This window comes from Tenrec ecaudatus, chromosome 1 (genome assembly GCF_050624435.1).
Source record: "Tenrec ecaudatus isolate mTenEca1 chromosome 1, mTenEca1.hap1, whole genome shotgun sequence".
Lineage (NCBI taxonomy): Eukaryota > Metazoa > Chordata > Mammalia > Afrosoricida > Tenrecidae > Tenrec > Tenrec ecaudatus.
The window spans coordinates 41,311,330-41,885,418 of record NC_134530.1 but is presented as its reverse complement, the minus strand read 5'-3'; the positions used below and the strand labels follow the sequence as shown (position 1 = coordinate 41,885,418).

The following is a 574,089-nucleotide window of genomic DNA, read 5'->3' as shown; positions in this document are numbered from 1 at the left end:
TTCATTGGAATGCTTTACTTTGTCTTCTGGAGCTGCCGCTGGAAGTTGCCTGTTCTGTCTTTCACACCATCATTTCTTCCATTTGCTTCAGTAACTCTACACTCAAGGGCAAGTTTTAGAGTCTCTTCTACCATACACTTTGATCCTACCTGTCTTTGCTGTCTTTCAAATGACCTGTGCTCGCTTTATATGAGATGTGCTTGATGCCATCCTTCGCTACGTCAGGTCTTCTGTCATTAGTGTTCAATGCATCCCATTTGTTCTTGATATACAGGTGAGACATAGTCAAGGTTTCAGTTTGACTCTCATGGACTTGTTTTAATTTTCTTCAACTTGAATTTGAATTTACAAATGAGCACTTGATGATCTATTCCACAGACAATCCTGGGGCTCATTTTGGTTGCTGATATTGTTTCAGCTTCCCTATCATCTCTCCCCACAGATATAGCCAATGTGATTCTTGTGCATTTCATCATTTATGTTGCTGGAAAAAAAGGTATTTGCAAGGAAGAAGCCCTTGGCCTGACAAAATTCCATCGTGTGATCTCCAGCTTCATATCTATCACCAAATCCACACTTTCCAACTCCCGTTCCTTCCTCTTTGTTTCCAGCTTGTGCAGTCTCATCACCAGTAATTATCACTCTATCTTGGTTGCATGTTTGATCAATTTCCAACGGAAGAAGTTGGTAGAATTCTTCTTCATCTGTAGCTTTAGCGGTTATGCATCACTGTTTTTCCTGGACTTTCTTGTAGGTGTACAGACAATATTCTATCACTGCATTGTACGCACTTCAACAGATAGATTTCGAAATGTTCCTTTGACAATGAAGGTGATACCGTTCCTCTTTACTCTGCCATTTCAGCTGTGACGGTTAGAGGTGATGCCACTAGGCACTCCTGGGTCAGGGTCGGGTGGTGTTCAACCTATCAATTGTGTCGCAGCCTGATGCCATCTCCTCGTTGTCATAAGCGTTTCTGAATAACGCAGAGAGAGACCAAGCAGAGTCGCGTTCTCCTTGGCCCTTTGTCTTCTGCCCGAGCTGGATCTCATCTCTGCTTCCTTAATCTCCCGTTGCGTCATCTGCAGATACCAGGAGCCATCAGTGGACTCCCAAGCGTGGATTCATCCAGCTGACTTCGCACCTCTGCTTCCACCAGCCGGTGTCCTCCGCTGTCTCAGCTTCATCCTCTTGCTTCCTGTCATCAGCATCAATGAGTCAGGAGAAGCCTGGCCTAAGTCAGACTGGATGTACCTATTTCTACAACTGCGTGAGCCGTTTCTTGAGCCACACGTCGTTCTATCTACACACACACACACACACATACACACACACACACACACACACACACACACACCAGTGGTTGAGCGTCTCCAGAGAGTCCGACCTAACACACCACCACAGTAGACCGTGTGGCTGCTTGGTTCAAAATAGCCAGCACACGTCCATTTCAGCTCGCCAGTGCCTTGGATACTGATATTTATATGTCGTACTTCATTTTTACATGACTTCTAATTTTCCTAGATTTGTACTCCATGCATTCTACATTCTGATTGTTAATGGATGTTCGCAGCAGTTTCTTCTGGTTTCGAGCCATGTCCCATTATCTATAACAGCTGGAAGTCAAAGAATATCACCGGAAGTTGACAGAATGAAAGAAAACTAGTGTACAAACTTGAATTAGAACACAGAAAATCCCCGAGGAAGAAAATGCTCCTGTAAGGGGAAGGGGCGGCAGACGTAAGCATGGGGGGTCACAATCAGAAGAAACATCTCACACTTCCCATTTCCCCGAGAAATAGTGAACTGAAGACAGAACCCATCTTGTCTGTCTGTCGTCCTGTGGTGGCTTACACGATGCAGTGATGCCTGAGGCCTGCCCATCACCCATGGCAGATTGTTTTCAGCAGAGCTTCTAGATTAAGCTAGACCAGAAGGAAAGGTCTGGCAATCTGGAAATTAGCCATTGAACAAAGTGCTGGGCCAGTAGAGAATATGGCCTGACATATTACAGGAAGCTGAGCCCCTTGGGTTAGAAAACCATCACCACACCCACAGCGGCCCCACAAAGGCCACGGGCACAGGATCACTCAGGGTGGTACTGTGTTCTGCTGTGTGGCACACAGGGTTCCCACAAGGTGCGGCCACATGACAGCTGCTAACAACCACCAGCAGGGTGTTGCGTAAAGTTGGTGCTAATCAGCAGAAGTGCGAAACCCTTGTCGATCAGAAGAGCCACGCAGGGGAAACAGAGAGAACAAACCGCACAGTCAAGGCCAAACTCACCCAAGCAGGCAGCATGGCATACCACAGTACGGCGGAAGAAAGGTGTTAGAAAGGCTAGCGTCTGCACGGACTTGATTTGCCTAGTGAAATTTTAAAAGTTAGGTCAGGTTTCACTACAGCATCCAACTCTACACTCTCAGGAAGAGGAACCCCCCAGTCTGTGCAATTCAGGGCGGCCGAAAGGCCATGCGGGGACAGGCGGACAGAAACGACAAGCAAGCAAGGATCTTGACCTTTATATTGAGCAATGTGGAGTGCAGAGTGCCCCGGGAGCCGGAGACCTTTGAGAAGATACAAGTGTGAAATCCATCACGAAGAGGATAATAGTGATGGATATCAGTTTCTGTAACACCTACAGGCACGAGAGCCCCGTGGGGCTGTCCCACCCTGTCTTATAGGGTGGCCATGAGACCACATCAATTGCACCTAACAACGCTGCTGCTCTACATGGCAGAATAGACATATTTATAAAAGAGAAATGCCCCTACGAGGGAGGACACACTGCAGTTCACTCACCTCGTTTTAGGACAGATCAGGACTATAGATTTCATGGCACGGTCAGTAGCTCTCATCCCCTGTCTGAGCATGAACGCGATGTCACCTATTGGCACCCCGCTTCTGGTACAGACTCTTGTATTATTGGAGATAATCCAGTACCTCCATGTAACAAAAAGACCACACAGTGCTCTAACTTAAAGAACAAAGAAGCCTAATTCCCCGGCCGGCACTTTGAGGTGAGCGGCTCTGCTCCAGAGGTCTTCAGGAAGCCAGATGCCTTTTCAAAGATTATCCACTTCACCACCAGGACGACTACAAAACTACAGAAAGTTTCATGAAACGAAAATACGGAGACTGTGAAGTTTTCGTTTCCCGTCATATCCTCCGCCTCAGTCGATACATTTTTGAAAGCCGAGTTTCCATCTCTTTAACCCTTCCCCGGGAGTCCTTGTGGCATAGTGGTTACAGGTTGGGCTGCTAACTGCAAGGTTGGCAGTTCAAAACCACCAACCGCTCCTTGGGAGAAAGATGAGGTGTGTGCTACTCCCATAAAGAGCTGTAGTCTGGGAAACCCACAAGGGCAGTCCTACGCTGTCCTTTAGGGTCTCTCTGTGTGTCAGAACTGGCTCATGGCAGTGAGCTGAGTTTGGTTGAATCCTTCCTGTAGAATCAGGAGCCTTTACACTGTGTCAGATTTAGACTGTGTCATAGAAGCAGTTTTCTTTTAGGGCTTACACTAACTCCTAGCTCTGATCAAAGACCAATGAGTTCTCACATCACGGCTCTCTGTGATGCTCGCTCTCAGGAAGACTATATGGGTGCTGTAGCAAAGGGTGGTGCTGGAGAAATTAGATGGTGCCCGGCTAGCTGATAAAATAGCGCCTGGCGCCTTAAAGTCTTTGTCGCCAAACAAGCAGCCATCTAAGTGAGATGCCAACTAAGTCCACACGGAAGAAGCACACCAGCATCAGTGACCGAAAGTTTGTACGTCGTGTGATCCGAAGTAGAAGAAGGGAATAGTGTTTGAGCATAACCCGGGAAGTTCTGGTTTGCAGAAGGCTATGGGTAACAGTGGGAGCTTGATACATTGGTGAGATCTACTCAGGAAATAAGCCTCCTGTGATTTCCCTCTAGCTATAACAGAGGGGTGGGAGGAAAGGGGTTCCCGAACAGAGCACATTGGAGAGATGACTATAGAAGATCAAACGGATAATACTGACTTGAACGGTTAAAACCTTGTCAGCTGACTCCCCCTCTGAGGCATGTTAGGCCTGATCTGGTTTTCAACGTTTTCTGTATTTTTGCTTGTTCGCATTGGAGTTTATCTCAGATGTATTTCCTCACTGGGGATGGCCTTCTTGAATTTTTGTCATATGTTTTCCTGTTTTTCAGTATATGAAACCCAGTATTAATGAACCCACAGAGTCAGCAAGCAGAGTGAAGGTTTCTGGTGGGTGTCGTCGTGGGGGAGGAGAGGTATGAAAGAGCGGATGTCAAGGAGTTCAAGAAGAAAGAGTATGCTTTGGAACGGATTGTGGGAGCAATTGTCCAATGCTGCTCGATGTGATCGAATGATGGAACAATATGAAATCTGTGTTGGCTCTCAATAAAATAGGTGTTTTTTGGGGGAAACAGTTTGGGCATCCTGAGGGACTCAAATTGTATTCCTTTTCAATGTTCTTTGAGTTTGGGTACAAAAAAAGTCTCATGGGTAAGGCCAGGTGAGTAGGGGAAAGTTTCCCCATAAAATTTTCGAAGGACAGTCCTTGCTTCCATCAAAGAATGAGCAAGTACATTGTCACGACGGGAAAAATTGGCACAACTTCCTTGCCTTTTCCTTTTAAATGGAATTTTCAATTTTCTTAAGTCTCAGTGGTGCCTTGCTTGTTATAAGTTGGACTGGTAACACGAGTTTGGCAGTTCAAACCCATAAGCTGCTTCTTTGGAGAAAGGCAAGGCTTCCTGCTCCTGTAGAGATGTGCAGACTCAGATATCAACTAGGGCCATCTACTTTGTCCTTTGGGGTCGCTATGAGCCAGAATAGACTTTAAGGGAGTAAGGTTTTGGTTTGGTTTTGAGTAATAAGTTGCTGTAATTGTCCTGTGTCCTTCAAGACAATCTGTCCTAAAGGCCAACAAACTGTCCTTGAACTAACCACAAGCTTTTCTTTTTTGTTGTTGTTGTGATATGTTTGTTTTGGTTTTGTTTTGTTTGTCGTTGGCTTTTTGTTTTTGTTGTTTTTTATTTTGTTGCTTGGTTTTGCTCTGTCTTGTTTTTGTGCACATTATTATCTCCGCAGGTCTGTCTAAATAAGATAGGCTGGATGAACAATTTGGAGAAGAAAACACCAGGACCGACAGTTCCCGGGGGGACATGGGAGAGGGGGAGGTGGGGGGAAAGGAAGTCGTGTTAACAAATCCAGGAACAAGGGAACAACAAGTGATCCAAATTGGTGGTGAGGAGGGTGTAGGAGGCCTGATAGGGCATGATCAAGGGTAATGTAGCTGAGAGGAATTACTGAAACCCAAATGAAGGCTGAGCATGATAGTGAGACAAGCGGAAAGTCAAAGGAAATAGAGGAAAGAGATAGGAGGTAAAGGGCATTTATAGAGGTCTAAATAAAGGCATGTACATATGTAAATATATTTGTATATGAGGATGGGGAAATAGATCTATGTGCATATATTTATAGGTTTAAAATTAAGGTAGCAGATGGACATTGGTCCTACACTCAAGTATTCCCTCAATTCAAGAATACTTTGTCCTATTAAACTGGAATTCCCTGATACTCACCTTCCTGACACAATCACTGAAGACAAAGTGGGTGCATAAGCAAATGTGGTGAAGAAAGTTGATGGAGCCCAGTTATCAATAGTTACAGCCTCTAATCTATGATCTTAAAGATTTGAAGGTAAACAAGCAGCCATCTAGCTCAGAAGCAGCAAAGACCACATGGAAGAAGCACACCAGCCTGTGTGATCATGAGGTGTCAAAAGGATCAGTTATCAGGCATCAAAGAACAAAAAATTATATCATTGTGAATGAGGGGTAGTACGGAGTGGGGACCCAAAGCCCATCTGTAGGCAACTGGTCATCTCTTTATGGAAGGGTCTTGGAGAGGAGACGAGCCAGTCATGGTGCAGTGTAGCAACGATGAAACATACAATTTCCTTCTAGTTCCTAAATGCTTCCCCCCTTCCCCCGACTATCATGATCACAATTCTACCTTACAAATTCGACTGGGCTGGAGGATGTCACTGGTACAGATAGGAGCTGGAAACACAGGGAATCCAGGAGGGATGATCCCCTCAGGACCAATTGTGAGAGTGGTGATAATGGGAGGGTCAAGGGAGGGTGGGGTGGAAAGGGGGAACTGATTATAGGGATCTACATATAACCTCCTCCCTGGGGGACAGACAATAGAAAAGTGGGTGAAGGGAGACGCCGGACAGTGTAAGATATGACAAAATTATAAATTATCAAGGGTTCATGAGGGAGGGGGCAGTGGGGAGGGAGGGGAAAAATGAGGAGCTGATGCCAGGGGCTTAAGTAGAGAGCAAATGTTTTGAGAATGATGAGGGCAACGAATGTACAAATGTGCTTGACACAATGGATGTATGTATGGATTGTGATAAGAGTTGTATGAGCCCCTGTGGGAAACAGAAAGATTTCTCCCAAGTTGTCTCCCCCAAATATATGTTAGACTTAGGACACTGCTTGCAGCTAATGGTAAATGATTGTCAAGTTACCTCCCTGAAGACAGTCAGCTTTCAGACTACTGTCTGGTCCCACCACAAGTAGGGCCCCCTCCCTGCTGTTAAGGACAATGGGCTACTTGTCCCTAAAGACTTGCAGCCATCAGTTTGGTCCCTGCAGGGTGGGTTTACACCCTACTGATAATGGTTTCCATGGTGAGCCAGAGAACAGGTCAAACCGGCTCAGTGACATCCAAAGTTAGGCTGCCTCCCTGAATCTAGGATTCACCCTTCTTGTCACATGTGTGTCCCCATTACCTCCACTTCCTATTACGTGGATACCCCTAGATCACCCCCTCCCATTACTGTGTTACCTATAGCACAACCCTTTCCTGTGACATGTCTTCACCTATAATTAGGGGTCTTGTGGTCCCCATAGAATATAAAAGCCTTGGTTAGCAATAAATCTCTCTCTCTCTCTCTCTCTCTCTCTCTCTCTCTCTCTCTCTCTCTCTCTCTTTCCCCACGTGGACCACCAAGTGAGGCTGAGGTGAGCATGCTACAGTGAAATGTGTCTGACTCCAGTATTTCAATCTCTCTTCTATCTCTCATGCTCCCAATGACTTTATTATAATTTATATATATTAACCATACAATTGAGCCTATCAAACCTGTAATTAGTTGTGGGGGGCAGGCCTTTCTCCCCCACAAGCCCTCAATAAAATGATTAAAAAAAAGAATCTGTCAATAATACCCTTTTGCTATTGCAGGGGTTGTTCAATTGACTCGCTTCTAGTTGCTGAAGTTATGTGATAGTATATCAGTCATAAGTCTCTTCATTTTTCATATATGCATCTATTGCTTTCAAGCTACCTCTGATAACTGTTTTAGCTGCATCCCATAAGTTTTGATGCATTGTATTCTCATTCTCATTAGTTTCTAGAAACTTCCTAAACTCCTCTCTACTCTGGGCTAGTACCCATTCATGTCGCATAAAATCATTATTCATGCCCAATAATTTGCCCTTGTTTTTCTGGTCATTCTTTTATTAATCTCCAGCTTTATGGCATGGTGACCTGAGAAAGATGTCTGAGTAATTTCTATGTATTTGAAGAATTTACTCAGGCTCAACTTGAGTCTCAGCATGTGGTCTATTTATGAAAATTAGCCGTGAGTTCTTGAAAAGAATGTGCATTTTTTTTTGCTTTTGGATGAAAAGTTTTATATATGTCTGTCTGGTCCAGTTGTCTAATTGTAGTGTTTAGCTATGTAGCCTCCTTGCTGAGCTTCTTTATCAGTGATCGATCTTTCACTGATAATGATATATTAAAGTCACCTATTATGATTGTTGAATCTGTGATTTATTTTTTCATCTTTTGAATAGCATGTTTGATGAATTTTGCGGGTCTCTCGTTAGGTGCCTATATATGTATTATGCTGACTGATCCCTGGTTTACTGATCCTTTGAGCATTATATAGTGCCCCTTGTCTCTTTTTTTATAAAACATTTTATTAGGGACTCATACAATTCTTATCACAATCCATACATGCATCAATTGTATAAAGCACATCTGTACATTCTTTGCCCTCATCATTTTCAAAGCATTAGCGCTCCACCCTCGTCTCTTTTTATGGCTTGAAACTTAAGGTCAATTTTGTTGGAGATTAGGATTGCAACCCTGCTTTTTTTTTAAGTTTCTTTTGCCTGGTATATTTTCCGCCAGCCTTTTATTCTTAGTCTGTTTTTGTCTGAGAGCTTAAGATGTATCTCTTTCAGGCAACAGATTGTAGGGTTATGTTTTCTGAGCCAGTCTTCTAACCTTTTGCTTTTAATGTATGAATTAAGGTCATTGGCATTCAGAGTTTTATCATGATCTGTGGATTCATTGCTGTCATCTCATGCCTTTTGTGTTGGGTGTTTTCCTATCACCCTTCATGTAAGTATGCTGTGCTTGTGTGTGGAGCTTCATTCTTACCTTCTTTTCCCTTTCTGTCCATGTTATCTGGTAATTGCTTTGGCATGTTGGCTTCTAGATAGAGCTTGGCTGGATGGTGGTCTCCTTCTTGTGCTTGGTGGATGTTGATCTTCTGACCATAGTGATTTGGCAAGGATCTTCTGCAGGGTTGGGTGTCTTATGGAGTATTCTATGAGTTTTACCTTGTCCTGGAAGACCCTTATCTCTCCTTCTATATTAATAGATATTTTGGCAGTGTAGAGGATTCTTGGGCAGGTTTTTTTCTTTTCAGCTTTTGGAAGGTGCTACTCTACTCCCTCCTCCTCTTCATGGTTTCTGCTGATAGGTCTGGACATATTCTTACCTGAGCACCCTTGTATGTGGCCATCTTCCTTTCACTTGCTGCTCTTAAAATTTTCTCTTTTTCCTCAAAGTTGGATAATTTAACTATTATATGCTTTGGTGAGTTCTTCCTGGGGTTAGTCTAATTACTGTCCTCTCTGCTTCCTGTATGAGTGTTTGATTTTCATTCATTAAGGTGGGAAACTTTGCTTCCAGAAATTCCCTCGCTAATTGAGCTGTTGACTTCTTTGTTGCGTCTTGTTCAGGTAGACCAATTATTTGAATATTGTGCCTCTTCATACTATCTGTCATTGATCTCAGGTTTTCTTCTGCCTCTTTTATTATCTTGTTTGATTGCTTTTCTCGTTTGCTGAAGTCTGCTCAATTCTCTTCAAGATCACTGGTACGGTTCTCTGCCTCCTCTAGTCTGTTTTTGAGATCTTTGATCTTGTGTGTAGCTTCTGTTACCTCATCTGTTAGCTTCTGTATTTCTCTTTGGTGCATGGACTTCATCCCCTCTATAGTGGACTTCTTCCCTTCTACTGTCATTCCACTACTGTCATTCCCTTCTACTTATCATTCCACCTTATTCTGCGTTGCTTCCCTCAACTCCTGTATGACTCCAAGCAGCCTTCTGAAAATTTCTTTCTGTGGCAGATCCACATCTGATTCTTCTGAGTGTCATTAGCTCTGCTGTTGTGTTTTGCCTTTCTTCTTGTGTGTTTTTTTTTTTTGGTAGAGTGTTGTGGTATGCTGCTGTTGACAATTTCATAGAGGTGGGTGCCATGTTTCTGGGAGACCAATGGGCCCTGGGCTCTTTCTCTGTGTGGCTGGTAAGGGTATTTTCAAGGGCTGACTGTGGCTTCCTCTGGTGGGTCAAACTGCTGGATAGGCAGTGTTGCTCAGAGACTCAGTGGCAAAAAAAAGTGAGGAGCCTCAGAGACTGGACTGAGGCTGGTGACTTTATTTATGCCCCTGGGATGTGTTGGTCGGGGCTGTCAGGCCACGATTTGCAGTGCCCCCACCCCCTTTATTTAAAAAAATCATTTTATTGGGGGGGGTTGTACAACTGTTATCATAATCCATCCATCCATTGTGTGTCAAGCACATCTGTACATTTGTTGCCCTCAGCAGTCTCCAAACATTTTCTTTCTACTTGAGCCCTTGGTATCAGCTCCTCATTTTTTTTCCCTCCACGCTCTCCCCTCCCCCATGAACCCTTGATAATTTATAAATTATTATTATTTTGTCATATCTTATAGAGTCCAACATCTCCCTCCACTCACTTTTCTGTTGTCCATCCCCCAGGGAGGAGTTTATATGTAGATACTTGTAATCGGTTCCCCCTTTTGATCCCACCTTCCCTCCACCCTCCCGTTATCGCCACTCACACCACTGGTCCTGAAGGGATCATCTGTCCTGGATTCCCTGTGTTTCCAGTTCTTATCTTTACCAGTGTACCTCCTCTGGTCTAGACAGATGTGTAGAGTAGAATGGGGATCATGATAGTAGAGGTAGGGGGCGGGGAGGAAGCATTTAGGAACTAGAGGAAAGTGTATGTTTCATCGTTGCTACACTGCACCCTGACTGGCTTGTCTCCTTCCTGTGACCCTTCTGTAAGGGGGTGTCCAGTTGCCTGCAGATGGCTTTGCGTCTCCACCCCATACTCCCCCTCATTCACAATGATTTGATTTTTTTTTCTTTGATGCCTGATAACTGATCCCTTTGACACCTCATGATCACACAGGCTGGTGTGCTCCTTCCACATGGGCTTTGTTGTTTCTGAGCTAGATGGCCGTTTGTTTACCTTCAAGCCTTTAAGACCCCAGATGCTATATCTTTTGATATCCAGGCACCATCAGCTTTCTTCACCACATTGCTTATGTACCCATTTGTCTTTAGCTATCTTATCAGGAAGGTGAGCACACAATGATATGATTTTTTGTTCTTTGATGTCTGATACCTGATCCCTTCAACACCTTGTGATCACACAGGCTGGTGTGTTTCTTCCATGTGGGCTTTGTTCCCCTCCCCCCCAGCTTTTTTAGAAAGACACCTAATATAAGATAATGGCAGGGGAGGCCTCACTGCCACAGGAAGACTGCTGAGTGAAGGCGGGAACAACTGCACTGCTGCTTATGCAGGTGCTGGGGGAAAGCCTCCACATGGTGGAGGTGCTGGGCACTTGGGTGAGACTGGCCGCTGCTGTTGTGGATGGCAGGAAGGGAGGAGCTCCCAGTGCAGTGATAAGGCTGAGGGAGGCCAATTGGTGGGTGGTGGCTACATTGGGGTCTGAGGTAATGTGGCAGGCGTGGTTGGAGAGGCCCAGGGCCCAGGTCGCTGATCTCCTGGGTTTCCACACTAGGCTAGAATCGAGGGGAGGGATGCCTTCGAGACCAAGTATGTACTCTCCGCTGCTCCTCGCGGGGCTGGGAGGGACTGAGGAAGTGCCGAGGCATGCTGCCAAGCCGCCCTTCAGGGGAAGTGGCAGGCTCTGTGCCCATAGGCACTGTAGATGTGGTTGCCACATGGGTGGAGGGGCCTCAGGCCATGGTGCGGCGGGGAGGTGGGGAACGGCAGCTACAGCTGACCCAACTTACTGCAAGTGGACTGAGGTTGGCCCCTGGGGCCCTGGAAGGATGATGGGAGGGACCAGAACTTGGCCGAGGGATGCCGCCACATGGAGAGAGGGGAACTGTGGGAGAAGGGAGCTAGTTGCTGTGCAGGGGCCCAGCCATGGCGGTGGGGGTCTTGGCTGGACAGACTTCCAGCTCCTGGTGTGGTGACCAGGCTGGGGGGTGGGAGGACAATTGGTGTGTGGTGGCTCAGAGGTGAGCAGAAGCAGCGCTGGCAGAGGGGTTAGGACATCCCAGGGATCAAGTTGAAGTTCTCTGGGGCTTTGGATGAAGGCAGATTTTGGGGGAGAGTCACCTCCTGGACAGAGGAAGCACTCCAGGTTGTTGTGGGGGTCTTTTCACTTACCAGAATCTTCCCTCTCATTTTTCTGGACACTGGGCTCACTGTTCTCCACGGAGCTCCCTGGGCGCCATCTTGTCTTTCCTTCTTAAAATATATTTTGTATGGAATAAAATCATGCACATATGAACTGCAACTTAGTAGCAACACTTTTTAAATTTTATATATGAGTAATTTTCCAAATGTTTATGGGAGATGTGTGCTATTAAAAAAAGACTGCTTTTTCTTTTTTTTTTGGCTTCAAAACAAACTTATATTAACTTGTTATAATATATCTGAATAAGATCTAGTTTGAGGTACTGAGAAGGCTAAACCATTACTTTGAAAAGAGCCCCTGTCGGACAAACAATTAACTGTAACTGTAGAAACAATAGCCAACCTTATAGACATCTCACATGGTTCAGGTTACAGAATTATGACTGAAAAAGTTGGGTGAATTAAAGTTGGGTGAATTTTCCACTTGATGTATGTAGACAAGAAAAGGACTTTCAATGATTTTTAAACAAACGGGATCAAGATCCGGAAGCATTTCTTAAAAGAATTTTAATAGGAGATGAACCATGGCTTTACTAGTATGATCTTGAAGATAAAGCACAATCAATCAAGGCAATGGCTACCCAGTCAAAGTGGACCAGTCCTAGTGACAATTTATTTGGATGCTCGAAGCATTTCGCTTGTTGACTTTCTGGGAGCCCAAAGAATGATAACATGGACTCATTGTGAAAGTGCTTTCAGCACATTAGCAGAAACACACCAAGGAAGGTTTTACCAGAAAGTTCTTTACCAAGACAATGCTCCTGCTCATTCCTCTCATCCAACAAGGCCATGTTGAAAGAGTTTTGATGGGACGTCAACAGCCAGCTACCATACAGTCCTGATTTGCATTGAGTTTGTCCACCAGCTGTAACAGGATGTAAGCTGTTAATGGAGGAATTGAGTGCAGGGGAGGAAAGGCGTATTCGGGAGCTCTGTGAACTTTTTGCACAACTTGGTGGTTTCTTTGTGTTTCCTAATCTTAAAAAGACTACATTGACCTAGTTAAATTTCCAGGACCCCCAGTTCTTTAGGGATGAACTAAATGGTTGGGATGATCACTTCTTACAAAAGTGTCTTGACCTTGATGGGGCAAGTTTACATGACTGGACCAATCATGCTCCTCCTCCTAGGTGGACCCATCACAGAGGGGTACATGTTTGTACCAAAGCCATGGATTAGAATGAGCACAGTAAAACGATTCTTTATACCATCAAGCCCATGTGCTCCCGAGTATTTACCTAATTGAATCAAAAGCACCTGCCCTCATGAAAACCAACACACACACGTTTATAGCAGCCTTATTAAAAATTGCCCCGGATTGGAAGCTACCCAAATCCCACTGCTTTCCTATCAATTCTGACTCATGGTGGCCCAATCTAGGGCTCCTGAGGCTGTACATCTTTACAGGAGCAGATAGTGCACCTTCTTCTGCCTGCTGAACAGAGCCACCAGGATGAACAAGCTGGTATATTCATACAAAAGACTGCTATGCAGCAATAAAAAGAAACGAACTATCAAGTTTTGATAAGATGCAGAGGAAACGAATGCCAGTAAGTGAAGTTAATCGTCTGGTAAAGTGGGATAATAGGTGATTCGAAGTAGAGGACAGGCTTGTTGTTGTGGGGTGCCATGGAGTCGGTTCCAGCTCATAGCATCCTGGTGTACCATGCACAACAGGACACAGCACCACCCGGTCCTGTGCCACCCGCACAATTGTGCTTATGTTTGAGTCCATTGTTGCAGCTGCCATGTCAATCCATCTTGCCCAGGACCTTCATCTTTCTCACCATGTCCCCGACTTTACCAAGCATGATGCCCTTCTCCAGAGACTCGCCTCTCCTGACAGCAGGTCCAAAGCACATCAGAGGAAGCCCCTCCATCCTTGTTTGTAAGGCGCATTCTGGCTGTGCTTCTTCCAAGACAGATTTGTTGGTTCTCTTGGCAGTCCATGGTACTTTGAACATCTTTCTCCAGCACCATAATTCAACTGTATCGAATCTTCTTTGGTCTTCCTTCTTCAATATCTCACTTTCACATGTGTATGCGGCAGTGGGAAATGCCACGGTGTGGCTCAGTCACATGTTAGTGCTCAAATAACATCCTTGCTTTTCAACCCCTTCGAAGGGGTCTTGTGCAGCAGGTTTTCCCAAGGCCATGCGTCATTTGACCTCTTGATTGCTGCTTCCAGGAGCACTGATTGTGGATCCAAGAAAGACAAAGTCCTTGACAACGTCCATCTTTTCTCCTTTATCATGATGTTGCCTCTTGGTCCAGTTGTGAGTGTTTTGATCTTGTTTGCATTGAGTTGTAATCCACTGTGAAGGGTACAATCCTTGATCTACAAGTCCTCGCTTTCAGCCAGCAAGGCTGTGTCATCTGCATATCGCAGGTTGGTAATAAGCCTTCCTCCATTCCTGATGCTGAATTCTTCTTCCTAAAATCCAGCTTCTCTGAGGATTTGCTCAGAGACTGAGCATCCAGATGGAACAAGTCTGGTGAGACAACACATGCCTGACACACTGTACAGATAATGAAGAAGTACTGGAGCTGAGGGGTAGGGTGTGAGGGAAGATGATGATGTAGACAAAGGTTTTTTTTTTAGGGACTTGGAACTCTTCAGTGTGATATTATAATGGTAGACAGGTGACATTATATGTTGTTGCTGTGAGTTTCCATTGAGTCGGCTCCAATGCACGGTGACCTCGGTGTCACGGGACAGAACGTTGCCTGGTCTTGCACCATCTTCAGGCCCATTGGTCTGTTTGAGTCCATCGCTGCCGCTATGGTGTCAGTCCCTCTAACTGAGGGGTTCTCATTTTTTTGCCTATGAACCTCCGTCAGTAATGAAGCACCCATCTTGTCCATCAGTTGTAACAGGATGCAAACTGGCAGCAGGAGAAACCATGTGCAGGGGAGGAAGGGAGTTCGGGGAGCGTGTCAAACTCTCCGTCAGCCTCAAACTGCGCTGACAAATAATGCCTCCTGCAATTTAAAAAAGCAAAGCAAAAACTCAACAAGAACATGAGTTGAAGATGAGAGGGGTGGAGGTAGTGGTTCCTTTAGGAGAGGGGCCTGGCGACGAGGACAGGGCATGGCTCCTTTTTCCACTCTGTGAGGAGCCCTGGTGGGGCAGGGGTGAAATACCCAGCCGCTCCCAGGGAGAAAGATGCTTCTGGAAGGTTTACAGTCATGGAAATTGCATGAGCCAGTTCTACTCTGTCCCAGAGGGGTCGCTATAAGTCAGCACTGACCCAAGAGCGATCATTTTTTTGTGTTTGGTTCACTTTGTGAAAACTCCTTGTGCTGCACCTTAAGAATGTGTGACTTTTCTATGTGCATGCTCTATTTAAATAAACGTTTAACCAATAAAGCTAGTATGTACAAAAGGATGTGAACAAGTGGAAGAATATATCCTATTTTGGGAAAGAGATCGAACACCATGACATTTTTAATTCTCTCTAATTCCACTGAGAAACTTACTGTGACTTTGGCTTTTTAAAAGTTAACCATTTTTGTTGAACTCAAGATGTTTCTCCTAAAGTTTATATGAAAACATAACCAGCAAGGCCATATTTTCATATGTACAGCAAATTTGGAAAAAGCAATTATCGATGGGAAAAACTAGTGTGATCAATTACCCAATCATATTATGAAGCTCCAATGATTAAAACAGTGCGGTTTTGGTCTGTGAATTTTTAAATGGGATAGTGAGAGAGTGTAGAAAGCCCAGAAATAGGCCTACATTGGTGCTGGACTAACTGAGGGAGAAATCTGTACTCATACATTATACCTAAAATAAACCAAAGGAATCAAAGATCTGAATGTGAAAATAAAACTATCAACATTTAAGAAGAGATAATTCATTCATGATTTTAAAGTCATGGAATTGTAAAATTATGACTCAAAATCTACAATTAATTAAAAGGGGGTAAGTTTCCTTATTTAAGAAATATTCCACTTGGCAAAAAAACCCACCAAAAACATTATGAACGAAGACAAAAGACAAATGATACACTGGAGATAACATTTGCCACTCAGAGATAAAGGATTAGTATCTCTCGTGGAGAACCTATGGGAATTGATACGAGAAAGTCAACACATCACAATGAGCAGACGCTATGAATAGGTCTTTATTGAAAAGGAATGTTCTTATGTTCTTCTAAACTTCTGAATGGAAGGAAGTTCACTCACTCTTAGTGAGATCAGTGCTCATTAAAATACGTTCACAGCAGACTGGTAAACTCTGAAGGCAAGATGACCCCTCCCATGGTGACTGGGACGATGCCCGGGTCTTGGGCAGCACAATGGACGGCTGCCGCACCCATGGCAATAAAGTCAACCCTGACTCACAGTGACCCTCTAGGATAGAGTGGAACGCCTCACAGAGTTTCCCCAACTGTGACTCGTCACCGGAGCACACTTCTTCTTTCTCCTGCAAGCTGCTGGGCTGCACCACCAGCCTGAGGGTTAGCACACACCAGCCTGAGGGTTAGCACACACCAGCCTGAGGGTTAGCACACACCAGCCTGAGGGTTAGCACACACCAGCCTGAGGGTTAGCACACACCAGCCTGAGGGTTAGCACACACCAGCCTGAGGGTTAGCACACACCAGCCTGAGGGTTAGCACACACCAGCCTGAGGGTTAGTACACACCAGCCTGAGGGTTAGCACACACCAGCCTGAGGGTTAGCACACACCAGCCTGAGGGTTAGCAGCCCGGCACTTAACCCACTGCCCCACCGACACTCCTTATATGCGCCGGGATTTCAAGTGCATGGTCTTTCTGACTTAGTTCTCTCATGTTGAGAATTTACCTCTCAGGAATATTTGCATACACATGAAAGGCCTCGCACAAAGCTATTCATCACCACATTGCTTACAATAGTAAAGGGTTGGAGACCATCCATGCCCACAAAATAGGAACTGGTTGATTAATTGATGGCAATTCATAGAATGGGTCACCATGGCTAATGGGGAAAAATTGTGCAAAGGACAGGATAACCCTTTACAAACAAACAAACAAACACACTCACTTTTATGGAATTGATGCTGACTCATTGCAACCTGATAGGATAAGTTAGAACCTCCCCCGGGTGTTTCTGAGTTTGTAACTTTTTACAGGAGTAGAAAGTCTTGTTCTTGATTCTTTATCTGCGAATAAGCACAGGCGCACCTCCTTCGAATTCATTTTGTGTTATTGTTTACAAGTTCCTTCTAATTTTCCCAGATGGAAGCGTTGTGGCAACCCTTCTCCGAGAAAGCCCATTGGCACCGTTTCTGCCAACAGACTGTGCTCACTTCATGTGTCTGTGTCACATTTTGGCAATCCTCACAATACTTGCGACTTTTTCAGAACCTTGTTCTACATTGAATAGACTACAGTATCAGCGAGTGAGACGAACCGCTACCACTCTCGGGGAACACCAAGGTCAATGGGCATAACCTAGTTCACACAGTCAAGAGATCAAATACGTATTATTTGGTAAATCTGCTGCACAAGACTTCTTTAAAGTGCTGAAAAAGCAATGATGTTACTTTGAGGACTAACTAAGGTTTACGTGACCCAACCAGCCACGGTATTTTCAGTTCGTCATATGCCTGTGAAAGGTGGACATTGATTAAGGAAGACTGAAGAAGAATCAGTGCATTTGAGTTCGGGTGCTGGTGAGGAATACTGAAAGGATGTGGACTGCCGGAAGAACAAATAAGTCTCTCTTGGAAGAAGTACAGCCAGAATGCTCCTTAGCAGCAAGGCTGGCAGGCCTTTGTCTCATGTATTTGAGACAGGTTGTCAGGAGAGACCAGTCCCTGGAGAAGGCCATCATGCTTGGTAAACGAGAGGGGCAGTGAGAAAGATGAAGGCAGCCCTGGTTAAGATGGATTGACACAGTGGCTGCAACCATGGGCTTCAACATAAGAACAATTGTGAGGATGGCGAAGGACTGGGAGATGTTCGTTCATTGGGTTGTTATGGGTTGGGAGCCAACCTGACTGCACCTAGCAACAGCAAGAGTTCACAAAGATGGAAATTGTCAGTCATTTCACTGTACTTGGATTAAACCAGCAGTTCAGGAGTGAAAGGATATGTTGCATTGGGCAAATCTGGGCCCCAAGACCTCTTTACAGTACTAATGAGCAAAGACGTCAGTTTCAGAACTCAGGCGTACCTGGTCCAAGGCATGGCATTTTCAGTCACCTTATATACCTTTGAAACGTGGACAATGAGGAAGGACGATGCACAGAAGAAATGGTGAGTTTGAACTGTGGTTTAGCTAAGAATATTGACAGGACCACGGACTGCCAGATGAACAAACAACCCTGACTCGGAGGCTCCGCCTTCACAGTGGTTCCTATGCGTGAGTCCATTGCTGCAGCCACTGTATCCGTTCAGCTTGTTCCTCTCTTTCGCTGCCCCTCTTCTTTACCAAGCTCCACGATCTTCTCCAGGAACTGGTCTCTCCCAACAGCATGTCCGAATTATGAAGGACAAAGTCTCCTCATCCTTGCCTCTAAGGAGCACTCGGATGTATTTCTTCCAAGTAAGAGTGTGTGTCCTGTTGGCAGTCCACAGCACGTTCAACTAGTCTTCGCCAGGCGCACGATGCAAACACATCATTTCTTCTTCAGGATTCAATGTCCAGCTTTCACATGGACCAGCCCATGGGAAATACCATGACTTGGGTCAAGCGTACCTCAGTCCTCAACATAACATCCATGTGCTTCAACACTCGAAAGAGGTGGATGCAGTAGATATTCCCAATGTAATGCATCTTCTGATCTTTTGACTGCTCGTCCATGAGCACTGATTTTGGAGCCAAGCTAGACAAAATACTCGACAGCTTCAGCTTTCCCCCCTCCCCATTGATCATGATGTTGCCTATTGGTCTGGTTGTGAGGATTTTGGTCTTCTTTACATTGAGTGTGATCCCTGAAGTGTAATTATGAAGGCTGTATTCCTTGATCTTTGTGAGTGTTTCAACCCCTCCTCACTTTCAGCAAACAAGATTGTGTCATTGCATATTATGGGTTGTTAATAAACCTCCCTCCAATCCTGATACCTTTTTCTTCTTCATATTCATCTTCTCTGATTATTTGCTCAGTGTACAGATCGAATATGTATAGTGAGAAGCTATGACCCTGAGACACACATTTCCTGATTTGAAGCCACATAGTATTCCCTCGTTCTGTCCACACAGCTACCCCTGGATACCTCTGTAAGACCTGCACGAGCACTATCAAGTGTCCTGGAGTCAAATGCCTCGGCATAGCCAATAGAATGCACGTAAACATCTTTATGGCATTTTTTGCTTTCAGCCAAGATTCATCTGACAACAGCAACGGTATCCCTCTTCTGGATCATGCCTGGACCTCTGGCAACTCCCTGTCAATGTACTATCGCAACCATTTGGGATGATCTTCAGCAACACTTTACTTGCATGTGATCTCGCTGATACTGTTCTATCATTTGTGCATTCTCTTGGATCATCTTTCTTTGGATTGGGTACAAATATGGGTCTTTTTAGTCAGTTGGTCAAGGAGCTGGCTTCCAAATTTCCAGCCCCAGACAAGTAAGTCCTTCGAGTGCTTCACTAGCTTGTTGAAATATTTCATTGAATGTTCCATCAATTCATGGAACCTTGTTTGGGGCTAATGTTTTCAGTGCAGCTTGGACTTTCGGGACCATTGGTGCTTGCTCATAGGCTCCCTCTTGAAGTGGTGGGATGTTGACTAGCTCCTTTTTGGTACAGCGTCTCTGTGTACTCTTCCATCTTCTTTTGCTGCTTCCTGCATCATTCCATCTTTTGCCCACAGACTCTTTCCGTATTGAAACTCGAGGTTGGGATTTTTCTTGAGTTCTTTCTGTTTCAGATCTGCTGAGCAGGCTCGTCCCTTTTGGTTTTCTAACTCTAGGTCTTTGCACATTTAAAAGTAATCTTTTACTTTGCCTTTTGAAATTTTGCAGTTCAGTTCTTGGACTTCATCATGCGTTCCATTTGCTTTAGCACTGGACGATTAAGAGCCAGTTTCCAAGCCTCTTCTGACATCCACTTTGATCTTTCTACAGGAGAGGGTCCGTCAGAAGGAGACCCTCAATGAGATGGATTGACCTTGAAGTCACAACCATGGGCCCAAACGTAACGATTGTGAGGAAGGCTCAGTATGTTGTTCTATTGTATATACGGTCACTATGAATCAAAATTGACCTGACGGCACCTAATAATAATAACCACATGCTTTTTTCTTACATATTTAGAACACATTGTCAGGAGAGACCAGATCTTGGAGAAGGACATTGTGCTTGGTAAAGTTGAGGGCCAGTAGAAAAGAGGAGGTGGATGGACTCAGTGGCTGCATTAATGGGCTCAGGCACAGGAACAATTTCGAGGATGGCGCAGGATCATGCAGTGTTTCAATCTGTTGTGCACAGGGCTGCTATGGGTTGGGGCAGGCCAATGGCACCTGACAACAACAAAAATAGTTCACAAAGACAATGTTCTATATCCTACTTTGATGAGTAACAACTCCGGTCTTATTAGGAGCTTTTAGTGTCCACTTAGGGTGCAATGATCAGTGCCCCCTTGTCAGGAGGAAAGAAGAGCAAAGTACACACACCTTAGAAGAATCAACTCATGAAATCCAAAGGGCAGCATTTACCTCATGACAAAGTTCAGAGGTTAGGCAGGAAGGTGGAATGGAGACAGCAAACACAGAGGGAAAGTGAGATCATGGATGGTACCCCGAAGGGACCGCAACGAATGAGATGAAACCCAATGTGTGTGGATTGTTGTGCTTAAAACTGATGATCTACCCTATAGCCCTTTACCTAACTCACAATAATAAAAAAGTATTGCTACTAAGCTTCCACTTTATACATGCACAGGTTTATTCCAAATGAACCATGTTTAAATATGTCTCTGGAATCATTCGGTTAATAATGCACTTGTCTTTGTCTTAAACAAAAAAAGGTCCAATCACAAGGGTGACTTCCAAGGGGTCCTGCTGGGCCAGTCAAGTTCAAGGCGAGAGGTCTGTTCAGGAGATTATGGTGACTGTTTTATAGATTCCAAAGAGATAATTAAAAAAACTTTTAATCATGAATTAGGTAAAGGCTTCTGGAACAGAGCATCAGTCTTAGATTCACAATTCATTCACAGTTTGTTCCCACTCAGTCATTCCCATGCCGTCAATGTATCAGCATGCGTTCCACACACCCCCTTTTTGCCTAGCCTGCTCAGCTTTTTGCTGGATAAATGCTGCTCTTTGGGGCTTAGTGGTTGACTATTCTACCTGGGGTGAATTCCGTTCTCCACTTAAAGAGCGAGTAAGGGTCATCGTCACCTGTATCTCTATCTAACTAGCAAGCGTAGTCTTTTTCTTTTTATGACTTTAAAGTTTGTTCTATATTTCCCCTCATTTTATCCAAGACCTGCTAAGTGATCCTTTTTGGAGAAATTGATCGTGGTGGCCAGGCACCCCCTACTTCTTCCAGTCTCAGGACTGTGGAGATTGATGTCGGAGTGGTCCATTAGCGCACTGGGCTGTTTCCAAATAGCTTTCAATTTCCATCACTCTCCTTTCCCACGAGCTAGGAGAGTACAATGGTTGCCTGAGCTGTGAAGCCCACAGTTGCTCCTCACTCGAGGAAGATGGAGAGCATTGTCTGTGTGAGCTATGCTATTCAAACAGACCTTGCTGACCCCAGGCCAAGGGACTCGTTCCCTCTAGGAGCTCCGATCTAAGAAATAGTCATAACTTTTCCTCCTGCATATGCCACCACATTCATGAACACATGTACCGCAGAGCGAAATATCCATATATAAATATCCTCTGCCAATTCTATCTAGTTTCATGAGGAAGCTACCATTCCTCTTTCGACACTTGTTCAGTCTGAATGTCTAGCTCAACATTTCCTTGTACAGAACTACAATTGCAGGAGTTTTTAGTGAACAGTTTTTGCCCCTGTTGCCTTTAACTCTTAACAAACCACGCAATGTCTTGCCCTCTCGCCATCTTTTTAAAAAAACGTGAACAGTTTTGTCGACACATAATTCACACATCATACGGTTCAATAATTTGAACATATTCAAAAATTGTGCAGTCATAACTATAATCAGCTTGAGGACATTGTTTCCTTTCTTGTATTCATAATTAGCTTCTGCCTTCCCCACAACCTCCCCTGCCAGACTCCCAAGGGCCTATTAATCCAGCTACCGTCTCTAAAAAGTTACCTCTCTTAGATTTCCTATAAAGAACAAAACAAAACAAAATGAGAAAAAATACCCAACAACAATAATGAAGTGACTGACTTACAAACGTTAATAGATGGGGGATATATTCAAAGGATTAGGGTGTAGGTGTTCATTTAACTAAAATTGTCAGGCACAGGATATTGTTGTGCTACTTACTTATAGAATTTTATGTTCAAATGAGACTTTGGCACATATTGAGTTGCATGTATTTTAGTTTTATCCTGATAGGATATGATTTTATGATTGTTTTGTTAAAAGGTATGTATGTCTAAAGAGTTGTCTAAAAGTGTCGAGTTGACAAGGGGTGGTCTGTGGCAGTTACATCAGCTCCTGTCAACTTGCAAAGGGGTGGAGTCTAGCCTGTCAATCAGGTCACAGCCAATGAGGCCTCTGTGTGGGCATGACTTCCTGAGGATTCTGGAAACTCCGGTCTTTCTCCCTGGAGGTGGGGTACACACTCTGCTTGGTCTTCCTTTTGAAAAGACACATGGAGCTATTCTGATGGAACCAGAGCCCTAGAGCTGGAGGAACCACGTGGAGACCCCTGCCAGCACTGAGATGCTTCCACTGCCACTGGATCTCCAAGACTTTCCATCCACTGACCTGTGTTCTTCCTGCATTCGGTGTCATTGTATGTGTTGCATGAGTCTGAAGAGGACTTTATAGATTGGTATCGGATATATGGGCTAATATCAGACTTATGGACTAGATCTGGACTGGGATGTTTTCTTAATGTGCAATTACTCTTTGATATAAAGTTCTCTATTACACCTATATGACTATCTCTGGATTTGTTTCTCTAGTCTACCCAGACTAACACAAATAATGAAATAAAATATAGAAAAGATAACAGAAAATAATAAAAACTAGAGCAAATTTAAAATGAGCTAAAAGGGAGAAAAAATGATAAGGTGTTAACTTTTAACCTGACTACATCTGAATCAGTTTGCTTTCCGATGCACTCTGTCTGATCCCAAGGCCATTTACATCCCTGGCCAAGGACCAGAGGGAATTCACTGGAGGCTTAATTCAAGGGGAGACGCTGTAAATGGATTTGGGGCTCGCACTGTCACCCACAGCCCTCCGAAAGCTGTGGGCTCAGAATTTAAGTTGTACTACCATTCCATCCTCTTGTCTGGAGCTTATTATTTATAATTTTTGGATCATCGCAAGGCCGGTGTGCTTCTTTTGTGTGAACTTAGCTGTCACCTCACATAGATGGCTGCTTGTTTTAAGACAAGCCTTTAAGACCCGAGATACCATTCTTTCTGACAGCTGGGCACCATCTGGTTTCTTCACCCCACTTTTCTCTAACAGTCATATCTTCATGAGAGCAAGTCTCGATAGGGCCACGCCATAAGAATGAATTGTTTTTAGATTAGGGCTTATGATTACATGAGAGCTTAAAATACATTCACAAATCTTATGATTTATATATGTCTCTGGTCTACTTTACAGATATCATTATTCTTTTATTAGGGAATTGTGTTAGTCCAGGTAGACTAGAGGAACAAATTCATGGACACTCATATGTATATAAGAAAGATTATATATAAGAGCTATTGAATATTGAGAAAACATTCCAGCCCAATTCAGATCAAGTCCATAAGTCTGGTATTAGCCCATATGTCCAATACTAATCTATAAATTCTTCTTCAGACTCATGAAACACATGCAATGATGCTGAATGCAGGATGATCATAGGCCAGAGGGTGGAAAGTCTTGTGGATCCAGTGGCAGGCAGTAGAGACATCTCAGCACTGGCAGGGGTCTCCACGTGGCTCCTCCAGCTACAGGACTCTAGCATCATTCCATGTGCCTTGTCAGCTGCATGTCTCCCAGTGAGTGAGGCTGCATTCTTCCTCCATCTAGCTATTTATCTCCTTAGTGCCTCCAAATGAAGTCACCAAACTATGACCTGATTTACAGGCTAAACTCCACACCCTCACTCATAAGTCTCAAATTGACAACAGATTATGCAACTACCTCAGCAATGTTATATATCAATTCCATGGGGCATATGACAATTCTATTGATAGTATCATTAATTTAGCCAATGTCATATAATTTCAAATACTGCTTAGAAAAGGAAAGTATACATTTATAGGACAGTGTTTTAGACCGAAATACTTCATTGTTAACCTGAACAGATGCAGAAATGAAATTACTAACAAACCCAGGGACAAGGGAACAACAAGTGATCCAAATTGGTGGTGAGGAGGGTATAGGAGGCCTGTTAGGGTGTGATCATGGGTAATGTAACCAAGAAGAATTACTGAAACCCAAATGAAGGCTGAGCATGATAGTGGGACAAGAGGAAAGTCAAAGGAAATAGAGGAAAGAACTGGGAGGCAAAGGGAATTTATAGAGGTCTAAATGCAGGCATGTACATATGTAAATATTTATATATGAGGATGTGGAAATAAATCTATGTGCGTATATTTATAGGTTTAGTATTAAGGTAGCAGATGGATATTAGGCCTCCACTCAAGTACTCCCTCAATGCAAGAATACTTTGTTCTGTTAAACTGGCATTCCATGATGCTCACCTTCCTGACACAATCACTGAAGACAAAGTGGGTGCATAAACAAATGTGGTGAAGAAAGCTGATGGTGCCTGGATATCAAAAGATATAGCGTCTGGGGTCTTAAAGGCTTGAAGGTAAACAAGCGGCCATCTAGCTCAGAAGCAACAAAGCCCACATGGGAGAAGCACACCACCCTGTACGATCACAAGGTGTCAAAGGGGTCAGGTATCAGGCATCATCAGAACAAAAAAAATCATATAATTATGAATGGGGGGGGGTGCGGAGTGGAGACCCAAAGCCCATTTGTAGACCACTGGACATCCCCTTACAGAAGGGTCTTGGGAAAGAGTTGAGCCAGTAAGGGTGTGATGTAGCAATGATAAAGCATATAACTTTCTTCTAGTTCTTAAATGCTTCCTCCACACCACTATCATGATCCCAATTCTACCTTACAAGTCTGGCTAGACCAGAGGATGTACACTGGTACAGATAGGAACTGGAAACACAGAGAATCCAGGACGGATGATCCCTTCAGGACCAGTGGTGAGAGTGGCGATACTGGGAGGGTGGAGGAAGGGTGGGTTGGAAAGGGGGAACCAATTACAGGGATCTACATATAACCTCCTCCTTGGGGGACAGACAACAGAAAAGTGGGTGAAGGGAGCCATCTGACAGTGCAAGATATGACAAAATAATCATTTATAAGTTATAATTTGTAAATTATCAAGGGTTCATCAAGGGGGAGCGGGGAGGGAGGGGCAAAATGAGAAGCTGATGCCAGGGGCTTAGGTGGAGAGCAAATGTTTTGGGAATGATGAGGACAATGAATGTACAAATGTGATCCACACAACTGATGTATGTATGGATTGTGATAAGAGTTGTACTAGCCCCTAATCAAATGATTTTTTTTAAAAAAGGAAAGAAACCACGAGACAGAATAAAATAAATGTAGTCATTTAAAAAATGAAATTACTGAACGCGATGTAAACCATAAGGGCTGGCGATAGGGCAAAGCTTTCAATAATGCCCATTCATCAAGGCAGAAGCACGCCTGCTGGACTAAGACATGAAAAAGTAACAAGTGCATGAAAACAGCAACCACCAAGCCAAAGGCAGGCGTTGTGCTCCGTCATTGGGAAGCCCCTTAATATCACTTATGGAGATTTCCAAGGGGAGACTATGCCGGGCATTCTTTTCCTAACTGGGCTCTTTGGACATAGCTTCTAGCCAGCCCTCAGTGATCCAGGCTATAGACAACCAGGACTTTGGACGCTGTCCTTTGGAGGTGCCCAACATCCCTCATAGGCCACATCAGAAGCTTTGATCTGGATATCCATTAAGTGACCCGGACTGTTTCTTAACGCAGCTGCAGCAGATTTGAGGACTGAAAATACTCCCTTGGACTTGTGGCTGAAACACCCCCGCGTGAGAAGAAGCAGGTGAGTGCTACCCCCAGGTTCTGCATTTGGGGATGGTGGACTTCGGTTTGGCGCTCTTGCTTTGAGGGTGAGCTTGAGGCTAGCGTATATTTGCTGTTTCCATCTTTTAAAACTCAACCTTCCTCTTTTTATTTATTGTCTTCCCTCAAGTTAACACCTGTGGCTTCCCCTCCCTGGTAACCAACAAAGTGTGTTTTGCTTAGTGGGAAAACCTTTCCTTGGTGTTTTATGCAGTTTGATGATTTGTCTTTTCCTTGTTGAGGCGTTGAAGTTTTCTATCGATTTTTGAAATCAGTCCCTTGTCTTGTATGGCATTGCCAAACTTATTTTTTCCAAAGAGGTCACCCTGATAGATTTTCTTGAAGAACACAGGACGGTCACAGGGGCTTATTTGGAAGAGTTTTCAGAAAATTGAAAACTGTACGGATGTGAAAAAGAGCAGGGAAACTGTGCTAAGGGATTTCTTTCTATCGTGACAATGTATCTGCTCACTCCTTGTGGGCAATGTGGGGTGTTCTAGGAGAATTTTGTTGGGAAACGTTATCCCCAATCTCCTGTAACCCTCATCGGGCCCCTTGGGACTTCTTTCTACTCTCTAAACTCAAAGACATGGAAAAGCAACACAATTCGAGGCCCCCAAGGATACCAAAGCCACGGTCTGACTTGTAAAGAGCTCAGAATCTGTCAGGGAAGGGGTAGGGAGATGGCACTCCACTTTCAGAAGTGTACGCACCTATACGGAGGAGGTGCGAGAAAGAAGAGCTTCACATTTTGATATTTTTTGCTCAATACACATTTCTATGATTTTGTAGCATCCCTTTTGGACTTACCTTCATAGTATAAACATAACTTTTCTTGGCACTGGACAACCAAAAAATCCCCGAAAAAGAAGAAAACTACACACACACACACACACACACACACACACACACACACACACACACAAGCTGAAGGGAGCCCAAGAATCATATTGGACATTCCTGAAAGGAACAACTTATATTTGATAAACACTTCAGAACAAAAAGGAGAAAAATAACCACAGAGAAAATTGTCCAAGAGACATTAGAGGGGAATGTCCTTGAGGTTATGACAGAACAGAGACCAGCCCTTCAAGATGCTCAGAGAGTCCCACACAGAACTGACCCCTAAAGAAAACAAAACACCGTGACACATCCCAGTCAAATGTTCCCACATCAGAGAACGTGAATCAAGAGAGCAATTGGGTAAAAAAGAATGACCACCCGTAAAGGTGAATCGATAGTAATAAGTTTCGAGAACACCTGGTTTGCAGAAGGCCATCGATGACAGTGGGAACCCCAATCCACTTGCAAGTTCCACACACGCACTAAGACGCCAGCAACTTCTCGTTGATCACAGTCGAGGGACGCGGACAGCTTTGGTACCCCACAGGGAGCATAGTAAAGTGGCCTGTGGCAGATGCAATTAGGTCAAAATGTAATATTTTATCAATTGCCCCCTTTCTTGATCCAATTTAAAGTTGTTTCAGTTAAAAAAATAAAGAAACAAACAAACACCACGAAGGAGAAATACACAGGAGTGAAGCCTGCAGTGAGTTGTGCCTGCCCACAGGGACGTGAACCGCCCGACAACTACGCAGAGCGCATCAGAAGGCGGCTTATAGCAGCTGCAGTTAGGTTAAAATTTAACTGGACCCCTTAAAATATTTTTTTTGGTTTATTCTAAAGGGAAGCTTTTCTATGCTTTCCTTTATTATTAATTTTCTCCTTCTTCCTCTTCTTATTTTGCATATTTTTCTGCATATGATATCCAGGTTCGGTAACTCTATAGAGAGAGTAACCAGTTTAATGATTTCTTGGGGGTATGACAGTGGAGGTTGGGAGAAAAATAGGAACAATAGAAGAGAAATAGAAGGAGAGTTCCTCAACATAATGAGGGCTATGCCCACAAACTATGTACAGTTTCTCGATGGAGGGAACCTGACAGCTTCCCTTTCTGCATGGGAGTCAGTCAGAGTTTCTTTTCCCCACCGCTCTTGTTTAATGTGGCCCTGATGCTTCAGCCAGAGCCATCGGACATCAAAAAGAAACCAAAGGCTGCCAAACTGGCAAAGAAGCAGCAAAACTCTCTCTACTTACGGACTGTAGCGGAAACCTCCAAGACTCGATTAAAAAATTACTGGAACTAACTGAAAAAAATTGGTACTTAGGCTATAAGATCAATATCAATAGAATTCTTGTGTATTACAAAAGAGAACTCTTAACAAGAAATTAAAAAAAATACTATTACAACAATCACCCCAAAGATAAAATTCTCAGGAATAAACCTAACTAGAGAAACAAAAGGCTTCTACAAAGAAAATCGTAAGACACTACTGTAAGAGAAAAACAAAAGAGACTTCCGCAAGTAGGAAAAATGCCCCATGTTCATGGATAGGAAGACAACAGAATGACAATGTCAATATCATCTAAAGCGCTCTATAAATTCAATGCATTTCTGATCCACATCCAAGCACAGTTCTTCAAAGAAAGGGGAAAAGTGGTCGTTGACTTGATATGAAAAGAAATCCAGGATAAACAAAACACTACAGAAACTAAGTCGGAGCCCTCTCACCCCTTAATTTCAGAGCATCTTTCACAACAATGATAATCACAACAGCCTGACATTGCTACAACGACACACCTACAACAACAGGTACTCTGGAAAACAGTAGGGGCACTCGTACTGTACTAGGCTAGCACTGGGCTGCAGTTCTAAACCGGCGCTGAGAGAGAAAGAGGAGGCTTTCTACTCCCATCTTGTTGTTGTTGTTGTTAGGTGCCATTGAGTTGCTTCGGAACCACAGTGCCCTGATGAACGCAGATCGAAACACTGACCAGTCCTGCTCCATCCTCACAATGGTTCCTGTGCTGAGCTCACTGCTGCAGCCACCGTGTCCATCCATCTCCTTAGGGGCCTTCCTCTTTGTCACTGCCCCTCCACTTCATCAAGCATGAGGGCCTTCTCCAGGGACCAGTCTCTCCCGACAATATGTCCAAAGTATGTGAGACACAGTGTCGCCAACCTTGCCTCTAAGGGGCACTCTGGCCGCACTGCTTCCAAAACAGACCGATTAATGCGTTTAAAAGCGGTCTGTGGTGCTGTCAACCTTCTTCCCTCGCACTGCAATTCAAATGCCTCCATTCTGTTGCCTTCCTTATTCAATGTCCAGCTTCCACCTGCACTGGAAAGTGGACATGCATAGGAAGCCGTGGAACACATCACGGCTTGAGTCAGGCACGCCTCAGTCCTCACGGTCAGCTTTGCGTTCCATTACTCTCGTCTTGTACAGCAGATTTATCTCATGCAGCACAGCTTTTGGTCTCATGACTGCTGCTTCCACGAGCATGGATTGAGGGACAAAATCTAGCATGACAAAATCCTTGAAACCGGCAACCTTGCCCCCCATTGACCATGGTGTTACCTGTTGGTTCAGGTGTGAGGATCTGGGTCTTGTTTCCATTGAGTCGTCATCCACACTGAAGGCTGTGATCCTTGATCTTCATCAGCACGTGCTTCAAGTCCTCCTCACCTTCAGCGAGCAAGACTGTGTCATCTGCGTATTGCCAGTTGTTAATAAGCCTTCCTCCAGTCCTGATGCCGCCTTCTTCTTCACGGAATCCATCTTCTTCGATGATTTGCTCAGCACTCAGACTGAATAGGCACGGTGAGAGGATACAACCCCGCCCCACACCTTTCTTGATTTTAAATTATGCAGCACACTGCCTCTTTATTGGTGTGCAAGTTCTGCATGATGAACACAATGAAGTGTTTTGGAATTCCCATTCTTCTCAAGACTATCTATCCACAGTTTGATACGATCCACACGATCAAATGCCTTGGCATCATCAATAAAGGCAAATAGCTTTCTACCATTCTCTGCCATGAGCGAAGACCTAGGTGACATCGGCAATGTCCCTGTTCCACGTCCTAGTCTGAGTTCCAGCTGAACTTCTGGAAGCTTCCCTGTCACTGCACAGCTGCAATTAGTGTTGGGTGATCTTCAGCAACATTTTACTTACACGTGCTATCAATGATATTGTTCTATAATTGGAGCATTCTTTTGCGTCACCTTCCTTTGGAGTGGGTACAAATAGGGATCTCTTCCACTCTGTTGGCCATGTAACCGTCTTCCGATTTCCTAGCAGAGATGAGTAACTGCTTTCAGTGATCCACTAGGCTGTTGAAATATTTCAGTTGATATTCCATCACTTCTTGGAACCTAGTTTGGGGCTAATGTTTTCCGTGTAGCTTGAACTTCTTCTTTCAGCACCATTGGCTCTTGCTCACATGCTGCTTATCCTGACATGGTGGCCTGTCGACCAGTTCTTTCTGGTACAGTGACTCTGTGTATTCTCTGGATGCTTCCTGCATCATTCAGTATTTTACCCACAGAATCTTTCAATATTTCAATTCAAGATTTGATGGTTTTTTTCTCTTTTAGTTCTTTTCATTTCAGTTATGTAGAATGTATTCTTCCTTTTGGGTTTTTAATTCTTGATCTTTGTTCCTTAATTATATTTTACTTTGTCTTCTCAGATTTCCCTTTGAATTTTCTATTCAGCACTTTGGTTTCACCCTATCTCTCACTAGCGTAATTAGCTACTGTACGATTAAGAGGACGGTTCAGAGCCCGTCTCTGACATCCGCGTTAATCTTTTTTTCTTTCCTGTCTTTTCCCCGATCTTTGCTCTCGTCATGAATGATGCTCTTAATGACCCCTCACAGCTCTTCCGGTCTCTGCTGTTAATGCTCTGTGCGTCAAATCTGTCCTTGAGGTATCTCAAAATCCACGTGGGCCAGTCTCAAGGTTGTATTTTGGTTCTCATGGGCTTATTTTAATTTTCTTAGACATTAACCTGAACTTACATATGAACGATTGATGGCCTGTTCTACAATCAGTCCCGGCCTAGTTTTAACTGCTGCTAGCTAGCATCATCTCCATCGTCTCTTCTTACAGATGCCGTCAGCTTGGTTTCTGTGATTCCAGCTGAGGAAGTCCATGTGTCTAGTGTCCTTTTGTATTGCTGAGAAAAAAAAAATTTCCTGTGAACATCGGGTTGGTCTTACAAAATTCCATCATGCGATCTTCAGAGACATTTCTCGCACCAAGACTGAAATATCCATCTACTGCTTCTTCCTCTTTGCTTGCAACTTTTGTATTTCTTTTGTGTGTGTGTGACTGTTTGCAGTGAACTTGTTTGTCCCAAGACTCTAAGTCCATTTCAGTTTCACTTTCCTCCTTTCTCCTTTAAGCCCCTCGGACTACGGTTTAGGTTTGAGGCCTAAGGAATCTGGAGGGACTTTTGCATTTCAATGACCAATAATTCTTAGTGCGTCTTGAGTGCACATTTCATCACGTTCTGACCAAAGACGTTGGTAGACCTCTTTGATTTCTTCCTGATCGGCTTTTGTGGTTGGTACATACGTTTGAGTAGGTGGATAGATATCATCCTATCGCAGTTTCTGGAAAGTAGCTCACCAGAGCCTTATTTCCAAGACTTAGGAACCCGCGCGGACTCCTCTGTCCATCCATGGTTTGGCCTGTGTCCGTTTTGCATTCTTTTTTTATGGAAGAAGAATTCTGCATTGTGGGAATGTACCAGTTCGTTTATTCCTTGACTGGTGATCTTGCAAACACTGTCCTCTCTCTCCTTCTTTGCTTTCTCCTGACTCTTCCCTTCCCCTCACTGCTTCTCCTCCTCTCCACTCTCTCCCTCTTCACCCCTTCCATCTTCACTTAACTCTCACTCTCTCTTCAGGGCTCAGCTCGAGCACCACACTGCCTAAACCCACTGTGGCGGGCAGTCGAGTCCAGCTCCTCTCTGTGGGCGCATCTTTTCCTTTCTCCTACCTACCTGATCGATCTAAACTCCTTGACTTCTATGCTCCATAGGGTTTTTGTTTGTTTGTTTGTTTTCCCATTTCTGAAATTTTTACAAAAACAGATCGCCAGCTTTTCTTTCATGACGCCTCCGGGGATTTGAACTAACCACCTCCATGACACATTAGTTTTACAATCTTTCACACTTGAGCCACACTTAGACGTTTAATTGTTCGATGCTCTGATAACACTCAAAAGGAGCCCGAATGCCGTCATGTGCTGTGAGGTAGGCCGCTAACTGCAAGGTGGGCAGTTGGAAACCAGCAGCTGCTCCGAGGGAGGAATAGGAGGCTTTCTGCTCCCGCGAAGATTTACAGCCTTGGACAGTTCGAATCTGTCCTATGGGAACACTATGCGTCAGAATTGACCTGATGGAGGCAAAAGAATGGTAAATTATGTCCATCTCTGTTCCTCGGCTGGAACTGTGGCTGAGCAGGACTCTGGCTGCTTCCTCTGCCATCTCGCCTTGCTCACCTATAGGAGCCCGGGGTACACAAGAGCCTTGCAGCATCTGCTGACTGACTGGGCAGCTGTGGTAGTTACATAATCTGGTGTCAACTTGAGACTATTACGAGAGAAAGGTGGAGTATATCCTGCCAATCAGCTCACAACTTCATGACCTCATTTAGAGGCGCTACAGAGAAAAGAGCTTGCTGGAGGCGGGACACACACATTCTCTGCTTCACATTCCTGCTGACAAGCCACATGGAGACACACTGATGGAGTCAGAGCCCTGGTGCTGAAGGAGCCACGTGGGGACCCACGCCAGCACTGAGATGCTTCCCCTGCCACTGGATCCACAAGACCTTCTACCCACTGGCCTGTGATCTTCCTGCATTCGGCACCATTGCATGACTGCGTGAGTCTAAAGAGGAATTTATGAACTAGTACCAAGGGCTCAAGTAGGAGGAAAATGTTTTGAAAATGATGATGGCAACAAATGTAAAGCTGTGCTTGACATAATGGATGGATGTATGGATTGTGAATAAGAGTAGTACGAGTCTCCAATAAAATGATTTATTAAAAAATAAATTTAAAATAATGTAGACTGGGTTAAAAGTGAAAAAAATATATACAATTGCACTTTGATATGAAGTTTTCTCTTAAACACATATGTGTGTCTCTGGATTTGTTTCTCTAGTCAATGGGACTAACACAGCGACCCAGACCACCTCCGGCCCCCAGGGAAGATCGGTGCTGCGTGAAGTGCCCGTTAGGAGGCGATTTTAGATGGTCTGAGAATGCAAACTTTGCAACTATGTAGTTAATGCTTCTTTTAAAGCGTATTTATAACAGCCCATGGGACCAGGCGTCTCACAGATGTTTTTGCCTAGGATGGGGCTAGGTAAGACGAAGAGTGATGTGAAGAACAAGGATAAGTCGAGTGGAAGTTTAGGTGGTTTGCGGATGCGGCAGATCCGTGGGTGCCGGGACGGGTTTGGTGATGAAGCCTGCGCGCGGAAGGCTGCAATGCCGCGGAACGACACGGGGTGGCGCACGTGCCCTGCCTGGTGCCGAGCGGGCTGCTCTTGTTTCCTGGGACTGGAATACCTGTGCGCCCAAGGTGGCTCTCCAGATGTTTTGAGGTGAGCGCCTCAGGGGTGGGCAAGCCACTGTAGTGCTTGGGTCGCCGAAATATGGAGGAAGAGGCCTTACCAGGCACGTGCGTGTGTGTGTGTGTGTGTGTGTGTGTGTGTGTGTGTGTGATCTCTTTTCCAGCTCAGGGTACACAGACTTCAGAGCAGCTAGAAACAAGTCAAGGGCAGCAATTTAGTGGCGCAGGTTGGAACAATGACTTTTAAAGCCTGGCTCTGTCGCTTACCAGTTGCGTGACTTCAGGCAAATTGCTTAATCTTCCTTGTCTCAATTTCCTTACCTGTAAACCAAGGGCCACCATAATAAAACACCCATAAAATTTCTGGGTGGCAGGCACAGAGTGGCTGAGATTGACTGTGGGTGGAGACAGACGCTGGAGGGGCACTGATGGGGCAGGAAGATCTGGATTCCTGGCACAGCTGCAGGGTGTGCATGCACCCGGTTGGGGCAGGAGGCCACAGGTGGTGGGTTGGTCCTGCCAGGTGCCCACCCATGTAACTGAGGCACCAAGCATTCAGAGCTGGGGTACAAGACGAGGGGTTCAGAGCTTAGACCTGATGATAATTACAATAATCATAACATGTTATAAGGGTGCCTGGGGAGAAGGGTGGGGGAGGGAGGGGATAAAGAGGAGCTGGTACCAAAGAGTTCAAGAAGAAAGAAACCGTTTGGAAACTGATGGTGGCAGCCATTGTGCAGTTAGGCCTGATCTAATTGAATTATGTATTGTTATAATAGCTGTAAGAGCTCCCAGTATAATGATTAGAAAAAGAAATGGGAAAGAGTTTGGCCTGGAGAGCCAGGCTGTCTTGATTCTGCTCTGACAGCCAGATGACTGTGAACATGTCCTTTGAGTGCTCGGGCACACAGGTTCCAGACTTATTTAGTTCACTGCCCCCACGCTCAGTAAACAACAACTCAACTCCCACTCCCACCCAGGCAATGAAGCCCACGAGGCAGGACCAAGTGTAGGCATCTGCTCTTGCTGCCCTCTTGGATTGGTGGTATTGCCCACTCGACACTCCTTGAGAGCCCTCGTTTGTCCATCTGTGAAAGGGAGACCGTGCTGCTGCCCACAGGAGGATGTTGTGAGAACCATAGGTCAGGCCCTTTCATCGTGCCTGGAATAGGTAGGTGCGTGTCAGGTGCAAGTCTCCTGGTGGGTTAGTGGTTCTTCACTGGGATGTTAACCATAAGGCCAGGACCTCAAAACCACCAGTCGCTCTGCAGCAGAAAGACGAGGCTTTCTACTCCTGTCAGCAGCCCCGGTTACAGCCTGGCAATCCACAGGGGCAGTCCTACCCTGCCTTGTAGGATTGCGGAGACAGGAAAGGCTGGATGGCTTGGCGGTACCCCTCACCAAAGAGCTTCCTCAGGGAGTGAGGAAGGGGACGCAGAGTCATGAAACAGGGCTGACAAGTGGGGTCCTGGACACCACTGCCCCTCAGGGCAGGGGCTAGAGGGCAGAACCAGCCATGCCCTGGTTCAGGGCAGCCCCGGTGGCCAGTGCCTCTTGGAAAGCTGATCCATGGTCAGAGGAAGGAGGCAGGGCATGAGGCCATGGGCAGGGCGTTTTAACGAGTCCCTAAGCTGCACAGGGCATGGCTGTGCTGAGCACCAGGCTGGGAATGGACCATTGATTCACACTCCAGTTGGCTTTATGGGCACTGGGCTGGCAGGTGTCACCTCCCCTAAGCCCCGGAGGCTGGGCCAGGCAGAGCCTCTCCTGGGACATTTAGCTGCCATCGCCCCGAGCCCGCTAGGGAGACAGACTGCAGTTCTTGGTTTCAGTGGAATCCACCCTCACCTCTGTGAGGGGTTGTGGAATGGGAATCCGGCAGGATCCAGTCTCTCGGGAAGTCCCGGGCAGTGCTCACTCTTCCAAACAGATCTGGGATCAGACCATTCCAACACATCCCTCTGCCACTGCCCTGGTCTGAGCCTTGCTCCTGGTGGCTGGGCAGCCTCCTCGCTGCCTCTCTGCTTTCCCCGCTGCCTAGCCACAAGCCTGTCCTCTGCCAGCAGCTGGATGGGTCTTTGAAAATGTGAGTTAGAACTTGGGGTGCCCTTGCGCCACACCCCAAAGCACAACCCAGAGCAAAACCAGAGTTCCTTTAAAAAAATCATTTTATTGGGGGCTCATACAATTCTTATCACAATCCATACATATATCCATTGTGTCAAGCACATATGTACATTTGTTGCCATCATCATTCTCAAAACATTCGCTTCTACTTGAGCCCTTAATATCTGCTGCTCATTTTCCCCCTCCCTCCCCACTCCCCCACCTCATGAACCCTTCATCATTCATATATTATTATTATTATTTTGTCATATATTACACTGTCTGACATCTCCCCCTTCCCTCTTCTCTGCTGTCCCTCCCCCAAGGAGGAGGCTATATGTAGATTCCTGTAATCAGTTCCCCCTTCCTTTCTACCCCACATTCTCTCCACCCTCCGGGCATCGCCAATCTTCACTGGTTCTGGAGGAGTCATCTGTCCTGGATTCCCTGTGTTTCCAGTTGCGATCTGTACCAATGTACATCCTCTGGTCTAGCCAGATTTGCAAGGTAGTATTGGGATCATGATAGTGAGGGGGAAGGAAGCATTTAAGAACTAGAGGAAAGTTGTATGTTTCATCGTTGCTACCCTGCACCCTGCCTGGTTCATCTCCTCCCCACAAAACCGGAGTTTGTTTTTTTTTAAACCGGAGTTCTTACAGGGGCCCCTTGTCTGCTCCTTCCTCCTGTCCCAGCCTCTCCATCCTCTTGTTGTTCCAGAACGTGGCCGCTCCTGCTGTCCTCAGGGACTCCACACAGCACTGGCCTTCAGACCATGCAGCAGCCTGGCTCCTCCCTCCCCTCTGTCAGGTCTTTGCTCAAATGCCACCTGTCAACGGGGCCCGGCCCAGTGGCTTTATGAAACTGGGTTAGAATTCTCCCACCAACATCCGGCTCAGCTCATATTCTGCTTTCCTTTCTCCATAGCACTGACTACTTACCATGTAATTTACTATTGCTATCAGCCCGCCGGTTAGTTCGCTTTTCTTTCTTCCTCTGTTTGAAAATCAACTCTACCAGACCAGGGATCTTTGACTTTTCTTTCTTTGTGATCCCTGATGCTTCCCAAGGGCTCAGAAATGCACCAGGCCCACAGTAGGTGCTCAGTAAGTTGCACATGCGGGAATGGGATGGCGGGCGGCTGGGCAGCCGGAGCAGGTGCCTTATGTTGGGAAATGACTTTGAGTGACACTATGGCGTCTGGATTCCTGAAGCAGGGTTTGTGATATTATATTTTGAACATTTTAAATGGCCATGGTTGTGCCCATCACTTAAAGGCAACAGTGACAAATGAAGGCCAGGCCATGGCAGGACCCCAGGCGGGTTCACTTCCCCTCATGGACAGCCCTTCTGTCCTCACAGTCTAGCGGCAGCTCTGAGATGGACATGGAGGGTTGAACAGAGTGCAGAGAACATTCGACATCCTTCCACGACTGAAGGCGTGCTAGACCCATACTCCAAGGCCCCCCAGGGCAGGAGACCTGGGATTATGCAGCCCTGAGTCGAACACCATCGTTCGGCCCCCGCACAGACCCAGCCTTGAGCTTCAGTTCAGCGGTGGTGGGCAGTGTTTGGAGGTCTGGGTGGAATGTGGCGGAGACGGCAAACTTGGCCATCTCTGTGCAGGGTGGGACACAGACAGCTTGAGTGACTTGTCCCCAATGACTCACCTTGGAATTGAAGGGTCCTGGCTTTGGTCTGCTCCTGTCAGAGTCCAGAGCTGCTCCTCATCTTCCCGATGTTACAGAAGCGGGGCCAGGCCCAGTCTATGATCCCAGCGAGGGCTCGGCTGAGACTGGTCCTGGGAAGGAATTGCACAGAAAACTGTGCCTTCTGCAGTGGACCGAGAACTCAGCGGTGACCACGAGGGACACAGAGCTACCTGCACTCTCTCTGTAAGCCTCTTTAGGGCTCAGGCGCCAGAGCAGTGGGTCCTAACCCAACACCAACTCACTTCTGGCTAAACTCCCCGACCATGCAGAAGACAGGATCCAGAGCTTCCTTTTCTGTGTCTGCATTCACCAGAGGCAGGGGGCCTTGAGAAGTTGCTTCACCGACCTCCCTGACATGCCCGGGCCCAAGAGGAAGCCACACGGACCAACCCACACCCCCCAAGTATTGGTTCCGTCCGTCAGCGGTCTCTTTGGAGCCTTCCGCAGGCTCATTGACTGGGCCGGTCCCTGCACCTGGACAAACAAAGGGGCTAAAAGCAGCTCTGCGCCCACGACCTGTCACATGTAGCCGTCCTCCCCGAAGATTTTCTAAGAAGCAGAGGCGAAGCTGCAGATCGCCTTAGGCTCACCCTGCAGTTACCCTGCACCACCCTCCTGTGATCTGCTGGTCAAATCCAGTTCAGGGAAAGGTCAGATTCAAAAGCAGGGGAAACAGACTCTCCGCTGTCCTACACAAGCCCCCACAACCTGGGACCCGAACCCGGCTCTGCCCGAGGCCCCAAAGAACAGTGCTCTCCTGCTAGCAGGCCTCTTCCCCCTCCCCCGGGTCACCTTGCAGGCTGGGCTATAGGAGGGAGGTGGCCGCCTCTCTTCTTTCTGTGGATGTCTCACCTCCCTTCCTCAGTCCTTACTCACTGACTCTGTCCACCCTGTGGACCAGCCAGCAGCAACCAGGGACCTGGAGATGCAGACCACAGTCAGCTGCCACCAGGGGGCAGTGGAGTAAAAGGCCTGGGCACAGCCGTGTCCCTGGAGCCTGGTCCAGGCTGGGCAAGAGGAGGCAGAGCGTGGGTGTGGGTGGTCTTTTCCAGACCCTGCTCGTTCCCAGCTATTTCACCCCCACCCAGTGTGCTGCTCTTTCTCCTGGGATGGAACCCTTCCCCCTCCCTGGCACTGGGCAGGGCAGGAGATTGGGGCTCAGTCCTGTCCCCACATGACCTTGAATGAGCCGCTCCTGCCCATGCTTCCTGGGCCTCCGTTTCCTCATTTGTGCACGGAAGCAGACACCTAGATCTGTTTGTGAGCTGTGCGCTGAAGCGTCTCTGGGGCACTGTCTGCTGCCCCCTCCAGGGAGCCCCATAATTCCCTGTTAGGGACAGGCAACGTACACAGAAAGGACCCTGCTGCTTAGGACTGAGGCACATTGGCACCTGGCTAAGCCCCGCCCCTCTCCCCCAGCCTCTACCCCAGCCCGCAGGGCCTGAGAAATCCCTTGGTCCCTGGTGGCAGAGCAGGAGGTCTTGACTTTAGGCAATGGCTTCTCCTTTCCCCCACTTCCCCACTTGGGCCACAGAGACTGGGGCCTTCGAGAGACAGGGCCAGCCAGGCTGCCTGCCTCGGTCTTCCCAGAGCTGGTGGGAGACATGGTCAGGAGGGGCCTGCCACAGCCTCAGGCCCAGCCCCCACCCAGGCTCCAGCTCTCAGATCGTCCTTGCAGGGAAGAATATTATTTTAAGAAGGAGACATGAGATTGGCATGTGTGTGTGTTTAGGGGTGGGTGGGCGTGGGCAAGAAACTGCTGCTAATGAAATGACTGGACGTTTGCGTCCACCCAGGGGCCCCGGGAGAAAGGCCTGGTCCTTGAAACCGCTGTGGGGCTCAGTTCCACCCTGACCCACATGGAGCCCCACGAGTCCGAATCTATTCAATAGGTTTGGAGACTTGTTCTGGCTACAAGGGTCCAGCTTGAGGGCTCTCCTGCCCAGCTGGCTCCGGGCACTTGTCACAAAGCATAGTGGGTCCTGGGGGCGGGGGCGGTGGGGTGGTCTCTTTGCCCCTGAGGGAGAGGGGCTGAAGGGATACAGAGGGGCAGTAGTGGCAGGTGACACAGAAGAGGTGGAATCATGTATTTACAGAAACACCTGCCCCCAGCCCCATTGGCAGACTTCAAACAAACCCCCAAGCCATTGCTGACAGGTTAATGCTAACCTGCAGCATCCCCACATGTTCAGAGCTTGCCTTGGGCAAGTTCTTGGACCTTGCTGAGCCCCCGTCTCCCCATCTGTAAAGTGAGCATGCACTTTACACACACAGTTGTGTCGGGGCTGGTGGTGGCAGGGGATACTGTTTGTAAGGCAGGGGTGAGGGACAGGGATGAGAGCCCTGCTCTTCCCATTGGACCAGGGGCCTCATTCCGACCCTGCTGAGTTGCAGTTGTCGACTGTGCATCCTGGAGCTTTCTCGGCAAAATCACGAGGGTAGGGCTGTGCGCTGGGGACAAGGGTTGCTGTCCCAAAGACATAATTGGGGGGTGGTGTGGCTGGCATTGTGTCAGGTCTGCTCCTCCCTCCTCTGGGGCAGCCCCACCCCCAGCTGCCAGTCTGGAGGGAGCAGCCTCTGACAGGCAGTTTCTGACAGCCACCTTCCAGAGAATTCTCCCAGAGGCCAGTACAGTGTGTAAGGGAGCCCGAGTGGCATTTGCATCATCATTTGCATTTCATTTGCATGAGCCAGCTTAGACTGCACCATCCCTTTGGAGGGAAGCAAAGTCCCTGAGAGGAGAGGAGAGGAGAGGAGAGGAGAGGAGAAGAGAGGAGAGGAGAGGAGAGGAGAGGAGAGGAGAGGAGAGGAGAGGAGAGGAGAGGAGAGAGGAGAGGAGAGGAGAGGAGAGGAGAGGAGAGGATTCAGCCTGGTAGAGAGGGACATGGCCCAGAGGGCACAGTCTGAAGTCCTGGACAACTGCTCCTCCCTGGAGTGTCCGCCCCTCCTCTGCGCTCGAGCCCTGTCCCTGCATCCTGTACTGAGTCAGAGTCAGGCTGGCACCTGTGCGCTGGGTTCCAGCATGGGGCAAGTACAGAGCTGGGCCCCGGACTCCCCATCGACCAGGCAGTTGCTGGGTCCTGCCCTCAGAGAGCTTGCACTGCAGGGGAGCTGGAAAGCAGTGATGCGCCGATCTCATGTGACTTGTCAAGAAGGCAGCCAGCAGGGCGCAGGGATTCACTGCAACTCTGGGTCCTGGTTCCCCAACCCTGCCAAGGGGACAGCAGGGGGTCCTGGTTCCCCAGCCCAGCCAGGGGCATAGCAGAGGTTTCCACCCACAGAGCCCCGTCCCCCAACCCACTGTGGGCCTGCCTGTGGTCCATCCCTTGCTATGGGACAATACCCTACACCTTGACCTGAGTGTTCTTCTTTATGACCCTGGGGCGAGAGCAGGGGAGACATATCTCAGCAGCAAGGTAGGACTGGGGCACCCTGGGGTGGGACCTTGAAGCGTTCAGAGGTGGGGATGGGTGGGATAGGGGTGGATGTGGCATCCCCTCTCCCCACCCCAATCCAGGCCATCTCTTCTTGCTCACCCCCACAGTCCCTGCAGGGAAGCAAGATGAGGGTCCGTGAGGGTGGAGGGGCATGCGGGCACAGCACCCAAGGGCCAGCTTCCTCATCTCCAAGGCTTGGGCCATATCTGGGTGCTGGCATGTAGAGGTTGGCGACCCTGGGCACAGGACACAGCCTCCGGGTCTGCAGGGGTTGTCGTGGGGATGGTGCCAGGCAGCTGGGCGGGGTAAGACCCCGCTGCGGCACCTCTGAGCATCAGCTTGGTGGTTTGAGTCCACCTAGAGGTGTCTCAAAAGAAAGGCCTGACAATTTGCTTCCCCAAACCAAAACCCCAAACCAAACTCACTGCCATGGTGTCGGTGCGAGCCCCCAGTGACCTGACAGCACAGGGTCGAGCTGTCTCCCTGGGTTCCTGGGACTGTCAGTCTTTGCGGGGAGAGAATGCCTCCCCTTTCTCTGATGGAGCAGCTGGTGGTTCTGAACGGGTAACCTTGTAGTTAGCAGCCCAATGTGTAGCCACTAGGCCACCAGGCTCTTCCAAAAAGCCATAGTCATTGACAAGCCTATGGAGGGCCGGGTGGACTTTCTGGCAAAGGCTAACAACAAACATGGCCATTAGCAGGGTGCCCGGCCTCCGGTGAGTGACTCTCAGATCACAGGGGCAGCTCCTTCGCTGGCCTCAGACTGCTCTTTCCTGTCAGAGGCCCAGCCCCATGCGACTCACAGGACGGGGACCAAGGAGGTGCTCGCTCCTGCCAACCCATCACTTGCAGGATGCTCCAGGTGCCTGATCCAGATACCAGTGCCCCCACCTACTGAAGGCCCACTGTGTGCTCCAAACGGGGGAAATGAGTCACATACAGCACCCTGCTCTCCCCACTGGACAGACCGGAGTGCGAGGCCAGAGATGAGAACTGGCTGCCTTATTCACACAGCTGGAGAGAGGAGGAGCTGGGCTCTCCTCTTGGCCTGGCCTCATCCTATGTTTGGCACTTACCCTTGACCCAGAGGGGCCCCTGGGGGCTCAGGAGAACACCCAGGGACACTTTGGTCTCAGGGTGTCAGATGGGACTAAACAGTATCTTGGCACCAGCTCACCTAGTCTTCCTACATCCCAGTGACAACAGAGGGGCGGGGTGACCCTGCTTATTTAACAGGAGAGGGCAGCAAGGCCCAGGGAAGGTCTGCTGTGGTCGTGCGGCCAGTCTATGACAGATGCTCCCCTTACACGTCAGGCTGGGGCTTCTGGTCCCCAGAGACCCCCCTTGTTTCCCCCTGCACCTCTGCTGGAGTTCTTCCCATGCCAAGGAGCTGGGACACAGGTGTAGCTCTTGCCTTTCAGCCCTCCCAGCTCAGGCCAGAAATGGCAGGTCTCTCTTGGCGAGTAAAGGTGACTCGTGGGAACCCTTGCCTTTCAAGGTTCAGGGAGAAATAAAAATAGATGGGGACAGGGCGGCCACCATTCCCTTCCTTTTGTCATTCTGGCTGCTGGGCTGCATTGAGCCCCTCATCTGTCATGTTGTCACCACCAGCCAGGCAATGGCCAGTGACCGGCAGGTGCAGGGCCTGTCCCTGCCCACGTGCAGGGTGTGAAAGAGATAGGAAGGGTTGGACTGCCACCTGGACCACAGTCCTACCTGTGGGGACTAGAAAATACACATATAGCACTGGCCTTTGATGTTTCCCTACATGCCCTTCACCCACAAAACTGCCCACTCCCCAACCCATCCATCTACCAACCCACCCACCCACTCACTCACTCATCCATCCATCAAAATCATCCATCCACTTATCTACCCACCCACCTACTCATTCATCCACCCACCTGTCTACGTATCCACCCACCCATCCAGCTGGATAGTCATCAACTCAACCTTCTATCCATTCACCTGCTCACCCACCCATCCACCCACCCATTCATGCACCAAACCATCCATCCACCCATCTACCCACCCACCCACTCATCCACCCATCCATCTTCCCATCCACCCATACATGTAACCATCCATCCCTTCACCTCCCTACCCATCAACGGTCTGTGCATCCACCCAACACAACTATCCATCCACCCATCCATCCACCCACCCAACACAACCATCCATCCATCCATCCATCCATCCATCCACCCACTCAACACAACCATCCATCCATCCATCCACCCACCCAACACAACCATCCATCCATCCATCCATCCACCCATCCACCCAACACAACCATCCACCAACCCAACACAACCATCCATCCATCCATTCATCCATCCATCCACCCACCCAACACAAACACCCACCCACCCAACACAACCTTCCATCCATCCACCCACCCACCCACCCAACACAACCATCCATCCACCCACCCACCCACCCAACACAACCATCCATCCACCCACCCACCCACCCACCCAACACAACCATCCATCCATCCATCCATCCATCCATCCATCCACCCATCCACCCATCCATCCACCCACTCAACACAACCATCCATCCATCCATCCATCCATCACTCCATCCATTGCAGCTCGGTTTCCTCATCTCTTCCATAGGATAACAACCACCACCCTCACAAGTCGCCTCATGGAGGCTTGGCTGCTGGAAGTTGCTGCAGTTGTTAGGCACCCTCACATCAGTTCCAACTCGCAGTGACCCAGTGTCTCTGCCACAGCCACTGCCACTGCGGTCCTGTGCCGTCCTCCTCACTGTTTGATGCAGTGACGGTGGTACACCATCTTGTGGAAGGCTTTCCTCTTTCCCACTGACTCTGATTTCCCAAACACAACATCCCACTCTAGGGGCTGGTCCCTGCTGATAACACAGCCCAAGTATGCAAACCACTCTCCCATCCTTGCCTCTAAGACGAATCTGTCTGTACTTCTTCCAACTCATATTTGTTTGTTCTTTGTTTAATATTCCTCACCAACAGCATCATTTAAAGGCATCGAGTCTTATTTGGTCTTTCTCAGTCCTTGTCTGTCTTTTGTAGGCATACGAAGCAATAGAGAATGCCATGGTTTGGGCCAGGTGCACCTGAGCCCTTGCGATGGCAGGGCTTCAATGCACCCCATCCTTTGAGTTCTTCACAGCTGCTTCCATGGGCATCGATTGGGGATCTAAGGACAAGGGCATATTTGACAACTTCAGTCTCTTTTCTTGCATCCTCCCAATGCTGCTTCTTGGTCCGGTTGTGAGGGTTCTTGTTTCCTTTGTGCTAAGCTTTAGTTGGTTCCTGCTGCAGCTGCAGCTGACTTCAAGTCTTCTCCTCCTTCAGCAAGCAAGGTTGTGTGGTTTGCATATCCCAGGGTGTTAACGAGTCCTTCTCCAGTCCTGAAACCGTTGGTGTTTCAGACTACCTGCAGAATAACCTATGGTGGGCAGCTTTCAGCAGAACTTCCAGATGAAGAGTAGAAAGAAAGATGCGGCAATCTGCTTCTGAAACTTACCAGTAAGAAGCCCCATGGAGCACAATAGACTATGGTCCTACATAGGACTGGAAGATGAGCCCCCTGGGTTGGAAAAACTCTTCTCCACCCCCCCCCCCCAAACCAAACTCACTACCATCGAATCCATGCTCACTTATAGTGATCCTATAGGTCAAGGTAGAACTGCCTCTGTGAGTTTCCAAGACTATAATTCTGTACGGGAGTAGAAATCTCTATCTTTCTCCTGAGTAGTGGCTGGTGGTTTTGAACTGCTGACCTTGCAGTTATCAGCCCAATGTATAACCTCTAAGCCCTCTAGGTTGGAAGGCACATTGGCTGCAGCACTGGACTCAGACATCCCCACACTTGAGAAGATGGCGCAGAATCAGGTAGCGTGTCGCACGCTTGTCCACGGGGTCAGCACGTGTCTGCAGAGACCACCGCCGACTCACGTCACGTGTCCGGTCTTGTCTGGCTCAGAGAGAACTTTTTGGAGGTTTTCCATCAGCGGACTCCCGTCCTTTTCAGCAGCCATTCTGACGGGCAGAAGGACAGCTTTTGTCCCAATGTGTTTTCATGAAATGTACCATTTTGAGAACCCAGATGCATAACAGGGAAGAGATAAACATGAAGAAGACTGCCCAGGAGCCAGCGTGGGCTCAGGAAACAGCGTGGCAGGCAGCCCCCAGCCCTCCCGCCCGGCGGTGCTGCAGTTTCCAGCACTGAGCTGGGATTGCGTCCCAGCTCTAGGGCTACTTCTGACCTCTGCTTCTCTGGTTCCTGGGCTTTCAAAGACCATCCTAGCTGCTGCCCGGAGAATACCAGCTCCCTCACTGCAGAGTCTGCTCAGAGCCTCGCTACTTGTCTCTTCCCACCCCTCCCTAGGTGCCTGCTTTCTGCCTGGAGGGGACCGGGCCTATCCTGACCCCGGGCCCTTTGCACTTGCTGTGCCCCTGGCTGGATCACTCTTCCCCTAACCCCAGTCTTTCCATGGCTACTCCTCAATCCACAGGTGGTCTCAGCTCAGCTTTCACTCTCAGAGAGTCTCCTCTGTCCTGTCTCCGCCTTTCCAACCCCCTCCCAGTCCCTACATTGCTCTGTCGATTTCTTCAATTCAGCCCCAAATCAAGGCCACTCCCGTTGTCATGGCGTTGACAACGTGTGTGCAGAGAAGAACTGCTCCACAGGCTTCTCTTGGTTGTCATCTTTCCCAAAGCTGATCTCCAGGCCTTGCTTCCACGGTACCACTGGCTGGGATGAGGTTGGTAGTTGTGTGCATCACCACTGTCGTTACCCAGGGGCCTCATTATTTATCGTGTGCGAACCTATTTGTTGTCTGTCTCCTTCACCTGAGCGTAAGCTTTACGAGGGCAGGGGTCTCAGTTCACCCCTTTACCTGCAGAGCCCAGGGCCCGCCCGCACAGGAAGCTGCTCAGTGAACATTTGCTGAGTGTAAGAGGGTCCGTGGCCCTGGGCCCTTACCTCGTACTCTGGCGTCTCTGCTGCTGTGAACGCATCTCCTGGCACCTTAAATGAGAACCTTGAGCCTTGAGCCCCCCGAGGCTCAACACAGCGGTGTCTGGGGCTGCTGCGGCTCCCCAGATCTGCGGCCTACCTCACAGGTGTTTTGCTAACCTTGTTCCCAACCAGACATGCCAGAGCGAAATACATTTTAAAACCACGTGCAGTTTAAAGAGAGTTTAATCTGCATGTCTGGGATTCATTAACGCACAGATCATCAAATTAGGGTTTGCTCACAGCTGCTTGACATTCGGCGGGTCTTCGGAGGATCTTTAATAAGTGCCTTTAAATATTATTTTTCCTCATAATCTCAGGGCTGGGGTTTGCACATGCTGTTCTTTGAACGGGAACGGGACCCTGGAGGCCCAACATGGCAGGGTTGCTAGCTGTGGTAGGAGGTGGCCAGGGAGCTGTCCACACTTTCACCATCACTGTGGGCTCTGGCCCCACGCTGGCCAGAGCCACGGGTTTCAATGTCACCTTGTCTCTCGGGTGGGCACCTGGCGTTTTGCTTCCCTGCCCACTCCCGCAGCAGCTGGAAGCTGTGCTTCTGAGACCCACCCCCAGTGGACTCCAGGGTAGGGGCGGGACTCAGATTGGACCAATCAAAACACGGCATTCCCTCCCCACATGCTGGGGCCTCAGGGATTGGCTCAAACTTGGGCCCATTGTCCAATTAGAGCAAATCAGATGGGAGGAGCGCTTGAGAGAGACGTGCCTTCTTTTCTGTCTGAACTTGAGCCTGGGAGCATCTAGGCCCCCAGAAAGAGGAGAGCAGAGAGGTGCGGAGGGGCTGGGCTCTGGGTCCAGATATGAGCGAGTGAATGCCCTGAGGACTCTTTGGTTATGGAAATCAACATTTCTCACTTCTTTCCCCTTTGGTCCCAGGCCTGCGGTCTCTCCGTTAGGCTAGTTTGTGTTGGGGCTTTGATGCCATACAAGTGTAAGCATGACAGGACATCTTTGAACATCGCCCTCCTTTGAGCATGTTCCCTCTTCTTAAGATTCTCCCTGGAGCACTTCAGTTATCTACGATTGGATAGCAAACCACCCCCAATGTAGGGACATCAAACTAAAGCCAGCATTGACGTTGCTCACACGATGCCTTTTGGTTGGTGGGGGGGGGGGCGTTCATCTCTGCCCAACACAGAAAGTGGGTGGTTTGGCTGAGGCTGGAGGGTCCACTCAGGACCCTCCACGTGGCTGAGGACTATGTCTGGCTGTCGGCTGGGGGCTCAGCCTGGCCATGGACACCGTTCACCAAGGCCTCTACACAGGCTGCTTGAGCTTCCTTACAGCATGGGGGTTTGGTTCAAGGGCAAGTATCCTCCGAGAGCACAGGGCAATTACACAGAATTCTTATGATGGAATCAGAAACCAAAGTGAAGGAGGGAGTCCAGGGTGGGGCCATAGACCTCAGCACTCTGTGGGAGGTGTATCCTTGTCCCGTGGTAAGAAGACCACGTCGGCTGGGAGGTGTGGTTGCAGCCATCACAGATTCCTGGGCGCAATCGTAGCCATTCACAAGTCCATTGAGAGAGTCAATGGAAGGCAAAAACGCATGGATGGTGCCGGAAGTCAGAAGAGTGTTACCTTTTTGGTAACAGTGTTACCCATGGGGGTGGGACATTGGTGGTTCAGAGGTAGAATTATCATCTTGCAGACCAGAGACCTGGGTTCAGTTCCCAGCCGATGCACCTCATGCTCAGTCACCACCTACGAATCAGCAGAGGCTTGTTTGCCGCTAGGATGCGGATCAGTGGAACTCCCAGACGAAGACAGATCTGGTGATGTTCTCTGAAAACCAGCCACTGCAACCCCCACGGACCCCAACCGTCCTCTCTGGGGATGGCGCAGGACCAGGCAGGCGCAGTTCCATTCCATGGTGCTTGGGCTCCCCAGGAGGTAATGACGCCAACAAGCATGATAAATACCCACTGGGCTCTTCACTTAAGTTCTGTGTGCTTTATGCGCTTCGTACCTCAATTAAAAAGTTTTAAATAAGATGTGACCAAACTACCCTCCCCCCAATCATTAGCATAAAGGGCAAGAGGGCTCTCCGGGCTCCCAATGGCTTACAGCATGAAGCACAAGCTCCTTGGCCCGGCCCCCTACACCACCAAGACCCAGCTTCTGCCCTCTCCTCCAGCTCTTTGCGTCTCCTGATGGAAACGTGTTCTAGGCAAAGGGACTAGCACTGCTAAGACACCGAGTGAGGAGAGAGCAGAGTCCAGGGTGAGGGTGTCAGTGAGGGTACAGGAGATAAGAGAGCCAGGACTGGGTCATGGGATGGGTCCAAGCAGGCCTGTGCCATCACCTGACTTACCTGAAAAAAAAAAAGTGATTATCTGCGAGCTGCCACTCCAGGCTGGAGGGCCTTGGGCAAGTCCCTGCTTTCTCAGCCGTGAAACACGGCATGGGAGACTTGACTCCTGTAGTGGTGCCCACATGCCCTCTGTCCCAGGCACCTGGACTACCACTGGAGCTACGTGGTGCAGCCTGCCCCCAGTCACCTTTGGGTGCTAAGTCCGGGCAGGCAAGGTCCCCTGCTCCATGTCCTCCTGCCAGTTCTCACTGAGGCCAGAGCCCCCTGCCTGGCTGGACGTCACTCCCTTCCCCATCTAGACTTCTGGAGCCTGTTGTGTGGAAGATAGATGGAGCTGCTTCCCGGGTCATCTAAAGGTTAATTCAAAGGGCAGTCACGGTACTGGAGATGGTGCCCCCACCTGGCTCCAGCTCACCGGCTGGGGCTCTCCATCCTTGTCAACTGACACACAGCCGTCCTTGGGGTGGGCTGCCTGCACAGCCCCCTTTCCTTCCTCACCCTCACCTCCTGCACCTTCAACTCCAGCCCTCCTCTGTCACCCTTGGCTCACTGTCTGCCCTCAGGCTCCCTCCTCTCCTCCCTGAGCCTCTGTTTCCCCATCTGTGTGTTGAGATGGGGGGAGCAGGTGTTGCCTGGGAGCCAGAGTGGCTGCGTGTCTCCATTCAGTTATTGGATCTCTAGGTTCTCCGTGCATGCCTCTGCGGGGCTGCACTGCTGGCCCCCCTCTGCTCCTCAGGAACTCAGGATAGCGCAGGAGAGGTCTCCTGATGCGCCTGCGCGCCTGTAGGCTGGTCCTCTGCCCTGGGCCTCACCAATAATGGATCGTCTCTCTGCAGAATTCCTCTGCACACTTTGGACCCTATAGAAATCTCTGGAATGCTTGTCTCTTTTCACCGGTCCCACCAGAACCGTGCGTGCAGGTTGGGGAGGGTGGGTTCCTGAGGACAGTGGGGTGCTCCCCCCTTGGACTGACAGTGTGCTGAGCCATCACTGAGTGGACTCCCCAGCCAGGTCCGTGGTCTCTGGAGCCCAGCGGAATCCAGCCTATGGAGCATTCTGTCTCCTCATCTTGTCCTTGTCACCCCACCCCGCCCCTCATTTCAGTTGCTGCTGAATAGTGGACCAGCAATGTCAAATCAGGATTTCACAGAGGGACCTCATTTCTCATCACCTCTTAAAAAAATAGAGCAAGACGAGATGACCGCACCAGGCTTGTACTGCTTCCAGCAGAGTTTGGTCCGAGCTAGTTGGAGCTACCCCCACGGACACCAGCTAGCTGCCTCCCAGACTCACTTGACCCCACCCACTCCGGCTACCTGTCCTTTCTGCCCTTGGAGCGAGCTGTCAGCCCAGGGGCCCGGGGAGGGCCTCCTCTGAGACAGGGGTGGGTGCACGGCGAGGGCGTCCCTCCCATTGCCGCCTTGTGAGGATCCTGATGGGCAGGAGATCCATGCTTTTAACCCCAGCCCAACCACCATTGATTCTCGCAGGCCAGATCTCAACCAAGAGCTGGTCCCTGGAAAACTCCATGCAGAGGGAGCCCAAGACCTTCGGAGGGGTCCCTGCTTGGAGGAAGTACGGCCAGACTGCTTGTTGGAAGCAAGGATGGCGAGGTTTGGTCTCCTTTACTTTTGTCAGGTGATCAGGAGGGACTGGGCTCCAGAGAAGGCCATCTTGCTTGGTGAGGTAGAGGGCTCGTGAGAAAGAGGAAGGCCACCGATGAGCTGGATGGACACCGTGGCTGCGACAATGGGCTCAGAGGTAACACTTGCGACAGAAGCCCAGGACCAGGCAGTGTTGCATTGTGTTATACTTCATACATTGAGAAGTGGCTCGCAGTCAAAGCCAATGCCATGGCCCAGAAAACAGCATCACCTGGGTGAGCTGGGAGTCCCTGGGTGGGACAAACAGCTCCTGAGCCAAAAGATGGGCGGGGCAGACCCACCCTGGGGCACCGCAGCGCACAGGCCTGGAGACCTGCTTCTGAGCGATCACAGCCTGGCAAACCCTGTGGGGCAGTTTCACTCTGCCCACTATGGCCTCTAGACAGGAGCTGACCACAGCCGGGCCCTGACCAGGCAGAGGTGGGTCAGTGGTGGATCCTCACCCTGTATGCACAAGACCCTTAGTCAGTGGAGGCTTGCGTGTGGCTCTGGTGCTGAACAGGTTTCAGCAGACTCAGGCAGACTAGGAAGAAAGGTCTGGCAATCTACTTCCCAAGGATCAGCCCATGAAAACCCTGTGGGTCACCGTGGCCTGATCTGTAACCCATCACGGGGTGGCACATGTATGGGGTCACCGTACATCAAAGACCAGCTCCGTGACAGATAACTCCACTGCTGGAGCTCCACTGCGCCTGGTCCTTTGGCCCCAGCTGTGAGTTACATCCCAGTCACTGTCCTCGCACGGCTCACAGCCATCTCAGCTCTCATTGCTCAGAGTAAGCAAACGAAGCCCAGAGAGGGCAAGCAGAGTGCCGTACATTCACACAGCAGAGGTAGAAAGAAAATCCACACTCTTTCCCAGGCCTCCCACCAGGTGTCTCCCAGCCCCCCGCCCACCCCCCCCCCAGTCACTCCAGGACCTCTGGCCTCATTTCTTTGCTCCAATTTCTCTTCATGTCGATTGTCCTTGCCTTGCTTAAAACAGATGGCCAGAAGTTGAAGCTCTTTCAGGTGGGGATGGGAGTCTGATTGGGACAGAGAACTGGTCCTTAGGTGATACTCTGGCTGCTGTGTCAATGAGGATCCCAAGAGCTGTTATAAGGCCCACCAGGCACCCCAGACTGTACCATGCCAGAGGACAGCTCACAGAAAGAGCAGCCTTTTCAGACAAAAGACTCAGAGCAGGACCCTGGGCTGCCAGTTCCCCTTCCCCTGCAGATGCTGTGGAGAGCCTTCTGGCTGCCTCTGGGTCCAAGCTAAGGAGGAATTCGACCGCAGCCTCCAAGCCTTGCTTTAGAATGGAGGGGCTTGGATTTTATCCTGCACTTGGCCACGCTGCAGAATTGCAAGTAACTGCCGGCTCTCCTGAACCCAACCTGCACTGGAGGCGAGTCCTTTGAAGAGCCAGCCTTCTGGCCTGACTTTGAGCGGCCAGCTGTTTTGCAAACATGCACCTAGCAGTGAAAGTCAAGGCAACTCTCTCAGAAGCTGTCGGGTGGCATCAGGCTCGGGGCTATGCTGAAACCAGCCAGCCAGACTTTGGCCAGCAGCAGCTGGTTTGAAGCAGGTTGACTGCAATTGGCGCCGAACGCTGGCTTGCCTAAGCATGATCATGAGTGACGACAGTTTCCACTTACTGAGCGTCTGCTCCATGCCAGGCACCTTTGCGCATGGCAATATGGCAAGGTCAGTGTGTTACCAGCCACCACACAGAGACCCAGAGAGGTCAGCTCTCAGGTCACACAGCTGGCATCTTGGCCAGTGGGGAGCTCTCGCTGATGTCAGGCCTCCTCTTTTTCCTTCCCCCACCCCTGTGAGGTCTGAGAAGTGAGTCAGAGGCCGCCAGCCCTCACTCTCTCTCTGGTGGATGCTCAGGGGCAGGCTGAGGCTGGCTGTGCACACCTGGCTTGTCTCCCTGCCTCCCTCTTTCCTCCCAGGTCTTCCCGTAACCTGACGGTTCTCAAATCCAGGGAAGGAGGCTCAGCGCTTTCAGCTCAGTTCAGCTAAGTCCAAGGACAGCAGAAAGTCCCGCTCTGATCCAGGCTTTGATGCTCCTTCCAAAGACATGAGTTGGCTCCTGACCCCTCACAGTCTAGTGCCACATGCCCCAAGGCTTAGCCCTGGAGGAAAGAACCGGTCCGGAGGGTTGGAGAGAGCCATCCCAGTGGCCCAGCCTCGGGCATGGGCAGAGCCCCCGCAGCATGCCCGTATCTTTACCCAGCTTGCTGGGTGGCAGAGTGGGTAAGCACATGGACCTGAAGTGACAGGTTTCAGATGCCATCTCTTTGAATCCTCTCAAGACTGTGTTGCTCGATGCCACAGAGTCGGTTCTGACCCATAGCGACCCTGTGCACAACAGAATGACGCACTGCCTGGTCCTGCTCCATCTTCACAATTGTTCCTGTGCTTGAGCCCAAGGGGCCTCTGTAAAGGGTGTTATGGACCTCACTTCACTGATAAAGAAACTGCAATTCAGCGAGGCCCAGTCACATGCCCGAAGTGACACATTGACTGGCCTCTGGACCTGTGTCTGTCCCTCTACCCTGGTCGACCTTGTGCGCTAAGTTCTGTGAAGCGGAGGGGCTCCATCTCCGACATCCTGGCTGGATCAAACTTTTGGGCCTGGAAAGGTTTCTTTCTCTCTCTCTCCTCCTTTCCCACCGAACTCTCAGTTGGTTCCCCATGTCCAGGCTAACGCGCCAGCCTCTGGCCATTTGTCGCGCTGTGTCATGCCCTCGGCTTGCCCACTGCTGGGATGCTGGCATTGCATGCGCCGGCAGGGCCTCCCGTGGTAGACAGGTTAAGACGAGGGAGAAAGGAAGACTGGCGACCTACTTCAGTCAAGTAGGCAGGGACAAGTCTTCAGATCCGAGCCGAACATTGTCTGGTATAGTGTGGGAAGACGAGCCCCCCCGTCCCCGCACCCCCAGGGGCGCCGCAGCAGTGACTGCTCTGACCAGGGTCTGTGAAGGTGGTGCAGGGCTGGGCCGTGGCCCATTCTGTTGTACGTGGGGTCCCATGACTCAGAAACACCTCGGTGGCCACCACCAACACTGAACCTATGGGCCAGAAGGTAGAGGCCCAGAGAGGGACTGGACCTGCCCAAGAAACCCAGCTGCTGATAGAGGACAAGCTCCTGGCAGTGCCATTTGCTGCCGGACCTTGGGCCCTTCCCCAAGAGAGGCAGCTGGGAGGAGCCGAGGCACTGGGTGAGCAGGGGATCCACTTGGTGGATGGATGGCCGAGGGGCTGGTCCCTAGCCAGACTTTGGATGGGGCCAGAGCCTGGGACATGTCACCAGGTGCCATATCTCTCACAGCCCGGAGACATAATGGTGGGGCCAGGTGGTGGTGGGATCAAGAATAGGGACACTCCCGTTACAAGAGTCTGCTTTGCAGGGAAAGTCTGCTGGGGGCTCCTTGGGGGCCCAAACGAATGCCTGGGGCTATCCTGTAGCCAGGCCCCCTGGCTCTGGGCTCCCTGTGGACTGTGACCAGCAGAGTCCAGAGGCTCAGAAAGGACAGACCATTGGCCTGGGCTCACACTGTTCAGGAAGGGGTGGCATGGTTCTTGGAGCCCCAATTTGCCTAACTAACTCTTAGTCTGAGGTGCTCTCGATTGGTAGGTGGGTCCTAGAGACACATCTGGAATTTATCTACCAGATGAAACCAGAAGACATTGGCTTTTTCTTCTGTAGATCGAAGCCTGTGGAAAAGCTGCAGTTTCATAAGCATCAACCAAATAGAAATTATGTATGTGAATCTCTATCCAGATATAATTTTATCTATTGAATAAACATAATCTATCTTGCATATATAATCTGTCCAATCCATACATATATTTATGTATAATCTATTGGAGCTGTATCATGCTCATTACATGTAATTTATAAGGGTGGGCTGGGAAAACGGTTTTCTGAAAAGAAAAGCCCTAATTTGAAGCATGCCCAGGTTTCCACGGCGTGCTTACTCCCATCAAGATCAGCTCCCAGCAGCCAATGGAGTGCCACGGAGGACAGATGCATAATTGGCGCTCTCCAACTGGGGGGAGATGGTTCCTGCCCACCACTGGGTTTATCTATTGACCCGAAATGATAATCTACGCATCAGATAAAGGAATCGATCTATGTGATGTGTACCTAGATCCATGCGATCTATAGGGGCCTGGTGGCTCAGTGGTTACGAGTTGGGCTGCTAACGGCAAGGTCAGAAGTTCAGAACCACGCACCGCTCTGTGGGTGAGAGATGGGGCTTTCTACTCCCAGACTTGGCTCCAATGCCACGTTGCAGGGAAGCCTTTTCTAAGCGAATGATTTAAAACAGCCACTGGCCCTCAATTCTGCTTGTTTCCTCCCCACCATGGCCCTTGTCTGTTTCATCTCTTGTCCATCTCCTCCACCTGGGACACTGGGTCCCTTGGAGTTCGGCCCACTTTGTTCTCTGCTGTAAACCCAGGGCCTCGATGCCAGCCTGCTGCTGAGCCAGGGACCCAATGATATTTAAGGGGTGAGTGGACAACCTGGTGGGGTGGCTACAATGCTTTCCATTTTACAGATGAAGAAGCTGGGGCTCAGGGAGACTAGTGCCCGGCGTACAATTACACACCGCTTTGCTTTGCACTTATTAGGAATTGGGCTTGTTGGACAGTTCCCTGGTAGAGTGGGGTGGGGGAGGTAGACCAGCAGATATGGATAATCCAGTGCACCCTGTGCAGGGCTGGACATGAGCAGAGTGCACTGTGGGAACAGAGCTTCCCCCACTGGGACTTCAGAGCAGACTTCCTGGAGGAGGTGACCCCTGAGCAGAATCTTAGAGTTTGAGAAGGCATTTGTCAGGTTGGGGAGATGGGGGCTGAGGAGGTAAGCAATTGGCCAAGCTACACTGTCAGAATTTCAAACACCAGCAGAGCCATCTCTGGTGAGCAGCTTTCGGCAGAACTCTCAGAGGAAGAAAGGCCTGGTGATCTTCTGAAAACTAGCCAAGGGAAACCCAATGGATCACAGACTCTCACTCTGGATGCATCCTCGGGATGGACTGACGCCGGAGAAGGACATCGTGCTGGGTAAAGAGGAGGCTGGCAAGGGGAGGGGAATCCTCCAGGAGATGGGTTGTTTCAGTGTCCGCAGCGATGGACTCACGCATGAAGATGGCGCAGAATCGGGTGCATGTCATTGTGATGTGGGGTTGCCATGGATGGGGGCCATCCTGAGAGCGACCAATGACAATCACCACCATTGGCGCCATTTGGGGAAGGATAGCTTATGTCCCAAGATTCTGGACTTATGTGAAATAGACAGGGTTTCTCGTGAGCCCCATGCATGTTACCTCTAAGTCCCAACCCCCGCCGACCAGTCCTGCTCCCTGCACATCCGCTTCCCTTATCTCAGATTATTTTTTAAGTAAATCTCAAACCTCATGCCATTTTATGCATCAATATTTCAGCACTTTATTAATAATAGACAAGGTGACTGCGTTTCAAGTAACCACTCCCTACAGGAGACACCAGGGAGAAGCTGCTTCCCCTGGCTGCTCAGCCACGGGCGTGGGTGCCTTTGATTCCAGTTAAATATAGCTTTGAGTCCTTGGGAGCTCCCAGGAACAAACTGTCTCAAGTACCCTAGGGCCAGTGTCACCATCATTCCGCCCCAGCCACCCTAGAGTGTTTCTTCAAGGTCACCTAAATCTTCAAGGACACATTTTTTTCTCCTGAGCGGCTGGTGGGTTTGAACCCTTGACTTTTGGTTGACAGTCAATCGCTTTAAGCACAGCATCACCAGGATGCCTTCCTTCTATGTAAAGAGAGGCTTATTCTTCTCAAGCTGGAAAGGGAGGAAGTGGTACGTCTCAGAGAAGTTTAATAGATTTGGTTGACAACCAAACCAGGAAGCTGCAGACAGAGCTTGTGTGTGCGTTTACCTGTTGTGGAGTCGGCGTGTTGGAGACCTTACATGTTGTAGGATCGAACAGTTCCATAGGGTTTTCTATGTCGCGCTATGGGAAGTAGCGGGTCCATGAGAAAAGGGCAGACGCTAGACTAGATGGATGGACACAGTGGCTGCAACAATGGCTTCAAACCGAACAATGGTTGTGGGCTAAGGACCGCGCAGTGTAGCATTCCGTTCTGTGGCACCATGGGCGACCCTGAGCTGGCACCGGCTCAACGACAGCCAACCACAGCCACAACTCTGGCAGCAGATTGCCAGGCCTTTCTTCTGCGGGGCTGCCGGTGGGTTTGAACCAGCCAACTAGGACCCCCTCAGGGATCTAACCCGCTGCTGTCCAGTCGAACCCAATTCACGGCAAACCCAGCTCTGGTAGAGTAGAACCACTCCCTTGGGGCCCGAGATCCATCTCACCGCAGACCCTGCTGGCTGTGCGGTCTGGAGCGATCAGTTCCCCTGACCGGGTTCAGTCTCCTCTCTGTCAGCCCCTCCGGGCTGCCATGCGCTGGCTGTGCCGGGAGTCAGTTGACATTCATAGCCAGGCTCCGGCCTGTGACTTTAGGCAGAATTGCTGACCTGGCAAATTAAGTTGTAACTGAACAGCCAAGGAAAATGTGTCTTTTGCGGCCAATTACACAATAGATGGTTTGGGACATGGTTTGCTTAATTAAATCTATAACCAATTGTGGATCTATCACCGCTTATGATGCTACTCTAATTGGGGCCGGTTATCAAAGTCAGATGATGGGAAGGAGGTCACTGAGATAGAGTCTCTGCCCCAGGCAGCTTGGCTGAGCTGGCTGGCCTGCTGGCTGGACAAGGTCTGCGTCTTGGCTTGGCATGTCCTAACGGTGTGCCCCAGGGCAAGTCAGCGCTCCTCACTAAGCCTCAGTCTCCTCACCTGTAGAATGGGGGGTAATTCCTGCCCGGTTGTGTAAACTGCCCAAGATTAACCTCGAGAGACTTCTGAGGGTTGAGCTCACTCACCTATTCACCCACCAGTGGTACCCAGCTTGGCTGTCGCCACCTGTGTACCCAGGGCACCGTGCTTTTGTGCTGGGCACCACTCTGGGGAGGAGATGAATGAAACTCTTGGCTTCGTGGAATCTTCGGTCCATTGGGGAAAGCCAACGTTCTTTGCATGAGTTCAAACGACATTAAAACAAAAATCCCAAACCAAACTCACTGCCATCGAGTGGATTCCTACACTCAGTGACCCTGTAGGGCAGAGGGTACTGCCCGTGACTCCAGCAGGAGACGGGCCAGTCCTTAGTTGGGAACAGAGATCCTCCCTTTTCTCCCAATGACAATGACAAAGCAGAGGGAGCCAGTGAAGTTGGAACTTGATGCGGAAAAGGCCCCCAGGCACAAGGAAGTCAGGGGAAGGTCAGGGGAAAGTCAGGGGACAGGACTGGGCGGAGGGGTGGCAGCCCCACCCACATCAGATGGGGTTGGGGAGCCGTGGGAGTGGGAGGGAGCATGGCTAGATTTTGTTTTCTAACACCCTCTGCCTTTCTTGGGGGATCAGTCTGGGGGAGTTGGAAGAGGGGAAACAGGGAGGGCACGGGGCGGGGGGAGGCCTTTGTGGTGTCTGAGTGAGAGAGAGATGATGGTGAGTTGGACAAGGGTGGGGGCAGCTATGATCCAGCAGATCAGTTGGAAGATGTTTCCAGAATGTGTTAGAGGGGAGAGGTGGCAGAGCGAGCCGGGGGATTGGGCAGGGCATGTGGAGGGCATGGGGGGGGGCATCAAGGGGACTCCCAGGTTTCTGGCCAGAGCAGTTGGCTGACCGAAGAAGCCTTTCTTGAAGTGGGGAACCAAAGGACAAAAAAGGGAGTTGCGGGAAGGAGGCAAGACCCAGCATTCCATCTGGGCCACACTGGTTTGAGAGGTGGGAGGTGGGGTGTTGTGAGGTTTGGCTGAAGGCCCTGAGTGCGTGCGTTCTTAAACCTCTGAAGAGAGGTCTGAGTGGAGATGTGAGTTTGGAGTCACCAGTGGGCAGATGGTACTTAGAACCACTGAAGAGGAAGCACAGAGTGAGGAGAGAAGGGGGCTCTAGGCCTGAAGGCCTCTCCTTAGAGCTGGGCAGGAGAAGGAGTCAGTGAGAGGCCAGGGAAGAAGGTCCCAGGGAGAGGCCAGCCGTGCCCCGTGGTGGGAAAGTCCAGGTGGGTGACAAGGAAGGGCACTCATTGGCTTTGGCACATGGAGGCCATGGGTAGGGGTGAGGTGGGGGGGGGCTTGCCAGACTCTGTGCTGGGGCGGTGGGGATGGAAGGCAGAAGAGCTGCCAAGAGGACGGGCAGCGAGGGAGGGTGCAGGTCAGCTGCTCTCTCTTGACGCTTGATTACAAAGAGGTGCAGAGAAGGAAGGGGGCACGGTGCTGGAAGGGATGTGGGCAGCGGGGAGGGAGATGTTTGAATCCCAGGTGGAAGCGAGTCTACCTGGGGTGATTGGCCTCCCAGGAGGTTGGGGGTGGTGTGTTTGTGTGTATAGGGCCCCCTTCTTCCTGCAGGCGAGGAGGGGCATGGGTCCAGAGGGAGATGTGGTGGTGGGAAGATGTTGCAGGGCGCCAGAGGAGAGCAAGCAGCGGGGGGTGGGGGTGTGTGTAGTTACATAGAAGATAGTGGAGGGAAAACGTGCAAGAGAAGGTCTTGGGGGGGGGAGATGAGGTAAGGAGCACTCTCCCTGGGCTGTTGGTCTCCCGAGGCTCAGCCTCCCTCATCTCTCCCAGCCCCCCTCGGTCTCTCCCTGGAGCAGGGGCTCGGTTTTCAGGGTTCCCCTTCAGCAGCAGACCACTCATTCAGAGTGGAGCCCCAACACGCAGAGCAGACAAAAGCAGAGCTGGGCCAACTGATGGAACTGGCCGGCTGGGGGTCCTCCTTTCTCACGTGCCCTTGTAGGGGTTCTCTGTGAAGCCTGGGGCTCTGTGGACCCCAGTGTGAGGCTTGGAACCTGCTTCCCTCTTTGCCAGGCACTAGGGTCAATCTTTGGGCCTCCATTGCCTTGCCTATCAAATGGGGGTGCCATTTCCAGAGTGGACACAGAAGACTGGACTGGACAAGCTCTCTCTCTCTGAACTGTGTTTTTGTGAACTTCCGTAGCTTGACTCTTTGGTCACCTGTTTGGTGGTCACTCATCAGCTATCCTAGGCTGTTATTACAGAGCCAAGATCTGACCGCAGGCCTGACTCAAAGCCCTTACCAATGTCAATGAGACCATGTATTTCACTTTTCAGCCAGGTGCAGTGACCTAGGGAGCTGGGTGCTGGAACTGTCCGAGGGGCAGAGGGTTGGGAAAGGGTGCAAAGAGTGAACTTGGGCAGGTGAGCACCAGTTCTATGTGTGTCTGGGCAACAAGATTGGGTAGACCAGTTGCTTGGCATTACCTGGGCATGGGCCTTCCTCCTTGAAGCATATGTGAGAATAAGGATATGTGAGTCCATCAGCTGGACTTTACTGTCTCCACCCAGATGTACCTGTTGGTGATGGTGTTGAGATGGACAGATGGAGCATAGACTTTGGAGCCTGGTGGGCCTTGCAGTTTTACAAGCTATGTGCTCTCCTCTGGACTTCAGTTCCTACCACCTGGAAAGGAGAGCCGGGGATAGAATGTGTCCTTTGGACCTGGGGTCCCTGTGCTGAGAAATTCCTAGACCCAGGGAAAGAGTAATGACAAGGATCTTCCCCCAGAGTCAACAGGGAGAGAGAGTTTTTCCCCAGAGCCGACTCTCTGAATTTGGGTTCTAGCCACCTATACTGCGAGAAAGCACCTTCCTGTTGGTGCAAGCCATCCGTCGGCGTGGTTTCTGTTACAGCAGCATAGGATAACTAAGCCACTCGGAGGAGTGGTGGCAGTAGGCTGCTGTTAATTCCATGGGACAAATGTGCTGAAGGCACAGCCACCTGAGGGTCACGGGCTCCATGCTAATTGCAGCTGTGTCTTTCCCGCGGAAGGCATTGCCTGGGATGCAATTAACACGGAGGGCTCCGCAGAGCTGCCACTTTTCCAGCTGGCTGGCCTCGTCCCACTCATGGAGACGGTGCGACTCTGGACTTCACACCTTTCTTTTCCAATAAAAACACCTGGAAAGCGTGTGGCACTTCTCTTCCCACCGAACACACGACTTGACAGATTTCAGGATCAAATTCACACTCACCATCGACTCCCCCTGGGAGCAGAGGAAGGAGCCGGCTGCAGACTCTGGGAAAAAGGCAGGGGCCACCCAGAGAGGGCGAGCAGCACATTCAGAGTCCGGAGGGGGAGATCCAGGCTGGGGGCAGTCCTCAAAGCCGGGCCATGGCTTCCTCCCTGGGCTGCCTAGTCTGTCTTGGTGCCCTCCGGGAGTGGAAGCCCTGGCCTCACATCCCAGCACCCTCTGTCCCTCCCCCCTTGTGTGGTCTGGGTCGAGACTCTGATCCTCTACTGAGCCGAGATGTCCTTGGTACCAGGTGGGAATAATAACTGGACAAAGCCAACAACCTTTGCTGTCAGTGGGTTCAATTACACTTATGGTGACTCGTGGTGTGATAGAGTAGAACTTCCCCATAGGGTTTTCTTAGCTGTAATTTTTATGGAAGCAGGTCACAGGCCTTCCTTCTGCAGTGGTATGTGAGTTCAAACCTCCCGCCTCTCTATTAATCATTGAGCACAAACCTTTCCTGCCACCCAGGGACATTCTAGGGGCAGTGTTGTTGATGTCAGGTGCGGTCAAGGCCATTCCTACTCAGAGAGTCCTCGTGTGACAAAGCGCAATGGCCCCAGAGGGTTTCCTGGATGGAAATCCGTGTGGGAGCAGATCCCCAGTTCTTATCTTCCTCTGAGCCACTGCGGGGTTTGAACTACTGACCTTGTCGTCAGCAGTCAGTAGTCTCGTGTCACCCAGGCTCGATGGAAACAGCAGGTGCTTTAGTCGTTGGCTGTGGTGAGGATTGAATGGATGCTGTCCAGCTCTAGGGCAGGGGTGCTGGTTTTCCCCCAGCTCTCTGGGTGCGAGCTAGGCCTGAGTTCACGCAGCTCCTAGACCCAGCCAGGCTCCTCTCCTCCTGGGCGGCGGTGGAGACCCACACATGCTGGCCCTATGGGGGTGGGTGGAACCGTTCACCGATTCCTCCTAGTCATTGAGCTGGGAGAGACACGTGTGCCAGGACTGCCCACGTGAGAGCCTTCCAAGGCTTCATTCCTCTCTGGACCGCAGTTTCCTTACCTGGAAAATGACCGGGGTGGGACACATGGTTGGCTCTCCCTGAGACTGGCTCCATTCCAAGTTCCGTTGGAGGAACAAAGAGGCTGTAGCCCACCCCCACAGGTCCCCAGCCTCCTTCCCTTTGGTGGTCCTCTAGCCAGCAGGTCCTGTTCTTTCTTTCACTGGGCAGTGCTCAGAGGGTGGGCGAGATGGGGATGGGTAGAAATCCCACTGGCATTTCAACTCTGCAGACCCAGGATAGACCTTTCCCCAGCACCCCCTTTCGCTGTCTCTAGCTCACTGGGAGCCCCAGGATCCAGCCAGTTGTCCTGGAGAACAACATGGCCGACACCAGGGCTTTTCCAAGTCCCTCACCCCAAATCCTTCTCATCCCCGCCTCTCCTCCCTCCTCCCACCCTGCTTCCTGCAACTGTCTCTTCATTACCCTCCCTGCCTGTTGTGCCAAACCCTTCCCCTCCGCCCAGTCACAGCCGGGCCACCCAGGTGGTCTTCCTAAAATGCAACCTGCTGCCATCGAGTTGGTTTTGACTCACGGTGATCTCAGGTGTCCCAGAGTAGAATTCTCTTCTCTGCTCAAAATACACCAAACGACTTGTAGTCCCCCTCCTGCCCCCACCAAACTCTGCATCAGAGTCTTTGGCATGCTAGACCATTTCTTAGAATGCCTTTTATTCCATGACTCACCCCCAAAGCCCCGTTTCTCCTTCAAATCTCAGCTCAGATACCGCCTCCTTCAGGGAGCCTTTCCTGATGTCACCAGACTTTCTAGGGGTCACATGTTTGCCTCTGTTACAACATGTAAACCAAGGGGCCCCAGTTGACCAGCTACCACTGGCCTGTGAGCTACCTGAGGACAGGGACCCCACCTTTTCTATCCTTTCCCAAATTCTTAACCCAAAGCCCAGCACGAAGTAGGTATTCAGCAAATGTCTCGCTCACCCACCCACCGGCTCACTCAGCCACACTCATCCAGGCATGGGGATTGAAGCCGCAGGATGCTTGCTTACCACTGGGAAAGGGCCAGATCCAATCATGAGCAAGTAGTGAAACCAATCACCAAGATCATTTTGCATAGAGGTGAATGCGCCAAAGGCGGCTAAACCTGGGGTGCAGGTGAGGAGGTACTCTAAACAGAGCACGAAGGGATGTCTCCTTGAAGAGGTAGCAATTGTTCTGAGACCTGACTGATGCGAAGACTCCTCCCTGCAGGCACCTGCAGGGACCAGTGTCCTCACGGTGGGAATCGCATGTGCAAAGGCCCTGGAGTGGCTTGATGAGAGGATGGATGGACAGATGGATTGAGAATGCACCCTCACTCTCTTAGCCTCTCTTGAGATCTGGTTGCTGAAATACTTAGGTGCCCAGAGTCAATGGTCCCTAATCTCTCAAGACAGCAAAAAGGTCCCCAACGCTACCATTGTGAATTGTCATCTCAAAGCAGGGCCAACACTGGCTCCACGAAGCTCCTCACAGACAGCCTAGGCGCCCCACCCCCACCCCCATAGGTGTCTCGGTCCCCTCAGCAGCCGCTCTTGGCAGGGCCTGCTTCTTCCTGAGGCCGCTGCGGGCACCTGCTTTGTCACATGCACTTCCAGGCCAAATCCCGGAGGGGAAGTGCTTGATTGGACCAGACTCGGTGATCTCCAGCCCTGTCTTTCCCCTGCCCCTTCCCCCAGCTCCAGCTTCCATTTCCCACTTGCTGGAGGAGCTGGCACCATTAATTTGCTATTTCAGCCTTCCCAGCTGATCCCCACCATGTACATACATATATGTATTTTTTCATCTCAATGAGATGGCTCTAACGAGGAAGTGCCAATTAGCGAGTCAGAGGGCAGATGCGGATCTGCAGCAATCAACCTGCAGAGAGCCGTCTGCGCCAGGGGAGGCCATGCCAGCGTGCTTGCTGGCTGAGGCTGTGCCTGGATTTCCAAACGGCAAACCCCCAGGGATTAACTTGGGACCCGTGACGTTCCCTGGGGACAGGAGAGGCACAGCTGGAGTGTGTGTAGATGAGGGGTGGGCAGGGATGGCGAGGCTGCAGGCTTGTGGCTGATGAACTTGCATGGAGTTTGAGCCAGGCCATCCAACGCTGGCATCAGAGAGCCTGGCTTCCATGCCCTGGTATGGCATGGCCTGCCTCTGTGGGATAACATCTGTTCCCTGGGGGGCACAAATGGGTTGCCCTGGACCACTTACCTGAGAGTGGGCAGGTTGAACCGCCCGATGGTTTTGCCACGAATCAGCATGGACTCCAGTAGTGGCCTTTTGGTTGGTTGGTTGGTTGGTTGGTTGGGGGAATGACAGGGCCCTGTGTGGGGCAAGCAGTTTGCACTTGACTTCTCACCTCAAGTCTGGTGGTTTGAACCCACCCAGGGTACCGTGGAAGTGACAGGCTGGTCGAGCTGCTTCCGAAAGACCACAGCCTCAAAATCCCCATGGAAAGGCTCTCCTCCCTGTGCGTGGGGGTGCCCTAAACTGGACTAGAACGGAAGGTAATGAGCTTGGGTTTTGGGGGGGGGGTGTTGCTGTTGGTGTATGCCGCTAGGTCAGTTTTGGCTCATCGAGACCCTCTGACAGACTAGAAGTCCCCCAGAGGGTGTCCTAAGCTGTAATACTTAAGCCAGCATCTTGCCAGACCTTTGTCCTATGGGGCTCCTAAGGGCATTTCAACGACCAATCTTTCAGTTAGCAGCTGGGTGCTTAACTGTTGTGCCACCTGTTTCGGTGAAGGGGGGGGGGGCTGCTGTCAGGATCAGGAAAAGATACGCAGCAGACTGGAGCTTGGGCTTCGTGGTCTCAGACAGTCTCTGCTCCCTTCTCCCAGCCCCCTCTATGGTACCAGGGCAAAAGGTAGGGATGGAGGCTGAAGGATGTGACGGGCTTAGAAGGAGGCAAGCCCTCTTGGAAACTGGGCTGCCTGCCATTGTAGACTAGGGCCCTTGTCTATGGGAACAGAACGCTGTGAGCTACTGACAGGGCAGGGGAGAGGGAGGCTGGCCCCAGAGTCCTTCCTGGTTGCGTCCTCTCTGCATGCTGGGTGGATCAGCTGTACCAGAGTCCCCTCTGCTCCTGTCACAAGACACCACAAACCTGGTGGCATAAACACCCGAAATTCATTCTCTCCCAAGTCTGGAGGCCTCCCATCTGCCACCAGTGTCTCCGTGTCAACATCAAGGTGTCTGTGGGGCTGCCATGTCTCTGCAGGGTCCAGGTTCCAGGCCAGGAACCTTGTGTAGCCCAGCCCCAGTGGCTGCCATTTACCTTGGCTTGTGGCCACATCACCCCAATCTTCAAGGCCAACCCAAACCCAAACCAGACCCACTCCCTCAAGCTGACTCCAACTCATAGCCGTACTAAATAGCATTTCTAAACCTGCAAAACCTTTCAGGAGCGACAACGTCCTCTTTCTCCCACAGAGGGGCTGGTGGGTTTGAATCACCGAACTTGCTGTTAGCACCCAAGACCTCACCCCACAGTGCCCTCTCTCCCTGCTGCATCCTCTGCGTGTGGCAACTCTCCCTTAGACTCCCTCAGAGCAGGATACACGTGGTTGCATTTCAGACCCACGAATGATCGCCACGAATGATCGCCACGAATGATCGCCACGAATGATCGCCACGCCTTACGATTTTTAACTCAATCGCACCTGCAAAGATGGCTCTGCTTTCTTCTTCCTCCTCTTCCTCCTCCTTCCTTCTCTTCCTCTTTCTCCTCCTCCTTTCCTTCATGCTGTATAGGTTAACACACACAGGCTCCAGGGTTCAGGATGTGGCTATACTCCTAATCAGGAGGGGATATAAAAATTTTTAAGTTTTATGGCTATATAATTCACATTCCATACCATCCGGTGGTTTAACCCTATGGGAAAGAGTTGTGCAGTCATCAACACAATCAATTTAAAGACATTTTTTTTCATTCTTGTACTCATTATTATTAACTCCCCATTTCGTCCCAAGCCTCCCCTGCCATAAACCCTAAGGAACTATTCATCCAATTACTGTTCCTATAGATTGATCTATCCTGGGTCTCATATAAAGGAAACCACCCCCAACAACAATGAAAAAAAAACCCAACAAAATAAAACACAGAAAAACCTCAATCCCAAACAAAGCAGAAAATAATGAAGATGAGAGCCACATTAAAAAGGGCCCGAAGAGACAACGAATGAGAAGGTGTTACATTTTAACCTAACTTTATCTGCATTCACCCACTTTTCAAGGCACTCTGTCTGATAGTAGGGCAGTTCACATCCCTGCTCAGTGGTCAGAGGGGCTTCTCCGGAGGCTTAATCGACATGAGCACTCTGATAATGGGTTTGGACTTTCATCGTTTCTGTAGCCCTCTGGAAAGCAGGTGCCCAGAATGTAAGCCCTCATGCAGCTCCTTCCTCTGGTCATGGGGTTTATTACTTACATTATTTGCATCACACCCCGGCTGATGTGTTCTTCCAAGTGAACTTAGCTGACACCTCGCTTAGATGGCTGCTTCTTTTAAGATAAATCTTTAAGATCCCAGTTACTATCATATCTGATGACAGGCACCCTCTGATTTCTTCACTACGTTCTGTTGCAGCACCCTATTCTCAGTGATCTTGTCGTGAGGGCAAGTATCAACTAGAACCATGCCATAAAATCAATTGTTTTTAGATTATGGCTTAAAATGCACTCCTATATCTATGATTTATAGATGCCCCTGGTTTACATTAGAGCTAGCCTCTAATGTTATTGTGGAATATTATAAGTCATCCCATGGGAAAGATGGTGATTAATTTATCATTAATTTAAACAATGGTGCAGAATTGCAAATGCTGCTGTGGAAAGGAAAGCATGCATGTCTAGGGTATGTAAGACGACAATACCAGGGCTGCTGGCTCACATGGATTAAACACTTCAATGCCTGGGCTCCATGCAAGCTCTGAGGGTTGAAGATAGAGCAAAGTTTTCAATACTGCTCATTCGCGAAGGTAGAACGCTGCCTGCTGGACTAAGGCATATAAGAAACAAGCAAAGAGCATATGATAATGGCAAATAGATGGGTGTCTTAAATTGCCGATTATTGGACACCTCAGAGCAGGCGAGTTGAACCAAAGTGCAATGACTGGCTAATCCATAACCTTGGAAGAGCTCTCATCTATCTCTTCTCACACTTGGGCATCTGGGCCCTACGTCCAAGGGAGTGTTTCAGTGCCTTCAATCCGCTACAGGTGCGTTTAAGGTTAAGTCTGATTCACTTAGTGGGGTTTCCAAATGGGATCCTTTTGGTGTGGCCCATGAAGGATATTGTGCACCTCAAAAAGACTGACTCTAAGGTCCTGGCTGTCTACTGCATATGGCCGGAGTCACTAAGGGCTAGATAGAAATAGTCAAAAGTGCCCTGTTAGGAACATAACACGGCGTGCATTCTCCCATTGAGAGTTTTTAGAAGTAACCCTAATTCCCCCCCGTTCTCCCAGTGGCAGTTTGCCCCTCCTGGATTACTCACCAAGAGTGCCATCACCTTCTCTCAGATAGAAATTTGCCCCGGCCCCCATCTCTGGACTCGGATTTCCATTAAGATTCCCTGAACATCCTTGTAGGAGAGTCTGTGGACGAGATGACCGCGGTACAATGCTTGATGGCCGGAACTGACGGGTCTCCTGCCCTGTCCCTTCAGCATGAGAGCCTGGCTTTAAGTCTAACACAGCAGGGTGCCAGAGTGTCCCCTTTCTAACAGAGGAGGCGACCATCCCCTGTTTATCATGCGGGAAGCCCTTCCACTGGCACTGCAAGTACCAGCAGGTCACTCATCATGGCAGGCAGGTTTCACCTGAGCTTCCCGACTAAGACGGACTAGGAGAAAGGCCTGGTGATCCAATTCCAAAATCAGCCAATGAAAACCTTGTGATCACAGACCACCACCCAATCCCTGGAGAGGGACGCTGTGCTTGGTGAAGCAGAGGGCCAGTCAGGGTGAGGAGAACCCTCCATGACGGGCAGGGGGGGGGGCTGATGGCTGCCACCATGGACTCAACCGTGCCACCGACCGTGTGGCTGGCGCAGGACCAGGCAACGTTTCATTCCGTTTATGTGGGTACCAGGTGTCACTAACACCCACAGCAGCATCCCGTAGCAAGGACGTGGCACACCCGGGAACTGAACACGTTCCTCCCATGACTCGATGCTGCTCTCCATTAGCAGGACCACCATTCTGCAGATGATTGGTTCAAGGTCATGGGCGACTGCAGGTTTTACCAGCTCCTGTCCTCTTCCAGGGAACCAAATTAGGGCCTGGCCCATTGTCAGCCCGGCCTGGGCTCTGAGCTGTCACCAGGCCTCCTCTTGCCACCAGAAAAAAAAAAAACAAACCACATCGACAGAAGGGGCGGCTGGGAACTCCCTTCTGTTTCTGCATTTACCAGCTTTTAGCTTTCAAACCGAGTCAGCCTGCAGGCTAATTTTCTGCAGCTTCCAGTTGTTCAGCTCCATTTATTGTGCCTGACACTGTGAAAGCTTTCGCTATTGATTCTGGGCTATATTAACTTTCTTTTTTTTCCCCTCTCCCCCTTCCCCCCACCAGTCCCAGCTCTCCAGCAGTTTTTGGTCCAGCAATTAGGTATTGGCGAGGACAATATGGGGTGGCTGCCACTGCCTTTCAATTACCACCACAGTAAATACAGCTTACTCTCCACCCCCGGAGTCCCCGCCGCACTCGCACGTGAAGGAGGAGAACACTGCTTAAATGACAGCTCTCTCCTGCTTGACACTCCGCCACTCGAGTTGATCAATAAGTCTATCGCCCTGCGGGGCTCCCCCGAGGCCACCCGGGCTCACTAATTGGCTCTGGGAGATGCCTGGCTGGTGGAGGGGGGGTGGTGTGTGTGTGTGTGTGTGTGTGTGTGTGAGCTCAGGTGGGTGAGGTGAAGGTGAGCAGGGTCCTTGGTTTCTCTGCCCCACTCCACTCCTGGGTTCCTAGACCTGGGGTTCTGGCTCGCTCCTTTGGCACCGGTTGGCTTGGGAGCGTCTCTGGCCTAGGAGCCTGGTGGTCCCTCCAGCTGAGCAGAGGGATCTACAGAGGTGCCTTCCTTCCATTGCTCCCATGGAGGTAACCCTCTAGGACCTGGTAGAATGGGCGCTGTGAGTTTCTGAGATTGGGACTGTCTCTGAGAGCAGAAAGCCCCATCTTTCTCCTGGGGAGCACAGCGGCTGGTGGGTTCCAGCGGCTGACCTTGTGACTCGCTGTCCCAATGCGTAACCATGACCCCACCAGGGCTCCTGGAGGGACCTTAGGGCAGTGCTTAAATGTACGGGTCATTGGACTGGTTTGGGTTCTCAGCCTGGCTCATTGGCCACTTGTCTTGGGCCTCAGTGTGCTCATCCGTAAAGTCAGGGAAGCGTCCCGCCTTAGGAGGTCCTTAGGGAGGATTTGGTGAGATGATGATGCAAAACGACCCATCAGCAGGTGGTGCGTTGACCATGATCCTTGGGAGCTGGGGTGCTGGGCTGGGCATGGCAGCTTGGATCTGGGACCTGCCACTTTAGTTGGCACATGACCTTGAACACGGCTCGCCTGGAGTCTTCTCATCTGTGAAAAGGGGAATGGTAGCTGGAAGCTTGGTGGTATACGGGCATAAGCGTTGGGCTGCTAACGGCAAGGTTGATATTTAAAACCCACCCACTGGTTCTTGGGAGAAAGACAAAGCTGTCGGCTCCCATGAAGATTTATAGCCTCATAAACCCTAAGGAGCAGTTCTACTCTGCCCCATGGGGTTGCCATGAACCTGGACCAACTCAGCAGCAATGGTTTTATGTTGGGATTGAACGGTGTCCCCTCCAGATTCATATCCACCTACATTTTCTGAATGGGACCCTATGTGGAAAGAGGGTCCATGCTGGTAGTTAAGATGGGCTTATCCTGGATTAGTAATCCGTGGCTGGCACATCGGCGCCCGGTGCGGTGCCGAGCTTGTTGGCCTGTTTGCAATACCGAGGGTTCTTAGAAGGCCATGGAGGACACAGAGCCAGGGACACACAGGGAAGAAAACTGTGTGATAGCAGGCAGGGACCGGAAGGATGCGGCCACGGGGCCAGGATTGTCAGCAGCCCCCAGCAGCTAGACAGAGTTCTTCCTAGACGCGTCACAGTGACCCTGGCCCTGTTCTCTTTGGCTTTGGATTTCAAGTCTCCAGACCCACAAGAGACTTTTCTGTAGTCTTAAAGAGCCCCCTTTGCGGTATGGCACTCTAGTACGCAGCTCTGGGCGGGACAGGAGGTGTTAGTTCTGCTCCATGAGTTGGCACAGTGCAGGCCTGGCCTCAGCAGGTCCTCACTGAATAAACAGTGATGAGCCAGTCAGCAAGTCCCAGGCAGGAGCAGGAGGCACTGGCCTGAGACGCCAGGATTGCAGCCGTGCTTCTGGTGTGAGCTGGCCGTTCGACTTTGGGTTAATTTTCTTCCCTCTCTGAACCTCACTTTTCAATCTACAAATGGGGGCTCGAGTAAGCACTCCAAAGCTCCCTCTGGCCCTGACATCTGCGACTGGAACTCTGGCCTGACTGGGTCACCAAGGGGCAGTGCCCATCCCCATGCGCTGTGTTAAGGGCAGGAAGGACCGCCATTCAGTCTCCGAGACCACAGCCTTGGGAACCCAAGGGGATCCACAGCCAGAATTGGCTCCATGGTGCGGTTTTCTTTGTCTGCATTAACATCCCTATTTTATGGCAAGGAAACTGAGGCACAGGGGGTTAATCAGCCTGCCTGAGATGACGGGGTTAGGGAAGGGGAAGAGAGGGCATGTTCTCACCCACGAGGCATGCATTTGGCATCCAATAGGCTAGTCACAGGAGGCCCCCGTGGTGCAGTGGATTGTGCTATTTTGCGGGCGGAGGTGGGTAACCTCATGGCCAGCAGTTCGAAACCCCCAGGCACTCTGTGGGAGGAAGATGAGTTTCAGTCTCAGAAACCCACAGGGCAGTTCTACCCTGTCCTGAGGGGTGGCTGCGAGCCGGGATCACCTCGGTGGTGGTGAGCTGGAGTCCTTAGAGGCTGCTTGCTGTCACCACCGTGACTGTCATCACTTCCATGGGACAGAGGAGTGGTTCTAAGGTCTGAATGTGGAATCCAGGTTGAAACCAGGTCTGAATGGCGTCTGAGCGCTACAGGGGAGGGAGAGCAGTGTTTGCCCAGGACTCGTAGGACACTCCCTGAATGCACATCTTTGCCCGTGCCTTATAGCCCCATCAGGAACAGGTGGTGTTTCAGAGGCAGATGTTTTGAGAAGCTGTGTGGCCTTGAGTGAGTCCCATTGCCTCTCTGAAGCTCACCTGTCTGTCTGTGCAGCAGGCATCTGATTGCACACATCCACAGGGTCTTGGGTGGGCCCGAGGGTAGCACCCCCAACCCATGGTAAAGAAACGTCTCGCCTGTGGCCGGTGCCCAGAAAGTGTTAGCTAGGTTGGTGGTGACGGTGGTGAATGCCAAGATGAGGATGATGGAGAAGGAGGAACGGCGCCAGGCACTCGGGGGCTCGTTGCCGCGTGTCACTGTGGCTGCCACTGCTGTTGGACAGCAGCTGGGAGACCGGGGGTCCTAGCATAGCGCCTACTGTCCAGTGCTTCCAACTCAGTGCGCCTGCATGGGGGTGTCCTTAGTGCCCACCGAGTCAGCTCAGGCCGATGGTGACCCTGAGTGCCACAGGACACACTGCCTGCTCCCGGGCTGCCTCTAGGGCTGTGGTTCTCAACCTTCCTAATGCTGCGACCCTTTCATACAGTTCCTCGTGTGGTGGGGACCCCCAACCATAAAGTTATTTTCGTTGCTACTTCATCATTGTCATTTTGCTACTGTGATGAATCACAATGTAAATATCTGATATGTAGGATGTATTTTCATTGTTCCAAATTGAACATCATTAAAGCATAGTGATTAATCACAAAAATATGTAATTCTATAGTGTGAAATAATGGTTTCTAATGACAAATAAATGAACTTTTGTCTTGAAGCATGGTGTAGCATGGGTAACAGTCTTCCACGCCGGGTACTCGTAGGTGGGCATATCTGCATGTGGGCGGACCCGCCTGGCGACGGATAGAGGAGCGGTGTCTCGGTTTCTAAGACCATCGGAAATATGTGTTTTCCGATGGTCTTAGGTGACCCCTGTGAAAGGGTCGTTCAACCCCCAAAGGGGTCATGACCCACGGGTTGAGAACAGCTACTCTAGGGTCTCTGATGTGTTTGAGCCCCGTGTTCTGGCCATTGTGTGTGTCTGTCTCACGTGTGTGTATGTGAGACTCGTATCCATAGGTCTTTTCTAGTGACTGATCTTTCCTAAAGAACTGTCCAAACTCAGAGCCCAAGTCTTGCAAGCCTCACTTCTAAGCAGCCTTCTGGCAGTGGCAGCCTATGAACTAACTGATGACTGAGTCTAGGAGCAGTGCAGGGTATTGCACCCTCTGTTTGAAGAGGGCCAAAGGGATAGGCTGGAGGGTGAGGGCACTTGACCAAGGACATGGGGCAAAGGGCCTGGCCTGCCCTTCCTATCTCTTGGCTTTGGCTCCAGTGCTCTGGCTGTAGAGTCGGTGGGGGAAGGGCGTGTGTGTGGCTGGAGGCCTGAGGAGGACCACAAGCCAGGGTGAGTGTGGGTGGAGGCAAGCCCCTCTGCACTTTGTGAAGACACAGGAGCTGCAGCTGCCCCATGGAGGGTGCCTGCCGGCTGCTTCTCAGCGGTGGGACACGAGCTTCGGAGTCCTCCTCCATCTCCCTGCACCCCTGCCCCCACCAGCATCAGCCTCCATCTGCTGGAGCGACGGAGGTGCACTGGGGACAGTGGTGCCCAAGCTTGGAGCAATGGAGCGGGGCCCAGGGGGCTGCTGAGGAAACCAGGCACGGAGCACACTAGCTTTCTGGGCATATGAGGCCCTTCTATCAAAGTGCAGCAGGGAACCGTGCTCATGTGGAGCACAGCCCTCCCAGGGAGGCAGGGCTCAGCACGGGGAGGAGAAGCTGCTGGACCAGCCTGGAGGGTGCCTGGGGCTTCTGGTCCAGAGACCTGACTGACCTTGACCCCAAATCCAGGGGGCCGGAGATAGGAGGTGCACCTACTGCCATGCACAGCTTCCTGATAGCAGCGCAGTGACAGACAGATAACTGGGGGGCTTTTTGCTGGTCTCGGTGTAGAAGGCAGAGCTCCCAGTCCTGCCCCCACTCAGAGCCCATCCTGCCTCCAGTCCCATCCCTCCCCATCCCCTCCTCTCCTCCCCTACACACCTTGAGGTGTGGGAACTCCTAGGGGGGTGACCCCCCTGTTCCCACTTGTCTGGCACTTCCCAGGGCATCATGGGAAACAGGGCCAGAGGTTTCCCCTGACTGGTAGGCATACCCCCCCTCCCACTCCATCTTGCCAGAACACACTGCCAACCTCCACGGACCCTCCCGGTACTCTGGAGTCTGATTTTGGTTCCGGTGTCTGTTTTTGTAGACCGCGGGCTCCCAGAGGGTGCTATTCATCTCACCACTTCCAGAACCCAGCGTGGGGCCTGCCACAAGGGCTTCACGGGAGGCTCGGGGAAATATTGTCTGCCTGCCAAACAGGGAGCTGGAGAATGGACGAGGCAAGGAGGGAAGAGAGGAGAGAGGAAATGAAGGAGGGGAGAAATAAGGAGGGAGAGCAAGGGGGAGGGAGGAGAGAGTGAGCAGATGAGGAAGGGGGGATGGAGGAGGGAGGGAGTGAGGGGAGGAAGGATGGGGTGGGGGGGCAGGGATGGAAACCTCCTCCATCTCGATAGTGTCTCAGCACTGGCAGTCTCTCCTGCATTGTTCATTCGTATTTCTTGTCCTTGATATGGTGGTTTCTTTCTTCAGTCCCTTGGGGTGGAGACTAGGGGGACATTTGGAGGACCAGGTGCTTTACCAGGCCAGAGTGACCCTTAGCCCACCCTGGGAAGAGCCTGGGACTGGGCCCTCAGGCAGGAGTCTCTGTCCAGCCCATTCCCAGCTTCCAGGGCCTTGGCTTTATCCTGACGGTTCCATGCAATCAGCTTAGTGCTCGCCACAGTCAGCAAGGTCCAATGTGGGAACGCCAGACTCGCCTCCCCTTATGAACCCCCCCCTTCATTACGGGGTCTGCTTGCTTCTGTGCTACACTGACATGACCTGCCACCTCTGATATTGCTCAGCAGCCTCTAGTGCCCCTGACCCATCAAGTCCTTCTCTTCCAGCAGCCCAGCAGCGTTGGCTTGTCCAAGCCACTGCCAGTCACTGCCACTACCTCAGGCCATCTGTCCATTCTCGCCTTTGATCACCACTCACTGGGCACGTACTGTGTGTGGATCCTGGACACCCAGTGATAAACTCCCTGTCTGGAGAGGAAGGTGGGTGGACAGAGCAGCAGGGTGATGGGGAGATCTGAGCAGAGGACAGAACAACTGAGAGCCAGCTGACTTGACCACACCACCCAGCCGGGGACACCTCCCTCCGTAAGGAACCGGGTCTCCTTACTGGTTCCAGGACCCTTCACACTTCACCTGGAGGGGCTACCTTGAAGGAGATAACAGTTGAGCCAGCATTTATTGAGCACCTACTGTGAGCCTGCAGTCGATGCGCTGCACTCTTTGTCTCAGTCACGCTTCCTGCTGTCTAAGACGGAGCCACTAATACCATCAGTTGACACCTGCCAGGTGGTGGAGCTGAGTATAACCCCCCGGTGTGAGGCTCCCAGTCCCACCCTGTGCTCACCCCCCCCCCCCCGCCCCAGGGTTCTGCTCTTCACCAAGGCTTCCTACCCAGAGAGCTTGCCCCTGCTCGGAGGCTGTGCTCGGGGGCTCTGTGCTGCCAGCCTGCAGGTGTTTGATTGGGGAGCATTGGGGTTCCCTCTGTCTCAGGTGTGTCTAGACACAGCACAGACAGGACACTGCCTCTGCCCCCCAGAAGGCTCGGGACCGTACTGTTCTGAGATGAACTTGAGGTTCTCTGTCATTCTTCACCCACAGGCCATTCTCAACCACGCGGGTGGATGACTTGAGTACTTGAAACTGACCACGGTGACCAACTTTGTTCATCTAGGGGCTGTGCTTGACATCAAGGAGCTCTGGTGGCCTCGCGGGTGTGTCTGCGTTGGGTTACTGACCATAAGGCCAGCCGCCGGAAGCCACCAGCCGCTTTCTGGGAGAAAGCTGAGAAGGTGTTCTGCTCCCATAAATCTTTACAGACTGTAAAGTGTAACCCACACGGGCAATTCTGCTCCATCCTGCAGGGGCAGGAAACAGTAACTCTTAAAGTGACCATCACTGTTGAGTGGACGCCAACTTTATCCTGCTGTTACTGCTGGGTGCTGTTGAGTCAGTGCTGACTCATAGCGCCCATGGACCACAGCACAAGACACCGCCCGGTCCTCTGGTTGGGATGCCGGCCCTCTACTTTACCAAGCCTGATGTCCTGGGCAAAGCAGCGGGCGACTCTGCCTTGAGGAGGCAGCTCTTCCCAGTCGTGTTTTGGTTGCTGTCCACTCTCATGGTCCCCTTGACCCCACTCTACCAGGCCCCGTTCGGCTGTTCTTAACACGCTCACCCAGGGTCAGTCCCTCAACCATGGATCACCCCGCTCTCCTTCCTAGTCCATTTTTTGTCTGGAAGCCCCCTGGACACGTGACCACCATGAGTGACCCCTCTGGTCTTGGAAATGCTCTCAGCACAGCTGCTGGTACTGCAGCAACACACGAGCCACCGTATCAAAGCAAAAGACGGGGGAGGGGGTGGGGGCGCAGCCTTTACAGTCTTCTACATACTGGGTCGTCTATTGACTTGTGGTGGCCACTGTGCTGGTCCCCCGGCACTGGGTCAAAGACCCACGAGGGCAGGGCCTAGTTTGCCTCTTGTTCACGAGTATCCTCCTTGCCTAAAACAGAGATCGGGGCGTAGGGTCATTGCTGGGGGCCCCCAAGCGGAGTCCTGCTTGCATCAGCCCCACGGGAGAGAGTGGAACTGCCCACGGCTCTGCACGGGAGCAGACAGTCTCTGGGCAGCAGGTGGGGTGCACAGCTAACCTCGTGGTTCATAGCGAGCGCTTCCCCACCGCACTACCCGGGCTCCTTAGTGTAAGGGAAGAGTTTGGAAATCGAAATCGACTGATTTGCCGCATCCGATAGGATTGCATCCAGACGCCAGAAACAGAAAGCCCAGCAAGTAGGTCTTTCTTCCCCTCACCAAATGTGGAGCCTGGAATCGGACAGCCCAGAGGCAGCTGAAGGAATCCACAAGCGCAGAGACCTCCCCTGTCTTTCTGTTCGGTCACCGGGGGGCACGCCGCCTCCGTCTTCTTGACTGTAGGTTGGCTGCCGCTCTGCCCAGCGTTGTGCCCACATCCCGGGCAGGAGGATGGGGCAGTGTCCGTCAGGAGAGGCTACGTGCTGCCCCCTCCACCTCCACGCAGAGCAGATTTCTGTTGGCATCTCCTGTTACATGTCCCCATGCGTACACCGTATCAGACCTGAGCCTCATGTTCACACACAGCCACAAACGGGACCACGCACCACCCCGAGTGACACCAGCCCTCCGACGGGAAGAGGAGGCAGAGAACGGGCCTGGGCAGGCAGGTAGCAGCCCTGCTCACGTGGGCAGCAGCACGAAAGGACGCAGCGATTCACTTAATATCTGCCACCAGACCTCCCTGAGGGGGGACCCCGATCCTTGTTTTGGAAAACATTTTGACAATCTCCTGGGGGGTGGGAGATAAGACTCAGCATGGGTGTCTGCAAATGGCAGATAGCGGGACTTCTAGCCAAAGCTACACATGGGGATTTAGAGGTGTGTGTGTGGGTGGGTGGGAGGGGGCTCTGGGTGGGGGAACAGGGACAAGGAGAGAGAGAGGGTGGCAAGGGAGGAAGGCTGTGGGTGGGGTGACCAAACAGCAGCTTACTTTTGCTTATTCTGGGCTACTAATAAAGGTCTGTGTCTTTATTGTATTTTTTACGATTGCTGGAGACATCTACAGCGAAAGGCACCGTTCAATCCTCTCTACACCTACAACAGACATTGGTGACAGTCTTCGGGCTGTGTGGCTACCAGCACCCTCTGTGTCCCTCCCATGACTAACATCAGCACACCTCCTGCTCTGCTCTCCTTTGCAGCGGACCCCATCCACACCCACTTGGATCCCCGTGGATCCAAAGGGCCCTCAGCAGACGTGCTGCGCTAATCCAGCTACACGCGCGGGTGGTCGGGAGTCAACATGACCTGGAGGGCAGTGAGTTTGGTGTTTGGTTTTATTGGGAGTCCAGCCGAATGACTCCTTGGGAGCAAGGAGCGTGTCTCATACTTCGGATGTGCCACCAGGAAGGACCAGTCCCTGGAGAAGGACATCATGCTTGATAAAGCAGAGGCTCCGCCAGGAATGAGGAAGACCCTTGGGGAGATGGGCGGACACAGTGGCTGCCACAGTGAGCCCCTCCCCCGCCTCCACTGGTGAGACTGGTGCAGGGCCAGCCAGTGCTTGCTGTTTCCCACAGGGTCTCGATGAGCTGGAACCAACGCACGGGCCCCAGACAGCAGCACCAATTGTTTGCTAAGCAAGAGCTGGGGTTTCTCGCATTCAAGTCTTGCGATCCTGTGGTGTGAACAGCTGGCACTTCTGGGCAGACTGTCAGTTGCACAGAACAGACTTGGTGTATAACAGGGTAGAGAGAGGGTTCAGGACCGAGCAGGGAGTGCAGGAGGAAGGACGAGGGTCTACGGCAGGGATTTGAAGCAGCGAGAAGTTGGATCTTAAAGTGACCAGGGATTCACAGAGGATTGTGGGGAAGACACTAGATGGCCTAGAAACATGGGCTGGGGCTGTAACAGCCATCAGTTGCTGTGTAACAAACCAGCCACGTGTCTGGATGCTGTGCACGTTTGGTGCTTTCACTGTCCCCATCCCCTCACTGCCATCCAGCCCATGCCGACTCACACAGTAACTCTTTACAGGAGGAGCAAGCCCAGTCTTTCTCCCGAGGAGCTGCTGGTGGTTTCAAACTGCCGACCATGGGGGTTGCAACCCAACGCATAACCATTACACCACCAGGGCTCCTTGCTTTCACCATGAAGGAGACATTTTCCATCTTCCCTAAGACAGAGAGACAAGCGGGGCACGGGGCTGTCTTTCTGATTTCTCTCAGGGCAGGTGTTTGCCATTCCACCCCTTACCCCCCTTTCTCTCTCTCTCTCTCTCTCATTCCTGAGGATTATGAAGTCACACTGAATTCCCTGAACATCAGACCCACCCATATCCAAACGTGAGCACACAAACATGTTCTGGAGCCAAATATAAATGCATTTTTAATTATCTGCACCGCTGCTCCCTCCCATTAGCGTGGGGAATCAAGAGTCGAGTGTACAGTATTTACAATAATAATCCCCGGCACGAAACTTTTCCTTTCAAAGCAGCTCCTCATCTATTCTCGCACACAGCAGGCACGAACTCTCTTGAAGAGGGCTTGGGCTGGCTCTGGTGACCTCTTCACGTTTGGTGTGGATATATGGACACACAGACAGGGCAGGGGACTTGGTGGCAGGAGGGGTGGGGTGGCATAAGGGGAAAGAAGTGGAGACAGGCTGAGAAAGTGGATCCCCTGGCTACGATCTCCTCTTTGTTTCTTAGGGTTGTGGCAGCAACATTGCACATGCTGGGTCAGGCACAGGACTGGGAATCTCTGGGCTCGTGGTTCTGCATTCAGGCCCTGTGCTCTCTGAGGGCTCCAAGGAAGCCCTTTCTCGTCCTTCCCCGCTGCTGGTGGACCCAGGGCTTCCTGGCTTGCAGCTAAGGCATCCTTCCTTCTAACTCTGCTTCCTTCTTCCCTCGGCCTGTCCTTCTAGGTCCTTTCTCACTAGTTACTAGGACACCGCTCAGATTGGATTGGGATCTACCTGATAACACCTCCAAAGGCCCTATTCCCAACAGGCCACATTCCCAGGTGCTTTTGCTAGGGGTCATCGAGTCGATTCCGACCCATAGCGACCCGGGGCACAACAGGGGGACTCCCTGCCCGGTCCACACATCATTCCCATGTTGGAGTCCATTGTTGCAGCCATTGTGTCCGTCTATCTCTTCGGGGGCCTTCCTCTTATTCGCTGCCCCTCGGCTTCACGGAGCAGGCTGCTCTGCCCCGGGGACTGCTCTCTCCTAACAGCATGCTCAGAGCTCGTGAGACGAGGCCTCACCTCCTTGTCTCTAAGGAGCCCTCTGGCTGTGCTTTTTCCATTCTCAGGTAGGGATTAGGATTTCCACACACCTCTTTTTTTGGGGGGGTGGGCACACACAGGTACACTATTCAATCCAGAATGTGTCCCTCTTCAGGGAAGGAGGATTTGCTCCCGGGCTAGGGCTGGGACCCATGGGCACCAGCAGAACACTAGATTGAGAGTCAGGCCCACTTGGTTGAATCCCAACTTGGCCACTTTCTAGCTAGGTAACCTTGAGCTAGGCTCTTGACTTCTCTGAGCGTCACTTTCCCCAGCAGCAAAATGAGGATGTTACCATTGTGTCTGAGGGAGGCCGTGAGGATTCTGAGTGTCGGGTGGATGGGTAGTGATGTTCAAGTGGTCCTAACACGGCGCTCCTGGTCTTTGCTTCTAGCAAAGGCAGGTGAGGTGGTACCTGTGCCATGACCCTGCTTACTCCTTCTTGACGTCCTAGCTGTGATAGTGGTGAGAGGGACAGGGTAAGGAGGCTGGGAAGGAGGTGACAAAGCTTGAGAGGGTGACAGTAGGAGCAGGCAGCTTGGTTAGGAGTGCCATGACAATGAAGCAGGCAGCTTCCAGAGCATTCCTGGTGAACCTCAGTGCCTCAAGAGGCTGGCTGCAGAGAATCAAACCCTGAGCAGGATCCACGACTAGAGTTGGGGGTGAGGGACTATGCGGGGCTCAGCTGCAGCCTCACATTGGCAGGGGAGAGGAGGGGAAAGCACTGGCTGGGTGTGGGCTGAGGGGGGAGGGTTTTCTGCAACTGCTCTGGGGCTGGGGGGCCGTCCCTCATAGCTCCTAAATGACCCTCAGCCTGCTGGGGCTTCTCATTCTGTGTATCTGGTGGGGGCGGGGTGAGCACAGACCTGCTCATTCCTGTAACTGGTCCTGTTCCGTTCAAGGGTGGCAGCTTGGGGCAGCTTGGTCAGGAAGCATCAGGTCAGACCTCTGCAGGGGTTTTGTCCAGCTGAGCTCATTGATAGGGAGATCTTACTCAGATTAGCTAGGTTGTGTTTGGGGTTTCCCTCTGCACCCCCAACATCCTTGGTCCAACATCACAACACATCCAGGGCTCAACAGCTTATGTTGGTGTTGCTCCTGCTTCTTAACTCTTCCTCCTCCTCTTCCTCGGTTTTGAGCAACCTAAATGCCAGGAGTCTGGCAAATGAGGCCCCTTAGTCCTTGCTTGGACTGCTAGGAAGCTCAGCACCCAGCACACAACACAACACGTGCTGGAGAGGCCGGGTCACTTTATATCGCAAATGGAACTCTTAGGCTTGTCATGTCTTTCCCTTGAATTGCTTTTGTTCTGATTCTCCATCTATTTTTTGTACCCGGTTGCATGTATTTTTGAAACTTGCCTCAAGCTTTTATTTTAAAAAAAAATCAGTGCAATGCTTGACGGACTGAGAAGGTATATACACACCTAGGTTGATTTGCACATATGTATAGGTACATCAATATGCAAATAAACATCAGTAGAACAAGCAGCATTTGTGAGCTGATTTAAAAATAGACTGTTTCCGTACAGGAGTGGCATTGCAAGGCTAGCCAAGGGCTTGCTATTTGGAGAGTCCTGATCCTTCTGAACTGGGGACACTTGTCCCCCTAGTGACCTGCTGGGCCAGTCTGGGATTTGCTCCAGTGCTCAGCAAGTCCACCACACATGGTGGACTGAGGAGGCTTTAAAAGCCATAAAGGACATGCCTGTGTAGTGCAACTGCATTATGGATACAAGGGCAGGCAGGGGTCACAGGGAAACCTTCCTGGTGGCTTGGATGGTCTCAGCTCTCCTAATTAGCCGAGGGAAGGATTCACAAAGGTGGGGACTGGCGTTAAGGCTGGGGTTGGTATCAGGGTCACGTCTTTGGGGATTGCGTCTGTAGGCCCATCTGTCAATCAGCAGGGTCCTGGAGATCGTTGCCCACAACCTCACGTCTGCTGCATAATTGGGTTGCTGTTACCCCACCCACAAAATGGTTTCAGTGAACAAAAGTTCATGGTGCTTACCTCTCCGGCCTCTTCTCTCCCCCGTGGGATGCAGGGGGCCCTGCCACCTCACACTGGGCCTTTGCACGAGCCGCCCGTCAGTCTGAAGCACTCTTTTCCAGGATGCACAGCATCCAGAAGCTGGATTTTGGCTGTCCAGGGTTGGATCCTGGTGTCACCATTTACTACCCCTATGATGTTGGGCACTGGCTTTAAGTGCTCCGTGTCTGTCTTAATTTCCTCTTTGTTGAGTGGGGATGACGGGGGTGTCTGTCTCACTGGATTGTGCCGAGTCCCAAGGAGTTGACCAAGGTTAAAGCACTTTGATAAAGTGTTTTGAAAAGTGCCTGCTGTAGCGAGGGTCTGCGGCTCTTATTTCCCTTCCCCAATGTCTCACCTGCCCCTGCTCATCTGCCAGCACTCAGCGTCTCCTGTAGCCCCCCGACCACTGTCCAGCTGTTGTCTGCTTCTTTGCCAGCACATGCTGTCTTCTCTGACCACCCGCTCCCCCAAGCTTGGGGAGACGCCGCCCTCTGGGCCCCTGTGCCTAGCCTTGCAAACATCTGTCTTCACTGTCGATTTCGTCATGCTTCCCTGGACCTGGGGCCTGAGCCTTCATGGCTTCAGGGGCTGAGTGTGAGTCTGGCACATCTCTGTGTGGGGCTGGCTGTGCAGGCTGCAGGAGGTGGGAATGATCGGAGGAACCCTAGTGGTGCGGTGGTTAAAGCTGGGTGACTAACCAAAATGTCACTGGTTCAAACCCATGGGCTGGGAGAGAAATATGCGGCCGCCTGCATGCTTTGGGGACTCTGTGTGGCAGTTGTACTCTGTTCCATTGTGTTGCCAGGGGATGTGGAGTGGGCATGGGCATGGGAGGAGGTTTGGTTTCTGATGTGGGGAAGCACAGAGGATCCCTCATGTGGCCCAGAGCCACCGGGCAGCTCCAAAGCACTGGAAATCCCACGTGAGATGCAGTAACACATGCCACTGAAGAAGTGACACTCCTACGAGTTGAGGGCAATGTCAGCCTCCCCAGGACCCGGGCCTTTCTGCCCAAAGCCATCAGGAGGTTGCTGTGCTAGGCTGGGGTGCTAGAGAAGCAAACCCAGGGACACTCATCTAGGGCTAAGAGAGAACTTTCTATCAAGAAGTCATCCTATATCAAGAAGGTGTCCCAGCCCAGGCCAAGTCAAGCCCGTGGGTCAGATGCTAGCTAAGGTCCTCTCTGACTCCGTCGCTGCAGGCCGATGACACAGAAAGGTGAAGCAGGGAGTGGGGAGTCCACGGGCCCATGGGTGCAGGGGCACATGGACCCAAGGTCAGGTCAGTGGATGCAGGGTCACATGGACCCAAGTTCACGGGGAGCAGGTTGATGGCCCACATGGAGGCCTGTGTCCCTGGAGGCAGACACAGAGTCTCAGCCAGGAAGAAGGCAGAGGGCCACAGAGAGAGATGCCACGGCCCTATGGAGGCATCACCAGGCTACCACCTGATTGATAAGTGGGACTCCACCCCTTCCCCTTCCCACAGGTTCAAGTTGACATACAATCTAACCCCCACAGACACTGAAGGGAAGCTCCTTTTTCCAAGGGGCCGGGCAGCCATCAGAGGGAGCAGTGTCTTGTCGACTGTCCCTCTTGGTGGAAATCTTCCAACTCTACTCGCTTGGATTGCCTTCGGGTGAGCAGATGGCATCTTCACGTGGAGTCCGCGAGCAGGGGCGACACTTGCAGCGTGTCTTACAGAGACAGACAGACAGACAGACAGACAGGACAGCGTGATGGCGGGAGTGTAAGGGTCAAGGCCAGGGGCCAGCTGCCAGCTTCTGATCTCCCTGCGCCTCAGGCCCTTCAGCTGAATCGTGGCGTTAATAACAGTACCGGCCCCTCGGGGTTTCAGTGAGCATTAAGGGTTAATGTTTGCAGCGCTCCGGCATCATGCGTGGCTCTCGTTGCTGGTCTGGTTGCTGGTCTGGCTGGGTTGGCTCTGACTCTGGCGACCTTAGGCCATCACAGAACAAAGCGCCGCCCCGCCCTGCACCATCTCCCTGGTCAGTGGTGAGTTTGAGTCCGTGGCGGAGGCTATAGTGTACGCCATCTCGTTAGCGGTTTTCTTCCTTTCGCTGAGCCTTTCATTTACCAAACATGATGTCCTTTCCCGGCCATCGATCTTTCCGGATGACACAGCTAAAGCAACCGAGTCGAAGTCGCACCCTTCCCTCTGGTGGGGAGCGCTGATTTCACTGCTCCCAAGATTGATCTGTTCACCCTTTTGGCAGCTCAGGATCCAGTCGATGTGCTGCCCTCACCCCTCCGCGCCAACGCACCTGTCCTGCTTGTGTGTTCCGTGTCCTCTCTCTGACTTTGACGGGCTTGCGAGGTGATTGACACAAGCAGGGCTTGGGTCAGATGGCTCTTGGCCATCAAGGTGACATCTTTGCTTTTTAAACACCAACGAGGTCTTTTGTTGCAGGTTTGTCAGTGCGGTATGCGGTTTGAGCTAGGCATTTACTGGATGGCAGTCATTTATGGCATGTGAAGCTTATTGAACGCAATCACAAATACTGCACGCTCGCAAAATTTGGCTGACGGTAATTCAAAAACAGCTGCGGCTGGGCATTGACAGAGAACTTCTGGAAGTTCAAGCCAGATGCAGAGGAGAGGCCAGCAGAAGGGACATCGCTGCTGACGTTTGCCTGTGTTTTACTGGCTATGCAAAGGCATTCAACTGTGTGGATCGTAACAGGTCCCATTTCAGAACCCTTCATTGCGCTCATGTGGCATTTGTACATAAATCAGGAGACAGTAGCTTGAGCAGAACAAGGGCACGTCCCGCACGATTTAAACTAGGAGAAGGTGTGCCTCAGGGCGGTAGCCTTCCACCCCACTGAAATCAATCTGTACGCTCAACAAATGATCTAAGAAGCTAGACTATAGGACAAAGGTTCTACGAAGCTAGACTATATGAAAAAGGTTGACAGCAGGATTGGAGGGAGGCTCTTGAATATCCTGTGCTAGGCCGATGATACAATTTTGCTTGTCAGACAGGAAGTTAAGGTACGCGGCTACAGCTGTCAGTAGGGATTACACCTGAGCAGGCAGAAAATGAAACTCCTCGTAGCTGGACGGGTAATATCGTGATGCTCAGCGAAGGAACTTCAATGGGCAAGGGTTGTATTCTACTTGGGCCACCGATCCTTGTCCAGTCAAGGAAGCAGCAGTCAAGCAATCAAAGGATGCATGCTGTCGGACAAATCTGCAAGAAAACATCTAATTAACATCAAAGAGAGCAAGCCATGTTACTCTGATGGCTACGGTGCACCAGGCCCACGCCTTCGATTTTATTTTTCCATCACTTAATTTGCATGCGAAAGCTGGGAACCGGAAGATCAACAAAGGAGGAACATCTCTGAGTTGTGACGTAGGCAAAGAATATTGCATGTGGATATGGATGGCCGGAAGAACGAGCAAGTCTGTCTCAGAGGAAACGCAGCCAGAACATTCCTTCCAAGCGAGCTTATTTTGGACATGTCCCAGGCGGACAGGCTGTGGAGAAGCACATCATGCTTGAGAAAGAGACTCCCAACCAGATGGATGGTCGCAAGTGGCTACAACAATAGGCTCAAACACAGCATCTGTTGTGAGGTGGGTGCTGGAATGGGCAATGTTGTCTCATGTTGGGCATAAAGTGGCTACGAGTTGGACCCATGGGTGGATGACTCAGTAAGCATGGTTTCTGTTGTTACTGGGTGCTGGCAATCCAGTTCTGACTACAGAACAAAACACCACCTGGTCCTGCTCCACCCTCACCCTTATGATTCTGTTGGAACCCATTGTTGCAGCCACGATAGAAATCCATCTCATGAAGAGGCTTCCTCCTTCATTGAGCATGATGTCCTTTTCCAGGGACTGGTCTCTCTTGATAACACGTCCAAAGTACGTGAGACCAAGCCTCGTCATCCTCGCTTCTAAGGAGCATTCTGGCTGCACTTCTTCCAAGACAGATTGCCGTGTTCTTTGGGCAATCCATGCTATTTTCAATATTCTTCTCCAGTCCCATAATTCAAATGCACTGGCTCTTCCTCGGTCTTCCTTGTTCAATGTCCAACTTTCCCATGCATGTGAGGTGACTGAAAGTACCATGGCCTAGGTCAGGTGCACCCCAGTCCTCAAAGTAACGTCCTTGCTTCTCAACACCTTTAAAGGGATCTTGTGCAGCAGATTCACTCGATGCAATGTCGTTTGATCCCTCGACGGTTGTGTCCATGGGTCTTTATTGCAGATCCATGGAAGATGAAGCCCTTGACACCTTCAATGTTTTCTCCACTTAGCATGATGTTGCCTATTGGTCCAGTTGTGAGGATTTGGTTTTCCTTATGTTGAATTGTAATCCATACTGAGTCCTTGATGCTCATCAGCAAGGGCTCCAAGCCCTCCTCACTGTCAGCAAGCAAGGTTGTGTCATCCGAGATCTCAAGTTGTTCATGAGTCTTCCTCCAATCCTGATGCCTCGTTGTTCTTCACTTACTCCGGCTTCTCTGATGATTTGCTCAACATACAGATTGAACAGTACGGTGAGAGGATACAACCCTGATGCACACCTTTCCTGATTTGAAACCACGATGTATGCCCTTGTTACATTCGCACAGCTGACTCTTGATCCATGGACACATTCTGAAATTCCCACTCTTCTTAAGGCCAACCATAGCTAGTCATGACCCACACAGCTGAAAGCCTTGGCACAGTGAATAAGACGCACGTGAACATCTTGCTGGTATTCTCTGCCTTCACCCAATACCACCTGACATATGTGGCTGCTTCTGAATCTGGTCAGAATTTCTGGCAGCTCCCTGCTAATGTACTGCTGCAGTTGTTGTTGGATGATCTGCAGTACATTTTTACTTGCATGTCATATTAAGGATCTGGTTCTGTAATCTGTGCATGGTCAGCGTGGCTTTCTTATGTTTGCTTACTCATCCATAGTGAGCAATATTTGGTGAAAGACGTGAAGCTGTTACTATAGTTTAATAAGGAAGAAGGAGTAAGCCCAGGACTACCTTGCTTACTGGGTACCCAGTTCCTGTCAGGGATTGCAAACATGAAACAAACTTTTATTCTGTAGGAAGTTGTTGTGGAGTTGGGAGAAAGACAGATGCCAACCATACCTAGAAGCAGAATCTTCGATGTGGTGAAGTTGTTCTCAACAGGTGAGCACTAGTAGGTAAGCACAAGTAGGCCCACGCTTACCTAGCTTATTGGGTATGCGTACACTGGTTGGAACCAACCTACTAACTAGAATGTGTATATTATCGAACAATAAACACTCAAGTATAATTTTGCTGAAGATAATGATGAAACCGTTGTTGCAGTACAATGCCAGGTGTTTGTTCAAGGCAGATTCAGCAGAGGGTGTGGAATCAGATGGATCGTGTCCAAAATCAGAGTGTACAACAAAGATGTGAACCTGTGTTTGATGAACTATACAAAGGCATTCCACTGTGAGGATCCTCCTGAATTACCACTAACATTGGAAAGCACGGGGATTTCAAAAGACTTAATTGTGCTCATGTGGAGCCTGTACACAGACCAAGAGGCAGTCATTCCAACAGAACAAGCATTTAAAATCAGGAAAGACGTATGCCATGGTCATATGCTTTTACCATACTTATTGGACATGTGGGCTAGGAACTGGGCTCTCAACAATGAGGCTGGTATTTCAAAACCACCAGCCTCTCCACAGGAGAAAAGACGAGGCTCTCTGCTCCCATAAGGACACCAGTCTCAGAAACCCTATCGAGGGCCGCGATGCGTCTGAATCAACTCAATGGCAGTGGGGTTTGGTTTTATTCAATATGTAAATGGAGTAAATAACCCGAGAAGCTGGACTCTATTAGAAGAATATAGCACGGGGATCGGAGGAAGACTCAGGAAGAACTCGAGATATCAGATGACTCAACCTTGCCTCCTGAGTGAGGAGGACTTGAAGCCCTTGCTGGTGAAGGTCAAGGACTGCAGCCTTCAGGATGGATGACATCCCAATGTCAAGAAAGTTCACATCCTCACAACTGGACCGATAGGAAGCATTGGGATCCATGGAGAAAAGCTTGACATTGTAAAGGATTCCATTGCTTTGATCCTCAAGCAATGGCCATGGAACAGCAGGCAAGAGAGCTAAGGCTGGATGGCATCGGGCACATCTGCACAAAGGACCTCTTTAAAGTGTGAAATGCAAAGATGCCCCTTTGAGAACCAAGTGCGACTGGCCCAAGTTACAGTATTGCCAATTGGCTAATATGTATACTCCAGCCGTGCAGTGAGTAAACAGGACCAAATGAAGAGGAATCGATGCACTTGAATTGTGGTGTTGGTGGGAAAGCCTGACAAATACGGTGGACTTGCCCAAAGAGAGGAACAAATCTATTTGGGGTAGATGCAGCTGACACGCTCCTGAGAAGCGAGAACAAGGAGAAACTGTCTCACGAGTCTTGGGCATGTTGTCAGGAGGAGCCAGTCCCCGGAGAAGGACGTCATTCTTGGTCAAGTAGACAGAGGGTCAGCCAATAGGAGAAAAGACCCTCAAAAAACCAGACTGTTACAGTGGTCGCAGCAAAGAGCTCACGCGTGTGATGGCTTGAGGACAGCCCAGGACTGGGCAGTGTTTTGTGGCGCAGAACCAAGTAGCAGGCAGCGGATGGCAATAGCCATTACCATATGGTCAATGCTATCATCATTATTCTTGTGATGTAACGAGGGCTCCTCGGTCCTCCTTTCCCATTGATGGAATCCAACATGTTTGCTGAGGGGCCAGTAATGAACACAGACGCACTCACCTCACCCTCCTGAAGGCTCCCGCGGTCCTGCCCTCAGGCCACTGTGTGCGAGTAGGTGTTTCCATGTCTGTCCTTCTCACTGGGTTGTGAGTGGCCAGTGCCATCTGCCATTCTTCTTAGATCATGATCATTTGCTCTCATCCACTAACCAACGCACTTCTCACTCGCCTCTTGGTTAGTCCTTGTCTGTTACTGCATTTAGTCGTCTGCAAGTGGCAGAAGTGAGGCTCAGAGAAGTGAAATGACTTACCACGATATTGGAAGGCCGTTTGGTCTGGGTCAAGAGCCCATGCTCTGCTCACTATGCCAAGCTGGCCAACGCCTGCTATGGTGTTGGGCTCACGGCAGGCACTTGGGAAGAATAGCCGTGTGTGGACAGAATGCCTCGGTTGTCGGAGATTCCCAGACTAGAGAAGGGAATGTGACATGGATTGATGGTCTCACAGTCCAAGAGGGTTGAATGTGCTGGCCATTCAGATGCTTCCAGAATCCCACGAGGCATTGTCGCAGTGCATCGTCTTGCTAGCCTGCCTCAAGCTCCCACTGCCTTTCTTCTTGGATGGCAGAGCTTCCCTGTCTGGGGAATTCTGGAAAATGAGATAGAAGGAGATGTAAGAGGATATCTGCTGAGAGAGGGAGCATTCTCTTGGCTAAGACATTACAAATCAGGAGGGAAAAAATCTCTGCACAACATGGTCACCGAGGGCCTCTGATGCCTGGACTGTAGCAGCCACCTTGTGATCCCGAGAAGGAGGTCAGAGAATTTCCGAGAGGGCGCCCGGGGCCTGATCATCAGTGAATCATGATATGGTCTCAGAATTTCCCGCCTCCAGACTTAATGCACGAGAAAAATAAGCCTCTTGGGGTTAGTCACTGTTAACTGGGGGTTCTGTTACTTGCAGCCAAAAACATTCCCAACAGCTAAAGAAGCTGAATGGAAGCAGGAAGCGGAGGAAGATCTGGCACCAGCCAGGTCATGTAGCTACCGCGTGCCTCAGTTTCCTGTTACGTAAAAGAGGGCTTTCTTGAGAGGCTGACGTGAGAACATGGACATGGATGTCCAGATGGGTGAGCGTTGCTGCCCGTGGGCCATTTCTAACCCGAGTGTCCTCTTGTTAGACACAGAGGGCCCGGGGTGAAGCTCCAGGGAGAAAGAACCCAGTGTGGACAGAGGGGGCTCTCCAGCTGAGGCTGGAGAGGGTTTTTACAAAGGCAAAAGGACCCCTGGATCCAGGGTGGGGTCATCTTTCTGTGGCAGTGCTGGGGCAGGAGAATCGTCAGCCTCTTCACCTGGGGGCTACAGGCAACATGGCAGCTCCGGAGCCCCGAGGAGCAGAAAACAGGGTCACATGCTAGAAGAAGACGAAGATCAGAAACGTAACAATTTGGAGGCTAGAGAGCAAGGTCAAAATCAGAACAGGATGCAACGGGAAGATGTGGTTCTCATGTGCGGTCCCAGGACCAGCACCGGCATCACCTGGGGGGACTTGGAGGAAGGCAAGTGCTCTGGACGTATCCCAGACCCGCTGAGTCTGAAGCCCCAACGATGGGGCTGGGCCCTGTGTGTCTGAACAAGTCTCCTGTGGATGATTGTGACGCACAGCCAAGCTTGAGAACAACGGGCCTGAGGAAGACACGGGCTGTGATCAATAGCCTGGTCCCAAATGCCGCCCCCTCCCACCCCTGTCCCAGAAAAGTGTTGGTCTTTCCTGGGATGGAATGGGAGGTTCAAGGGGATCTCACCAAGATGTTCCCGGCAGGTGTTACTAAATGGGTGTATAGAGCGAGGACACGGGAAACCCACCTCCCGGCGTTTTTGCTGTGGTGTGGGGAGCGGAGGCCTGGGTTTGGGGGCAGAATGCTAAGCGGGTGAATGCTGACCCAGCTCTCGGAAAGAATCTGAGAGAGGGGTGTGGGAGGGGCTGGGGTAGCTGCAGAGACCCGCTGACACCCTGCCTCAGCTTGAGGCAGCCCCTAATTGGGATCCATTTCTCTTTCTCTCCAGCTGCTGGCTCAGCTCAGTGAAGAGGCATCATGCTGACAGCAGCCGGCAGCCCAGGCCACGTCCCCCTCTGGTTGAGGCGTAAGCTTCACGCAGGCCAGCTGGGCAGCCTGCCCGCTGATGGATGAAGCTGTAAGGAACATCCTTCTCAGGGCCCGGCTCCCTGCCTCCTGGCTGGCTCTAGAGTTCCTGAATGCCTGTGTCCCCCACTCTGGCAGGGGGGTCCTCCCGGGAGCTCATTTAGCAGTGCTGTGCTTGGAACAAAGCGAGCTCCTAAATGTTAACTGTTCTGGATGCCTGGCTCCCCAAGTAGGGCTGTCCCATTGGAAGGATGAGGAAGCAGCTCCATTTAGGTTGCAAATGGCTCCAATTAGCTTCCTTCTCTCTGTCTTCGTTTATATTGCATGAAGAGCAAGAGGCACAGGCAGAGAGGAGTTGGGAAGGGAGGCAAAGCACCTTCTCTCGCTGCTGGCCCTTTGCTTCCTCCCCGACACCCCTCCGTCATTTTCCTGTTGTGATAATTGACTGTGTTCACCCCAGCCCTGGCTCCCCAGCATCTCTCTCACCTGCCCTGTGCCCGTCTCCATTGCCATGGTGATTGTCTCAGCCCCGGCCCTAGTGACTGTTGTGATGCCTCTTCTCTGGTCGACCTCTGCCTTGTCCCTCCCACTGACTTCCCCGTGAGGCACGAGAGACGCAGCACCCAGGACCCACAGTACGGCCAGGGCTGGTGAAAAGGTTTTGATTTCTTTTAAAATCTGAAGGAGTCTAGGTTGAATGAAACATTTTAATATACACCATCTACGTTCACACAATGGCAACATTAAAACTCAATGCCTTCAAGGCAATTCCAACTCACAGTAACCCTATAGTACAGAGCAGGAGCACCCCCGGGACTCCTGATACGGCAAGGTGGCTGGTGGGTTCAAACTATTAACCTAACCATTAGCAGTCTAACTCGTATCTGCGTATGTATTACCACTTGTGTGTGCGCATACATTTGTGTGTGTATGCATGTGTGTGTGTCAAGGCATGCACGCATGACTGTGCGTGTGTCTATGCATGCATGTGTGAGTGAGTGTGTTTGTGTGTGTGTGTGTGTGTGTGTGTGTGTGAGGAGGACCCGGAAAACAAAAGTGAATCGGGCTCCTGAAAGTCCTGACCTGTCTCTGCTTGGCCTCCAGCCCGTCTGCTCCTTCTCCCTCAGTTTTTCTCTCACCGGATGCTCAGTTTTATAGGTCCCTGGGTGGAACCAATGCTGAAGTCCAACGGCCAGTGCCTCAAACTCACCCAGAGGGGTCCCTGAAGGCAGGCCTGGCGGCGATCTTCCTGGGCGGTCACGCCCTTAAAAACCCTACAATGCAGCTTTTATTCTGGCACACATGTGTCAGAATCATCTCCATGACGACCACACACACATTTTAAAGGTCCACGCCTGGCCAACTTCCTTTTCTGCACATGCCACGATGACCAGAGAGCCCCACAGTGACCCTGGTGGCTGGACAATAAACCAGGTACGACTGAGCCTCCCACTTCCTGGCCACTTGTCTTCACGGATCTCACTCTTCCCAGCGGGATGGGGCACCCACACTGAGCTTCCCACGGGACTGAGGACTTTCTCTTTCTTGAGAGAGGAGCTTCGGACAACCCTTGAGCACCAAGGTCACGAGGCACCGGGCAACTGGCATTCCTGAGTCCCTTGTACAAACAGCTGGTCCCCCAAATCAGCTCCAACAAACCAAGACAAATGCACTGTCGTGGAGTCGATGCTGACTCAACGCGACCCCCCGAGGGTGTCTGAGGCTGTAACTGTTTACAGGAGTAGAAAGCCCAGTCTTTCTCCCAAGGAGTTGTTGGTGGTTGTGAATTGATGACCATGCAGTTCTTAGCCCAGTGTGTAACCACTACACCACAAATCTGGCTCCTCGGTGCCAGCTGGTCTGTATTTGGTCCCACTGGCAAGGTTGCCCTCCACCTGTACGTTAAGAAGAGTACTTAAGAAGAGGGTCTCAACACCAGAAAGACACACCTACTACCTTGCAGGTCCAACGGGGCTGGCCCTTGGTGCGCCCTTCTGTGGTGTGACCGCAGGGTGGAGTGAGGCCATGCCTTCTCACCGCTTGCGTTCCAAATAAAGCATATTTCTTAACCCATCTGCTATAGCTTATTGTGCCAGCCTGGCCGAGAACCCTGTCCAATACACCATCTAAGTGCAGGGGACTGGCTTCTAGCACTCGCCCATGCTGGGTAAAGGCCAGCAAGTCCCCACCTTGCTGGAGGCTCCTAACCCTGTGTCCTCAAGAGAATATAGTCTTGCATGGCCCATCTACTCCGCTGCGACAGGCCTGACTACTTCTCTGCTCCCACTGGCTCCTGGCCCACCATTTGACTTCTGATCCCCACAGAGGCATCCTTTGGGGTTGCTGGGCTTGTGGACACACTCTTCTCCCTCCTTGGAATGTGCTTTGGCCACTGTCCTCCGTGGTCCACAGAGGGGAACATCTGTTCTCCCATCACAGTCCTGTTAAAGTATTGGCTCTTCATCGAAGGCTTTCAGGACGCCCACCACCCTTATTCTGCGAGATCCCCCTGTCTGTGTACAGACACACAGTGTATCATCTACCGAGGAATAAAACCAGATTCATCATAGCTTTATTGGTTCAGCTCACCATCCTCTGCACGCCAGCTTGCTTGCGTCATCCGGCACAGTTCTATGTATGCTGATACTCACAGATCTAGCTCATCCATCCTAATGTGGCTGTTGTCATCAGGGGCCATCCAGTGAGCTCCGACCCACGACAACCCCATGCACAACAGAACACAACACTGCCTGCTCCTGCGCCGTCCTCACAATTGTTCCTGTGCCTGAGTTCATTGATGTACCTACTGTGTCATCTCTCCCTGAGGACCTTCCTCTTTGTTTACCTCCCCCCCTTCCCCCCAGCCCTCCACTTTACCAAACATGACATCCTTCTCCAGGGACTGGTCTCTCCTGATAACATGTCCACAGTCTGTAAGTTGAAGCGTCACCATCTCTAATGACAATCTGCATCAACCCACCTTCCAATGCAGTCTGTCTGATAGAAAGGCTATATCGCATCCCGTGTCAATAATCAGAGGGGACTCTCCGGAGGTTCAATCCACGTGGGGATGCTGCAAATGGATTTGGGGTTTTCATTGTCACCCATTGCCTTTTGTAAACTGGGTGCTCAGAATTTAAGCGCTGATACAGTGCCCTCCTCTGGTCTTGGATTTTATTATTTGCAATCCTTAGGTCACACAGACTGACTGGTGAGCTTCTTCCCTATGAACTTAGCCGATAGTTCACCGAGATGGCTGCTTGGTTGAAGACAAGCATTTAAGACCTCGGTTGCTATTCGTTCTGATATCTGGGCACCCTCGGATTTCTTCAACACTTTTTTCTATAATGCTTACTTCTTCAATGATCTCTACAATGAATTATTCTTCGATTAGGGCTATGATTAAGCACAAGCTCAATATCCATTCACAAATCTGTGGTTTACATACGTCCCCGGTCCATTTTAGGGATATCATTGTTATACAGAACTCTCGTCAAGGGTCATTGTTTCAGTCACAACCCTCAAAGCATGACTGAATTCAACTTGACGTGACTGGTGGGACACGTTTTTAGTTTTGCCCAAAATGACCTGTGTGAAATCGAATTTTTGTTGTTGTTTCAAATTTTATTTCCCAGATTAGTACAGACTCCTATCGACCAGAAGCCCCATCTTCCTGGAAGTCTTTTATTTCTCGTGGCTGCAACAATAGGCTCAGATGCAGCCGTGGTAAGGATGGCAGAGGACCGGCCAATGCTTTGTTTGTCAGGCAAAGGGACACCGAATCGGGACCACCTCACAGCACCTCACAGCAATCTACCACGTTCACCAACGTGTTGGGCTTTCTTTTCGTGTTTCTGTTGTTCAGTATTTTTTATTGCACTCGATCTTTTTGTTTTTGAACTACAGGAAGGTTGTGTATTCCAGAGGATACGCAGTGGCAACTGTTTTATCCAATCGTGTCACTTGGACTTTAAATTTGCTTCGTAATAATTTTTTTTTCATACGGAGTCGCTAACATTCATGCAGCCAAATTGAAACAAAAACAAAACCCCAAACACCTTTCTTTCTTTCCATTATAATTTACATCTTTTGCTATTGGCTTCGGGCCCCCCTCCTCCAATTTCATCTCATAAAGATATTCTACTTTATTCCTTTGAAATAGTTTTAAAGTTTTATCTCCAACCCATCTGGAATTGAGTTTTTAAAATATGTGGGACCAGAGAGGGGTCCAGTGAAATATTTCCCCATGTAGATTCAACACCATCTATTAAGTAATCGCCTTTTCCACGCAGGTGCATAACACCACCTTTGACATACACTGTGTCCGCATAAAGGAGAGGGACTGGCTCTGAGCTCACCGGTCTGTCCCGCTGATAGATTTGTCTGTCCCCGCCTGACTCTCACATTTTTTTTGGTTCCAGATAGCTTTATAGCTCATCTTTAGATCTAATTGAGAAAGTCCCTTCTCCACGTTGTTCCTTTTCAGAATTATCTTGGCTCTTCTTGGCCCTTAACCGTTTGAGATTAATGTTAGAATCAGTTTGTCAAACTCCATGGAAAGCACCATTGGGATTTGGATCGGAATTGCAATGAATTTATAGATTAATTTGGGGGAGAACTGACGTCTGTATAATACTGAGCTTTCCCATGCATGGACATGTTATATTTCTCCATTTTTTCTCACCCTCTCTTATGTCCTTCAGTAACTTTTTATCATTTTCCCCATAAAGGTCTCACACATCTTCGGGGAGATTTATTCCTGAGCACCTGAAAGTGCTTCCTCTTTTGCCCCTGGTTCTTCTCGCTTTGACGATTGGAAACTTTCTTCTGGTTCCACGTTCTAATTGATGATTGCTGGCAGACAGGAACACTATCGATTTTTGTATCCAGAAACCTTGTTGTCTTATCTTTTTAGTTCTAATTGCTTGCAGATTTGCTTGGAACTTCTATGTAATGGATCATACTGTCCACTGACAAGGATTGCTTTGTTTCTTTTTTGTTCATTCTTTTATCTGATTTTTCTGCTGTTTAATATTGCTAGCTAGGTTCTCTGGTAAAATGTCCCCTACAATAAGCAGATGTGATTTTTTTGTTGTTGCTTTAATTACATGTAACTTTCACCCATTACATGTAATGTTTACTTTTGTTAGCTATACTTTATCCAGCTAAGGACCTGTCCTTTGCTTCTGATTCTTCAATAATATCTTTACTGAAATAGAACTCACTGTGATAGTTAGGATTTATGTCAACCTGGGTAGGCCAGGATACCATCCAGTGTAGTGTGGTCTATTCCATGACGGGATCATCTTTGAAGCAGCTGAGCAGTTGTGGGGAGAAGAGACCTCTTTAATCTGGTCACCACCTTAATCCGATTGAGGGAAGTCTTATGCGGGGTGTGGCCAACTCTTAGTAAAAACGGACTGTGTGTGGAAACTAGCTGATTTGCTGGAATGCACCCAAATCTGGTACATAGACTTTCTGTTATGTGCCCAGAGCCATCCGTGGTCTGGCCGTGGCTCCATTCGGCCACTTTTGTATTCATTCAGCTCTGCATCCACCAATCAGTCTGGTCTTCCTGCTTCAGCTTTCTGCTTCCTGTTCATCAGGCCCTGCTGCTACAGGAGGCAGAAGAAGCCTCCAGCTGACCAGCTGGCCAACACCCTTGAGCCAGACTGGACATAACTTCTACAACAGTGTGAGCCACAGCTTGATATGACTCTCTTTCTCCATACATGTCTGTGCAAACATCACTGGTGTTCTCTCTTTCTTTAGCGACTCCAGCCTAACGGGCTCACATGTCATACAAGTCATCATTGTAAAGGGTCCAAGTCACACTGATTTGTGTAGCCACTACGTCACCTTTGAACATTTTCAGCTCCCCGTAAAGAAACCCTGTTAACCATCACACCACCCTCCTTTCGCCCAGCCCCCGGCAGCCATGAATGGGATGTTCCTCTGCACGGGCCCTCCCTCTAAATGAAGCCGCGCCACAGGTGCACATTCCCATGTTCTTCGGTGTTGTGGCAGATATCAGCACGTCATTCCTTTCGCGGCTGAATAACACTCCACTGCAAACCACATTGTGTTGATCCACTCATCCATTGATGGGCTTTTCACACGTGCTTTTAAACTCTCACAGACACTGCTGTGGTGAACATTCGTGTACAATTGGATCCAGGAATATACAGCTCCCACTCCCTTCAGTATGCCCATAGGAGTGGAGCTGCAGGGCAGGATGGTAAGTTCACATTGTAAGTTTTTGAGAAACTGCCAAACTATTTTCCAAAGTGGCTGAACCATTCCACATTCTGACAATGTAGGAGGCCTTGGATTTCTCCACAGCCTCACCAACACTTACTGCTCTTTGGTTTATTTTAAAATACCCATTCCAGTGGTCGTGAAGTGGTTTGGGTTCACTTTTCCCAGAAGGCTATTGATGTTGAACATCTTCTAACATGCTCATTGTCCAGCTTGCTACCTAGTTTTTTGTTGGTTTTTTTTTTTTTTTTTTTTGCCAGAAGTCAACCCAGAGATAGAAGTATCCAAAGTAAAGCAGACTTAGAAGATTGAAAGTAGGTGTGTTAGTCCGGGTAGACTAGAGCAGCAAATCCAAGGAGACTCATATTCTTTCCAGAAAACAACCCACTAAACTGCATGGCCATCTCTGGCCTCTCACTAGCCAAAAACAGGAAACTACCACGAGGATGAGGCAGAGGTTGAACAAGCCTCCACTCTCCATCTTCATGATTTGTTTCTCTAGTGCCCCACTTCTCGTACCCTAATGTGGTAGTCCGGTTGACTAGAGAAACAAATTCATAGATACTCATATGTGTGTAAGAGAGAACTTTATATCAAAGAGCAATTGAACATTCAGGAAACATCCCAGTCCAGTCCAGATGAAGTCCGTAAGTCCAATATTACCCCATGTGTCAATACTAGTCCATATATCCCTCTTTAGACTCACGCAGCCATGCTCACTGCAGGCCAGATACACACAGACTCTCTGCTTCATCTTCCTACTGACAAGCCACGTGTAGCTACACTGATGCAGCCAGAGCCCTGGAGCTGCAGGAGTCACCTGGAGACCCCTGCCAGCGCTGAGATGCTTCCGTCGCCACTGCATCCCCAAGAATTGTGATCTTTCTGCATTCAGCATCATTGGCTGGCTGTGTGAGTCTAAAGAGGAATTTATGGACTAATATTGATATATGGAGTAATATTGGACTTATGGACTTGATCTGAACTGGGCTGATATTTTTTTTCATATGCAATTTCTGTTTGATATAAAGTTCTCTCTTACACACATATGAGCATCTATGAATTTGTTCCTCTAGTCAACCCAGACTAACACAGTAGGGAACGAGAGATATCAGTTTTTAATGAAGATAATTCCAAAATAAAATGATAGAAGAGTGTTGTTACAGAACTTCAAACACAGAGAAAAATTCCATTTGATTTTGGGGTGAAAAAAGACTTGGGTGAAGGGTCGGGCAGTGCATTACGAGGAGAAGTTGGCAAAGAATGCCGGAGGCAGGAGGACACAGAGAAATCCTAGACGCAGAGGGAGCAGAGGTAACGACTGGTGTATTTGTGTATATTTCTCTATATGATCTCGCAATAAAGGCGAGCCACAAGTAGATGTACGGACAGACACCCAGCCTGAACAATTGTGGGAGGGAATGGGAGTATATCTATACACCTACAAATCTGTGTAGGTTTAAACAGGTGTATTTACATTTTCTGCAAATAGAGATCCATGAATGTGGTGAAGCACAAAGGGGACAAGCTATGAAAACCGTTTAGACGTAACCAAGCCCCTTGAGGCCATGCATCACTGGGCTTGGGGGCTCGGGATCACCGTCTCAGGGAACGTCACATCCATTGGCACAAAGTTCACAAAGACGATGTCCTACATTCAACTTTGGTGAGGAATGGCTGGGTTTTAGGAAGTTCTGGTCGGCCATCTAAGGTGCAACTCCTGGTCTTTCCCTGTCTGGAGGAAAGAACATTGATGACAGTCCAAGACCCAACGAATTCCTGGGCCACACGAACATCAGTCGCTGTGACTTCGTGACCAGAAGAACTAGATGTAGCTGGTTCCCACCACCAACAACTCCGAAAGGGATCATATTAGAAGATCCTGGATAGGGTGACAGAAATGCGAAACACACTCAAACTATGAAAACACAACTGAATGGAGAAGAAAACACACTTATTGGTCAGATTAAGACCAGTAAAACCCTTTAGAATAGGGTCCTGGGTCACTTTTCAGGTCTGGAACTGAGCTCACACCCATCGATCGATTTTTCAGTCTTTAAGAGGCACAATAACTGTAGAGAGGAACACACCCCTGAGACTAACCAGCTATTAGACATCAGCAGGGGAGCATCGGCTCCAGGTCAGGTTCACAAGGGTTAGGGAGAAAGAAGAATGGAAATAAGAAAGACGGTGGAATAAGCAAGGTTACATGGAGGGAACTGCCATCAATGAGATGAAACCAAAGGTGTGGGGATTGTTGAATTGAGATGGATGACCTGCTCCAGGAACCTTCCCCTAATTCACAATAAAAGGTAAAAAGGAAAAGAGAACCTTTTGTTTGGAATCGACCCAGTAGGAACTGGAACCTGGGTAATAATGCTGTTTGGTTTCACCTCATGTAATTGGGATACAAGTCCCTTATCAGCAACTCGATTTGCAAATGTTCTCTCCCTTTCTGAGGAGTGCTTTTACAATTCCTTGCTATCCTTTGATGCACAAAAGTTTTAAATTCGGCTGAGCTCCGATTTATCTTTTTTCTTTGGCTGCTTATGCTTATCTCATTTAAGAAACTGTTGCTTAAGTCAAAATCATGAAGGTTTACATCTCCTTTCTTCAAAAAAAAAAATCATAGTTTGCACTGAGATCCTTGATCCACTTGGATTTAATTTTCACGTATGGTGTGAGAGATAATAGCCCAACTTCATTCTTTTGCATGTGAATATCTGGTTGTTGAAAGTGCTGTTCTTCCCATTGAACCGCTTTGGCATTCTCATTGAATACCAATAGACCATAAATATATGGGTTTATTTCTGGACCGGCTCTTCTATTCTTTTGATCTGTATGTCTCTCGTGATGTGAGTACTCCAGTGTCTTGATTGCTGTAACTTCGTAGTTAAGTTTTGAAAACAGGAAGTGTATGCCCTCCAAATCTGCTCCTTATCAAGATCACTTCACTACGTAAGGTCTCTTGCATTTTTTGTATGATTATTAGGCTCAGCTTGTCAATTTCGGGGGTGAGGAGGGGAGGCAGCTGAGATGTCGACAGGAATTTTGCTGAATTTGTAGATCCATTTAGGGAGTATTACCACCTTGGCCACATTAAGTTTTTAAATCTATGAACCTGGATGCCTCTTTGTTTAGGTAAGTCTTTTTCAGTTTCTTTGAAGGACATTTTGTATTTTTCCATTCACACATCTTGAATTTCTTTTACTATTTGATACCACCACAAATGGGATTGCAAAATTAAAGCTAATGTGTGCCTGTGATACATGAACACTTGATAAGGTATTTTTAGTTGTAGTCTTCGCACGTCCTCCCAATGCACTGCAGACGGCCATGCGAACACGACGTGCTTGTGGACCTCTGGGGAATTAGATAGCTGCTAAGAGGCACGGTGCCCATATGAAAGTGTTGTGAGGTGGTGCCCTGGAGCTGGCTCTGGTCTACAGTGATCCTGTGCACAGCAGAAGGATCAGTCCTGCCGCATCCTCACAATGTTCGCTAGTGTTGAGCCTATTGTTCCCGCCGTTGCGTCAATCCATCACATTGAGGAGCCTCCTCTTCCTGCCCCTAACCCTGCCCCGACCCTCTACTTTACCAGGCACGATGTCCTTCTCCAGGGACTGGTTCCTCCTGATACCATGTCCCAAAGGATGTGAGATGAAATCTCACCAGGCTTACCTCTGAAGAGCAGTCTCCGGCTGTATTTTCTCCAAGATTGGTTTGTGGGGGCGGGGCCATGCCACCGAGGGGCGTGGCATCCTCCAGTTGGGATTGGTCAGTTTTGCCATCCTGCTAGGTTCAAGAAGAACCTTCCTTGGGGCACAATGATAGGATCGTCCCACCATCAAGAAAGAAGAGCCAGGGTTGGAGTGATGAGATCTCTCTGCTAATCTCATTGACCCAGGCGGTGAGAGATGCCAGGAAGCAGTTGCGGAGAAACGGCCATAGCAGCAACAGAATTGGGAGCTCACACCGAGCCATGGCATGCTGGCAGCCCAGAGGACGAGAAACCCAAAGGCTTACCATCGGAGTAGTGCCTCTGGGCACTTCCCAGTGGACTAGGCTCCCCAGCCCACGGAATAAGAAAGCTGAGAGGCTTCGGGCATGAGGCTTGCTGGCAGAGTGAGGTGCCTCTGAGCGCTTATTGGCAGCGCGAGAAAAACCTTTGTCACACTCTCTTCTTCAACATACCTTCTGAAACCTGGCTTCTCACTGAGCTCACTGCCCATCTCCTTTGTGGGTGGAGGTAGTGAGTGGTCACTGAGGCCCACTTGGTTCTTGGGCCCAAATCCTTGAATTAGAACCAGCTCAGGCACTGCCCTCGCTCCTCTCTGGGCTTCCTAAGATGCTCAGAAGGCCTTGTTTGTGCCTGAAGAAATACAACAGACCTGGGGGCTTAAGGCTGGTGTTCAAGACCTGGCTTCTGTGGTTTTTATTTTTCATTTGTGAGCTGACTGCCATCGTAGCGTCCGCCCAGAGCAGTGGGATGGGGAAACAAGACAGGCATGTGGAAGCACTTTGCAAACCCTGAAGCACCCTTACCAATGGCAATTACCATTATTATCGCTCAACGCGCCGGGAGGACAAGAGTGTGTGCTCATCAGCCAGCAGCCCCTGTTTTGTGTGTCGTGCGGCTGCGTGCTCCCCACTTGGGGAAGAGTGGCCCCTGAGAGGGAAATAAACAGGTATTTCTGCTATTGTCACCCTCTTCCTCATCCTCACCCTCTATATCGCTGTCATCATCCCCACTGCTGCCCTCCCCCCCATCATCATCTTGCACCCTCTCTTGAGCCTCTACCAAGCTCCGCCCCGTCACAGATCCTTACAGCCATCTTTCGGGTTATTAGGTTGATAACCCTCTTTTCCAGGCACGTCTAGTCTTTGACAGATCAAGGCCTGTCTCGGTTCATCTCCTTACTCAAGATCATACTGAAGTTAGGTTGGCTCATTTGGAAATTAAAAACCAGATAAAAGGGGCATTTGATGAAGACACAAGTTTCTGCCTTCCCCGTCAGTCTTGGAGAACTAATGGCTCTGCTTAAGTGCCTCTGGGATGTTTGGGATGTCAACAGCATGATCAGACTGTGCCCCGAATGCTAGTGACGCTAATGGCAATTTTTTGGGTTGGTGGGGGGAGAGATGGGGGGAAGGAGGGGAGGGCCAACCCTCCGGCATTAGGACAGTGGCAGTGAAGGCTGAATCAGACTCTGTCGGCATCTGGAGAGTCCACGGGCTGGAGTTAGGCGAAGCCAAGCGTCCTTGTCTATTTGCTGTGTACAGCCGTCTTTTGGAAGCTGGGCAGGCACTCACTAGACAGGCCCTCGGAAAGTTGCTATCGCTGACTGGAAGCCATCCAAATCGCTCTCTTTGTTCCAGAGGCTTTGGAAGAGGATGACCGCCCCCCTCCCCAACTCTCCTCCCACCCCATCTTCATTTGCCAAACCTCAAGGTCCACACACACAGCTCATTGTGTCAGCGGAGCTTGGCGCTGGTTTCCAGAGAGCATCTTTTGTCAGTGCTGACCTTCCGCTCGCCTGGCTGCTGGACCTATGGGGGCTGCGGGTGATGCGTTGGTTACCCAGGTGACATGGGAAAATGGTAGAGGAGGAGGCAGAAAGTGTGGGTGACATTTTTCAAGGACTCCAAACTGTGGGTCCTCTTTCCTCCCTGTTCCCTGTGCTTCCACGAGGTGGCACTAAGCCCTCTCGGGATACCAGAAGTACCACTCTCTGGGGGGCACCAGGGGGAAATCCGGTGCCAATTTGTTGGCTGTCTCAGTCTGGGGTATCTTAAAGGCACTGCTTAGTCTCCACAGGGGAGGCTCTGAGGACAGATGTTGTATTTGTTATTCCTATACATTATCCGCCAACCCCCACCCCCCAACCCCCACCCACCCCAACACACACTGCTCACCCAGCCCAGCAAAGGCTTTGGGATTGGAAGCCCTCAGGTCCCTTGGATGGAATAGAATTTGCACCATTTGGACACAAATCCGTAGGTGAATAACAGTTGACCCACTGAACTCTTTCACGAGCCAACTATTCTCTCCTTTGCATTTTTTCGTTGAAACCGTGGGCTTTCATCAACAGAAGGCATTTAGGAACCAAGGAGATATTTTTCAGAAGGTAATATGGATTTCGATGAGGTTATGTGGGACGCATATTTCCCAAGTGGACGCTGGTGGCGGGATTGGCGGGGTGCTGCTTCAGAGTCATACAGTTCTACAGGTCCCCACCAGGTGGCAGCAGGTATTACAAGTGGTACAGCAGCTTCCTAAGCACCCCGAGAGGCTGTAACTATTGTTGGGCATAACTCTAAAGGGTTATGAGAACAAATGGCTTCTAAGGTTTTTTAACTTAATGCTCAAACTGAGTTCAGAGCTCAGGAGTCATGCTCAATGGGAATTGGGTACTGTGATTAGAGGAAGGGTCTTGCTTGCTAAATTCTATGGGGGGGGCAGGATGTGGTCTTTTATGAGTTAAAAGCTATTCAAGTTATATACAGAAATGGGTGCAACATCACTGTGCAGACCACTTGAGGCAACTTCTCCTGAGCAGGTGAGTTCTTTCCCATTTGAAGGTCACCTCCATTCCTTGGGCAGAGTAAGTCCTTGGTAAGGACGGTCAGACAACTTGGACTGGTCCAAGGAGCCCTGGTGGTGTAGTGGGTGCAAGTTGCTAACCACAAGGTCGGCAGCTCAAAACCACTAGCCACCCTGTGGGAGAAAGATGAGGCTTTCTACTCCTGTGTCTGCTACAGTCCCAGAGACCCACTGGGCCAGTTCTACTCTAGCCTATAGGGTCACCAGGAGTCAGAATCGATTCGTCGGCAGTGAGTTCGGATTTTTGGTTTTGAATTGGCCCTATCACGTTATGTAATTTGGCCTTCACGTTGAAATGATTGAACCAACCCCTTCCAGCAATAGATTCTCCATCACAATTACCTTCACTTGCTGCATGTGTAACTTTTAATCACTGGGAAGGGGTTGAACCTTTTCTTGCACTGAAGTAAGGGTAAATCAGAACTGTATCCAACTACTTAGACTTATCCACAAACTCAACCCAAAACGATTCTTAGGGAGGGATCTCGTTTGTAATGAGGGCACTGCTCGTGTGAGCAATCACAGTGATCATGTGCTGGTGCGATGCCCAGTCCCAAAGTGACCAGGTGGGCACCGACCAACAAAGGGGTTGAGCTGTCTCTTATGCAAACTGGTCCCTTATTCAGCTAATAACACATGCTGGTCAATGGGAGGATAAATAATCATTACTTTTCACTCTTTTGTCTTTTAACTTAAAAAAAATTTCCCCTTATTCTTGTAGTGAGCAAAGTCATGTGGATAGACCAATTCCAAGTCTAGGGCATTTCTACCAGGAACCATGGGACCACGTGTAGCCAGCAGCACCTACCTTGTCCAGCCTCTGGTGGGAGCAGGTCACAGACCATCTTGGCCAGGTCCCATAGCATCAACCTTCATTTATGCAGAGAGTAAATGTCAAGGATGCTGAGAATGAGATTTGGAAGTATGACTTAAACTCTCCCAAAAGCGGGGTTCAAAAGCAACCCTTATAAAGTACCCAGGGCTGATGGCAAACTAGCTCCTGCAGGTAACAGGGGGACATAAAAAGAACCCCTTTTCATTCCTAGCTGAAAAACTTGACTGACATTCCAGTTGACTGAATGATACAGAAGTCAGTTCAGATAGAGATTCCAACCCACACCCATACCTGCTTCGTTGGTTGTGAGAATAACTTGCCAAAGAAAAGCCAAGTAACTGGCCAGGCACATGGGCTCTCTGTCCTTGATTCCAGTCGAGAAAGTGTCCCATGGGCAGAGTCCCTGGAGGAGCTGACTCACGTGCTGGCCACTGAGACACCTGTACTCAGCGCTCTTCTTGTATAAAGGGTGCTGAGACCGACTGGAACTAGCAGGTCCTGCTGAACTCTGGCCGGAGCATGGTCTTCTCCTGCACATCCATCCACAAGAAGGCTTCTGCGGCTTGGTGACCTGGGTGAACAGATCAGTCCTATTTCTACAACAGCCTGCTATTGACTCAGCGCTGTGGCTGCTGCAGACACTGGGCTAAATGTTCTAGGTTCACTATCTGATTCAGTCCCACGCGATGGTGAGCTGGCGAATGTCACCTCCATTTACGTCCAAGGCAAACCGCTTAGACTCCCAGAGAGAGAACTTGCGCGCAAGCCACAAAGCTGGTGAATGAGACAGCCACGTTTTTTGGTGAAGGTTAGAGCGCGGTGAACAAGAACAGCACGATAACCAAACCAAAAGCAGTCCGACAGTCTGCACCAGGGCAATCAGTGCAGTGCATCGCTTACATGCTTCCGGTTATGCGACTGTTTTCACCTTCCTTTCCAGCTCCTCATACCACTACTAATGTGACCCCAACGCCTCCTAGACACAACTCCTTCCCCTCTCCCTTTCCCCGCCAGCCCTAGTTACCACTCACCGTCTTGGGCTGCCATATCTTTGCTTGGTTCATGACGGTCGCATCCTCCAGCGTTTGTCTGTTGGGGGTGACCTGCCATCCAGGATGTCTTCAGAATGCCTCCACGTGGTGGGATCCATGAGCATGCCATTTCTTTCCATGGCTGACTCGGAGTCCTGGGTGTGGCTGGACCACATGCTTGTTTTTTAAACATTTTATTGGGGGCTCCTACAGCTCTTATCACAATCCATCCATGCATCCATTGGGTCAAGCAATTTTGTACATATGTTGCCACCCTCTTGCCTTCAGCAGACACCAAAGCTCCATGCTGGCTGCAGACGGGTGCTGAGAGAACCCAGGCATCCACGCTCAATGCCTCACCGCTCACCGCAGCCAAAGCGTGGCGCAGCGGAGTGAGTCCCACAGATGAATGGCTGAACAACACGTGGTCCTGGGGAGATATATCTGTTTAAGATCTATCAATGGATTTTGATAAGCCCTAATGTAAGAACAATGCATTCTGCTGATGCGGCCCTGCTCAGTACTTGTCCTCATGAAGTGATCGCTGAAGATATTGGTGCTGGAGCAAAAGGGTGGTGAAGAAATCAGATGGCGCTTGGCTGTCAGAAAGAATAGTGCATGGGGTCTTCAAGGTGTGTCTTAAAACAAGCAGCCATCTCAGTGAGGTGTCGGCCAAGTCCATGAGGCAGGGGCACACCAGCCCAATGTGATGCAAGCATTGTAAACAATCAACTCCCAGATCGGAGGAGGTAAATGCGTGCTAGAGCTGAAATGCTGAGCCCCCAGCCTGCAGACAGTTACGGATGACAGGGAAAGCACAAAATCCCCGTGCAGAGTCCCCCACGTGTTTTAAGCCTCCATTGAATTCCCTCAGACCAGGGATATGAATAGTCTTCCCCTCAGACAGAGCGCTTTGAAAAGTGGATTACTGCGAAGATAGTTAGATTAAATTTTAACATCTTATCATTTGCTTTCCCGTTGACCCACTTTTAGTTTGTTCTAGTTTCTATTATCTTCTGCTTTCTCTTGGATTGAGGCTTTTCTGTGGGGTATTTTTTTGGTCAATGTTTGGGTTTTTGAGTGATTTTCTTCATGAGATGCAGGATGGATAACGCTACAGAGACAGTACTAGAATAATAGCTCCTTAGGGTTCTGGCAGGGAAGTTAGGAGGCAATGGGGAGCTAATACTAATGGTCATCAGAACAATGAAACTGCTGTACAATTGATTGGGATGACGGGACATATCATTTACATACCATACAGTCCAACGACTTAAGGATATCAAGCGAGTGGTGCCCTCATCACCACACTGATCAACATATCACTCCTTCCCCCAACCCCAGGGAGACGAACAACAGAAAAGTGGGTGAAGGGAGACAGATAGCGGTGTAAGATATGAAAATAATAATAATTTATAATTTATTAAGGGTTCATGAGGGAGGGAGGGGGAAAAATAAGGAGATGATACCAAGGGCTCAAGTAGAAAGAAAATATCGTGGAAATGATGATGGCAACATTTTCTAGCCAGTCAGGAGCGCATCCGGCATTCCTCGGACTCAGAGCCTGGGCGGAGTACCTGAGGAGTCGCTGGAGTATCGAGGTCCCTTCTGATCTAATCGTGGCCGTGGCTGAGAGACAAGGGTCCAAGCAGTCTGGCCCAACTGGAGGCAGCGCAGGCAGGCAGGCAGGCCCAGCAAGGCCAGGGGAGGCCAGCGCAGATGGGAGTGGTTGGTGGAGATGCCAAGCAAGACCTCTTGTAACGGCATCTTCGTCCTCCCTCTCTCCACCACTCCTGTCTCCGTGACCAGGATGTGAAGGTTGTCGCTTTCATTTTGGGGAGCTGTGGAAAGAGGAGGGGGCTTGCTGGAAGCGGGGAAGGAGTCGTGCTTACAGCCACTGCCCACACAGGACTGGCGGCACTGGAGAGGGCATGGAGCTTTGGTGTCTGCAGAAGGCACAGGTGTGAGGTGGCAAGAGGGTGTCACCTCCAGAGGGGGCATGCGGAGATCCAAAGCAGAGCAGTGACAGGTGCCCCTGTTACCAATGACAGGATCAGAGTGGCCTGCCAGAAAGATCACTACTAAATTCTACTTCTTGCTGCTGATTAGGCAGAAGTCAGATTTCATTGTCCGTAACAGGGCAGATGGGGACATGGCTATGCCTCTGGCAGGCCCATCGTTTGTTTATTGCTCCTTTAAATGAAATGATTTCAGTATCCGCAAATGAAATGATTTCAGTATCCGCTTAACCTTTCTTTCCACGAGGAGCTGAGCTCTGGAGGTTGGAAGAGGGGGGCGAGATTTGGTGACAGAACGCAGCTTGCTTTCTGAAGAGTTGGACTGGCTTCAGATTTGCAAACTCCAACTAGCAAAGCACACCCCCCCCCCCTGCAGTTAACAAAGCCTCCCTCCCCAGAAGCCTTCTTTTAATCAGAATGCATTTCTCAGCTTCTCGTCTGACGCTTGTAGTGGTGGTGGGAAACATTTCTACATTGTGCTTCTGGCCATGAGAGATGCAGAGAACTATGTCAGTATTCCCCTTACCACCTCAAGGAACTAGAAAAATCAGAGGAAAATGTATGATAAAATTGTTTCTGGATATTAGATATCAGGGAGAACAGGACTCAGCCTCCCAGTCTCTGAAATAACATGAGTCGCATACTGGATATCATTAGAAATGGATTTGATGCCACAGAAGAGAAAAATCAGTGCATTTGAAGACATGGCAATAGAAACTATGCACACTGAAGTACAGGGAGAGAGAGAGAGAGAGAGAGAGAGAGAGAGAGAGAGAGAGAGAGAGAGAGAGAGAGAGAGAGACTAAATTAAAACAGAGCATCCACGACTATGGGAAACAGTCAAGTGATAGAACGTGTAACTGCAGACCCAGAAGGAGAAGGAGCAGACACAAGCATTCAGAGAAATCTGGGCAAGAATTCCAAATCTGATGAAAACTATAAATTCACACCTCTACAAAGCCCAGTCAACTATCTCCAAAGAATAAACCACAAAGAAACTCCACTCTAAGGCACATTGTAATAATACCACTAAAATGTCAGGCCAAAGAGAAAATCGTATTTTTTTTCTTGCTACAAATTCATAGAAACCTTTATTAAACACAAACATATAAAAATGTGAAGTTATCACTTCTCAACTTATTATCCATCTAAGCATCCACCCCCCTCCTTCTTTTAAACTTCTTTTTAAAATTGGGCAAAGGTTTACAGAGCAAGTCAGTTGTCCATTTCATAATCCAGATACCTTTTGTCTCCCGTCATAGACTGCAGTCCCCACAGAGCAATGTCGTTTATCCTACCTCCTTCCTACATCCTCTGTTTCCATTCCTACTTTCTGAATTTCGTCCGTGGGCAAATGCTGCCATTTTGGCCACTCCTGGCTGATTGCTCGGAGGAGTGTGTGATTGCTCAGCGTATAGGCCTCCCTCTTGCCTGGCTAACATTGAGCCATGACTAAATCCACACGGAAGAAGCACACAAGGCTGTTTGATCCAAGGACTGTAAATAATAAGATGTAAATCCAAAGGAGGGAAGGGTATCTGAGCTTAAATGGTGAACACCCAGTTTGCAGAAGGCTCTGGAAGACAACGGATGCCCCAATCCATTTGCAGGGTCCCCACATGGATGAAGCTCTGGGGAATCTTCTCTGGCCATGATTGAGGGATGGGAATGGCCTCGTGATCACACAGAGCCTCGTAGAGATGATTGTGGCAGATGTAGTTAGGCTAAATTTTAATACTTTGTTGTATGACCTCCCTTTCGATGCGTTCTACAGTTGTTTCAGTTTTTAATATTTTCTGCTTCCTTTTTGATGGAAACTTTCCTATGTTTTGCCTCACCAATGATGTTGGTTATTTTTTGTTTGTTTGCTTCCTGTTCGAGTTTGGTAAGATTTTCTGCAGATGAAATCCAGGAGCAGTAGCTCTACAGAGACAGTCACTGCACTGATACTTTCCCCGGGCATGGCAGAGGAGGGTGGAGGGGGAGATGAGTCAACAACCGAGAGGCGGAAGAGAACTTTCAGCATCATGTGCACCAGAACCACCGCGGTTCTTCAGGAGTATTTTCCCACTGGGTGTATGTTCCATCGTTGATTTGTCTATCCCTACACTGATGAGCACGGAGGGAGTTTTGATCGTTTTGCAATCGTGAACAGTGCGGTGATGAAAACGGGTGTGCCCAGATCTCCCCGTGTCACAAGTTCCCAAGAAAATCTTAAAAGGAGCTAGAGAAAAAGAAGAGGAAGAGGAAGAAGGCTAAGAATGAAAGCCGGCTTAGCATCAGAAACGCTGTGATCCAGCAGACAGGAAACTGACAGAACTTACGGAAAGCAGAAACAATTTCTGTCAACTAGTAATTCTGTACCAACTGAAAATATTTTTCACAGAATGGAGACAAAATAAAGGTTATTCCTCCGCCCCACCCCCACCCCCATTTTTCTCAGCTGAAGCTGAGCGCGGCACTACACGATAATTACACTTGAACTAGAAGACACGTTAAATAAAGTTCGTCAGGCAGAAGGCAAGTGATCCTGATAGAAACTTGGATCAACACAAAGGAATGAAAGTGCCACCAATGATACGCATGTGGATAATTATATAAGACACCTTTTATGATTTAAAAACCTTTAAAAGTGCCATTGACTGTTGAAAGCAAACAATAAGCATAGAAGTGGGGTTTGTAACATCTATAGAAGTAGAATGTGTGACAGCAGCAGAGAAGGCAGGGGTGGTTCTTACGTGCCTCTTACACCATGTGCAAAGAGGTAGATGGTTCTTCGATGATAGTTAGGTAAAAGTGCCTATTGAAAATGCTAGAGCAAACATTAAAAATTGAGGAAAAGACTATAGCTAATACCTAACATGGAGATAAAATGGAATAATAAAATGTGGTCTAAAAGAATGTAGGAAAAGAGGATTAATAACAGATGAGTCCCATAGGAAATAGACAGTGAGGCAACATACTCAAACCTAGTCACGTTGATCATGACACTACACATAAATAACCTAACGGTGCCAATTAAAAGCCAGGAATTATCAGGCTGGTTGAAAAAAAGCAAAGAAAGGGAGCAGCAAGACCCAAGCAAGTGCTTCCTACAAGAAGCCTAAGTTTCTGAGCATTCTCCCTTTCTCCATCGTAGTTTAAATTCTATGCCATTGGGAAGTTTAGCGACACTATTATTAGAATTACTAAAGGCCCCATGGAGGTTACATTTATTACTTCTGAAAACCTGGTAATGCTGACAATGGACCAGGATCATATATGAACTGTACATACTAATGATGGATTTAAGCTCACATTTAACCATTATCTCGAGCCTAAGAATCATCCATTCTTATGCCGTAGCACTGCTCAATATTTGCCCATAAGAAGGAGTTGCTGAAGATAGAGGGACTACAGCAAAGTCCTGGTGCAGAAATCAGATGGTTCCCAGATCCAAAAGGACTTGTGTCTGGGGCCAGAGAAGCTTGTCTTCAAATGAGCAGCCATCTTTGAAGGAGAGCCATCTATGAGGGAGAGCCATCTATGAGGGACAGCCATCTATGAGGGAGAGCCATCTATGAGGGAGAGCCATCTATGAGGGACAGCCATCTTGAGGGAGAGACATCTGTGAGGGAGAGCCATATATGAGGGACAGCCATATATGAGGGAGACCATCTATGAGGTAGAGCCATCTATGAGGGATAGCCATCTGTGAGGGAGAGCCATCTGTGAAGGAGAGACATCTATGAGGGAGAGCCATCTATGAGGGAGAGCCATCTATGAGGGTCAGCCATTTATGAGGGAGAGCCATCTATGAGGGAGAGCCATCTATGAGGGACAGCCATCTTGAGGGAGAGACATCTGTGAGGGAGAGCCATATATGAGGGACAGCCATATATGAGGGAGACCATCTATGAGGTAGAGCCATCTATGAAGGATAGCCATCTGTGAGGGAGAGCCATCTGTGAAGGAGAGACATCTATGAGGGAGAGCCATCTATGAGGGAGAGCCATCTATGAGGGACGGCCATCTATGAGGGACAGCCATCTATGAGGGTCAGCCATCTATGAGGGAGAGCCATCTATGAGGGACAGACATCTATGAGGGAGAGCCATGTATGAGGGAGAGCCATCTATGAGGGACGGCCATCTATGGGAGAGCCATCTATGAGGGAGAGCCATGTATGAGGGAGAGCCATCTATGAGGGACAGACATCTATGAGGGAGAGCCATCTATGAGGGGCAGCCATCTATGAGGGATGGCCATCTATGAGGGACAGCCATCTATGAGGGTCAGCCATCTATGAGGGAGAGCCATCTATGAGGGACAGACATCTATGAGGGAGAGCCATCTATGAGGGACGGCCATCTATGAGGGAGAGCCATCTATGAGGGAGAGCCATGTATGAGGGAGAGCCATCTATGAGGGAGGGCCATCTATGACGGACGGCCATCTATGAGGGAGAGCCATCTATGAGGGACAGCCATCTATGAGGGAGAGCCATGTATGAGGGAGAGCCATCTATGAGGGAGGGCCATCTATGAGGGAGAGCCATCTATGAGGGACAGACATCTATGAGGGAGAGCCATGTATGAAGGAGAGCCATCTATGAAGGACGGCCATCTATGAGGGACGGCCATCTATGAGGGACAGCCACATGGAAGAAACCTACAAGCCTGTGGAATGAAATCCTTGGTCCCAGGTTAAATTATGAGCCCCAGTTTGCATAAGGCTGTGGGAGACAATGAAACCCCAAGCCCATTTGCAGACTGACTGGATCTCCAGTACAGGGTCTACAGCTGAACCCAAACTAAAGTCACTGCCATCGAGTGGATGCTGACTCATAGCGACCCCCTTAGTGGGTTTTCTAGACTAACTGTTTACGGGAGTAGAAAGTCCAGCTCCTGATGAGCTGCTGGTGGTTTCGAACTGCCAACCATGTGGATCAAAGCCCACTTCATAACCACTACACCTCCAGGGCTCCTTGGTCTACGGTAGTGTTCGGTACACATGTATGGAATGAATGATTGGGCCAATAGAGTCTTTCCCAGTGATGGATTCTGTGTGTTCAGTTTTTCTTTATCTGCTGATGATTGCTGTGTTGTGTCCAGGCCCTTCAGAGAGTTCTGGGTCCCCGGCTGATCAATTTGCCCCTTAATCCAGTTTCAGGCCCTACACTGAATTAAACTTGGACTTATTGACCTTATCTTCTTTCACCTCTCGCTGCTTAATGATTCTGTTTATGCCTCGAAAGAGACTTTAGGGACTGAACAAGTTGAACTTGTTTGGGGAGGAGCCTTTGGAAATTGAGGCCCACACAGTGCCCGGGTGCCCTTGAACTCACAGTCTGGCAGGCCAGTCCATCTGCCTTTAGTTCAGTGCAGGGACTGGTTCGGTCTGGCCCTCTGCCTTCTCTTGTAAAGACAAAAGCCCCACCCACCATTTACATCTTGTCTCTGACTGCTGGGCTCCGTGCAACAAGGATGGGGGACGGGTTGTGATAGAAACTGCATGGCCCTTGGAGCCTGAAATATTCACCTTCTAACCATCGACACCAGTACGCGTCTGCTGGTTTCAGGTTCTGAACTGAAGAGAGTATAGCGCTAATGATCTCCAGGTCCCCGGTGGGTCCCAGCCACACTGAGGTGGCCTGGCTATGGGTGTGATGCTGGAAGTGACCTCACTGGTATGCAAACCGCGGCAGCCTCACGGCAGGCTTCAGCTGAGCTTTCGAACAAAGTCCAAAGAAGAAGAAGTAGGCGGCTGACGTCTGAGGAATTTGCCACGAAGTGCAGCTGCTCCTCTGGCGATGACAAGCCCGACTCCCATCATCCTCCGGACGTTTGCTGCTTGCATCAACTGCCCACCCGCGCCTCATTTTGGTTCCCCGCCACTGCTGCCCACGTGTGCACTCACCCTCCTTACCTGCCAGGACACCGTCCCCGTGCCAGGCCTCCCCACCCTGCCTCCCCCGTGCCGGGGCCCTCATTGCTCTGCTCAGGCTCCATCCGACTGCCACGCCGCAAGCCTTCGCTCCCTTCCAGCTGTCGATCTTGCCCGCCTGACGGAGTTTGCACTGTTTATTCAAGAACGAAGAGGAGGGTGCCTTCTAGAATGCTCACCCTTCAGGAATGTATGTGACTCATCCAGGAAATGCTGTCAGGGCAACCTAAGTAAAGGGCGAAAGGGCGAAAGTTAACAAGGGTGTGGTTTCATATGGAGTCTAGCTTCAGCCTGATCCCAGCACAAGGTCAGGAGCAGACCTTCTGCACCTGTCAGTCATGGGAGGGGCTAGAACCCCAGGCAGAGGGACTTTGGCCATGCACAGGGGAGTCTGCAGATCCGCCACCGCCGTCTCCTCCCTTCCCTTCCCCTCCTCGCTGTCCTGTCTTAATGGTCTCGATCTGGCGTGACAGAAACGCCACACGTGGGTCTGCAGCAGCCAACGCACTCTCTTACCGCTCAGACAGCTAAGCATCCGAGTTCAAGGCACCACATCCAGGGGAGGCTTTGGGGCCATGGCTTTGTCTCCTTCAGATTCTGCTCCAGGGCTCCTCGGTGGTCTTCATGTGGCCAGGTGTCTGCATTCCCCGTCTCTGCTTACTCTTGCATGCCACAGGACCTAGGGGGTGGACCATCCGACCATACAAGGGACACCGGGGGACTCCACCACACACCCATTTCCACTGGTTTGGAAGAAAGCAGAGTTCCACTAGTGACATTTTAACCCAGGGTTCAACTACCGTATAGACGCGAATATAAGCCCAGTTCTTCAGTACATTCTTAATGTAGTTTTTGTGGTAAAATTAGCTACCTCGTCAGACATTTGGGTAGGCTTCTACTCAAGTCTATACGGTAAATTTTTCTGCAAATGCTTGTGGGGGTTAGGTGCCATTGAGTTGGTCCTGACTCTTAGAGGCTCCGTGCCCAACAGAGCAGACCACTGCCCGGTCCTGCGCCATCCTCCCCACTGTTGCTGAGCCTGAGTCCGCTGTGGAAGGCACGGTGCCAGCCCATCTTGAGGGCCTTCCTCTTCTTCACTGGCCCTCTGCTTTACCAAGCATGGTGTCCTCCTCCAGGGTCTGGCGGTGGGCATGGTGGAGCCTGTGCACGGGGGAGGCAGTGCTGGGGAGGGAGACCTGGCACGGGGACAGTCAGTGTCCTGGCAGGGGGACAGGGGGACTGCCCACGTGGGCAGCAGTGCTGAGGGGAGCTGTGTTGCACAAAGGCCATTGATCCACCAAGCAAACATATTGAGGATAATGGGAACCAGATTGCTCACTGTGCTAAAAGGAGTTACACATATGGAAAGAGGACAACTAGAATAGACTCCGCATTGTTGGATTGGACGTAGCGTATCAATGTGAATTCATATTTTCAATCTATATAGAGAAAAAAAGAAGCATAGCAGTAAATGCATGCGGTCAAGGGACCAGAAGCACCAACACCCCAATAGCAATGAACACTTCCGGATCCCAGCTCTTGGCTTCTATCTACCATTTTCCACTCCGGGGAACCAGATCCCCTTAAAGAAGTGGCTGATTTCAGGGCCAGAAAAAGGATAGAGAATGCACAAGGTGAGCTGAGAGTTATCTTGTCCTAGAAAATGACAAACGGCTCAAACATGTCAAAAGGACATAAGCACTCGCTTGAAGGGACTCCCACCGGCCAGCTCTGGGACAGTTTGAGTGTCAGACTCAATCATGCTAACAATGAATTACAATGCCCTGTGTAAAATAGAAACCCAGGAATCTTCGCTCAAAGAAATAAGTGACCGAATGAATAACTGCAGGGAGAGAAGGCTCTGTAATAGAGAGCCAGCTAATAAGTGCAGAAGGAAGGAGAGGTTGAGAAAATCACTACTTGGCACCAATTGCAGTGATAATTAATTCTGCCAAGAAACATTAATGGATGCTAAAACTAGTGGGCGAAAGTCTGATGGAGAATAGGATATTTACAGAGTCCCCAAATACCTCGCTCACCACAAAATACTTACTAATTAGAAAGGGGAAACGAGTAGCTTTGCCTGGAGAAATCTGGCCGAGACCACCTTCATCAAGCGATTAACATCACCAGTGTCGGGACAAATCAAGATCGCGTGCCACCTGACAGGATGCAGCGCGGCAGCCTCTTTGAGATCTTCCTGCCCAGGTGGATAATCAGGAGGAGGCATCAGATGAGCCCCAACTGAGGGACAGTCTACAAAATGGCAGGCTTGAAACTGGCAAAAAGGTCAAGGTCATGAAGATCAAAGAGAGAGGCAGTATTGCAGATGGAAGGAAGGAAACGCTAGAGACCCAGCGTTGTGGCTAGAACGATGCTCCTCCCCCTCCCCCCAGGCTCACGGGCGCTTCCCAGGAAACTGACTGCGTTACCCTACAGGGCCATGGGCTGTGGAGGTTGGAGGTGGAATCAGTTGTTGATCGGCTGGTGCTGAGATAGGGAGATCATCCTGGATTACCTGGGTGGACCAATGTGACGGATGTGTTCTGTGTGTGTCTGATGGACTTGTGGTTCGGTGTTCACTGGCTGTCTCTCTTCCAAGGCATCTCTGGGTGAATCTCTTTGGGTGAGTGGCTGAGTGCTCATTGTTCCCCCCACTCAGGGGCTCCAGAATGCAAGGGTCCTTGAAAAGAGAAGAGGGGGCAGGAAGAGGAGGCTAAGCGAAGATGTGATGATGGAAGGTGTGTCAGAAAGATCAGAAAGATACCACAGTGCTGGTCTTTAAGCTGGAGGAAGAGGTACCAAGGGGTGCAGGCGCAAGGACGCAGATTCTTTCTCAGAGCCCCCAGAAGGAGGCAACCCTGCCTACACCCTGATTGTAGCTCATCCAGTAAGAGCCAGGTCAGACCCCTGAACTATAGACCAGTAAGTCAACAGATATGTGTTGCTTGAGGTCACTGAGTGTGTGAAATTTTGTGATAGCAACGACAGGAAACCAATACCGCCTGCAACCCAAAGCGGTGTGTGATCCGGATTGGATTGTTTTGCTGTAAAGGACATGGCTGAGACAACTGGGGGGTGGCGGATTGACTGGTTTCAGTGGAGCCCTGTGAATGATCTGGTCATTGTGGTCATCAAGGACAATGCCCTTCTTTGCAGGCAGAACACCCTGAAGGATGTTGGGGTTCATGAAGCAGCCGACTGTCTCTCAGAAAAAGACCCGTTCAGAATGTGGGACAAACTCCCATGGTACTATCAGTACGATGGGAACTCTTCTGTAAAATTTAAACTGCTTTTGCAGGTGGAGGTGGGGGTGGGGTGGGGTGGAGGAAATCATCGCAATGGAACGGCTCCTTCCTGGAGAAAAAGGAGTTCCACATGGGAGCATCATTAGCAGTCAAGTGGAGAAGCACTTAAGCTGGTGCCCCTCCTGTGCACTCTCTGCAGGGACATCGTCACTCCTCTGTCTGTGACCCCTCATCCTTAACCCTTCAACTCACCCGAGGCCAGCAGTGTCGGCTCCTTCCCTGCCTGGGAAGTTTGGCCAATAACGGCTGACGTTGGCAGACGGGCATTGCCTCACTGGTCAGGTGGGTGGAGTCCCCAGGGGGTGTACACAGTGAACATTCTCGGCTGCTAACTGAGAGATTGGGAGCTGTAACCCACCCAGAGACCCCTCAGAAGAAAGACCTAGAGATCTCCTTGTGAGAAACCAGCCACTGAGAACCCCAAAGAGCCCCGCTTTCCCTGGCGAGCTAGGAAGTTGCCGCGAACCGGCATTTTCAGGTGTGGCCCCGTGTGGAGGTGTTCGTTACATCAGTAGGATTGAGCCACAGTTGCCCATGGCAGCCATTTGCTGGATGGCTATTGTCCTGTGGTGGTTCTGTGCTGAGTTGAGTCTGACCAGGGTAGAGGGGAGCTACCCCGTTTTGTTTCCTGAGCGGTCGTCTCCCCGGGAGCAGGGAGCAGGCTGCTAGATCTTTGTTCTCATGAAGCCCCTAGTGGGTTTGCGCGTTTGATCCTCTGCCCTTTGGGCTAGAAGTGCTTGACCTGCTGCACCACCAGGCTCCTGATCGACCTGATTGTGCGTGCTTTGTTGGTGTCCTCCCCGTCCTTGTCTCATTTCTCCATTCCCATATGGTTCCAGGGTGTGTCCCCTTCATTAACGATTTACCCTCAAGTTCTTTTCTCAGGATCTGCATCTTGGGAACCCAAATGAAGGCCGATCTCTTGCTCGTGTCACCCGACTTGATGCATGTCTAGTGTCTCTTACCATACACAACCGTCCTCTTCAGTCGGTGATTTTTGCTTTCCGACAGGGTCTGTGTGTCAGGCGCTCGGGGACATCTGCGGGGAGAAGGGGGCAGGACAGCAGTGCTTTTCCATCCGGCTTCTGGCTTCTGTGGCTTTGAACCAAAGTCCCACTATAGGCAAAGGATCCGCTCAGGCAGGAGGAGTCCTTCAGCCCATGGAATGCCTTCAACCTGGCGCATGTCCAGGTCATACTTGCTGTGTTCTGCTCGGAAGACATGCAAGCAAAGACGTTTACTGATTTAAAAAGAAGTTTAAAACACGGTGACCATTAGTGTTGTGCGGCCACTTGGCTAGGCCGGGATTCTTAAGGGGTTGGCAGACACCAGGTAATCACCTTCTGTTCTGTGAGCTGACGGGAGTAGCCCATGTGCGGGCATTTCCTCAGCCACGGTGTGGATGGTACCCCGGATGTAAATGGATGGAGCCTTGTTATGGTCCAACCTCCGGTTCTTAAGACATGAGAAGGCTGACCGATGACCTGCCAATGTTGGCTTTGTCATCTCCCACAGTCACCTGGGTCCAGAGAAGCCTCTAGACTGCCACGTGACCCACGCCTTTGGGATTTGCTAGCTTCCACATTTGCATGAGCGATTTCCTTGAAATAAACTGGCCTCTCTATTTTTACAAAATATCTGTCTATAGATGTATAGGACAGGTGTGTGTTAGTGATGTATCCTTTCAACGTACTTATTCAATCTGATGCGCAATGATTCGAGAAACTGGACTGTTTGAACAAGGAGGCATCCAGATTAGCGGAAGGCTCACAAACAACCTGTGACACGCAGATGACACACCCTTGCTTGCTGAAAGTGAGGAGGACTTGAGCATTTACCAGTGAAAATCAAAGACTACAGCCTTCATTATAGATTATAACTTCCTGTAAAGAGGAAAAATAGATCCCCACAACTGGACCCATAGATGACATCATGATAAATTGCCCAACAATTGAAGTTGTACAGCATCTCATTCCACTTGGATCCACAGTCAGTACCCATGGAAGTAGCAGCCCAGAAAACAGAGAGAAGGGAAGGAGAAGAGAAACAGGAAAAGAAATCAGATGACGTATCAGGCAGGTCTCTTGCCAGAGATCTCTTTAAAGTATTAAAGAGCAAGCATGCCACTTTGAAGATGAAGCCATAATATTATCAATCGCCTCATATGCTTGTGGAAAACTGAACTATGAATGTGGAATAGTAGAGAAAAATTGATATGTTTGAATTATGGTGTTGATGGGAGACAATTTCTAGAAGAACAAACAAATCTGTCCTGGAAGAAGTACAGCGAGAATGCTCCTTAGAATGGTAGATTGCTAAGCAAAGTTGTGTTAACATTTAAAAAAGAAAAGAATGCATGGGGATGGAGAGCCTTCATTTCATGAGCTCTGGACGTGTCAGGAGGGGCCCGTCCCTGCAGAAGGATCTCTTGATTGGTTAAGTAGAGGGTCGCTGAAAAAGTGGAAGGCCCTCAATGAGATGATTGACACTGGCTACAGTAATGAGTTCAAATGGCACAATGTGAGGTTGGCACAGGACCTGGCAGTGCTTCATTCATTTGTACATAGAATTCCAAAGAGTCTGAATCCCCTCAGTACACCTAACAAAGACAGCTATTTATATAACTATACACACACATATATAATTGCCTTTATTAGGTGCTATTGTCTATATATATATGTTTGTATATACACACACACATGCACATACACATACATTGCATTAGTTTTGCTAAGACAATTACATAATTCATTCATCCAGTTCATTTTAGAGAAGAATTTTGAAATCCAGAAAGATTTTGTCCTAAGTTGCTTAGCCAATACTTGTTGGTTTGGGGTTGTGTGTGTGTTTTGGGGGTTTTTTTTGGGGGGGGGGTTTGGTGGTGGTACCGAGTTGACCTCTGACTCATGGGAACCCTCATGTACCCTGGAAAGAAATGCTATTCATTCCAGTTGAGACAGGACTATTGTGATCCATATGATGTTCATGGGCTGATCTTTAGAAGTCTGTCACCAAACCATCCTTCCTAGTCCATCTTAATCCAGAAGCTCTGCTGGCATCTGCCCGCCATCATGGCAATGCACATGTCTCCACTGACAGACAGGCGATGTCTGCACATTGTTGCTGGCTGTCAAGGGATCTAGGCGAGCCTGCCACTGTTTTAGTCACAGACAGAGACTAGGTTGATTTGAGAGATTCTAAGTTTTATTCCTGCAAGTGCTGACAGAAGGAAACAGTGGGGTTTCTACCTCCAAACGGTTCAAAAATCCAGTCATAATCCAGCACGTTAGATACCTTAAGCTATGCAACAAGCAATGGTTTTGCAATCATCCCAGGAGGTAATTAGCAGGTTTTTCAATGATCAGAGGACTTTTGACGTTGGATGAAAGGGCGCAAGGTGCACAGGAAGACAGTTGCCGTCTCCCAAGGGATGATCCGAAAAGCAATGGAAATCTTCATGACTCCAGGGCTGTCAGACGGGGGCCCCAGAGGGTCCAGCCTCCGTGCTTATCCAAAGGGCACCCCTTTCCTTTTACCTGCATCAGAACATCCTTGAATGATTAGTAGGTTTAAAAGGAATGTTTTACTACAGGGCATTTTTACTCTAGGGAGGGGCGGTTACATCCTGTGTCCCTTTTAACAAACTAAATCTCCACAGACCAAATCGCCCAAGCTGTTACATTTCCAGTGTTTGATTAACAGCGGGCGAACTCTGTCAGCCTCTCTAGCAACATGAAGTGCACTGACTGGGAATCAAACCTCGAACCTTGGTCTCCTGAACAGAGAGCAAGGATCCTACCACTGAACCACCACTGGCCCCACAGCCAGTTGCAGCAGAGCCCAAAGTGAAAGTCAATGTCATTCTCCTTCTGGGAATGCCCTGGCTGCTAAAGAGTCTCAGCCCCGTGACAGTCAGTCAGTCCTCCATCGGCAGCTGGGCCCGGATGTTGGACACCAGTGGGAATCTACTTCCATTTATGGACTATGGACATAAACCCGCTCATTAACTCCTCCCGACAGCCCAGTGAGATAGGCATGATCCCCATGTGATAGATGCCGAATTAAGACCTGGGGATCTGAATAGAGGGGGTTGTTTGCAGGGAATTATGACAATATTCCTTCCAAGAACATGTGGTGACACTACCCCATTGGCAAAGGGTTGCCAAGTACTGGTTCTGCTGGGCCCCTCTTACTGCAGAAATAAGGCTTATCTGCAATTAGCTCATTCATTGTGTGCAAATGGTACTAATTTCTTGAAAACAGTGTGCACTCTGAAGTAGGTTAAACATTCCCTTCTGAAATCTAGTGTATACTATGAATTTGAACAGCACACGCTTCCTTTATGGAGCGAGGAGGCGAACTCCAGCCAGGCCAGGCCAGGCAGGCAAAGGATTGCAAATCCTCACCCACTTGCGTGCGGAGATGCGCGTTGATTGACATGGGCCCGCCAGCCTCGCTAATAGAACCCAGTGACCAGAGGGCCAGCCGAATCCATCAGCCACCTGAATTATTAAACACTGGAAAGTGACGAAAATGGCTTCTTTTCCATGAGCGGAGAACCTCCAGCGTTCTGCCAACACAATCGTGCCAACTGGAGGTCCTGCTGGGCCCACGTTAATGAACGAAGACTCCATTTTCATTAGCACACTAATTGTTTCCATGCAAATGAAGGAGGAACCGAGCACTTGCAAACAGTTTATTTTCTTAAGTGGGTTACCACGGTGTCCCCCGTTGCCTGTGGATGGCGCTCCGTTGCCCAGCCACCTGTTTTGTTCGGAGAGCAGCACATATCCCGCCCAACACGTCCTTGCTGCCCCCTCCGTGCGGGTTTGGGGGATGGTGAAACAAACAAGGCCCAGCCTCTTCCTTCCCAGGTGAGTTGCTCTTGGTGTTCTGTTGGTCCTACTGGTGAGCGTTCCTGCCATGAGCAACCAGTTGGGGACAATTGAGGGATGGGAGTAGAGGCATCGGAGGGATGGGAGTAGAGGCAGCCTGGGGAGGCTTGGGCAGCAGGAATAATCTGGTGGCTGGGTTGACACTGCAAGGACCCCAGCTTGCCCCCTGTCCTTGTGTAGTTCAGGCCATCAGCTCTCCCTGTGGTGACCATCGTGCCTCTCTGGCCACTCTTCACAGAAGCCTTCTCTTCACAGAATCAGAACACAGGCAGAACTGAAATTAGATAACACGCCCTGTACATGGAAACCCAGTGCCCAGATCTCGGTCTCTCTCTATTAAATTAACCAGGGCCGTTGGAGAATCGTTGATCCTAGCATCGGCAGGAAGTCCCTGGGTGGCACAAAGGGTTAAGTGCACCACTCCTAGCTGCAAAGTTGCTGGTTTGAAGTCACTCAGAGGCATCTCAGAAGTCAGGCCTAATGACCCGCTTCCGGAGGGTCACAGTCTTGAGAGCCCCGTGCACAGGGATAGATTGCCAGCATCTCCATCCCTCCCTGCTTCCCTTTCCCGGCTTTACCTCCGAAAAACTGGGACTCACTGCCACGGAGCTGATGCCAACTCATAGCGACCCTATAGGACAGGCTACCTGTCCCGCTGAGTTTCCAAGACTGTAACTCTTTATGGGAGTAGAAAGCCTTGTCTGTCTTTCTCCCTCTGAGTGGCTCGTGTTTTTGAACTGGGTATACAATCTAATGCATAATCACTAAGTCACCAGGCTCCTTGCCCATCTCTTCATGATCAGCAAAAACAACCACAAGAATATTGGTGTCCATTGACCTGCCCTGTAGAGTGTCCAAGGCTGCAATCTTGATGGGAGCAGAGTGGCCTCAACCGCTGGCCATTCAGTTAGTAGCCAAGCACTTGAACACGATTTCTAGCGCAAGCTCCTACTCTGCCGACTCAAGGGGAGGCGTGTTGTGATGGTGAGTACCATGCACCCACTTCGCGAGGCCATGCTCCTCAGTGGTCTGGCAGACTCTGTCTCCCTCGCATTTCCTGAGCCCACGCGAGCAGCCAATCAGTTGGAAGAGGTGCTTCCTTGGGGGTGTGGCCTGCATCCCTGCTATAAAGTGATGCCTGGCGAAGCTTGTTCTTGTTTCCATCGTGTCCTCTGGTTCCTGGTGCCTGAGCAGCCCTCGGTCTGCTGGCTGACCGAGGAATTGGGGTTGATCGACCTCCTGAAACCACGCGTGAATCAGGAGAAACCTCCGGCCTGCTGCCTGACCCACAGATTTTGGACTTGTCAGGCGTCAGCCTTCACAAATGTCTCAGCTGTGTCCCTGAGATGATCTCTCTGTCGACATGAAAACAAACAGACAACAACCCCCCCCCCCACCTTATGGAGCAGGTCTCTGCCCATATGGGGTCACCATGAGTCAGGCCTAGTCGCAACAGCAGCAGGGTTGGAGCAAAACGAAGCAGAAAGCCCACAGCTGTGGAGTCCATTCGGTTCATGGTGCCCTGGCATGTGCAGTGAGTTACCCACTGGGCTGCACAGTCAGCAGTTGGGACCCACCAGCCCCTCCCTGATGAGAAGGATGAGGTTTTCTGCTCCCATCAATACTTACAGCCTCAAAACCCCAAGGGCCACTCTGCTCTGTCCTCTAGGGTCACTGTGAGGATAGCAGGGTGGGCAGGGAATATAAGAGATGATCCTGAGGAACCTTGTAGTGCTAGAGAGGAAGAAGTTACTCAACACACAGCGATGGGGGTGGTCGTGGTGCTGAAGGACCAAACACAACCCCCCCCCCCTCCAATTGCCCTGTGTGTTTACAAGATAGCAACTATTTGTGAGAGTAGAAGGCCCCGTCTTTCATTTCTGCAGTGGCTGATGGTTTCGAACTGCTGGCTTTGCCGTTAGCAACCCGATGCATAAGCCCTGTGTCAAAGGGACACAGGTGCTAATGGACAGGGCTCCCCATGGCTAAGCCGGGAATAATCTGAGTAATAAAATAAAGGCAGTGCTGAAATATAATCCAAAGTATATAAGCATAACTACATATGACTACACTGACATAAATAAAGGATGGAGTAAACAAACAGGTGAAGAATAGACACATTACCCATAGGGAAGAATGCCAAATGATTAAGGAGGGGGAGCATCACCCCCAGCCCTAAAGCCACCTCCTGCTAGTGCGTATGGTATGGGAGGGAGCGGGGAGAATAAGCGTAGCGGACGTATCTGCCAACACCACTTCAGCCCCCATGAACACGGTCAACGTAAGGGTGACAAGTCCTATTGGCGGTAGGCACCCTTGATAGGATGTGAAGGGAATGGTGGTTTATCTCTGTGGTCTTCCTCTTCCCCCACCCCCTCCCTCACTTGAACCATTAGAAAAGCGGCAGACAACCCCACACAGAAAATACCAACGGGCATGGTTATCAAAAGCAAAGGAAGTCCAAGAAACTGTTCCAGCCTCGGGAGATGTGATGACTGAACGTAATGTGAGATCCTGGATTGGACACTGGGTCAAACCTAAGGCAATCCAATAACGCCTGGCCTTTGCTGATAAAGCTTCCGCATCGGTTTATGAGTTGTGACAAATGTACCATATCAACGTGGAGAAGGGCACCGAGGAGCTCGTTGTGCCATCCTTGCAACTTGTGTGCACACCCGTGTGTTCGGCTGGGTTAGCTAGAGAAACAAGTCCAGTGACACACATCTATGGATAAGAAAGAACTCTATGTCGAGAAGCAATTATGTATCAAAGAGGCGTGTCCCAGTCCAGGCCAGCTCAAGTCCCTCAGTCTGATGCTGGTCCAAAAGGCCCTCTTCAGAAGCACGCAGCCACAAGCCAGGGGTGCAGAATGGTGAGCCGGGAAGCAGGGAGATCAGCGGTCGGTGGGCACGGGGCTGCGTGGATCCACAGTTAGTACAAACATGTCTGGGCACTGAGAGCCTCAGGTTCAGCAGCAGAGTCCCAGCACGCAGGAAGGGGACGGGACAGCAAGAGAAGCTCCCAGACTCCCTCCCTCTTATACAAAAGGCCAGACTCACAAGGAGATGCCATCGAGCTACCACTAGACTGACAGATTTGACGCCACCCTGGTTGTCATCAAATCATCTATCTATCACAATCTGAAATGAGTCTCTCTCTCTCTCTCTCTCTCTCTCTCTCTCTCTCTCTCTCTAAGCTTAATGAAAAACAAAACAAAAGCAAAAAAAACCCAAACATATGGGAAGTTTCTCATCAGATACTGGGACTGAGATCCGCTTGTCTTACCCTGATCCAGCATCCGCCCTGACCCATGATCCTTGCATGATCTGGCTCCCGTCCATGTCGCTCCCACAACCTCTCCAGTCACACTGCGTCTGCTCTTTGGGTCTTCTCTACACTGATTGGCCTTCCTGTTCTCTCTCCCACCTCTCCTTTTGTCCTGTCTCTACCGCTCTTGTTCCGCCAAGTCCTTCTCACATCGCACGTGTCGCCTCCCCCGTGGAGGCTCCAGAAGGACCACCCTAAGCATGTCCTTTCATCACCCTCCCGCATCCATTTCCTCCACTCACTTATGCCAGCTGGCCACCGTTGGATGCACGTGGTCCCCCGTTTATTTCATGCCTCCACAGTAGAACGTGTCTCCCTGTCCACAAGCCAACCCGAACACTGGGTGGGGAGTCAACACCTACTCCACAGCTGGTGAAGGAGGGCACATGGTTGCGGGGTGCAAGGGCTCACTAGCGAGGCTGCTTCTTCTCCGGGCCTGGCTGCCCCAGGATCTGGGAGCCATCGGCAGCCTTCTCGGGTGCCTCTCTTCCACAATCCTCCTTGTATAACTGTAACTTGTCAGGTGCCGGGGGGTCAATTCAGACTCGTTGGAACCCCCGTGATGGAGCAGGGCTGTCCCATAGGGCCTCGTAGGAGCCCGGGTGGTGCTATGGGGCTATGTGTTGGCCTACTAACCACAGAGTCAGAGGTTCAAACTCATGAGGCCCTCCTCGGAAAAAGTCAGATCCTCCGCTTGTCTAAAGAGTTGCAGTCTGCGAAACCTCAGAAACCATCTCTGTGAGTTGGAATAGACTCAGTGGCAGTGGTGGGTTCATCTTCCTGGGGGCATAGCACCTGGTCTTTCCCTCAGGGAGCTGCTGGGTGGGCCCGGACCACCCACCTTCTGCATAGCAGCCACTCCTTACCTGTTAATGCCACCAGGGCTCCTGGACTTCAACTTGGTGCTCCTCAAATACAGTCTCAGTCCTGGGCGTCGTGCAACGTGGCAGAGACTATTACTATGTAATTACGGTTCCTCGGCTCCACATTACTGTAAGTGCTCATAATTGCATAATTAGGACCCACAACGCTACACAATCATTAACATGTTTTATACCTCGGCCGCTTCCAAACCATATTCTTGTCAAAGCACCAAAAGTAATTAATTTAGCGTGAGCGCGGAGGAAGTACGGGAGAATGGAGAGATTGCGCCCCTCTTTGTCTTTCCCGGCGGTGATGAGGGAGCGTTCTTATCTCCGAGAAAGAAGCTCTTCATCAGATTCTCAGGAGAGAGCACCGATTCTCTTGCCCCAGAGCGTCCCACCGAGATGGGTGCTGTGTGGAACTTTCCAGAACAAATGAAAACCGGTGTGTGTTTGTGCTGCAGGCACATTTCCAATTACTTGTGTTGGTGGAGCAGAGAACTTCCGTATCCTCGTGAGGGACATTGCCAACATCAAAGGCAATGTTCCCAGAACACGTTACCCGCTTGAGCGTTACTTGAGGTTGGTGGTGCCCTCATGTCATTCTCCACCACTGCCCACCCAGATGCCGAGCCCCAGGGAGCGAGCTGGGCACTGGCAGGTGAAGTGACTGCAAGCCACCAGATATGGGCAGAAGTATTTTTCAGTTGGTGCGTGGCTCAGGTTCCTTCCACACTAGTGGACGCTGGTTGGTAGAGACAAGTAAGCCCTCAACTGCTAACACGCCCAGAGGCACCCCAGAAGCCTGGAGATTGGCTTCGGAAGGTCACAGTCCTGAAAGCCTGTAAAACCAGTTCTGCTCCGCACAGGTGGGGTGGCCAGGAGGTGGGACGGACTGCAAGGTAACTAAGAAGCACAACAGAACAGGCCAGAAGCTTTCTGTAGCAGGAACAAGTTTGCTTTTTGTTTTTTAAAGAATCTGCTCAGAGTTTAATATCATTCAAATGAGGGTCAGGTAAGAGCTGACCCTCATGTTGTGGACTAAGTAAAGATGGTGAGATGTGATTGAAGGCAAACTAAGCAAACATCTTGCGATGATAGACTTTCTCTTTTTTTAGGAACAAAAAGAGCCCTTGTCCCTTTGACCGCATTCCAGATAAGATCTCACAGGGATCTTGGTAGTGTTTTTAACCCTCCAAGTATGTTGACATTTTGGTTGTCTTATTGCTTTACTAGGCAGAGCTGCGAAAAAGTGACTTTTCTTTTGCGATAGAAAATTCTAGTACCGTCCAGGAATTAGGGGCTACTTCCTGGGCGACTAACTGTGAGGTCAGCAGTTCAAAACCACCAGCTGGTCTGCAGGAGACAATTGAGGCTTTCGACTCCTGTAAAGAGTTTTACAGTCTTGGAAACCCACCGAGGCAGATCTACCCTGCCCTATAGGGTCGCCATGAGTCAGAATCGATGTGATGGCAGTGGATTTGTTTCTGGTTTGGGTGTCAGAGAAGGCTGGTTAATTGTGTGAAATCCTAAGGCAAGCAGGAGGGATTGGGTCCTAGGGGAAAGGAGGGTCTGTCTTATCCCTGGGTTTGGGCATATAGGAGGAGCAGGTGGGAGCACCTGCAGAGAGGATTGAAGGGCCTAGTTCATGTGCTCAGCTGCAGACTGAAAGGGTGGAGGTTAAAATTCACTCAGAGGTGCCTCCGAAGAAAGGCCTGGAGAGCTACCTCCTAAAACCCAGCCATCACACCAGTGACCACTAAGGGCAACTGTAGCTCACTTCTTCCAAGAAACCTGAGAGACATGTGCAACAAGGCCTCAGTTGTTACCCAGCCCTCGGGGAGAGGGAGCCCGGGCCTGCACACCAACTGCTGTCCATCAGTGATGGGGGACTCTGTCACCTCACCCCCAGGACAACCCCATAGAGCAACCCCCATAGAGCAACCCCATAGGACAGATTAGAACGCCTTCAGAGAGCTTCTGAGGTTGTAGATCTTTATGAGAGTGTAGATGGGGCACACAGCCTCCTCTTTGCTGTGGGTTTGAACTGCCAGGAGATTCTCAATCCTCAGAAGTTCCAGCCCGGCCCTTGCATAAACAGAGACCTTCCAGCGGCCAGTGGTGTCTTCAGTCTTAGTGCAGGTACTGATAGCTGGAGGCCAGCAATTGTGCTCAGTAACATGAGAGAACCAGGGGGCTCACCCCCACCCACGGAGTGTTAGTTCCCTAAGCCTGGACAATCACCTACCACCAACTAAGCAGGAATAATAAAAAACCAAGAATTCATTCCTCACCATTCTACAGGCTGTAAGTGTGAAAGGAAGGTGTTCGCCGAGCCAGTCTTTTGGACGGTTCTAGGGGTGAAGCCTTCCTGGCCTCTTGTTGGTTCTGGCTGGGGTCGGCAGTCTCTGGCTTCCCTTGGCTTGTGGCAGCACCACTCCTATCTCTGCCTTCCTCCTGACTTTCCTTTTCTGTGCATGTTACATGACCTATCAGTCTTTACGCTGATGGCCCTTCCTTACCGAATCCCAGATGTACCTCCTCCCATCGTGCTGTGTGGCCGCTGCATTTTAAACAAGGTTTGTGGGAGTCCTGCGTTGAGCCAGTCTTTGGGCACCATTGTTCCAACAGCATGCGCTCACGTCCTGTCTCTGTGTCGCGGGTGGGTAATTTTCAGAACAGTGCACGCTTTCCCAGAAGGCTGTTGGCTGCGGCATCCCAGACGGGAGTTTAGCGTCAGCATCACTTTTAGATCCCCTGGGAAACCGGCAGTGCTCAAGGGTCTTGCTTTTTCACCAGATTCGCTTCATTACTGGGTCTGGAAGGGAACCTGCGACTTCTCAGAGGTTCGGCTGCACCTCTGCTCTGCTTCCACATAGGGCCGCGGGAATCTGGGGTGGATCCTATTTGGCTTGCGACAGAGGGTGTTTGAGGATTGGGAAGAAAGCATGAGATGGTCCTCTTGGGGTGTGGGGTGGGAGGGGCAGGCCAGCTGGGCAGTGAGGGGACCCTGGGTGGTGTTGTACACACAACTGAAATATTTTGTCCTGGCTGTTGAGTAAGTTGACTGCTAGCAACCTCGTGTGAGAGAGAAGTGCCCTTCTTGGCTGCAGTCATGGTGGAAGGGAATTGCCAGAGCAGCTGGGTGGGTTTGAACCACCAACCTTTGGGTTTACACCTGAACACCAACCTACCTGTTGGCACCACCGGGCATGGTCTTTCCATGGCAGTGCGTGAGCTTGCGTTCCCAACAAGGATATGCTCTGCTGCAGCTTCCTGGGAGCAGGGCGGTGGGCTGGGAGCCAAGCCGAGCACTGAGGAAGACCGGGCATCTCTACTCCCTGCAGGGAACCCCCTGGGACCAGAGACCTGCAGGCGGAGCCCGTGGAGCCCATGCCAGGGCCTCCTGCCAGGGCGTGTCAGAGGGAAGCTGAGCGAGGCCACTCTTTCAAAGCCTGCAGGAGGAGTATTCTCCCAGCACAGCTGCCTGACCTGGCAGGGCCTCCATAGTCTCTCTGTGAAATGTGAATTTCTAAGTGTAATCACGAAGGTGTGGCTAGCAGCCTCAGGCTTTGGTGTCTCCAGCCCTCTGCCTAGGGACCAAAGCCATCCCAGGGTGGTTTCAGGTGCTCATAAAGCCTCTGCAGGAGGGCAGGCCTCTGAAGGGTGGGTCCAAGCATCCCTGGAGCCAGCCAAGCAACTCAAGGATCAGCACTTGTCACCTTACTCTTCCTTCGTTCAGTGAAATGTCACCAAGCTCCCTGCCTTTAGCCAAGTCTGGGCCAGACACTGGAGAGACCAAGATGAACCCAGATGGACACAGGGACCACACAGACGTGATGGTTTCTGCTTGTGGGGGCTCACATTCCGCGTGGACATCGGAGGACCCTGAAGTCCCAGGGGGCGAGAGGGCAGGAAGCCAGCTGATTAGGTGACAGTACTGAGCAGCCCAGGGGCCTAATGGGTTCTTTCATTTATTGGCTATGCATTCTTGGACTAGTTACTTAAGCTCTCTGTGCTGCAGTTTCTTATGTGTGAAGCAGAATAAAGACCCTAACACACAGGATTATCTTAAGAACTAAACAAATGAATGCAAATAAAGTGCTTGTAGCCAAGTCTGGCGCTTAAGAGGTGTCAGTGATTTTCCAGACAGCTGAACTCTTGATTTTTCTGAGCTGCTCAGAATAGTCCCCTGCAGACAATGCTCCCGGATCTGGGACAGACTAGCTCTTCTGGGAATGGCAGAGGGCTGAGTCCTGAACCCACCAACCACTGCCTGGCACAGCCAGGAGCCTAGATGGGACTCCAGTGTCCTGGTTCTGGCCAGAACAGAGCCTGGAGCTGTGTGGCTGAATGATGGCACAGGTGGAACTGAGAGCCAGGCAGACCTGGGCTGTGTGTGGGGGAAACCAGTCCCTCACATTATCACTGGTCCAGTAAGCGCAATTGTAGCTATAATGTATAAAGATGATCATAAAGTCATAGAGAATAAGATAGATAGAAGAGAGAGTGGAATAAGAGTCAGACGCATTTCATTGGTAGCATGCTCACCTCAGCCCTTCTTGGTGGTCCATATGGGGAGATGGGAGGTGAAGAGGACAGGAGAGAGAGGGAGAGGGAGTGGGGCAGAAAGACCGGAGGAGAGGGGACCAGGGACCGGAGGAGAGAGAGCTTTATTTGTAACCAAAGTTTATATATACTTGGGGTGTGCACGCCCTCTCATTACAGGTAACGACATACATCACAGGAAAGGGCTGTACTGTAGGCCATACAAGCAACAGAAGGGGATGATCTAGGGGTTTATGTGCTGTAGGAAGGGGAGGGATTAGGGATACATATGTGACAAGATGGGTAGTAATCACAGTAAAGTCCCTAAGCTCACGGGTCAGGAAACCTAATACCTGCATTGGGGGAAGGCATGAAGGGGCCTGGGTGCCTCGGCGGGAAGAGTTCCACAGGGAGACAGAATCAACCAGGTGCTCACTTTAAGGCCGCATAGCTGTTAGGGGAGAATCTGCAGGGATGGCATTTATTAGTTTCCCACATTTCCCCATTTTGTTTTATGTATTAAATTCCAAGGAGCTAGAGGGGCAACGCGGTTATTTTCTATACATTGAAAGCTGTCAAGGCAAACTTAATGACAGAATTAATGTAGCCAAGCCAAAAATTCAGGCTTATGGCAAACATTGTGACGCCAGGCGCGGGGGATAAAGCCCCCTATGCTCATCTGCTATTGGGAGGAAGTATGAGAGGGGCTGGATGCCATGGCGGGGAGAGACAGAGCAAGTAGAAATGTCTGCTTCTATAGGGAGGCAGAATGAACCACGTGTTCACTTTCAGGCAGCCTCGCTGCTAGGGCAGAATCTGTGGAATGACGTCTGTCAGTTTCCCACACTGGGTAGCACCCCAACTTCCTCCCCTTGTTGCTGCGTCTTTGGAAAGTGCTCTAACTTTCTTGACCCATTTCCTCAGTAATGAAATGGTGAGAATAATATGCATCTCTCAGGATCATTGTATTGCTTATCTACTGCTAGTTACAAAGATCCCACAAGTTAGTGGCTTCAAACCCCCACCATGCATTTAGCTCGTGTGTCTGGGAGCTGGCAATCTGGGGCTGAGCTCTTCCACGAGGGTTCGTTGGGGTCCCTCAGGCATCTGCGATTGCTGGACAGTGTCCGTCCTCTCACAGGTTGGTGGCAAGGTTGCCAGAAACAATGAGAGCCGAACTCAAAGCCCAAGACTTCTCAAGCCTCTGCTTATGTCAAGCTCCCCTATGATTGAGGGACCCCAAACAAGCCTCACACGACCAGGTTGAAGGGGTGGGCAGGGGTGAGCGGGGAGTGGGGGATGCGGCGACCTTTGCTATCTCTCTCTCTGCTGTTGGGAGGATGGCATGATCTAGCGCGAGCACAGGGCCAGTTACAAGACCAGACGCATTGTGAGTGCTTCTGACATTTATTCGCCTTTCAGCCTCTCGCTTCCAGTTTTTAAATAATACGAAGACACGTGTCAGGATTAACCATGATCATTTAACAAATAAATAGTAGCCAGTCATTTGCCATCATTACAAAGGGTCTCCGTTTTCTCATCCGTGTCCTGGGGAGGGACCAGCATTTTGTCAGACAGCGTTGTCACAGGATGCACGAGGGCAGCATGGGAAAGGATGTGCCCAGAGCCTGGTTCAGGGGAACGGATTATTGCTGGCTTAAAGCCTCTGTCTCTTACACACAGAGAAGGCAACCCAGACTAAATCATTTTTTCATTTCCCTTTGAGCCCCACCCCACTTTCCAAATACCCCGAGGGCTCAGAGCCCTTCACGGAGACTCTCCTCAGGCTGCGCTTTCTTAGCCCACTCTGCAGTCTCTGATAATCTGCGCCCCCAGACGAACCTCTTCCCCGTTCAGGTCCCCTCAGCAGCCCTCCACCTGCCTGGGGGCTGCTCCCGGCTGGATCCACTGCTTCAGGGGCCTCTGAGGGGCCTCAGGGAACACAAGGCCTTCCCAGGGGAGGAATGCAAAGGCGGGAGGTGCCAGGAGTCTCTGTCTGTGACTCTGAGTGTCTGTCGTCTGAAGGACACAGCCCGATATGTTCAGAAGCCCAGGCCCTCTGAGGGGCGCTCCTTCTAACCTATAAAGGGAAGTTGCTCCTCTTTTTCTCGAAGCTTCTCACGGATGCTAGGAGACTGCACAGCTGCTGACGCTGACCCTCTGACACACTGGGGAAATGGGTACTGGTCTGAGCCCGAGGAAATGGAAAGTCGCTCAGAACGGCGTGTCAGTTCATGCCCAACTACCACCCGGCAGGGAAGAGCAGAGGCTGGTGCCAGGTACTGATGTCGCCTCTCTTGTCCTCTCTGCTCCCATCAACAGTCGGTGCTGGAAGCCCACAGGGGCAGCACTCCCCTGCCCTACAGGGTCGCTGGGAGTCGACATGGCCTCGGTGGCAGCGGGTTTGTCTTGAGCAGAATCCCCTGTCCGGCCCTTAGCTGCTGAATGAAAGACCGAGTCTAACCGGCAGCATCCCAGAAGACCTGAAGATCTGTGGCTATTTTTAACCCAGATGCAGTCAGGCAAGATGGCGCTGCCACCGCTTGGATGACAGTCCGCCTTCCTCCTCTGTGCCAGTGTTGGGCAGGCCTTGCAGAAAACAATGGTTTTCTGAGACCCTCTTTGGACCAGTCCCTGGGCCGGGGGTGTGACACGGTTCTCCTCTTCGTCCTCCTTCACAATGTCCCCACGGGCCGGTAGTGATGGGCCCATTTTCCAGATGGGGATATTGAGGGTTGGAGAGGTGAAGAACATGTGCCTGGCACAAAGTTCACGAGGGGAGCATCCCCGATCAGGTGCGGGGAGATGCCGCTAGAGGCAGCGTGGGAGAACGATGCTATCATCATTACCAGTCCCTCATCACAACCCAAACCAGGTCAAACTGGTTGCCCTCGAGTCAGTTCTGACTCACGACGGACCCCAACCAGGCTGGTGAAAGCCAAGCCACACGAACTGCTGCCAGTCGGCTCAGCAGGTCAGTTATTTCTTAGGAGGAAAGGGCAGAGGTTGGTCCTTAAGATGGATGAGACCCCATGTGAGGAGCGAGACGGGTTCCATCCATGTCTGAGACTGTATGTCTTTATGGGAGCAGGCAGCCTCCTCCTGCTCCAGGGGAGTGACTGGTGGGTTTGAACCACCACTGACCTTGCTGTTAGCAGCCCAGTACTTAGCTAAGTGGACCAGACTGGGGGAAAGGGACTGAGTTCAAGGACACTTTTGAGGAAACTGAGGTTCCTTGGACTTTGGACACACTCAACCTCAGTCTTCTTGCCTGTCAAACAAAGGTCCAGGGGTGGTTGTGAGGACCAAGGAGAGGGTCAGTCAGTTCTGTGCCTGGGGTGTGCAGGGTAAATCCCCAGAAAACCTGGCTCCCCGGCACCAGGAGTCACAGGGAGGGGGACCTGGCTGCTCTTCCCTAGCTGCTCTGCCCCCACTCTTACCCCTGCATGTCTCCAAGATTAGCCTGTGTCCTTCAGCCAGGGAGGGACCCAGCCCCCAGCCCAAAGCAAGCACCGTGGCTTCTATGGTTGTTTCCACAAGCCTGCTACTCCAGACAGGATTCCACAGAGCTTCACTTGTTAAATATTGATGGAGGCCCCAGACAGAGAGGAATGAGAAAACACAGGGCATTTTATTTGTGACAGAAAAAGAAACCAACAGGAAAGAGGGGAAAGGGAGAGACGGGGGTAAGGCGGGGGAGGAGGGGGAATCTATAGACCAACAGGAGGGGGGCATGTTTAAATAAACTATGGTACATCCACTCGCTGGAATATTGTGCTAGTGTTGAAATGATGTTTACCCAGAGTTTGTAATAACAAGGGAAAATGCTTATTCTAAAATGCTAAGTGAGAAAGGAAGCGCTGAATTGTATATTCAGCATAATCACACCTAGGCAAAAATCCTGCCAAACAAAACCTATGCCTAGAAGAAAAAGACCGGAAGGATGTGCACCGCAGCAGGGGTGGCCTTTGGGTGGCAAAATTGGGACGATTTGTTATACTTTTCTCTATTTTCCAATTCTTTTCTCTAATGGCATGGCTGGCTTAAAGCAGAAAGCAACCCAAATGATTACTGTTGTTTTCTGCTCCGGAAGAAAGCCTTCTTAGTGGGAAAACAGGGCAGAGGCTGCTGGAGGCTAAGGGCTGGAGCTCTTAGACCAGAGCAAGCAGACCCCAGACACCGACCCCATGAAGGGACCCACGCACGTGTGGCACCTGCAACTGGCCGTGGATTGGTGATCGCTTTCGCTCTCCACCCTGCAGCTCCTGTCGGAAGTGGGGCTTATCCAGGTCTAGGAGCCTCTCCTTCTCCCTAGGAGCAGCGATGTGGAGCTGCTTGGAGGCCACTCTCCCTTCCCAGGCTAGGGTGACACAGTCCTGGAGGCAGGACCAGCCTTCCTGCCCTGAGTCAACTCTGCTCTGTGCCTCTCCCAGCAATCCATGTAGGCTTCTGCTTGGATGTCACCTTCTGAGGGAGGCCTAGAGATTGCTACAGAGAGCAATCCTCCTCCTGCCTGCCCGTTCCTGTCCTACCTCCCTGCACTCATGCCACGGGCATTCCATTTACCCATGTGTGGGTGTAGTGCTTGGCCCACGGGGAGTCCTGGCAGTGGAGTGACCGTAAGCATCCTGGCCTGGGGGTGGGGTGGGGGGTAATCTTTGTAGACCCCTGAGCCACCTCTGTACTCTGATCACTGTGATCTGAAACCCAACTCAGAGTCGGCTCCGACTCATCGTGACCCTATAGGACAGAGGAGACTGGCCCCCGTAGGTTCATGGGGCTGCACATCTTCATGGGATGCAGAAAGCCTTCTCTCTCTCCCACGGAGCATGCCCTCGGGGCTCCATAAGACCAGGGTCAGAGATGAGGAACACTCTGTTAAGAACGTCTGCCTGGGGCCACCATGAGGGGCCACCAGAGACTGGTGATCCACTGGTGATGTGTGCATGGAAACACAAGGGTGTACTTCCTCTCAGAGCTCAGCTGCCCCTTTCATTAGGAAGACCACCCCCACCTGAAACTGGAGTGGAACAAACTTAGCAGGCGGCTCCCTGGAATCACCCCTGTCCCTATTCCATGGACAAAGAGGAAGGCCCTCGAGGGGGTGGGCTGACAGGTGGTTGGACAGTGGGACCAAACCTAATGCGGGGAGGATGGCACAGAGGCCTGGGCAGCGTTTCATTCTGTTGAGCTCGGGGTGCTAGGCATTGGAACCATTTCAGTGACACCTAAGGATGACATTCACCACCTCCCTCTATGGGTGCCTCTGGCTTCTGTGATCCCTGTCCCCTGGGCCTGGAGCCCACTCTTGTCCTAGGCTGACTTCTCACCACAGACCCATCTTTGGGCTGCATACCCCCTCCCCCTGTTTGCAGCTCTGTTGTCCTCTCATGTATCACAATGCCAGTGGCTGCCCAAGGCCACACCCCATCCCATGGGCTCTTTGGAGGCTGGTGCCTGAGTCTTCTCCAGCCCTCGGACCCGGTGCCCACAGCCTAGTGCTGCGTCATCTCCTCTGGAGGCCCCAGGGGATCCCGAGGCCAGGCCATCCACCTAGTGTGGACTTGCTTTCCAGCAGGGGAAGGGCTGCAGGGGGCCTTCATGTGTGCCCCCTCACCCCCATCAACATGGAGACCCACATACTTCAGGTGGCATGAGCAGGAAGAGATCTCCCATCTCTTTCTGCACAGAGATCCCTCCCTCCCCCCACCAAATTGTGTCACTGGAAGCACCTGGCCCCTGCCTGCCATTGAGCTTGAGCGTGGCCTGGGCTGGGACCAAGTGACCTACCCCTTCCAGGCTGCAGTGGAAGAGTACACTCGGCAGCCTCATCGTTCCAGGCTCTAGGCCAGAGAGGGTGGCCGTGTGTGGTCATAAAGGTCCTCACCATCGTCATACGACCCTCCCACTCATTCTTGGTTTCAATCCTGCATCTTCCAAAAAGATCCCTAGATGCAGGCCCAGGTGCTTGGCTCCTGTCAAGGCCACCCTGGGACTTGGGAAGAATGGTGCCCATAGGCTCTCTTTTGCCCGAGAGGCAGGGAAGGGCACCAGTCACTCTCCCTGTTTCCAAGATAGAGACGATGAAACCCAGTGTCCTCCCTTTGTCACTTGTCAGACCCTGCCCCGATGACTCTGTCTCCATGTCTCCACTCTATGCTCTCATGCCTTTAGAAGCCATCCCAGCTCCCCTGGCTTCCGGAGCATCCTCCGCCTTCACCTCAGAGGTGGAAGCGGGGCCATGGCAACAGGCTGGGCCAGTCCTGCTTCCTTCCTCCAGGGACAACGGCTCTTCTTGAAGCTGGAGGGTCTCCTGTGTTTCAGAATTTACCGAACCTGGTGGCAAAATGAGGCCCTGGCGTCTGGATGCTCCACTCGAATCTGCTAGCGCCTTAGCTGCATCATGGGCCAACCCCTCCCTGGTGACTGCGTGGCCAGAGAGGGACAACTATGGCACCACCTTTACACTGGCCGTAGAGGACTGATTGGGCAGCCTCCAGTGCCCAGGAGTGGGTGGCAGGGTTGAGAACCATCCGAAGGGCCAGGGCAGGGAGTACAGTGATCAGTCAGAACTTGATGCCAACAAGGAGAGTGGCCCTTGGATACAGTATTTGTCCTTCCTGTCCTGAGACCCCCATCTATCCTGAGACCCCGTGTCCCAAGACCTCATCTATGCTGAGAATCAACTGTATGCATAGTAGACCAGTATGAGATGTCCCGTTTCAAATGGTTGCTAAAAACACACATTCTCCCCGTTTCACCACTAAAGTTCCAGGACAGGAGAAAAAAAGATAGTGGGCTTGGTTACCTTTACTCTGCAGGCGAAAGTCAGAGGGGCCCATGAGCAACTCCAGCAGGAACTGCTCTGCTTCATAAACCACCCCGCTCTGGTTGCCCCCTGAGCCCCCTCGACTCCCCTGAGCTCCTGCCTGGTCCTGCCAGAAGCACTCCTCTCCCTGTGGCCCACCTGTGGCCCCCGTGCTCCTGGGAATGTGGAGGTAGGGCCCAGTGGGCAATGATTGAGAAGGGGTCCTTGTGGTTGAGAGCGAGCTGGCTCAGCATGAAGGTCACTGGGGCCTGCCATGCCTGGAAGAGCAGGCTGTGCCCATCTAGGTTGGAGAGAACATTCATGAGGGCAGAAGCCAGGCGGGGCTCGGCCTGCAGGCCTGGGGCAAGGACAGACACCAACTATCTCTTCTCTGGGGCCCCTTCCCCTGCTAAGGGGAAGACCTCAGAGCTCCCCAGGAGGTAGGTCTAGAACACGCATCTTGCTGACCCATTCCTGGGCTGATCCCACTCCCAGACATGGCCATGGAAGGATGGGCAGGATGGTACCCATGGTCTCCCAGTTTTTTTGCCAGGTGAGCAGCTCCAAGAGCCACTAGACCCTGGTCTGGGGCACTCCGGGGGTGGCCAGGGTCAGCACAGTGGGCAGGAGGGTGCCCTGCGGGGAAGGGAAACTCTGCAGCTCTTCGGGCACAAACCTGGGTGAGACGTGGTCTGCCAGGAAGCCGAGCGTGCGCCGGCGCCCCACGCAGTAGATGCGGTTGTCCACCACGGCGCACTGGAAGGCGTCCGGGTACGGCGTCCGGCGGGTGGCACACTCATACCAGAGCCGCGTGCTGGCGCTGCAGCGGTACACGCCGATGCCCAGGCTGCGGTTGAGGTCGAAGCGGTAGAGGAAGCCACTGACCGCCACCATCTCCACGGTGCGGTCCCTGCCCCCGCCCGTGGGGCCGGCCCACCAGCGCTGCTCCTGGGCGGAGAAGCGCAGCAGCAGGTAGCGCAGCGTGCCACCGGTGACGAAGATCTCCCCCGCGCAGGCCGTGGCGGTGTGCGCCAGGGCAAAGGTGTCGTTGGGGAGCGGCGGGGCAAAGTCCCAGCGGTCCAGGCGGGGGTCGTAGCGCTCCACCGTGTGCAGACACTCGCCCCCGATGGCGTACAAGTGCCCATCCAGCGCCACCAACCGACAGTGCGGCCGGGCCTGACGCAGCGGGCTGACCTCGCTCCAGATGCCCGTCAGCGGGTTGTAGCAGAAGACGCGGGTGGAGGGCTGGTGCCCGCGCCCCTGGCAGCCGGACACCACGAAGAGGTAATTGAAGAGACTGCAGATGGCACATCCCGCGGACACAGCCTCTGGGGGCAGGCCGGCCAAGGGGTGCCAGGTGTCCTGTTCGTCGTCATAGCAACAGAGGTGGCCGGACTTCTTCTGCGGGCAAACGTCTGCCACCACCAGACACTGGCGACCGCGCAGCCGCCGGCGGAGGATCAGCTCGCGCTCCGCACCGGTCAGGCGGTCGTAGATGTCGGGGCTGCGCAGGACCTGCAGGTAGTTGTCGCTCATCACCTTGTAGGCCGCCTCCTTCAGGGCCCCCAGGTGCTGTCGCTTGGCCAAGGTCAGCACCTCGTAGCAATTGCCCAGGTCCAGGTGGACATCCGGGGCGGAGTTGGGGCTGAGAGGAAGGTGGAAGAAATTGGTCCCCGCGATGAGCTGCACACGGGGTTCCCGGCCGCTGCTGTCTGAGGTGGAATCCGGGGACAGGGCGCCGGCGGGCGTGGGGGCCCCAAAGCCACAGAGCTGCAGCTGCAGCTGCGGGTTCTCCACTATCTGGACGAGGCTTGCCTTCCTGCTAAAACCATGTGTGGGTGGTGAGCCGGGGGCTGTTTCAGCTCCACTTCCTGTGGTCCCACCATGGCCCCTGGCTACCAGGCTGGTCAGCAGGGGCCCTGGCACAGCGGGTGGAGCCCCAGCCAGGACCACCGCCCCGGGCACCAGCCTGGCCTGAGAGGTAGACTCAACATAGTACTCATACACCTTGCCCCTCAGCTGGGGCCGGCTCTCGGTGACCTTCTTCGGGATGAAGTTCTCCTCCACTCGGACCTGGGCCATAGACGAGAAGCTGTAGCAGGCATCGTGGGTCCCTTCCTGCTGCTTCAGGGCTAGGCCCAGGTCTGAGGTGGCCTGGAGGACTCCTGCCTCTTCCCTGTGGACCGCTGACACGCGGGTCAAGACCCAACTCTTGCTCATGTTCCTGCCGCCTTCCCTGTGCGTCAACCAGTGTTGATGTGGGGACCCCAGCTCCCACGCTGCAGATGGCTCTGGGGGTCCGAAGTCCCTCCATGGGGTAGGTTCACTGCCTGCCAGGCTGCCGTTGGCCCCAGGGGGTTCGCTTGGGGAGATTTGGGGGTCACATCCCAAGTGGGATGCATGACAGGGGTCTGGCTTACCACCAAGAGCTTCTCCAGCTTCCTTGCAGGGAGGGGGCACCTGCACAGAGTCCAGGCCCTGCGTGGTTCCCTCCTCACTGGTGGTTCTCCTGTTGGGCTCCCCGTCTCTGGATACTGTTGACAGGGCACAGGAACCCCCTGAAGTCTCCCTGCTGGAGCCCAGAGTCCCATCAGCCCCCTTGCTGGTCCTCCGACGGCGAGGCCCCCTGTGCAGGGCCCCAGGAGAAGTTCCCTGAGCAGCAGGTGGCCAGAAACCCTCTGCTTCGTCTCTGCGGTCGGCGTTGGTGTGTCCACCCTGGGGAGGGGCCTGGGCAGGCCTGGACCTGAGCAGTCGGTAAGCAGCGGTCACCAGGAGCAGAGCGGCGGCAGACAACACCACCCGGCCTGTCAGCTGCATGTCCAAGCCCCAGTCTGGGGTCCCAGCTCCGGGGAGCATGCTTCTCAGGCCACCTGGGGCCCTGGAATGTAAAGAATCCAATTAATGATTGCCCAGTCTTGATTCTTGGTTCCTGCCCAAGTGGGCAGGGAGAGGTTTCTGGGCTGGAGCAAAGGTGACTTTGAGCTGCCAGGGGCAGCAGGGGGCCAGGGCTGGTGGCCTGCAGTGGATTGGCTTCTCCTGAATGCTTCAGTGCTTCGTCTGGGAGGCAGGGGCTTCTGCCCAAGGGTCGAGCTTGTGATCAGCCTTCAGCACTCCCTGGACACGAGCAGCTGGGACTGGGAGGAGCATCCAGTGTGCAGACGAAGAAGGAGGAAGCTCATCAGCAAACAGTCACCGGATGCCAGGGAAGGAGGGGTTGGTTTCTCTCTCTCTCTAGTTTGCAAATTCACTGGACTAGGAAGGATTGGGTGTGGCTGGCCACTGATCACGGGGTAGGTGAGGCCACAGTGGGAGTGGCTTGGGTCATCCCTGCAGGCTTCTTTCTTGCTGGGATCTATGGCCCCAGGGTGAGGTCAGTGTTTGGCTGGCCAGGCCAGGCACGCAGCAGGGGAGGCTTGAGCAGGGACTGGAGCCAAACCACCTGACTAAGTTCTTGAATGCCTCTGCCCTCCTCCCTGGTGGCCCGTTTCCTAAGAGGAACTGGACTTCCTGCGAAGGAATTTGGGAGAGCACATTGCGCCCCAGATAGGGCTTCTCCTCGCCCTCAAAATCAGACAACTTCCTGTGACAACTGTTGGGAATCCTGGAGCCAAATGACCTGGCTCTGTCACCTGCCAATCATGTGACCCCAGACAAAGGACTTCCCCTCTCGGTGCCTGGATGACACCATCTGCCCATGGGGATGAGGGCAAACCTGTCTCATGAGGTCATGGTGGGACCCGAATGGGTTCACTAAGGCACTTAGGACAGAACCTCTGGGCCATAAAAGCAGAGTAAATATTGGTGGCTCTTTCCTCCTTTCTTGTCATCAGCAGCAAGACCTTGTGAAGCACTGGCCTGGTTCTGCCTGTCTCCTGAATCAAGTCCTCTGGTGTGGGTCATTGCCATAGAGTCGACTCCAACAACGCCACCACCCTGTACCACAGAAGGCAGCATCACTGGGGTCTCTGCCAGCCTCACGATCCTTAGCAGGCTTCAGTCTACTGGTGTGGCCACTGAGTGCCTTCCCACCCAGGGGTTCCTATACCAGCACTGTACCAGACTGTGATCTGCGGTAATCCCTGGGATCTTCCTGGGATGATTTGCAGAAGCAGATTGCCAGTTGCCAGGCCTTTCTTCCTAGTCTCTCACCCAGGAGGTGCTGCTGATGCTGGTCCATCATGAGTGACTATGCTGGAGGCTCATTCCAGCCTCTTACCAACTTGAGAGTTAGCACACAGGACCAGCTGGTGAACGGTCAGTCCCGAAAGCCCTCTCTTGTTGCTGTTGTCCTTAGGTGCCATCGGGTTGGCTCTGACCCATAGCGACCTCTAAGGGTCCCCAAAGGTCAGGGCAGGTCGCTCAAATGCATACTGCTGGTCAGGCTTAGGCAGGCGGTGCTGACAAGACCTGGCCCGGCCCAGCCCATTGCTCCAGAGCAACTTAGATGCCAGGGAGTGGTGGGGTCATGCGCCCTTTCAGAAGGTTGGAGTCTAGTGGAAGCGTAAAAGGAAAAGCCACTTGGCGGGCCAAATGTAACACCTCCACAGGGAGAGAGCAGCTTGCCGAACTTGGACTCAGCGAGAGAACCGCTGCTGCTTATAGCCCCTGAAGGGTTAGACTCAATTTACCCTCCTGAACCCATCTGACTGTTGCCCATCTCACCTGTCTTGGCTGCCCTCGTCTTGCCCAGCTGGTGTCAGTGTTGGGCCCGAGGCTGTGTCTTCCAGGAAGCCTTCCCAGCGGCCCCCTCTGACCGGGAGCTATCTTTCTTGTCTGGGTCTCTGATCTATGCTCTCTGTTAGCCTCCCTCCCCTGGGCCACAGCGGGATGTCTCTTGTGTACGGTATCTCTTCTTATGGAGACTAGACCCTTGGGGGGCAGAGAGCATGTCCCTTCACTGCTGTGGACCTGCACAATTGGGACAATAACCCGGGATCCTTCCGTTGGGCCCTGGCTGCATCTCGCTGGACACCCACCCTTGTCATTGCCTTGGAGAGAGCGGTGCTGAAGTGACCTTGGCGGTCTTGTAAAGGGGGCTTCAGCCCCTGGCCTCTAGCCTCTGAAGTTGTACAAGCTTGCCTTTATCCTGTGTGGGCTACCTGTCAGGGGACCTGCACAGCCTGCCGGGGCACCCAGGTGGAAGAAGGGCTCCGCTGGTCCCCTTGCTTTCTGTCCTGCCATGAGCGATCCTCAGTCCAACAGGCACCGGAGCACTGTCCCAGGGTGCTTGCTGCTGTGCTCCAGGTCCCGCTCAGGGTGTGGTGGCTCCTGCGCTGTCCTTGCAGGAAAGGTCCCCATCCTGTGCCCCCTCACCATCACTGGCATCCTGGATCCACTGTGTCCGCCTCTGTGTACTTTGTACACTTCCCACCAGGGGGCTCATCTAGCACGGGAAGCAGGCATGCTGTGGTGATTCGTAGGGTGTTCACGGACTGATTTTCAGAATGAGATCGCCAGGCCTTTATTCCTGGTCTTTTTAGACTCTGCTGGTGTTTGAAATACCTGTGGAGTAGTGTCCAGTGCCCCCAGAGGACAAACGGACGCATGGGGGTTGCTTGTGAGGAAGGCAAATCTCTAACCCCACTCACTGATTCAGGAGACTTGAGAGCATGACAGGAAGGTGTATTGTTCGGTAACATCAGGAGACTTGAGTGCATTTAGGAGGAGCAGTAGTTCAGTGCTTGGCTGGTCACCCTGAGGTGGGGCTTTGGTCCCACCAGCCACTCTGTAGGGGAAGAGATGGGGGGTCATCTGCTCCTTCTGAGACCGACAGCCGAGGCACGCCTGAGAGACCGTTCTCTGTGCTGTAGGGTCGCCGAGAGTCGGAGCGGGTTTGAGAGTGCACAGCAGAAGTGCAGTCGAGGCTCTTCTACTTGTCTGCTGAAAGCGGCTCTTCCTCCTTGCGGGGCGGGGCGGGGGGGAGGGGTGTAGGGCGTGCTGAGCGGAGGCTCCCTCCATCATCAGAGTGAGTGGAGACTGGAGTCCAGGAACTTTGCATAAGCACAGCGTTTCTGGCTGGAGAGACGGGCGTTATCACCGCCCGCATTTTCCAGGCGAGAAGAGCACTCACCCAGTGCCATGCGCGTCGGGACCCCCTTCCCATCGGTTCTCCTCCAGGAAGGAACAGAGGTGACACTCAGGCTTTGTCCATGGGGGGAACCGAGGGTGGTCAGGGCTGATGCACCCTTCCTCCCCCGGTGAGCAGGCTTCCATTCCAGTGAGATAGACAATGTTGGCGTTCCTGTATCCTTGCAGTGATAGGGGGGTGGCCATGTGGCATGCCCTGTGACCTGACGTTGCACTCTCAGACGATGCCCCGAAAGCAGAGTCTCAGTCCCGTCTGTGTGATGCGTCATGCCCCATCCGGGCTCTAATGGGCCCAGCACACTCGCCCAGGGGCTCCTTCTGAAACTCATCAAGTACCACAACAGTCTGTCCCTTGGAAGAATTCTCTAGGGTGCTGGGCACATGGGCCCCAAGTCCAGGAGGATGGGAGAAGGGGCATACACAGTCCCAGCCTTGGGGAGCTTATGCTCCCACCGGGAAGATAGGCAGAGACCTGAGATGGAATCGAGGCAGTGTAACACAAGGGAAGCAGCAATATCAATGCCTCTGAGCCACGGTGGCCAGGGAGCCTGGGCGAGGGGCATCAGAACAGGGGTCGGGAAGGCCTTGCAGACAGAGGCGGTTCCAATTCTGTGGTGATGGCCCCGGTGGTGCAAATGACTGACGCTCTTGACTATTGACTGGAAGGTTGGCGGTTCGAGTCTAAGAGGTGCCTCAGAAGAAAGTCTTGGCAATTTCCTTTCTGAAAATTCAGCCCTGGAAAACTTGAGAGAGCAGCTTTGCTTGGATCTCTGCGTCCTGTTGACTGGCGGGTAGCTGCTTGTATTATTACTCTTATTGATAAGGAAGGAGGAGGCCATAGGGGGATGGATGGATGAATTAGTTTAGCAGAGCTTCACTGAGTGGTTTCTGAGCCCCAGGCCTTGGCTCAGGAAGTGAAGGAGATCCATGTGGCTCCCGCCTCATGGGGACTGCAGCCTAGTGAGGGGCTGAGCTGCCAGGTAGGAAGGAGAGCGAAGGGACAGCACTGGGCAAGGACCAGGGAGTGGACAGGACATTTGAGGAGCAGGCAGGCGGCGGGGGAGCAGGGAGGTGTGAGGAACAGTGTGCTGGAGACAGTGTCCATCTGTTAAAGAGCTGGACAGCCATGGAGTATTCCACACTGGCCCTGGGAGCTGGGTCCAGGCGAGTGCTGGGGGATAGAGGGCACAGATGTGAATCATGGCCAAGCACTTCCAGTGAACCCCCCTTGCTCACAGGTGTGACATGACACAGCAGATGAAATGGGCTTTCCTGCCACCCCAACAGCTCAAGGAAGGACAGAAGACAGCAGAGGCGGGGCCCTGAAGACCCTGAGGTGGTGGGAAGGCAGCTTTCAGCCCTCCCCTGTAGTCTCATTCCATCCGACAGGTGAACCCCACTCCCGCCCGCTGACTTCAAACTCCATAAATTACAGCCTTTTTTTTTCTTCCGTGGTCCCTGTTTGGAAAAAAAAGTGAGCTGAACAAATGAAGACAGGAGCGAAATTAAAAGATAATTGGAAGTCTATATTGGGCTTCCGTGGCTGTGCGCGCGAGCCGCCAATCTGGGTAAATTGAGAACTCTTCAGTTGGCTCAGGGGGGTGGATAAAGCAGTCAGAGACGAATGCGTGCCATGCAAATAAACAAGCACATCTTCCTGGGATGAGCTTTGCATTCTGTGCACCAAGACCTCGTCCAGAGTCGCTCAACCGGGCTTTCCAAGGTGGGAGCGGACTCCAGGTGGGTCAGGGCAGGTGAGGCCCTGAGCAGAGAGCCCTGGAGGAGATGGGCTTGGGCCCCTCAGGAAGAGAGGCGTGTGTTCAGAGAGGCTGCAGAGATGTTGGAGAAAGAGACAGGGGAGTGCTTGGCTTTTTAGACACCCAACCACCCGTGCACGCACACGTGCACCTAGAGGCGCACACAACACAGGTGGCTTTGAACCTGCACACACACACTCACACGGGTGTGAGCCTTTTGAATCCAGGAGGGTCAATGGCACGTGCACCCATTTTGACTGATGGGTGGATGGAGACCGATCAGGAGAGAGAGTCAAGCATGGTGGCTGGACCTGGCTCATCTAGAAGGTGCTCAGTTGGTACTGTGGGTGGTGGCAGTGGCTCTTTACACTTAGGGGGTGGGGAGGGGTCTCTTTCTCAGATGACCTCTCAGTGACACGAGCTGATTAATAGAGATAAGCACACCCAAGCTGGAGTACCCAGCAGGTGGGTACAACCACGTCCACACTGCTCACTAAAATTATGGGATGTCTCTATTCTGCTGGTGCTTAGCTGCTGTTCCAACCCCACTGCGCCTCCCCCTCCTCAGGAACTCCTCCCCATCAGTCCTTGAACTGAGGCCTGGCATCACCAAAGACTTTTAGACCTTGGGACACTCGATTGCCCCTGGCATCCACACAGGCCAATGCCCTCACCTTCCTGGGGACCACATTGATCCAGTCTCCTCCAACCCTGGACTCTACTCCATCTGCAGTGAGGCTGCTCACGGACAGCCGGCCTGAGGCTGCCTCTCACTCAAGGTCCCAGCCTACAAGGGTGTGGGCCAGCTCAGACTGTGGCGGATCCTCCACGGTGAGTGCCATCTGCTGCAGCCTCCATGCCAGCTCACCCCTTCCATACAGCTGTCCAGTCACACAGCCTCCACCCATCATTGCCGGAGTCATTATGGGCACCGGCCGGGACCAGGCGCTTCTTATCCCACCACCTGTGTGGTTGGCTGACTCACCCCATTTCAGAGATGACGATGCTGAGCCTCCCAGGAGGTGAGGTGACCTTGCCCAAGGTCAGGGCTGGAAACAGACCTTGGACCTTACACCCATCCTGAGGGTCACCTGCCCAGAAAGCCCATGGAGCCCCCTCTCTGCCCCAGCAAGGCCTGTGCTTCTGGTCCTTTTTAGCGCTGGGGTGATCAGAGGCCCCAGGGTGATGGCGGGACTTTGGAGAGAGTGTGCGGCAGCTGCCAGAAAGGGGCTCTGGTTGGGAAGGGAGTTTCAAAGAGTTGGGAATGCCAAGGGCATGAAGAAATGTCCTACTTAGAATTTCCGCCGCACAGACCATTAGGAAATGGAATAACAGCATGTGATACGTGGCTGTGAATTTGATGGGGAAATTGAATGTGAAACGATTCGTGGGTGCCGTTTGAGATGGCGGAGCGCATCCTCATTCCCGCACCCCCCTCCCCCCCCCTCCCTGGGGTGGAAGGAGTTGAAGCAAAGGAAACATCCTGAGGCTTGAGTCTGTGACAGCCGTCCCCGGCCTGGGTACAGTACCTTGGAGAATTCACAGGGGGCTCACAGCCATTAGCAATAACAATCCTCATCACAGCCAGAGCCTGCTGGATGCCCACTCCCAGCTCCGCCAAGGCGGCACATGCCACGACTCTTTTCACCCAGGGGGGGGAAACTGAGGTTCAGAGAGGTTAAGTGACTTGTCCAAGGTCAAGTCAGTTTTTCCCCAAAGTCATTGTCAAGAAACCCTGGCTGCTCAAGGATGGATCACCTAGGAGTTGGTTAACCAACAATTACTGTTGAATTGACCGACCAGGCCTCTGAGCCCCAGCTGATCACTTGAATTTCCACCCCAGATACACGGAGCCAGTACCGACATTTTAACAAGCTCCCCTGGTGATTCTTCTGTGGGTATACAATAATACACACTGCTGGTCGAAATGTAGGATTCTGATTCAGTGTGTCTAGGGCGGAGATGCAGATCCTTAGTTGAGGGGGGCGGGGTGGGTCAAGCTGGAGTGAATAAATTTCAAGCCCTGGATCTGACTCAGGTGACCCTGCATGTGTCAGAGTTGAACTGTGCCCAGCAAGGTTGGCATTGGCTAACTTCTTTCAGACATAGAGGGCCAGGCCTTTCTTCCAAGTCACCTTTGGGTGGACCTGCCCCTCCAACCTTGCCGGTGTCCCAGGAACCATTGCACCACCCAGGAGCTTGTTACAAAATGCAAAGCCAACCCACCGTTTCACCTTAACCCTGCATAGATTTCTGATACGGTCAGAGTTACGGGGGCAGAGAGCCATGTCTTTCTCCTACAGAGAGGCTGGTGGGTTTGCGTGCCCAATCCACCACCAAGGATGTACACATGCAAGATGTTGATCCCTTCTCGATCTCAAAAATTCCGAGCCTGCCAGTGAATAAGATCCCCAGGGGACCCTTGTGCATGGTAAAGTTTGGAAAGGGTTATAAATAAGTTGTCTCAACCACACCTGGATTAGTATCCCACCCGCTTGCACCCCCTGGAAGTGACCAAGGGCAAGACCTTGAACAGTATCCAGAAAACTCAACTGTCATCAAGTCGATCCTGACTCAGAGTGACACTAGAGGGCAGGGTGGAAGTGGCCCTGTGGCTAAGATCACGTGGAGGACACTTTCAAGAGCACCTGCTTTCTCCCCACCTGGGCCAGAGGAGGTTACCTTTGCTACGGATGCTGGTCAGCCGATCTCTCGCATCCACCTTAGTGGAATCAGAATCTGCACACCTTCTCATGCCTCCATTTTCCTTCTCTCTCAAAGAGCCATGATGCATCTACCTCACAGGGTAATAGTCAGAAAACAGGAGACGACGTAGGACCCGGTGCCCAGGATGCCTCCTGCCTAGGATGGTGCAGGGCTTTGCTGAATGCTCCCAGAGAGAACTGATGGATCATAATAGAGTTCACCATCCCCTTTAGCCTTCCATAGGGCTAAAGGCTCTGGATGCTTTGGCTCGTGGGGTCGTTAAGAGGAACAGACTCGGGTGCAGAAGGGTTAAGGCCAAGGCCGTCCAGCTGGAAGGTGGCAGACCTGAAATTCAAACTCCTGGTGCTTTCAAATGGAAAGGCCTTGCTCCCCACCAGGCTGTCTCCCTTGGGACCTTACTCTCTCCTACTCACACAGTGTTCTTACATGTGCCTACATGTGTGGCAGGGGGCTGGCTAACTGGACCCTGCCTGGCTCCGGGGCGTGTCCACAGTGGCCTGTCTCTCGGCTCACTTGTCTGCAAACCCTTTCCTGTCCTGCCACTCCTGTGCTCCAGGACATCAGGGGCCTCCCCATGGCCCCTCTTATCAAATATCGATGTCTTAGCCAGTTCTCCAAGGTCCCCTCAACCCCCAGCCTCATCTGTCACTGTTCCCAAACACTCGTTCTGCTCCAGCCAAGCTCATCCGTTTACTGTCCCCTTGTCCCTGCTGCCGCACGGGCCATTTCTCCCGCTCCCGACTCTCCTCCCCGCAGCTCTGCCATCCGGTTTCCTTTCGCAAAAACCTCATTTAGGGCCGTTCCTTCCTCCTCCCGATCCCTCTTGGGGTCTAGGGAAGCTAGAGACCCTTGTTAGAAAAATGCACTTGCTATTTCGCATGGAAGCCGCAGGTGCCCGCAGCCCTGGTCAAGAACCCCTAGACTTGGAGAAGGCCTGGGCTGAGCTTTGTGGAAGGAGGTGTCTGGGCTGCTTCTGTAGTAAGAAACAGGCCCCCTGAAGGTGGCGTGTTTGGAAGTGGGTGGCCCTGGGGACTCAACTTTGGATAGCTAACTCTAGAGTCAGTGGTTCAAACCCTCCAGCCGTTCCTTTGGAGACATGCTAGGCCCCCCGCATCCACAAAGAGCTATAGTCTCACAAACCCCAGAGAGGGTCCCTATGAGTCGGAATTCATGCGATGGCAGTGCTTTTGACGCATTTAATTTATTTGCTTAGGCCTTGGATTTACTCTGTGTAAAGACGTTTTGGGGCCAAGTAAGTTTAGGAAGCATTGCTTTGTGATCACTGAGACTTAGTTTCTCCATCCGAGAAATGGGACCAATGAAACCTGCTTCTCTGTAAGCTGTTGGGATGATAGAGGAGCCAAAGCGCAGCCCTTCAGGCCTCTGCATCCTGTGCTCCGTTTATGAGACCCCGAGGAAGGAGAGCTGCAGAAGAGCCCCTCCTGCCCGCCCCCACTGGTGAGGGGGAGCCCGGAGTGGTCTGGGTGCCTGGCTGGGCTTGGGGTGGCCTCGGTGCCTCCCCTGAAGGCAGCGGGGAAGGAGGGTGGGAGAGCCGGATGGTGGACCTTGGCGGATGAGGAGCAGCTGCCATAGCCCAGAGTCTGGTCCAAGGTGTCTTTTCAGAAACCAGAGGGAGGATCGTGGGCCCAGAGAGGCCGGCAGGTTTGTGTTCCACAGGTGAGCCGTGAAACAGAGCTAACTCAGTGCAGCCGGGGCCTTGCCGGCCCATTAGAGCCACTCTGGACGATGGCAAACCCATGCTCTGAAGAAAGACTGCCACCCAAGTGCAGGGTGTGGGCAGCGCCAGCCCAGCCCAGAGACTGCAGGGGGAGCTGCCAGCAGGGCCGGGGAGTTGAGGGCAGAGCAGGAGAGGTGGGAAGGGGCTGAGCTTCACCCTGGCTTCTGTCTGGGACCGGGCTAGGGGCAGCAGACGGAGAATTGGCAGTTTCCTGGGGCAGCTGAGGTCTTATGTGCCCAGCCACTGGACTCAAGACGCCACTTCTTCATCCTCGAGACCACCGTGCGGCAGACATAAGGCTATATCTGCACCAAAGCTCAGTTCTATTTCCCAGGTATCTGTGCGGCTAGGGGCGTGGCAGGCATTTGGTGGAGGCTGGCCTCAGAAGGTCACCGCAGTGGCCCCAGTGACTTCAACATTGAGGCAGGAAAGAGCACCAGTTCTGAGTTCCAATTTTCCAAGTTAAATAATTTGAAGATTATATACCCTACAAAGACCAGGCGCTTTCGGTAGTTTGGCCAAACACCAGACTAGCTGCTGTTCTATTGTAGAATCACCTCCCATAATACAATCCCAGGTGATGCCATCAATCTGTCCCTTGAAGGGGACCGGACCATGAATAGATGCTTGTTGGCAGAATTTGCTCTCGCTCTCTCCTCTGCCTTCTTCCCATTACCTGACCAGTGGATCTTGGGATACAAGACTGCAGAGTCTCCAGCCTGCCTAATGATTTATGGATTTTTGACTTGCCAGCCCCTGCAATCATGTACACCAATCCTTGAAGAAATTCTCTCTCGCTCGCTCTCTCTCTGCATATATGTTTATATAAAAAGATTCACTACCATTGAGTCAATTCCAACTCCTCATGACCCTATAAGACAGGGTAGAACAACCCCTGTGGGGTTTCGAGACTGCATCTCTTCACAGGAGTAGAGAGTCTCATCTTTCTCCAGCAGAGCAGCTGGTGGTTTTGAACTGCTGGCCTTGCAGTTAGCAGCCCAACACTAGGGCTCTCTATATGTATGTGCATACGTTTGCAGTTCACAACTACCATTTGCTCCTCGGGAAACGAGGCTATTGACTCCCTTGAACAGTTACGGTCTCAGAAACCCGCAGAGGCGGTTCTCTAGGTTGCTGTAAGTCAGCGTCGACTCGATGGCAGTAAGTGACGTGTGTGTGTGTGTGTGTGTGTGTGTGTGTGTAGGCTTCAAAATCTGTGGCAAAATCTCATTATATTTGAATCCCATTTCCCCACCAACTTTTTGAAGTTCCCCTTGTAGTTACATGCATTTCCCTTTTCTGTTAACTCTAGATAACCCTGACTTCACCCTGACACGGGGGCAGGTGTGTGCGTGCGATCGTGCGTGGCTCGTGGCTGGAACTCAGTAAACATGTGTTGAATGAGCACATGAATAAATGAGAGCCAGCATAGAGGCCCTGGAAAAATTACCATGTCAATACGAGCAAATGAACCCAGTGTGGACTGAGAGTTTAGGTCCTCACCGAGGGATGTGTGAGCAGGTGGGGTCCCAGCCAGCCCAGAAGATGCACCTGGGAGGGCTGAGCCTGGGAGGTGAGAGGGGAGGCCGCTGCTGAGTCTGGGAGGAGGGTGTGTGGCTTTGCCAGGTCATGTGAGTGGGAGCTGAGGTGTTCTCAGGAGGCCACTGCTCGGCACCCAAATTCACTGGGCCTGGACCGTGGGCCCCCAGAGGCAGAGTTAAGTCTGGTGAGAAGCGTACCAGCAGCCCCAGGGCAGCTCCTGGAACGGGTTTTTCTTGCTCTGCTCTGCGTGTCAAGCAGCCAAGTCTCCTTGCAGAGGACGTGGAAACTTCCTGCTCTTTCAGAACCTTCCAGACATACGCACTCCTGGGCCTCCTAGGCTGGGGGAGGGTAAAGGGTCACCCCCAGGCTGACCTCTGCAATCTGCTCGTGGGGCAATGTGGGGCGAGGGCAGTTGAACAAAACCCTGCGTGGGGGTCCACGGGGTGGGGCTGGTGCACTGGCTCCCAGCAACATCTGCCACATCCCTTCCCATTCTTGGCCTCTGTTTCCCCGTCCGTAACATCAGCCCCTTGGGTAGACCTGAAGCAGTTCAGACAGGCCTCTAGTCAACACCGCAGTGGCCAGGGATTAGGTGAACATCACATGACTACGTGACAGGAGGATGTGTGTGTGTGTGTGTGCACTCACACGCGCGCACACAAGGAGGGGATGTGCTGTGTTAACGCTCACACTTAGAGGGCCAGGGAAGAGCCCTGGCTGGCCTGTCAGGAGACCAAGTCCTCCTTGCCTGGCTCTGGGTTCCCGAGGCTACAGCTCACCCTCTCTGGGTGTGTGGACCCCTCTTTATAAGTTAAGAGCCCTGATGTGCCTCCTGCTCCCAGTCTGCAGTTGTCTGGATGCTGAAGGAGTGGCAGGTGGTTGGTGACATGATTGTCCTGGAGCTAGGTCGGTGGGAGCGGGGGGTTCCCATGGTGTCCCCAGGCTGGCCATCTCACTCCTCCCCAGGGCCCACTCACCCACCAGGCACCATGGGGGCACCGTGCCAAGGGTCCATGTTCCTTTTAGGGCCCCGGAAATGATGTTGTAATTGCTTTTAAAATGAAAGAATGAGTGGAAGGCAACCTGGATGGTATGCATGTTTATGCTAATACCATTATAAAAGAGGATGAAACGTCGTGGTTTTCTTCAATGCAGGATTTTTTTTTCAGAGCAGTTTTAGGTCTGTGACAGCCATGCAGGAAGCAGAGGGAATTTTTCTGCAAAGTTCTCGCTATTGAGGCTCAATCACATACCACCAAACACCCAGTGGACGGTTTCTGCGTCCTCTTGCTGGACCTTGACTTTGTTTCTTTCTTAATTGTTAAGGGGAATGTCAACATGCTTCTTTTCAGTCAGCACGATTTGCAGTTACTATTAATTACTATTAGTTTGAAAAATGGAAGGGAAGAAAGGGCCCACGGTCCCAGAAGCACCTGAGGCCCCGACAGCCCCCTGCAGCCTTTCTTCCTGGCTGCCCCTGCTGTCCGGCTCTGCCCACTCGCAGCAGCTGCATGTGTCTGAGCAGAATTGTCCTGTAGGTTTTCTAGGAGGGAATCTTTTCCGGGAGGAGCCTGGTGGCGCAGCAGTCATGTGTTCAGCTCCTAACTGAAAGGGCAGGGGCTCCAGCCCCGCCTGCCCCACGACTGCTCCGCAGAGGACAACGAGAGGCCACTGCTTCCATAAGGTGTCATACCTGGAAACCCATAGGGGAAGTTCTGCTCTGCCCACAATGATGACCGTGGCCATGGCTTACTCTTCACAGGAACTGGTTTTCAGGTCTCTGCCCTGGCAGCTGGGTGGGCTGGCATCATGTGGATTTCAGTTAGCGCCAGGACCACCCCAGGACGCCTTTCTCCCGTGCAACCCAAACAAAACTAACCCCGCTGCCATCAAGCTGATTCCGACTCACAGCGACCCTGTGAGTACAACTGCCTCTGGGGCTTTCCGAGGCTTTCTGTCTTCGCTGGAATAGAAGCCTCACCTGTCTTCTGATGCGCAGATGGTGGGTTTGAACCGCCGACTTTGGGGCTGGCAGCTCAGCGTGTAAGGAGCATGATACCCGTGACCTCCCAGGAAGAAATGAGGGGACCATGAGGGAAAGCACTTGGCACACAGGAGGCTTCAGTAAGTTGTCACTGGTTCCTGCAAAGATGCCCACTCACGAATCCCTGGAGGCTACGTTAGCTGACAAGGACTCCGGATGGGATCCGGTTGCTAACCAGCTGCCCTCTCAGTGGGGAGCGCCCCATCTGGACTCTCTGGGAGGAGCAGTTGTTGGTTGCTATGGTGTTGGCTCCGACTCCTGGAGGCCATCTGTCATAGAACGAAACACACTACCTAGCTGTGTGCCATTTCCATGATCAATGATCTGTTTGCAACCATTGTTGGGGCTGTTGGGTCAGGGCACCCCTTCAAGGTTTGGGCTGACCCTCGATTTTACCAAAGTGGTGTGATGGCTAAGTCTTGTCTACTAACCTAAAGGCCAGTTGTCTGCAGGCCCCGGTCGCTGCTCTTAGGCGAAGGATGTCACCGTCTGCTTCTGTAAGTGTCACAACTGGAGAGGGAGCTGGGCGGGTGGAGGGGGGCAGTGGGGGTGGTGGGGCGCATTCTATTCAAGCCTCGGGTTTCGACGTGCTTTGGGGTCAACTTGAAGGCACCGGGGTTTTGTGGTGGTGGCTGTGGCGGTTTGTAAACAACTTTCCCAAACAGCCTCTCCTTCTCCAGGGATAGGCCTTTCCTGATGACCAACTTCTAGAAACAGAAGGAAACATAGCCCAGGCCTACGCCATCCTCACATTGTCCCTGTGCCCGAGCCCACGGTTGCAGCCACCGTGTCCGTCCAGCTCCTGGAGGGCCTTCCTCTCCTTCCCTGCCCTCCACTTGACCAAGCCTGATGTCCTTCTCCAAGGACTGGTCTCTCCTGAGAACATGGCCAAAGTATTTCAGCTGAAGTCTCACCATCCTGGCTTCTAAGGAGCACTCTGGCTACACTCATTCCAAGCCAGGTCAGTTTGTCCCTTAGCAGTCCACGGTACATCCAGCAGCAGCCCTGGGAAATGTAGGGACAGGAGGCAGTGGAGTCTGAGACAAAGGGCTGCCATGGGAGAGAGACCCCACCAGCCATGCCTGATTCTGAAGACAGGGGAGGGGCCGCTTGGCAAGGTGTGTGGGCGGTCTCTAAAAGAAAAAGCCAAGCCCCCTGTGGTGGCACCCATGCTGCCTCTTAGTGTGCCCAGGGTAGTGTAGAGCACTCCCAAATGAAGTCTTTAGGGGATCAGACAGGCTTATCTCTCCCCTGCAGAGTGGCTGCTGGGCTTGAACCATGGACCTTGTGGTTAGCAGCCCAACAACTCACCCACAATGTCCCCAGGTCTCTAAAGCAAAACTCACAGAGATCAATCAATTCCGACTCTTAACAACCCAACTGAACAGAGAAGCAAGCCCCCCATGGGTTTGCAGCAGAATCTTTATGGGAGCAAAATGCCTCGTTGCTTTCCCATTGAGTGCCTGGGGGGTTCGAACCACTGATCTTGCAGCTGGCAGTCCAATGCTTAGCCCACATTGCCCTAGCGCCTGCCTTGTACAGAGCAGGTCCTCAGCGTGGGCTGCTGTCCTGTGGACAGACACCACCCAGTTCCACAGCATTTGGACGACCAGCTGTTGGTGCTGAACTGCTCGCTGGCTTTGCAGTCAGCAGTCCATGCTTAACTCGCCGTGCTACCAGCTCCCCGTGCGCAGCCTCGGCTGGATCAGTCGCCCAGTTGATGCAGACACCCAGTGATGTTGTACGGGGTTTCTGAGACTTTCTGACTCTTTAGGAGAGCAGGAAGCCTCATCCTTCTCCCCAGGAAAAAGATGGATTTGGTCCAAAGCTTACCGGACAACACCACCATGCTCCCACAGCTGCTGGAAAATGCACGGAAGTGGATTCTTCTCTAGACCTTCCCGGTGAAGCCCAGCTCTCCTCTGCCTCAGCGTTGGCCGCGGGAGACCCATGCTGGACGCTGGTCTCCAGCACTGTCAGCTAATAAGTATGTTTTGTCCTAAGCCGCTAAGTCTGTCGTGGTGGTTTCAAGAGCACCAGGCATCTAATACAGAGCCGTGGAGGAAAAATCATTATAGACAGACTTTGGTAAGCCCCCTCCCCATTTCCAGCCCCTGTCCCCACAAGTGACCTGACAACCTTCTGGGGAGGACCTCCCTGGACATCTTGGGAGGGGGAGGAGGCCTTGGCGAATCAGCTCGGTGTCTCTTAGCCCCCTCCCTTGCTTCCAGGATTGAGAGGCAGAAACTCAATTTGGCAATCCCAGCTCCTGAAGCCTGCTCCCCAAACCTGGGTGCACACACTGCACTTCATTCAGCTGAAGAGACAGATTACCCTGAAGCTGGTAGGATTGATTCAGAAACCCCAGTCTGCACTTCCAGCGGGCCCCACCTGGGCCCCTAAATAAAGCAAGATGGGTGTCCCCAAAGCCAGTGTCGGAATTGTGCCTCCTAGGACAGATGTGATCAGAGACAACATTTCTGCCCTCTTCAAGGGGGGTGTTGTGGCTCCCAGCACCTCCCCCGCACCCCATGCCCCAGGTCCTCCTCCTTATTTTACTGTGTTCCCATGGCTCCAGTTGCGGGCTGGGATTTGCTTATTGCTACCGCAATGAGGCTCAGGAAGTAGGCACAGCGGGGAAGCTGTGCACTGTTGGCTTGTGGGATATGGAGGTGGGAGCTGGGGGTGCTTCCTGCAGGGACCCCTGCCCTGCCGCTCTGGGATGTGCTGGATGGTGAGAGGAGGTAAACCACTAAGTAGGTGTGTGTCAGTCTGGGTACATTAAAGAAACAAATCCACAGAAACTCATATGTATAAGAGAGAGTTTTATATAAAAGTTAAGTGCACATCAGGAAAAGACCCCAACCCAGTGCTGCCCAAACCCATACGTTAACCCAACATTAACCCATACATCGACACCAATCCACAAAGTCCTCCTCCATCTCACAAAACACATGCAATGATGCCAACTGCAGGAGGAAAGCCGAGTCAGTGAATGTGTAAGCATCTCAGCACCGGCAGGGGTCTCCACAGAACTGCTCCAGCACCCAGGGCTGCATCAGGGTACGTCCATGTGGCTTCTCCTTGGGGTTGTCTTGCAGGAAGCGAGCCTTGCCAGCTGAAGCAAAGAACTGGCTAAGGCAGCTGTATTCTGGTCCAACCATCAGAAAGCAAGAGACCCAAGAACTAGAAAGGCGAGGCTCACCGAGCCATTTATCACTCCACCCTTCAATTAACCTCACATGTGTTTATCAGCCAGGTTGGCAAAAGAAACTTTAACTATATCAGTGTGTTCCAACTCTCTGCAGTCCTTATTCCAGTCAGGTAGCACACCCACACGTACCAGTGGTTCCTCAGGGTTCAAGAGTTTTTCTCCTTTTGTTTATGGGTGGGATACAAGAGCCCCTGTGCCCTGCTTCCCCTCTGTAAAACAGGACTGCTGCCTGTACCTGAGAATCTCTTGATAGGTGTCTATGGTTAGCATGCTCAGCTGCTAACTAAAAGGTTGGCAGTTCAAATCCAGCCAGAAGTAGCTCAGAAGAAAGACCCGGAAATCCTCCTGAAAAACAAATAAATCAATCCCACTGAAAGGAGTTTCACTAACACACATGGCGTCACTGTGAGCTGGGGGGACTCCATGACCAGGGGCTTGGAAAGAAGTGCTCTGAGGGGCTTGAAGACACTGTGAGGGGGGAGAAGGGAGGAGGCCGTGGCCCAATAGTTTTGGGTTCAGTCTCTGACGCAAATGGTCTGGGTTCAAATCCTGCCTCTGCCACTTGATGAATGTGTGCCATCAGACAAGGTATCACCTTCCCATTGGTCATCAGTGTCTTAGGCTGCGTTTGTCTGAGTGTGTTAGGTTCAAACCTGGTGGGTGGGGGGAGGAAGAAGGTGGGTGGAACAGAGGGAAGAGTTAAATTCTGGTGCTGGCTCTGCTGGGACCTAGGTCCATCCCACAGGGGGCTTTGGGGCTGGCATGCTGGTAGGAGCATCCAAAATGAGGCAGGGGGCTGGGCGTTTGGGCCCTACATGGATGAGGCATTGCAGAAGGGCTTCTCCAGAAGAAGGGGTGTAGTCCCGGGCAAGGGAGCCTTTCCAGGTAGACTTGGGTCCTGGGTGACACTCAGCTGTGAACTGGCAGGTGGTAACATCCCCCAAAGCCAGGGAAATGAGTGTCTCGGCACCAAAGGGGGTGACGTGGGTGCCATACCAGTGTCCCCTATACCCTACACTCAATGACAGCAGTTTATACTGTTGTGGGCTGATCATGAGCTAGGATCCTTAAAATGCTGCACTCAACACCAAGCACCCCACACCTGCTCAGTGCTTAACAAGCAGCACCCCTGTTTAGATATGGGCGGGGTGTATGTGTGTGTAGGGGGGATTCTTATTCTGGGGTTGCTGGTTCCCCCTCGCAGGCATGTGCAAAGGTCCTGAGGCAGAAGTAGAATGTGTGCAGGAAGAAGAGGCAGAGTGGCTGGGTGGGGGGAGGGGTCTAAAGACAGGGAGCATGTTGTTGGGGTCGGAGGCAAGCTGTGCTGTCTGGGTCCCGACAAGCTCGAGAGGTGCCGGCTGAGGGTGCCGGCTGATGCACCACAGGGCCAATGGCTCTCTCTGGTCTGCGGAGGAGGCGGAGGGAGTGTTGTCAGGACCCGCCTCAGAGCGCATCCATCAGTGTAATGATGGTGCCAGTGAACAGTTTGTGGATGGGCCCATTCAATGCAAGCACTAATTCTCGGAAGACTCCCTTGGGGGAGGAGCGAGTTCTTTCCATCAGCATTCTATGGAGGGAAAAGGGGAGGCTGGTGGAAACGATGCTTTTGGTCAATGGAAGAAGCCAGGATTGATTGGGTCAAGCTAGGCTTGGAGCTGGGCAGGCTGGCTCTAAAGCCCTCGGTTTTAATTACTCCAAACCAGAAGACACTACAAAACAAACAAACAAACACCAAAACCAAGACAACAAACAAACAAAAACAAACTATTGGCCATCGGGTGATCCCAGCTCCTGATGACCAGAGGCTGAGCTGTGCTCTGTGAAGAGTTTGTGGCCAGCACCTTCTGAAGTCGCTATCCAGGCCTTTCTTATGAGGTATCTTTGGGCAGGTTCGAACTCTCAACTGTTAGCACAGCGGTTCTCCATCTTCCTAAGGATGAGACCCTTTCATCCAGTTCCTCATGTGGTGGTGACCCCCCAACCATAAAATTATCTTCATCGCTACTTCATAACTGTAAGTTTGCTACTGTTGTGAATTGTAATGTAAATATCTGATCTGCAGGATGTATTAGGAGACGCCTGTGAAAGGGTTGTTCAACCCCTAAAGGGCTCGAGACCCACAGCTTGAGAACCACTGTGTTAGTACCATCCAGGGGCTTCCCGGGCAGAGGAAAGTTCATGGAAAGAGGTGCAGCCAGGGAAAGACTCACCCACCCCCAGCCCCTGTGCACCTCTCTCCCCACCCAGTTCACTGTGCATCTCCAGTGGGCAGGACACCGCCAGGCACCTGTTAGCAAGGGCTCCCGAGGGTCCCCGGGCATCCTGCTGGCTGGGAGCGTTGACGGGACCCTCAGTTGCGGGTTCAGAGACAAGCGCAAGCTGCGTCAACAATGGGACTGGATGCGCACACACTAATGGAAGAGGACCCAGGGCCTTTGAAGATGACGATGCTGCGGCTATTTTAGCCGGATGCGCCGGGGTCGTAGTGGGAGATAAAGAAAGCGGAGGAGAGAGGCTCTGGCACGTGTGTGCATAGGCCCCTGCAGAGGCCCCCAGAGACTCAACACAGAGTGGTGGTGGAATGGCTCCCAGCGGCCGTGAAGTCAGCCCCCTTGTGCACGATGGACCAGGCTGCTGCCCAGGCCTGCGCCATCTTTAGGGTCGGCTGTGAACAGGTTGCTGTCATCCGCAGGGCTTTCATGGGCTGATGATCAGAAGTAGACCACCAGTCTTTCCTTCCTAGACTGTCTGGGTCTGGAAGCTCCACAAAAGCCTGTCTAGCATCCTAGCAACAGGCCAGCCCCCACTGATGAGCCAGTGAGCGGGTGGGTGGAGCCTGCATCTCCTGAAGGGAAGGCGAGAGTTCTGTCGCTGAAGCCCCCCACCCTCGCCCCTGGCCCCGTGAGGCTGTCAGAGCAGATAGAGGACAGTGGCTCACACCACACCTGTCCGGGCTGAGTCTGGCTGAGTGAGTGACAGACTCAGAGACACTCGGAGATGGAGGGTGGGGCGAGGTCATGGGAAGACTGTCTATAAGCCAAGGGACAGAGGAATTCCCGTGGCTAGTAACAAGGGAGTAATATGGTCATGGCCCAGCTTCTAGAACAGTGGAGAAATACATGTCTGCTCTTGAAAGCCACCCTGGTAGTCTTTGTGTTACAGTAGCGCTGCCCAAGACACCCATGATTCTACTGGTCTCTCTAAATTCCACCTCCAGCCCATCTTCTGGGCTTCTGCTCCACCCACTGCCCACCTTCCACCCTCATCCAAGTTGCCAACATCTCTCACCTGAGCAGTTCTGCCAAAATGAGGTCTTGCCACTCAGGTCACACCCCCGTCCATAGCTCTCCAAAGGAAACCCTGTCACTGGCAGTAAAATCCACATTCTGTCTCATCTCCAGTGTGGCCCTTCTGACCTCCTGGCTTCTTCTACCAAATGACTCTACGTGTCTTCCTGCTCTCCCATCCACGCCTCAACCTTGCTCCTGACTTAAGAATGTTGGGACCATTCTGGCTTGTGCCAGGGGGTACTTCCCCCTCCCCAATGCCTGGCATAGATCTCCCACCCTAACCATGGATCACACCAAAGCACATCATAAGGGATCGCCATTACCTAACTGCCAGCCACTGAGAATCTTAGTCCAGCCAAGTAGAAGATGACACACCTTAGTGGTGAGGTGGGAGAGGGGACAACTCAATTAAATCACTGACACAACTCAGTTAAAAATATGCAAAATATTTGAATAGCTATACCCCCCCCCACGCTATGTGGTCATTAGAGGCTGCAAGTCGTTTCTGACTCATAGCGACCCTGTGTCCAATGGAAGGAACCCCCACCTGTCCTGCACCAGCCTCACCATTGTGCCTGAGCCTGGCCAGCAGAGGAAGGCAAAGCAAGCCACCCGGAGACACTTAGTCTCACCCACAAGGAGGGCAGGAGTGAAAAAGGCAGAAAATCCCACGTCCTGGTGAGGATGCGGGGCCACTAGACCCCTCCCATTGCTGGTGGGAATCTACAAAGGCAGCCGCTTTGGAAACCAGTCTGGCAGCTTCCTAACAAGTCAAACATAAGGTTTCCGTATGGCCCGGCAATTCCACTTTTAGAGATCTACCCATCAACTGGTGAATGGCTAAATAAATACAATGGAGTCAGCTATTAGTAGAGGAGGCCTGGTGGAATAGTGCTGATGCAGTGGCATGCCGGGTGGGTCGATGATTTTATGTCAATGCGAAGGTGGGCGAAAGGGTAGGGGTGGAATTCAACCTGTCAGTCAAGGTGCAGCCTGATGATGCCTCCTCAGGGGGTGGCCTTCTGGTGGGCAGGACAAGGAACCTTCTTCTCGCCCTCCACTTTGAGACTCTGCCACTGCCTTATTTCTACCAGCATTGCATCCATGTGATGCTGCACCTACCGGCCTGCGATCTCCTGCCTCCTGGCTCGTCACTCTGCCTCCCCAGCATGTGGCTATGTAGTCTGAAGACAGACTGAAGGACTAGCGTTGGACTCCTGGACTGGGCTGGGATGCTTTCTTGATCTATAATTACTTCTTGATCTAAAACTCTTTCTTATACACAGATGAAGGCCACTGGATTTCTTTCTCCAGTCAATGCAGGCTGCAATCCGCAAGGCCAGTGGTTCAAAATCACCAGCTGCCCCATGGGAGAAAGAGTGAGAGTCTCAGGAAATCACAGGAGCCGCTCTATGGTCATAGTGAGTCAGCATCAACTTGAAGGCAGTGAGTTTGGTTTGGAGTTTTTTATAGCTACTATTGTTCACTCGATGGCAGTGCATTTGGGTTTTATGGAGTTTATAGCTATTAAAAAACAAAACAAAACCCCAAACTACCACCATTTGCCATCAAGTCAATTCCAGCTCATGGTGACCCCATGGGTGTTGGAGTAGAATTTTGCTCCAGAATTTTTCAAGGCTGTGTTTTTCGGAAGACGATCACCTGGCCTTTCTTCTGTGGTGCCTTCACCCTTTTGGTGAACAGCCAGATGTGCTACCCTCTTGCACAGCCCAGAAAAATTACCAATCTCCTGTGGTTGTCAAGGCTATGCCAACTCAGAGCAGTGCGTTGGGTCCCAGTAGACCTGCCCCATCGGGTCTCCCAGATGGCCCCCTTTGCAGAAGCTCAGTGCCACATCTTCAGCACCAGGCTGATGGGTGGGTTCAAACTACCAACCTTGTGGTGAGCCATGGAGGCTCCAGGTGATTCCCAGAGTCTGAATCAACCCCATGGCAGCCAGAGTGCACACAGAGGAACACAGCACAGACACACGCCAGCATGTGGGACAGAGCTTCGGAAGCATGAAGGAGGTGAAAGAAGCCAGTCACAGGTGTACGTCTATGCAGAGCCTGAACCAGGGACTCCATGTGGTTGCTGGGGTGGGGGTGAGGATAGTTTGGGAGCAGCTGTGAGGGGGGCGGGGGCTCGAGCTTCTCCGCAGGGTGATGCAGAGGCTCTAAAATTAGATGGCGGTGATTGCCAAGCAGGTCTGTACATTTGCTAAAAATCATTGACTCGTGCATTTAAAATGGGAGAATTTCACAGCACGTCAATTATACTTCAATAAAGCTGTTAGAATAAATAGATAGGTTTAGTCCACGGTGTCTCTCCAAAGGGAAACGGTTCAGCAATTCCTGGGCGGCAGTGTCTGGGAGGTGTAAATGGTTGAGCCCTTAACACGTTGAAAGGTTAGTTTGAACTCACTTGAAGGCACCTTGGAAAGAAAGGTTTGGTGAGCTGCTTTCAAAGGTCACGGCCTGGAACCGCCCACTGAGCAGTCTTCTCTGCACACGGGGTGAGGGTGGGGGTGGCTGAGGACAGGGTTGATTTGATGGGGAGGAACAATAGTAGCCTCCAACCCTCTGCCCTGGTGGCGCTGTTGGCTAAACATTAGACTGCTAACCTCAATGTTGGCAGTTCAAACCAACCAGCAGCTCCGAGGGGCTCTCTTCCCCCATAAAGATTCACAGCCTGGGAAAATGGACCTGATGGTGGTGGTCACTTCTCTGACAGGAGGTGGCAGAGAAGAAGGACATAGGGCCCAGTCTTGGGGGTCATAGTCTCCCTGCCCCTAGTCACCGGCTTGGCAAGTCTTTTAAACCCTCACTAGCCTCAGTTTCAGGGGTGTTGGTGGTATAGTGGTTATGTGTTGGGCTGCTATCTGCAAGGTCCACAGTTCAAATCCACTGCAAGGGAGAAAGACAGACGTTCTACTACCGTAAAGAGTTACAGTCTCAGAAACCCACAGAGGCAGTTCTGCGCTGTCCTAGAGGGACATGCTTTGTGTTGGCATGTACTTGCTGGCAGTGCGTTTGAACTTTCAGCCTGTTTCCTCATCTGTAAAATGGGGACAAGACCACCTATTTCCAAAAGGATTCAAAGAGCAATGAAGATAAAAGGCGACTCGCAATGCCTGCAACACTACGTAGGTTTCTCAGCGCCTCCTCTAGGAACGGTGGCTCAGACCTGGCTTTCCTGGAGCTGCTATCTTGGGAGGGTGAGGTTACTCCTCAATCAGGCATCTCTGGAGTGCTGGCTGCATCCCCGACCCTGCACCCAGGCAATCCTTTCCCAGAACTGTTTCATCTCCACAAGCTCTCAACAAACATGGGATCCTCCCGAAGTCCTCAAGAATCAAGCTGTCTGCAGCGTCATGCCCCTCCTCAGGGTCCAAGGGAAGGTTCTCTCTCGCCTCTTGCTCTACCCTAGTGGTGTCTGGCAATCCTGGCTGCAGATGTGTCCATCAGTCCTGCCTCTGCCCTCATTGTCCCTCAGCTGCCTTCTCTCTGGCCCCTGCTCTTTTTACAAAGACACCAGCCATGTTGTCAGGGCCCAGTCTACTCTAATATGACCATATATAAACATAATAACATCCTCCTATGTATGTGAAATTAATAGCAGGTAGTGGTTACATGTTGGGCTGCTAACCAAAAGGTCAGCAGTTCAAAACCACCAACTGCTTCCCAGGAGAAAGAGGAGGCTATTTCTGCAAAGGGCTGTAGTCTCAGAAGCCCACAGGGGCAGTTCTGCACTGTCCTGTGGGGTCACTAGGAGTCAGAATCGAGTCGATGGCAGTGAGAGGCAGGTACAAGTGGGGCGTTGACTCGGGAAGACTGTAGAAGAATTGATGCGTTTGAATTGCGGTGCTGGTGAAGACTACTGAAAATACTGTGAACTGCCAAGAGAACAAACAGTTCTCTCTTGGAAGCCGCACAGCCGGAATACTCCCTAGAGGCCAGGATGGGGAGACTGTCTCACGTACTTTGAACATGTTGTCAGGAGAGACCAGTCCCTGGAGAAGGCCGCCAGGCTTGGCAATGTAGGCGGGCAGTGAAAAGAGGAAGGCCCTCAACAAGACGGACTGACGCAGTGGCTGCAGACGGGGACTCAACCCTAGCAACAATCGTGGGGTGCTGCAGACTGGCGATGCTGGGATCTCTCGTGCGCAGGGAGACTGAGCGCGGGAGCCAACACGGCCGATCACACTAACCAAGCAATGGCATCTTCAGACTCCGTTTGCAAACAAGGTCACACTCGCGGGGGGGCCGGGAAGGGGGCTTCAGCATTTCTCTTGGAGGATCACAGTTGAACTTGCATGGAGGGTCTGGACCGGAGCCCGAGGGCAGGGGCTGGACAATAACCTCTAGACGAGGGCCTTTCCAGTTCTGGTGGCCCCAGGCGTTCTGGGCTTGTAGCAGCAATACTCTAGTCCCTGGTGTTGTCTTCACATGGGCATCTTACCTGTGGCCTCTTCGCTCCCTATGATGACACCAGCCGTCCTACAGGAGGGCCCACCCACAGGTCTCCTCTGGGCCTGATTACACCTGCTAAGATCCTATTTCCAAATAAGGCAATAGACCCAGGTCCCGGGGGTCGGGAGGAGGGGTGTGGGCTGGTGGTGCGGACTTCAGGGTGTTCAGGTATGGCTGTTGGCTACATTTCCTCGGGGCCGTGTGCAGCCCACAGTAGTCGGGTACAGGCATGGGAAGATGAGCAGGACCCGCCTGTGTGCTCCGGATTCTCAGGGTCCCAGGTCCCCATTGCAGACCAGTCACAACACGGAAGAGGCTGTAGAATGGCGTGGGAACAGAGTCCAGGGTCGGTCTGCAATCGAGGAGGAGTGTGGCGGGGGTTAGGGTAAGGCTTCCAGAAGGGGAGGTGCATGCCCGGAGCCCTGGAGAGGCCAGGTTGCAGGGGTGGGGGTGGGGTGGGGGTTGCACAACAGCTCGCACAAAGCCCAGTCTCATCCACTTACTTCTCAGGGAATGTGATGAAAGGGCGGGAGGGGAGCTCAGACCTCAGGTGCGCAGGGGCCCTTCAAGGTCATCTCATGCCATCCCCCTGCTTAGTGGGGCCTGACTTCAAAGGAAACCAGGAGCAGCGGCTCCTAAGTCAGCATCCTTTTGAATGAGACGGCGCTGTTGGCAGCAGCACTGGGAGACGGGCACAGAGCTGCCCAAGTTGCAGGTACCCCCATCTTGGGAACACCTCCAGGATGCAGGGCTGGCCTGTGGTGGAAGTGGGTAGGGGGTGGGGACACACAGAGCTTGCATGGGCAGAGGGCAGCTCCCTCCTCCCCTCCCCCATCCCAGAAATGCCATGGGTGGGACATAGAGCACAAAGGAAGGACATCTGCCAGACCTGATTTCCAAAGGTCACAGGCAAGGGGTCCGGTTAGGAGGTCAGGACTTGTATTCCCACTGAGAGTAGGAGTGGCAGGGTGGTGCAAACAAGGACACCTCCACTACTCACGGAAGGGCCTGTGGCTCTCACCCAATCAGAGGCACGTTGGAAGCCAGGCCTGGGGACCTGCTTCTGAAGGTCGCACAGCGCCCAGTCTGCTCTGCGCACATGAGGGGGTGCCAGGAGTTAGCTGTTTGGTGGCAACTTACTTTTTTTCCACTAGGAAGGAAGGCCTAGGGAGCTACTGGAAATCAGCCAATGAAGGCCTTATGGGTCACAACACAACACTGCCCAACGCTCTAGTTTGGGCTGTCACTAGGAAGACTCAGAGGCTGGCGAAGGCCATTGTGTTTGCTATGGTAATGGGCCAGCCGGGGGGAGGGGGTCCCTTGGTGAGATGTCACTGCAACAATGGAGTTGAACCTGCTCTCTTGTGAGGATGCTGCAGGACGAGGCCACGGGGCCTTCTGTTGCACTTCAGGTTGGGATGTGTCAGATTCCACAGTAGCGAGAAGATGCAACAGTAGCGAGCTATGTCTTATGAAGCTATTCTGTGGCAGGTAGTTTGCCAAGAGGCTTAATCAGGCCCTCGGGGAGGTGGGCGTCCTCATTCCTATTGGAGCAGTGAGGACCCTGGAGCTCTGAGAATTCAGGTGGTCGCACAGCAGGGAGGAGGAAAGTAGGATTCAAACCTCCCGTCTACAGACTGAAGTGCTACTCCTGGTCTGTCCCATTCACGAGCCACGTCTGGTAGGCATATCTTTGAAACATTGTTGCAAATGGTAGCTTTAGAAAATCAATGCTGTGTGTCTGTATGGTGATCAGAGCCGCAAGAGCCCCCAATGAAATGATTTTTTTTTTAAAGAAAGAAAATCCTAGGTCACTTTTTTTTTGAAAGGGAATTGTTTTTATCTTCGAAAAGGTATGTTTTAAAACACCAACCTAAATACAGGAGAAATCTCAACTGCAACATAGAATAATCATGGAATTAAACACAGCTTTTCAGGATTCTTCAGAAGTCCCATGCTACGATTTGGTATACATCTCTCCAGACTTTGCCTGAAGCTGCCTGCCTGATGACCTTGAGTTGAAAGGTTGTAAACATTTATGAGCACACACAGTCTCGTTTTTCTCCTGTGGAGCAGTTGGTGGGATTGAGCGGCCAACCTTGCAGTTAGTAGTTCAATGTGTACCCACCAGCACCACCACCACCACCAGGGCTCCTTGTCTTAGGTCACTGAAAGCTTCTTTCTGCATCATTGATAATTTAATGGAAGCCACAGGGTGTTCTATTGTTTTTGCCCTCTCTCAAAATTGTACCGTAAACATTTTGTATGCTGCTCAGAGTACCTTGTAAACATTAGGCAGCACAACCGCTTTTTCTGTGTTTGTTTTTATTCTAATACACTTTTTTAAATATCCTTGGCCAGGGAAGGTGGTTATAGTAGCTCTCTCTGGGTTTATAATGACACACAGTCTCTGGCTAAATAGGGAAGGGATAGCAACAGCCAGGAGCATGCTGGGAGCCTGCCATGCATTCTCCAGTGGTCCTGGGAGGGAGGCACGGCACTCCACGTCTTGCTGTTCGCTGTCACTGAGCCGGCTCTGTCGCATGGGAGCTCCACACACAGTAGAATGACACCACCTGGGGCTGCTCCAGCTTCACGATCGTTGGCATGTTCCAGCCCATTGGGGGGGACACTGTGCCAGTCCATCTCATGGAGGCCCGCAGCTACTGTCACGGACCCTTGACCTTACTAGACCTAGTCTCCTCCTCCGGGAATCCATCCCTCTCAAGACGCAGACAAGGAAACCACGTCGGAATCTTGGACGCCATTCTGTGATGTGTCAACTTTTCGCTGAGTCATGCCCCGAAGGCCTTCTCCCCAAGTCACTCTTAGTTTGTGTGTCAGTCTGGGTAGACTAGAGAAACAAATTCATGGGCATATGTGTATAAGAAAGCACTTCATATATGAGAGCAATCGAGTAGTGAGAAAACATCCCAGCCCAGTCCAGATCAAGTCCACGAGACTGATATTAGCCCATATGTCTGATACCAAACTATAAAGTCCTCTTCAGACTCATGAAACACATGTAGTGATGTCAAATGCAGGATGATCACAGGCCAGTGGAGGGAGGCAAAGTGTTGTGGATTCAGTGGTGTTTTAAGCATCTCAATGCTGGCAGGGGTCTCCACGTGATTGCTCCAGCTCAGGGCACTAGCGTAATTCCATGTGTCTTCTTGACAGGGGTGTCTCACAGGAACCAAAGAGAGAGAGTCTCCCACCTCCAAGGAGGAAGACAGGAGTTCCCAGAATCCTCAGGAGAAGGCCAAGCCCACACAGAGGCCTCATTGGCTGTGAGCTGATTGATATGCTAGACTCCACCCCTTCACTCTGAATGCTCAAATTGACCACAGATTATGTAACTACCACAGTTTTGGGGCTCCACTGAAACCTAGCCACTACAGCAGGAGACACTGAGAGATGGGTGGGGGGGGAGGGGGTCTCTCCAGTTTGCAGAGGGGTAACCCAATGCTGCCGAGGTGAAGGGACTAACTCAGTCTAGTAAGCTTGGCAGAACCCGGACTCGACTAAGAGCACCTTGATGCCAGGGTCCATGCTCCTCTCTCCATTTCACGAGGCTCTTCGCCCATGAGGCCAGAGGACCACAGGACAATACAACGAGGCCCGCGCTGTTCCTCCTCCAGAGCCAGATGATGGCCCAGAGCATTGGGTAAGAATAATTCACTGGCATGCTCAGCTGCCACGAGCAGTGGTTCTCCCTCACTCCTAAGAGGAAAAAAATCCTCTCGTAGACTTTTGCTTGCTCCTATTTCATGTTGCACCCTTTGCACCCACCCAGTGCATGCTACTGTTCAAGAGCGAACCTCAGACCTCATGCTAACTCATATGCACTTAAACAAACCAAACCATTCCCAAATCCTGGTATCCTGTTGCTGCAGTGCTACCTACCTGGCCTCATGGTAACCCCCACATCATGAGGTCTGACTGCTGTCATTCCCTGGGCTTTCATTGGCTGGTGTCTTGAGGGAAGTCAATCACCAGGCCTTTCTTCTCCGTTCCTTTTGCTACAGAAGTTCTGCGACAACCTGTTCAGCAGGAGAGTAACCCGTGAGTCTCTACTGACAGACTCGTGATGGCAGCAGCCGCCCAGCGGGTGCACCAACCAGGAATGAAGCCCAGGTCTCCCTCAAGGAAGGTGACAATTTTGCCAGTGATCTGCTGTGGTTCCCGCTTGTAGCCTACCTTTTGTTAACAGCAATTATTTGCGGAGATTTCTTGGGGGGGGGGGGGGCGCGGTCAACGGCACCTAAATTGAGAACTTCTGGCTCAGAACCCAGACAAGAATCCAGGGGGAAGTTACAAAAGATTTCTGAAATGCTCAAAATAAGGCTTGAAAATCTCTACCATGAAGCAACCTTGAGTATATCCCACTTGAATTTAGAAACCATCTCAGGAATAAACTTGGTGCATTGAATACTAATAACCAGAGACCAGATGTGTTGCGGGACGACATGAAGAACATCATGCACGAAGGACCCAAAGTTCATTTAAAAGTGGAGAAAGAAAAGACCAACACGGATGTCCGGAGAGTCCATGAAACCCACCTGGGAACGTAGTGTTGCCAAGGCAAGGGGAGGAAGTGAGGATGTCAAAGAACCGAACATTCCAAAGGGCAACTCAAAAAAGACAAAGTACACATGTTAGAATGAAGTGGGCAAAGACCGAGAGTTAAAAAACGAAAAAGGAAGAACACACACACTTGGCATTTCTCAAGTCAAAAAAACTAAAGAAAAAAAAAAAAAGAAGAAACTATCAAACATTGAGTTACAACACTGGAGGATTCTGTGAGCCAAAGACAGAGACCGTGTCCTGAGCATTGGAGGAGGCTCCCGAGCAGTGTGTGATGTGCAGGTGACACACCTGGGTTTGCTGAAAGCAAAGCAGACTGCAAGCACTTACCGATGCAGATGAAAGACTGTAGCCTTCAGTGTGGATTACGTAAAGAAGACACACATCGTCACGCTGGACCTCTGCGTAGCACCCTGGCGACTGGAGAACAGACGGAGCTTGTCGAGGATTCAACACCCATGGAAGCAGCCGTAAAGAAAGCCAATGGAGCATTGCACTTGACAAACCTGCTGCAAGAGACCTTTTGACCATGTTCAAAAGCAAAAATGTCGCTTTGAGGACTAAGGTGCACCTAGCCCAAGCCAAGGCATGTAAACTTATCTTACATGCATGGGGAAGTCGGACAAGTCAGACAAGGAAGAATGAAGAATGATGGGTGACTTTGAAACATGTTGTTGATGAAGAATGTTGGGGTGGCAGTTACATCATCTCCTGTCTACTTGCGAAAGGGCGGGGTCTAAGCCCGTCAATCAGGCCATACAATGAGACCTTCGTGTGGGCATGGCTTTCTCCTGAGGATTCTGGAAACTTCGGTATTCCTCCTTGGAGGTGGGAGCCTCTCTTGCTTCATCTTCCTGCTGACAAGACACATGGAGCAGTGTGGATTACAGCCAGAGCCCTGGAGCTGGAGGAGCCATGTGGAGACCCCTGCCAGTGCTTAGATGCTTCCACTACCACTGAAGCCACAAGATTTTCCCACCCACTGGCCTGTGATCTTCCTGCATTTTGCATTATTGCATGGCTGCATGAGTCTAGAGAGAAATTCATAGATAGGCATCAGACATATGGGTTAATATTGAACTTATGGACTTGATCCAAACTGGGCTGGGATGTTTCCCAATAGACAATTACTCTTTCCTATACACATATGAGTGTCTATGAATTTGTTTCTCAAGTCCACCTGGACAACACACTTGGATAGACCACGAAATGCCAGAAGAACAGACAACTGCCCAAAGGAAGTACAACCAGACTGCTTCTCAGAAGCAAGGATGAGGAGACTTCCTCTCATGTACTCCGGGCATGTCATCAGGAGGGACCGGTCTCTGCAAAAGGACATCATTTTTGGTAAAGTCGAGGGACAGCCCCACAGAGGAAGCCTCTCCATGAGATGGCCTGACACAGTGGCTGCAGGAGTAAATTTCAGCAGCAATGAGGGTGGGGGTGGTGCGGGCCCGGGCCGGGGTCCCTTCAGTGGCTCAGGGGCCACTGTGAGTCGGGACTGACTGGCTGTACCTAGCAGCAGAATAAGCAAAGCTACTGCATTGGAACCACAGGAGAGGTTCTCGATCACCCCATTTCAGCTAAGCAAAGATGCCCTGGTGGTGTGGTGGTTATGAGTTGGGCTGTGATCTGCAGGGTCGGCAGTTTGAAACCACCAGCCGCTCCACAGAGAAAGATGGGGCTTTCTACTCCTGTAAACAGTTACAGTCTAGTGGGGGGCGGGGTGGTCACTATGAGTTGGCATCAACTCGATGGCAGTGCGTTTTGAGTGAATAAGATAAGCAAAATATCTCTTGCTGGGAAAGTGAAGTAGGATCAAACCCACTGCTGTCCAGTGAATTTGGACCCATAGCATCTCTACAGGACAGAATAAAACAGCTCCACTGGGTTTCCAAGTTGTAAATCTTTACAGAAGCAAATTGCCTCATTTCTCTTCCTTGGAGAAGACAGTAAGCTTGAACCACTGACCTTAAACAGTTAGCAGCCCAATGCTCAACCCATTGGCCTCAGGGCCCCTTGAAGTATGAAAATAGGTAATAACAATAGGTTCAAACAAACAGCAAAAAACTTGGTAATTGAATCAAGCTAAGTGGATCCAAGGCTCCTCTCCTTCCTGGGCATCAAGTGACTACGTTTCCCAGCCTCCTTGCGGGTGGGTGTGACCCGTGGCTGCCACTGCCACTGTTGTTAGGTGCCATTGAGTAGGCTCTGCCTCAGAGCAGCTGTCTGCACAACAGACCCAAACGCAGCCCCATCCCATGCCATCCTCATAATGCTCATGTTCGAGCCCCATAGTGGCAGCCACCGCGTCCGTCTGTCTCATGGAACGCCTTCCTCTCTTTTGGTGCCCCTCCACTTTACCAAGCCTGAAGCCCTTCTCCAGGGATTGGTCTTTCCTGACAACCTGTCCGAAGAACGTAAGACAATGTTTTGTCTTTCTCGCCTCTAAGGAGCACTCTGGCTCTATTTCTTCCAAGATAAATCTGCTTGTCCCCTTAGCAGTCCATGGTGCTTTTAATATTCTTCTCCAGCACCACCATTCAAATGCATCGATTCTTCCCTGGGCTTCCTTTTTCTTTAAAAAAAAATCATTTTATTGGGGGCTCATACAACTCTTATCACAATCCATACATATATCCATTGTGTCAAGCACATTTGTACATTCATTGCCCTCATCATTCTCAAAACATTTGCTCTCTCCACTTAGGCCCTTGGCATCAGCTTCTCACCCCCCACCTCCACCACTCCCCACTCCCACATGAACCCTTGATAATTTATAAATTATTATTTTGCCAAATCTTATACTGTCTGATGTCTCCCTTCACCTACTTTTCTGTTGTCTATCCCTCAGGGAAGAGGTAATATGTAGATCCTTGTAATCGGTTCCCCCTTTCCAACCCACCCTCCCTCACTCTCCCAGGATTGCCACTCTCACCACTGGTCCTGATGGGATCATCCATCTTGGATTCCCTGTGTTTTCAGTTCCTATCTGTACCAGTGTACATCATCTGGTCTAGCCATATTTGTAAGGTAGAAATGGGATCATGATAGTGGGGGGAGGGGGAGGAAGAAGCATTTAGGAACTAGAGGAAAGTTATGTTTCATCGTTGCTACACTGCACCCTGAATGGCTCATCTCTTCCCTGCGACCCTTCCATAGGGGATGTCCAATTGCCTACAGCTCAGCTTTGGGTTTCCACGCCACACTCCCCCCTTATTCACACTGATATGATTTTTGTTCTGATTATGCCTGATACCTGGTCCCTTTGAGACCTTGTGATCACACAAGCTTGTGTGCTTCTTCCATGTGGGCCTTGTTGCTTCTTAGCTAGATGGCTGCTTGTTAACCTGCAAGCCTTTAAGACCCCAGACGCTATATCTTTTGATAGCCAGGCACCATCAGCTTTCTTCACCACATTTGCTTATGCACCAGCTTTGTCTTCAGCGATTGTGTCAAAGGTGAGCATCATGAAATGCCAGTTTAATAGAACAAAGTATTCTTGCATTGAGGGACTACTTGAGTGGAAGCCCAATGTCCATCTGCTACCTTAATACTAAACCTATACATATATGCACATAGATCTATTTCCACATCCTCATATATAAATTTATTTGATAAGTACATGCCTTCACTTAGACCTCTATAAATGTCCTTTGCCTCCTAACTCTTTCCTCTATTTCCTATTTTCCTCTTGTCCCACTATCATGCTCAGCCTTCATTTGGGTTTCAGTAATTCCTCTAGGTTACATTACCCTTGGTCACACCCTACCAGGCCTCCCACACTCTCCTCACCACTGATTTGGATCACTTGTTGTTCCCTTGTCCCTGGGTTTGTTAACACCTTTACCTTTCCCCCCACCCACCCCTCTTCCATGTCCCCAAGAACTGTCAGTCCCGTTGTTTTCTCCTCCAGGTTGTTCATCCAGCCTATCTTACTTAGACAGACCTGTGGAGATAATAGCATACACAAAAACAAGACAGAGCAAAACCAAACAACAATATAAAACAAAACAATAACAAAAACAAGCCAATGACAAAAACCGAAACAAAACACAACAAGAAAGAAAAGCTTGTAGTTAGTTCAAGAACTAGTTTGTTGACCTTTAGGAGTGTTTTCTAGTCGAGTCTGATGAAGTGCCAAGCCCTGGTCCCAAAGTCTATTTTTGGTATTCCATGGGGACTTCATTACTCTATTCCCCTTGCTGTTCTGTTTCTTGCCCTTAGTGTTTTGCGTAGATGTGGTGGAATCAGAGTGGACTCAATTCCCACACTGTGTCTCCAGTCTTGTCCCCTGTAGGCCTTTGGGTCAGTGAGGGATGTCATGTCTCATAGCGGGGCCGGTCATATGGTCTTTGTGGATTGGCTGCTCTGAGCAGGAATATCATCCTCAAGGCTTGGTGGGCCAGGATGTGCTCCACTCTCTCTTCCTCCCCCTTCATTTGCTCCCATGTGCTCTCTGATCAGACATGTCCCTCTCCCTGAGCTCCAAATTCAGTGCTGTCCTCTGTAATCAATTCTTCTGGGGGGAGGGGCAGTTGTTCACCTAGTTGGGTGGTTTTCCTTTTTCAATGTTCAACTTTCACATGTATGGAGGCAAATGAAAATACTGTGGCTTGGGTCAGGCATACCTTACTCTTCAAAGTAGTGTCCTTGTTTCTCAATACTTAAAGTGGCCGTGTGCAGTGGATTTTCCTGATGCCATGCCTCATTGGATTTCTTCACTCCTGCTTCTATGAGCATCGACTGTGGAGCCAAGCAAGACTAAATCCTTGAGAACCTCGATCTTGTGTCCATTCATTGGTCCAGTTGTGAAGATTTTGGTCTTCACTGCAGTGAGCTGTAATCCACTGAAGGCTCCAAACCTTGATCTTCATCTGCAGGCGCTTCCTGTTCCTTACTTTCAGCAAGCAAGGCTGTGCCATCTGCATGTCGCAGGTTGTTACTAAGCCTTCCTCCATCCTAATGCCTCATTCTTTCTCATACAGTACAGCTTCTCGGATGATTTGCTTAGGATACCGATGGAATAAATATGGAAAGAGGCATCCTGTTCCCAATTTTCAACCATGCAGTGTTCTCTTGTTCTGTTCACACAACTGCCTCTGGATCCAGGTGCAGGTTCCGCATGAGCACCATAAAGTATTATGGAATTCCCACTCTTCTCAAGGCTGTCCACAGTCTGTTATGATCCACACGTCTTGGCATAGTCAAAAAACACACAAGGGAACATGTGACAAGTCCCAGCCAATCCGATGTGAGCAGATAAAATATGCACTACTTCCAGGCCACGGCATTTGAATGCATCTGTGAAAGGTCCCCCTCTCTCACCTGCTATGGAGCCTCAGGAGGCTGATGCTGGGATGGTCTCTCCATCCACCTGAGCCCCCGAGTGCCTCAGGAGCATCAGACAGGTACCATGACAGAGAAATGAGCAGAGTTCCTGAGATGAGATTGCAGCATCGAGGTGTTACTGCAACAGAACTTGGATGCATCCTGCCTCATGCAAGTCCCTTGCACAAGGCCTGGCCCATGGCCGAGGCTAAAGCTTTTTAAGCCACACCCAAGGTCGTGGAGAAAGATGTCACTCAGTTGGAAAAATTCCCTTTGCCCTACACGGAATCTTCTACAAATTCCCAAGGTTGTATATGACCAGGGAGCCCTGTTGGCATGGTGGTTAAGTGTGCAGAGGCTGATCAAAATGTTGGCAGTTCAAACCCACCAGCTGCTCTGTGTGAGGAAGATGTGGCTGTCTGCTTTCATAGAGATGCCAGCTTTGGAGACCCTTAGAGACAGTTGGACGTGGTCCCATTGGGGAAGCTTTGAGTCCGACGGGATTCATTAGATGACAGCAGGCTTGTTGGTTTGCTTGCTGGTTTTCAACTTGTATTATCAGGACTTAAGTGGACTCCTCTATTACTTAGCCCACGGCTAGCTAAAGGCACTCTCCCCCGAGACGACTGAAAATCGAAAGCATTGGATCCTAGCTGGTCAGTGCAGAAATTTACTCAGAAACTATTCCTCGGGATGGAAAATTGGGTTCATCTTCTCTAACCTGATAGATTAGTAGTGACTGCCTTGAAAATTGTGTTGAAGAGAATTCCGAGGCCATGTTTAAGCTCAATGAGCACGCGTCAAGTGGATGCAGTTCCGAAGCAGCAGAGCCTCCCTGTGTTATAAGTTGCCATAACCCCAACCCCAAGGACACGGCCTACTACACAGGAGATGCTCTGTGAGGATAAACACGCTTGTTGAATGAATGGGTCATCCATTAGTCATGGCTGCAGCAGGTGCATCAATGGGAGAAGCATTCCATTACTGACTCATTTCATAGATAGCAATATTGAGGCCCTCAAGAGGACCTCATTTAAGGCCCTGCAGTTAATCAGTGGGTGTCACATTCAAGTCACGAGTACACACATTCTAATTTTCTTGCCTCCAACTGCCATTAGGCTGTTTGCTGGTGGATTTGAAGAGGAACAGGAAGTCCTCAGGAGAGGAGAATCATCTTCCCAGAGAGGCTCTGATTTTTAAAAAGGATGGCTTTGACGAGAATCTACTAAGGCTCAGGCTCCTGTGGGTGCAGAAGAAGCCACGATGGGGCAGTGTGTTCAGTGCTGGGCTGGTAAGTGAAAGGACAGCAGTTTGAACCCACCAGCCACTCCAAGGGAGAAAGATGAGGCTTTCTCCTCCCACAGAGATCCACCCCCCGGAACCCGCAGAAGCAGTTGTATCCTGACCCATGGGGCCGCTATGAGTTGGAATCAACTCAAAGGCAAAAGGGTTTGGTTTTTCACGTTGGTCTAGAGGTTAAGAGCTCAGTGGCTGGCTGGAAGATCAGTGGGTGGTTGAAACCCAGCGGCCTCTCCGTGGGAGAAAGCTGTAGCAGTCTGTCCCTTGTACGTATTGCAAGCTCTGAAACCCTCCGGGGCAGTTCTACTCTGAGAGTGGGACATGCGATGACCATGGAGCTTATGGGCAAGGCTCCAGCAAAAGCAGAATTGAAACCACACAGCTGCATGCACCGAACCCTTCAAACGCCCCAGCCCCTCTGTGCTGCGCTAGATAGTTCACTCCGCTTAAGGGCCTGGAGAGCGGCTGTAAGAGGCTCCTCACTGGGTCACTGTGGGGGGGTCATAACCCCGTTACCTCTCTCACATGCCCAGCTTAGCTCAGGACTGAGAACTGGGGTTAGGGGATCCAAGAGCTGTCCTGGAAGGGCTGGTGACTTATGTGGGGGTCTGGGGGCTGCCTTGCTGGGGCAGGGGAGGTGCTTACTGGCATTGCTAATGGTAGAGACTGGCATACGCAGGGCTTCCATGGGGGATTGTTGGACGACTGAAGGAATGCGCAAAGCAGCTCGGGGGTAGCAGGGAGGTTCCCCATGCAGCCCAGGTTAGGATGGCCCCAATTTCTTGTGCTGGCGTTGGCCACTGGAACCCAGTGTTCCCCGTTCCTGGCACAGCACAGTCAGCTTGGTGCTTATCATTGTCAGAGCTGAGGGCTGGCTTCCCTCCTACCCGGTGGCTCCTTGCCTGTCTCTCTGTCCTCATGCCCCTGAGTCGCTGCAGCCTGTGGGAGTGATTGTGTCACATCAAAGAACAGGCCCTGACCGGGGATGGGGGTGCAGGGGTGAGGGGAGCTGATACACTAGAACCCGGCTGCCTAGGTCCAAATCCTCACTGGGCTTTCTGCACCCAAGGGTCTCCATCTCTCAAAGGAGGATGGGAATAGGAACGCTGGTGTGACGTTATGACGGATTCCGTGACCTCATGCGTGAAGCTCTTCAAACGGCGCCTCGTGTAGAAGGGGCTACGTGACCACTGCCCACCCTTCTCATTGATGCTAGTCGAAACTGACTCGTGGCAACCCCATGTGCAGAGTGGAGCTGCTCCGGAGGGCTTCCTTTCCGAAACACATTGCCAGGCCTGCCTCCCGCAGTATCTCAGGGAAGGTTTGAACTGCCAACCTTTGGGCTGATAGTGGAGTGCTTAACTCTGTGCACTACTAAAGACACCTTACAATGTTTCCCCTCGCTGCCTTTGTGTGCATTCTGAGTCCAGGCAGCCCCACGTGTGCGGGGCAGAACGGGGCCTATGGGGTTTTCAGGGGCAGTCTGCCTGGTCTTTCTTCCAAGGCACATTTCCACTGCCAACCTCCCCATGAGCTGTGGGGCACTGAAGCATTTGCATCACCCAGAGGCTCACAGGACAGTGGGGTTAATAGAGGGGACAGAACAGGTAACCCTATTTCTAATACTCGTGTCTGCATTTCCCAGACATCACCCACCTTTCAGAGGACACTGCGGCCCCACCAAGTTAGGTGACCTTGTCCAGGTGAGTCAGCAACCAGGGAGGACGTTTGTCTCCAATGCCCCTTGCTCCAGGTGGAAGGTACCCGTGCCAAGGAGGAGGGAGGGGGGAGGGTTGACTGGGTGAGTCCTTTTTCCTCAGGAGGACAAGGAGCTCTGCTGAGACCAGTCTGAGCAGTTCTTCCAGGGACACGGGCAGGAGTTTGACTCTGCTTCGGTGGGAAGCGTTCCTGTTTCCTCCTATTCCAGGGAAAAGTTGGTTCAGTGTGTGCGTGTTGAGTGTGCCCGTGTACACTTGCACATGTTACATGCATGTACACACATACACGTGTGTGTGTACAAGCAAGTGTGCCTGTGTGCCAGGGTGTGCGTGTGTAGTCATGTGCATATGTGCACCTGTGTATATGGATGCCTGGGCTTGGGTGTGTGCAGGCTTGTATTTGGGGCTGTGTGTGTGTTTGCTTCCCTGAAGGCAGGGCTGCTCAGCATGAGGGGCTTGGATGGTCCCCAGCAGGACAGAGGCCTCACTTACCCAGGACCTGTGTGAGCCCTTGCAGGGCCGGAAGCTGGACCAACTGACTGTCTGATGCATCCCAGCAGGTGCACAGGGCAGACTCAGCTCAACCTTTGCAGAAGTCAAAGATGGTGGGGGACACACAATCAAGTTCCCTGAGTGCATTTCACAGCCACACAACAATGACTGGGGCTCCTCGGTGGTTCGGGGTGACCTCTGCCAAGATCCCCAACTGCCTGTGCGGACAACCTGTATTGATAGGGCGGGGGGTCTACACATGCCCCCACAGGGACTTGGGTGGTGGGCAGTGAAACCCAGTGGGGAGGGGACAGCCCCGCTGTGGTAGCCAGAATGTGCCTGGCAGCTATGGGCCATGGGAGAGAAATTAGGGCCCTTTGATGATGCTCCAGGTGTGGAAGTAGAGGGGCTGATTGGGAGGGGCACTGCATCTGTTCTGAAAGGCAGGCAGGGAGATGAGAAAGCGCTAATCAGGTCATGAATGCTAAACTCAGGGCTGGTGCTCACCAGGGGATGGGGGGAGAGGATCAGGGAGGGCACGGTTCTCAGAGCAGAAGAAACTCCTGCCCCCACCATCCAAAATCTACTGGTGGCCCAGTGACCCAGAGGAGCACAGAGTTGCAATCTGTCTGGCCCCTCATCATCTTACTCCCCCACGTCTCCCCATGCAGGCAAGGTGCCGGGCACTGAGGCTACAGGATGCAATGGCCTCTGGCCTCAGGTAGAGGATGCTGGAGCCCCGGGTACCCAGGAGCGCACGGAGGAAACCAACAGTCCTCATTACCAATGATGAGTACACGGCCGACACAGAGAGTAGAGGGACACGGAGCAGGACAAATAACTGACCTGGGAGAGAGGGTCAGAGGGCTTCCTGGAGGAAGTGACGTTCACAGTCAGATAGAAAAGACGGTTGAATAGTAACAAACTTTTCATGGGATTTGTTACCTGTCATTGCCGTGATGCTCCCGATGCTTGGTGACACCAGGCACAGAGGAGAACAGCTTCCATGGGTCTTGCAGCTGGGCTCTTCACAGAAGCAGATCGCCTGGCCCTTTCTTCTGCAGTACCTACCTATGGCTGGGTTTGAATCCCCAAACTTTGGGTTAGTGAGCGCACATTTGCCGAGCAGTGTTCTAAACAGATTGTCTGCATTTTATCATGCAATTCTCACCCTTCACTAAGAGCCTGGGGGGCAGCGTGGCTATGCCTTGGGCTGCGATCTGCAAGGGCAGCAGTTTGAGACCACCAGCCGCTCTGCGGGAGAGCGACAGGGCTTCCTGTGCTCCCGTAAGGAGTGGCAGTCAGAAACCCACAGGGGCAGTTGTATCTGTCCTCTAGGGTCCCAGTTTGGTGACTCAATGTCAGTGTTTGGTTTTCTCGCTCCCTCCACATCTCAGATGGGAAAGGGAAGCAGAGGAGATAACTTGCCAGGGTTATCTACCTGAGCTCGTACTACCAGAGCGGTATGAGAGGCTAAAGATGAGGGGATCCCGGGGAGGGAGGGAGGGAGGGAGGGAGGGAGGGAGGGAGGGAGGGAGGGAGGAGAGGACAGGAGATGGTGCTTCAAGCAGAGGCAGCTGCTGGATCTGATCATGGCATTGAGATGGAGGTATTGAACTGACAGTTCAAGGAGGTGGAGGTGAGCAAGAGACCTGGCAAGTCCTGCCTAGCAGGGGTGACAGTCTAGGGATTCAGGGGCAGAAGAAGTCCCAGAGGTGAATCAGCCTGGGACTGCACAGGAGGGGCCACCCCAAGCCTGGGCTGTGATGACATCCTGGCTTCTTGGAGGAGTCTGGGGACCTAGACCTTACCTCTAGGGAGGGGGGCACTTAGCATACCTGGAAGGAGGATGGTGAGCCCTTCCCCCAAGCAAAGGGGAGACACAAGGCGGGGACTGAGCCAGGGTCCCCAGCCCTCTTGCACCTCTGGAAGGGTCCTTCCATTTCTGTGTTCTGGAATTTGGGAAGCATCCACACCCCGGTCCTGGGGCTCAAAGACTGCATGGTGCACGTGGATCAAGGGCATGACTGCCCACACATGATGGGAGGTGCCAGTCCACACAGAGGAGCTGCAGAAGAAAGGCCTGGCAGCCACTGAAACCCGAGGGAGCCCAGTTCCACTTCGAACCCTCAGAGGAGATTTTCACCACCAATCCCTGCTTTCTCGCCAGACCCTGCCCCCGCCACGTGCACTGTGGGCTGTGGCGGCCAACAAGGGTGAAGACACCGGGCAACACCGGGCAGGACTGGGAGAGGTGGCGCCTTGGTGAGTGTGTTTGGCAAGGAGGGCTGGAGCACCAGGCTGAGGAAACGACTGTACCCCCAAGAGTAAAATGTAGCTGGGCAGGAGCCCCGCTTTGAGCACGCCCAGGATCGCATGGGTGTGCCCAGGACCCCTCAGTGCCAGGCTACAAATACCACCTGTGCTTCACCCCCGTTAATGGGAGGGCAGTGGGCAGGCCTACCTGTTTCTCTGCCCTTGACCCGGAGCAAGTCCCAAACACTGGCAACTTTGGTTGTCATCTGTCAAATGGGGGGTGGTGTCCACCTCACTGGGGTTAACCGGTGTCCTGTCTCTCCTCTCCCCTCACTTCCTCTGGGCAACAATTTACAAAAGTTCAGCTTGGAATGTTTTTCCCCACTTTACAGGTGGGGAAACTGAGGCATGGGGCAGATAAGGAACTAACCCAGGGCTGTACATCTGGAGCATGGCCCAGCTGTTGTCAAAATTCTTGCTCATGAAGGCTGAGCCCAGGGGAGCTGCCCCTGAGGGTTGGGGAACCAGCCTGTGAGCTGTAGGAGGGGTCTTGGCAGGCCACAGAGGAAGGGGCTCCCAGGTATTGTAAGTACCTTCTCACTAGGCCACACCTTCCCCAAGGCAGGCGGGGCATCTCTGCATGAGAAAGTGCTGAAGGGACGGCTCTGCTCTCTGAGAACACCTGTCAAAGGGAATGCCTAGCACGTCGCCAGCGTGCTGGGAAAGAGGGGAGAATGGGGGCCGGAGTGCACCAGCACGGGAAGCCGGGGCCACCAAGGCCCAAAGAGGTTCGGGCTGGTCGTTCTGTTTGCTGGCAGCTTTGCTACCCACTCTCGGTGTGACCCTGCCTCTCAACCGTCCAGAACCCCAGACTCAGTGCCATTCAAGGTCACCATCCTGGGGCCTGGGGGCGACTTTTTAATCTCCCCATTTATTAGTTTGGTGACTGTAGGAAAATTCCGATCCCCACCCCCATGCCTCCCTTCATCACCTGTGAGAAGGGGGTTATATGATGTGACTTAGTGTTGTGGTTGCTGCTGTTGCGAGCTGCCAGGGAACCTCCCCCTTACTGTCTGCCTTCACCTTCCTGCTGGCTGACCTTGGTTGCTGGAAGCCCTGTAACCTAGCCACTGCCATGGGATCCAAACAACTCTGCCCCCACCTGTCATGACCTTCCTGCAGTCTGCATCATTGCATGTGGCCACCTGGCCACTGCCATGAGCTCCAAACAACTCTGCATCCACCTGTCAGTCATCTTCCTGCAGTCTGCATCATTGCATGTGGCCACCTGGCCACTGCCATGGGCTCCAAACAACTCTGCCCCCACCTGTCAGTCATCTTCCTGCAGTCTGCATCATTGCATGTGGCCACGTGAGTTTGAAGAGGGACTTACGGACTAGTACCAGACTTAAGGAGTAGTATTGAAATTATGGACCTGATCTGGACTGGGCTGGGATGTTTGCTTGATATAGAATTACTTCTTGATAGAAAGCTTTCTCTTACACACATGAGTGTTACACATATATGAGTGTCACTGGATTTTTTCTCTAGTCAACCCGGCCTAACACTCTCTCCACAGTATTTTATGGTCCACGCAGTAGAGCGCCTTTGCGTAGTCGATAAAAACACAAGTAAACCTCTTTCTGGTCAGCGGTGACATCACTTATTCCACATCTTCACCTGAATCCGGCCCGAATCTCTGACAGCTGCGCTCCATGCACTGCCGCGGTCATTGTTGGATGGTCTTCAGCAAAACCTAACTTGTGACATCGATGATATAGTTCTCTCATGTGTACATTCTGCGGGGCCGCCTTGCTTAGGAACAGGTATCTGTGACAGACCTCAGAGTTCGTTGTAAGGATTACATGAGCTGATAGCTAGGGGCCTTTGATGTATACAAATGCAAACTCACTGCCATTGAGTTGATTCCAACTTATTGTGACCCTGTAGGGCGGAGTATAACAGTCCCTAAGGTGTTCTGAGACTCTAGTTCTTTACAGGAGTACAGAGCCTCGTCTGTCTCCCTCTATATGGCCGATGGTTTCGAACTACTGACCTTGCAATTAACAGCCCGATGCATAATTCACTATGCCACTAGGGTTCTGACCCACTTATGTAGAGATGGTAGATAAACCCATAATGGACACACTCATAATAGACACACTGGGTTGATGGAGGCCCTTCCTGTCTGTGAAAGTGGCTCTTAGCTCCACCGACACCACCCATTTTCCTTTCTGACACAGGGAGAGCAATGCACGAGGCCTCTCCACCAGAGTGAGAGTATGATCTGGGTAGTCCCTGACTCACCACGGGGTTCCATTCCGTGACTCCGGTGTAGGTCAGCTCTGATAATACCTCATTAAAATGTTTTCATTATTATGCCCTTTATTATCAGTGTCGTTATGAAGCCGATCTTCATCTGTCTTTGGGGATTGGAACACTGCATGCAGGATGCATTGCTAATGATACCTGCCCCCACAAAGCCCCAAACAATCGACAGCGGTAAATGCAGGTGTTTCTAACCCGCACATGTCGTCCATCAGGGACTAACTGCACTGTGATACCTACACTTCAGAGCCAGATGGATCCCTGGTGGCACAGCAGTTAAGTGCTTGGCTGCTCACCAAGAGGATAGTGGCTTGAATCCACCGGCCACTCCACAAGAGAAAGCTGTGACAGTTGGCAGCTTACAGGACGCTTCTACTCTGTCCTATAGGGTCCCTCTGGATTGCAATCAACTTGATGGCAGTGTGGAGTGGATGCTTCATAGTGATTGTCACTCTAACAGTAATGACAAATGGTCCTCACCTCTCATGGTGGCTGGTGGCTGCTGCCCCTCCTCTCTATGGAGGGCACCAGGAGGAGATCATCCGATGTGGGGGAGGACACAGTGGGCTCATCCCTGGCTTTCTCCTTGCCCTATCTCCACATCCCCTCACTGTATCTACCTGGTCCCCACCACATCTCATGGTCCTCCTGCCCTTCCTACTCATGGGGCATCATTGCTCATGTCAGATGGATTTTGGATGTTTCATTGACTATGTTATGGCATTCACCTGTGTGAACCAGAGCAAACTACAGAGCGTTGTGCGAGGAATGGGACTCCCAGGACACTTCATTGTGATCATGCAGCACCTGAGCACGGATCGAGAGGCAGTTGTGCAAACAGAGCAAGGGCACACTGCATGGGTTCCAATCAGGAAAGGTGTGTCAGGGATGTGTCCTCTCCCCATACTTCTTCAACCTGCTCCCTGAACAAGTCACCTGAGAATCTGGTTTTTATGAAGAAGAATGTGGCATCAGGACTGGAGGAAGACTAATCAACAAGTTGTGGTATGCAGATGACGCAACCTTGCTTGCAGAAAGTGAGGAGGACTTGAAGCACTTGCTGATGAAGATGAAGGACTACAGCTTTGACTTACAATTCAGTGTAAAAAAGGCCCAAATCCTCACAACTGGACCAATCCTGATAAAGGGAGAAAAGATTGAAGTTGGTAAAATATTTTTGTCTTGGTTAGATCCACAATCAATGCTCATGGAAGCAGCAGTCACATTGAAAAGCAAAGATGTTACTTGAGGAGTAAGGTGTGCCGGACCCGAGCCCTGATATTTTGATCACCTCGCATGCCTGTGAAAGTTGGACAATGAATAGGAAGACTGAAGACGAATCGATGCATTTGAATGATGGCTGGTGAAGAATATTGAAAGTGCCATGGGCCGTCAAGAGAACCAACAGATCTGCCTGGAAAGTACAGTCACAATGCTCCCTAGAGACAAGGATGGCGAGACTTTGTCTCAAGTCCTTTGGACTTATTGTCAGGAGGGACCCGTCCATGGAGAAGGACATACGGCTTGGCAAAGTGGAGGGGGCAGCGAAAAAGAGGAAGGCCCTTAATGAGATGGATGGATACATTGGCTCCAACCTCAGAACAATGGCGAGGATGGAGCCGGACCGCGCGTGCATCGTTCTGTTGTATGCGAAGTCGCTAGATTGAGAACAGTGTGTTTGACCAAATGGCCAAGAGTATCCTTCTGAAAGCAGGCGCCAATGTCTGTGTCTGCCAACAGTGGAAAGCGCAGCTCCCTGCCCTGGGCCCATGCTGACGTAAGACAGTGCTCATTTCTCCCATCAGCCTGAGATGTCGGAGTGGGTAAGTGCTGGGCTGTGAACCCAAACATGGGCAGTTCAAACCCACCAGCCTCTCCACAGTAGAAAGAGGTGGCATTCTGCTTCCACGATCAGCCTGTTTTACTTAACAAGGAACCTCCTGATCCTCCCTAGTCTCCTTAGTAAGTGGGGATCGGAGTGGCGCTGCATGGGACCTTAAATGCCTTAACAGAAGTTCTCTGGAAAACTGCCGAGGCGGCTCTCCTCTGTCCTGTAGAGTCACGACGAGTTGGGGACAATTCCACAGCAGTGACTTGACCCCTGTGTCAAGCACAGTCCACATGCTTCCCACAGCATGCGGATTTGTAACTAATATCTGCCGGGGGCTGAGCACACAAGCAGCTGTCGGTTGGTTGTGTTGTGGCAGGTTACACCTTGCTGTAACGCTGGAAGCTATATTAGCAGTATTCCAAATACCAGCAGGTTTAGTAGAGCTTCCAGACTAAGATGGACTAAAAAGAGAGGCCTAGTAATCTCCTTCCAAAAATCAGCCAGTTAAAAACCCTCTGGATCCCGACAGAGCATTTTCCAATACAGAACTGCAAGAAGAGTCCCCTAAGTTGGAAGGCACTCAAAAAATTAGAGTGGCTGGAGAAACGGACCAAGCACACACCCATAACCATGGGCTGGCATGGAGCCAGGCATGCTGTGGCCTTGTTGCCCATGGGCTGCCATGAGCTGGAGCAGACTCAATGGGAAGTAACAGTTGACCAGGCAGTGGACACTAATATAGGTAGAGTAGGTGCCGTTGTTGTACCTACTTGACATGTTGTACCTACTTGACCCTTACCGTAAGGGTAAGCACATTGGCCAAGCTTACATGGATGGGAAGGGTTAGGGCATGGATTTGATCCAAAGGTTCTTTGTCTTGTCTTCAGAGTTACCGATGAAATGGTTTCATAAAGTACTTCTCCCCAGACTGCACTCACTGCAGAGGGTTTACACCATTACTTACATTGGTTAAGGAGCCCTGGGGACACAAGGTGAAGCACCTGGCAGCTGTCCAAAAGGTGGGTGGTTCAACTCGCTCCTCAGCTCTGCAGAAGGAAGATGTGGTGATCAGCTTCAGTGAAGATGACAGCCCAGGTAACCCCACGGGGCCGGTCGACTCTGTCACACGGGGCTGCCATGAGCAGGCATCAATTGGGAGGCACAGGGAATGCACATGTTGATTGGATATTTCTACTGCTTCTTTAGTCAGTAGCCTGTTCATGCTGCTTCTTTCTTATTAACATAGATCCTTCCAGCCCCCCATGCTCCCCTGAGAGGGCCATGGCAGACAAGTCAGGAGATGACGGAGAAAACACCCAGGCTGGCACTCCTCATTACGATCCTCACCAAGTGTTCTTTAGGGGGAAAGAATGGGTTAAAAAAGCTCTGGGAACAGCAGTCTGTCTGCCAGAGAAGGGGTTCTTAGTAAGCAAGTGCAGAGGAAGGACTGGACTTGGAGTCCTTCCTAGAGAGGCGTGGATGCCACCCCACCCCAGGATGTTTGGCCTCTGGGACACTGCCCAGGGAACCGGAACCAGGCTGAGCTGAGTGGGGGAGGGGTCCAGAAGCACTGGATCGGGGCCAGGCCAGTGGACGGGGTGTCAGGCTCAACAGGAACAGAGACTTCTGGCCAAGCAGCAGGGGAGGGTTGTGGGAGAGGATCCTAGCACCCAGGACCCAAGAATCAGGGAGGAATCAAGGCTGTGGTCCTTCTGTACCTCAGAATGACCCAGAGGGGTGGCTCCTCCTGGGATGAGGATCGGAACATCACTGGGACAGGGTCCCTGAACCACTGGGCATAGGAGCTGGACCAGAGTGTGGGACAGCCCCACCTCTCTCACTCACAGACTGCTTTAGGCACAAGGAAGGCAGCAGGACACAATCAGATGGGCTTCCAACCCTCAGGTTACCTGCAGAGGGCTATAGGAAGCCACTGTCAGTCTGTGGAGGGTGGAGTGGAGAGGGTACAGCCTGGAGCAGAGAGAGCAGCCAGGGATGGCAGGGCTGAGCCATGTGGGCAGTAGGGATGGAGGCAACAGGATATGAAAGGTGTTGGGTCTATGAGGGCGATGCTGGATGGTGCAAACAATTCATGCGCTCCCTTGCGAACCAGTCCTAATGCAGATCAAGGACTGCAGCCTTCAGTGTGCATCACAACTTACTGTAAGGAAGACTGAATCCTCACAACTGGACCAATAGGTAACATGAGTAATGGATAAAAAGTTTAAAGTTGTCAAAGACTTTTGTCTTGCTTGGATCGACAATCAAAACTCAGGGAAGCAGGAGTCAAGAGATCCCATGATGCACGGCATTGAGCAAATCTTCAACACAAGACCTCTTTAGAATGTTGAAAAGCAAGGATGTTACTTTGAGGACTAAAGTGGACTTGACCCAAGCCTGGGGATTTTCAATCTCCTCTTATGCATGTGAAAGTTGGACGTTGAATCAGGAAGACAGAAGAAGCGATGCATTTGAATGGTGGTGCTGGAGAAGAATGTTGAAAGTAGCAGGGACTGACAAAAGGACAAACCCATGTGTCTTGGAAGAAGTACAGCCGACTGCTCCTGAAAGACAAGGACGGCAAGACTTCATCTCACAGACTTGGGACATGTCGTCAGGAGAGACCGGTCCCTGGAGAAGGACACCATGGTTGGCAAAGTGGAGGGACAGCGAAAAAGAGGAAGGCCTTCGGCGAGATGGGTGGACACAGTGGCTGCCACAATGAACTTGGGCACAGGAACAATGGTGAGGACGGGCAGGCCCCGGCAGTGTTTCCTTCTGTTGTGTCACTGGGTTGCTACAGATTGGAACCAACTCAATGGCGCCTAACACCAGCAACAATGGCAACCGCAATGCTAAGGCAGGTGATTTAGTCAACTAGAGCTGACCTTGCCTTTGAATCACGATGTTAAAGGTACCGGGGATTGCTAAAAGAGCAAACAAATCCGTCTTGGAAGAAGAAGAATCAGAATGCTCCTTAGAGGCCAGGTGGTGAGACTTTGTGTCACAGACTCTGCACATGATCTCAGGAGAGGCCGGTCCCCGGAGGAAGACCCAATGCTTGCTGGAGAGGCAGCAAGCGAAAAAGAGGAAGGCCCACGGCGAGCTGGATTGACAGGTGGCTGCAATGTGGGCTCCAACATAACAATTGTGAGGATGGCGAAGGACCGGTGGTGTCTGGCTCTGCGATGCTTAGGGCAGCGGTGTTGGAAGCTGCCTGACAGGCCCGAACAATAGCAGAGTTGTGATGGAGATGGGGAAGGGTAGGGCTCAGGGACGGACCTGATACCAGGGACGAGGGGCAGGGATGAACGATGTGCAGATGCTTGGATGCCTGTGACAAGGACGAGAGAAGTCCTGGGACGCTGCTGCTGGCACCACTCCCCCTGGGGCCAGATGAGGAAGAGGTGGGGCAGGGGAAAGTGGGAGGGACTTCCGTCTGGAGCATTTGATTTGTGGGGACATCAGAAGGAAGATGGCAGCTCTTATAAGCCACTGTCTTCCTGGAATTTGGGGGGCTTCCACCAACTGGCTCCCATAAACGCTTGATCTGAGAGCTTCTGAAAGAGCGGACGGGCGGAGGGCTTTCCCCCGTGGAGCAGGACCCACAAGAACTCAGGCACACGGGGACCCCTACCACACTGTCTGCACCTCCCCTGCTCTGAGCAGAGAGCCCGTGCTGTCAGCGGGGCGTCCCCAGGCCCCTCTCCTAAAGGGGCAGACTTGGCTCTTGATGGGGACTGGGCGCCGAGGGCAGGATGGAGGAGGGACCTTCCAGGAGGGTGGATCTGAGGCGGAGTGTGGGCGGTGATGGAGGGAGATAGGAGAGGCTACGATGTTAATAAGGCCTAGGGACCACATTTGCAGATCACCTTGAGTATACTTGGAGAGACTTCAGTAAAGAATGCAATTACCTTTAATTATCTGTGGCTGCCAAAGTGGGCCTTTGGAGTCAACACTGACTCGGAGATGAAGCCACCACAATCATAATGATGACGATAGGGCCGCAGTCATGATAATTGCTACCGTTTATTAAGGGTTTATAAACTCATGGACTCTGGGACCAGACAGCCTGGGTTTAATTCCCCCTTTATCACTTACCTGCAGAAAGGAAGGCGACAATAATGCTGTTTTGATTATCTACTGCGGTGTGACAAGCCACCCAGAACCCCGAGTCGCTGAGCAACAGCCGTTTTATAATGCGCATGGCTTCGTTAGGTCAGACGTGGGGGGGGGGGGGGCTGGCTTGTCTCTGCCCCGTGCTCTTTGACGATCAGTGTGTGTGGGGGGGGGGGGGCTGGACTGACCCAAGCCCCTCCAAGTGGAGTGCCTCGCCGTGGCTTCTTCCTGTGTCTTGAGCTTCCACACAGCATATTAGTCTCAGCAGAGTCAGACGTCTGAGGTGGAGAGGCAGGTCTCCGGGGGATGTTTCCACCAGCAAAGCAGCAGCCCTCATCTCGGCCCATGTCACTGCAAAGTCACCTGGTCTCGTGGCTCATCTTCTTGGCTGACGCAGATCCAGACCCACGCAATGTGGAATGCACACATGGACACGAACTGTTTGTCTCTGTGGGAGCCATGTCCAGGAGCGGGCAGCCAGGTTTGGGCCACACATACTGGCCCATCCACTTGGGGGGCGGTTTCAATCCACTCAAAAGACTCACTGCCATCGAGCTGATGCCAACTCATAGTGACCCTAGAGGACAGGGTAGAACAGCCCTTGTCACTCTTTATAGGAGTAGAAAACCCCACCCTTCTTTCTCAGAAGGGCTGGTGGTTTCAGACCGCTGATCTTCTGGAGCACAGACCAACATGTCGCCACTGGGCCATGCCACCAGGATTCCTGAGGATTAAGTGAGTTAGTTAATATCGGAAGTATGTGGACAAGAGCCTGGCCCCTGACACGCGCTCAGTTGATATGAGCCTTAATTGGAACGTCAGTATTGTTGTTGTGGGGATCCGTGTTGGTTGCTGTCACTGACACTGAGTGGGCTCTGATTCACGGCAGGCCTATGAACCAACGTTGCCTGTTCAGTGACATCCGTGTGGCAGTATGTTTGAGAGCCTTGTTGCCAGCAATAAGGGTCTAGGACTGCCTGTCTCTCTTTCAACCAAGACAGACACCAAACTAGTTGGAGAAACTCTGCATTCCGCCAGTGTGAGACAGGGAGCTACAGTGGGGGTTCCTGCCTCCAAACTGCTCCCAAGTTCCAGTGAAAATCAAGCAAGAGATATGGGACAAAAAACAAACAAACAACCCAACCCCTCTGGGTCTGCTATGATCGCAGGAAACATTTACCGAAACATACATTTTTCCAGGGGTTCCATTGATGAGTTTAATATTTCCCAGACCACCACCCCCTGAAGCGCCACGCTCCACTGCTTACCTCAGCGGGGGATGCTCTTCATGCCTGCCTACCTCTCTTCAATGGCCTTGCTCACCGCACATCCCTCAGTTAAAAACCCTCCCTGTGGATGCAGCTTAAAAGGAATTTTTACTGCAAGGACGGGGCTGGTGCACCCTGCCGCTGGAAACTCCAGGTGGGATTCTAACCAACAAAATCCTAAATTATGTTATGTTTCTAGTATTTTTATTAGCAGCAGGACAACTCCTTCATCTCCCCCTTCCTGGCTTCCTGCTTTGGGGGCCGTGCATGTGCGTCGCCAGCCATGCCAATGGCCCCTTCTTGATGCTTCAGGGTCAGGGTGTGGGCGCCTCCTCTCCGCAGCTTGTCTGGCTCATCCTGGCTGCACTGACAGCGGCTCTTCCGGCAGCTCCCTAGCAGACTTTCACTGCACAGCAGACGATGGAAAACAGCGTGGCTTGGGTCAGACACATCCTGGGCACCGCAATAATACCTTCACCTCAAAAAACCTTTACAGTGCATCCAGTGCCTCCCAGAGGAAACTGGGGTTCAAAGTCAAGGGGTGAGGTGGGCACTGGGAGCAGGTGTCCCTCTGCTGTCCTGCAGCCCTTCAACCGAAGGTTAGTGCCCGATGAATGGCTTCCAGGTCTCTATCTGATACCAACCCTGGATGCCGTTCCTCCTTTGCTCTCCAGCGCCCCCCACTTCCACCCTCACCCCCCAGCCTCCTGAGAGAAAGCTGCTCAGAAGCCAGCTAATGGGCTCCATGCAGTCCTGCAACGCTGTTGCTGCTCATTTAGCATCATTAAACTCAGCCTTCATTAGCAAGTCTTCAAGCAGGAGGACGGCGCCGCTCCACTTGCGGCGAATGAACCTGCGTCATCGCAGATAGCTGATCTTGGAGGTGCCCCTCTGTCATCTCCTGGGCCTCCTTGGTCCCTGGGAGGGCAGAGCACTCTGGTTGGCTTGCTCCACCTTGTTCTGGGGTTCCTGGGGTTGGCCCCCCTCAGCCTGGGACTAGGAGCTTGAGGCTGCAGCCAGCATGAGCACTGCACACCTGTGACTCAGTGGGCCTGTGGGGATGGCTTGAACCATGGCCACTGAGTGCCAGCCCTGCAGCTCAGGAGCTGGGTGAGCCTGGGCAAGCTGCTGTCCCCTCAGCCTCTGTTACCCTGTTGTGAATGGGGAGAGAACGGTGGCTGCCTGGGGCCCTGGTTAAAAAAGGAGTCTTGGTCCCCCACGTGTAGTGCAGAATTGTGGGGTGGGCCTGGGGATGAGGTTCAGTGGGGCTTGGGGTGGGCCAATTGCTCATCTTCTGAGCCTCAGCCATCCTGTGCATGAGGGGAGGTGGAGGCAGATAGCACCTACTGGTGGGGAGGTGGGGAGAAAAGCGATTGGCCATGCACCACCCCTCGCTCCTTGATGGATGGCTGTATGTTTTTGGTTTCCACGAGGAGACATCCTGGGTGGTATGGCCCGGGGGGGGGGTTCTAGGAAAGGGGGTGTTCTGGTGGGTGGAGAGGGTGGGGGAGCAAGGGCCACAGGGATTTAGATCTAAGACATGATGAGACTGGGGTCAGGCCAGAAATCTGAGACTAGACACTCACAGGTGGAGGCATCCAAGGGACCAGATCTAGAAACCAAGCCCTGTGGCACTGGGGAACAGAAGCAAAGCTGGATCTGTGGACTACGCATGGAGAACAGGTGAGGTGTATGTCATGTGTATTCTCAACAACTCCCCGCTGCCCAGCCCATTCTGATGCATAGAGACCTTCAGGGCACAGTAGGACTGCTCCCATGGGTTTCTGAGGCAGTAACGCTTCCTAGGAGTAGAAAGCCTTGTCTTTCTCCCGAGGGGCACGCTGGTGGTTTCGAACTGCCGGCCGTGCAGTTAGCAGTCCAATGAGTGAGCCACTATGCTCTTAAGATAAAACCCCAATCAGAATACTAAGGCCCTGGTGGCCTTTCAGCAAGAGAGCCTGGGTTTGGTCAGGTATTGGTCAGTGGTCAGGGGCGGCTCCTAGGAAAAGGTGACATTTGAACGGCACACACAGTGAGGGGGCGGCGGGGGGATTTGGATGTCAGAGGTGATGGAAGGTGGGGGCTCCAGCAGTGGACCCCATCAGCCTGGGGCAATAGAGCTTTCTCACTTCTCAAGGGGTGTGACCCTGGGTAACTTGACTTGCCCCTCTGAGCCCCAGTTTGCCTCATCTGCAGGAGGGGGACAAGGCCTTGTGCAGAGAGCCCATGGAAAGTGCCTGATACGAAGAGGGTGCTTTCCGAGAGCAGGGTGAGCAGCACCAGGAAGCCCAGGTGGAAGGTCCTTCATCGGTCGGCGGACGTTCTCCGAACCTTTGCGGTGTGTCTGGCTGACATGCGCAGAGCTAATTTTCTGGTGGCCCACCATTATGCTATGCTTCCGCATGGAGGTCTGATTGTCCCAAGTCCAGGGGTGCGTGTGGAAGAAAGGGCAGCGATGTTGGGGGCCAGTTGGAGTTTGATGATGGGGGCTTTCCTAGCTTTATCAAGCAGTTTGATTTCTCTCTGCATGCTGTGAGCAAACAGTGAAGAGTGCTGGGTATTTGTCATCCTCACAAGGCAAGGTCATTCATTCATTCATTCATTCATTCATCTATTCATCCATCAAGCATACTCATGCTGTCCCAGCATGCCCAGACTGAAGCCCTGCCTTCAGGCTATTCACTGCTAATGGAGGAGGTACCCGTTAAACAAAAATTACCCTGCAGAAAGAGGTGGAATTGCAACTGTGTTTGGCTATACAAGGCGAGGCGTCTGGTGCTATATGGATTCATGAGAAACGGGCCTGATCTTATCAAGGGGGTCGGGACAAGCCTTCAGCTGAAATGGCACGTGGGCCAGAGTGGCAGGGTAGGCAGGAGCTATGGAGTCAGGAAACACAGGTTCAAGACTCCAGGAAAAGGGCCCAGTGTGGGCAAAGGTCCTGCAGCAGAAAAGGGTCCGTGGGAGGCTGAAGGAACAATGCTGGGGACTTGGGGGGCACATATGGTTGGAGGACTCAGCTGAGACCAGACAGTTCCGGCTCCTGGAGGCCACGTTCCGATTCTGTTTTTATTCTGAGGACAGGAAACTGGGCGAGAATTTCTGAAGGAGCCGCCGTGACCAGATGTGTGTTGTGAAGCTCTCTCATGCTGTGGGAGGCCAGAAGAGGGAGAGGCCAGAGTGGAAGCGGGCATCTGAGCTCCCTCTTTCTTACTTGTACTTGGGAGAACTCAAAAGCAGAGCCTGAGACAAGGACTTGGGGATAGAGGGCTGATTGAGAGGGATCGTGGGTGCAGGAGTCAAGAGCCAGAGAGAGAAAGACCAGCATGGACGAGAAACTCACATCAGGGTAGGATGTGGGGGCGCTGCTCTCAACAACAGGGGCATCTGCCTACGGAAACATTCTAGGAAGCTTCCCAGGGCCTCCCGGGGATGTCACCCCACGGTGGAAGGCTGGGGTGGGTACTGCCAGCCTGTAGAGGGAGTGCAGGATCCCAGGGCCCCCCAACAGCAGAGGATGCCTCTGTTCAGCAATGGAGCTCTATAAAGTCTGCCCTCAAGGGCAGGTCCCATCACAGTCCGGCAGAACTGCCTGTGCCAGCCGGGGAAGAGAGGGGAAGGAAGGTCGGAGGATGGCAGTTGAGACACTGGACATCCTGGGGTCCGAGGACTCAGAGAGGAGACATTCTGTGTTTCTGCGCTAAAGTGAAAGTGATGAATCCAAGGAAAATGAAGGGAGCAATTCCCAGCTGTGGGGGAGTGGAGGCCACAAAGCTCCGTCCGCCATGCCGTGGGTGGAGGACAGCGGGCTTCCTCGTGGAAGAGGGAGCTGCAGGAGGAGGAGCGGTGGGGAGGGGATGGGGAGATTGAGGAATGGTTGGACGCTCAGGGTCACACCTGTTGAGTTGGAGGTGCCTTTGAGACCTCCCTGAGAAGGTGACTGTGTGGAGGGGAAGCTTTGGGGCGAGGCTCAGGCTGGAGCCATAAATGTGTGAGTCATCGGAGGCTAGGTGGTAATTGAAGCCATAGGTGAGTATGAGATCACCTGAAGCAATCCAGGGGGAGGTGCCTGGAAGCAGAGGACCTCTCATGTACATAAGAGCCAGCGCTCCAGCCACCCCCACCCCACAGCCACCTGCAGCCCCCTCCCCAACCGCCCCTCCCCTGGGCCGCCTCGCAGGAGGGAAATGACATTTCGGCACTTGTGATTCTAATTGAATTTAATTGTCTCCTCCAACTTGGGCTAAAACCTTTTCAAAGTCCCCTGAAATTAGGGAACGCCGATAACACCACTCCTTGGGGTTTTAATCTGTGTCCTCCCGGAGACGGTGATTAATTTTTTACAAGCTAATCATATCTCTTAGGCAGGCTGTCAGCGGAGGGCCCGTCATCTCTCATCAATAATGAAGAGACCCCGCCCGGCTCCCGCTGCTCCGTACAGCCTCTTGCATAATTCACCAGGGGAGCTTCAAACAAAGGAGCAAGAGGGTCCGTCCTCTTAATCGGTGTCCTTCGCAATTATCCGCAGGGGCTGGGGGGCTGCGAGGGGCTGAGGGACTCGGCAGGACTGGGGATATAAAAAGTGATTGATGAGCCCACATCTGGCTCTCACCTGCTGTCTCCGCCCAGCCTGTCACCCTCCTCCCTTTCTTAGCTTTCCTGTTCTGCTCCCTGCCCTTCACTGTCCCCCTTTCTCTCCCTCCCTCTCTTGCTGTGACACTTCTTCCGGACAGTCCTCTACTTGTGGACAGACTGCCCTTTAAGCCAGCAGAGCCGCGTGAGGACCGCAGGCAGGCGCTGTGGCCCCGCTCTGACAGAGGATGAAACGCCAGGCGGGGCTAGACACACAGACACACAGTCTGGCATCCCTTCCCCCTAGACCTCAGGTCATGGGGGGCTAGAGGTCGCCCCCACCCCTGCCCCACATTCTGTCTACGTTTGGAGCTCTGCATTCTGGACCCCAGCACTCCCAGGGCTGGCCTTTTCCTGGGGAGGGGGTGTGGGGCTTGCTGCAGAGCTAGCTGGTCCCGACTTCTGTCACTCAGCCTTCATGGGCAAGACTCTGAGACCAAAGGCTAGAAGCAAAGGCAGTCAGAGGTGGCAGGAGCTGGGCAGGGGAGAAGAGACGGCCGAGGAGACGCAGACATTCCAGCGGCTTGTCTTTCTTCTCTGTGGCTTCCACAAAGAGGACCTTGGCTGCCCCATGCCTGCAGTCTGCACAGAAACACGAGTTCTCGCACCCAGGACTGGAATCAGAGGCGATACGGAGTGGTTCTATGGACCTTTCCCCTTCTGTAGACAGACCCAGGCTCTCCATGCCCACCCATCGGTCAGTGGAGCCTTGTGTGTTGTTATGAGGTTGTGTTTCCGGGCTGACAAGCACTAGGAAGCTAGACCTGGTGGAATACTTCCCAAACCCAGCCAGGGAAAAAGAGATGATATCCATGGGCAACAGTCCCACAGACGGCGAGAGATCAAGCAACAGTGTCTTCCACCACAGCAACAGCAGCAGTGCAGATGATGCCCTTCCATCTGTGCCCCTGTGGCCCAAGGAAGTGGGGGGGTGTCTTCTTGGGGCTCCTGCTCTCTCCATGCCCGCCACCTCTGTCGGGATGCCTCCTGTGCTTAGATGGTAGTTCCCGGGGGCTCCTCTTTTCTCTGTGAGCGATCCCCAAATCTGAGCTTGGTCAAAGCAGTCGCCGATCCCCACTCATTTTGTAAAAAACTTCAGCCCCTCACCTGCAGCGCCCCCCCCCCCATGCCCTTGTCCCATTGGCACCTTTCCAAGTCACTGCTTGGTGCCTGAGATTTTATTTGGAAACCCAGGCCCAAGGAAACCTCCAGCCCCTTTCTCCCAGGCAGTCCCCCCACCCCTGCCTCAGTGGCCTGGAGAGGAAGCAGGGTGGGCAGATGAGCACCCCCCTCCGGGTCTGCCAATGAGCCGCAGTTGACTCATCTGACACATGAGTAATCCCAATAAAAACCAAGGTGGCAGGATTGTTGAGAGGGGGTTGTGAAATGAGAGTGAAGCAGGCAGCCAGTAAGTTCTCCCTCAACAGACACTTTCAAGACAATTGTCCCTGGACCACCCTTCCCCCCACCCTCACCCCCCTTCCACACCCACCTCTTCAGCCTCTGACCAAATCCTGCCACACCCACCAGAGCTTGGCAACAGGCAGTCCTGATCCCCAGCTTGGAAGTCAAGGTCTTCGGGGCTCAGTCCCTCGGTCTTGACTGCTTTTCTGGCCCTTCTCCTGTAACTTCCACCAGCATCAGCCTCTAAGGACAACTTCCCTTTTCCCGATCAAACTGTTCAGTTCTCCCACCCTCCCCACACCCCAATAGCCCACTGCAAGTGTTGCCTCTTCCAAGAACTGCCCCTGATTCACCCCCAGGGCCATTGAGTCCCACAGTGTGTACTTGGCCCTCTCCCAGGGCACTGGGAACTGTATGCGCACAGAATAATGAATAATAATGAGAACTAACATTTGTTGAGTGCGTTCTCAGCACCAGACGCCGTTCCAAGAGCTTTCCATGTCAGAGCTGGCAGCAGAAGCCCAGCAAGGCCCTGCCATTTGCCAGGGGTAACACATGGTTAGAAGTGAAGCATCAGGCAGACACGTGTTCAAAGTTTGACTCAGGTACCTTTCCAGGGGTCCCAGGAAGTACTTCACCTCCCTGTGTCTCCGTTTCTGCGTTGACTAAATGAGCAAAGCCCACCCCACCGTGTCCTGCGGAGAGGAAAGGGTTCGATCACACCCTGGCTTACCGTGCTGGGCTAGTAGCCGTAGAGTTGACCCCACACTTCGAGCTTCGGTGTGCGCAGAGCGGAACCATGCACAGTACAACTCCAATGGCTGGGACTTCTCGGAAGCAGGTCTCCAGGTCTTGCTCAGGAGGCACCCCTAGAGAGACTCGAACCATCAACTGTTGGGCTAGTCCTGGAGCACTTAACTGTTTGTGCCAACAGTTCTTGCTGTTACTGTTACATGCTATCCAGTCAGCTGCAACGTATAGCAACCTTGTGGACAAGAGAATGCAGCACTGCCCAGTCCTGGGCTATCCTCACAAGTCGTGATATGTGGGCGCTCATTGTTGCAGCCACTGTGTCGATCCACCTCATTGAGGGTCTTCTCTCTCTCTCTCTCTCTCTCTCTCTCTCTCTCTCTCTCTCTCTCTCTCTCTCTCTCTCTCTCTCTCAATCCCCCTCGACTTTACCAAGCATGGTGTCCTTCTCCAGGGACTGGACCTTCCTGATGACATAGCCAAAGGATGGGAGAGAAGTTTAGACAGCCTTGCTTCTGAGGAACAAGCTGGCTGTACGCCATCTTCCAAGCTAGACCTGTTCGTTCTTGGGGCAGACCTTGGTGTCTTCAATGTCCTGCACCAACACCAGTTCAAAGGCATCAGTCCCTCTGTGTTCCTACTCATTGTACAACTTTGGCAGGCTCAGGAAGAGACTGAGAGTACCATGGCTTGGGTCAAGGCCAAACTCCTTAGTCTTCAAGGGGACAGCTTTGCCTCAACACATTGAAGAGATCTCTTTGCACGCATTCGTCCACTGCAAAAGTCCTTTGAGCTCCCGAGGGCTGCCTCAAAGGGCATTGACCGTGGATCCAAGTGAAATGATCAACATCCAGCTTCACAGCATCAACCTTGTCCCCCTTTATCGCGATGTTGCTCATTCGGCCGGTTGGGAGGGTCTTTGCTCTGTTTGGAGGTTTAATCCCCACCGAAGGCTGTCGCCTGTTCTTCCTCGGTAAGTGCTTCAAAACTTCTTCAGTTTTCGCAATCATGGTTGTGTCATCTGCATAGCACAGGCTGTTAAGGAGTCTTTCTCCAATCTGCATTCTTCTTCACAGTCAGCTTCTGGGAGGATTTGCTCAGCAGGTAGCTTGAATGGTATAGCGGAAGGATGCATCCCGGATGCACACGTTTCCCGGATTTAAACCACGCAGTATCTCCTTGTTCTGTCCAGTGGATGCCTCTCGGTCTATGTACAGTTTCTGCATGAGCACAGTTCTGGAATTCCCATTCTTCACAATGTTATCCTTAATTTGTTATGCTCTACCCCAGGGGTTATCAACCATCCTCATGCTGCGACCCTTTAATACAGTCCCTCGTGTTGTGGTGACCCCCCTCAACCATACAATTATTTTCATTGCTACTTCATCACTGTCATTTTGTTACTGTTATGAATCAAGCGACCCCTATGAAAGGGTCTTTCAACCCCAAAGGGGTCACAACCCACAGGTTGAGAACCGCTGCTCTACAGTCAGATGTGTTTGCATAGTCGGTTGAGGTTGAACGCAGATAAGCATCTCCCGGTATCCTCTGCTTTCATTCGCGATCCCTCCGGCATCAGCAGGGATATCTCTGTTTTTACGTCTTCTGACTCTGGCTTGCCTTCTCAGCTCTTCCTTGGTGACGTACACTACAACTGGTTTTAAATTCTCATCAGCAAAATTTTACTCGTGTGCGATAGGTACAGTTTTATAATTTCTGTGCCCTACTGGATCACCCCTCTTTGGAATGAGCACAAACACGGGTCTCTTCCTGTTGGTTTATGTGGTACAGAGAATTACTGGTGATAGCCTTTCTACCTGTAGTCTGTAACTCTCAGCAGCTCCAGGGTAGGAAGGGCTGGGCAAAAGTTAATGTGCTTGCAGGCCACCCAGGGGATTGCCGATAGTGTACATGAGGTGAATCACATAATTGTGGGGCCGTGTAAATAAGGTATCTGAAACCCTAAGAAAGGAATTCGTTCATTTCACCATCCCAGAGGTGGTAAAGGGGATCTCACTACCACTGAGAAAGCCGAGCCAGGAGTGGAGGGTACCTTTGGGACTCAAGACCCTGCATTCAACCTCCTTGATCCAGGAGACAGAGAGCTGGTTCAAGACGACAAGAAGCAGCAACAAAGAAACTGGCAGCAGAATTAGTAGAACGAAGAGACTGACGTGAGAACAAGCAGCTGGCTTCTGGTCCACAGAGCAAGAGCGCCGAGTGCCTTCAGGAGGGAGGCTTGCTGGCTGGGTGATGTGCCCCAGAGCACTTGATGGAGATAAACTTGCCAACCATGAGAGTAGAGCCGAGCGCCATCAGTCAGAGAATTACTGGTACTGTGCAGTGCCTCTGGGCACTTAACTGGCAGAGCTAAGCGAGCTTTGTCATACTTGTGTGAGCAGAGCAGAAGTGAAGCCGCAGGACTTCGATGTCAAGGGCCAGAGAGACACATCTTTGCAGGCATGGGTGAGAAGAAGCTGTCTTAAGTGAAGGACTGTCTCCTGAGTGTTCTTGAACTTGAGTTGTAACTTGTTACTTCCCTTATAAGCGCCATAATCCTAATTATTGCCTGGGAATTCTGTGTGGCCATGGTAATAAATGATCAAATCCAGAGGTGACTCAGAGTGCCATGAGAGGGATGCTCATGTGGGAATTGGTAAAGATACTGGTGGGTTTGGCATGTCTGACCTCGGCATCCTGGGAATTAACTTCGGATGGCTGATATTGAGGACCTTGATTCTTCTCTTTCCTTTTTTGTGAAGCTAGAGGTCAGATGTGGCTCCTATACCAAGTCCAGTGTGGTAGTTACATAATCTGGTGTCAATTTGAGACTATTAAGAGTGAGGGGGTGGAGGTTAGCCTGTCAATCAGGTCGCAGCTTAATGACCTCATTTGGAGATGCTATGGAGATAAATAGCTCACTAGAGGCCAGACTCACACTCTCTCTGCCAGACATTCCTGTTGACAAGCCACACGGAAGCTACACGGATGGAGCAAGAGCCCTGGAACTGGAGGAGCCACATGGAGACCCACGCCAGCACTAAGCTGCTTCCACCACCACTGGATCCACAAGACTTTCCACCCACTGGCTTGTGATCTTCCTGCATTCGGCATCATTGCACGTGTTGCATGAGTCTGAAGAGGAATTTATAGACTGGTATGGGACATATGGGATAATATCAGACTTATGGACTTGATCTGGATTGGGCTGGGATGTTTTCTTACTATACAATTGCTCTTTGCTATAAAGCTCTTTCTTATACACCCATGAGTGTCTATGAATTTGTTTCTCTAGTCAACCCAGACTAACACAGCCAGTTAATCTATCTTCCAAATGTCTTGGCATAGAGCCGTGAGTGCTACCAACACCCGGAGTGTTGGAACATCGCCACTGGGATTTCATCAGTTCCTAGAGCATTACTGTCCACCAGTGGCTTCAGTGCCGTGTCCACTTCTCTCAATGCCATCCTGGTTCTTGGCCATAGGCGACCTGCTGAAATGGTTGAACTCATTGCTTTGGTACATTAGCTCTGTATTCTTCCCATCGTCCCTCGATACTTCCTGTATCATTCAATAGCTTTCCCGGGTTGTCGTTAGATGCCATCCAGGTGGCACCAACTTACAGTGACCCTGAGCCCAATGAACAAAAACACGGCCAGGGTCCGTGCCACCCTCGCCAGCGTAGCCCTGCTTTTACCCGCTGTGGCCGCCGCTGGGCCAGTTCGTCTCATCAAAGGTCCTCCTCTCGTTTGCTGACCCTCTGCTTCCGGAGCATGAGGTCCTTCCCCAGGGACTGGTCTCTCTGGACGACATGCCCCAAATATGGGAGACCAAGTCTCTCCATGCAGGCTTCTACGGAGCACGCTGGCTGTACTGCATCCAAGGCGGATTTCCTTGTTGCCCTTGCTGTAGTATTCTTGCCCAAACCAGCACGAAAACGCATGGATTCTTCTCAAATTTCCTGTATTTAGCATTCAGCTTTCTCATGCATAGGAGTACGTCGAAAACACCTGGGCTTGGGTCAGGTGCACGTTAGTCTTCAAAACAACATCTTTGCTCTTCAACAAGATTCTCGATTGTAAAGAGGTCTTGTGCAGCAGATTTCCACATGCGATATATCATTTTATTTATTTTTTGACTGCTTCCACGATTAGGGATCCAAATAAAATGAAATCCGTGACAACTTCAGTCTTTTCTCCATTTATCGTGATGGACCAAGTTGCAAGGAGTTCTTGCATACGGACGGCTGCTGTCTTTGATCCTCGTCAGGAAGTGCTTGAAGTCCTCTTGGTTTTCAGGAAGCAAGGCTGTGTCGTTTGCATACCGCAGACCGCTAATGAACCTTCTTGCGACCTCCAGGCCGCATTCTCCTTCATGTAGCCCGGCTTCGCCGAAGATTTGCTCAGCATGCAGACTGAATAAGTGTGGTGAAAGGAGTCAACCCCGACACACATGTTCTTTCTTTAAATTATAAACCGCGCAACGTCCCCTTGTTCTGTTTGAACTACTGCTTCTTGTACTGTGTACAAGTCCCACGAGAGCACAATTAAGTGTTCTGGTCGTTGTATTCTTCACAATGTTATCCATGGTTTCCCACGATCCACACAACCATTGCACAGTTAATGAAACACAAGAAAACAGCTCTGATGTTCTCTGCTTTCAGCCAAGAACCATCTGACATCAGCAATGGTATCCTTTGTTCCTCATTCTCTTCTGAATCCAGCCTGCGTTTCTGGCAGCTCCCTGTCAATGTACGGCTGCAGCCATTTTTGAGTGATCGTCAGCAGAATCTTATTTGCATGTGATATGAAATATATATGTATATATGTGTGTGTGTCTATGTATGTATATATATATATACATATACACACATATATATACACAACACACTCACTGCCATTGAGTTTATACCCACTCATCATGAACCTATTGGACAGGTAGAACTGCAGGATTCTGAGACTGTAAATCTGTGTGGAAGTAGGAAGTCTCATCTTCCTCCTGTCCAGTGAGTGGTGTATTTGAACTGCTGACCATGCCGTCAGCAGCCTAACTCATAGCCCACGATGCCTCCAAGACACCTCGATGGTACTTACACTGTTTAAGAATTTCGGGATCTGGCTGGGTCACTTCTTTGGAATGAGCACACAGGTGGTTCTCTTCCAGCTAGCTCGTCAGGTAGCTATGTTCCAAATTGCGTGGCCTCCCAGCAACAGGAGCCCAGGTGGTGCAATGGATTACTTGTTAGACGGCTAATTGCAAATGTCTTGGCCTAAACGTTTCTAATGCTCCGTCCATTTGTTGAACTATTCCAATCGGTATTCCAACAATTCTGGGAGCCTTGTTTTTCCCTACTGTCTTCAGTGTCGCTTGGACTTTCTCCTTCAGTCCCACTGCTTCTCTTGAAGTGGGTCAGCACTGACCCATCTTTTTTGGTACAGTGACCCTCTGTATTCCTTCCGCCTTCTTTTGATGTTCCCGCATCATTCGCGCTTCTGCCTATAGAATCCTTCAATATTGAAACTTGTGCCTTGAATTCTTTCTTCATTTCTTCCAACTTGAGATATGCTGAGTTATTTTCTACCCCTGCCCTCTGTTTTCTTTTAACTCCATATCTTTGCACATTTAATTATAATGCATTGTTTTGATTTTGTCTTCTCAAGCTTCGGTTTGGAATTTTTGGATCGACTCTTTTATTTCATCATTGTTCTATTAGCCGCTGTACAATTTTAGCTGCTCTATATTTGAGAGCAAGTTCCAGAATCTCCTCACACATTCACTATGGTCTTTTCTTTCTTGCCTTTTTCTTTTAAATGACCTTTTGCTTTCTTCATGCACCCTAGTCTTGTTACCCTACAACTCAGTTCTTTGGTCATTAGTGTTCAATATGATCTGTGGGATAGTCAAGGTCATACTTAGGTTCTCATGTTTTAATTTTCTTGAGCTTCAACCTGAACTTGCCTGTAAGCCATTGCTGGTCTGCTCCATAGCTGGACACTAGTCTTCTTTGGCTGAAGGCATTGGGCTTCTCTTTCCACAGATGTTGTCAGTTTGATCTCTATGTATTCCATCTGATGAGGTCTACATGTATGCTCGCCATTTATATTGTTAAAAAGGGAATTTGTAATTGCAGAAGCCACTAGCCTTGCAAACACTCTATCATGATATCTCCAGCTTAATTTCTATCCCAAAGTCCCAGTTTTCCAAAGATTAATCCTTGCTCTTTTGTCCTGCTCTCACACGCCAGTCATGGCCCTCGTCATCAATGCATCCTTGTGTGCCTACTGGTAGAATTCTTCAATTGCTTCCACACTGGCTTTAGTAGTTGACGTGTATGCTTGAATAATTATATTAACTGATCTTCCTGGTAGTTGTATAGCTATTATCCTATCACATATAGATAGCATTGTACTTCAAGATAGATCTTGAAGTGGTCTTTTTGATGATGAATACATCATCATGCTTCTTGATTGTGTATTACTGGCATAGTCAAGCATATGATTGTCTGATTCAAAATGGCCAGGACAATCCATTTCACCACACCAATGCCTACAACATTGATATTAACGCATCCCATTTCAATTTTGTTTTACAACTTCCAGTTTTTCCTAGTTTCATTTCACGTCCTGAGTATTAATGAGTATTAAAGTCATTTCTTCTCATTTGAGTCATGTCCCATCAGCAGGCGAGGGGCTCAAACACGTTGCTCCATCTATGTCATGAAGGTAGACACCACATTGAGGAGGGGGGTCTTCTGCATCTGTATTGTGAGTACCGTCCAACCTGAGGGGCTCGTCTTCTGGTACGGTATTGGATTATATTCTGATGTTATCCATAAGGACTTCAGTGGTTAATCCCGCAGAAGTGAATTGCTCATTTCATCTTTCTGGACTGATTTTTGTCTGGAAGTTCTACTGAAACCTCTTCACCATGGGTAAGCCTGTTGGTATTTAAATACCGGTAGCATCGCACAGCAACATGCAAACCACCACAGTAGGATGCCCTGACAGATGAGCGGTGGATCTTCCATGTGGTTGTGTTGTTGTTATTAGGTGCTGTTAAATCAATGCTGACTCATGGCTGCCCGTGTGCAGAAGGAAACACTGCTCAGTCCCATGTCTTCCTCACAATTGTTCTTATGTTTCAGCCCATTGTTGCAGCCACTGTGTCAGTCCATCTGTTCCAGGGTCTTCCTCTTTCTCACCGCCCCTCTGCTTTAGCAAGTATGATGTCCTTCTCCAGGGACTGGTCTCTCCTGACATCACGGCCGAAGTACGTGAGCTGAATTCTCATCATCCTTCGCTCTCACGAGCACTCTGTCTGCATGCCCTGCCAGACAGGTCTGTTAGCTCTTTCAGCCCTGCCTGGTACTTTCGACATTCTTCTCCAGCACCACGATTCATGTGCATCCATCCTTCTTCAGTTTCCGGTCTCGCCCATAGACTCCTCAGTATTGCTGCTTGAGACGTGAGCTTTCTCTTTAGCTCTTCGAGCCTGACAGATGTCCAGTGTGCTCTTACATTTTGGTTTTCTAACTTCAGGTCTGTGCCCTGGTCATTGTAACACGTTGTCATTTCGAGCTGCCCTTTGAAGTTTCCTGTTTGATTCTTTCATTTCACTTTCAATTTGCTTTAGCTTCTTTACGGTCAAGAGCAATAATCTCAATTTTGGTCTTTTCTGGCTTTCCAGCCTTTCTAATGACCTTTCACTTGCTTTGGGTGGTGGCCCCGATGTCATCCCACAAACCATCTATTTTTTGGGTCATTAGCGTCCAATCTATTTTTCGTCTAGTCTCTTAAGTGCAGGTGAACCTGTGCTCTAGGGTGTATTTTGGCTATTGTGGGTTTGCTTTAATTTTCTTCAGCTTCATCTTGAACTTGCTTGAACACACATCTAATGGTGTGTTCCACAGTCAGCCCTGTTCTGGCTGATAATGGTGAGCTTCTCCAGTGTCTCTTTCTATAGATGTAGTCAACATGATTTTACATCTTCTATTTTGGTGAGATCCATGTTATTGAAAACAGGTATTTGCTATGAAGGAGTCATTGGTCTTAAAAAAGCCTCTTGCGTGCCTCCGGTCTTGTTTCTGTCACCAAGGCCTTATTGTGTAAGTATAAATACGTCTTCGCTTCTAACTTACACTTTCCCTTCACCAGTAATTACCAAGCCATCTTGACTACCTATTAACTTCAGACTGCTCAAATTGTATTTTAAAAAATCTTCCATTTCTTCATCTTTAGCATTAGTGGTTGGTGTTCAAGTTTGAATAATAGTCACATTGACTGGTTTCAGGAGAGACCACGCATGTTCCTTTTTTTAATGATGAATGTGATGTCAAGCCTCTTCAATTTACCATTCCAGGCATAGTAAACCCCAGCAGTGTCCAATTTAAAACGGCCGGTATAATTCATGTTAGCTCACTAATGCCTAGCATATCCATCTCAATACTTTCCATTTCATTTTTGACAACTTCCAATTTTCCTAGATTCATACTTCGTATAGGCTATGTCATGAGTATTAACGAATGTTCGCAGCGGTTTCTTCTTGTTTAAAATTGCGCCGCCTTAGCAAATGAAGATCTGCTAAACTTTACTCCATCTACGTCCCTAAGGCCTCCTCTGCTTTGAGGCGGTAGCTCTTCCCCAACGGCACTTTGAGTGCCTTCCAGTCTAAGGCATGCCTCTCTTAGCCCTCTACCAGACAGTGTTCCCCCGGTACCCAGAAGGCTTCCACTGGCTGATTTTTCAGCAGATCGCCAGATTCTTTTTCCTAGTCTGTCTTAGTCTGGAAGCTCAGCTGAAACCTGCCCATCCTGGATCACCCTGCCGATACTTACTGTACTAGAGCTATGGCTTCTAGCATCGCAGTAACACAATGCCTCCATGGTACGACGCATGGACAGATGGGTGGTGGTGGCACCGAGTACACACTCAGTAAAAAGGCTCTGCTTGTTAGTAGCTTACCATGAGCGGTGATTTCTTATTTGCTTCCCACTCAGCAAATAGCCCCGCCCCTCTGTCTGGACGTCCAGGCCATGGCACTGGAAGCAGAGCCTGGAGTAACTGAGGCTGCTGAGCCAGTGCGGCTGTGTGCTCCGGTGTTGCGATTTCCCAGTTGCGTGTGGAGCCTGTTGCCAGGAAAGACCAGTCCCTAGAAAAGGATGTCATGCTTGGTAAAGTAGAGGGGCAGCAAAAGAGAGGGAGATGGAGTGATACGGTGTCTCAACAACGGGCTCAGGCACAGCGACCATGGTGAGGGTGGCGCAGGACCGGGCAGTGTTCCCTTCTCTTGTGCACAGGGTGGCTATGGATGAGCACCTAATCATTCATATACATGTGTGACCTTAAGGGATCCTGGCAGTGCAACCGCTAAGCGCACGACTGCTAACTCGAAGGTTGGTGGAGACCTGCTCCCGTAAAGATGATGACCTGGGAAACCCCATGGGAAAATGCTGTAGGGTCGATGTGAGTTATGAGACCAGACGGCATCTAACAACAATGGGCCCTGGGGGCGTAGTGGAGACGAGGGGAGCTGCTACCCACGGCCCCCGGCCATGGCACAGGAGAGAGACTCGGGCCCTAGTCTGGTGGAGAGTCACAGTCCCGCAGACCCACAGGAGCGGGTCTCTCCTGTCCTGCAAGGCTGCCGTGGATCTGAATTGACTCCGTGACAGTGAGTTTGGAGCAACAAGCCCTTAAAGACCCTTAGGGTGGCCCCAGCCCTTCAGTGTGGACCCGCCTAGAAGTTCCTTGGAAAGAAAGCCAGTGATCACCTTCTGAGAGGGCACAGCCTTCCAAGCCCCACGGGGCAGCTCCACTCTGTCACGTGGAGGAGCTCAACCACACCAGGATGCATGACCTTCTCAAGGTTGCATTCCCATAACCAAATGTTCACATCTGGATGCCACCCGGGCAGGAGGGCCAGTGGATGGGTGCAGATGGTGGGCCTTCTTCTCACCTCCCCTCACGGCCCGCCTCTGGTTAACCTGGGGCAGTGAGGGAGAGTGATGGCAGCAGTGATGCCCTTGTGCTGTTCAGATCCCTGGTTCCGGGCGACAGAGCTGCATTTGCATTTAAATGAAGGTTTGGAAGTCTGTAAATCTCCATTTCCCAAGCTAGGAGCCCTAAAACCAAACAAAGCCAAAGCTGTTTAATGGTGTTTAGATGAGCCCCTCAGAGCACTAAGGGTTGGTGAGTCTTAAATCCCTGCGGTGGAGACAAAGAGCAAGCGGGGTGTTTGGGCAGAGGACTCTCCTGCCTGGCTGCTGGCGCAGTGCAGCCTGGGAGGCCAGTGGACAGGCGGTGCTCTCTAAGGCCCAGAGTCAGCCCCTGGCACCTCAGCCTTCTCTTCCAGGAAGGCCCCTGGGATGGCTCTGCAGTGATTGCTCCCTGATACTCCATACCCTTCCCTTAGCCCTTTCCTGAGAAGGGTGACAGTCACAGGCAGTGGCTGGGGAGTGGCTCCAGAGGGGTCTGGATTCAAATCCCGCCCTGGCCCTGATTAACTGTGGGACTTAAGACGGTCCAGCAACTTATCTGGGTGTCTTTTTCATATCTGTAGCCTGTTTTGTGATGTTTGCTGACCATTGGTGTTTGACGCACAGAGACTCCCGTGACAAAGTAGAGCTGCCCTCATCGGGTTTTGCAGGTTTTTTCCTACACGGGGCAGATCGCCTGGCCTTTCTTCCGAGGACCAGAAAGACATGTACTTGTTTTATTGACTATGCCAATGTATTTGACCGTTTGGATCACAACTAACTCTAACTAAGTGTATTTGGATCATCACTGTAACTGTTTGGATCATCACTAACAGCCTTCAGAAGCATGGGCATGCTAGAACACGTCCTGTGCTCACGTGGAGCCTGTCCATGATCGAGAGACAGTGGTGTGAACAGAAGAAGGGAAGACGCGTGGCTTAAACTCGTGAGAGGTGTGCGTCAGGGTTGTATCCACTCACCATACTTCTTCAGTCTGTACGCCGAGCAAGTCATCCGAGAAGCTGGCTTTTCTAAAGAAGAGTGCGGCATTGGGGTTGGAGGAAGGCTTATTAGCAACCTGTGATATTCAGATGACACAGCCTTGCTGGCTGGAAGTGAGGAGGACTTGAAGCACCCGTTGCTGAAGATCAAAGATTGTAGCCCGCAGTGTGGATGACGACTCAATGCAAAGAAAACCCAAATCTTCCCAACTGGACCAGGAGGTACCATCGTGGAAAATGGAGAAAAGTTGAAGGTGTCATGGATTTCATCTCTTCTCTGTCCTATGCGGTCACTATGAGTTGGAGTGGACCTGATGGTGATGAGGCGGTGGGACACACACACACACACACACACACACACACACACACACACACACACACGGCAGGCCAAGAATGGCCAGCAGACCCCTGGAGTGGAAGAGAGGCCCCACAGGAGGAATCGACCCCGTGAGCTGCTCCAGCAGAGGTAATCATGTTCCGTTCTTCTAAGCCACCTCCTGTGGCTTAGCTGCCAGGGCAGGGCAAGATATGAGACAGGACACACCTCCATCCTTCCAGTCTTCAGGAAGAAGCGGGCGTCTCCTCCCCAGTCTCTTTTACCTCTGCTGGCGCAGCCACCGGGTGCCTCAGGCAGGCCAGGGAAGGGGTCGGTCAGCCCCTGGCCAATGGTGCCCAGTTACTACCCAGCCCTGGCATTTCTGGGTTCTGTTGGCTAGGACAGGGGCAAGGTGCGTGTTCCCCCTTGCTGGGACCTAAGCTTTAGGGAGGGTCCGTGACCTTTCAGGTACCATTTCCAGCCTTCCTCGAGTCCCTGGCAGGAAGAAGCAGGTCAGCTAGGACCTAGGGAAGGAAAGTCTCCAGTCTCCCAGAGTTATTCAAATGCTGGCGAGAGCCGACTGCAAGGCCGGGGCTCTGGGGTTCTCAGTCACCCCACCACTCTGCCCTGGACCCACGCACCCAGGAAGGACTGGGGGACCTGCGGGAGTGAATTCAGATCCAGGCCATCCTCCACTCTCCCCCACTTCCAGGGAACTAGTTCATCCCTGGTTGACCCATGACCCAAGCTGCCCCTTTGCCTGGAATGCTCACAACCCCACCCCGCACCTTGAATAATATTTCCCAGCTGAAATCCATTCTCCTGGGGCTCTGCAGCCTGTGCTCTCTTTGCACCTGTGTCTGCCGAGCCTCCCTGTGACCTGGTCAGGTCTAACCAGGTGAGTGTTCCCTGGAGCCTGAGGAGAGTGTGGGATCCAGAGCTCCTGGCCCCAGTCTAGCCCCAGCACCTCTGCTTTCATCTGTCCTAAACTTCCACCTCAGCTTTTCTGTACTTCCTGGCACGCTTCCTTTCCAGCCTGGTTCCGGCACCACGGTTCCTGCAGAGAAGGTCAGTGAGCAGGAAGGAACCATGGAGTTAGCAACCAGGTCGTGAGCAGAGGGGACCCATCACCATCACAAGCGCATCCGTGGGTTGAGCTTCAGGAAGCCTGCCCCTCAGGCGCTCAAAGAGATGCAGAAGTTTGCCCTGAAGGGATGGGAACACGTGATGGATGAATCAACACCAGGCTCAACAAAACTCCCTGGAATCAGAAATGTCCCCTACGAACCCGGTTGTGCAGGAAGCATCATAAAGATGAAGGTTCCCCACATAAGTTCTGTATGTTGGTTACCTCAAGTTTAGGACAGTGCCTGCCCCCTCTTTCAAAAACCCACAGTCAATGTGGATGAGAACTAGCGGCTGGTGTTGTAAGAAAGGTTCTCTGACTGAGAGGAAAAAGAAAGCAGAGGTGGCCGTTGCTCTTAGCTGTGGCAGTCAGTTGCTGTTGAGTGACTGTGGAGGCGTGGCCCCCTGTGGTGTGCAGAGTAGCATTAACCGCTCCAGAGGGCTTTCCCTCCTGGGCCTTTCTGACAGGTCACCAGGACTTTCTTCCGAGGCACCTTGGGGTGGGTTTGAGCACCAGCCTGTCAGCTGGTGGCCTAGTGCTGAACCACCTGCACTGCCCAGGGACCTGGCAGCTTTTCTCTCCATCCAGTGTCCCAAACCCCCTCCACTCGGGCATTCTGTGACCAGAGGTGGGCCTGAGATGGGCCTGGGTGTGCGGGCGAAGACCTAGGCGGGTTTGCTAGGTTTGGTTCTTTCCGAACTGCTGCAGAGGACTTGAAGAACAGAGCCGCCACACAAAGAAACTGGCCTCTGGAGAAGTTTCTCAATAGGGAGAAACCCTCAGACCCCAGGACCTCAGAGGCGATGGTTCGAATCCTGGCTCCTCCACTCACCCGTAGAGAGATTGTAGGCAAGTGCCGGCCTCTCTGTGCCACGGGGTCCCTGTCTACACCATGGGACTAGGAAGAGAAGGAGGAGACAGCGAGGTGATCCGCATACACACTTAGCAGAGAATTTGGCTTGTGGTGGCAAGTCCTGATTTGATGAACTCATTCAGTAGTTCATGTCAACACAACGAATGCCAGGCATCATTGGGATGACACAATATAATGATAGTTATTCAATAATGGGCTCGATAATGGTCAGCTATACTGGGCTACTAACGGAAAGGTTGAGAGTTTGAATCACACAGCAGTGTCTCAGAGGAAAGGCCTGGCAATCTACTTCTGAAAAAAAAACAACAACAACACAAAAGCAGTCATGCAGCCCCCTGGGGAGCCTAGCTCTTCTCTGACCCACGTGGGGTCGCCGTGAGTTGGAGGTGGTTCCCCAGCAAAGGTTTCATATAATGACTAAGTCCATCGAGGCGGGTTTTCACGAGGGCCATTGTTGCTACGGTGATTAGTGTCACCCTCTGGTGGGGCTGGAGGGTCTCGGTCCCTCTTGCTTCACTGCTCACAGCAACGTTCCCAAATCCTGGAGGGCCCCGGCCTGATTGCTGGTCCCAGAGGGAGTCCATGGCTCCGAGGAGGCTCCCGGGGTCGGTGAGCTCGGGCCACTGGGCTCAGGGGCAAGAAGCAGTTTTCTTTACTGCACTTTGTCCGGCCTGCTGCAGGGGCTGAGTGCATGGGACTCCGTGGAAACAGCTCCGCCATCTTCCCGGGCACTAACCAGCAGAGCACACTTGGGGGAGGGCAGAGCCCAGGGACTAAGTTCAGACAGCAGCTTGGCAAGCCAGGGCTATATGGATGCCCACTTTCTCCAGGACAGTCGTCTCCTTGTGCTGAGCCACGGCACACGGCCGGCTGGTCTAGAACATGCCAGGCACTGCCTCCCTTTTCTGTCCAGGGAAAGCCTTCTCATGCCTTAAACCTCAACTTAAAACTGGCCCTCTCTGGGAAGCCTGCCTTAACCTCTGTGGGCAGAATTAGGAGCCGCCGCTGCCCCCAGGCCACTTGTCCTGTTGGAGCCCTTATCGTACCAGCTGTCTGCAACATGCCTCTCTTCCTCTCTAGACTGCTAGACAAGGTCCCTCCCTATCTGATGGGAAACTGAAGGGCAGCGAGCATCTCTCCATCCCAGCCCTGCATGTCTGCCAGAATAAATGTCCAATAAGCAGGTGCTGTTACTGGCATGTGTGCGGAAGCATCCTGGGATGTACAGCTTAGTGGTTGAGCACAGTCTTTGGTGTCAGGCGGGTCTGGGTTTGAATCCCAGCCTGGGCTCTGATGAGTCGCATCGACAGACTCGAGATGTCACTCAGTGCCTCTGAGCCTCAATCCCAACATCTCTGAAACAAGGTGAGACCCCTGCCTCCGATGCAGGACTGCTCTTCTCTGCTGCACGAGATGCAGATGACAAGGCCAAACAACACACCATGCCCCCTGCCGTCAAGTCCATGGCAACTCACAGTGACCCGGCAGGACAGGGTAGAACGGCCCGTGGGCTTCTGAGACTGTCCACGGGACTTGAAAGCCTCATCTGTTTCCTAAGGAGCTGTGGGTGGTTTCCAACCACTGACCTTGCTGTTAGCTGTCTGACGCTATGCCAGGAAAACTGCACGCAGAGCCACGGTGCCATCACCAAGGGGTGTTGAGCAGACTGACCCTTAGGCTCCAGGTAAGACACCCCAGTGGCACAGCGGTTAAAGTGCTCAGCTGAGAGCCCCATCTACCAGCCTTTCCATGGGAGAACACTGGGGCAGTGGGCTTCCTTTAAGGGTCCAGCCTGGAAAACCAAAGGAGTCACCTGCATAGCTGGGGATTAGGTTTGGGCTCCAGGTGGATGGACGAACACTCTCCCCTGGGGCTTTGGCAAAGGTAAGTCGCACTTCCTGTGTCCTCATGTGTGAAAGAGAGATCCGGAAAGCCTCCTAGATCTGGTGTGAGGGCTGGATGATTCATCCATGCAAAGCTCTCTGCCAGGTGCTCTCGGTAAATGTTAGCTGTTACGACTGCCATCCTTGCCCTCGTCCTTGTTATAGACCCAGAGCAGGAGCTGGGCATACATCTTCTCTCCTCTTCTCACTGGGCATTCGGAATGCCCCTCCCTTGGATCTTCTCCCCTCTTCCCGCTGGGCATTCGGAAAGCCCTGCCCTTGGCCCAAGTGCACAGAGAGAGGGGCGGTGCTTCCAAGTCCCAGCTCCCCCTCTCCATCACCTGCCCCTCCCCGTCTAGGTCAGACTCCACTGCTCCCAGCCAGGGGCCCCAGCAGCCAGCTCAGCTCCCTGAACAGCCGACTGGGAATTTGTTCTCTGTCTGTGCCCGCCACTCTCTCTCCCCTCTGAAAAAGCAATTAAACTTGTGTTTACCGGAGTGGGCGGTGGTAATCTGCCGTTTGCCTATCTTATCCTGTTGAGCTGCCCCACTTCCCGCCTGTTTTGCTTAGGCGTGGCCCAGGGATTTGCATAATCATTAAAAATGGACTCAGAAAAGGGGCGGGGATGTTGGTTGCAGGCCAGCAAATTGTGATTCCAGCTCTAAAGGCCTGGAATAACCGAGGAGGAGGTGTGTATGAGACGGGGGTGGGGAGGGGGGGGGTTAGTGCTCCCTGTCCCGAAGGGGCTCCTCCCTGACTCTACTGGAGCCAGCAGCTTCCCTGGGCTTGCTGGTCCTGAGACACAAGAGCTTGTTGCTGATCATGCCCTTCCTTGAACCACATCTGCCGTGGCTCTCCAGTTCCCCCCCACCCCCCCCCTTGTCCCCCCCTTCCCATCCCATCCTCTCTCCTCTGTCCACCCAAGGAGCAAAACGAAGGGCCATCTTCAAACTGGTCCTGAGATAAGCACCAGGTGCAGGCGGCTTATGTGGGGCGGGGTTGGGGCATGCGCAGTGCACAGTGAGGGTCGTAGAGTGTGTCAACACAGGGTGTGTGAAGGAGGGGGTCTGTGGCGATATGAAATCAGGCTCCACCCCTGGGGAGTGTCCTGAGATGGAGGGGTGAGTGGCGTCTTCATCCACTGGTAGATTTCTGACATGAGTCTTGCCTTTGGCTCTGGCGCACGGAGACGTGATGAATGACAGCACCGACGTTGCCTGAGTCTGACCCATGTCCACGATGGTTGGTATGTTGCTGTTCATGGTTTTACACAGGGGGCTCATCCTCCAGCACTCTACTGGGTAATAGTTCGGTTGTGATCCATCAATTAATTTCCATCAGCTAATCTGTAGCCACTGGGGCTTTCTGCCTAGTCTGTGTTAGTCTGAAAAATCTGCGGACACTTCTCTGCCATGGGTGACATGGCTGGTAGTTGAAGTACTAGTGACAGGACATCTAGCATCCTAACAACATGCAAAACAACCCAGTAAAATGATCTGAGAAATGGATGGAGGCGTTTATAGCTCTCAGTGAACCTCACTTCCTGTGTCTCTGCCCTTGTGCAGACTCTTTCCTTGACTCTGAACTGGGCCCTATGATTGGCCAATAGAACATCAGCATATGTAAGGCAAGCAGAGAGGCAGCAAGTTCGTATACATTCGCCCTCGGTGGCTGAAACCATAGAAGAATGCTGGATTGTCTCACCAAGGCCAGGCAGGAGAACTGAGGCACCGTTGCACCTGGCTGCAGGCATGAGATGAGATGTGGGCATGAAACCATGGAAGGTCATCCAGTCCCAGGGGGTTTCCAGATGATAGAAAGTGAATGGGTGGCCCCAGGCCAGACCAGCAGAAGAATCTTCTAGCTGAGCCCAGCCCAGCTGGCCACCATTGTTGGGTCAAGCCACTAAAACTTGAGGTTGCTGGGTGGCTCAGACAGCTAAGCACTTTGCTCCTCACTGAGAGGTTGATGGTACAGGCTACCACAGAGATGCGCTGGAAGAAAGCTCTTGCCTTCTACTTACCCCAAATCAGCCACTAAAAATCATACCAAGAAAAGAACAACCCAAACCTTATGGAGCACACAGATTTCTAACTCTGACACATACGGGGTTGCTGTAGCTGAAACTGATGCCATGGCTGCTGTTTGGTTTTTTTTTTAATTTTGTTTTTTGTGCAGCAACACAGAAAGCGAACAAACTCACTGCCGCTGAGTCAATGCTGACTCGTAGTGACCGTATAGGACAGAGGAGAACAGCCCCTGTGGGTTTCCCACTCTAGTAACTGGGAGCAGAAAGTCCATCTTTTTCCCTCGGAGGGAGCCAGTGGTTTCAAACTTCGGACCTGTCAATCACAGCCCGATGCCTAACCTCTACACCACTAGGGCTCCTGTATGCAGCATTGGGTAACTTCTAAAACCAGCCACCCCTGCTCCTGATGGCTGTGAGTTTCTCCTGGGAGCACTAACTCCTGACATTGCTGGCCCGCCATGCAGAGAGATATCCTATTGGAAGCAGAACATCATCTCAGTGTAGAGCAGCGGTTCCCAACCTGGGGTCGCCCCATTCGTGACAGTAGCAAAATGACAGTATGAAGTAGCAATGAAAATAATGTTCTGGTTGGGGGGTCCCCACCACACGAGGAACTGCATGAAAGGGCCACGGCACGAGGAAGGTTGAGAACCACCGCTGTAGAGAGGAACTCTCCATGGGGCAGCTGCGGGTGACACCCAGGCAGACCAGGCGAAAACGGAAGAGAACGGATAGCATCTCCTATCTGAAAATGATCAGCGAAGCTTCCCTTTAGAACGAAGCTCCGCCCTGCAGAATAGTATCTGGCACACAGTAGGTCTTCTACACACAGCTGTGTGAATGAGAATAAAGTGGCATTTAAGTTGAAGCTGAGGCATGGGTATAATAAATTCTAATATAACAATAATAGATTATACAATGGGTCTAATAAATAAGACACATAGGCGCAGGCACCTGGCTGCAGGCATGAAATGAAACGTAGGAACGAACGGACGATGCAGGCCCAGTATCCAGAGCTAGGAGAGGGGTGGCAGGCCAGACAGGGCCTTGGGGACGGCAGTGTGAAGGGGTTCCGTGGAAGGAAGGCCCCATCAAGTCTGCTCGCGGAGCACACTCTGCCTGCGTCCTGAGCAAGGCCCTGAGAAGCTGAGGCAGGAGAGGGGAGGGTTCCTCGCGTTGTCCAGATGACAGGGGGGTGCGGTGGAGCTGGACTTGGGTGGGCACGGAAATGGAGCCAAGCAGACAAGTCCAAAAGCTGCCTAGGGAGCAGAAGCAAAAGGTCTGAATGCTGGCAGTATAGGCTCTAGAAGGGCTGCCTGATGGCCTTCCCGGCTGGCCTTTGCTGTGACTTCTCTTCTGCTGGCCAAGTGCTCCCCGCTGGTCCTCCATCAAAGAGAGCCTTTCTCTCACTGGTGTCCAGGAGCACCAGCCCCACTCCCCCGTCGGGTCCTAACCCAGCTCCAGGGCGCTGCTGGGAGATAGTACACTCCTTAGTTCCTGATCCCCCTCCTTCCCCCCTTTCTGCTCCTTCAGTTCCTGAACCTGGCACCCAGGTACCAGCAGCATGAAGCCCCCCGCCTTTGCAGAGGCAGCATGGGACCAAAGAAAACAACAGTCTTTGGGGTCAGAGGGGTCTGTGTCTGAATCCAGCTCAGCCACTCACTCGCTGTGGCCTTTCAGTGCCGGCGAACCTCACTTTCCTCGCCTGTCAAACGGCAACGGTATAGCATCTTTCTGTCTTATGTGAAGACGTTTGCTAAAGTTCAAAGCCTTCCACAGAGGTAAGGCGCCAATAGAGGTGGGTCGTGGATATCCCCAGGGACTGATTTTCCTAAGGTCACAGTGCAAATTGGCGGAGGAGCCAGGAGATGATATATAGATGAGAATATATATAAGACGACATATATATGATTATACATCTATGTGTGTGTATGTGTGTGTGCGTATCCTGTGTTGTTAGTTGCCACTGAGCTGATTCCAATTCGTAGCGAGCCATTCGCATGCGATACATGCAGTCATATAATCTATTACAACAGCGATGCCATTCTGTGTCACTTTCCAAGACTGATGTGAAGTGACGGGCTGGGACACAGGTGCCACACACTGAGTCCTCCGCTGCAGAAGCCTGCCTCAGCCTGGACCCCAGTTCCTCAGCCTGGACCCCAGGTTTGATGGGGCCTGGGGGAAGGAGAATTAGTCAGTCTCTCTCTCTCTCTCTCTCTCTCTCTCTCTCTCTCTCTCTCTCTCTCTCTCTCTCTCTCTCTTCTCTTAAAGCAGTGGTGGAGTGTCTCCGTATTAACCGAGCTGCTCGTGTGATGAGGCTCTTGGCCGCCGCCTGCCCGACGTCCCACTTCCAGCTCTTTCATTTGGGCGGCCCAGTTAGAAGGAGGCAATCTTAAAAAAATAAATTGGAAAAGTTCTGTGGGAATCTTTGAACTGCTCCGAGCACCGGCGCGCTGGAATAAAAGGGAAGATGAAGGAAGCGGCTCCCGTGGCTGGGTCGCCTAGGAATTGTGTGGTCCCAAACCGTGTTTGAAATGACAACTGTCAGCTGTTGCCCAGGGAGCCTCTTTGTTGTGGAGAGGATCCTGGGGCTTGTTCTAAGGGGCTTGTCCCACAGACTCCTCTCTGGAGAGCCCATCCAATAGGCTCAGCGCATTTTACAGCCATGAGTTTCCCTTGTCAAATCAGGGGGGTCATAAAACCGAGTCTTGGATGCTTCACAGAGAACGCGATGGGAGAACGTTTTGATAAAGTTAAAAGTCTTCCACGGATGTAAGGCATAATTCAAGACAGCTATGGACACCCCCAGAGAGGGAAGGTCATTTTCCCAAGGTCACGGAGCAGGTTGGTGGAGGAGCCAGAGGGTGAAGCCAAGCCTCCCTGGCTCCCTAGGGTCAGGATCATGTCATGTTTGGTGCACAAGGTCTCCCAGCACTGGAACCACAGCCAGGGCCCCATAAATACTGTTTGATGGGTAAATAGATTCTGCTCTCTACGTGCTGGGAGAAGGGAGGACTCCGGGGGCCCATCCTTCCAGAACCTTCCAGTCCCACACCAGGTACCTAATCCTCCACCAGGCCTGGGCCAGCACTGGTGCTTTTGTTCCATTCTTCCTCCGTCCCCCCACCTCATGGAGAGCCGCCCCCCCCGCCCCGCTGCCCTGCATGCACCTGCAGTAGACTGTGGTTTCATCTCATAGACGTCTTTCCGGCATCTGCACCCTGTGCCATGAGACGGTGCCCTCCCTTCCATTGAAATCCAGGAACTCAACGCTCCGACTCCTGGTCTCCTCATGGGTATCCTCGGAGGACCGACATTCATGGGAACCGTGTGAGAAATCAATGGCTGGTTTTGCAGAAGTGGGTGGCTTGGCCTTTGGGGGGCCCCTCTGGGTAGACTCGAACCTCCAACCTTTCAGCTAGCAGCAGAGAGGTTTAACCATTGCTACCACCTGACTCCTCTCCCTGAAAGGTGGAGGATATTTCGCTGGCCATGTGATGCAGTCAGGCCCACGGACTGTGGTGGAAGCGGCAGGGAGCCTCGTCCTGAGCTGAAGCCATCAGAAGCCTTGTCCTCTTGTCCTTGCTCTCTTGTGCCACTGCTACCGTCTCAAGAACAGACCGGAGCTAGCCAGGAGGAGGATCAGAGAGACCCAGGAGGCTGAGCTGGCTCCGCTGAGCTGCCCAGCAGAACCCATTGATATATGCTTATAGTTGCATATCACTGAGGTTTTGCGGTACTTACAGTGCGTAATTGAGGCTATCGTTCACCGACGCACCACTGGATGCCTCCAGGCCCCCCTCTGGCTGGGATCAGTGCTTTCCTCCTCTGGGAATTCTTCCCTGACACCCCTAGCCTGCTCACACTCATGAGCTGGTTCATTCATTCAGAGGCCTACTCTGTGTCAAGCCGTTGCTAGGAGCTGGGGACGTAAAGTGACACAGACAGTCCCTTCGGGATCTCCAGCCTGCAGAGGACATGCAGGCCAAGAAAGGCCATTGTTGCTCTAACACACACTGTTTCCTATCTTAGTCTGGGAACAGAAATACCACAAGGGAGCGGCTTTAGTGAACAGACATTGATTTCTCTGCAGTTTGTGGTTGTTGTTGTTTGTTGTTGTTAGGGGCTCTGACTCACAGGAACCCTGTGTCCAGCAGAAGGCAACATCGCCTGGTCTTGCGCCATCCTCACAATTGTTCTTATGTTTGAGGCCATTGTTCCAGCCATTGCGTCCATCTGTCTCCTCAAGGGCCCCTTTATCAGGCACGATGTCCTTCTTCATAAGCTGGTCTCTCCTGATAACATGCCCACAATATGTGAGATGACGTCTCGCCATCCTTGCCGCTAAGGAACATTCTGGCTATACCTCTTCCAAGGTCGACCTGTGGGCTCTTTGGCAGTCTGTGGTGCTTTCGGTGTTCTTTGCCAGCACCGCAATTCAAAGGCATCAATTCTTCTACAGTCTTCCTTATTCAATGTCCAACTTTCACAAGCGATTGAAAAGACCACAGCTTGGGTCAGGTGCACCTTAGTCCTCAAAGTAACATCCTTGCTTTTCAACATTTTTAAGAAATCTTGTGCAGCAGATTTGCCCAGTGCAATCCATCTTTTGATCTATTGACTGGTGCTTCCACGAGCATTGACTATGGATCCAAGGAAAATAAAAATTTTGACAACTTCAAACTTTTCTCTAATTATCATGAAGTTACCTACTGGTTCAGTTGTGAGGATTTGGGCCCTCTTTACATTGAGTTGTTATTCAGATGGAAGGCTGCAATCTTTTATCTTCATCAGCAAGTATTTCAAGTCCTCCTCACTTTCAGCAAGCAAGACTGTGTCATCTGAATATCACAGGTTGTTAATAAGCCTACTTTTAACCCTGGTTCGACGTTCTTCTTTATATAATCCAGCTTCTCTGATGATTGGCTCAGCGTACAGATTGAACAAGTAAGATGAGGATACAACCATGACACACACCTTTCCTGATTTTAAATCATGCAGTATGCCCTTGTTCTTTTCCCACAACTCCCTCTTGGCCCACGTACAAGTTCTGCATGACTATAATGAAGTGTTCAGAATTCACATGACCCACACAGTCAAATGCCTTGGCATAGTCAGTAAAAGACAACGGATTCTCTGCTTTCAGCTAAGATCCGTCTGACCTCAGCAATGATATCCCATCCTCCACATCCTCTTCTGAATCCGGCCTGACCCTGTGGCCGCTCCCTGTCAATGTACTGCTGCAACCATCGTTGGATGATCTTCAGCAAAATTGGACTTGTGTGTGATATCAATGATATTGTTCTATAGTTTGAGCATTCTTGTTGGGTCACCTTTCTTTGGAATGGGTACAATAGGGGTCTCTTCCGATCAGTTGGCCAATTGCCTGTCTTCCAAACTTCTTGGCAGACAAGTGGGTGCTTCCAGTGCTTCATCAGCTTGTTGAAACATTTCCATTGGTGGTCCATCAATTCACGGAGCCTAGTTTTTGGTTAATGCTTTCAGTGCCATTTAAACTTTTTCAGTACCATTGGTCCTTACTCATATGCTATGTCTTAAAATGGTTGAATGGCAACTAGTTCTTTTTGGCAAAGTGACTCTGCCTTCTTTCCATCTTTGCTTATGCTTCCTGGATTATTCAATATTTTCCCCCTATAATCTATAATCATTCTATGTGGCAACTCAATACTTGCATTTTTTCTTGAGTTCTTCTGATTTAAGATATGCCGAGTATGTACTTCCCTTTTGGTTTTCCACCTCTGAGCCTTTGCACATTTCATGATCATATTTTACTTTGTCTTCTTGAGCTGCCCTTTGAAATTTTCTGTTCAGCTCTTTGACTTCCTCGCAGTTGAGGAGGCTAGAAGTCTGAATTCAGACTCTTTCTCTAGGGGAAGCCTCTCCTCCCTCTGTCTACTCTTGGGGGCAATTCTGTCGTCGGCTTTTCTAGCCCCTGAGCTCCCCAGTTCCATGGCATCTACCTTTCTGGTCTGGCTCCTCTCTTCCTGTCTAATCTGCTCTTCTTACATCTCACCGCCATCAGGTTGAAGACTCACCTTGCATTGATGTGCCTCATTAACATAACAATAGAAACTATACTCTCAAATGGGATTGGGATTCCAACACGCATATTTTTGGTAGTCACATTTCAACCCATAATATTATTAATGTTCATAATAGTTTGGCCATCCTTTTTGAGCACTTACTTAATGAAGCATATATATTACTTCTTGCAATCCTCATAACACTTCTAGAAAATAAGTATTTTATACCCATTTCACAGATGGGGATTCTGAAGGACATGACACACATAGTTGGAGAGGCTGGCAAGTCCCAAGGGCATGGGTCAGCTGTCAAGCTGGAGGCTTCTCCTGACTCACATAACTGCAGGGTCTGATGAATAGCTGCAGGGGGGATGGACACAAGATAGGCATGTCAGCCTGCAGACTGCTGGTTCACAGGCTGTAGTGACGGACAGATCCCAAGGTCAGCAGGCAAGGTGGCAGGCCACTGGCTCAAGTCCCAAGAATTGGAGATGAGGTGATGCCGAGGTGGACGCAGGCTCCAGAGTGAGTAGCATAGCCCGAGAACTTTGTCAGTGGGCCCATATATATTGGATGCAGGCCATGCCCCGAGGGACACTTCCTTTCCATCGATTGGCACATCTCACCATGAAGATGATTGCTGATATCAGATCTCATCAAGGAGGAGGTTACATTCTAGCAGATCATAAAATGGGGCGACAGCATCATTACTCACCTGCCAATTTGTGTCATATCTTCCAAACCACTGAGAATCCTGAGCTGACTAGCTTCACACATAACCTTAACCATCCCAGGGGTCAATGACAAATCTGCCGAGGCTGTATGGTGGGAGTTGAACAAGAGATTGCCAGTAGAGAAGGGCGTCACCATCCCAGCCCCCCCTGACAGGCACACACGGGCCAGCGGCTAGTGAACTGCATCCAGTGCTTAGTGGACAAGGACTTGCATCAAGTCAACAGTGAAGCAGGTCAGTGCTTGTGCGGAGGGCACAGGAAGGGCGGTGCTTCCTTCTCTTGGGCGTAGGGTTGCTATAAGCCAGAACCCTCTTGGAAGCACCAAACCACAACAGCAGGGAACGATTTTTTAAAGACAGGGGTCCAGAGCTTACAAGAGATGGGCACCCTTGTACCTCTGCTGTGTCACTAACCGCAGGGTGGACCGTGTAGACACGGTCAGCTGGGAAGTTGAATTGCCAGAGCATTGCCACCAGTCACCGATGATGGTTCCTAGGCATAAAATGTACAAACCATGTGGTATGTGCTCCACTTGCCTCCCTCTGAATACTCTGAAGCCCACTGTTCGCTATCAGGCCATTCCAACTCATCATGACCCTGTAGAACCTTATGGAACCGAGTAGAACTCCTCCTTAGGGTGTCTGAGGTTATACATCTCTAGGGGAGCAGACACCTTCATCTTTCTCAGCTGGTGGTTTTGAACTACTGATCTTGCAGCTAGCAGCCCCATACTTAACTCCGTGTACCAGCAAGGACTTTGCCATGTGCTGGACAGACATGACCAACTCCCACAGCAAAACTCTGGGCTCTGCGGCTCAAATGAGCATTTCTGGGGACAACATTTCTACCTGTCGGCATGGCTCATCGCTGGAGGAATGACGTATGCCCTGGGTCAGTGTGTTTGTCTGGGTTGACTAGAGAAACAAATTCATAAACACTTATATGTATATAAGAAAGAGCTTTGTATAAAGAGTAATTGTATATTAAGAAAACATTCCAGCCCAGTCCAGATCAAGCCCATAAGTCCGACATTAGCCCATATGTCTGATACCAGTCTATAAATTCCTCTTCAGACTCATGCAACACATGCAATGACGCTGAATGCAGGAAGATCAGAGGCCAGTGGGTGGAAAGTCTTGTGGATCCCGTGGCGGTGGAAGCATCTCAGCACTGGCGTGGGTCTCCACATGGCTCCTCCAGATCCATGTGGCTTGTCAGCAGGAATGTCTCATAGGAGAGAGTGTGGGTCTGACCCCCAGTGAGCTATTTATCTCCGTAGTACCTCCAAGCGAAGTCATCAAGCTGCCACCTGATTGACAGGCTGAACTCCACCCCATTCACTCTTAATAGTCTCAAGTTGACACCGACTATATAATTAGCACAGTCAGTCTGCTGGGAGAAGATGCTAGGAAGCACGTGCCCGGTTGCATCTGGATTTCACCCCATGTGGTCTCTCCCTCTGCTAAGTTACTGGGCACTAACAGCTAATGCCCGAGGTTACTAACTGAAACACTGGCGATCCAAGTCCACCTGGACGTGGCTCAGAGAAAAGGCTCGGTTATCAGCTGTGGAAACATTAGCCATTGCAAACCCGAAGAATTGTTCACGCTGAGTTGAAACCAACTGGCTTTGTCCTTGATTGAGCCATAATTATCCTTGATTTGACCATAATTTATGCTGAGTCCTCTACGTTCCCTACACGCCCCACGCCTCAAAGGAGCACGCTGTGGAGTCCGGCCCCCGCGGCAGAGCGGACGGTCACACTGGCACAGGGCTTTGGAGGCTGTTGACTTCACGGACGCCTCCAGCGGCATCTTTCTCTGTGCAGAGTTGGTGAGTCCCTGCATGGTCTCCTAGTGTATCATTACACTTTAGGGGGCCTTGGGGACCCCCAACACAGTTGACAGGCATATTACAATGCACATTCCTGGGCCCCCACTCTGCGGATAATGATCCAATGTAGTTCACACATACTCCGGGTGGATCAAGACCGGCAGTCTGTGGATCAGAATTTTCTTTTCGAAACATGTTTAGCTGTCCTGTGGCGGTCATTTCATTGAGAACTGGGGGTGGGGAAGGGTCTTCCCTGAAACTTCCCTGCAGCCCTTGGCATCTGTGTGGGACCAGGGTGCTCAGGAATGGGTCATAGCATCTGGAGGTGTCTCAGTGATGCCCTGGCACCCATTATCCATGCTCCCCCCCACCCCCGCACCGCCCCCTGTGCCCAAGGGCCCTGGGTCCAAAGCAATTTCCCTGCAGCGGCCCCAGTGTCCCCGCTCCACTTCATCACGGCTCTAGGGAGGGTTGCCTTCCCTAATCACAGGCTGGGAGCTGTCAGATGAAGAGGCTCCGAGCAGGGTGGGGGGAGCAGGGGGAGGAAAGGGCCTAATTGGCTGCCAAGGAAACGGGGCCGATGAGATGGAAATTGGGAGCTGAGATGGTGTGTCTTCTTCCAGCCCCCCCACGCCCAATCCAGTGGGCTGAGTGGACCCACCAGGGGGTTTGCAGGTGAGGCACTGCTCCTGCCCCAGATAGAGGGAGGGCCAAGGTCAAAGGCCCTTCTCTGGCCAAGTGAGCATCGCCTCTAGGTGCTGATGGCCAGAGGACAGGAGGGAGGTGGGTCTGCCATGTCCCCTCTGCACCCACAGGGGACGGCGGTTTGGCCTCTGTGTACTTCAAGGCTCCTTCCAACGCCTAAGCCAGTCTTCAGCTCAGCACACGATAGGCTAGTGAGCCTGAGCCTGAGTCTTCGGCTCAGCACATGGCAGGCTGGTGAGCCTGAGCCTGAGTCTTTGGCTCAGCACATGGCAGGCTGGTGAGCCTGAGCCTGAGTCTTCAGCTCAGCACATGGCAGGCTGGTGAGCACCAGTGCTGACACTTCCTTCTTCAGAGCCATATCCCTCCACCCACACATTTAAGTACCATTAACTCAGCACCTACTCATGTGCCAGGCAGTCCAGGACCATTGTGGCCCAGCCCAGACCATCTTGCCCACTGTACCAGGCACTGTCTTAGACTGGGAGGAATAAGACAGACACAAATCTCGACCCTCCTAAAAACCACGCTCCAGTTCAGGGAGGGCAGGCAATAAGCCGAGGTCGGACAGGAGCGAAGTCAGAAAGTAAGTTCTTAGAATGGTAAGGCCAAGAAGGGGGGCATGGAGTCTTGGGAGTGGCTGCTGTAAATGGGGAAGTGGGGGATGCCCCCACCACGGCCTTGGAATGTGAGTGGGAGAGCAGTTGGGCAGCTCCCAGCCCAGGCTTGGCCAGGGAGGGCAAGGTGCCAGAGCTTGGCTCCACGAGAGATGTTAAGACAGAGGCTGTCCCACCAAGAGAGACTCACTGCCCCTGAGGCGAAGCCGATTGCTCCTGTGAGCTTCTGAAACTAGACCTGTGCTCTCCTGCAGAGCAGCTGGTGGTTTCAAACTGCTGACCTTACAGATGCAACCATTACGCCACCAGGGCTCCCGCGAACAGAGAAGGCGAGAGGCCTGCAAAGGAGCTCAGCACACAAAGGAAGTGACAACAGCAACAGATGGCTGTCAGGTCACTAGGAGGCGGAGCCCACGAGGAAGCAGGTGTGGAGCGCAAGCCACAGGGTAGGTAGTCGGGGCCCTGGGGGCCACTATCCATGAATGGTGGGCAGCCGTTTAAGTTCCCGGACACCAGCCATGCGCCAAGCTCACAAGCAGGCCTTTCTTAGGATGCCAGCCCCAGACTGCCACCCCTTTACCATGGGTTGAGTTGGGTTCCCTCTGGAAAGATGGGCTGCAGTCCCGACCCCTGTACCTGAGAACGCAGTGCTCTTTGGAGGTATGGTCAGGTGGGCTCGCCTCCTGGAGTGGGGTGGGTCCTAACCCTAGAAGGCCAGTGTCCTTCTGAGAGAGGAGCCGTATTCTGACATCAGGCAACCGAGGAAGGCAATGCCAGGGCACATGCCAACACACCTGGGGTGACCAAGGGAGAGGCCAGACACTCGTTTTCCCTCAAACCTCGGAAGGAATCAGCATTGCGGACCCTGCTCTTGAATTCCTGGCCTCACCATGGTGAGACAATTGATTTCTGGTCTGAGAAGCACCCACTTTGGCACCCACAGGAAAATGAATCCACTTTCTGAGGTGATTTTTATGCTCCGTAAAGACTCCAGGGTCTGGTGGGTATGCTCTGGGTGCCCATCTCCACCTTTGGTTCCTGTGTGACTTATGCCAAGTGCCTTGATCACTCTGTCCCTGATTTGCAGCTGTGAGGATCTGTTGCCTCCCAAAGAGGGTGACTCCAAATCTTGGGGAGCTCCCTCCTTTACAAATGACGACGGAGGAGAGACGGCTCCTGTAAGGGCGCTGGCCTGCAGAAGCTCCAGAAGCTGCCCTTGGCAAGGCTGGTGTGAGGGGTCGGGGGTGGGGGGGGGAGAGAAGGGCACTCAGAGGAACCTGAGAAGACTCTAGATCTCAAATCACCTTCTTCATTTTATTCAGAGCCTCCCCCCAAGGCCTCTCCCTTGGAGACCCTGATTCCATTCCAGCATGGGCACTAGGGATGGGAGTGGTGGGGACACTGAGCTGAGCAGGCTCAGGTGTTCCCCAGGGGGCCTGGTGTTCCAGACAGAAAGCTGACCAGGGATCCGGATCTCAGGACACCAGCAGGGAAGCCCCTGCCCTGCTGTTGATGGAAGCAATGAACTTGAACAAAACACGTCTCCTCGCTGATACGCAGTTGCCTCCTCTTTAACACGGGGGCGCTACCACCTGCGCTTTGGAGAACGATTGCAAAGATTTAAAGAGATATGAACCTTTTTGTAAGCGCTTGGTACGTGTTACAAACCCAAGCCAAACTCCCTGCCATCGAGTGATGCCGACTCGTAGTGAGAACCCCTGTGGGTTTCTGAGACCGTAACTGTTTATGGGAGTGGAAAGTCCAGTTTTCCTCCCACGGAGCTGCTGGTGGTTTCAAACTGCCGATCCCTAGGATGGTAACCATTACTCCACTAGGGCCCCTACAGGCAGGCTATAAAAGGGTGCAACTCTCCTGGCTTCCTCCTGGGGGCAGCAGCCAGGGCTGCACCACTCTCAGAGCCCCTGGGAATCCTCCAGGGCCCGTGTCCCCCTGACAGACCTCCACCCTGGGCAGAGGAAAGGAGATCGGCTGTGCGGGAGGGCTGGCTTTGCCGTACATTTTGTCTGCTGGCCCAGCAAGTTCTTCTCCCTCTGCGGGACTTAGTTTTCCCTCCCTGCAGAATGGGAAATCATACCACCAGCCTTCAGGATCGTTTCTTTCCATGCTCATTTTGTTCCAGAACCTTCCACGCGACATCCCCACTGCAGGCCTTGCGCGGGCTCTTCATGGGCCCACCAGCACAGTCAATACTCTGACGAGTACTGAGGGGAGACATGGCCCCCGGGCTTGTCTGCTCCGGTGCTTTCATGCAGCACGGTCCCTGGCTGTTGGGGGAGGTGGACACAGGCTAGCCGAGCCCCAGCTGTCACCAGCAAACCCAGATCCATCAGCTCCTCAGGTCAATAGCATCCTGGCCTCATCACTGGCCCCAGTCCACTTCCAAGATGGCTTTTGAGGCCAGAAGGGCTTTCCACCATCCCTCCCCCCTCCCCCAGCTGCTCTTTTGTTCCTGGATGCCTGAAAATGCTGCTTGAGCCAATATTCAAAGGACATGATAAACCAGGTTAATTCCAGGGCCCATGGCAGTGAGCGCAAACCTTCCCCAGCGGGCTGGTTGGATAAATGAGTTAATTTTGTATAAGTGCCAAGCGACTTGGGGACTTTGGTGCTTGGGTGAGCGGGAGGGGTCTGCAGGGACCTTCCGAAGGAGCACTGCACACTCAGCACTGCCATTAATGGTGCTAATACTGGTCCGAGGGTCAGTCCCGCAGAGCCAGGGAGCTTGGCAGGCAGGCAGGCAGGCAGTGCTAGGGAAATCTACAACAGCCACTTGGGCAGAGGGAGCGGCTGGTGATCCGGAACCTTGGAGCCTCCTCTGGAGGCTGGAGCCGGGCAGTCCAGGGCAGGGGTTGGGGCAGGGGTGCCAGGTGGGGGTGGGGGCTGTCTGAGAGAGGCAGGGTGGGCAGGGATAAGAGCCCCACACAAACCAGGCCAGCCGCTTGCCTCGGCATTGGTTCTGTGTGGTGCCCCACGCCTGCAGAGAACTCTCTCCTGGGGTTGTCAGACTGCGACCTTTCAGAAGCAGGTCGCCAGCCTTTCTTTCGAGGTGCCTCTGGGTGGGCTCGGGCAGGAACTTCAGGGAACCCCCCAGGAAAGAGGGAGACAAGGGTGGGGTTTCTGAAGCTGATTTCATTGGCTTTGAACCTTATCGGTGCCCTGAATGAGTTATGTGTCCCTTGCCTCTCTGAACCTCAGTTTCCTCATCTACAAATAGATATAATCCTCTCTCTCACCCTCTTAGTAATGAATGAAATGGGTTGGGCTACCAAGCCAAACTCAATCTATTGCTATCTATGAACTGATTCCTACAGGGCACAAGGCAACTGCCCTGGCGGGTCTCCAAGACTGCACCTGTATATGGGGTCAGAAAGCCTCATCTTTCTCTTGGAGCAGTTGGTGGTTTCCAACCGCTGACCTTATAGGCATCAACCCAGCACATAAACACTGTTCCATCAGGGCTCCTTGGCTTGGGCTAAGTGCCTAGAAATACTTGGCACTTCCCCCTCCCTGTGGGCATGCTCAGGGACCAGAGAGAGTTTTATTTTAACTTTTAATTGAAAAATAACCAACCCACAGCGAGAAGAGCATGCATCTCTTTTTTTGTGTGTTTGTTTTTTTAATTTAAAATTTATGTCAACTCTTTGGGGGCTGGAAATATTACAGAACCTTAAAATAAACTCCAAATGTCATACGTTTATTTTTTTTCTTCTTAGAACTTAATTTTTCTTTGAAAACAGCTTAAGACTCCCCAGAAGTTGCATAATTCAAGTTCCCATGTACCCTTTACCTGACTTCCCCCATGACAGCATCTTAAATCATCGCAGGGCACTGTTGGAACAGGGAAACGGTCGTCCCTGCCATGCTACCGGCTCAGCTCAAATGGGCCAAACTCTCACATGGGCAGCTAAGTGGACTTTCATGAGCTGTAACCAGCATCCGATTCAAAAAGACTACCACCAGCACCCCAAGAGTGCTCCTTTGCTCCCTCAGTGTCCTGCTTGTTATGGAGTGAATTGCACCCCTGCCATCATCCCCTCCACACCGTCCCTCACCCCTAATAAATGAGTGAATGAATCAATAGATAAATAAATAGATAGATACATAGATAAAATGCCGGTGGAAGCTCTGAGCCCTGTGCCTGTGAATGTGACTGGGTCTGGCGATGGTCTCAGGTCACAGGAGTGACATCCTCACAAAAGCGTAGAAGAGACAGGCAGGCAGGCTGACAGAGGAACCATGACCATGTGACAATGCTTCTCTAAGCCCAGCATCTCCTGGAGCTGCCAGAAGCTAGGAGGGGTGCTGGGATGCCCACTGGAGCCCTTGGGGAGGACATGGCCCTGCCAACTCCCTGAATTTGAACCTCTGGCCTCCAGAACGGTGAGACAACAGAGTTCTGTGCTTACAAGGAACCCAATTGTTGGTGCCTTGCTGTGACAGCGCTATGCAACGAACACTTCCCCAAGGTAACCGTGGGCCTAGCTGCCTTGGTTTGGAAGCTGGTGTGCAGGCCCTCCTTGGAGTTCAACGTCTGTCCCTAAGTCAAATGTGTAAGTAACTCAGAAGTGTTTGCTCCAGTTTAGGCCTAATGTTACTAGTGAGCTGTTTGAGTGTTAATGTTCCTTTCTGTGCCACTGAGTCTGCTCCAGTGCCGGCCTGCCCCAAGCCCGACAGAACCACGCACAGCCCAGCCCTACAGCCTCCTCACGACCGGTGTCAGTTTAGAGCCCATTGTGCAGATACTGTGTCAATTGGTCTCATTGAGGGTCGTCTTCTTTTTCATGACCTTCTGCTTGACCAAGCATGATGTTTGCGTTAGTCTGGGGAGACCAGAGAAACAAATCCATGGACACACGCATATGTGTATAAAGGAGAGGTTTATATGCAAGAGCAATTGAACACTGAGAAAACATCCCAGCCCAGTCCGGATCAGGTCCATAAGTCTGCTATTAGCCCATATGTCCGATACCAATCTATAAAGTTCTCTTAGACTCACGAAGCACATGCAATGATGCCAAATGTAGAAGATCACAGGCCAGTGGATAGAAAGTCTTTTGGATCCAGTGACATTGGAAACATCTCAGCGCTGACAGGGGTCTCTGCATGGCTTCTCCAGCCTCCAGGGCTGCATCAGGGTGGGTCCATGTGTCTTGTCAGCTGCTATGTCTCCCAGGGTGTGAGCAGAGAGTCTCCCACTTCCAAGGAGGAAGTCCCAGATTTCCCAGAATTCTCAGGAGACGACCATGACCACACAGAGGTTTCATTGGCTATGATCTAATTGATAAGCTAGACTCCACCCCTACACTCTTAATCCTCAAATTGACAAACAATTAAATATCTACCACAGTGCTCTTCTCTAAGGACTGGTCTGGCCTGATAATGTGTCCAGAGTATATGAGATGAAATCTAGCCAGCGTCTCTTCTAAAGAGCTGCTCCGGCTGTATTTGTTTGTTCCAAGACGGATTTATTGTTCTTCGGGCAGTCCGTGGTCTACTCAGTATTCTTCTCCAGCTCAAAGACATCCATGCTCCTTTGGCTGTTCTCACTCCATGCCTGCTTTCCCATGCATAGAAGATGATTGAAAATGCCAGGCCTGGGTCAGGCAACCTAGTGCATAGAGTGACGTGTCTGGTTTGGGGCACTCTAAAGGTCTCCTGCAGCAGATTGGCCCAATGCTACATGTGTTGTTTGCTTTCCTGGCTCCTCCCATGGTCATTGATTGGGGAGCCAAGCAGTGAGATCCATGAACACTTCCATATTTTCTCCATTGTCATCATGTTGTTTATTGGCCCGTTGTGAGGATTCTTGTCTTCGCATTCACACGGAAGGTTGTACTCTTTGATCTTCTCTGCTAAGTCTTTCAAGTCCTCCTCACCTGGAGCAAGCAAGGTCATGTCATTTGCACATCACAAGGGGTGTTAGTAAGCCTTCCTCCTGTGTTCTGCATGGAGTTAAAATTCTTGGATAATTAGCTTACCATCAGTGTCAGATTACACAATAAGCAAAGCAAGCATGGGCTTCCTTGTGCATACTTCCGAATCTGTGGTGAACAATTGTTCCCCTTTCTCCCGCCGTATGAGAGATGATGCTCTGAGGCCTGGCTGGAGTTCTATCTCTTTCCCAACCCCACAATCCATTCCCACCGAGTCAACACCTCTTGGAAAAGGTACAATCCCTGTCAGGGACTCTTGCTTATTTATTAATAGGATGTGAAAATATCACACGCGGAGGTAAACCTGTGAAGTTATTCACTACAGATTAGTAAACAAGCACAAGGAAATCCATGCTTACCTTGCTAATTGTTTTTTTACACTCAAACAGAATATACATTAAGTCTGGTATAAAGTGACAATTCTGATGTACACCTCTTGATTTTAAAGCCTGCAGGATCCTCTTGTTCTGTTCAAACACTGCCTCTTGCTCTGTAGACAGGCTCTGCCTGCGCACCATGAAGCGTTCTGGAATTCCCATTCTGTGTACTCGTTTGTTTTGATTCACACAGTGGAATGCCTCCGCATAGATATCCTTCTTGTCTTTGCTTTCAGCCAAGAGCCATCTGGCCATCAGCAATCATCCCCTCACTCCAGTTCCTCTCCTAATGCGGCTGGAACTTTTGGCAGTGTCCTGTCAAACTACTGACGCAACTGCTCTCTAGTGCCCGTCAACACGAGCTCACTTGCACAGGAGATCAGTTCTATTCACTAACTTCCACATTCTGTTGGCTCACCTTTCTTTGGAATGGGCACGACTATGTGTCTCTTCCAGTCGGTTGTTCTGGTCTTCTGAATTTCTCGATCTGCTCAAATGAGCACCCATTTGTCGGCATTCCATCAGCTTCCAGAGTCTGTCTCTCTCTCTCTTTGCTCAGGCCTTCAGTGCAGCTAAAACTTCCCCCTTCGGTCCCATTTGTTCCTGATCAAATGCAAACTTCTGAAATAGTTGAATGGCAACCAATTCTCTTTCTTTTGTACAACGGCTGTATGTGACTTCCATCTTCTTTGGAAGCTTCCGCCACGATTCAGGGATTTTTGCCCGAGAATCCTTCAGCAATGCAACTGCAGGCGTGGTTGTTTTCTTCAGCTCTTGCAGCCTGAGCCGTGCCAGGCGTGGTCTTTGAATGGCAGGGTTTTGCACAATGCTCTACAATACTTCACTTCGTCTTCTCGGTCTGCAGTCCTCTTCCATCATCTCTTCCTTTCGCTTCAGCTGCTCTCCTCCCGGGAGTAAGTTTCAGACACTGTTATGACATCCCACCAGCAGTTCTTCCGGAGAAGGCAGCGGCCATCTGCTTCCATCAATAAGAAGACGCCCGTGGCACCGCCATGGTGCAGTGTCACTCAGCCTACGAGGTAGTTATGGGTTGCAAGCTCCTTATCAACAATGAATAGGTCTTCTTTAACTGATTTAGGATGTTCTTGAGGCCTTTCCACAACGTGTCTGCTCTTGCTCAATGCATCTAATCTATTCCTGAGCTGGTCTCTAAATATGGGTGGGATGGAGTCAACATAGTGCTTTGACTTTCGGGGAATTATTTTCATTTTCTTAAGCTTCAACTTGAACTTGCATACGAGCAATCAATGGCCTGTTCTGATGATGGGCCCTGGCCTTGTGCTGACTGAAGATATTCAGCACCCACATCGTTGCTCACCATTGATATGTAGGTTTGATTCCTGTGTATTCTAGCAGGTGAGGTCTGTGTGGCTTGCTACTGCTTTTGTTGTTGGAAACAGGTATTTACAGAAAATAATTAATGCCTATAGAATTTTTGTCCATTGGCTTTGGTCTCTCTTGACATCGGCTCCTGTTTACAGCCGGTCGTTGGCTCTCAGGACACATCTCTCTCCTCTCAGGACAATCCTGCTGTGGTGCTGGAATTCTCTGGGTCACCAGGATGAAATCTCTGCCTCCGACTTCCTGAGTGCCTACATCAAGTCACTGTACCCGACCACTTCGACTTCTTCCTGCAGAATGGATGTCCAATCAATCTGATGCCACCACTTTCTCCCGGTGGAGGCAAAGCACTTTTGGTAGCACTTCACCGCTGGTGCAGCCATTATTGATCTTTTTATTTTAAGGAGTCCTGGTTACATAGTGGTTACACATTGGGCTGCTAACTGCAAGGCCAACAATTCGAAATCACCAGCCACTCCTTGGGTTTTCTAATCCCATGAAGATTCGAAGTCTCAGAACCCCCCAGGGGCAGTTCTACCTTGTCCTATGGGGCTGCTACAAATCAGCAGGACTCGATGGCAGTGAGCTTGGCTTGGAGTTCAAGTGCGGCCTTTGTCCCTTGGTGTAGTCTTGGGTAAGTTCTGTAACCTCTCTGTCTCATATGCTAGTGCTTCCTGCTGGGATGGGGGGGGGGGGCGTGGTTTCCTGTGAAGCTTAAGTGAGGAAAGGGCAGCAAAGCCCTCTGCTGGATGCAGAACTCTCTAGGCACTGTGATTGGACCAGGGGCTTGGCTGGGTTTGGGGATGCAGCAGCTACACACTCACACAAGGCTCATCATGCCCTTCAGCCCAGCAAAGACATTCTCCCCTGACCCTAGCAGGCAGCCACCAAGCTCACTGGCTTCCCAGGGCTGCCAAATTCAACTCTGTCTCTAGCCCAGAGCACTGGCCCCAGAGCATCCTGACTGTGCTCAGCAAAGGCCACGGCAGTTTCTGGCCACCTGTCCAGCAACAGAGCCTGGAATGCCACATCCATTTCTGGAACTCTGCCTCTCTGTGGACATGGCCCATCTGGTCTCTACTTAAGGGAGAAGCTTCCCTGAGGTGGCTTGGCACTCACCTGGGTGCTGTGGCCGACGTGGCCCACATGCTGAGCAGGCGGTGGATCTGTGTGCCTGGCCAGGCTCAGCTCAAACCTGCTGACGCACTGCAGTAAAACTGCCTTCGACCTAATATATGCTAATTAGATTTTAATGGGATTCAGATTTCCAACAGTAGTGCAGTGTTAGCCATGGTAAGTTATAATCATATCTAATTGGTAATTCTAACATAACAAATTTCTTGGATAAATTATTCTTAGTTAATAGTCCCCCAGGAACAACCTAACACACAGGGCGTGCACACGCATACTCTCATGCACACGCCCGCGTGCGCTCGCACACACACATTGTAGGGAAAACTGAGAAGAGGGACAAGTGGAACCAGGCTCATTGAAGCCAGAGCTGCCTTTGAAACCCCTGTCTCCTTCAGAGCCTCCCATGGAAGCCCTCCTGGTTGAGAGAACTCAGACTGGGGGTCAGGGTGTGGGAAGCTGGGGCGCAGGGGTGGGTGGTGCCAGGCCGAGGGTGGAGGTGGCCCTCTCATCAAATGGTCTTAGTACTCAGGGGGTCTCAGCACATGAGACTGTCAGGCTCAGCCCCAGTCTGTGTTGGGGGCATGATCCTCATCCCGGCCTGGCGTCCCTTCCCCTCTCTGTGACCCTGTGAGGCTCACCCATCCTGGAGTCCCCTCCCCCAGACAGACAGGGGCACGAGGGGGTAGAGTAGGGCTCACTGGCTGGGTTAATAGTGTCTTTCTCAAGTGGACAACTCCATGGAATTCTGGAGGTAAGCCTGTCCCTCGGGCCTCTCTTTTTCCAGCTGTCACATGTCCCATCTGCCAGCTTCTCTTACGAGAGAAAGTCAGGTTCCTCCAGCTGGGATGTAGGGATTAAAGAGGTCCTCTCCTTATGACCAAGGAGCCCTGGTGGCATAGTGGTTCTACACTGGGCTGCTAACCACAAGGTCATCAGTTTGGAACCACCAGCAGCTCTGTAGGAGAAAGATGGGAATTCTACTCCTGTAAAGAGTTATAGTCTCAGAAATTCGTGGGGCAGTCCTACCCTGTCCTGCAGGGCCGCTATGAGTCGGCATCACCTCCATGGCAGTGAGTTTGGTTTTGGTTGGTCCGTGTGGCCGGGTCCAGGCAGTCCATCAGGTAAGCCAGGTGGCTCTTCAAACCTATCAGCAGCTTCTTGGGATGAAGGCGCGGCTGTCTGCCCCCATAAAGACGTACAGTCTTGGAAGTCCTAGGTAGGGTTACTGGGCGTTGGAACCCACTTGATGGCTGTGGGTTCCTTGTGGTCCAGAATCTCTGGATGGCACAGATGGCTAAGCACTCAGCTATGAACCAGAAAGTTGGCCGTTCGCGTCCACCCAGAGATGCCTCAGAGGGAAGGTTTGGCAATTGATGGAAAAAGCAGCCGTTTGAAATCCTGTGGGGGACAGTTCTACTCCGACATACACGGGCCACCAGGAGTCGGGTCCACTAGATGGCAACTGAGTGGGCCCTTGTCAAAGTCCCGTGGCTCTGGGACTCTGAGGCCCAGTATTCTAAGAGGGTCAGGGAGTGGAAACCTGGGGTCAGAACGGAAAGGCCCCAGGGCTCTGGCCCTGGTTAGGCAGCAGGGCCGGAGAGAGGAGTGGAGGGGAGGGGCTACTGCTGGGGTGCCGCTCAGCCTCCAGCTTGGTGGCAGCTGGCAGCAGGGTTGCCCTGTGTGTACTGACATTTAGGCCTGTCACGGGCGACGGGGCCCATTTGGGAAAATGCATGTATTTTTCACATCGGTTTCCTTCCACCCATCACTCAGGATGGTGGCTCCCAGGCCCCAGAGGAAGCCACATGCCTAATCACTGACTTCACAGCTTAAGTGCTTTCTCGAGAATTTGCCTGCGTGAGTCTCCGAGGCTGGCCATTCCTGGGCTCTGTCTTCCCCCTGCCTATGTCCCCAAGTCATTCTCCTTGCGGCCAGGCTTTGGCCCCACTGTCTCTGTGGGAACCTTATCTTCCTGCGGACATCTGTGGGTGCCACCAGCCTCCTGATCTGGACCCGCTAACGTGGTCTTTTTCTTAATCCGAGGTAACATTTGCATAATGTAAAGTTCACCGTGTAAAGTGTGAAACACACTGGCCTTTCCCGCAGCAATAGCACTGGACTTTGTCCACTGTGAGCTAGTTTTGGAACATGTTCACCACCCAGCAGGAAACCGTGCCACTCCCCATTGGCGGTCACTCTTCAGCCCCCAGCTCCCAGCCCCTGACAAACTCAGGCCTATGTCTGTTCTATGGGTTTGGCTTTTCTGGACACTTCATGTACATGGGATGACAAGCATGCCTGGCATTTGCAGCTGGCTTCTTCCACAGACTCTCATGGTGACAAGGTCGACCCATGTAGCCTGTCTCCGGTACTTCATTCCGGTTCGTGGCTGTATAATGCTCTATGGTATGAATATTCTGTGTTTTGTTGATCCACTCACTGCTCTCCCCGCCCCCCCCCCCTCGGACAGTAGGTATGGTGACTAGTGACCTAATCTTCATAAGATGTGCCCCAGAGAATGGTGCAGAGTTCTGGTCCATGTCCCTTACAGGGCATCTGGGCTGGCACCTGGGAGATGATCCATCCAAATGCTAAATCGGGATGGTTGAAATGGACTTTGATGCTCCTGCTTATCCTTTGAAGTCTGGCTGTAATACCACCACCTCCAGGAAGCCTCCCTTGATCTCCCTGGGTAGACCCCACAGTCCCCAGCTGTGCGCCGATGGCATCCTCTTCCTATGCCCATGCGACCCCTCACTCTTTTTCAGAGTCTGTTATGCCAGAGGAGCTGGGGCTCTGCAAGGACCAGGCCTGCCCAATTTATCTTTGTGTCTTCCCTGCATTGGGGGACAGGGGTGTGGGTGTGTGGGGATGCTCAGGGTCTGCCAAACAGGTGGACGAGGATGTGGTTCCTTCCCAACGGGCATCTCTCCCTTCCCAGCCCGAGTCCCAGGTTGAATGTGCCCGCCCGCTCCGGCCCACTCAGGACCAGCGCCCTCAGCTTCACAGCTCCGGCCGGCCCTCCCTCTCTGCAGGCTCCCAGCTGGCTCTCGCGGGTGTCCCCTGCCACGCGATGCGGGCCACCCACTTGCGACTGAGATATTAATGCACTTCAGGGGTCAGCGGAGCCCCACGACCACACTGTTAATAGGGCAAAACAACTCCAATTTCACGCCTACCTGGGCTTCCTTCTATCAAGGCAAAGAGAGGGAACAAACCTTTCTTTTTAAAAAATCCCTTCCGGAAAACAGGCAGAGGCACTGTGCCATGGAGGCTGGTATGGATTGGCTGACAGGCAGCAGAGGGACCGGGGGGCTCCGGGAAGGCAGAGCAGGACTGGGGGCACCAGGAGAAGGAAGTCAGTTGAGGAGGCAGGTGGCGCTTTGCAGCCACTCTCTGCTGGCCTGGCCTGGGAGTCTGTATGCTGGTCGCTGCCCGGAGCGGTCAGCCTGTCAGCAGTGCAGACTCTGGCCAAGTAAGAGCATAAACATGTGCATTGGCTGTCTAGGCATGTCACTTTCATAGCTAAGAGGGGCCACCACCACTATCTGCATGCACCTACATCAGAGTGTCGGAGCCCCAGCGGCTTAGTGGTTATGGTTTGAGCTGCTATCGGGTCAGCAGTTCAAAACCACCAGCGGCACTTGGAGAGAAAGATGAGGCTTTCGACTCTCAGAAAGCGCCACAACCTCAGAAACTCACAGGAGCAGTTCTGCCTCATCTTACAGGGGTGCTGTGGTGGGCACTCTCTTGTTGGCAGCGAGTTTGAGTTTGGAGCCTACAGACTGGCAGTTCAAACCCACGCAGGAGAGCCGTGGAAGAGAGGCCTAGTCGTCTGCGCCAGTACAGGGGACAGCTGAGCAAACCCTCAGGGGGCAATGTGACTCTGTGACACTGGGGGTTGCTGTGAGTCCACACTGTCCTGTCCCAACTTGCCTTGCTTGGCTCTGGAGCTTACATCTTGGGCTTTTGGGGGGCTGATATTTTGCCTGGCCCTGTGTCCCGTCAGCCCACTCTGTCCCCGTACTAGAGGCTACATGTCCCATGGGGACAAGAGGAATGAGAGAGGCCAGTCAAACCTGAAAGACCTGAAAGAAACCTTGAGGGGCTAAGCCATTCCGACTGGGTTGTGTGTTCCAGTGGGGCTTACCTGTCCTGTCCACACCCCTGTAGCCCCCCCCAAGGGAGCCTCCCAGTGACCCTCAAGTCTTTCCAGCTCAGCAAGGCCAGCCTAGCCCTCCCCAGTCCGCTCAGTCCTGCTCTCTGAAATAACAGCCAAGGGCCAGGAAGAGGCTCCTGGGAAACCTGCCCCCTGGCTTACAGTTGACCTCAGCCCAGCGACTTCCCTCCGCCGATGGGTGTTCATGGCCATGACCCCAGCAGAACCTTTCGCTATGATCACACGATTTGGCTTTTCTTCTCGTACTCTGAACAGCACACCCGCCACGAGAGGCTCTGTGTCTAGCCGCCACCATCCCCTCAGCCTGGGCAAACAATGTAGAGATGGTGGGAGCCCACCCCATCCTGGGAGCCCAGCCCAGCGGACCAGCCGTCCAAAGCAGGACTAGACTGGAGAGGCCACAGCTCAGCCCTGCTGACTTCGTCTCCAGATGGTGCCAGACAGAAGTCCTACAGTGGGATAATGTGCCTTTAGTGTCTCCTCCAGGCACCAACTCTATAAGCCCTGAGGGGAGATGCCCAGCGAGAGCCCTTGGGTCCTGGGCAGGCCTCTTCTGCCTTCCTGGTTCGTGCTTGTGGGCTTCTGGGTGATCTGCAACTCTCACATCCCCAAAGTGTTTAGGCTTAAGGTACACTCGCCCTGATAGGGCCTCAACCACTGCTAGAAAGTCCTCATCCCAGATGGGATGGCATCCACAAGTAGAGGGGTGTGGGGGCTGGATAGGATGCCAACTAGATGCTCCTGGCTACAGAGTTCAACCTGCCAATCAAGTGGTAGATGGATGACACCTCCTTGGGGGTGTGGCCTTTTGTATGAGAGTGAGAGCCAATGGGAATGATTCCTCTTTGCCCTTTCACCTGTGTCTGCCGCCAGGGGCAGCCCCACGTGGGCTGCCTGACCCTGAGAGCGGCTGGTGCCCTGCCATGCTTCCCCGGACCTCGGATCCACGAGGCTCTGCCCTCACCGGCCTGTGTTTTCCTGCTTCTGCGTCCCCTCCTTCATCGGCCTGCAGCTCTGTGAGGCTGAAAAGGCCCCGGCTAGCATGGGACCTGTGCAGGTGAGCTGAGCGGGGCAGGGCAGGGCAGGGCTCCTTTTGGCGTCAAGTTGCTTCTTGATACAAAGCTCTGGGTGACCCAGCCGAGCAAAAGGGGGTGAGGATTTACACACACACGTCTCGGAAGGCTGGGGCAATCCACAACACTGACCATACGTAGAATTACAAGTGTCAGCGGCAGGCTGCTGAGAGTGTGGTGTTATTTTGCTACGCAGTGTATTTGTGTCAGCAGCTGACTTTTACATCCCAGGGTCAGGTCACGCCACTCCACACACCTGGTGGCTAGGACTGAAATGAGGTAAGTTCCCATCCAGGAAGGAGCCATCGTGCGCATGCACACACACACACGTGTGTACACATACACACACACGTGTGTACACATACACACACACACATTCCCCTGCTACCCCCACTCCCCATCCCTCCATCACTCCCCCACCCATCATCCTGGGGGGCAGGAGGGGCCCAGTGCTTCTCCCTAACAAATGAAGAAAGAATACGGAGTCACAAGCCCAAGCCGAGGTGGGGAAAATTGTTCTGTTTGCTTTAATGAAACCGACTGGAGAGGCCAATTCACAGACAGAAAGAGATTAAGAACGAGACTTGGAAATTGCTTAGAAAAGAAATGAAACCCGATCGCGGTGCTGGAGGTGGGGGGGCCCAGCCTTCACGTCAGCTCCAAGATCACTGTCAGGGCGAGCACCAAGGTGAGCCGGACGCCGGCAGGGCCAGACGTGGAACCTGTGCGAGGCGCAGGGAGGCAGCGTCAGATCCTGAGAGCCATCCGCTCGCTCCTTGATGGGCAGGACTAGACTAGAGCCACCGGACCTCAGCCCCAAGGACTTAGTTTCCCAAGGGTCAGGGCTGGGCCGGGGAAGGGGACAGCTTCAAGGATCCCCAGCCTTGGGCCAAACTGAGGTCCTCGCCTGAGGCCTTGGCCATGGCTCACTGGAGCCGATGGTAGTGTCCCTTCAGTCCACACCACAGTCCTCCTTGGCAGTCATCATCATTGCCCCATTTTACAGATATGAGTAAACTGAGGCACCGAGAGGGTAAGTCGCTGACCCAGTGACTTTCCAGAGGCGGGGTAGTGACACAGGTAGGACTGCGTGCAGGGGCCTGTCTCAGGGATCTGTACGCCCACACACCGCCTGCCAAACCTCACTTCCTTCATCGGTACAATGGGAACATTGTTTCTCGGGGCCTCAAGGGTTGGAAGTAAGTTTTGCAAACACTACTTCATTTCAAGATACTGTGTTTGGGTTTGTTCTGAACTCTGCCCACCTGTCCATAACACTGCCCATTTTGGCAGGATATTCTCCCCAAGTTTGGGACAAGGGCACCTCTCCTGGACCCCAGGCTCTAGCTTCTCTCCATATCCCTTGAGCCTGATCTCTGGCCTCACTTGTTCCGCCTACATGTCCATGACCCCTTCCCGGCCCCAGGCCAAGGGGGTCAAGGCAGGGCTGCCTAGCGGCTAACCTCCAGGAGGGATCTGGATCGAACCTCTACTGTGAACTGAGAGAGGGGTTCAGTGTGGGGAGGGAGTGGGTGGGGGGCTGGGGGCCAGTGGCTGGGTCCCTCAGGGGCTGCTCAAGTTTGGGTGGGAGGTGCTACATATGGTCCCAACCCGGCCATGGGTACTCCCTAGGCCCTGCCGTATGAAGGGTTTGGACCCCAGGATGAGCCAATGGGACATGTCCTCTGGGGGTCTTTGATCTGAGACAGCCAGTGTCACCAGGGACAGGGGCCACACTTGGTCTCTAGAAGTGCCACCAGCTGCTTTGAGAGATTGGGTGCTGAGCTCCCCTTTATTGCCTCTGTGTCCAGCCCTGGGCCTTTGTGTATGCTCTTTGCCAACCGGGAGGGCAGGTAAGGGGCTGGCCCTGGCAAGGAGGAGCCCGGAGAACCTGCCTTTGACGTGGGCAGTCAGGCCGTGGAGCCTTACCGTTGGAGGCCTCCGTCCCTCTGGGGATATTTGGGTTTTCTGTTGGAGAGAAGCAGAAAGAGACTAGAGGCGGATGCGGTGGAGACGCTAACCTCTCTCAGCACCTGCTGGCCTCCCCGCCTCAGCCTATGGGCAGACCCAGGTTCCAAGGGAAGTAGCACAGGCCTGCCCAGCGGCTAAGCCCCAGTCCAGTGCTCTCTGGCCCCCAAACTACCACTGTTTTAGTCCCAGGGCTTCATATGGGGGCTCCCACGGTGGGTGTGTGGGGGCAGTGGCTGGGCCAGCGCTCCTCGCTCCTCCCTCCCCAGGGGCGCGTGCACGGGGCCGTACCAAACACAATGAGCCGGGTGTGCGTGTCGGTGGAGCCGAGCGGGTTCTGGGCCGTGCACCGGTACAAGGAGCCGTTGAGCTCCGCGGGGACCCGCTCCAGCACCAGCTCCTTCCCGTGGAACTTGGGGCTGCCGTCCAGGAGGTGGCTGCCGACGCGGGTCCACGTGAACATGGGCTCTGGGAAGACTTCGTTCTGTTGGCCGCAGCAGAGGGGAGCTCGGTCACAAGTGGGGGGGGTGGGGGAAGGGGGTGGGGGTGGAGGGCAGGTCTGGGAGAATGGGATCATGGCATGGGCTGCCCTGGGTAGAGGAGTCTCCGCGGAGAGTCTAGGAGTCTGTAATGGATTAGCTGAGCCGGCGGGCTCAACCCAGGGATGCCTCAGAAGAAAGCCCTGGCAATCCGCCCCCCGAAAGGCTGTCGTTTGAAAAACCCAGAGGCAGTTGGTTCTCCTCTGTGCTCCTGGGGTCACTGCGAGTCTGAATCAAATCGCAGCAGCTGACAGCAGCCCGAAGCTCTAAGAGGAGCAGAAATACGCATGCGCTGCTGCCCTTCCTGTTGGAAGCCCGTTCGTTGTTGCGTTTTACAGATGTAGAGACCGAGGCCTGCGAGCTGTGCTTGGAGACCATGGGAAGGGCACTGGGGTCCCTGCTGCCTGGCTGGGGTTCTTCCCACCGCCCTCCCAGATGCTCAGAGAGGGGCTGACCTGAAACCCGTGGACCAGGATCCTCACTGTGTCACCAACCCGGGCTCTGCTGGGCGTCATCATGATTTTGGGTCCTTTGGGGGCAACTGCAGAGAGAAGAGGGTCCATCAGAGAAGCGCGCAGAGGGGTGCGAGAGACCGGGCGGGGGAAATGGAGGAGACGGTCCTGGTGTGGTCGTCGAGTCGGCAGCCTGTGGATTGGACTGTGGCTTGGCATTTGTTCCTACCCCTTCCCACGCCTTTGCCAGAGCACTGAGCCAGCACGGGCCAGGGCATCCGCAGCATGCAGGGTATGGGCGCCGTCCTGTGGGGCTCACATAACAGGCGGGGACACAGACAAGGTCAACCCAGAGAGACAAGTGACTAGTTCAGGGGGGACCAGTGGACGCTGCCGTGGAAAGCACTGCCTAGGAGACAACTCAGGGGAGAAGCCGTTCGGTAACCACCACTGCTGCCGCACCTGGAGTGCCCATCACAGGAGACCCACCTGGGGCTCTGCTATGATCAGCCAGCCCATTGTACAGTTGAGTTAACTGAGGCTCAGTGTATGAAATGAATTGCCAAAGGTCACACAGGGAGGAAGGGCTGGGACGAAAATGTGGGTTTCCTGACAGTTGGTCCGGTGTGCCTGTACCAGGTTAATCTGGCCAACAAGGCCTTTATGGAATTTCAGTGTGGGGGGGTAAGTGGATGGGTGTGGACAGAGAAACTAAAAGGGTCCAGCCTTTATCCCCTTGACCTCTCTTACTGACTGCCTTTTGTGACTTCTTTTCATGGCTTTGATGTTGCTGAGCTCAGGAGAACAAGAACCCCTGGCTATGGGGATCATGGGAGCCACTGGGAACCACTGGGACTAGCCCTTGCCTTTCAGGGAAATGGAGGCCCCAGGACAGTGAAGAAAGGTTTACCAAAGACACTAGCTGCAACAGTGAACTCGAGCAATTGTGAAGATGGCGCTGGGCCCGGCAACACTGCGCTTTGTTCTACATAAGGGTGCCGGGGTTGATTCAGTAGCCACGGACAACAGCAGCATACTAAAGCCACCGACAGACGTAATTAGCCACATTTCCTGACTTCTACTACAGGGCTTTGCTCTTCATATTCATCCATCTATATCCATCCGTCCATCCATCCATCCATCCATCCACCCATCCATCCTCATGAATCCATCCATCTAACCATCTATCCATCCATCCATCCTGATCCATCCATCCATCCATCCATCCATCCATCCATCCATCCATCTATCCATCCATCCTCATCCATCCATCCACCCACCCACCCATCCATCTATCCATCATCATCCACCATCTATCCCCATCCATCCATCCATCCATCCATCCATCCATCCATCCATCCATCCTCATCCATCCACCCACCCATCCATCCACTCATCAATAAGTGATTACTGAGCCAGTGGCGTGATCAGAACTGGGTGGTGCCTGCCAGTGTGGAGCTTACACTGCAGCAGGGGGAACACTCAATACGGATACCCATAGCCAATAGGAACATTCCAGAAGTGGTAAAAAGTATACTGGCCAAGGGGAGTCCTACAGAGTGAGGGATGCCCATGAATGTGGCAGCTGGTGGGTGTGGTAGCAGATGGGGGTGGGGGTCAGTGGGTGTGGTGGCCAGGGATGTGGAGGTCCGTGGGTGTGAAGGTAGGTGGGTGTGGCACTCAGAGTGTGCCCTCCAAGCACAGGCAGAGTCAGGATTCACTGGGTGTGGTGGCAGGAAGCAGTGGCTGAGGAGGTGGGTGGCGGGTGAGGAGGGGGTTATGGGGTGTAGACCCTGCAGGGCTTCCTGGGTGGAGGGTCTTGTTAAGAGGCATGCTCTGGGTCCCTCTCCAGGGGTGGCCGGGCTGGCTTCCCTTATCCCCAGGCCTCTTCTCTCCATTCCACCCTGTGCAGAACCAGAGCTGCGCAGATGTGGGTGGTCTCTCCCAGGCACTGCCAATTTCATTCTCTGAGAACAAGACCAAAGGACTATTAATTAAGCCATGAGCCAGACAGCTGAAGTGCCACATGGGCCGGAGATGCCTCCCTAGGAAGATCTGGGCCTGCATGGAGGGCGGCTCCTGCGGTTGCATGTGCTGAGTGGTGTGCAGGCCTCCGGGTGCAGCACTCACCATGCCGGGTGACGGTGGGGGAATCATTCACCCCAACCTTCCCCCAATGCCAAATTGAGCTACCTTCACCCTGGTTGCTTGAGAGGTGTCTGTGCCTGCCATGGGCAGGGCACGTATTCAGGACCAGGCATTACATTAAGCACTGCTGCATGACCTCGCTGGACCTGCCAGGCCTTTGACACTGTCCCCAGAAGGAAACCAAAGCCCTTTATTTACTCTCAAGGGCGATGCAGGTCAGTATGCAGCTGGGAGGCTCTGTCACTGGGTCGGCTCACCTGGTGACTTTTCTGTTTATGGCCTTCAAAGCTCCTGGGTGGTGAGAATGGTCTATACTGATCCACTAACCATGAGCATTAACCCAAGGTTAGTAGTTTGAACCCACATGGTTGTGCTGCAGAACAAAGGCCTGGCAATCCGATTCCATACAGATGAGAGCTGGGCAAACCCTGTGGGCAAACCCTATAGGAGTCGGGCTCAGTCTGCTGGCAATGGGTCTGGTCTGGTTTGGGTTTTTATGTTTTGGGAAAATGTCACCAAGAGGGCACTTGTCACTGTGGCCAGCAGGGGCAGGGACACCTCCAGGAAAAGACAAGGGGAGGGGCCTCTTCCCTTCTAGGTCAGATTCCTCCTTTCCCAGTTTCCTGAACACCCCTTACCACCCACCAGAAATAAACTCACTGCCGTCAAGTCCATGCTGACTCATAGCGGCCCTGCAGGACAGGGTCGAACTGTGCCTGTGGGTTCCGTGGGTTTCCGAGACGGGAGCTCTTTATGGAAGTAGAGGCTTCCTCTTTCTCCCACAGAGCGGCTGGCGGTTTCTAACTGCTGACCTTGCGGTTAGCGGCCCAGTTGGTAACCACTGCAGCACGGACATTCCTCCCCTAATTCTTTAAACCTGGCCCTGCCGGCTCTAAGGGGAGAGGGGGCTGACACATCTCAGATGTCTAGGCGCAAGCAGGTAGTGCTTGGCTGGTTTAAGTCTGCCAGTCGGTGCCTCCGAAGAAAGGTGGGCAACCCATTTCCAGAATATCAGCCACTGAAACCGCCACGGAGAACAGTTCTCTCCTGACACACATGGGGTCTCCGTGGACTGATGTTGACTCAAAGGCGCTTGGTCCTGGTAGCACACGTTAGACGCCCTGTGGGAGTGGGGGTGGGGATGCCACACCCAGGCTAGTGCTCATGCGCTAGGGCACCCTGAACCTGTTCTGCAGGAAGTTGGTGTTCTGGGAGGGAAGTGGCTTGCCCCAGGCCACACAGCCAGCGAGTAGCAGAAGCACTATGGATGGCATGTAGTGGTTGAGCACTCTGCTATCACCTCAAAGGTCTGTGGGTCGAGCCTACTCAGAGGCACTTTCGAAGGCAGGCTTGCGGATCTGTTTTCCCAAACGCACAGGTTTAAAAACCCCACAGGGCCACAAGGATGGTGGTATAAGACAGAATAGACTTGACAGTAGCCAGTAACAAGGGGCGGCTCAGGGCCCGGGAACAGAAGCGAGGGAGGGTGGGATGCCTCCTTTCACCTGGGCAGCTCAGACAGCTGCCCTTCCTCCCAGAGCTGCCAGCTTCTGGTGGCTCCTGAGGAGCCCAGAGGGTGGGCCGGGGAGGGATCCGCCCTGCCCTCACTTCTCTGAGCTCTGCCCTGGCAGCTGTCTCCAGACAAAGGCTTTGGGAGCAGATGGCCCTGCTTACCCCCCCTCTCCTTCTGCATCAAGACGCCACTTCCCAAAGCCAGGCCAGCAGCTACCTCCCTCCAGCACTGGGAAGCCCAATAGCAACTCCTAACAGCCAAGTCCTGGTCTTCCTCACCGGCTCCTTGAGCGTACTTCTGAGAGGACCTCAGAGGCATGTTCTCAGCCCCGCACTCTCACCTTCTCACCCTCTGGACTTGTGGACGGAGCAGGAGTCTAGAGGCCAAAGGTAGAGACCTAGACCTCCACTCTCCAACTGCATGACACGGGCAGAGGAGTTTGACTTGCTGGACCTCTGGTTGCTTATCTGTCAGAGGGGAGAACATGTTATCACCCTAATAGAGGAGATGCTAGAGAGATGACAGTGGGGGGTAGAGTTTGGGGACTCCTTAAGAAGTGGTGTGCACTGCTCAGGGGGGTGTAAAAGCCTGATCGGGTACACTGTCTGCCTTCCTTCTCCCGAGCCAGCACCCGGCTGCAAGGATGGCTTTGGGACTCTAGAAGAATAGTTCTGTGCGCCCGCAAGCAATGACGCCTCCTCACTAAGGCAACCGCTCACCCATCCACCCACCTGTCCATTCATCCTGCCACCCGCCTATCCTCTCAATCATTCTCAAGCACTCCGCCATATCACTCATCAAACCACTCACCCACCCATCCACCCACCTATCCATCCTTCCACCCACCTATTCACGCAAGCATTCTATTCATCCACGCACCCAAGCATTCATCATTGTATCCATCCTTCCACCCAGTCATTCAGCTATTATTCCCACACCCATCCAACAAACCTGCTAATCCACTCACTTACCAATCACCCATCTGACCCCCCGTCTAGTGCTTTACTGTAAACCTAATTGAATCATGGTGTCAGCCACTATGAAAGGCAGTATTGGAAATCCGGTGCTGACGAATAGCAGCAGCACCTATCCACATGGTAATTGCTTCGCCTCCATCCTAAGAACTTTGTATTTTGTAGTTACCATACAAGAATCAGCACCATTTTGTTTAATCCTCACAACAACGCAGAAACGGTATTAGTGACGTAGTAGACGCCCGTTACGAAGGCCTGTGCCTGGGTTTGTTCTGAGTCCTGTACTGTGTGCACAAGGTGAGTCAAGGTGTTGCTCACATGCACCTTAAACGCTAGTGGAGGGATCGGGCAGCAAGGAAATATGCAGTAGACTTGTCGTCTATCATAAAACAAGTCAGAGGGGGGACCGAGGGAACCCGAAGAAGGGACTGTTTTAGAGAGAGGGGCATGGTAGGACCCTCTGAGTAGAAGACCTTTGACCAGAGGTTGGAATGAAAGAAGAATCAAGAATCTCTAAGGGGCGGTTGGTCTATGAGAAAAAGATAGCCAGACAGATTTCCAGAGGAGGGCTGGGGTGGGCCTGGCTAAGGAGAGAGGAAATGATTAAGTGACAGAGCCGCACGGAACATTTCAAAGGGCAGCTGGAGGAGGCAGAGTATTATAATGAGCTGTGCAAAACCCTGGAGGTAGAGAGCCAGAAGGGAAGAGCATGCTGGGCATTCTCAAGCGAAGAAAAAAATCAAAACCTTGAGTTGAAGTATTGAAAGATTCCATGGGCAAACGATTGAACGATGCAGGAAGCCACAAAGGAAGATGGACAGCGACACGGAACCACGGTATCAAAAAGAATCGGTTGCCATCACGCATTTCAACTGGTGGCGTGTGATAAGAACGGATGGCATTGAAGTGCGAAGTTCAAGCAGTCCTGAAGGCATTGACAGAAAACAGGCTCTAGGAATTGATGGAATACCCACTGGGCTGTTTTAACAAATGAAGGCGGGGCCGCGGGTCTTCAGTCATCTATACCCAAGAAATTTGGAAGACCACCACCTGGATAGCTAACTGGAAGAGATCCATCCATGTCTGTGCCATTCCAGAGAGAGGCGACCCAGCGGGATGCAGAACACGTTGCACAATGAATGTCATTAATATCACACGCAAGCACATTTTGCCGGAGGATAATTCAAAGTGGTTGCAGCAGTACATTGGCAAGGAGCTGCTAAGAAGTCAGGCTGGATTCAGTAGAGGGCACCGGAACAAAGGATATCAATACTGACATCAGCTGGATCTGGGTGGAAGGCCAAGACTATCAGGAAGGGGGTTCCTTGTGTTGTGTCGACTACACCAAGGTATTGGGTGGATCATCAAGAAGTATGGGTAGCATTGTGAAGAAAGGGAATTCCAAAAACACTTAATTGTGCTCCTGAAGGACCAAGCAGCTGTCGTACACAGAACAAGGGGATGTGCATGGTCTGAAATCAGAAAAGGACTGTATCCTTTTACCGAGATTAGTCTGTGGGCTGAGCAAATAATCCAGGAAGCTCGGCCTTTTGAAGGAGGATACAGAGATGGGAAGAAGATGCCTTAGCAACGTTCAATATGCAGATGACACGACCTTGCTTGCTAAAAGCCAAGAGGACTTGAAACCCTTACTGAATAGGATCAGAGACTCCAGCCTTCAGTGTGGATCACAACCCAATGTAAAGAAAACCCAAATCCTCAAAACAGGACCACCAGATCACATCAGACCAGATGGAGAAAAGATTGAAGTTGTCAAGGATCTCATTCTATGTGGATCCACAGTCAATGCTCGTGGACATCGCAGTCAAGAAATCAAACGACGTGGCATATTGGGGAAATCTGGTGTAAAAGACTTCCCTTTAAGCCCCAAGGAGCAAAAGAAGTCACTTTGAGTACTAAAGTGCGCGCCTGACCCATGCCAAGCTGGTTTCCGTTGCCTCACAGACGGCCAGAGCAAACACAGCTGTCATGGAAGAGAGGTGCTGAGAAACGTTCCTTCGAAAGAAGGATGGAGAGGCCGGGTCTCGTGTACCATGGCCACGTCATCAGGGGAACCAATTCCGGGAGAATGGCATCATGCTTGGTGAAGAGAAGACCCTTCACAGGATGGATCGATACCGGGGCTGCACCGATCGGCGCACAAAGAATGGCAAGAGTGCGGCCGGCAGGAGCTGGGGCATCGTTTCGTTCTGTTGCACCGAGGGTCACTGTGAGTCAGAGCCAACTCTGGCCGATACCAACCACAGCCCGGGAAGCATTGTGTCTGGGGCAGGTTGAGGTATGGAGAGAGAGTTTGAGATGAGCTGAAAGTATAGGGACTGATTTTAAAGGACGGTTTCGTGAGCTTTTTTTGTTTTTTTTCTCTTCCTGTATTTTTAATTGTGATAACAGTTACATAAAGGGAAATGCACGGAGCCTCGGGGCAATCAGAATGCGTTTCAATCATTGTGAACACCTGTGTCACAAGCCTCCCCATCAAAAGGGAGAGCAATTTCCATCTTTCCAGAAAGTTCCCGCCGGCCTCCTTCTAGCTCATTCCCTCTCCCCCTCGGTGAGCGCTGGTCTGGTTTCCATCGCAGAGACTTGTGTGGATTTTGTTGTTGTTGTTGAGAATTTCATGTGAATAGAATCACGTGGGATGCACTGTTTCTTACGCTCAGCATGTTTTGGAGAAGCATTTGTGCTGCCGCCTGTGTCTGAAGTTCACGCACGCCTATCGATGAGAAAGAAGTACTTAGCTGCACGAACGTGCCACACGTGTCTATCCACTTTCAGTGATGGACACTTGGTGTTTGGTTTGGCTTGGCGTTGAGAGTTCGGTTATTATGAAGGCTGCTGTGGACATTCACTGTGTGGACCCATGTTTTAATGTCTTTCTTTTCCCCTCTTGTGTTTTAATTTCTCTTGGAAAAATCCTTCGGTGGGGATCGAGATCTGTTCTTAGTCTGGCGGCTCTGCTGAACCTGTTCACTTTGGGGGACCCTGCTGGGATTGGAAATACCAATGACCAAGCTCCCAGCATCGCATCAACACACAAGTCACCGCAGAACGGCAAACTGAGAGGTTACAAAGAAGGATCAGGCTGCCTGCTTCAGAGGACTGAGCCACTGAGAACCACACGGACAGCAGCGGCTCGTTATCAGACACTGGGACCACGAGATGGACGGACACAGGGGCTGCAACCCTGGGCTCAAACAAGCACAACCGTGAGGATGGTGCGGAGCTGCGGGATGTCGTTCCGCTGTATGCGGGGTTGTTATGGGCTGGAGCAGACTTGAAAGCATCAATTGACAAGAAGATCGTTTTTTTAAAAAACAAAACATGATAGTTCTCTTTCCCAAGGAGCTCGGGGGATGGGGTGGGGGGTGGGGCGTAAAGATGCAATCGCTAACTGCCAGATTGCTAACTCACAGCTCGGCCACTTCAGCCCACCTAGCGACTCTGCTGAAAGACCTGCTGATCCGCTTCCATCAAGTTCACAACCAAGAAAGCCTATGGGCAGCGCTATGCTATCGTATGGAGTTGCTCTAAGTCAGAATCGCCTCGCCAGCACGCACTTTCCACAGCAGGACCCTCCTCGACTCCCACTAGCAGTGCAGGAGAGCTCAGATGCCTCGAGAACCCTGCCAATACCTGGTAGGATCCATCACATCCATTTAAAGGGACAAAACAGTCTGCTCTTGTTGTGCAGGGCCATCGGATCGGTTCTGACTTACAGAGGCCCTGTGCACACCGGGAGCAAACCCTGCCCAGGGCCTCGCCGCCCTCGGTTGAGCCCATCGATGTGGTCACTGTGTCAGTTCATCGAACTGAGGGTCTTCCTTTTGTACGATGGCCCTCTACTTTACCAAGCCTGATGGCCGTCTCTCAGGACTGGGCCTGGTCCCTCCCAGTGACATGTTCAAAGTATGCAGCATGAAGTCTTGCCATTCTCCCTTCTCAGGAACATGTTGGTGAGACTCCTTCCAGGATAGGTTTGTTTGTTCTGGCCGCCCGTCGTATGTCCAATACTCCTTGCCCACGCCATGATTCAAAGGCAGAAGCTCTTCTTCGGTCTCCCTTATTCACCGCCTGGTCTTTGCATCTCTCTGAGATGACTGGACATAGCGTGGCATGGATCAGGGGCGCCTCAGTCTTTAGAGTGCCATCTTTGCTTCTGAGCACTCTGATGAAGTCTGTGTGGCAGGTTTGCCCAGTGCGACACCATCCTTGATTTCCCGATGGCTACCTCCATGGGTGTTGATGGTGGACCCAGGTAAAATGAATGATGAACACCTTCAATATTTTTGTCTTCTTTCGGATGTTGCTTATTGGCTCAGTTGTGAGGGTCTCTGTCTTCTTGTCATTGGGAGGTAAACCTCACTGAAGGCTGTGGTCTGATCTTCACCAGCGAGTGCTTCCCAGTCCTCTCTGCCTTCAGCAAGCAAGGTTAAGCGAGTCTAGCGACTGTGAGATGAAACCTCCTTGAGGCTTTAATATGCATCTCCCTGATTACCAATGACGTTGAAAGCATTTTAACATGTCTCCGGTTGTTTGTATATCTCTTTTAAAACTTAAGTATTCGTTTCGTTGTTGGTTCCTCGTCTTTCTTTACCTCGCCCACATACATGTCTTGTGTCAAATAAATGCTTGAGGCTATTTCTCTCAGTCTGTGGCTCGTCATTTCATTTTCAAAATGGTTTGTGCTTATGAGCTGAATTTGGACGAAGTCCAGCCTATCAGTATTTCATTTTTCATTTTGTTATTTTTTTTTCTGTGACCTCCTTAGGAGACCTTGACCTGCCTCAATGTCTCCTGCATGCTTACTGGGTTCTACACGGAAGCCTATGACTCATCTGAAATGAATTTCTGTGTGTGGTGCAAGGTGTATTTTCTCCCTAATGTTTATCCAGTTGTTGCAGTGTGCCATTTCTTGAAAAGATTTCACTTTCCACACCGCGCATAGCCTCGGGGCTTTTGTCAAAATCAATTGACTCTAGATGTGTGGGTAGATTTCTAGACTCTGTTCTGTTTTATCAATCTATTTGTCTACCTTTGGAGGGTTACGTGGGTGGAGGGGTATGTGTCACGATGTGATTTCTAGTTTTAAAAGATCAGTCAGGGTGAAGAATAGAGCAGGAAGCAGCAGAAGCAGAGAGTCAGCCTGGATGCATTTACAGTGATCCGAGTGTGCGCTGCTGGTGCTTGGGTCTGGTGAGAAGGGGACTATTCAGTGTGTTCCCTGAAGCTGACCCACCAGGGCTGGGGAAGGACTGAGATGTAGGAGAGGAAAACCCAGTTGCTGTAAAGTCAGTTCTGACTCAAATTCACCTGTAAAGGGTGGAGAAAACAGAGAACACCAGGGTATTTGGCTTGATCAATAGACAGATGGGAGTTGTCATCTGCTGAGATGGGGAAGATGGTGCAGGCGCAGGCTGAGGGGTAGAAGTCGGGGGATGGGGGAAGGGAGGAAGCCTGAATTTGGATATCTAATAACATGTCAAAAAAAAACCAAACTAGTTGCTGTCAAGTTGATTCCAACCCATGGTGACCATGTCAAGGTAGAACTGCGCCCCCCACCCACCCACCCACCCACCTTACCTCCCTCACTAACCTCAGGCAATCTCTTTGTTCAAGCTGGGCTTCAAGCTACTAATGGTGTTTACCTCAATGGGTGTTCGTGAGGATCCAATGAGGTCATGAGAAAAGTGCTTGCACAGGTGAGTTCAAACCATTGCCCTTTGGGTGCGCAGTCAAGCACTAAACCACTGTGCCACCAGGGGTCCTATGGTATCTCTAGGCATTCCATGGGTACTAGTCCTTCTGACTTTCTGGGTGAGTAGGTAGCCTGTGGGTATCACATGGTGGTCATGTTCGTGGGTTTTCAGGGAAGGCTGCCTGGTCCCCAGGGTTGGTGAGCACAGTGATTGGCATCAGGGGTAGGAGAAGAAACTAATTGAATTTCTGTAAAATCCTGGCTGTGCTACTTACACGTCAGCGATTCAGGACAAGGGCCTCTACTTCTCTAAATCTCAGTTTCGTACATTTATAAAATGAGACTGCATAGTGAACAATACTGTATCTATAAAAATTAAGTGAGATGATCCTTGTACGTGTTCCTGGCATATAGTGGGTACAATAAATACACAAAATCCTCTCTCTTGGGACTTGGTATTGAGGGAGGTGCTGGGCTTTCTAGAGATCCATCTCAGATCTCTAGACAACACAGACAGACAAGATACACACACACATACATGCAAGCTCCACGAGACTATTATATTTCTGGTAGGAAAGATGCCACCTTTTTCTCTCCTTGCCCCAAGTCATCTTGAGAAAGGCGTGTAGAGGAGGGAATGAATTCTAAGGAATTGCTCTGGGGCTGTCAGAAGTTGGCCATCTGGGGAATAAACTGCAGGTCACAGGAAGGAATTTGATTCCCAGGTCGAGCTGGTGGTCTTGGGCATCTGCGTGCCACATCTACACAGATGATACGAGTAACATAACACTCACTGCACGTGATTCATCGCATCCTATGTGTGCCTGACCCAGGAGGGGCCAGCAAAGCTGTCTGTAGGACCCTGACCGAGCAAGTCTCTGACCCACGGTGGTCACAGCTCTTCCTGGTAGCTGTCTTCTACCAGCCAGAGGACCTCCTTGTTACCTTCTAAAGCCCTGGCTGGGATCCAGGAGAGCTCCTTTACCCTGCCTACCCAGCCACCTCACCTGTGACGCTCCTGACTGCGTCCAGCAACCTCCTTACGACGCTGGCCTTGGGTCTCTGGACCTGCCCCGACTCCAGTGTTGCCCCAGGTTGTCGGTAGCTCAAGGGCCCTACTATGGGTCCAGTTGTGCCCTCCAAAAGCGTGTGCTGTAAAACCTAAGCTCTGTGCCTGTGGTCACGGTCCCACTGGGGACATGGGCCCTTTGTTATGTCGAGGATGTGAGAATGGTGCAGGCTGTGTGAGGAGAAAGAAAAGAAATTAACGAGCAGAGCACAGGAGAGAAGGGGGAAGCTGGATGCCAAGACACGTGGAGTGCCAAGCTCCGGAGCTCCATCTTCCAGGATCCAGGCACTGGGGAGACAAGGTCGTTCTGCAGAGCTCCAGAGATGGAGACTCCAGCTCTCCCCTCTAGCTCCCTCAACTGGGAGGAAACACAATTCTGCTGATGAAGCCACCCCTTATGATATTTCCATGACACCAGCACTAGATGGCTAAGGCTCTATGGGGAGGTCCCACCACCACGACCACCTAGCTCTGCGGCGCCCCCCACCCCTACCTCCCCCAGGCTAGCCCTGACCACGCCTTACCCAGCGTCACCTCTGCCTGCATGGGCATGGACAGCGCTGGGTGCTTAACCTCACAGCTGAAGAGGGCCTCGTTGTCAATCTGCGGGTTGAGGGTCCAGGTGAGCAGGGCCCGCACCTCCACGGTGCCGTCGCTGCCCGGGGTGTGACTGTGGCGCAGGAAGTAGACGGGGTCGGCGCTGTGCACCCAGCGGGGGAACTCGCGGCTCACCACAGTCTCCGGGATGTTCTCGGGGGTGGGCTGGAGGCCGAGGCTGGGATCCGGGGTCAGGCTTCGTGAGGGGCGCTCCGTGTAGGGGCGCCGGCCCCGGTTCTCAGCGTCCAGCAAGGACAGCGACTTGTGCACCTTGGTGTCATCCAGGTCCCGGTGGAGGAGGCTGCGGAAGGGCCTGCTGTCCGGGAGGGGGCCGGGGCTCGCAGCCGGGGGCTCAGGAAGAAGCACTGCGTCAATGGATTCCCCATCGCGCTTGAAATAAACCTGCGAGGGCAAGAAGGGTGCGGGCGGGGAGAGGTTTTGGGAGGCTGACCTTGACTGCCCGCCCGATGGGCTTTCAGATGAACCTGATCTAGTTCTTCCAGAGCCTCCGACCTCCCCCGGCACCCCAGGGGCTGTCTAGGTGGGCTACTGCCCCACCTATACCTCCTTCCCTCCAGCATCTGCCTGATCCCTGGAACACACACAGATGTACACGCACAGGCACGCACACAGGCGCGCAGGCCCTGGTGAAGGTTGCACCCCTCCTTCATCACTCCGTGGGTCTCAGGGTCCTCGCTTAGGAAGGGGAATGAATGGGAACACCCACTGTGTGGGGCTCTTGGGTGCTCACAGAAACCTTTTGTAGCAGGAGCGGGGACAAGGACGCTGCACGCAGGTGTGCCAGCACCTGGGCTCTCAGAGCATGGAGCATGGGTGGGGGGGGGGGGCGGCTTGTGGAGGGGAGAGAACGGAGCCTGAGATGGAATGGGCTGTCAGGAGGCAGCAGGAAGGGGGGCTGGGTGCAGTTCTGAGACTAAAGACAGGAGAACAGGTGTGTGTTTGAGGTGGGGGGGGGAGCTAGGTGTGGGGACCAGGCCCAAGTGGACACTTCTCGCTTTCTCTGCTAATGGGGGTTCAGGTTTGAGCAGCGGCATTTAATGTAATTTACTGTCTTTTTATTTTGGTACATGTGCCCCGAGGCCTGTGGGGACTAGGTGTGTTTTTTAATAAATCAGATAAATAAATCGATGGGAGACAGGGAAAGAGGAGTGAGGAAGCCACTGTGGAGGGAGATGGGTGGGGAGGGTGAAGAGAGAGGAGGAGGGGATGCAGGGGGAGGGGAGAGGGAAGAGGCTGAAGAGGGTAAATGAAATTTGGGAAGCAGGAAATCTGTCAGAATTTATAACTCCAACAAAGAATCTCTTATGCACATAATGGCCTGCTTTGGGTTTTCATTCCTACATACATATAAAAAAACCTTTTTTTTGAAAAAGTGCTTCAAAAGCAGGTTTGTAATTTATATCAAAGAATTTCTTTCAAGTTCTGAAGTCCCAGGCAAATGTTAAAATGCCTGGAATGTGGGAAGGGGGGGGGGTGTCTTTTACATAGACACACACACACACACACACACACACACGGATATGAGAGGGCTTCAGAAGTTCTTGGGAAAAGACCATGGAATTTAATCGTGGACTTTTTTTAAAGCACCTTCGTGTGTGTGTGTGTGTGTGTGTGTGTGTGTGTGTGTGTGTGTGTGTGTAATATTGCTCTGTCCTAAATGACAGAGCAGCCAGGGTGGTGGCCTTACGTCCGCCCTGGCGGGGAGGACCTCTCTCTGTGTCCTCCAGAAGCTGGGCTTGTCTTTGGGGACAAGGTAATTGTCCTGGTTTTAGGGAGGCAGGACCTCCCATGGGGCTCCCAAGGGAGGGGTGCTGGGCCTTGTTCTCTGATAAACAATTGGTCTTTGAAATCTGGTTTCCTGGGGACTGAGGGAGCTAGAGGAGCCTGCTGGAGGGAGACTGGCCACACCAGGGAGGGCTGCCCTCCACTCACCTGCTTTCTGCCCTGTGCACCTGCCTACTACTGCCTCCTTCTGGCCAGAAAAGGGATCCTCTGCCCCCTTTCTCCCTTTCTGCTCCCCTCCTCTCTCCAGCTCTTCATTTACTCTTCTCTCTCCCCTTCTTCCCTCCCTCCCCTTCTCTATTCCTGCCTCACCCCCCTTTCTTGCCTCTCATTCTTCTTTCTCCCTCTGTCCTAGGGAAGGGCATGGCGCTGGGAGCAGGAGGACAAGAGCCCCAACTTCACAGTTACTCCTGGGCAAGCAAGCCCCTCCCCCATCTGGGTCTGGTTCAGGAAGTGGGGTACGGTTGTGCTTGACACTCCCCAAGGTCCCCTCACAGTGTGACATTCTAGAAGTTCAGGTGCCAGGAGCAGTGGAATTCACAGTGCCGAGAGTCTACCAGCAAGAGACACCTGAATGCCTGGGTAGGTCAGATTTGTGAGTGAGGTCAGACCACCGCAGAAGGTGGCAGAGCCAACCTAGGTAGATCACATGCTGCAGAGAGCGGGCAGGTGGGGAGGGTGGGCACTCACCATGGGTGCTGGCTTCCCGCCAGACACGATGCAGACCAGCGTGAAGTTCTGGGCTTGGTAGCGGCTGAAGGTGGCTGATGAGTCCGCGGCCACCACTTCGATGGAGGTGGGAGGAGCTGTCCACAAGAGAAGCATGGGAAGACAGAGGCTTAACTGGAAGGTCACGGAGGGACTCCAACTCCCTGAGACAGGTCAGATCCTATGTGAGGTCATGGGGACACCATGTCACTCCAGAGGGCCACAGCTGACATGGACCACAGTAAGAGTGTCCCCTCTAGGGAGAGGGGGCACTTAGGTGTTAGCTGTGTTAATTAAGTGCATCAGACACTGGGAGTTTGGGAAATCATTCCCGAGGAAGAGATGGACCAGCAGGTACGAAGGCTCAGTGGCAGGAAGACCCAGGGCAAATAGAAGGGTGTCCAATCAGACCAGTGCAGGGACAAGGGGGGCACAGTGTCCAATGGGCAGGGGCTTATGACTTGCAGGGAGGGTGCCTGTCCATGAGACTCGATTGTGAAATGTTCAGGAAATCTGGGGACTGGTTGTTAGCATGGGAAGCTTGAAACGCTACCAATCAGGGCTTTCTCCTTAACCCCCAGAGAGCCCATTTGCCTCTAGAATAGATCAAATTGTGTCCCCTGAAGACAGGTGTTGAATTCAAGGCCCTTGTACCTGTGGATGTGATCCTGCTTGGGAACATGGGACTTTCCTTTGTTATGTTATGTTAGTGATAAGAACCAGAACAGACATAGATGACAGAGAAGCAGAAGACCAGCACCAGGGAACGCCAAGGGAGATGAGAATCGCCGGCAGGAGAGAGGCTTACAGAGGGACTTAACGTGACTGAGACCCTGATTGGAACGTTCAGCCGGCAGAACTTGAGACAGTAACCCCCAGTTGTGTATCCGTGGCCCAGCAGTCCTGGGTCGCCACGACACCAGGGGAGTTTCCTTCTTGATCCTGAGAGCGGTGGGGGACCACTGAGGGCTTTAGGGTAAGAGCCAGGATGTGATCCGAGTTGAGTTTTGAGGACAGTGAAAGTGGAATGTGGAATTCCTCTAGAAGAGACGTTCACTTCAGTGACTGAGAGAGAATTCAAGCCAGGAGGCTTCTCCCCGACCTCTCTCTCCAGCAAGTTGCTCATCCGGGTGGCTTTCCCCAAGGACTCATGTTCTGCTCCCCTCACCCGCTGCCACCACTCAGCCAAAGCCCGTGTCCACAGCTCTGTGGGACATTGGGAAGAGCTGGCCCTGAGATGTCAGGCATACCAGCTCTGAATTCCAGGGAGCGCATCACCATCTGTGTCGGTTCTAGGCTTCCGTTCCCTAACGTGTTAAACGGGGATCATTTAAAGTTCAACTGGAGGGGTTTGGGGCAGCATGTCAGAAGGGCAGTCTGAGCTTAACACATGGGGGAGATTCCACAGTATAAGGATTCCCACCGTGATGAGCCCCCTCATAGTCACCAGGACTCAAGCCAGAGTCTTAGATAATCATGCAAGGCCAGCTGTCCGTCCTGGCTTCCTTGTGGCCTCGGGCCTCGTGCAGAGAGGAAGGCACGACAACGGGGAAGAGACACTGGCTTTTCCTTCCTGCAGGGGCTTCCTTCATTCCAGTTACCTTCCAAGTGCAGCTAATATCCCTGACACCTCCTAGGTGCCCGGCATGGTGCCAGGTGCTCGCCTAGGCATCTAACGGTGACTCTGTGCGGGGTGCGGTGCTCACTGCACAGCCTGGCAGGCGCGGCAGATACTTGGCCGGCAGCTCTGTTTTAGGGCTTCGGGCAAGAACGAAGGTAGGAGCCATTCATCCACACACTGCACTGCCGGGTGGCCGAGCAGACAGGATATGGCGGAGCACCATGGATTGTCATTCAGCGTAAGATTGGAGGAAACAGATGGGAAGTGGGGTGGGAATTCCAAGAAGGGAAAAGCACGCCAGGGTACCTTGGTTACCCAAAAGTCTCAGATCTGCAATCACGCTCTCCGAGAACCCAGCTGAAAAGTTGAGCCTCGCAGCATGGAACAGCCAGGTGTCCGCAGCCTTAAATGGAACTTATTCTCGCCTCACCATTAGCTCTGGGGTGTGCTTAACGGCGCCCACTGTGCAGGTGGGGGAACCTAACAGGGGGCATACTTTTCCCAAGTCCACAGACCCAGTAGGAGGTCGGGCCAGGATTTGAACCCAGGTAGAGGCTCTGATATGAAGTTGTGCCTCTTCAACCTATGAAAAGAAAGGGGGACCTGACATGTCCTTTTACGTCTAAATGCGGGTGGGGGGAGCACTGTTGTCTCAGCCGAACCCTCACCTTCCGTGTGGAAGCCTGGACTTTGTCCCCATCGGTGGAGGTTTGCATGCTGCTATGAACAGGCTGCAGTGGAGCTTCAAGACTAACATGGACTACAAGACAGGGCTAGCAATCTATTCCCCAAAAGCCATCTCCTGAGGACCCGATGGTCTGCAAGGGATTGTGGGAATGGCACAGGACCAGGCAGGGCTTTGCTCGGCTGCAGGTCAGGGTCCAACTGAACCGGAGCCAACGATAGCTGGAGCAACACCCGTTCACCATCAGGAATACTTCTTTACCCAGGCCATCTTGGAATCCAGGTCCCTTAGGACCGGTCCCCATGGGCAGTTCCAGTTTGCTTGGCTTCCACAAAGAGCAGGGACCAGAGCCTGAGTGGCCTAAGTGCCAGTCCAAGAGCACTGTCCAAGAATCCCAGCATCTCAGGCACGTGCAGCACCTTTAAAGGACTCATCCATCCATTGGCATTTCCATTATGGGACCAACGGGGTCAGCAGCAGCTAAGGCCCCCCCTTACAGAGTTGCTGTGAGGAGTGAGTGCTTACTCCCTGTGCTTGTCTGGCGCCTGGCACAGAGTCACCCTGCAGTGCAGGCTGTTGGGGCCTGTAGCTATCATCAAGTCGCCACCTGACTCACGGTGACCGCATGTCCAATGGCCCCGTGCCATCTCCTTGGTTGGTCTCAGACATTGTGATCATAATGTTTCCCCTGGATGATTTTTGGGAAGTAGGATTGCCAGGCCTCTTTTCCTACCATCTCTTAGTTTGGAAGCCCCTCCACTGAAACATGTTCAGCATCACACCCACAAGCAAGCCTTCGCTGGCCGCTGGGGGGTGGCTGCACCTCGCGTGCATGAAGCTGGGTCTCCTGTGTGGAACTTGAGAGTTCTACCACAGAGCTACGGAAGCTCTCTCACAATCTGCGCTGTCTGTCTTAATTGATGTTATCTCGATGCCTATTAACAAGGAAGGCAGTTTAGGGCAATGGTAATGAGTATGGCCTCTAGATGCAGACTACCCAGGAGTCCAAGACAAGCAGCTCCCCCACTTACCAGCTGTGTGGCTTTGGGGAACTTACTGATCCTCTGAGCCTCAGTCACCTTATCTGAAACATAGGAAGTGTCAACTACTTGTGGAGATCCCATAAAGCCAAATCTGTCCAGGGCTTAGAAAGTGACCATCCCATTACTGTCATTGGTGGCATTATTGGCTAGCATTTTTTATTTGCAGCCAGTGTTGAAATCATAGTCTCATCTCTGCCCCCACAGTGTAGTGAGGAGACCAGAATATGCCCTAAACATAGACCGGCGTGGTTTAATACAGCTGCCACTTGCTTTGATAGTCACTGAGCCTCTGAAATGTGATGCGTTCAAGTTCATGCATGCTTAAGTGTAAAACATGCATGGGATTTTGAAGATTGGATGCAAACAATCTCGTTCATATTTTTATTCAATTGCATGTTGAAATGTTAACATTTGGGATATATTGGACTTCGTAGATCTGTATTATTAAAATTCATTTTGCTTTTAGAAGTGTGGCTGTTTAAAAAGTGGAGGATTACAGATGTTATTTGATTACACTTCTGTCAGCCACCTTTGCTCTAGACCTTCCATTTTACAGGTCAGCAAAACTGAGGTCACAGGGGGACAGAGTTTTGCATAAACTCTCACCTTAAGTAGGTGGCAGAGCCGGCAGGGCACCCAGGGCTTTCCCGTCCCCCACATGCACACACACTCCCTGCGCACCCGCAGCTGAGTTCTGGAGATCTGTACCCCAGTCACGCACACCACCCACACAGACCCTGATTGGGAGCTCTGTTCCCGTCCCTCGTTATATTTCCAAGCAGGTGTTAGCAATATGTACAGTTAATCAAGCTCATAAGACAATAGCAGATTCCAGTTGTCTGGACGATGACACAGTGGAGCTGCTAATATCAGCAAGGACAGCCCAGGCTCCCCCGCGTTCCCCATCAGCATATTCCCTAGTCACTGTGGAAGATGTCACTCTGCATTTTGCTGCCTGTCTCTGGTGAAGGGCTCTCGTACGGCGGTCAGGGAGCTGTCTACACCTGGGAGAGTGACTGGGCCGCACTGTTCACAATCATCCCCCCGCTTTCGCTCCTATTTCTCACCCCCTGACTAAGAACAACCCCACCCCCACTGCCGCTTGGACTCCTCACCCACAGTCTTCCTCTGTCTTCACCGCTTCCATCCCTGTCCCCACGTCCACCTCCATTCCCAACTCCATCCCCTCCTCCATCTCTGTCCCCACTTCCATCCCCACCTCCATTCCTCACTCTCCCCTCCTCCATTCTCATCTCCATGCCCATCCTCATCATGCCAATTCGCATCCATAGTCCCACAGTCCTCCATGTCTCCACCCCAACTCCATCCACATTTCATCTCCATGTCCCTTCTGATTACAGACCTAACAACATCCAAGAACAAGCCAAGAAAACTCCACCCCCGACGCTGGCTGGGGAGTTCGTTGCGACTCACCATGGCTGCGGGTGTTAAAGAACAGAACCACGGCATAAAGTCCTCTTAGCGTGATCTTTGCAGAAACAGGCTGATCACCCGGCCTTTCTTCCATGGTGTGGCCGGTACATCATCTGTCAACTTGTGAAGGGGTGGGGTCTAGCCTGTCAATCAGGTCATAGCCTCTGTGTGGGCAAGGCCTTCTCTTGAGGATTCTGGGAATTCCTCTCTTCCTCCCTGGAGGGGGGACACACACTGTCTCTGTTTCATCTTCCTGCTGACAAGCCACATGGAGCTATGCTGATGGCAGCCGGGGTCCTGGAGCTGGAGGTGCCACGTGGAGACCTAGGCCAGTGGTGAGATGCTTCCACCCCCACTGGATCCACAAGAGTTTCCACCCTCTGGAATGTGATCTTCCTGCACTCGGCGTCATTGCATGTGTTGTGTGAGTCTACAGAGGAATGTATGGACTGATATTGGACATGTGGGCTAACATCGGAATTAGGGACTTGATCTGGACCGGGCTGGGATGTTTACTCAATATACAATTGCTCTTGTATATAACGCTCTTTCTTATGTGCACAGAAGTCTCTCTGGTTTTGTTTCTCTAATCTACCCAGGCTGCAGGGCATCACGGGGTGGTTTATTCCACAGACTCTTAGGTAAGTAGTCTACTTCGAACCACTGTGACACCCAGGGAACTGTTGTCACAGCTGTGATCAGGTGTCGTCTAATCAGTTCCAAACACCGCCCAGTGCTGCACCATCCTTACCACCGGTCAATCGTCTCGTCAGAGGCCTTCCCAGGGATCTGTCATCATCATCATTCCCGGAAATGTCTAGCCGATGCCACTCTGAGCCACCCTCTTAGGCTCCTGGTGTCTACAACGGATTCCATGGTGCTAGGAGCTGCATCAGTCTAAGGTTCCCAGCTGGCTGCAGACCCAGCGTCTCTGTGGTCACTCGGGAATGCCCGGTCACAGGTTATGTGCGGCTGTGTCCCAGGGCGATCAGGGGGCAACAGAATGGCAAAGAACCATCAAGCAGACCCCTGGCTCACCGGGATCTCCCCGCTCTTCTCCTTCAGTGCCCGTTGCTCCCACCACAGTGCTCATGGCTGGAGACCACGAGAGCGCATCCTCAGAGGTGCCTGTGTGAGTGCAGTGTTCTCCTGGGTGGCCGGGGGCACACTGCTCTTCACCGGCTGCTCTCCCCTGACGCCAGGTGGGAGCGTGTCAGAAATGATGGTCACGCTTCCTGCCCGGGGGTGAACCGCCCCCATGCAGTAGACAGACACAGTGGCTGAGTAATCGGCTCAAGCATAGCGGCGACTGACAGGGCGGCCAGGCCTGGCCAACGCTTCGTGGTGTTGCCCACGGGTCCCACTGGCAGGCACGTGAAGGGCCACGCTTCAGAATCATAGAGCACATTCCGCCACTGGTGAAGCCCTCGCCCGGAGCTGTAGAAGCATGAGCCTGGGGGGGGGGTGTGTGTGGATGTTGTTGTGGCTCAGCCACAGCGGCCTTACGCACACCAGAAGGAAACACTGCCGGGCCCTGCGCCAGCCTCACAGCCGGGCCTACGCCTGAGCCCATCGCTGCAGCCACGGAGCCCGTCCCTGTTGCGGAGGGCCTTCCTCTTTGTCACTGCTCCTTTACTTGATCAAACGCGACGTCCTTCTCTAAGGACGGGTCCCTCCTGACAGCACGTCCAAAGCATGTGAAATGAATTGCCATCCTCGGGACTTGGAATCTTCTTCTCCAGCATCACCATTCGCAGGCACACTCATTCTTCTTTGTCGTCTTCAAGACCCACACTCAGTGCACATGAGGCAATGGAAAACACGTGGGCTTGTATCCGACACGCCTTAGTCCTCAACGTTCTGGGTGCTACAAACCATGACCTGCTCAACTACTTGTCCAAAGAGGAGCCGTGTAACCCCACCCAGAGATGCCTCGGAAGAAAGACCTGGTGGTCGTGCCCTGAACAATCGCAGTGCTGAAAGCCCTTCTGGCAGCAGTTCTCAACTTGTGAGTTGCGACCCCTTTGGGGGTTGAATGACCCTTTCACAGGGCTCACCCAATTCATAACAGGGACAAAATGACAGTGATGAAGTAGCAACAAAAATCAGTTTATGGTTGGGGGTCACCACAACATAATGAACTGTACTAACGGGTCGCGGCATTAGGAAGGCTGAGAACCACTGTCTTATGGAGTGTAGCCCCTCTACTCTGCACACATGGGGACATTGTGGGGGGTGCCGTGGGATTTGGAGGGACTTGGGACTGTAGGAAGGGCACAGCCCTGCTCTCCATGTCCACATTATCTTCGTCAAACAAGGGACCCCCGCCAGTGGGTTTCACACTGTCGTCTGAATTGTGTCTCCAGTGGAGAGACTGGCTGCTGGGCCAGTCTTGGCCAACTTGGTTGATGCTCCTGCAGCCCACTGTGTCTAGGAGCAGGAAGAGGAAACAGCTTCCTGCCAGACACAGCCTCCAGTTACCGCCAAGCTCTGGCGCCTCTCTCCCGGCCGCCTCGGAGAGACCGGCGTCCGGTGGGTCTGCAGTCGCCAGTGGCCGTCCACGCACTAAGGGAAAGGCTGGGCTGTTGATTTTGTGAAATTTGCGCTGACATGTTGCTGGTCATTATTCCGCAAGCAGAAGTTGGTCTCGTCACTCACTTCGATGATACCTCTGTGCTCTCTGCGGCAGCCCCTGCAATTTGGGAAGACAAACCTGTGCCCATGGAACACCTGACATTCCTGGAGGGGAAAAAACCTGCCACCAAATGCGTTTCCCCTGGGAGCAGCGCCTTTCGGGTGGTCCATGAGTTAGGGTTCTCCAGCACCATGCCCGGGTCTAACGCTACCCAGCACCAAGCCACTGCCGCCCAGTGGATGCTGACTCCTAGTGAACGGCTTCTGGGGAGCCTCATCCTGCTCTGGTGGAAGGGAACCTCCCGGAGTGAAATCCTTGTCTCTGCCAGGAAACCCGGGGTTTGTGCCGCCCTGAGGTACCACCTCTAACAGACTGCTGGGTTCCAGCCCGGGCCTACTACCAACCTCCCACGAGACCTGGCACAGTGAACAGGGCTGTCTGGGCATCCTTCCGCGTTCTCTTTGATCTATAAAACAGCATCCTGCCGACAGACCTTTCCGCTTCCAGGGTTTTGGGGAGGAGGAGCCAATGAGAAAATGGACAGACAACTTCCATAAGGGTGCCAAAGTGCTGGGCAAATAGCAAGGGACTATTTTTAGGACCTCTTCCGCCATCCACAACCCTCCTCACTGAGAGAGGTGGACAGGGCACTGCTCCCTGTGCCCGCAGCGAGGGCACCGTCCTTGAGGATCGCTCTGGGAAGTTGCTGAGCACACTCCTGCCCTAGGCCTCATTTATCTTGGGGTGGGGGGGAGGATCAATTAGATTTGAGGGAAGGTGGAGGAGGGGAAACAGAAGTTCAAAATTATATTATCTGCCCCAAAAAATCCATTCTTTCTTCTCAGCTCCCCTGCTCTATTGACTGCCTGCCTTTTCAATCAGCTTCTCGTTGTTACACCATATTTCAAAAAGGAAAACCACCCTGTTAATATAAAAGTGTCTGTGAATATAAATGTGTCTCCATGTTCCGCGGTTTAATTTCTTTTCTTCCCTCTCTGCCTCTGTCTCTCGTGGATGTTTCCACACTTCGGGTTCAGCCCCCTCCTCTCTACCAGCCTCTGATGAGCAGCCGCTGCAGGGAGTCTTCACTGCTGTAGCCCGGCGAGGGGCTCTGGGCCTTTGCTCACCGTGCTCCCTTCTGCGGGGTCCCGCACTCAGAGTGCCTCTGCTTAACGCCACCTCAGTCTCGAGGGCTGTTCTGAGGGGTGGCCTCCTCCCGGGGAGCCTTCCTGCATCCCACCAGATGAGGTGACCCCCTGTCCTCTGTGTGTGATCTCCTCGGGGTTTTCACACTGTTGGGGGTCTACCTCCATCTGTCCATGGGCCTATGTGCTCCCAGAAGCTGAACCTAATCTCAAAGGAACCCCATCCATCTGCCTGTTCTTCCCTTTCCTTCAAGCACAGGATCTTGCAATACTGGGGACTCTGCCCGATTCTTGGCCAGTACATTTCCCCCTCCAGGCACTCCGCTGTCTCTGTGTTGCATGAACACCCTAAACTTCTTCTGACCTCAGGCCTTGGCATCTGTTTTTCCCTCTGCCTGGAAGTCCTTCCCTCATCTTTCTGCACAACTGGTCCTGCTCCCGCTTTCAGCCCTCCGTCTCAATGACATCCCCTCAGCTAAGCCAGGAATCCCTGGGCAGTACAAACAGCCCCTAACCTGAAGGCGGGAGTGTCGGGGTACTCTGAGGATCATCGGAAGACAGGCCTGGCAATCTACTTTGGAAAAGTTGTCATTGTTGTGTTCTCTTTTGTCGCTTTGTCTTGCTGTGCCTTGTGTTTTGGTGCATGTTATCATCTCTGCAGGTCTATCTAGATGAGAGAGGCTGGATGAGCAGTCTGGAGGAGAAAACAATGGGACCGATGGTTCTGGGGCACATGGGAGAAGGGGAGGTGTTGAAAGGAGGTGGTGCTGACCAACCTAGGGACAAGGGAGCAACAAGTGATCCAAAATTAGTGGCAAGGAGGGTGTGAGAGGCCTGATAGGGATTCAGCAAGGGCAATGTAACCAAGAGAAATTACTGAAACCCAAATAAAGGCTGAGCATGATAGTGGGACAAGAGGAAAGTAAAAGGAAATAGAGGAAAGAACTAAGAGGTAAAGGGTATTTATAGAGGTCTAAATACAGGCATGTTCATATGTAAATATATTTATATAGGATGGTGGGGAAATAGATCTACATGCATATATTTATAGGTTTAGTATTAAGGCAGCAGATGGACATTAGACCTCCACTCAAGTACTTACTCAATGCAAGAACACTTTATTCTATTAAATTGGTATTCCATGATGCTCTCCTTCCCAACACAATTGCTGTAGAGAAATGTGTGCATAAGCAAATATGGTGAAGAAAGCTGATGGTGCCCGGCTATCAAAAGATATAGCATCTGGGGTCTTAAAGGTTTGCAGGTAAACAAGTGGCCATCTAGCTGAGAAGCATCAAAGCCCACGTGAAAGAAGCACACCAGCCTGTGTGACCATGAGATGTCAATAGGATCAGGTATCAGGCATCAAAGAACAAAAAATCACATCATTGTAAAAGAGGGTGAGTGCAGAATGGAGACCCAAAACCATCTGTAGGCAACTGGACACTCCCTTACAGAAGGGTCTCAGGGAGGAGACAAGTCAGTCAGGGTGCAGGGTAGCAATGATGAAACATACAACTTTCCTCTATTTCTTAAATGCCTCCTTTTCCCACTATCATGATCCCAATTCTATCTTACAAATCTGGCTAGACAAGAGGATGCACATTGGTACAGATAGGAGCTGGAAACACAGGGAATCCAGGGTGGATGATCCCTTCAAGACCAGTGGTGAGAGTGGCCATACCTGGAGGGTGGAGGGAAGGTGGAGCAGAAAGGGGGAACCAATGACAAGGATCTACATATTACCTCCTCCCTGCGGTATGGACAACAGAAAAGTGGGTGAAGGGAGATGCTGGACCGTGTAAGATATGAAAAAATAATAATAATTTATAAATTAACAAGGGTTCATGAGGGAGGGGTGAGTGGGGAGGGGGGGAATGGGGAGCTGATACCAAGGGCTCAAGTAGAAAGCAAATGTTTTGAGAATGATGATGACAACAAATGTACAAATGTGCTCGACACAATGGATGTATGTATATATGGATTGTGATAAGAGTTGTACGAGCCCCAAATAAAATTATTTTAAAAAGAAAGAAAGAAAACCCCATCCAACCCTGTTGCTCTCATGATTCACACAGGGCAGAATCGACCGGACAGCAGCTGGTTGTCAGCCCTAAGCAATGCTCCCCTCACCCGCTCCCTGATCCACCCACCCCCATTTCTCCCATCACTGTTTTACTTTTGTTCATTTTATTCCTAGGGCTTGTGAAAATTTGCACCCTGCCATTTAGAATGGTCTCCTAGATTGATTTCTACCCGTGGCATTTTCTCTACACCCCTCCACCCCACTGGAACATAAATATCCTAAAGGCGGAGGCTTGTCTGTTTTCCCATCATCCCTAGGTACTGGCACACAAATGACTCCAAGGAGCAAGTGGAGGAGCTGTGGGGAGGACCCAGGAATCCTGCCTACTCTCCACTCTCAAACCAAACTCACTGACATCAAGTCGATTCTGACTCAGAGAGACCCTATAGGATAGGGTAACCCTATATAGCACAGGGTAGAAATGCCCTTGTCGCTTTCTGGTGTAGAAAACTCCTGAGGAGTGGCTGGTGGTTTCGAACTGCTGACCTTGAGGATGGAAGCACCGGGTGTTAACCACCAGGGCTCCTTACCTGCCCACTGTGGGGGGAATGACTTCCCCAGCCCTGCCTGTAGTGGGAGGGGTACTCGGGCAAGAAAAAGAGAGAGGGGAAAAACACAACTCTTGGGTTTATGGGAAAATTAAATATTGAACTGAGTAGTAACAGCAGCCAAGGGGAAAAAAACCAACAAAAAGCCCCCAAACGGAGCTACCATTGCTGACAGGAGAGATAAACGCAGCGTCTGTGCTTATATGGGCTGCAACGGGCCTTTTTATGCGGCAGCTGCTGAGCCGAGCTACCCGCACCCCCCGCCGCCACCACCACCTGCACCAGCTTGTAAGCTGCCATGGGAACCCAGAGTCTGATGTCAGGCTGAAAGGTGGGTATCCTGGGAGGTCCTGGTCATTGCCACCATCCAGGGTCTTCCCAGGGTCTTTCTGAGTTGAGCGGGGTCTGCAGGCATCCCCACCCATCCCACCCCACTCCGTGGAGAGCTGGCTGGCAGTGTGGCCCACCTGCCTGGCCCCTCCTCTGCCAGCTGCTGTGTTCTCCCCGTGGGGGGAGATAAAATTAACAGCTCCTCCAGCTGGAGGTGCTGGCAGGCTGCTCAGGAGGTGGGAGTCCCAGAGGACAGCAACACAAGGCAGTGGATCAGAGAGGCCAGGCCGAGCGGAAGCCCCCAGAGAGCATTGCTATTGGCGACAGTGAGTCCCACAGGGGTATGGAAGGGGGCAGTGGGGTGGGCAAGCCACTGTTCGGGTGCTGGGTCCAGTGCTGTTCTCTCGGGTAAGCCTCTTAAGTCAGAAGGTCTCTGTGTGTGATACCCTGGCCAGCAGCAGCAGCAGCAGCACCACCACCACCACCCAGCAACCTGTCAGAGATGCAAATGCTTGTGCCTGATGCAAGATCTAAACCAACTAGTGGCCCTAAGAAGACCAACTCATGGCGACGCCATGTGTGTTGGGGTAGACCAGCAGGTGACCTTTCTTTGCAACTTGCCCTTGTAATTTGGGTGAAGGCTTACAGGGCAGATCCGTTTTCCAGACAATGAGTCCTACGCATGTTGCTTCTTGTCACTGATTATATGCCCCTCAAGGCAACATCACTCCCCTCCCCCACCCCGCCTCCCAGTATTGCCCCCTTCCTGGAATCACTGGGGCCCCTCTGACCCCAGATCATTGACTATTCTTCCAAGAAGTGGTATCTTCCTGGTGCTGTTGTTCCCCTCATAGACCTGATTAGTGTTTGACTGAAAGTTGAGTCGTGGAAGAATTCTATGAGTCTTTCAGGCTCCACTGGTCTCTGTCTGGTTGGTAAGCCTGGTCTTGTGAAATGCTTTTTAGTTTTAGTCCACGTTTCTCTTGCTCTATCCAGAACCTTCTATGGTGATCCCTATCCGAGAGTTGGTAGCGGCAGCCGGGTACTATCTATTTCTTCTGGTCCCAGGGTGGCAGTGGTCGATGATTGAGTGGTCCATGACTGCACGGACTAATAATTCCATATGTCTTCTGTTTCCTCCAGATGGGGAGAGACCCCAGTTGCACCTCAGATGGCTGCTGGTGCACTTGGAAGGCCACACTTTGAACAGGATCAGGTGCGTTTTCTTGTGGATTACATCATGTAGTGGCTGATTGGTCAGAAGCAGACAGCCAGGCTCTTCTGCTGAGGCATCTCCAGGTACACCTGAGCCATCTTAGCTGTCAACCTCAGAGCCCTGGTGGTGCTGTAGGCTAACTGGTCACTGCTTACTGCAAGGTCAGTGGTTCAAACTCGCGACACTGTGGGAGAAAGTGGAGGCAGGCTGTCTGCTCCCATACAGATGTATGGCTTGGAAAACCTGACAGCAGTTCAACTCTGTCCTAGCGGGTTGCTATGAGCTGGAACGTACGTCAGGACAATGGGTTGGTCTTTGGGAATAGCCGTAACCTTACAGGAAGAGGTCAGGTGGCCTCTCCGGGCTTCACCACACAGGGGGCAGGCGGACCTCGTGGGGGCCTCTCTGAATCCATGCACCGAAAGCGTCAAAGGACAGCAAGACTTACCCCCCCCACAGCTGGTGTCCCATTCTGCTGGAGTCCCAGTTCACTGCTTTTTCATATTCCTAATTGACTTCCTTGGCTGCTAGTCCCATGTGGACCCGGACCGTCTGAGGGACTGCTGGCGGGCTGCCAATCTGTGGCGGGCCCAGCTCTGCCACCCCATCGCCATTGACTTGGCAATACAGCCAGCGTGGCTAAGCCCTGCAATAGGTGGTTTTTCTGCAGAGATGAAATCTATGGGGTGTGACAATCACAGCGAAGCCGGCCAATTTGGGGGAGACGTCCAATATTTCCCAGAGGTATACATTACACACATGGGTGCTTTCAGCAGGTACCTTGCTTATTGCTTTACAAGAGACGTCTTCCTGAGCCCACGTAAGCCTGGGGAGCCCAGTCATTGGGGAAGCATGCCTTCCCATCTGCCTGGTGGCAGTGGCACCAGCTGGGTTCCTCCTGGCAGAGGAGTCTACCTTGGAGGGCAGGGGGCTGCATCTTGAGGCTCTCGGGGCTCCCTCCCTGCCTCTCTCTCCCCCAGCCCGTCAACCTCCTGCCTCGTGACTTGGATAGGAGACAGTGCTGGCCCAGTGGGAGGATTCTCGCCTTACATGCGGGAGACCCAATGCTTCTCAAGTGCAGTCCACAGGAGTCCGCCAGCGGAGGCTTTGGGGCTGCTGTGGTGGTGCTGACAGGTTGCAGGGGAGCCTGCCGGCTAAGATAGACCAGGAAGAAAGGCCTGCCGTTTACTGAGGGAATTCAGCTGATGAACCCTGCGGATCTAGTTGTGTTTGGTCCATGGCTTCAGCTACCCTAGCCACAGGCTAGGGGTCATGCACTGAAGTGAGGTGCCCGGCCCCTGGATTGAATCCCTTCCCCACCCCGGGGCCCAGGGACCATCTGTCAGTGTCCCCTCTTTCTGCAACACCCAAATGGCAAGCAGGCCTCCTGTGTTTCTATAGACCCAGCTCCCAGTGCCGCCCCAACTCCTGAACCCCACAGCGGAGCCCTAAAACCCACCCTCCCTCTCCCTCCAGCGGGAGATTTCCCAGGGGCCCTTGGGGCCAGCAGTTTTTCCTGTCCTATCAGCATTTTAGGATTGATTTCTTCAGTCAGAGGGCAAGTAAATCATTTTTGCTGCTTGCTTCTCATAAAGCAATTTCCAGAGCGTGGGTGGGGAGGGCAGAGTGGAGGGAGAGAGGGGGAGGGCAGGGGCCGAGGAGAAAGGGTGCAGTGGGGGAAGGGGCATTCTGGGTGTTGCTCTCCGGGACATTTTATTGGACATTTTCCAACTACGGAAAAGCTCCAGTCATCTCACAGGGAGCATGTGTGTCCCGGGCCCCTGGGCCAGCAGAGTCACATGGAACGCAGTTTAAAACCTCAGCTGAAAGGTCCAAAACTGCTAGGGAGGCTTCTCTACCAAATGGACCAGCTGCTTGGCAGGGCAGACAGAGGGGTCTGTGTTGGGGTGCTGGGTGCTCTCAGAGGTCCTGGTTATGGGGTAAGTGCCCTCTGGTCCCACCCTGGGACCCCATCCCCAGAACTCTGAGCTCTCCAGCCTCCTCCCTCTCCAGGGACATCCATCGCAGCGGAGTTCCCACATCTGTGAAATGGGTGGTCGTGGGGAAGCAAGGAGCTGACGTTGGTGATGTTCTTGGCCTCCAGCATAGGTGAGGGCCACGTCAATGCTGCCCATCTTGTTTGTGAACGGGAACCTCCGTGCTGGGTGGCTTTCGCCTACATCCCTGTCCTGGAGCTCCTCGGTGTGGGGGTGGCAGGGGCTGGCTCCTTCGCAGGCTACTGGCTCAGGGGGTCTCAGAGAATTCGCCCTTGCTGAGGCCAGTCGATGGAACTGCACTTGCTTGAAGAAGCTCCCTCGAGGCTCCGGGGGACAGGCGCCGTGCTAATGCGCTGCGTGCATTTCTGTCCTACATTGATGCCCGTTCCCGGACCATCTGTACAGCAAGGAGAGATGCCGCCGGGCCCCAGGCCACCTCCACAGTGGCCGCTGCCTTTGCATCTTACAGCACTAGACATCCAGCGATATTGCAGTGAGATCCACGGGGTGCTTGTTGGTCGATTTCCCCGAGTAGATCCCCAGGATGTTCTTCCTGGTCCTCCTTGGTCTGGAAGCTCTGCTGAAACCTGTCTACCCTGGTGACCCTGCTGGTGTTTCAGATACTGGAGACAGAGCCCCACCCAAGCCACCACAGGGTGACAGGCAGGGTGACAGTCAGGAGCTGCTGCCTTTCACCTTCCTAGTGGTCACCTCCTCCAGGAGCCCTCAGATTCCTCCCACTGGTGGGGATTCTCCTACGACTCTCAGAGAGTGCGTTCATCATCCCCCAAGTCTTTATGTTCCTTTGGGAAACCTATGGTCCCCTTTCTCTCCCCTCTCTGTTGGGGATCTCTTCAGGACAAAAGCAGGATTTTATATCCCTCTCGTCACCCCGGATGCCTAAGGTGGAGGCTTTAGGTTTAGAGAGAGAGACATAGTCTTAGGCAAGTGGTTTCATCTCCCTGAGCCTGGGTTCCCTGGTTTATAAAAGGGGAGCAATACAGGAGGGATGCGCTCCAGGGATGTTGAGGACATTAACCAAGAGGGGGCTCATCACCACTGAGTAGAATGCCTGGCAAAGAACATGCATTTAACTGGCAGCAGCTTTCATTGGAAGACCGCTGATGGCATAGTGGTTACTCATTGGACTGCCGTACCCAAAGGTCAGGGGTTCAAAACAACCAACCGCTCCTCAGCATGTTGGGGCTTTCTACTCCCATGAACAATTAGTCTTGGAAGCTCACACGGGCCGTTCTACCCTGTACTATAGGATTACTCGGAGTCGGCATCCACTCGATGGCAGTGAGTTTTTGGAGTTAGCACTTTTGGTAGGAGCCAGTGGCACAATGGTCATCCACTGGGCTGCTAACTGCAAGGTCAGCAGTTTGAAACCACCAGCTGCTCCACAGGAGAAAGATGGGGCTTCCTGTTTCTGTAAAAAGTTGCAGTCTCGGAAACCCACCGGGCAGTTCTGCCCTGGCCTGTAGGAGTCAGCATCCCCTCCCTGGCAGTAAGCTAAGGGTCTTGCAATTGTGGTTGCCAGGGGGTGAGTGATGTACCCCAGCCTCCTCATGTGCAGAGGGAATCAGTCCCAGGAGGCCCTGCAAGTTGGCGGCAGAGAGAGAACTGCTGACTCCCAGGCAGGAAGCTAGCAGAAGGACCTTGGCCTCAGTTTCCCCCTCTGCGCAGGAGGCAGTGGGACTTCGCCCTCTCCCAGGAGTACAGCAAGCAGCATCCTTCGGGAGCTGGCTCAGCACCTCCATCACACTCTCATCCAGCTCTGCTGCCTCTCTGCGCACACCTGTAACCTCCCCGCCTGCTCCTTCAATCACAGGCCCCAGGCGCTCAGCATCCACACCACATTTCACTGGTAATTAAGGGGCCCATCCCACGGAGGGGACGTTCACCTTCTGTCTGAACCACTAAATCCAGCTCCCAGAGGCGGACGGCATAAAGCACTGCACTGACCTCCCACTTGTCAGGGCTGACCCTGCACCTGCAGGCTTGCGGGGCCGGAGCTGAGACGGGCGAGCCAGAACAAAGTGAGACGGAAGGACCTGCCGGGACCACTCAAGGGAGTGGGTGAGTCTCTTCTGCTCAGGTCTGGTGGTCATGAGAGGCTGAATGGTGGCTCCAGACGTAGGTGTGAGAACAAGTCATGCCACTCCCTTGCTGTATGACCTTTGGGAGTTACTTACCCCCTCTGGGCCTCAATGATTAAAATGAGAATAATATATATATATTTTTAATGTGCCTACCTCTTGGGGTGGTGAAGCTTAAAGGAAGAAATGCAGTTGAAGTATTGAGAGCAATGTCCAGTGCCCTGTAACTGCAGAAGGGACCGCTCTTAGTTTGATGTCCCTGGCTCCCTGTGTGAAAATGAATCTCGGGCCTCTGGGACCACCTTCAACCCCTCCTCCGTAGCAGACACATGACCGAGCCATGCGGAGCCACTACGCCTTGCTGTCTGTTCGATTCCGACTCTTGGCGACCCATGTGTTTCAGAGTGGAACTAGCTCCATAGAGCTTTCAAGGACGGTGACCTCTCAGATGGAGATGGCCAGGCCTTGCTGACAAGGGCCTCTGAGTGGCTTGAACCCCCAAGCTTCTGGTGAGTGGCTGAGCACAACTGGTGCTTTGAATAAACATGGGGGGGGGGCGCGTGAGCGAAGCACTCTGCCTCCTTCCCAACTCACAACACGCACCCCTCCCTGGGAGGCAGGATGGGGGGTGGTCAGTTCTGTGGCTCCTGGGATAAGCTCCACAGCAAAGCCTCTAGTCCCAGAAATGGGTGAGAGAGGTTCCACGACTTTCAAGTCACGCCTAGCTGGTGTTTCAAATGCCAGTCTTCCCGGTATTAGCAGCCTCCGTTTCCCCTCCTGACTCTCCTGGCTTCACACGACTATTGGAAGGGCCGGCTGACCGTGCGAAGATTCCAAGCCTTCCTGGACAGGCAGTCTCAGAAGCTCACAGGACAGCGAGACCTTGTCCTACAGGGTCACTGTGAATCGACAGCGACTCAAGGGCACTGGGGTTTCTGGTCCCTGCTGGGAGGAGGCCTGGTGCCTGCTCCCCAGTGTGAACCTTCAGCGGAAGCTCAGGGCTGCCATCCTGCCCACAATCAGAGGGGAGGAGGGTTGTTCCTCCGTTTCCTAGCGACCTCGCACAACGGAACTGGAAAACTATGAGCCCCGGTTTCCAGTCACCTTGAACTCAAATCCTAGCCCCACGCTGTGGGCTTTGAGCAAGTCCCCTAACCACTCTGAGCAGTCTGCCCTCTCCTCCCTTGCGAATGGGACAGGCTAGGGCCTGCCCTGGATAGGATAGGGGATTGGAAGGCGAGCTCATGAAAGGAGTCAGGCCTGCTGCCAGTGCAGGGTGGCCCTTGGGCAAGGGCACGTCCGCTATGCGACACGGTGTTCAGAGATGAGGAGAGAGGAGTCTGGACACCTATCCATGCGGCAGTCAGCAGACTCGGGCTTCTGGGCCTGAAGCTTGGAAGTGAGCGTCCTTGTTCGATGACCTAATCAGTTTCAAAGTGCTCCTCCGGGCTCCAGGCCCATCTGTCTGGCCCCTCTCTGAACTGGCTCTCCTAGCTAACCTCTGCGAGCTGCAAGGCTCGTGGGTGGTCGGCTGGCGTCCCTTGGTCAGGTCTCTGACCAAGTCCAGGCATTCGAGATGGCAGTCTCTAAGGCCTTCTCTGAGACCCAGCTTGGAGGCCCCTGGCCACTCCTGCCTCCACCCTCAGACGGCAAAACCAGCTCGGCCAGCTGTCTCTGGCCCCCAGCTGCCTGACTAACTGCACCCCCAGTAGCTCCGGCTGGCGGGGAGGAAGCCTGTGCAGGCCCTCAGGCCCACTACCCTGGCCCTCTCCACCCCAGCAGCCTGATGGCTGCCGTTGCTGGCTGCCGAGTGAGATCACATGGCTCCATTGGTTCCCTCTCAGAGGACTGTCCCCACGCAGTGACAGACTTACCATGCCCCCCACATCTGTTCCCATCTTTCCAATTGGTCCCCATGTAGTGAGGCTTCTGCCTCGAAATGCCTCACACGTCCACACCCCAGCAGGCTGTGTCCTCTCTGCCTCTGACTGCCCACCCAGTCCTAACCGTGACACCAGCAGATGCCCAGCCCCATTCTCTTTTCTGATCTCCTTGGCCCATGTACAGGATAGGGTCCAGAGTTGTCCAGCAATTGTCCCTTTTTGCAGTTCTGACTCCAGCCCTACTAACTTTACAGATCAAAGTTTGAGCCAAAAGGCTGGGGAAAAACAAGTGACGCGGTGGTGGCTCTGTGGGGGAAATTCTCACCACCCATGCTGAAGACCTGGGTTCTATTCCCAGACAGTCCACCTCCCACTCAATCGCCACCTATCTGCCCATGGAGGCTGCTGCCAGTGTTTCAGCAGAGCTTCCAGACCAACACAGACTAGGGAGAAAGGCCTGGGGACATGAGCTGCCCCACTTTGGATCTCAGGATCCTGGGACTCAGCTCCCTAGGAATACACTGCCGCTCTGGCCCAGCTCCCAATCTGCCCCCTCCCCACTGAGAAAACAGTCCCTGGAGTCCTCAGCCACGACAGTTACCCAGGGCCCGTGCACATGATTAGTCCGAGCCCAATGGCGGGGCTCGTCTGCTCATGCACCAAGAACAAGATCTCCTTATCACTTTCAACCCAGCAGGCATCCCAGGAGCCTGAGGGATTCTCAGCCCAGCGACCTGCACCCACTGAGCTCACTTCTCCCCCTGGGCGGCCCTGACCACCAGCTGGGCATCAGCTCTGTCTGGGAGACCCACCACGTCCTTCCCGGGCCTTCCCGGGCCACCCTGCAAGCCCGGCCTGCTTTCCACCGGCATTCTCTAGGGAGGCTGAACGGTGGGAAAGCAGAGGCCTGCTTGGCTCAGGGCTGCAGAAGCACTAGCTGGCTTCCTCTGTCCATCCCACTTGGGACCACTGGCCTTCCCAAACGGAGAGGGGCCTCGGCATTCTGGGAATCTGTTGTTGTTCCTGGGGAGGCAGTTGGGAGAACCGCATAAAGAAGCTGGTCCTAGAAGGCAGGGATCAGGGTCTGCCGGCATCCTAGGTTTCCGTCAGGCCTCAAGGAAATGGGCTCAGCCCCAAGCCCCTCGCAGGACCTTCTGCATCCTCACAGGCTCTGCGGTGATTGTCCTTCAGTGGCCCGAGGAACTGGCCACAGGAGGGCTTCCTATGCACTCATTGTCCGAGGCCTTGAACCTGAGGCAAAGCCAAGCCAGACCGAGGGAGGCCACATGGTTTAAAACACACCCAGAGTGCATTAGGACGGACAGCTAGATCAATGGAACCGGATTAACAATCCAGAAATGAGCTTTTACATTTGTACTCCATTGACTTTCGACAAGGATGCCAGAAGCAGTCAATGAGGGAAAGAAGAAAGGGTTATGACGCACGATTCTGGAACGACCGAATGTGCTCACGCCAAATAGTGCAGTCAGACTGCATACAGGCCGCCATCCACAACTCAGTAAGTCAACGGGTCACAGATCCTGAATGGGAGAAAAAACTAGAAAGTTCGGAGGTGGAGAAGACTCAGGAGGAAGTCTGGTGTTGGGTTAGGAAGCCCTTCTGCGAGGCCACCAAGGGCCCCGGAGACAAAAGGGGAAATGGATTAATCAGACCTCATCAACATTCAGTCTTTAGTGTCTCAAAGGACAGCATCTGTCAGGGGAAAGATAGTCCACAAGATGAGAGGAAAGGTTTGCAAATCATATCCCTAAAATTTAGGTGAAGAGCTCTTGTTGCTGGCCAGTGGTCAGTGCCGTCGCATTGGTTCTGACCCATAGCAATCCCAAGCCCAACAGAAAGAACCTCCATGCCCGGGTCTGTGCCATCCTCCCAAAGGTTCTTGTGTTTGAGCCCAATGCTACAGACACTGTGTCCCATCCATCCTGTCGTGGTCCTGCCTCTTTGGCTGCCCCTCCACTCTACCCTGCCTGATGCGCTCTTCCAGGGACAAGTCTCTCTTGACAGCTCGGCCAAAGTCCTTGAGATGAAGCCTTGTCATTCTTGCTTCTAGAGAGCGCTCTGGCTGTCTTTCTCCAAGACAGATTTGTTTGTTGTTTGGGTAGCCCAGGGTACTTTCAACAGGGACTCTGGTGGCAGAGTGGTTATGAGCAGGGCAGCCCCCATCTGGGGTCAGAAGCCTCCTAGGACAGCAGGCAGGAGGGAGGGCCAAGGTGTAGGCCCCACCTGCCTAGGCAGCACCGAGGAGTCTGGGAGAGCAGCTCCATCCCCCTCCCTCACCCCGGAATCTGCAGACAGCGCTCCAGAGGCCTCAGGTGAGGAAGAAAACACAGGCTCGGCTGTCATTTCACGCCTGTAACCTCCCGCTATGTGGTGGGGAAGGCATCTGGGAGCCCTGTGGATGACACTGAGGGTGTGTGCTGCGCACAGTCATTAATTTTTTTTATCCAAGCTTCAGATAAATTGTAAGCCAATTTGAAAGATGCGTCCTGTGCCCTGGGAGCGTATTATATGCGGTTACGGAAGGATTGCCGAGGCAATTCTTAGGGGTACAGGTTATCTGGGCGTCGGGGAGCATGTTAGGAGAACGATGCTACAATCAATTACATGTTCTGAGGGCCAGACACCCAGACTTCTGCCCCTGCTGTAAGCACAGCTTGTCGCTCTCCTGCTTCTCCCAGAATGCCAAGGGGCAAGGGCTGGGGTGGCAGCCCTACCACTGAGCAGAACTCTTCATGGTCAAGGCCACATTCCATCAAGCTCCTGCTGGAACAAGGCGCTGTGCTGAGGGTTCAACCCCTGTTAATCAGGGGTCCTCCCAGAGCCCCATTTTACAGGTGAGGAAACTGAGATTCCGTGAGGCCAAAGGACTCTAGCATGTCAGTGGCAGCAATGGGATTGCCACCCAGAAATGCCTGAACCCAAGCCTGTACGGCAGCCCCGAGCTTCCAAGGGCAGTGTGTTAGGCTGGTTGACTAGAGAAACAAATCCAGAGACATTCATATATGTGTAAGAGAGAGCTTTATATCAAGAAGTAGTGATATATCAGGAAAAAAACATCCCAACCCAGTCTAGAGCAAGTCTAAAAATCCAATACTAGTCTATAAACCTGTCTTCAGACTCACGCAACCACATGCATTGATGCAGAAAGCAGGAAGATCACAGGCTGGTGGGTGAAAAGTCTTGTGGATCCAATGGCGGTGGAAGCACCACAGGGCTGACGCAGGTCTCAGCGTGGCTTGTCAACAGGAAGGGGAAGGCAGAGAGAGAGAGTGGCCCACCTCCAGAGAGCCATTTATCTCGGTGGCACCTCTGGATGAGGTCCTCAAGCTGTGACCTAATTGACAGGCGATATACTCCACTCATATCTTCTTACTGGTGCCACGCGGGAACAAAACCTATCACAGGCAGTTCCCTGCCTTTGGCACACATATTAGGTGGACACCGGCCAGGGTCTTGTGGATGGAGCACACGCACTGGGGGGAGGGGGACCTCGGTAAGACTGAGCACTAACTAGGAATGGATATGCTGGGGGTGCAGGTGGCTACTGAGCTTGTCTGCTAGCTGAAGGCCTGAAAGTCTGCCTGCATTGACCCAGTGACACCTAGGAGGAAAGGCCTGGCAACCCACTGCTGAAAATGAGCCACTGGGACCCTGAGGGCATGCAGCTCTAGTCTGGCATCATGGACCGGAGTCAACTTCATGGAGGGTATGAATTGGTATTTCTGTGATAACTGATGATGTTAAGCATCTCTTCTTGTGCTTAGTGGTCATTTATACATCATCTTTGGAGAAATTCCTCTTCAGATCTTATGCACTTTCCACTGGGCCATTTGTCTTGGTATTACTGAGTTATAAGAGCTCTTAAGAAGAATGGAAATTCCAGCACACTTCATTGTGCTCCTGTGGAACGTGTCATAGATCAAGAAGTGCTCGTGGGGACAGAGCAAGGGCATACGGCTCGGTTTAAAATCAAGAAAGATGTGCAGCAGCGCTGTATTCGCTCGTCAAACTTCTTCCTCATCGCTCATTCATCAGAGAAGCTGGATTATGCGAAGAAAGATGTGGCGTCGGGATTGAAGGAAGGCTTATTAACAACCGTCTATATGCAGATGACACCACTTGCTTGCTGACATCGAGGAGGGCCTGCAGCACTTGCTGATCAAAGACTACAGGCTTCAGTATGGATTATAGCTCCGAGTAAGGAAGGCCCAAATCTTCACAACTGGACCAACGGGTAACATCATGAGAAGTGGAGAAAAGATTAAAATTGTGAAGGATTTAATCTTGCTTGGATCCACAGTCATTCAAGCAGCAGTCAAGAGATCAAGTGACTCAGCGCATTGGGTAAATCTGCACAAGACCTCTTTAAGGTATCCAAAAGCAAGCATGTTACTTTGAGGACTAAGGTGCACCTGACCCAAGCCATGGCCTCCTTCGCATGTGGAAGTTGAACATTGCATAAGGAAGACCAAAAAATAATTGATGCATTTGAACTATGATGTTGGCAAAGACTGCTGAAATTATACCTATATCACTGCCAACAAGCCAATAGTGACTCATGGTGACCCTGTCAGACAGAACTGCTCTGTGCGTTCCTGAGACTGTAACTGATTACGAGGATCGAAAGCCCCATCTTTCACCCATGGAACCGCTGGTAGCTTTGAACTGCTGACTTGGTGGACCGCAGTCCCTTCTGGTACTATGGTGACCCCAGTCTTCACTGACCTCCACTCACTGGGAGGGAGGGTCTTTGCATCTGCACGAATGAAGGGGCTTCAGAAAGTTCATGGAAAAATTCCTTCATCTTGTCATTCCACTTTTCCATGATCTTTTTGAAGTCCCCTTCTATGTGAGTTGGGGGTCCCTAGTAACATAGTGGTGTCACCTTGGGCTGCAATCCAAATGGTTGGCAGTTTGAAACCACCAGCTGCTCCAAGGGAGAAAGATGGGGCTTTCTATTCCCTTACATGGTTACAGTCTCAGAAACTCAAAGGGGTATTTCTACCCTGCCCTACAGGGTAGCTAAGAGTTGTGATCGCTCAGTGGCAGTGAGCTTGGTGTGTGTGAGAAAACGGGTCTATGGGATGCCATGGCAGGCCAAAGCCGTGAATCCATTTATCCTTTTGCATTTTACAAATGACTCACCTACCAGTTCAGGGCATCGTGGCTAAGAGTTGAGCTGCTATCTGCAAGGTCAGAAGTTTGAGACCACCAGTGGCCCTGCAGGAGGATTATAGAGCTTCCTACTTCTGTAAAGCTACAGGGCAGCTCTACCCCATTTTCACAGGGTGGCCATGAGTCGGCATTGACTTGATGGCAGTGAGTTTGGGTTTATGAGAACGCAGTTCAAATGGGTTCCACACCCTGGTATGCACCCTTAGCCTATTTTACAGATGGAAAAGTTGAGGCCCAGGAGATTCACGAACCCAAGGTCAACGGTGGATTTAAACCCCAAGTCTGTGTGTCCTTAATGTCTATGCTAAAGGGTCTCCTGCTATGTCTGGAGCAAGGTGAGCTGAGACTTGGAGGGAGACGCATTGTACGTGGATAAGAACACTGAGATGCAGATAGGTCCTGACCCTGATGCGGATATAGCTATAGATGCAGAATTAGCATTTTTGGAAATAGTCAGAAGTTTAGACCAGGGGTTCTGAGAGTGGGGACGCTGAACCACCAGCAACAGCATCACCTGAGATTTTGTGAGAAATGCCAGTTCCCAGGCTCCACCCCAGACCTACTACATCAGGAGCTCTGGGGGTGGGGCCCCAGAATCTGTGTTTTAGCAGGCCCTCTAGGCGGCTCTGCTGGATGCTCCCGTTTAGAACTGCTGCGTCCAATGACTGAACGTGGCTGCGTTGGCCCAACACATGTCACTTCCCCCCTTGAACCCATCGTTTGTACAGGGGGACCCTAGCACCCCTCTCAGTTCACAGGGCTGACTCGGAGATTCAGAGTGAGTGGCCCTGACACCAGAGTGTGGGTAATATACCAGGGTCCCTATATGGACACAGCATGTCTGCCTATGGGGTGGGGCCAGGCAACTGGGACCGGAAGGCACAGTGACCTTTAGGAGTGGCCTAGGTGCATAGGCCCTGGCCCAGGAAGTCCCTGCCCCGAGTTTCCAGAGCTCAGGACCTCACTTAACCCTTTACCCCACAGCTGAGGGCACCAGAGTGGGGGTGACACCCTGGGCCTGAACCGATTACACCCTCCCACCCCGGAGCTCCAGCCTCTTCCACAGCTCACATGGGATGCCAGCAGCTGCCCATCATGCCCCCTGGGGTCTGGGAGGACTGTCACCACATATCTGAAGGTACTGAGAGACATGGTCCCCAGACAGCGGGGCACAGGAGAGGGGCCGTGTCTGCCAGGCATGCAGCGCCGGGGGGCAGTGGGTGGTGTGTGTGTGTGTCCCATGAGGTCTCTGGGTTTCCTCACCTGAGGGAAACAGACGCACCAGTGTCAGAGCTGAGCGGGAACTCTGAGATGATGGCCCAAGCCCCTCCTTGTGCCAGTGGGGAAACCAGGGCCTGGGAGGCAGAGGGGCTTTCTCAGGGCCTTTGGTCGATGAGTGGGGAATGACCACTTCAGGGAGGGGGCACTTTTTGAGGGGCTTCAGCTCTGTTGGTAGGCACCACGGAACAAAGCCTCAGCTGGCCTGTCTACCCAGCCTCCTGCAATACAAGGCCAGGGGGTCAGGGGCCTGGGTACCTGGTATCCTAGAGAGATGTGATGACAATATTGTGGGTTCAAATCCCAGGTCTGCCACATCCTGGCTGTGTGATCTTAGGTGAGTACATCCATTTCTGCATCTGCAGATTGGTGGTACTAATCTGAGGCCTGGGTCCGTCGGTGGAGCACACAGTCTCTGCTCAGCTGCTAAAGGTGGGTGGTTCAGATCCAGCCTACATCACCACTGCAGCAGAGGCCTGGAGGTCCGTTTCCACCATGATAACAGCCAGGAACCCCGACGGGGCCGTGCTGCTCCCACCCCCGGGCACCCTACCCAGTGAAGGTAGGGGTGGAGTCCAACTGTCAATCAGGACACAGCTTAAAGACCTTTCTTTGGGGGCAGGGGTGGCCTTTTTGAAAGAGAGATGCTGAGCATTGGCCTCTCTCTCTCTCTCTCACTCTCTCTCTCTCACTCTTTCTCCTCTGCTTTCTGCTTGTCAGGGTCCCAGGTCTCACACCCAGGGGTATTTAAAGACCCTTGTGTTCTGCCCACCGTGGGAGCCATCGCAACCCTGCCATGTTCCTGTAGACCTTGGACCCATGAGATGCTGCATCCACTGGCCTATGGTCTCCCTGGTTCCTGCATCATCAGCCGGCAGCTGGGTGAGTCTGGAGGGGCCTCCAGCTACATCTGATCCATGGAATTGAGTTGGATTGGGCTAACCACTTCCTTGATATAGATTTCCCTCTTGATAAAAAAAGTTTTTCTATGAGTGTGTGTGTGTGTGTGTGTTGTTGTTGTTAGGTGCCCCCGAGTTGGCTTTGACTCTGTGTGACCCCACGTCCAACAGAATAAGCCCCCGCCCAGTCCTGCAGCATCTTCACAGTTGTTCTTACGTTACGCCCAGGGTGGCAGCCTCTGTGTCGGTCCATCTCCTCAAGAGCTTTCTTCTATCCTGTCCCTCTCCTTTACCAAGCATGGTGTTCTTCTCCAGGGACTGGTCTCTCCTCACGATGCGTCCTAAGTACGGGAGATGAAATCTCACCATCCTTGAATCGAAGGAGCATTCTGGCTGGACTTCTTCCAAGACGTAACGTTGTTCTTTGGGAAGTTCTTGGCATTTTCAATATTCTTCACGAGTACCAGAGTTCAAATGAGCGATTCTTTTTTTTTGCGGTTCTTATTCAATGTCCAACTTTCCATGTGCATATGAGACATTTGAAATAGCATGGCTGGGGTTAGGCGTCCTCAAAGGAATATCCTTGCTCTTCAACACTTTAAAGAGGTCTTGTGCAGCAGACTGACCTCATGCAACTTGGCCTTTGATCTCTTGACTGCTGCTTTCACGAGCATTGATCACAGATCCATGCAACAACACTTCTTTGTCCATTGAACCTTTCGAGATTGTACCTCGAGACTTGATTTTTTTTTTTCTTTAGTTCTTTCAGTTTAAGATATGTTGAGTGGATTCTTCCCTCTGGTTTTCTAACTCTAGGTCTTGCACATTTCATTGTAATAGTTTACTCTGTCTTCTCAAGCTGCCAATCAAGTTTTCTGCTTAGCTCTTTGACTTCATCATTTCTTCCATGTGCCTTAGTAGAACAACTTTTGGGGTCTCTTCTGACATGCACTTGATCTTTCCCTTCTTTCTTGTCTTCCGAACGATCGTTTGCTTCTTCCTGCAGGATATTCTTGATGCCATTCCGCAGCTCCTTGGGTCTTCTGTCATTAGTGTTTAATGCATCAAATCTGTTACTGAGATGTCATCGAAATTTGGGCGGGATATATTGAAGATCGTATTTGGGCTCTTGTGGACTTGCTTTAATTGTCTTCAGCTTTAACCTGAATTGACATATGAGAACATTGATGTTCTGTTCCACAGTCAGTCCCTCGCCTGGTTCTAGCTGCGATTGAGCTTCTCCTTGGTCTCGTCCCACAGACGTAGTCAATTTGATTTCTGCATATTCCATCTAGAGACGTCCATGTATAGGGAATTGTCTTTTGTGCTATTGAATGAAAGTATTTGTGCTGAAGAAGTCGTTCGTCTTGTAAAATTCCACCAGGTGCTCTCCAGCTTCATTTCTAGCACCAAGACCATATTGTCTAACTACCGCTCCTTCCTCTTTGTTTCCGACTTTTGCATTCCAATCACCAATAATTATCAATGCATCTTGATTGCATGTTTGATCATTTTCAGACTGAAGACGTTGGCTAGTAGAAGTATTCGATTTCTCCATCATTAGCTTTAGTGGTTGGTGCATAAATTTGAATACTAGTTTTAGGGATTAGATTTCTTTGTATGCAGATAGACATTATCCTATCACTGACAGCATTGGACTTCAAGAAAGAGCTTATAATGCTCTTTTTGACAATAAATGCCAAGCCATTCCCCTTGGTTGTGTAAAGTATGATTTTCTGGCTCAAAATGGTCAATACCAGTCCTTTGCAGCTCATTAATGCCTAGAATATCATCCTTTATCTATTTCATTTTATTTTTAATGACTTTCACTTTTCCTAGATTCATACTTTGTACATTCCAAGTTCCAATTATTAATTGCTGTTTGTAGCTCGTTATTCTCATTTTGAGTCATGGCCCACTGGCAAAGGAAGATCCCAAAGGCTTTCCTCCATCCGAGTCAGTAAGGTTCATGCAGCTTTAGGAAGGCAGCTCTTCCTCCATCATGTTGTGAGTGCCTTCCAGCCATAGGGGCACCCTGTTTTCTGGCACTCTCCCTAACAATGCTCTCCTCTCATTCATTCGGTTTTCAGTAACTGATGTTGTTTGGATGATACCCATGGGGTTTTCAGAGGCAGTAGCCGATTCCTTGTCCGTAGCCTCTTCTTTGTCTGGTAGCTCTGCTGAAGCCTGTTCACTTTGGGTGAGCTTACTGACATTTGAAATGCCAGTGATATAGCTTCCATCATCATAGCAACACACAAGCCACCAAACTGACAGACAAGTGGTACGTGAACATGTGTTTGGATAGATCTTCTAGTAAACTCGGTAATTCACGTGGGCTGCCCGGAGGCCTGAATGGCAGATAAAGCACATAGGCCAGTGGCCTCCAGGGGCGTTCTCTCAGCTCCCTGCCCAACGCCTGGCGTCACTCTGCCCAGTTACCCTGGAGGTGCTGTTGAGTAAGTGTTGACTGTTAACCTCAATGTTGTTGGTTCAAACCCACCAGTCAGTCCTTGGGAGAAAGTTGAGGTTGTCTGCTCTTACACAGATGTACAGCCCCAGAAACCCTCTGTAGGGTTGGTACGAGTCAGCATTGACTCAATAGCTGTGAATTTGGGGTTTGCTTTCTTCCCAGTACTTGTGCTCAGCCGCAAGCCTCCCGCTGATGTATCTATCCACGTGCTTGAGGTCTGTCTTAGATCCTGGGAGTAAACCCCCTGCAGACAAACTGTCTTGGTCAAACGTGTTTCTCCAGGATAAGGCACATAGTAGGCGCTCACTCCGTATTTAATGAGTAAATGAGTGAGGACTTGTGTCTCCTTCTCTCATCAGATTGGAAGCCCCTTGAAGCCTCTCCCGGGCATGGCAAGCCCAGAGCATGTAGTCCAAGGTATAGGGGGAGCTGGTTTGGTCTGTGAGTGAGTGGGCCCAAGGGATAGGGTCTCCTGGCCCGGCTGCCAGGGGCTGCCCTGTTTGCTCCTGGCACAATCCCCACAGCGGCTGTGGTCACTGCTCTGCCAGGAAGGCAGGATGCCCCACCCACTGCTGCCGCTGCTGCAGGGGTCGATGTTCCTGTGGAGGCCTAGCCTTTGGAAGTTTTCAAACGCCCCCAGAAGCAGCAACTTGCGACAGGGCCTTTCTGCCTTCATTGATTGCCCGGGCTGGGCTGGCAAGCCTTATTTCCCTGGTAAATAGCATTTGGTAATAAAATCAGGGAGCCTGGAGCCCGGGGCAAAGCTGCTCACCCTGGCTGGGGTGAGCGCTGACTCTGTGGAGGATGCAGGCAGCCAGAGAGAATCAGGAGACCCCGTATCCAGTGCATCTCCCAGCTCCTCACCTGGCCCTTCCTCACCTGGAGGACACACCTGGCGGGGTGCAGGGCTCTCTGCAGCCAGATGTGTGCCTCACTGGGATCCCTGGGGGCCTCATGACCTGTTAACCCTTCCTCTTACCCGCCTCCCCTCCCCACTGAGGTTTCCACCAACATGGTGGTATCAGGCTTCAGCCTGGGGAAAGCGTTCACCCAGCAGCCTGCACACCGCCTGGTACTCCCACCTTGGCGCCCTCATGGGTCTCAGCCTGACCCTGAGGACTGTGAGGGACACACTCTGTCCCATCTGCATCCCACAGAAGGGGGCACCGAGACAATTCTCGCCCCTCCTTCTGTGCCATGCATTCTCATGGGTGCCCTTGAGCCCCGCTAGGGCCCAGTCTGGTACTGAGCCCTGAGCACCCGGGAGCCGGGCCCGCCTCCTGAAGTTCTGAGGTCGGGGAATCTGTGCAGGGGCTCAGGAGGTAGGTCTTGGGGTGACAAGGCTGTAACATGACTTGGCCGACGCTTTGCCCTTGAAGGCAGGGGTGCCGAAGGAGAAGAGGGTCCACAGCTAGTATAGTAGGCATTTTGATGGGGGGCCCAAGACCATGTAGCATGCACACACACACACCCGTGTATACGCATGCACATACATGCATGTGTGCCTACACACACACAGCTCTTGCACTCACCCATGACATTGAGGAATATGTTGCCTGAGGCGAGCACCACCTTCTCTCTCGTGGCTCGGTCGTAGATACCCACATGGCACTCGTAGGGACCGTTGTCAGAGATGCGGACCTCAGGCAGCCTGAGGGGAGGAAGCAGAAGTCACTTGGGGGCTGGAAGAGAGCACTGTGCCGGGACCCACCCGGAGACCCCAGGCTCCTTACCAAACCCTTATAGCGGCTGGCCCCTCGTCTATGCACCGTGTGTTCTGGGAGGAGGGGGACTGATTGAGCACCAGCTGTATGCTAAGGCCAAGATGCTGGCACTGGGTTCAGCGGAGCTCCATCTGAATTCGGGATGGCAATGGGGCCCCTTTCCGGAGGTGCCGTGACAGTGACATGGCTGGGGCATCAGGCACCTAGCCTGTCACCAGGCCAGTGGCACTGGCTCACAACTGTCACCATGCATGGCCTCAGCCCTCAGGAGCCCTCTGCAGGAGGAGCTCCGTTTCTATCTCATAGGCAAGAAGTGGACTCAGGGAGGGGCGTGAGCTCCTTGGAAGCAGGGCTGGAGTTCTTTCCACACTCTGGGCTGCCACATTGTGACCAACCCTGGGGACACTAAAAGAAAACAAAATTAAATCCCTGTCCCCAAGGAGGAGGCCTGTGGGAAAGGGAGGCAGAGAGGGCAACCAGCTCTCCAAACGCCTGTGGTAAAATGAACCACTTATCAAAGCTTGGGGTCCTAGGGGGTGGGGTGCAGATGGCTAACACCTTTACTAAGAACAGAATATATGGAAGGTCTGAGTCCACCCAGAAGGTCTGGGAAGCACCTTTGTGGGATCTGGAAAAATCGTCAGCGGAACCCTCTGGAGCCTGCTCCGCTCTGACCCGGAGCAGGCCGGCGCGTGGAACCCCCTGAAAAGAGCTGTCTTGCGTTGTTTCCTCCTTGTTGCTTTTATCAGACAGACTGCAGGGAGGGCTTCTCTCTGGAGGACTGAGGAGGAGGAGGAGGAGGAGGAGGAGGGGGAGAGGAGGAGGAGGAGGAGGAGGGGGAGGAGGAGGAGGAGAAGGAGGAGGGGGAGAGGAGGAGGAGGAGGAGAAGGAGGAGGGGGAGAGGAGGAGGAGGAGGAGGAGGGGGAAGAGGAGGAGGGGAGGAGAAGGAGGAAAAGGAGGTGGAGGAGGAGAGGAGGAGGAGAAGGAGGGGAGGAGGAGGAGGGGAAGAGGAGGAGGAGGAAGAGGAGGAGGCCTCTTCACCCCTGTGCAGGAGTCCTCTGCCAGACCAGGTAGCAGAGATTTTCTGCTCTGCACACACGCGGTCTCTCACAAGTGCCCGCTTCTGCTGCTGAGCACACACTTACCCAGGAGCCAGGGTGGAGGCTCCCAATAAAACTTTATTTACAGACCCTGAGTTTGGAATGTCATGTTACTCTCACGTGCTGTGGCATGTTGTTCACCTTGCAGGTTTTCCAGCCTCTTTCAAAAGGCAAGAGATAAGTAAATAAAGAAAACCTTTACTTAAATAAAGATAAGTAAGCAAATAAGACAAATCAAGAATAAGCTAATAAGTAAACAAACAAACAAACACAGGCGAAGGGCGGGATTGGCCCCCAGGCTGTTGTGTGGTCTCTTCTGGGTCTTTCTGTGGGGTCTTCAGAGGCTGGCCACAGGAAGGTGAGTTGGCATGTTGTTCCTCTCCCCATGGGAGCACCCCTGGGGCAGCTCTGCCTCCCCCCCATCCCCCCTCCCCCTCCCCCCCCCCCCGCAACGGAGGGACAAGTGGTGCAGTGGTTAAGTGGTTAAGTGCTTGTCAGCTGACCACAAGGTCAGTGGTTTGAGCCTCCGGCTGGCCCCAGGAAGAGCCCTGAGACCCGCTTCTTTGCAGCCAAGAAGACCCCCACAGGCCAGTTCTACTCTGCCCTACAGGGTCACCGTGAGTCACCTTCGACAGGATGTCACACAACAGACGTGCTGTCAGAGAGAAGAGCACCTGCAGTTTAAAAGCTAGGTGACGTTGGGCTTGTCGGAGCCTCTGTTTTTAAACAACATCTGGACAAATGGGGCTGATACGGATGGAGCCCATGAAGATGGGCGACAGCGACGTCCCTGTCTGACCTTGGGAAATAGGTCCTCGGGAAGCAGGTCCCTCAGGAAGCAGGTTGGTGGTGTCCAGAGGGACAGAGGGGCATGACTCGCTCCATCACGTGCTGTCCATGGGGAGAGGGAGGACCCCAGAGGGTCTGCACCCAGTAAACCCGGGTGGGCACCTTCAGTGGGCTCTTCAGTGGGGTCCTGTTCTCCCTGGGCCTGCTTCCAGAGCTGATGAGGCCCTACATTGGCCACCATGCAGAGCAACAGAAAACCAGGAACAAGCCAAAGGCCCCTGAGTCGCTTTCCACCTCCTGGTGCCTCGTGAGTGTCAGAGTAAAGCTTTGCAGCATAATATTTCCAATGGCTGCTCTTTTAGAAGAAGATCACCAGGCCTTTCTTCCGAGGTACCTGAGTGGTGGCCAAGCCTGTGAACCATCTGTACCACCCAGGGACTCCCACCTTCACAGAGCCCCTGATCAATGCACAGCATTCTGCCCTACCCCCTCACAGACCAACAGTCCCGCCCTAGGTGGGGAGAGAGGAAGGGGTGGGCAGGGGGAGTAGGGGTGAAGAGCTCAGGTTCTGGAGTCTGCCACCACACTGAAGGGGGGGCTCCTCCTCCTGGACCTCCTTTCCTCCCTCTATTCCATCTGTTTCTGCTGAACATTGGAACCTCAGAGTCACACGTCTTCGTGTTTCAGCTGTTTCCCTCCCTCTCATCTTTGTTTTCAGCCGCCTTCCTGGGCCTCACTGCCCCTCCCTACTGCTCACATCACACCTGGGCTCCCAGCCTCTCTCCCCACCCAGCCCACATTTGCATCCACAAACACCTTCATTTACATAGAACACACAGGGCTGACATCTGGTCTGCTGCCTGTCCTGGAAGACCTTCAAGAATAGCGAGCTTTTTCATCAGGGGAACTTTAGTGGGAGGCGGCTGCCTCCTCTACCCTCAGGCTCTCTGAAGAAGGAGCTCTTGGTGACAAGCCAGAACAGCAGGGGACCTGCCTCCCCTGGGGGGAACTGTTTTCTGTGTTTGTAACTCAGCCAGACTGAAAAAATAGCCCCTGTGCCAGCCAGCTAGGTTACTGAGCGTTACTGAGAGACCATCACCCAGACTGACATGTTTAGGTGATATTCATCGGTGTCAGTTTAGGAGATGACTGGCGCAGGTGACAGGCATGTGGGTGACATGCTCAGGTGACAGCGCTGTAAGGAGACAGGCTCAGGGGACCCGTATAGCTGGTAGCTACCCGCAATGCAATGAAATCATAATGACACGGTTGGCACACAGGTGATATGAGCAGGTAACCGACACCTAGCTGAGCCGGGCAGAAGATGTGCTTATCCGAGAGCAGCACAGTGACACGTGTAGGCAGTTGTTACATGGATGACAAGCCCAGGTGACAGTAACATAAGCTAGATGCTTGGGTAGAAGACAGCACAAGGGACACCTGGATCAGCGCCTTACAAAGGAAGCACCTTATCGCTTAGATTTACCTATACAGCCAAGTGTTCCATTCACTGGGTTCTCTGGCTCCAAGGATGGGCCCTGCCTCCACCATTAACCCAAGTCACAGTCCTGGGCTTAGAGAGCCGCCATGTCTGGACTCCCCAAGCACCATCCACGCCCAAGCCCTGGATCCCTCCCAAATGAATCCATGCGCTTCTCTCCGCCTCCACTGCCACCCTTCCTTAACTGGAAGAGTAGGGATTCTTGGTCTCTGCTAACCCCCTCCTTATCCTCTCCTCCACTGCCACCCTTCCTTAACTGGAAGAGTAGGGATTCTTGGTCTCTGCTAACCCCCTCCTTATCCTCTCTCCAAGAAAGATCCAGATCGTTTCAGATGCAAATGACATCAAGGCTGTTCCCCACACTACCCAAAGCCCTTCAAAGGCTTCTCTCAGCTCTTAAGTCAAGACCAGACTCCAGCGGCAGCTGCCTCCCTCTTCATCTCCAGCCAGCCTCTGCCTCCCGGCTTCTGTCACAGTCCTCTTCCAACCTCGCTCTGCACTGAGAGGCGTCCCTCCCCCACACCCCACCCCCAATAGGAATCATTTCAGATGCACAGAAGCATGTCATAGATAATACAGAGAACCCCCGTGTTATCTCTGGCTCAGTTTTCCTTCCTATCAGGGCCCTAACTGGCTGGTTTGCGTGACTTCCCAGGCTGCCCAGGTGCACCGAGAGCCAGGCCCAGCTCAGTGGAAGACTGCCAGCACCTGCACCAGGTCTGCCCGCCGTTGCCTGGGCTTCGGATGGCTAGGATCCCTCCAGTTTTCGCTGGCTGGTTTACGGGAGGTCGCCAAGCCTTTCCTCCAAGTCGTTCTTAGTTCGGGAGCTCTGATGGCACCCCTTCATCCTCAGAGCCACACGCAAAGCCTCCAGGGACAGGTGGCTGCACCTGAGGTGCACCCGTCGGGCTGGGAATTGAGCGGCTCTCCTGCTGGGGCTGTGCGAGTTCTTCCATGGGACCCCTACTGCCCACCCCTCACCTTGGCACGCATGTCCAAAATAAAAAAATTGGTGCATTGCTAGGAATGCCCCCCACCCCTCCAACACACACACTTGATGGGGCTTTGCCAATGCTTCGCTGAAGCCCCTGGCTGTCCTAGGACCCAATCCAGGATCTCACATTGCATTGGGCTAAGCTCCTTTGAGACTCTTCCTGGTCTCCTTAGCTGGGAATACTGCACTTCCTTTCTCTGGTACATCCCACTCATTGCTCAAATTACAAAGGAAAGCCACTTTCATAAAGACATCGTCTCCATCTGGGTCTTGGGGGTCGAGGCACAGATGGCTCCCAAACTGCCTCCCTAGAGGCAGGCAGACTTCCCACCTGCTCAGCCAGATTTGTCACTTGACTTGGTCAATGATAGTTGATGTACAACAGTGATGTACTCGAGTACAAGCCGGAAGATGGGTGGTTCGAGCCCACCCTGCCATCATGGCGATCTGCTTCCCAAAGTTGCCGTCCTGGGCAAGACTTAGAGAGTGGCTCTACCCGGCACACACTGCAGAGTCGCCAGGCGTTGGAATAGACTCTAGGGATCCAAGCGATACAAATGAGGGGAAGAGAGATGCTCAACGTCCAGTTCTCGAGAGTCTCCTCTCTGTGTCTCTTTCCCTCTCAGCAGACCCCTGTCTCTGTCCTGATGCGGGCGGAGAGTTCATGGAGAGGGCCCAGCCATCCCTGCTGAGAGCACCTTCACCCTACATTCAAGTGAGCTCAGCCAACCCCTAGACTGGGGAACCACCATCTTCCGCGGTTGTGTTACGGTTTGTTACGCGGCAATAGCTAACTGATACAGCGGGCATCTCCTACTCACTCTAGGATGTTGTTATTGGGTGTCATCGAATGGCCCTGACTCGTGGCAACCTTAATACAAATAATATTGTACCTTGTGACTTTCATTGAGATGATTTCATGTTCTCCAACCCACCCACCGCCTAGAGGAAACCCTATGGAGACAGGGTTGACAGGGGGATTGACCAGTGTGTCCCCGCACCAACCACAGTGCTGGTCATCCTCAAAAGCACACTCATTGCCACAGGGTACAATCCGCATCGTGGGGGCCCCAAGTGACAGAGTAGGGAGACTCCCTGGGGCTTTCTTGGTGAATCACCCCAACATCAGGTGAGCGACTGAGCCCAGAGGCTTGCATCCCTCACACTTTGTGCCATCGCTTTGTGCCATCGCTGTAGGTGCTCAGTGGACATCCACTAAGTGAGTGGGGGGGCAGTGGTCCAGGGGGCTGTGGAGGGTTTGAGGAGGGAGCCTGGAGAGCTCACTCTCCTTTCTGTGGTAGACCCTGCACAGCCCCTCTCCGCATGCCCTCCCCTGCAGGGCCGGCTGCCGGGTCACAGCTCCAGTCCAGACCAACCCACCACTGCTCAGCACTCATCTGTGCGTTCACCGGCCCTGTCATCCTTGCAAAGTGGAGTCAGTGGCCCAGAGACTGCCTCTCCCCAGAATCGAGGGGCATTGATCTGCCTGCTGGATGGCGGCCTTCTGCAGCTAGCAGGGGCCCATCAGGGCAGGGGGAGGAGGCGTTCTCTCATCAGCAATGGGCTGTGATCGATAAACTATTAATAACTGCAAAGGTTTCTGGAGACATGGGTGTAATACAGCTTAACGGCTGGAGTTTACCAACACTGACAGTGTCTCTGGAGGGTGAGTAATTGTGGTTTTGAAAAGCTAGGCACAGGCAGAGCAAGGGCCCCACTGGGTGTCCCTGAGGCATGCAGCTCCCGGGTGGGGGGTGGGGGAAAGCACCTGGGGGTCGGCCACTGGGGCTCTGCTGGGAAGGGCCAGGACTGTGGGCCGACCACTGTCAGCCCGAGGCTTGGTCCTACCGATTGCCCTGCAGATGCTGAACCTAGCAGGTGGGGCTGGAGGTGGGTACAGAGATGTCAGACGTCGGTCCCTGCTGCAATGTCTTTGCCCTCACAGGTCTGCCCATGCTGGGCCTTCTGGGCACATCATTCCCTCTCTGTCCACGTGCTGAGCCTCTATCCATCTTTCTAACACCAGCAGTTTGGCCCAGTAGTTATAAGCACACCCTGGCTAAATTATTGGAGTCTCAACCTGGTCGCTGACTAGCGGTGTGACCCTGGGAAAATCTGGTCACCTCTCTGAGCCTCAGTTTCCCCATATGGGCTCGCCACCTCTGTAGGGTGGTTAGATGACATGGAATCTTTCACGGGCTTAACTCCAACCTGGTGCAACCTGGACACCCAATGAGAGAGAATTGAGTATACTCCACATTCAGATGCCACTGTGGCCAGCAGGGTGGCCAGGTTGCTCACCCTCAATCCATCTCGACCTCTCCAGGGCCAAGTCTGGCTGGGGGCACCTCCCTCTCCATACCGTGGTCAGACAATGCAGAACAACAAAACTAAAAACCACCAATTGCCACGAGTGGATTCCGGTGCCCAGCGGCACCATGCATTTCAGGGCGAACTGTACCCCATAGAATGAGTGTTAGATGACAGGGATTGTGTGGAAGCAGATTGCCAGGCCTTTCTTCAGAGGCACCTCGAGAAGGATTTGAACTGTCAACTGGGCCCTTAACCAGCTGCAGCCCCCTGGGTCTGCTTCCTGGCTCGCTACACTGTACCTTCTTCTTTGTCCCTGGGTGTGAACACCTTGAAGCAGAGTCTGGTCACAGAGCAGGTGCTGGGGTATGAATGGGAGCGACAGAAACAGCCAGGGTCACTGAGTTAGGAGCCCTGGATGCCAGTCTCGGCTCTGCAGCACATTTACGATGTGACATTGGACGCGGTCCCTTGGCCTTTCTGAGCTTCAGTCCTTCCACTGCATAAAGGGGTGGGATCACACCTGCCTCTGGGATTAAGGAACCCCCGGATGGTTAACGGGAGCCCTGGTGGTGGTGGAATGGTTCTGTGTTGGTCTGCTAACCTCAAGGTCAGCAGTTTGAAACCACCAGCCACTCCGTGGGAGACAGAGGAGTCCTATTCTCTAAAAGCAAATGTTAGAAACCCACAGGGACCCTTCTGCCACCATGTCCTATACTTCCAGGTGTCGAAATTGACTTGGTGACAGAGAGTTGATTGCTAACAGAAAGGTTGGAAGTTTGAGTCCACTTAGAGGGGCCACGGAAGAAAGGCCTGCAGACTTACTTCCAAAAATCAGCTGATGGGAACCATATGGAACACACTTCGCCTCTGATACACGAGGCTGCCTGAGTCAGAATCAACTTGGCTGTAATTAGATGTACAGCTAATGGGGTGTGTGCTAATATTGGGGATTATAACGGTTGGCATTGTACTGAGGATTCTTAGAATCTTTGTTGCTAAGGAGCCCTGGTGGCACAGAGGTCTATTGCGTGGCTGCTAGTTAAAAGGTTGGCAGTTCAACCCCACCTGCGTTTCTACAGGACCAAGATGTGGCAGTTTTGCTTCGGCAGACACGACTGGTCTAGCCCTGGTCACGACCCTCTCCTCATGCTGCCTCCTATTGTGGCTGTTAGTGGCCATCAAGGGGATGAGGACACATGCTAATGTCATGTGTGTTAGAGCCGTGCTGTGCTCATGGGAATCTGGGCTGTACGGTCTTCCAGATTTCCTTCTGAGGGGCTTCAAACCCCCAACCTTTCAGCTGGGAGGGAAGTGCTGAATTGCTCGTGCCAAGAGAGATGTGGTTGTTGTTGTGAGTTGCCGTTGGGTCGGTGCTGACCCACAGTGATCTTATGCACAACAGAAAGAAAGACTGCCTAGCTTGTCACAGCCTCACAATTGTTCCTATGTGTGGACCCATCGTTGTCCGTCCATCTCATTGAGGGCCTTCCTCTCTTCCGCTGCCCCTCTGCTTTACCAAGCATGGTGTCCTTCTCCGGGGACTGGTCTCTCCTGGCAACATGTCCCAAGTCTGTAAGATGAAGGCTGGCCAATCTAGCCTCTAAGGAACACCCTGGCTGGACTTCTTCAAACACAAATGCGTTTCTTCTTTTGGCAGATATCGGATAAGGCCATTAGGAGCTGCAGCCTGTTAGGGAGCCAGGTGGTGCAGTGGTTCAGTGCTTGGGTGCCACCAAAAGATGGGTGGTGTGAAGGAGAGAGGCGTGGCAGTGTGTGGCTGGAGCGTTTCCAGCCCTGGAAAGCCTATAGGGCATGCTACTCTGTCTTATAGGGTTGCTATCAATCGAGTCAACAGCAGTCGGGGTTCGTAAGATGGTCTAGAGCAGGGGTTGTCAACTGACCCCCTCAGGCCCCAACCCTTTCATACAGTTAGTTCCTCACATGGTGGTGACCCCCCCCCCCCCGATCTTAAAATTATTTCGTTGCTACTTCATAACTGTAATTTTGCTACTGTTATGCATCATAATGTGTTTTCCAATAGTCTTAGGCGACTCCTGTGAAAGGGTCGTGACCCACAGGTTGAGAACCACTGGTCTATAGACCAGCAGTGTGTTCCCTGCTGTTATGGGTGAGCAAACTGAGGCCCGTAAAGAAGCGGCAGCAGACTGAAGGATACAGTGTGGGGTCGGTAGATGCCACGGATCAGACCCGGGCCTGAAGAATGCTCGCTGAACCCTTCCTCCCTAGCGACCCCTGCGATCTTTCTTTCCCTGCAAATTAATTGGCGCTCTCCAGGGTCTGCCTGCCTCTGTCGCTCTGGAGCCAGTGCATTTCTATTCCCAGCTTCTTCGCCACCTTTCCAGTTAATGAGCACCATATGCTTCCTCCCTTCTGGGAGAAACGGGAAGGTCTTTCTTTTCCCGAGTTCCCGTTTGGGGTGGGTGGGCCGGGTGGGCCCCTTCATTCCGATGCCTGGGCTTCGCGTGCGCTTTGAGGGCCTCTCCTCGCGCATCTTTGCTCGCTGGCTGCGCCCTGCTTCTGGGAAGAGTCCCACATTCTCCTAGAATCCCAACAAAGGACTTGCGAGGCCTGGGTGCGCTGTGGAGAGAATGGGAAGGGTTCTTTTGGGGGCTTTTTGGGCCGGAGTATGGTTGGCGAACTGATGCGGCTCCCGAGACGCCTGCTCCCGAGAAGCTGGAATGAGTACGCGTGCGCAGAGGCGCCTGGTCCACAGCCCGGTCCACCCGGAACTCGGAACAGTCTTCCCCTCAACTCTGAAGAGAACTGAGTTCGGTTTTCTCCAACGCATTGTTAAGCACCTGCCAGGTACTGAGGCGGCTCGGGCGACACCGGGGTTACAGTGACTGACTGCTAATGGAAAGGTCGGTGTTTCGAACCCACCAGCCACTCCATCAGAAAAAGATGTGGTCCTCCGGCTCCCGGGAGGCAGCAGCATTGGAAAGCCTGGGGCGCAGTTCTACTCTGTCCTGCGGGGTTGCTATGCGTTTGTCCACACGATGGCCACGGGCACCCGTTCCATGTCCCCGGCACTATTTGCTGCTGGGAGTAGGGTGGAGCCAGCAACCTTTCCTATTGGGCCTGAGTTATCCTGACGCAATGCCAAGGTCATCGCAACAAACAGCGGTCTCTTCCCGTCCAGTCTTAGGTCTATGACGCGCATTCACTAGGTTTGCATGTGTACTCGATGCCTTCTGGGATTCTTGCTTATCAAAAAAGTTGGTTTATAGCTTTATTGAGCCTAACTGACGTGCAATAAGCTAGATGACCAATGCTCAGAGAAGACATCGTGTTTGGTTGAGCAGACCAAAGGTCAGGAGAATCTAGGGACTCTTAATGAAATGGATTGACTTAATTAGCGCAAAAAAAGGAATCCATTGGGCTGCTAACTGCAAGTTCAACAGTTCAAAACCACCCGCCGCTCCACTGGAGAAATATGAGGCTTTCTACTCCAGGAAGAGTTACATTCTCAGAAACCCACAGGGGTGGTTCTAGCCTGTCTTATAGGGCAGCTCTGCATTCGCACCAGCCTGATGGCAGGAAGTTTGGGTTTTTAACTAGGTGCCACAGTGTGTGCAGACTCACAGATGGTATCGAGGTGGTGCATGGCTGGGCAGTGTTTCATTCTGCTAGAGCTGAGGTCCCCGAGTCTGAGCCCACTGACAACCCAAACCATCGTACATAGCAAACGCTTCCTCAGCAGCTGAACCTGGCTCATGTCTACACCGTTGAAGCCGCTGCCGTCATGAAGACGATAAACACATTTATCACCCCTAATTTAGTTCATAGAAACAGGATCTCTCTCCTCTTTGTACATCCAAATCCTTCCCAATGTCTCGTTCCCAGACGACCCCTGCCTGTCATACTGGTTCCAGAACATTTTACAGGGTGGACGCACACAGCGTGTCTTTGCTTGTGTGCGTTTGCTTGGCTGGCTGGTTTGCATTATTTGGAGTTCCAGCCATGTCTTTCACCCTTTTGAGTACTGAGTCTCTGAGGAGTGCAAAGGTGGATATCCTTGGCAGCTCATCCAAAGGTTGGAGGTTCAAGTCTGCCCAGAGGCACCTTGGAAGAAAGGCCTGGTGATTTACTTCCAACATAAATAAATAGAAACCAGCCATCGAAAACCCCATGGAGCACATGTCTATGCAGATACACACCAGGCCACCGTAAGCCCTTCTGTCTATACAAAGGAGCTGAATAAAACCAAGCCCACTGCCACTGAGTCACTGCCGCAGAGTAGAACTTTTCCCCACGGTTCTCAGTAACTACAGGAGCAGAGAGCCTTACCTTTTTCCTACGAAGCAGCCGGTGGGCTCAAACTGCTGGGCTTGTGGTTAGCAGCCCCACACATAACCCACTCCACCATCAGAGCTCCTTGGGTATAGAGAGGGATAAGTCCTAATTCATTCTGGTCACAAGATCCTCCTGGGGGGCTGGCCTAGACCCAAAAGGGAGGGAGGGCGGGTGGGCGGGAAGAGCTGGGTGTGTGAACCCACTTCTCTCACTAACCTGCAGCAGTCAAAGGAGAAGACTAAAGAGGACTAGCAGAGACCAAGCTTTTGTAATCTACCCTATTTAAAAAGCATCCTGCAATTCGCATGTCTCATTTATACGCATAGTACCTCATTTTGGGATAACTGAGCAGATTCAGGTGGCGATGGGTCCTTTGAGGCTTTAATGAAGAGCTGAGAGAGCCTTTTCATTTGTATAACCATTGTTTGCATGGAAACGGAGCTTCAAGCGGCCCTGGAAAATAGTTCCTTCTTGCAAGTAGGTTAAACACACCCCCTGCAATCTTATTAGCCTGGTGCCTGTCTCACTCTCTCTCACTGTGGTGGGAACTCTCCCCGGGGTGAGAACCAAAAGGCCTGCTGTGGGCCCAGGTCCCAACTCATAGAGACCTCACAGGACAGAGCAGAGCCACCCAGAGGGGTTCCAACCTGTATAGAAGCAGACTGCCATGTCTTTCTACCGGGGAGTGCCGGCTGGGTTGGAATCACCAACCTTTTGTGTCATGGTTGAGTGCTTTAACGGCTGTGCCACCAGGACCCCTTCCTGAGTGTGACGTAGCTGTGTCCAGAATTCTGCCCTTCTTCCCCGAGTGGCTGTACAGTCCCTGCTGTCCAGGACCTTGCTTCTCCCTAGGACCACTCTCCAAGCTCAGGGTTATGGTCCAGACACCAGGGTAACATTTGCAGAAGGGGCTGAGCTGCGAGGCAGAGCTAATAAAAACGGCCATAAAATTGCTGGCAGCCCAGGGTGCTATTGGGATGTTTGCTAATTAGACACTTGGAAAAGGATCGCTGTTCTAAAAAAGACTGGGTGAGCCTCTGCCCTCCTCACACCTGTGCAATTTTGTGGCCCGTGGTTGGGCGGGTGGGCAGCTCAGGTGGGTTTGGCCCCCATGGCTCATGTGTGTGCACCTGCTTGGCCAGCCCAGCTGTTCCTCCTCCCCCTCCCGCCCCCACTTCTTCTTACTTCCCCTCACTAGCCCTGGATGGCTGCCGCAAACGCCCAGGCTTGGGGGAGGAAGAACCAATGGCAATTAGCAGACCTGGGAAGCAGAAAGGGACGGGCAAGAAAGGGCTGGGCTTTGCTTTGGGCTGGGCTGCTCTGTACAAGACGCTGGGGTATGCCAGGACAAGCAACTGAAACAGGAATGTGCACAATAATCACCGAGAGCGGGTTCAAATGCAGGCTCTGATGCCCTGGGCTTGGATACAGCCTGAGAGACAAGTTTCCGGGTGATGCTGCTCGTGACCAGGGCCCAGTCTGAACCGGGAGGTGCTAGGACACACTAGCCTTTAGTCCTCCCCCTGGAAGTGGAGCTTCATCCATAGGTTCATCCAATTAACCTTGCCCTCCCTTCATCATCTACTCACCCATCCACACCACCCACTGATCCATCTATCCAGCCACCATCCATCCACCCACTCACCCATCATCCATTTATCCATCCACCAACTTATCTCTCCATTCATCCATCCATCCATCCATCCACTATCCACTCAACTACCCACCCACCATCCATCATCCATTAATTTACTCCTTTATCATCCATTCATCCATCCATCCACCATCCATTCATTCATTCATCCATCCATCATCCACCTATCCACTATCCAGTCAATCAACCACCATGTACTCAGGTATCCATCTATCATTCACTTATCCATCCATCCAGTTACCATCCACCCATCCATCCATATATCCACTATCCATTCAATGATCCACTTATCCATCCATACATACATCCACCATTCACTCATGTACCATCCACCATTCATCCACACACCGTCCATTCATCCATCCACCAACTATCCACTATCCACCCATCCATCCATTCATATATCCACTATCCACTCAATACTCATCCATGCATGCATCCATCTACCATCCACTCATTTACCATCCACTATCCATTCATCCTTCCATCCACCCAACTATCCACTATCCATTCATCCATCAAGCCGTTCATCCATTCACCCTTCCATTCACCCAACTAGCCACTCATCCATCCACCTACCCTTTTATTGATATCACAAAGTCCCAAATGACAGAACCCAAAGCTTGAAAGGTTGGGGCGTGCGGTAGGTGTTTAGTGAGTAGTTGTTGAGTGAGATGTATCCAAGGGTGGATTTTGGAGCCTTGCAAGTGTCACTCGCCCACAAAGGGGCCTCCATCCCTGGTGCTCTTCACTAACTTAATTCTGAATTTGGACTCCACCCTGGGAGACCCTACCCTGCATCTGTTGCCCACTTTCTGGCTTCTGGGGGACAGGGCGTGTGTGACCTCTTCCTGGTCCACAGGAGGCCCTTCTACTCTCAAGCTTACCCTGGAAAGTGAGACCAGATTCCAGAGGGAGGCAATTGTCTCATTCTGCCTGGTGCAACTTGGCTAAGGTCACCTCAGGTACTAACAATTGAGCCACCTCCTGATAATAGTTCCGGGACTTTCCTAGGAAGCAGTGAGTGGAGAGGCAAGTTTCTACCCAGGGGACAAGGACCACCCGGTGACATCCACAGACGATCTTACCCCCATTGACCAATCCATGGCAAGCCCTTTCTGAGCAAGTCCTTCAAGGGCCAAATGGAGAGACACTCCCTGGGGAGGTGTGGAGCCAGTGGGCCTGGGTGGCAGTCACACCTGACTCTCCTGACCTAAAGGACCTGTGTGGTGGGCACAAGGTGTCCATGGAGGAAGCTGGGAATTGTACTCCTTTAATGTCAGAAGCAGCAGTCAAGAGATCAAGACACGTTGATATAGGCAAGTCTGCCATGCAAGAGCTCTTTCGAGCATTGAAAAGCAAGGATGTTACTGTGAGGGCTAAAGTGGGCCAGATCCAAGCCACGGATCCTCCATTGCCTCCTCCTCATGAGAAAGTTGGATGGTGAAGAAGGAAGACAGAAGAAGAATCACTGCCTTTGAATTGCGGTGCTGGAGAAGAACAGAATTAAAGGTACCATGCACCCCTCAAAAGACAAACTGAACTGTCTTGGAAGAAGGACGGCCAGAGCGCTCCCTAGAGGCAAGGATGGCGAGACTTAGTCTTTGAACATGCTGTCAGGAGAGACCAGTCCCTGAAGAAGGGCATCGTGCCTGGTAAAGGAGAGGGCAGCGGAAATGAGGAGGGCCCTCAAGGAGATTGGCTGGCCGTGGCTGCAATGAGCTCCAGCACAGGAACACTTGTGAGGATGGAACAGGACCGGCTGGTGGTTGGTTCTGTTGTGCATAAGGCTGCTGTGGGTTGGAGCCAACTTGATGGCACCTGACAACAACAACATCAGAGCCAGAAAGGACACTCACCCTCAAGGTCTCCCAGTCTAACTAGTCACCCAACTAGAGTAACCTGCTGGTCCTGGTGTGTCTGGGACTGGGCAGTTTGCTTTGGTTTTGCACTGTAATTGAGGCGAGGCAGGGCCAGTTAGAGGCGGCTTTCACGAGGGTGGGGGTGGGCCCTGGTGGCATCAGGGTGGGGAGGCTGAGCCAAGCAGGGGTCTGAGGTGACCAGAGATTCACCTGACCTCAGGGCTGAGCCCCCTCCCCGCAGAGAGCTTGAGTGACTTCCTCGTACACACACAGAGCAGGCCCACACACTCCTTTCTGGGCCGTTAGAAACCATCAGCATGATTTCATCCCCTTTCTAACCCCGAATGATCGCCATCCTGTAATCACTCAGTGGCTGCAAAACATCCTGGGCACCCATCGAAAGCTGGCACGGTCAGGAGGGATGAAGGAGGAGAGAGGCAGAAGGGGAGGAGTTCTGGGCTCCTTGGTGCCTTCCTAACCCCCAGAGTTCCCTTCTCCCCAGCATCCTCCTTCTTCAGGGGCCAAGGGCCACCTCTAGCCTTGGTTCTGCCCCGGAGGAAAAGACCTTGACAACAGGTGGTGTCAATGCCAAAGTCATGTTGCCAACCAACTTACGGTCCTCCTCCCACTGGCCTGCCTGAGCCCCGCCCTCTGTTCCTATTATTTGGCTGCAAGGGAAGAGGAAGAAAGAGGAATCCTGGTGGCAGCAAATAGGAGTGGCACGCTGCTAACCGCAAGGCCGGCAGTTCAAAACCACCAGCCGTTCCTTGGGAGAAAGATGAGGGTTTCTCCTCCAGTCAAGAGTGAATCGTCTCAGACACCCACAGGGGCTGTTCTGCCGGTCCTATGGAGTCACTGTGAGCTGCCCTGAAGACCGTGAGTATGGTGTTTCTGAGCCTGCCTCCCAGACTGTGAGTTGATTGGTTTGAGTCTGGGGGAGGAAGAAGGCCCAGTCTCGCAGTGGTTAATGCTCTGCCACTCACAGAGGAGTTGGTGGGCTGAGACCACCCACTGCTCCTGGGGAGAAAGATGTGGCGGGTGTGTGTCTGCAAAGGCTTACAGCCTGGGGAGCCCCCTGGAGCAGCCCTCCCCTCCCCCACAGGGTCTCTATGATTGGAATGGACTTGAGGACCATGGGTGTGGGGGGTTGGGGTGAAAGGGAGCGAGGGTTCCCTAAGCGGTACAAGCACTGCCAGGATGGGGGTTCAAGTCCACCTAGAAGTGCCTCAGAAGAAAGGCCTGACGATCTACGACTGAAAAGCCAGCCATTGACCACCCAGTGCTACTCCGACACACATGGGGGTGCCAGGAGGAGGGGCGGACTTGGTGACCAGCAGTGGTGGTGGAAAGGGGTGCCAGGGTGGTGGTGCCTTAGAGTGTGGGCCAGGAGCCCCCAGATCTGGTTCCCAGTTCAACTGGGGCCTCCTGGGACCATGTGACCTCAGAAAAGTCAGTCACTCCCCGCAGGACCTCAGCTTCTGCACTACGATGATTGGTTGGAGGGGCCTCTGCCTGAGGACTACCACGGAAAGACCTGGCCCTACTCATGCAGGGATGGCCACACTGATGTTGCCCCTTTTAAGCCTGGAGCCGTGGCTTGTTTTCAGCATGAAATCAAAGTCTCTTGGAAATCAGACGCATCTTTCCCACTGATGAATCTGGGATTCCACTGGGGCTCCCGGATCACCCAGGACCAGGGCGTGACACTGGGAAAGACTGAGTTGGGGTTTCTGGCCCCTCCCCACCCCATCCTTGCTCGCCAAGCTGGTAGAAGGCCAGGGCTGTCCTTGCTCCTGCCCACCCACTTCATCCCACGCCCTCAGCCCAGGCCCCAGACACAGGACCACCACCAGCCTGGGCTTCTCTGCTAACCTCATCTTCCTGGCTCTCCACTCCCCGCTCCCCAGCCCTCTCTCTCCGCTCCCTCCTTCCCTTCCTCTCCAGGCCCCACTTCAAGAGCCTCTTGCTGCTGCCATGGAAACCAGGACCAGGCCTGATTGATCCATTTAGCCCCTCACCACTCAGCCTGCTCCAAGTCAGGGTCTGGGCTGGGGAAGGCAAGGGCAGGAGGAGTGGGGGTTCAGGACTTTCCTTCAACCTACTCTGCCTTCATCCCATACCATCTCAGGCCTGACAGTCACAGGTTCGCACCCATGGAAAAAGCTACTGGGCAGTGGCAAGCTGGGTGCCAGGCAGCTGGCCAAAGGAAAGTTGGTGTGTACCAGGGGAATGAGGCAGAGAGGCCTAGGGACAGGGCTGTCCCCACCTCCTTGCGACTCCTGTGCTGCTGCTTCTCCGGAAACTGCCTGACCTCTTGGCTGTGGGCGGGGCTGACGTCCTGAGTCACAAACCAGTGACAGTGGAGCTGATTCTGATTCGTGGCCACAGTATATGTCAGAGTGGACCGGCCCTGCAGAGGAGTCCATGGTGAACGCTTGGGAAGGGGATCTCCTGGCCTTTCTTCCAAGGTGCTCCGGGGGCACTGGAACCACTAACCTTTGGGGCGGCAGTTGCATAGGTTAACCCAAGAACTCTGAAACCATGAAACCCCAAGTCCACTGGGACCAATACTGCCGCCGGGGACGAGGTTGGGGGGGGGGGGGGACAGGGACGGTGACTGCCCTGTGCTCCCTGTGCCAGCTACCTCTCTGGCTCCCATCCATGAGCATAGCCAAGCCCGAGTGTGGGCAGGCTCCTTTCTCTCTGTGACCATGGCGTGCAGGCCCTAGGGTGAGGTCTTGGAGGAGGGAGCCATTTGACACACCCCATTGGCTGGAGTCGTGAGGCCTGTCTCAGGGTCTGCCTCGACCACCTGTGTGCAGAGTAGAACTGCTCCGTGGGTCCCTGGGCCCGCCCTCTGGCTGAGATGGAGGCCCTGACCATTTGCACCACCCAGGGAGTCCACTGTCACCAAAGGCCCTCACCCTTCCACCCCTCGCCACCCCCCACCACTCGAAGAAAATCCCACTCGCAGTATAGGCCAAAATGTGAAGTTAGAAGACACACGGATGACAAAATGTGCTATCCCGTTGATGAACAAATGTGTGAATTCAGCATCAAAAAGGAAGGAAATCACAGTCACAGCAGGCCCTGTGGTGGCCCTCCTAGTGGCAGGATCTCAGACTAGTTATGTCATTTCACCCTGGTGCCTCAGTTTCCCCATCTGTGAAGCTCACTTCAAGCTCACTGTCATCTTGTCAATTCTGACTCATAGAGACCCTACTGGATAGCGTAGACCGCCCTGTAGGTTTCCAGGGCTAACTCTTCCTGGGAGTGGAGAGTCTCAATTTTCTCCCAGGGAGCGGCTGGTGTTTTTGAACTACTAAACCTGTGGGTAATCTATTATACCACCAGGGCTCCTTGACCTACTCCACACCCCAACTCACTGTCACTGAGTCAATGCCAACCCATAGGGACCCTATAGGACAGGGTAGAACTGCCCCGGTGGGTTCCCAAGACTGTAACTCTACATGTTTACTCAGCATGGAATACTCTTTACTCTTTTTATATATCTCTTCTATTCATTGGCGCCCTGGCGGCGTAGTGATTGTCTTGGGCTACTAAGCGCAAGGCCCCCAGTTCAAAACTGCCAGCTGCTTTGTGGAAGAAAGTCGAGACTTTCTATTTCCATACAGAATTACAATCTCAGAATCCACAGGGACAGTCTACACCTTCCTATAGGAAAGGGCTGCTTTGCGCTGGAATGGGCTCGGTGACAGTGAGTTGTTGTTTTGTTTTGCTTTAAGTCTTTATGGGAATAAAAAACTCTCTCTTTCTCCCGTGGAGTGGCTTGGTGTTTTCCAACTGCCGGTTTTGCAGTTAGCATTCAAATGGGTAAGCACTACATCACACCTTGAAGCCCCCTGATCTTCACGATTACCCAACAACTAGGTAGGAGAGGCACTGAGCTGGTAGGTGTGAATTGTTCAAGGTCACCCAGCTAGAGAAGGTCAAAGCTGGGATTTGTACACTGGCAGGCCAGATCTGGGGTCCAGGTTCATAGTGCCTTGGCTCCTTGCCTTTGGAGTTGGTTGTTGCTCGGGCCTTCCACCCAGCAGATGGACGGGCCGGGGTTGCTGCAAGGTGATGGTGGAAAGAAGCAGATGGAGAGGGGCCTCTGAGGTCATTGAGGGAGCAGACAGGAGCTCTCCAGTGCTGCTTTGGACTCTGGGCCCCCTGCCAGTGAGGCAACCCAGGAGCCCTGAGCACACCCTTCCTTGGGGACCCCGTCATCTGCAGCGACCTCATTTTTCCTGGAAGCAAACTACTAGCCAGAATTCATCACTTAGTGCTCCAGAGGTCTAGCTCTCCAACCACAGTCAACAAAGGATCACAAAAGAGGCTCCACGCAATGATCTTGACCTTCAAAAAAGCAGTGGCACACAACAAGGCCATTCAGAGACGCCTAGTCTGCCTGCCAGGGCCCAGTCAGCCTTCAATCCCCACCCCCACCAGACAGCTGCTGGCCAGCCCAGCTTCCAGTGGGCAGGAGAAATGTCCCCAAACCTGGGGGGCCTGGCGCCCAGCTCTATGGTGTCATTTAGTACCTATAACCTCCTAGCAAGCTCAGAATGATAGACCTCGTTTAAGAGCTGAGGAGACAGGCTCAGAGAGGCTGGGGCCATTTGTCCAGGGTCGCCCAGGTAATCAGTGGAGGAACTGGGGCAGGTTCTCGGGTCTGTCTGGCTCTGAGAGTCCATCAAAGAGATGAAAGTTCTGCTCCTGGCCTGGAGGCCACCCCTCCTCTGGGAAGGGTCAGGCCCCATTAGCCAAGGTGAGGACAGCAAATCTTCCTTCTCTACCTGCACACCAGCAGTCCATGCTGGCCCCAGCAGGAGGCCTTTCCCAAGCAGGTCAGCTGATGGACGACCCCTAGCTGAACCAAATCCCGCTGCTTCATCAAAGCCCGGCTAAAAACAGCCTTGCTTTGGCAGTGGAAAGTGGAAACTCCCAGCTCCCTCCTAAGGCTCTTAAGCAGGTCAGCCCACCAAAACCCAATCCTTCACTCCAGCTTCTCTTGCAAAGTAGGGCAGGCCAATTATGCTTTACTGTCCTGAGCTACGTGGGGCTGCGGGCAGGGAAGGTTAGGCCCGGGCGCCGGTGCAGCCGGTGCAGCCGGCAGATGGGAGCCAGAGAGCCGGCCAGCCTCTCCCATCAACCTCTTTTGTCAAAACAAAATTAAAATGCCTGGGCTCTCGCTGGCACCAAGCTTCTATTCAAGGTAAGAAGTATTTATCGTAGTGTGTTTGGCTCTGGGCTCCAGAGACTGGCAGGTGTCTCGATCCCTGCCCCATCGCTCATGCCTTAGACAGTGCCTGGCGCAGAGTAGGCATGCAGAAAACGCCTGTTCCTGCCGTCACTCAGTGAGCATCATTTTACTGAGCATCTATTATATTGCTAAGGAGCTCCAGTGGCCATGTGGGCTGGGTGCTGGGCTGCTAATCACAAGGGCAGCAGTTTGAAACCACCAGCCGCTCCCTGGAAGAAAGACAATGAGGTTCTCCACTCGCGTAAAGTTACAGTTTTGGAAAGTCACCGCGCAGGCAGTTCTACTGTCACACAGGATCACCTTGAGTCAGAACTGACCCGATGGGGTGAGCTATTATAGTGAGCTAGGCTGCAAACCTCAAAGTTGGTCGATCAGACCCATCGATGAGTTCCTATAGAGCAGTGGTTCCCACCTTCCTAATGTCATGACCCTTTCATACAGTTCCTCATGTGGTGGGGACCCCCAACCGCAAAATTATTTTTGTTGCTACTTCATCACTGTCATTTTGCTACTGTGATGAATCATAATGTAAATATCTGATCTGCAGGATGCATTTTCACTGTTACAAATTGAGCATCGTTAAGCATCATTAAAGCATAGTGATTAATCACAAAACAATATGTAATTATATATCGTGAAATATTTATGTGTTTTCCCGATGGCCTTAGGCGACCCCGGTAAAAGGGTCATTCGACCCCCCCAAAGGGGTCATGACCTACAGGTTGAGAACCGCTGCCCTAAAGATTTACAGTCTTAGAAACCCGATATTGGCTCACAATGCGTTGGCATCAACTTGATGGTATTGGGTTTGATTAGTGTGCTCAGTGTCCCTGAGTGGCACAAATGGTTAACTTGCTCAGCTGCTAATCCAAAGGTTGGAGGTCCAAGTTCACCCAGAAGCACCCAGGAAGAAAAGCCTGGGGATCTTCAGTGAAACCAGCATTGACAACCCCGTGGAGCCGGGTCATCAAACTATGACCCGGGGCCACATGTGGCCCGCCGAGGACATTTATCTGGCCCATCCGCTGGGTGTTTTTGCCCCGTTTGGTTTTTTTACTTCAATATATGTGCAAGGCCGCGTGTCACCTCAGACCAGCACCCCAAGGTGCTGTCGCCTTTCCCTGGCCCCTGTACCTTTTCCTCCAATGGCATTTCTAACCCCTAGCCCAGGTTCCAGGGACCAGAGGCGCTGTGATGGGCCTGTCTGATCCTGAGCCTTCCAGCCCCTGCGAAAGGAAAGGTTCCAGGCCAGCGAAGCTTCGGGCCGCAGCTGCCCCACAGCGGGACAGGAGGCTCTGGTCAGCAGGAGTCCTGGGGCAGGTGGCCCAGGACAACGACTTTCCAAACATAAAGCATAAAGCTCGGAGCTAAAGCCCAGGGCTGTAGGCGGAATGGTGCTCGTGTCCTCCAGGCACTTCCAGTGTTGAAATCTGGTTTCCGGAAGCCAGGAAGGCGTCCCCATGACAACCGAGGATGGCTCTTTGAGATCCTTGCCTTGGAGCGAGCGAAACAGCCCTGATTCAGAGTGCAGGCTTCTTATTCTGTGTGGGTGCTCAAGCCAGGAGCTGTTTCTGGAAAACTCTGGAATGTGCCCCAGAAGGCCCAAGAGAATGCAGAAGGAAGATGCTCCCGACCAGTAACTACAGCCTGGCGCTCGCTGCAGTGCCTGCTGCTGACCTATGACCTCTGTCAACTCCTTCTCAGAGCTCCTCCGAATAGCTCCCGTCAGCCAGCTCCTCCTCTCCATCCCCCAGGACGTTGCAATCCTCTTCAACATCATCATCGTCTGCCTCATGTTCTTCAACACCTTCGTCTTCCAGGAGGGTTGGTCAGCCTCCTGTTGCACAAGTTCAAAGACACCATCCTCCTGACAGTGGTCTACTTCGCCCCCAGCATCTCCCTTCACATCTGGGTGATGAACTTAAGCTGGAAAAACCCCAACCACTATGTCTGGACCAATGGCCTGCAAACACTGTGTTTCTGAGACTAGCGGCCGTCCTCTACTATTACTTCTATAAGCGGACGGCTGTGCGACTGGGGAGCCGCGCTTCTACCAGGACTCGCTCTGGCTGCACAGGAGTTCCTGCACGGTCGAAGGTGACCTCCTCAGAACCCTGGGAGGCGCTCTTCCTTCCATGTGCTGCTCCCAATTGGAGGTTGGCCTGCTCGGACACGTGCAGGCCCATGTGGTCGGCATTCCCGAAGGAAGAGCCTCCCCTCTTGCACATTCAAGTGTTTGAGTCCCTCCTGCCGACCTCAGCTCCGTGCCCCACCCTCTCCTGCCCCACCCCTTCATCCTCCTCTCAGAACCTCTGACTTCTGGGAGCTCTGTGCCTGTCCTTTAGGGTGTGTGGCACAGGAGAACCTCCTGGGCCTGCTGTCCATGCACCACGTCCTCGTGGCTGAATGGGCCCAGAGGGAGGCTCCTGAGCACCTGACTGCCCACACCTCCGACTCTTAAATTTGATACCCAAGGTGCTTCTCCTCACCACCATTTTCTAAACAGGGAATAGATTTTTCCCTCACCAAAACCAAAACAAAAAATATATGTGCAGTGTGCATAGGAATTGGTTCATAGTTTTTTTGTTTTAAATTATACTCCGGCCCTCCAATAGGTCTGAGGGACAGTGAACTGGCCCCCTTTTAAAAAAGTTTTAGGACCCCTGCCATGGAGTATCATTCTACTGGTACACAGCGGGTCACCATGTGTAAGAATTGTCTCCAAGGAACTGTTTATTAGTTTAGCATCCTGTTCTAGGAGCTGGGCATACAACTTTGAACTAAACAATGAAAAATTCCTATCACCTGTGGCTGTGACTAGATAAGAAAAACAGATTATACACAGACACATACACACAAAACCACACTAAGTCCCATCGAGTTGATGCTTGCTCACAGAGACCCTGTAGGACAGGCAGGAATGTTCTTGTGGGTTTCCTAGACTGTAACTCTTTACAGGAACAGAAAGCAAGCCCCATCTTGCTCCCAAGGAGTGGCAGGTAGTTTCGAACTGCTGGCCTGCAGATAGCAGCCCAGCACATCACCACGATGTCACCAGAGCTCCAAAGTAAGCGTTGAAAATGAGCATGTTGCTGGGCTTGTGTTGATTTAGCAAAAGAAGGGCAGGGTGGGACTAGAGTGCCGGGGACAGACCAAGCCCACACCCAACTCACTGCCCTGAAGTTGAAGCCGACTCATGGCGACCCTATAGGGCAGGGTAGAACTGGCCATGTGAGTTTCCAAGACTGTAACTCTTCCCGGGAGTAGAAAGCCCAGTCTTTCTCCCCAGGAGTGCTGGTGATTTCGAACTTCTGACCTTGCAGATCACATCGCAAACTGTAATCACTGTTTCACCAGGGCTGTTGTTAGGGATAGAGGTGGAGTCACAACAGATGTTTAAATTGCATGTGGTCAGAGGAGACCTATGAGCAAAGGCCTCAGGGAGGGGAGGAAGGCAGCCGAGCGGCTGTCTGTCTGTCTAAGAACGGGTGCAATAGACAGTCCTGGAGCTAGTCTTAAGTGCCACAAACTTTGCCTGGTCGTTTGACACAAGCCATCTTCTTTGGCTTTCCTGAGACAAGTGACAAGTCCCTGACGAAGGACCAGAAGCCAGAGCAAAGTCAAAGGCAGGGCCAGCTTCCTGGGCTCACGGTCTCAGTGAGGAAGCCGACAACTCAACCACCATCCAGTGGCTGCCGGTGGATCCTGACTCAGGCCGACTAGAACTGTACTGAGCCCTGTTCCAAAGGAGATAGCCAGGCATTTCTTCTGAGGGGTCTCTGGATGGATCGGAACAGCCAACAGTCAAGCCTGTGAACTGTTTGGGCCACCCAGGGGCTCCTTTCATTGTAATAGAACCACCCCCTGGCTGTTAGCTGGACACACAGCTGTCTGAAATAAAGACTACCTTGCCCAGCAAACATTGCAGCTAGAGGTGGCCATGTGACCAAGTTGTGACCGATGGCCTGGGAGTGAAGGTGTCAGGCGCAACTTCCTGAAACCACATTGTAACATCCGTAGCAACGATCACACTTAAAGCCTGCTGCTGCTGAGTCACTTCTGACTCCTGTGTGGGGTGGTAGAGGGTAGAACCACGCGGTGGGGTTACTTGGTTACAGTTTTCACAGCAGTAGATTGTCACGTCTTTCTTCTGCAGCACTGCGGGGTGGGTTTGAATGGCCAACCTTTGGGCTAGAAGTTGAGAGCAAATGGCTTGTGCCACACTGTAAAGCACCCGCCAGCTCTCCACAGGCTACCTGGGGCTCTTAGGAGAGAGAGAAAGCACCTGGCACCTGGTGTAAGGCACACGTATGTTAGGGTTTCGTTGCGCCTTAGCCTCAAGGAATGCCAGCGGAGCAGGGGGAGGGAATACAATGGTGTGGACCTGCCTTCAACCCAGCCCCGCCTCATGGCTGTGGATGGGTGGAACGTGGTGATGCCAGCCCAGTTTCGAAAAGCCACACTTTCCGCTTGTTAAGGAAAAGCCCCAAATAGATCTGCATGTGAAACTCCTGAGTTTCAAGTCTGTCATTTATTTAATTAGGGATATATATATATATATCCTTCAGAAACACAAGACAGGATAAAATCAGGGTCTTAGCTGCACACAAGACAACGGTGAATTGCTCAAGCCGGCAGTGAAGGTCAGAGAGGATGACGGACCAGAAGGAACCCCCAGGCAGGAGGACGTTCTGTGTGTACAACAAAGGGGCTGGGAGTATGGGATCTGCCACCATCAGTAGGAGGCACCACAATGTCCCAGCTCAGCTCTGGAGCTCACACTGTGGCTCTGGTGGTGGCCACGCCCACACCAGGAAGGACAGGCAGGGTGACAGCTCTGTTCCGACAGCACCCAAGGTCTCCACACTACCCACAGCTTCTGGTCTGCAGCATTGCCTGGTAGAGCCCAGTGACCAGCATTGGCCATGGACTTCAATGGGCCTCTGTCATGCCTCTGACTCAGGCTGACTTTGGGTCTCAGTTTCCCATCAGGGGCTCTGCCTTCTAGAAGGTGAGCCTGAGAGGCAAATGGGAATCCCTGGCCCAGAGCAGGGGGGAGGGCAAGGGGAGAAAAGGGGGTCTTTGTATATCTGTGGTAGTTACATAATTTCATGTCAACTTGTTAAATAGGTTACAGGGGCAGGGTCTAGCGTGTCAATCAGGTCACAACCTGATTGATGATTTTGTGTGGGTGTGGCTTTCTCATGAGGATTCTGGGAACTCCTGTCTTCCTCCCTGGAGGTGAGACACACACACTCTCTGCTTCACCTTCCTGTTGACAAGCCACATGGAGCCATGCTGATGGCAGCCAAAGGCCTGGAGCTGGACGAGCCACGTGGAGACCCACGCCAGGGCTGATATGCTTCCATCACCACTGGATCCACCACTGGCCTGTGACTTTCTGCATTTGCCATCATTGCATGTGCTGCGTGAGTCTAAAGAGGAATTTATGGACTAGTATTGGACATATGGACTAGTATGGACTAATATCGAATCTATGGACTTGATCTGGACTGGGCTGGGATGTTTTCTCAACATACAATTGCTCTTTGATATAAATATCTCTCTCACACACACATATGAAGGTCCCTGGATTTGTTTCTTTAGTCTACCCAGACTAACACACCATCCTAACCAATGTGTACTGAGTGACCATTCTATGTTAGGGACTGTGCTGGTGCTTTTACACAGGACCTCATGAAATATTCAGATCATTCATCTATATGCCATCTTTATCCATTCATTCATCCATCCATACATTTATCCACCCACCAATCAGCCATTCAACTATCCATCCTTCTCTTCCACTATGCATACACCCATCCATCCATCATCCACTCACCCATCCACCCTTTCACCTATCCAGACAACAGTTCTTCATTGAGTATCTAGGTAACTAGCAGTGAGGAAGACAGACATAACCCCTGTCCTCACAGGATGTGCTTTCTGGCACTATAGAAAGTGATAGGCTTAACCAGCTAGACATGTGTTTAATGAACAGGTGGACAAGTTGTACAAGATAACTGGGGTGCTAGCTGTGTTGACAGCAGGAGGACCCCATCAAGCTATCCTGGAGAGCCAGGGCATGCTTTCCTGTGGAAGCTACTCAGAGTCAGAAGGAGCAGGTGAGCCAGGTGAGATGGCAGGGGAGAGGAAGTAGGGGCAGGTGAGAGTGCTAGGCAGAGGGAACCAAATGTGCAAAACACCTTGGGATGGAAGTGAAGGAAGGCCTGTGCAGGTGGTCCCAGAGGGTGACGGGAGGGCGACATGACTTGAAGGGGGTGAGGCTGGTGGGGTCCAGGTCCTGCAGAGCGGCTGGATTGAGTTAGAGAGTTAGTCTTTCTCTCCATGGAGCAGTGAGAGCCACTGGAGATCTGAGGCTGTGGTGAGGATGGAGGCATGAGAAGGCCGGCCCTACCCTCATACCCAATGAAGGGAGGGGGAGGACGGAGTGGGCATGTGGGCAGAGCCTTGGGAAGCCAGTGCAACAATACCCATGAGCACTGGAGCCTCTGCGAGTGCGCACGGTGAACACACTTGGCTGCTGAGCAAAAGGCGGGTGGTTCGAGTCTGCCCAGAGCGCCTCGGAAGAAAGTCCTGGTGACCTACTCCTGGACGGTCAGGCACTGGGAACTCAGGGTAGAAGTTGAGAGAAACGGAGAGTTGGATCCCATTCAGGAGGGAGTGGAGCTGGGTCTTGGGGATGGCTGGGGAAAGAGGAGTGATGATGGAGAAGGGGCGCTCAGATAATCCCCCGGTTTCCAGCTTAGGCAGCTGGCAGATGGAGCGGCCATTCACAGAGACAAGCAGCGAGGAGGGCATGCCAGGAGCTGGAGATGCCCTGTCCAGGTGGAGATACTGAGTTGGGGGCCAGAGAAGAGAAACCCCCTTGGTGGAGGCGGTGCTGCTCCAACCTTACAGACACAGAGTGGCCCTCACAGGCCGTCAAAGAACGTGCCCAGTCAGAGGCCAAGGCTCTGAGGCATCCTCTGGACCGGGCTGCCCAAGCCCCTGCTGCAGCCACAGCAGGACACTCGGAGCATCTTCGCCCCTTGCCAGCGGTTCCTTGGGGTCTTACTGCTAACGCTGGGAAGCAGAGCTCCACACCTTTTCTCCTCATCTTCAGTCTGGAAGCTCTGCCCGACTAGGATGACCCTGCTGGTTTGGAAATACCAACGACTTGACGTCCCAGGAACCCGCAAGCTGGCCCAGTAGGACAAACCAACAGGCGGGGCTCCCGCAGTCCCCAGATCTCCCCCACAAAGCCTCCGAAAGACAGCTAAGGCTGACCGGTTCCCTGTCCCCTTGTCCGGCTCCGCCCCTCCTTGGCCTCCTGCCAGGCTCCTCCCACAGCTCCTGAAACCTGGCTCAACCCCTCTGAATTCCAGGCCCCTCCTGGCCATCACTGAATGTCTGCTGAGAGGGGGTCCCTGGCTTTGACCAACTGGGTGGATCCTGGCTGCCAGCCAGGATTTGTGTGACCTCAGGCAAGTCCCTTTCCTTCTCTGACCCCATTGCCATTCTTGCCAAGTGGGGTTCACAAGACACCCCTCACCCAGCTGCTCTGAAGAAGAAACAGACTCCGAGTGCAGAGATCAGAGCAGAGGCCCCGCTCAAAGTACCCCCGACACAACGTCTGCCCTTGCTATGAGCTAAACATGACTCATCGTCCTGCCCAAAGACTGCCTACCACCAGCTCGTGGGAGCCATTGAGCTTCTGCAACTGGAACAGAGGTGACAGAGGAGATGCTGGCCGGGGCCGCTAGAGCCTTTGTTACAAAGGAAAGGGAAAAAAAGAAGCCAAAAAACCACGCTGGGCTTTTTCTCAAGAAAAACAGATGCCGGAGAACAGGTTTATCAAGGTGGTTTTCCGTTCCACTGTCATTTAAAATAAATAAGTCAATTTAATGTTTATAGAGTGAGCTATGCCTTATTAGGGACACGGTGAGCTGAGGAATCTCGGCCAAGGCAAAATGTGAGAAATTGGCGCAGGCAGAGAGAGTAATTACAGCGAGACTTTAGTGTGCAGCCTGGCCCAATGATCTTTCATTCCATCTAATTTATTAGTTTATTAGCTTTATGGCGAATATAGAGCGTTACACCACGACATGGGCCTCGTTTGATCAGAGCCAAACTTTCCCACCTTCCCTAGATGGCTACAATCAGGGAAGAGGCCCCTGCATCTCACCGGCTGCCAGGTATCCCAGGGAAGTTCAGGGCGGAGTTGCAGGGCCAGGGCTGGGGGCTGGGAATGGAGAGGCAGTGATCAGGGCAGCCGTCCAGTGAGCAGGCTGGTTCGAATGACCGCCCCTTTGCTGTCTGCCTCAGGCAAGCCCTTCGCATTCCCATCTCAGTTTCCCACCTGTAACGTGGAGGTAAGAACACTGCCTCCCGTGTGCGGCGCGGGGAGCTGGATATTCTGTTATTGTCAGGTGCTATCGAGTCTGCGCGGTGCAGTAGCGTCCCCGTGCACAACAGAACAAAACCCTGCCCGGTCCTCAATTGTCCCTCTGCCTGAGCCCGTGGAGACAGCGCAGGGCCATCCGTCTCCTCAGGGGCCTTCCTCCTTTTCTCTGGCCCTCCAGGTGACCAAGCAAGATGTCCTTCGCCAGGGACTGGTCTCTCCTGACAACATGTCCAATGTCTGTCAGAGGAAGTCTTACCGTCCTTGCCTCTTGGGAGCACTCTGACCTTACTCCTTCTATGAGGGGGCCTCAAAAAGCTCACGGAAAAATGGAATAAAGTTCTTGGAATTTTTCCACCAACATTTTGGAACCCCTTGGTGCCATCACAGACCAAGCTGAAGGGTCCATCACGCTGGCCTGGTGGTGCGTTAAACGTTGGGCTGCTTATCACAAGGTCAGCGGTTCGAACCCACCAGCCACGCTACAGCAGCAAGGCGAGGCTGGCTGTTCCTGCAGAGATTTAGAGTCGGAAACCCCTGTGGTGTGGTTCTACTCTGCCCAGCGTTGCCATGAGCTGGAATCTGCCGGAAGCAGTGGGATTTGGGGGTATAGACCTAGAGGCCCACTTCTAGGGCCTTCCTCCTACAGTGAGATGAGAACACCCCAATGGCAGACCCTAACACGAACAATAAGCTAGGTGCTGGGTTTGGCCTTTTGAAGATGATAGCCCCTGCAGTCCTCCCCACCACAGTGACTTCGTTCCACCCAGTGTCCCCACGGAGAGCACCTGCCTGAGACAGAGCACAGTCAGTGCCCAAGGGCATGGCCACGGGTTCCAGTGCTCTCGCCCAAGGACGCTGGGACACTTCCAGGGCCTGCCGTTGACCTCTCACCTGGCCGGTAGATGCAGATCCCACCTCTGCCTCATGCCTGCCGTGCGGCTTTGGGCACATCACTTGCCCTCTCTGAGCAGCTTCTTTCTCTCTCTCCCACAGATGAGGCAAGCGGCAGGAGCTGCCTCCTTGTGATGCCACGCGGCTTTCTGAGTCTGTGTGCGTGGTGCTTGCTGCGCGGCCGGGTGTCCCAGGCAGGCGCGTGCGCGGCACACGTCGGCCCTGTTATTATTAGTCTTGGGAGCTGGGGCCGCGTGCTCTAGCCTCTCTCTCATGGGGGCCGTGAGTCCGGAGAAGTTAAATGAAAGTGCTCAGAAGCCCTTGGCAGGGGTGACGAGGGCCAGGGAGAGTTACGACTGGACCGAGTCCCTTGGTCCCCACAAAGCACTCAATGTGCCTGGGAGCATTAACCCAGTGGGGGAAGAAAAGACATGAGCAAGCAAACACCCCGTCAAGGAAAGAGATATGTAATCAATGAACAGAGCCTCCCGAGCCTCTCCAAGTAATCATGAGGCGGGTCAGCCGGGCCCCTGAGGAAAGTGCTACAGACTGGGGGAGCTGGCTCCTGGGAACCCAGACTAAGGCACAGAACCACGTGAGGGGTGGGGGGCACCCTGAGTCAGGCCTGGTCAGTCTGGGACCCTGGGGCCAGTGGGGAGGCGGACCCTGAGTCAGGCCTGGTCAGTCTGGGACCCTGGGGCCAGTGGGGAGGCGGACCCTGAGTCAGGCCTAGTCAGTCTGGGACCCTGGGGCCAGTCTGGGTTGTGCATGGAGCCCGGGCAGCTAGGGGCCTGTTCCCCTTGATCTTGTGCCAAGGGAGGGGTGGATGAGCCCTGGAGCCAGGAGTGCTGTCCACTGCCCAGCGCCGTCTTCCACTTGTGCACTGGAACAAACATGGAAACTGAGGCTCAGAGAAGGTGAGCGACTGGCCACACAAAGCTTTGTCTCAGAGTCAGACCTTGAGCCTCAGAGCCATGCAGTGGTCTGAGCCGCAGCCTCTCTGTCCAGGGGCTCGTGTAGCCACACGTTGTTGCTGCTAAGTGCTGCAGAATCGGTTCCAACTAGCAGCTGGTCACACTGCCCAGCCCGGCGCCAGCCTCACGATGGTGCCCGGGCCTGACTGCAGCCACCGTGTCAGTCCATCTCCTCCAGGGTCTTCCTCTTTGCCAAGCAGGATGTCCTTCTCCAGACACTGGTCTCTCCTGACGACATGTCCAAGGACATGAAGTAGTCCTTGGCTCTGAGTGGGAGGCTGCATGTGATTGTTCTGGACACTGAGGGAACAGGGAGGAGTCAGAGACCAAGACCTGTCCTTAAGCTGCTGGCATTTGAGAAGTAGGAAGACCACCCCCCGATGAATAAATAAAAGGATCATACGGAGAGGAACAAAGGCGGTGAAGAAACAACTAATCAACCTCTCAACTAACTAAACCAACCATCTGGTATGGGTTGAATTATCATATACACACACACGCCCCCAAATATGTTCAAGTCCTAACTCTTGGAACCTGGGCATGTGACTTTCTTTGGGAAGAGGGTCTCTGCAGCTGTGATTTGTTAAGGTGAGCTTACTTTGGGTGTGACAGTGTTAGGCTTTGTGTCAACTTGGTTGGTCCAGGATTCTCAGCGGTTTGGCAACCATGGCCTGATCTGCAACGATGTAATCACAACTCATGAGCTGTGAAAAAAAGGGTGCGATATACTCCTTTTACTCGGGTCACAGTCCTGACGCAGTCAATTGAAGGGACGGTTCCTCCGGCCTGCTTCCTACATAAGTGGATGCTGTTGGAAAGTTTGCTTGCTTTTTACTGGGTTTGTATCCTGCATCTGGTTCACTGAAGTCTGGTTCTTTAGATGTTAGACAACAGCCTGTCATAATGCCTGCCGATCCTGCGAGTCTTCAACTGCCTGCCATCTGACCTTTATCACCATGTTTGAGGTGACATCTTTTCTTTGGCAAAGGTTTAGCTTTGCAACACCCTGGTGATGCTACTGGAAACTCACCCATCCATCCACCCACACCCCCATCCATCTATCAACTCACCCATTCATCCATCCACTCACTCAATCCATCCACTATGTACCCATCTATCATTCACCATCCATCTATCCATCCACCCATGCATCCCTCCATTCACACACCCATCTACTGAACCCATCCACCCATGTACCCTCCACCCACCTATTAACTCACCAACCTATCCATCCATTCACTTATCTATCTATACCCCCACTGACTCTCCTACCATTCATTCATCCATCTACTCACCCCCCCTCCTATCCATCCATCCACCTACCTACCCATCCACTCATTCACCATCCATCCATCCATCATATATTGATTGAGTACTGACTGGGTACTTGGGCACTGTGCTCACCTAAGTCCATCTCCTGTCCCCTCTAGCCTCATTTTCCCAGGACCCCTAGGCTCATCTGGTGTTGCCACTCACCATCACGCCCACCTAAACACACCCTGGGAAACACACATTCCTCAGGAGGGAAGCGGCATCTCCCTTATCCGGGGACTTCATTAGGCTGCCACACTATATTGAAAAGGAGACTTGAACCATTTGGAGCAAATTCTAATGGGAAGAAATGTCACGGCGACCCCTACTTTGTTCTGAACTGTTTACTAAATTAAGTCTTGCTGGACATTTTCAGCCTTCAATATTTTTTAATACTAGCAATAAAGTAGTTGTGTAATTAGGAATAAAGCTGACAGGCCGGTTACTTGTTTTTTGTTTTTCTTTTTAACTTAGAAGGAAAAGGATAATGTGTGTGTGTGTGTGTGTGTGTGTGTGCATGCGCGCGTGCTTGTGTAGATAATTTCCACCAGCCCCGGCTTTCTGACTGCAGATACATAAATTATTTGCCATCTCAGCAAATCCGTCCCTTGGCGGCGGGTCGGGGGGAGCTGTGTTGAACTCTGGAGTGGAAACGGCTCTTGTTGAGAAGTCTGGATTTGAGTTTGGATTCCCCAGCTGACTTGCTGGGTGAGCCCAGGGCAGTCACCCACAGTCTCTGCTCTTTGTCTTTTCATGTAGAGATTAAAGGGGCGGCGCTCTGGGTGAGCAGTGTCAATCCAGGCTGAGGGCTAAGGGAACAGTGACTCCCACGGAGTTCACAGCCTTGTCCTGTGCCCCAGGTTTCCATCATCCCACCCCTGGTTCCAATTTAATTGGCCTTGGCTTGCTTGAAGGAGAGGGTGGATGGATGGATGGATGGATGGATGGATGGATGGATGGATGAATGGATGATGGATGGTATATAAGTGGTTGGGTAGCTGGGTGGTTTGGTAGATGGGTGAGTGACTGGATGGATAGATGAGTGGGCTGATGGGTGGATGGTGGAGGAGTGACTGGTTGGGGGTGGCTAGGAGGATGGCGGGGTAGACAGGTGAGTGGGTAAATGGTGGGTGGGTTGATGCATAGGTGAGTAGGCTGATGGATGGATGGTGGAGGAGTGACTGGCTGGGTGGGTAGGTGGGTGGCTGGGTGGAGGGTGTCTCAGACATGTCTAGCATAACTTAAACAGACTGTAATTTCTGTGCCCAGCCCTAGCCCTGGGGGTGAGTCCTCCTTGCTCTCCCCCCTCCGTCTGGAGCGCCCCTCTCTCCATGTGCTGCAGCCATGGTCCAGGGCTACCTTGAACTCTTCTCTGTCTGATGCAGTGAGACCCACCAGCTCTGCTTCCAAACTCCTCCCCCATCACCTCTCTTTATCCTGGGACCCTCACCCTGCACAGTCCCAGCACCTCTGCTCTCTGCAATCTCTGGGTCCACCCCAACCCCTGCCGCCAAGTTGTCCTGACTCATCATAGCGACTCTCTTGGGTACAGTAGAACTGACCCAAAGGGGTTCCAATATGGTAATCTTTATGTAAGCAGACGGCTAGGTCATTCTCCCACAGAGTGGCTGCTGAATTCCAACGGCTGACCTTTCAGTCGGCAGCCAACTGCTTAACCACCGCTCCCCGAGGGCACCTAGCTTCCACTCTTTACCCTCCCCAGTAGCAAGGGCGGTCTTCTCACAGTGGACACTATAAAGCAAGAGCTGGCTGCTCCTCTAATGACCTATCATCCCTCTTAGAAGAACGTCCGAGCCTTCATGGGACAGCATGACCTGCCACACTGGGTCCCACACTGGCCTGCACTGTGGAAACCTACCCTCACCCCCAGTTATGAGTCATTGGCTGGGCCTGGCCAGGGCATTAGCAGTTTGTAAATGTCCCCAGGGCCCTTCTAGCATGCCCCTGAGACTGAGAACCTGGGCCCCACAGCTCAGCCACTCAAAATCGGCACCTGGGCCATCAACAGTCTCACTGCACCCCAAAGAACAGGCAGCCCGATAATGAGGTGATTCAGGTGCCCACTCAAGTTCCAAAGCCCTCTCCAGACAGTCTGGCCTCTGCGGAGTTCTCCACCTCCTTTCCCACCCTTCCAGGAGCCCCCAGCTCCCCAGTGCCCCCTGGGCCACTGCTCCTCCTTGTCCCTCTCCAGTGCTTGCTCTCCCTTTTACCTGGACGGCTGCATCTCGTAGCCCAGGTAGCAGAGAGCCCCGGTGCCTGACTTCTTCCCAGAAAAGCCCGTCGCCATCCCCTGTGCTGTCCCTGGAACTGCCCGGCTGTGAGGACATGGCACTCACACCCAGTCCCCACTGCCTCCCGATGGCTCCGCTGACAATGAGATGCTTGTGACTTGCTCTCAGGGTCAACAGCAGACTGAGCCCCCTGATGTGAGGTGGTTGCACGCATGCTGTGCTGCCTGGGGACATCAAGTCAGAAGCCTCACCCCACTGGCAAAGAGAAACTTCTACCCAGAGGTGGGGGGAGGTGAACTCAGGCCCAGCCATTCCCTAGACCGCAGAGGATGCAGCAGCTCGGCCCGCAAGCTGGCAAGACCCCAGAAGGGAGAGACTGTGCCTGAGAAAGCTCTCCCAGAGCTTGCTCTGTGATCTGGAGCAAGTGACTGTCCCTGTTTGGGCTGAAGCCCGAGGCCCTGGGCGTGGAGCCTGAGGGCGGCCCTGGGCATGGAGAGGGCTGGCTGTACAGGTTCCACCAGCTAATGGACAGATGGGAGCTAGTGTGGCCTTGCGAAAAGAGAAGTCACAGTATTTGGATAACCTGTCAGGCCCATTAGATCAACAAGCCCTGACTGAGACCCTGCGGACCCAGAGGTGAAGAGGGAGGGTCCTTGCCCCCCGCCCAGAGAGGGGAATCCAAGATGGCAGGCTGAGGATAGGCTCAACCCATGGTGATGGGGGGCACGCACACACAGAAGGGACCCTCCAGTTGCAGTACCTGAGTGTATCACCAGAGGGCAGCAGACAACTTTTCAAGCGCTGACCTCCCTGGGGAGGTCGAGGGGAGGGAGAAGGGTAGGTTCTGGGGGCCCCTGTGGCCACCTTGAACTCCAAGCAAGTAGACAGTGGGCTGGTGGGTGAGTGGGCGGAGGGGGCTGATCAGTGGCAGCTGTGACATCAACAGAGCCTCTCTGGGCCCCTTTCCTCAAACCTCTCCCCCAACTCAAGACGCAACCAAGGAGAAGCACCTCTAGTGCTCCCTGAACCTCCAGGAAGTCCCTGGGGCCTCTGGCATCTCAAGATGATGGCCTCATGCTGCAGATCACAGGGGCAGGGTAGGGTGGAGAGAGAACGCAGTGGGCATGTCCTTGCTGAACCACCTGTTGACCTGTAGTTGATTCTGACTTCCTGTGACCCCCCAGCGTGACAGAGTAGAACACTCGCAGGTTTCCTGGGTCACCAGGCCTTTCTGCCTCAGTGCAGCTGGGTAGATTCAACTATCAACCCTTGGGATAGTAATGAATGCAAAACCTCTGTGCCAAGCAGGAACCTCAAAGGACCTCTGTCTGCAGGTAGGAATGAGGGGCGGGGCAGCCTCATGGTGGTGAGAGAGAAGGAGGCCTGTCCCCTGCAGGGTGGCCAAGGATCTCGGCCCCAGGCTTTGGAGAAGCTGATGTGTGCGTGGATAGTTGTAAGGTGACTGAACCGAGCTGGTGTGGAGGTGGCGGAGCACCTGGAGCTCCACCGGCAGAGACTGATTCTCAGGCATTTGAGCTGGGCCCTGAAGCACCACCAGACTTCAAAAAGGCAGAGAAGGGCAGGCAACCCGGGGGCAGAGGAGCAAAGACAGATGATGTAGAAGTCCGAGGCTGGATGGGTGGGCGGAGGAGGGGGCAGGGAGCTGGACACCTGCTCCGTGGGAGCCCAGGCAGGGCAGCCAGAGCACGGTCGGTAGTAGGGATTTCTCAGCATGACAGACAGAGCTGTTGCTGCTGGAAGCTCCTGGCCAGGACCTGGTCGTACTTGGCCTCCTGAGCTCAGGCATCTGGAGGGACAACTGCCTGGGGGCACTACTTTAAGGTGGTGGCTGATGCTGTAAGCTTCCTACTTGGAAGCCCAAGTGTCCTGGGCAATAGACCTGTGTGTGATTGTGTGTGTGTGTATGTGTGTGCACGCCTATCTGTGTGAGCGTGCATCTCTGTGTGTATATGTATGTATGTATGTCTATCTGTGTGTGCACACGTGGACAACTGTGTGCATGTATATCTCTGTGTGTGTTCCCTTGCTGGTGTGTGTCTGCGTCCACCCACAGGGCACCGATTGAAATGCACCTGACACAGGTTCTGGCAGGGGTGGGGCCCTTAATGACTGTGGCCTGGGTGAGCTGTGGGTCCTCCGTAGCTCATGGACCCAACTAGCAGACTGGCCACCCATGGGCTGTGGTGTTCCAGAGCTTGAGGGTCAACTCTAGCTCCCCGCCTGGGAAGCTGTGTGAGGTTAGGCAGTGTCCTCCCCTCTCGGTTGGTCCATTTCATCATCTGGACAGCAGGCTCTGTGAGCCTGAGCCCTGGCCTCCACGAGGGCTAAGCTGCATAAAGGAGGGAAGAGACTGCGGCTGGCGGTGTGAAATGCCATGTCCACACTGTGATGGCCCGTCAATCAGCCTATCGAGGCAACAGCAGTGGCTAAGACCCTGTTCCAGGCACTGAGGACCCGGTTCTCAGGAGGGAGTCCCTGCCGGTGAGAGGGAGGCCCAGGAGGAAGGCTAAGAGGGGTTGTAGCCGTCTCAGTAGGGGTGGGGCACATGTTTGCTCCAGGGGCACCTGGTGTGGAAAGTGAAGAAAGTGTGGAAAATGCAGACTCGGGGGATTCTGCACTGCCAGCGAGTCATGGACAGCCTCTCACAAGGGCCTCTGGAGTCCTGAGAAGCTTGTCTCAGGCCTAGAGCCCTGGAGCGTGGGCCACACTGCCATTGTCATTGCTGGTCTGCTAGCCCCTGCAGGCCTTGCTGCAGGGACTGACCTCACAGCTGCCCCATCTCTGGGGTCACTCTGGTGGCAAGGAATGGATTGAGAGGTGCCTGGCTGGCCAACTATTTGGACACCTTTCACCCGAACGAGCCTGACCGTGGGGACCTGAGAACAGTGGTCCACTGGCCACCTGCCACCAGCTACAAGAATGTTCCGTGTCCGGGACCGTGCCTCCCTCCCTCACACCATGCCTACTCCCCCACGGTGGAGTCCTTGGGCCCCCACCCAGGTGATCAGATGGGAGGGGCTGTGTGGAACAGAGCTTTCCAAATCTCACTGCCAGCATCTGTGCCTGGAAGACTTTGTTAAAATGGCAGATTCCAGGCCCGGAGCAGACAGGGGATCTAATTGTCTCCAGGTGAGACCCAGGAATCAGCATGTTAAAGACACCTCCATGGTGCACCTAATGCAGGTGCTCTGGGGACTGGCCCTCAGTGTAGATGGCTGGGGTGCGGTGTGTGCAGAGACAATCACTCAGGGCAACCCAGCAAACCAAAAAACCCAAAGCCCACAAACAAACAAACAAAAATACTGACAATTCTTAGCGACCTTATAGATTGGAGTAGAAGTACCCCTGTGGGTTTCTGAGACTGTAACTTCACCGTGAGAAAGCCTTGCCCCTAGGTGGTTTTGAACTGCCGACGTACCAGTGAACTTCCCAACTTGCAGCCACTGCACTACCAGGCACCTCAAGGAGAACCTCGGGTGGTTTGAATTTCCCGAGAGATCCCCTAGTGGCCAGCAGGAGTATTGCAGCGCTAACAATCCTTGGCTTCACAATGGAGTCTTTCACTCTTGCGGCTGAAGGCTCAGGGTTTTCTCTGCTGCTTCCATGAAAAAGCCTGTCGTGGAATCTGCTACAAGTAAAGTGCTAAATCGGGCCCACTGCGATTTCTACACTGTCTCTCTTGCTCATTTGCATTCCAGGATGATCTCTTGGGTGGGGGAAGGAGAGGCACGGGTTTCTCTTGGGTCCAGAATAGGCATAAACTCCCTTAGGTTGCTTGAAGGCAGGGCTGTGCAAACAACGGTGGATCAATCTCACCCAGAGAGGCCTGGGGAAAGAGCCCTGGGGGTGTATTGGGTACACATTGGGCTGCTAACCCCAAGGCCAGCAGTTTGAAACCACCCCCACTCCTCGGGAGAAAGACAGGACTTTCTACTCCTCTATGGGGTTACTGTATCAGAAGCCCACAGGGCAGTGCTACCCTGTCCCATAGGCTGGCTGTGACTTGGATCGAGTCAATGGCAGCAAGCTTGCCTTGGTTTTTGAAAAGTGTGTGGGAGGAAAAACCAGGTGACCCACTGGTGGGACACCCCGGAGCACAGTTCCATCTGACACACGGGTCTCCAGGAGCCAGCATCTGGTCTGGGGTCTGCTCTGTTGCCCGGTGCCTAGCATGCGCCCAGCACATAGTAGGTCTCTAGCACCCATTTGCCGAATGTCCTCTGGGTGTGCGGACAGCACCTGTTATGCACATTTGCAGGGAAAGATGCACCGTCCATCATAGCCCACAGAGGGCGAACAGAACCAGAGAGGAGGGCGTTCAAAGCCACAAGGGCTGGACGGCACAGAGAACACCGCACCAGTTAGCCTCACAAATTGGCAGAGGAAACGGTGCCAAGGACATCATGTTCGTAAGAAGGAAGCGTGGCCTTCTGGAGAGGTTTGGTTCCCATCTTTGGGCCCCGCCATTTCAACCGGCTCAGAAGGAAGGCTTCTCCTTGGGGGTCCTTGCTTGCGTGCTTGGAGCGGCTTTCCTGCGCCGAGTCTTGGCCACGTGGTCCCCCGTAGTGTCTTGGCTCCTCCCCATTCCTGCGGTTGAAGGAAACCTACCCATGGCCTCCAGGACCACTACACACGCCAGCGTTGCCGCGGTGTCTCCGAGTCTTCCTGTTCAGCCCGAATCGCTCCGCTGACAGCTATCCGTTTATTCCTGGAATGGTGAGCTCTTTGTCTCCATGCTTTATCTCCCTGTTGTCTGCTCTCATCCCACCAGGATTTATTGTTCCTTTTGAAATGCCACGTGCATTCTGGGGTTACTGAGATGAAAAAGAGAACACGACCCAGCCTTGAAGGGGTGCCAGAGTGGATGGGGGGACGGGTGGTCAGGGAAAGGGGGAGGTGGGCCTCAAGCCCCTGGATGCAGAGCTACATGTGGCTGTGTTTTGGGGGTGCCGTGCCCCCAGCTTCACGATCCCATCTTTGAAGGAATCCAGGGCGCATGCAGCTGCCAGGCATAGGGAGGCATCCTGCCTCCTCCAGGCGCTCCCTCCACTGACTTGCTTTCTCCCCCATCGCCCTCCCCCGACACAGATGAAGCAGAAGGGGCCAGTGTGCACACGAGTCTCCTACGCAGTCTTCGGGCCTTCCTGCCTGCGCAGCTGCGCTCAGCCACACTATGCGAGGCTGGGCTGCCGGTGCCTGGTCACGTGCTGGTGCAGTGCAGGGTGAGAGTGGGTGACACAGGGGGCTCTCCTGCCTCCCTGTCAACCCCCAAGGGTGGTCAGGTTCCTTCTCCCAGGGGTGAGCCCACCCTCCACCCCACCCCCTTTTCTTGCCTGGCACATTCAGCCTGCCATCACTCGACAACCAGTGTGAGCTTATAAAAGCACAGCCAACCGGGGTGCACGGGCCAACCAGCAAGGTCCACATGGGCCTGCTGTGCCTGTCCCCTGCTGCACCTAACACATGGGGGAGCCCATGTGCAGCCTGGATACATAATGTGCCCACAGGTGGGTACCTCATGCACTGCTAGCCCGGGCCTACCGGCCAGTCTGCCTCTGCTCACACCTCACCCTTCCCTGCTCTCTGGACCCTGGGCTTCCCTGGTCCTGTGGCAGGTCCCAGAACACATGGCGCTCCTACTGACTGCAGGGCCTTTGCACTTGCTGCGCCCTCCTGTCTGCCCTTCCTCCCCAGTCCTGCCTGCCTGGCACCCTTGCAGCATCCTCTAGGCCTCTGCTTAGATGCCCCCTCCCAAGAGCAGCCTCCCGGACCACTTCTCCAGCAGCCCCCACCCCCCACGCAGTCGGCTCCTCGCCCTTCTTCACAGCGTGTTAGTCTCTCCTCCCACGCCTCACAAATTGTGAATTTGGCCCCGTGTCCCTTCACACACATTTCATTGTCTGCCTCCCCTCACCCCTGCATGATGCACCTCACAAGGACGGGTCTGGGGTGTCCTCTTTGTCATTCTGCCCCACTCTGGAATGAATGAACCACATATGTGCTGGTGAAGGCCCAGCGGCTGCAGGGTTCTGCCCCAGGACAGGCCACTTACCCAGAAGCAGGCAGTGCAGAATTGGCCACGACGCTTCCACCACTGACTGGTCCACTCACGAGCCCTGGCCAACAGTCCCCACCTCGGCAGGGGGGTGCCTCCCCCGGGCAGTGCAGAGTTGGTCACTACGCTTCCACCACTGACTCATCCATTCACGAGCCCTGGCCAACTGTCCCCACCCCGGGAGGGGGGTGCCTCCCCCGGGCAGTACAGAGTTGGCCACTACGCTTCCACCACTGACTGGTCCACTCACGAGCCCTGGCCAACAGTCCCCACCTCGGCAGGGGGGTGCCTCCCCCAGGCAGTGCAGAGTTGGTCACTACGCTTCCACCACTGACTCATCCATTCACGAGCCCTAGCCAACTGTCCCCATCCCGGAAGGGGGCGGTGCCTCCCCCGTGCCAGGGTGGGCAGGGACCTGGGAAGAAATTAGACAGTGAACTTCCTGTGAACTAGGGATACTTAGTCACCAGGCACCAAGGGTAAGGAAGGACTGCCAAGCCCAGGCAGGCAGTCAGGACTGGCCTCCTGGAGGAAGTGGCACTTCAGCTGACCCAGCAGGCATGGGTAGAATCAAGAGAGGTGGGCAGGGTGCATGAGGGGTGGAGAGAGGGAGGGAGGGAGGACACTGAGCTTCTGGCTGGCATCCAGATTTCTCTCAGCCCTAAGTACAACCCAAAACAACCCAGACCCACTGGCATCGAGTCAGTGCCGACTCACAGCAACCCTACAGGGCAGGGTCTTCAAAGGGCAGCCAGTGGCTCTGAACTGCTGGCCTTGTGGTCCCCAGTCCAGGTAACCCAGTATGCCACCAGCGAAACCCACCGATCGGCACGTCTCATGCTGAGCAGAAGGCATGTGGCAAGGACAGGGAGAGCATGCATCAGGTGGGGTGGGGGTGGGGGCAGTTTCTGGATTGCTACAGGCTCACCATGATTCACCCAGACAGCCACCGGGGGTCCCAGCTGACCCCTTTGGGCCACCAGGTGCTGGGGGAGCCTGGCCTTTGACAGCACAGTCCTCCCTGTAGGGAGGGGGGCCCTTAACCCACTCGTAGCTGTTGGGATCCAGGACTCTGCAGAGTGGGCAGTGGCAGGGGAGGGGTCGAGTCATAAGCCAGCAGGTGGGCTGTCATGTCCATCCTACGGTTGTCCCTGAGCCTTGGCACCTTGTTTGGGTCTTCAGAAGACAGGCTTGGAGACTAGGATCTGAGTGTGTGCACTTTACTTGGGGGAGGGGTTGCAGGAAGCACTGGATTGGGGGGAGTGCTGGAGGGGGCAGTTCTGGAGGGGGTCTGGGAAAGGAAGCTGACACAGGTGCATTATGGGGTTGTCTGGGCATCTGCATGTCACTGGACCTCTGTGGACTGAGGACCTGGGGCCAGAGCTGCCCCCCTGAGGGGCAGGGTCCAGACCACACTCCACGGGATTTCAGGCAAAGCTGTACTTCTGGCCTGGCCTGTGTGCAGGGTGAGTGGGCTCCAGTGCTCCGAGGCTGGTGGGTGGGCAGGCACTGCGGGGGATCTTCACTCTGACTCACTAGGACCCCACAGAACAAGGCAGAGCGGTCCCCAGAGGTTCCCAGGCTGTGATCCTGTGATCGCTACCTAAGCAGACCGCCCCAACTTCTCTGTGGAGCAGGGATGGGGAAATGAGGGGGAAATCCACATGGGCAATTGCTGAGACCTAGAGGATCACTCTCCTCTCTCCCACAGAGCCCTCCTTTCCCTCCCGCAGGGCTCCGTTTCTGCCCTCTTCTACCAGCACCCAACACCCTGACCTCCTGACCACCCCCTGTTGCCCCCACTGATCTCTCTGTACCCTGCACTGGTCTGTCTACCTAGATGCCTTGCTTATGCCCGACTCCCCCACTAGACAGCAAAGCGGGGTCTTTATTCTCAGCTATCCTCCAGGCCAGGCATCTAGTAGGTGCTCAATTAAACATCAGTTCAAGGAATAAGTCATTGCTGGTTTCAGGCTGGGAGGGCTGGGTTCTGAGGCTCAGAATCAGAGAGCGCCTCTGGGGACCTGAGAAGAGCAGGGGCAGCTGCAGTGTCACTTCCTCACCCTATCCATCCAATTGACTTCCATATCTCCGGGTCTCTCCAGCGGGGGCAGGGGGGGAACAGCTCCCGCAGTCCTGGGGGACCCCTCTATGTTACCCAGAAAACTGCTTTCTGCCAATTCTTAGTAATCTGCTCAGCCTCATTCTCCCCACTCCCCAGCTGAAGAGGAAGCGGCTCAGACAGCTGTGAGCTGGGACTCTCTCTAGTTGAGATGCATTAATTTGTAAATATCTTCATTTATATGTAAATTTGGAGTCCCAAGCCCCCGCTGCCAGTCCTAATGGGGCCCTGCAGCCCCTCCACCAGCATTCGCCTGGGCCTGCAGGCAATTCCGTGCAATTGGATTAGACCCCCCTACAGGGTTTGCTAGGAGCCCTGGTGGCATAGTGGTTAAGCTTTGGGCTGTGATCCTCAAGGTTGGCAGTTCAAAACCACCAGCTGCTTGGAGAGAGAAAGAAGGGGATTTCCCCTGTGAACAGTTATGTCTTGGGAACTTAAAGGGGCAGTTGTACCCTGTCCTACAAGGTCACTACCAGCCCCTTCAGCTGGGGATTTCTGCTTGCCACCCCCTGACCTTTCCACTGGTGCTCAGGGAACATGCAGGTAAGCATCTCAGGGCTCCCTGCTTAGGGGACCCCCAGGTTCTGGAGGTCCTGGGCTGGAATGAAAACAGTAGTGACTTAGTGCTGCTGTGTGTCCCTGGCCCAGCCTCTATCCCTCTCTGGGCCTCATTTTCCTCACCTGTAAGAGAAGCAAGGCAGCATGGTGTGGGATAAGAACTGGTGGCATGAGGGCTGACCAAGTTCATGTCCTTCTAGCTTGGGACTGCTGGGAAAGGCTTCCCTCCCCCGAACCCAAACTCACCACCATCGAGTTGATTCTGACTCATAGGGACCCTGTAGGACAGAGTAGAACTTCCCCTGTGTGTTTCCAAGACTGTACCTCATCTGTCTTGGGCAGGCTTTAATATTTTAAGAGGCCCCAAATCCTTCTTGGGAGGGAAGGGGTGCAGGGGAAATTATAAATAGGTGAACAAGCCTCTATGATGTCTTCTCCAAGCCCCTGTGTGTCTGCTAGGGGCCAGGGCTCATACTTTCTGAGAGGAGGGACAGCACACAGGGCTCTCCAGGGACCTCCCCCTGCCCCCCCCCCCTGCATTCCTGTCCTCACACAGGGCAGAGAGCGCTTAGGGGGCCCAGGAGCCACCATGTCCTTTGCAAAACTTCTTGATTTATTTTTCAGTCCTATCCAGGGAGAAACCGAGGCCCAGTGGCTAAGGGGTGTCAGTTCTCGGTTACTTCTGGGAAGGGTCACTGTGTACCTGCTATGTGTCGGGCACGGGACTAGGTACAGTGTAATGTGGAAAGTGTGACTGTCTGTCTGTCTGTTTCAGAGGCTTTGTCTGCAAACTGCACCTGCCAGTCAGCACCTGCTGTGCCTTCCTTGCATCCCTGCGACCAGTGCGCCCTCTAGTGGAGGGGCGCCTGTGGGGGTGGGGTGGGGTCTAAACCAGGGCTTCTTAAACTTTTTCACTCTCGGCCCCTTTGTACCTCAGATTCACGACACCCCTGATTTTGGATTAATCTGTGGTCGTTGAACGCACAGACACCTTGCACCGGTGCCAAACGCACAGTGACTCTCACATCCAGTTATGGGCTATGGGGTTGCAACCCACAGTTTAGGAAGCCTCTCCACTCAGTTTCAATTGGGTTCTGAAGGTGAAACAGGAGATTCCCAGGAGCCCAAAGGGAGGAGCCCCTCTGGGGAGGAAGCAGCTCCTGGAAGGGTCGGAGTTTCAGGGAGTGCAGACTGGGTGAGAGTCTGGCTGCCCACACACTGGAAAACAGCAAGGCCTGGACACTGGACTTGGTGTGATCCCACTGGCTTCCAGTCTGTGGGGAGTGGGAGTCCAGGCAGACAGAAGGCCTTCATCTCTGTGGTTGTCCCCTCCCTGCCCTGCTGCTCCTGGGAGCAGCTGTTTGGGATCTGTTTGCCTTCCCAGACTTGGGTCCCTGGGGCTTTGGGGTCCACAGGAGACACCAGTGTCTGGGTAGCTCGGGTCTCCCTGGCTGTGCGACCTCGGGCACATGGCACATCCCCCCTGGGTCTCAGTATCCTCCTCGGAAAATGGGGTGTGGAACCCCGTTTACTGGAGGCGCTGGCCGAGGGGTGGCGGACAAGGGCCTGGAGCCTGCTCACACTATGGGAGCTGTGATGGACTCCTTCCTGCCTCTGGGCCCCCTGTGGAGTGGGCCCAACTTCTTCAGCAGGACCCTGAGCATTGACTCCCTGGCCTGCAGAGGGCGGTCCTGAGAAATCCCCCCCCCCGCCCGGAAGCTGCTCCCACCCCCAGCCCACGAGCCCAGTAGGGTGCAGAGCCTCACCTCACAGTGGACTGGTAGACCAGGTCCTCCCTCTTGCGGTAGTTCTCCATGTGTGAGTAGTTGGTGGAGAACATGGCATCGAAGGTGAAGATCTTCTGCTTGATGGTGCCGCCCTCTGTCACCTGCGACGGAGCACAGAGGGCCAGGTGAGTCCAGCCAGGCTGCCTCCTGTTCCACGGACAAGTGCTCCCGGTCAGGAAGCCCAGTGCCATGGCCCTGGGGCCCGGAACACGCCTCTCCTGGAAGATGCTACAGTCTTAGTGGCCTCCTCCCAGTATGGGGACAGAGGGCAACCCCCCTCCCCAACCATTTCACCGATGTGGAAAAGTAGCCTCTGAAGTGGGGGGGGGCAAGGTCCCCAGCTAGGAGGGAGCAGAGCTGGGACCCACACCCTGTTTGCTCTAGCTCCCTGGTGTGGTGGACCATCCCCCTTCTGTGCTTGCTTTGCCTTGCAAAAGGCCCAGAGGGTGTGGGGTGCTTTGCAGTCAGATGAAGAATCACAGTTGGCCCTTCCTGGCCCCCAGGAGAGAAATCATGGGGTGCGGGGAGCAGCTGGGAAGAAAGTAGAGAGGTGAATTGGGGACAGTGGTGGCTGGATGAGTGGGGGAGCAATCACTGTCAGAAAAATCCTTGTAGGGGGACAAACATGCTAAATGGTAGCAATGTCTGATAAAGCCTCCCAGGGCACAGAGTAGTCACAGAGGGCTTCCTGGAGGAAGGGACATCTCATTTGCCTTCTGAAGAAATGGCTTGGGCTGGCCAGGAAGACCCCTGGAATACTCCCTGGCAGAGAGAACAGTAGGAGCAAGGGCCCTGGGGCATGGGAGAGTGGAGCAGGCTCACACACAGTAAAAGAAGTAGGAGGGGGGTTGCCTGCCAGGGAACAGAAAATTCTGGAGAGGAGGCCAGGGCCCTGGGTGCTTGGTTGTGATGGCAGAGGCCTAACTCAGATTCTATGTAAGCTCCTCAGAGGGAACAAGGCTGGAGGCAGGAGGTTGGGGACCCCCAACCCAAACATGATGGATGGAGAGAGGGCTCGGGTAGAGAGCTGGCTCTCACCTGGGGGCCTGTGGGAGGGGGCCGAGAGGGAGGTAATAAGGTCCCCGTGTCACTTAAGAGCCCCACGGGCAGGGACCTGGAGAACCAGAGGCTGCCTGAAGCTGGGGCAGCAAGAGAGAGGCTGCTCAGGGACCCAGCTGTTCACAGCTGATTAAAAGTTGGACCCAAGCGTCCCATCCTCCCGCTGGCCGCCCGCATCCCCTCGTCTGCACAGCCTCCTGCTAATGAAAGTGTTACTCCACAAAGCAGCAAGGTATGTGTTGTCACTGTTTCCATTATTTATCTGTTTACTCGGCTGCAGTTTTCCGCTTGCCTCAGCAACTCTATTATAGCCTGGGAGCTTGCAGCCTCTTGCCGCTCAGCTGGGCGCTAACAGCTTGCAATGGGGAGGCCTCATGCCTGGGCTTGGAGAAGTGGAATTAACTCCCAAGGCACTGCATGATAGAGCTGGGGCAAGGGGTCTTTTCCAAGGGGCTGGGGGTCGGGGAGAGAAAGGCAAAAAAAAATGGTGAGTGGAGCTTGGGTCAGTCGCCTTTCTGATAGGAATGGGGGCAGCTGAGCTCCTCTGGACACGGCTGCCCCCACCCCGACTTGGACCTGGAGGTGCTGGCCTGGGTGGTGCTGCCCCTGGTTCCGCGGGCATGGGTTCAGCTGCACCCAGCTAGCCTTTGCCTGAGCGTCTGCTGGGTGCACACCTGCGGGCCCTGCTCACAGAATGGGGCGGTCTGTGGGGTCCACATTCGGTTCTCCACCAGTGCCCAAACACATCAGCGTTCTCCCGGGAGGCGCAGGCTGGAGCTGGTGAGAAGTGACCCGGAGGGACCTGCCTGCGGTGGGGCTTCCACAGATGTGTGTGGCCTGCACCCTGGGACCCAGAGGACACGGTCCCTCCCCTCAGCTCTCTCCCTCTGCAGCATGGGGTCAAGGAAGAGAGAGAGAGGGAGGGAGGAAGAGAAGGGGTTTAACCCCTTTCTGGTTGGGAGCCACACCAACCCTCCCCCTATAGAAGGTTCCCATCTCTGCTGTGTCTGGTGCCAGGCCCAGCACCTCTGTCAGGCTTGGCACAGGGCCCCAGGCAGAGAAGTGGCTGAAAATGACGTGGCCTTCCACGCTCAGGCTCCCAGCCTGGGGGAGGCCAGCGTGTTCCAGGGGCTCCCCTCCACCCCAGGCTGCCCTCCAACATACAGGATGCCTTGAAAGTATAAGGTGTGTGTGTGTGTGTGCACATGTGTGCATGTGTGTGCGTGCATGTGCGTGTGTGTGTGTGTGAGAAAGAGAGAGAGAGAGAGAGAGACTTTGCTTTCTAGGGGACATTGGCAAGGTCTGGACTCATCTGTGTGTGTGTGGCGAAGCCCAGGGGAGGTATGGCGCTCTCGCTAGCATCTAGCAGGTAGGAGACACCCTGCGGTGCCCAGGACAGCCCATCTACCTTGGATACAGCCAGCCCAGCCTCCGGGGTTCAGGGGTGTGATGGACTGAGCTCACAATGTCCCTGACATCAAGAGCAGAAGATGCTGTTCTTGTTAGCAGTGGCCGACGTGGCCCCTAACTCATGGGGACCTTGGGTACAGAGGGATGGGGTTCATGCCATCCACCCAGGGTTTCCACTGCTTGAGTTTCAGGGCGCTAGACTGCCAGGCCTTTCTTCCTAGCCCACAGTGGTCTGGAAGTTCCTCTGAGGCCCCTCCCCATCTCAGCAGCTCCTGGCCTTCAACGGCGGGGGGTAGGGGGGTGGCGGCTGCATTTGGGACACATTGGCTGGGGACAAAACCTCACTTCAGGAGCCCTGTGAAGCCCTGGTGGGATAGTGGTTGTCCGTTGGGCTCCTAATTGTAAGGCCCAAAGTTCGAAGCCACCAGCCGTTCCTCGGGAGAAAGATGAGGCTTTCTACTCCCATAAAGAGTTATAGTCTCATAAACCCACAGGGGCAGTTCTGCCCTTTCCTATAGGGTCTCCGTGAGCCTTTTGGTTTGTTTTAGGATCCTTGGTGGCATGGTGGTTATGTGTTGGGCTGCCAACCGCAAGGTCAACCATTCGAAACTGTCAACCGCTCTTCAGGAGAACGACCAGGTAGGTGTTCGACTCTGGTATAGATTTTCCATCTTGGAAACCCACGGGGACAGCTCTACCCTGTTCTACAGGGTCCATCACAGTGAGTCGGAATCGACTGGGTGAGACGGTAAGTTGAGTTCTGGAGCGAGGTGTGAAGAGAAGGCATCTCCTGCATGTCCCCCAGAATGGGCAAGAATCTCCCCAGCAGCTGAAGAAACTGAGGCTGGGATTCAACATGGGGTTCCTGGCAAAGGAAAAATGTAAATCCAGACTCGGCCTGACCTCTCAGCCTCCCAGAGTGCGCAGGGCTGCCATGCCTTGTCCGTTCTGCGCCTCCCAGGGACTGCCTCCTTAGGAGGGACCCCAGGGGAGGTGTGAGGCGGTTTTCCTCCCAGCATCATCGAGTGGAAGGCCTCCGGCCCCATTTGACTTTGCAGCTGGTTCCGGGCCTCCACTCCCCCCAGGTTCTGCCTTTTTATCTGCTCCTAAAATGTGGCAGCCCTTATCGCCCCCATCTCAAATTTCACTCCATTTTGTTTATTACACAAAAGAGAAAAAAGTCTGTCAGTAAAACTGCCTCCTCAAATTTATTCGCAGGGACTGAGGGTTTTATTACTAGGAAAATACACGGGCGCCTGCCCGTATACACACATGCCCACACGCCCCAGACAAAGCACCGGAGAATTCTCCGCGTCGTAAATCCTTGTTGCCGGTGGAGGGACAGGGGAGCTTCAAGGACGCGCATCATTTTCCTTTGGTTTTATTTACATCTTTTTCCAGGGGCGGCCGTGTCTGGGACCTCCCTGTCTGCCTGAGGAGCGACCCTCAGGGCTTCTGGGACAGCTGCCTGGGACAGCAGCGGGGAGAGCAGCACGCATCTGAGTTCCAGCCCTGAGACAGGACGGCCACCTCCCTCCCACTTCCCCAGCACGGCCACCCACAGCCTGGGGCAGGGGATGCAGGAGGCGGACCCCCTCCCAGGTCCCAGCCCACTGGGCACCTGGCTGTGTGCCAGGTTACTGCGCCAGCTCCTGGCAGTGAATGCTTCCAGATAGAGGGTCGGGCTCCAGGGGATGTGGTGGGCACTGGGTCAGTACGTGCAGGAAGGAAGGTGCTCTCCCTTTGGCCCGGCCAGAGGTTTGCAGTGGACCCCAGGGAAGCACCAATGATTGACATCCGGCTGCCAATGGAAAGGTTGGGGACTTGAACCCACCCAGTTGGGGCCACAGGAGCAAGGCCTGGTGATCTGCTCCCATCAAGATAGTGCCCAGGAAAGCCTCCTGGGGCAGTTCTCTGTAGCACAGGCAGAGGTCACAAGCCACGACGGACCCCACAGCTGAGAGATCATCCTACAGGTAGTTTCAAGATACGCAGCCACCGCCTGCCTGTCTGCTTGTTGTACGGCGGTGGCTTGTGTGATGCTACAGTGCAGAAAGCTTGGCTGTTGGTATTTCAAATGCCAGTGGGTTCACCCGGGCTGGATGGGTTTCAGCAGAGCTTCTAGGCTGAGAGACTAGGAAGAAGGAGGTGGCTGTCTACTTTCAAAAGTTGTCAGTGAGAACTGTATGAGTCACAGAGTTCTCCCATGGTTGAGCTGGAAGATGGTGAGCTGGAGGGTGGCAGACTCGGATGGCCTGGGGGCTGCAGCCCTGGGCTGGCGCCGCCCGAGGCTGTTGGAGGAAGTGCAGGGTTAGGCAGTGTTTAACTTTGGTTAGACATCAGGTGGCTCTGGGCCGGGGCCGATTTGATGGCAGCCAATAGCAACAAGGCCTGCCAGCCCTCTCCTAGGCCCGGAGGTAGGGTGGGGCAGGGGTAGCAGGAGTTGCATGTCAGATGTGGCTGTGGCTCCCAAGGGGCTCAATGGGCTCTGGGAGGTGAGAGGCATGGCACACCACTAGCTGGGCAGAAGGCATTGCTGTGGCCACAGGTGAGCCCATGCCCCTTCTTGGAGGACCCAGAAATGCTGTTGATGGGAGGGCTCCCTGTGGATGCCCCCCACCCGTGCAGGGATGAGGCCAGGCGGATGCGTTCTGGCCCCACTTGAATGGGCTCTTGCTGCTCTCCATTAAGTCACTTGCCTCTCCCTGCCTCCATTTCCTTATCTACCAAGTGGGGACCCGGCAGTGCACCTCCTGGGAGATTCAAGAAGGCACACCTGGTGGTGGCCAGTGGTCAGGGCTTAGCCCTGGCAGTGACGGCCACCTGCACCAACATTTCCCCAGCCACCTCTTTCCTGGCACTCAGCCTCAGCCTCTGAGCCTTTTGCCCCTCAACCTGCCAGCATCTCTTTGTGCAGAAGAGAAAGTCATGGGCTGAGAGGCCTGGGTTCTAGTCTCACAGGGTGCCTCCCCGCAGCTTCCCTGCCTGGGTCTCAGTTTCCCTAAAGGTTAGTGAGACTTGGAGCCCCTATGTTTTGGTTCCAGGACCTCTGTTTCTAGGGATCACGGCGTCTTACATTCCAGCTGTGCTCAGCAGTGCTCAGCCAACTGCCCGCAGGCCCTGGGGCTGCCTGACCCCATACCCACCCACCCCCAAGCAATTGGCTGCAGCTGTCCTGTTGCCTTTCAAGTCGAGCCACCAAAGCATGGCAAGCAGTCTGAGTCCAGCCAGGAGCTCAGGAACCTGCCCTTTGGTCAGCCAGCCGGCCAGGGGCTTTCATTTGAAAAACAAATAAGCCTCAAGCTCCAGCTGCCTCACCAGCAGCCGTGGACATCATCAGGAAGGTGGGGGTGGGGGAGAGAAAAAATCCCCCCCCCACACCCCCAGCCCCTTCTCTTTGTGTTCCACAAAACCAATTACAGGTTGGAAATAGCTGTAATAAACTTGATATCCCACTTACGGGCCAATCCCGCTGCGGCTGGAAAGCGTAATAGTGGCCCAGAGTGAAAGCGGCTGGTATATTTTGTCGAGCTGTTTAAATTGCCTGCCTGCTTTCTTCGCTCCTCTCCAGCCGGGCAGGGACTCGCTCGCTGGGAAATGGAGCAGCTGAGGTGTCTGTGGCCAGGCGGCACCAGGCAGTGTTTTCAAGGAGGGTCGTAATGAACTGATTAGATGGGGGGAGTGGATGGCGCCCCAGCTCTCCAGGTAGCCCGCCTGGCCCAAACTCGAACCTCAGCGCTGCCAGGCATGCCCCCCAGCTGTAGATGGGTGAAGGTTGACTGTTGCTGGAGAGAAAGGGAGGGGGCAAGGGTTGGCTGTGGTGTCAGGCTGAGCACCACTGGGAGTCTGGGGTCCACTGCCAGTGCTGCCGCCTGTGGACTCTGAGCCTCAGTTTCCTCATCTGGAAAGTGGAGGGATTTGTCAAACCTATGCCTCAGGGGTCTTAGAGATTCCTAATCAAAACAAGGAAGATGGTGCTGTGTGCAGCGGATTGGCCAACCGTAGGTGAGCGGTTCAAATCCACCAGCTGCTCGAGGGAGCAAGATGAGGCTGTCTGCTCCCGTAAAGATATACAGCCTCAAAAACCTCACGGGGGTTCTGTGAGTCGGACCCAACTCTCCGACAGTGGGTTTGGCTTGAGCTATATATAGAAAACGTCCCTGGACGGCCACACTGGTCAGTGCTGGGCTGCTGATAGGTTGTAGTTTAAACCTGCTCAACCGTGCTGGGAAAGACAGGTCTGGCCCTCTGCTCCCGGGGCCCCCGTCACAGGAACCTTATGGAGGGCAGGTCTTCCGCGACACCCGCAGGGCCACCTGCAATGGAATAGAACCAATGGCAACCGCATTTCACTTTTGTGTTAGAGGGTGAAGTGGGCACCCTCTAACCCAGTGGTTCTCAACCTGCCTCCTGCCAACCCCCTTGAATACAGTTTCTCATGTGGTGGTGACCCCCCAACCAGAAAATTATTTTTGTTGCTACTTCATCACTGTCATTTTGCTACTGTGATGAATCAGGCGACCCCTGTGAAAGGGTCGTTCGACCCCCCAAAGGGGCTGAGACCCCCAGGTTGAGAACCGCTGCTCTAACAGGTGAAGCAGACCTGCTACTAAGGTGGGTTTGCTGCTGGATTCCTAGCCCTGAGGCAGGTGAGAAGAAGGTATGTGGAAACGTCGATGTCACCTTTCTTGCAGCCCCTGCCATGCCAACCCCAGATGCCTGGCATGGGGGCGGGCACGCAGCATCCTATGTTAAATTATCTGGCCCGGGAGTAACACAGACACCCATACTTGGTCCCCTCAGGCTTGGCCCCAGGGCAGTGAGGGCTCATAGGGGTCAAGTCAAGCCCATGGGTACTCAGGGCGTGCTAACTGCAGGAGCACCTGCCTCTCTGAGCTGCAGGATGGAGCAGGAATGATGCTGGGGACCATGAGGAAATGCCATCATCTCCCCTCAGCATCCCAAACATAGGAACCTGGGGCCCCCAGGAGCTAGGCTTCCTTCTGCTTGTTTCCGTGTCCCCAGCTGTGACCACAGAGCCTGGCATGTGGCCACTCTCATTCAGGGTTTTGTGTCTAAATAAGGACAAGCAGGGGCCACCTACCTGGCTGGTAAGTGATGGGTCGGAGAGATAAACCTGGGCCTGATCCCAAAGCCATAGAGGAAGTGGGGGGTGCCCAGGCAGCTGAGGCTGATAGAGTGTGGGGCAGGGGGAAGGCAGGGTGTGGCTATTCATTCAAGGTGGGAGGACATGGGTCAGTGTGCTGGGCATGAGGCCACTTGCTCAGGCAGGAGGAGGGAGAAACAGAGGGTGGAAAGGAAACAGGGCATAGTAATGTGGCCACCTGATGGCCTGCTAATAGGAGGAGGGTTTCTAGTTGTCATGGCAATCCTGGACCACTCTCCTCCCAACCCCCCTTCACCCCCCACCCCCACCTGTTCTCTACTCTGAACCTGCTCTCAACCTCCTAGGTCTGGGAGTGGGGCCAGAGGAGCCACCACATGGAGGAGAGGACGTCTCTGTGTCCAGTGAGGGAGAAGGGGGGCTATTCCTAAGAAAGGCAAGAGGGGGAGGGGTCTCCAAGTTGATGTCGTACCCCCTCAGGTGGCTGGGCTCCCCTCTGCTTAGACTCCCTGTGAGCGCCGGCACCTGGCAGGGCTGGGCACGGGGTAATTGGCTTCCCTGGGTGTGTGGGGGAGATCCAGTTTTGACAGAGACAGCTGGTGTCATAAATTGCCTTGTCTCATCTGGTTACCGTGCGGTGGCAGACAGGAGCTCAGGGACAGGCTGGGGTGGGCTGGACTGGGGGCCCGGGAGAATGGCAGCTGAAAGCACACGTGGGCAGGTGCTTATTATGTCCATGTGGGCAGGTGGGGAGGTGTGGGCAGTAGGTATGAGCACAGGGCTACGTGGGGCCTCACCGGCCTCTGGCTTGCCTGTGTGTGCCCCCCGAAACCTGTGTTTGAGAGGGTACACGTGTCAGCAGTGGTGAGGGTCCACTTGTGTGCACGGATGGTGGAGTAATGAGGAGATGTCATGGGGAAGGATATGAGGATTCAGGTGACTTGGGGTGTATATAACTATGCATGGGTGTGCAGGGTTGTGGATTCATAGTGTGTACATGTGTGTGTCTGGACACCCCAAGCCTGCTCCTACAGTTGTGGGTCCTGTTTATACTGCTCACACTCCGTGCACTAGTCCAAAGTGGGGTGTCAGGATGATGTGTCTGTGGGTATGTTTCTAAGACACCTGTGTATGTGCCAGGCTGGAAGCACCCTGTACCCTGCCCTTTCCTACCCAAGACAAACCCTCCATGGTCAAATGCACAGTCAGTCATGACCATGCACACTTCATCTGACACAGCTGACTGCTCTGAGCCCACCCGCCCCCATCTCCCACACTGTCTTTCCTGGCCCAGCCTGCAGGGCACCAGGCGGGAAGTGGGGATGAGGCAGACCTTTGTACACAGCTGCATCCTTTGGGCTGGAGTGGGACGGGGTTTCCCTGGAATCCCACCCTGGAGATACAAATGTGGGGAGTCTTGGGTGGGGTATGGATGGTGCCTTTCTAGCAAGCCTCCTCAAGTCACTTGGGCACAGGTGTCCAGGACCACAACTTTCACCAATAGTGGCCACACAAACACTGTGTGCACAAGTGCGACGCACACACAGAGCTCACAGGCAGCCCATGCAGACGGGCGTTGTATGACTTGCTAAAATCTGTAAGGTGCATATTCTTTGCATAAAAACATCACAAAGGGAGTGCTGTCCATTTCCACCCCCCCCCCGACCCCCGCCAAAGTCTCTTTTGTTAGGGCCTCTTGGCAGCTTCTGAGTTGGCCACCACGGAAGGACCCTTGGTGGTCAAAGGATCCTGGAGTCCCAGTCACTCAGTAGGGGACCCCTCCCTGTACCTAGCCAGACCCCTCACTTTACCAGAGGCAAGACTGAGGCACCCTGACAGGCAGTCACAGGGGAAGGAGATATGGAGCGGGGACCTGGCTCCCCTCCACCCAATGGCTCAGTCTTTTTGATGCTTGGAATCTAGACCCCGAAACCAAGGCTTGCCAATGGGGTGGTACGGCCGGCCACTAGGATGTTTGTGTCCACCTTTCCCCTCCTTGGAGAATCGTCTTTCCAGAAATCCCTAGCAATAGGCCTGGGCTCTGGGGTCATAGGCTCACCACCCTCAAAGACAGCGCTTTCCCTATATGTTCCGGAAGGGTAGGGACAAGTGGACAAGGAGAGAAGCTACTCATCTTATGAGACCACGAAGGCCACTCTTCATTGCCCAACGTCTGTCTTTGATCAAGAGCTCAGGGGGCAGCTTACGAGTTGGACTGCTAACCACAAGGTGAGCGAGTTGAAACCACCAGCCGCTCTGCAGGAGAAGATGAGACTTTCTACTCCGGGAAGAGTGACAGTCTCAGAAACCCACAGGGACAGTTCTACCCTGTCCTATAGGCTCACTAAGAGTCAGAATCAGCCAGATGGCAGTGAGGTTGTTGTTGTTTTGGTTAACTTTGATGTGCTGATCCAATGACCTCAGCTTCTCATTCATGCACCACCCCCTTCCTCCCTAGGGGCCAGCCTGTGGACCCAGGGTGGATTTGGCATGATCCCGGTCACCTGGGTCCTCACAGTAAAGGCAGGTTTCACATGTTCATCCAGTAACAACCGGGAGCAAGCAGGGGGCTCAGGGCAGCCCCTCACTCAGGGTCTACAGGGTCAACCAGGCAGACAAGAGAGGTGGGGTGCCCCAGGCCCAGGGGATGGCCACCCAGAGGCAGGCAAGAAGGTGAGACTGAGGCCAAGTGAGCAATTCAGGCTGGGCTCTGAGAGGCGCGGGTGGAGGACTGGAGCCCGGGGCCTGCCATGGCAGCCAGGACCTGTGGTTTACATCTATGGGGTCTGGGTTTGGGAAGCGGCTAGACTCTGGGTTCAAATCCAGCCTCTATCAATTACTAGCCGGATGGTGCCAGCCCCTGGAGAGACCATCTGGTGGGAGCTATGCAGCCTCTGGGCAGTGGGGTGGCAGTAGGAGGACCTCACAGGTGACTGGAGCATGAAATCACCATATTTTTCACCAACAGTGCCCACACAAATAACCACTCACACACACACACACACACACGCAATGCGCACACAGAGCTCACAGGCTATTAATTCAGGAGGGGGTGTATGGTTTGCAAAAAAAAAAAAAGCCCCGTAAGGTGCATGTTCTTTGCATAAAAATATGGTAATGGTTGCATATGAAGTGCCTGGCATGGTACAAATGCTCTGTAGCACTGTAATTGTGTGCCCTGAGTATTACGTGGAATGGGCTTAGAGCAGTGGTTCTCAACCTGTGGGTCACGACCCCTTTGGGGGTCAAACGGCCCTCTCACGAGGGTTGCCTGATTCATAATAGTATCAAAATGATAGTTATGAAGTAGCAACAAAAATAATTTTGTGGTTGGGGGTCACCAACACATGAGCAACTGTACTCAAGGGTTGCAGCATGAGGAAGGTGGAGGACCACTGGCTTAGAGGATCGTGTGGCTGTGAGACCATGGAAGGCAGGCAGGAGAAAGACCTGGCAATGTTTCCATAAAGATGATAGCGGAGGAAACCCCTCCCCCCAATTAAATCACTACCAATCAGAATCAACTCAACAACAATAGCAAGTGGACCCGACGCAGCGTGACTCCGTGTGTCAAAACTCAACAATGTTCCATAGGATTTCCATGGATGAACTTATGGGAGTGGGTAGCCAGAACTTTCTGCCGAGGGGCTTCTGGATGGACTGGAACAGCCAACCCTCTGGTTACTAACGTTTGTGTCATCCAGGACCTTCCGATCGCAGCTGGCAGATGCTGTTATTGCCGTCACTTTAACGGAGGAAGATGAGGGCACATGGAAGGCTCCAAGCAGAGAGCAACAGCTCCCCCTGTCCCAGAAAGATGGCAGTGGACTGATGGGGCGAGGCCTGGCTGGATCTGGGCCAGAGAGGAGGAGACTATTATTACAGCCTCTGTTTCTGGCTGCCGGTGGACTTGGGGCCCCTGTGAGCGGGGCTGGCAGGTGTGTGTCAGTCCCGCCTGATCTCAGTATCCGCACAGCTTCTGTCCTAAGGCCCAGCCTGACCCTCTGCCTGTGTCTGCACCTGCCGTGTCCTGCAGCGGCCACACCAGCACTTAAGTCCGAGGGCTGCCCCTGGGGTGCCCATCATCGCACACACCTGTGAGGACAGGTTGTGTCCGGCAAGCTCATCATGGGAACAGATGCCCAGCTTGTGCCTGCCTGGCTGACCGATGCAGTCAGGAGGGGCTGCCAGTCTGCAGGGAGGTCCCTTCCTGGGCCCATCTGCTGAGCCCACCACACTTGGCAGGCAGAATGGATGAGCAGGCTGTGTCAGCGCCATCAGCGGCCTGCAAACCCATGGACAAGGGCCGTCTGTAGCCTGCACCAGCCTGCTCACCTGCTGAACAGGGGGTGGCAGGCACCAGCCAACCGTGCTGGGCTGGCAGATCCTACCCACTGTCATTCCCACAGGGCATCGCTGGCAGCCTCACCCAGTGGAGCCTGTCAGTCTGTCCATCTGATGTCTACTCCTGGGCGTGATCACAGGACGATGAGTCCCAGCAGCTTGCTAGAGCGGCAAGATCAAGCTGGGGGCCAGGAGGCCTGGACCGCATCAATGCTCAGCCAATGATCGGCAGAGGATGCTGGGAAATTTTACATCTCACCCCAGGCCTCAGTGACCTCATCTGTAAAATGGGGTGGGGGCGGCGGTGGCTGTTGCTCCCAGGAGTGGGGTGAGCCACAGACTGACTCAGAGAGTAGAATTCTGTGAGTAGGACAGGAGGACAGAGACTGCAATCTTGCTTCGAGACCGATCCAGAATAGGTGAGTGACTGAGGGTCTACTAGGGGCAAATGGGAGGGAGGGTGAGAGGGGGACTCCTAGTTTAGGGGACACAGAACGTCTATCCTCACTGCTATCCAGTCACGTCCGACTCATAGCCACAGAGCAGAACGGCCCCTGTGGGTTTCTGAGCCTCTAACTATGGGGACAGCTTCCTTTTCTCCCCCAGTGCCGCTAGTGGAGTCGAAATGCTGACCTTGTGGTTAGTAGTCCAGCGAGTAACCATTATGTCCCAGGGGCTCCTTGAGCCCCTGTTAGGGAAAATGCCTCATGAGCATATGTAATGAACGCCACTGATTGGCACCTGTGAAGCAGGCTGGCCTGGCAAAGCTTTGCTACATCTTCCTCCACCAGGAAATAGAAAAGCAAGAGACTTTGGGGAGCTCACCCCTCTTCAAGCAAGAGTTATGGCGTCTACTGTCTGCCCCAGTCTGTTATCTTCATGTCAAAACAAGACCAAGTTCCTCTCCTCGTGGGGCCCCTGCGAGAGTCGGCACAGACAGATAATAAATCAAATTAAGGAAGATGGAAGAACTCTATCAGAGAGCGAGAAGTGTCACACAGACAATTAACATAGAGTGATGGATGGAGGAGATGGCCGCTGGGGCAGGTCGGTGGCCAGGAAAGGCCACCTTTAAGCTGAGACCTGGCTGAGCAGGAGGGGCCCCGCTTGCTTTTCAGCTCAAGGCCAGTGCTTCTCATCAAATGCGGCCACGGCCCTCTGCTGTCACATTCTCATCCTTCCAGAGATGGGGACACCGAGCGCCCACAGACCCGGTCTGGACCGCCAACCTCATTCTCCACTGCCCCTTCATAAGCGACACTCTCTTCCCTGAAAACCAATCTCCAACTTGCTGAGGGGCTGGGTGACTCTGCACAAGTCACCCATCCTCTCTGAGCCTGCTCCTGCAGCCCCACCCATCCTCCTTCCACATTTGATTAGGAACATCATCGATTATGCAGAAAAGCTGAAAGAACTGTATTGCAGGCACCCATTGAGCTATCGCCCATATTTTGCAATTAATACGTGAACATATTGATCACATTTGCTTTGTCATCTCTCTGTCTCTCGTCTCTCCTTCTGTCCACCCACCTGACGTAGTTGACGCATTGTGAGTAAGCTGCAGACATCAGTACGCTTCGCCCCTGAGCTCTTAGCAGGCATGTTGCTAATTTGGAAGGAGGGGGCAATGTTTACTTGCGATTCTCTTGGTTTCTTTTGTGGTAAAAATGCATACACCAAAAAAATAATGAACTCTAAAAAAATTATCTGAAATCTAAACTCCCACCCACTTTACAATCAAAAAGGAGAAAACACAGCCCATCATTCAGCTTTTGACTCATTGAGGACGTCAAGTGCTGTGCTTTGACAAAACCCCAAGACACAGAAAGTGATAAAGCAACAAAACACTCCCCAGAAATGGTGCATCGTTAGCAATACTTTCACATTTAGATGGACGAATTAAATAGAACATAGGAAACATAGCCGCGAATGACTTATTAAGTCACGCCTAAATTTGAGTCTAATAAAAGTACCAATTTTAAAGCTCTTATTAGAATTTTCTATCATAACTTGCTTTGCTTCTATCAGATATAAAAAGGTAATATTAGCATGCAGTTGGAGTATGACCAGGACTTAAGTACCATGAATAACCACGATCCTTTCACAGAGCCAACACATTAGAAAACACTCCCTCTGCTATCTCACCCATTGCAGATTAGACACCCAGGGACAAAACCAAAGAGCACGCATCTCACGAGAGGCACTTCATGAGTTTGGACAGGTGTGCGTCCCTGCGAGCCAGCCCCTCTCATAATGCAGTGCATGACCCTCCCTCCCAAAGTCGCTTCCTCTTTCCAATCCATCAGCCCTTGCCTCAAAGGCAACCATTCGTCTGTCTTCCCACATCTTGTTTTCTGTTCTAGAACTTGTAGTCTGATACCATGGGCTGCATTTTTGAAGTCTCTCTCTCTCTCTCTCACACACACACACGCACATCTTTGTGAGATCCACCCACAGGGTTGTTTGCATCCACCGTTTACTCCTTTTTATTCCTGAGCTTGTACAACAGAGCAAACAGGACACTGCCCGGCCCTACACCAGCCTCACAATTGTTCTTATACGTTCCAGTCCATTGTTTCAGCCACTGTGTCAATCCATCTCACCAAGGGCCTTCCTCTTTTTCACTGTCCCCTACTCTACAAAGCAGGATGTCCTTTTTTCCAGGGACTGGTCTTTCCTGACAACACGTCCTAAGTACGTGAGACCGAGTCTCACCAGCCTGGCTTCTCCGGAGCATTCTGGTTGTAGCTCTTCTAAGACAGATCTGTTTGTGTTGTGGCAGTCCAGGTCAATGTTGTTTCACCAGCATCATCATTCAAATACTCCCATTCTACTTTGGCATTCCTTATTCCATGCCCAATTTGGCAATTAAAAATACCATGTTTCGGGTCAGACACTCCTTAGAGCTCAAAGTGACATCGAGGCTCTTCAATCGACACTTTAGAGAATGCTTGTGCAGCAGAACCACCCAGTGCAATGCGCTGTCTGATCTCCTGTCTGCTGCCTTCGCGAGCATTGACTGTGGATCCAAGCAAGATGAAATCCTGACAACTTCCATCCTTTCTCCACTAATCGTGATGTTACCTGTTGGCCCAGGTGTGTGGACTTTGGTCATGTCTGCATTGAGCTGTCATCCATACTGGAGGCTGCCGGCCTTGATCTTCATCAGCAAGTGTTTCAAGTGCTCTTCACTTTCAGCAAGCAAGGCTGTGTCATCTGCATGTCACAGGTTGTCAACACGCCTTCCTGCATTCCTGACGCCATGTTCTTCTTCGGCTAGTTAGATTCTCGGATAATCAGCTCAGCACACAGATTAAGTAAGTATGGGGAGAGGATCCAATCCTGAGGCACACCCTTCCTGATTTCAAACCAGGTCCCTTGTTCTTCTCCTGATCCCTGTACAGGCTCTGCAGGAGCCCAGCAACGTCTTCTGGAATTCCCACCCTTCTCAATGGTATCCATAGTTGACTGTGGTCCACCCAGTCAAGCGACATTCCATTGAGAGTCCTGGTCAAGTTGCTGACTTGGGCAGCTGCCCCTCCTGGGAAATGTGCTTAGGGGCTCGGAGTCCCCCAAGGTCCCACCTAGAAACCAGGGGGGAATTTCTCCCTGTAGCTCTGCTCTCAGGGGGTCTTCCAAGTAAGGGTGAGGAGAGTGCTTCCACCTTCACCCCCAGTGGTGGTGGTGGGTAGGGGGCAGTGCACATGCAGCCCGTGGGTCGCCCAGGCCAGGTGCTGGGAAGGGCTGCCCTTTGTTTAAGACTCTGTTGTCACCCTCTTGAAAGGTGTCATTTTTCTGAACTAGAGGTTTCACATTCGGGCCTTGGCTCCACCCTGATGTAGTCAGCCCAGACTCCAACCAGCCCCTGGCCTCAGAAGGTCAGCAAGCGGTCTCTGGAAGGACCAGGAGCGAGGACTTTTGGTTTCTCCGCCCATTACAGCCTCTGCGGGAACTGACCGCCTGGCAGATACAATGTGATTCAACGACAGCACATACATAACCCAGCAGACCTGGCTGTGAGCCAGTAAAACATGATTCACAAAACCAGAGGGCAGGCTAGGTTTGGCCTGTGGTCCACAGCTGACCACCCTCTGGGGCTAGATTATCAGATCCCTGGGGGAGGCAAAGGGTTCACATCCAGCTAATAATGGGAAGTTTGGTGGTTTGGATCTGCCGGATGGTGCTTCGGAAGAAAGGGCTGGCGATCTACTCCCGGAAGATCAATCCTTGAAAAAGCAGAGTCTACTCCAGTGGTTCTCAAACTGTGGGGCCCCTTTCACAGGGGTCACCTAAGACCACCTGCAAATACATATTTCCAATGGTCTTAGAAACCGAGACACCGCTCCTCTATCCGTCTCCAGGCAGGTCCGCCCACATGCAGAGACTCCCACATATGAGTGCCTAGCGTGAAGACTGTTACCCATGCTATACCATGCTTCAAGACAAAATTGCATTTATTTGTCATTAGAAATAAATATATGCCAATAAATAATTTCATACTGTTTTTGTGATTCATCACTATGTTTTAATTATGTTCAGTTCATAACAATGAAAATGTATCCTGCAGATCAGGTATTTACATGGCGATTCATCACAGTAGCGAAATGACAGTGATGAAGTAGCAACGCATGTAGTGTTATGGTTGGGGGACCACCACCCCATGAGGAACTGCACGAAAGGCTGAGAACCGCTGGTCTGCTCTGACCTGCGTGGGGTCGCCAGGAGTTGGACTCCACTGGAGTAGGCCACGGGTTGGCGGAGGGTAAACGAGAAGCCCCCCACCCCCAGCCTTGTTGGGGGGACTGCAGCACAGCCTCTCTTCCAGCTTCAGCGAGAGCACTCTGCCGCCTCGCTCCGCCTCTCCCTCCTCCAACAGCACCTCTACAGATGGATCCGGCGACTTTTATCATTGAACCTGAGCTAAGTGCCAAGGGCCCGGGGAAGCAAGAAGTCATGGTTCCCAAACAATGGTTTGGCTTAAGTGGTACAGAAAGCCTGCCTTGAGCATTGTGCTCTTGTGAGCAAATCTATGAGAGCCAATGGACACCCCACTCCTGGAGAGATCCGGGGCGCTTAGGTGAATGGTGAGGGAACAATCCTGATCAGAAGGAGGGAGAGGGGGCAGCTCAGTGGGGAGGATGGAATCAAGGCCACAGGCTGCGCTCGCTCCTGCAAACTGCTGAACGGCGGAGCCTGCTGAATGGATGGCTATGCGGCTCAACCTGCATTGTCACAAGCAAGGAGAGCAAAACAGGATAGCAGAGACAAGAAAGAAGTCACGCTTCCGGCTTTGATGGAGCCTGTGGTTGAGACCATGAGGGGGCCAGACCTCATGGGAAGGTGGGCAGGGGCTGGATCATGTCCAGTACCATTCTATATCCCCCGAGTTCCACCAAACCGGACACTGCCATCCCGGCAACCGCTCACAGCGACCCTGTAGGGCGCTTCCACGTGAGTTTCCAAGACAATCTATCTTTATCTTTCTCCCGTCAAGTGGCTGGTGATTTTGAACTGCTGAGCTTGTGCTTAGCAGACCAATGCATAACCCACTACACAACCAGGGCTCCTGCACACACTGCCAGTCCAGGCACGATAAATGCAGCCCGGGGAGGGGCGCCGATGTTTAATGCACTTGGTTGCTAGGTGAAAGGTTGTCTACGCGGGAGGAAGGCCCGGTGATCAACCTCTGAGAAATCAGTCACAGGAAACCGTGCGGAGAGCAGTTCCACTCCGCCACGCGGGGTCTCCGTGGGCCAGGGTCCAGCGGATGGCAAGTCGTAAGGTGGACAGAGAGAAAATGATCAAAAGGGATGAACAGTACCCACGACATAGCCAGGAGGCTAAAATGGCTACATTGGGTGCTGTCATTCACCCCCACTCTTCTTTGCCGGGCACCTGGGGTGTGTCTACCAGCGAGGCTGGCCAGCTTGCTCTGGGCGGCCGCAGCACAGGAGTGACAGACTGAAATTCAAACTCACAGGCCAGTCTCTCGGTCACCTCTGACTTCCTTGGGGTGGGGGTGGGGCTGGAGGGGTGACAGGGCAGACAACAGCCTGGGGTGGGGTGCTTCCTGCGCCCCTCGGCCAGCAGGAGGACCCGCTGATGTCCGCGGGGGAAGAGGAAGGACACTTTCTATCACGAGGAAATTGTCCAATCAAAGCCTCCCAGTTCATTTTGGAAAACAGAAAAACGGTTTCTACTGGGCTTTGAGTTGCCCTGCGGTATCCTGATGGACAAACTAAAATGCCATCCCATCGGCTTTTCTCTCCAGTCCTTGTCCTTGGAGAGCCGAGACCACTGGCAGAGTGACTCGAGAGGAAAAGGATATGGGTAGGGACACGCACCCTTCCTGGGTTCAATCCCCAGCTCCACCGCTGCCTCCCGGGGAGAGGGAAAGATTCATCGAACACCTCTAATGCTCAGCCTCCTCAGCTGTAAAGTGGGGACACTGCTGCCTCCGCCACAGGGACTTAGTAGCAGGGGTGCGATGAGAATGCAGACAAGATGTCCTCTCACACTTACCCAACACCTGCTCCAGGCCAAGCATCCTTATGGAGCTGCTGCGCCCCCAGAGGTCGGACATACCTAGGTCAGGATGATTCTGAGTGGTGGTGGTGGTGGTGGTGGTGGTGAAGTGGGCTGGAGGAGGTTCCCCTGAACCCTGAACAATGAGAAGGAACAGCCTTCTGGGGTGGGGAAGAAGTGGAGGCCATGCAGAGGGGAGAGCAACCACCAAGGCCCTGGGCCTTCCAGTTGTCTTCCAGGAGGAGAAAGGCAGTGGCCTGGGGGAAGCAGAGTGAGCAGAGAGTGGCAGTGCTCATAGTTCAGGTGGCTGCCTGGGGGTCAGATCACAAAAGGTCCTAAAGACTGCTGTGAGGAGGTTAAATTTGTTTTAACTGCAAGGGGAAGATATTGGAGGGTCCTAAGCGGAGGAGTGAGATGACCTGAGTTTTTCTGTGTTTAAAATATGCCTCTGGTTAATGGTAGGGAATGGATTTATTGGGGGTAGACTGAGGGGTAGCCAGAGAGCTGGCCAGAGTTTGTCCAGTCTGAGAGGTGTCTGGAAGCTCCCATTGGTGCGTGGAGTGGATAACATGAGACCCTGAGGGATTCCTTTTGTGTCTTCATTCTCGCCCCCGCATCTGAGGCGTTTCCATGCATGTCGAGAGGCCAGACGAAGAAGGTACTGGAAGTGCTTCAGACTCTGACGTGGCTTTGGATCAAAATGTTCAACGTGCATCTTTCTGCAGGCTCTCGCAGCTCTCCAAGGGTGGAGAGGACACGCTTCAGTCACCGAGAGATCTGACAAAGACGGTCTCTTGTGAAAAGCCCGGGGAGGAAACCAGCCCCTCTTCTGAGTCCTGGATTCCAAAGGTGGTGAACTCAGCAGGGGGCTGACCTGACCTTGGGTGGTGGGGGGCAGGGAACGGCCGGAGTAGCACTGCAGACAGTGACCGGGTCCTCGTGTTGTTCTAAGGGCTTGACGGGCACTTGCTCATGCATCTTTCCAGCAGTGTTACAAAGTGACCACTGTGCTGCTGCCGCCGAGCCAAGCCTGGCTCCTGGAGACCCCGTGTGCCACTGACCAGAGAACTACCTGGTCCTGCGCCATCCCCAGGACCAGTTGTGGGTCAGAACCTGTTGCTCCCTGACCCTTAAGGTTTTCCTAGCTGATCTTTGGTAGCAGGGGCTTTCCTCCAAACCCATCTCCATCTGGAACAGTGGTGCTCCACCTTCCTCGTGCCCCGACCCTTTTATACAGTTCCTCATGTAGTGATGACCATCCCCAGCCATAAAATTATTCTCGTTGCTATTTCATCACTGTCATTTTGCTACTGTGATGAATCAGGGGACCCTGGTGAAAGGGGTCATGGCCCACAGATTGAGAACCGCTGGTCTGGAAGCTCTGCTGAAACTTGTTCAGCAGGGGGGTGACTGTGCACACAAGTCACTGGCTGAGAATCGAACCCCAGCCTCTGGCACAGCAGGGAAAAAAGCTACCAATATGCCCCCAGGCCACACATGGCCTCCACACCATACAGGTGAGAACAATGAGGCCTCATGAGATGACGTGACTTGCCCACGTCCAGGTAGCCAGGAAGTGGCAGAGCTGGACATGAACTCCAGCTATGCTGCCCTGCTTGCACCAACCCTCTTTAAGGAGGTCCATTAGCTGTGACCTCTCAGAGCCTCATGCCTCCAACCTCCCAAGACTCTTTCTCCTTCACAGCCTTTAATATAGTGACCTACTCGCCGAGGGAGATCTGCCAAGGAGCCCCACTGTCCTGAGGTTCCTGTCCATGAATGCCTTGGACCCTGAAAGTCACAGCCCCGAGAGGTAGCTGTCTTGCTGTCTTGCCTCATTGAGCTCTGGGAGGTGAGGGTATCAGCCCCCCAGCTGAGAGGAGGCACAGCTGGTTTGAGCCAGAGACTAAACCTGGTCCCCTCCTGAGTTCTGCTCCTTCTAGGGGTGTGCTAGGCAGGGTTGACTAGAGAAACAAATCCAGGGACACTCATATGTGTGTAAAAGAGAGCTTTCTATCAAAGAGGAATTGTATATTGAGAAAACATTCCAGCCTAGTCCGGATTAAGTCCATAAGATATTAGCCCATAAGTCCAACACTAGTCCATAAATCCTTCTCCAGACTCACACAGCCACATGCAATGATGCTGAATGCAGGACGATCAAAGGTCAGTGGGTGCAAAGTCTTGTAGCTCCATTGGCAGCGGATGCATCTCCAGGGCTCTGGCTGCCACCTACTTGGATAGAAGTGGCTTGTCAACAGAAAGTGAAAGCAGAGAGAGATCGGAAGTTCCCAGAATCCTCATGAGAAGGCCACGCCCACAGGAGGCATCATCAGACTGTGCCCTGATTGACAGACTAGACTCCACCTCTTCACTCTTAATAGCCTCAAGTTGACATGCGATGATGTAACTACCACAAGGGGGTTTACCTTCTGTGCCTCCCTGAGATGCTGGAGGGTAGATGGGGGCGGAATCACCAGAGGGCCTTTCAGGTACAGGCAGGCCCTCAGGTGACGGAGGAGAGTGGCTGTTGGCTTTTGGGGGGTTGCTAGGAGTGGAAGGGGTTCTTGGAGCGTTGGTTGTGTCGTGATTTCGCTTTGGGCTGCTAGTCATAAGGTTGGGAGTTCGAAACCACCAGCCACTCCTCAGGAGAAAGACAAAGCTTTCTACTCCCATAAAGAGTTACAGTCTCTGAAACCCACAGGGCGGGTCTACTCCGTCCTGCAGGGTCGCCGTGAGTCAGCATTGACTTAATGACAGTGAGTGTTGTTGAGTGACCGCACAGCAGAGGACTGCCTGGGCCTTTGTTGGACTCACTATGAAGCAACCTTCTGCAGGCCAGAAGCCTGTTACCCAGGGGAGGGCAGGGCCCTCTCTCCCTGGAGGCCGGCTCCCAGCTTCTGATGGATTTGCAGGCCTTGGGCGTGCAGATGCCTCGCCCCACCTCTGCCTGCATCTTCCCTGGCCTCCTCCCTCTGTGTCCTCGCCTCCCCTGTATTCCACTCATAAAGATGCCCGTCACATGATTTGGACCCCACCCTAACAGAGGTCATCTGGTGAAGGAAGGAGGAGACTGGGAATCGGCCTTGTTTAACAACTGATTAATGACCCTTATTAATGAATTACAACAAATTAATGACGTCTGCCAAGACATCACTTCCAAACGAGGTCACATCCTACAGTCCTGGATGGGCATGGATTTTTTTTGGGGGGGGGGGCAGAGGGATAGTAGTCAACCTTACACAGAGGACCTTCCATTTTAATCCCAGGCAAACCGGGATGAGCTAGCTGTTCATTCAACGGGAGACCACAGGATGGAGGACTTCTAATGTCCAAGAAGAGAGTCCTGGGTAAAGCTAATGCCGGGCCAACCCCGGAGCAGATAAAGAGCACACAGATGGACACACAGACTGATTCCATCAGTGTAGAACAGTACTCTGTCAGAGCTATGCAGAGAACTATCTGCAATAGGGAATGAGCTCCCCATCACCAGAGGCATGTAAGCACCAGTTAGTTGAGGCTGGGCAGAGTGCAGGAAGGCCATGCTCTGTTCCCTAACCCTGGGAGCCATAGCAGAGGAGAGGGTCTCTGTGCCCCGCTGGATCATTGGGACCCTTTCTCCCCACCCTCTGGAACTGTTGTTGGAAGTTGACTCTGCCTTGATGTTCTCTATGCCTCGCCGGCCTGCTAAGTGAGGCCTGAAAATGACTTGCACGGTCAGGTAAATATTACAGCAGTCCAAGGTGCAGCCGTAGTGGGGAGAATGATGTATCATTTGCAGAAATGCTACCAGTGTATCAAATTGTACAGGCGTCTTGGTCCTCGGGAGTAGACTGATTGACAGCTTTGCTCCGGCCGCGTTAGGCATTCTCTTTCCTTTGAAATCTATCGACAGGGGTCAGAAGGAGCCCAAGTGGTGGGTTCTGTCCTTCAGCAGGCAGGTAGCCCGTGTTCACAGAGCCCAGCCTTCTTCCAGGAGGTCGAGATTGGAACCTCGGAGGAGCCTCCCAGGAAAGCCTGCTTTCAACGAGAGGGGAGGCTGCTCTTGCCCAGTGCCTGGGACAAGCCGGGCTCTGGGCTAATGCCCTACACTGGGGGTTAGGCTACCTGGTGCTCCTAGCAGCTCCGAAGTGGGCCGGCGAACTTCCCACTTCACAGACCAAGGCTGGAGAAGCACAGAGACTTGCCCAAGGGCTCTCAGAAGTCATTGTTACCTTGTGCACTCAGCTGAAATGCTGCCTGGCTCTGCACGATGCCTCCGCTAGGTTACAGATTGGACTACTGGATCCCTGGGGTTTTCACTGGCAGATTTTCAGAATGGCGATGGCACAGAGCCCCAAATTCTGTAAAAATCACTGCCCTCAAGTCCACGCGGGCTCCTAGCGACCCTAGAAACCAGGGCTCAACTGCCCTGTGAGTTTCCGAGACTGTAACTCTTTATGGGAGTAGAAAGCCTCATCTTTTATTCCTCGGAGCAGCTGGTGGTTTCAAACTGCCAACCTTGCACTTAGCAGCCCAATGTGTTGCCGCCACCAGCACAGAATAGGTCTTCCAGTCTTCCCTTTAGAGCGAATGGATGAACAGATTGTAACAATGGAGGGTTCCAGTGCTGGAAAGCCCACCAAACAACACCCAAACTCACTGCCATCAAGTCGATGCCCACTCATGTGACAGGGCAGGCCTGCCCCTGCAAATTTCCAAGACTGCCTCATCTTTCTCCTGAAGAGTGATAAGGGGTTTTGAACTTCTGACCTTGTGGTCAGCAGCTCACTTGTAATGACTACACTACCAGGGCTCCTAGAAGGCCCAAGGCGGGACGGGGGTGGGTGGGTAAAACAATATTTCCCTTCAGTGACCAAGGAGGGCAGGGCTCGTGGAAGAGGGAACTGAACGCAGGGTTGTCGTTGGCCTTGGCAGAATACACAGGAGAGCATGCCCCATGGACATGTTTCCCCATGTGTACTCCAGCACCCGGGTGGCCTTCACCTTGTACCACTGGTAACAGACCCTCACTGCCCCTGAAGCCTCCACCCTAGCCTTTCAAGTGGCTATTGTTGATTTGTGGGTCCCAGAGAGAGCTCTTTAAAAAAGCACAGTGCCTCACTGTTGGATGGCCCCTTGTCTTTCCAGGGTTCACGAGGGTTGGTAGGGGAGGGGGCAGAGGGAGGGAAAAAAGGAGGAGCTGATCCCAAGGGCTCAATGGAAAATAAATGTCTAGAAAAGAACAATGGAATATATGTATGAATATGTCAGATACAATTGACGTATAGATTGTAACAAGAGTTGTAAGAGCCCCCAATAAAATGATTTTTTTTTAAAAAGCACAGTGCCCAGGCAGACACAAAGAGGAAGTCTTCATCGGATGTTTGAAGGACAAATGAGAGGTCGGAGCAGCCCACTGCCCACAGCACAGTCTTTGGCTATGGGGGGAACTGGGTTCAAGTCCAGGACTGCTGGTCCCCAGCAGCAGCCCACCAGGCCAGATGATTGGACTTCCTGGAGCTGCCCCATCTGGTACGTGCAGAGAAGAGACCCTGACCTTGCAGGCCTATAGTCATCTGTAAGCTGCCCCAGTCACTCCATTCATGCTCTGTGATCCAGCCATCACCAGCCTGCAGGGAGTGGGTGAACCACGTGCCAGGGTGATGTTGGTATCAACCGTGTGTGAGGGCCTGGCACAGAGTACATGCTCAATTAAACCAAGTCTCCTCTATGTGGATTCGTACTCATGCAGACTCCATGCATGTCCGTCTGTGTAGGACTCTGTCCTGCAGGGTGTTTGGCGACTTTCACAAGGAAGCCACCAGGCACTGCTTCAGAAGGGACTCGGGGTAGACTAGTCCCCCCAGCCCTTCTCTGGCAGTCAAGTGTGGCATCATCTGCACCCCCAGGGACTCCCAGCAAATACTTGTTCCAGGAGAGACTGTGGTGAGGAGAGTGCATGTGCAGGGAAGGCAACCGAGAGCACAAAGGCGTTGGGGTGTGTGGTGCAAGGGTGAGCAGCCCGCTTCGGACCCCGCCCCTCCACTCAGGTGCCCCTCTTGCACCAGCTTTGGAGAAAGAGAAGGCAGGCCTGGCGGATGCCAAGTGTTAGCAGAGGCCTGGGGGCCGTGCATGCCTCATCTGATCCCCCCACTCCAAAGCTCCGCCCATTCTTCCCAGCATATCCCCAGGCTGGGAGGACAGCATTCCTTGTGTCTCAACCTTGCTTATTTTCTTTGTTAAATTGAGGTCATCCAAGGAGCTGCTTCCCTGAGCTTTGGGGGGTCCGGAGACAAGGGGGACTGGGGTTTCTTAATTTGGGTTCCCTGCAGGGCTGGTAATTCAGCCGCCAGGAAGCACAGAGAGGTGGGGGAGGGTGCTGCAGTGTCTCAGTTGTGGGTCCGCATGTGCACCAAGTGAGCCTGGAGCAGGGGTGGCATGAGAGAGGGGTTGGGGGGCTCCTGCAGGCGCCTTCCCACAGCTGGGTGGTGGGAATTCCCAGGGCCGGGGCATACAGGTAAAATGCCAGAAAGCCTCTTGGTTTACATATGGGGAGACTGAGCCCAGAGAGGGGAAGGAACTTGCCTGAAGTTGCACAGCAGGTTAACATTACCACTCAGGAGCTGTCCTCGCCTTCTTGGAAGCCTTTGTCCCTTCCTTCTGGGGAAGAGAAGGCCTGGGGGGTCCCTTGAGGCACCTTACTGCCAGGGTGATGGGGGAGACGCAGCGCTCACACAGGAGGACAGCAACCCCTCTCAAGGTGCTGCTATGAGCAGGCATGGGTTCCCTGCTCTCAGGGAACCATTGCTCTGGGGCTGAAGACCCAGCTCCCAGTCCACCACCTGCCTGCCAGTTGGTCACCCTGCAGTGATTTGTATGTGGCTCGGACCCTTCAAGCGAGGCCACCAATCCTTCAAATATTAGCAGTCACCAATGGCAGATTTAGCAGAGCTTCTAGACTAACAGAGACTAGGAAGAAAAGTCTGGTTATCTGTTTCTGAAAATAAGCCCATGTAAGCCCTCTGGAACACTGCTTAATACAGTGCTGGGAAATGAGTGCCTTCCCCGCCCCCCCGCGCCCCCAGGTTGAAAGGCACTCAGAGTCTCACACAGGAGCCTCAACAAGGGGCTGGAGCACTCCGGGTGACACCTTCTTGGGGTGCACGTGGGGCTGACACAGAGGCAGCTAACAACAGTTTGCTATGGGAGACGGAGCCTGGGTTTAGGGGAGCTGACTTTGGACAATGATACACTCCTAGCCTCAGAGGGGCCCTGCAGTCCAGGCCAGCTCTGCCCAGTGGGCATCCACAATAAGCTCTTTCCCATCAGTCTCCCAGCCATTCAGGCTTTGGACACTCCTCCCTCAGAGCCTCCATGGGCACTGGACCCCAATCCTGAGACATAGGACCACAGCCTCTGACCCTCCTTCAGCCACTGAGAAGGGACCAACACCCCAGTGCCCAGACAAATGCCCACCTCACACTCCCCTCCCTTTCCAAAGATGCCGAGCCCAGCCGTGGCTGCAGCCACCCCAGCTCCAGCCGGCCACCCCTCCGCAGGCAGGGCTGCTCCATAGACAGCCCTTTGCACGCTCGCCCGTGTTTCTTCACGGCTCATTTGCTGCTGGCCTGAGAGTTTGGGCTGAGAGGCCGGGGACATCAAGAACAATCGACCAGCTCAGAAGGGAGATGGCGCTGAATGGAGGCGTCGGATTTACGATTCAACAGGCCACTGGAGTCAGTGCAAAAAGCAAGGCAAGCCTGTGTGTGATTAATGGGTGGATTCCACGCGTGGACGGGGCCCGAGGATGGACCCCCTCCATCCTCACTTCTGAACACAGACGACGGCATGCCACTTGGGGAAACCTCAGACTACCGGTCCCCTTACCCCACACCACAGGCTCGATGGAGGCCGCTGGTAGGTTCTGCTGCACCCACTGCGCTTGCCACCATTTCTAAGGGGCTGGTGAGGAATACCGACGGTGCCACGGGCTTCAGAGATGACAGGAGTCTGTCTCAGAGGACGTGCAGCCGGGAGGTGCCGTAGCACCGAGGATGCTTGGCTTTTGTTTTTGCAAGCTGCCAAAATCTCCCAAATCCTGCAGGTGACCCCCCTAAGTGGGGCCAGAGGAAACAAGAAGATAAACTGTGGCCACAGCCTCAGGCCACCTGCCGGAGCAGAGACTGGCTATTTCTCTGGACTGAGCACAGGGCAGCGTGGCAGCCTGGCTGGGGGCCAGGTAACCCTGTGTGCATCGGAGTGGAAGTTGCTCCCTAGGGGGTTGAAAGGCTGCTGTTTCAGAAGTAGATGATCTGGCCTTTCTTCTGCGGCACCTCTGGGAGAACTCAAACTTCCCAGCCTTTCAGCGAGCACCTAGCTGTCTGCACCATGTAGGGACTCTTGGGACTCGACCACCAAATGCCCAAGGAGAAAACCTCAGAGCTGTCCCCACAGCCTCCCGAGGAGTGAAGTGCTTTGTAGGGGTGTTTCAGCAGCCAGGGGCTGCCTGCCAGGACACCTGGCCTCTCCTTCCACCTCCGCTCCCTCTGACCTTGGAAAGCTCTGTTTCTCATCTGTGCAATCACCAGCCCAGCCGGGGTGCAAGACAGGAAAAGGATGACCAATGTGGCTTCCTAATGCCACCAACGGGCAGCACTTATCTGGACTGCCAGCAGCTGAGCGACATTCGTCCTTCCTTCTGCTCATCCTGATGAGCCCCTGTCCCGCGCCAGGCACCCTTCTAGTGCTGAAGATGTAGCTGGAACGAGAGGAGCAGAGTCCAGTCCTGTGGGGCCTAGTCTCCAGCAGGGGCCACGTGCTGCAGAGTAAATACTTTGAGCTTTACTGCTCACAAGAAGCTCCCATGGTGCACTGGGCTAGATACTGGACTGCTCCCTGCAAAGTCAGTGGTTCAAAACCACCAACTGCTCCTTGGGAGATAGATGAGGCTATCTGCTCCCACAAAGATTTAAAATCACCACGCATGCTTATTGCAGCAATTTCCATAACAGCAAAAAGATGGGAAACGATGAAAGCCCTGGCTAAGAGGAATGCATACACAAACTGGTCCATGCGCCTCATGGGATATTATGTCTCCTTAAAAATGACGCAGAGCCGGTGACACCGCCCAAAGCATGGACAAAATGAGAGAATATTATGCTCAGCAAAGTTAGTCAACCTGATGCGGATAAATATTCCATGACACCCTTGTTATAAAGAAAAAAGAGAAAAATGTTTTTCACGCCAAAGGATAAGACTTGTATGTCAGTGAGGAGGGAGGCTGGGAGAACACAGGCACCGCATGCTCCCAGAATCCCTCCTCCTCACTGCCCTGTACCGTTCTCTCTCTACCCCCACCTCTCTTCCCCTCTTTCACACATGCACATGCACACCACACACATGCCCTGCCCTCCTCTGCCCTCTCCTCCTCTTCCCAGCCGGGGGCTCCTCTCCAAGTGCCCCCCCCCCCGCTCTCCCTGGAGGCATGTCCCTCCTTAGAGTGGCAGCTGCAGAGACCGGGCAGAGCAGGCTAGAGGGAATGCAGAGAGAGGCCCTGCAGCATTCTCTGAGCCAGGCAGGGTGGCGAGTGGGCTCTATAAAGGGTGGACTGAAAACCAAACTCACTGCCTTCAAGTCGATTCCAACTCCCAGTGACGCTGTAGGACAGAACAGAACTTGTCCTCCCCCCCCCGCCCCCCGGGTTTCTGAAGCTGGAAGCCTTTAACTGGGACACAGTCTCATCTTTCTCTCATAGAGTAGTTGGTGGGTTTGAACTGCCAACCAGGGCTTTGCTAAAGGGATGAGGAGCAGTGAGATCACCTCCCCACGTCCCTTCTCCTGAGCTCCTGACCCTCACCTTCTTGTTCTTGCCCTGCTGGGAGGTCCTGCCCTCTCCCATTGCTCCCAAACCTCACCTCCTCCAGGAGACCTGCACTGGAGGCCCCGGGGGATGGTTGTGGTCAATTGCCACATCGGCCCCCATCGTGACCCTTCATGTGTCCAGGCCCAGTTTCTCCTATTAAAGAGGTAAAGCCATTTCCTTGTGCCCCGTGCCTGGACTGGCCATGTGAGGCCCTCTGGCTGAGAGAATGTGGGGACAAGGGTGGTGCTCAGTGCTGAGACTAGACCACTTGCACCTGAGAACCTCTGCCATCACCAGGAGGTCATGGTGGGACAACGCGACAACGAAGAATGAGAGACACTCAGAGCAGAAGGGAGACACTTTTCGAGGCCCACGCAGATCAGCCAACAGTCACGAGCAAGAAAGGGCTGCCTGTAGCATGCCACTGAGGTGCCGTGGCCCTGTGTCACAGCACAGATAACGGATACAGCCCTGCCTAACTGTGGGCTCTAACTGGCTGGAATAGGCTGTCGCTCCTGGCACATACCAGCTGCGTGGGCTGGGGCGGATCCGGAGTCTCTCTGACCTCCCATCTTCTCATCTCTCTCCCATTGCCATCCAGTGGAGCTGACTCTTAGCAGTCCTTCGACGGGGGAGGGGGGGTGTCCCCAGGGAAGAATCATTATGGGTGGAGCCAGCCTCATCTTTCTCCCGAGGAGTTTGAACCCCTGACCTCGCGGTGGGCAGCCCAGCACCCAGCCGGTGACACCATCTATGTAGTGAGGGAAATAACAGACGTTAAGACTTGGTGGCAGAATCCTTACTTTCCATGCACAGGAGCCTCAGCTGTGCACCTCCTGAGCAGCCGCCGCCCAGCTGCCCGGGCAGGCTGGGTGTAGCTAAAGTGCTGGGCAGGCGTCGGGGCATTTTCATGGTGAAATGGTGGAGGAAGGAAGGCCTGGTGGATCACCCCATCTTGGGGCAGGTGCAGCACTTCCTTGTGTTGGGTGGGGTGGGGGTGGGGGTGGTGAATCGGGCTGGCTTGACAACAGCCCGAAGTGATAGAAGTGACCTCAGAGGGAGTAGCGAGGATTAAATGAGTCAGTTTATGCTAAGTGCTTAGAACAGCGGCTGGCTCGGAACAAGGGGTCGATAAATATCAGCTCATAACAATCTCACCACCGGACCGGGGCCTGCGAAGACATGTTCCTGAATCATCCCACTTCTGCACAGCCTGGTGGAAAGGAACACCCTCGCTCCGCCTTGTCTCCATCGTGGCCGCATTAAATCACAGGAAACTCTCCCTCCATGGCTACAGCCAAGCCCTTAATCCCGAGGCTCAGGAGAAAGCCTGCCGTGGAGTGAGTCCGCGGAAGCTCCAGGACCTTGGACAGAGCCCATTGGCTGCCGCCTCCACTTGCTCCTTGCTCAAAGCTCACCCAGCTTAAGGAAGGAGCAGGCTTGCCTGGAAAATGCACATTTCTGTTTTGAAATGCCTTGCTGCGTGGCGCTGGTGCCAAAGAGCATCGCAGAGAGCGGAGAATTCAGGCGGCAGCGCAGCATGGGGGAAGGCAAGCATCTGGATGTCAGGGTTTCCGCCGCGCTGCTCCGTGGGCATGGGCATCGACCTGGAAGCTGGCGGGGGAGGGCAGGGCTGCGTGCGAAGTGGGGGGGCAAGAAAGGGGCTGCCCATGGAGACAGGGATGCTGAGTGGTCTTTGTGTGTGCACCTGCGTGCGTGTGCCCATGCACTCGTGAATGCATGTGCCTCTGTGTGTCTGGGTATGCATGCTTGTGCACAGCATCTACGCATGTTTGAGCGTATGCATGTGTGCTTTGGAGGAGGCGTGCACCTGGCCCAGGAGGTGGAAGTGTTTAATTGGGTTTCGTGTGCATGTAAGTGTGAGAGGGCAGCTGTGTAAGCAGAAGAACACCCTCCAAGATCAGAAGCTCAGACACGCAGAGGACGCACATGGGTAAGAAGCTGCATCTGTGCCTGACAGGAGCACCAGCCCCACAGCCTGTGGTCCATCTCAGGTCTCCTACTTCTGGTGGGTCATGTGGTGTTTATTCAGCATGCCAAGGAAGTGCTGGGACTCCCCCGGCCCCTCCTCAGTGACTGATCCGTGTGGTGAGACTAAGTGTGAGGAATCAGGGCAGTAAGTGAGCTCCTGTCAGCGCCGGCTGGCATCACCACAGAAGGGGTTTGGTGAAGCCGGGTTTGGCCATCAAGTGGATTATTAAGGAAAGACATTTCGGCTTTCACATCTTTCCTGGAGCTCAGGACAGGGGTTTGTGAGCAGGTAGTGGGTTTGTGAAGGCAGAGCGTTGCGAAATTACCCTCGCAGCTTTTATCACCTAGGCCATCTGGATTATTCTCCAAGATCCACCAAGCAGCACCACCGCCTCCACGGGTGGAGAGGGGCACACAGGCCATCGCAACTATGGGGCTCTCCTGAGTCGCTACCACCTGTAAGGTGAGGCAGGAGCACAGGGAGGCAGACACGCCGAGAACCTTGGGGGTGGAATCCTAGGAAGGGGGAGGCTTAGTGTAGATGTCTACACGTGGCCTGTGAGGGCACCTGGCTTCTGTGGATCATGGACATAGAGCCAGGGCAAGGTAGGGCAGGACCTTCAGGCTTCTGAGCCTTTGCCTAGCGCCATCCTGTCATGGCATCTTTGGCAGAGGCCAGCACACAGATCACTGCACTAGGCTGACTGTGCACACCCTCTCTCCCCTTTCCATAGAGGGAGAAACTGGGCTTCCGTGCACTGTGACTTGCCTGGGGGCCAAGGTTAGTTTAGTGTCTCCAGGATCGGGGTATTCAAATGTCTCATGGGAAAGAGCCAATCTAAGCCCAAACTCATTGCCAGCGAGTGGATTTGGACTCATGGTGACCTTTTGGAGCAGGTCAACGCTGTCTGTGATTTTCCAAGACTATCGATCTTTCTGGGAGCAGATAGCCTCATCTTTCTCCCATGGTGTGGCTGGTGGATTCAAACTGCTGACTTTACAGCCAGCAGCTCAACATGCAGCCCACTGTACCCTCAGGATTCCATTTATATACACAGTCTCATTCAATCTAAGTGCTGGGGGCTGGTCAGGAAGCAAGCATGCTGCAATGGGTTCAGACATCCTTGTCTTCTTGATGGTAGGTGTCTCAGTAGGGTGTTTGTAAGTTGGGGGCAACCAGAGATTAGAGAGCCCCCCTGTGAAGATGACAGGTGAGGGAGAACAGGGCCATCCCACTCTAGGAGGGAGGACAAAGCAGATTGGGGGGGATTTAAGACAATGAACAGGAAAACAATCACTTTATTTAAATGAGCTAAAGAGTGATTTGGCTTCCCTGGGTAAGAGCAAGCAGTTAAGGGGTTTTATTTTATTTCTGGCCCTCATAATATTACAATCTGCAGGCTGGTTATTATCTGTCACTTGCCGGAGAAGATGGAGAAGAAAATAGTTTTATCCCAGGCAATTGTGAATTGTTCCCTTTGATGAGTTGTTGCTGCCTCTTAGGAATTACACGCACCTCCGTCAGGTGGCCTGGCCCAGCTGGGGGCTTTGTTTAACTGGTTACAGCAGAGAGAGAAGACGGGAAAATGCCCTCATTTTCTAGATGGGGTTCTCCAAATGCCTGTGTGTGTGTGTGTGTGTGTGTGTGTGTGTTTACTGTAGAGGACGGGAAGCTTGTGAAAGATGTAGATTTCTGGGTTCCCCCAAAGAAAGTGAATCACCAAGGCCTGGGTCGGAGCCGGTCCCATCCTACCAAAACCCGCTTGCTCTAAAAGAAAGTGTATGGTTCCCAGAGACCCCAATAAAATTAAGATTCAGATGCCAGGATGGATCTTAGAGGGAACTGGATGAAATCGCACTGAAGAGAGACGCCGATACACTAAGGGCTCGTGCAGTACTAGGGAGAATGCGGCTCAGAACTCAAACGCTCCGTCCAAACCTGGGTGCATCAAAAGACGACGTGGCTCAGTAGCAGAGCAGATGGCGACGGGGTGGCCCCCACCTCTCCCCTCTCAACACCTGGGCTCACCTCACTGGAGTACCCATAGTCCTGATGTAAGAAAGGAAGTTGGGGAACCACACCCTCCCTCAGCTTCCAAGGTCATCCCCCCAACTTGATGCCCAGCAGCATCCAAGAAGAGCCCCCTGACTCCCGGGTCATGCTATAAACCAGGAGGAGCCGGCGTGACTTGGCGGGCCTTGTAATTGCTCTTCTTTGATGCCCTCCGATGGCCTCCCAGATCCCTATCCTGTCTCTGCTCGGCTCCCTGCTCTTCTCTGCCCACCTCCCTCCACCTGAGTCTGGGTTGGGCCTTGTGTTCCTTCAGGCCCATTTCCACCTTCCCAGCAGACGCCGAGGCAGGCAGGATACTGGGGGTCTGTGGACTGACTGGGCGGGGGAGAGGGAGGTGGATGACCTGTTCCATTCCCACATTTTTCATCAGGCAGTTGCAGAAGACAGACACCCCTCCAAATGCAGACATGCCGTTGCAATCTCTCAGGAGCCCAGAAAGCCCGCCAGTTCACAGGCGGCCTGGGGCGACCACTAGGTCTCTAGCAACACTTTCTTCAGGTGGCAGAAGATGGAATAGGCCTGATACTCACCACACAGGAAGAATCCTCCTCTACAACTGGTTTAGTCCTCAAGGAAAAGAGGACACAGGCTACCAACTTCCAGCTTCCAACTATCTCTGGAATTGAACCCTCTCATTTCAATTTGAGAGACGTGCTACTTCAGATGCCATCAACGTTTACTGGGCACCTACGATGGGGCAGGCGCTCTAACCAGAAACCAGTCTCATTAAATCCCTCTAATTATGTGGACACCTAACGTATTAGTTCCATTCTAAGGGGGAGGGCACTGGGGTTCACAGCAATGGTGAGCTTGCTGTATGTCCCACAGGTGATAGGGGATAAGGTCAAGATGGACACCCAGACCCCCCGACCTAATATCCAATGCCACAGTGTCATTTCCTTCCATTGTCACAATGGTTTCCCTGAAGCGGGTACAAATAGTGTCCCCTTAGTACTGGAATCCCCCTAGCCGGTGGGTAGACTCATGTTTAGGAAGAGGGGTTTCCTCGTTACGTTCCTCAGGCTGTACCAGGGTAGGGAGTCCCTAAGTAGTACCAATGGTGAAATGATCGAGTCCAAGCTAAGAGGTTAGCAGTCTTCCAACCTGCCCACGGTGACCTTGGAAGAAAGACCTGACTGTCAGGGCCGTGGACCCACGCTCTGGAGCAGTTCTACTCTGAGCCTTGGCTGTGAGCCCCAAGGGCCAGTCTACTCCATGGACTTGGCCGTGAGCCCCAAGGGCCTGGATGGAACTAGCTACAACTGCAGGACATATCACACACTACTCACTGCTGAATAGAAAAAGAAAAAAAATTAGCTGCAGGCACATCTCTGAGGATGAGACAGGACAAGGGAAGACATGGAAATGTGTGTGCTCCTACAGCTGAGGCCACTAACAGAAAGTTCAGTAGTTCAAAACCACCAGCTGCTTGGAGGAGGAGGAGGAGTCTTCTGCTCCAGGAAACAAAGGGGGCAGTTCTCCTTTGTCCTCCAGGGTCACTATGGACTGGAGTTGACCCCATGGCAGTGCATTCTGAGTGTTTTCTAGATGCAAGGCATTGCGCCAGACACTAGACACGGGTGTGTCCGAAGTCCTTAGCAGGGCGTTTCTCCTCCATTTGACTGTGACTATTCTGCAGCAAGTGTGAAGTGCGGGCCTCCCAAATGGGCCTAAGTTTCTCCTTTCCCGTCCTTCTACCCTCAGACTGCATCCACTCCGCACACAGAAAGAAACTGACCCAGCTCAAAAACATGACCCAGCTCAAAAAGTGTGATGACGACATCAAGACCAGAACCCAGCTTTTCGAACGTCCAACCCAGGACTCTTGCCACCAGCGGCCAAGTCCGGGCTACCGGGACCCTAATGGCCATCATGTCCAACTATTCCCTAGAGATCGCTCCCTGAGTCCCTTCCCTTCCTGCCTCTGAGCCATTCTGCTCATTACTTAGTGTGGACCGAGAAGAGAGGGGTGTGGGGCGAAGTCGTTTTGATTCCCAAACATCCCCCAGATGAGATCTTGGCAGGCAGAATGCACAACTAGAAGGGAGGCCCCACCTGTCCCTCCCATCCTTCCAGCTGGTCGTGTGTGGGTCACCTTAAGAAGCAGGCAGGCTTCTGGGGCATCCCGTGCCTATCCTGGGGGAACGGAAAAAAATCCAACCAACCAAGGCTGCTGCCTCCTTGTGCGGCTCCTGGGCTTCACAGGGGGAACTGACAGGATGATTTACACATTGTATAAATAGAAGTCAGCAGCCCAGCATCTCTGCCTCAGCTCACTGGAGAGCGCCATCTATTCACTTTTAAGTGAGTGGGAGATGGCGGTGGGGGCCTCACTGCCCAGGCGCTTCTGGGAAGGCAGGCAGGTAAAGGGCTGAGGGGGAGGGGAGAGGAGGCCTTCCGTTCTGGGTATCCTCTGTCTGTCTTGGCACTGGAAATAGATGTGAGGCCTGTAAGGAGGGAGATGTCTTTCCTCTGAACCATCCTGGGGCCCTACTTCTCTTAGGTGTCTCTGGTCTGGGTTAAAATGCCCACCAGGCTGTGCCCTATAGGCTGGGGGCTCCATGCCTCTGCCCCTCAGTGGGGGGGGTTGGTGGGAGTTTATGGGTCAGAGTAAGGCTCTGGGAGTGGGTGTCATTGGGCTTAGAATCTGGAGGACTCCTTTGAATGCCACCCCTGGCTTCTCTAACACCCCACTGCCTCCGTATTCTCGCCCGCCTCATGGGAAAATTACCTGAGCGGACTGCCAGGCGTGTTTCATGGGGGAGTGAGGAAGTTAGAGGACGGATGGACCTGTGCTTTATATGTGCAAAGTATGATGAGTAGCAATTGCAAAGGGCTTCCAAACCCTGCTCTCCATAATTACCATGTGGAAGTCCTTTCTTTAGTCTAACTTCCATCCTGCCTGCTGTGGTGGGGCGAAGACATGTGTATTCTAGGAAACACAGACTAGGACATCCCAAACCCGGATGGCACTCTTGTCAAACAGGGATGCAGAGATTTTGTTTTAAAGTGTGGGTGTCTTGTTAAAAAATAATAACCTCCCCCTCTTCCAATGGCTGTTCAGAATAAAAAGTATAATTCGCTTGACTGCCCCGGCCCATCAGCTTATCACTGAAGGCCTAGCAACTCCAAGAGGGGAGGATTATGTAAATAGAAAATCAGCTTTCAAGAAAGTGGGCTAATCCAATATTACCAAGAGGGCTGGGCTTGGGAGGCAAAGGGGGAGCACCGAGCCAGGGAGTCATGGAGACGGGGCGCATGAGATGGAGTAGGGAAGCCAGCTGGGAGGGGCCTCGCTAGCATAGGAGTCAGAGCTTTAGAAAGGGGCTCACGTCTCGATTTCCTTGGCACTCTGAGAGAGGAGGAGAGAGGATTAAGCTAGCAGGCAGAGAGAGTCTTTATTAAATTATTGGTTGCTGGGTGTACGCTCCCCTTTCTCAGAAATCTGGCTCAAGACAGAGGCAGGTGTGGTGCTGAGTCACGGCTGTGGCAGTGCCATGCAGCAGCCAACCTGAGTCTCCCGGTGAGCTTTTCCTTCAGAAGGTGGGCCTCCCCCTTCCCCTTGTGAAGCATCAAGAGGACCAGGTGTCTGAGCCAGACCTCTCCAGAGTGAATCCTGGGGTCCGGCAGCACCATGGACAGCTCTCAGAGATGGCCTGGGACCTGGCCCCCTGAGTGACCAGGCACAGTGTCTGAGATCCAGCCTTGGGGGATTTTACTTTCTGGGGAGGTGGGGGTGGGCCGAACTGGGCACCTGTAAAGGAACCCTGGTGTCACAGGGGCTACAGGGCTTTGCTGCTAACTCGAAGGTCAACGGTTCAAATCCACCAGCTGCATCCATAAAGATAACGGCCTTTGGAAATCGTACAGAGCAGTTCTAGTATGTCTTGTCGGGTCGCCATGAGCCAGGATCCAGTGGACAGCACTGCGTCTTTGAGTTTGGAAACCTATCGGGCTCGTGGCTCCAGCGGTGGGGACTGGTGATCAGACAGGCAGCGGGGATTCGCGCTGATACACATGGGAAGCAGAGGGAGCATTGGTTCACGTCAGCATCTAACCCAGATGTGCAGGGCTGCCCCGGTCAGAGAGGAGGGCGAGTGTGTTCTAGAGAGAGGGAACAGCTTGTGCCCAGGGCCTGAGGTAGGGCAATGTGTGGCTTACTTGGAGACAGAAAGAGTCTCTGCAGGGCTGCAGCATCAGAAAGGAGGGTCTGTTTGGGGGTGAGTGAGAGCTGAGGCGGGAGGGGACAGGCCCAGCAGGGCTTCGCGAGCTGAGGCCTGCTGTCCACCGCTGCAGGCCTTCCTGTGCTGGAAGGATGCGGTCAGCTGGGCATCCTGAAAGCCCCCTCCTGCTGCTGCGTGAAGAACAGATGGGGGCTGGAAGACTGCTGTCCACCCAGACCAGGCTTTGGTGGGTGGGCCTAATGTTCGGGCATCAGGAGGAGGGGATGTGGCAATGGGCGAGCCGGAACTGGGAGAGTGCTTGTGTGCAGGGGGTGCAGAGGGGGGAGAGGCCAGTGACCCCTTTCAGGGTGTGTGAGGGCATGTAATAGGCAAGGGGGCAGGAAAGAAGCACATGGCAGCTCAAGAGGGAGCAACAGGGACAGGGAGAGGAAGTGATTTAGAGCAGAGAGGAAGAGGAGCCAGGGGCGGGTGAGGGACAGGGCAGCCTAAGCAGAAGGATTTGGGCCGTTACTCCATTGCCCGTGTGTCTTGCACATCGGCATCGCTGTCTGTCTGTCCATCTGCAGTCCTAGCCTTCATCTCTGTGCAGAGAACCATGGGTATCGCTGGGCTTGGCAAACACTACTTTGTTTGGTCCATTCAGATGGGAGGTCTAGCTCGAAAAGATGGTGTGTGTGTGGGGGAGTGCGGGGGGCACGGCAAGTGTGGGATGGGGACTAGTAAACTCAAGTAGAGATGAACTGTATCTGCTTCCCACCCTATACCCCTGAGCCTCCCAACGAGGCTGTCTGGTCTCACTTTAGCCAGGGGCCCATGCACAGCAGCCTGGTGTCACCAGTCTGGGTTCTAGTCCAGGCCCCAGCATGAACTTGGCCTGATCACGTAAGCCTCCATTTCTGTATCTGCAATAACTGTAATAGAACTGGCTTTGGGGGTGGGTTGGGGGAAGAGAGAATGAGTTTATTGTGCTTAGCATGGCTCCCGGCATATAGAAGCACGCAGCAAACATTACCAATGAGCCTCCTTTGTCCCAGAGAGCCTGCTGCCGAGACACTCTGCCTGCATCTCTACTGTCTCTTCATCTTAAACACCTTCCAGAGCCCAGCTCCTAGACTGGGATCCTTTGGGAAGCCTTCTCCACCCCACCACCATTGAACTCCGCTGGCTTCTCCCTGGAGTCTCAAAGGTGATGGGAGAAGGCATCCTGTGAGAGGAGTGGAGATAGCTGCCCAGACACCCCCCCCACCCCCCAGCCCACCCCATACCCTCCTTTCCAGAGAAAATGGGAGTCATAAAGTCATGTTGAACTAGACTGTCCCTTTAATTGGTGCTTTGGCAAAGGGTAGATTCCCTGCCAAGCATTAAAAGGCTTTAAAATGATCTTTATGGGGTTACTCTGAGAGCCCATGCTGGATCGGGGGTTGGCAGTGGGGCAGGGCCAGGGAGCGAAGAGGGGACCCATGTGGCTTCTCAGAGGTAGTGGGGAGGGGCAGGGGAGGTTGGAGCCAGAGGCCTGAGCCCAGACTCAACTCTCGAGGGCCTAAGCATGCGCCTCGCATCCCTGCTCCATGTGCTCTGAGCCAAGAAGAGCAGCCCATTCAAGGTTGGGTGCCAGGAATCAGGGGCGCCCTGAGACAACTTGGCCATGCTTGGGTTTCCAGTGGCCTCTTTGAGCCCGGCACCTGGCGCCAGGGAGGCTCAGCGAATTCATGACAGAGAAGGACGAGACAGGGTGACCTAGGCACCGGGGTGAAGACACCAGGAGAACCGCTTGCTCCTTAGGGGGAGAGGGATGTCCATGAGGGTGGAGTGAGTCCCTGTGTCTGTCCTGCCCTCACCTCAGGGGCCTCTGACACACTGAGGCAGGGTCAGCGCTCAGGGCCTGGGGAGTGGGGTGATGAACAAGCTCATCCATCCCTCCAGCTCCTTCCTGCCAAGGGCCGGGTGCCTCCTAGGATTTCAGTTCTGAGTGAAACACTCTTCACCTGAGCACTTTCACCCAGACTCAGCACAAGCCCTTGAAGCCAACACCGTCTGCCCCTCCTCTCAAAGGGGAGCCTGACCCTCAGAGACCAAGTGCCCCATGCCAGATGCCACAGTGGGACAGTGGCAGAGGTGGGGCCAGAACTCACATTTTTTTATCACCCCTTACACCCTGTCTCCCCAGAGCAAGGGGAGGAGAGAGAGTGGTAGCCACAGTCGGGTAGCTAAGACTGTCACCCCTACCTTCCACCCTTGCCTTCCACTCTAATCTCATCAGATACGCCCAGAAAGGGCACCTTCCCAAGAGCATCCCAGCTGTTTGCACTCCTAGACTGGTGGGAGGCGGGGTCAGGGTGAGCATCCAGAAGTCACTTGGCCACATGGATACACAGACCTGGGCCTGGGTCCTGGTCCTTGGCTCCTGCTTAGAAGCTATCCACCTCTGTGGACTTAGGCGAGTCCCAGGCCTCCCCTGGACCACGCTTTCCCACTGATAAAATGCCAAGGGGCTTGGGCATCTCTAACAGCCAGGCCAGGGCTGAAGCCCCAGGACCTTTATGACTGTGCCTTTTCAAACCTTGGTCAGAACGTCTTTCTGTTTATTGGCCTTAAGGAATCAGGGACAAGCCCTTTGGAGGGTTTGACCTCATCTGGCAAAGAACAATAAAAGATGTTTTCATGACCAGGAATTGTACTAAAAGTTCGAGTTTAGCAAGGCCCTGGGAGTATGTGGTGACTGAAACAGTTAACAAAAGTGACTGCTAACCAAAAGTTAGAGGTTTGGGGTCCACACAAGGTCTGATGTCCTTCTTTCCCCAAACCCGCCATTAAAAATGGAGCACACCTCTATTCTGTACCCCCAGGGGTTGCCAAGGGTCAATAGTCCCTCTACAGCAGCCTGGCATGCCCCAGAATGGTACAATGCCTGTCCAGTTGTAAGCATCAGTCCAACCACCATCTGATTGTAAGCCACCATTGACCCTCCCTTGTCCAGAAGACCAGAAGACCCTCCAGCTGCCCTCCTTACGGCTGTTCCTGTCCTTAGCAGCGACAGCATCATGTGCTAGCCCAATCCCAGGTCGTGGTCCACTTCGTGGGTGCCCTGTAAAACGACATCTCCCAGACTCCCTTGCAGTGGCAGCCACCGGCTGAGTTCTGACCTGTAGCATCCGAATAGGGATGACCTGAGCCTCTGGCAGCCGGGTCCACAGTGCAGTCTACAGGACTCCCTTGCTTCCAGATGCCCTCTGCTTGGTAGCTGCAGAGGCTACCCGTGGAGCAGACATTGTCCCAAGAAGAGACACCTGTGGGGAGATGATCAACTCGCAGCCAGTAGTGTGTGTGTGTGTGTGCAAGAAATCAACCATTGTCGCATCACACCGCTGAGATCTGGGGTGCTTTTGTTACTGCAGCAGAGGCCAGCCCATTCGTGGCGGCCATGGACGCTGACTCAGAGAGGTGCTGCCAAGCAGGGAGACAGCCCGGGGGCTCCCAGGCAGGGAGTCTTCATAGAAGCAGACGGTCAGACTTTCCTTCGGCAGAGCCGCCAGGGCATGGACACCGCCCATTTTTAATTAGCAGGTGAGCACTTAGCTGCTGCTCCACCTGGGTTTCCATCATGCATCCCACTAGCCAGCGTGCACACCGTAGCGGGAGACTTGTTTGGGAAGGATGAATTTGATCCTGTCCCTCCCCACTTTCGCCCCTCCACATCTCTCCGTTAGGCTTGGGATAAGGCTTTCACAGCCCGCCCACCAGCTGGGCCCCTCCTGGGGTCTCACCCCTGCTTTCCCACCACACAGCAGCCAGACTTCTGGACAGTAGTGGCCAAGTCCACAGACCCCAGAGGTACCCTCCCTGCCCCTACAGAAGCTCAATCGCCACATCACGTCGGTCCTAAGAGCTGCCTTCCTGCCCACCCCTCTGAGAAACGCGGTGGTCAGCTGCTGTTCCAGGTGACCCTGACCACGTGACCTCATGCGTGATGGAGCAGAGGGCTGCCCTGGCTGGGCCCTCCCATCGTGGGTTTCAGATCACACCCTGGAACTCCGTAGGGTGGCCTCTGGCTGGATTTGGGAGGCTTTTGTTCCTGATCTGTTTTCCCTGGGGGCTCTGCTGAAAGCGGTTCTGCATTGTGGCTGAGGCGTGGTGCCCTGCCAGAGAGCTGAACCTGGGCACCTTGAGGATCTACCACGGAACCTTCCCTGCTCCTCCCCCACCCCTGTGACGTCCATCATCCCGCATCACTGACCCGGCACTTCCTTCTGCGTGCTGCTTCCCCGAGCCCAGCCAGCTCTGACTAGAGCAGGGACACTGCCTGCCTTGCACATCACCATTTCCCGGTGTCCGGACTAGGTCCTGACCCGGGGCTGGCACTTTATAAATGCTTGCAGACTGAGGGATTGAATGAACACTTTCACAGTGCTGTGAGGTTGACGTTCACATCCTCATTTGGCACACAGGGAAACTGAGGCTCAGAGAGGCCAGTAAGAGGCCCAGCTCGGATTTCAGCCTGGCTTCGTCGAACTCCCCAGCCCTCCTCTTTCTACTTCCGACGTCTGCCTGATGTGCGGGCATTTAAAGTGTGGAGCGCAGACAAGGAAATACTCGGCTTTCAGTCCTTCCTCTAAATTCAGTCCGTGTTTCAGGAGCGTCCCCTGTCTGATAGGGAGGCCTGGCCCCTCCCTCTTGAGTGAGGGCGGCTGTCTGATGCTGATGACGGATCCCAGCCCCAAGAGACTCAGGAGAACATGGACAGAGAGTCTGTGTGTCGGTGGAGAAAGTGAATTTACCAGAGCCTCTACACAGCCTCATCTGCATAGATGGGAGAGAGAGAGAGAGAGAGAGAGAGAGAGAGAGAGAGAGAGAGAGAGAGAGAGAGAGAGAGAGAGAGAGAGAGACTGAGAAGGGGGAAGACACTGAAGGAGAAAAAGAGCTTGGAAAGAGGGGAGACTAAGGGAGAGATGGGGAAAGAAAAAAGTTAGAGAGAGAGAGTGAGCTTGAGTGGATTGCTCGCCCTGTGATCAGGGAGTAGGCAGCAGGTCACACCTCGGCTGCGTCCACCCCTCTCCCCGTGGGACGAGAGCGGGCGCCCCCTGGAAGAGTGGTGCAGAGGAGGCACACCCTGACAGCATGTCCATAGCCTGCACTGACAACAGGAATGAGACTGGGGCTCACAGAAGGAAGGCGGCCGGGAGCCAGGGCGCCGGACTTAGGTTATCCAGTGTGGACTCCCAGGCCAGTGAACTCCCCTCCTCTGGGGCCAGCAGAGGCCGGCTGGAAGCAGGACACACTGGAGCAGGCTCGTTTTGAAGATTGGGGCTTCTCTTGCTGTGTGGCTCTTGGCCCTTTCTCTGTCCTCATCCAGAGCGAGATTTGGGGTGGGGGAGGGGCAGGTGGAAGGGCTGCTAGGGAGAAAGTGGGCTGGGAGGGGCAGCGTAGCCTTGCTGGCAGGTTCCCAGGGTTTAAACGACTGCCCCCTGGACTCCCAAACTGCCTGGGCATATGCTGTTGCCCTACCCAGACACCTTTCCTCCATCCCTCCCCTTCCCCAGCTCCTCCCTGGATCCTCTTTAGACACGCCCTCCACTCTGGGTCCCCAAGTCTCTGCCACTCATCCATGCCCATGTCTCCACTCCTGAGTCGGGGGGGGGGGGGCGGTTCTTGCTCACCTGAATCACACGCTGCCTGATCCCTCCCCGGCCTCCACCCACCCCAGCTCAAGGGCCCCAGCAGCCCCCTGCTGAGTGGAAGGGAGTTCTCTGGACACTCAGGCTCAAGCTCAGAGGGCTTCTCCAGGTGCATCCCTGCTCTGGGCCCTGCTCACCTGTCCAGCTGGCTTTCTGCTGCCTTATCTGTGGCGGCGGGGTTGGTGGCTGTGTGCTACCACATGGTGAGTGGCTAGCACAGAGCAGAGCTGCCCCCGCAAGTTCCCTGCGCTGGAATCTTTAAGGAATCAGACAGACAGACCTTCCCTCCCGCAGAGCCGCTGGTGGGTCCAAGCCACTGACCCATGGGCCCAGCAAAGCGCTTAACCATTGAGCCATCAGAGCTTCTTTGGCCTCACTAAAAGGGCCTTTTTAAATCTCAGGGATGCTATCCAGCAGAGGCAGAGCCCTGGTGGCATGGGAGGGGCGCTGGTGGCACAGGGTGGCATAGGGGTTACGTGTTGGGCTACAGATCGCAAGGTCAGCAGTTTGAAAGGACCAGCCCCTCCAAGGGGAAAGAACAGACTCAATGGCAGTGAGTCACACAGTCGAGGTGGCCCCCTGGTGACATCGTGGGTTACACGTTGAGCTGTGGCCATAAGGTCAGCAGTTTGGAACCACCAGCCTCTCCGCAGGATAAAGATGAGGCTTCCGTACTTCCATAAAGAGTTACAGACTCGGAAGGCCGCAGGGGCAGTTCATTCTAGCCTGTCCCAGTGGATTGCCAGGAGTTGGAATGGCCGCAGTGGCAGTGGGTTTGGCTTGGCTCCAGCAGAGGAAGCCCCTCCACCAGGCAGACTGACACACCAGCCTCCACGCTGAGCTCAGACATAACTGCAGGACCGCGTGGCCTTTCATGCCATTGCACACAGAATCACGAACGCCAACACACCGGCCCTCACTGCACATGCTGTGGACTGAGCTCTCTTGGCTCTAAACCTTTGTCCACCCCTCTGCCCCTCCCTCGCAAACCAGCCTCGACCATGCGCATCTGGGTGTGTGTGTGAGGGGGGGCGATCTATGTTCTGTACCTCCACAACATCTGGCATGCTGTTCTCGGTTGCCCAGTCTGCATCCCCACCCCCACTGGGCCCTCAGGGCCCTGGAAGCAGAGAGAAGCTGTCTTTCTTGGTGACCAGCGAAGTGTCTGGTCCTTAAGTGAATGCCTGGGGCGGCAGGATGGATCCAGAGCCTTCTGCCCTGGAGAACTGGCAGGCTGGGGTGCTTGTCACCCCAATACCTGCGCTCCTGGCCCCCATGGCTGTCACAAAGCGGGCAAAGTGGATGTGTTTCTAAAAGCCCGAAGAAGCAAGCTGTCTGCTCTGGTGCCAGCCCCCGCCCTCAGAGCAGATGGAAAGCCACCACAGCAAGTGGCCCGGTTCTAATGGAAAGTCCCAGCGCCTCTCTCTACAGAGGCCATCCAGAACCACACATGGCAGAACCCCACCGGCACAACAGACGCTGGCCTCCAACCAGCCGCCTGAGGTCCCCCCACGGCGGACAGAGTTTTGAGCCGTTAGGAGGGGTTAATGCTGGCAGCTTGCAATGATTCACAGTGTCTCCCTTCAAAGCCAAGTCAGTCAGCATGGGCTGGGCCGGACTCCCCACAGCCCGTGCAGGGACCTTTGAAGGGACAGAGCGAGGGAGCGGCACAAACTCAGCCTGGGGAAAGTTGTAATCCCCACAGCCGGTTCCTCCCCTGGGGTGATGCTCTGTGGGTCTTGCTCAGCACCAGCAACCCGGTTGCCTGAGAGGGAAGCCACTTCTACCCCTGGACATCCGTCATTGGAGCCTGGGCTTCCCTTCACGGTGCGCCCCAGTTGCCTGGGTGGTGTGGGGTGGTGGGAAGGGGACACAGGGAGAGGGTGGACATTTTGCAATAACAAAGATGAGTGTGGACTCAGGGGCCAAGTTCAAATTCCACTTCGACTTGCCAGCTGTGTAATCCTGACCAAGTCATTGCCTCTCTGTGCCCTAGTGTTCTCATCTGTCAAATGGGGACAATGACAGGACCGCCCCCACAGGGGCCAATGGGGACGACATGAAGTGCTTGGATAGCGTCCCGTCTGCAGGCGGTATGCAACTGACAGTAACTTCTAGTATCGCCATTCCTGTTACTGTCTACCAGCACTCTACAGCAGTTCAAAACCACCAGCCGCTCCTCGGGAGAAAGACGAGGCTTCCTATTCCCGGGAGTAAAGAGGTACAGCCTCGGACACTCACAGGGGCAGCTCTGCCCTGTCCTGTAGGCTCACTGTGAGTCACCACTGACTTGGCGGTGAGTTTGGTTTTGAGTTTATAGAGGAAACCCAAGGAGCCCTGGTGATATAGTGGGTTATGAATCTGGCTACTATCTGAAAGGTCAGTAGTTCAAAACCACCAGGTGCCCCTCAGGCCAAAAAACAAAAAAGGCTTTTTACTCTCATAAGATGTACTGTCTTAAAAAAAAAAAGATGTACTGTCTTGGAAACCTATCCTGTCCTATAGGGTTGTGATGGGTTGTAATTGACTTGATGATAGTGAGTTTGAGTTTTGGGGTGTTTTTTTATATAGTAAACTCACAGGAGGCCTGGTAGCACCGTGGGTCAGTTGTTGGGCAGCTAATCTCAAGGGTGGTGGTGCAAAGCCAACGGCTGCTCTGTGGGAGGAAGATGAGGCTGTCTGCTTCTATAAAGACGGACAACTTTGGAAACCCTAAGAAGTAGTTCTACTCTGTTGCTGTGAGTTGTAACCAACTTGACGGCAGTGGGATTTTTGCTTCTATGGCAAACACAAGGGGCCCTGGGGGCACAGTGGTTAGGCAGTTGGCCGATAACCAACAGGTGGGCGGTTCAAATCCACCAGCCACTTGATGGGAGCTGGAGATGGCAGTCTGCTTCTGAAAAGATTTCCAGCCCCAAGTAGAAAGACAATGTTTTGAAATAATGATGGCAACATTTGTACAAATGTGCTTGATACAGTTGATATATGGATTGTTATAAGAGCTGTAAGAGCCCCCAATAAAACTATATATACACACACACATACATACAGACACACACACACACACACACACACACACACAAAGTTTTCCAGCCCTAGAAACCCTGGGGGGCAGCTCTACCTTTCCATAAGGCCACCATGAATTGGAATCAACTCAACAGTACGGAGCATTGGTTTAATAGAGGAAACACTCACAGAAGTCACCTTTGGAGCCTTGCCTCCCAAGCAGGAGGACCTGAGTTCGAGTCCCAGACAAAGCAGAGCAACCACCTGTCATGGAGGCCTGTGTGTTGCTATGGTGCTGAGCAGGTTTCAAGAGACAGGCTCAGAAGAGAGTCCTGGCTAGCTACTTCCCCAGATCAGCAAATGAGCCTCACTTTACCTATCTACATAACAAAGCCACTGCTTCAGGTGATGCACAGAAAGCAGCCTGGTGGCCTCTGAACTGCCTCCTCCTCCTTGATTCTGACACAGCTTCCAAACTCCATCTCAGCAGTCCAGAGTTTCCTACCACCTGTGGAGATCCCGGGGAGGCGACCCACCTGAGAGCTGCCTGGTCCCAGGGGAACCTCCAAGACCGTGGTCCAGGAGGCCAGGGAAGCCCTTGGGTGCTAGCAGGGCATGCTAGACAGGGTGGCCCAAACCACACAGTGGTTTTGTGTGAACTGGTAACAGTTGTCCCTCCCTGTGGACAGAGGCAGCTGGGCACCAGGGCATGTGGCCGGATGCCAAGAGCATACACGTCTCTCTTCACAGCTGGACACCCATACAGGGCTGAACTCCATCCAGCGTCCCCCTCCCCCCCAGCTAGACAGGCCCTGCCATCTTTGCAGGAGACCAGAGACAACCTGAGGCCACAAGACCTCAAGAGGGTGCTTACAGAGAACAAACCCGGATGTCGGATCCCGAGCTCCACCGGGATAATTAGACTGACTCATGTCATGTGGAAGGAAATTACAAGACATGTGTTCACAGGGTATCAGATGCTGGGGAGAAAGGAAGGGAGTCCTGGGGGCAGTGATGAGATAGAGTAATTAGCTCGCAAACCAAGAGCGAGCTGGTAGGAAGGAGTGGTGTCTGAGGCTGAAAAGGCATGCTGAGCCAGTTGATGACCAAGATGTCGCTAGCTTCTTAAAGACATTCACCTGGGATGTAGAGGGTCCCTGCCCGCACACTCAGGGGGAGAGCTTGTGGCTCTGCAGCCCCCGGCAAAAGCTGAAACTCCATCCATGTCCTCACCGGCACAGCAGAAGAGACACTGTCCTTGGGACAAGTGTGCCTTTTTTATCCCAGCAAGTCCCTTGGTCCAGGACAAAAGAGGAGCAGAGAGCTGGCCAGTTCACAGGCGGGTTTTAGTGGAAGGGCATTTACCCTCACTTCCCGAGCCTCCCCTTTGGAGCTGAGGTTACTTACTCCTGCCCAAGACAGGGGAGGGGCAGTCATCAGTTGTGGGGCGGGCACCCTGGAAGGGGTAAAGCCTGGCTGGAGGGTCAATGGTGTTTGAATCCTTCCTGGGGCACTAAGCAGCTTTGGGACCTCTTCCTTCTCAGCCCTCTGTCTTCAATGTCTCAGCAGGACGGGCGGGGGCTGTGGCTTTCTTGCTGTCAAGCAGCAAGGAGAGCAAGCCAGAAAGCAGCACCCAGTTTGGGGTCTGGTACACAGTAGGCACCCAACGCCGGTCACATGCAGCACGCACCAACAATACAGGAAAGCAAACAGGGTAGTGTATCCGCCAGCAACGCTGGATGCTTAGACAGAACAAGGGGAGCCATGACATGCTTATTAAAGAGAATAAATGAATACATCTGATTTGTAGGATGCAAGGTAAAACCACACACCAAAATCAATTGTGTCTATGCTTGCAGCCCAGAGACCCAGAAAAAGCCAATGAAAAGATTGTATTTATAATCATAAAAAAATAATAAATCCTGGAGACTTCTTCCAATTTGAGACGCCAGACATTTGCTTAAAGAAATTATAAGAAACCCAATGGAGGCTCAATATTAGGAAAACCATCAACATAATTCATTACATTTGTAAATTAAAGGAGAAAAACCATATGATTACTTCAATAGATTTTAGGAAGCATTTAATTAATTTTTCTTTATAAAAACTATAGATGAAATTGGAATTGAAGTCAACTTCCTACACATGATAAAAAAATGTTTTTAAACCCAGAGCATTATCAGAAACCAGCAGCAAATATCACGTGCAATGTTAAAGCAATATGCGTTTTCCAACAGAAGCCAAGCAGAGAGGAAGCCATTTTCAGAAGCATTCTGGAGGGCTTAGGTGAGGTGGTAAAGCAAGAAATTATAATAATTCAGCAAGCAGTAAGAATACCAACATCTCTATAATGCCAGGCACTGCCCTAACTTCGTTTTATAGGAAAACGAGGCAACGGAGGCACAGAGAGTGTAAGCACTTGCCTGACATCACACAGCTTCTCCGTGGCACAGCCAGGCTTTGATCCCAAGACACCTGGTTCCCAGATCTCTACACTTGCACATTCTGAGATACCAGCACTCAGGTGCTGGGTGAGAAGAAAGCATTCACCACAGCGTGCAGAGAGGACGATTGCGGAGCAAAGATGTCCTCGAGATAAGAACCGAGTCAAACCTACAACCAGCAAGTGTCGGCAACTGTCAGCATATGAGATAAGCAGACAAAAATGGGTGAAGGGAGACATCGGTCAGTGTAAGGCATGAAAAATAATCATAATTTATAAATTACCAGGGGTTCCTGAGAGAGGGAGGGAAGGGGAGGGAGGGGGAAAATGGGGAGTTGATACCAAGGGTTCAAATAGAAAGAAAATGTTTTGAGAATGATGATGGCAACAAATGTATAAATATGCTTGACACAATGGATGGATGGATGGATTTTGAAAAAGCTGTCTGAGCCCCCACTAAAATGAATTTTAAAAGAAAAAGAAACAAGATAAGCAGGCAGCAGTACCGGGTCCCTTTATTCCAATGTCCAGAGCCTCTATGGAAGTGCCTAGCACTGCACCTGGGATATAGGAGACTCTTGATAAAGATGCGTCAGAAGGCACCTCAACAGGGGTGGGGGGCAGGGGGGGTTGTGGCACGTTTTGCTTTGATGATGTCAAAATATCTCAGCCATGACGCTGGGCTTCTTTAAGGAGCCATTGTGTTCTTGCCTTTGACCCAATCCTTGATGGCTGGGCTGCCTTCTCTCCAACCTCCAGCTGAAGAAGAGGAAGCTCTGTCCAGCATGGTCTGCAGCTGCACCTCTAAGCCAAGGACCCCTCACCTGGCCCATTTCCGCCAGCAACTTGGAGGGATCCTGGCACATTCCCCATGCTGGAAAGCTCTCAATCCAGCAGGCTGAGACTCCTTCCTTCCTTCCTTCCTTCCTTCCTTCCTTCCTTCCTTCCTTCCTTCCTTCCTTCCTTCCTTCTTTTCTTCCTTCCTTCCTTCCTCTAGTGACTCATTGCTTCAGCTCAAGGTGGCAGCCTACTGGCCACGGGCAGAGCACTCACTGCCCGTGAATCTTCCTCATCGTGCGAGCCCTGTGACCACACACTGGACTGCTAACCACAAAGTCAGCTGTTCACAAAACGCTCCTCGGGAGAGAGAATGGGCTTTCTACTCCTGCGACGAGTTACAGAAACTCCAAGGGCAGCTCGACTCTGTCCTTCACGGTCGGTGTGAGTTGATATTGACTCGATGGCAGTGTGTGTGTGTGTGTGTGTGTGTGTGTCCACCAGGAACGAGGAGGCTGACACAAGCAAGCATAAGTCAGGCACATCCTGCATGCTGAGCTGTGGGGATACATCGTTCAAACCAGGACATTGCTCTTGCCAAAGACTTGGGTACCAAGCTTAGAGGAGTCCCTGGGTGGCACCAACACGGAACAACAGCTGGTGCATTCAAGGGCTGGGGGTGTGCTTCTGGAAGCCACTGGCAACCAGTTGTGATAGTTAGATCCACACACCAGTGGGGCTCATCCTGTTCTGGTCCATGTGGAGCCGTCCTGAGATGGAATCAGCTCCACAGCAGTTAACGCTCGCTGTTGTTTGCTCGTTTCTTTATTTGATTGCCTTCATTACACAAGCCTAATTTGCATGGCTCAGGGCAACCTGGGATGCCCCCTCTCACTGTCCTCTGACGGGATCACTGCTAATGCACCCAGCCCCATGGCACCAACCCAGAAAAGGTGGGTGGAGAGAGCAACTCGAGGTGACACAGAGTAAGAGGTGAAGTCTGGAACTGAACCTGCCTCTTTCTGCCGCAGCACCCCTATAGCTAAGCATCCTGTTCCTCATCACGGGTACACACTCTGCTCAGAGCACCGTCCTTGAAAACAGCGCCAACAACTCAACACCAGGTCCTGCCCTCCAGAGCCTGCGAGCAGGCTGCAACCGTGTGGATCTGAAGGCATGTTGGGCATGTGGGTGTCTATGGAGCACCAAGAAGGTGGGTCTGGAAGGACTGTGGAGGATCGGGTTGTAGGGAAAGGCAAGCCAGATTGGGTAGCACCTCTTGTAGTTTATTCTGATTTGAGCCATATGGACACTGGATCTGGGGGCCCAGGGACCTAGGGGAAGCAGAGAGTGGGGGTTGGAGGGAGCTAGCTTAGGTAAGGATGTTCGAAGCCAGAGTTAGAGTAGTGGTCCTAGAAACGGGAAAGTGATCCAGGAGGACTTTTGGCGAGACCAAGTGGAAGAGAGACTCGTTGAGTAGTGCTAATGGTTACTCAAAGGATGGGAGTTCAAACCCGCCCAGAGATGCCTCAGAAGAAAGGCCTGGTGATCCACTTGGGAAAAATCAGCCACTGAAACCCCTATGGAGCTCAGCTGTGCTCTGACACATGAGCCAGGATGGAGTCCATGAGAGAGTGGGTCTGAGGGTGGAAATAAAGGCCCCTGGATCCCTGGCTTCAGTCATTAGCTGGATGTTGAGGCCACTTACTGAGATGGGGAAGAATGGGGGTGAGGAGGCTTGGGGACAGTGAACGCAGTCTTGCTTCGGTTATTTCTAGTCTGAGATGCTTATTAGACATCTTGGAGAGGGGTCAAGAGCTTTCAGAATTTGGATACTGGTCTTCTTTCCTTTAAAACTCTTGGAATGCTCCCTGTGGGAAAAGCTAAGCTCCCTGCAGGGAGGCCCAGACTCAGCATGGCCTGCTTTTCTCTGGCCCCTGCTCAACCTCCTGCTCCCTCCAAGCCTCCATCCTTTGCTGAGTACCGAGTGGGAAGGAAAAAGCCACCCAGGGACCCTTTGCATTGGCTGGCTAACCCTGGCCCCACCTTACTCCCAAATAGTTCCAGCCTAGGGCCAGGCTCCATGTCCCGCAGAGTAGGGGCACATTGTCCTGAGGACAGGCCCTGGATTTTCTCTAAGTGTGGGTCTAGAAAGGAATGAATGGGTGGAGGCTTGGCTCAGAGCACACGGGCTCAGGCAGGCTTCGCTCCTCTCTGTCTCCGAACAGCGGGCCTTGTACGATTTGATATTCATCAAGTAAACAGGGTTAAAGGGGAATGTTTAAACCACTTAAGGAAATAAACAGCTTTCCAACACCCTCAATTATTTTGGAAGCACCTGCTCACATATAATTAATGTGCCAATTAAAATGATTATGATAGCCATTAAAGCAGGTCCCCCAAGAACCACTACTTGACAACACTTGTTTAGACTCATCTCATCTGAGTTGCTCCACCACCACACAAAATAATAATAATCAGAACGCAATGGAGACGGCGAGTGGCTGCCGAGCCAGACTTCCCACCACTCCCACTCACCAGCCTCCCTCTGCGGATCGGATCCTGGCTCTGCACCCTGTTGGGCTGTCCTTCGAGGAGGGGCCTGCTGGAGAGAGTGGAGGCTGCAGAGGGAAGGGCCCCGATCCCTCGCCTGTCTGTCCCGCACACTGGCCTGGAGCAGGTGAACTGGCCGGCCGGCCGCGGTCAGCCCTGCCGAGGAGAGCTGTCCTCCGCCTCAAGCCCTTGTCTGCGGTTGCCAACCATCACGTGGGTCTGGGCAGCGCCGGGCCTCTGCGGACACAGGTGGTCTGGCTGCGTGATGATCCCGGGCCCTTGGCAGCTCTCCCCAGCCCTCCTCCATGGAAGTGGGGCGGGGCTGAGGTGGCGGAATGGGGGTACCGATGGGCCCTGCCAATTCTGTACATTCACAGCCAGAGAAGTTCCGAAGGGGAAGGCAGACCGGTTTGCTCACCAATCCCACTCCATCCCCCGTCAGTGAGACTGGGGGCAGGTGACTGTCTCTGAAGTGGACAAGAACTGATAGGGACCACCACCCGCATGCCAGTTTGTCGCCCCGTGGTGGCTTGCCTGCTGCTGTGGTGCTGGAAGCTGGGCCCCCAGGATTTCAAGTGCTGGAGAGGAATCGGGAGAGACCGGAACGCTTAGCACTGCTGGTGGCCTTCTCTATAGGCACAACCATTGTGGCGAGCGACCTGGCAGTACCTAAAACAACTGGCACGGGAGATGCCATACGACCAGCAGTACCTCTGCTGGGCAGGAAGCAGGAGACAGGACAGGAACAGACGTGTGCTCGCCCGTGTGCGTTGCAGCCCCGTTCACAAGAGCAAGAAGCTGGAAGCAGCCCAAATGCCCATCAGCTGAAGAATGGATCAAGAATCTTGGGTATGGACACACAATGGCATCCCACGTATCCCTGAAAAGCAGCGATGACACCATGAAACGCCTCGTGACATGGGGGACCTGGAAACCACGCTGCTGAGTGAGTCACTCGACCACACTAGGACAAATCACGCGTGCGTCCACGAAGGCACGGATGGACATCAAGACAAAAGCAGGCTTCTGCTCTCACGTCATGCGATCCTCTGACGGGGTTTTCCAAGCAGCGAGGCAGAGCACCCACCTAGCGCCCGCCTAGCGCCTGTGAACCACCTCTCACCTCCTTTTCACACGAACACCTTAAAAACCGCTTTAGCAGAGGCCGCCTCACCTCAGCGGGGTCAGTTTCTTAAGACGTGGGGAGAGGGACGCTGTTCTCTTGCTGACATATAGCATCGTGATAACTCTCACTGCCATCAAGTCCCTGCGGACTCATAGCAAGCCCCTGTGGGTTTCTGAGACTGGAACTGTTTATGGGAGTAGAAAGCCCAGTCTTCCTCCCGCGGAGCTGCTGGTAGTTTCGAACTGCTGACCATGAGGATCACAGCCCAACACATAACCACTATACCACCAGGGCTCCATAGCAATGGGCTAAGGTCATCCCAAATAAACAAACACTCCCACCAGAGTGATAAGCAAACCTTACTGAAAACTCAAGTCAACATGCAGGGAGTGGGCATATAGATCTGAGAGAAGGCGATTACAGTTCTGTTGGTGGATAACTAGGGAGGAGCAATCTCCCACGGGATAAAAACCTTAGCAATGTTTATAGAGAACCCCAGAGGGGAATATTCCCAGTACTGCATTCCTAATTGGATTGTTTTGACCTAGTTTCTATCCCGTCCTTGGTGATACGGGCCCTGTGCTATAGACTACTGAGACTTTAGACTCTGTTTTTTTGAAGTGCACATCTTTCAAAGGCCACACCAAAACGACTGGATGTGGAAACCTTACTAAGTGAACTGGGCTTTATTTCAAACTCACCTGTAGCCCTGGGACTTAAGGCTGAAACTCCCTAGGGTGAGAAGAAGCAGGTGGCACCTGTCTTAAGGTTATAGAATTGGCAGTTGTTGGACAGGTTCAGATCTCTTACCTTGAGGATGCTAGCCAGGGACTATGACATATTTGCTATTTTAATGCCCTCCTTGCATTATTATGACATGCATTAATCTGTTAAGCATACTTCTGCCTTGCTGAATGAATTTTACTGAAAGTAACATTGTTACTGAAAGTTTTATCCTATTGTGTAAATAGTGTCCAGTCACTTAAGAATTTAATCTGTTCAAGTCAACAAATCCTACATTGCGGGTCATAGCCAGGCTATTCTTTATAATTGCCTTGTCTCAGCAGTGTTATAAATTATATGCCATTGGCTAAATGTGGAAGACAGCTACTTGGCCAGATGATGGGAAGAGGTTCCTATTTGTGCCCATTCCAAAGAAAGGTGACCCAGGAGAATGCCAAAACTATAGAACGATATCATGGATATCACACACAAGTAACATGTTGCTTAAGTGTGTCCAGGAGCAGTTGCATCAGTACATTGGCAGGGAACTGCCAGAAGTTCAGGCTGGATTCAGAAGAGGGCACAGGATAAGGGACATCATTGCTGGGTTCAGATGCATCTTGGTTCAAAGCAGAGAATACCAGAAAGATGTTTACGGGTGTCACATTGATTGTGCAAAGGCATTCAACTGTATGGACCGTAATAAACTCTGGATAGGCTTGAGAAGAATATGAATTCCAGAGCACTTCATTGTGCTCCTTTGGGACTTGTACATAGATCAAGAGGCAGTTGTGTGAACAGAACAAGGGATTCTCCATGGTTTAGAATCAGGAAAAATATCCTTGTTCAATCTGTATGCTGAGGAAATGATCGGATAAATTGGATTATTTGAAAAAGAATGTGGCATCAGGATCAAAAGAAGGCTTCTTAACATCATGTCACATCCAGATGACACAGCCTTGCTTGAAGACAAGGATTGTAGCCTTCAGTGGGGATTACAACTCAATGGAAGGAAGACCAAATCCTCACAACTGGGCCACTAGGTCACATCATGGCAAATAGAGAAAGGGTTGATGTTGTCAAGGATGTTTGTCCTTCTTGGATCCACAATCAATGCTCATGGAAACAGCAGTCAAGAAATCAAAAGACCCTTGGCATTGGGTCAATCTGCTGCATAAGACCTCTTTAGAGCATTGAGGAGCAAGGATGTTACTTTGAGGACTGAGGTGCACCGGATCCAAGTCATGATGTTTTCCATTGTATCATATACATGTGAAAGTTGGACACTGCTGACTGAAGATGAATGGATACACTTGAATTGTGCCGGAGAAGAATACTGAAAGGACCATGGGTCGTTAAAAGGTCACACTGATCTGTGTTGGAAGAAGTAAGGCCAGAGTGCTCTTTAGAGGCAAGGATGGTGAGACTTCATTTTACATACTTTGGACATGTTGTGAGGAGAAACTCGTCCTGCAGAAGGACATCATATTTGGTTAAGTGGAAGGGCAGCGAAAAAGAAGAAGGCTATCAACAAGATGGATTGACACAGAGGCTGCATCAATGGGCTCAAGCATAGGAAGAGTTGTGACAATGGACCAGGACCATGCAGAGTTTCATTCTGTTGTGCATAAGGACACTATGGGTTAGAGGCAACACGATGGCACCTAACAACAATAACACCAATAAAATTTCTTTATGCCCCAAGGGATGATTGTTAATGCTCTCTAATAAAATATGAATATGATATCTTTAAAGTAAACCAGAGACATATATAAATCATAGATATATGAATGGCTTTGAGACTGACACTTATTTCTAGGCCCAATCTAAGAATGATCAGTTCTTACGACACAGCCCTGCCTGATGCTCACCCTCATGAAAAGATCACCGGAGACATGGGTGCTGTAGAAAAGGGAGGGGAAGAAAACCAGGAGTGTCTGGCTATCAGAAAGAACAGTGTCCTGGGTCTTAGAGGCTTGCCTTCAAACAAGCAGCCATCTAAGTGAGGCATCAGCTAAGTCCATACGGAAAAAGCACACCAGCCTGTGTGATCCAAGGACTGTAAGTAATAAAATCCAAATCTGCAGAGGGCAATGGTATCAGTGCCTAAATTGTGAACACCCCATTTGCAGAAAGCTACGGATGGCAGTGGAAGCCCCAAATCCATTTTCCGAGTCCGCATAGGATTACCCCTTCGGTGAATCTCCTCCAGCCACAGCCTAGGGATGTGAATAGCATTGTTATCAGGCGAACATGTCCTCTTATCATTTGATCTCCCCTGTGACCCATTTTAAAGTTGCTTGCAGTTAATAAAAAAAATGTGAAGGGGAAATACATGTGGATTAAGTCTATGTGAATCCCCCCTGGCATTCCTGACCAGGATGGAAATAGCTTTACTATCATGCAGAGACCACTGGAAAGAAGATGACTGCAGATACCACTAGCCCAAAACTTAACACCTTATTATGTGGTCTCCCCTTTGAGCCATTTTAAATTTGGGCTAGTTTTCAATATGTCTGCTCTCTTTTCGATGGAGGTTCCCTGTGTTTTATTTTGTTATCGCTGCTGGTGCTCTGTATGTTTTCCTGTATGCGAAATGCAGGACAGGTAGATCTATAGAGACGGAAACAGGCTTACTGGTTCCTTGAGGGCACGGCAGGGGAGGTTGGGGGAAACGGAGAGCTAATAGCAATGAGTACAAGAAAAAAGAAAATGTTCTAGAATTGATTGTGGTGATGATTGTCCGGCTCTTTTTAATACATCTTGGGGAAAGTGATTACTTTTTTGTTGGTAGATAAATGGGAGGAGTGACCTCTCATCAGGAAAGCACTGCTTAGCAATGCTTACACAGAGCCTAAGGGAAGACCATGCTCATGACTATATTCCCAATTGGATGCTTTTGACCTAGTTCCTATGATTGCACCATTGAATTGTATGATATGCAGATCACATGTCAATAATACCATTTTAATAAACCCCAAACACTGCCTAGTCCTGGGTCATCCTCGCAGCCCTGTTCGCTTGTGTCAGTGCACTTGGCTGAGGGGCTTCCTCTTTCACACGGACCCTCAATGCAGCCAAGCATGATGTCCTTCCTCAGGAACCGGTCCCTCCTGATAACATGTTCAAAACTCAAGAGATGGAGTCTTGCCGTCCTCACTTCTGAGGAGCATTCTGGCTGTACTTCTTCTGAGACAGATTGCTGTTTTGTTGTTGTTGTTTTCTGGTGGTGCATGATAATAGTCCATCTGCTTTGAAAACCCCATAATTCAAGAACATCGCTTCTTCTTCAGTCTCTCTTACATGTATATGGGGCGGCTGAAAATATTATGGCTAAGGTCAAGTGCATCTTAGTCCTCAAAGTGACGCCTTTACTTTTGAATGTGGTAAAGAGATATTTTACAGCAGATCTGGCCAGTGCTATTGGATGTCCTGGCTGTTGACTCTGTGGGTGTTGACCGTGAATCCAGGTAAAATAAAATCCTTGACAACGTCCATCTTTTTCCCTGTTGCTCATGATGCTCCTCATCGGTCCAGCTGTGAGGAGTCTTCTTTGTGGAAACCATTCTGAAGACTGCTGTACTTGGTGTCATTGGTAACTGCCTCAAGTCCTCTTTGCTGCCGCCAGTCGGTTCTACTCAGTCCGATAGGCTCACCATGAGTTGGAGTCAACCGATTGTGACTGGTTTACCTTGGGTTTATTTCCCACACTTAATAGCTAGCACACAATGTGTGCACAGAAGCATGTACGGCGTAGATGAGCATGCGACTGCAGGGGTGTAAGCGACATGACATGCTGGGGGCCTTAGTGCATTTTGAGGTGCTGCCACGACTCATGACAATTTCTCATACTGTGGTGACTTGCATGTATGGCTCTGATGCAGGCCTGGCAACCTTCTTCCATACAATCAGCCGTTAAACTCCCTCTGATCCACATGGGCTCACCGGGAGGTGATGCAAATACTAGGTCACTGGGATTTCAAGGACCAGCAGGGCCACTCACGGAGGAGAGGTTTCATTGGCCCGGCCAGACCAAGACAATGTCAGAAGAATAACAATGGCCCGGGAGAGCCTTATGAACAGCAAGAGGACAGGGACTGCTACAGTAGTCCCTGACTACTTCTAAGTCAAAGCATTGGGGACCTTCGTTTAGTGAGGTGGCACAGCGGAAAACAAGAAGCTCAAGTGTGAATGGAAGAAAATTGGAAGTCGTCGACAATGAAATGGAACACATACAGATCAATATCCTAGGCACTGGTGAGCTGCAAAGAGCAGCTATGGACCATCTTGAATCTGTGAAACATGTGATCTACTATGCTGGGAAAGAAAGAGGAACGCATTTCATTCCTATCACAAAGAATAGTTCAAGCTCTACCACACAGCATCATGCTGCTAGTGACAGGATACTACCCCGCCCCTGGGAGAAGTTCTGCTCTCTTCTGTAGGGTTGTTATGAGTCCTACGTGATTCAGCAGCGCGGGCTTTGATGCTTGCTTGTTAGTTTGATAACTGCTGGTTGGCAGTCAAAATGGCTGCAGTTCAGATTTCCTCACTAACCACTCATGCCACGCATGTAGAAATGGAAGATGCTTAGCTACAGTCTGCAACTGAGCAAACGTGCAGTGAAGATGCATTGGTAATGACCGGTGATTGGCATCTGGGAGTCAGAAGCATAGAAAGGTTGGTAGTTGGAAAATATGGTCTTGGTGACAGAGATCATATGATTGAATTTTGTAAGACCAACAACTTCTTCCTTGTAAATACTGTTCCCAGCAATACAACAGTGACGATGCACATGGAACTCATGAGATGGAATTCACAGAAGTCAAATCATCTACATCTATGAAGAGAGACGATGGAGATGCTCAATCTCATCAGTCAGAACAAGGCCAGACAACAACTACAGAACAGACCATTAATTACAGATATGCAAGTTCCAGTTGAAGCCGAAGAAGACGAGAACAAATCCATCAGAATCAAAGTACCACCTTCAGTGTATCCCACCTGAATTCAGAGGTCATCTAAAGAACAGATTTGATGCACTGAACATTAATGGCAGAAGACCAGAGGAGGTGGCAGATGACATATAGGAATAGAGCGAAAAGTGATATTAAAGACAGGAAAGAAAATACCAAAACAGATGTCAAAAGAGACTCTGAAACTTGATTTTGAATGTAGAGTAACTAATGGAAGAAAGGATGATACCAAAGAGGTAAATGGAAGTTCTCAAAGGGCAGTTTGAGAAGAGGAAATGAAGGATTATAATGAGATGCGCAGAGACCTAGAGTTAGAAAACCAGCAGCGAAGAATATAGTGCTTGTCAAGCTGAAAGAACTGAAGGGGGAAAAATCTAATTTCAGGCTGCAACATTGACGGATCCTGTGGGCAAAATCTTGACCGCTGAAGGAAGAATCAAAAGAGGACAGAAGGAACACAGAAAGCCATTGCACCAAGATGTGGTCAGTGTTCAACGATTTCAGGAGGTAGCATCTGATCAAGAACACGCGGCCCCGAAGGAAGAAGTCTAAGCGGCACTGAAGGTACTGGCGGAAAGACAAGGCTGCAGGAATGGACAGAGTAACCATCGAAATGCTTCAGCAAACAGATTCAATGGAGGAAGCACTCATTCATCTATGTCACGGAATTTGGAAGACAGATCCCTGTCCAACCAACTCAGTATAGCTATCCATAACAGAACATTCAATAACAGAAGTTATTGAACACTATCGTTCATCATACGTGAGGAATATTTTTCCTGAAGTTATCACAAATGGTTGCAGCAGTACATTGACAGGGAACTGCGAGCGATCCAAGCTGGGTTCACAGAAGGATGTGGAGTGGATAATCTTATTGCCGATGTCAGATGGGCCTTAGCTGAAGGCAGAGAGTACCAGAAAGATGTTCAGCTGTGTGATATTAACCAAGCCAAGGCATTCGACTGCATGGATTATAACGAACTATGGGTAACATCGGAGAATTGAGATTCCTCAGCACTTGATTGTGTTCACTTGGAAGCTGTGCACAGGCTGAGAGGTGATGGCTTGGACAGAACTAGTGGGTATTGCATGGTTTAAAAACAGAAGAGGAATGTGTCAGAGTTGTACTTCTGCCACACTTGTTCGATCGGTATGCAGAGAAAATAATAGAGAAGCTGGCCCATCTGAAGAAGCCCTTGGCATCAATACTGGAGGAAGATTTATTCACAGTCCGCAGTATGCAAATGCTACAATCTTGCTGGCTGAAGGGGACAAGGGCTTGCCTATTCACTGACAGAGGTCAGAGAGCAGTCTGTAGTATGGTTTATACCTCAACCTAGGAAAACAAGAATCCTCATAACTGGACCAATAAGCAGCAGCACGATGAATGGAGAAAAGAGCGACATTGCCAACGATTTCATTTTACTTGGGTTCACTAACCACGCCTATAGAAGCAGCCACCGAGATATCAAACAACATACTACATTGCATACATCTGCTGCAGAAGAGCTCTTTAGCATAATATATAAAACCTTTTTATTGTAAATTAGGTGGTGGTTTACATTTTAGATCATCAACTTTTAAACAAGAGTTTAAGCTACTTGTGTTAGTCCGGGTTGACTAGAGAAACAAATTCATAGACACTCTTATGCTATACAAAAGAGCTTCCTGTACAAAAGCAATTGAATATTGAGAACAGTCCAGACCAACTCTATAAGTCTGATAGTCACTGATTTACCAATCTATAAATTCCTCTTCAGACTCACGCAACACATACCGTGATGCCCAAATGCAGGAAGATCACAGACCAGCGGGAGATTCAGTGGGGGTGGAAGCCTCTCGGGGCTGGCAGGGGTCTCCGTGTGGCTCCTTCAGCTCCAGGGCCCTAGCATAGCTCCATGTGTCTTGTCCGCAGGAGTGCCTCGCGGGGAGTGAGCGTGTGTCCCACCTCCAGCGAGCTATTTATCTCCCTAGCACCTCCAGATGAAGTCATCAAGCTGCGACCTGATTGACAGGCTAACCCCACCCCTCCACAAGTTGACACCAGATCAGGTAACTACACACTACTCATCAAACTCCCTGATAGTTTACCCTTCATCACTCACTCCTTGATTTCCGTTCTCCTTTTGTGGACCGCAATCTTCCACTTCATCCAAGTTTACAGCCTGAGCCATTGCTTTATCTCCACCCCACCTCCACTTGTTCTCTGAGCCTTTGCAATCTCCGAAGCCTGTCCCCCCTTGGTATGGGAGCATCTTTCTCTGTCCCTTTGGTAACAGTGGTCTGCTGTAACATTTGTCTTTTTGTGAGTGACAAATTTCACTCGCCATCCTGTTCTGCCAGTCCATCCGGGCCATGGACGGTTTCGTGGCTTTGCCATTATTTTCCAGCAAGGCACAGCATTCCATCAAACACGGTTTGTTCTCACATTTCTCTATCCTTTGTTTCACTGATGGGCATTTAGGCTGCTTCCATCCTCCTGCTCTTGCGAACAATGCCCCGTGGAACATGGGTGCGCACCTGTATCTGTGCATATCGTGAACTCTTATCTCTTTAAGATGGGTACCCAGCAGAGGCATTCCTGCACGGTACAGAGTTGGAAGAGTGCCATATCGCTTTCCACTGTGGCTGTAATACAGAAAGTGTTCCGAAGTAAAGATGTCACTTTGAGGACCAAGGTGCCTCTGACCGAAGCCATGGTATTTTCAGTAGCTGCCTATGCGTGGGAAAGATGTGCAATGCATAAGAGAGACTGAAGAAGAATCGGTGCTTTTGAATTATGCTGTTTTGTAAAGAATATGAACTAGATCATGGACTTCCAGGAGAAAGACCAAATCTGCCTTGGAAGAAGTACCGCTAGAATGTTCCCCAGGAGAGAGGAGGGGGAGGCTTCCTGTTATCAGGAGCGAGCAGTCGGTCATTGAAGAAGGACCATGCTTGGCAAACTAGAAGGTCCGTGAAAAGAACTAAGTATAGCAAAGATGGCGAGTTTCCTGGCCTGGGCACCTTCCACCCGCAAAGAGATGCTAAGTCGGCCCAGGACCGGAGGTCTGAAGGGGGAAGGAGATGGATGAGGTGGGGTGGTGGTGTCATCTCTAGGGGATGACACTGAAGCTGAGCCTGGAGGACACATTGCAAAGTGCCAGATGGAGGGAGGGAAGGGCATGGCAGGGAGGGGAAACGGCATATGCAGCCGCACAGAAGTGGGAAGCGGAGCTGGCACATTCTGAGAGCTGCGACGGAGCCAGATGATTCAAGCAGTGGGCCCATTTGGGGACATGGCAGGAGACTCGGCTGTGGAAATCAGTCAGCGGAGGTTCACCGAGGAAGGGCCACGTACAGTGAGCCCCGGACTTTGAACAGCTTGGTCCTCAGGGGCTGGGGCTCTTGTTACCTGTGGGTGGGAGGAGGCCACTGGTAGTGATATGGGTTTGGTGTTAGGTGCGTTCAAGTCGGTCTGACTCTTAGCAACTCTCTGTGCACTAGCATGAGATGCTGCCTGGCACTGAAGCCACCACTGCGTCCCCCCATCCTGTCGAGGGCCTTCCTCTGTATCACTACTCCTCCACTTTCCCGGGCAGGATGTCCTTCTCCACGGACTGGTCTCTTCTAACAACACGTCCGAAGTACGTGAGATGACACATCGTCATCCTTACCTCCACGGAGCATCCCGGCTGTCCTTCCTCCGAGACAGGGCTGTTTGTGCTTCGATATTCTTCACCAGCACCTCAGTCCAACGCTTCGATTCTTCTTCAGTCTTCCCGAGTCAGTGCTTGCATTTCTCGTGCCCAAGAGGCCATGGAAAGACACTGCGACTTGGGTCAGGCACACCTTAGCGCTCAAAGTAGCCTGCTGGCTACTCGACACGTTAAAGCCGTCTCCGGCCACAGATTCCCAATGCGATGCCTCCTTTGATCTCCTGACCGCTGCTTCCAGGAGCACCGTTGGTGGAGCTAAGCAAAGATGGAATCCTTGACGATCGACGTCTTTTCTCCCTGGGTCACGGTGTTCTCCGCTGGTCCAGTGTGAGGATTCCGACGAGAATGGTTGGTGTTTTAGAAAAAAGGCATGCCGTGTCTCCATTAGGAGTGCCTGGTGGTGCCAACGGTCCGGCGCTGGATTTCTAACTGAAAGGTTAGTGCTTTGGTCCCACCCAGCGATCCCTCAGCAGAACAAGGCCTAACCAGGCACTTCTGAATGCTCGCAGCCTCGAAGACCCCAGGGTGTGCATTTGGTCCCTTTGCCCCAGGGGCCCCTGGCACCAGGGTTGACTCAGTAGCAAGTGTGTGTGTGCATGTGTGTGCCTGCATGTGCCTCTGTTGGCTCCTCTCTGCCATGCGGGGATAGCCTGGCTGCCCCTGGACCCCCTGAGCCTCATGCAGAGAGGACACATGGTCACTCAAGGGGACGATAGGGCTCTTCAAGAAGAAAGAGAGGAGGAAAGGGTGGGGATGGAGGAGGAAGGCCGCGGGGGAAACAGCTCTCATTTCAGCCGTGTTATTTTATTTCATTTGCCCGTCAGAGCAGAAGTTCACCTTTAATCCTCCGCTGACAAGTTAAGTCAGCCCCCTTGTCATTTGAACTCAGCGGGGCTTAAATCAGGCCTTGTCAGCTGAAATCACACTTTGGGCTGAATACAGCTCCCAGGTTCTGCAAGGTCAGGGTCCTGACTGGTGACCAGGACAGGGATCTCAGCCTTCTGATAAACGGCTATCCCCTGGGGGGAGTAGGACCTGATCCAGCACATTCCATATAAACCACCGCTCTTGAGAGGCCATCTCGTCTCATCCTTCTGCACTGATGAAGAGACAGGCTCAGACAGGGGAGTGCCTTGTGGAAGGTCACACAGAAAGAGGTTTCGGCGCCAGACTCTCCTCTGTCCCACGCGCTCAGGAAGTGAGGATGAGATCCCCACTGTGAGATAAGCCATCAACATGCTCAACGCGGTGCCAAGTCTGCCATGTCTTTCGTGAACGTCCAATGAGACCGCCTATTACAGCTGGAGTCTATCTGGGGTCCAATAGAGCACCTTGTTATTTTAGTGCCCACTCCAGCTGCTGGCACCCTCTCTCAACAGTGTGGAAGCCAAGAGCTCTTATCAGCCCACAGGAAGCCCCTGAAGCAGGAAATAGGCTCATGCGGCTGACATCACAAACCTGACCTAACATCCCTACACGAGGCGGATTTCGCTGGCCAAAAGCACCCCTCCTTCCGTCAGAGAGAGCAGTGATGTTTGCCAAAACAAGTATTTCCCCTCTTCTCTTCTCCCCTCCTCTTCCCTCCCAAGGGCCCCCGCCTCACTGGCGTCGGGACCAATCCCAAATGCACAGACACTCCTCCCACCTGAGTGAGGCACACCCCACTCCCAAGTCCCAAAGCGGCTCATGGATCCCAGGCTCTTTGACACTCCTTCTTTTACCTCCCTTCCCAGCTGGATGAGCCCTGATGCCTTGGGACTCATTGATTTGCCCAGTTCCCAAGTAACCCCGTCGAACAATGCATCTGGGAGCCTTAAAGCAACAGAAAGCCAGTCTCTCACAGTCACGGAGGCCACAGTCCCAAACCAACATGTTCACAGGGTCACACTCCCTCTCAAGGCTCCCAGGCAGAATCGGACCCTGGCCTTTCATTCAGCTTCCAGAGTGGCGGGCAACCCTTGGCCTCCCCTGACGCGCAGCAGCACCGCTGCCGTCCCTTGCCAGCATTGCCGCCTCCTTCTGCTTCTGTCTCAGCGTGCCTTCGCTTCTCCCGAGGAGCTCAGTCGGCTTGGATTACGTCCCACCCTAATTCATTGACCTCATTTTATCGTGACTACATCTGCAAAGACTGTTTCCATATAAGGTCACGCTCACAGGTGCGGGCGATCAGACTTCAATATATCTTCTGGGGGAGACACACTTCAGCCTACCATAAACAAACACACCTGCACACCCGCTGCTGCGGCGGAGCTTCAGCATGCTGGAGGGGGAGCCTCGGACTCCCCTGGACGCAGTCTGCTCTCCTCTGCCTCCAAAGGCACGCCGTTAGGCTAGTGATGGTTTCTGAAGTCTCAGGCACCCACAGCAAGCCTATCAGCAGAGATCCCACCTAATGACCCCGGCCCAGGTCCTGCCAGGAACCACGAGAGACACGGGAAACAGATAAATAAAACTCAGCAACAGACACAAAGAGCCATAACTAAAACAGCAGCTCTGTAACCCGACTGTGTACCAGATGCTGATGGAACACAGCAGGAGGATGTCTTAATTCTGTCTTGGTGGGAGAGGTCAGAAGGCTTCGCCCAGGAGGGAACGGATGAGTAAGACTTCGCCAGGCAGAAAGAGACGATGAAGTGGCATAAGTGAAGTCTATTTCCTCTGCGCCCTAAGTGCCGGAATGGTTTATCTGCAGGGTGTCTTGTTTGTCTCCTACAAATCTCTGTGAGGCGCTTGGGAGCCGTGCCACCAGACCATTCGACAGATGAGGAAACAGACCTTAACAACTTAATGACCCATGGTTGGACGGAAGCCCTCCTGTTGAGGGAGACGGGGCTGTCTCTTTCGGTCTGTCTCCAGTCCTTTGGATGGGCTTGGAAAGAGCCCCTACAGCAGAGGGGTCTCTGCGGCTGCTGCCTAAGGGCCACGGGGTTCACTGGATGGTGGCGTTGGGAACTGTCCTCCAAGTGTCAAGTGCATCACGGGACTGCCCTGTGGTTGCTTGTTGCCATTGGGTCAACTCATCATCATGGTGGCCCACGTGGGACATATTTGGCATGACTCAGTCCTGCACCAGCCTCATGGTTCTTGGTCTGAGTGAGTCTGGTGTGTGGCCATTGTGTCAATCCATCCCTCTCAAGGGCTTCTTCTTCTTCTTCTTCTTCTTGATTCTCTATCTTATCAAACATGATGTATGCTCTATTAACAACTGATCTTTCCTGATGGTGTGCACAAAGCAAGCTGACGCATGGCCATCCATGCATCTAAGGAACCCGCGGGCGGCATTTCCCCTCTTATTGTGGCATGTATTCTTCGGGCTAAACCAGCTGCTGTGTGGCTTTGAGATAGACACTGTCGAGTTGCGCTTTCATGAGCTTTTCAATGGCTGGTGTTTCAGATATTGACTGCCAGGCTCTTATTTCTAAGGCCTCTCTGGGTGGATTTGAACCATCAATAGTTTGGCTAGAAGCTGAGCACATTAGCCATTAGGCACTACCTGAGCACTTCTCAACGATTCTAGAAGCCCCTAACTCTCTGGGTGCTCCCGGTTCACCTTCTCGGCAAGGACAAGGCTGCCACCAGCCTCTGGAGCTTGAGAAAAGACAACATGCTTGACAGCTTACAAAAGATGCAGATAGACTAGACCCATCACAAGTTGACCTACAAAGATCGGGCCAGAAGTTCAAGGTCAAATCCCTTTACTACATTCTGCAAACGCAATGCTCAGTTCAATGCTCCCATCAGCCCACTCTGATCAGACTTCTTACTCCCATGAACACCAGAGATTGATCGTGTCCAGGTCACCAGTGGGAGCCACATGGACTGCTTTGTGACCATTTCTCTGACGGCACTCATCTGTCGCTGGGCACAGCTGAGTTCTCTCTTTTTCAAAACCACCTTGTTCTCTTGGGATCTGGAGCGCCCCATGCTCCAAGCTGTCTTCATGGCTTGCTCCATTTCTTGGCTTATCTATGTTTCTATCCCTAAATCTTGAGGTGCAATGGAGTCCACCCTGGGTCCTCTTCTCTGGCCTCTCCCCACTGCCCCCCATCCAGACTTCTTATCTGGTCTCTGGTTTTAACCGCCACCCACAGAGCAATGACTCTCAACTCTATGTCTCCAGTCCTGACTTTTCCTCAGGACTCCAGACTTGTAGCTCAATGACTGTCCATCTCCATGGCGTCCGTTGGGGGCACTTCCTGTGGTGTCACCAGGAGAGTGTGGCCCACGGCTGGTGACATTGTCAAAGGCGTTGACACCAAAAGGACTGTCTATAAAATCTTTGTGTTGTGCTTCAACAGAAAAGTGTTTATCTTAAACAAAAGTAGCCATGGAGTTAGTCATAACAACTGAGAGATGTCTAAAATCAACTGGCTTACACACACCGGAAGACCCCCAAGGCTCAGCCTCTAGGCTCATTCACTTTCCGTTGTCATTACCACTTAGTGCCAGCGATGTTTCTCGCCATGCTAGAGCCCTGGAGGAGCCACGTGAAGAGAGTCCTGCCAACACTGAGATGTTTCCACTGCCATTGGATCCACGAGACTTTTCCACCCACCAGCCTGTGATCTGCCTGCATTCGGCATCGTTGCATGTGTTGTGTGAGTGTGAAGAGGATTTTATAGGTTACTATTGGACATATAGGCTAATATTGAACCTATGAACTTGATCTGGACTGGGCTGGGATATTTTCTCAATATACAATTGCTCTTTGATATAAAACGCTTTCTTATACACATAGGCGTGCTGTGAATGTGTTTCTCTAGTCCACTCAGACCAACACACCTCCCTCTAGAATCCATCCTCCATGCAGGAGTGACGGCTTCAGAAAGGGCACCGGGTACCGGCGCCTCCCTGCTGGAACCCCCAAGGGCTTCCTGTTGCGCTGGGAAGATCTTCAGATCCCATTTCAAGGTGCACATGGCTGGCATGAATGGCCCCCGTCCTTCTGCCTGACCTTCTCTCTCACCTCTACCCCCTATTGCTTTGTCCTTGATACATGTGCTTTCTCTGAGTTCTCTGCACGTCTGAGTTTCCTCCCCTCATTGTGTATCTGATGGTCTCCCGGCTCAGAATGTTCAGCCTGTTGTGTTTGTGGTTTCGGCTGACATGGCTCCTGTCTCACCCAGCCAGCCACTCCTCTTCTGCCTCCTGCACATCTTCCAGGCCGTTTTCATCACAGGCTCCCTCCTGATCAGGTTGTGGTATATTTCTTGTTTGTGTCATTGCATTTAAAAAGGATCGTTTCCCCACTCCCCCTTTCCCACGGCAAATAAACTGCATGCACACAGGATCTTGTCCTGCCCTCCCGGTGTGCAGGGAGTAGCTCCCTCCCTCTCCCTGAGTTCCCCAAACACCAGGACACTGTCCCTGCTGGGCGAATTCTGTCACAAGCGCTATGAGGCTCCAGTCCTGAAGATTCTAGTTCAATCGCTGGAGAACGAGCCCAGGTCTCATTTATTAATTTTGCGTGCATGCTCTTCTAAAAGGGCGAATGAGCACTCAGAGTAGGGAGTCGCCGCCCTGCGGTGGAGTGTAAGCTGGGCCGTTCTGCACAAGGTCAGTAGTTCTAAACCACCAGCCGCTCCTCGAGAGACAGATGAAGCTGTTGACTCCTGTAAAGAGTGACAGTCTCAGAAACCCACAGGGGCAGTTCTATCCTGTCCTACGGGGTCGCAATGAGTCAGCATGGACTTGGTGACAGGGATGAGTGAGTGAGTGAATTGTTATAGGTAGACAATTTAATAAGCTCTGATGGGGTAGTGGTTACATGTTGAGGTGCTAACCTGAAAGGTCAAGGGTTTGAAACCACCAGCCGCTCCTTAGGAGAAAGAGGACACTTTCTACTCCTCTAAAAAGTGACAGTCCTGGAAACCCACAGGGGCGGCACTAGTCTGTCCCACCGTGTGGCTATGAGTTGGAATGTACTGAGTTCAGATTGGGGCAGTCATACGTGCCATTCACATTCTTACCTGGTGGGGGAGCTGGAGACTTCTCCTATGACCTCACGGCTAAGGAGAGGGAGCCAGGCAGGAGCCTGGGGTGGACCCAGCCAGACCTCTCTGGTTGAATGGGGGCTTTGTTGCTGTGCCACCAGTCTTGGAAATCTGCTCACAATTCCTCTCCCGGTGCAATACCATTCATTCTATCGTCAACTGCCTTTGGTGGGCTTTTTGTGACGTGATAAGACTGAGCATGGGCACATCTTTGGAAGGTCTGGAGAAGGCAGCGTGGGCAGCCTCAGCCCTGGGTCTCTGTAGAACAAGGTCTCTTATCTTCCTCAGCCCCTTTGTCCTCTGGGTGCTGGCACCACTGTACCTCTATGGGGCCAGGGAAAGGGGTGTGGCCCACACAGCTTGAGTGACTGACCTGCTGGGCTCTAAGGCTGAAGGGCCAACGAGGTGGCCAAGCCCAGTTCTTCAGGACCTGGACCCTGGTTATCACAGGTCACCAAGGACGCCTGCCTTCTTGCCTGTATGATAGTGTTAGACCGGAATGTCCTCTCTGGTCGTCATTTGCTATTTGTTCCCGAAAACAAAACATAGTCAAATCTGCAACTCAGACAGAGCCAATGCCAGTAAAACAATTTTGGAATCGCTTCCCGCTTTGGGGAGAGCTAAGAGCCACGTAAATGACCTAATTATGTGCTGGTATTTCAGAGAATTAAAATCCACTGAGTGTACTGCCTACCCTTACAGGAATGAAAAGGTGAAATGGCCTCCAGCCCTAACCCTGTCTGTGCCCTCCGTGCCCTAGGCATCTCATCCCCATGAACCTCCCCACACTCTCACCCTGTCACAGCTCTCCTCAAAAGGGGCTCTGGTTACCCATTGGGCCGAGAACTGCAAGGTCCGGCGTTTGAAACCACCAGCCTCTCCGAGGGAGAAAGATGGGGCTTTCTGCTCGTCTTGTGAGTTACCGTCTTGGGAACCCACAGGCGCAGGTCTACCCTGTCCTACAGGGTCTCTATGAGTCAGCACAGACTGCACACCGGTGGGTGGGGTGGGTGGGCTAGTGAGTGAGTATATTTAGACTGTTTAAGGATTCCTGGGGGCATACTGGACTACACGTTGTGCTGATAACCCACATGCATGAGTTTGATTTTTGAGTTTAACTTCTACGCTCGGCCCCCTGAGCCAACAGGAGAGGGGACCACGGTGGTCACCATTTACTGAGTCGGCATCCGCAGGAGCCAAGTACTGGCTTGCGGGTGGGGGGGCAGACATTATGTCATCTAAGCTGACCACAGAGGTGTGTTCATGTCCATTTTCAGAGGGGACTTCGGAAAGGCAGGAAGATTATTGGGTCACTTCCAAAGTCTCACGCTAGAACTTCTATGTGGGTCTCCTGAGGTCAAAGTCCTGTCTCTTTCTCACGGGCCCTTCCCAGTCTCCAGCCCTTCTGTAAGTGGCCCACAGCAGAGGCCAAGGTCTGTCATAGAGGCTGTAGCTGAGCCCCCAGGCGGAGCCAAGGCAGAGGCAGCTGCACCACAAAAACACACCCGCAGGCATGCGCCTCCTCACAAGGTGAATGAGGAGAGATAAGGGGAACTGAAAGCCTGGCTTTATCTCCTTCTGTAGATCTCTCCCCTCTCTCCCTTGCTTTGGGGCTATCTTTTCTGTGGCCTTGTAAACCAGCCCCCACCCCCCAGCAGGGAGAAAGTGTGAAGGGAGGAGACAAAACAAAGGAGAGCTGATAGAAAGAAGAAACCACTATGAAAGCGGACATTCCCATCATCCTCTGGGTTCTGTTCAGTGGATTTCTATGATATAAACAGACCTTTGGCTTTGCCTGCTGGGCAAGTGACCTCCAACTAAATGAGCTTAGACAGAGTTTCCTGAAAAGAAACACTCCTTCTTGCACCACGCCCCCCCCCATGCACCACAAAGCACCCCCCCCCCCCCGCCCAGTGCATCAAGACCCACAGACACATAGATACGACCAGCCATTCACACACCCACTTCTGCAACACAAGTGGGTTACCCGGTGCAGCCGGTTTGAAAGTGGACAGCATGCGCTCAGACTCAGCTTTGCCCATTTAACAACTGCGCACAGAGGCCCTCGGCACTGGTCAAGCACACATCAGCGAAAAGCCACGGTCTCTGACGCTGGGGTGCACACGGTCTGGTGGGCAGACGGGGGTCTTGACATGCTGAGCTAAGGCCTGGAAGAGAGACCTTCAAAGAGGCCGTGGACTCATGGGGTGGTGGGTGGGGACCCAGCGTGGCCATAATTTCCTACCAAAATCAGGGAGAGCCGTGTGGGCTGAGCCAAGTCTCTTTGGATGGCCTCCTTTCCTTTATCTGAAGGAAACTGGATTAATAACAGTACCTACTTCGTAGGACCGGCATGAAAATGAAATGTTTTGATTAGACAGAGCACTTCATCCAAAGCCTGGCCTGGTGATATGAGCTGTGAAGTTCCATATTCACGCCATTTTTCCATATGCCTCCAATGATAGACATAAAGTGGAGTGGAATGATTAATGAAAGGAAATTATTTGTCATTCATTTCCTAGACCCAAGCGTTGTTTTTTCATCCTAGGACACATGGGTTGTTAGATGACTGCCTCTTACTGGCCGAATATGCAACTGCATCTCTACTCTATTAGACACGATACATTTCTCAGAAAAAAAGACCTATGAATGGGGATCCTCAGACCTGGGTGACCATCTACACAACAGCGGAGAAGACATGGGAAGCTGGTGAAAGGTCTGTGAGCACCCCTCAGTTGAACAGGCTTACGATTTCAAAAACAACAACAAAAACCTCACTGCCATTGAGTTGATTCTGACTCATAGTGACACTATATAGGGTTTCCAAGACTATAAATCCTTGTAGGAGCAGATAGTCTTCTGTTTCTCCCATGTAGCAGCTAAAGGATTTGAACTATCAGCTGATTATCTCACAGAGCCACCAGGGCTCCTTGGGGCTTTGACAGCTATCCACGAGACCTGGCACCTTATCAGGGTCTGTGGTCGTGGGATGACTTTAGACACTCGTGGCTCAGAGTAGAGTCACACCTGTCAATCGTGGTAGCTTAATGACACATCCTGGTGGAGTGTGGCCTGTTATATGGGAGTGAGAGACTTTGGGAGCTGTGTTCTCTCTGGCCTTCTGCCTTCGTGCCTGCAGGAACTCTGCCTAACTCGAAGGGTGGCCCATGTGAGCCCCCTGACTCTAAGAGCTGCTGTCACCCTGCTCTGTTCCCCCTGACCTTGGATCCACAGCCTGTGATCTTCCTGGGTCCATTTCACCTTTCTGTGTCACTGGCATGTGGCTATGTGAGTCTGAAGAAGGACTTGCAGACCTGCATCAGATGGAGATTCTTTGTGATATCTAAGTATTTCTTGGTATAAATCTCTTTCTTATACATAGATGAGTGCCACTGGATTTGTTTCTGCAGACCAGGCATCGCCGAACTTCAGCTCCCATGCTACTTTTAGCAATTTCGGTATGTACATGTGGCTTGGCAGTAAATTTGGGGGAAATATATATATATATAAAGGGTATTATTCAGATAATGATGATTTCATTTATTTGTAAAAATCTATTTCTGGCTCTTAAATAAGTTTTAAATTGCTGTTAGGGACAGGATCAGCTCTCCTTCTCACTGAAAAGTTTGCTGAGCCCTGGTCTAGACAACACAGCCGATCCCAGGGTCCAACAACTCTCTTGACTCTCTTTCTGTTTTCACTGACGTCTTCTGAAAATGACAACCATCTCTCTCTCCTCACTAGTCCCTCTCCCCTGGCCCACATCATTTAAGGATGGCAAATTACAAAAGAAGTAGAATTCACCTCCCCGAGGTTCACTGTAGAGCGAGTTGTTTGGGAGAAAGCGCGCACTACCATCCCCTACCAGGAAAGCACCATCTGTTCCAGACGCCACCGAAGAAACGTCCCAGTATGGTAAACAGACTGTCCAGCGGAGCTTTCTGAGATGACAGGGATGTTCGACACCAGGCTTCTCAGTACAGGAGCTGGGGGGGGGGGGGGGCAGGGCTGGTGGTGTCATATGTGGCTAATAAGCACTTGATATGCGGCTTGTCTGACTGATGAAGTGGCTCGTTCATCTCGTGTAACCTCCGTTAATGGAAGGGCAACAAGGCACCTGCTGCTGGTGAGTTGTTTCCAACTCACACTGACCCCACGTGAGTCCTCGTGGAGCTGCGTGGATTTGAACCTCTGAGCTCTCCGGTAGCAGTCAGTGTGTATGCCGCCCGTGTGGCCATAGGAGACTCTGCTCATATATCCTTCCGGAGTCTGCTGGACAAGTTTGGGTATCCTTATCTGGGGCCAGGCAGTTGGCTGGACCATGGGCGATGTGTCTGAGGCTGAGGCTTCTTCCCCAGGGGTTCCAACGGCAGGGCCTTCCCAAATATCTAGCTAAGGATCTTGTTAACCCTGAGGGGCTGATCCCTTTTACTTTAGACAATTTCTTCAGCTCCCCCAAATTGCCCGAAGAATCAAATCCATTCATTAGGTTTTCTGAAAGCGCAGCCTGATCCCATTTCTAGGTGATGTCTTTAGGAGCAGAGGGGAGCCCGCTGGACTGGCGGCATGCTTTGGGCCATTTCGCGCCCGCCAGGCTGAGCGGCAGTGAGGGCCGCATCACAATGCCCTGCTTTTCCCTTCTAAAAGGATTGGAGACACAGTCCTGGCTGGGCTGTGTCATCTATTCATTTCCTTCCAAGCTGGCTTCTATAAGCTCATTCATGGGGGATGACTGGGGAAGGAAGCCGGAGCGAGGCACACGCATGCACAGAAAACAAGCAAGGCGCTCCTCCCTGTTTGAGGGGGGAGAGAGCGTGGGGTGGGGGTGAGGGGCAGGCCTTGGGGGGCTGTCTGCCAGGGGAGGCAGGGCAGAGACCAGGGTCTGGCTGGAGAAGGAGACGGGGAGCTCCCCTTCCAGAAGCCCTGCACTGGCCAAGGCTCTGGGAGCCCCATCCTGGTTGGCTCGTGGCGCCTCAGAAAGAGGCGATCAGACAAAAGCCAGGGAGCAGCAGGTGAAGAGAAATCGGACAGTGGCACGGGACCCCTTCCCGGGAATGTCCTCACGCGCATGCTCTGCCTTCATCCCTCCCATCGCAGACAGAGGCCCCCCCAATGACAAGTAGGGACTCTTCCCTGAGCCACCACCTCTGTCCAGCTACACAATTCAAAGGGCCTGAGCATTTGGCTTGGCAGTGCAATTTGCATACAATTTGCATACATCTGCATACCCCTCTCCAGAGGCCCTCAGTCAAAGGATGTGAAGTGAAATAAAATAAATTAATCAGTGCTGCTTCCCATAACCCAGAGATGCAGGGCTTGGCACCCACAAGACATGGTCAGAGCAGTGGGGTGAAGCAGGGAGTCGGAGAGAAGGGCCGGGAAAGCACCCAAACTGGGACTTAGGGCCTCCTCTCCTGTCCCAACCCTCCACCCCTCCTCATCTTCAGAGGACAGGAAGTTGAGTCACAGGGTCTCCTGGCTTCCTGCACCTGAGCCTCATTGGTGCCTGGCATTGCCTTGACCCTCAGCCTGGAGTTTCACCGTGTCTGCACAGCGACAAGCGTGAGGTCCGGTCCACCAGTGCTGGGGAGACAAAGAGGTGTCTGGTGCTCTTTCTCCCCCACCCCCCACCTCCACCATCTGCACCAGTCACTTTCCATTGGACCACTAGGGTGCTCCCCATCAGCTGGGCGGGTATTCACTACCCCTGCCTCCGGGCCCATGTACAGGCTGGGGCAGCGCGAGAGGTGGTCCCCTCGTCAGCAGTGAGCTGGAGCTAATTCCTCCCAGTCCCTCTGCCAGGTGCTAATGAGAGGCTCCCAGCATGTTAGCCAAGCGCTTTCCCATATCATGTAAATACGCCTCTTAACAATTCAGCTCATGGCACTGTTTAACATATGCCTTGACATTCCTCCGTCTCATTGATCTATCTAGGATTGGAAACCACCTCTGAGGCTGGGCCCTGAGTGTCAAGTTCACTCCTGTGTGTGTTCCTCACCCCACCCCCGGCCCCCAATCCCAGAGTGCCCTTGAGCAAGAAGGTCTTTATGCCAAGATGGTGGAGAACAAGACTGGGACTAAGGGGACCAGATCACAGCCAACACAATAGCCCCAACCAGGAGAGGAGGACCGAGAGAGGCTGAGGCGAGGAGAACCTCAGAGCCAGGGCCCAGTGGTGAATGAGCCCCAGAGGGCTTCTCTCAGCCCATCTCCATGCACTGCGCAGTGCGGCCTGGGGCAACCTGAAGGATGAGGGGAGTCAGTTAAAGATGTGAGATCACCCCACCCTCATCTCCCCACAGATCCACCAGGCTGGCTCCACTTGGCTGCTTTGTCTCCTGGGTTCATTTGTCCAAATGGTGATGCTTCAGACAAAAGGTGAACAAAGTGTTCTCTGAGATCAAGGGCCCGCAGAGGATGGCCCAGGGGCCAAATAGATCTACCAGCTAAGTTTATGTGGTTCACAAGCCCAGAATGGCATTTTTATTGTTTAATCCTTGGGGTGGGGGGAACAGAAAAAGAGGAAGGTCCTGGGACCAAAGCAAGGAAACTGTATGGCCGCGAACATCCCTGTACATGTAAGGAACGAGATGGGGAAGACGGCAGGTACGCTTATGGGTGGAGCGAGGTCCACCCCAAGTTCTCGCTCCCCGGGGGCTGTGGTTCTGAGTGTCCTTAGAGACAGGGTGTTTGCAAATGCAGTCAAGTTAAGAAGACATCCTGGGGCTTAGGGTGGACCCAGTCACTGAAGGCCGTAGTGCTCAGACCGCAGCGGAACTGTGGACTCTGAATGGAGAAGACACCGCGTGAAGGTGCTGAGAGAAAGGGGGAGTGTGACGGCACAATGGAGCAGAGGCACTGGGTGCCGGAGATTCTCCACGGCCAGCCCAAAGCCAGGAGAGAAGAATTGGATAGTCTCCCTCCAAATTCCCCCCGAAGGAACCCACCCTTGGTTTTGGACTCAGCCTCCAGGACTCTGAGAGACTACGTCTCTGCTCTGCCTAAGCCACCAAGTGAAGCGACTTGGCTGTGACAGGCCTGGGAAACCAACCCAGTCCTTCAGTTCTGCGGTGGCAGCACTCACACTCCATCGGCAGAGCTGGCGAGTTGTGACAGAGACCATATGGTCGCCGAGGCAAAATCCTCTGCTATCGTTCCCTTTACAGGAGGAAAAGTACACCAACCGATGCATGTTTTAGATCATACAAAGCAAGTTCTCTGCCTAACTCATTCCCAAGGTGGTGGCACCTTGCACTGACATCGCAAGAAGAATGTCAAGGCTGAGCAGGCTTACTCCTGGGCTCACGTCTCTCATGCATGACCAGGCTGGGATGCCCTGTCCAGACACAGGAAGCACTCCATCAAGGAAGCGCTAACACCTGGACCCAAGCCCCAGGACTCTTCTTGGGCCCTGGACCTGCTTGTCTCTAACGACGTCTGCTCTCAGACGGAAACCCACCACGGTGTGTCCTATGGGTTGTTGGACTGGACAGCAAACCACCAGGCTGTCTTTCAGTCCATCTCTCTCCCCTGCCAAAACATGACCTGATACCTCATGTCCCAAATTCCACCACAAGACGTCCTTTGTTGTGAAAATAACGCAAGGGTCTGCTTGATTTTTAGAAACGTAGACTTTGGTGTTAACGCTGTGACTTCTTGAAATAGAGAACTATTCCAGATGGGTTGGCAAACATGGGCTTGAACACATAGGCGATTGTTACGATACTACTGGACCAGACTCCATTTTGTTCTGATGTACATATGACTGTCAGGACTTGAAGTCAACTCGGGGGTATCTATCTATCTATCTATCTATCTATCTATCTATCTATCTATCTATCTATCTATCTATCATCTATCTATCTATGCATTCATTCATGCATGCATCCATCCCTCCATCCTTCCATCTATCCATCCATCCTTCCCAGAGGTATGCTGGAGGGGGTACAAAGGAGGCCCGGACAAGCTAGATCCTAAGGGCAGAAGAGCAGGCTGGGCACAGTGTCATTGAGGGGAGGCTGGTTCCTCGAAGAACAGAGACCTGGCGGAGGGCACAGGAGAACTCAGGTATGTCTAGGTTGTGGCTAGGGTCTCCAGAGGGTTTTGAGGACTGTATCACCCATCCTGGACATGAACAGAGAGGGACAGTGTTGGTGACTTACCCGGTACCACACGATCTCACGCATTCGGCCATCTGTTTTAAAGTTACACTTCAAGGTCACAGCATCACCAGCCACCACAGGTGGGAGAGGCTCAATGCTGACCGTCAAGTAACCTGTGAAAACAGAGAGAGAGTCGATCAGGAGGGCTAGCCCAACTGGGGTGGGTGGTAGAGAGGAGGGCAGGAGACAGCAGACAGATGAATGAAGGCAGTTACCCTGAAAAACCACAGGGCGTGCCACCCCCCACCCCGCACCTGGCTATCTGTGTGATGCTAACTGGGGACTGAGCAGCTTCTTCACCTTGTCCGCCAGCTCCAATGGGCCCCTTCACCCCAAACACTTCTTTTTGGGACAAATGTTCCCATAAATGCAGGACCCCATGGCATACTGGGTAAGCACCTGAAAGTATTTCTGCAAAATACACCCCGAGAAATAGTTCTGCGATCAAGCACCCCAACTTCCTCTCATCTTTCAAAGCCACGGTGCACACAGCTCCATTAAGTCCCTCAGGGAACAAGCCTGCGGAAGTTTGCTGAGCTCAGTATTACCCGTGCCCATCACCCATCTCCATTCTGCTCGGCCAGGGGGCTGTGAACCCACAATGGGATGCCTGGGCCCATCTTTCCCCATCTTTCAGATAAAAGTTACGCCCATGGAAGACAGCCTTAAGACACCACCGTGTGCTCCTTTGACATCCAAATTCCCTTCACACACACTCTGCCACCCCCGAGAGGTGCAATCCGAGCCCTTGGCCATGGTGGGGGTGATGCTGATAGAGGTGGCGAATAGAAGCTGATTGCCTGGGAAGGCAATGGTGACTCCATGACAGAAGTCTTGCCTTTGATTCAGAAGACCTGGGTTTGAGAGTCCCAGCCACCACACCTCATGCCCAGCCACCACCTGTCTGTCAGGGAGGTTTCCATGTTGCTCTGATAGGAAGCAGGTTTCAGGGGGATTTCCAGACTAAGATGGACTAGGAGGAAAGCCTTGGGAATAGACTTCAGAAAATGAGCCCATGCAACCCCTTTGGATGGCAATGGTCCAAGCCCCAGTCCATCATGGCCATGGCCGTGCCTCCTGTTGTGCCGGGGGTTGCCACCTCGACAGCAGCTGATACCAACAACCACAGCACCTGGGAAGCGGCCTTAAATTGTTGTAAGTTGGCACCAGTCGGTGCTTTCTTCCATCAGCTGCATCGTGGTATCTCTGCTCAACTGCTAGGCCCCTTGGCTGGGGTAGAGTTTGAGAAAGCTGGGACTCTTGCTATGGCCACCCCACTCTTGAGACACAGCTACCCTGATGCCAAAGTCTAATTGGAGAGGCTCCCGGCCTGCTCTTGTGCCTGCCCAGCCCTGTCCCCGAGGGCTGAGAGCCCATGCCAGCTCAGCAAGGGCCTTCATTCTCGGGCTGATCACCCAGTCTCACAAGATAGGCTTCCTGCCGACTGATGGCCAACCATTGATTTAACGATCAATCCTGTCCGATTGTCTTAATGAGAAAACTATCCAGGATGGGTACAGGGATTTCAATTGTGCAGGCAACCTGAGCAGATCGAGCCTGGGGGCCTGACCCCTGCCTGGGACTTAATGGCTACAACAGGCCAGGAAGAAAAAAAAACCCAAGAATCGACTCCAAAAGGATCAATGTGAAATCTGCAGTCAGCTTCGACCTGCATGGTGCAGGCTTCACGCCAGTCTCCAGGGTGAGGGTGAAGTGCAGGCTCACTCCGGGGAGGCCTCCAGAGTTGGAGCCCCTGGTAACTCGGCATTGCCCACTGCTTCACCCCCACTGCCAACCTGGGTGCTAGTGCTGTGGTGTCCTTCACCATCATCCAGAACTAACCAATCAAATCACCCTGTTTGCTCCCTCAGCACCCGAGCGTCCCACCAGACCCACTCCACCACCCAAATGGAATGGTCCAAGGAAGCAGTGGTCCAGGCAGACTGGAAGGACGTCACACACTCACACCCACCAAAGCCTGCTGTGCCCACTCTGTGCAGGCCCCGGGACCAGCATCCCAGATGCAGGGATGGATGGAGCACTTCCTGGACCCCGGAGAGAGACAAAGGACACCCTGGAGACCTCCCATTCAGGGCAAGTGTAATTGGGGGGCAGGGAAAATCTAGCCAACCTAAAGGAGACTCCCAAGTCCCACTGGGATCCCAAACCAGGACAGACAAAGAGGCCACCCTCAGCAGAAGGGACAATGAGAAGGAGGACTCCAGGGCAAGCCACACCCCCGTGTGGCATGTAGATAAGGACAAACCAACAGCATCGACACTGCCAGGCACTGAGGTAAGGGTTTAATGCACATCCCCTCACTGAATCAGGAGCCACCAGAGACCATGACTGTCCCCCTTGCCATGAGCCAACAGAGAGGCGAAGTGCCCCGACAAGATCACACAGCCCTAAATGGCAGGGGTGGGATTTGAACCCAGACCTTTGGGCTCTACCATAACCCCTACAGTATATTCAAGTCAAACCAAACCATGGCCATCAAGTTGGTTCTGAGGCACGGTGACCCCCCCCTACAGGACAGCGTAGAACTAGAGCTGCCCAGGAAGCTTTGCGAGAGTGTCAGCCAGCAGGCTGTCTGGTGGGTTTGAACCACTGACCTTCTGGTTCAGAGATAAGTACCTTAGCAGCTGTGCCACCACGGCTCCTCCATGGCTCATCACCGACTGCCACCGAGCCGACACGGACTCACAGTGACCCTATAAGGCAGAGTAGGGCAGCCCCCGTGGGCTCCCGGCCTTCGAATCTTTACGGGAGTCGACGGCCTCATTTGACTCTGGTGGAGGGGCTGATCTTGTGGTCAGCAGCCCCACCTATAGCCCACCACACCGCGGGGGGTAGGTTTCCATCTTCAAGGATGATGGTTTAATGAATTCTTGAGGATGTTTCCATGGTGGGAGAGGCCAGCAAGCACCTCCCACCGGGAGCTCTGTGCACCTGTTTTGGTTAGGCTGGGGGAGAAGCAGTCTGCAGCTGGCAGGGTGGGGGGCTGGGGGGTGGGGGGGTGGCCCTGGTAGCATATGACCCTTCCTGCGGCAGTGCCCAGCCCTGGATGGCCCCGTGCTCCAGGCTCCTCGCTAAGTCTCTTCCTCTTGGCAGCCCTTCTAGCAGCTGAAGGGGCGGAGTGACAGGCTGCAAGGACCGAGCAGACCCTATCGTTCAGGATTAAACCCCCTCCTCGGGCGCGTGGCACTGCCTAGTCTTCACACCACTGTCGCGCCCCCACCCCTTTTACATTGGCTCCTGCGGCCACCCGTGCCTGGTGCCATGCTGCCAACCGCGGCGCCCGTCCCACTGGAGTGCCATTGTCTGCCTGCGCATCTGCCTCTCCTTCGGGGATGTGGCTGTGTTAATATCAGCCGAGTATTAAGATGAGAGTAAGACAAGTGTTGCTTTTGGAGCTTTCTGCTGCACCAGGCCTCCCCGATCCTCATCCCACGCTGCGAATAAATGCAACGAACACCCCTTTGTCACAGAGGGACGGCGGCTCCGCGGAGAAGTGACATGCTCAACAGGGACACAGCTGTCAGCAGCACAGCCTGGAGAGGGACCCGGATCTGTCCAGCTCCGCAGCCACTGTCTTCCCACCAGGCCCCGGGGTGGCACGAGCAGCTCGCATTCATGTACTGGGTAAAGGCGGTCGGTTAAACCCAACCGGCAGCACCGCCGAACACCGTCTGGCGAGCTGCTCCCATGACAGTGACGGCCAGGAAAAGGAGCAGCTCTGCTGTGTAACAGGTGGGCCGCCAGGCGTGGCCGTTGGTTGGATAGCAACAGTGGGGTTGGGGTGTGCTACCTCGCAGCCCAGAGTCTTGTGCTGCGCTGAGGTCACGTGGGAATGCCGTTGGCTTCTCCATCAGCTGCTGCACCTGTTCACTGGATGCCTGGCTCTCAGGATGGGGCAGGGCTGCCCCTGTGGGGCGGGCCTGGGCCAGGTGATGGCGAGAAAGGCCGGCCACCATCACAGCACTGACCAGCGGAGGAGCCAACAGGGAGGGGTGAGTGGCATCAGGCCCAGGGAGGGATGGGAGGGGGAAGGTAGTCCTGAGCCAGGAGTATGCCACCATCACTCAGGTCTTCGGGAAAGGAGCTGTGGGGTGCGGGGACCCCAAGCAGCGGCTATGAGTGGGCTCTGTGGTGCCAGGAGCAGAGGGCACGGGCGTCGGTAGAAAAAGACATTTTTCTCCCAACAGATGGGTGGCGAGGCAAGGATTCTGACAGCACCAACCAACACTTGGACCACAGGTGAGAAGCCACTTCCCAGACAGACTCATGATGGGGGGGGGGGGGGCGCTAAAACATGGAAGACTTCTCCGGCAGCTCTTCCCCTCATCAGCTCCCGAAACTCCTGCATGGCTCTCCACTCCCGCACGCTGTGTGCTTGTGAGGCGGGACCACGCTTCCTGCCCTGCTGGTCCCCTCTCACTGCCTACGGCCCAGTCCGGGGAGGAGACATACACAAGACCACTGGGAACCCTGCCCCCATGGTGAGGAGCCCCCCCCGCGCCCCAGAGAGGGTGTACACGTGAATGGCAGCACCTGGGGTTCACGCCAACTATGATCGAGCCTCAGTCCTGAGGGGAAACAATTGGTCAAGGGCTCAACCTTTAACCCAAACGCTGGTGGTTCTAAACCCACCCAGTGCCAAGCCTCGGAAGACAGGCCTGGCAACCGCTTCTGAAAGCTTGGAAGAACCTACGATCAATTCTACCCGGCACCCGGCACGCCTGCAGTTACATGAGTGAAAATCAACTCTTCGGTCAATCGTTTGACTTGACTTGGTCTTGTTGACCCGGTGGCCATGGGAAGGGGCAGCAGGACCAAGAGGGGACTGGGGAGATGGACTCCTTCCCCTGCCAGGAGACATGGGTTCTGGTCTCAGCCAATGCGGTCATCAACTTGGGGACCTCAGTCCACTGACCCGTCTCTCTTCTGGGACATGAGGGACAAACTTGACTTCTAGCCCTCCTAGCTCCAACATCCATGTTGCTGTGGCCTGAACCTGGGTCTCAGCATGGATGCTGGAGGCAGGAGCAACGCTGCCTGCCTCATTCCCGGCACAACCCACCTGATGCCGTTTCTCGGAGAGGGGAATCAGCCAATTAATTAGCCACCAGCTCAGAAAGGAGCTACGTCTCTCTCTGCATTAAATTTGCCACCAATCAGCCTTGGCGCATGAGCCCCCTTCTGCAGCATCGAGGATGGGGATCAGGCGTGGAGATGGATTCATCTTAACTAAGCAGCTCATTATCCCTCTGCCCTTCTATCTCTGACAGCATGGACACCACTCCCATGAAGACGCATTTAGCAAAATCGCAGGCGATATTCAAGGAGCAGGCACCCTCCCAACAAGGTGGTGACAAATGGCTCCTCTGTCCGGGAACTCGCCTTGTGATGTCCTAGCATCACCGCCTTGTCCCCAGCCAGAGACCTGGCTCAGGTCTGGTCCATGGCTAGAGGGGGATGGTCCCATGAGGTAGAACAAAGAGACGTAAGTTACCTTGCTGCTGCATGCTGTTGGGTCAGTTCCGAGTCCTGGTGACCTGCGTGGTGGAAGAGAACTGCCCCATGGGGGTTCTGTGCCAGCACCTCTGGGGGAGCAGGTCACCAGGGCCTCTCCGCCAAGGGGCCTCTGAGTGGACTTGAATGCTGGCCTTTCAGGAGCAGCCACGCATGTCACAGAGAGTCACCTTCATAAGTTCAGTGACTACAACCCAATGTCTCAGTGAATGCCTGTAGGGTTTGCTGGGGCCCAGGGCTCTCACTGCTAAACCTTTGAAAGTCTTGGGCAAACCAGGACAGAGGTGTGCACGCAGCCCATCAGAAGGTGCAGGAAGTGGGGGAGACCTCTGGCTTGGGTTATAAGAGTTTAGAACTGCCCTCACTGTAATCCCACCATGGTCCACGGGTGCCTTTGGCTAAATCGCTGAAATGTTGCTTAAACAGGGTAACCAGGGTCACGTTGCTCATACAGGGTTGAAGCAGAGACCAGGCGTCAGCAGGATCCAGGGGCAGCCAGAGGGTCTGAGTCGGAAGGTCACCACTAGGAGGTTTTCAGTGTATAGACTGTATGCACACTGTTAGGTGGGGGACACCAGAATGACCCAGGGGTCCGTGGTGGTGGCCAGGGAGGCAATGCACCAACACGGTGCAGGGCCAACCAGGTAGTGGTGTTACCCAGTGGGGTAGTTAGATAATTGTGTGTTAGTGCGGGTAGACTAGATGAACAAATTCATGGACAGTCGTGTGTATATAAGAAAGACCTTTATATACAAGAGCAATCAAATATTGAGAAAACATATTCCACATCAGTCCAGATCAAGTCCATAAGTCTGTTATCAATCTATAAAGCCTGATACCATATGTCTGATCCCAATAAAACCCTCTTCAGACTCATGAAACACATGCAATGATGCCGAATGCAGGAAGATCACAGGCCAGTGGGTGGGAAGTCTTGTGGATCCAGTGGCAGTGGAAGCATCTCAGCACTGGCAGGGGTCTCCACATGGCTCCTCCAGCTCCTGGGCTCTGACTTCCAGCAGCCTGTCTCCTGTGGCTTGCCAACAAGAATGTCTCTCTGGTAGTGAGCAGAGAGTCTCCTGCCTCTAAGGAGGAACATCAGAATCCTCAGGAGAAGGCCAGGCCCACACAGAGGCCTCACTGGCTATGTCCTGACTGACAGGCTAGACTCCACCCCTGCACTCTGAATCCTCTCAAATTGACAAATGATGATGTAACTACCACACGGAGGTTGGTGTGACCCATCACCCAGTGTCACATTTCATCACCACTGCCACCCCCCATCACCCACCACCCCACACACCCTGCCGGTTGCATCACTCTCCAGTCAGGGTACGGGGGCGTGATCTGGGCGGAGAGGAGGCACTCTGTTATGGCCAATGGGAGAGGGGAGGAGTTGCTGGGGGTCATGGTGGAGAGCAGGGCTGCAGAGAATGGCTCTGGACCTCTAACTTGACTTCCACTGGGCTGGTCTACTGTTATTGGACCGCTGGGCCACTGCACAGGTGCTGACACCATGAGCTCCCACACTGGGTGACGCCAACCCCAGTGACATCACTGCCGAGCCTCCGAAGTGTCAAGGGCCTGGAGGGTCCACCGCCTGGGAGGGAGGATGCCAGAATACTACTCTGAGGTGAAGCCATATCCGGTCTTCCCTGGTAGGATCACGGCCAGTCTGACTGCCCGTCTCCCCACATCTCCTGCTGCCTTGCCACCAGCAAAGATAACCAGGGACCTGGCAGCAGGAGAAAGTGGTTTCGCAGGTGATCCCACAGACCCAACGGACTGACTCAGAGGAGCCCAGAGTGTCCTCCACAGAGAAGCATCCCCCGTGCCTATCCGGGCTAGAGGCCCCTGTCACAGGCCCATGCCTCTGCCTGATGACCCACTTGGATGTCTTCAGACACTTCTAATGAACAGGTTCAAAGCCAGAGTTTTATCTTCCCCTCTCTCTCCGTAGCTCAGGAAACCTCCATTGCCTCATTCTCTCATGACCCACATCGGAACATCTTGCAAGGTCTGCAAATCCCCCAAAATACACCCAGACCCCAACTACTTTACCTCTCAAGCCTGAGCCCTGCTTGCTCTAAGACCCCGCCTCCTCACAGCTCTCCCTGCGGCCACCTGTGCTCTGTGAGACCCCCACCCACCTCTCTAACTTTAGCTCCCCTTACTCTCTTGCTTGTTCGGCCCAGCCGCTAACCATGAGCTCTGCTGCTCCATGAGCACCCAAGAACTCTCCCCCAGCCCCCACCAGGGTGTTTGTGCTTCTCCTCCTGCCCCTCTGCAGAAGAATCTGTCTCCCAGGACGCACAGGGTTCAAATGCTCTGATTTCTCTGCTCAAAGACCACCTCCCTGAAGAGGCCTCTCTCCTAACCCACTCACTGAACAGAGTCCTACTCCTATCGATCCCATAGGACAAGGTAGAACTGCCCCTGTGGGTTGTGGAGACGGAAACTCTTTACGAGAGTAGAAAGTCTTATCTTTTTCCTGTGGAGCGGCTGGTAGTCTCGAACTGCTGACCTTGTGGATAGCAGCCCAGCGTGGAACCCCTACCCCATGACCCTTTATGACAAATAATACCCTGCCACTCCCTAACTCTTGGACCTGCTCTCCTCTTGTATGGACTTACTGCCTGATCGGTATTTCTTTATGGTCTGCGGGCTCTTGTACCCCCAGGTTGTCAGGTTGTAAGCTCCCAGGAGAGCAGAGATGTGTCTATACCTAAGATTTTCTGTTTCTTTTGTTCAGATTAGATAATTGGAATTTTTATTCATCTATTCGCAGTTTCATGAATCATTTCTTTGTCATGTGTAGGCTGCTTTTGAAGCCATCCGCTGAGGTTTTTTCTTTATTTCTAAGCTATTGTTTTTCATTACCAAAATTTCCATCTCATTCTTCTTTCGGTAGTTTATAGCCTTGCTGAGTTTTCCTGTTTGATATTTGTTTTAAAGAAGATTTTTTTTTTTAAAAATAAATAATTTCATTGGGGTCTCTTACAGCTCTCATAAAAATCCATACATCAATTATATCAAGCACATTGGTACATATGTTGCCATCATCACTTCAAAAACATTTTCTTTCTACTTGAGCCCTTGGCATCAGCTCCTCTTTTTTCCCCTCCCTCCGCAGCCTTTCCACCCCTCTGAACTCTGGATAATTTATAAATCATTTTTATTTTCATATTTTACATTGTCCGCTGTCTCCCTTCACCCATTCTTCTGTTGTTCATTCCACTGGTAGGGATGGGGTGTGTGTGTGTGGGGGGGGTGGCTGTGGATCTGCAGGCGATGGCCCCGCTTCCAGGTGTGGTACAGATCCAGGGCGACATCACCCAGCTGTCTACTGCCAAGGAGATCATTCGGCACTTTGAGGGCTGCAATGCCGACCTGGTCGTGTGTGATGGGGCTCCGGATGTCACTGGCCTCCACGATGTGGATGAGTACATGCAGGCCCAGCTCCTCCTCGCTGCTCTGAACATTGCTACCCACGTTCTGAAACCAGGGGGCTGCTTTGTGTCCAAGATCTTCCGAGGCCGGGATGTGACGCTGCTCTACAGCCAGCTACGCGTCTTCTTCTCCAGTGTGGTGTGCGCCAAGCCCAGGAGCAGCCGCAACTCCAGCATTGAGGCCTTCGTTGTCTGCCAAGGCTATGACCCTCCCGCGGGCTTCGTTCCAGACCTGACCAAACCCCTACTGGACCACACTTACGACCCAGATTTCAACCAGCTAGACGGCCCCACCCGCATCATCGTGCCATTTGTGACCTGTGGGGACCTGAGCACCTATGATTCCGACCAGAGTTACCCCCTGGACCTCGAGGATGGCTCAGAGTACCAGTACACTCCACCCACGCAGCCTCCCATCTCTCCACCGTACCAAGAGGCCTGCACGCTGAAGAAGAAGGGGCAGCTGGCTAAGGAGATCTGCCTTTAAGAGTCCCTATTAGCAGAGTAGACATGTTGCCCCAACCCATGGCTGCCCTACCATGCCACACCTAGCTGGCCTTTCAGGTGGAAGACAGTGATATGAATTGTCATAGTAACACATTAAGCTGGTTGAACTCAGAAGCTGTTCGTTGTCAGGAGAGCCAGAATTTGTATTGATGAACTTGCTTTCCAATATTCTAATTTCCAATACCGTCATCTCATCAAGAGAGCCTGAACCTGTAAGCAGTCCCAAGTGGAAATAGCAAAGAAATATTGCAAACAAAATAAAAACTGTTGTTTTTGCACCACACACACACAAAAATCAGTTCCCCCTTTCTCTTCTTTCTCCCCCTACTCTCATGGTATGGCAACTCTCAATATTGATCCTGAGGGGTTTATCTATCCTGGATTCTGTGTGTTGAGAGCTCTTGTCTGTACTAGTGTACATGCTCTGGTCTAGCCAGATTTGTAAGGTAGACTTGGGGTCATGATAGTGGATGGAGAAGGGAGTACTAAAGAACCAGAGGAATGTGGGTTTCATCGGTGCTATACTGCACCCTGGCTGGCTCATCCCTTCCTGTGACCCTTCTGTGAGAGGATGTCCAACTGTCTACAGATGGGCTTTGGGTCTCTATTCTGACCCCCATCATTTGCTTCAAAATGATTGTTTGTTTTGGGTCTTCTGATGTTAAGACAGATTTTGAAAAAAATCATTTTATTTGGGACTCGTACAACTCTGATCACAATCCATACATCCATCCATTGTGTTGAGCACATTTGTACATTTGTTGCCATCATCATTTTCAAAAATTTCTTTCTGCTTGAGCCCTTGCTATCAGCTTCTCATTTTTCCCCTCCCTCCTTCCCTCCCTCCCTCCCTCACGAACCCTTGAGAGTTTATAAATTATTATTATTATTTCATGTCTTACACTGACAGATATATCCCTTCACCCATTCCTCTGTTGTCCATCCCCCCAGGAAGGGGTTATAGGTAGATCATTGTGATCAGTTCCCCTTATCTCCCCCCACTTCCCCTTCCCCTCCTGGTATGGCTACTCTCAATATTGGCTCCAAGGGGTTTTTCTGTCCTGGATTCCCTGTGTTTCCAGCTCCCATCTGTACTGGTGTACATGATCTGGTCTAACCAGATTTGTAAGGCAGAATTGGGGTAATGATAGTGGGGTGGGGGGAAGGAAGCATTTAGGAATTAGAGGAAAGTTGTATGTTTCATCATTGCTACCCTGCACCCTGACTGGCTTGTCTCCTCCCCATGACCCTTCTGTAACGGGTTGTCCAGTTGGTTAACGCAGATCAAAAAAAATAATTTTATTAGGAGCTCATGCAACTCATCACAATTCACACATACATCAGTTATGTAAAGCACATTTGTACATTCATTGCCCTCGTCATTCTCAAAACATTTGCTCTCCACTTAAATCCCTGGCATCAGCATCTCATTTTTCCCCTCCCTCTCCGCTCCCCCCTCCCTCATGAACCCTTGATAATTTATAAATTATATTTTGTCATATCTTACACTGTCCGACGTCTCCCTTCACCCACTTTTCTGTTGTCTGTCCCCCAGGGAGGAGGTCATATGTAGATCCTTATAATCGGTTCCCCCTTTCCACCCCACCCTCCCTCCACCCTCCTGGTATCGCCACCTTCACCACTGGTCCTGAAGGGATCATCCACCCTGGATTCCCTGTGTTTCCAGTTCCTATCTGTACCAGTGTACGTCCTCTGGTCTAGGTGGATTTGTAAGGTAGAATTGGGGTCATGCTAGTGGGTGGAAAGGAATCATTTAGGAACTAGAGGAAAGTTGTATGTTTCATCATTGCTACACTGCACTATGACAGGCTTGTCTCCTCCCCGCGGATGTCCAGTTGCCTACAGATGGGCTTTGGGTCTCCTCTCCGTACTCCCTCTCATTCACAATGATATGATTTTTTTTCTGATGAGGGGCTAAGGCAGATACTTGATGGCTTGTTTAGACATTGTTTTATAATGTTCCTATTAGATGCCATGAAGTGTTAGCCTCCAAGTGACTTCCCATGGCCTAGGAGACCGGCCAGTATGGAGGCAGCGCGCCAGGTCTTTGTCCTACAGAGCCAGTGGGTGGATTTGAACGCCCAGCCTTTCCGTTAGCAGCTGAGCGCTTCCCTGCCTGCTACCAACAGGCGGGTGCTAAGAAGTCCACAAGAAAGCTCATTCACTGGTTTCACACATCTGGTGACACAGAGGTTAAGAAACAGGTTAGACCAGCTGGACACCAAACATCCACAAGGGGCAGCAAGACAACCAATGCTGGCCAGTTTGAAGTTCAGAGCTAGCGGAGAAAGCTAGCAAGGTCACTAAGCTGTGTCTAAGAACATTCCTGGAGCTCTGCGGGGCCCAACGTTGGACTGGCTGATCTGTCCCGTCACAGCCATGACAGGGAGCCAAGGCGGCTGTTGGGCATAGATCTCAACCCCGAGATGCGTGTCTTCAGATGCCCAAGCCGTACTTGTCGATTTCCAGGAACGAGAGAAGAACCAAAGTCAACGGGAGCCATCTATCTCTCGGAGGGTCAGGACTGCGTCTGCCATCAGCCTAGTCCAGGGTCCCCCCGATTCTGTGTCTGGGAGTGTGGACGTGGTTTTGGGAGCACAGGTGCTCTCTCCCCTGGGGGACACTGCTGGGGCCACACCTGACCTGGGACAGACAGGTCAGTGGTGGCAGCAGTATCAGCTAAACTTGAGGCTTTAGGGTACAGGCTGGGAGGCAGGGCCATATAAATCTCACATTCTGCCCTTCTCTGGCTGTGGGCCTGGGGTTCAGGCCATATGATCTCAGGGGCTGCCTGAGCTACTACTGGTGAAGGACAAAGGTCACCCCTATCTCATGCCGATGAATGTCCTTTTGTAGCACTGGTGATAACCTCTCTGCACCGTGTAATCATGGTCCTAATAAATAGTATTACCACAAGCCAATTACTATGACCATCTATTCCTGGCAGGGATAGCGAGCTCCTGAAATACACCTTTCCATGCTGAGCCAACAGGTGCTCCCAATGCTCAGCCTTCTGGTTGGCAGGACCAGGGAAAGAGGTGGTGTGAGAAAAGGATGGACATGCTCGGGGCTCATCTGTCCCTAAGATGGATTCGTTCTACTGCTCAGAGAGCTCTCAAAACTCGCTTTTCTGCTCTGCCCGCACCCATCCCGCCCAGGTTCGGGCCCTCAAAATCGTTCCCCAGGACCCCGTCGTGGCTGCCCCACTGGTTTCCAGCCTCCAACTCTGTGCCCTGCTCCTGCATCCACCACACCAGCCTCTCAATCATATTTTTAAAATGCAAATCGATGGCGCCGCCTCTCTGGTTAATGCCACTCCATTTCCCTGCCCCATTGCCTTCCAATTCAGGATAAAGTTCAGATTCTTTCATGGCCAACTGGGCCCTTTATGAGCTTGCCAATCGCAGCCTCTCTAACTCGATCATCTCAACCCTGAGCTTCTACCACCTTGCACACCCCCCCCCCCAAGCCCCCTGCCCTTCCAACGCACCCCCCACCCTCACCCCCATCCCAGGTTCTTCTGGCCTAGGCCACTTCCTCTTCCTGGCTTTCCCCTCCCCCAGAGTTTATCTAGGGGAATGTGTGCAGGCCCTTCCAGATTCCAGGCCTAAGCCACACCCTCCATGAGCCACCTCATCTGAGCACCTTGTAAGCGGCTCAGCCACGGCTGTCCACACACCACTGCAACTAGAATATGGGGCTCTTTGTATGACTGCCTCTGCCCCCAGGGGCCTGCTGTCCATACAGTAGGGAAACAGATGCTGGGTGGGAGGGGGTATTCAGACTCACAGATAGGGCTGTGCTCCAGAGGGGCTTTAATGACTGCTCCCAAGTCGACCACTTGCTTCTGGCTGGATTCGGACCTCCAACCCCCAACATAGCAGCCGAGTGCATCCATCACGTACTTGGCCAAGGACTCGCTGCGAATGTTGAGCGTGCGACAGATAGCGCTCAGCCGAAGTTGCACACATGAAGGCATGGGCGAACCAGTGTTTGGTATCTGCCTGCGCTGAGCCCTCCGGGCGGGCGGTGTAACTTGAATCTGTGGCCTAGAGTCACGGCACCCAGTGTGCAAAGGCCAGAGCCCAGATGCAAAGTGTCTTTTGCCTCCCTGTTGCCTTTGGGGTGTCATCCAATGCCTTTTCACTGACCCCACACCTGGCCTTCCCTCTTCCAAGTCTTTGTCCTTTGTGAGCCTCTGATCTTCAGCCACCTCGGGTGACCCGGAGCTCCCTAAATATGCCAGGCTTCACCTGGCTACTGGGCACAGGCACCTGGTGCACCATGTGTCCAGAAGACCTATCACCCTTGCCCTAGCCCTTCAATCTACAAGGGAAAGCCCAAAGCATTGCTACAAGGGCTCCAGTTCATGCATACATGCATGAATCTACTCCAGACAACATGCGTTTCAACATGTCTCCATGCTCAGCGAATGCCTGCAGTCAAGTTCTTTCAGTAATGCACGTGTCTTCCCACTGTTCGGTTGTCTTAAAATAAAAACAAGGTCCAATCAAAGCTGTGACTTCTGAGATCTGCTGGGCTAGTTAAATTCCAGGCAGCGGTGTCAGCTCAGAAGGTCATGGTGACTGTGTGTGTGTGTGTGTGTGTGTGTGTGTGTGTGTGTGTGTTTAAACTCTTAAGAGGTAATCTTGAGAGACCTGCACACAGGTTGATTGCGGGGCTTATTATGAAGAAGTTTTAAGTCAATTGAAAACTGCTTTCATGAGAAACAGGCCACGAGAGTTGTGCTGAGGAATGCTTTCCCATCATACACCTGGTCAGTCTTGGAGGACGGCAATGGCTGTTCGATCCGAATTCCACTGGGAAACCGCACCCCATCCACCTTACAGCCCCAATCTGGCCCCTTCAGATGCCTTTCTGTTTCTCAAGGAGGGAGGAGTGCTGGTGGCACAGTGGTCACACGTTGAGCTGCCAACTCAAGGCCTGCAGTTCAAAACCACCAGGCACTCCTCGGGAGAAAGATGAGGCTTTCTACGCCCATAAAGAGTTGAATGGCCCAGCTGGTATTTGAAATACCGTGGCACAGCTTCCAGCCTCCCAGCAATACCCAAGCTGCCACAATAGGACAAATTGACAGGCAGGTGGCGGTGTCCCAATTTAGACATCATTCACCTTAGAGGACACTCCTTCCATACACCCCAGCTTTCACTTGTCCCATGCCCAGCACCCCAAAATCAGAGTCAGTGTTCTTCTTGCAGCCTCTACCATGCCCCAACACACTGCTTGGCAAGGCTGCGGGCAGTGAGCCCCTGGAGAGCAGGAAGCCCGTCCCAGTGACTGTATCCTCCCTGATTGTCATGCTGTTGGCACACGGTGGGCATTCAAAGCATTGTTCTTGGGGAACAAATGAATACATGAATGACTAACTACACAGATGAGCACATGGATTCTAAAGACATCCTCAACTCACCTCTCTGGACCCAGACACTCCAATTGGGTTGGGGCTTGGTGTTTTTTGTTTTATTGGGCTGTGGACTCCCCAGCCTGATGTTGGCGCATGCAAGACCATCTTCGGGGAGCCCAGATGCCCCAGGCTCCTGGTTCTTAGCTCCTTCAATAGAAGGGCAGCTCAGGCCTGGGCCACTAGGGACCTCTGACATTTTTATGGCCTTTGCATAGAGAAACACAGACCGTCTCCTGGCATCTACCTCCTGCCCCAACCTCCTGGGCGCGTCTGAAATATCCCCCCTCTGTGATCTCTAGCCAGCGAATCTGGTCCCCTCTGGTCAGAAGCAATGGATGTTCAAAAGCCGTGTCGTACTAATGTATTACTCATGGCGAATGTATTATTTATCATTAGTTTGTTTATTTATTATTCATTATGTTCCATTATTGAAAATGATGAGGTTATATTATTAATAAGAAGGGTTGGGCGGGCTGTGCTGTGGCCTTCTGCAGACACCTGATGCTTCTCCAGCCCCTGGGAAAGGGAATGCTGGCCTATTGTGTGGATGGAGGAGCCAAGGTCAGAGGTGGGCAGGGCTGGTCTGGTCAGTCTTCTAGTCTCAGAAGTAGCTGTCTGGGATGATGGCAGCCCTGGGCACAGGCTGTATTCGGTAGTGTGTCCTGGGTCAGCACTCCGAGGCAGGGGCTATGGATTTCTGGAGGAGGCTTGTGCTGGACCAATCCATCACGTCTTCCCTGGCACCATGTTCTTCGTTTGGCCCAGGCTGCTTCCCCTGAGTTCACGATGGGATCTGGAGCTGCCCGGGCTTCAGTAGAAGGAGCCTGCTCTGTGTTCCTTTCCCTGCTAGCCACTCAGACTACAATTCCCAGGCTCCCTTGCAGCGTGGCAGGCATGTGACTAAATCTTGGCCAGCAGAATATGTATGGCCTCCTGGCCTGGCCCCCTAGAGGCATGCTATCTTCCACACACTCTGTCCATCTGCAGGCTGGCTGGAGAGGTGTCTGAGGACCCGGAGGAGCACGGAGCATATGATGGAAGGAACTTGGGAGCCTGACTGACAGCACTGATGGGGCACGTTGGACAATGATGGGAGCGTGGACTAAAGCTTCACTGTGTTACATCATGGAGAGACAGACAGAGAGAGAGACAGAGAGAGACAGAGAGAGAGAGAGAGAGAGAGAGAGAGAGAGAGAGAGAGAGAGAGAGAGAGAGAAATTCTTAGAGCCCTCGTGGCCCAGTGAGGAAGTGCTCAGCAGCTAACTGAAAGATCATACGTTAAACTCCACCTGTCACTCCTCCGGAGGCCTGCGTGGCAGTCTGCTGCTGTCAAACTGACCTCTTGGAAACCCTTGGGGTCACTCTCCTCTGTCTTAGAAGCCTTAGTGGTCAAAACAGGCCCGAGGACAATGAGCTTTATTTCTGTGGTTGCTATTGCAGCGCCTGGTTTGCTAGAGCATCCTGCTGACCAACCGCACCCAGTAGGCGCCCAGGAAGCTCTCGGTGAAAGAAGGGGACGAGCAACCCACAAACTAAGCAACGCAGTCTTTCACTGGATTCGGATTCATCATCTCCAAGCGACTTCCCTCTCGGGGAACATTAGAGTGAAAGGAGAATGGAATGACCAGGCACTGGAACCCTTTACACACAGGTGGGGAAACTGAGGCTCGGAGCAGGGAAGCACCATGGTTTTGGTCACAAGACTTGGACCTAGGTCTCCTGAAGCACAACCTCAAGGCCTCCAGCCCCGACACATGGGCCTCTCTCCATTTTGCCTGACGGCTGACCCTCTGGAACTGTCTGGGTCCTTGTGGGGAGGCTGGGGGTAAGCAGAGTCGCCCAGGCCCTGGTCAGTTCAGCATCTAAGGAACATCTGGGAGGACAGGTGAGGGGACACTGATGCGACACAGGACAGTAGTGAGAAGCCCTGATAATGTATTGCTGTGTCTGGAGTACCCTCTCCAGGGTCAGGGCACTGCTGGACAGAGAGGCCAGGGCCCGCCGAGTCAGGGCTGGTGGTGCCCATGGGAAAGCCACATGTGGGGACAAGAAGGAAAGGAAATAACCACAGACCCGGGACTGGAACACAGCTGGAGAGCAGGGGCCGGCCTCAAGGCCCCTCTGGCCTCAGTCATCGCATCTGAGAAAGGGGCGCGGGCTGCTTCCTTCTCAGGGCCATTGGGACGCTGAGATGAGAAAGCTGAGCAGACCAGGGTCTGGAAACACCCCTGGGAATGCTGCTCGCTCTCCTCCTCTCCTCGCAGGAATGTCACTGGAGGCCACTGCGCACAACCTCGGGACGCTGGCCTTGAGACTTAGACAGCCCCGGGGGCAGCTTCTGGTTGTGCTCTGAGACCCTGGCTCAGACAAGCTCCTCTGAGCCCCAGTGTCCACCTCCGCCAAATGGGGATCGTTACCCTAATTTCTTAGGGCTGGAGAGTGGACGCTGGGGAATGTCCCAGCACTTGGATCTAACACAGTGCCGGGCATACAAGAACAGTGCTGACACCACTCGCTGTCCATGATCCAGCTGTAATAGCTGCCCCGGTCCATGTCCTCAGACCCTGCTACCTTCAGGAACACGGCTGGACAGTGTCAGGGCAGGGGGCTCTTTATTGGTTGGCAGTCACAGGCCAGCCCAGGGACAGAGACTGGGCAGCCACCTGGCACCACTGCCTCTCACCTCCTCTCTGGAGACTTGAGGCAAAGCAGGCAGAGGGCCTGAAGACCCGGCACCCTCAGCACCTTTGGCACCGCTCTCTATCACGAGGACAGGCTTGTGAGCCACGGGGAAGGATCTCCTGGTTTAGAATAAAATTTAAAATATGGATGATGGCTTATTAAGGAATTTTTAAAAGAAAAATAGTTATTACTCATGGAACACCATCTAAGCGAGGTTATAAACTGGTCTTAATAAGTAAAACGAAGCAACTTAATGAAAAAAATTACAATTTGAAATAGGCCTACATTAAATAATAATGCCTCATAAACACAGAAGTCCTTTAGCACATAAGAATTAATTGCTGGGTTCGGAAGCTAAAGGCACAATAAAGGAATCTTTGATTTGGTTTTTTTTTTTTTTTTTGGTCTTTTATTTTTTTTTCTCTTCCAAAAAGGCAACTGCATTAGACAAGATTATCTCACGTTGGCACGGGAGCGCCTAGAAATTAGCAAAGGGAATTTGCTCAGTAATAAGTCTGCTTCCTTGTGTGTATTACTTGAAGATCAAGGTCGGCATGAACTGGGGCTTTGCGCTCTGGACTGGGGTCTGTTTCCAGCAAGCTCACATGCCAGAGTGCCCCCTGAGAAGCACTGGGTGGGCGAGGGGAGCGGGTTCCTCCTCCAGGATCAAAATCCCCCCCGTTCAGACCCTTCACACCGGGCCAGTTCCATGATCAGGAAGAAAGGAACCTTACGGGTTCAGAGCTTTTTCTAGATTTCTGCTCTATCAGCTGTTAGAAATATTCAACAGCATAGGATGGCTTTTAAATGTGGGGGTTGACTTAGCACACACACATCCCCGCTCCAAGACGCATTTGCCAAAATGTCATGAGATGTTTTTACCTGAATGGCATAAATGACTGACACTCGGCTACTCATTAAAAGGCCGGCAGTTCAAACTCGCCTGGTGGTGCTGCCAAAGAAAGACCAGGCAACCTGCTCTGTGAAGATGCCAGCCAAGACCTCTCTATACTCTCAGTGACTCTCTACCTTCCTCGTGCCGCGACCCTCTCATGTTGTGGTGACCCCCCCAACCATAACATTATTTTCGTTGCTACTTCATCACTGTCATTTTGCTACTGCTATGAATCGTCATGTCAATATCTGATCTGCAGGATGTCTTTTCATTGTTACAAATTGAACATCATTAAAGCAGAGTGATTAATCACAAAACAATATGTCATTCTATATTGTGAAATATTTATTGCTAATGACAAATAAATGAACTTTTGTCTTGAAGCGTGGTGTAGCATGGGTAACAGTCTTCACACCGGGTACTTGTGTGTGGGCGTATCTGCATGTGGGCGGACCCTCCTGGAGACGGCTAGAGGAGCGGTGTCTCAGTTCCTAAGACCATTGGAAATATGTGTTTTCCAATGGTCTCAGGCTATCTTGGTGAAAGGGTCGTTCAACCCCCAAAGAGGTCACGATCCACAGGTTGAGAACCACTGCTCTGGAGTCTGTCTACTTTGTCACTCCTGGGGTCACCGAGAGTTGGAATCCACCGAAGGGCAATGGGTTGGGTTGGGTTTGGGCTGGAGGCATTTTTGGTTGTGCCAACTGGTTGGAGGGAGGTGGTGGTACTGGCACCTGCTGGGACGATTCTTCACACGTACAGTGCACAGGATAACCCCACAGAAATGAGGCGCCGACCCCATGCACCAGCAGTGTGAATGCTGAGCTTGAGAAGCCCGGCAAGAAAGGAAGAACTCCACCTTCCGGAAGGGCTGGGTGTGGTGTTGGCGGTCCTCAAGCCTGTCTTACACACGCCAGGACCAGCCACCAGGAGCTGGGACTACAGTTTGCTGACGGTTCTCCTTGCACATCACTGCAGAAGTAGGTGCACCCAACAGGTGCTTATCAGCCAAGCCATTCAATGCACTGCATGAGGTTGCCTTCCCGCCTGCCTGTTGCCGCCCCTGAGAACACACTTTGGTTCTATCATCCTACAAGAATTCAACGAGCATATTGGATTCGCTCGAAGGAAATTTCATTTGCAGCCGCTCTTAGCAGAATGCACTAACCTCTGCAAAACCAAGGAGACTGGGCTCACAAAGAGAGTCTCGGGGCTCCCGCCTCCTGGGGGAGCCCCCAGCTGCCCCCTCCTTGCTAATCTCGCTCTGCCTGCTTGACAGGGAAGGCAATCTTTGCTTCATAATAATACTTTATTAAAGGCGCACGTCCTGCAAGATAAACATCAGCCTATTACAGTTGCTCGGTTATAGAGTGCTTGCTTGTCACCCAAAGGCTATTGGACCGTCTTCACTCACCATCTAACTTCTTCCTGCTAGAGGCCAAGGTACATATTGCAGACATCTTACTGAATGGCCGGGTCGGGCAGGGAGCAAGTCGGCTGGTGCGGGATGAGCAGGAAGCACTTTCTCTCCATCCTTCAGGGCTCAGGGCTGTTGGCTTCCCATGAGACAGGGTGTCCCGGTGTCTCAAGGCATGGGGGTCCATGGCTCACGGCCGGGGCCAGTTTATCATCAGGGACAAGGAATTCGGGAGCACCAGTGGAGGCACCCGGGTCAACAACGCTCCAGGTTCAACTTATAAAACCACAGCGGACTTCTATGTGTGCAAACTGGTAGGGTCGACCCCTCAACACAGGATCTCTTGGCAGTACAATGGTGTGCTCAGTGGCTAACCCAAAGTTGGAAGTTCAAGTACACTCCAACGCAAACTGGGGGGAAAAATTCTGCTGATCTCCTCTTAAGACCCAGACATTGACAACCTGCACGGGAAAGTCTGCCACACAAACCCACTGCCATCAAGTCGGTGCCGACTCAGAGGGGCCCCAGAGGACAGGGTCGAACTGCCGTCGTGGGCTTGCTGAGACTGTCACTCTTTATAGGAGCAGAAAACTTCATCTTTCTCCCGAGAATGGGCTCCTGGTTTCGAGCAGCTGGTCTCCAGATAAGCAGCCCAATGCATAACCGCTATCCCGTCAGACCCCTTCAAAGGATTAAAGAGCAAGCTGTCACTCGGAGGACTGAGATGCACCTAACCCAAGCTATGACGGTGGCCTCATCTGCATGTGAAAGTTGGACGCTGTAAAAGCAGCCCGCCGGAGAGCGGGTGCGTTGGAGTGAGGGGACCACGGGCTGCCAAGGAATACATACATCTGTCTTCAAAGCAGAGCAGCCAGAGGGCTCCTCCAAAGGGAGGAGGTGAAATGTGGCCGGCACGCTTCGGACCTGTAGCCAGGAGAGGCTGCTTCCAGAAGAAGACACCGTGCTTGGTGAAGTGGAGGGGCGGCCGAACAGAGGAAGGCCCTGGACGAGATGGGTGGACACCGTGGCTGTAACAGGGGCTCAAACATACCATTGTGCAGAAGGCACAGGACCGGACCGGGCAGCGGCTCGTTCACAGGGTCCCTATGAGTCTGAATGGACTCAGAGGCACCCAACTCCCCCAACCGAAAACCCTACGGACCCCAGCTAGGCTCTGACCATGAACCAGAACCTATCCCAAGGCCTTCTGGGACGGGGAATGGAGGGCAAACCAGCCGGCCTTTCTGACAGGACAGTGATGGAAGCGGACCAAGAGGACAGCCTGGCATCTTGTTCTGCTGGTTCCTAACTCGAAGCTCCTGTACATGTGAAGCTTGATTGTTTTCTTTTGTTTTTTATCTGTTGAAATAGGCATCACGAAGCCTCCCTCCCAGGGTGGGAGAGAAGAGATGGATAGTGCTCTTAGATCGCTCGATGGGTGATGCACGCTGCCACTGGGTACTGATGTCTTATTTTGTTTGTAGAAGTATAATTTGTAGTAAAAAAACCCACAAATATTAAGAGAGCAACCAGATACATTTTTTTGTACACAGGTTCACCCTCATGTATCCATCACCCAGATCAAAATACAAAGTCCCAGAAAGTTCCTTCGAGCCCGTCCCTGGTCACAAGGCTGCACTGCACCATCTCCTCTATTCTGGCTTCACACCCCGTGCTCTGGCTTTGCTTCTTCCCGACGCTCCTACAGGTAGAATGACACACCAGGTACTTCTTTGTGTCTGGCTACTTTTTCTGAGCACCGGGTTTTGGGCATTCATCTGTGTATTTTATTGATCAATAACTGATGCTTAAAAATTTTAAATGTCTGCAGGGTAGTATTCCGGTGTACAAACCACCATAATCTAGTTATCCATTATAGCAGTGATAGACACTTGGATCATTTCCAATATGGGGTTTTGAATGAAGCCGATGGTTTTCATGAATAGGGGAACATTAGAGGGTGACTCAAGACTGAAGGGGAGGTGCTTCTGGTACCTGATGGGAAGAAGCCAGGAATGCAGATAAACACTCTACAGTGCACAGGACGCACACAGCTGAGGCCACAGGGGGATCAAGAAAACTTCCAGATAGGATGGATGTGGCGGTAAGAGCCTCAAACACCAGGACCCGAAGCTACAGATTAAGCCACTGTTATCAAACTATTACTCCTAGACCGAGTGTGATCATTGGGTTTTAGGTCAACTTGGCTGGGCCAGCATTCTCAAGGTTTGGCAATTGAGACCTAGGAAATCCCCATGACGAGGAGGTCTTGACGGAAGGAGGCTGGTGGAGATCGAGTATGGATCACAACCCAATGTAAACAAAACCCAGATCCTCACAACTGGACCCAAAGACTACGTCATGAGAAACAGAGAAAAAATGGACATTGTCAAGCATGTCAGTTTGCTCGGATCTGCAGTCAATGTCCCTAGAAGCAAGTGTCAAGAAACTAGGAGACATATTGCATTGGGCAAATCTGCTGCACAAGATACAGCATGGAAGAGCAAGGATGTCACTTTGACATGTCTGGTCCTGCTGTACACAGAGTTGCAATGACTAGAACCCACTTGATGGCCTCTAACAACAATCCCCACCGTCAGGGTGACCTGATACAATGTAATAAACTCCATGATGGGATCTGTAACCAGCAGTCAGCCATTGTCAGCCGGGGGCAGAGCAGCTCGCTTACTCAGCTCAAAGCCCTGATGCAAGGGAAAGGTTTACTGGGGGTGTGACCCATTGCCTATATAAATACAGGATGTAGACAGGCTGGCTTGCTTTTTGCTATTTCCAGACCCTGCATCTGACTCATTGATCTCCACATCTTCGGACCTGAGCCAGCAGCCTGTTGTTGGACTGCCTGCTGACCCCAGGAGCCATCAGTGGCCGGGTGTTTGACCTGTCATCTGACCTCCTGACCTTGGATTCACCTTCCTCTGCCCCTGGGGGTGTTCCTGTTGATCTTGAGTTCATCAGCTCCTAAAGTCATGCAAGTTCAGGAGAAGCCTCTAGCTTAACATCTAACCCATCATCTTGACACTGGACTGAACTTCTCTACTTTTACAGGTGCAGGAGTCATTTTCTCTATCTATCTATCTATCTATCTATCTATCTATCTATCTATCTATCTATCTATCTATCTATCATTGGCCTTGCTTCTCTAGAGTTGGATTTCACTGTTTTTACAACTGTAGGAGCCATTGCCCTGGTACATGTGTATTAAGATATAGACACGTGCATAACTGGTCTTGCTTCTCTAGAACATCCAGCCTAGCACACCTAGGGGCTACTGGACTGTCCATGCCCTGTGGCAGCCCTGTGTTTTCCAGGGGAGCTGGTCTCTGCTTTGACCAGCTCAGGGCATCCAGGCCCTGTGTTGGGTTGTAAACGTGATGGCTGTCCTCAGTTCGGCCCACCTCCTTGTGTGGACCCTGTCCTCCTCACAGAGCCACCTCCCTTCTTCCGATAAATCTTCCCTTTGGAAAACCTCACGCCTGATCACATATTAGTCTCCGACGTCCATGCTCTTCTCCACCTCTCTCCCAGGGGCTCGTCGAAGCCAATCTCTGCCACTCTCAGAAGTAGTCACATGGGCACTTCAGCCTGCTTTGTGTTTTTTTTTTTTTGCCAAGTGTGCATCTATGCACATTTCCACCTGATCTTCCCAGGAACCTGGTGGGGAGGCCAGCAGCCCTAGTGCACAGGTGGGAGAACTGATGCCCATTCACTCATTCCCTTGTTCACTTATCTGACAAATATTTGTGAAACGCCTGCTAGCTGCTGCACGAGGCCCCAGAGAAAAGCAATGAATTGATCTGGAGGGAAATATGTAAACAGATGATCACACCTCTGCCAGCGATGCCCGCCCCCACCTCTCACCCTGCCCCACGTCCTTCAGTGGCAGGCTCCCTTGTAGTTTAGCAAATCCAATACTTGCTTTCTGCATCATTAGTCTTCGCTCCCTAGTGACATGAGATTTTCTGTTGTTGTTACGGTTTTAAAAAATTCTTCCAGAATGCACAGCAGACTCGTAGGAATACAGAAGTGCTTAATAAATGCGCCCTGAAAGAGCGTGATGGAGACTGACACTGTCCTCTGCATTCCGTGACTCCGGGTTTCCAAATCCATGCTACACGGGCGCCCTGCCTGCACACACCCCAAACACCTTCCCTGCAGTCCGGCTAGGGCGTGCATTGTTTGTGTGATGGGGAGAATTGCAAAAAGTTCCCTTGACCCAAGATTCCACAACTTCATCAATAGAACCAATAGGCACGCTGCGCTAGCCCCCTACCATTATATGATGTTCCATGGTGCTGACGTTAAGACAGAAAGACTATCTGGTGGGCCTGACCTAATCACATGAGCCCAAAGAGTGGAGAACTTTCTGGGAGCCAAAGAGGAAGGCAGAGAGATTCGAGGTACAAGAAGCACTCCATGCACCATTGCTTCACATTGCCCACGGAATGCACCACAGCAGAAGGGGTGTGGGCAGCCTAGAGGAGCAGAGAGCACCGTCTAGTGAGCAGCCAGCAAGCAAACAGACTTGACCCCTACAGCCTCCAGGATCTGAATTCTGCCGACAATGGGAAGGAGCCCGGAAGTGGGTTCTCCTCCAGAGCCCACAGATGGGAGCCCAGTGGGCCAGCACCTTGCTGTCAACCTTAGGAGACTCGGGCCAGAGAACCGTGCCCAGCTTGCTCCCCTGCACTCCTGACCGACAGACCTTGGAGGTAATGGCAGGTGTGGTTTGAAAGAGTCAATTGCTATGCAGCAATAGAGGACTGACGTTGCCATCGTCCCCAGGACCCCATAGGAGGGGTTCACCTCCCACCCTTGGCTGCGGTCCCCAGCCAGACCTCCTAGAGCGTGAGATGCCATCGCTCATGTCTTCTGAAAACATGGAGGATTATAATAGGCTTATGAAAGTATGGGTGTTTACAGTCTCATTCTCATCATGGGGAAATTGACATTAGGAAAGTACATGATAAAAATCGTATGTACTTTCCGGAATGTAAATAGAGCTTAAAGTGAAACTGTCAGGAGGTGGCAGGGCGCATGTCAGGGGAAAATGAGCTAGTGGGGCCGGGAATGGAATTTTCCGATTGCTCAGGGTTCTTTGCACTGAATTGGCTACTCTTGGAGGTGGACAGAGCAAGAAGAGGGTTGGGGAGAAGGAGGTTGGAGGTCATGGGTATAATATCCGGCTCATTTTTGGGGGTTCCAATCAGATGACCCACAAATGCCCTCCCCCCTTGCCATCGGATTGATTCTGATGCACACAACCCTACGAGGTTCCCATGGCTGTAATAGCTAGACAGCCATATCCCCCTTCCACGGGTTCCAACCAGAGACCTTAGCAGCTGACAGCTTTAACTGCCAGGACTCCTTTACCAAGATTCCAAACCAAACCAAATTCACTGCCATCAAGTAGATCCTGACTCATAGGGACCCTAAAGGACAGAACAGGAATGCCCCTGTGATAGGTGGGCTTATTGTGTCAACCTGGCCAATAAACACATGTGAAATTCATAAGGTTGCAGTTTCATTGAAGGTCAAAGAGATAAATCACTCGGCGAGCCTCACCTTTCTGTCTCCTACTCTCTGATAATCGGACCAGTGTGTGGCAGCCTTAGCTAGTTTTCTGCCTCAACTTGACAGCTACACTACCTGTGGACCGAGTCACTATAGTTTGAGGTTCTTTTGAGACCTGTGTTGCCACACAGCTGGTGTATATATCACTTGAGCTGGGGACTGTCAGACCCTGTCATCTTGCCGACTGTCGGTGACCTGCCCTGCTATTTGCTGCCTGTGGCCAGACTGCCTGTATTGCTCTATGGAAGACTCAGCTGTCTGTTTCTTTGACTTGCACCCAGCAATCATCATGAGTTGAAGGACTGACAACATATTAACTGTCTCATGGAAGTGAGTTGAACTGAACCCTCTGTACTGCTCTGGTTAGCTGTTTATTTCTTCATGTTGTATATACTTATCCACATATATATCAATCATAAGTGTCTTGGTATTGTTTCTCTAGAGAACCCTGTCTAACACAGCCCCGATGGTTTCCAAGTCTCTTGATGGGAGTAAAAAGCCTCATCCTTCTCTCTTACACAGTGTCTGGTGGTTCCAAACTGCTGACCTTGAAGCTTGCAGCCCAACATGTGAACTCTAAGACCCCAGGGTTCTGGGTAACCAAGATTAGAAGAAAGAACTAAGTAAGCCTGGTTAGTTACAGGGCACACGCAGGGACACTTAGGTCTTCTGGGGCCTCATCCTTGGCTGGTTTCTGAGAGGTTTAATTAGGGATGCTTAGACGTGGTTGTAAAGGTTACAATCTTAGGGTGCTGATGAAGAAGAGCAAGCCTCCAGGCCCAAGTCAGGGGCCAGGCGGGCAAGGCTCCGGGGAAACTGCCTGGCTTGCTATTTCCTGAGGGAGAAGGAAGCCAGGACCCCTGGTAATGCAGGGCCAACCCCGATGTCCATTGGCAGTGTGATGGTGGGTTTGAGACAAGGAGGCTGCCATCTGCTCAGCCAGGCTGAATACACCTCTAGGAAACCGTGGGTGACTTCGCCAGCTCTTTGAAATGGCATGTCTGTCCCATCAGCAAAAGCCTTGGAAGTGTGCTTGCTCCTGGATTAGGTTTCTAAGCCATCGTCCTGATGAGCCCATGTTTTTCCTGCTCTACAACCTTCACTGGCTCCCCAGTGCCTGCACATCAAGCCTATACTCTTAGCTTGGCCCCCCCCAAAAAACCCTTCCCAATGTCACCCCAGCTGCCCCTTCCAGCTTCATCCTGATCCATCCTCTGAAGTGCTGGACTGCTCCAGCTCCAGCTCTTCCTTTTCCCAGAATGTTCTTCCCCGCATTCCTCATCCTTCACGGTTCAGCATGGTCAGTCCCTCTAGAGCAGCAGTTCTCAACCTGTGGGTCTCGACCCCTTTGGGGGTCACCCGATTCATAACAGTAGCAAAATGACAGTGATGAAGTAGCAACGAAAATAACGTTATGGCTGGGGGGTCACCACACATGAGGAACTGTATGAAAGAGCCACGGCATGAGGAAGGTTGAGAACCACTGCTCGACAGTGTTCCTAATTTCATTTCCCCACAGTGTCAAAAAAAGGATTGCAGTTGTTAGTATGGGTTATGACTCAATGTAAACAGGTAAGGATGGTATTTTGAGGACTAAGGTGAACCTGACCTGAGTCATAGTACTTTCTATTGCCCCACACGCATGTGAAGTTGGGCACTGACTTCGGAAAACTGGAGAAGAATCAATGCATTTGAATTACAATGAGAGCGATGCGTATTGAAAGTACCATGCACTGCTAAAAGGTCAAACCAATCTGTCTTGGGAGAAGTACGTCCAGAGTGCTCCTGAGAGACAAGGATGGTGAGGCTTCGTCTTACAGACTTTGGACATGTTGTCAGGCAATCACAGTCCCTGGAGACGGGCAGCGAGCCTGGTAAAGCAGACAAGCAGCGAAAAAGAGGCAGGCCCTCAGTGGGGTGGACTGACACCGTGGCTGCAACAATGGGCTCAGGCATGGGAGCCATTGTGAGGACGGCGCAGGACATGGCGGTGTTTCATTCTGTCGTGCACGGGGTCGCTGTGGGCCACACTGACTTGATGGCACCTAGCAGCAGCAGCAGCAGCACAGTGTTGAAAGGATGCTCTGTCTGGTTCTAAAATGCTCATCTCTCTGGCCCCATCTCATGTAAACACTGTTCTCTGTTGACATGCCCATCCCTGGGGCAGGACAGTCGGGGCACCCGTGGATGAAAAAGCACATACCGTGCTTCTCTCAGGGATTGTGATAAGACAGATAATGTTCATGGACCTCCAGGTAAGGCAAGCTGAGTGACAGAGGCCAAGACCATGGACCATGAGGATCCCCGGGGCTCAGATTAGTTATTAGCCCCTGGACAAAGTCATTGTGTGGAAGGAAAAGGGATGGTCACCCATCTGCTGGCGACCTGCCATTCTGCTAGTTAGTGTCACATGCATGGTCTCATCTATAAGGAGCTCTAGTGGTATGATGGGTCAGGCATTGGGTTGCTGATTGCAAGGTTGGTGGTTCAAACCCACTAGCTGTACTAAAGAAGAAAGACGAGGCTGTGTGCTCCCATAAAGATTTACAGCCCCAGAAGCCATATATAGGTTTGCTATGGGTTGGAAGCAACTCGGTACCAGTGGGTTTAGTTTGACTTGGGTTTATTCATTGCCATCAGCTCAGTGGTCGTGGGTTTGGTTTTGAGTCTTGTTCCCGAAGGCCTTGGCAGTCCAGACACATCTCCCAGGAAGGAAAGCCGGGTTTGAGTCCTTGACAACTGTCCCCCCTGCTCAGTCACCACCCATCTGTCTGTGGAGGGTTGGGTGTTGCTGTGATGCCCGGGAAACCCACATCCTCACAATTGGATCTACAGGTAGCTTCATGGTAAACAGAGGAGAGCGTGAGGTTGTCAAGCATCTTGTCTGACCCCGAGTCAACGCCCGTGGAAGCAGAAGCCAGGAACTAAAATGATGCCCCGATTGGGTCAGCCCACTGCACAAGGGCCTCTCTGAAGTGTTGAAGAGCAAGAACGGTACTTGGTGGACTGAGGCGCACCTGACCCAAGCCATGGTATTTTCCATTGCTGCATAAGCCTGGGCAAGTTGGACATCTGAATAAAGAAGACTGAAAAAGAATCAATGCTTGTGACTTGTGGTGCTGGCGCAGACTATGGAAAGTACCACAGACGGCTATGGCAGAGTGCCCCTCAGAGGCCACGATCGTGAGACTCGGGATCTTGTTCTATTGTGCACGTGTTCACTGTGGGTCGGAACCGACTCGCTAGAGCCTAACGACAGCAGCAGCAACATGATGCTCAACAGGTTTCTCAAGTGCCAAGACTAAGGCAGCAGACGAGGAAGTGAGGCCTGAAGTCCCGCTTCTGAGACCCACCAGTGAAAACCGAATGGATCACAAGATTGGCTCTGAAACCCATCCTGAGATGGTGCAGGGCCGGGCAGCACTTCAGATCTCTCTGCAGGAAGGGGCCTGTGTTGGGGGTCAGCTGGATGGCAGCTAACAACAGCAGCAGCAGCAGCAAATCTCTTTTACCCTCGCTTGGTCTGAAAGCCAGGCGGCTTTCACCGAAGGCACGGTGACGACCCAGGGGGCGGATGTGACTGGTGTGCAATTGCACAGCTGAGACTGGAATCACAGCTGGGAGGAGCCGGCAGCAGGGCTCAACCCAAGCCAACTGCAAGCCTTTGCACTGCCCAGGGCAGCAGGGGCAGACCACTGAGAGTCTTCCCAGGTGTCCCCAGAGTCCCCGGTGCCTCATCTCCCCCTCCTGTCCATTATCCCAAGCCGGACAATGCGACCATCTGGGGATCAATTCCTGTGGGGCCAGGAACGTGAGCCCCAAAGCCCTGCATCTTATCTGACAAAGCAGGGAGGGAGCGGGACGCCGATAAAACTTTGCCTGTTTGTTAACGTGTGTTCCCACTGAGATTACCCTGCGTGGAGCAGACAATGGAGGCGATTAAAGTCGGGTGCGTTGCGCTGCAGCTGCCGGAGGTGAGAGATAGGGAAGGGGGAGACCAGGGTGATTGGGGGATGCGGGAGGTGCTGCTGCCTGCTTGCCACCACAGTCACAGGATCTGCAAGCTACAGAAATGCTTGGGAATCATTTTCAAGGGACGGAGCTGCACCCGGCAAGGCTGGAAGGTCTGAGAAGGTTAGGAATGCGTGCCGCTGTTCCAGGGCCAACATTTGTGAGTTCCTATTGTGTCGAGGAGCCCTGGCAGCATCATGGGTTAGGAGCTGGGCTGCTAACTGCAAGGTCAGCAGTTCAAAACCACCAGTCTCGCCAAGGGAGAAAGAGACGGCTTTCTACTCCGGCAAAGAATCACAGACTTAACCCCGGGGATGGTCTCCTCTGCCCTGCAGGGTTACTGTGAGTCAGAGTCACCATGATGGCAGGGAGGTATTTTAGATTCTCAAGCAGGAGACTTGGTGGAGCTGTGGCTTAAGAGGCAGGCTGCTAATCACAAGGTCAGCCTTTCAAACCCACCAGCCGCTCCTCCGGAGAAAGATGAGGTGTCTGCCCCCATAAAGAGTTACAGACTCAGAAATCAAAAGGGGCCGTTCTACCGTGCCGTGTAGGGTCACTGTGAGTCAGCGTGGCCTTGATGACTCAGTGAGCTGATTTGAGGTTATTCCCAGTCAAGAGTCCCAGGGCGGTACCCAGGGTTTAGTAGTCAGCACCAATCAGAATGCTGGTGCTTCAAAACCACCCAGGCCAAGGGAAACTAGGACTTCAGAGACCCGGCTATCGAGACCCCTGCCAGAGCACAGTCCTCTGATCCAAGTGGGGTCACCCTGAGTCAGAATCCGCTCAACAGCAGGTGGTGCCGTAACTGGTTTTGTTTTTCTTTTGCTCAGGCAACATCCTACTGCCTCCCCGCCTCTTGTCATATTGAAGGGTCAGCCAGGCAGGAAGGCTGTAGCACGATCTTCCCATTTTGCAGACAATGGCACAGAGCCATAAAGTGGCTACATCTGTTAAAGGCAGTCACCTGGCTGGTCTGTGGCAGGGGCGGTATTTGAACTTGGAACGGGTCTGGTTCCAGCACCTGGAAGATGGAGTGCGGGTCCTGAGCCACTTCTTGAACCAGAGCCGCTCTCCCCTCTTACATGGGAGTGTAAGGCCATGCTCCGAGACAGAAAGATGAACGTCATGTGCGCCTTTAAAGATATGCAGTCCCGGAGAGCTTGGGGATCAGTTCTTCTTGGCCCTATGCTATGGGGTTGTTAGGAGTCAGGGGGGTTGTTTATTGGTTAGTCTCTGTCCCTCAAGTGGGCACATCTTAGCTATGGGATGGATTCTGCCTAAAAACTGTACCAATCTATCGACGAGTCTCCTATCTACACCACAATCTGTATATACTGCAGTGCCTCACAAGGTGGTGCTTGTCTAAGTGTGTTTTGACGAACACAGATCAAGTTCATTCACCTGCATTTACAGCGGGGGGGATCCGAGGCATGGGGTGTCCATGCCAAGTCCAGGCCCACCTGCCTCTCCCCTCCACCACTGACCGCTGATGTAACTAGCACCCCAGGAAGCTGCCCCCGGCCACTGGCCTTGGTGCTGAATGCCACTCATCGTGCGTGGCTGTGCAGCGTCGCCACCTGGCTTCTCTTTCCTCTGGGCCACCGGCCTCTGCTCCCTCTGCTCAGCCCTGGGATCATCCATCTGGATTAGGAATCTTGCTCTCCCAAAAAGCTTCTCCAAGGGTCCTCCTCAAGCCCCAATCCAGAGCACCAGCCCTGTACCTAATCCAGACCCGGAATACAGCCACCTTGCGTCCATGCAGGTAGACAGAAGGAGGGGAGGGAGCCTGAACCCCAGCAGAGAACATTGTCTGCCAGATGAATCCTCTGTATGGGTGGCCAGGCTGGCGTCCTTTGATGCTGCTTCTTTGTAAACAGCCATGTTTTTGACTTCCACAGTCTCCTGTGGAGCTCACAACAAACACCCCGTGAGTTAGAGGAGGGTCAGGGGGAGGTGTTGGGCTGGCTCCACCCACCTCTCCATAAAGCGGTTCAGGCTGAGCACGTCACCCACCAGACACATCCAGGGCTCGCTCTTGAATGCCCGGCTCTCTCTCAGACCCCTTGTGTCTTCCCCCGTTGGCCTCCTCCCACCCAAAGTTTAGGGTATTTCTACACCAGAGGCGGCTGTTCGTTTTGTTACAGCGTGGGAAAGCTCCTGGCAGACTTTGTCCAACATCACAGCTCACCCAGAGACCATCTGCATTTTCACAGGCCTGACGATGCAACTTCTTCACAGCCAGGAAAAATACACAGCAGGGGAGACACATGAAGACTGACCCCCCACCCCCACCCCACAGCCTGGCAGGTGTGCTGCTCCCGGGTTCCCGCTGTGGTGGCCTGGCCTTCTTGGCCCAGGCAGGACTTCTGCCCCCAACACTGGAGCTGACCTCTAAGTAGGAGCATTCCTTGAACTTCAGGGGCCCCGTGATGGTAAAGAGACCCCTCAGAGGAGCCGGGAGTCCCTGGGTGACGCTGATGGTTAGAGTGCTCAACTGCTGACTGACAGGTGGGAGGTTCTGAGTCCCCCTGGAGCACCCTGGAAGAGGCCTGGCAATCAGCTTGTGCACACAGTCAGCCCCTCAAAGCCCTGGAGAGCCCAGATCTACTCCAGCATACACGATCACCACCCGTCAGAGCCGCACACAGGCAACCGGGCCAGCAGTCCCCATCCTGGGAGGTTCCAGCCCACCCGGAGCTCACATTTAGATACACTCCCCACAGACACGACTTTCTCGAAATTTTTTTCATAGAACTACAAACATTTCGGAGCTGATATCTATCTATCTCTATCTAGTTATCTATCTATTTATATATATTTTTACAAATATCTCTCCAGACAGGCAGGAACCATGTCTGTGATTAGCTAAGAGCCTACTCATTGCTGTTAAATCCCAACGGAGAAACCAAGGCTTGGAGAGGTGGGGAGTCTTGGCTGGTTGGCACAGCCAGGGAGTGGGCACAATGATGATTGATGGCCCTTACTGAGGACTTGCACCTGGGCCAGGAGTGTCCTAAGCCCTGCGCTCCCATCGCCACCCAGGGAGGCTGCTGATGTGGATAACCACTGAGCGCTGGCCCTGGTTGAACTGAAACAGCGGCCTGCTCAAGTTGATTGCTGCTGCCGCTGGACACTTGCAGGGCCGTCCCCCTTTGTGTTCGTCTGGGGACATTAGAGAAACAAATCCACAGAAATTCGTATGTATAACAGAGAGTTTTATATAAAGGGTAAGTGCACATCAAGAAAACATCCCCACTCAGTGCTGCCCAAGCCCACAAGGCCAACATTAGCCCATATGTCTGACACCAATCCACAAAGTCCTCCTCCATCTCACAAAACACACACTATGATGCCGACTGCAGCAGGAAGTGAGCCTTGCCAGCTGAAGCAGGGAACTGGCTAAGGCAGCTGCACCCTGGTCCGACCATCACAAAGCAAGAGACCCGAGAACTAGAAAGGGGAGGATGACCGAGCCATTTATCTCTGCCCTTTAATTAAGCCCACATGTGGTTATTGGCCAGGTTGGCACAATAAACTAACTATCTCACACTTCAAGCAGCTCATCTCCCAGTACTCTGTCGTGACACGTGGGGATTTTCAAAGGCTGGTTTGCACAAGTAGGTCATCAGGCCTTTCTTCCTAGTCTGTCTTCATTTGCAGCCTGCCCCCACTAGGTGACCCTGCTGGTATTCCAAAAACTGGTGGCACAGTCTCCAGCATCACGGTAACCCTCTAGCCACCACAGCATGGCAGACTGCTAGGGACCCTTGATGAGTCCTCCAGTTGAGAGCTGGGCAAACTGAGGCTCAGAGTGGTTAAGCCATTGTACCCAAGGTCACACAGGAGAGCGGGGACTGGAACCCAAGCAGGCTGCCTCCAGAGCCTGGACACAACTTCCTTCCAGAAGTTCTGCAAAACCAGGTCCCTTCCCAGCAGCCAGTGCCCTGCAGTTCAGCTGCCTCAGAACCTCCGCATCAGTCAGCACATCTGGGTGGATGGCGGACAACAGAATTTACAGGACCATGGCCATGGAGGGGGAACTTCCAGAAACCAGAGAGCGTAAGTAACTTGTCTGAGGTCACACAGCATACTGGGGGCTGAGATCTAGAGCCCAGGGCTGACCTTCCTCTCGGGCTCTTGGAGCTCCTGCATTCAAAGTACCTCCACCCATCCCCTGTGGCCCAGGAGTCCCCTGATTTGTTGTCTGGGGCCACATCACCTCCCTAGTGGGGCCTCGCTGCCTTCCAGGTACTGACAAGGCGAGGTTGCCTGCCTGTAACCTTGGGAAGGGACAGGAGTGGTTTTAGCAATCCACACGCGCACACACACATTCCTTCCTCACATCCCCACGCCTGAGCACTGAGTGATTTGTATGCGCCGAGCACGTCACCTCCTTTCAGGAGACAGAGAGGCTGCCTGAAAAGTCATTTTTCAGCATTTGACACAAAGTCTCTTTCGCTCTCTCGCAAAGCCAGATAACCATCAGCAGCCGGCCGATTAGAAAAAATATAGACTTGGTATCGGGAAGCCAGGAACAGAGAGGAAGCGAGCCCGCCAGTCTCCCTTCACTCATCTGGCTGGGGCGCGGGGCAGCGCTCCCACTAGGCTCTGCAGTGCAGGGCAGGCAGATGCACAAGGGGACCCACGTGTCCGGGGAACAGCCCGGTCCCCGACTTCCTTCTGTGGGCCCACAGGCGTGAGCATGCCCAAGCCCCAGCTCTGACATCGCCTGGCTGTGTGACCTAGGGGCCTCAGTTTCTGCAGCTGCACAGTGGGTGCCCACCTCTGGGTGCAGTCCATTAAGGTTAGCCCCACTGCAGGTTGTTTCTGGGGAGCAATGGGGGTGCTCCGGGACTCTAGGGAGCTCTCTACAGGTCCCATAGGCCCCCCAGCTAAGTTGTGGCAGTGAGCACATTCTCCATGCTCTCTAGATGACACGGAAGGGCCATGCACTATACACCCAGACACTGCAGGCACACATATCCTGCCACAGAGAACTCAACCACAGGGAACAGTTCTGCTCCATTGCTAAGATATGACTGGGTCCCCAGTCACAGGAAGGTGCCTCCCACCCTCTGCATGGACTCTAGTGTCGGTATCACGGTTATCCCCCCCACCCCTTACCGTGGGGTCCAATCAAGTCCTGAAGGCCAGTAGAGAAGTAAGTTCAGTGAGCATTCGGTGAAGGCCACAGCTCTCTGCTCTCCTCCCCCTGGCCAGCTCCCACTGAGTGTACTCTCACTCCCAGGGGCCCCAGGGGGCATCAGCACAGCCCGTGCCCCATGGTGTTTTCAGAGGCTGGTTTCTCAGAAGCAGAATGCCAGGCCTTTCTTTCGTGGCGCCCCCGGGTGTGTTTGAACCATCTGTTTCAGTCATCAGTGGAGAGTGCTACTGATCACCCAGAGACCCCTTTCTTCCCCGAGCATCATGCATCCAGCCCACGGCTTCTCCCTTCTGACTCACAGGAGAGTGGGCCTCCACCCCGGCCTCCCTGTCTCCAGCCTCATCCTACCCTGATGGCGGTGGGAGCTTTCCACACAGACCCGGTCCCGCCATGGCCCCTCAATAAAACTCTTCAATGCCCCCTTCATGGCAGTGCCTGTCTCACAGAAGGGGTGTCCTACATCGAGCCCTGCCCCCTTCATCTGGAATTCTCAATCAGCATTTCTGTTCCCAACTTCTCCCCAAGGTGCTGTACTCTGCTTCTTGCTGAAGGGCTGTGAGATAGTTAAAGTTTATTGTGCCAACCTGGCCAATAAACACATGTGGGGTTACTTGAAGAGCGGAGGGATAAATGGTTCAGTGAGCCTCACCTTTCTAGTTCTCGCTTCTCTTGTTTTCTGATGGTCGGACCAGGGTGCAACTGCCTTAGCCAGTTCCCTGCTTCATCTGGCAAGGCTCACTTCCTGCAAGATATCCCTGAGGAGAAGCCGCATGGACCTACCCTTGTGCAGCCTTCGTGCTGGAGCATCCATGTGGAGACCCCTGCCAGCACTGAGATGCTTACACATTCATTGATTCGGCTTTCCTCCTGCAGTCAGTGTCATTGCGTGTGTTTTATGAGATGGAGGAGGACTTTGTGGATTGGTGTTGGACGTATGGGCTGATGTTGGACTTATGAGCTTGGGCTGCACTGGGTTGTGATGCTTTCTTAATGTACTTATTCTTTATATAAAATTCTCATACATATGAGCTTCTGTGGCTTTGTTTCTCTAATGCACCCAGACTAACACAGGTTGGAAAACCACAGTGACCTTCCCTCTCTTTCCAGCCTGCAGAAGTTACTGCCACATAGGCAGCACCTCCTCTGGGAAGCCCTCTCTGCCTCCTCCACACTCCAGCCTGGCGGGGCTCCCAGGGGCTCCTAGAATGCCCCGGCATGTTCTCCTGCCTGGCTCCCCACAGACCACCTGCCGCTCCATCCAGTCCATGTGCTCAGTGTCAGCATCTAGTAGCACTTGCTCCATAGCCATCTGTGGAGTGCACAGAGGCCTTTACGGTGAACCTGCCATGTGCTGTGCCTGGTGCTAGCCTCTGGGGACACCGAGACTAGAACACAGGCTTGGCCTCAAGGTCAGGACCTACGGGGCGAGATGGGTAAGACAATCAGTTCAGAGACTGACTATACGGTACAGAAAGAAGCACATTCGTTCTCAAACGAATAAGCCACGGGGCTGAGGTACCTGTGAGCAAGGGTGTGTGCATTCTGACCGGGCAAAGGCCCTAGCCAGGTTTTCCAAGGGTGATGATGGTGCCTATGCTGGAGGCCCTGCCTGGTACAGATGGTAATGTGCTAAGGAAAGGGTTGGTGCTTGAAGCCATCCACAGGTGCCTTGGAAGAAAAGGCTGGCTCTCTGCTCCCCGAGAAAACACCTGTGGAAGTCTCTGGTGATGAGTTCTCCTCTGACACACATGGTCACCCACGAGTCAGCGCTGAAGGCAGGGCCTCTGGGCGCAGCGGTTACAAGCTGGGATGCTGCCCTCCAGGCCAGCAGATCGAAACTACCAATCCCTCTGCAAGAGGGAGAGGAGGCTTTCTGCCCTTCAAGGTTTCCATTTCTCTCTCTCTCTCTTTCTCACTCATGTATTTCAGTGCATAAAGTCTAGGATGGGTGAAGCTATAGAGACAGGAACTGAATTAGGGGGTTATTAGGGAGGTGTGGGGGGGTGTGGAGAGGTTGGGAGGACATGGGGAGCCGATCACGGATAAATGAGGAAAGAAAATGTTCTGGAGCTGATTGTTGTCATAGGACTGAACTATGGGATGTGTGATAAGTGAACCCTGTCCTACAGGGTGGCTATGAGTCAGAATTAAGTAGACGGCATGACTTTTGTTTTTGTTTGAGATTCAGAAGGGCCTGAAGGTGGGCCAAAGGGGGCCGGGAAGGGACACCTCTGTCCCGCCTCTCTTGGCCACTGGGATCCTCATTCCCACTTGCTTTCAGCTGCTTCTCCCATCTGGACCTGCTCCAGCCATGCCGATGTGTTTAGGTGCCCAAAGCCGGCCCCGGGGCCTGGTGCCCTTCTGCTGACTGGCCTGACTTCTGCCCCATGACAAGGACACGCTCAGTGGCCTGGGGCCACTTTGGGCTGTTGTCTTCCGCAGAATCCAGCTTGGCTACATTCTCCCTGGTGAGCCAGGGTGGCAACTTTGCAAAACGGGAGTGATACCACCCCGCTAATGGGGCAGGTGCCAAGCGATCGAGTTCAAGCCTTGTGGTCAGCCCGGAGCGGGCACAGAGGGAATCTGAACAAGGACTAGCGTTCACTGTTGATGCAAGAGGCCGTCCAGACAGCTCTGGCTCACAGACACCTTGCGAATGCCCCATCCAGAGGCACCTGCCTGGCCATGGGAAATCTTGAGCCCATTGTCATGGCTGTGGGTCAGCCAGGCCATTCCTCATTTTTGCCGCCTTTCCCTACCCTGCTGTCTTCCTGCAGGGCTCATTACTGGTTATTAGTCCAGTCCATGTGTCCTTTCTCTTCCCGTCACCAGAGGCTGCGACCGCACCCGTTTCCCAGGCACTTCTCATCTCCCCATTGGGGGCGTGGCTCCAGCTTCATCAGAAATGCCTCCTGCAGACTCTGACGGGCTCTCAGCTGGTCAGTTCACACAACTGCTTCTCTGCAAAATCACAGCATCGTGGACTCTGACGCCCTGCTCGCCCCACCCGTTCGCAGGCCCTGGGTGAATCTCAACTTGAGTCTCTACTCTGGCACACTCCCTGCATGCTCAAGCACACAGTCCCAGAGACATCTGTTTGCTTGCTCTATTGTAGGCTAAATAGTATTTGTATATTAAAAAGACAAAACAAAACAAAACAACAAGCAGTTGCTAGTAAATCAATTCCACCTCCCAGTGAGCCCGTGCGTATCAGAGGATGTTAAGGGCCAACGTTATGGAAGAGGGTCACCAGACCTTTCCTCCAAGGTGCCCCTAGGTGGGCTAGTCCCCAAGCATGGCAGCTCTTTGTACCCCCCAGGGATGCCAAAGACGACCACATGGCTGGGATGCTCCCTGCTTCTCAGGAGGGAAGCAGAGGCCCCTGGAGACTCAGCAGAGGAATCTTGGCTGGTGGGCAACAGAGCCGGGGTCAAGCCCAGGGGTGTTGGGCTCCAAGAGAGAGCGGGGTTCGGTCAGGTCCCCGCTCTTGAAAGCAGGTGGGGAAGATATGTGGAGTGGGAAGCCTTCGCCCCGAGGGATGATGGGAGTAAGGAAAAGGTGTCCGCCTCAGACCGGTCAGGCCTGCTACCGCTGGCCAAGCTCCAAAACCCATCGAGGGGATCAGGACACTCAGATTTCCATCCAATCTGAACATTAGAAGACAGGGCGTGGGGACATGAGATGGAGCCCCAAACAGATGTCAAGTCCAGAAGGGACTCACAGAAACACTGTGACAAGCTGGGGATTCAGGGCAAAAGCATTCAAAAGGGCAGAGATAAGCAGAGCAGATGGGCCCGGCCTCCCTGCCCAGGCAGGCTGCTGCCAACAGCACCTCTTGGGCAGGCCTGTGAGCTGCTCGCTGCCCCAAAGCCCTTCCTGTTGCCTCCATCATACCCCGCCTCTCTCCAGAAGTGCCAGCGAGTGCACCTCTGTCCACTCCGGCCAGTTGGCTCGTTGCCTGGGCCGCCCTCATCCTTCCCTCTGCCACGCTTCCAGGTGTGTGATTGCCTCCAGGTGTCTCCTTGGGGTACATCTTCCTCTGGGCACACCCCCTCGCAGTGGGTAGGACAGCTCACTCATACCCACTGCCTCTGGGGACCCTCAGAGCTGATGAGATGGACACCAGGTTTCCGCTGGACATCTGAAGAACAGAGGCTCCGAGAGGGAGGTGACTGGTCCCATGTCCCACAGCATGAACTTGAGACACAGGACCCGAACGTGGAGCCTCAGGCTCTAAGAGCAGAGTTTCAGCCAGGCCAGCGAGCTCCGGGGGCTGGGGAAGTGGCTCCTGAATGGATCCCAGAGGCTCGTGCAACGCTTCCCAGAATTCTCTCCCTCTGGGTTCCCATAGCCCCAGAGCCATCTCAGGGAAGAGCAGGGCCAGGGGGCTTGTAGCCGCCACTGTCCACCCCAGGGCACTTCAGCCCCCCACAGGCCTGGCCCCCAGCAGACTTAGCTGTACCATCCCCCACCTCCCAAGGGAACCCAGCACCCTGCCCCCCAGCCACAGACTGAGATCACCCCAGTGATTAGGCCCAGCTGAGAGTGCCCTCACCCTAGGGAGATGGCGTGATAGCCTGGTCCTGTTTTACAAGCTCACAAATCCCTGATAAGCGCTGGCCAGCCGCCTGGCTCTGGCAAGATAAGGGGATGCCCACCCTCCCCATGTTATCCCCCAGCACCCAGGCCTCCGGGGAAAGGCAGGAAGCAGAGCTGATACTGGCTGAGCACCTGCTCTGCCCCTGATGCCCCAGATGGGCTTACTGCCACCCCCTCACCAAGGCAGGCTCCGTAGCCCCACTGGGCTGCTGAGGGGAAGGGAGGCAAACCACCTCTCCATGCGTTTCCTCACTTACACTCGCCCCCGGGGTCGGCCGTTTAGGGAATCCCGGAGGTGTGCTGGGAATCCCGCCGTAATGGCTGCTCACCTCCAAAGAACCACCTGAGAGTTGTGTAACCCACTTCACGGATGAGAAATGTGGGGACAATGACGGCGCCCGCCACGGGGTGGGCTCCAGCAAGCAGAGCGTGAGATGGGGCAGCTGGGTGTGGGGGGGCTTGGTGTGACTCGTGGTCAGCACTGTGTACAGCCGCGTGGGCCAGTTCCACTGGCGCTCCGGAGTGGAGGTGACCGTGCACCGTCGTCCTGACCAAGGTCCTGGCTTTCAAGGGCAAGTCCCAGGACATCCTCTGTCCTGAGTGGCAGCCGTCCCTCGTCCTGCGGGGGCCGAGGGGGCGCAGGGCCCAGGGTCTGCTACAGTGACCTGAACGAAATGACCACATGGGTCCTGGAAGGGGAACCCAAGTCAGGTGACCCAGGCAGACCCTAATTTCTCTGCTGAGTCACGTCTCTGAACAAAGCAGGGTCTTGATGCAGTTTCCTCATCCTTGGAGAAAGGGAGGGAGAGGAGGATGAGGAGGGAGAGGATGAGAGCAAGGAGGAGAAAGAGGAGGAGGGAGGGTGGGGAGGGAAGTTCACCTGGCAAGTGGCGTCTAACTACCTAAAACATAGGTGACTATTTGGCTGCTGCCTGGTTCTGCCAGGCCCTACCACCACTCAGCTGAGCCCATGCACTGCGGTGTGTCTCTGTGGCCTTGGACTCTGTGACTCGGCGCCCTGATTCTCATATGGAGTGACCCAGGGACAGGCACCCTCACCCCACCTTGTCAGCGCAGAGCTCCAGGGGAGGTCTGCTGTACGAGGGAGCCTCCGACAGCCAGGCAGGTCATCAGCCCAGGCCGCCACTACACAGGTGTGAGCCATTATCAGATCCCAGTCAACTCTGATGCCCTGACGCAACCACACGCCACCTCATCCGATGCTGTCTGCGTGGCTGCCTGTGACCAGTGCTGGCTCCATGGCTGTCCGTGCCTCGGTCTGAGCTCATTGCTCTGGCTCTTCGGGGTGGACAGGGACGGATCTCAGGTTCCGATCTCAGTGTTGATGAGCTCTGCCTGAGAAGGCAGTCGTTACCTCACCCCCCTTTTCCTCACAGGGCCAGAGCTGTTCCCACAGGCACCCCGGATACAGCAGCTGAAACGGCGGCCGGCCGGCACAGAGGCAGCCCTGGTCAATGATGCCAGCAGTGTGGGGGCAGGCCTGAATCTGTCCCATCCCATCCTGTCCCCTTGTCAGGCTGACAGCCTCCAAGGTAGCTCAACTTCCAAGATGACACAGTTATTAATTTACCTTCGCCACCTTCTCTTCCCCGCCGTATATTTCTATTTCACCACGTGAGGAGGTGGTAAAAGCCCCTCTCCCAGCCAACGACTCAGCTCTCCCCGCAGTGATCTCATCAAAGGCCATATTTTACCGGCATGCACGAAGCCAAAGGCCATATTTCATGGGGGCGATCTAATCAGCAAACCTGCATTTCCAAGGTGGGGATCTACATTCCAGGTGATATTTCATGGCTTGAGATCTAATCACAAGCCACTATCTCACCGTGGGGATCTAATCCCAGGGAGATGTTTCATGGCTGGGTTCAAAGCGGCTCTTTCTCTCCTTCTTCGTCATTGTCGTCTTTTTCTTAATTCATTTCCCCATGCTTTGGAAGTCGTTGAAGTAGCTTAGCAAGCCACAGCCGAGACCCCCTTAGATCAAGGAACCCTGCCAGTGAGATCGCCAAGCACAGGGTTGCAGATGGAAAGGAGGGTAGTTCGGACCTCCTCCTGGGCTCCAGTGCAGCCCCAGCCCATGGGAGCCCCCGCCCACAGGGCTCCTCTGCTGGAGCTGACTGGACGCACCCCAACAACCAAACCCAACCTCCCTGCCATGAGACCCAGGTTGACTCGAGGCCGACACCGCCAGGGCTCCGTCCACAGCAGGTCCTTGCTGACCCCCAAGATGCTCTCTGCTGTTCCGATGTCACAACGACCTCTGGGGACACAAGCGGTTTTACAAAGCTCCCATTGAATCTTGGTATGACCTTCAGATTCAGTCTCTAAGTTGGACAAGGGCAACTTGGTTCTTTTTTTTTTTTTTTTTCGTTCATCCATTCCAGAAGTGCTCTGGCTGCCGGCTGAGTGCCAAGGACTGCGCTTGGAACCTGGAGTCCAGTGGTGAACTTGATAGGCACTGCCCTCGCCATCAGGGTCATGGCCCTGGGCCATGCCCACGGTCTGTGCTCAACTAGGAACCTAAAGGCCTCCAAAGGCACGGTGGAGGAAAGGCCTGGCAGAGTGTGCCTATGAACTGCTACGGGGCAAACCTACTCTGGACACAGCACACGGGTGGTCACGGTAAGTTGGAACTGATGCCGTGACAAGGAGGTTTGCCCATGTGTCTGTGATGTCCAGGCATTGCTTAGCGAGAGAGAGTTAAGTGCCCTGCAGGGAGACCGAGGAGGGGTGAAGACACTGACCAATGGGAGGGCTCCCTCAGCAAGGGCCATGGGGATGGTGACCTGCAGGTGTATGTGAGAGTGGGGAGGGGAGGGTTTACCTGGATGAAGTCAGGTGGGTGCGGGTGAGCGGAGGGAAGAGAAGCCCCAGTGAGGAAGGCAGCGACAGTGACTCTGAGGGTGGAGCCCCAAAAACCAGACCCACTGCCACCAACTTGATGACAACCAAACAACCAAACCCTGACTGCCACCCCGCCAATGCCGACTCACAGCGGCCCTCTAGGACTGCATCGAACGAGGCTGTAACTGACCGCAGGAGTAGAAAGCCCATCTTTCTCCCTCCGAGTGGCTGTCGAGTTTGAACTGCAGGCCTTGTGGATCGCAGCCCAATAGGACCTGCTAAATCAGAAGACCAGAGCAAGATAGAGAGGGAGCCAGAGAGGCAGACAGCACCCAGGCCACTGGGGGACTCACCCAGTCCTGACACTTGGTGACAATCTCACCGTTACCTGACTGGTTCAGGCTTCTGTTTCTCACCTTCAAATGGGATGACAATGGCGCCTCCTAGGATTTTGCACTCGTTTCTCTGAACAAAAGCTGCCTGGGAAGGAGCTGAGTAGAGGACCAATGGGCCTTTTTGAAAGGTCCTGCTGGCAGCCAGTGGGTCCCAGAGAGGACGACCCCATGGATGAGGAGGGGGTGGGGGTGGCATTCACTGGAAGAAGGAGTGGAGACACACAGAGTGGCTTCCAGGTATCTGGCTTTGAGACAGGTGGTATTCTTATACTTCAATAGCTCTGGTGCAGGTTTGGGGGAGGAATTCAGATTCTACAATCTACTTCCCAATCAGCGAGCCACTCACTGCTGGGTGGGGTGGGGTGGGGGGGATTACAAGCCCCTCTCCCTTTGTGCCCTATCTCTAATAGCACTGCCTTCCCCAGCCAATTTCCAGCAAAGCAGTCTCCCAGGTGGAAGATGGAAAGCTACAAGACGTTCCAACACAATAAGTGTTTGGGGACAGGGAATAAAGCCCTCGCATTTGAATATCACAGCTCATCACTCACCTCATTGCCAGCACATTTACAACGCCATCTCACTGATCAGCCTTCCGCCTGCGTAACGCTGCACCGTTCTGCGAAGCGCTGTTTCCCACTTTATTATGTCTGGTTCCCACAAGAGCCCTCAAGAGCCAGACAGCAGCAAGCCTACTCTATAGATGGAGAAACTGAGGCTCAGAGAGGGGACGTGACCGGCCAGGCGAGGGGGGGATGCACCCAGGCCCAGGTGGACCGGCAGTGGACGCATCCTGAGCCCTGATTCTGTGCCAGCAATCTTGGCGTCCTTTTAAACATTGGGATGCCATCATTCTTACCAGCACTATTGTGATCCCCATTTTTTCAGAAGGGGAAACCGAGGCACAGAGAAACAAACCAAGCTGCTTGCTTGAAGTCACGTGAAGGCTAGAAGGTGGAATAGCTGGGATTCTAGCCCAAAGGGTCTTTGTCTAGAATCCAGAGTCCATTGTTAAGGGCCATCATAACCAAGGACGGCCTTGGAGCCACCTCCCTGTGTCCATTAACCAATGCACTGCACACACGTGCGCGCGCACGCACGCACACACACACAGCCCACAAGATAAATGCCTGAGCAACACCATCAGAAGGGACTCTGGCCAGGACTTTGCTTTGCTTCCCTGTTTCTTCTCACCCACTGACTTTCATAGGGGGGGCCTTCTGCGGGGCTTGGGCAGCCAAGCTGGCATGACCACTCCAGACTGGGCTTTCTACTTTCATAAAGAGTTACGGTCCTGGAAACTCCCAGGGGGCAGCTCTACCAAGTCCTAAGGGGTCGCTGTGAGTTGGCACGGACTCGGTGGCAGTGAGTGCTCTGTCCCAGAAGTCAGTGGTGGCTCCGTGGTCAAATCCTCCTCTCCTGTGCAGAACATCTGGCACCTCAGGTATCACCCAGGTGACACTAGTCGATCAGCGGGAGCCTGCCTGTCACCAAGAGCTGAGCAGGTTTCAGCAGCGCTTACACACTAAGACAGAGTAGGAAGAAAGGGCAGGGGAGCGACTTCCAACAATCAGTGAGTGAAAACCCTCTAAAGCACAGTCTGACAGTATGGGTCGGTGTGTCACCCAAGGCACGTGGAGTCGCCTGAGTCCAATGCCGGCCGGAAGCAGCTAACGACAATTTGGAGTCTTTCTTTTATTGAACCATCAGACCTTCCTGACAGTCCTCTGATGATGTTGTCATTGGGGGCCTTTGGCTTGACCCCACTCACAGCCCCCACCCTGCTGGGGCTGAGGAGAAAGGCGCTGTGGGGTTCTTGGCTGTCATCTTTATGAAGCAGGGCCCTGGTCTTTCTCTCCTGGAGCTGTGGGGACATTTCGACCACCACCCTTGGGCAAGCAGCCAGGCACTTAGTTCTCACCCCCACCAAGATTCCTTGTGATGTAGGCGCCATGATCATCCTGCTGTGGCAGTCATATACTCTCCTGTCAACTTGCTAAGGGGTGGAGTCTAGCCCGTCAATCTGGTCACAGCTTGATGACTTCATTTGGAGGCGAGATGGAGATAAATAGCTCACTGGAGGCCACACACACTGTCTCTGCTACACATTCCTGTTGACAAGCCACATGGAGACACAGTGATGGAAACACTGATGGAGCCAGTGCCCTGGAGTTGGAGGAGCCACCTGGAGACTCACACCAGTGCTGAGATCCCTCTACCACCACTAAATCTACAAGTCTTCCCACCCACTGGCCTGTGATCTTCCTGCGTTTGGTGTCATTGCATGTGTTACATGAGTCTGAAGAGGAATTTATAGACCAGTATTGGACATATGGGCTAATATCAGACTTATGGACTCAATCGGGGCTGGGCTGGGATGTTTTCTCAACATACAATTATTATTTGATATGAAGTCCTCTATTACAAATATGAGTGTCTATGAATTTGTTTCTCTAGTCTACTGGGACTAACACACCTGCTTCACAGGTGAAAACGCTGGGCAGGCTACCCTGCCCAAGGTCGTACAGCTTGGTGGGCCAGGGCGGGGGCTGGGACCCACAGTCCTACCTATGATACTCGAGATTTCATGCCCTTGAGGACTGGCATGCTGTACACACAGACTAGGTGCACATCCCACACAGGGGGCCAATGGTGCCACGTTCCCTCCGCAGCACTCAGAACAGGGACAGGCAGCTCTTCTGCTCGTGGGGAGGGCCATTCAGGGCATCAAGCTGCACACCAGCCAGGGCTGGTTTCTACTAATGGTTCCGACAGCTGGGGCAACCTGGATGCCCTCCCTGCAGGACAAGCCACCTGCCACCACCACAGCCTGTGCGAGGTGGAAGCCCAGGGGCATGTCCCGTTTGACTCTCCTGGGAGGGAGGTGATTAAAGATTCAGAGGGTTCATTTATGAGGCAAGATGAAAGGAGTCAAGTCTGTGTAGCTTGACTTAACCCTGACTGAGATAGAGGACCTCAGGGAGGTTTCCAAATATTTTAAGACTGGGGAGACCTCGGGGAGGGAGGGAAGGGTGGTTTGGCCCACCAGAAGGAAGGGAGGCTGGAAGGGGAACCAGGAATGATGATGGAGATGAAATCAGTCTTTGAAAACATGATCCTAGGCATTTGGTGTGACTCCTTGGCTAGGGAGCATGGTGGAATCACTTCATTGAATGGGCTCCACTCCCTGAGATGTGCTTTTCAGCAGGGGAAACCGAGGCACGGGGCAGGAAAGCGACTTGCCTGGGGCCATTGAGTGTCAGATGTGAACATCTTGGACTTCGGAACCCAGGCCCTTGAGCGTGCTTCACCCCATCAAGGGAGGGCTTGCTCGCGTGACTTGCTTCAGCCAATGGGATGTTAGCGGACATGATGGGCACAAAAACTTAACAAGAGCTTGCTTTCTTGGGGGTGGGGGGAGGGGAGGGATCCCTGCTTTCAGTTCTCTCCCAGGGCTGCTGCCCCCTCAGCAGGGACCCCAGAATAAACACACACAGGGCCTAACTCTCAACCTGGAGCTCAGGACAGACACACCCATAGCTGCCCAATAGAGGCAGTTCAAATCAGCCCTCTGCCCCCCACTGCAAGCTGGTGATGAGAATAAATGATTGTGTTTCAGGCACTGGGGTGGGATTGGCAGTTAGACCGGAAGGAGCCTATGGAGCAGTGGTCAGTGCTCGGCTCCCAGCCTCATGGTCAGCGTTTCAAACTCACCAGAGATCCCACAGAAGACACCTGGCGATGGCCTTCCACTTGACCATGGTGGAGGAAGGCCTGTGGGCAGTCCCGCTCTGGCCTGCTGGGAAGGCCAGCTGCAGTTAGTTTCCCGGGGCAGCTGACGTACGCCTCGTGCCACTAGAGCACCCTGTGAGAGAGGTCCCCGGTGTGAGCAGCGTCCCGGCAGCTTTCCGGCTCCTCCGGGGTGTCCCGCCGGTCTTCCTCTCTTCTTCTAACTGCATGAACTTTGCTGACTCCCATGCGCTTTCTGTCGGCTTTACGGAGGTATAATTTACATAAGGTGAAATTCCCCCATTTTCATAAATATTGAGTTTTGACAAACACATGTAGGTGTGTAGCCTCCGCCACCACCATGATGTGGTACGTTTCCATCACTCCCAGAAGCTCCCTCCCTCTCACCCGCTTATCTGTTCATTCATGGATTCATCTGGCACACCCCTTCTGGGCCAGGTGCTGTCTCAGCAGCTACTGGGGATCGGACGTGGAGCTCGCAGACTGCCGGGGAAGGGAACCGAACCCTGGGGTCTGGGTCTCAGGTCCCACAGAGCTGGGCAGCTGGACTCCCAGCTTAGGGCTCTGTTCCTGGGCCCACGGTGTTTCAGACTGTCAGGGAAGGGGCCCTCTGCAGCCAGGCGTCTCTGAGACTGGCTCTCGGAGCAAGCTCATGCTCAGCTGGGGAGTCAGCGCCCTGACCTCGTCCTCAGGTTCCCTTCCCAGCTCTGTTCGCCAGCACACAGGGGTTTGATCACTCCATTAGAGAAAGGCTGCAGGTGGGGGAAGGGAAGTGGGGGCCTCCCTAAACAGCCGGGGCATCTCTGTGCAGTGGAGAAAGGGGATGGTACCCTGCCTACTGCATAAGGAGCATGACATGCTGTGTCCTGGGGCTGCTGTGATGGCGACATCTCATGGGGAGCAGGAGGTGAGGGCAGCAGGGCCTTGGGGGACAGTTCAAGTGGACATCTCAGGCCTAGAGTGATTTCATCAGGAGGACAGGGTCCCACCCAGCCACCCTGGAGCTCTCTCCCTCTTCTTTGGATTGACAACCACCCCACACCCCCAAACAGTAACCTGGTGCAGAGGGTGGAGCGTGTATGTATGTGAGGGGGGGGAGGACGGCATTTAAGGAGGTGACTCATGATTCATTTATTCCAGCATTCACCTGCAGCAGTGATGACCCCACAATCACGGCTCTCTGCCGTTCCAGAAGCAGGTTGGTCAAGTCGTCTTCTGACCTTCCTCTGGGGGGATCTGAACTGCCAACCTTTCGATGCGTTGCTGTTGTTCTTCTTAGATGCCATCAAGGCAGTTCCAGCCCATCGTTATCCAATGCACAACAGAAAGACATACTGCCCAGGCCTGCGCCATCCTCACAATGGTCCCCGTGCCTGAGCCCATGGTTGCAGCCACGGTGTCAGTCCAGCTCCTGGAGGGTCTTCTTCTCCTTCGCTGCCCTCCCCTTTACCAACACGATGTCCTTCTCCAGGGACCTGTCTCCACTGACAACGCGTCCAAAGTATGGAAGACCAAGCGTTACCACACTTGCCTCCAAAGACACTCTGGCCATACTCCTCCCAAGACAGATCAGTTGTCCTCTCAGCAGTCCATGTACTTCCAATGTTCCCTCCAGCACCACCATGCAATGCATCCATTCTTCTCCCGGCCTCCTTATTCAGTGCCCACCTTTCACGGGCATAGGAGGAGATGGGGAGTACCATGACTTGGGTCAAGTGCAGTTAGGTGTTCAGCATAAGCAGTTGGCACCACCCAGGGACTTGTGGGAAAAGGCTATCAAAGGCTGTGCCAGGTAGATGTGACTGGGCCAGGGGTTCAGAAAAAGTTGGGACAAAGTATCTTTGAAGACACTGTCTGGAAATTGTAAGGAAATTCTCCACTTGGGGTGGCTGTGGGGAGCTTGGTCTGCCAAGAGGGGTGCCAGATGGATCATCTGAAGACAAGCCACTCGCTCACTCTGAGGCTTTATGAAGAAGCCAGGCCAGATGTGAAAGACAGCCAAGGGGCGTTCATGCATGCCTGACAAGGCAGGCACCCACAGATCTGCACCTGAGTCCAGTTCTGGAACTTTCTATCTGGGTCACTGAGCCAGTTTCTTAAGCCCTCTGTCCCTCATTTAAGGCAAGGCGCAGTAGACATGGCGTGAGCACAAGCCAACTCCCTGCTCAAGCTCCGGCCTAAAGGCAGCAAAGCCCTCAGGATGGGGATGTGTGCTCATTAAGGGCCTCACATCGACCTAAACCAACCTGAGCCCAGGGCTCAGCCTGTGTCGGCCTGAAGATGTGGGCCGACCACGCGGGCCTCCAGGAGCTGGGAGAAGTGTCAGCCGCTTTGGATGCCCCTCTTTTCACGCACGACCCCCTGGAGAACAGATAACAGACAGAAGGAGCTGACCTCTCACCCAGCCAGGGGAGGAGGGACTTGGAAAGTGGGGGCCCTCTGCTGGAAGCAGAAGGGGGCTCAGAGGAAGGCAGGTCACTGACTGAGCTCCTGCTCCCAGTCAGGCACCTGGGTGACCCAGTTAATCTTAAGGGGTTATCATCCTCATCACACGCAGGGCAGGGCCCCTCCCGGAGTCGGGTCGGCATGTGTGGTCCCCTAATTAAGCACGCGCTGTCACATCGACAAGGCAGCCCTAATTAGACAAGAAGCCAGTGCTCGACTTCGCTCTGTGCTCGGCAGAGCGGGGCGCTCACCGCAGCGTGGAGGTACCGCTCAGGGCAACGGCAGGTGTCTCCCAGAAGCTCTGCTGGCGCTCGCAGGCCCTCAGAGGAGGGGCAGCAGAAATAAGGGCACCTAAGACCTCCAAGTCCAGCAGAAGGGAGCCCTGAAGTCCACCCAGCACAGGAGCCACAAACCACAGTGCACATCCCTCGGTTCAGAGAAGAGGAAGTCTGCCCCTAGCCCCCCACCCCAGGGTGGTCCCTCTCCCCCCAGACATCACCGCCTCCCCCACTTCCAAAAGAGAAGCGAGAGGCTTCCTCACTTTTGGTGAATATCTGAGCCTGGTGTAGGAGAGAAGTGAAGCTAGCCCCGCCCCTTGCCCTCTCCCTCCCATCCACGCTTCCAGACCCCTCCTTGGACCTTTCTGCAAGAGGTGGATGGAGGGAAGCTATTGAACTTCACGTGACTTTGGGACACGGTGGTTCATGGTCCCAGGCCTCAGCACCCCTAGAGATGCACTCTGGAGAGGCATTCCCGTCACAGAGCAGGGCATCTCCTCAACCAGGGCGAGGGACAGAGAGGCTGTGCTAACCAATGAGGGCCAGAGATTTCACAGGCTGCATTCACTCACACCTCCATTTCGCAGGCACTTACTGAATGCCGAGCATCCTGCTAGATGCTAAGGACAGAGGATGCAGGAGACAAAGCCCCTACCTTTGTGAGCACAGTCTACCGGACCCGAATCACGTAACATCTACAACTGACATTATATATGGTGTGTACAGATACATCCCAAACCCACTGCCACCAAGTTGATCCTGAGTCACAGAAACCTGATGGGGCAGTGAAGAAGTGGTCCCTAGGGTTTCCAAGGCTGTAAATCTCCAGTGGGGCTGAAAGCCTCCCCTTTCTCCGGAAGAGCGACTGGTGAGTTCAAACCTTGTGGTTAGCAGTCTAGCTCATAACTCACTGCACCACACACACACACACACACACACACACACACACACTAAATATATATGCATATCTATACATACAGTATTACTGAATATTACATATAATATTACTGACTCAGTTTCCATTAAGTCAATCCCAACTCACAGCGACCCTATGCATCTCAAGAATTAAACTGCTCGGCAGGGTTTTCAAGGACTGATTTTTGCAAAGTAGATCTCCAGGCCTTTCTTCTGTGTCACTTCTGCGTAGAATGGTGTGGGCAGCATTTGGGTCGGTGGTTGGGAACACTGGAATGTAGGCAGGTGAGGGGACAGAGAGGGCACAGGGCGTGACAGGCTCACGACAAGGTCAGGAAGGCTTGTCTCAGGTGGTGAGACAGAGGAGAACCCCCACAGAGGGGAGGGAACAAGGCATGTCAACCCCTGCCAGGGCAGAGCATTTCCAACTGCGGGAGTAAGCTGGTGGGTTTGAACCACTGACCTTTAGACTAGCGGCCCAATGCTTGCACCAGTGTGCCAAGGAATTTTACCAAGGGATCCGTGGTAAAATCGAGGTGAAAATCGTGGCCCTTTCGGCCACTTTCACATGTACAGAGCAGGGACACTAGTGTGGCCGACCTGTGTTCAGCCATCACTGTTAGCCGATCCTAACTGTCGGAAACTTCTCACGGGCCCCTGGGAGCATGAGGGCTCTAGGTCTGCTCTGCCTATGTCCCCAGGATGACATCCTGGGGTGGCATCTCCAGAGAAGTGAGTCCACAGAATGGTTTTGAGGATGTGCATGTGTGAACCCCATCTTCCAGGCCTAGATCATGTACCAGCTGCTTCTTGAGAGAAAGATGAGGCTGCTGAACAGTCTCAGACACCCCAAGAAGCAGGTCTCTGTCCTGGAGGGTCTCGGTGAGGGAGGAGGACCCCCACAGCAGGGGGGTGGCACGGCTATCATTGCTGTTAGCGATATTGACCACAATTCAAACCCCACGGGGGAAAACGCTTTATGATAATAATGGGTCCAGTTGGGTTGCTATGTGTCTTTATAGGAACTCAGTCACAGAATAAACCATGTTAAGTTTGTCTGTGAAGGAGAGGCTCCCCGAAGGACAAGGTGCTAGGGTCCCTGAAAGCCACCATAGAATGAGGTGGAAATCGGCCCCAGGTTTTAGCCCCTGCCTGCCCCTTGTCTCCTCCAGGTGCATAGGAAGGCTGTGACCCAGAAAAGTCACCCGTTCACGACCATGAGCTGCCTGGTGGGTGCTCTAGCCACCAGCCCGGCCTCCCTGATGGATGGAACCCCGCCCCAGCCCGGACAGCAGTGGGGGACCAGTGTCCTGCCTCGCCCTGTCCCAGCACCTCTGCCTCTCCCTGGAGCCATGCTCAGTATCAGCATCTCCAGAGAACTGCTCCCGCCAGTTGTGGGCAAGTCCCCCATCCTTCCTCTTAAATCTAGGGAGGCAGTGATTTAATATTAATATTTATTCATGTACTCAATTCTTTCCCTGTTAAATAATTTCTCAGCTGTCGGAGGCTTCTGAAGGCTAATTTAGAACAGGTGTCACGGTTATCTAACTTATGCCCTCGGATTCCGAGAGAGGGGGTCGGGAGCGTAAGCATCCCTGCACCCACCGCTCATGATAGAGGGGGCGCGGAGTGCGTTTGATAACAAGGTGGACCTGGCGGTTCTTGATGGGGCCAGACCCCCGGGGTGGGAGGCAGCAGAGCCGGCAAGTGCTGACATCCGTGGCTGGCTGGAGAGGATGAGACCAGGGCTTAGTTCTAATCCAGAGGGTGGCAGGCTGAGAAGGGGGACTGAAGAGGACGAGGGAGGGAGGGAGGGGTCTTGCAAGGTGGTGGTGAACAATGGATGCCGGTGGAATAACAATAGAACAGCTAATCCCTGTGTAGAATTTAATAGGGGCCCTATTCTGTGGTCTGCATTGGGCAAATAGTCGCTTGCTTAGTGTGTACGCAAACCTAATGTGGTCCAAAGGAGAATTCCCACTTCACAGATACAGAGGTCGAAGGAACACAGGGTGAGATGACCAGCCAGTGAGAGGCGGATCAGGGATTTGAACCCTGGAAGAGAGACATGAGGCTGAAACTTGAGCCTCATTCTGGTTGACCATGAGACCTCTCCCAGCATCCACTTGCTCTTCTGTAAAATGGGCATTGCAAAACAGTTCTTAGGAGGATAATGATAAGATCTGGGTCAGACTTGGCTGTTCATCTTGGGGTCATTGGCTGACCCAGAGCTAGTCATCAAAGGGATGGATGGATGGATGGATGCATGGAAGGATGGATAGGTGGGTGGGTGGATGGATGGATGGATGGATGGATGGATGGATGGATGGATGGATTGGTGGATGCATGGAAGGATGGATGGGTGGATAGGTGGGTGGGTGGGTGGATGGATTGGTGGATGGATGGATGCATGGAAGGATGGATAGGTGGGTGGGTGGGTGGATGGATGGATGGATGGATGGATGGATGGATGGATGGGTGGATGGGTGGATGGATGGATTGGTGGATGCATGGAAGGATGGATGGGTGGATGGATGGATGGATGCATGGAACGATGAAAAGGTGGATGGGTGGCTGCGTGGAAGGATGGATAGGTGGATGGATGAATGTATGGAAGGATGGACGGACGGATGGGTGAGTACATGGACGCATGCATAGGTGCATGGTAGGTAGGTGGATGGATGAACAGGAGAATAAGTTAGGGGGAATCCCCTTGTGTCAATCCGCTTGACACATAGTAGGTATTCAGGAGACATTCTTTCCTTCTTCTCTCTCCCCCCGCCCCACCCGCAACCCCTTTTCCCTCCCTCCCTCTCTCCTCTCTCTCAACAGCATGAACGCTTCAAGGTTACAGCTGTTTGGCAGATTGAAATCTAAGTGACAGCTTGAGTATTGGCAAATGAGGGCTTGAAAACCAAGACAGCGGGTCCTACTGGGACGACCTAACCCAGCACGGAGCTGGGCTTGCTATGGGATGCATTCTGCAGACCACTCAGACTGAGTGCCCCTTTGCAAAGCACAGTGCCCCTCTCCGGCTCCAAAACCCACCCAGCTCCCTCGCACAGGGAATTCCCTGCCTGATGGAAAGACGAGAAAGGCGTTCAATCATTCCTCGGGCTGCTGCAAACCCATGCAAATTAATGACGAAGGCAATGTCGGTGTGCGTGTTGGTGAACACAGGATCGGGAGGCAGAGTGGGGCCATACTCAGTTGCAGAAAAATCCACCAAAGAAAGTTGTTGCCTTGACAGTTTCACGCACACGAAGGTACAGAGATGGATGCACATGCACCAGTGGGCGCACTCACGTAGACACAGACATGAGCACACCTACAGGTCCTCACGTGTGTGCACGCATGCACAAGGGCACACAGGAGCACACACCCGACACACGAGCCACCTTTGACTCTCCTGGGCAGACAGACTCTCCCACCCCATGGCCTGGCCCTTCAGGGAGCCCCACACTAACAGGCCATTCCTCTGGATGCTCCCGGCCACCAGACCCCGTGCAGTGATTAGTCTATGGAAAGGGTTGTCCCTGAAGTTCGCTTCTAAGTCACTTTCCTGCATTGAGCAATACATCTGCCAGGGAAACGGTGTCAGGGGAGGGAATGAAGAAAGCTGTGTGGGAAGCCGAGACTTGGAGGGCTGGGGCCTCAGCATGGGAGGGAGCCGCTCTGCTTCTTCATGGGTGCAGGAGGAAGAGAAGACCCCCAGCAACCTCAAGGAGGCAGGAGCAGTACATACTTAGCACATGGGAAGGTGGCTGCTGATCGAATACCTGCCCAGGTTGTAAGCAGTGCTGCTTCATTGTTGTTGGGTGTGCGAGTCCCAGGCTAGCCCCCAGCGCCCCCTCACTTGTCCCGGGAGCAGAGAGATGTCTTTGTAGTCATGGCTATTGGCAGCTGGTCATGTTGCTTCCTCGGGGAGTTGCCTTTACATCCACATTCTCTGTTGGGCTAGAAACTCCTTCCAAGTCACCGAGGAAGAAGGGGCAGGCTCGACAGAGGCTCCTGCGAGGAGAGGTTTGGAGGAAGGCGAGAGTGGGCACTGCATGCCCCCAGCACCTCCTTGGGGGATGAATAGAATGTGGCACCAGGTGTCCTAAACCCAGGGGCCTTTTCGTCCTCACTACAGCTCTGGGAGGTGGGTGTCCTGGCCCCATTTCCCAGAGAGTAAGCCCAGTTTCTCCCGAGATGGCCCGTCCCAGAGCCGGCTGGATGCTGAGAACATGCTCTTTATTTACCTTGAACTGGACGCTTCCAGCCAATCACAAAAGGATGCTCTCAAGTGTCCCGTTGAGCACGAGCCAGGTGAGGGCACCCCAACCTCACCTCCTGCAGTCACCTGACCAAATCAGCAGTTCCTTTTTTTTTTCTTCAAGCCGCTCATCCCTGGGACACTGCCACGGATGCCCTCCTTGTTCTCATTCCCAGGGCTCTACTTCCCAGGTCTGTTCACTGCTATGGGTCCACAGCTAAGGCTCCTGAGATCCCCGAGTCCCTTTTGCCCAGGTTCAGAAGCACAACCCAGTCCCCAGGCAGCTTCTACAAGGTGGGGACGATGGCAATCATGAGCCCACACCACACCCAGGCAGAACCAGTGTCCCTCAAATCCAGAGCCAGGATCAGGGTACAGCCACTGCGTCCACCAGGGCCCCCGCACCCGTCCTCTGAGAGGCTGGCAGAATTAATATTAGCACAATCATCTTAATCAGGGCATGATTAACAGGCGCATGCATAATTTACCCGGCTCTTCCCTCTGCAGCGCTCTCTGCTTTCAGAGGGGCTGGGGTGCATGGCATGGGCTCGTTAGCCCTCAAACTCACGATCTTGGCCCACACACACTGCTGTGCCCGAGAGAGGAGACATCCCCGGGAGCTGGCCTTCTTGGGAAGGAGGATTTGGAACACGCCCTGGTCAATGGTCGCCAGATAAGGGACCCAGCATGAGAAGATCCCTCCCTATCCCCTCCCAGGACACTGCCAGCCAGAAAGAGAGATTGAGTCAGGTTGGTCTTTCCTGACCAGCCCCCCACATGGACGGGCCACTCTTGGACCCTCCATGGTCAACGTCCTCTGACTCCCTCTCTTCCGATTCCTGCCATCTTCTGGGACTAGCTCCATAGTTAACCCTACTGGGTAACACAAGTGGCCTCTTACTGTCCTGAAATCACCTTGGTGCTGTTGATCAGATGACTTACCTCACCCAGCCAAGCCCTCCGGTTTGTGATGGGAAACAGAGGCCCAGAGAGGGACTGTGCCTTGCCTGCAGACACACAGCAGGTATGTGGTAGAGCCCGGGCCGGCACCCAGCTTGCAGACTCTCAAGCCTTTCCTCAAACTCAAGGTGAGTGTGTGGCTGTGGCAGGTGGGCTGGGCTTTGGAAACCTGGCTTGGTCACTTGTGTGACTTTGGACAAGTTCCTGGCCCTTTCCGGGCTGTGGTTACACCGTGGGCAAAATGGCTGTGGGGAGAGCCCCTCAGGCGGTGTGATCGTAGGAAGAATAAAGCATGCAGTCTCTCACCCGGAGTCGCCGTGATTTGAGTGCGGGTCACCCCCAAAGCAAACCCACTCCCGGAGTGCCGGTTCTCACTCATAGCACCCAAACAAGGGTTTCTGAGATTGTAACTCTTCCCAGGGGCAGACAGCCTCAGCTTTCTCCCTCAGAGTGGCTGCTGGGTTTGAACTAGTGACCTTGTGATTAGCAGCCCAATGCTCATCCTACAGACCACCAGGGCTCCAAGCACCGTCCTAAGCAAAATGGTGCCATTTGAATAGCAACAAGGGTGCAGTTGGTGCGGGACTGGGCAGTGCTTTGTTCTCTCTGGCACAGGGCCATTGCACTCAGCAGCAGTAACACGTGCTCCATGGAGGGTGTCCCGGGTCACCTGCTGGGCTGCCAACAGCAAAATCGGCAATTCGAAACCGCCAGCTGCTCAGTGGGAGAAAGAGGAGCCTTTGGATTCTCTTAAAGAGTGACAGACTCAGAAACGCACAGGGACAGCTCTACCCTGCCTTACAGGGTGGAATGGACTCGTTTCCTTAATAGCTGGTGCCACTTTCCTTAGAGGGTATGTGAGCGTTCTGCACCTGCCCCAACAAGGGCCACACACGGGGTGGCTTCCAACACCAGGGAGCTGGAGGTGGGTGATAAATCAAAAGGAAGGTGTCAGCAGGGCCCTGCTCGCTCTCTCTGAAGGTTCTAGGGGTGATCCTTCCTGGCCAACTCTTTGCTATTTTCTGGTCATCCTTGTGGTTCCGTAGCTTCTAGCAGAACCACTCCCATCCCTGCCTCTGCCCTCACAGAGCTGTCTTCCCGCTCGGTCTCTATTTCAGATTGGGTGGGGCCCAATCGCTGTGACTTCCCTTCCTATCCAGGACACACCCACAGGCACCTAGGGGTAACGCTTCCCTGAATCACTGTGGAGCAGAAGACAGCCTCCCAGAAGCAGACCCGGAGGGGAGGACCATCTCCTTCAAGGGAGACTCCAGAAAACCCTGTCCGGGTCACAGGGAAGCAGACAGGATGGGCCATCAAGTTGCTTACTGCTGTGGGCACCTGGGGCGCAGGTCCCCCGGGAAACTTGGGGAGCCAGCATTGAATGTGAGCTTCAGATGTGTCCCGCCTGAGGGGAGGAGGTGATGGGACCCCAGATGGACAACATGGGCTGTGCCAGGAAGCCCTAAGGAGAAGACACGTGGGGCTGGCAGTGGGAAGGCGGAGGGACCCGCTTTGAAGTGGCGAGGGGAAGGGGACAGGAGCGGGTCCCAGCGGTGTCCGCTGCACATTAAACAGCCTTTTGTGGGCCAGGCTGTGGGGAGGGACTCCTGGGTCTTCTCCGAGCTTCTCCTCTTGCCTCCTGTTCACCCATCCCTCCCACTTCAAAGCTCCCGCTCCGTCAGCAGCAGGAAGGACCGTAATGAAGCATGAAGGCTTAGGACTAGATAAAAGAAGAACTGCCCATCTGTGAAGGTGGGCATGTGCCGTGGTTAGGAGGACGCAGGGACCACGTGCGATGCCTTCCGGAAGGCCCCAGGAGGCCTGGAACGCTCTCTGGCGACAGCAGCACAGACCAGAGAGTTTGCCTGGGACCTCAGCACCCCAGTCAGGAAGAGCCCAGCCCTCAGGCCCTGGCTTTCCTGCAGCCCCTGATGGGACAAGGGGATGAAGGCAACTGATAAGCCACAGTACAAAGAAGGCTGAGCTTCCTGGAGCACCCAGTGTATATATGGCATTGTTTTTACATTTCAGTCCACCCAGGTTGGCTCAGAACCCAAAACAGAACTCTTGTTTGGGTTGGGTCTTGGGTGTCAAGCTGGTTCCAGGCTCTACCGTCTGAGGAACAGAGCGAACTGCTGCCCGGCTCCATACCACCTGTACAATGTAGGTATCTTTGAGTTCACTGGGTGTCAATCCGTCTCAGAGAGGCTTGCCCTTCAGCAGTTCGAACCCACCAGCCTCTCCCAGGGAGAAAGATGAGGCTTTCTGCTCCCGTGCAGGTTGACAGCCTCAGAAGCCCACAGGGGCAGTTCTGCTCTATCCTAGGGGGTCGCTGTGAGTCGGAATCGATTCCTGATGGCAGTGAGTTTGGATTTGAGTATTCATGCTACCAAGCATAATGCCTCCTTCCAACACCGTTGCCTACCACCGGGCTGGTCTTTCCATCCGCCGGTACTGTGGTGACTTGGGTGCTGCTATGGCGTTGGGAACCGTATCACCAGCACTTCACATGCCAGCAGCGTCACCAGGCATGAACAGGTTCCTGACTAAAACAGACCAGGAAGAAAGGGCTGGTGACCTGGTTCAAAAACTTAGCCAATGAAAACCCTGCAGGCACAGCAGGATGGAAAATGACACAGCAGTCAAAAGGGCAGAATGGACCATGGAGCCACAGAGAAATCTCAAAATCACTGAGCTCAGTAAAAGTGGTCAGACCCAAATGGTACCAACTCAGGTGTGCCCCGTCAGACCCGTACTTAGGGCCAATTAGCCAGAGTTCTAGGAAGGCCATAGGGTAGGCGATGGCAGTGGGGCACGAGGAGACTTCATAGGAAGGGTGAAATAGCCTCGGTTCGATTGTAGGGGTGTCTAAAAGACTACACCTGTGGGCCCAAGCGCATCTCAGCAGACTGCTCAAACTGGTGACCCCCCGATCTGGACAGCGATGTGGCAGATAAGCAAGTCATCCATCGTGGAGGGTCGGTTAAAAGAGAGGAAGGCCCTACATGAGCTGGCTGGACACTGGCCGCACACACACGTAGCCACACAACAGCTTGAAGCATGACCACAGGGCCCCAGGGAAATGTTTGGGTGAATCTCAAGGCTTCCAAGACTTTGGGGCCCTGGTAGGCGGCCCCTCAGGATCCCGGACTGTGCGTTCACCTGCGGGAACCCGAGGTGGATGGGCTGGGGAAGCCCGAGTCAGTGTAGCCTGGGTTACAGATAGGGGCTTCAAGGGTGTCCCTCAGCAGGCCAGGGGGTTCCGGGCTCTCAGGATGCAGCTGACCCCCTGGACGCTGGCTCCTTCTCTCAGACCCCAGATGCCCGTGTCAGGGAGATGCAGCAAAGGATGTGGGTGCAATGAGCAAAAAGGAGGGGTGTGAGCTGGGGTGGGGAGGGCTGACAGGGAACCAGCCAACCTCAGGATCCTGTCTGGAGAGGAAGGGTCTGAGGGAAGGCACCTGTCGCTAGACACCTAGGCATCCCAGGGAGAGGACGCTCTATCCTCACACTCCCCAAGGTCGACTAGCTGTGAGAGTGTACACGTGTACACACACATACACACACACACACACAGGAGGTGGTCAGCTGGTGCAAAGAGCACAGACTTGGTGCTTAGAGACGTGCCTTTAATTCCCAGCTCTGATTCTTTGGAAGCTGTGTGGCTTTAAATAAACCAGCTCACCTCTCCGAGTTTCTATGTTCGGTGGGCACACTGAGATACAAAAAAAAAGCTCGGAGCCCATGGAGCCCAGGATGGTTTGAACTGCCAATCTTCCGGTTGGTAGCCAAGCGCTAAACCACTGCACCACCAGGGTTTCTTGCTCCAGAAATAAGAGATGAGGATTTTTCCACCGATTATGAATATAACTCTGATTTTATTTGTAATGTTTTTGACATATCTATAATTCACATAGCATATAATTCAAAGGCTTAAACTATTAAAGAGTGTACAGTCATCACCACGATAGGTTTTACAATGTTTTCTTCGTTCTTGTTCCCATTAATATTAGTTCCACATTACTCCCAGCCTCCCCTGCAGGAACCCCGAGGAAATATTAATCTACTTACTCTCTTCTTAGATTTACCCATCTTGGATTTCATATAAAGAAAATCATACCCCACCCAAAAACAACAGCAAGGATAACAAAACACAGAAAAACTACAATCCAAGAGAAAGCAGAAAAAGAGAAAACAAATGTTAATGTTAAATTTTAACCTAGCTACTTCTGCAGTAATCCACTTCCCAGTGCACTCTGAGGGCAAGGCCATGCACATGCCCAGTCAATGGTCCAAGCGAGTTCACTGGAGGCTGAATTGATACGGGGACTCGGCAAATGGATTTGAGCCTTTCACCAAGATCCACAGTCCTCTGCAAACCAGGTGCTCAGAATTTAAGCTCGAATACCATTCCCTGCTCTGATCTTGAATTTTTTACAATCCTTGGATCAAATGGACTGGTGGCTCTTTCCATGAGGACTTCGCTGACACCTCATTTATGTGGCTGCTTGTTTTAGAAAACAAGCCATTAAGACCCCAGATGCTATACTTTCTGATAGCCAATCAACCGGTGCTTAATTAATGCTATTTATTTGTCACAATGGACTGAAGCATAACAACTACAGGGAATGAGCTGCAGGACAGGGCAACCATTCACTCTGTTATTCACTGGGCTGCCATGAATCTGAGCTGATTCAAAGGCAACTAACCACCGCTTTAAGGCAGGGTATTGAGTAGAATGCTTCTGACTCAGGGAACAGAAAGCCTCCACGCAGCTTGAATTCAACATGTTGAAAACACATGATTTCAGTATTGTAAGAACTCCTGAGCTTGGGGAATCTTAACCCACTGCTGTGCAGTCCATGCTGAGTCCTGGGGACCCCACGTGACAGAGCCGATGTGTTCCAACGTGATTTCTGGGCTGTGATCTTTATGGAAAGGAGCCCCGGTGCTGCGGTGGATTAAACATCTGGCTGCTAACTGCACGATCAGTGGCTCAAGCTCCCCAGAGGCTTGTTCCAAAGAGAAAGATGAAGCTCTTGGCTCCTCCAAAGGTCTGCAGCCCCAGAAACCTACGGACTAGTTCTACGTTGGCCTGTGAGCTTGGTAGCAGTTGGAATTGACTTGACGGCAGTGAGGTTTGAAATCTTTATAGAAGCAGACCGTCCCTGCACCACTGCTGGGTGGGTTCAGCCTGACAGCCTGTAGACTGGTAACCGAGTGCGAGCCCTTTGCCCCACACAGGGCATCCTGAGGCTGGCTCCCTCAGTAGCCCAGCTTCTGGTCCCAGCTTTCTCCTCGGTCCTTCCCAGCCTGCTCCCCGAGTCCCCCCATGGCTTCAAGATGGTCCTGCCGTTCCAGTCATCAACCGAGGTCGTGACTATCATGAGCAAAGGAAAAGAGATCCATCATCTTTTCCCATGAGCCTCAGGAGATTAGCGAGATAACTCTGAAGGCTTCCTCTCATTGGCTAGGGCTGGGTCAGGTGTCCATACCCCAACCAATCACGAGCGGAGAGAAAAGGACAGCCACCATGGGCTTAACTTTGGACCGACCACGGCTCAGTCCTAACGAAGGTCTGGTGTTGGTGTCGTCTCCATGGAAGTTCACGGAGACATGGCGGAAAGGGAATCACTAGATAAAATCCAAGTAATACTGGGTCGGAAAATGAGAGTGAGCATGATCGTTGGGAAGGGGGCCAGAGCTAATGGCAATAACTCAGGAAACCATGATAGAGACTGTGCTGTGCTCATTCCCCTGATTCTGGGGTGACCCTGCAGGTAGGTGATCTGCACAAGACCACTTAAACGGGTGGAAGGTCAAGGGCGTCCCTTTGACGACGAGGTGACCCAACCCATGGTTTTCCAATGGGTTCTTTCTGTTGTACCCAAGGTCTCTGTGAGTCAATACCAATTCGACACCGCCTACACCCCCAGCAGTGGGTGATATTAAATCTGATTTTACAGCCGATGGAATGAGGCTCAGAGGGAAAACTTTCTCAACAAGTCACAGGGCTAGTGGGTTGGCAGAGGCAGAACTAGAACCATGCGATCATCAGGACTGGGCTCCTAAGCAGTTGGCATAACTGTTCATTCCTCTCTTATGATGTCAACCCTTGCCAGGATTCATGCACCTTCACACACTTCCTGGTCCACGGCAGTGAGGGGATCGGTTCACTCCCTGGGTGCTGGGCGAGGCTCGGTGGCGGCATTCCCTAGTCTGGGTGGCTAGTGAACCCTGGGGATGAATCGCGGGCAGAGAGGATGGTGGCCATGTGAAGTGCTGCGTGCTTCCCTCTGGGCTGGGTTTGTCTTTAAGGCGGATATTCTCGCCTGCCGAGCTACAGCAATTTGGAGCAAAGAACCTCCCAGCGACACACAGCTACCATGCATTCTGCACCCAGCCTCAGGTCCGGGCTCCTGCACAGGATGGCTTTCCCATTGGCCCCCACACCCATGCTGTCCTGGCTGCTGGGCTTGCTGTCCTCCTCCCTGGAATGCCCTCCTGTGTCCACACCAGCCTGAGCCCCTTGAGTCCACCTCCTTCCTCCATGAAGCCCTTCCAGAGTGTGCCATGTGGCCATCACCTAACCTAGGCCTGCCCCCTCTGGATGCCAAGGGGCCCTGTGGATGGTGCGAGGGGCTTCCAAGTTTCCAGCTCATGAGGACCATGGGGGGCAGCGGGGGTGTTCATCCTTGAAGCACAGTAGCAGAGTATCCCCAACCCAGCTCTCAGAAGAGCCAGTGTAAAGTATGGGCTCTGGGATCAGACAGCTTGGTTTCCAATGCTGGCTATGACCGTACCAGCTGTGCCAGCTTGGGCAGATTTCTCAACCTCTCTGTGCTTCCGTTTCCCTGTCTATGAAACGAGGGCCATGATAGGACCACCCCCCATAGGAGGATGGTGAAAGCGCATCACCAAGCAAGAAGGAGGCATTCAAAAACATCAGGTGTTTGAGTCTATGGGAGCAGGTGCCCTGGAACCGGGGCCCGGGACTCCAGGTTCCATCAGTCACCCCAAGCATCCAGCCCGCTAGGTTTTGAGGCTGACCCTCCAGGATCCCATGGCGTGCCTTCTATCAGCTGGGTTCTGGAATCTCCACTCAGAAACAATCTTCCCTTCTGCTGATAGCGTAAGACCCCATTTTGCAGCTAGATATTCTAGACCTCCGCCCCCCACATATGTCTGCCCTTCCCTGCCAGTGCAGCCTTTAATTCCAATGCAAACAGCAAACAAACAAACCCACTGCCACTGAGTGGTTTCCAACTCACAGCAACCCTAGGGTCAGGGTAGAGCTGCCCCTCTGGGTTTAGGAGAATGTACCTCTTTTCCGGGGTAGACACCCTTTCTTCCTCCATTGGAGGGGTTGGTGGTTTCTAACAGCTGACCTTGTGGTTGCCAGCCCAGGTCACAACCACTGTTCCACGAAGGCTTTAACCCCAAGTGGAGACTGCAGGTTCCCTTATGTCTTTGGCCCATGCTGGTCCCTCTCACTGGGGTACCTTTTCCTGCCTTCTCCATCAGGTCAGCGCCAGCATCTCCTGAGCGCAGGCTGTGTGCTGGGTGATGGCAACAGAGCCTGAGTTTGAGCTGGCCTGAGTCCCTTAATCCCCCATGAGACACCTTGCCTAGCATACCTCCTCTCTGACCCATCACCAGGCATGCTGAGACTCCACCCCGCGTGGGCCAGGCCCACTCCTCTCTCAGAGCCCTGTACCTCCTTTCTTGCCCACCTGCCACCCCTAGTGGACAGGCAGCTCATCTCCATGCACCAAGCACCCGCACTGTGACCCCTGGAGCCCCAAACACCATCTTTCCCCCTCCCCAGGACTGTGATTGGAAAACCCCGCTCTCTGTACTCAACAGGTAGCATACATGCCAGCAGCCAGTAGCTCCGGCTCTCCACTTGTGCTCATTTGGAGTCTCTAAATGCCAGTGAAGTGGCCCGGCCCTTGGCAGGAGGGGCTCCAGCCACACGCACAGACCCTGGCGCCTGTGCTGCCCCCTCGGGGTTCACAGATGGGTGATTTCCCCTGGGTCTTAGGGGAAGATGTAGCTAGCTCTTGAACCGCCAGCTGCCTTTGTGACTGGGAAGACACGGAGGCCAGGCCATGGTGGCTGGGGTCCCAGGCGGCGTTGGGGAAGGGGGAGGGAAGGGAATTAGGGAAGGAAAGACGGGATACTGAGTGGGCTTTGTCTTCAGCTGCTCCCAGACAACAGCAAGCTATTTCCTGAGCGCAGAGTTCTACTGGACAAACTCGCCCAGGACCGGGGACCACCAGGTCCCCAAAGCTGTGGCACCTGCCACAGTCCTGAGTAGTCCGTCTGTGGAGGACTGTGCCAGGGAGAGGCTGGGTCCTTAGGGCCCTGCCAGGGTCCCGAATTCTGCTGAGGATGGAGGGAGAGAATCGCTGAATAAACAGCAGTTTCCCCACAGCCTTCGTTGCTCATTAAATATTAACATTGTCCATTTGCAGAGTGAAGGCCTGTATGTAAGCGGACCCGCCCGGGTGGCCGCTGTGCCCTTGCCTGCAAATCCAGAGATGTTCGGGTTTTCCCTTCCCCATACCCCACCTTGGGGTCCCAGGGGGCCTGGGTGGAGCCCACTAGCACGGGGACCCAACCCCCAGCCCACCCAGCCCAAGAACCTGGCATTTCCCACACTGGCCCTCTGAGGCAGGCACTGTTTTATCTCTGACGAGCGAGGTGACCTTGGGCATGCTGGTAAATGGCCACGATGCTTTCACACCGTCTGAAATGGAGCAATCGGCGTGATGACGTGCGCCAGCCCTCCCCTGCCCCCCTGCCCCACAGTAACATGGAAGGGTGACTGGGGACAAGGTGGCACGGAAGGAGCAGGAAGGGGGGATGGGAGGCATCAGCTCACAGGTGTCTCCAGCAGATGCACAGCCCCCGGGCGTCCAGCTCTGGACACTGGCCCCTGTGCCTCTCCGCCCAGTGGCAGTGACCCAGGCCATGGGGTGTAGGCTCTGTGCTGCTAAGATGCTTGGATGCCAGGCTGAGTGATGCTTTGATATTACAGCGAGTCTTATTTATGCAACAATGTGTGTGTGTGCAGTACGCCGCGAAGTGCTTAAGCTGCCCAGTACCAGCCATAAAAGGGGTCATACATCACCCGGAACTCCTGTCCTAGGTAGTTGGAAGGAATGAGAGGTGACTTAATGGCAGTGCTTAAGGACTATTATAGAGAAGTTAACGGCCATGCTCTTCTGTGGTGGGCCGAGAGAGGCAGAGGGGGCTCTGGCAACCCCAGCAGAGACCCTCCTTAGAGGTGAGAGGGTTCAGTGTGTCTCCAACCCAAAGGCAGCTGGGCAGGCCTGCTGGACCCACAAGGTCTCGTCCTGCTTTGGACCACGAAGCTAAGCGGATCAGTCTCCTTCCACGAATCCCACTATTGAAAAGAGAGCAGATGTTCCTGCCCACGTGGGGTGGTCGAGGCACCACCCAGACTCAGAGCCAGGCAGGACACTGGGAGGAGGCCTGGCCCTGGGATCCAAGAACAGTGGTCAGCGCAGGGTGGCATGTGACTGTATCCTGACCACCACTGCCTTTGTGAACGTATCCTGACCACCACTGCCTTGGAAGCCCCTCTTCACGGCGTCTGTTCCCACAGGGCTGGGGGGTAGAGGCAGCCCCCAGCACATGGGCCCCCTCTCGCCCAGCACGTCTGGAAGGTGAAGGTACCAAGGGAAGCTCTCCCAGCCAGCAAGGGACCAGGTGCCAGCACACCAGGAACTCTGTCATTTCTTAGCCAGAGCCTCGTCCCTGGGGAAGGAAGGCCCGTGGGGCAGGTGAGTGGGGAGGAGGCACTGAGACCGTTCATGGACATCATTTGCCCTGGGTCCCCCTCTCGGAGCCTGGTGCAGAGAGAGGAGCAGGTGCCCTGGGTTCCAGCTCTTCCTCCTCCTCCTCCTCCTCCTCCTCTTCCTCCTCCTCTTCCTCCTCCTCCTCCTCCTCCTCCTCCCTTGGCCTCGGGTCTCTGTCTTCATCTCTTTGAACTTCCAGTGCAATCAGCCCAGTGATCTCCACCAGGTAGATTTGCAGCAAGACCGAGCTGAGAACACGTGCCTGGCTAGGAAATTCTTCCGCGTCCACTCACTTGGGAGCCACCTCTTCCCCTCCCTCCCCCCTCCCCCCCTCCCAGATTCATGTTGTCTCTGGTCTTGTGCTGCTTCTTCAGGCACGCCCTCTGAGGACCCCAGCAGTCGGCCCCAGGCTGCACCCGTAAACCCAGCCTCACGCAGGAAGGCTGGAACCAACCCAGCTGCTGCTGGGTCACATGCATACTCACTTCTCCCTGTGCCCACTCCACACAGCCAGCACCCTCCTGCCACCCCGCACAACTCCATCCGACATCCGGGTGGTGTGTGTGTGTGGGTTCTACGCGGAGGGGCTCCCGTTTCCCCAGGAGGTTCCCACCCTGCCTCCCACTTCCACTTCCAATCCCCGAGCCCTGCAGGTGCCTTCAGGAGTGGTCAGTGGAAGGAGAGTCCTTGCTGCCCAAGGCCGGGCACCTCGACTTCCTCATCCCTGCCCTTGAGCCAACAGGCGCTCCTCCAGCAATGCTTGCTCCCCCCGCCACCACCCCCCGCCTGCCACCCCCACCTGCAGGATCCACTTTGCTTTCAAGAGACGTGTCACCAGAGCCGCGAAGGCAGCCTGTCAATGCTCCCCATTTGGGTTTTGAGGACAGCAGGGCCTGGCCCCTCTATCTCAAATATCCCTCCAGATGATGGTCCCCTCCCCCCCAATGTATTAGCTTGGACACATCCCCCTCCGTGCCACCCCATGCCCTGTGCGCACATCCGGGCTGCTGACTCGCACACAGAATCACAATAGCTCCAGTGTCCCAAGCCCCCGATACGGGCCAGACACTGAGCGCCACGTCTTGCAGACATCGCCTCATTGTATGCTCCCAGCAAGCCCGCCCGCCAGCTATTATTAGCCTCGTTTATAGCTCCAGAGGCCGCCGCTTGGATGGAGTGACTTGCCCAAGGTCACCTGCTGCTGGGTGAAGCACTGGGGTTTCTGGTCACATCAGAGAGGCTCCCAAGTCAGCCACAGCCCCATCCTCAGGTCCAGGGATGGGACAAAGATAGATATTCCCAGTGAACCTGATTTCAGATACTGAAATGTGGGGGCTCAGGGAGGCGATGTTACATACTAATTAAGGGGGGGGGGCTGGAAAGCAAAGTGAAAGAACACAAACTGAGCAAAAAAATACTTGGAATTTCTCTACCCCAGGAGCCCTGGTGGCAGGGTAACTATGATTTGGGCTGCTAACCACAAGGCCAGCAGTTCAAAACCACCAGCTGCTTTGCTGGGTGAAAGATGAGGCTTCGTACTCCTGTAAAGATAATGGCAGCAAATGTACAAATGTGCTTGACCCAATGGATGCATGTGTGGATGGTGATGAGAGTCGGACAAGCCCCAATAAAACGATTTTTAAAAAAGAGTGGCACTTTCAGAAACCCACCGGGGCAATTTCCCCCTGTCCTAGAGGGCCAGGGTGAGTCACAGCGACTGGCTGGCAGTGAGTTTTGACACGGTGTACATGGTCCATGGGACTTGGTAAGAGTAAGACCAACAAAGTGCATTAGAAGTGGGTGGAACTGAGTGACGGTCGCAAAGAAAGGATCCTGGATGCTTCCTCCCCCCAACTACCATGATCCGAATTCTACCTTGCAGGGCTGGATAGGACAGAGGCTGTACACTGGTACATATGAGGGTTGGAGGTACAGGGAATCCAGGGTGGATGATACCTTCAGGACCAAGGGTGTGAGGGACGATGCTGGGAGAGTGGAGGGTGAGTGGGTTGGAAAGGGGGAACTGATTACAAGGATCCACATGTGACCTCTTCCCTGGGAGAGGGACAGCAGAGAAGGGGGGAAGGGAGACCCCAGATAGGGCAAGATATGACAAAATAACGATGTATAAATTACCAAGGGCATATGAGGGAGGGGGGAATGGGGAGGGAGGGGGGGAAAAAAAGAGAACCTGATGCAAGGGGCTTAAGTGGAGAGCAAATGCCTTGAGAATGATTGGGGCAGGGAATGTATGGATGTGCTGTATACAATTGATGTATGTATATGTATGGATTGTGGTAAGAGTTGTTTGAGTCCCTAATAAAATGTAAAAGAAGAAAAGAGAAAAAAATAAAAAGAAAAGAAAAGAGGAGAAAAAAATGATTAGGGCAAAGAATGTACAGATGTGCTTTATACAATTGATGTATGTATATGTATGAACTGTGATAAGAGTTGTATGAGCCCCTAATAAATTGTTAAAAAAAAAAAAAAAGAAAGGATGCGGACACGGCTGTAGGCACATGGGAAGATGCTGAGGATTCAGGGACCACCCCGCGCACTTATCGAGTGGACGGAATTCCCAAAGCTCTGCTGACAAGGGGCAGGACACCCAGACAGGGCCCTGAGCACAGGGGAGGGGCGTGCCCATTGGCACAATGGGAAGCAAGGTGGAAACGTCCACTGAGGAAAGAAGGACATGGAGTTTGCTCAAGAAAAATGTTGCCGAGAGGAATTACTGAGAGCGGTATGCAGGTCGAACATGATGGTGGGACAAGAGGAAAGTAAAAGGAAATAGAGGACGGAACTAGGAGGCAAAGGGTATTTAAAGAGGTATAAAGACAGGCATATGTCAATATGTTTAGACATAATGATAGGGACATAGGTCTATGTGCATATATTTACATGTTAAGCATTAAGATTGCAGATAAACATTGGGCCTCTACTCAAGTACTCCCTCAATGCAAGAACACTTCATTCTGTGATGGTCACCTTCCTGACAGGATCGCTGAAGACAAAATGGGTGCTTAAGCAAATGTGAAGAAAGCAGACGGTGCCTAGCTATTAAAAGATATAGCATCTAGGGTCTTAAAGGCTTGAAGATAAACAAGCAGTCATCCAGCTGGGGAGCAACAAAGGCCCCACGGAAGAAGCACATCAGCCTGTGTGATCACGAGGTGTCAAGAGGATCAAGTATCAGGCATCAGAAAACCCCAATCTTATCGATGAAAAGAAGGGGTGGGAGGGGGAGTAGAGACCCAAAGCCCAGCTGCAGACAATTAGACATCCCCTCACAGAAGGGTCACAAGGAAGGGATGAGCCAGCCACAGTGCAGTATAGCACTGATGAAACATACAACATTCCTCTAGTTCTTCAATGCTTCCTCCCACCCTCCACCATCATGACCCCAGTTCTACCTTACAAATCCAGCTAGACCAGAGCATGTACATGTATGCTGGTACAGATAACAGCTCTTGACACGCGGAATCCAGGGCAGATAAGCCCATCAGGAACAATAAAGGGAGTAGCGATACCAATGATGGTAGGGGGAAGGTGGAGGGAGAAAGGGGAAACCACCCACAAAGGGGGATGAACAACAGAAACGCGGGTGAAGGGAGACAGCGGATGGTGTCAGATATGAAAAGAATAATAATTTATAATTTATCAAGGGTTCAGGAAGGTGGGAGGGAGGGGAAGGGAGGGGGAAATGATGAGGAGCCGGTACCAAGGGCTCAAATAGAAAGAAAATGTTTTGACAAGGATGATGGCAACAAATGTACAAATGTGCTCGACACAATAGGTGTGTGGATTGCTATGAGAGCTGTAAGAGCCCCAATAAAAGGAATTTTTAAAAAGAAAGGAGAGAAAAGGCAGGAGGAGAGGATGGAGTGAAGGAGCAGGGGAGGAAGGGAGAGAGGAAGAGACGCCGTGGAAGGAGGAAGGAAGTAGGGGGAGGCAGGGGCAGGGAGGCAGGCGTGTGCTCTGTTGCCAGGGGTGTACTGGGGTTCCCAGGCCAGCTCTGAGACCCACTAGCACCTACAACTCTGGACACCGCACTTTCCCCTCTCTGCGCCTCAGTATTCTCACCTGTAAAAGGGGTCCCTACCTCCCACGTAGAGGAAGGTCCGAGAGTGTTGTTCTAGCCTGACCATTTCAGCAGCCGTCCCATGGCCTCCCCCCTGGGTGCCAGCCACGGGTGGGTCTCATCAGGACCTCGCACTCCTTTCCACACGCTTTGCTTCTGTTTAGTCTCAGGATTCATCACATCAGTCACTGCATTTGATTTGATATCCATAATGGCGATCATTTTTGTATCCTCTTTCATAGTATATACATTTTCCAGGCTCAGAAACATCCCTTCCTGGATACTTGAGTGTCGTGCTCACCACACCCAGCCATGGCAGGCCTCCCACTGTGAGGCCGAGGTCACCCTTGGTGGGCACTTCCATTCTTTCTGTGGGCAGTGGGCAGGGGACAGGTATTCCCCACTCACCACAGATGGACAAGCTAGAGGGTGACAGGGTCTCCAGGTCTCAGGGGGAGAAAGTCAGGCTTGTCCCAAGAGCCAAGTCCCTTACGGGAAAAACTGAGGCAGGTGGGCAGTAGACGTGCTCCGTACGGCCCGAAAGGCAGCCCCCAGCCCTAGGTAAAAGTGCTCCAGCTTCCCAGTGCCAAGGAAAGGAAGGCTCCCATACAGCCCTCCCGTCCTTCCTCCCCAATCCCCGCTCCTTGTTCTGGCTTGTGTGCTGCTGTGGACAGGTTTCCAATCAGAGCTTCCAGACTGAAATAGACCAGGAAGAAAGGCCTGGCAAGCTACTTTGGTGAGCTAGCAAAGGAGCACAACAGAAGACTGCTCAACGCCAAGGTGGGAAGCTCTGCAGAGTGGTCGCAACGATGGGTGCATGCCGCGGGGCTGGGCAGCGTTTTGCGCTGTGATACATCAGGTGGCAGTGGGTGGAGCTCATGCAATGGTGACCAACCAGGACAGCACTCAGGCAAGCTGTTTCTCATGCGATGGCGAGAGACGTGAGGCTCAGAGGCGAAGGAACAGGCGCAGGGTCACAAAGCAGGAAGAGCCGGGATCCAGACCCAGGTTGGCTTCTTCTGTGCCACCCTGCCCCTGGCAGTGAGTGGGCGAGCACGGGGCCTCTCTGGACTCCACATTAGACTGTTGCAATGCAAGCTGGGAACACATCTACTGCATCTGCTTCCCCCTCACGAAGGGTCCCGTTAGCCCCCATCGCATGGCTCCGCTAGCAGCTCAGGGCCTGCCTGAGGGCTCAGGCTCATGCCCTCCGCAGCCCCAGCAGGGCATTTAGGACAAGCTGCTTGCAGCGTGAGCAGCTGCCTCAGCCTCCACTGACAATCCCGGGGACAGTGGGCTGAGAAGAAGGCAAACAGGCTCCAGGTGGCTTGGGGGACTGAGATGAAGGGAGCAGGTAGCCCCAGGCCCGGGGTGGGGGGAGCATGGTGCTGGAGTCAGTTCTGGGTTGACATCCTGGCTCTGGCATTCACTAGGGCCAGCTGTCTCAGTTTCCTCACCTGTGGCATAGGGACAATAAAAGTGGTCACCCCAGCAGCTCACCAGATGGTAAAAGGGTTAGGGAGTGTCCGCCATACTCAGCCATGCTGCTCCCCCTGCATCCCAGCCGTGCAGAGCAGGGCCTGAACAGGCTCTGGGTGGAGAAGGGAGAGTGGCAGAGCTGAGAGTGGGCAGGGTGGGAAAGTGGTGGTCGAGTCTGCACTTTGTATGCAAGAGAACTCGGTTCTATCCCCTGGTCAAGGTGCCTCGTGCACAGCCATCAAGCACCCACCAGTGGAGTATCGTGCATTCCATGACGCTGAGCAGGCTTCAGCAGTGCTTCCAGACTGGGAGACTAGGAAGAAAGGCCTGGAGTCTACTTCCAATGAAAACCCTGTGGATCTCAATGGCCTGATCTACACCCAGTCGTCGACAATAGCAGACACAGGATTAGGTGGCGTTTTGATTCGCTGTGCATGGGGTCTCCATGAGTTTGTAAAAAGCACACAAAAAAACTCACTGCCAATTCAACGCCATAGGACAGGGGAGAGCGGGCTTGTGGTTTTCTGAGACTGTGACTCTTTACAGGAGTAGAAAGCCCCGTCTTTCCTCCAAGGAGCAGCCGGTGTTTTGAACGACTGACCTCAAGCTTAGCAGTCCAACCCAGAACCACCACGACACCAGGGCTCTGAAGCGAGTTAGGGGTTTGGTCATCAGAGATCCCATAACTACTTGTAAATTCGACCTGAACATCTAGATCATAATAAGATTGGATACCAACAGGGGAGAGGAGTCTGAGAGGGGGCAGAGGGAGCCCAGGAAGAGGCCACTTATTACAGCATTGTACCAGCCCCTGCTTACAGGGTTCCTTGACTCTGTCACCCTTCTCCAGAATCCAACGTGCACCCCAACCTGGATCCCCTATGGGAGGCCCGACTTACTTAGGCTTCATTTGCTCATGGCCTTGGGTGAAGAGAGGGTTTCAGGGCTGTGGAAGGCCTGGGCCACAGAGGGACAACATGGACTGGCCTTGGTCCCCATGACCCTTGTGGTCCAATGGGAGAGATATGAGTGGCATGCAGAGGGGTGGGCCCACAGGAGGGGCACAGAAAGGCCATCAAACCCAGGCAGATTCCCTCAACCCAGATTCCAGGGGCCAACAGGGGCTTTGGGGAGGAAGTGTCACCTAAGAGAGTCCCCTAAGCCCCATTTCTTGACTCTCCTGAGCACCCCGCATGCCTCGCTCCCCCAGACTCTCCGCTGGTTTGCCTCTTCCCATATGCATCTGCACACTCAGTCTCTTCTAGAACATCCCTCCTATTGCCACTGCTCCCCTCGCCGGCTCTCTGTGCTTAGTTTGAAACGTACACGCCCAGAGGGAGAAGTGACTTGTCCAGGGTCACACGGCAACGCAGGGACACGAGAGTCATTTGTGCATGAGTCCTGAGGGGCTAAGAAGGCCGCTAGGAGCCGCAGGTGTGACTGCCAGCCGGGGGGTTTCAAAGGCAAAGGCAGAGGGGTACCTGGAATTACCCCTGGGGCACTGTGATCTGATGCTGCCTGGGAGGGGGCAGCAGACGTCCAGGCCAGGTGGGTGGATAGTATCCGCTCAGATGCTCTGTCAGGAGGATATTAACAAGCAGTCCATCTTATTAGGAGCCAGTAATTAAAATTCATCTTCCTTCTTACAGCACAGTATTAAACCACAAACACTTCATTATATGCCTCTTACCTCACTGATTTCCATAAATGGGAAGGAACACTTAACAGCGGCAACAGTAATTAATGCCTGTGGTGCACTGGCCGGGCAGCCAGTGGCAGCGTCTGCTCCAGGCTTCAGACTGGGTACCGCTAGGGGTACCACAGACTAGGGGTGCTAAGGCTCGGGGTGCAGAAGGTGGGAGGGCAGCCACCGAGACAGGAAGGGATTTCAGGCTCAGCCCCTGCCCTCAGGGAGCTCCCAGTCTGATGGAAGATGGTATTGCCAGTCTGATGGAGGAAATGCAGCCTCTTCCCTAAGGGAGCCTCAGACTAAGAAGGCTGCTCACCTGGCCACAGAGAGCATCAGTCTGCTGGGGGAGGTGCCAAGGCCACCTTCTGGAGGTCACAGTGTGATTAGGGGAGGGTCCCAGGATGGTGAGGGATCCGCACACAGCCTCTGCCCTCGGGAAGCTGCCAGTCTCTAATGGGAGACACCGAGCTCCCACCTCTGAGGGAGGAGAGCCAGGCTGTCCCCAGGGGAGCCATCCGTCTGATGCGGGACACGCAGCCCAGCTCTCCAAGAGACAATGTGATGGAATGGATAGGCCCTGGTCTTTGGAGTCAGGCGAACCAAATATACACCCCCGGAAAGTGACTTAACCTCTTTTAATTGCAATTTCCTCATCTGCAAAATAGGCACTTAGCATCCCATTAGCAGCTGCTGCCCTGCGAAGAGATGGGCCAGACTTGCAGAGCATGGAGGGAGGAGCCTCACGGAATCCTCCCTGCCTAGACGGGGCAGGGAGCCAGGCAGTCCCCTGGTCAGATGGTGACCAATGCCCTCCTGGGGAATTCCCAGACTGGGGCTCCCAGCTGCAGCTCCGGCCAGAACAGTGGGGGTGGGTAGTAGAGACCAAGGACCTGCCTGGATTCCCCATGCAAGTGAGGATGGGGTCCTGCTCCCAGCCAGGCCAGAAGACCGGTGACAGTGCCCAAACGCCAACGAACAAGCGAGAAGCTCTACTCCAGCCCTTGCCCAAATCCACAGGGCTCTGGGACAGAGCCACAGTGGGCACTATGAGAGGTGACAGGTGGGACCCAGAAGGCCCGGAGCCACCCTGCTGGCTCCGGGCCTTCTGGGTCCCACCTGTCACCTCTAGTCCAGGTTTCACACTCGCCGCTCCCCACACGGACGTTCCCCACCACCTACTGGCAAGGCTGGGCTTCCTGGTTCACAAAGCACAGAAGTAAATGCCCATCCGTCCCCTCGACTTCCCGACAAGCCTGGCCTCCAGACTGCAGCTATGTTAAGGAGGCAGACACAGGATGCCCAGATCTCCTCGGGGACCCTTGGTAGAGGGAGGGGAGGTGGCCTTGGCCTTGCCCCCACCCCCAATGGGATGGCACTCCGCTGTGGAGCCTGGTGGTTCTGGGTGTGATTTCCAGCTCTGCTACCTGCCTGCTGAGCAGGCTTTAGCATGTTACTGGCCCTCTCTGAACCAAAATGGCCAAGAGGGTGAGATGCAAAAGGAGGGTGACATAGGGCAGTGAGTGTGTAGTGCCCAGTCCTGGGGTCTGCCTGGCCCCTACTGCCTGCTGATGTCTCCAAGCCCAGGCCTGGATGAGCCAGCCCTCATTATGACCCCCCTTCATTTAGAAAGAGCCCAGCCCCTCCCTCCAGGAGAGGGGCCCAGGCCCACTTACCCGGATTAGTTCCCAGCTGAGTAACTGTTTACCCAGGCTGCCAGGCTGGTGGTACATCATAATTATATATTATATGTATTAATACTTCACCTTTCACCAGCATTGCATCTGGTCCCGTCAAAACACGCACCAACATTAATCAATTATGCTCCCAGTCTCCCCAACCGACGGCAGTTATTAGCTCCCTTTTCTCGCTGCAGGGGCAGGGAGAGGAGCTCCCGCAAGGTCACCCGAGGCCTCAAGGGGAGGTCTGGTGTGTCTGTGTGGGGCCTTTGTCAGAGACAGAGTGGTGCCTGGCACGCCCTCCTCCCGAGACCCACGCTTCACTCACGCTGCAACCGCAGCCCAAGCCCAGGGCAGGCGGGTGTTATCAGGGTCTCTAAGACGGTCTCTGGAAGGAGGTACTGGGTGTGCAAATTGTTAATAAACTCAGCTGCCAATTGCAACTTGGAGGGTTCAAATCCACCCCAGAGGCAACTCCCAGGAAAGGCCTGGCAACTTCTATGGGAATAGCAGCCCTGGGAAACCCTAGGGAGTGCAGGTCTACTCTGACACACGTGGGGGTGCCATGAACCAGAGTCCACTCAACAGCTCATGTCCCATGACTTGTTTAGAGGCTGTGGGTCCCTCAGCTGGGCATCCCAAGCCTTGGACTCCTGTATTCTGAGACCTTGCATACTCTGTGCCTTCCTCCTTACGAGCTTGCTGGGCTTGTCCTTGGGGTGGCCAGGCTGGACCCTCTTCCCCTGTAGGTTCTGTAGATACTGACTGTAGAATCCATGGAATCGCCAAGCTTGGCATACACATCTCATTTCCACTCCCACAGTCACCCTGCAAAGGTGCCATTTTTATTTCCATTTCACAGTCAAGGAACGGGCTCTGAGAGACTGCGGGGCTTGTCCAAGTTCCCAGGGCCAGGATAGAAGTGTGGGCCATTCACTGGCCCCTCTGACTCAGGGCTTGGACACTGTGTCTCAAGGTCAGGGGCTAGCGCTGTCCTCTGCCTTCAGGGACTCCCAGTAAGTGGTGGGCGCAGAGAAACAAAACTCAGTACTGATGTCCCAGGCGGGCACAGTGTCACGTGGCCCAGGGGCAGCAATGCAGTCTTGAGAGTCAAGGGGAGGAGGGAGGAGAGAAGAGGGAGCAGGAGGCAGAGCAGTCCTCTGGGCTTGGATTGGGAAAGATGCTGATGTGTGTGGGCTCTGGGGAGGGTGCTGGGGAGGCAGAGTCCAGGTGGGAAGCGACTGGAGCTAATCCATTTAGGCTTAAAGAAAAAAAGGAATGCTTGTTTGGAAAAGCCAGAATTTGTCCTCCTCTTTCCTCCCCTCCCTTCCTCTCTCCTCTCCTCTCCTTGGATGGGGAGGGGCTGCCCAGATACCTTTGAGATGGGCTGGAAGCTGGGAAGTCCAGGAAGCCTGCCTGGAGGAGGGAAGAATCCATTAGCCGTGGCCTGTTGACTACATCAGCCTCACCTGAGTAGGGTCACCACTCTGCCGTCCACCCATCAAGCTCCAGGCCAGCCCCTACACACCATCTGCCCACCTCTTCCCACCCCTGGCCCGTTCATAGCTGACCCTTCCCAGGACAGAGCCAGCCCTCCCACCCCTGACGCAGGTGACCTTACCCCTGAAGCGACAGCTTTTCAGCTCCAGACTCATGGCTAGGACCCAGCACAGAGGCAGAGGCTCCGAGTCCAAGGTGAAGGTCAGGATGAGAAGCCTAAGAGACAGTTGAATGTCTCCTTCCCTTGCCTGTGCCCATGAGCCCAGCCCCACCCCGCAGAGCTCAGGCGGTGGGCCTCTGAGTGCGAAAGTGCCGGGGCTTAGCTTCAAAGGGTCTGTTGTCAGGAGAGAGCAGTCCTTGGAGAAGGACATCTTGCTTGGCAAAGTAGCGTAAGGAGGAAGGCCCTCATATGACAGACAGACACACAGAAGAACAATTGTGAGGGCGGCAGCATGGGGAGGGTTTCCTTCGGTTGTGCTCAGGTTAGGTCGCTGTGAGGACATCTGACAAGAACAACGGGGAGGGGTTGGGAAGCTTGGAGGGAGACAGTGAAGCAGAGGACTCGACACCAAGAAAAAGCAATGATGGACTGATTCTGGGAGGGGACCCCAGGCAGGGGAGGTAAAGGCAGAGAGAGGGGGCCCGGGTGGTGGCAATGGGGAGTCGGGGGCCTGATGAGAGATGGGGGACGCATAAAGGCAGGCACCTGGCTAAACACACCGACAGCAGGTCCAAGCTGAGCTCTGGAGAATGTATCAGTGGCCTGTGCCCCTCGCAGAGCCAGGCAAGGTGCCACCAGTCTTATCTTGGGTGCCACTGACCCGGGGGAGGGTTATCAGGCACCTCCCATGAACACAAGGGACACAAATAGGTCCCACACAACTCACCAAATGGTGGGTGATTTGGGTCTACCAGGTAGGACAGCAGAAGAAAGACCTGGCTATCTGGTTCGGTGATGACCAAGACATAGGCCAGCACTCCACAGGGAACAGACTCTGGAGGGTCCCCCTAGGGTGGACGGCAGGGGAGGGCGGTGAGGCAATGGACGCCAGGGTGGACAGGTACTGATGTGGGTGGAAGGGCGGGGGAGGGGTGACATAGTGAGTAGCCCGGGGGTGGTATTGATGAGTGGTTTGAACTGCTGGGTTCAAAGTAGGGGGCCTGGCATGTAAGCACCCCACCTCTCTCACAAGAAGTTCATGAACGAATAAAAGGCGGGTGCCCTCGGATTGCTCTCTGTAACACCTGGGGCTGCCACCACTCAAAAGTCACTCGATGTCACCCCCCCCCCACTTCCCACCCCGAGACCTCAGTCCTCCCTCTGTTCAGTGGGGCCGTGGGACCACATGGAACACCCACAGTTCTAGGAGCACTCGAGCCCTGCCCTCTCTCCATTTCACCTTCCTGACCTTGACTTGTCTCGTCTGTAAAATGGGAGCATATGGTCCACCCATAAGGTCCCACCTGAGGGAGCAGAGAAGCCCCTTCAGCACCTGGTGTGGGCTGGGCCGCCGCTCAGCTCAGTACAGGGTGTTCTGTGTGTGGCTCCACCACCCCTGCGCTCTTACAGGAGCTGCTGGCGGGGGATGCCTGAGCAGCTGAGTGTGGCCTGCCCTCTCCCGGGAGCCTCGTCTGCTGAGGGACGACTAGGATGTTGGCGTTGGCCTTCCGAAGCCCATTATGGCCGTCTGCGGGCGGTAATGGGACAGACAGCTCTGAGAGGACAAACCCATCCATAACTGTTACACGGTTTATGCTGAAGCTGAAACAGCGCCCGGAACATCTACATCCTCCCGGGCTTCCTCCCATCCGCTGTCAGCAGTGCACAAAGGACGCCCATCTCCAGACAGCCCTTGACTCCCCTGGGCCCACCGAGGCCTGCAGCTGCTGCGGTGAGATGTGAGTGCAGGGGGGCTCACACAGCAGAGACCCCAAACCTGCCACTACAGGTAGCCGCACACAGAGCAAACCCTGAATGTCAGTCGCCCCATGCATGCTAGTGCTGGGCCGGGCACAGTTCTGGGCCAGCGGACCGGGCAGCGCTTGGCCCTGTCGGGCATGGCATTGCCATCATTTCTAGTCGACTCGACAGGCACTGACTACAACCCCTTCAGAGAAATTGTCGACAAGCGAGACCAAGTGAGGGGTGTGGGTATTCACACTGCTCACCAGCAGAGGTAGGGACCCCGCCCCCCACAGGAACTAGCAGCCTGCTTTTGAAGGCCCCCAGCAATGGGCACTGGGGAGTGCTCCTTGGGAGCCCCTCAGAGGGGGACACATGAACAGGGTGGGGCCCTCACGTCCCTCCATGGCCAGAGATCAAGACACACTGTGATGGAGCCTCAGATGGAAATGACACAGGATGGTGAGGGCAGCTGACTCCGTCCCCAGCGTGGTCACTGACTCTGCAAGCGCAGGGCGCCTGAGTCTCACCTTCCAGATGGGGAGGAGGAGGCTCGGTGGCCGCTCCCAGGAACTCAGACATCTCAAAGGACAACGGACGGACGGACAGGGAGATCAAGGCTTCTCAGAGCTAGGGGCGTGGTCCCTGGCCCAAGCCACAACTCCTCAGGAAACCGGGCCTGCCACCCGGCTTGTTGTGCAAGGTGCCCACAGCCAAGTGCCCCACACTGGGTGGCTCACTGCCTGGAGGTGGCCCTGTGGATTTCTCCTGAGACTACAGGGGGCTGTGTTCTGTGGCTCTCTCTGAGCTTCTCAGACTCCCGGGAACTCCTTGGTTGACACCTGTGGCAGTACCCGGCTCCTGTCCCTCTCTGTCTGCCTGTCTGCCTCTCTGCTGCCCTTTTGCAGGACATGCTCAGGTGTGATTAGGACCCACTCGGTCCCCTTGGACCTCGTGACAGCTGATAACATCTTCACGGGCTGTTTCCAAGCTGAGAGCATGTTCACAGGGACCAGGGGCTAAGACTTCCAACATAAATTTTGGGGACACAATTCAGTCTGTCCTCACTGCCATCGAGACATTTCTGACTCAGAGCGACCCCTTAGGATGGGGTAGAACAAGACTGTAGCTCTTTATGATTGTAGAAAGCCTCCTCTTTCTCCCAAGGACTGGTTGGCGGTTTTCAACAGCTGACCTTGTGGTTAGCAGCCCACCGTGTAACTCACTACGTCCCCACAGGATCACCTGTCGTTCAGACTCAGGCATAGGCTCCAAGATCCCCTGAAATTCCCTCTCCATCCTTTTTCTGTAGTCTCTGTCAGTGTCTAACTCAGAGGGAGTCTTCCTCTCATGTACTTTGGACGTGTTGTTAGGAGAGACCGGTCCCTGGTGGAGTAGAGGGGCGGTGGAGGAGAGGAAGGCCCGCAAGGAGATAGACTGGCACCGTGGCTGCATCCGTGAGCTCAGGTGGAACCTGGGCACACTTTCAAGGGCAGTGCAGGGCTAGGCAGTGTCCCTGCTGGGTCTGGGGTCGCAGTGAGCCGGAACCGGCTCTACGGCACTTGGAAGCCGCCGTCCGAGTGGGAATGAATCCGGTAGCTATAGGTTCTTTGTCTCTGCTTGCCTGTTTGTTTTTCCACATCCCAGGCCCAGTTCTGGACATGGGGAACACAGTCACACAGAGAGGTCCCTGCCATCACAGAACTCGGAGACACAACAGACCGATCAATACAGAGGCAAAGCAGACAGCGGGGAGCAGCCAAGGCTCAAAGAGGGGAGGAGCAATGCAGCAGGTGAAGGCACTGGAGGCTTTTCACTAGGGGCCCCCATAGCCTGGGGTGCCTAGGACACTCCTGGATTATGCCTGTTGTCCGGGGGGATAGCCCTTGTTGTTAGGTGCCGAGCTGGCTCTGACTCATCGTGACCCCTGTGCAAAGGAACAAAACACCGCCCAGTCCTGTGCCATCCTCACAAGTATGGTGATGTTTGAGCCCGTTCCTGCAGCCACTGTGTCAGGTCATCTGAGATAGTTTACTGTGCCAGCCTGACCGATAAACACAAGTGGGATTAATTGAAGGGCGGAGAGACAAGTGGCTCGGTGAGCCTCGCCTTTCTTGTCTCTTGCTCTTTAATCATCGGACCAGTGTGCTGCTGCCGTCTTTGGTCTTTTCCTCAATTTAAAGGGCACACTACCTGAGGGACGCCTAGCCTGTGGACTGTGTCGCTGTAAGTTGAGGTCCCTTTAATACCACGTGAATGAAATTTACATCTCTGGAGCTGAGGACTGACTGACAGTTGGTGACCTGCCGTGCTGTTTGCTGCCTGTGCTGGGATAGCCTAGCTCTCTCTCTCTACAGAGGACTGCCTGGCGGCCCTCAAGACTTGAAGGACTGCTAGTGTCTCACAACTCTCTCACGGGAGTGAGTCGCACTGAGCCATTTGTACTGCTTTATAATTTAACTGTTCATTTCTTGTATTATATATCAATCTGTTTATAACCTAACTGTTCATTTCTTGTGTTATATATCTGTTTATAATTTAACTGTTCATTTCTTGTGTTATATATCTATCTCTCTCTATAGATATATATATGTAAAATTATCAGCCATCTGGTTTTATCTCTCTAGAGAACCCTGTCTAACACACCATCTCATCGAGGGCCTGCCTCCCTCTCCTTCGCTCCCCCTCCACGCTACCAAACACGATGGCCTTCTCCAGGGATGACTGGTCTCTCCTGACAACACATCCAAAGTACGTGAGACCAAGTCTCGCCATCCTCAAGTATACGGAGCATTCTTGCTGTTCTTCCAGGACAGATCTGTCTGTCCCTGTAGCAGCCACACAGATAGTGCAAGAGCCATGGGTAATCTTTAATGATCCCCGTTTTTTTGCCTTAAAACCATTATTGAGATGATAAATTACATCGTCACCACCCTAATGGGGAGGACCCCCCTGGGCTCTCTCATGCTAGGTGTGCGGCACAAACTCTTCCCGATGCCACCACATCTGGGAGTGTCTCTAGCTTGAAGTTAAGGTGGTGCATCTTAGCTGAGAGGTGATCAATGGGGCGCAGTTCTATCCCCCATCCAGGCCAGCCCCACACAGCCCAGGATACCCCTCAACACTATGAATTACTACTCAGCAAATATTCACACCCCAACCCCCTGGTGTGTAGAGTGCACACATACACACACACTCCGTTAGGGTTTTAATGAGGTCCCCCCAAAATCTGAGTTTTAAACCCCAACCTCTCTGTTGGTGGTCATAATCCTATCTGAGCCAGGGCTACCTCTTTGTCCTGGGAATGAAATGGGATTGGTGCATGGCGTGTTTGGAGTCCATCTCTTACACAAGGACAGGAGCGGATTAAGGCAGCAGAGGTGGGGAAGACAGAGGCTAAACCACACGCAGATCCCCGAGGAGCCAGGCAAGAGAAGCTGGGGCAACAAGGGCCCTCCCCCAAAGCTGGCACAGGGTCAAAGCCTTCCCTGAGCGCAGGAAGGCACCGAATCCCGCCTGTGTGCCTCTGAAAGGTGAGAGAAGGAACGTCTGTCTGTCTGTTCAAGTCGTCCTCACAGGGCACTTCTGCTCAGCAGCACTAGGTCATGAAGACATCACACACACACACACACACACACACACACACACACACACACACTGCTGGGAAGCCCGGGACCTGCAAATTGCTAGGACCAGGCAATGTAGACATCAGTGATGACTGCCACCTCTGGACCCGGTCCCTGAAAGACTGGTTGAAATCCTCCATACCCCCTCTTTCCTCTTCCACTTAACACAGAAGATCTAGTGGGGACCCCTAAGAGGCCCTAGGGGACAGCAGGGTCCCATATCAGAAGAGAAAGGGATTCCCAAACCTACGAGCAATTCATGCATTGGGCCTTGTGTGAGCAAGGCGGCACTGGTACGGAGTCATGCGAGGCTGGAGCGGTTGGTCACAGCAGCTAGCACGGTTACCATGCCTGATACAAGTGGCCCCGCCCTTGTCCAGAACCCTACCTGAGCACCAATTGAGGGCAAGCACTCACGCAGAGGACGTGACCCCAGCAAAGGCCCTGTGCATCCTGAATTCAGCAGTAAGGAGACCCCGGTCTCGGAGGGACTGACCTTGGGGCTGGTGGTCTTGCTCAGCTCACCCAGCTTCCCTGAGGCTGGCCTCAGGTGCGGGCTGGGTGGCCCGGCTCTCCCCCCTGCCTTTTCTCCCCAGGTTTGGGGGGCTGGAGAGCTGACAACAAGGACAGGCAGGGCTGCTGGGCCGGCTGGGCAGACCCCCTCTGCTTGGAGAGTCCCGAAGGTACCCATGTTGCATGACCCCGCTTGGTGAAGCCCTAGTGAGAGTGGCAGCCGCCACAGAGAATGCGCTACTGGCGGCCCCAGGGGGCGAGTGGATCTCAGGGGTGTGTGGAGGACACGGCTCTGAGTTCAGGGGTCTTTGACACCTGGGAGGCTCTGCATGAGCCATTTAGACCCCTCTGGGGTCTCGGGAAGGAGCTTTGGTGGCGGCTCCAGCCCCCCTCCCCTCAGGCACTCCAAGGGGGAATGACCTACAGCCTTGAACCCTCAGCGAGCTGCACCCAGGGACTCCACGACTGTGGGCTTTGGGGGGTTGGAACCCTGGGAGATGAGAAGGTCTGAATGCTATGGATGCGCGTACCTCTTCTCTCCTGCTTGCTCATGCTGGGCATGTCCCGGGGGAAGCTCAACCTGGGGGGCACAGGAGACGTGGGTGGAACGAAAGGGGCTGCCATGCCAGCCTGCATGATGGACTCCCGCAACCACCGATGCTGAGGACAGTGCAGGCGTGGGAAACACGCCCCGGACTCAGACTGCTGGTCACCAGGAGACAGGGCCAACTTGTGCTCACGACCCACCCACACTTCCCCTGGCCCCACAAGCAACATTTCAAGGTCCCAGGCGGCACTGCCCCAGAGAGAATCCTGGACAAGCATGTCCGGGTCAGGCCAAGGACCAGCACAGGCATGACAGGTCAGGCAGGGGGGTCTCCTTGAGAACCCCCTCCGTGAGAAGAACCAGGCAGGGCTATGCACATGCCGGCTCCTGAGAAGGCACCCATCCAGAGCAGTAAGGCGCCCTGGTGACAGAGTGGCTGTGCTTGGGACCGCTGGACGCAAGGTTAGCAGTTTGAATCCCACGAGGAAGGCAGGGCTCTCTATTCCGCAGAGTCGCTGTCTCAGAAACTCACAGGGGCGGTCCTTGCCCATCCGAGAGGGTTGCTAAGAGTCAGTGTCGACTTCATCGTCTTGAGTGAGCGCAGTAAGGAATTCAGGGAGAAACCCAGCCCAGCCGGGGCCCCGCATGCAGCCCCGAGTTTCACTCCACGACCCCACCCTCCACTGCTCTGCCTCCCACAGTGGAGCACCTGCCTGCTGTACAGAAGGGAAAGTGAGTCCCATGCTGGAAATGAGGAGGAGATGAGCATGCACGTGGGGGGTCCATCAGGGTCACATCAGGAAGACACCGGGGGTCCCCACCGTCCCTGTGATGGAAACCTGCCAGGGCTGTGCCAACAGGCTGATCTGTGCCGGGCAGCGGGATGGCTGTCCAAGCGCTCGGCTGGGGCCGAGGCCTCAGGATAGATCACCCCTCTATTAGCCACATTAGCTCCAGGATCGGCAAGCACTCGTAGTATTGACACTGATAATTAGCACAGCAATGAGCAGGAACCTCTGAACCGTGTTGGACGCCACCCCCACCCGCCTGCAAGCATATCCTCCTGGTCCGGCCTAAGCCAGTCCCTCTGGTTGCCTCTGTCTCCCCAGGTGTCACTGACCATAGAGGGCCACATGCCTTCCTTCCGGTTATCCTGTGCTAAGGTCGACACAGGGGCAAAGGGGACGCAGGCCTGTCAGGCAGACTACAGAGCCCGAGCCCTGCTGCCCCTGGGGTGGCCCGAGGGCCAGATGGGGAGAGCGTGCCTGCTGGGCACCTGGAGAGCTCAGGGACAGCAGGTCACGCACCAGGTTTATGCGGCGGCTATTGAATGAGTATAAAACATTAGCTTGTTTGCATGGGGGCGGGCAGCCTCCTCTGTGCTTGAATACAAACAATCTCACTCATTCAAGGAGAAACCGTTCATTCTTTTAAATTATACAGGCGTGCTTTTGCCCACTTCTTATTTCCATTTCCCCAGTGCTCCGCACACTGAAATCAGCTCTAGGAGGTTCACAGGCAGGCAGGCGCCCTGCCAGGATCCGCCAAGCAGCCTCACAGGCCAGACCCTGCGCTAGGCGCTGTGGGCCCAGCCTCCACGAGGCTTACATTCTAGTGCTGTGGGGCAGAGCCTGGGCTCTGCAGCCAGACTGCTCCAGCTCCAGCTGTACCACGGGCCAGGCACGTAACTCTGCTGGGCTTGTGTCCTCATCTGTAAAGTGGGCATACTAACAGGATCTCTCACCAAGCTTTGAAGTCAAAGGAGTCAGTGCTATATAAGTATAGACCAAAAAATGAATAAATAAAGGTTCTCACTCAGAGTGACCCTACAGGGCAGGGGAGAACTGCTCCGTGGGCTTCTGAGACGGTAGCTCTTTATCGGAGTAGAAGGTCTTGTCTGTCGCCTGCAGAGCGGCTGCTAGGTTTGAACTGCTGTCTATAGGCATAAGTATGTAACACACATGGCTATAGGAGGGGCCTTCAAAAAGTTCACGGAAATGAAACCAATTATTTTCTTCTTTCCATTTCCCATGTAACTTTGAAGTCTCCTTGCATGTATTGTGTCTCGCTGCTGTGCCCGGGTGGCACCACAGTGACATGCAAACCACAAACTGAAGGGCTGGTGGTCTAACCCCCCAGGCAGCTAGACCTGCTGACCTGCTTTGGCTATGAACTGAAAGGCCGGTGGTCTAAAAACACACACACACACACACACACACACACACACACACACGCCAAACACCCTAGGAGGCAGAAATGCCTGGTCACCTGCTTTGGAAAACTCCAGGCCTTGAAGATCCTACAGATGAAGCTAGTTCTATTCTGCACACATAGAGTCGCCATGAGTGGACTCGGACTAGAGACCAACCGGCAACACACACATACACATGTATGCACATACACATCTATACACATGTACACAGACATGCACAGAGACACCTACACACATATATACACACAAACATGCGCACTCATACACCTACACACACACACACGTGTACACACACCCAGGGACTTCCGTGCACCTGGGAGGCTGCAGGTTTGAAGGCACCCAGGCCATTCTGCAGAAGCAAGGACAGAGATGTGCTTCTCTAAAGATCACACCTGGAAGCCCGTGGGCTGGATTCTGTCCGTCCCGCGTGGCTGCTGAAGAACAAGCAAACCGGTGACCGAGCCAGGCCTGCAGAGAACATCAGCAGTGCCCCAGGATGAGTCAGATGTGTCTGTGTAAATGGGAGGCCCGGGGCAGCAACGTGGTTGGGGGTCCATTTTCCTTACAGCAAGCCTGGACACAGGCAGCCTCGGGCATGGGGAGATCCTGGGCAGGTGACCCAGGCAGAGGAGACTCTGAGTTCAGAGACACATGGGCTGGTCAGCTCCCAGCGTGGCCGGAGGAAGCAGTGTGCTCAGGCAGGGTCAGAGACACTGGCCAGAGGAGGAGGGCCTGTCAGGAGTGAGATTTCACTTCAAGTGCAGACATACACCTTGGAGCATTTTAAGTTGGGAAGCAATGGGATCTGATTTGCATTTTAATAACATCTCTCAGGAGCTGGGAGAGTGAGCATGACTGGGAGAGACCAGCTGAGAGATTGTGGCTTGGACCGGAGCAGGTAGGGGTGGGTGCTGGAAGGGGGACGGGGGGTAGTGGTGGAGGACGCAATGATGAGAGATGCCTGATTCGGGCTGTGTTTGGGGTGGAGCTTCCCAGACTTGCTTCCACACTGGATACAGAAAGTGAAGGAGAGGGGGGTTAAGGGGGATGCCATATACCTTCTGGAAAACATGTATATAGTCACCTGTGTGACCTCACATGTGTCACCTCACCTCTCTGAACTCTGGCCTCTTCATTTCTAGCCAAGTGCTATGTTATCCACTGGGAACAGCGGTGGCTCCAAGTTCAAATTCTCACCTTCCGTGCGGGAGAGCCCCGTCCTAGACATGTAGGCCAATGTGCCTTAGGTACTCATCCCTCAGTGGGACCTGACCAGAATTCATGGGAGTTTCCAGAGTGAGACACGGAGGAAGAAAGGCCTGGTCCTTGGCTTCTGAAAATCAGCCAATGAAAACCCTGTAGGTCCGCAGCCTCGCATGGGACTGGTCCGGGGTCGGGCAGCATGTCCTTCTGTGGGGTTTGGGGTGGCGATGAGTGAGGCCGCCTATAATGGCAGCAAACAGCATTAACTGTCCCCCCACTGGGCTGGCTGTGAGGGTCAGGAAAGATGGCACGTGACGGTGCCGTGAACAGACATGGTGGGGAGAGGCCTGGGAGGGAGGCCAGTGCTTGGTCCCACCCAGGTGGGTTGCAGTCTCCCCACCCACCGGAAAGGCTGACGGCATGGCTTCTGGCTCAGCCCCTTCCAGGATCCTCTGGGCTCCTCTCGGCAAGGGTGGGTGGAGTGTGGGCAGGGCAGGTAGAGGGAGCAGCCTGGTCCTTCCACATCACAGTCACCCTGCCCCAGAACCGTGCTCCCCGGAGGGCCGAGGAAGAAGGCACCGGTGGCCCTGGCTCCCGCTCAGCCTCTCCAGAGATGTGAAGTGACTCAGCCAAGGTCATCTGCTGAGTCAGGGGTAAGCCCAAAATAGCCATGAGCTGTCCTGCCTCCACACCACACCCACTACCATCCTCTGCCAGAAAGTGTTTCTCACAAGCCTGCTTGCTCCACCCCAGACTCCCCAGGGTGGGAGTGGGGGAAGATCAGGGATGACCGCGGCAAAGGAGGCTGCTACCCCCTGACAGTTTACAAGACCCGAGGAAATCAAGGAGGGTGGCATTGATCAGGGACCCCTCCTCTGCCGGGGTCCTTCCAGTATGACATCGAGTCTCCACTGTGCTGGTAGCCTGCTGTCAATGGGTTTTGACTCACAGCGCCCCCAGCCCCCACTGAGCCGCAGAGCAGAACTGCCCGCCCCCCGCCCCAGTTCTCTTTGCTGCCAGCATTCCTCAAGAAGCCTTGGTGGTGCAGTGGGTTAGGCTCTTGGCTGCTAACTACAAGGTGGGCTGTTCAAACCCAGTGGCTGCTCCAAGGGAGAACAATGAAGTTGTCTATGTCTGTCAAGATGTCCGGCCTCACAAGCCCTGGGAAGCAGTTCGACTCCATCCTGGGCATCACTGGGGGTCAGTACGTCCGTTTTGAGTTGGATTGTTCTGGAGGTTTCCTCTGGGAGCAGCTCTCTGATCCCTTTCTTCCCCGGCATCTCTGCATGTGTTCCCACTGCCAACCTTTCCAAGGTGAGCACAAATGCTTGTGCCACCGGGCACCTTACGGGGAACACCTGATGCCCCTTGGTTCCCCGTGTGCTGCATGGATCTGCAGGCTCAGAGAGGGTGAGTGGTTTGCCCAAGGTCGTGCAGCAGAGCTGGGTCTAACGCCAAGTTCTTGCTTGTTTGCTGGCTGCCTTGTGTTTCTCCCTGAAGCGACCTCCCAGGGCTTGTGTCCCTCTGTGCCTGAGAAGGCTTGGGTGCTGGCTGTTGAAGTGAGGGACTACTGCTCTCCCCCACTCCTGCAGCCAATCGTGACCCCTCTCCCTCAGCCCCGGGTCCAGCTTATCTAGCCTCCATTCCCATGCCAGCAACTCCGCTGGCTGCCCGAGAAACCACCCCAGAGCCTTCTTTCATTAATCCCTCCCCATGAGGCCCTCTGTTGGGATGTCAACACATCTACATAAATGACAGTCACCGTAGGTATTTATTGCGTCTGGGCTGTGCGCAAGAGGGCGTGTGCCCCTGAGCTGTGTCCCCGGAGGAGGAGGAGGGAAGGGCACCTGAGACTCTCCCCCTGTCACCCCGTCCCACCCAGCAACCCCACAGTGCAGCCTGGAGCAGGGGCTGGGAGGGCTGGGCGCTTGGCAGGCCGGCGGGCGGGTGCTGGGGGGAGGGAGGTGGGTTTTACGGCTGCGTTTTCACATGGTTGAATTTGCCATTAACTTTGACCGCCTTTGTGGGCCTATAAAATCCCCCATGGTGGTGGTTTATGGGGAGCATGAATTGAGGGAATCGGTGGCAAAAGCAGCGGGGTAATGGCAGCTTTCAGCTCCCACCGAGGGGCGGGCAGCATGCCACCAATGACAAACCTTCCCCACCCCCTCGCCCTGCCCTAAAGGGGAAAGACCCCTGCATTTCTTTGTGCCATTGCCTCCGCTCCCATGATCCCCTTGGAGCTAACAGCGGTCACCCCTGAGCAGCACCCGGTCTGTCTACATGCTCCACATTATCTCCAGCATTTGTGTGCTACTTTTGAAATCGGGTTAAAAAAAGAGGTGTATTTGAAAGCCGGCTCTTTCCCATCAGCAGGCAGGTGGGCTTCCCGAGGCACCAGAATAGCCCACCGGGCAGCATCTCCACATCTCCACTGCCCTCACGCCCGCCCTCACACTCCGGGGCCTCCAGCAAGACAGCCTGGTGACAGGAAACGGAGGCAAAGGGGTGGGCCGGGCTGTGCTGCTGCTCCCCAGGGTGTCCCAGTCTGATAGGGGAGAGCTGCTGCTCCATAGGTGGTCCCAGTCTGTTGGGGGGGCGGCACTGCTGCTGTCCCGGGTGTCCCGGTCTGATATAGCCCTTAGCCCTCAGGGCATGCCCACGCTAATGGAGAACAATGGAGTCGCATCCAGTGAGGAGTCTTTAGAATCAGGGGGTGCAACAAAGGCGTGAGGGCCAGGCCCTTGGGTGAGGAGCACTGGGCTGGGCGCTCCTGAGACTTTTCTGCTGCTGCTGCTGCTGCTGCTGCTGCTGCTGCTGCTGCTGCTGCTGCTGCCAGCTTCCAAAGACATCAGCAAACGGGAGCCCTTCTCCTCTCACGGGGCCCACGGCTGGGTGTGTGTGTGTGTGTGTGTGTGTGTGTGTGTGGTGATGGGGTGGGTGTTTGCTGGGCACTGACAAGGATTGGAGACCAATGAATGCCAATGGCGTAGGTCAGGTTAGAGGGGTGGACGTTATGCCTGGGGCACTGGGAGCCATAGAGAGTTTTGAGCGCCAGAGAGAGTGATCCGATGTGCGCTTTGGAAAGGTCAGCCTGCTGTTAAGGAGGAGGGGTAGGGAGGCAGTGGAGGCTGAAGACAGGAAGGTGGTGAAAGAGGGAAGCAGACAGAAGTGAGGGGCTCTGCACCCTGAAGTCCACTGAGGGGAGGGCCTGGTGGGCTACAGGAGAACATTCTAGCAGCTGCCCGGCCAGCCCCGGCTCAAGGACACAGGCCCAGGGCCCTCCTCCACAGATGCCTGCTCGTCTTTGGAGGCCCTGCGGCTGGGCAGCAAACATCTGCTGCAGCTACAGCACATGGGAGCGAGGTCCGCTTCCTGAGTCCCAGCCCTGAGAGGAGAAGGCCAGGCAGGCCCTGGGATAGGCCGAGGTCTCCCAGATTGGGGAAAGCCAGACCCCTAGAAAGGAGGGTTTTGGTAGTATAAAACCAGTCTCCCACTCCCCAATTCAACACTCAAGCCCTGATTGGACCCTCCCTCTGCCAAATGCCAGCCACCAGAGGCTGCCAAGGCCATGGGTCGCCCCTGCCTGCTGTGTCCCCCATCTGGATGGGCACTGGTCCCACTGGCTAGGGCAGCCTTCAAACAAGGCAGTGCAGGGGTCAGGCCAGGGTCTGAACTGACCCATCTGGGAGAAGAGCTAATACGCCCCCAAATCTGCATATATGCAAACAAGGACCCACTGTCTATAGAGCAATTAGCATTGTCTAATGCCTGGCCTGGCCACCAGAATTGGCTACAACGCCTGGGATTTTATGGGCTGGGCTAGGAGCCTGGATCTTTCTGAGCAGTGGCTGGGATGAGATGATGTCCCAGATTGGGCCAGAGCCACTCCAGCGGGCAGGAATCTGTGTCTGGACAGGTGGCAGGGAGGACCTGGGGGCTTGGGAAGATGGCCTGCCTCTTACCTGCTTAGCACTTCTTCTGGGCAGAGGGAAAGGGGCTGTCAGACTCCCAGGTGAGCACAGGACCTCTGACTCTCCCTGCTCTGAGAGGGATAGCAGAGTAAAAGGAAACCAACCAGGGCTTTTACTGGGTGTGGGGGCGAAGGTTGCTCTACCATTTGTGGCTGTGTGTCTCTGAACAAGCTCACTGGCCTCTCTGGGCCTTGTATTCCCCTGCTAAAGTAAAGCTAATGCCTCTTAGTGTTCAAGAGCAGGGGGAGAGGGACATTCGGCTGCAACCAAAGGCTAGCTGGTCAAGTTCAACCAGAGGTTCTTCTAATAAAAATCCCTTCTATTTTCAGAGAGTCAGCCGCTAAGACCATGGGGTCACGACGCATCACAATGGATTCAGCAGAGGCAGCTGGCGTGCGTCTGTCTACGGTGCTCAGCACGCGCAGGCGCTGATGCCCGGTGCTGCCCAAGGGACCTCACTCACGTAGCTGGTCTGACATGGGCCACTGAGTCCTGACCTGGGCCCTCCATGAAACAGACATGGCACCAGAATTCAAGTGGAAGGGATCCCAGAACATGTCAGTGAGGGCTTGGGGAAAACCAGAGTTCAGCCACCCAGTCCCCCAGGCCGAGAACTGGGCCTCCATCCTCCAGGCCCACCCTTCCTTTGTTCTGAGCTGCTTCTGGGCATACCAGCTGGCCCAAGTACAGGATAAAGGAGCTGCCCTCAGGCCGAGAGGCAGCCTTCAGTGGGGAGCAAACCACCCTGACGGTGTCCGCTACAGCATTGCCCCCATCTCCCAGATGAACAGATTGAGGTCACAGAGCCAGCACGGTGGAGGGCCAGCCCCCAGACCCAGAGTCCTCCAGGCCCCGGGCTGTACTGTCTGGCAGTGGTTCCTGCCTCATAGGAGGACAGGAAGTGAGGAGCAGAAGAGATGAAGGCAGAGACCAGGCCCCTAGGGAAGAAGTCAGGAAGTGTAGGGCAGTGGAGGAGGGGCAGGCAGAGTAGATGGGGTACTTAATTCAAGAAACCCCCACTATAGCCCAGGCCCTGGGGAGTTTTGGGGACCCACTGACCTCACTAATGAGGCCCAGGCTGTGCCCCTGGAGCCCTCAGGCTGGAACCGGCTCCCTTCCCTCCACCACAGCAGCGAGCACATTTTCTAGGTCCGGATGCAAAATGTCTTGTTAGACATGGCTTTCCCAGTGGGAAGTGCAGAGTGAATGGACTCACGCGGGAAGCTTTGCAAAGGTTGAAGCGCTGGTGTGCGTTTGTTATGTGTGTCAGAAATTGTCTTTATTGAAAAGGATAAAGTGATACCTACAGCTGGGACCATCTTAGGGAATCTAGATAATATGAACTCCACACCCAGGAGAGAGGAGCATTTGTCTATGCAGAGGCCGGGGCTCAGTGCCTAAATATGTGTGTGAGAGGGGGGTGATGGGCCGTGGCCCCTGGCCCCTGTACTCCCAGGGCAGGACACACTCGCTGGAGGAGCACAGTGGGCGTAGGCACTGCATACTCGATTTTGGACTAAGTGACTAACGTGAAGCAGAACTCTCCCTTGCAGACTTCTGCGTGGCCTTCTCTGTGTCTCAGTTCCCCCCATCTCTAGAAAGAGGATTATAATGGCCATTGCCATTAACTGTCCCCAACCCACAGCAACCCCAACCAGCACCCACTGCACAATAGCATGAGATGTTGCCCTGTCCTATGCTATCCCCATGGTCCATTTAGATTGGACCCTTTAAGGTTTTTATCAACTGATTTCTAGAAGCAGTTTGCCAGGCCTTTCTTCCTAGTCTCTCTCAGTTCAGCATCAGAGCGACACGCAAGCCTCCACTGACTGGCAGGGGATGGCTGGGCTCGAGGCGCACTGGCCTGGAATTGTGCCCAGGTCTCCTGCACGCACGGTGAGAATTCCGTCACCGTCCTACAGATCACGCCAGGAGCTTTACAGTGAGACAATGCAGGAAAGTCACTGGCTGGGGCCGGGCTCATGGCAAGGGCTCTGCTAATGGTCACAACAGCCGCACGGCAGCAGTGGTGATGGAGCAGATACAAGGGTGCATCTCTGGATGGGCAGGACTGGAGGCGCTGAGAGACCCTTAATGGATGCCACAGGGGAGCTGGTGGATAAGTGCCGCACCCTCTTCCCCCTGGGGGGATGGGAGGAGTGGGGGCTGATTCTCAGGCAGGTTCAACTCTCCTTGGCATCAGGTGCCCAGCAGGTGGAGCTCCAGTTGCCCCCTCTAGCAGCAGCTGCCCTTGTCCACCCTGCCTCTCCCCGCCCTAGCTGGGGTTTCCTGGGATCACTACTCAATATGCTACTTGCACCTGAACCAACCCCTGTCTCAGACTCTGCTTTTGCAGGGACCCCCAAATCGAGCCACAGCAAGAACAGAAGTGGTCATGGGGTCCCCAGGGTCAGTGTACACACTGTGGGCCCATTCCCATAGACTCCCCGGGACCCCGGGAGGACAGATCCAGATAACCAGCAGGGCCAGGGGGTGGGCAGGAAGAAAGTGAGGCCACTTGTCCTGAAAGGGATTATTCTATTTCCTGGGTGAGATAGTATCTTAAAGCTCTCTGATTCCGTGGCTGCCTGTGGCAAGTTGTTCTCGCTGCTGATCCGGGCTCCAGCCGCCACTCACTTCTGGCTCCCTTAGCTGCAGCCCTGTCTTGGGGCAGAGGACAAATGCTTCCCGGAAAGGGGACCAGCCTCACCCACCTTGGCCAGGACACAGCAAGCCTCCCTCCCTTGAGGCTCAGGACCTGGTGGGCCCAGGGCAGGGGGACAGAGGAGGGAGCGTGTAGCTCCTGTCCCCATTCGAGGCTGAGCCCTGCTCCCCAACTCACTGCCTGTCCTGGGACAGGTCACTGACCCACTGTCCTTTCCTCCTCTACAATTCCTCTGATAAGCTGTAGCAGCCCTGCTCGTCCGTAAGAAGAGTCCAAGCTGTCTGGCCTTGAGTCAATCACGTAACCTCCCTGTGCCTCAGTTTCCTCATTGAGGAGGTCAGGCAAAACCATAGGATGGAATTTATAGAGTGTTTCATGCAGATTAAACACATGAATATTTATTGAGTACTTAGGACAGTGGCAGACGCGCAGTAAGTACTACATAAATATTTGTTAAATAAATACCTATCTTGCCTACCTCCGAGAGCTGTGGCAGCACCACTGGGTGATAAATACATGAAAATCCATCCTACGTGGTAGAAATCCATGCAAATACAATGATGAATTCTCTCTGTAACTCCGGTACCCTCGCGTGATGTCGTCCCAGGGGCTGGGTAGCACAGCATGCAAACAGCAGACCCAAGTATGAAATATGAGGCGGCCCTTCACCAGCCTGGGGACCCTCAGAACCAAGCAGTGTCACCTGTCAGAGCCTCAGTTTTCCCATCTGTCAACAGGGGTAACGATGGCCCCTCTGCCCCCAGAGGCTTGCATGTGGCTGTGATGCTGAATACGCTTCACAGCCTTGACCCTTCCACACTAAGGATGGACTAGGAAGAAAGGCCTGGCGGTCTGCTTCTGAAATCAGCCCAGGAAGACCCACTGGATCACAGGAGTCTGATCTGTAACTGGTCACTGGGGGTGCTCAGGGCCCTTAGCAATGCAGCAGCAGCAAGGCAGCCGCCTTCTCTTAGGGTTCAGGAGTACATTGGTTGAGGGGCACATGGGGGGTGGCCAGGTAAGAGTAGCACCTTGGCCAGGGTCTGCCCCCAGTCACTGTGTGTCTCTCCCCAACTCCTGGAGAAGTAATTTCCCTGGGACTCCATCTCTTCACCTGCAGCGGGTACATGGTGTACCCCTCACCAGGCCAGTGTGCGGCAGGACGTGAAGACTGGCATACGAGAGACAGGAAAGGAGACGGCTGGAGGGGGACGCAGGGGGGCATGTGCTCAGCTGATCACCCTAAAAAAAACAATGCTGTTGATCAATCTAAACCTCAGAGGAGCCTCTAATCCCCCAGGCATGGCTGCGGGACTCTGTGAAGGATTTCTCTGCATGTCGGGATTGAGTCTGGCTCACATGGGCGCATCTGTCCACCTGGCACCTCTGCTGACCAGGTGAGTGGGGAGGCAGCCAGCCACCCGCTGAGTCTTGATGCACATGTTCCCTGGGGGTCAGGGCCCAGACCTGGAGATGTCAGGCCCTTTGGACACCTTGATCCTAAAGGCATGGCTTGGTCAGACCTTGGGTGGGAAGAGAAGGGCGGAGCAGGGCAATGGGGGGTGTTGAGGTGGTAGGCCAATGGCCTCCTAAATCTTCCATGCTTAGGAAAAATCCAGAGATGTTTGCTGAAGGGCTCAGGGTTCCACGTGCCTGCCCACGCTGTCCTAATGTGTTTGCCTAAATGCTTATGTCTAGATAAGAGGCCTGGGAGATGAGCAGATAACACAGATGGAGCAATTAACCTTCCTCTGGGGAGCCGGGCTGCCATCAAGCTAGACCCAGAGAAGGACCAGACCAAGAGACACGGGCAGCTTTGCAGGATCCCCACCTGCGACCTGTGAGCGCAGGACTGAGCCAGGCATTGTGGAGATGGAGATGAGCCAGTGTCCCCCCCCCCCCCGAGGTCAGAATACCTTGAAGAGGCTCAAAGGGGGTTTGCGATGACAGCAGCATGTCCCTGGCTTCACAGAGGGAGAGAGGGAGACCCCAGCAGGGACGAGCAGCAAGCAGAGCGCCAGGGCTCTAAACTGTCAACCCCAAGGGCAGGATAAAGGACAGCCCACAGTGTTCCACCCATTCACCAATCCTTTAACGAAGAGTAATCAGATAGGCAAGCTCCTGATACTTAAAACCCACTGCCACGGAGTCACCCCTAACTCCTGGAAGCCCCATTGTGGGCTTCCCAGGCTGTAAATGCATTTGAACGGTGGACCTGGAGAAGACTATTGGCAGTACTGTGGACCACTCTAAGGACAAACCGACCTTCTTGAACAAAGCCACGGCCAGAGTGCTCCTTAGAGGCAAGCGTGGGCAGGCAGACTTGGTCTTCTGTACTTGGGACATGTTGTCAGGAGAGAGCAGACCTGGGAGGATATCAGGTTTGGCCAAGTGGACAGGCAGCAAAGGAGAGGAAGGCCCCCCAGGAGATGGACGGACACCTGGCTGCCACCATGGGCTCAGGCGCACGGACAGTTGTACTGTTGTGAGGATGCCGCAGGACTGTGAGCAGTGTCCCCTTCCGTTGTGCATAAGGTCGCTGTGGGTCGGAACAGACTCACGGGCATCCCACAAGAGCAGGCTGTCAGTCTTTACAGGAGCAGAGCGCCTCACCTTGCTCCCGAGGAGAGGCGGGCGAGCAGCCCAGCGCTGACCTGCCAGCACCCCAAGCTCCTGCTGAGGTGTCCGAGCAGACATGTGTCTGACTAGTGTGCGGCACAGAGCGCACGTCTGCTGCATGTTGCCGTAGCTGTAGCTGCACAGCCTAGCTTGTGGGGAGAACTTCAGAGAGTTTACTCACACTCAGGATTAACTTAATTCTCATCTAATTAAAAACGTAAAGTCAAATTCTCTCTGGTCTGGCCACATGACGGGACCAGACGTAACTCCTTCGGCTAGTTAAATTCTCATTTAACTCAATACCTGCTAACCAAATAGTCTTTCCGTTCCCATGGCACAGCCTGGGAACAGCCACCAGTCATTTTGAATTCATTCCATCAACAAGTGTTCTGCATGGCTTGCCGGCTGGCCAGACACGGCTGGCTCCCCGGGTGTGTGCAGAGGCCCACTTTCCAGGTGCAGACATGAATGGCTCAGAGAGATAAAGTGACTCACCCAAGGCCACACAGCAGGCAAGCGGTCAAGCCCAGACCTCTCTACCAACCCAATATTGTCCACTACGTCAGGAAGCCAAGCTGGGCCAGGAAGGGTGTATGGGTCAGCAGAGACAAGACAAGGTTAGGATCCTATATCCCTGCTCCCCAGACCCCCCAATGGGCTCTCAGACCCTGCAGGGCAGGTGGGGCTCAGACCATTGGCCTGGCTTCAGCGCTAGCCCCTTGCATGGGGTGTTTGGAAGACGAGCCCAGTGTTCCCTCCCCTCTCAGTCTGCTCTCCTTTATGGGGACGCTAATTTTAGCTAGCCACAAAGTCAGGCCGAGCTTTTAAAACTGGACTGATTTATGCTTTCCCCTAATTGCTCCAAAAAAGCATTCTGCATCTAGTGAAAGAGAGCATGAATATAACTCTATTTAGGTTAAAATTGTAAAGCCAAACGCTCACTGGTCTGGCAAGAAGAGAGGAAGGCATTTAGCTCTGTCTTAGTGGTATCCTGCCCCTTCCTCCACCTACTCAGAGCTGCCTCATCTGCCCACAGACCCGGAGGGGAAAAGCGGGATGTGGGGGCGGGGGAGCCCCCCAGCAGTTCCAGACATGAAGTGCTGGCAGGGTGCTATCTAAGGCCACCTGGTAAAATGTGCAAGGGCTGACTCAGCATCCCAGCCCCCCCCCCCCCAGTCCACCCCCACACAGCCCCACAGCATCCCAGCCATCCCTCTGCCTACAGTCTGGGGCTGCCAGGGCTGGTCCCCATTCAAATTCCGACCTTTCCAAGTGATTTTTTACAGTCTCTATGCTGTCACCACTGAAGTTCCTGCCATGTACCAAGCACTATGCTCAGGGTCTGACAGGTGGCAAGGCAGGCATAGTCCCCATCCCCATAGGGCTGACCATAGAGCCAGGGTCATCTATGAGTCGCCCTAGTCAGAGGTAAGTGTGATCAGGTTTGCTAACTACCATTCTACCTGTCCATCAATCAATCCATTCATCCATCCATCCATCCATCCATCCATCCATCCATCCATCCACCTACCCACCCATCCAAATAATCAATGAACATGTTATTTGCCCAGCAAAATTCTAGGTGCCTGGCTAATGGAAATTAACGAGATAGGGTAGGTAAGACAAAGCAAGGGCACTGTCCTCACAGATGTTACAGAGTAGGTGACATGGGCAAGAACATGGGGCAGAGACAGGCCAGGAGCTGCCTACCAAGTATCCTGGCCCTTGCCCTGGCAGAGCAGGGAACCATCTCTGCGACTGCGCTCTGCAGCCCTCTCCTTTGTGGCATGACCCCTCCTTATGCATGGGCTGTGTCTTTGAGGGCTGTACTTTCTCTCTCCCCTTTCTCCGGCTGCAGGGAGGACTGTGAGGCCTTAGTTGCTGATCACACAGCCTTGAGTGCAAGTCAAGCCCTCAGGGCCCATATGGAGGGACCACACTGCCTAAAGGCATCAGGAGTGGGCTGTTAAAAACTCAGCTATATCTGACAGGATCAGGTATCAGGCATCAAAAGACCCCCAACAAACAACCATATAGATGTGAATTGGGTGGGGTGGTGGTGTCGCAGAGTGGGGACCCAAAGCCCATCTGTAGACAATTGGACATCCCCTCACAGAAGGGTCACAAGGAAGGGATCAGCCAGCCAGGGTGCAGTATAGCACTGATGAAACACACAACCTTCTTCCATTTATTTCATGCTTCCTCCCCTCCGCCCCCCACCCCCCCAGTCATGACTCCAGTTCTACCTTACAAATCCAGCTAAACTGGAGCATGTACACTGGTTCAGATAAGAGCTCTCCATACATAGAATGCAGGGCAGATAAACCCCTCAGGAACAGTAATGGGAGTAGTGATACCATGAGGGTAGGGGAAATGTGGGAGGAGAAGGGGGGAATAGGGGGAACTGATCACATTAATTGACATATAACACACACACACATACCAGGGTGACAAACAACAGAAACATGGATGAAGGGAGATAGTGTGGGGTATAAGATATGGAAATAATAATAATTTATCATTTACCAAGGGGTCATGAGGGTGGGCGGGCGGGAGGGGAAAAAAAAAGAGCTGATACCAAGGGCTCAAATAAAATGTAAATGTTTTGAAAATGATGACAGCAACATACGAACAAATGTGCTAGATACAATTGATGTATGGAGTGTTATAAGAGCTGTAAGAGCCTCAATAAAAAATGATTTATGAAAAAAGAAAACCAAAACTAGGTTACTTCAAGTCAGTTCCGACCATGGAGACCCCTGCATGTCAGGGTAGAACTGTTTTCCATCGGGTTTTCAGGAGCTCTTGTCAGAAGTTGGGGTACTTACATCATCTCGTGTCAACTGGATACACAGAGTGAAGGGGTGGAGACTCGCTGGTCAATTGGGTCACCCCTGGCACCTCTTGCTAGACGTGGCCCTTCTCATAAGGAGGACACTGGGAACTCTCTCTGCTTCAGCTTCCTGTTGAGGAGCCGCTTTGAGACACACTGATGGCAGTCAGAGTCCTGGAGTTGTGTCCACCACCACTGGATCCATAAGACTTTGCACCTACCAGTCTGTGATCTTTCTGTATTCTGCATCACTGTGTGTGGCTGCATGAGTCTGAAGAGGGATTGATGGACAATGGAGTAGTGTCGGACGTATGGACTTGATCTGGACTGGGCTGAGATGTTCGCTTGACATAAAATTACTTCTTGTTATAGAGCTATCTCTTCTACCAAATGAGTGTCCCTGGATTTGCTTCTCTAGTCAACCAGGTCTAACCCAGAAGTTGATCGTCAGGATTTTCTCAGGCACCTCTGGGTGCCTCGATCCTCAGTCTTTCAGTTAGCAGCTGTGGTGCAGCGGTTAGATGCAGGGCGGCTAACCCAGAGGTCAGCAGTTCTAAAGGACCAGCCGTTCCACAGGGAGAAGGTGAAACCTTCACTCCTAAGATGAGTTATAGTCTTCGAAACCCACAGGGGCAGCTCTACCTTGGCCTAGAGAGTCGCTAAGAGTCAGGTCTGACTCGATGGTAGTGAGTTTGCAGTTGTCGTTGTTAGTGGACCATTGGGGATGCTCAAAATATACTCCTATTGAGCTTGTCCCAGTGAAACCGAGGGCGTATGTGTTACAGCAGCAAGCGCTACTCTACCTAAATTAATTACAGTGCACAGAGCTCCATTCTGTAACTGATCAAAGGCATGCCTGGCTACTATCCTGGGACCTTGTCCTTATAATAATGTGTGGCGCCTAATGGCCGGTCTTCTTTGTTGACGAGAAACCAATGGCTCAGAGACCGGACGAAGCTCATTCAGGGACACACAGCCAATAGCTGGTGGTCCTCGATTTGAACCCAAACCCACATCCATTCACTAGAAGCATGTTCACCCCGTTCCCCTTTGGAGAGGAGGAGCCATTCAGTGGACATTGGAAAGGACCGATGTCCCTGACTGCTACTCAGTGTAGCAGCCGAACCCCAGGCAGTTTCTGTGTCCAAGAAGGAGAGCAGTCATCTCCCTGGTGCCCCACAAGCATGTCATGTGTCCTCCAGGCTCGGCTCCATTCCCCTGGGGGTTTCCTTCTCTCTGGAAGGATGTTCTCCCCTCCACAGAGAACCTCTGCCTCCCTCCCTGGAAGAGAGGCTGTGCAGACACTGGGCTCCTGCCCCAGGACACAGCAGCTCCCTTCAAGGCTGGGCCTCCACCTCCAGCCCAGCCAGACCTCCAAGACATCTTCATCAGCCAGTCTGGCCAGCGCAGGGAGTCCTGGGTCCCCTGCCTCGGCCATCAGAGCTGTACCCTCAGAGGTCATTGCAGCCGTCACAGTAGGGCAGTGGGAAGGGCAGCCGAGACCTGGAAAGTTCCTGCCGGCCAGTGGGTGGCAGAAAGCCTCACGGCACTCCCAGAGAAGGCAGGGGTGCCTCACTAGTGCCCCTGCGTCCAGTTCTTTCTCAGGAGACGTTTGTGCTGGTCAGATACGGAGGCAGTGCCTGCAACAAGAGTTTGCAAGCTTTCCAGAGCAGAGCAGCGTGGATGTGAACGCAGTCCCCACTGGCCGTGGGACCACGGGCAAGGCAACGAGCCCTTCTGAGCACCTCGGTTGACCTTTCTATGAAACGGGGCTCGCAGGCTCACGCCGCAGCGGCTGACGGAAGATGCTACGGCTAAGCAGGCCACTGAGAGCTTGTCTTTAGAGAAAGGGGAAGGCATCCAAGGGTGTTCTCCTTGGAAGGTTGACCGTAGGGCTGATCGTATCTGCTCTATGTTCTCCGCCTTCCACTCTTCTTCTCAGAGGAGGGCTCAGCCCACAGCGGGCAGAGGAGGAAGGGGTGGTCCCAGTTGAAGGTCAGGTTGTGCTGGTTGCCCCATGGCATTTGCAGGGGCAGGCTGGTGTTAGTCCCCGGGTGCAAATGGTTAATGAGCTCAGCTGCTAGTGGAAAGGTTGGACGTTCGAATCCAGCACCACCTCGACGCACGCAGGAAGAAAGATCTGTCAATCTACTTCTGAAAATCAGTTACTGAAAACTCTACTATGCCATGTGGGGAGTCATCGTGAGTCATAATGGGCTCAGTGGCTACCGATCCAGGTGACAGGATGCAGGCCTTCACCATTCAGAGACGGGTCCAATCCTGGCATCCAATTCAATACCTGTGCAGCAGGGGTACAGGTGCCTGTCATGAGAAGCTATTGGGGGCTAATGGCCTGCCTTCTAAATGTGCTTCTCCTGCATCAAGAGCCAGGGCCTGTCAGGGTGCTCTAGCATGGGCAGTTGTCCTGGTCACACCCAGCCCCGTCATCGTCCTCACATCCACCTGTCTCACCGCCATCCACCACCCGCTCCCCAGCTCCTGGGCCTGGATGGCCAAAAACCCAGCATGGACCGTGCCGGAGCCAGAACCACAGTCAAGCCAAGAGGCCAAGCAGTGGGGCCAGTGTCCAAGTAGGGGCCCTCAGAGCAGGGGTACACGGTGGACTGGATCTGGAGCTGAGACCCCCATGGCAGTCGGGAGGGGTCTCACCTCAGCTGGCTCAGCACTCCTTCCCTACCTCCCGGCCCCTGGTCCCTGCCTTTTCCCACTGGGGGTCAAAGTTCATTGTCTCAGTGCCATCCTCCCCCTGCTTCAGGACCCAGCATGCAAGTGAGGACTTCTCCGCCTTGCTCCCCTAACGCCGCACCACTAATAAGATTAAAACATATCTCTCCCTCACAGCATCGATTCTGAGCCCTGATTTACTGTTGCTTCTCGGCTGCTACAAAACGGATGCACCGGCCGCCACCTTAATCTCTATCCATCTCCTCACTGCCGGGGAATAACTGCTAATTAATACCTTTCTGCCGCCCGACGCCTGCCAGATTTGAGGGCCATCAATACTCAGTGGGCGCCCTGCCACCAGCGCACACATGCTCAGCACTACGCAGCCTCCAGCCCAGCCCCCCACGTGGTCCCGGCACAACCGGTCCGCCCCAGCCCGGGGCACAGGATGAAACCAGAGGAGATGCAGGTGGGCTTGTTCCTCCCACTTCCAGCTTAGACTTCTGTTGTGCGCCCAGCAGACACATGTCCAGTGGGTCAGAGAGAGAGGAAGGGAGGAATCAACGCTGCCAGGTTAACCAACTGACCGGACACAAGAGGTCCGCCTCTAGCCCTGGTGTATTCCGCTGCAACATGAAGAGCATGGTCCTCCCCACCCAGGGACATCCTGGTGGCACAGCTAACCGAGAGGCTGACGCGGAAGCTCCAAGGAGGAAAGGCCTGGCGCTCAGCTTCCATCAAGACAACACCCCATGGGGCGGCCCTGCTGGGTCTCATGGGGCCACCCAGAGCTGCATCCGACTCCAGTGCACCCCCACATAGGGTTCTACAAAAATGAAGGGATAGCAGGTCAAGAGCATGCCTAGCGCAGTACCGCCTTCTTGGGTGTATGGAATGTTCTCTGTCTGCCTGGGGCTGCCAGGGACGCCATGATGACCAGCCTGGTTTTACTCTGAGATGTCAGGGAACTATGGGTGATGGTTCCCTAGTGATGGGCAGAGAGAGAGAGAAGGTCCCCTGGGTGCTGCTCGGTGGGGAAAGGGGTAGGGAGGGCCATCAGCTGCCGGCCAAAGCTGGGGTGGGCGGAGGGAGAGAGAGGCCCAGACCTGGGCCTGGCAGATGTGCCGGCAGAAGCCAGCATGGGAGCTTTTAATAAAACATAACAAAGCGTGGGATCATGAGAGATTTCCTTCCATTCAAGTCACCCATGAGGGCAGAGCAGACCAGTTGGACTGGCAGAGGGATGGGCCTTTAAGGAGAAGTGGCAGTGGGGACCAGAGGCCAGGCTGGACCATGGCCACAGTCAGGATTCTCAAGAGCAGCCAGAGAGACAGCAATTAGAGATCTTTGTCCCAGTGGTGGCCTGAGACACACTGCCATCCCTCTTGGCCTCAGTTTCCCCCATGTACAATGAAGATCAGGTGCAACCTCCACAGATGTACCCCAGCTCCTCCTCAAGCCGGATGGACCGACGTCCTGCAGTCACCAGTCGTCTCATTCCCAAAGTTCTTCCTTATGGGAGCGCTTAGAGAGAAGCCCAGTCTGTAAACCAGGCACAGTCTCCCAGAGCATCATCCGACACATCACCCACACGCCTGCCCATCGGGGTCTCAGGGAGCCCCTCTATGGCAAACTGGGGTCTCAAGGAACCAAGTCTGGTAAAACCTGCTCAGTCGACCAAGGCCAAACTCGCCTCCCAGCCTCTCACGGAAGCCCTCTCTGGGTCTCTCCCAAGCCCACCCGCCACCACCAAGTGGATTCTGACTCACAGGGCTACCAGTTTGATGACTCGGCTCTCTTTGTCTTAACATGGACTGCAATCAGTGATTCTGTTTCTTAATGTGTGTGTTTTCAGGCCCAGGTCCTGCGATGAGGCCCGCCACATAGCAGATGCTAAATTAATAAGTGCCCTCCGCAGGCCCCCTCCTAAAACCTCCAAACCCTACTCTCACCTGACCTGCTTCTTCTTCCCGGCAGTTACCACTTCCTTCCCTGACACTGGGGGTCCAGGTCTGCCCTTGTGAAGGTGGGTAGTGCTGACCTGCTGTCCTAGGCATTTACTGCATCTGCTCCTGCTGTGCCTGCACAAGCTACCTGGATCTTCACAGATGCTCGGAGCATATTGGTTGAATGGTCAAATGGAAACAGGTCAGATAAATTCTGCCTCCCCTCCCCAAGGAGATGTGGCTCTGGCAGGCCCAATAGGCTCTTCTGGGGTTGGAGAAACCTCTGGTGTGTGCAGCCAGGCAGGCCAACTGTAAGCTCTCCGAGGGCAACCCCATCCCTGCTTCAGGCCCCAAGCATCTACATAGGCCTTCTGGTTGTGGTTCTTGAGAATATTCACAGCCAAGCGCCCCCCTTGGCACAGCCTCTACATGGGCAATCCAGCGGCATCACTTCTAATCTTCTCGGCTTGCAACCCCCTCAGCCTCCCTCCCTGAGATGTCCCTCCCCGGTGACCATAAACTCTCCCTCGCCTAAGCTTCGATCTCATCTTTTCACTTGTTGTTGTCAGTCTGATTTCCTGTAGACAGTTCTTTAAAGAGCTAATGCTCCAGGTGTACTTGATTTGCTAGCCAAGCTAAATCACAGTGAGGTTAAGAAGATTTCCAGGGGAGATATTTGGTTCCAGGTTTAAAGACTGTCTCAGAGGGAAACAGTGTAAGAGGTTCATCCAGCCTCTAGGGCTCCAGAAAGTCTGGAGTAGGTGTGACTTTGACACTCTGTTCTACATTTCCCCCTGTTGATCAGGATTCATCTATGTCATCTTAGATCAAAACGTTCAGGGCTGGTAGCCGGGCACCAGGCAATTCTTCTGATCTCGAAACAAAGGAGGCAGTAGCTCACGGAGGCAATTAGCTCCACATCCCATCTCCCTCCCCTGTTCCTGGCTCTCCTTCTTCCTCTGTTGCTCCCAATGAGTAGAGACTAATTATTGCGTCTCAGAAGACCACCTACAAGCTTTTAAAACACGACACAATGAAAGAAGAGATAGAACAAAGCACCAAACATGTGCCAAATGCATTGGGAGGTCCCATGAAACCATGACCCTAGACCTCCAAGCTAAGAAACCATATCCCACGTAGGAGGTGCTTTCTTTGTGCATAAATAGTCTCTGCAGCTGCTCTGTGCATGTGTGTGTGCACATGAGCACACATGAGTGTGCAATTGTTGCACAGACTCTTATTAATCCCATAAACACTTACTGGTACCTGCTCTGTACCAGGACCTGAACCGGGTACAGAGGCAGGAAGTTACCATAAGTCGCCATTGGTCTCTCTGCCCTGATCTCAGGCCATGCACACAGTAGGTGCACAATAATCATTTGTAGACGAAGGGAGTGAAGCGGTTGGAAGCTGGACCTGGGTCATGAACAGCATTTGCATCAGAGGAGGAGGTGGGCTCCATTAAAACACCATGTGCACAGGGCCTGGGGAAGCTCAGAGGACCGTGGCTTTGGTGTCAAAGGCCGGTGGGGCAGGTGCAGCAGCGGCTTCCTGCTCCCCAGTGGCCCCTTCAGGTAGCATGCATCCCCTCTTATTCCCCAAATACTTCACTGGAGGGCGAAAGGGAGGGGAGACTGGCTGTAGCGCCTCCCTGCACTGCCAGGGCCCAGGCCTGGTTGCCACGGACTGCATCTGCCTAGTCACCTCCACTCCGGGAGCTTCCGCTCATCTTCTCAGACCCACACGCCGCTGTCGCCGCACTAAATATAACCCTCGCAGATGCCGCTTCTGTCTCCTTTCCGAGGGAAAGCACATTGTTTAAGTCAAGCCCTTTAAATTTTAAAGAGCTGGGTTACGTGCCTTTGCGGGAAGGCTTTAGAGCATGCCAGAGAGAAGTCACAATCACGAGAGACAACAGGGCAGACTGACGAGGGACGTGGGGACCAGCCTGTGGCCTCTGTGGCAGCTGAGCCAGAAGACATGGGCCCACTGTTGCTGGAACCCTCAAACCCCCCAACTGTGGAAGGAAGGAGCCCTAGTGGAATAATGGTTACACGTTGAGCTGCTAACTGCAAGGTCAGCAGTTCGAAAACTCCCGAAGAAAGATGAGGCTTTCTACTCTCATAAAAGAGTTTGTCTTAGAAACCCACAGGGGCAGTTCTGCTGTGTCCTACAGCCTCACTAGGAGACAGGGTTGGTTGTATAGCAGCACGTTTGGCTTTTTGTATGGAGGATCCCAGAATTGCGGGTTATGTTGGAAACAGATCTCTGGCAGAGAAGCAAGAAGACTGAGAACCTCAGAAGGCAGTGGAAATGTGAAACAGCCTGGGTTCAGATCTCAGCTTGCCTACTTCCTGGCTGTGTGACCCTCATCACGCGGCTTAACCTCTCTGTGTTTGTGGGGTTTTGGGTCTTTTTTTTTCCCTTCTGGAAAATGAAGATACTAGCAGCATGGCCTCTTGGGAGAAGGAGGAGAAGGAAGAGGAGGAGGCGGATGAGGAGGAGGAGAATGAGTATTGGCCAGGAGCGCAGCACAGTGCCTGGTACATGATGGGTTTGATAACGAAGACCATCCAATCAATTCTGACGCTTGGCGGCCTGAGAGGAGTTTGCTATTATGACCACCAAGTACATGTCCTCATCCTGTGGGTAAGGACACGGAGTCAGTGAGTAGAGCCCTATGACTTTCTGACTTTGTGCCAATTACATCAGCTCCTGTCAACTTGAGCCAGGGATGGAGTCTAGCCTGTCAATCAGGTCATAACCAATGAGGCCTCTGTGTGGGCAGGACCTTTTCCTGAGGATTCTGGGTACTCCTAGGTACTCCTGTCTTCCTCCCTGGGGATGGGACACACACTCTCTCTGTTTTATCTTCCTGCTGACAAGTTACATGGAGCTACGCTGATGGAGGCAGAGCCCTAGAGTTGAAGGAGCCATGTAGAGACCCATGCCAGCCCTGAGATGCTTCCACCACCATTAGATCCACAAGACTTTCCACCCACTGGCCTGTGATCTTCCATTGCATGTATTGATGAGTCTGCGGAGGAATTTATGGAGTGGTATCAGACAGATGGGCTGATATTAGACTTAGGGACTTGATCTGGACTGGGCTGGGATGTTTTCTCATTATACAATGGCTCTTTTATACAAAGTTCTTTCTTGTCCACATGAGTGTCTATGAATTTGGTTCTCTAGTCAACCCAGACTAACACAGACTTCAAGTCCAAGAAAGGTTACCCTTGATAGCCAGGGTGGCTGTCCCAGCTCCACAGCCTGGCTCAAAAGTTTACCCCTTGTGAGTGCCCAGTCCCCTTGTGTGAGTGCAGACTCAAAGCAGCCCCGTGTACAGCAGCGCCGCCCTCACCACAGTTACTGTACCGGGGCCATTGCTGCTGCAGACTCGGTGCCAGCCCATCCCCCTGAGGGTCTTTCTGTTTTTCGCCTCCACTTGACCAAGCAGGATGCCTTTCCCCAGGGACTGAAGTCTCGTCCTCCTCGCTTGGAAGGAGCATTCTGGCTGTCCTTTTCCCGAGACAGATGTGCTTGTCTGGCAGTCCATAAAGCCGACTCAATCATCTTCCTCAGCACCACGATTCAAAGGCCTCCAGTCTTCTTCAGTCTTCTTCAGTCTCTGTCCAGCTTTCTCACGCATGGGAGAAACCATGCCTGGTCACCTACGTGGAAACAAAGCTCTGTTTCCTGCCCTTCCAGTGCTTTCTGCAGTCTGTGTGGAGCAAATGGTGCCAGGAGTCTTTTCAGCAAGAATGGAGGGCCTCTTGCTTTCCACGGTGGGGCCAGCAGAGTCCAGGCTGTTGTGAAGCTTAGTGCCAGGCCTAGCAAACTTACCCAGAAACCCCTTTGCCCACCCGACGCCCTGCTCCCTCTTCTAAATTCCCCCAAAGACTAGGCAGCTGTTTCCATTTTAGACTTTCCACGTTAAGTGTCTGTGTGCCAGTGTCTCCCGTGAGACTGCAGGCTCCGCGGGGAAAGTGACGGTGGCTTGTTGAGCCCTGTTTTCCCAGCCTTTACAAAGGCCCAAGATGGAGCGGGTACTCGGGAGATGGCTGCTGAGGGGAATGGAAGCAAGCTGGCGTTTGGTGCTTGGTGCACCCAGCAAGCAAAGGCCTCCATGTCTTTGGAGGCAGGATGCTCCATCCCAGAGGTGGGAGTTTGCAGGAGGACTCAAACACACATTAACCATAATATTGGAGGCATCAACGAGCGCCTCCTTCCAAGTCATATTTCCTAACAGATAGCAATGGACAGCCCAAAGACAAACCGATCTGACGTGGAAGACGTACAGCCAGGGTGCCCCTTACAGTAAGATTGGCAAGACTTCGTCTCACGTACTTTGGACTGTTGTCAGGAGAGGCCAGTCCCTGGAGAAGGACATCGGGCTTGGTAAAGTAGAGGGGCAGCGAAAAAGAGGCAGGCCCTCGTCGAGATGGACTCACACGGTGACTGCGACGGTGGAGTTCCAACTTCACAGTAGTTGTGAGGATAAGCGACGGAGCAGCGTTTTGTTCTGTTCCACGTAGTGACTCCATCCCACCGGCAGCTCCGGAGGGGGAAGACCTGGCAGTGTGTCCCTGTGATAATCTGAATAACCCTACGGGGACGGTTAGTCTAGCCTATAGGTTTGCGAAGGGGGCCTGGTGGCTCTGTGGGATAAGCAAAGGCGCGGGTTCAAACCCGCCAGCTGCTCTGAGAGAAAACAGCGAGGCTGCCTGCTCATGTACAAAATCAAAGCCTTGGAAACAGGAAGGGGCAGTTTCACTCTGTCCTGCTGGCTCCCCGTGAGGAGGAGCTCACTGGATGGCAGAGGGCTTCTCGGTTTGCTCTGAGTCAGAATGCAGATGGCACAGACTCACCCGGGGTTAGGAACCTAAGGTCCAAAGGAGTCAGAGGGCTACAGCGCATGCCCATGGAGGAGCGGCCATCCCACGGCTCCCAAGCCTGCGGCCTGCCCACTACACCAACCCATATTCGCCAACGTGGCATTCAGACGGAGTCTAGGCAGGATGGGGAGAAGCTCCTTAAACAAATTCAGAGTCACGTGTTTGATTTCGTATGAATTAAGAGAAGCAGACCATTGCATTTGTTGCTTTGTGGGAAACCACCGAAAAACAAGAATACATGATTTCAATAAAGCGATGGTGTGAATAGTAATAACAGGGATGGCAAAGGCGGTGGTGGGCATGACCAGGGTTTGGTGGGCACCGTGGCCCCAACCAGAAGCCCTGGTGGCACAGGGGCTACGCATTGGGCTTGGAACCAAGAGGTCGACAGTTCGAAACTATAAGCGGCTTCAGGGGAGACCGAGGGGGCTGGGGGCTTTCTACTCATAAAGAGTTACGGGTCTCAAAAACTCACAGGGGCAGTTCTGCATTGCGGGGTAGGCTGGCTGTGAGTTGGCATCAACTCGGGCAGTGGGTTTGGAGTAGCACGCCCAGGCTCCCAACAAGGAGCGGTCCAGAGCTCACTGACCCGACCTGGAGGCACCCCTCGCCCCCGATGGGGAGATAAGACTCCTGGGTGACCAAGGCTGCCCTAGGCCCAGCATCTGCCCAGAGCTCAAGGAGCCCCACCGAGGCCATGCGGGCACGACCGCTTTCTGCGCATGTCCTCAAGCTCACAGTGCCCCTCCTCATCCATCTGAGCCGTCCAGTGGGGGAGGGGCGGCGCGGGTGGCTCACAGAGAACCCTGGGGGCGCGGAGCACCCTCTCGCCAACATGGGACCTGACGGCCGAGTAACGGCTGTTGGTGCTATTTCCCCCCAAGGAGTGTTGGCCCCCAGCAGACAGTCACTCCCCCACTCCTAACTCACCGCTAACGGAGAGGTTAGTGTCAAGAATCTAAAGGGGAGGGACCTTGCCACTGAGCCGGCTCTCAGGGCGCAGGCTGACCCGCCTTAGGGTGACAGGCTGGGCTGGAGGGAGAAGGCATAGGCGACAGATGGCCGGCCAGCGAGGGGCAGGGGCACACTGCCAGGCCCGGAGCACTTTGGAGAGCAAGCCTGTCATGGCCGTTTCAGCAGAGCACCGAATGCATGAGCTCCCCGTGAACTTCAACGGGCAAAATCAGTCCCCATCCGTCTGGTGGAGTGAATGGTCAGGTGGATGGCAAAGGGGCGGGGCAAAAGAAAGGAGGGGGCGTCGCTGTGCGTAGGTCCCAACCCGGGAGGGGGCGGAGACAGTGGGTGGGAGTTTCCCCTGGGAATATCCCACCAGCCCGGTCTGCTCCAAGAAGGCCAGTGCTCTGGCAGGTGCCAGGGCATCCACGGGTTTCAGGTGAGCGACAAAGCCCACCGCGGATCCGGATCCGACCCACACAGCGGAGTCCTCTCTGCTAGGCCCGCTACCAGGTGGAGAGGCTGAGGCTGGGGAGAACCTGCCTTCCGCGCAGCAGGAGGGGGCTGTGAGCCCATTCATGACCGATGTGGCCCAGCTAACGTGGTGGCCCGAGCCTGTGGGGACGGCAGGAAGGATGACCTAATGGATTTAAGGAGGAAGAACATCTCCGTGGGAAATAGGGTGGAAAATAGCCTGGGGAATGACGAATCGGTGTGTCTGGGGGTGAGGCCATCAGTCAGGGAGATGGACCAGGGAGCAGGGGAGGCACAAGGCCAGGTGCAGCACACCCCACGGGTCAATACCAGCCAATGGGGAGCGCAGGGAGCTCCCGGTGTACAACTGCACTCTCCCCCTGGGGACTTCCAAATTCACAAGCCCCCTGGAAAGTCAGTTCCCCTCTTAAAGCCCCCTGCTTATCATGCTACTTCTGAGCCCGTGAAAAGCTAGCCTCGAGCACAGGTATGGGCATCTTATGATGTTATTATAGTATTACTATTGCAGTAGGAGCTATAGGGGTGTGGGGGTGACTAGTTGGACACGGCCACCCATTCAGAACCGCCAGCTCCTCGGGAGGAAGACAAGCCCACAGCAGGCTCCCTGTGAGGCAGCACTGACTCGATGGCACCGAGATTTGTTCTCTCGATATAATTATTACGGTAGTATGATTATTATGACTATTATACAGCTTAGTGTTGTTCACTGCCACTGCCGTAGGCCCCAGCTCAGGGTGACCCCGCACACCGTGGAAGGAAAAGCTCCCAGTCCCAGGCCATCGCCCTGGAGATGGGAGCTGGAACGGCAGTGCCGCAGCCAGTTCTCACTGCTGGCTTCAGAAGGAGGTGGCCACCCTTCTCCTCCTGCTGATAAAGAGCTGCCAATGATTGACCCATCACACCGGCCAGGCCCTGTTCACACGTCGTCTCCCTTCGTCGTCTCAGCAGCTCGTCAGACACAAGACACCATCCCATTTCCGAGAGAAGCTGAAGCCTGGCGGACTGCGCTGCTTCTCTGCTGGTCACAACCGGATCCCATGCCCCCTTCTCCACCGGGCTGCATGATGTGGGTTTCCAGTTGGGTTGAGCCCATGGCAGCACCCGCAGGTGACCAAAAGGCAGGAGGAGGATGCTGTGGTCGCTGCCAGGTATGATTGAGCAGGTTCCAACTCATAGCGACCGTAAGCCCAACAGAGAGGAGCCCTGCCCTGTCCTTTCCTGCGCCATCCTCACCATCGCTGCTGTGTTTGAGCCTGTTGTCTCAGTCCATCTCGTGGAGGGCCTTCCTCGTTTTCTCGTGGCCCCTCCACTTTCCAAACATGAGGTCCTTCTCCAGGGACTGGTCTCTCCTGACAACATGTCCAAAGGGTGGTGACAAAGTTTCAGCATCCTTGCCCCCAAGGAGCCCTCTGCCTGTGTTTCTTCCAAGACAGACCTGTGTTCCCTCGGCAGCCAGGGTTCTTCCCCTCTTCCTTGCAGCCCTGTCATTCAAACGCATTTCTCCAGCCTTCCTTATTCAGCGTCCAACTGTCACACGCACGTGAGGCGACTGAAAACACCACGGCTCGGGGCAGGTGCATCCTCATCCTCAAAGTCGCATCTTTGCTTCTCAACACCTCAGGGAAGCCTTGTGTCGCAGATGTACCCAAGGCAAGGTGTCGTGTGACTGCTTGGCTGCCGCTTCCATGAGCACTGATGTGGATGCAAGCACGGCCAACTCCTTGACCACTTCCATCTCTGCTCCCTTGAGCAGGAGGTTCAACCGGATGGGCCTGTTGTGAGGATCTCGGAAACTGAGGTCGGAATATTTCTCTTCTCATGCCCCTCCCCACCGGGCCCTCAAAAGTTGCCCGTATCCCTCCACCCAAGGCCAGGACAGGAAGTCCTCTCTGCACATCATTTTTTTCTGGTCCCGTCACTGGCTCTTTCTCCTTCCCACTGCCCCTTCCCACTCTGCTCTCCCAGTAGGAACGGCTCCACTCTCTGTCCAGCTCCCCGATCCCTGCTTTTCTTCCCAGATGAAAAATCCACTTCAGCCAAGTTGATTCTAATAACCCTCCCCCCCTCCCCCAGGACAGAGCAAAACTGCCTCATAGGGTTTCCAAGGCTGCAATCTTTAAGGAGCTCTGCTAGCCTCGTGCGTTAAGTGTTGGATGGCTAACTACAAAGTCAGGAGTTCAACTCCGCCAGTCGGCTCGGAGGGAAAGAGATGAGGTTTTCTAGTCCCATGAAGATTGACAGTCTCAGAGGCCACAGAGACAGTTCGATCCTGCCCGATGGCGTCACTGTGAGTCAGCATCGGCCCAATGGCAATGAATTTGGTTGAGTTCTGTTCTCTTGGAAACCCAGCGGCAGGTTGACTCTGTCCCACTGGGTTGCTGTGACTGAATGGACGCTAGAGAAGTGAGTTTGGTTGGCTTTGGAATCTGCCTCATCTGTCTCTTAAGAAGCAGCTGGTGAGTTCAAACCACTGACTTTTCAGTGAGCAGCCAGGCACTTAGCCACGTGCCACCAGGGTTTATTGCCTTCTCTAACCCCAGTGTGCATGTCATTGTTAGCTGGCTGGTAGTGGACTGCCTCTCTTGGCCGTGCCATGGTGTTGCCGGCCCTGCTCCATCCCGTGACTGTTTGCCAAGGGCACGGTTATGATCCGTGGGAACCTCAGTGGCTGGTGCCCCGTAGGAGCCTTTTTTTCCCTAGTCGATCTTAGTCTGGAGACTCCACTGAAACCTGCCCGCCATGCAGTGACCCTGCTGGTACCTGAAACACCAGTGGTCGAGCATCCCACCGTCATAGCAGCTCACAAGCCACTGCAGTGTGACAGCCTGGCAGATGCCTGGTGGCTCCGTACATACTCCCTTTAAGAAGCCCTCCCCAAATGCCCCACTCGGTGCTGGAACCCTGACTGAAGACGTAGAGAAGGCACCTGTCCAGAAGTCCGAGCTGACAAATGGCAGCACTGCCCACCTTGCTGTCCCAATCCAACATCCCGCTGCTGTACCATCCTGCCCGGGACTGCCAAGTGTGGGCGTTCGCATCAGCCACCTCACAGATTGGCTATATCCCCCCGCCACCTGCTCCACTTACGCACGTAACATTTTTCTTTAGCTTGACTCATTTTTTACTTAAATAAAGCCATTTAAGAAAAAGAGAGAGGATTTAAATCACTACTCCAAATGGCAAACCAGTATCACTTGCCTTAAACAGAGGGTGACTGAAAATAATGACAAGGGAAACAGAACACTGTGATTCAGAGACTTACTCCCTCTGGCCCTCGGCAGCTCCACTGCCTCCCACCATTAGCTCTTTGTTCAAGAGAGATTAGCAAGTGCTTGCGGGAGCCTGGGAGTCCCTGGATGGCACCCTGACTTGCTGACGGAAAGGTTGGTGGGCCGGGCAGGAGGCCCAGAGGCACCAACCAAGAAGGCAGGTCTGCTGAGGTCCAGGGAGCCCAGTTCTCCTCGACGCCGCATGGGGGCGCTGCGAGTCAAACAGGAACCACAGCCACACCGTAATCTCTGGTTCCAGCTTGTTTAGGGGAGACATTAAGGATGCACTGGCATCACTGACGCTGGGGGCTTCTGGCCAAACCAGAAGAACCCAGTAGAAAAGGAAAATTCAGACAAGACGTGTGTGTGTGTGTGTGTGTGTGTGTGTGTGTGTGTGTGTGTGTGTTGATTCTGAGAGCTTTAATATGAATGGACAGGCTTTCCCTGAAGACGTCATGAGTGCTACACTTTGGGGATGTGGCAGGGCCCAAGAGGACTCTAGGTGCTGGTGGAAAGGTCCTCTATCTGCGTGGTCCAATCTGGGAGCTGCTGAGCCATGGATGGTAACTAAGCCACGGGCATGTACTCTGCTGAGGGTTTGGATCGGGCACCCTGCTGATGCCAATTCAATGAGGGCTGAGACAGCTTTTGTCCTAATGTAAATGTCAAAGGTTGCACATGGCTGCTGGCTGCTGGCTACTGGGCTGAAGGGCGGCAGTCCTAGACTATAGATAGGCTCATCATCGGGGCAAAGCCTTCCCTATTCCTGCTCCTCTGAGCTTCTAGAACATAGCACAGAGCTGCCCAGAGCTGCCCTGGCATGAGCAGGTGAATGAGTGAATGAATAAACGAAGGATGCTGAACCCTCAAACAGGAACTCGCTCTCTCTGCAATTCAGCATGGCTGTGATAGTTACATAATCTGCTGTCGATTTGAGGATGCAAAGTGAATGAGTGGAGTCTAGACTGTCAATCGGATCATAGCCAAGAGGCCTCTGTGTGAGCCTGGCCTTCTCCTGAGAATTCTGGTAACTCCTGTATTTCTCCGTGGAGGCAGGGTACACTCTCTCTCCACTCACTCCCTGAGAGACATTGCAGCTGACAAGGCATGGAACTATGCTAGTGTCCTGGAGCTGAAGGAGCCATGTGGAGACCCCTGCCAGTGTTGAGATGCTTACAAAGCCACTGGATCCACAAGACTTCCTACCCACTGGCCTGTGATCCTCTGCATTTGGCACCATTGCATGTGTTTCGTGAGTCTGAAGAGGACATTATGAATTGGTATCAGACATGTGGGCTAATATCGGACTTATGGACTTGATCTGGACTGGGCTGGGATGTTTTCTCAATATTCAATTGTTCTCATATATAAAGCTCTTTCCTATACACATATGAGTGTCCATCAATTTGTTTTTCCGGTCCACCCAGACTAATACAGTGGCCTAGAAATCACCTACAGGCTCTCCCCCTCATGATGACTAACCAACCAGCTCAGCTTGGTTCCCACGCACGGTGGGTGACCCCACTCATGGTGACCCCACATGTGTCCACGGAGACTTCACTCCAGAGAGCTCTCAAGGCCGTAACGTTTTGGAGCCCTGGTGACCTACTGCTTATGTGTTGGGCTGCTAACAGCAAGGTCATCAGTTCGAAACCACCAGTTGCTCCTCTGGAGAAAGAGGAGGCTTTCTACTCCTGAAAAGAGTTAGCAGTCTCGGAGACCTACACTCTCCATTCTCCCCTCCCCTTCGGGGTTGCTATGAATCAGAATCCACTGCACAGAATGGAGTTTGGTTTGGTTTAACCTTTTGGAAGCTGATCACCAGGCCTTTCTTCCAAGGCACATCTGGTCCCCATTGTTAGCTCTCTGGCGAGTCTCCAAGCACCCCTGGAGGACACCCTCGCTCTCCACTTTGGCTCGCCTTTCCCCTCTCCGCCAGGTGTCTGGGTTGGCCTCGGAGCCTGTGCCTCATTCCCTCCACACTGAGCTCAGGCCCACACTCTGCTGCAGAAGCACACAAAGAGGCCTTTGTGAAGCTGCTGTCTTTTCCACCCTCCCCCACCCTCTCCGCCCCTGCCTGGGACACTAGGTGCCCATGACAATTAGCAACTCATCACCTGCTCCTGTGGAACCAGGCACCTGGCTTGCTATTGTACACCCTGAATGCCCACTTGACAAAAAGCAGCCCTAGGGCAGTGAGCGCCTGCTCAAGGAGCTGGTGCCACCCACTCCACAGCAGCCCCCAGCCCCGGGGAGGCCCCTCCCCCAGCCCGGATGGATGCCTTCCTCTGGGAAGTGTGCAGGAGAGAGGAGGAAGAGATGGCACTGGAGAGATAATGGAGGCGCCTATGACTGGTGACAAACAGCCCCGTTGAGCAGGGCCTCTGCAGAGAGACACAAAAGGGCAAAGGGACAGAGGAACGACACCCCCCCTCCCACAGCTCAGCTTGTGATTTACAAGCCTCACAGGACCCCCACCCAATGCCCTGATGTTCCCCCAGGTCTGGGTTAGAGGGTCCCATCCCTGGGGATGGGTCCCAGGACTCTGCGAAGAAAAACCTGTGTCTGGTGGAAAGTGGACGGGTGGACCCTGCGCCTCTCAGGCCTCAGGGTGTCCAGCTTTACAACGGGAGGGAGGCCAGATGAGCCAACCGTCTCAGATCAAAGAGGCCACATTTACCCAAGACCAAATCACATCTTGGAGGGTCGGGAGAGGAGGTGGGATAGAAGGAGGAGCCACAGGGAGGATGAGAGAGGAGTGACTGAGGGCAAGTGAAGGAATTGCGACCCTGAATGAGCAGGAAAAAATGCCTATGAGTTGCTGATCATAAAACTCATGATCTGCTCTAAACCCCGCACCGGGTCCCCATCAAACATTTTCAAGCATCAATAAGTGGGATGGGAGGGGGTAGGGTGCACAGGAGCGCTCAGTCCCCTGGCCCATCTGAGGCTCTGTAATCCCAAATCTGAAGCCTCTGTTAGGGTTTCACGTGAGGTCATGGAGATTTCTGCACCCTCCAAACACCTTTGTAACTGCAGCAACCACCTTTGGGAACCCTCGTGCTTGACTCCAAGCATGACACGAGTGGTCCAGCCCTCCAGCCCCCACCCTGCATGACCGCCCACCCTCCCACCCCCATGGTGGGCTGTCCAACCAGCCAGAGGTAGAAATCAAGGCTGTGAGTGATGAAGCTGAGGCCTGAGTTCGCACTCAGAGGGTAGGTGAGACAGGCTGAGCCCAGAGCCTCACAAGGAGGCAGCCCCTCGCCATCCAGGCACATGCTCCGGCTAGCACAAGCTTGGCTCCAGCTGCGCCATCCTGGCAGGACCTGGGTATTCTGGGAGAGGTGGACAGCCTCTAAAGGACAGCACTTCTTCCTTAAGGCCATTGCCTCTCTGGGAGGCCCCAAACAGCCATTTATAACTCAACGGAGGTTCCAAAAAGTGTCCAGCTTCGAGTGGCCCAGAAAAGCCAAATTAATCTTCCTGGAGCGCTGCTCTGGGAGTGACATCTCCTCTCTCCATTGGCTGGCTCCCCCTAGCCCATGGGCTCACGTCCACACCCCCGCCCCAGCACACAGACCTCTGCCAACTCCTCTGCCCTCATGCCCAACTTCTCAATGAGGACTTTACTCTCCAGGAAGCCCTACTACCCAGCTAACTTCCACCTCGCATGCCCACACCCTCTGGGTCCCTGCCCATGCTGCCCCTACAACATCCCATGGCTCTCTTCTGCCCGTCAAGATCACTCCTACCCATCTGAATCTTCTGGGACCACTCCTTTGACCCTCTATGGCTCTGATCCCTGGACTCCGGGATTGGCCTTTTGTGGTGGGTTGTGCTCCACAAGGTCGGCAGTTCGAAACCAGCAGCAGATCCACAGGAGAAAGGCCGGATTTTCTACTCCCGTCAAGGAGTAGAGTCTCAGGATCTCCCAGGGGCAGTTGGACCTTGCCCTTTAAGGTCATGGCGTGGAGTCGGCGTGGATGGGTTGGCAGTGGGTGTGGTTTCTGGGGTTTTCACTGGTCTCGAGGGAGTTGGCGTGGGGTGCTGTGGCACCTGGCGCGTCTGTGGTCCAGGCCTGGGCAGATGGGCCCTTTATGGGGAGTGACTGCCTACACTGATATGGTACCAATAAGCTTCCGGGCCAGGGAGAAAAAAGGGCTGAGTCCACCAAGCATTCCTGAGGGTCTCCGTGGCCAGAGCTGACCTGGCCCTGGGGAACAGGATTGGAGGGGCCCATCACGAGGGCCAGTCGGGTGCCAGGTGCTTTTTCCTGTCCTAGCTCACCTGACATCATCCCTTCCAAAGGAGGCACACACTCAGACACAGAAGTAAAATCTTGGCCAAGAGCATTCTCCTCCTCGTACAGGGCTGGGCTGGGAAGTGACCCCAGGCCGAGTGAAAACTGGAGGGAGGAGAGGCAAGCCCCTCTGGAGCTGGTGCAGCTGGATGATCTCAGCTGGTGGAGACAGAGGAGGAGGGAAGAGGCCTGATTTTAATTCCCACGGCAAGTTCCCAGCGTGGTCATTTTTCAAGCTGCCAGCAAGATGAACTCGGGGTTGGAAAGAGATGTGCAAAGTTGAGCCTGGGTGTGGATCCAGCTCTGCCCCTCACTAGCAGTGTCTCACGGTCACTAGCAGAGTCTCACGGTCCCTCTACACGTCCTTGCCTCATCTGCAGAACTGGGAAAGTATGTCCCAAATAGAGGGTTCTAGAAGAATTTAATACAATAATGTGCCATGTCTGCCACAGGGCTCGGAACCAAGTAGCCACTCAATGCGTGCGATCTCCTCCTGGCACATCCAAGTCCTTGCCCATCAGCATCCGAGGGCAGCCCCCTCTCCAGGAGCACCCAGATCCCAGAAGAGATGGTGCCCGCCTAGGAAGCAGGCTTGCCCAGGCCTAGATTCCAGTGAAACCCCAGGCTGAGGCGAGCCATGCCTTCCTTTAACAGCCATTCCTTCCACAAGCATCCTGAATGTCTTGAGGATGCAGGGGTACCCACCCTCCGGGGATCTCTGTTCAACAGGGAGACCCGCCCCCACCATCCATGGCCTGAGAGAGAGTGATCTGAACAGTGTCCCGCTGAGCCTGGTGCCAGTACTACTCGTAGGGGACATCAGAGTCAGAGTGGGGTGTCACAGAGGAGGAGGAGGTGGGGCCTTGGAGAGACTTGGAGGGAGGCTGACAGGGAGGCAGGGACTGAGTCTGCTGAGGACAGATGTCTGCTCTCTGAACCAAGAAATGGCAGAAGTGTTGGAGAAGCAGAGGAGCAGGAAGTTGAGGCCAGCACCTCAGAGCAGGCCAAGCCTACTGGGCCAAGGGAGACAGCAAGCTCTAGACCAGTGGTTCTTAACCTTCCTAATGCTGTGACCCTTTCATACAGTTCCTCATGTGGTGGTGACCCCAAACCATACCATTATTTTCATTGCTAGTTCATCACTGTTATTTTGCTACTGTTATGAATTGGGTGATCCCTGGGAAAGGGTCGTTCAACCCCCACAGGGGTTGCGACCCACAGGTAGAGAACCGCTGCTCTAGCTTCTATGCTGTGAGATGATGGGCAGTGGTGGAGGATGGAGGGAGTCTCATTGCCAGGGGCTCCCAACAGCAACCAGCTCTGAGGACAAGCTTCCTGGTGCACATTCACGGGCCCATGAGCCCATGGGGGCTAGAGGTGGTCTGATGTCATCCTGGCTCCCTAGCTGTCACAGTACAGACACCGAGGCTGAAGGAGCCACACAAAGGCAGGAGGAGTGGAGAAAGGAGGCTAGGCTTGCCGCCAGAAAACCTTGGGTCCAACCCAGTCACTGCCTACCACGATCATTTCATCTCCCTGGGCCTCAATTTCCTTCACCTTTTAAATGGCCACAAGAGGTGTGGCCTTCCCGTCTGCTGGGGGAACTAGAGGGAGTGACAGGTGTGGGAGAGTTTTGTCAGCTCTCAAGTGCTGCTCGCAGGGAGAGAGGTGGGTGTGCAGGGTGAGAGTTCTCAGCCTCCTCGATGAGTTGAGTCTACAGAAAGCACAGAATGGAAACCCAGCGGCAGCTACTTCTCCATGGCAGCAATTCCCCCTGAAAGTCAGCCCCCTACTTCCACACGCCACTGTGTAGCCTTTTCATAACAATTTCCACAGAGCCAGAAAGTTGCACATCCACCCTCCGCTATGCCAGGATTTAAATAGAAAACCCACTGCCATCCAGTAGACTCCATCGCACAGTGACCGTGTAGGGCAGGGTAACACGCAGCTCTTTACAGGAGGAGGATGCCTTGTCTTTCTCCCACAGAGTGGCTCATGAGTTCGAACGGCCGGCCTTACGATAAGCAACCCAATACACAATGCAGTTCTCCTCGACTTAATAGTGAAAGGTGCTGTACTCACACAACCAACCATTCTTTATTGAACGTCCGACACAAACTCACCGACCTCCATCGAGTCCATTCTGATGCACGGTGCCTCTGTGGGTTTCTGAGTAGAAAGCCTCCTCTTTCCTCCGCAGAGTGGCTGGTGGTTTCAAACTGCTGGTCTTGCCATTGGCCGCCCGACACCCCCCCCCCCGGGCCTCCCCTAGAACACTTCGCTTCCTATATGCTCTCGGGGTGGGGGGAAAGGAAAGGAGTTTAGCATAAGTAGAACCAGGCAAGACCCCTGCCTTCACGAGAACATTCCATCTAGTGGGGTGGGCACTAGGAGAGTCACAGTTTTTCCTGGGGGACACAAGCCCCCTCATTTGGAGAATGGTATTCGATCCAGGGAGGAGGATGCACTGAGGCATCTGGCTTCCAGGGAAAGGCTAGGGGTAGACAGTGGGATGGTCACCTCCAGCCACTGGCCATGAAGGCTCTTCTGGGTAAAGGTGAGCTTCAAAGCTCCTGGATCATCGCAGCTCGGGTGCGCTTTGGTTGCAAGCAAGAGAAATGGATCCCTAAGACAAACGAAAACGAAAGAGTAACGCTGGGGATGTGGACAGGGCTGGAGGAACGCAAGCTGTGGCAGCTACCCAATCTCCTGTAGACTTGCAAAGGGGTGGAGTCTAGCCTGTCAATTAGGTTGCAGCTTGACGACCTCATTTGGAGGTGTGAAGGAGATACGGAGCTCACTGGAGGCCAGGTCCACTCTCTCCCCGCAAGACATTCCGGTTGACAAGCCACATGGAGCTACACTGATGGAGCCAGAGGCCTGGAGCTGGAGGAGCCACATGGAGACCCATGCCAGCACTGAGATGCTTCCACCAGACCTTCCACCCACTGGCCAGTGATCTTCCCGCATTCTGTGTGCCTGCATGTGTTGTGTGAGTCTGAAGAGGAATTTACAGACTGGTGTTGGACATATGAGCTAATATCGCACTTATGGACTTGATCTGGGCTGGGATGTTTTCTTAATATACAATTATTCGTTCATATAAATTGCTCTCTTACACATCGATGAGTGTCAATGAATTTGTTTCTCTAGTCAACCTGGATAAACATACAAGCCCAAGCTGAAGTATTGGGAGTCCAGAGGAATCCGCCAGAAAAGCTGTGGAGGACCCATAGCCCAGAGCGAGGCTAAGAGCAGTGCACAGAGGGCTTCACTCCATCTGCCCCACACCTACCAGGGAGACAGGTCCTAAAATCACCTAAGGCGCCTCTTCAGGGCCCCATGGCTTCTCCCCCAGTCTCTAAGACACTCTGCTCAGCCTCACTTTCTGGGACGGCATGTCACTGGTTACAACAGCCCTACTCACCAAGATGGCATGCAATTGGAGGATGGATTTAAGCCCCAACGGCAAACCTGATGGACGAGCCAAACAGCAAGCCAACTCAAACCTGACTCGTGGCCATGGAGTCAATTCTGACTCATACCCCCGGTAGCCTAGTGGATACGCATTGGACTGCCTAAGGCAAGGTCAGCAGTTCCAAACCACTGGTTACTCCGCAGGAGAAAGAAGAGGCTTCCTACTCCTATAAAGTTACCATCCCTGAAACCCGAAGGGACAGTTGTACTCTGACCAGTAGGGGTCGCTGTTAACATCAGGCCAGGAGGCCTACAATCTGAGCCTGGGAGAAACCATTTCCTAGTCTGTCTCCGGGTTGGGCTGCCGCTCCCTGCAGACATTACAAGTCACTGCAAGGATTTGCTGCAAAGGGTGGGTCTTGTTGAACATCGGCTTTCCCCCCTACGAGCCACCTAAAGGTAGATTCCAAGATCTCATCAGCCCACTTCCTCCCCAGGAATGTCATCTTCTTAGGAAATGAGACCATGTGGCATTTCTTACGTAAAATGTGAAGCTCTCAAAAGTGGGAGAGGCTGTAACAATCCTCCTTGTAGCTAAAAAAAAAAAAAAAATCCTCCTTTCCTCCGAGTGGCAGGTATCACTGAGTCATCAGTTCTGTAGGTGTGCAATTCCCTGCTCTTCCACTTACTGGAGATGCCGAGCTTCATTCATTATGAAAAGAAAGGAAGAAAGAAAGGTCCTATAAATCCTACAAAGAAAAAGCTCTATAAAACATGGCTAATAACACCACCTCACAGGTTGTCGAGAGCACTTAATGCCTAAAGAGCATCTAATCGGTCTGCAATAAATAGTGGCGCTCAGTCACACCACCGTTCCTGCTCCAGGTCCTTGTCCGTCTGTGGACAGCTCCCATCTGAGTTGAGCCGATCTTGCCATGCACATCCTGCCTCCGGGACTTACTAACGTCCTTCCTTTGCCTCTAGGTCTGGCTCCAGTTCTCTCTCTTCTCTGAAGCATTCCCTTAATACCCCATGCAATCACTCTTCCCCCAAGAACTTCCTGGAGGGGATATCAATTCACCTGGCATCTAGCAGGCATCGAGGAATTTCCACCTGGATCGACATTCATCTTTTCGGGAGCATGCCCCACCTCTCGGCCCATCAGGGTTGGGAGGTGGGGAGTTCTCTGGGTGCTGTGGTCATTTCTCTTTTCAGATGAGTCCTTTCATTCTTTTGATGACGACGGTCACTTTGAAGGACACCCCTCTCATCGCCACTTTGCACAAAACACACCACACGATTCGGTCTCAACCGGGGATGGGTAGGGGAGGTAGGGGATGTATCCAGACAGAGATGGATATGGGTCAATTCCCCACAGGCTGGGGCTGGGAAAACAAGGAACTGCATTGCCACCAGGAGCCAGCCAAACAAAGGGGCAGAGCACAGCCTGGGAGATGTGTGTGTGTGTGTGTGTGTGTGTGTGTGTGTGTGTCAGGGCCACTTCATCCTATGTTTAATCCCTGCTCACCACATAATCACTAGGAGGCCTTGACCAAGTCTGAATCTCTTCGAGTATCAGTTTCCTCCTCTAGTCTGACCCCACCCCTCCAGGTGGTGGTGAAGGCTCAGCCAGACAGGAATGGTAACACACATGGTGAGAGCGTGTGTATGTGCTTGGCACAAAATGAGAACTCGATTTGGGTGGTCGCTCTAAGCCCCTCTTTCCCTCTGAGCCAAAAATCCAGGTCCCACCAGACTGGATGCTTTCTAAGGGCAAAGATTCCCTTTGCATTTTTCATGGCCGTGTTCCCATAACTTTGCACCATGTGTGGAGCATACTTGGTTTATAATAAGCATTTGTCGGGTGCATGAAAAAGTGCATTTCAGGTCCTGGTGGGTGGTGAAGCAGGTTGCCCATTGGGCCGCTATCCACTAAGTAAGCAGTTTGAAACCACAAGCCACTCAGAGGGAGCAAGATGAGGCTTTCTAACTCTGAAGTGGACAGGCCAGTGAGTCTGAATCAACTTGATGGCAGTGAGTTGAGGCCCGGGGCAGAGACTTGGGCAGGAGGGTGAACCAGGCTGTGAGTGTGCAGATTAAACATGTACCTGAACCCTAGGAAACCCAGTTAACAGAGCTAGCCAGCCTCCCCTTTGTCCAGCCTTTAAGATCAGGACCTGCTATGACTCAGAAACCTGAACAAGTCCCTGAAACTCCCCTCCCCACCCCCACCCTGGTCTGTAAAGTGGGGCACCCAACGTGGTCTTGCCCAAATTACCAGAATGCAGTATGGGGCAAGTGTGTATGTGCCTGGTGGCCTGGAATGTCAGGGTACAAGGTCCAACCTCAGGCACCACTGATGCCCACCTCCATTCTGCCTACAGTGCTCCGTGGGCAGGGCCGGTCTTGGAGGGTCCTGTCCTGTCACTGACACATCTGAAAATTCCCAGTCTTAGTTTTTTCGTCCATGGGAAAGAACTTTCACCCCATCTTGGGACTGGGGAGCTGGAGGGATGGGGCAATGTAGGGAGCAGTACAGCCTGCTTCTGGTCCATGGCATATGGCCATGAAAACGCTGACGCAGCTGTGCTGTCAGGACAAGAGTCATCCTGAGGTTGTTTAAGGAGACCTTTGAGGAAGGCACAAGTAGTGTGGGGTCTCCTCACCCCTCACTGCCCAGAACCAGTCTCCTTCTGAGCCTATAGTGTTGCTCACAGGTGTTGGGATTTTTGCAGGTGCTGGTTAACTACTTCCCACACATCGGGGTCTCCTGGTCAGACCCACGGGAGTACAAGCTCTAGGAGATCTTCCTGGATCTAGCAGTCTCTGTTAAAAAACAGTCACATAAGCGCACACACATACGAATGTGTATATATGCACGTATGCATCTGTACACAGGTACAGATGCGTATGCATGTATTATACATAAGCATCATATATGCACACACACATGTCAGTTTATATATTCGTATGTATATGTAACTCCTGCTTGCGCCATAGTCTCAAATGGGAACGGAGAGGAGTCCAGGCTAGGGGTGGGGGCAGGCCCACTGTTGGGAGGGGTGGGGAATGGGGTAGGGGCGGAGCACACAGGGCTCTAGCTCCAATTCCCTTGCCTGGGGCAAGAGGAACAGGACACCGAGCTGAGCCCCGCCCACACAGCATGTCAGGGCCAATCCGTGGGTGGGGGTGGGCTAGGGATAAAAACAAGAAGCCCTCCTCAGGCGCCGTGGCCTGTGCTCAGACTCCTGTAGTCTCCGTGCTACGGCCGGCCGTCATAGCCCAGCTGCGCCCCATGACCCTGGCCCTGCGCACCTGCTGACTCAGGCTGTGTCTCCCTACCCAGGAGGCCAGGCTGAGGCACTGGGCTTTTATCCTGGCCTGCCCACTAACCAAGTCCTACCAAATCCCCACGCACAAAGACAAGCTCAGGGTCCAGAAGTGCCTTGGCAGGGTTAAGGGGCCCGAGGAGCTACAAAGGCGCACAGGGCGACCACGGAATCCCGAGCTAGGAACGCTTATCTCCCCAAGGCTGGCATGGGGGGTGGGCAGAGGCCAGCATTTCCGGTCCAGCCAGTCCAGGATGCAGCTGGCCTTTTCCTGCGCCCACAGTGCAGCCCCCTTTGTCCGCCGCGCGAAGGTGAGGGCGCCCTGGCCAAGCCCCTCCCCAGCAGTAGCTGCTGTCCCCTGCTCCCCTCACGGGGTCAGCACCAGTCGGAATTCCTTCCTGAACGGGGTCCTCGCTCAGCGTGCTCTGAAGCCAGCCCTTAGCAGGTGGCCCTACCAAGCTAGCTGCCAGGTGCACCGCTCGCGGTCACTCCCAGGAAGGGCGCCCTCCTCGGGCGCAGTCGGCCTGCTGCATCTGGTGCGGATTTTCCTTGCACCCCCACTTCCCATCTTGCGCACCGACTTGGAATAGCGAAGGGGGAACCCCCCACTCCCACAGCGCTTGCGTCTCTGCAGGCCAGAGAGGGCCCGGGCACCCCGCCCGCGCCCTGGGCGAGGAAACTTTCGCGCCCGCGATGGCTGGCGGCTCGCTTCTCGCGCCGGAGCCGCGAAGCCCGAGGCCCCGCCAGCTCCGCGAGGGCACATGCGCTCGCCTCGGCGCCTGCGCCGCCGCCTCCTGCAGCCTGCGGAGCGAGCGGCGGCGCCGGGACGCCGGGTCAGCGCTCTGCAGCCCGCGGTTCCAGAGGCCGCTCGCCGCAGCCTGGGGTGCGCACGGCGCCCGGGCTTCCCACCCAAGCCCTTCTCCTGCGGGCCGTGTTTCTCAGTTCTGCGCTTGTCTCCAGGCCCAGTCCCTCACCGCCCCCCCCTGCTCCCTGCCGCGTCCTGGAGAGGGCTCTGAGCCTCAGCACCCCTAGGTCCGGGAACCCCCCCCCCCCATATGCTCTTTCCATCCAGAGGCATCCAGGTGGGGGAGCCCTCGCCCCAAAGTTGGGGTAGATTTGCATCCACTTTCAAAAGTCTCTCTTGCCAGGCAAGGCTCTCCTTCCTTCCTTCCTTCCTTCCTTCGGGGCTACCCCAGCCCCTCCCCCCAACAGACGCCCCTCTCAGGCTCAAATTCTGCAGCTTCTCCCACTGCAGACACAATCTTCGGTGACGCGGGGAGTGGGGTGGGGCGGGGGCTGTAGTGTTATTAACAGGGTCCATCATTCAGGGAAGGCACTTTCAGAGCCTACAAAGGCAGCTCCAGATGGGACAAGGCCTGTGTGGGAGGACAGAGCAGAATCCACTGGCTTCATGGGGATGGCTGGGGACATGGGCTCAAGGCCTATGGTCACAATGGCTACTTTTTGGCCCTGGCGTGCCCCCCTCTCCCTCTGCTGCGGAGCCAGGTTCTGTCTCCAGCTGGGCTGGCTCTGGGCACCCATGCCTGGCACTAGGCTAGTGTACCATTTCCTCTCGGCGCGGCGCCCGAGACTCAGCCTTGACCTGCCTCGCTCCCCCCTCACTCCCTCACCACTCACTCACACCCACTCTGCTCTCAGATCTCTGTCTGAAAGATGTCAGGGTCCCCCATTCTGGCAGACACTGTAGAACACCCACCAGGCGGCGGCGCCGGACTGGGACACCGACCTAGGGAAGATGAACTGCGAAACCAGGGGTTCACTGGCTCGCTCTGGGGACGCCCAGCTCAGCTCCCACCTCCTTGTGGCCAGCCCAGCCTAGCTCAGGACCCAGTAAGGACGGAACTCATACAGCTGCTGGCCTGTCCCCAGTCCCCGACGGCCCGTATCTCCCTCCACATAAGAACCATACGCAATAGCGCCAGCACACACTCAAAGCACACGGAGCAACACAACCCCCCACGCACCTGCACCTCCACAGGAACTCAGGACGGACCGCAACACTCCTGGGGGCCCAAGTGTCACATTTTCACCTCCTATGCACACGCGCTCCCCCATCCCCACGGAGACAGTCATCTGCTGTCACACCCCCCTCAAGAGACCTGCACATTTGGGGACATGCGTGAAACGCCACACCTCACCATCCCTTAACACATGCAACTGCACGAGCTCACACGCTTCACACGGTGACACCCCCGAACACTGGCTCCCACGCCCCTCCTCAAAAGCAGCAGCCGTGTTAGTGACACAGACCCCAACACCTCCAGACACTTGCTCACTCCCACACCTACACACACACACACACACACACACACACACACCACATCCAGCTCCAAATACACTCCCGCACCCTCTCACACACAGCTCTAGCCCGGACACCCTCACACAGAGACGCAACAAAGGCACACGCTCCTACACACACACACACACATACACACAGGCACAAGCGCTCACCCGCGCACACACAGGCACACACACACACAGAGACGCGCGCGCGCGCTCTCCAAGAGACGTCTCCTTCCCTCCCTGGCTAAGCCAGCGGGCCCCAGAGAGACCCACGCAGAAGCACCGCTCCGGCCCGAAGCCCCTCCACGCCCCGCACAGCTCAGGAGCGACCCCGACCCGCGCTCCCCTAGCGGCCCTGGTCCGCGCCAGTCCGCTCCGGGCTCCGGCCGGCACTCACCGCGCGCCAGGTCTAGGATCGGGGCGAGCAGCAGGCAGACGCAGCCGCGGAGGCTCGGGGCGGCTCGCATGGTGCCCGGGAGCTGGTGGCAGCGGCAGGGTGGCGGCGGTGGCAGAGGCAGCGGCGGCGGGTCCCCTCGCCATGGGCTCAGGCGCGTCCTTGCCTCCGGCCGCCGGCCGAGACAGTCGCGGGCAGCGCCGGGCGCCGCGGGGGCGCCCCCATGCCGCCGCGGCCGGGGCGCCGGGGCGCCGGGCTCGACTCGGCTCGGGCTCCGCGGGGCGTCGCGACCCTCGCGCTCCGGGCGTCCAGAGGGCGCGCCCGGCTCTCGGCACCCGGACTACGCGCGGCGCCCACCGCAGACCGGAGTCGGATTGGCGGCCGCACCGGAGTTTGGAACCGAATCGCGCTCCAGCAGCCTCGCGCTCGCCTCTCCCGGCGGCGGCGCGAGCGCCCCCTCCCCGCGCCCTCCCTCCGTACCTCCCCCCTCTCCCCGCCCCCAGTACTCCCCGCCCTCCCTCCCTTCGCCTGGCTCTCCGCTGTATTATACAGACTTTTCTTTAATCCTTTCTGGGCTGTTCGGCTGTCCTCCGTTAAGCCGATTTATTGCGGGTAGAAGGAGAGCTAGCCCCTCCAGTCCCTCTTCCCTTCCCTCGCCCTCGCCCTCGCCCCCTCATCTCCCCAGGTGCTCCTAGCTCACAACTGGATCGCTGCCCCTTGCTTGGTAACCCTCCCCTCACCTCGCTAAAGGGGCAGCCCCCGCCAGAAGCCCAGCTCCAGCGGTCACGCTGCTCCCCCTCCACCCAAGCCATCCTGAGGACACCCCCCATCGCGCCTGAAGGGGGGGGCAGCCCCACGATCCCCACTGAGAAGGCAGTCACCTGCCAGACGCAGAACAGGTGTGGGGCGTGGCTCTGTAGGGCTGCCCCAGCCACTTATTATAGCCCTTATTGGGGAGGGAGGCTTATCAATGTTCTGAAACTTCCAAATTGTGGCTGCCCCACTCCAGGAACGCTCAGAAATGGAATGTGTTCGTCCCTCTCTTCCCAGAAAAGCCAGTCTTAAACCCGGTTCCAGGGATCCTGTGATTTCCACTTGTACAAGTTTGGCCTTTCTAGTCCGTGTCTCCTCAGACTGAGGTGAGGGGTTACAACTTCTATTCTCCCGGTTTATGTCACACACACACACACACACACACACACACACACACACGTGTGCCTTTGTTATTTGCTCTAGGGCAGCAGAGGGTTACTCTAGTCTACCCCCCTCCCCCCCCTGTGCCTTTGTTATTTGCTCTAGGGCAGCAGAGGGTTACTCTAGTCTAAGGGGAGCAGGAGTGAGGTGAGTCTAGAAATGAGGAGTGTGTTTCACCCTGGCAGGGGCCCCAGACAACTAACCGGCAGGCTGAAGTCCTGACACACCATGCAAGCCTGGGCTGAGCTGGCTCCCAGACCCAGGCTCTGGCTCCTGCTCCAGGCCTGGGAGAATCACCCCGCCCCTCTGGAGCTGTCCAGGTGTGGCTGCAGCAACACAAGACTCAATTTACCCAGCTGGGTAATGGGTGCCTTGACTACTTTCTTCTCCAGCAGTTCTCCTTCCAGGGGGCCTGGGACCAGGTGGCTGGGTGGCTGCTGACTATCTTGAGCCCTGGGCAGAGAGCTGCTTCCTGGACCTGCCTTCCAGTGTCACCACAATGCCACCTCCCCAGCCAAACTGTCTGCAGCTTCTGCCTGCCAGCCCTGCCCAGGGGAAGGGGAGGGGGGAAGCGATTTGCATTTATGCAGAGCTGAAAGCATACATTCACCTGACAGGCTTTAGAATGATCCTCTCAGTAAAATAATAATAATGATCGTAATAAACCCTTATAAATAGGTGTTTGATTACAGTTTGTCCCTACGTAGGTTCTTTTAGATATTTTTTTGAATCAGACTAATTGGTTGCCAGGCTGATGGGGCTGCCGTGGCTGGAGCAGTGGAGTCGGAGGCCCATCACCGCCTCTCCATGGAGTGTCCTTGGCTCTCTCCTCACCCTCATCCTCATCCTCCATCTTCTCCAAGTGGCTAAGGGTCAGTTTGAGGTCACTTTACACAACCCCTCCTTACTCCTACGCTTTCTCTACCCTCCTCCTGGCCAGAAAACCAAAAAACAGTAACATTCACCCAGCTTCCAAGCTCTCCATGGCCAGCTTCTCCCTGGCTAAGGAACAGCTTGAGCTGAGAGGGACTTTGTGTCCGCCTCTCTGTGTAGTCATTCCTTCTCCACAGACCTGGCAAGGAGGACAGGCCACCATCCTTCAGGTGAACCCAGAGTCAGCAAGGCCATCCATCTGGGGGACAATTGGGGAGCTCCGGGTCCTCCCTCCAGGGGTGTTTCTTTCCTAGTGTCCTGACCCATGCCCACTCGGAGAGAGCATCCTGGGAACAGCAAGAAGCAGGTGGAACATGCTAGCTGTCAATGGCATCCTGGGGAGAGGCAGGAAGAAGGCCTGAGGACTAGCGGGAGGGGGGGAGGGGGAGGAGGGGCTGTGCTGTTTTGTGGGTAGGGCTGCGGATTGGACCTGAGGCTTGAAGAACTCCATTCACTTCTCCCTGGGCCCTTCTGAATCATCTACACCATCTGTTCAACATCACCATGAATTCCAACTTTTTGGTTTTCCAACCAGCACCTGGCACCTAGTCCTCAAACTTAACCCATCTGCATTGTACAAACACTATTAACATGATCCTGTCTATACTGTCATGACTAGTCTTCCTAAATAGTGTATGGCACACAAAATAAAACTGCCATGGAATCAATATGCCAACTCATAGTCACCCTATAGTAAGCCTTCAATAAATGCATGATGGATGGGTAGGTGGGTAGATGGATGGATGGATGGATGGATGGATGGATGGATGGATGGATGGATGGATGGTTGGATGGGTGCATGGATGGATGGGGGCTGGGTGAGGGTGGAACACCTTACCTGGTTCATCCTTTCTCTTGCGGCCAGGCTTGATGGGACCTCGCAAGTGTTTTTCAGCAGTGAACACTCTCTGAGCACCAGTGCCCTCTCCGGACCCACCACCCAGGTGCAAGGCTGGGTTTCCCCAGAGGTGGCAGGGCTGCCACCTGCATGTTTATTGCTGTATGGTAATTGACAATAGCAATACCATTCCTCCAGGATAGGATGCCTGCTCCCTCCCCACCCCTCTCCCAAGACCCCATTTCTGTTTACAGAACACGCCTTGGAAGCCGTTGCCATTGCCCCTGAGAACAGCATTTCTGAAGTCCCAGAGGGCACAGGTGGTTTAGCCAGAGGAGAAGTGACTGGACCAGCCACTGTCTTAATTTGCTTAACGACCCGACCCTCCGCTCCTGTCTCAATGGACCGCTGCCAGCAGCAAGGCCTCCACTGCCCAGTCCTGGCACTCAAATGCATGAGTCACGGCAGGACAGGCTCCTCCTTCTCCTCCAGGGGGCCTTGCTGGGCACAGGCTGAGCAGTAGCCCTAGGCACCCCTGCCACCCTCTCCATGTGGCTGTCCGCCCAGCCCGTGGTGCTGAGCTAGACTCTCCCAACAGAGGGCGCTACAGCACAAAGCAAATGTCTCCTCTCTGGACCCCAGGGAGCACCCTCAGAGGTCAAAGGGACCTGCCATTTGTGACCCCTAGTTGGTGGATTTCCAGGAGTGGGAAGGTGCAGGGCATATGGTTACCTCCCCAGACCACCCTCCCAGGGGTTGGGCTCTGCCAGTTGGGGAAGGACAACCTGTGGGGTTTGAAAACAAGAAAAGCCCAACCGTCATCAGTCGATTCCAACCCACGTCCTCCCAACAGGACAGAATGGAACTGCTCCTTAGCATTTCCCACCTCTATGGGAGCGCACAGCCTCCTCTTTCTCCCTGGGTGGGGCCAGGGGGCTCAAACCACTAACCTTGTGACTAGCAGCCCAGCACCTCACCCACAGTCCCATTGGGATGCCTCATTGGAAATCCTAGGTGTTATCAATACTTTCTCTTGTGTCAAGCATCCTTTCAGCACTGGATCTTCATGAAAACATGCTAGCTAGATACTCTCACTGTTCCTATTTGACAGGTGAGAAGACCAAGTCGCCAAGAGGGCGAGGAACTGGCCCAGTGTCCCACAGTTAGGATAGAACCAGGTTTGATCTCAGGAAGTCTGGCCCTGGAGCTAGAGCTCTTAAACCCCCTTCCCAGTCAAGACACCCCCACACATACGCACACACATCCCGGACACCAAGATTGGAATGGGAAGCGAGAGATGTGAAATTAAAATAAATAAAAACATGCATGAGACCGCATGTCCCAGCCCCCTTATCTCACTTCACCCTCATCACGGTTCTCTGTGGCAGCGGGGTCTATGTCCAATGTACAGATATGGAAACTGAGGCTCAGAGAGGTAAACTCAACTGGCTGTGGTGACCAAGGTAGAGAAGGTCTATATTCTAGGGACAGGGATCTGATGAGGCTTTCCAAGGGCTTTTTCTCCATTCTCTCTCTGTCTCTCTCTGTCTCTCTCTGTCAATCTCTCTCTCACACACGCACACACACACACACACACACACCTAAATCCTCTGGCTCTCTCCTACTCTGCCCTCTGCTTGTGCAAGGAATTAAACAGCCCCCAGGCGACATCGCAGACAGGCCCTGGCTTTTATTGTTTGTTTAAATTAAATACAACTGAAAGTGACGCCTTAACACCGGTGACCCAAATCAATACAGAGTCAGCCGCTTGGAATTAAGTCCAGTACTGTGTCCTTAATGGACCCATCTGGACTCGCCAGCGCCACCGCCCCCTCTTCCCGGCGGAGGACCCCAGGGGGCCTCCACTGGGGACTCGGATGCTGGATGCTGTGGGTTGCCGAAGGACCTCTGTATGACAGGCTCCGGAGAGGAGGAGAGCTGTTGGAAGGAGGTGCACAGGGAGTGGTCTGGGGTCAGCGAGGCCAGAGAGAGGCAGGCAGACACTGCAGACCCACATCCCCCAGCCTGGGTCCCCGCCACCCTTGGTTTCTCGAGTTTAGGATGAACACCCCTTGAAAGAGGGTGCTGGGTTCGGTCGAGTGGGGGGGGTGCAGCCTGCGAGGCCAGCCCTCACTCCCTGGGGGCTCACAATTCAGCTGACAATGGGAAAGGCCCTGCTATTGAGTCTCCTCGGATGCCCAGATGAAGTTCAAGCATCTCCCGGACAAGGGGTCTGTTGATGACGGGATGGGAGATGTCGCTCAGCCTCCGGACTGAATCCCGAGTACCAGAGTCATAGCAACCACAACAACATTGACGAAAGACCACCAGGAAAGTCTCACTCTACTCCGGACACTGTTCTTGGGCCAACGACGCGGGTCCTTCCCATACGCCATGCAGGAGGCTCTGGCTTCACTCCCATAGAATAGACATGGAAACGGAGGCACAGAGAGCAGCAGCAGGTTGCTAAGGTCCCAAAGTCAGTAAGTGGCCGGGTTACCAACCCCCCAGCCCCCATGGGATCTGCACCTCATTTATGGGCTGTGGGGTTTTATAACACTCTCCAGTAGGTTCTTGGCTCTGGACTGTTGTCCTTTTCCACGGTGAGGGTTGGGGCTTCTGAGGTCACCATTGCAGCTGCCCCCTCCCGCCTTTCCTTGCCAGACTGCAGTATCACACAATGACAACAGGTGGCGCCATCTCATATGCGATTTGTTCCTCGCTTCACCTTTCCAGTTTGAGGGCATTAGGAACCTTCTTCCCTGGGCTCTGACTGTCTCCTTGGCTGCCGGTTATGGGTGGGCCCATAGTACTATGGATGAGGAAACGGGAGCCTCAAAGCAGACTGGCGCGCCCTGTGGCTTCACTGTTTGGGGTGATTATTGTCTGAGCTACAAGGTGACCATGCTCTCTTCAGTCACTTTGCCTTTTGCACCTGGGCATGCCAGTGTCCCCACCACCCTTCACACCCACCCCACCCCCCATTAGATCAGGTCTGCGTACTGGTTCTGGAGGAGCTGGGAGAAGCCGGAAGGTTCAGACCACCAGACTAGTCCTTCCATTGGGAATAGGAATATGTCCTTCCGTTGGGAATAGGGATAAGTACTTCCGTTGGGAATAGGGATAAGTCCTTCCGTTGGGAATAGGGATAAGTCCTTCCGTTGGGAATAGGGATAGTAACAGTTGTGCTCCGGCGAATCACATAAACTGGGTGGCGGGTCAGAAACTAGGCCACTCCCTCCTTTCCCCACCAAACCCACTTTCAGTCTTGAACTTCTAGGTTCTGAACTTCTTTGGAAGATCCCGGTCCTAGGATGTACAGTCCCAGGAGAGAGCTGTCTTTCTCTGGATTTCACCACTTCTATTTGTAAAAGGCAACAGCTGGACTATCTTCCCAAGGCTCCTGAGGGTTGATGCCTTGTCTGGACATACCTTGCTCTCCCTGTCTCCCTTCCTTCTCCTGCCCCGAGTTCAGCACAGACTCTGCACTGGCATTGAGCTAGGACTTGGGAGGCTGGCTGTCGGGGAGGTAGGGCTTGCCACTCTGAAGGATGCCTGAGAGCAGAGAAACGACGTGGACAGCTGTGCAAAGACAGACCAGCAGGGACAGACAAGGGCAGGTGGATCCAGGGGGTTGTTGGGAAGGAGAGGCTGTGATGTCGGGCAGGATCTTTGCAGAGCTTGAAGGTCATGATCGTGGAGATCTGGTAACATGTGTGAAACAATGAAAAACGGTATCGAGCACGAGGATCTGGACACACCTGCCAAGCTGAGTCTCAATGTTGGATCCCTTGACACTGATGAGACCTTCCCACCCCCACCCCACAGAGGGTCCTTCATCTTCATCAAGCCTCCTTTTTATCTCTTCTCCGTCCTCCCCTTGCCTCTCCCCAACTTGCCTGCCACCATGGCCAATGGAAACAAGCCCTCTCACCTCTGACCCCAGCCTCCTGTCCTGGCACATGCTCAGTCAAGAGGGTGACCCTGCCAAGAGACAGCTGGTGAATCAGGCTGGAATCTTTTCTTAGAATTGGAGGCAACTGAGTGTCACAAAGAGAGAGGCCCCCATCCTCAAAGTTATCTGTCCCCTAGAAAGGATACTAATGGGCCCTTAGCATGAGAAAGAGAGAGGCGTGGCTAATGCTTTTTATGATCCCAAGAGAAGGTATCCCCCCAACTTGCCCTTCTTGTGTCAACTGGGCATTGCAGCCCACGGGCGGCATATCCTCATGGGCTGCAAATCCTAATCGTGTTATCCAGGGCTCTAATGTCCCTGCCACCACGAAGGGAATTATTAAAGGCTGAGAGTGCACTCACGAGCTTCCCCTCGAGCCCAGGTGCTGAGCAGGGTGCCCAGGCACAGATGCTAATGAACACACTGTGCCCTTGGGAAGCCTGCCGTAGGCAGGGGTGGCCTGACCCTGCCTCGCTCACCAGGCCTCTTAGCCAGAGCTCCCCTGTTTCCTCCCTCTCAGATGCCCCCTCCAGGACCCCAGCTCCTGCTTGGCCTCAGTCCTCACCCCTCTCAGGCCTCCGCCCCAAGGAAGGTCCGTGGAGGCTTCTCAAGTGCACCTGGATCCCTCCTTGCACTTTATGCTGCTTGCCAACTTCACGCGCCCCTTCCCTGCCCCCTCCACATCCCAGGTCACAAGGGCATATCAAGGACAGGGGACTGACCACGAGACCCACTTAAGAACCTTCTCGACACCCATGGCCTACACACCACAGTGAGCACTCCTGGCCCCATAAGGCGGGTCTGCGCCCCATGACGAGCTCTCTCAGCAGTACTGTTCCTTCTCTCAGTTCTTAGAATCCCTGAGCTCAAGGATGATCCTTCATTCATGCTGCTGCTTCTACCAAGGCCCCCTTCCTACTCCTGCCTCCCTAACCCCGCTCGTTCCCATGTCCCCTGCCCTGTCTTCTATTCACGCCCAGGGCTCTGCTTCAGTTGTTGATGGGCCAGGAGGGAAGTCACACGCCTCCTCTTGACTCTCACACCCTCTGTACTTGCCCCTGAAGCCCTGTTGACATAGGGGCTGCTCCTTGGGCTGCAGACCACAAGGTCAGCAGTTCAAACCCACCAGCTGCTCCCCAGGAGAAAGATGGTGCTTTCTACTCCCATAGACGTACAGTCTGTGAAACCCACAGGGGCAGGTCTACCCTGTGCTACAGGGTTGTTCAGGGTCTGAATGGACTCGATGGCAGTGAGTTGGGTTTTGTTTTGGGGCAGTTGCCCCAGTGGTAGCATGAGAACAGCTCGTGGGGGAGCTAGGGGAGAAAAACTGGAAGGAGGAGGTGAGGGGGAGGGACAAAAGTCCAGGCTCAGAGTCTGAGCAGAACAGTAGGGCCACCAAACCAATGGACCTCACTGCCAGGGAGATGACTCTGACCCATGGAGAACTGCCCCTGTGAGTTTCCAAGACTGTAACTCTTTACAGGAGTGGGAAACCTCATCCTTCTCCTGAGGAGAAGCTGGCGGTTTTGAACTGCTGACCTGATGGTAAGCAGCCCAACTCATAACCACTAGGTCACCGGGGCTTTTGGAAGGACCAGCAGATGGTTGGAACTCCCAGAAGTATGCTCAACTTCTTCTCTAGCCTCAACCTTTTCAACTAAGGATGCTTTGAATGGACCACTGCAAAGAGGGTGGTCTTCCCGTCAAGACAGCCTACATCGCTGGCGCCTTCAGCCGCCTCCCTCGAAGGGAGACCCAGCCCTAGCACTCTGAGAGGAAGACCAGAAGACTGGGGTCCTTAATACTGCAGGCCAGCTCCCGGGGGGCAGGCTCAGGGGTGCGCACGGAGAGGGGACGGTCGCTGGTCCAGCACGCCCCTTCCGATGGGACTGTCTTCTCTGGAAGGGCCAGCTCTGTATCCCAGGGAACCCGAGGCCATCCTGGACGCTTGGGGACGGAATGTCTTCTTGGCGCCTGCTGCCAGGTCCGGCACTTACTTATCCAGATAATTAAATTCCACCTCCTTCCAGCTGCCCCCTTGCAATGTCAGGAGGGGCCCCTCCCCGAGAGCCATTCCTCACGGCTGTTCGATAGGCCCCATATTTCACACCCCGAGTGGCTGCATTTCAGCGGTGGGTGAAGTGGTTTTATTTTTATCGAGCACGCAGGCATATAAATATGTACGAGGCGCTCAGAAGCACTTTAGGGTCTCGGTGGCAGGAAGGCTGAGTGTGAGTCTGAGGGAGCATGGTAATTAGCTCATTCAGGCCACAGCCTCTCCCGGAGGCCAAGGGCCAGCCCCTGCCGGAGATGCCTGTCCTCCGCCGTAGGGCCCCCACCTAACACCAAACGGAAAACATCAGCTACCCAAACCCTAACCCTGACACTTCCCAGCAGTGTGGCCTTCAGTAGGATCACTTCCTTCCTTCTCTGGACCCTGCTGCCTGGGTCCCTCAGACTGGGCAGCTCCTGCTTCCCCTAATGTCCTCCTCCCCCCCACCAGGCATTTCCTTCCCTCTTTCCTCCCTACATAACAAATAAGACAGAGACTTTGAAACGGTCCCTGAACACCTCCAGGCAGGAAGGTAAGCGGCTCATCATGATTCCTCCCCATTCATTCATTTGGAGCGGGTTAGCAGCAGTTCCAGGCAGCAGGTGGTAATAGAGACAAGAGATGCTGTAGGTGCATTCCGGGCCTCCTAAGCCATCATCTCCAGAAGGAAGGGAAGGAGCAGGTATTGACCTCTTGTGACCATGCTGGTACTTTACATGTCTTATCGAGTTGGACGGTGGCTGGGTTGGGAGGTCGCTTTCCTGTGTATTGACGGGAAGACGGACGCTCAGAAAGGCTTTGGGCCTCTGTGTCTGGGCTCACAATGCTAAGAAGTGGTAGAGGCCAGACTTGAACTCAGGTCAGTGCTGTCTTTTCAGGCAATGTGGCATTTCCCCCTGCAGGCTGACTACCTCGGAGGTGGCTGGGCTGGGAGTGGGGCCCTGCCTGGAGCAAGTGCCTTGTCAAGGGCGCTAAGGAGGCCAGCACCACCTCTGAGAGCCGCACCTGGACTGCACAGCCCAGCTGTCCTCACCCAAGGCCACGGCAGACAAAGGGGACCACAGGGGCTAAGAGAGAAGCGAGGGCTTTGGCAGGAAGTGGCCGGGCAGGCTGGGCGGAAGGTAGACTTTAACACCACCATAGCTCTCTGGTGTCCAGCTCGAGAGGTTCAGGGTGGGCAGAACTGACCTCTCTGCCTCCAGAGTTCATGCCAACACATGGCGGTGGCCGCCTTCTTCCCAGGGGTCACCCTACCCCAAGGGGACAGCTGGAGGACAAAGGGCCCAGCGGCTCAGCCCTCACCTTCCTCTCCTTGTGAGATCTTCCCGGACTCCAGGGTCTGTCAGCGGAAGAAGAGACAGCCCCAGATGCAATCTTGAAGACCCAGTCGATGTGCAAGGGACAGGGGCAAGGGTTAAGTCAGGTCCCAGAGGCCAGGTTGGTGTGGGCAAGGATGTTTCTCTGGGGCCCTGACATCAGTTTTCCAGAGGGAACCTGTCACAGTTAAAGAGAAAAGGCCAGCCTGGGGCCAGAGTGGGTGGTCTGCAGGACCAGGTGAGGGGCAGAGAAGGAGCAGGTGTGAGCCCGGTAGGGAGGGGTAGAGCGAGGAGCAGCGTGGAGAGGCCCTGCCGTTCAGATCCTGCAGAAAGGAGGTTGTGGCAGGATTGAGAAGCTTCTGGGCCTGGACTGTTCTCTGAGCTCTTTGGGGTCCAGAAGAGAGGAGGGAAACTGAGCCCCAGGGAATAGCTACCAGCTCAGTGCCCAGGTAGGGCTGTCCCCAGAAATGTCATTTGCTCTGGGTAGGCAGGTGGGTGAGAGACAGGAGCTGGTGCAGCTGAGCATGAGGGAGGTCTGGAGTGAATTCCCGCAAGAAAAGCCATCTTTGCTTGCAAGTAAGGAATCCAGTCTGGTGCCCAAAGGCCGCTCCTACCTGTCCAGGTAGTCGACCTCAGCTCCCCTGTAAGGAAGGAAGGAGAGCTTCCCTACAGGTTCTTCTGCTGGGCCCCAGTGGCTACCTGTGAAGGGGCTGGGCCCGGTACCTGCAAGGGAAGTGGGGAGCCAGCTATCCCTGGCCTGTCTCTGGCTGTGGCAGGTCACAGGGGTTCTACACCTTACAGATCTCACCACTTCCCCAAGCTGAGAGGGAGCAGCACCATGGAACTGTGGGAATGACTCTGGATTGCAGGCTGAGCCATAGGGTGAGAGACCCAGATGCCAGATGACGGCCAGTACTTGTAGGGGGCAGGCCCCTCCTGGACTGACTGGTCAGCACACGGCAGCAGTGGATATGTGTTTGCCCTTCGATGGAAGCTGTTGATTCTAGAAAGCAAGATCCTTGGGGTCATGAGATGTGGCACTTCTCACAAAAAGTGAGCTCCAGGAGTGGATGGGTGGGTGGGTGGGTGGATGGATGGATGGATGGATGGATGGATGGATGGATGGGTGGATGGATGGATGGATGGATGGATGGATGGATGGATGGGTGAATAGATGGATGGATGGATGGATGGATGGATGGATGGATGGATGGATGGATGGATGGATGGATGGATGGGTGGGTGGATGGATGGATGGATGGATGGATGGATGGATAGATGGATGGGTGGATAGATGGATGGATGGATGGGTGGATGGGTGGATGGATGGATGGATGGATGGGTGGATGGATGGATGGGTGGATGGATGGATGGATGGATGGATGGATGGATGGGTGGATGGATGGATGGATGGGTGAATAGATGGATGAATAAGTGGATTACATCAACATGCACAGAGCGTTCCTGGAAAAGGAGAGGCTTAAAAGCTGTACCAGGCTCTTCCTAGCCCTTACAGGGTGCCCAGCACTGTGGCAGACAGGACAGGGGATGGACAGAGTGAAGGCTCTGTCCTGAAGGGACCCCTAGACTTGTGGGGAGAGAGGAGGGCAGCTACGGCAGCAAGGGTATCACAAGGAGGGTCAAGTATGCTGGAGAATCAAATTCGCCAGTGAGCCATGCAAAAAGGGACACCTCATGTCTCTCCCACATCTACCTTGGGTCCAAAATGTTCTTGCAATGTCTTTTATTCAGCAGCTTCAGGAGGTAGCCAGGACTGTCCCCCTGAACAGGTTCAGACACGTGGGGTGACTTGCCTAATATATGCAAGTGGAAGAGCAGGGGTCTCAATCCAGGCCTGACAAGTATATCCTTCCATGGTTACTAGCAGCGGCATTCAGGGAAGGCGTCCTGGAGGAGGGGGCTTGAGCTGAGAGGAATCTGAACCTTTGCTTGGAAGCACAGAGGGTAAAGGCTTCCTGGTGGAGGAGTCACATGCCCGTCAAAGTGCAGAGACGAGCCAGGCAGGGAAGTCACCAAGATTGTGGTCTGGTGAGAACATGAGCACGGGGAAGGGAATGTTGGGAACACCCTTGGAAAGTGTGTCCAAGCATCCCTGACGTGGCTGGGCAGGTGGGAGCCACTGAGGGTGGAGAAGGTGAAGGTGAGATGCTCAGAGGCATGCTCTTGTCTCATTCGTCCTGTGACTATGCATGGGATGTGAGGAAGAAAGAGGAGAGTCTGCAGACCAGAAGGTAATCTTGCTGGCCAGGAGGAGCCCGTTCACCCTAGTGGGTTGAACTCTGAGGTGCAGAGCAGGAGCAATCAGGCCTCTGCCCCGCCCTCCTGGAGCTGCTCGTCCAGGGACAGGGGATAGGAAACAAGTCAACAACACAAATAGCCGCAGACTGTAGTTGGCAACCGGAGATCAAGACCCACCCTGTGAATGGGCCCAATGTGAGCATGGAAGACTTCCTGTAGGAGGGGACACTTTAGCTCAATCATATGACCCTAGTGGTTAAGCACTTGGCTGCTAACTAGAAGGCTAAAGTTTCGAACCCAGTAAGGGATGCCGGGGAGAAAGGCGAGACAGTCTGCTTCCGTAAGGATGACAGGCTTGGACACTCCATGGGTAGCTCTCCTCTGTCCTGGGGGTCACTCAGGCTCAGAAGGAGAGAGCCTGTGCTGCCCGTGTTGGGAAGAGCCCCAGGCTGATGCAAGAGCGAGAGAAAAGCCCACCTGCTGCCTTGCTCCAGGTGTTGGTGGCCAGAGCCCAAGATGGAAGGCTGCAGGCCAGCCTGCAGAGGTGAGCTGAGAAGGCAGCAGGGTCAGGGCACACGCGGATCCCAAAGAGGCGGGAAGCTGTCGGAGGGCTTGAAACAGGAGAATGACCGCCTAGCGTGTCTGTGTTGCCCTAGTGTGGCATATCACTTGTCAATTAAAAATGCATCATCTCAACCATCTTCACACGAACAACCCAGTCACATGGGTAGCGACATTGGTGATGTGGTCCCCATCACCATACCAATACCCTTCACAGATGCTCAGTGCCCCCCGGGGAGCAGAGACTCCCTGTTGGCATTTTAAAAGACCTCTCTGGCCGCTGGAAGGCGAGGACCCCAGTGAGGCGACCACTGCAAGGGCAGAGTGAGATACACCGAGAGAGAGAACAAGAGAGCAAGCGAGTGAGCAAGAGAGCCTGGGCTTGGACAGTGTCCTCAGAAGTGGAGGAGGGGTGGGCAAAGGCACCCAGGAACTGATTCTGCTAAGGAGGGGTGGCCAGGGAGAGGCATTGTTTGGAGAAACAGTCTCTGCTTCAGAAGAAGGTGACAGCCGGGATAAAGCCTTGCCAAGTTTGACCCTGGCAGCAAATCCAATTTTCACACAGCTCCTTCTGGACGGAATGAGCCTTCCCTCAGCGCGGGAGGTCAGGAGCAGAAGCGCTGTGGTGCAGGCCGTGCTGTGGCCACCACCGTCCTGCCTGGGCGCCGGGAGAGGAGCCCCCCCTCCCCGTCCAGCTCCTGTCCAGAGGGAACCCCTGCTGAGACTTTGAGAAAACATTGATTGAGCTCCTGCAGGCATTTTTCTTGGTGCGAGGGATTTGGCAGAGAAGTAAAAGACAAAGACACCCTTCTCTCAACCTTTCCTCCGGAGACAGCCCCCAGTGCAATGACAGAGTGAGGGGAAGCTTCCTGGATGGCCCTCAATGACCCCATCTCCTGACAGGCACACCCTCCTGACAGGAAGTCCCCTCCGCTTGCATGTGGATGGGCTGAATTGACTTGTTCCTGGATAGGTAGTTAGAGAAAGGTAGGAAGATATGCCATAGGTAAGATAGATGCTTAACCAGAGATGGAAAGAAAGCTACAGAGGTAGATAGAGATGGAGAGAGAGATGCCTTTGAGTCCATTCTGACCCATGGCAACTGTGTCCAACAGAACAAAGCCTCTTCTTGTCCTGAGTCATCCTCGTCCTCATCTGCATGTTAGCACCCACTGCTGTCTCTGCTGTGCCCATCCACTTCACCCACCACTTCACCAAACCAGATGTGCTCCCCCAGAGCCGGTTTCTTCCGGAGGGCGTGTCCAAGGCCAGGGACTTGGGCAACGTCTCCTGTGAACTCCGTTTCCTATCTCCAGGCCTCGTCTGTCTTAGTCCAGGAGACTGCTGGTGTTTGGAATCTTGGTGCATCGTTTCCAACACCAGGACAACCCATATGTCACTGCAGACCGAAAATCCGACAGATGGGTGGAGGTCCTAACAGAAAAACCAGGCACATTTGGTGGGACATCACTTCCCAGACCTGCTGCCTGCGTCTTCTGGGCGCTCTCCCTTCCCGCGCTGATAAAGCAGGTCACTGTGTTGGGAGGGGCTGTCTGTGTCTCCCAGGGCTTTCAGAACAAAATACCACCAGCTGGCTGGCTTTGAGGGACATGAGCTCATGCTCCCACAGTTCTAGAAGCCCCGATTCAGGGTGCCCACAGGCTATGACCTCTTCACTGGCTCTGGGTGAAGACCTTTCCTTGTCTGTAGCCCTGGGCATTGCTTGGCATTCCTTGCCTGATTGACAGATGCCCCCATGGTGGGTCCCTGCTGTGTGTAACTCTTCCCCTAGTCCGCTCTCTCCTTTTAGAAGACACCTCTAGGAAGGAATTAGGACCAGGACCCACCCAACTCAGGTGTGATTGGACTGATGATGTTGACAAATAAAGGAACCCTGGTGGCCTAGTGGGTTTCCAGTTGCTTTGCAAAGCACAAAGTCAGCAGTTCAAAACTACCAGCCGCTCCATGGGGAGAAGACGAGGCTTTCTAGTCCCATAAAGAGATATAGTCTCAGAAACTTGCAGGGCCAGCTCTGGTCTGTCCTGCAGCACTGCTTTGAGTCAGAATTGATGTGATGGAAGTGAGTTTGGAGTTTTGCCAGTCTAAGAGCCCTGGTGACACAGCGGGTTACGCGCTGGGCTGCTAACCACACGGTCAGCAGTTTGGAACCATTGGCCGCTCTGCCAGAGAAAGATGAGTCTCAGAAATGGACAGGGGAAGTTCTACTCTGTCCTCTAGGGTCCCAGCACTGTGAGTTGAAATGGGTTGGAAGGCAGTGAGAGAAGAGGGAGAGGGTGTCTGTCTGCAGTCGGCGTGGTCCCACCTCCCCCTCATCGGGGGCAGGCAGCCTGGTGCAGCATCCTGAGAGAAGGGAGTCCAGGAAAGGAAGAAGCTACTCTTATTCCGTTCAAGACCCAGCCTGGCTCCACTGGAGTACCCCAGGTAGCTCTGCTTCCCAAGCTCACCGCCCACAGCCTGGGAGTCCACTGGGGGCTCTGGGTCCTCAGGAAGTACCAGCTGGCCCAGGCCTCACTTTCATCAGGACCTTGGATCTGATCCATGAGCCCGAGGTTCCCCAAACCCTGCAGGCTATGGGAGCTTGAGTGTGGACAATCTCACTGAGCACTGAGCTGGCAATTGAGGAAAGGCGGGAATCCACCTTCCTCACCCATACCCAGTGTCTCCCAAATCTCCACTTTCTCCCTTCCCGAGAATATCTTCTTGTCACTCCCCCCAAAGACGTCTGTGTTCTAATTAGCTAAGTAATAAGAAGGCAAGACTGGGAGTCCTCATTAACTCAGGAGCGATTCCCTGCAACATGACTGATAGGCATCTACAAGAAAATTAACTCCGGTGCAAGGACTTCCTAAGCAAGATTAATGAGGGGGTGGGGAAGAGGGGGTGCAGAACCCTCATGGGCTGAAGAAGGCAGTACCTGGTGGGGAGATGGGGAGATAGGAGGTCACAGTGCTAGAGTTCAGGGGTCTCATGGGGGGACCGAAGTGACCAGGACACACAGCAGATTCATGAAGTGAGGGACAGATAGATGTACAGACAGCCTATACTTGCCAGCAGATGGAGGTGCCTTAGTGAGTAAGTCAGAGTCCTTGCCCTTGAGATCTCCACTCGCTGTAATTAAGTGGCTAATTACGGTGCAGGGTGATGAGCGTGCTGAGGCAAGGGACTGGGTGGCCTTTACTGAGCAGTTACTATGTGCACAGCATCATTCTAAGGCTTCCCATGCTGTAATCCTTGCCGTACTATAGGGTCGGCCCAGCTTACAGATGAGGAGACTAGAGTGTAGGGAAGTCAAGCAAAGAGGTTAAAATCTCACAGCGAATTAGCCAGACTATGAACCCCAGAAGCATGACTCTGAAGCACCATTATGCACAGCTCAGTTGTGCAGCTGGGGATGTGGGTCTCAGGGTAGGATGGGAACCCAAGAGGTGACCCCTAAAGCTGCCCTTGGCCATGAACAAGCATTTAGAGCGCCTCTAAGCTGTATCTTGACAGATGGATGGAATTTCTCCCCACGGAGAGTGTATTGACTGATTCATTCATTCATTCGCCCCACAAATCAGTACCAAGCCCCATAGGATATGCTGGAAACAGTGGAGGACAAGAGCAGGAATCCCCCAGTGTAGACAGAGAGGCCGGCACTAAACACAGAATTACAACCATTTGTCTGCCCCAGGGCCAGGAGGAGGCTGAGCACACAACTGAACCCAGCCCTTCTGAGAGTGTGAGAGCCTTCTGAAACCGGGCACCCTCGGTGCCTCAGCTCCCTGCAACCAGCATTTCACTTCCAACCCCTAACCTAAAGGTTGGAGGTTCGAACCCCACCCAGCAGCACTGAGGATGAAAGGTCTGGTGATCTGCTTCTGTACAAATTGTAGCCAGGAAAACCCGGTTGAGTAGTTCCACTTCATAACACACCAAGTAACCTTTAGGCCTCCCCCTACTCTCAGCCCAGGTCTCCCCATGCTGTAGAGAGGTGGGAGGAGGGCTGCAGAAAGGCAAAACCCCATTCACGAAGCCAAAATACGGGGCCCGAGTTCCACCTGTCATGAAACATTTACACGCAATAAGCAGCTCTCTTGTACTTCTGTACTCTCAGTCCTCAGCCTCTTCCTGCTGCCTGTCCTGAGAAAGATAAGAGGCAGACCATGGAAACGGTGTCCTCATTTCTCCTGCCACAGCCCACGACACCCTGACACATTCCTAAGAAGGGGACATTTCCGTGCAAACGGAGGATGCTCCGCAGGCTTTCGGAAAGAGGCCTTGCCTTTGTGTCTTTCCTCCTCCTGAAGGTGTTCCGATCCACCGAGCTCAGCAGGACAGACCAAAGGCTACACTTGCCTCCTACGATCACACCAGCCTCTCAGAGTTGGAGGGCTGGAGGCTAAGAGACCCCAGGAGACCTCGAGAGGCTCTTGTCTGCCATGATGACACCCCAGACTCTCTTCCCACCGGACAACCGACTTAAGCCTGTCAGTGGCTAAGGGCCTACATCTGTGGTCAAAGCCCCGGCATCAACCCCAGGGCACCTGCCTGGTCCCATCACTAAGAATTGGTTTGCTGACCTGCCTCTCTTTCTCCCAGTCACCAGTTCCCAGTTCTCACCCCCTCTTCACGGGGTAAGTTGCAGAATCCCAAGGGAGGCCCTGTAAGGCCATGAGAATGGTGGAGAAGGGGCTGCTTCTAAAACGATTCCCCATGGCTTTCACCTCCTGATTCCCCGTGACTTTCACTTCCTGGTGTTCATCCCTGGGTAGTCCACTCTTCTTTGTGTGCCCAAACTCTAGTGACTCACTTCTACGAAATCAAGACCCCAAAGACCCTTTGCTGCCGGACCTATTCTACTCATAACAATCCTGATAGTATCGGATAAAGTATAGTGGCCCCATCGGGATTCTAAGGCTGTAGTCTTTATGGATACAGATGGCCACATCCTCTTCCTCAGGGAGACTTGTGGGTTTGAACCTCTGACCTTTTGGTTAGCAGTCCAGAACTTAACCACTGGGTCACCAGGGCTCTCTTGCTAATGAACAGCAAAGGCAAAAATGATGGGATGTCTTTTTCAAATGTGTTGTTGTCAGGTGCCGTCCAGCCATTTCCGACCCACAGCCACCCTGTGCACAACATAGGGAAACCCTGCCCGGCCCTGCACCATCCTCACCATTGTTCCTGTGCCTGAGCCCATTGTTGCAGCACCGGGTCCATCACTCTCCTTGAGGGCCTCCTCTGTTTCGCTGCCCCCACTTTACCAAGCATGACGTCCTTCTCCAGGGCCTGGTCTGCCCCCAAAACACGTCAAAAGCACATGAGACCCAGTTTCGCCATCCTTACCTCCAAGGGGCACTCTGGCCGTACTTCGTCCAGGACAAATTTGTTTCCAAGATAAGGCTCCAAAAAGCTGTGACTTCCACCCCAGTGAGACCATTCTCGCCCGTTAGCATGCTCCAAAGAAAGCACTGAATTCGTGAGCTGCCCTTGAAGAGGCCCAAGTGGCAAATGTTCTCCGGTCCCTTAAAGAAACAGAACCAGTGAGATACTCACTCAGCGAGAGGTTTATTTATTGGTCTGTTTATTTTGCTTGCTTATTTTAAGGCATTGGCAATGCAATTCTAGAATGGGGGAGGGGAGACGCAAGTCCAATTTCTGGAGGTCAGGTCACAAGCCACAGGTCCCGCAGGCCTGCGTTCCCAAATCTGCAGGTCATGTGGTGTGAAGGTTGGAAAGTGAGAGGGTCCTGGCAAAATGTTCCTTTATATGCTGGAGGCAGAAGACACCCTAAACCCCTTCTCTGTTCTTGAGGCCTCCAACTGATTGGATGAGGCCCACCATTTATGAATGGGCCTTTATGCCATTATGGATGGAATCTGCTTTACTTGAGACCAACTGATGTGCTGTTCTGTAACTACCTCATGACAGCATCGAGATGAGGTTCTGAGCTGGGTGCTATCGCCTAGCCCTGTTGACATAAGAAATTAACCATCACAATCAAGTAGCAAGGGAAACTTCCAGATGACATCTGGTGAGGAACTCAATTCTGCCCAGCAGCCACAGGGGTGAGCTTGGAAATGTAGCCGGGTCCAGTTGAGCTGCAAGGTGCCTGCAGCTCCAGGTGGTATTTTAATTGGAGACATTTGACGGTGGGTCAGAGGCCTCGGTTCAGTGGCACCTGGATTCCTGACCCTCAGGAACGGGGAGGTGATGAGAATGTGCTTCACTGCATTTGGGGGTGATTTCTTCAGCAGCTGTAGATAACTCAGACGGGAACTGAAGAAGAAAGGAACCCAGACCCTAAAGACCTTTAGCTTCTACGCATTTGTAGATCTGATAGAGCCTCTCTGGCCAGATCTGCAACTCAGGCCTTTGCCTGCCTGTCCGGGACTCTTTCCCGCTGGCACCTGATTTATTGAAGATTGTCATTTCCCTTCTTGGAGGCTTTAAATATAGATTTAGACAATGCTCGCATCTCTCACTTAGGATAGACTGGCGCTGTATCAATGTGTGGTCCAGGCTTCCGGGAGTTGACACCATCTTGCTGGCTGAAAGCGAAGAGGACTTGTAGCACTTGCTAAGGAAGATCAAAGACTGCAGTGTGGATTTCAACTCAATGTAAAGACCACCCAAATCCTCGCAGCTGGACCCAGAAATAACATGACGATTAGCAGAGAAAAGATGGAAGTTGTCAAGGATTTAACTGTGCTGGGACCTACCATCCGTGTTCCTAGAAGCAGTAGTCATGGAATCAAACATCGCATTGGGGCAAGCTACTGCACGAGACCTCCCTAACGTGTGGGAGAGCAAGAACGTCACTGTGAGGCCTAAGGTCCATTGGACCCAAAGCATGGTGTTTTCTTTCTTTTTTGCAGTTATACAGTACATATTTATTTTTAAAGTATTTTTAATCTAGATTCCCCCCCCCCTTTTAAATTAAATTGTTTTATTGGGGGCTCGTGCAACTCCTTTTTTCTTTTTGCCCTAATCATTTTCTTATTTTTTTCTCCTCTTTTCTTTTTTTACATTTTATTAGGGGCTCATAAAACTCTTACCACAATCCATACATATATCCATTATGCCAAGCACATTTGCACGTTTGTTGCCCTCATCATCCTCAAAACATTTACGTTCTACTTGAGCCCTTAATATCAGCTCATTTCCCCCTCCCTCCCTGCTCCCCTCCCTCATGAACCTTTGATAATTTATAAATTATTATTGTTTTGTCATATCTTACACTGTCCGACGTCTGCCTTCACCCACTTTTCTGTTGTCCATCCCCCAGGGAGGGGGTGATATGTAGATCCTTGTAATCGGTTCCCCTTTTCTCCCTCACCTTTCCACCACCCTCCCGGTATCACCACTCTCACCACTGGTCCTAAGGGGATCATGCGTTCTGGATTCCCTGTGTTTCCATTTCCTATCTGTACCAGTGTGCATGCTCTGGTCTAGCCAGATTTGTAAGGTAGAATTGGGATCAAGATAGTAGGGGAGGAAGCATTCAAGAACTAGAGGAAAGTTGCTTGGCATGGTGTTTCTAATCACTCCGTGTGCACGTGAGAGTTGGACAGTGAATCAGGAAGACCACAGTGAAATGGAAGCATAGGAACGATGGGGTCGATGGAAGGTGGCGAATGCACTGCAGACGGCCAGAAGAACAAGTAAATCTATCTCGGAAGAAGGATGGCCAGAACAGGGACATGTTGTCAGGAGAGATCAGTCCCTGCGGAAGGACGTCATGCTTGGCAAAGTAGAGGGTCAGCAAAGAGAGGAAGACCCTTGATGAGATGGATTGACACAGTGGCTGCAACAACGGGCTCAAGCCTAATGGCCACTGTGAGGATGACCCTGGCCCGGGCAGTGTCTCTTTCTGTTGTCCATCAGGTCACTGTGAGGTGGAAGGGACTGAGTGTCCGCCAACTAGAACGGCTCTCAATCAAGTCTGGAGCTGGAAGTGGCAGGCAGTGGATCTGAGATTCTTCTTGACCATGGGAATTTTCCAAGTGTAATTTATGGCTCTCGGTGGGTCTGGTGAGTCATGCGATGGAGCAGGAATGGATTCAGACAGCATGTCTGTCCTTTCTCCCATTCTTCCCAGAAAAGTGGGTGAGCTGCTCACGAGCTCTTGCTTTGGCCTTAGATGCAGCTCTGTTTCCTAAGTCACCCGTGGTTGTGGCTGGCTGCCATTGGGTTGGTGCTGACTCACAGACCTGTGTAGAACAGAAGGCAGTTGCCCGGCGGCAACTGATGGCTGAAGAGTCGGAATCCATCCGTTCCTGTGGCTGTCGTGTCAATCCAGCGCATCAGGGGCCTTCCTCTGTTATGCGGATCCGCTATTTTACCAAGCGTGATGGCCTTTTCCAGCAAAGAATTAAGTGACCAGGACATGGCTTTCCCAGCCCAGTTCTCTGTGTCATCTTTCATTAAGAGGCCTGACTGCCCAGCATGCTTCCCACGGATCGCCACCCCTATTGTGCAATGCCCAAAGGCAGAGTGGGGTCTCCTCAAGTCTGGGGAGGGCTGCCCTGTTACAGCGAATCAGTTGGTGGGGGCTAGAGAAAGCTGTGGTTCTCCGCTACTGTCCTCCTGAATGTCCCCATTATTGATTTAGGTTGGGGGAGGGGCCGGGTTGGCTAGTCTCACCGTGCAGTGAGCCCTATTAGACATGAGAAGACGTGTGCGTGCATGTTACATTTTAAAATGCATCGTCCGTGCATCTGATTCAAGCAAATGTGTGTGATCGCATGGGCGGTGGTCACTAAGGCCATTGTTCAGCAGCAGAGTGGGCAAACAAAGGGGACTTCTCCCTCTAAAGTGCACCGTGGAGAGAGCCTGAGAACATCTGCTCCATATTCCAGTCTAGCTGTTCTGTTTAGAGTCTGCCTGCGCCTGCAGAATGCCCATGTTGTGTCCCTTCCTTCTTCGATTTGTGCCCCGGCTGTTCCTTGAGCTTCAGCTCCCACCAAATCCCTGGGCCCCTGGCCTGTGTGCTCCTCAGCAGCAGCGCGGGGACGTAGGAGGGCCACTCCATTGCAGCGAGAGTCAGAGCATACGTTGGCACCAGGGTCCCTGGTTTGAATCCCTGCTCGGCTGCTTGCTAGCTTATTCCAGTGACTTGACCTTGAGCAAGTGGCGTAGTCTCGCACCAGCCCTGTCTTTCGCGGAGCAGCGGGGTGGGCTTGAAACCAGGTGCTGCAGCAAAGCAAAGCAAAACCAAAGCAAACGCAAATACAGGCCCAAGTCTGTGACCATGAATACATTCTGACGTACAGCAGCCCTGCTCCTGCCTCATAGCGACCCACGTACAGCAGAGAACCACTGTCCGGCCTGCACCGTCCTCACGGTCACAGCTTTGTCCGAACCTGTTATTTTAGGCACTGTGCTCATCTCGCCACTGAGAGCCATTCTCTTTTTCTCTGAATCCCGACTTTACTCAGCATGAGGTTTTGTCCACCCCCACCCCCCAGGCCAGATTTCTCTGGGTAGCATGTCCTGAGTACATCAGATGTCGGCTCATCATCCTCAATTCTAAGGAACATGCTGGCTGTACTTCTGCCAATACCGGCTTGCTGGAAAGCCTATGGGACAGTTCTCTGAGCTATTGAAAAGTAACCCTCACTGCCATTCGGTGGATTCAGCTCATCGGGTAGAACTGCCTCTATGGATTTCTGACTGTAACTCCTTACGTGACTAGAAAGTCTTGCCTTTCTCCCGAGGAGCAGCTGGTAGTTTCGAACTGCTGACCTTGTGGTTAACTGCCCAAAGTGTAGCCACTATACCCCCAGAACTCTTTAAAAGGTAAAGCAAAAACCAAACCCAGTGCTAGCAAGGCTGATTCTGACACGCTGCACCTTACAGGACAGGCAGGGTAGAGCTGCCTCCAAGGGTTTCAATCGGTTCATCTTTATGGAAGCAGGCTGCCACATCTTTCCCTCACGGGGCAGCTGGTGGATTCGAACTGTTGACCTTTCTGGAGGCAGTTAAATGCTTAGCCACTGTGCTACCAGGGCACCTGCTAAAAGGTGGCTGCTGAGCACCTTCTAGGGGCAGCCAGTGTATTTTGTGCTAGACTAGAGTATTAAGTGAACAAGGAAGATTCTAGGCTGTGTTTTCATTTTGGGTTTTCCTTGTCTTTTTCTTCTCTCAATAAAGAATATCCTACTTATCTTCCCCTTCTGTCTTTCTTGATTTATCCTTTGAGCCAGGCCCGGCCATCTCTCCCAGGCTGGAACAGAAGTTTCACCACAGTGCTCTCTCCCTACCTTGACTGCTCAAAAGGCCTGCTCCTCCCACTGAGCTCCGCTGTCCTCTCCTGCGGCCCCGGCCCCAGTCCCGTGTGGAGGGCCTGGCGGGGCTCCATCAGTGACTTTCACACCGACTGGAAGAACTGCTTCCCATCACTGCCCGTTCTTCACAGCTCACCCTGGCTCTGCCAATCTATCATCATCACGATTCAAAGTCCTTGCCAAGCCCCTGCTGGGGACATGACTGCATCTTAGCATCTACGCTGAGTGGTCCGAGGCCTCAATTTGAGTCAATCAAGTCATCTGAGCAGACATTGACACTCAGAGTCCGCGGCGCCATCTCTTTAACAGAGGAGGAGGACAGAGGTGGTTTGGATTACGCAGAGATGTGAAGATAGACTGGGATGTCTACCTGGCTCACCCACGAAGGAAGCCTCCACAGTGTCTCCACCGATCTCTGCCCGTCGGCTGGGAGCTCAGGACTTCCAAGCCATTCTGTTCCATTGCTAAGGGCCCGGCTGTTCCTAGTCTTGCTCTCTGAAGCACTGATGGGCATTTTCAGGAGGCCTGCTCAAACCCAGGTCTCTCCCCATATTGTTGCTAGCGCCATCACGTGGACTCAACTGATGGTGACCGAATGTACAACGGGAGCCCAGGTGACATAGTGGTTATGTGTTGGGCTGCGATCCGTAAGGTCCGCAGTTTGAAACCACCCACTACTCCAGGAGAAAGGCAGGGCTTTCTACTCCTGTGAAGAGTGACAGTCTTGGGAACTCACCGTGGCAGCCCTACCTGTCCGATGCAATCACTATGACTTGGCATCAACTCCACGGGGATGAATTTAGCTTTATTGGTTGGTTGGTTGGTTGGTTGGTTGGTTATACAACAGAAAGAAACTGTCTTGTCCAGAGCCCTCCTCTCAGTCGCTGCCATGCTTGACCTGTCGCTGTGGCTATTGTGTTTATCCACCCACCAAGGCTCTCCCACACCCTCGATGTCACCAAACACTGGGGTCTCCTCCAGCGATGAATCCTCCTAGTGATGGGTCCACAGAAAGCAAACCAGACGGTGTTCTGTTGTGATCCATACTGTTGTCATTCTATAACTTCCAGAAGTTGACCACCAGCCCTTTCTTTCTTGTCTGCTGTTGTCTGGAAGCTCCTCTGAAATGTGACGACCCTGGGGTGACCCTGCGAATATTTGAAATATCAGTGGCAGGACATCCAGTGTTGTTAGCCAGCCACCACGGTTCTGCAAACGGGTGGACAGGAGGTGGTTACCATATTAGTGCTGCTTACTCACTTGATGTCTGTGTTGGGCTGAGGGTCTTAGAGACCTGATCTTATTTAGTCTTTGCAGCACCTGTGGAGTAAGTTTTATTATCCCAACACGCTGATGGGGAAACTGCATCCCACATGGATCCATCAGACTGAATGACTTGTCAACATCACCTCAGTGTGGGCTCTATGTACCTCCTCTGTCATTTACCATCATTCCTCACTCTGAATGCGGGAGGCTGAACTCCCATGTAGCTGGTGGCTGGAGGGATACGTGCCTTCCAAGCCATGGGAGGGCCACAAAGCCATACACCACTCACTCAGTCCTCCTTGGGTTCACTCCATAATGATGTCCTTAAGTCAGCTGTCCTTGAACACCCAGCACCAGGAAAGTGTCCTCTGGTGGGGTGCCAGCTGAGCTCAAAAAGTCACACTTGATGCTCCTGGCAGAGTCTATGGGTGCAGAGCTGCCCTATCTGGGATCCACTGAGACAAGTTCATTGTCATCTATGGCCAACTTCCGCTGTCCTATGTGGAGAAATTCCAGAACCTTGGGGGAAAGTGGCGCCATGTAAATCTGAGAACATTCAGAAGTCAGTGGCTAATACATGGCTCAGAAGAGGAGACTGGTGAAGTCACTGTCTATGGGAATGGGGAGACTGGAGAACCAGGCCCGAAAGGAGCGGCATGGGGCTTCCTGAGCCCCTGATGGCTGGAAAGGATAGAAAGTGGGTGGAATTTGAAGTTGGGTAGTCTGGACTCCAATGCAAACTCAGCCATTAGTGTGTGTGCACATGGGCAAGTCCTTAGCCTCTCTGAGATGGATCGTCTCTGTGGAAGACCATAAGGCAAATCTTTTAATTTTTTTGGAATCATTTTATTGGGGGCTTATACAGCTCTTATCACAATCTATATGTCCATCCATTGTGTCAAGCACATTTGTACATATGGTACCATCATCATTCTCAAAACATTTTCTACTTGAGCCCCTGGTATCAGCTCCTCATCCCCCCCCCTCCTTCCCTCACGATAATTTATTATTATTTTCTCATATCTTATACTGACTGATGTTTCCCTTCACCCACTTTTCTATTGTCTATCCCCCTAGGAATGGGTTATAAGTAGATCTTAGTGATCCGTTTGCCCTACCTCCCCCATCTTCCCTTTACCCTCTTGGTATGGCTACTCTCAACATTGGTCCTGAGGGATTTATCTGTCCTGGATTTCTTGTGTTTCCAGCTCTTATCTGTACTTGTGTACATGATCTGGTCTAGCCAGTTTTGTAAGGTAGAATTGGGATCATGATAGTGGGAGAGAAGAAGCATTAAAGAACTACGGGAAAGTTATATGTCTCATTGGTGCAACACTGCACCCTAACTGGCCGGTCTCTTCCTTGTGACCCTTCTGTAAGGGGATGTCCAATTGTCTACAGATGGGCTTTGGGTCTCCACTCCACACTCCCCCTCATTCACATTGATATCATTTTTTTATTCTGGCTCTTTGATGCCTGATACTTGATCCCACCAATACCTAATGATCACACAGGCTGATGTGCTTCTTCCATGTGGGATTTGTTGCTTCTCAGCTAGATGGCCACTTGTTTATCTCCAAGCCTTTAGGACCCCAGACACTGTATCTTTTGATAGCCGGGTACCATCAACTTTCTTCACCACATTGACTTATGCACCCATTTTGTCTTCAGCAACCCTGTCGAGAAGGTGAGCATTGTGGAATGCTGGATTATTGGAACAAAATATTCTTGCATTGAGGGAGGACTTGAGCAGATGCCCAATGTCCTTCTGCTACCTTAATACTAAACCTATAAATATATGCATGTAGATCTATTTCCCCACCAGCCTATATAAATGTATTTACATATGTACATGCCTATATTTAGACCTCTATAAATGTCCTTTGCCTCCTAGTTCTTTCCTCTATTTCCTTTTACTTTCCTCTTGTCCCACTATCATGCCAGGCCTTTATTTGGGCTTCAGTAATTCCTCTCGGTTACATTGCCCTTGATCAAGCCCCACCAGACATCCTATGCCCTCCTTACCATGCATTTTAGATCACTTGTTGTTCCCTTGTCCCTGGGTTGGTTGACTACCCCTTTCCTTGCCCCCGCCTCCCTCTCTCTGGTGTACAAGGAAAAGGCTATCTTTTCGTACCCTAGGTTCAGCTAAATCAAAGTCTGACTACAAACTGCTTAGCCTCACAGCTAGCACATGGTATGTGTACAATATAGTGGCCCAGTCCCCGTACCTGGCCTGACCATGGCCTCCCCTGCATGAATCAGAGTAGAACTATGCTTCATGGGAATTTTAATTGTTGCTTTGTTTTGTTTTCCCGGAAGTCAGGTGCCAGCTCTCCCTCCAGAGGTACCACCGGTGGGCTCAAATCCCCATGCTCTGGGTTAGCTGTGGAGCGGGTGCCTCTGGTATCCAGGGACTCCAGTCTCGGGGTAGCCATAATCTACATCTGAGCGACTCCCTTCTTCAACCCAAACTCATTGTCATTAAGTCAATTCTGACTCAAAGCAACCCTAGAGGGTAGGCTAGTGCTCCCCTGTGAATTTCTAGAACTAACTTTGTATGAGGAGCTCTGAGCTCTGGGGGTGCAGGGTTACTCATTAGGCTGCTAACTGCAAGTTTGCCCCTTTGAAACCAACAGCCACTCTGCGGAAGAAAGGCACTGCTTTCTACTCCCATAAACAGTCTCGGAAACCCACAGGGGCAGTTCCACTCTGTCCTACATCATGAACTGGCATCCACTCAAGGGCACTGAGCAACGCTTTAAAGGAGTAGAAAGCCTCATTTTTCTCCCACGGTGGTTTTGAACTGATGACTTAGCAGTTAGCAGTCCAAGGTATAACCACTATGCCATGCCGCCAGGGCTCCTGGACCTCCTTCCCAGTAGTAATTAAAACCACCTACGTTCCTCCAGCCCCCTGCACAGTTCACAAGGCATAGAGTCCCGGCCTGTTTCAGGGCCTTTGTCTGAGACTTGCCAGGCCCACCACGCTTGGTTAGGGAGGCGAGTCAGAACTGGGGACACTGATGGGAGTCCCGGGGCTGCACCTGAGAGATGACCATTCCCTGTCTCTGTCCAGGGAGGGGGGTGGCTGGATGGATTTGGAAAGCTGAGGGTGGGGGTTGGGGGAAGAGTCCGAAAGTGGGTCAGTGTACTTGTCTAAGCTGGAGGCTCCCTCCTCCATGGCTGAGACCCTCTGACCTGCTTTCTGAGACCTGACCTGTCTCTGGGGTCCTCCCCCTGCCTTTGAGCCCCACGGTCCCCCACCCGACCCTCCTGACTGCACACGCAGGCCCTTTAAAGAGCATGGCCAAGTTCAGCCTGCAGGGCAGGAGCCTCTGACCTTTTGGAAGGAGGGCCCTGCTGGTTGGGGCCTCTGGAAGCAGCAGGAGGGGCAGGGGGAGGGGAGTGAGGACTGACCGGAGCCTTTGTCTGGGTCAGGGCTGCCCAGCACTGCCACGGTGACTGCAGCTTTTAACAAGTCGATTGGTCCTGGTCCCCCTGACGCCTCCTCCGGGCCTTGAGGAGGCAGGGGGGTGACCATTTTGTCTTTGGCGTATCGATGTCGCCTTTAGGGAGTCCGTTCGATGGCTGCTCTGGAAAGCTACGTGGAAGAGAGGCCATTATTAACACCGCCTTGCTGAGTGCCCCCCCGCCCCCCAAGACCCCCAATTTCCAGAGGCTTAGAGATCAGAAGACAGAAAACGCTGTGTCGGCCCTTTCAGCGACTTCGTTGTCAGCGGATGGTTTTATTCGCGTTCCGTTCCCCTCCGCCGCCCCCTCCCCCACACCCCGCTCCGCCTTTTCATTCCCGCTCAGCGCGACTCCGACTCCTTGTTCTCGTCTATTCTGCACGGAGGAGGAGGAGAAGGCTGACAGGCGGCCCCCTCCCCGCCAGGCTCGGGGCATCGAGAGGAAGATGCTGACCCTTTGTGCCCCCGCCCCGTCCACTCGGGGCCTGAGGGAGCCCCGCGGGCAGCCTGGACACTTGAATGTGCACCCACGCAAGGGCCAGTACTGGTGGGGCTACCACTCTGCTGGGCACTGGGGCTCCAGGCACAGCTTCCAGGCCAGTGTTGTGTCAATGAGCCCCACCGTCCTCGAAAGGCTGGCAGGATGACTAAACGCCGCTGTTGTCACCTCTGTCACATGGTGACATTTTGCGCCCATAACCCTTGGCATGGGTGAGCGCCCTGCTCTTGCCCTCGTGCCAGACGCGCCCCTCCTCCCTTTGCTAACCAAGGCGTCCCTGAGGGGCACCGGCATATGAGCACTCAATTGTGAGCTGGAAGGTGGGCAGTTCGAACTAACCCTGAGGTGCCTAAGAAGACAGGCCTGGCCATCTGCTCCCAATAACAACCAGGTCCAAACCTGGGGAACCCTGTGGGCAGTCTGACTGCACATGGGGCGCCCTGAGTCGGCGTCGGCTTGGTGGCATTCAACAACTGCTTATCTCGAGATCTGTCTTCCTCACCATGTGTCTGAGGTCAGGGCGCTGAAGTCTCTCTGTCTTTGCACCTCTGTGAGTCTGACCTGGTCAGCCTTCCTGCAGTCCACAGCCTGGTCTACATCTAAAAGCACCATTTGGGTGCAATTCCAGAGAGCCCTTGCTCTGGGGACACATGCCTGAAACCCTGCAGAGCTCTGGGTTCAGCATCCACCACCACCCCACCACCCCACACACACGTGACAACACACATTCCCTGTCCATCTTCTCCCTGCCTTCACAAAACCAGACCCCAGCACCGCCCAGCTGCGCGGCCTTGGGCCGGTGACTTACCCTCTGCACCTGTGAGGCTGGATGGGCCAGGGATATCCTGAAGAGGCTGTGGAGAGGCTTGGGTGGTTACGACTGGTCTGATGCTGAAAGGGGGTCTGTCTGGCATGTTAGCAGAACCTCACAGATGCTATGTGTGCCTGCCGGTGACTTCAGACCAATCCAAAAATAGACCGTTGGCTAGGATGGGTGGTCTCTGAAAGAGGAAGGCGGCACTGCCACCTCCAGAAACCCCATTCTGACTCCCCAGAGGTGACCCACCCTCCCCGTCTCCTCATCCTCGCTCAGGGAGTAGCTTATTAGCCCACAGTCTTCTGTGTCTGGGGACTGCTCACAGCATCCCCAGCTGCCCGAGTCACCACTGTCCTCTCTACACACGCATCAGGCCTGCTCTGCTCCCTTCTGCTTGATGTGTACGGGGTGGAAGGGAACCCCAGCCCCCAGCCCCAACCCCACTACTCTGCCAGCCCTCAGGAAGCGTTTCACAAATAGGTCTCCGCCCATCCCAGCTGTGGATTAGAGAAACCCTGCCCATGCCCACACATGCTCCTTAATGCGTGTGCAAGTGTGTACACAATTCCCGAGGCCAGGTCCACATGCTCCCCTCTTGAGTCCACTTGCAAATGTGTGACTTCCATACATAAGCACACATGTGCCTAAGTATGGGCTCTCACGTGCACAGGCAGCCCTTGCCCCCATGGGTGAGGGTACACATGGGCGCTCAGCCTTCGGCCTGCCCAGCTCGCTTCTTTGTGAGCACCTGCCTGCAGATGTGTGCATGGCTTCACTGCATGGGCACAGACTACTGTGCGTGCGTGTGTGTGTGTGCGCGCGCGCGCGTGCCTGTGTGGATATGCCCCAAGGTGCGCCTGCTTCTCCGGTAAGTGAGTAACGAGACAGCCCCCTTGTTACCATGTAGTCTTATTAAACACGCGGCATGTTAATAGCACGACGAAGTCGGTTATAAAAGGCTCTTTATTAAAAATAATAAGAAATGGCCCTCTTGTTCCACAACTTCTGAGCTGCGTGCAGCCGCGCGGGCTGGCAGGTTATTAAAGTGGGATCAAGCAAATGTCCTTAATGTGCCTTCCGTGGCGGAAGCCTGGTGGCTCTGCCATGTTACCCACTCACTGGCCTGGCTGCCTGGGCTCCTGGAAGCCTCCTCCGTGCAGAGGCAGGTGAGCAAGAGGTGGTGTGTGCTCAGGGGAGGCAGAGGCTGGGCCCCTCCCGCCTAGCTTATGTGGGTTTGATTTGGTTGCTGGGGTGGTGACATAGCCTCCGGTCCCCAAAGGCCACTTGGACCCAGGATCATTGGGAATAGGGTGCAGACTGCTTGAGACTGCAATTTAACTGGGTCCCGAGGGTGCTGGTGTTGCAGATCCTCATATCGCACCCTCATCCACGAGGGAGCGTCCTGTGTGCTGCTCAGGAAGGACTGTGACCTGTGTGGCTCAGCCTGGCCCTCAGCCAGGAGCTCCCCGAGACAGCTTAGCTGCCTGTCTCGGGTGGGCTCCCCATGGTACCCAGGCTAAGCCTCTGCACACTCAGCCTTGACATATTGGGGGTGAGGATGTGAAACAATAGGATCAGGGCTCAGCTAGGGTCACCAGTGGGAGCAGTATGCTCCGCCCCCATCAGAGCACCCCAGGCGATCTCTGAGTTGCCCCCCCCCCCAGCCAGGTTCCAAGATGAGTAGGCCGTGGTGATGCAGCCGCAGAAACTTTGATTTCTTCTTTATCCGCTGCCTCAGGTGGGCTCCTTTCCTATGGTGGCACCGCGGAATGACATTCTGTACCTCGTCTGGTGCCCCCACTGCCCTGTGGGTTTCTGCCAGCTCGAGGGAGGTGGAGCTGCATCAGGTGAATTCAGTCTTTCCCAAAGTGGGTGATGCCGCTGCGTGGAGGCCCTAGAACAATCCACGGGGCCTGGAAAAACAGACACTACACTTTACCCTGGGGCACAGGCTAGAGTACAAAACCTGGGGAAGGCTGAGTCAATTTTTTTTTTAAAAAGAGAGCAGTGGGTCAAATAAATCTGGGGAACCCTGGAATTGGATATGCCCAGGGACACGCCCCTTCAAGAGACACCAGGCACAGACTAGATCCTCTGGCTACCATGTGCTGACAGCATCATAAGCTCTTCACAGTCACTGCTGGGCAAAGCACAGACTGTCCCATTCTGGAGAGGAGGACACCGAGACTCAGAGGGGTCAGCAGTCCGGGCCAGGACACAGCCAGGCTCTGGCCTCATGCCCTGCTTTTCCTGCCAGGCCAGCAGAGTTCCTCCCAGGCTGCTCTCCCTATAGCTGCCTCCCGGGTGGACAGCAGGGGCAGAGATGGGGATGCAGGGAAGGTACATGACCTCCCCTTTATCTTGCTGGGCACTGTCTCCTGGAGGGACCCCCAAACCCTTCACCAACATTAGTTCTGATTACAAACATGTCTCTTGCCTCTCTGTGGCACCCAGGGATGCACCTAGCAGAGAGCTTTCATGCCCAAGGGGAGCCCTTGTCTAAAGGCCAGCCAGGCTGTCAGCCTTTCCCAGCATCCTCCTTGCTCCGAGTGCCGCGGGTGGGAAACAACGCAGTCACCCATGGAGGTCGCAGCCGTCCTAGCTGATACTTGCTGAGCACTTCCGAGGTGTCAGACACCGCCCAGGTAATGTTTCTCTTCCCTCTTGGCGGAACCCACCATGCCATGATTTTTAGCACCCTCTTTGGCTGAAGGGCCCGAAGCTCAGGGTGATTGGGGAGCGTGCCTTAGGACACACAGCCAGCCGGACACAGAGCTGGCTTTGAAGCCAGGCAGCGTGGCCTCAGGGCCCACTTACTTCAGCACGCTTCACAGACGTCACCCAGTCACTGGCTGGGCTCTGGCTCATGGGGACCCCAGATGTCCCAGAGAATTGTACCCAGAGGAATTTCTTTTCTGAGTTTAAACAGAGGTACCACAGAGCGGGGTGGGGCACACAGGGGCCATGGGGAAGTGAGAAAGGCCGCCATCTGGTCGACCCAGGGAGGTGGTCAGGGCAGACTCCAGGGGAAAGGGCCTGGCTCCGATTGAAGACTCCAGCAGGAGTGGGGCACTGTGTGCCAGGGCAAAGATTCCCACATGGCTTCCAGGGTGGGCACACATGTGTTCATGGAGAGGTTGTGCAGGGAGGGCGAAGAAGGGCACAGAGAGAGACTGAGGCGGCGTGTGGAGAAGCTGAGGGTGCCCCCCACCCCCAGGCAGCCCGCGTCTCTTTGGAAGAGTCACGTTCCTGTAATCGATCACTGCTTTCCAAAGGTTGCTGAAACGTAGCTGTTCAGACAGCATCTTCTCATCCCCTCCTGGGTTTTGTGGGTCAGACATTTGGCAAGAGGGTGGCTGAGTGGTTCTACACTGGGTTCTCTCACGGGGTGGTGCTGAGGCATCTGCTGGGTGCAAACTGCGGGCCTCTCTTTCCGCTGCCTCAGAGCCACTGCCAAGAGGCTCTTCAGCCTCCCGCTGAGCAACATGGGGGGGTCTCAAAGTGGCTGCAGTGTGTACCGTGGGTCCCAGGGCACACTGCCTCTGGCCTGGGCATGCAAAGGAGTGAGTGGAAGCCACCTCATCTGTGATGACCGGGTCTGAATTCAGGGACAGACAGATTGTCTCCAGGGGGATTTCCCTGGCTGATGTTTCAGAAACAGATCACCAGGCCTTGCTTCCCAGGCACCTCTGGGTAGACTTGAACTTCCAGCTCCTACCTGTGGGTGAGCAGCAGAGTACTCTGGGACTTCATAGAAATAGCCGAAGCTATCAGACGTCCACAGAGGCTCTCAAGGCACCCTGGGCGCGTAATGGGTTACACACGGGGCTGCTAACAGCAAGGCCAGCAGATAGGCTCCACCAGCCACTCTGAGGGGCAAAGATGACGTTTTCTGACCCCAGGAGGAGTGACAGTCTCATCCTCCCATGGGGGCCGTAATACCCTGTCCCAGAAGATCGCCATGAGCAGGAATCGACGCCCTGGCCGGAGTTTGGTTTGTGGTTTGGGATGGAGGGTCCCTGCCTGCGTTCCATGCTTGCTGAATCGCAGAATTGGGAGGGGCCGCCCAGCACCCGGTGCAAGCTCTCGTGTCATCGATGGGCAGACAGACAGACAGACAGCTGCTTGATCCAGGTCACATGGTCAAGCAAATGAAACACTCAGATTCAAACCCGGCCTCCCCAGACCCAGCCGGACTGCAGCCTTGGCAGGTCTCAGGGAGACCCTCCTGGATGGGCCACCAGGAGCGGACTGCCAGTGCCATCTGGTGAAGCCGGCAGCAGCTCGGATCCTGACACCATCCTCATCAGGTCACCGAAAGCCCTTACACTGGCTCTCCTCAGTGCTGGTTTTGGGGTGGCATCCCAGCAAGCCCCGGGTCCTGTCACCCTCTTAGAGGAGTGGATCCAAGGTGGCCAGTGTATGGTAGGAGTGGGAGAAGCCAGCTCTCAAAGAGACAGTGCTGGGAGTGCTCTAGGAACTTCTAGAATGTTCTTGCATTCTTCAAAGGAAGCTCGCCCCAGCCTCTCCTCACTAACGGTGAGCATGTCATTGATCGATACTACTTCTTTGGAGGACAATTTGATGATAATATCCAATTTTGAAAATGATGAGGACAAAGAATGTACAGATGCGCTTTATGCAATTGATGTATATATATATATATATGTATGGATTGTGATAAGAGTTGTATGAGCCCCTAATAAAATGTTTTAAAAATATATATCCAATTTTGAAATGCACAAACACTTTCACCCGGCTGTTCCATAGCTAGGTCTTTATTCCTAGATTCATTCTTATATTTATAGGCCGTGTGCGTGCACACATGCCCACACATGCACACGCCCACACACGCACATGCAGCATTGTCTGGGACACTTCCTGAGAGCCTAATGGTTAGGGTTTGGCCCCTTGGCCTGCGTTCGAGTCTCAGTAAGGGAAGACTTCCTTCTGCGGAGCCCCGGTGGCGTTGGGTCAGCATCTGCTGGAGACAGATGGAGCTTTCTACCCTGTGAAGAGTGACAGTCTCAGAGGCACACAGGGTAGCTCTCCCCTTTCCGGTAAGTTCCTATGAGTTTGGAATCGACCCAATGGCAGTGAGTTTGGTTTGAGTGTTTGGTTTGTCATCTACGGTCTTCAGAGAGTGGAAACGACCCGGATGATGTTCATCAATTAGGACTAATTAAATGAGTGATAGTTACATCATTGGTACAATTAAGTGTACAAATTAATGTGTAACCTGGAACAATAAACTGTCCCCTTCCCCATGCAGTGCAGCACAGTGACTAAGAGCCCAGCCCTGGAGACCAGTGGCCTGGGCGCACGTCCCTGCTGGGCCACTTTCCAGCATGTGACCCTGAACAAATGACTCTGGGCCTCAATTTTCTTCTGTTTAAAACGGGGGTCACAAGAGTCCCTGCCTCAGGATGCTGCTGAGAATATCAAGTGGGTCAGCACACATGGATCCTTATGAGACCACCCATCTGTTGTCACTGTCACACTGTGGTGGCCTGTGTGTGGCTGCGATGACAAATGCCAGCAAGGTCGTCTGTGGGGGACAGGGCTCCGTTGGTGGCGTTTCCAGGCTAAGGGGGATTAGTAATCTGCTTCTAAGGTGGGGCCAGGAAAAACCCATAGGCCACAGCAGAGCCCTGCCCAATAATGGTGCTAGGCGGTGACCCCAGCCCAGGCTGGAAGGAGCTCAACACACAGTGACCATGCCAATGGGCTCTAGCGTACCTCCCCCCGCCGCTCAGTCTCTCCTGTGTTGTCCACAGGTCACCATTAGTCAGAGCCGACAGGATGGCAAGTGACAATGACAATCGCTTGGAAGGCTCACAATGGGAGGCTTTTACTAGAATTGTGGATCCGTTAAGAAGTCTGCGAGGTAGTTGGATGTGTCAATGCAGAAAGATCAACGTCCATCACTACCTGGAAACAGCAAACGCAGGTGGGTGTCAAGAAGAGCCCACTGGTATGAAGTTCCAAATAAATAAACAAATATATATATATATATATATATATAGTCAGAAAGAAAGGAAAAAAGAGTGCCCAGGCTGTGGGACTTAAGGGCCTCTTCTGTGTTCTTATTTTTCATGTATTTTTAAAGACACCTGCGAGTGCAGGCTGCAGATAGCGCCACCTTCCTGCAGGCCTACTGCGTAGCATGCCCGAGGCTGCCTGTGTGCCACCCCCTCCCCGCAGGACAGCAGACAGCTCCAGCCGTGGCAAGGGGGACCATCTGCTCTGAGCATCCCTGTGGCGACGACAGCTCACACAACAACATTCCATCAGCTTGAAAACTTTCGAGAACATTCTGAAGGCATTCTTCCTTGGTCCTGTGGTGGGGTTTGGGGCTCATGTTGTCCTACCATTTTGAGAGAGCGAGTGTTTGGGGTGACTCAGCACCAGTGAAATCATTCTAAGGCTGTATGAGAAGCTTCTTCTCCCCACGACCACACCAGGCTCCACCAGAATCTTCCTGACCGAGTTCAGACAGACGCCCAAACCCTGCTTCTGCACAACTGTTTTCTTCTCTCGGTTTCCTGGGGCTGGGTGAGGAAACCTCTGTACCACAGAGCGGTTGGCCTGAAACAGCGCACAGCTGTCACCCTACAGGCCTGAACGCTCCTGGTTGGTAGTTGGTCATCCCTGTCGAGACAGCCCCGATGCCTGGCGGACAGATGGATGATGAATGGCCCACCGCTTGGGTCTGCCCCGGCTTCATGGTCGGTGGTATGTTTGAGCCCTTGGTAGTGATCCTGGGGTCAGTCCATCTCCCTGGGGGTTTCCCTTGCTCCTGCTAACCCTCTGTCTTACCAAACGCCACGTTCTTTTCTAGGGAGTGGTCTTTGCTGAGCAAGCCAGACGGTGCCCGACCCTCCTCACTTCTACGGCACAGTCTGGCCTCCTTTGCTTCAAAGCTGTCTGCTCATTCTCCCGGAGCATACTCAGTATCCTTCGCCAAGACTGGGAGGTTAGTAGACCAGATTCAGGGTGTTGGCAGGACCATGCCCACCCCCCTGGGCCCCCACTCGCTCCCACCCCCTGCCCCCAACAAGGCTCTAGGCGAGAATCCTCTCTGGTCTGCTCAGTGTCTGGTAGCCCATTCCCTGGCTTGCAGCGGCAGCCCGGCTCCACGGTCACCAGGCTGCTTCTCTCTGCTCGGCCTCCCGCATCTCGGCTCTATTGGAGAACACTGGTCAGCTGGGAGCAGCCTTGGTGGCATAGTGCTTGCCTGATGGACTGCTAACTTCAAGGTCAACAGTTGGAAACCACCAGCTGCTCCACAGGAGCAAGATGAGGCCGTGTGCTCCTGTAAAGAGCTACCATCTCAGACACCCACGGCGCAGTTCTATTCCCATCACGATGAGTCAGAACAGACCCTGTGGCGTTAGAGGAAGAGAGACTCAGATTGGTCAGCACCCACCCGGCTCCCGCATGGCCACCAATGGGTATCATCTTCCAAGACCCCGTTTCCCCCAAATAAGCTCGCCATCGAAGGTGTCAGGGGTTAGGACGTCACCATGAATTTGAGGGAGCGTGGGCGCACAACTCAATCTGAAACCTTCCCCACCTCTCTCTTTCAAAAAAGCAAAGGATGGGTAATCTCCCATGACGTGTTGAGGTCAAAATCACCCTCTTGTCCACTGAAACACCCCCCACTGAACGCTGCTGGGGACAGATGCGGAAACCAAGAGACCGCACATCCCGACCAGAAGCGGAGTGTCCACGGTTCAGATGCCTGGTGGCAGGAATGGCCTGCGCTCACTCAGTGCTGGGTGAGAGGCTGACAGGTTAAGCCCGCCCAGCAGTGTTGCAGAAGAAAGGCTAGGCAGTCTGCCTCCCTAGAGACCCCAGCCCAGAAACCCTATGCAGCTCAGCTCTGACCTGGGGCCCTGGGGTCACAGAGACTCCAAACTGGCCAGCAGGCTGCAGCATGGTTTTGTGTTGTAGGTCACTGTTTACATGGAAGAGGTGTGCTTCCTGCACAATCCTGAGGGGCCAGGCCAGTGGTGATTAGCAAAGACGCCTAGGGCTCTTCCCAAGGAACTCTGGGGTGGACTCAGGTATGGGCACAGCCCGCTCTGGGCCAAGGGATGACTCCGCCCTGACTGCCTTTCCTGTGGCTCTGCCTGCTAAGGGGTCACCCCAGGATCTCAATCTCAGACAGGAGTTTGGGAGGAAGAGGGGAGATGCAGTAGATGTTCGGGGTAGCCCCTAGCCTACCCTTTGGTCCAGCAGAGCTGGGAGCAAAGAAGGAAGAAGCTGGGTTGCCTTTGGAAAGAGGACAGGTCTCGGGACATTCTGCCTCAGGGCTTACCTCGCCCTTCCCTTGGGTGGTTTCTGGGTCAGCCCTCCATCGCCATGACCATGCTCTGAAACAGATCTCCACAATAAGCCCTGTGTCCGTCCACAGGGACCTGCCGAGCCTGGCAGGGCTGGCGCAGTGCAGGTCCTCTGTGCACCGTCAGGTGGCTCTGCTGCTCTTGGTGGACTCAAGCACACAGTGGGGCCACTGGACATAGAATGCCCACAGCGGGGCCACTGGACAGCTCAGCTGTGCCTCCACATCCTTCCTTCTGTGGGCTGCCCTGGGCAGAGGACGGAGAGAGGAGGTGCAGAAGGTTTCTGGTGGGCTAGGCTCAGCATCAACTTCCACTGGTCCTACCGCCAGTCTCCTGGCTAAGCCAGTCCAGACGGACAGGGTGGCAGAGACTGGGGTTTTTCAGAGAGGCAAGGTGCGAAGTCTCAGGGTACGCGGGAGGGTGAGGCAGTGGGGCAGCAAGGCAATCAGTCGAGAACCAGGACCGCCTGAGCAGGGAGGGCAGGAGCTGTCCAGGGGTGGAGGTGATGGCAGTGACTGTCGGGTTGGGGATGAGGCCTGTGGGTGTGACTTTGCTCCTGTTGTTAGCTGTCCTCAGGATGACCCCTGCCTCGAACCAGTCCCATTCACCACCGAGCCCTGTGCTCTCTCATCCTGCCCCTTGGTGGTCCCGTAGGGTTTCCATGGGCTGACCTCTCCAGCCAGTCTCCAGGTCTTTCTTCCTAGTCCATCTCAGGCGGGAAACACCACTGAAAACCGGTCAACATCAGAGGAACCCACTAGCCTCCAGGGATGAGCAGCCAAGGGCTATGCACCAGGAGCGTTAGCTGGGAATTGAACCCCCACCCTCGCACAGGGAAGACCAGCATTCTACCTCTGGGCAAGCAGTGCCCTCTCCCATACACTGCTGATGTTGTGTCACGCACTGATGTGCTGTGGGGCCGCTGGCAGGGCCAAACACAGTACACAGGTGGAGGTGGGGGTGCTAGTAAGCTGGGGGCCACCGAGATGGGGCCGCTGGCAGGACCAAACACAGCACACTGTTACAGGTGGAGGTGGGGGGTGCTAGTAACCTGGGGGGCACCGAGATGGGGACCTGGTACCGGGAACCAGGCTCCTCAAGCCAGCGACATCCAGAAGGAGCCTTTGAGGATGAGCAGGAGAGTCAGGGGAAGAAGGGATGGGGGTGGTGGAGAGTCATCAGGCAGGAGGATGCAGTGTGACAGCTTGGAGGAGGGAAGGAAGGGAGATGGAGCCAGAGAGGGAGGGAGGGGAGAGGAAGGAGGGAGCACTGTAAGGCTGGGCTCAGGTTCCTGGCAGGGGAGAGAAAGTAGGCCCAGGCAGGGCAGGCAGGTGAGTCCAGGGCCAGGTCAGCACAGTGAGAAAAGGTCTTGGACGCTGTGCTGAGGGCCCTGGAGAACCACTGAAGGTTGTAAGCAGCAGAGTGGCCCCTTCCCAACCACCCCCTCCACCCTTAAAGCTCACTAGCTGCTCTGTGAAGAAGGGATTGGGGGAGGGGAGGAGTCAGAGAGGCCAAGGAGGTGACAGGTGGGCAGTGGGGGTGGCAGGGGTCTGTGGAGACGGAAAAGAGAAGAGAGGATGGATTTGATATTTAGGAGACGGAATGCGCAGGGCTCGGTGGTGGAGTGGAAGCCAGGAGTGAGGGAGAGAGAAGTGCAGGAGAATGGTCTCAGCGGGGAGTTGGTTGAGCGCCTACTAGGTGCCACAGCGTGGTTTCCAAGCCTCGTTGACCCTCCTCACACCCTAGGAGGCAGGTGTGCTGTTTCCCAGCTCACCGGCGAGGAAACAGAGGCTCAGAGAGGTCAGGCAATGTGCTAGTGTTCACACTAGCTTATTTCTATCCCTTGACCACCCCAGCTCGGCCCCGTCTCAGGCTCTCCTCTCTCGCTATCCCTCCGCCTGGTATACTCAGGCCTTAGGAGAGTTCGGCAGTGGTCGGATCATAAAAGGCCCAGTGGGTGAGCATATAGAGTTTTAGATGGTCTCCTGGCTTCTTCGGGAAGCTGTATTAGTCACACACCGCGCTGCCTAACAGAGCGGCCAATGGCTCTCAGCATCAGTCATCCATCCACACACAGCTGCAGCAGGCCCGGTGTTCTGGATTGAGGTGTGTGTGTGTGTGTGTGTGCGCGCGCGCGCGCGGAAACTCTGCCCCCTGTGGATCGAATCCTATTTGGAAACAGGGCTTCCTTGGTGATGCTAATGAGGCCATGTCAGTTGGTAGGGTGTGTCCTCTGCCCATCACTTTTGAGCGACACAGAGTAGGGCAGACCTGGGGAACAAGTGAGCCACACTGCGGCGGGCGGGGGACACGGCAGAGCAGTTGAACGACAGCCCAGCACATCTAGGATTGCCGGCTGAGTAAACAAAGCCCAGAGCCAGGCTCAGCACTCAGACTTCAAGCCTCCCAGGACATGGGAACATACGTTGCTGTGACAGGAGCACCATGTAACGGAGACAGTTGGGGTCGCCTGTCTTGTCTGGGCGTGGCTGGGCTGGCATGTGGGGCCCATGTTTGCCCCTCCTCTCTCACCTCTTCCTGGAGTGGAGGTAGACTAGCATGCTCTTCCTCAGGGGCTGGCAGGAGCTCAAGGGGAACAGGGGAACAAATGATGCTGTGCCTCACACCCTGGACTGGCCCTCTGTCCCTTCCACTCTCCATTGGCCCCAGCAAAGCACGTGGCTGGGCCTGACAGGAGGGCCTACAGTGACAGGAGGGCCTACAGTGTTACACAGTAAAGGCCAGGTTCGGGGTGGGGGTGGGGGTGAGCAAGCACAAAGGTGCCACCTGCCAGAGGCCCCACGGGGGGCTTTTGGCACCCTCACGGTGGTAGTTAATGGGGAGCAATTTCCCACGGGGGGACATCTGACAATATCTGGAGACATTTTCAATTAGTCACAGCAGCGTCACGATGCTGGCATCTGGTGGAAAGAGGCCCGGCTGCTGCCACAAGCTCCACGGCGCCCTGGCAGCCCTCGTACCACAACCCACTGTGATGCGAAAGGGCAGCCTTGGGGAAGCTGGGAACCGTGCACTAGAGAGATGTCTAGGGGCGCTGTGCTGAGAGGCTGCAGGAAAGAGAGAAGGGGTCATCACCTTCGAGCCTTCCTCATCAGCAGCAGCAGCAGCACCTCGTCTTCATGGCGTGGGTTATGATCAAACCTGTGCAGGGCAGTCTCCCTCCCGCCTGCCATACTCTCAGCTGGCTGGGCTAGAGATGAATGTGGTGGCCCCCACTCCCTATCCCCCACCCCCAAACATAAGTAGGAGCTAATGAGCCAACACATGGTGCTTCTCCCTTCCAGATCCTCTCTGGTGTCCACATCGCTGCCCTGAACTGGACTCAGAAACCAGAGCCAGCCGGGCAGGTCCTGCACAGTGGAATGAACCATTGTGGTGGCCCCGAGGCAGGCCTGCTGGAAAAGAGACATGGAAGGAAGAGCCCCACGCAATTCCACATCTGGAGGGGAGAGTCACAAGTGGGACGGCTGAGAGCCTGCAGCCAGGAGGGGGCTGCTAGGAGCAGGAGCTGAGGCGGGGCAGGGAGGGCTGGGCAAATCAAAGAGGCCTCACCCCTAGAGAGACCAGACACATGGCAGGTGTGATATGGGGTCTTCCCTTCTCTGTCTCCTCACTTGGTCTGTTGTTTCTCCCCTCCTCACCCATCCTTCTCCTGCCCCCTGCCTTTCTCCTCTTCAGGCTTATTGGGCTCTCCCGGGCATCACTCGGCCAAAGTCAAAGTGCAAACCAGTGATTCCCAAATGGACCACCCGCCAGTAAGCAGCAATCTCTGAGACCGGGTCTCTATGGTTGAGCCCCAGTTCTGCTGTGACTAAACCACAGAGGAGACACTGGGGACCAGCAGTGGAAACTGGAATGGCCTACACGGCTGACAACTGCCCCGCTTTCTTTCCAGTGTCTTCTCTGATCCAGCCCAGCACCCGTCCTTCACCCTCACCACTGTCTTCCTTCGTGGGACAGGCACGGAACCTCCACGGGAGCTGCCAACACTGGGAAAGATGGAAATGGAAACTGCTTCCTACAGCTTCCCACCAAAGTGAGTCATGCTGCTGGCCCAGGGCAGAGTATCTTTGGAGTTGGAGCCCCTGCCTCCTCAGGGTCTAGGTCAGTCCTGAGCTGGGGCTCTGGCATCAGCCCCCAGGGAGACATGGTTAGAGAGTATACCAATCTCCCAGGATAATAATCCTTGCCTCTTTCTCTCTGCATAGCTGGGGTTCTTGGGCACTGAGATGGGTTACTCGCTGCCAGAGGGAGCCTGGTGGCTCAGTGCTTAAGTCATCATCTACCCACCAAAGGCAGTGGCTCAACCCCACCAGCCACTCTGGGAGAGACCAACGTGGCAGTCTGCTTTGGTAAAGATGGCATCCCAGGGCACCGTATGAGGCTCTACCCCATCCCGTAGGGTCACCAGGAGGTAGGGTCACCAGGAGGCAGAATTGACTCCGGGGCAACAGGTTACTTGTCTACTTCTTTTGATGTCTCTGTGTGTCACACATAGCTGCGAACCACCAGCGGAAAGGCTGAGGTTCAAGTCCTCCTGTCTTAGACCCAGTTCTCTAGAGAAGCAACACTGGGGAAGTGTCTGTATGTCTATGTACAGGGCGGTTTGTATCAAGACAGGACTCATGCGGTTGTAGAGGTGGGAATGTTCTAAGTCCCTAGGTCAGACATTAGGCTGGAGGCCTGACTACAAGCTGCAAGGGACGATGAACCCCGAATCCTCAGGCCAGGTGGCTACAGAGGTGAACACATCCAAGTTTGGCAGGTAAGACAGAAGGCTGCAGATGACTCCCAGGTTTGGCAGGCAAGGCAGCAGGCCATTGGCTCAAGTCCAAAGGACCAGGATTAGATGAGTAGCCAGCAGCAGGCATCAGAGCCAGAAAAATTAAGCACGCTTTCCCACGGCATCCACTTATATTGAAAGCAGTTTGCACCCTCGAAGAGAACACATCATGGGAGGATTACTAGGTCCTCACTGTCAAACCACCGAGAACCCTGGCCCAGCTAAGTACACACAGCACCTTAACTACCACACCTCCCAAAGACATCCGGGGAGAAAGGGCCGACGATCTATTTCTAAAAGGCCAATCCCTGAAAACCTTATGGAGCACACAGAGACACAGGGAGTCATCAGGAGTCAGAATCAATCAACCACAACTGACTGGCTGATCCAGTTCCATATGTTAGCAATGTGTTCTAGCACGTGCTCACTTAGAACTACCTAAGCAACATGTGAGCTCTTCCAGATGTTGCTCTTGTCACCCCATCCCTCTCCGTGGTGCCCAGAGAACATCCCTGCCAGGATAGAAGTGTTGACGGGTAGCCCGGAGTCCTGTCCATCAGCCCTGCTTAGTGGTTCTGTGTGTCCAGGTTGCGTCCGTTCACCATACTTACTCAATCTGGCTGCTTGCTGAGCAAATAATCCAAGAAGCTGGGCTAGATGAAAGAGAACACAGCCCTGAAGGTATCATCCTGTGAGGGGCGATGCTGGGAGAGTGAGGGTGAGTGGGTTGGAAAGGGGGAACCGATTACAAGGATCTACATGTGACCTCCTCCCTGGGGGATGGACAACAGGGAAGGGGGTGAAGGGAGATGCCGGATAGGGCAAGATATGACAAAATAATAATCTATAAATTATCAAGGGCTCATGGGGGGGGGAGCGGGGAGGGAGGGGGGAAGAGGACCTGATGCAAAGGGCTTGAGAAGAGAGCAAATGCTTTGAAAATGATGAGGGCAAAGAATGTACAGATGTGCTTTATACAATTGATGTATGTATACATATGGATTGTGATAAGAGTTGTATGAGTCCCTAATAAAATGTAAAAAAAAAAAAAAGAAAGAAAGCGAACATGGCATCCGGATTGGAGGAAGAGTCCACGAACAACCTGCAATATGCAGATGACACAGCCTTGCTTGCTGCAAACGAGAGCACTTGAAGCACTTGCTGACGAACACCAGAGACCACGGCCTTCAGGATGGGTCACACCTCCACATAAAGAAAGTGAAAACTTCACAACTAGACCAGTGAGCCACACCATGACCAACGCTGTCGAGGATCTCATCGTACTTGGATCAATAATCAATACCAGTGGAAGCAGCTGTCAAGATATGAAAGGATGTCTTACACTGAGCAAATCTGCTGCAAAGACTTCTTTAAAGTGATCAAAGGCAAAGGAGTCATTTTAAGGACTAAGGTGTCCTGATCCTGAAGATCCCAAACTCACCGCCATTGAGTCGATGCCGACACACAGAAACCCTCCAGGACAGGGTAGACCTAACGGTCCCTGAGAGTTTCCACGACTGCCGTGGTAATGCTTTACGGGAGTAGAAAGCCCCGCCTTTCTCCCGCGCCCCTGATCCCAGCCATGGTATTTTCAATTGCATCAGATGCACATAAGAGCTGGATAATGAATAATGGAGACTGGAAAAGAATTGATGAGCTCGAATCACAGCGTTGGGGAAGAATATTGAATATACTATGGACTGCCAGCAAAAACAAACAAGCCTGTCTTGCACAAAGTACAGCCAGACTTCTCCTGACAAATGAGTACAGCGATCCTTTATCTCACTTTCTTTTGGACATTTTATTAGGAGGAACCCAGTCCCCGGAGAAAGACATCGTCCTTGATAAAGTAGAAGGTCAGTGAAAAAGGGGACAATCGTCAAGCAGATGGATCGACACCGTCGGTCCAACGAGAAGCTCCCACACAGCCAGGGGTGTGAGGCTGCTTCAGTGCTTGCTCTGCTGTTCTAGTATTTGGGGTCACTTTCGGGGGAACTGACTTGACAGCACCTCACAACAGTAATGCTTCTGTCAGAGGGCATGCTGGGCCTGGCTGTCACTGAGGTGGGCATCAGGAATTTGGTCTGACTTGGTCATGCCAAGTAGCATCTTCTTTAGCCAGATGCTCAGCTTCCAAGAAGGTTGATGGTTGTTATCTGCACGCCCCCAGAGATGGTGGATCCAGAGATGGTGGGAAAGTAGGCGCTCGCAGCCTGGGCTTCTTCCTAGGTGCGTTCGTATGCTTCATTGTTTCGGTAACAGGTGATTCCAAACTCCACGAGTTAAACCAGCACAGATGCATTGTATTGATCTCTTGTCACCCCCAGAGGTGAGAAGCCTGAAACCAGCGAAGAAGACTCAAGTCCAGATGTTGGCAGAGGGTGTTCTACCCGGAGGCTCCAGGGAAGAGCCTGTGTTCTTGCTTTTCTGGCCGTTTCTGGATGACATCTGGGAGCCCTAGCGGCCTAGTGGTCATGTGCTGGGCTGTGACCGGGAAGGTCAGCAGTTTGGAACCACTGGGCACCCTGCAGGAGAAAGACGGGCTTTCCACTCCTGTGAACAGTTACAGTCTTGGAAACTCATGGGGGCTGCAATTCTCCTCTGTCTGTTAGGGCCACTGGCAGTTGGCCTTGCCTTGATGGCAGTGAGTTTGCTGCTTGGGTTTAAGACGATGCCGGCATTCCTTGACTCAGGGCCCCTCCCTCTAATGTCAGGAGGTAATCGCTGGGAGACTCTTTTTAATTTTACATCTCTCTGACTCTGACTCTTCTACGCCCTCTTCTATGTTTAAGGACCCTTGTTATGACCTGGAACCCCCCAGATAACCCAGGACGATCTCCCTTTGTTAAGGACAATCAATAGCATG

The 574,089-nt window shown here is 53.0% G+C and overlaps 2 protein-coding genes and 2 pseudogenes across 2 annotated transcripts; 2 read left to right on the top strand and 2 right to left on the bottom strand.

Moving 5' to 3' along the window:
* Positions 1 to 135,429: 135,429 nt before the first annotated feature.
* Positions 135,430 to 138,543, bottom strand: KLHDC7A (kelch domain containing 7A). The gene has a single exon (XM_075551248.1). The coding sequence runs from the start codon at positions 138,222 to 138,224 to the stop codon at positions 135,942 to 135,944; it is 2,283 nt and encodes a 760-aa protein (XP_075407363.1). The 5' UTR covers positions 138,225 to 138,543; the 3' UTR covers positions 135,430 to 135,941.
* A 97,574-nt stretch (positions 138,544 to 236,117) lies between these two features.
* Positions 236,118 to 528,689, bottom strand: IGSF21 (immunoglobin superfamily member 21). Its single transcript, XM_075538388.1, has 10 exons — positions 528,620 to 528,689; positions 403,112 to 403,224; positions 327,405 to 327,526; positions 283,060 to 283,178; positions 252,939 to 253,054; positions 250,373 to 250,847; positions 238,432 to 238,517; positions 237,729 to 237,921; positions 237,399 to 237,437; positions 236,118 to 236,191 (listed from the first exon to the last, which is right to left on the bottom strand). Exons 1-10 carry the CDS (start codon positions 528,687 to 528,689, stop codon positions 236,118 to 236,120), a joined length of 1,407 nt encoding a protein of 468 aa, XP_075394503.1.
* On the top strand, positions 304,671 to 305,508 carry LOC142428791 (transmembrane protein 138-like; annotated as a pseudogene).
* LOC142433469 (tRNA (cytidine(32)/guanosine(34)-2'-O)-methyltransferase pseudogene) lies at positions 412,074 to 412,837 on the top strand (annotated as a pseudogene).
* Positions 528,690 to 574,089: the final 45,400 nt, after the last annotated feature.

Bases quoted from the DNA above. Each gene is read 5' to 3' on its own strand.
- IGSF21 (XM_075538388.1), bottom strand. From the start codon at position 528,689: ATGCGAGCCGCCCCGAGCCTCCGCGGCTGCGTCTGCCTGCTGCTCGCC. The intron at 327,527-403,111 runs GTAAGTCACCAA...GCTCCGTCGCAG, and splicing joins GTGAGATCGTGTGGTACCGG to GTGACAGAGGGCGGCACCAT. The intron at 238,518-250,372 runs GTAAGGCGTGGT...TTCTCTCTGCAG, and splicing joins GCAGGCAGAGGTGACGCTGG to TTGCCCCCAAAGGACCCAAA.
- KLHDC7A (XM_075551248.1), bottom strand. From the start codon at position 138,224: ATGCTCCCCGGAGCTGGGACCCCAGACTGGGGCTTGGACATGCAGCTG.